General features: G+C 40.9%; 1 protein-coding gene across 6 annotated transcripts; it reads left to right on the forward strand.

Moving 5' to 3' along the window:
* Positions 1-25,374: 25,374 nt before the first annotated feature.
* SAMD5 (sterile alpha motif domain containing 5) lies at positions 25,375-425,732 on the forward strand. 6 transcript variants are annotated; one of them, XM_084777518.1, is made up of 2 exons: positions 25,375-26,132; positions 425,617-425,732. In XM_084777518.1, exons 1-2 carry the CDS (start codon positions 25,674-25,676, stop codon positions 425,701-425,703), a joined length of 546 nt encoding a protein of 181 aa, XP_084633644.1. In that variant the 5' UTR covers positions 25,375-25,673; the 3' UTR covers positions 425,704-425,732. The 6 variants fall into 6 exon arrangements, with proteins under 6 accessions (XP_084633644.1, XP_084633643.1, XP_084633646.1 ...); XM_084777517.1 differs by lacking the exon at positions 425,617-425,732 and adding an exon at positions 281,920-282,056 and having other exon boundaries at positions 25,378-26,132; XM_084777520.1 differs by lacking the exon at positions 425,617-425,732 and adding an exon at positions 67,952-68,008 and having other exon boundaries at positions 25,382-26,132.
* The last annotated feature ends 150,984 nt before the right edge of the window (positions 425,733-576,716 follow it).

The following is a 576,716-nucleotide window of genomic DNA, read 5'->3' on the forward strand; positions in this document are numbered from 1 at the left end:
ATTCTGGGTGTGTTTGAATTCATAATTGGTGTCAAATTTTTTCTTGAGTGTTGACCTTCGGTGGGGTAGCCTAAAAGCAAGCAAATAACTTTTGAACGTAAAACATAAATTGTAAAATATTTTATAAGACCGCTATAAAAAAACGTCGGGAAGGATTGCAATGTTATCAGGACTGTTCAACAACTGAACCTGAAGAAGGTCTCCTCTAATGTTAAACCTCTTCCACCTGTAGTCAGAAGACCATCCCTTTTGAGTGCATGCAAAGTTCCTCAACCCAGTAGAATTCTGTTCACTGTGGCTTCGTGGACATGCCAACAGCACCTGGAGAGCCCTTTTATTTCCTTGGCTCCCTCTTTTACTTCGATATTTCCACTCTTGCTTTATTTTGACACGTTAAGAATTCACCAGTAGGGCTGGCAAGATGATTCAGCAGGCAAGAAGCTTGCCACCAAGTCTGAAGACTTGAGTGCCATCCCAAGGACCCACGCAGTGGAAGGAAAGGACAGACACCTGCAAGTTGTCCTCTGACCTTTGTATGTGTGTTGCAACATTGACACCCTCCCCAACAAATAAATATATAAATGACATTTAAATATATATATATATATATAGTCAAAATTTGTTTCTTTATTTTGACAATGGCCTTTGGCTTTTCTTTTTTGTATCTCACTCTTTTCTTTTTGCTCAAAAGCTTTATGGGAGGGCTCCCATTTACAGGCATTCGTTGTTTATTTCTTTATACCTGAGCCCTTGGAATGCTTTACGGAGTCTGTTTGTTTCAAGTGGATTAATAATTTTTGATCAAGAACCAATTAGCACATTAACTCAACACAGCTGGAACAGCATAGAATTTACAGCCATGGAAAACAGGCTGGTCCTTTGGCACGTTATAAGTACATGGGCACAGCTGACTGGCAGCTCTTCTGAGCCATGGTTTCTATATCTTGAAAGGGAGGGGAAAATACTTATTTCAAAGCTTCGAGTGAATGAGGCTTACAAAAGATAAAGTTCGTCAAAGTGCTTTGTGCTATGAAATACTCATACTCTTATTATTTTAAGACTTAATGTTTCTTTGTGCTCCTTTCCTCCTGCTGTCCCGGACGGCTTCCACATCTATAATTGAATCTGCTATTTTGTCTTTGTTAATATTCTAAGTTTATGCTGAAGCCTTAATGCAACCGTCCTCAGGAGCCCATGCAGCCGAGCCCCATTCTTTGCCAATTTATCTATAGGGTCCAGGCGCAGTCCTAGGCAGAGGAGTGTGAAATGTGGCACAGGCCCGCTAAACTAGGAACGAAGAAATGACAGCGATTAATTAGAAAATGTGACAGAGAGGTAGCATGAAGGAGACCACCTCTCATGCTGTCTCACTGCTCTCTGAGGCTGCCGTAATCATTCTGTTGTAAATCTGTAAACATAAGAGGCACTGAATGTTCAAACTAAAAGTAAAATAATTCTGCAGAATAGACCCAGAGGAGAAAATAGCTTAAATAGAGTCCTTTGAAAACTCTAGTGAGTGTTTTTTTAAAAATTGTATTGTATGTGCCATTTATTCACTTAACAGAATATTGCCTTTAACAAACATTTTTCAAAATTGTGCAAACTCTTTAGCATAAACTTGGTATGCCTAGAAATACCTTACAAACTTTATCTGCCAAACATGTCACTACTGCTCCTTAAAAACAAAAGTCAAAACAAAACAAAACATGCACTGACAAGTCTGGTATGGCCAGACCTGGCTGGAATCCCAGCACTTGGGCATCTGAGGTAAGATTGGGAGTTCAAAGACACCCTGTTCTCTATAGCAAGACTGAGCACTGACAAAAACAACCAAAATAAACCTGTTGTTCTTTGTTGTCCCTGCATTTTCTCCCAAACTATTCATGAAACACTGTGTATCAGTATTCAAGACTACAATTATACAACAGACACAAAATAACCATTTTCTCACCCTAGCTCCCTCAAATCTCTACTCTCTTCCATTTAGTGTTAAGTGATAATGTAAGTTCTGGGGAGAAAATTTAAAGTGGAGAAGCAAGTAAAATTTACATGGTATTTTTTTTTAAACAATGTAATTAGGATGGCAACCAATAAAAATCCCATTGAAGAAAAGGTCTGAAGGCATGGATAGCTGAGAGAAGAATTCCAGACAAAGGAGTAGCAAGGGCAAGGGCTCTGAGGAACATTTGCAATCCTCGCATGGTTGAGCATCTGCAGAGAGATGCTCCATGAGTGCTTACGTGGGGTGAGGAAGGCTGGATGCTGGTGGACACTGTGATGGCCCATCAAATCCAAAAGCCCGCACTGGTTTCTTCACTGTATGGAAATGACAAGGGCGGTCACTGGGATGGAGGCTCCACCCGGAGTCATGGCACTGATGTTACTAGAAAGTGTGAGAAGCAGTGTCAGGAAGCTGGTGTTATGGTCCCTCTAGGAGACAGACAGATCAGGCGATGCACTTGAGCAGGCAGTTCAGGATTGCCCAGGACTCTAAGATGGGAGGAGAAAAAGGAATCTGCAAAGATATTAAGTCCAGTTCCTGAGATGCAGAAGAGCCAGCCTGAGATGCTGGCATTCCCCAGAAGGCAGAAGAGATGTCTGCTCTCCCCAGTTACATTCTTCCGTGTACTGGAGATCCTGTCCCTGAGCAATCACACCAGAAAAAGAAAGAAAATAACTAGGCTTTTTAAAGTCTTATTTAGTCGTGGGTAGCAAAAGCACCCATGTAAGATTCCTGGGAAACCTGTACAAAAAATGTGCAGCCTTCTTGAACTAGTAAGCAAGCTTAGCAGGGTCACAGGTTAGCAAGTCAATTTTTAAAATGACCCCTTTTCTTTAAAATATCAAGAATGAGTATAAAATGGGATCAAAGCATTTACAAAACCACCACTAATGTGAAATATTTAGAAATAAATGTGTAAGTCTGTAAGACCGGTATGTCAAAAATGACAGACACATTCACAGTGAAAATTCAAAAAGAAAATCTAAATAAATGCAGATATGTATCTTGATAAGAACAGAGATGCAGGTTTTATAGAGATCTTTATGCATATAACAGCAACATAATTTAAAAAGATGGGGGAAAAGTCAGCACTTTACTAAAAAAGGTTTAAACACAGGAAAATACAGTCAGTATCACTACGCACTAGGGAAGTGAAGTTAACATTTTAGTGAGTTATTAGTGTGCATCTGGCTTTAAATAAACACCTTTGAGGAAAAAGTGAAGGGACTGTGAAAAAAATACTGTGGAGTGTTGTAACTGTGGGAGGCAGCTTTGCATCAGTGTGACCAATTACCAGGGAAACACATTAAGGGAATAAGGGTTTATCTTGGACCCTAGTTACAGAACTTTTAAGTCTGTGGGAAGTTACTTGGCTTCCTTGTTTGGGAGGCAGATCAAAGTGGGGGAAAGCAGGCTCTCTCAAGGCATAAGCATCCTCATGGTCAGAGAGTATAAGAGGAAGAGACCTGGGATATGGGGTGGGACGTATCCTTCACAGGCATGCCCCTGTCCTGGTTTATGTGAGAATGTCCCCCACAGGCTCTGGTTACTAAACACTTACTCTCCAGCTGGTGGTGCTGTTTCAGGAGGTTTAGAGGGAAGGGCCTTGTTGGAGGAGGTATTTCAGAGGAGGTGGGCATTGACAGTTTAAAGACCCTTGCCACTTTCAATTATTTTTTTCTCTCTGCTCTGCACTTGCAACTCAAGCTAATGAGCTGTCAGATTTCTGCTCTGCCTGCCATGCCTACCCCTGCTGTCCTACTGTCTCCACCACTGTGAACTCTAACCGCTTAGAACCCCGAGCCCATATATGCTCATTCTCTTGTAAGTTGCCTTGGTCATGGTGTTTTACTGCAGCAACAAAGAGTAATCAACAGACAGAGCTTCAGCTGTTAGTTTGGCACCACTAGATTCACTCGGGGAAAGAGAGCCTCCCTCAGTAATGAGTTTTCTAGCTCAGAGTGGCCTGTTGCCATGTCTATGAGACATTGTCTTAACTGATAATTGATATACAAGAGCACACTCCACTGTGGGCAATCCCGTGGGCCTAAGCTACACAAAAAATATATAGCTAAGCAAGGCAGAGGGAGTAAGCTAGAAGGCAGCATTACTCCATGGTTTGATCTAGGATCTTGCTTCAGGTTTCTACCTGAACTTCAAGCCTTGGCTTTCTTTGGTGACAGACTATAACCTGTAAGCAAAAACAAACTCCTCTAAGTTGCTTTTGGTTTTGGTTGTGGTGTTTATTATAACAATAAAAAACAAAACTGCAAGTGTCCCACTTCACCCCAACCTACTTCTTACAAGTGTGTAGGTCTATAGGCATAAGGTTATTGTATAATTAAAATGCTGGCTTTTCTACCCTCTCTCTCACCCCTACCAATATCTGGTTGCAATCCTTGTTCTTAGACTCTCCTGTCTCAATGTTGTATAAACACAGCTCCCCAATTGTTTCCTGATATGCCAATAAAACAACTTTCAGCTAATTGCTGAGCAGGGGAGAGAATAGGGCAGGACTTCCTGCCAGTCAGGGGAGGAGGAGTTAAAAGAGGAAGCAGGGGAGTCAACCACAGGTCCAGGAGACATCAGAAGAGAGAGCTGGAACAGGGAAAACTACACAACACAAGTATCTCTGGGATGTAAGGTAGGAGGAAACCAAATTAGCAGAATAATAACTACTCTGCTATTGTGTTGTGAACCTTATTATTAAACAAATATAATAAAATCTCAGTTATTTGTGTGATAGCTGAGTTAAGAGAGAAACTGAGAAACAAACACTGTTGTATAAAAATAACCTTAACATAGGCCCTTTCTCATAATGTTTATTCACCTAGGAATTTATCAATGGATCAATCCATTGATAAAGTTAGAACCTTCTAGATATGTTCACCTCTCAATAGCATCACCAGCTAAGGACCAAACCTTTCATATATGGGCATATGAGAAGTGTTTCATTCATTCCAGAATATCAACCTCTCCTATTTACTGGCCAAATGCAAAGCATTAAATCCTCTTAAAAACATTTCAGGCCAGGCATAGTGGTGCATGCCTTTAATCCCAGCACTCAGGAGGCAGAGGCAGGCAGATCGCTATGAGTTCGAGGCCAGCTTGGTCTACAAAGTGAGTCTAGGACAGTCAAGGCTACACAGAAAAACCCTATGGCAAAAAACAAAAGCAAAACAAAACAAAAAAACCCAAAACATTTCAGGGGGTTATTATACAGGTCTTTTACATACCATTTCAGTCCTATAGGTTTACCCAAAAAAACAAAACAAAAACAAAAACAAAACAAAACAAAACAAAAAACCTAAAGCATGGCATCAAACAGCAGATATTTACATTCATATGTTCATTAAAGCCAAGATTTTAAAAAGTCCCCAAACTTCCATTAGCTCTTGACAAATATTGGTATAGTTTTATGGCTGAATACCCTCACTCAATTCACAGATGATTGCAAATCCCCACAACATAGATGAGCTGTCAACGTATTTCACTCCATGACAGTAGCTAGGCACAGCAGAGGCACATTTTAGGATAGATAGATAGAAACATAGATAGACACATAATAGGTAGGTAGCTAGGTAAGTAAGGAAGGTAGATGATAGACAGACAGATAAAGATAGATGATAGATAGATAGATAGATAGATAGATAGATAGATAGATAGATAATAGGCCCTCTGATTATCATCCATATATTTTAAGATGAAGTCTCCTCATGTTAGACCAGTTTGGTAGTGAACTCACTTCATATCTGAGTCTGGCTTTGGGCTCCAGATCCTCCTGTTTCTACTTCCAAGGTACCAAGACTGCAGATATACACCTCACTCAGCGTCAGTGTCTCTTCTGATTAGACTAAGTCTATTGAATCAGGCATCGTGTTACATGAGAATTAGTTCTTTAAAAGCCCTATATCAAAGCACGTGCACCTTGAGATTTAGTGTATGCATTTTAGGAAAGAAAATATGTATTCTGTCAGTAATGTGGTATAACAAAAAAATGGGTGTGGAGGCAGGGAGAGGGATGGGGCACATGGGTGTCTGGTGGCGGAGTCTGTTCTTGATAAAGAATTCAAGCTCTTTGGTATAAATAAAAAGGCGAAGGGCTCAACCTGGAAGAGGTTATGTGTTTGTCTGGGGCCTGAGTTCACTGAGACTTATGTGATATTAGAGGGGTTCTCAGCAGAGTCACATCACACCAGGCCCCCAGGGGCTCAAACAAACAAACAAACAAACATCCAGCCCAAATGAACCAAAACCTATAGCTTTTTCTCTTTCTTTTCTCTGGGAAAAGAACGTTCCCAGACGTTCTGGGTATCACACAATGAAAATAGCAAGATTTGAGTTAAATCAATTTAGGAAAATGAAGGAATGATGTTTCGTATTCTTAAAACCCGTGGAGCAACTCTTAGCTGTAGCATGTGAACAAATACACACTACTCTCCTGGACAGAGGAAACAATGAACAATAGACAATTAAGCAGGTCTTAGTGAGCTGGAGTGGGGCATGTAGCCAGGTAACAGGGTAATACAGAGCTTAACGAGTGCAGTGACAAAGGTTACCATTGGTGTTATACGATACAGAATAGGAAACCCCTCTGTGGCTACTCTGGAAAAAGCAGAAGGAACCCCATGCAAGATCTGATTCATACATCAATACTGACAGTGCAACATACTCCTGGGGAGTGTGGGGAGCCTTCCTGTTCATGTGATTGCGGTCTCGGGTGGGGAGGGGGCTAGTGCCAAATAGCTTGTACCAAGTCCCCAGTGTCTGGGCAGAGGAAAGGAGACTGGCTCTGGGCTTCCATTATGGTAAGAAGTGAGGGTTGAGCTTGATGCTCTTGAGGGATGCTAAGGAGGGGCCATGGGTGAGGTTTCTTATCAACCAATTTCTGATGTGCATAAAAGGGTAAGGAATGGATAAGCTTGATGTCTGTCAGCCTTGAAATGGTCAAAAGAGACAGGTGCTTCATTGTGGTCCTAAGTCCAGTTTCAGAAAAGCAGTGTGGTGTGAGGGGTGTTAAACAGAAAGTTAGCTCTGGGGACTGACCAAGCCCCACAAACTGGTGAACAGTTGATTCATTCCAGCTGTGTATAAACATAGTGATGGTCCCCCCAGATGGACCAGAAGGCCCCCAATAGATATAAAGAACAATAGGTTTTCAAGACAGCCTAGTATTGACAGTGCTGTGTGGTCATTAGTGGCCACTCTTTTGCAGATTTATAACGACAAGGAGGAAACTGACCGAGGAAAAATACAAAATGTACAGTTTGAGGAGAAAAAGAACACCAGGAAGAGTGATATAGCTAAGAAATAAGAAGGTAAAGGAAATCCTGATGATAGATGAAATAAAGGGAATGAGGACCTCAGAGAAAGACACCAGGAGGCTAAGCTTCCCACCTGTAAAAGGGAATTAAAGAGCAGCTTAAGTAGTGAAAGAAATCATCAACAACAGACATCTGATGTAAATGTAATTATTAAACAACAAAGGAGCCAAGTTCCAGCCCCAGAAAGCAGCAGAACTTGCCAGGTTTGGCCATATAGTTCTGGCTTTAGAGTCAAGAATATAAGAAAGGGTTGGAGAATCCCTCTCCCTCTCCAAGGCTAAGGAAAGCTGCCAAGGTCAGGCATGTGTCAGGAGTATCCAGGCCCAGATAGGCCATTGCAGAAAACTGTAAAGGTGATGTCTAGATTATGTTGGAGACCCCAGATGTTGCAGATGCCAGAGTTTGGGGATACCTGCCAAGGAGAGCAGCTAGCAGGATGTGGAACCATCCAAAAGAGAGCAGTCAACAAAGCTGAGGGGGCTGGAGATCTGAAGAGCATTTCAACATCAGACATGGAGATGCAATTTGGAGATTTTTCCTCCTGGTTTTTTGTTTTTGTTTTTGTTTTAGTTTTTTGTTTTGTTTTGTTTTGTTTTGTTTTTTTCTCTTTCTTTGGTCCAGCATTTCCTCACTATGCTTCTAATCTCCTCTTTTGGAATGGCATGTACATTCTGTGCTGTAGCATGTCGGAGGTATGTGACCTGCATTTTGGTTTTGATTTTAAGGGGATTTGAGTTAAGAGATTGCCATGAGTGTCAGAAGAGAAAAGATTTTGAGCTTAGACTTTTAAATGGTGTTCAGACTGTTACAGAATATGGGGACTTTTGAAGTTGGACTGAATGCATTTTTTGCCTTATGATGGCTATAAGCCCGTGTGGGACTCAGGGAGTGGAATGTTGTGGTTTGAATGAGAATGGTTTCGATAGGCTCATATATTTGAATAGTTAGTCACCAGGGCGTAGCACTATTTGAAAGGATTAGAAAGATTAAGAGGTGTGTCCTTGTTGAGGAAAGTGTGTCATGATGGTGGTGGAGGTGGAGGGGGGTGCTTTAAGATTTCAAAAGCTGGTGCCAAGTCCAGAGTCTTTCTTGGCCAGTGGATCAGGATGTAGCTCTCAGTTACCTCTCTAACGCCATTCCTGACAGTGTGCCGACATGCTCCCTGCCATGATGATTATGCACTAAGCCTCTAAGGTAGTCCTCAATTAAATGTTTTCTTTCATAAGAGTTGCCTTGGTTATTGTGTGTCTTCACATCAACAAAACATTGACTAAGGCACATGACATCATGGAAACTTTCCTTATTGGATTTATTTTTTATTTTTTTATTTTTTTGTCAACTTGACATGATCTAGAGTCTTTTGAGAAGAGCCTTAATTGAGAAAATACCTTTAACAGATTGCCTGGAGGAGAGTCTCAAGAAGATTTTTTTTTTTTGTAAATAATTAATGAAGGAAGTCCTAGCCTAAGTGTGATGCCACTACTAGGCAAGTGATCCTGGGTAGTATAAAACAAAACAAGAAGCCACACAGGCTATGCAAACAAAAGAGAGCAAGCCAGTAAGCAGCACTCTTCCATTCTTGTCACTCAGTTCCTGCATCTAGGTCCCTGCTGTGCTTGAGTTCCTGCTTTGGGTTTCCTCATGGTAGAGTGTAACTGGGACATATAAGCCAACTAAACCCTTTCCTCCCCAAACTGCTTTGGTCATGGTGTTTATCACAGCAAGTAGACCAAGAAACCTATGCACTATGCATCTTCAAAAACTTTGCAATTCCGCATTCTTTGCTAGAGTAGTGTTATTATTATTATTACTTTGCCACAGTTATTTTCCTCAAGAAACTACTGCACTGAAAACTTGAACTTGGCTGTTGATGGATTCTGGAAGAGCTGAATGACAAAAATGCCAACATCTCTGACTGTACCCAGAAGACAGACTTCAAGAAAATCATATTTCCTTTCCACATTTATCTTTCAAAGGTTGGTCATATTCAAGGGAAGGATCACAAAGCTTCATGTGTACGTTTCAAGGTTCATCAGAAATCCCTCTAAAGGCGGGGTTTACTCTGCCTATGCCTCTGATGCTTATTTTTTCAAACCTTTTACTGGTTCACCTCAAATTATTTATCAACACCACTCAATAGCAAAGGTGAAAATGAATCCTTCATCTTGCTTTATTTGTCCCTTCTCTTCCATAGTCATCACAATCTCACTGTATTTCACTTGGGAGTTAGCAACCCTCACACCAAGCTCGATTATAAAATGAAAAAAAAAAGTTAGCATTCTTATAAGGCAAGGTGACTATAGCCCTGGATTTTCTGATGGAAATCCTCAAATGTGCAATGATCTTGAAAGACCCTGATTCTCATGGCAGTCCCCAGGCAATTCAATTCCAGCTCATCCCAGGAAGGCTGGTTTTGGATTACAACAACACCTGAACATACTTCACTGTATTAGCATAAAGATTCTTATGTTCAGCACACGTTATAAAATGTGTTGTAGACTCTATGGATCAACAATTGAGCATGCCCATATGTTTCTAAAAAACACAAAGCCTGAAACATTTACTATATGACTCTTTCCAGAAAATGACTTACTTTAAATCTATCGCGTTATGTTAACTTTTATTTGTATGTAATAGTTATACACACTTAACAGAGAAACTTTTGATATTTAAGTATATGTGTAAAAGAGAAAAACCCAAAATTTAGTTCATGTCATAATCTATTGAAAGTTACTATTTGTAGGGTATCAAGTCTCTTCTTGGTAACCTGCTGTCCTTCCTCTGAGGGGAGGTGATCCCCCTCAGGAACAGTCATAGGGGAGGGGAATAAGGGGAAAATAGGAAGGAGGGAAGAATGGGAGGATACAAGGGATGGGATAACCATTGAGATGTAACAAGAATAAATTAATTAAGTAAAAAAAAAAGAAAGTTACTATTTGTAAAGAAATAATAAATACTTGAGGTAATGGACATACCTGTAATTCTGCCTTAATAAGTATTCATCCAGTTTGTATACACACATTAAAATATCACACTGTATCTCATAATATATATTTATGATGTGTCAATTAAACATTATAAATTGATGATTGACATAGTACTAAGTCATTGGAATTAATTTTTAAAAATTATTTTTCATTCCTCAATTTTAAAGTGACCAGGTTATACCCATTGCTAAGACATTGAGAGTTTCTAAGAGTAGAGAGATCATAGAGGTTAGCACATGAGCCAGAATGTAAATGAACAGAAAATGGCATATGATCCATTGTATGACTTCTCATTAAGGTTCCATTAGTTCTACAACTGGACTATAGTGTGTGTGTGTGTGTGTGTGTGTGTGTGTGTGTGTGTGTGTGTGTGTAGCACCATCCACAAATATATGTTAACGTCATCAATAAATACTAAGTGGACATGGCTTAGGATTCTAACTAAAATCTACACAAGTCTAGTTTATGTCACAAGATGCTTAATAATAACATTCATTGATATATATATATATGAAACTATGTGTTTTAATCCAACTATCTAATTTCATTTTTCCAGCAGGCATGTGAAATATCATACTTCAGGCATTAACTCATTTTAAAGAGGAAATCCCATGGCTTGGAAGGTTCAATAAGCTGCCCTGGGCCATGCAACTACAGAGATTCCGAGTCACCAAGCCAGAGAGTGTCACTTAGAACTCAAATAGTCAAACTGTTTTGAACATCTCCCAAAGCCTCACCTTGATACACTGTGATGAACGTGGATACTAAAGAGGTCTCTCCAAGAACAGAGTTTGTGATGATAAACAAGATTTCATGACCATAGTGAGATGCAACATTTTTAACTTGTACAAGTGATTCTCAGCTGCAGATACAGATATTTGATCTGAAACTGTTGAATTAATTTCTTTCCTATGCCCACTCTAGTTCTTCAATGATGAGACAGAGACCTATTTATTAATATGCTTCAAAGCATGATAGCTGGGTAGATTCGCATCTATTCTAACCTGTCTGTTCCAGCCTGTCCTGCTTCCTAGCCGTGTGCCCACCCTTACCTGTCCTCTTGCCTCTCCCTGGTGGCTCCTGCTGCATCTTTGTCATCATAGCAACTCCCTCATGGCCGTTCTTCCTCCCTTTTCTTCTTCCTTTATCTCTCTGCTCCAGTTGGGATCCCCCTGTGCCCCCAAATCACACACACACACACACACACACACACACACACACACACACACACACTTGGATTGCAAGTCCTTTCTTTACTCCTGCTAGCTACAGGCTGTTCAGCTCTTTATTGACCAATCAGACATGATGGAGAACAAGTTTTACACAATAGTAAGGTTCTTCAATAGTAATGACAATACCTGGTGGCAATCAGAGGAAGGACAGCAAGTTACCAAGAAGAGACTTGATACCCTATGAGCATATAGAGGGGGAGGTAATCCCCCTCAGGAACAGTCATAGGGGTGAGGAATAAGGGGAAATTGGGAGGGAGGGAAGAATGGGAGGATACAAGGGATGGGATAACCATTGAGATGTAACAAGAATAAATTAATAAAGGAGGAAAAAAAAAAAAAAAGTAATGACAATACCAGAATCGGTTAGCATTTAGCTCACTGCAGGTTCCGCAATTAACAACTGAATATAGAGACATGTCTAAATATAATGCGAATGAAGGTCACCTCTACATGAAGCCTTGGCTTGCTCTGGTTTCTTTCTTTCTTTCTTTTTTTTTAATTTATTCTTGTTACATCTCAATGGTTATCCCATCCCTTGTATCCTCCCATTTTTCTCTCCCTCCCATTTTCCCCTTATTCCCTTCCCCTATGACTGTTCCTAAGGGGGATTACCTCCCCCTGTATATGCTCATAGGGTATCAAGTCTCTTCTTGGTAACCTGCTGTCCTTCCTCTGAGTGCCACCAGGTCTCCCCTTCCAGGGGACATTATGATAGGCAGATTTGGGCCCAGGAGTCCTGCTCAGCCTAAGGCACCAGCCAAGGACAATATAGGTGGTTAACTTTAAACCCTCTACCCAGATCTAGCCAATGGACAGAACATCCTCCACAGTTGAGTGGAGAGTGGGGTATGACTTTCACACAAACTCTGGTGCCTCATATTTGCTCTGGTTTCTTAATAACTCTTCAAGATGAAGGGTAAAGTGGAAGCACAGTAGCTTCTGTCTCTCCACCCACTTGTCTTAGGCACAAACTAGAGATGCCAAGATGACTGTTCTCCTCTTTTCCTTATACCATCCATTCTGAAAAAGAGGCGCGGAGCTCCTAATTCCTTGTTCTGTGTGCTCTGAGGTCCAGTGCTAAGTAACTGCATACTGTTCTGCACTATGGCCAGATGTGATTTTAATTGTCCATTCTTCCAGGTCTCAATGAGGGAGGGATGCCTTCAAAGTTCCTATCACTGGAAGTGACATGACAGTGAACATCTTTATATACCCCTTTGGATGGATTTTGAGAGGATATACATGCTGTGGTAGAATTGCTGAACCTGTCAGCCAGCTTTGATGTCATCTCCATCACCACTCATGCGTACAGTCTTCTCTTCACTAACATACACACCCATATACTTAACACCAATACATAATATATGTATTCTATTTGGAATATAATTATACTTGACAAAGTAATTTTAATGCATCTATGCTAAAACCACAAGTCAGATCATAAATCACTTCATCCAGGCTACAGACCAAACTACTTAGCATGGCACTGAATGGTTACCCGTCACCCATCACTCTTCATTCATTCATCGTCAGCTCTTCATTGTTGTTTTTTATTTTTAAGACAGGGTATCACTATGTAGTCCTGGATAGCCAAGGACTCACTGTGCACACCAGTATGCTCTAGAATTCACAGGATATATACCACTTGCCTTTGACTCCCAAGTGGTAACATTAAAAGAATGTGCCATCGTATCTAGTGAACTCTTCATTCTTAAAACTAGCTAGGCACATCTCTATTGTGTTATCTTTGAAATGTAGGTGTTTGTGATTTCTGTCAAACCACAAGTTATCAGAAGCAGCAAGTGAGCATCCTCATCTTTTTTTCCTCTTTTAGAGCCAACATCAATTTAAAATTTTTAAAAATTTATTATAATTTATTCAGATTCCATCCTGAATGTTATCCCTTTGCTTCTATCTTCCCTTTCCCACCCTTCCTCCTTCTTCTGCTTTAGTCCCCTCCCCTAGACATCTGACAGTGGGACCTCCTCCCCCATCATCTGACCACAGCCTATCAGATCTCATCAGCATAGCCTGCTTCCCCTTCCTCTGTGCCGCTGGGCCTCCCCACCGAAGGGAAGTGATCAAATGGGAATGAGTGTGCATCAGAGTTCATGTCACAGGAACCAACCAAAGACAGTGTATGCAGTAAACCTAGATCCCTGTTCAGATCTATCCAACGGACAGCTCATTCTCCATAGTTGTGGGGAAAGCAGGGCATCTTCATCTTTTAATATCAAGAGAGCTGTTTTTCCTTGCACAGTATAAGGGATACTTGGTCCATGGCTATTGATTTGAATATGTAGAAAATAGAATCTACTTTGAGAGAGACACTGATTATGGTTTTGGTGGGTGGAAGTAAATGAGAAGTTTAATTCAGAATGAGATGTTCATCTTTATTTGTTTCTTAGGAAATATGGAACTTTGGATTCAAAACAAAAGAGGTATTTTGGGGACAAAGTAGGTTTTGATTCATTCACAGAGACGGAGTTGCAAGGGGAAGAGGCACAATGAGAGAACTAGGGAAATCGGAATGGTTTTCAACCACAGAGGGTTGAAGGAAGAGGCTCAGGGGGAAATCTTAGCTGGCTGGTCAGCACAGCCAGGGAGGGCTATTGCAGGAGAAACCAGTGTGCAGAACCACCAGGCAACAGGTCAGAATGAAGACAAGCAGAGCTCTTCAATGTATCCTATTAATGTATGTTCTTATGACAAATGTTTAACTTTTTTTTTTCTTTTAATTACAGGAAACATTCCATACTTCCCATTTGTTTTAACTTCATTGCACTGAAATACCTGTAGAAGAAAAAGAATTAGAATACAACTTTTTATGAAAAGCATAATTTATTGAATCAAGTTATATTAAAGTATTTTGTTTGTTGATTACTCTGTAGTGATGAGGAATTTTTAAAAATTGTGTGTGTGGGTGCACATGAGTGTGGGTGCCCAGAGAATACAGAGGAGCCAGATTCTCTGGAACTGGAGTTAACAGGTGCTTGTGATTTACAGTGTTGGTGCTGCAAACCAAACCTGGGTTTTCTGAAAAAGCAGTGGTGGCTGTTAACCACTAAGCCATCTCTGCAGCCCACTCCTGCACCCAGGGTTTGCTTTTAATATTAGCTAATTCCTTTGGCTCTCCATATTGCATACATTTCTCTGGATAGAAGAGTCATGTGTCTTTTCTATTTAGAAACTGCACATATTTTAAAGAGAGGCACATATTGTCCACCACATGCTCACGTTGATATAGTTTACTCAAGGAGTAGGCCTCCTCCACCTCACAATTCCATGAGGAACCAAAGATAAATGAACATAAATTCATTCAAGGTTACACAATCTATCACTGCAATCTTCTTTATCATCTAGTGTCTTCCTCATTGGATTTCTATTTTAATATATACTGTAAGAGTTTTTTTGTCAAATAATAATAATAATAATAATAATAATAATAATAACAACAACAACAACAACAATAACAACAACAAGAAAAATAACAACAACACCCCTATCTCCATTAATCTAGTAAGGCTTCTGGAGAAGATGGATTTTGCAAAGATCTTAAATTTTTACCTCTTCAGGTAAAGGTCTACTTTTTAGCTTTTATATTTTATAAATCCTTCATGGTGATTCTCATAAGTTATTCTCACCTTCTTTTTACCAATCAAAAGCACAATCTTTTGCATTGTTTTACTAGAAAGAAGAAGAAATTGCCTTTCATCATTTTCTATTATTTCCAGGAATAGAATTAAATTAATGTGATAAAATTTAAGAAAGTCTCCTTTTCATCTAGCCTTTGTGCTCATTTTTCTTTTATTTCTTTTGTACTTGAAAGTTATGTCTCTGTGCCCAGTCAGTGACTTGTAAATTGTCTTTGCTCATCCATACATACCACAGACCTCGGGCCTTGAGAAAAGACTCCCGAGACCTGTGATTTCTGTTCCTGCAGCTTTTGTAGGACAGCAGGTTACAGTTAAGGTGATTTTTGGCTAGATTCCCTGTAATTCTGTCAGGTGTGCTTAACCTGACCTTGTTTATCTGATGGCATGGCTGGCATGTTCTTCACTATACTGTGACTACTGTGCACACTGACAGGAGTCATGTTGCCTTGTGGACCAACAAGGTTAGCAATATGGCTCCCTGGGTGATTTATCTAAATAAGTCCTTTCAAAGATTATCTCCATGTGTGCCAGTTGGTTCTCTGCTACTGTGATAAAACACCATAACCAAAGCAACTTGGAGAGAAAAGAGTTTATTTTTGCTTACAGTTTTCAGTTACTCATGAAGGGAAGTGTAGGTAGGAACTCAAGACAGGAACCTGGAAACAGGAACTAGAACAAGAGACAGTGGAGGAATTCTGCTTGCCAGCTTGCTCCCCATGGCTTGCTCAGCCTGCAACCCAGGACCGACCACTCAGGGGAAAGAAACCCATAGAATTTGTGATACATTTGGGGAATCTATTAGACTAGTCTTTGACTGTCTGGTATGTCAGCAATGATTTTCTTTTTAACATGGAAGAGGCTAGGAACCAGGTAGACTAGTGGTTCTCAACATTCCTAATGCTGCAACCCTTTGATACAGTTCCTCATGTTATGGTGATCCCAACCATAAAATTAGTTCATTACTATTTCATAACTGTAACTTTGCTACTGTTATGAATCATGATGTAATGCAAATATCTGATATGCAGGATATCTGATATGCAACCTTCATGGTGGTCTCAACCCCCACTACAGTAGATGCTCAGGACGCAAGGCTGGGTACATTAGCAATCTTCACCTAGTGCTGAAGACCCGTAGGATTCTTAGACAGCCATTGGTCTGTCTTCCTCTTTGGAAACTCAAAGAAGATGGGTTCTGATCCCAGTTAAGGAACACAGTAGCACCTTTGACAGTTGTGGCAGTAGCTGCAAAATGGTAGATGAAACAACAAAACAGCATGACAGGGTAAATGAACTCACTATTGAGATGTGCATACAAGCAGGCAAAAAGCAAAGCCCTTTTCCTCAGACATCCTTTTTTCTGGTTGCCATCTGAAGGTCTCACCCACATTTAGGGTGGATTTTCCCAGGTCAAGTATACTGATCAAAGAAAAATCCCCTTAGATGTATGTCCAGCCATTTATCTCTTAGTTGGGGCCAGATCCAATGACACTGACAAGCAAGGCTGACCATGACAAGATGCAACAACCCATTCACTGAGGGACTCATGTTCAAGATTCAAGAGTCACCCTTGGGTTCCTTCCTCTCTTTCTCCTTCCAGCAAGTACTACAAATACACCACAGGTTTATTTGTGTCCACAGGTTTCTTGGTGTCTTAACTATTCTTATGCCCAAGTCTAAGTGGCCTCTATGAACTCAATTCTTAGCTGGTCTTACTGCTTCAACTTTTGACCACTGGGGTTTCTACTATATTAAATGTTGGGTCAGCTCTTATTGCCCCTGTGACTTGACCTCCAGGAGCTCCAACAACACATGTGCAACAATCTTTGGCACCTTCATGGACTTGGCCCTGCATCCTTTCTATTCCTGTCATTGTTCCCCTCCCTAGTCTCACCCTGCTCTAGCTCATAGGCTTTCCAAATACACCAAACTTAGTGCTAGTCACTCTGCATTCCTCTCCCAAGTATTTCCTGAAATGTTTTATTCCTTTCTCCACTTTGTTTGCTTCATATTTTTTAAAAGCGTCACTTGCAATGGCAACACACATTTATATGTGACACAAGGAGAGAGATGCATGGCCATACTCAAGAGCAGTAACTTTAATAAGGTCAGGCATTCAGTCAATTGCCAGTGAGGAAACAATTAGTCAAGGACATATGGTACTTTTCATACTTTAGTTCTGCTCCTGCCCCACCAGTGTAGTAGACACTCATCTGCTCTTTGGCATAGAGATCTCTCATGGTCTGCAAGATTGACAGCAGACCGAGGGGCTTAAATACGGACATTTATCTCTTACACTTTGGAGATTGGCAAGTCCAAGACCAAGATACCAGTGCCTGTGGTTTCTGAGAAGGGTGGGTCTTCTTCTGACAGTGCTCATGCTGCCTTCTTGCTGTGTCCTTACATTGTGAAATGGGAAAGTAGGAGGAAGATGGGTAGACAGAAATAACACAGATAACTAGCCAGACAGAAAGACAGATTCTATTTGCTTCTCCTAGTGGTGATAAGAATACTGAACTCACTCCATGACTTCATATAAACCTAAGTCCTAAAGGTTCTACCTTCCATCCTCCATAGGAAGTTTAGGGTTGAGTGCTCAACCATAAATGAGACATCTATACCAACTTCCTCCCCACAACCCTATGCCCAAGCCTTAAGCAACATCTCGGAAGAGGGGTGGAAAGAATGTTAAGAGCCACAAGATGGGAAGGGGCATTGTAAAATGCTGTCTTTTAGTCTTGTACCCATACAAAAGCGGAGGACTATCAGATGGAATTTAAGTTTTATCATTGGCAAGGAGTGGAGAAACCTATTCCACTGTTCAGAGTGGGGTGTGTATGCAGGCAGGGAGCCTAGGTTGCTAACAGGTTGCTAGAGACGTTGCTTGGAGAAGAACATGTATACATAGCAGATGCAGATGAGGAATTTAGGGTGTCAAGTGAGTTATTAAAAGAGGGGTTTTGCATGGCCCAAGCCAAGAGGCATCCCCACTTACTAAACTATTTCCTATGCTTGTCTCCCTCACTTGAGACAGCGATGATCTCAGTCAGCTAGACATGGGCCCTTTCCTTCATTGTTTCCCAGCTATACAATTGTCTGGCTCTTACATAAAGAATTTTGTCTTAATATCAGCAACTTTCTCTTGGCTAATTGATCCCATATTTGATAGACCTTGATCCATCTCACTTATAATCCTTGTTGGGAATCCTCAAATTATTGTACTTTGATGGGTGGGTGAGGGGCTAGGATTGAGACTGTCTCTTCACCTTTTACATTTAGACAGTGCCTCACCAGTTTGTCGAAGCTGGACTCCTCTTTAGCCCAGGCAGGCCTTGGCCTTTTGATCTACCTGCCTTGGTATGTTAAGTAGCTGGAGTTATAATCCTGTGACAGCAAACCACATTCGCTTTCTTCTTCTTCTTCTTCTTCTTCTTCTTCTTCTTCTTCTTCTTCTTCTTCTTCTTCTTTTTCTAAGCCTTAGTTACAAGAATACATGCCTCATCTTGCCAAAGAGTATATTGCTGAACTACAGAATTTTTGAGAATTTGATAGATAACAACCAGTTTGTCTGAATAGTTTGAGTGTATACTTCTCAATTTAATTGTATTTTGAATTAATTAACTAGTTAATTTATGAGGGTGGATATGCAGATATGCAGAGGTCATGACTTAGGTGTGCAGGTCAGAGGACAATCTCTCTCTCTCTCTCTCTCTCTCTCTCTCTCTCTCTCTATATATATATATATATATATATATATATATATATATATATATATACAGTTATAGATTGTGGGGCTGCCAGGGCAGGCTTTGAACCTAATAGCCGCCCAGTCTTTTGTTTTGTTTTTGTTTTTTTAACCAGTGTTCCTTTATTGTTTGTTTATTTAATCACTTACAGCCTGATCCCAGCCCCCTCTGTCCTCTCCTCCTAGTCCCAGCCTCATGCCCTCATGCCCCCTTCCTGCCCTGTCCCCCTCTCTCCTGCTTAGAGAAGGGGAGGTCCCTGAGAGAGGGACCAACCCATTCTCACACGTCAAGTTGCAGCAGGACTAAGTGCATGTCCTCCAACTAAGGTCAGAAAAGGCAGCCTGGCCAAGGGAAAGGGACCCATAGACAGGCAACAGACAGCGTCTACATTCATTGTTAGGGAACCAACATGACGACCAAACTGCACATCTGCTATTTACGTGTAGGGGGTCTTGGTTCAGCCGTGCATGCTCTTTGGTTGGTGGTTCAGTTTCTCTGAGCCTCCAGGGGTCCAGAACTCATTCTTAACACACTAGTTAAAGACATAAAGCAACAGTGAAATGCAGAGAGAGATGATTTAATCGATGTGGCCATTGTGGGTAGAATAGATAAAAGGGTTTCCACCGCAAATCCTTCTTTGACTGACAGGAGCTTTAGGCTTAAGTAGAGGAAGAGCTGGGGCAAGGAGTGTTAAGAGGTCTGCATAATTATGCCATCCAAGTGGACTCTGTTGATGGATGCCTCACTTCTGGTCCTATAGAAGTTGCTGTTGTTACTGCTCGAAGGTAACAATCTGGTTCTGAGAACCCAATCACTCTTGCCCCAGGGTGTGACCTGCCATCGTGGATATTAGCCCTCAGTTAGGAGTAGTGTGTCCTGCAGGCTAGCCCAGTAGTTGTAACTAGTTTCTGATTTTTGTTATAAGAATGTTTTTCTATTGGCTCTATTCTTAAAATCCAATGTGGCTCAAGAGGAAAGATGAAGGAGTCAAGAGTAGAGCCACAGAGGGAAAACATGGTGTTGGGAGACTAGCGCCTGTGTTCTTCACTCCCCCTAAGAAGGAATCAAAAGGTTCTGGTGAAAACACAAGGTTCCTTTGCCTTCAGAAAGAGAAGATGAGCAGCCTCCCCCATCTGCAGGAACTGAGTGTGTCTCCAGAAACAGATGCCCTGGAGCCAGAAGTCAGTTTTCCTAACCCTCACCTGGGAGCAAGTATTCTCTATTGAAGTTGAATGATCTCGTTGCTGTGGTTACACACTTAACTAATTTTTCACTTGCCTAAAAGAGCTTTTGTCAATATCATTTCACTGGTTGGAAGTTACATAACTTAACTTTTAAGTGCTAAGTTTACTTTTCTAAGACTGAAAAAGGAAAAGAAAAGTTATTCTCAAGCGTTGCCTGTGCTACCTAGCAAAGCCCTGCACCCACTATTTTTACCTCAGGAAATGCTGGGTTCAACTTTGGGCTGCATTTCAAATATAGACTTATTTGGAGGTTAGCAAAGATAATAGGACAAGAATGATCTTTTGTGGGCTTCATTTTATTCTCTATCACAAATATAGTCTCTTGTTCTCCTCTTGGTGACCTTTGAGCTAAGGACTTCTAGAACATTCTTTACCCCTTTTGTTCCCTTCCTTTGAGAAAGAAAGGCCTGTTATAATAGCAAGCCATAATCTAATGGCATCCTGCCGTTACTCCCCACTGCTCCTTGTCGCTCCTTTTTTCAAATATGTTGTCACACATAAATATTACATCTACAGCCCAGGCCTGTTAACAGAAACCCCCACCCAGCCTGCCCCCAATTAAGGTGCCAACCCCATACCTCACTCCCAGCCGCTGAAGAACAGATTGCCTGTTACATCAACCCAGCCCACTATTTTCCTTTCTCCCTGTGGCATACAGTCCTTTTAGATGCTTTCTGCTGGTGGTTTAAGCAGAGGCAAGACATACTTAGCATTTTAAGATTAATATTATATATGCTCGACTTTTACAAGGCTAGATACCCAGGGGACTGACATTTAATAGATGTTAATGGAATTTAATTTTTATACACATTAGGCATGAACATTTATCTTCTAAATAAAATAGTGTGGAACCTTATGTAACACCAGGAAAATTTCAAAACAAATTATTTTTTTTCATCTGGCAACCCTGAATGGAGTTCCTAAGCAGAAAAGCTGCTTTTTGATATTTAGACTTTAAAACCTGAATATAATTATCATTAATTACACACAGAATGTCAGTGTTAACTTTGCATGTTACATAGTTATTATCATTGCAAAATAGTTCTGAGATGGTATTTAAATAGAAACTTTCTCCACAATTCATTTTCCCAGTGATTTTCATTTAAGGAGGAGTTGCTGCTGCAAATAAGACAAAACCAAGTAAAACCAATGAATCAATCAACCAAAAAGAGTTCCAACTTAATGTATTAAATAATAACCAGAATAGTCTATTTTTTTTGAAAAAAAGTTAAAGAGAAAACTCTAAGAAAACATTATCCATCAAAAATAGTTTGTAAATAGTAAAGGTACTTGACAAAGCTCGTGGGGTAAATTATCTTGGTATCTTGAAACTAAGACTAGGAGCATAATAGCCACTTAAAGAAATTAAGTGTATGTGAGGGGTTCTGAATGTCAAGGTTCAATTTCAAAATCTGCCTAATAGTATGATTTCCAGAATTTACACTGTACAGGTGTATAGCCACACTCCTGTGGGTGGGTTTGATCTTGGAAGCTAAGCTGAGCCAGACATGGTTAGTACTTGGATGAGAGAACACATATTAAAAAAAACAAAACAAAAAACTGCCAGTTAAATTTCTATGTGGTGAAATCTCCTCAGTTTCCACTAAAGAAGAAACAGCATATAGTTTTTGCTCAGGTGTCTGGTACTGTCCCCCCAACAAACACTGATAAATAAATATGATTTTTGACACTAGGCAATTAAAAAGATATAAGGTAGCATAAGCCCAAGAGGAAGCGATCTGAGCTCTATCACATATGTGAATATGTCCTGATTTTCCTACAAATTTGGCTGCTGCTGTTGCTATTGAATGGCCTTTCATCTCCTGAAGGCTTTTAAATCTTAAAATCACTCACTGTGTGTGTGTGTGTGTGTGTGTGTGTGTGTGTGTGTGTGTGTATCCACATGCGCACGTGTGGAGGCTATAAGACAGTATCTAAAGGCTTTCCAGATCACTACCAACCTTATTTTATGAGAAAGGGCCTCTCACTGAACCTGGACCTCCCCATTTTGGCTCTCAAGTGTTCCTGGGATGCGCCGATCTCTGACAGCCACCCCTTCCTACTTCCCTCAGCTCAGACAGTATAGCCCCTGCACCCAGCCAAACTCCTTTTAGTTAGATGCACAGGGATCTGGGCTCAGGTCCTAAACTCCATGCATCTACTCCCCACCCCTACCCCACCCTTGCCTTTTTATTCTGGAATGCAACCACGTGCCTTCATAGAAGTAATGACAAGTGTACATCATACAAGTTCTGGATTTGCAACTTCAGAAGCAACATGAAGCCTATTGAGTCTATTGCTCTGCAAGGAGCAGAGACTCGAGCAAGCATGGGGGACTGTGTGCAAGAGAGGGAAACAAGAGGTCAAAAGCGAGAGATTTCATTTATGACTGATTAAGAAATGATTAATTCATAAAAAAAAATCCCCTCCAGAGAGCACAGGACACTTTGCTTCCTGATTGGATGGTGCCCTGCACATATATAAGGGAGAATCCCTGCTGCCCGTGGAGGAGGAGAGGTTCCAGCAAGACAGGCTTGTTCCTGTCTCTACCCTGATTTACCATATGACCTTGGGCAAAGCCATTCGTCTCCCTCCAATACAGCTTCCCTAATTGTAAAATGGAAATAAAAATACTCACTGGCTTGCTGACGATTAACGAGACAAAAATGAATGTCCCAGAGATCCCGGAGGGAAAGAGGCTGCATTTGAGGAAGCAAAGGACTATTAAGTAGTGTTATTGGACTTTTCAAACAACTTGGGGGAAGAAAAACCAGGGCTGTAAAGTCAAGAGCTTTAAGAATCCTCTTCTAATAACAAACACCAAGAATAAATAAAAGATGCAGCTTTTACAAGTAGATGAAGGTTTCCTGCTCTAGCAACTCTTAGGAAGCTGGAAGTCCTGGCCCTGGATTTCTCTACCCCTTACAATACAGTAAACAAATGCATGCTTCACAGTTGTATCCATTTTTTTTCTGTCAGAGGATAATACTTCTATTTGATGGATATGTTTAGAAATACATGAAGATGCCTGGCATGTAATACTAACTTCCAACGAAGAATCTGCTGATTCCCTTGCAGCAAAATTATTTAGAAACTACTGGAATATCAGCCTCTCCAACAATCAAAGGTTTCCATGACAACGCACTGGGATACAAAGGCACACGTGAGGACATTACCTGTAGTTTAAGAAGGCCACTATGAACCTCACAGCCCTCTTCTTTTTGCAGCACAAAAACAAGTTTGGGACTTGGGCAACGCCTTAAAATTCCACCACGTGGACACAAGGGGGCACTGTGAACTTGCATTGGCAAGGGACTGAGGGTTAGCTGTGATCTGTGTTCGGTAGGGAGGGTCGGGTCCTACGCAGAACAGAGTGCCGGCTCCAGGGTCGTATTCCAGACCCTGGAAAGGGGGCCTCCCAGTGATCTAGGACTGGGGACAGACGCAGCTCCACAACTACCTCCTGTTCCCAAATATAACCCCTCGCCCGCCCCCCCCCCCCCCGGTCCCCGCAGCTATTTCTCAATGTGATATCCTGGATCTAGGAGCTTGGGAACCCAGACACCCAGCTCCCTCAAACCCCCCCATAGAAATATGGAGAGAGAGAGAGAGAGAGAGAGAGAGAGAGAGAGAGAGAGAGAGAGAGAGAGAGGAGGGAGGGAGGGAGGGAGGGAGGGAGGGAGGGAGGGAGGGAGGGAGAGAGAGAGAGAGAGAGAGAGAGAGAGAGAGAGAGAGAGAGAGAGAGAGAGAGAGAGAGAGAATCATTGGATTCTCAGTGTCTGTGTCCCATCAGGGGCTTAGGCTCCGCTAATTTAGAGGAAGCAGGCACAGAGGGCCCCTTCTCCACAACCAAGGGCTGTGCAGATGGGGAAGGACTCTAAAACCAACAAACAGTCAGGAAAAAGGTATGGTCAGGTCTTGAAAATACTAGCTCAAGAGTGAAGCTCAATCTTACTTCTATGAAAAAGGAGGAAATTGTTGCCTGCTGCAAGGTTTCTTAAGGTTTTATCTTCTTCTCAAAGGATCAGACCTAGGGAAAAGCTGCCCAGGAAAGCAGGTCGTCTTCCCAAGACCCTCAGCCCTGCCACGCCCTGTCCCCACACCTTCAAAGCTGGGACACTGGCACCAGGAGGAATCTTGGTTGATTTTGTTACTCTCATCTAGGCAGAAAGTGCTACATGCCCTAGCATTCTCTTTAAAGCAAGCTGCGTGGTTGTGTATCGATTAACAAGCTATCCTAGGGCAGAGAGGGGGGAGTCTGCTGTGATCCCTGTCTCAGAAGCACAAAACCTCGCGTGTCCCTGGGCACGGAGCCACCCAGGGCAGAATGACTGTGATGAGCTGTGGGGAAAAAAGCAAAAGGCAGGGTAGATTGAGGGGTTCTGGAACAACGCTGTGTGTATGTATGTGTGGAGGGAAGGGGGTGGTGGGGTGGGGACCGATGCCAACCAGGTAGGGATGCGCTGCCCAAGGAGAAAGTAACAAGGCACCCCAAACTTTCGCAGATCTGACAGCCTAGGAAGGGCAAGGAAACCAGGAGGAGGAGTGCCACTCCCGAGGCTCACCCTGCCTGACTGGCTGTAGCGAGGAGGGGCCGCACGCGCCCATCAGGCTGGACGGTCCCCACGTCGCGCCCACCCAGCTGCCAAAACGCTGCTTCCTGCTCCGGGCACAGAGCGCAGGACCACAGAAGCAGACACGCTGTAAGACTCGAGCCTGGCAGCCCGCTCCTTGGAAAGGACATTCTACGTGTATCGGGAAAGAAGGGACAGTGGACTTAACCGCTTCCCTCAGACCAGTGAGGTGGCGGGAACCTGTCCTTGTGCTTGCAACTGAGCGAAGAGAAACCCAAGGGTTTAGAGAAGTCGGATTGAAAAGAAAGATATCCTGGGCAGCCACCGGAGTCCGGAAGCTTAATAGCCACCGGGTCACCGTGACCCTGGGAACGACAGTGACTGACAAGCGCACAGACCAGGAGCTCGCAAGCATCCACTGGTCTGCCAGCGGGAGCCGCCTCCCCAGCGTGGGACGCTGGTGCAGGCGCCCACAGAGGCGGCCTGAAAGCGACATGCACCGCGCAGCCCCTGGACTGCCCCAGCTGGGGAAACTCCTGGGAGGCGCAGCGCGACGGTGACCCGCGCGAGTGCGAGGGGTGTGCCCGGCCCCGCCCGCGCGCCCCTCCCCGCGGTGGCCGCGCATCCAGGGGCGGCGCGGAGCCGAGCCGCTCGCCCAGCCGCCAGTGCCCGCGAGCGCCGCGCCTGCTCAGGGAATCCACTTCGCTGCTAGACGCTTCTCGCTCAGGCTCGCTCTCTCCTCGGCTGCTTCCCATGGCTTTGGCTCTGCAGCCGAAGCCTATGCACTAAGGGAGAAACTTTTCCAGCGGTTTCTTCTCCCCACCCCTTTCCAGGAGAGGATAAAAAGTTCCAAGAACTGGTGCCACCCGTGCCACTTGGGTACTCGCTGGCGAGCTCCAAGTCTCAGCCATGTGCACCAACATAGTTTATGAGTGGCTGAAAGCGTTACAGCTCCCTCAGTACGCCGAGTCCTTCGTGGATAATGGCTACGATGACCTGGAAGTGTGCAAGCAGATCGGAGACCCGGACCTGGACGCCATCGGGGTGCTGGCTCCGTTGCACCGCCGGCGCATCCTGGAGGCTGTGCACCGGTTGCGGGAACAGGACGCGGCCGCCGCCGGCCTTTACTTTACACTCGAACCTCAGCCAGTGCCACCCGCACCGCAGGTGGACGCGGTGCCCCCAGGCCGCCGGGGGGAGCCATGTGGAGGCTCAGCTCAGGGCACTCGTGGGGACCCCCGTGGCCAGGCGAGCGCTCCCCGCAGCAGGGAGCTGGTGAGCTACCCTAAGCTGAAGCTGAAGATCATGATCCGGGATAAACTGGTCCGAGATGGCATCCACCTGAGCAAGCCCCCGTACTCGCGCAAGGTAATGAGGCGCCACCAAGGGCGGCCTTGGGGGCGAGGCGGGAGGGGATCAGGCCTGGTGCTTCTGCCGCGGCTCAGCAGTATAGATGACAAGTGAGAGACATTTGGGGTGTCTGATTCTCTTCTCTATTTTCTGCGTTGTCTGTGTATTCCTTCTGTCCTGGCGTCACTTATAATAGCTGGTCAGTCAGATTCTGCATCTAAACAACTCTGAACTAGGTATATGCTACTAGGTACATGGACAAGGTATATGGCCTCCATCATCAATCAGGTCCTGGTAATGGGTACTTACTTGCTTTTCGTGGACACCGGAAAATCCTAACGCCTCTCTATTAGTGTCTGGCTTTGAAGAATTCCGAGAAGATGAGTCACATCTGCCTTATTTTCAAGCTTTTCCTTTTTCTTTACTTTTTCTGAGTTTTGCGAAACTTCCAAGAAGAATAGGTGACTATTCCCCGAAGGAGCCTGGGAATCCAGGGCCTGCTGGTCTCAGTTCCATGGTCCCGAGAAGTGGACCATAACAAGTGTCTTGGACTGGTGGTGGGGAACTAAACCCAAAACACGAGCCTTTTCACTGGAGACAGGTTCCTAAAGCTTAAGTATTCCAATTGAGGTGCTGAGCAAATGGGGGTAATTTGGCTTTAGAATACGCTTTTGGCGGGGGGGGGGGGTCTGTGGTGTTACTACTTTGACTTAATTGATCCAAAATGAAAGAAACCATTCTTCTAGAAAGTCCAAGTGGACATGTTTGAGATAGGCTAGGAGGAAATGACATTTCAGTGCCCAGAAAGGAAGTCTCACGTGTGAGACCGGGTTACAAGACCTTAGAGCTGCGCTGTGAGGCATGCCGGCATGTAGAGTAAGGTTTGAACGGTTAAGTAGCAGAAAGTGCATCTTCACACCAGAGCGCGTGGTCTCTAGGTCCAAGTGGTTTGCTTTCGGCGTAGCTAAGCGAATTGGTTTGGCTTAGTGTCTGGAGCTGTCCTCCTAGAGAGTGCCAATTTGGCAGAGACGCTGACAGCACAGGTAATGTCTGCAATTGCCTGGACCTGGTAGGGAAGTGAATGTCTTTCAGCCTGTTAGCCTGAAAACAAGAGGGAGAAGCCCAGTTGAAAAGCTGTGGCAGGCAGCAGGCTAGGAGTGTTAACACAGCACCACACCATGGGGGAAAATGCCTGGTTTAAGTGCTGTGTGGGCAGCATCAGCCCTAGAGGTGCTCAGAAGCTACACCTGAAGGTCGGTATCGCCTAATGGAAGCGAGTTCAAGGGTTAGTGCTGCAAAAAGTGGATACAGCAAAAGGAAATAAAGGTTTGATGTTACCCACATGTTATCTTGCAGGTAGCGGAGACAACTGTGAAAATCTGCCTGAGAATGCAAATTGCTTTTATAAGGAGGCTGGGTTAGGAAGGTTTACCTCAAACATGTGTCCCAGCCACCTGCTCTGATGGTACCGTTGATGGGGTGCTGGATTCAGAAATGGGAGGACTGCCATCACATGCCAACCTGGCAACTAGCCTTAAGGATGTTGAGCGTGGTTAGGAGGACCATGGTCAGCAGAACACAAAGTTAAACCAGGTCCAAAGGAACAGGAGGACAGGTTAATGTTTGTCACTCATATACTACAAAGTGAAGGGAGCTTGCACCAAGAGATGTGTGAGTGAGCACATAGAAAGTTTGATTCAAACCCTGGACAAACAGAAGTCAGAGGCAAGCTAGAGCTAGTTTAATCTTCAGGACTACTATCCTGCAAGTCACTGAGGGGTTGGGGAGGCAGGGGCTGGTAATGAGAGTGGATGACGTTAAAAGTAATGCATTTTAGTTCCATTCTTATAGACAGGCCTAAACTCCAAGCTTAGAGCTGGAAAGCGTTTAAAGAGCACATGCAATGTTTGAGCAGAGACTTTGAGCTGTGATTTCTGCTTAGATCAACAAGTAACCCTGCACTGGATTTTCCTGTCTTTCTTTTGGCAGGATCTCTTGTAGCTTAGGAACTCCTTGTATAGCAGAGGCTGGTCTTGAACTCTAGATCTCCTGTCTCTGTCTCTTGAGTGCTGGGATCACAGGTGTGACTACCACACTTAATGACGCCACATTTGTATAAGCCACGCTTGTATAAAAAAAACTCACCTTGTGATACTATTTGTCTTCCATAAAGAACTCTGTCAACTTTATCTAATTAAGCTGCAAATCCTAAACTATCTTCAAACTCAAATTCCTCCTATCTCTGCCTCCCAATGTGCTTGGAGTATAGGCATGCACCACTATGCATAGCTTTCGGGTTTACTTTTAACTAAATATCCCATAACAGTAATGCTTAATATTAAAACTTGTCTGCTTCTACTTTCTATTATTCCTGTTTGTCTATTTGAGACAGGGTTTCGCTGTGTAGCCTTGGCTGTCCTGGAACTAGCTCTTGTAGACCAAACTGGCCTCCAGACAGAGATTCACCTGTGTCTGTCTCCCAAGTGCTGGGATAAAAGGGGAACACTACCACCAGATTTTGCTCTCTAATTTTCCTTCTTTAACTGATAGACAGTCAATGCTGGGTTGGGTTGGGGGTGGGGCAATAATGATCTCATAACCTCCTTTAAGATGCTCCTTCTGAGGAGCTGGAAAATGCCATTGCCAAAAAAAAAAAAAAAAAAAAAAAAAAAAAAAAAAAAAAAGGAGCACATATTGACAAAGGAATTAAAGCATAATTAATGCATATAAAACTAAACACACAACTATGAAGTAGTAAACATGTGTTGCTCCTTTGGACTTTGCTGTTTATATGGGATGGCCTCTTAAGTTTTAGATTTTCAATTGTGTGGCGATCCTGTGGGATGGTCTAATGTATTTTGATGCTAATTACTGCTTGCTGTCTCTGTGACCCACCTTTTGATTAATAAAAAGCCATCCCACCTGGACAGAGCAGAGGAGATAGGTGGGGCTGAGAGTGAGAGTGAGAGAGAGAGAGAGAGAGAGAGAGAGAGAGAGAAATCCTGACAAGAAGAAGAAGAAGAGGAGGAGGAGGAAGAGGAGGAGGAGGAGGAGGAGAGACCACCACGAGGGGGAAGGAGAGAGACTTGAAGGGAAGAGAAGGCTGTCATGTGTTAGATGGAGAAGCACATGGCTGGCATGGATGGGGAATTCGGCCCAGATGAAAAACATTAACAAGTTTGAGATTATAGATAAGAGGTAGCTTGATAGAAGTTATTGGAAGCAGATGGCACGGGATTGAGGCAGGGATCCTATGCCTGCCCCACTATGGAAAATAGTTTAGAGGATTAACATCTACCTTGCCCCAGGTTAACCAAGTCTATTTTAAAATAGAACCAGTGTCAGTGTCTTCATTGATTGCTAGCTGGGCCTGCTGGTAATTTTAAAACAATATGGCAGTTTGTTTTCTGATACAGTTCTTTCTCCCTTTTCTTTAAAATGTGATCACATTCTAGTTCTGACTTTCTTCTGTCCCTTGGCTCTGTCGTGGTCATGATCAGAATGTGCATTGCTCATTATACGGATTTGGACTTCAGCTTAGTAGAGCAGGCTTGCTCTCCCTGGCAGTCACTAGCATGGTCAATCCTTGGGAAAGGTACTGCAGTGAGAACACTGTGTGGTGTGGAGGTGATCATGCCAAGGGTGGTCACGGTGGGGATGGTGAACCTTCTACAGAGGAGTATCAGTTGAGGAATCTTCTCAGGAATGACCTGAAAGGACTGTAGGATGTGACACCAGTAAAACAGCCGAGGTTTCCTTATCAGTGAGCTAAACTACAAGTAAAAAAAAAAAAGTTCTCCTGTTTGTTTGTTTGTTTGTTTGTTTTTCCTTCATACTGGAAAACCAAGATCTTGTGTCTCCTTCAAGTCAGGAGACAGAGATGAGTCTCTCGGCTGCTCGTTTCAGGGTTTTCCATTGCTGTTATTTATACCTACGTGATGGGACATACTTATCTGCAAAAATAGACAAGTATAAATGTATATAACTTTCAGATGCATTTTTGTGTATACAACATTTCCTGTGACCATTTAATTAACAATTGTATTATTTGATAATTCTACAGACATCCTGCCCTCAGAGGTTGTAGGGTCTAGCAGGGAAGACATAAGACAGAATCCACGATAATAACAATGTGTGGTACTGCTTTGATGGAAAGCATAGAATGCCATGAACAGGTGCATGGTAGAAGTGCCTTTGATTCTTCCTGCATTAATTAACACAGTAAATTCTTAAGGCAGTAGTTTTCTTTAACCAGCTAGTTCCCAAAGGACAGACCCAGAGACTATGGTTTATTTTTAAGCTGCAAGCACTATGCTGGGCAGAATCTGAACTACTCTAATCCTACCCTTAAAATCCACAGATAAACCTATACCTTGCCAGTCTGATGACTCCCAGGTGGCTTCTGAACCCTCAGTCTCTTTTTCCAGCCACTTACTCTGCCAGCCTCCTCGGTTGTTCCTCCTACTTCCCTGGCAGTCCTCCCTCCTACTTCCTGTCCTTCTGCCCAACTGATTGGCCAAACAGCTCTTTATTGACAACTGCTACGCCCACTCAAGGCATTCCTCCTCAATGCATGTGACTTTTTTACGTGGAACTGAAAGCATGGGGCACGTTAACAAAGACGTAGGAGGAAGCAGAATTCTGGAAACCACCAGAAGCCATGCTATTTCAAGGCAGAGAAACTGTCCAAGAAGTCAGATTGTAGCCAGATAGGACATTAATCGGGTAGATCTATAGAGTTATTTAACATTTTAATGTATTTATTATGGTCACTCTGTATGTGATATGTGTGTATGAGGGGCCATTGCATATGCCATATGTGAAGATCAGAAAACTGCTTGGTGGAGTTGATCCTCCTCCTCAGCTTTTGAGTTTGAATTTTCATAACTAAATTTGCTCAGTGAAATCCCATACCAACTGCGCCATCTTCTGAATAGACTTCTTTTTTTTTAAATTAATTTATTCTTGTTACATCTCAATGGTTATCCTATCCCTTGTATCCTCCCATTCCCCCCTCCCTCCCATTTTCCCCTTACTCCCCTCCCCTATGACTGTGCCTGAGGGGACTTTCTCCCCCTTTATATGCTCATAGGGTATCAAGTCTCTTGGTAGCCTGCTATCCTTCCTTTATTGCAGTTTTTCCTCTGAAAATATCTTCTTGCTTCCCTACCAGTAGAAGGTATTTGAATTAGTATGGCCTTATTTAATCATGCTATAGAGATGGTAATCATCACTCACACATTAGTATAAATTAAACTAACAAGGTTCCATGTTCATAAGGCTGTGGGGTATACTTGGAGGAGGTAGCCTAAGAGGAAGGGATTTGGAGAGCCAAAGTCACTATGAAGGCTTCTGTGTGTAGAGGGCACAGAATGCTAGAAAGGAAGAGATCTTGGCAGAGACTTGCTGTGTCCTTTGGAATTTTGCCTGGGGTCTTGGCAGAAGCGAACATGACAATAAATATTATTCCTCCCAAGAATTCCTTCTGCCTGTGTGACATTACCAGGACAGATTAGAAGCTGGCAAACTTTACTTTCTCCACTTCTACTAATATTGTCAGTCTAGATCCTTCTAGGCTTTTTTTATTTCAGCCTAGTTGGAACACTGTAGAAAGAAGAGATGGGAAGAAAACAAGAGCCAGTGCTTTCTTCATGCTCTTTGACAGTTTATGATCTGTAGAGTTTTCATGTAAGTGAACCCTCTGCTGTTCACCTGTCCACCTATTGTTCATTTGTTATAGCCACATCTTCCCTTTCTTTCTTTCTTCCTTCCTTATGTCCTTCCTTCCATCCATCCATCCATCCATCCATCCATCTATCCATCCATCCATCCGTTCTTTCTTTAATCTACCTGCTTATCTGCTTTTCTATCCATTGGTCCACTCACTTACCCTTCCTTCTTTCCTTCCATTTAACCAATAGTGAATGCATGCCATGGATTAGTCCCTAGGATTACGATTGCAGTTGTGCTAGACAGACATGATTTTTGCTTGTGTGTGGAAGGCCTAGCCCAGTTCCTGACATATGGCAGTTGTACCATACCAAAGGTCAATGTTGTTTTTTATAAACATTAGATGTCAGAGAATTTTATGCCTGTGTTTATTTCAGTGACAAAACGAATAAACTGTGGCAAAACCAAGAGTAAATCTAATGATGACACTGAAAGGAAAAAGATTGTATCCCTTAAGAGTTACTGAAGAAGGGTCAGGAATTAAAATGCTGGCCCTGTACGCCATTCAGAATAAGACTTCTGAAGTAGGGCCAGGATTAGAGGGCGTAGGTGGGGGGTTCAGGGTGTCTGGTTTAAGAAGGTGCTCATTCCTAAGGTCCAATCAATTCCTTATGAAATGTCAAGTGCGAGTACTTCCCGAGCCACCACTAAGCAGGTGGCTCCTGTCATCTTACACTTTGTAGCCGCTCTAGAGGTAATGTGCCAAGGCAGGTCACCATTGCTTCCCCAAACATCACCAGCATATGGTTTCTGTGACTTATACGGCTTTTGGAATTCCCCAGGGGATAACAGCACTGTCCCTCTGTGGACACTGTAGTGTCATGGTTATGAGCACAGGCTTGGACTAGATGCCAAATTTAAGTTCCAGCTCTGTTCCTTGCTAGGTTACCTTTGGCAGCACTGCGGGGTGGGGGGTGGGGTGGGGTGGGGAAGGCAACAAGAGTGACTGCCTCGTGGGATTGTTAGGTGGACTAGATGAACTCACAGTCCTGAACTTCCAAGATTGAAATTATGTCAGCCTAGAGCTGCCCCAACAGATACCACGCACCGGGTGTTCGGTGTTGAAAACAATGCAAATGTGTTCTCTGCCAGTTCTGGAGGCTCCAAGTTCAAGATTAAGGGAAAAGCAAGACCTTGCTTGAAAATCCTAAGGGCTTGCCGTGTGATTCACCTAACAGGGTCTTGCCAAAGGCTCCAAACAGTTTCTCTTTGTCTGCCCTGAACACCTCGAGGCCCCACCAGCTATACAGGATCATATGGTGTAAGGACTAAGGGACTTGACTGCAGCCTGGACCTGCTGGAGACCTTCTTTTGTTTGGGGACTTCACACCAGCTGCTTCTCAGGGTTGCATCCGAAGAGGCTGGAGTAGCATACCCAGAGAGGAATGTGCTGCTTCCCAAGCGTAGAGAAACACTTGGGGCTTTGAGCACTGGGCCTCTCTCTCGGTTGTGGGAGGAAGCAAGCTGCTATAACATATCTTCCTAGTCGGAAATACTGTCCCATTATGCACCACCCCAAACTCCTGGACACCTGAACATTTCCTGAGGCATAGGCCTTCTGCTTTTTTTTTTTTTTTTTTTTTTTTTTGGTCCCATTTGTTTTCCACCTTCTGATCAGCAAATGCATGACCAGCAGGTCGGCTGTAATTGCTTCATCTTTCTCACTTGCCCAAGCCATCAATGGCCCAGACCAATGTGAGGTGTTATGGAGGAGATAAGTGACCTAGATCCCTGTGGAATAAATAGAAATATAGAGATATATATGGAGATGTGTGTGTGTGTATGTGTGTGTGTGAATTTTAATGAATAAGAATCAACAGACAACAATATACCCACACCAGGACAGCTCTTGTTATAATCAGAAGATGCAAACAGTATCTGCTCATTTTTGAGTTGATCCAACCACATTCCCATTTAATATACAACATACCCTTTAGTCAGCCAGGAGCTTCCCATGTGTTAGATGGTTCAGGAAGGCAATGGTAGCCTCTGTGACCACAGAATCCTTGAATAGAAAAGAGAATTTCATGGACTGTTAGAGACATTCATCACATTAGTTGAGAAAAACTTATCTTTGAGAAAAGTCATTCTCGTAAATCTCTAATTCACAAATTACTTAAAGGCATCAAAATCTGAGACTGATTGCACTTCAGTGGCAGGTGATTGTCTTTTCTTTCAGTGCTGATTCTGGCTGCCGAGTTAAATGCAGTAGGGTAGTGGATCTGCTGCGGGACTGTGATGTTATGATTTCTGCTCTGATTAAGGTGTAGTTTTATAGTCACAGCTGGGCTAGTCACTTGTCTGAGACTTTGGTTGCAAACCACCTGTCTGGTTGCTATTCAAGGCTGTGGAATTGAGAAATTCAGGTGTCAATTCATTCAGCATAGTTGTGATTTGCTTTCTGTTGTCTGGGTAAAGCTAAACCAAGTATGTGTGTGTGTGTGTGTGTGTGTGTGTGTGTGTGTGTGTGTGTGTGTATTTTCTTCCAGAGAACCCAGGAAGAAACACAGAGTCTTGGAAATCTAGATTATAAATCATGGGCTTTGATCTGTCAGTTAGGAGAGAGGTTAAATTTTTATAACAATAAGAAACATGTCTTTAGTGTGGACTCATGTTTGCCAATATGAAAAGTTTCATGAAGAATTTGCAACCTACGACAGTCAGCTCCATGGTATTTCCAAATAAAACAGCTCTAGTACTAATCTCTGCCGATAGATAGCTATGGTAAAGGTGTCAGTGGTGCACAGGGGAGGACTGAGGTAGACCACAGAGACACCCATCAGCCTGTTCTGCACTCCATAGAGTACTCAGCATTCAGATGGTGCCATGGCTTGGCATTTGCTTGTCTTTACATTCTTACAAATCCCATCCTGGTGATTCCAAGTCAAGTCCCAACAGCATTCAACCCCTTCTTCCGTCACCTGAGTCAGGAAAAATGATGCTAAAGGCAAGGGTACATAATCAAGGGTGCCTTATGACGAAACAAGATTTATGTCTGCTCTTAGGTAATAAGGCATGTTATAATTTGATTTTTTTTCTGATGTTGCATGATGAAGATTAGAGTTGGCTATTAAGACAGCCAAATGTTATCCTGGGGTATTTGGAAGAGCACTTTCTGAAGCGAAGGACAGTGCACTAGAAACTATGGTGTTTGTAGCTTCTTGAGCTCTTGGCCTGGATAGATTTCAAAGTAACATATTCCTTGGCTGAAGCAAACTTCTTATTACCACTTCTGGTATTGAGGTGAAATGATTTTTATCAGTTCTTTCCTAAGTTTTATGAAATGTTGCTATTTAAATTGAACTCTGATTTGGGCTTGGGGAGAAGTAGGAGAGGAAATAAGACAATATTTGTTTTTAGTCAATATAAAAACTATTAAAGACCAGTGACTGTGGAACATGCCAAGAGGCATTAAGCATACAATTTGTCTTCCATAAAGACTAAGTGACAGCTAATAGTTTAAAGAGATCTCATTACCACTTCTAATTGAAATAAATGGTCTGAAGACCTCTAAAAATCTTACTGTTACATTTCTATAGTGTTACTGTATAAACTAAATAAGACCTACTTCATACAGAATGAGTCAGAAAGACAAGAAAAATAATTGGTATGTATTCTCCACTGACCAAACTCATAATGAGCAGAGGTGACAAGTTCTAAGATGTTTTTCCTCCAAGAACACAGTAAGACTGAAGATGCAGCTACCATGTTTGACATCAAGTACATCATTATTCAAAATCTAATGTCTATCTGACAAATTATTTTAAGTAAGTGTCATGTAATAATTCACTATTGTTTCATTCATTTCTTACTTTTAAAAAACAATTAATAATTAAAATAAAGTAATATACTTTTAAAGTGTTCAAATTTAATGGAAACATGTCATCTATTAAATAGAATTTTCACCTAAATATTTCATATCTGTACTTTAAATTCTGCTTTACTCTTTAAAAAGTTTAATGCATAAACTCCAAGTGGTCACATAGGAATAATAGAGTTGAATCGACCCATGTGTTATTGTTTTGCTTTTACACATCGTGATGCTATTGCTGTTTGTTTTGGATTGGCTGCTTTTCTCGGGAATATGTGGTGCTGTGATGCAGGTGTCGCATCCCAAGTTTATTACCATCAAAGGACACTTGGAGCCGCTTCTGTTAAGTGTGGGGTCTGTATTGCCTTAATCCATATAGACCACAACTTTTACCAAAGACAGAGGCTAAGAACTGTGACCTTGAGGCTTAGGCAGACTCTTGAAGCTCAGCATGTGTTCCCTGGACCCTGCCCCTTCAAAATACCTTATCACTGACATTGTTGAGAATTATTGATAGGGCATGTGCTTTTGCATGTAAGGGTCTATGTGTTTGAATGTGGTAGTATATGTCTGTGTGATGTAAGCATACATGTGTGTGCCTATGAAAGCCAGAGGAGGCCTACAGGTGTCTTGTTCTGCTCTCTCGGTTCTACTTTCCTTTGAGGCAATGTTTCTTAAGGAACCCAGAGCTAGGCTGGTGGCAGACACTCCCCAGTCCCCCCCCCCCCGCCCCCGTCTCCATCCAGTCTCCCCCCTCCCCCCCATCATCCTCCCAGTATGAAACCATGCTTGGCTTTTTTTTTTTTCAGGAGTGCCAGAGAGCTGAATTCAGGCCCTTGTTTTTTTTTTTTCCTCCTTTATTAATTTATTCTTGTTACATCTCAATGGTTATCCCCTCCCTTGTATCCTCCCATTCTTCTCTCCCTCCCATTCTTCCCTCCCTCCCATTTTCCCCTTATTCCCCTCCCCTATGACTGTTCCTGAGGGGGATTACCCCCCCCTGTATATGCTCATAGGGTATCAAGTCTCTTCTTGGTAGCCTGCTGCCCTTCCTCTGAGTGCCACCAGGTCTCCTGCAGTAAGCGCGGTTACCCACTGAGCCACCTCTTGTTGGCCAGAGGAAATCCATTTTGTCCTTAATGGCACCTACAGGCATCAACTGAGATATTCTCATCTCTGTTAGTGTGAAATACAAAATCTTGATGATTTTAGAAGAATTATTTCTGTTGACAATGATGCCCATATCCATCTCATAGACTTTCAGCAGTAGCTCAATGATATAATGTATGTGAGGCTACTTTGTAAATATTAATGAGCTTTACAGATTTAAGATGTTCTTATTGTCAGTGTAAATCATTATGCTCCCAGAAATTTGTTTTTAAATGTTGGAGAGTAGAGCCACTGTATTGAAGGCATTTGCAGAACAAAGAAGTGGATCAAGAGAAACTGTAAATAGCCTATACTAAAATTTCTCGCATGATGCTGCATGAAAAAATTTTAATTTCATGTTTAAAACCATGTATGTTTAAGAACACCTGGTCTGTATAAATACGCAAAGCTGAGCCGATGTCAACAAGCAGCAGGTGAAAACTAATTTAACTTAGCGTCGTGAAGACCCAGTTGACAAGACTGAACATACTTAGTGTGTACAGTGTGACATTTTCATATATGAGTTCATTGAGAAAGGATTCAGCCAAGTTAGTTTACTCACCAACTCACTTATCATGTTGTCTTCGTTATAAAAGCATTGAAGACCTAATCTCCTGGCAATTATTACATGTTAAAAACATTAATATTAACTCTAGTTCCTGCCCTGCACAGTAGATCTCCACAATGTGTCCTAATTGGGACCTCATACCCTTTAACCAATATGTCCCCAGCTATGGCCCCCTTCAGAAGTGGTTTTACTGCTGAGTCAGGTTATGTCTCAAGCCGGTCATTCTTGTCCTCAGCGTTCTCTTTTCTGTGGTGAAAGCTATGCATATGGCTACTGGTTTTTATAATCTTTATTGTTTGAAACTGTCAGTTTCCAATGCTTGAAGTTGCATTTCCTTAATTACAGATCATACTGCTTTGTGTTTGTGGTTTCCTTAAAATTACAATTGTGTATATCTTGTTCAGAACACGTTCTTCCTCCTGTTTTTTTTTTTTTTTTTTCCTATTCAGGTTGTTTTGCCAGAACTTTCTATGCATTAAGGGCATTAATCTTGTTTTAATAGAAGTTGCAAAGATTTTTTTTCCGAACTTAAGTATATGTTTAGTTTAAAATTTTATGGATTTTTTTTATGCTCGTAGATTTAAATTTCTTATGTGCTATACATTAGCCATAAATTTTAAGCTGTTTCTTCTAAGCTAGAGGAATACAGATGGTAAATAGTCAAACAGAGTGGAGTTAAGATGTTATTCTTTATTTATTTAGAGGAGTGGTTTCATCTCACTGAACCTCGTTCATAAAATGGCTATAATATCACCCACCTCTCAAGCTTCTGTGATGAATGAATGAGATAATACTATGTATGGTATCTAATGTAATGGTCATTCAAAGCGACTGGTTAATATTTAATAGTGTGTATAATTTATTAGTTGTAGGTTATTCTAAACCTAAAGGTCATATTTGCACGTATTTAGCTCTTTGCCATTCTGTTGAGAAAAGATCATTCCTTCATAGTGAAAATTAATTTAAAAAAATGTTAAACTCTAACAAGAACATCAACTTGTTGGCTAGGATGTTCCATGACATAGTGTAGCTCTCAGAAGCCTTAAATGGGGAGAATACAAGTTGAAGCACAGCCTGGGCTGCGTAGTGAGGTCCAAGCTAGCCGCAGAAACATAGTAAGACCAGTCCCAACCCAAAGTACCCATTGAAACCCAACTTGGGAGTTGGAAGCAGAAGGATCATGAGTTCAAAGTCAGTCTAGCCACATAGAGTGCTTTAGGCCACCCTGGGTACCAGAGACCCTGTCTCAAAGAAAAACAAACAAACAAACAAACAACAACAACAACAAAAAAAAACCCAGAGAAGAATTTCCCAAACCCAAACCAAACCAAACCAAAAATCAAACTAATAACTGTTGAAACTATTGTCTCATTGATTTTTCATTTGCCTTATATACTTTCCTTTACATGGGTAAGAAGAACCAGTCTTAAGTTTTGTGATTGTTTTTATCCTTATAAAACCCGTTCAAGTCCGTTGTTGGTTAATATGCATAAAATTCCTTTTTAAATTTTTCTTTAAAAATTAATCACCTAATTTGTCTGAGTTTTATTTTAGTTCATAATATAATATGCTAATACTATTCATAATTATGTTAGATGCATCACTGTCTTCCCTAGTTACTGAAATTGCATTTCTCATTTGTTTCTAGCGTTATTGCATTGGCCTCAGTTTATAAGACGCACACAAATAATAAATGTAGAAAACAAATTAAAAATACCTAAGGTTTTTTTCCTTATTGAGCTCCGAGGTGAGGAAGTATTGACCTAACAGACTTCCAAATATGGAAGCAGTCTTACATAGCTTTATGAGTAATGATAAAGCGTCTTTTGAAGCAACAGGAGTGGGAGATAAAGAATTAATAAGAATCTTGTTATCTAATCCTTATCACATTTTTTCTATTGTCTTTTATTTTGTGAGCAATGTTTGGCACCCACCTTTAATCGTTTGACATCTTCAACAATTATTGCCTTGATGTTGTTATATTTGGCTTTATGAGAGTAGTTTTTTAAATAGTATTTAGGGGGTATAGATTATAATTAACTATTCTTTGCTTCCACAGCAACCTTGTTTTGAACCAAAAGCAGAGACTCTGGTGGGAAGCAGTGGATATCTTTTCATAGCAATGAAGGAATTTTTTTTTCTTTTTGCTCTGTGTAGCTAAGGAAATTCTCCCAGGCTCTGAAATATATGCTCCCTCTCCTCTCATTCATACACTCTGCCCTTCTGCTCCCATGTTCTGCCCTTCTCCCGCTCCCATTCAACTCCCAAGCCTTTTAGTGGAAGGTACAGGCTGGGGCTTCTTGCCAGATGCTCTGTCAAATTGAAAACCCTTCTACGAAAAATTGAAGTGGCATTCATTTTAATTTAAATATTTGGCTTTGCATAACGGCAACAGTTCAGTGTGTAACAAAGGTAAAATTGGAAAACCCTACAAGAAATACCAATTTAACAAACCTCAATTCACATTTAAACTTTCACCGAAAGGTCAAATGGATGGATATTTTTAAAAATAAATTTTTTAAAAAGCCAGTGAAGCAAGGATTAAAAATGGAGCCTCGCAAGAGTGTGTTTGTGGAGAAGATGTGTAAATCAGGTGCCAAAGTCAGCTGAGTTTGCAAAAATGGATACACCCAACACTCCCCAAGCTCACCATCAGTCACACAATAAAGATATAGCCACTTTAGAGGACCCATGTATCAACACAGACTGTAACCCTGCTGTATTATGAAGCACTCCTCAGGGAAGCTGTTGATTGACAAAAATAGTACTGCTTTAAGTAGTAGCAATATTTTCATGGCCAGAAAGTAATAAAGCTACGGATGAGCTCCGTGAAGGGAAGGTGTTTGACATAAGACACCCCCAGAGCAGTTCTTGGGACGTGTTTCCTACAGGATTAGGTTTAGGTGGGAAGTAGCTCCAACTAATGTGGAAGCTGATAATTTGATAAGTTGCTAATTACATCCAAGACCCTGTCATCTGAAGGCATCTGAAGAGAGAATAGAATTAATCGCCACCTGGGATGACAGTTGCACTGTATCACCACTTGCTTAGGTTTGTGCACTAAGGAAACAAGTCAGGAGATGCCTCTTGCATCCATTATACATTAGAATGGAGCCAGAGGGTATGCAAAGTAATTTACTCTCGGAGACCTACTTCATTACAGAGCGGTGGTGGAGAGTTACCAGTACATTGGCTATGCTCACGCTCGGTTTTATTGCCATGTCATCTTAAATCAAGAGTTTTTACTGCTGCTTTTGGCATAGCAATTTGGGCCAGAGCTAGAGCTTGGTTAATGGGATCCTTGACTGGATACAATATCCTGGAAATGTGGTGAATTGAATTTTCTATCTTCTGATCACCTATTATTAAAACATGGTGCGTATGTCACCCCTGAACTGCTTGTGCCATATTAGGCTTGTTTTCTGACAAAAAGTGTGTAACCAGGACCAGAAATGTAGTTCAGTTGGTAGAATACTTGTCTAGTAAGCCAAAAGTCCTAGATTTTATCCCCAGCATCTTGTTTTGGGGCATGCCTTATAGTCCAATATTTGGGAGGTAGAGACAGGAGAATTCGGAGTTCACCATTATCCTTAGCTGTGTAACAAGTTCAAGGCTAATTTGACCCTGTGTCCAACAATGAAACAAAACAACAAAAATTATGATATCTTTGGTCACCACAACAAAGCTGGTTTGAGAACCTTATGCTAAATTGTATTTTAAAAGATTTTGCATGGAAGGGAGAGGATAGTGGTATTATTTGAAAGAAGGCAGAAAGAAAAGCAAGAGCTTGCCATCTGACTAAGGTGTTCTCTGAAGACGCCTCACTGGGATGGGATGTAGTAATCGGGATAATTAGACTTATTCTTCATGGGACCATACGTTCATCAGTTATGGACACGTTTGGTTTTCCTCCTCGTATCTGGAGGGGAAGTCTAAGTTTGTACTCCTTTCCTCCCTTACCTCATGAATTTGGAAAAAGAAGATGCTACTTTCAATTCCCACCTGATCTGCTTTGTGACTCAGGTTTGCACAAGTGAGAGGGTGGATAGGGGTCCGCCGGATCATAACTGTAGTGTGAGTGTAGCTGATGTGACTCAGGGAAGAGCTGTCTTATTTAGATATCATGACAAGCCTCTGAGGCAGAGCTTATTTTGGTTGTTTTTATTTCATAGATGAGGGTTTGAGTGTTTGAGTGGATTATGCAATAGTCATACAATTAGCAACTTTCGCTTGAAAACCAGATGTACTGACACCAGTGCCCGTGGCTGCAATTCTGCCTAAAAACATTGTATTGTGGGATTTGACAGTGGTCTCTGCCTATTGAGGCATGGGAAAGGAAGTAGATATAGCCTATAAATTTTAAGGTTTTTAGTAAAGCCTAGTAGTATACTAAGTACTCTAAATGATATAATAGAGTGAACCCATCTTTTTTAAAAATATTTTTTATTAGTTTATCCATATTACATCTCAACTGTTATCCCATCCCTTGTATCCTCCCATTCCTCCCTCCCTCCCATTTTCCCTTACTCCCCTCCCCTATGACTGTGACTGAGGGGGACTTCCTCCCCCTGTATATGCTCATAGGGTATCAAGTCTCTTGAACCCATGTTTTATATTTGACTTAGAAAATAATTCTTTCATTTGCTCAAATGTGTTTTTAACTACGATAGATAACAGGAAAAATAATAGCTTGTAAGTCAAATCATAGCATTTGACATGGAAAATTCCTCTTAAACTTGGGTATCCATGATTTTGTTACATGTTCTCTTATAATCTGAAGAGTTAGTCCTCACTGTCTAACTATGGCTGTGACTGTGTTACCCACAGAACAAAGCATTATCAATCTTAGCAAAGCTCAGGACTGAGGGAGTTCTAGCCATACCAACAACTGCTAAATCTAGGCTTTTCTCTGTTAGTTGATGATCCGCTCTTAAGATCCAAGGCTCTCCTTCCTTTTGATAATACAGAGAATAGTATGAAGGCAGCAGCCATTTAATCAAACTGTTCTTTTTGTAGGCCAATCCTAGACATTAACTGGGCTGCTGTTATAACCTGCCATATAGTTTTGAGTACCCAGTAAGGCTGTTTGGCATACAGAGTACAATTTGGAAACAGTTGATAGTCATTTTGATGGAGAAATTAGCTGGTGGGTAGTTTACTTATAGGATCCAAATCCCAACAATTAAGTAAACAATAAAATAGAAGCATAGTGCAAATTATCCAGCCTGGTTTTATGAGGACTGGACATCTACAAGCGAATTGTCCTTCTGTCCTGATCCTATGGGTAGCTTCACTGTTGATATAAGCAAGGTCTCTCAGCAATAATCATTTTGAAAAATATATTTTGGCATGTATGTTTTTATTTATCTCCATTAAGATATACATAAACTTTTCTAATAAGCAGCTAATTTATATAATCATGTCTTTGAATAATCTTGAGAGAGTAAATATTTGAAACTCCACCAGAATCTCTTAGGAACATGGAAAGGAGACTCCCTTCTCAGCTTTGTGTAATGGAGATTTAAGCTGTACCAAATTCCTAGTTTTAATATTAAATAGCTCTGATGAGCATTGGCCTGAATTTTATCTGTGAAATCATGTATTTTAAATGGAAATAAATCTAGGCTAACATCATAGTTTTGACCTTAGTCCCTCAACTGGGGGACTCCCAGTAACCACATTGGTCTCAAGTAGGTGATCTTCACTGTCCTTTCTGTTCTTTCTTATGATCTCAGCCCTGTACAAACCTACTTAAAGGCACTCCTCCTTCTGCCCTACCTCCATTAATTGTAGGCACTAGATCTTGGTACAGACCCAGGATCCTACTAACCCTTTCAACCCTGTTTCTCCAGACATGATTCGCAGCCTACTTTCAGGAGCCCCTCCTCCCAACACTTCACTGCCTGAGGAACCTCTCCTTTTGGTATGGACCAGATTTCCCTAGCTCTTTCCACTAGTCCATTTCTCCTAGTTCATCTCATCTCTAGCCTTCTCTGTCACCATTAACCTGCAGAAGCACTCTATAGCTGCCACACTTGCTAAGATCCCAAGGGAACATCAGCAACCAAAGACCTGAATACTCATCCAACAAAGGCAAGACCAGAGATTAACACCTAGAGACACGTCATTCATGTTAACTCTAGATGCCTAGACCCCCCAAGGCAAAACCACAAAGATGAACTTCCAGGACAATGTGCCTCCATCAGAACCCAGGAACCTTAACTGCAGTATGCCAAGAGAAGTGCAACATAGCCAAAGTGCAAGACAAGGGCTTCAAAATCACAGTTCTGAATATGTTCACAAATGTTAAACAGATATGAATAAATCACTTAATGAAGACTGTAAAGAAAACACAAAGAAATAGTTGAATAAAACAATGAAGACAGTTTAAGATATGAAGCTAGAAGTAGAATCTCCAAAGCTGAAATAAAGCTAAAAATAAAAAATTTTAGGAAGCAAATGAAAACCTCGGAGCTAAGCCTCACCAACAGAGTACAAGACACAGACATGAGAATCTCAGGCACTGAAGTCAAGGTAGAAGAAATGGAAACTTCAGTAAAAGAAAATGATAAATCTAAGGAAAAAAACATTCATACAAAAAGCACCTAGGAAATCTGGGACATTATGAAAAGACTGATGCTGTGAACATTAGGAAGAGAGAAAGGAGAAGAAACTCAAAAGTGGTTTAATTTTTTAAAACAAAATCACAGAAGAAAGTTTCCCCAACTTAAAAAAGGAGCTGTCTACCAAGTAGCTATAAGTAGTGTACAAAACACCAAATAGACAGGACCAGAAAGGAAATCCCCATGACACATAATAATCAAAACAGTATCCATACAGAACAAAGAAAGGACATTAAAAGCTGCAAGGGAAAAAGACCAAGTAACTATAAAGGCAGGTCCATTAGAATAACATTTGGGTTTTATTCTCAGTGGACATTCTGGAAGCCAGAAGGGCCTGGATGGATGTTCCACAAACTCTAAGAGACCACTGATGGCAACCTGGATTACTATATCCAGCAAAACTATTGATGGAAAAAGTAAAGCAATCTATGATAAAACCAAACAAGCAATATCTATCAACCAATCCAGTTCTATAGAAGGCACTAGAAGGAAAACTTCAATCTGAAGAGGTTAACCTCATTCAAGAACACATAAGGACTAAATAGTACCAGAATAGTCCATCAACATGGCGGAAGGGAGACTCACATAGTAACAACAAGATAATAGGGATCAGTAAAAAACTGCTCAGTAGTAACAGCCCCAATTTCTCAATAAAAAGACACAGACTAACAGAATGGATTAAAAAATGGGATCCACCTTTCTGCTGTTTTCAAGAAATATACCTCACCATCAAAGATAGAAATCACCTTAGGATAAGAGGATAGGAAAAGGTATTCCAAGCAAATGAACCCAAGAAGCTAGAAAGTGTAGCCATTTTAAGATCTGACAAAATAGACTTCAAGCTAAAATTAATCAGAAGCGATGTGGAAGGATACTACATACTTATAAAAAACAAACAAACTAACAAAGCAAAATAAATTCTACACATGTAAGCACCAAACACAATACTACTCAAATTCATAAAAGAAATACTATTACAGCTAAAATTACATACTGAGCTTCACATAGTGAAAATGAGTGACTTCAGCACCCAACTGTTGTCAAGAGACAGGTTACCCAGACAAAAACTAAATAGGTAAATGCTGGAGTTAAATGATGCCATAAATCTAATGGACTTAGCAGATATTTACAGAACACTGCAGAAAAGAATATACTTTCTTCTTAGCAGCGCAGAAAACTTTCTACAGAATCAAAATAAAGCAACTCTCAACAGATACATCCAGATTATACCTGGATATCAACAACAAAAAGTATACAAACTCATGGGAAATGAACAACTCACTACTGAATGTAGCTAGGATAAATTTGAATTTCTGCTCCTCCCACCTCTTTTTCCCAAATGTTGGGATCTGGGGATTGATCCATGGACGTTGTGTATGCTAAATAAGCATTCTACTAACCTAGTTATATCTTCAAAAATGTCCTTATTTTACCTTAAATCTAAGAGTATGCATGTATCAACCAAGGATGGACTACAGGAACCCAGAGAGATTATGTCCTGCCTAAGAAAGGTAGTGGCATACTCTTTGTATGTGGCTATATAAACAAATCCTGAATCAAACACTGCCAATAATAGCCAGTAGAAGAAATAAGCATATTTAATAAATAGATAATAGTTTATATCAAGCTTGGCTATTCTTTTCAAGTTATGTTTTATATTCAATCAAAAATTATGAGATAGAAAATAGGAAGACTTGAGTTACAAAGAAAAGGGTCAATATAACTACACCTGGAAGTGGTCAAGAAGTTGGAATTATCAGACACAAATTTAAAAATGTCAGCTACATATAAAAATGGAAGATGCTAGTTTAAAATGTCAATAATTATATAAACCAGGCACAGTGACATACAATTCTGCACAGCATCTTCATAATTTCTCTGTGATTCTAAATGTCAAAAATATATAGTTTAATGAAACTTATGTTGTTAAGGAATCTATTTTAAATGAAACATGAAAATAAAGTTCATGTCCAAGGCTAGGAAGAAGTATTTTTAAATCACATATATCACAAATGATTGATAGTTAGACAGTGCAAAGAATTCATACAATACACTAGTAAGACAAACAACAAAAATGGACAAATACACAGCTAGAGAGATGACTCAGCTGTTAGGACCAATTGTTGCTCTTGCAGAGGACCCCGGTTCAGTTTCCAGGACCCATATGGTGGATCACAACCATCTATAATTCCAGTTCCCGGGGAATCTCATGCCCTTTTCTATCCTTTTCAGGAAATGTGCACATGTGGTACACATACATACATGTAGACAAAATAGTCATGCACAATTTCTTTAAAAAGAAAAATTGACAAAATTTTGGACCTTCAGCAAGGAATACATATGGATAAAAATTAAGTAAATGAAAATATACTTAATACTAACAACATTAGTCATTAGAGAAATGCAAATTAAAACCACTATGAGGTAAGCCACCGTTAGGATGGCTGGGATTAAAATTCCCATTAGAACCAAGTGCTATCAAGAACCTACAAGTGGAATTCATAAATATTCTAGCTAAGAAAGAGACTGGTGAAACCATTTTGGAGGATAATGTGGAAATTTCTTACAAAGTTGAGCATAAACCCCCCAAATAATCAAGCAGCAGCCTAGTCTTAACCATTTACTCAAGAGTCATCAAACAGAGGCTGTTAGAGACCTGTGTATGAATCTGCACAGCGGCCATACTTAAAATTTTTCCAAAGTGGCAGCAACACAAATGCTCATCTACTTGATAATGTGAAAACCCCAGGTGGTCATATTCCTGGCGGGGGATAAGCTCTGCAGTACAAAGAAGCACACTGGCAATGCTTCCAACAACCTCAGGGCACTGCATCAAGTGAAATAAGCCAGACACAAAAGATTGCATCTGATGCCAGTGATGTGACATTCCAGGCAAGGTAAAGCTGTACTAATAGTAGATCAATGACTGCCCTGGACTACTGGGGCAGAAGGAAAGAATTGACTAAAAGGGGCACAGGACAAATGTTTGAGATGACAGCGACACAGATCTTGATTACGGTTATGGTTATATGACCACATGCATTTGTTCAAATTTATTTAAAAAATAAACTATTATGCATAGGTTATTTTTAAAGCCTGTGAAAGTTGTATTAAGCTCAAAAAGAACATATAGAACCCACCATAAAATCCCTAATTAAAATAAAAACTTTAAAAACTATTAAGATCGTAGCACTCTGGGAGGCAGAGGCAGGTGGGTCACTGTGTATTTAAGGCCAGCCTGGTCTACAAACTATTGTGAGTCTGTCTATAACCATGTCTGGTAGCACTGGGCATTTTCTCAGTGCCTTTGTTTCCTTATACAGATAAAATAAGATACAATAACATCTTGTATGAAGTACCTAAAAATGCCTAGGACATAATACGTGCCCAATATTTCCCTGTTTGACAAGAGGCAGGTGTGCTGCGTCACTATGTGCTAGGGAGGCCCGATGGAAAAGATCCTGGAGAAAGTTACTATATGGTTTTAAAAGTGATGTTTATGTTGCAGAGTGGTCTCATCTCTGCCTTCATTCAAAAATTCTTGTTAACATTCCTTCCAGTTCCGTTATGCAATGATGTTATGAAGTTACTGTGGAGTTTAGGTTCAGTCTATGCCCTCATGAACTCACTGTGGAGACAGACAATTTCATAGGCTCTACCTCCACTGGCATAAGTGCTACTGTGTAACTACTGTTAAGTTGTCTATGCTCCAGTAAATAATGTCCCACCCATGCAATCAAACCTGTTTAAGTTCTGCGAATCTCTCTCACACACAAAAGACATGAAAGTTGGAAGAGAACTTGGAAAGAAGGATTTAAGCAGAAGAGACGGTTGGGGGAGAGTGAGACAGGACAATAGGAAAATACATATATTCATCGTCTGTGTGTGTGTGTGTGTGTGTGTGTGTGTGTGTGTGTGTGTGTGTGTATGCATTAAACTATCAAACAAAATAAACACCTATGGAACACTAATACACAAGGAAAAAACTTACATGGAATCAGTATATTGATAGCCTGGGAACACAAAGAATGTGATTCTAGCTTTTTCCCATTTGTGTCTTAGGATTGTGAAAGGTCAAACATAAACCAAAGCCTTCTAAAGAGAGCTGCACAGATTTTAATTAAGGCATAAACCATGTGGTTGGTTACTGTGTGATCAATATCGGCAATTCCTATATTACAATCTGACGAAGAAGCCCAGGGAAATCACTGTTTACTGCCCACATCTCTGACTGTACTTGGCAGATTCTGCCGGTTGAGCAGGATTGGCCTGTCAACCTCATGCAGGTAGAAAAACACCTGTGAGAAAGCCAACCTGTCTCCTGAAGAGGGAGATGTTTTTATGGTAGTTGTAAGACATCATCTCCAAGCCAACCTTATGTTCCCAAAAGCGGGGACAGAGCCACATGATCATTGAATACACCACAGAGGCCACACCTGGCAGGCTCCTGGCATTTCATCGCTGCCACACAGGTACCCTCATCAAGTGGGCTGTCAGAGATTAATCCCTTGGGATGCTTTGATGGCAAACAAGACTTGGAGGCTGCTCAGTTGGAAAGCCCAGCCATACACAGAAGACGTGGGAACAAGTGTGATCCAGGGGGAGCACTGTAAGTCCAGCGTTTTTAAGGCTTGGATCCAATGGGTCACATGCTTCTGCCGAGTATTGCTTTTAATATATTATCTAGTTATTATTAATATTGGTAACTGCATTTAGCATATATATGTGTATTTATTATATTCAATTATGCAAAGCACTGTTATGTAGGAGAACTCCAAGCTGGCTATGGTATAATTTTTCCCTAAGGGAATTTATAATCTGAAGGAAGATAGGAAGATATATATGCACAGACATGCACATGCATAAATCCATCCATATATAAACATGTAAGTGTATGTGCCACTTCAGTGTGACGTGGATGCCAAGAAGAAATATAAACAGAGCTCTTTGGGAGTGCCAAGGATTTGTTCATTTTGGCTGCGATTTGAAGAATCTTTGGAGAGGAACTGTAGTGTAAAGAATAGGTAACAGATCTCAATAGGGGAGCGGCAATGTGGGCTAGGCACCGGAAGCTGTAGGCAAGCCTGTGGACTGCACACAGATCTTGTCTATTTTTATGAGCTTTTGTATGTTCAGCACCTCGCTGAAGATGTTTGCTGAGTGAATGAGGCTATGAAAAAGCAAATGCAAGATTTAGATGGGTGAGTGGCCTCCTTTGTGGAGAAACTTAGTAGCTGGGTCACACGAGAAGCAGCACAGAGGTGGGCTGTGCGCCTGCTGTGTATGACTAGGACAGCCTGGTTGAGGTTGATAACGTAAAGGGAGGGATGATTGATTTGGGTTCCTAATTTCAGAGGTCTCACCCCATGGTCACTTGGCCCTGTTGCATTGGTCACGTGGTGTGAAGCAGAGCATCATGGGGGAAGCTCATAGTAGTTCAGAGCTGCTGACACCATCCCTGCTGGGATGAGAAAGAAGGAAAAGAAGCAGCCAGGGTCTCAATCTACCTTCAAACACGTGCCAGCAGTGACCAGTTCTTCCAGCACTCCCTTTCTAAAGTTTCAGCCACCACCTACCAGCACTAGTTGTCCTAGCTGGGGACCAAATCTTTAACATGAGATTTTGGGGGATACTCCAGGCCCAAACAATAAGAGAGACAGGCTGTTGAGGGACCTGTCTGTAGTCCTAATGAGTTTAGAATTTATTCTAAGAACTGGCCACCTGCCAGATACACCAATCTGAAGAGTTACCCAAACCTATTTATTTTACGAAGCAAATAAAATATCTCAGTGTCTTTTTCAGAGATGGGGCAACTGGGCATTTCTGTCATTTCACCTCGGACAGCTTCACAGGCAGCCTGGCAGAGGATTTACATACGAGAAGAGTTGTAGAAAATACTGGGCACACTTTTTTGAGTCATTGGTTTCTGTCTCCCTCATCTTGCTTTTCACACACTTATCTTCCTAGTTTAATGCTCATTTTAGGACATTAAAAATATTCATGAACAGGAGTGATGGCTCAGTAGTTAAGGGTATTTCCTGCTCTTACAAAGAGACGTGAGTTCAGTTCCCAGCACCCACATCAGGTGGCTCACAGCTGCCTGTAACTCCAGCTCTTGTGGATCCGACACCCTTGTCTAGCATTCATAAGCACTGATACATGCGTGTGTACACTCACACACACACACTCTCTCTCTCTCTCTCTCACACACACACACACATAAAAAACTCAAAATCCTAAAACAATTCAATAAAGTTGGGTTGGATACTTTGAAGTATTTTTTGTAATAGAAAGCATTTAAAAATATCATTATAACAATCTTAAGATGCTCCTCAGTTTATACAATGTCACTAAAATGCATGTGTTTATATAGTGTGTTAATAAACTTAAGGAGTGGGAGTGGCTCAGTGGCTAAACGCGCTTGCTGTTCTTGCAAAGGACCTGAGTTCAAGTCTCAGGATCCATCTCAGGTGGCTCACAACTACCTGTTTGTAACTCTGGCTTCTGGCCTCTCTGGGCACCCACACATGTATATATGCAATCACCTTCTTGAAAATATAAAAGAATTAAGTTAGTAAAAAAAAAGTTTTCTAATTTTAGATCTGGTTTGGGAGGAGTTCTAAAAATATATACAGCTAAAATTCTTCAGCCACTTTTTCTTAGAATGGTTATTCTGTTTCCTTCAAAATGGCTTAGCCCTTAGTGTATATGCATAAATCTAATTTTCTGACATCAAGATTATGTTTACCAAACTATTAACAAAACTATCAAATAAATGAGTTAGGTTTTACCTCAGTAAGGAAATTAGTGGTGTTGGCTATTTCTGTTCAGTAAAAATTAACCTTGTACTTTTAACTACTAATAAAGACAGTATGGACAGGAGTCCAAGGAGAACTACATTTTGGTAGTTTAGTAAAATACCATTGTGCTGTGTAAGTCTGCATGCATGTACAGGGTACATACAAGCACATGGGCGGCATGTGTCTGCACTTATTATTGGAATTTTCCTCTGAGGAGAAAGGTCTGTGTGCAGGCTTCAGGAGGCAGGTGCAGAAGGCTTTTCCCCCTTTAGGGATAGGGCACGTCAGTTCTCATTTTCCTTCAGCTGAGGAGTAAGAAGAAGGCAGCCTGCAGTGCCTTCTGGGGCCAGCCAGTTCCTTCCTTCCCCTGGTATCCCAGAGACAAACCATCCGGTCCTAGCCCTGCCTCCCTACTTTCAAACTGGCTGCGGTTTTGCTTTGTGTCTTGTATCCCTTATAGAGATCTGTGCAATTAATTTAATAAGCAGAACAGCAGTAAGAGGCAAACCTTGCAGATGGGAGAGTTCTGATAATTGCTAAAAAGACACCAGCTGAAAGGAAGTGCGCAGGCTTGCAGAGCCTCCTGGGAGTGGAGTTGATGAATTAGTGTGGCCAGGCCAGCAGCTCCCAGTGGCAGAGCAGGCACATCCTGGGTGCTGAGCCCGGGGCATTTTGCATAATCAACCTTCTATGTGGTTTCTACTTGATGTCTTAATGTGTTATTCTGAGAACTACAAAATCATGAACCGCAGATCCAAGTTAATCCAAGTTAACCTCTGAACCTGACCCAGTTTCATTTAGAATTACCCTTGTTTAAGAATGTAAACTACTGGCTTGACTCCAGCATATGAAATAGTGTCCTGTTTATAAAGCTCCCATTGCCTTCCCCTAGACCCTTTCTGGCCTGAGAAATCTGTATAGTAAAGCGAGAATAGCAATTTAATTTATTTTAGGACATTTAAAAGATTGAAAATTTAAAAAGTAATAGTTTCTTTTCATTTCTATCCAATTTTGGAGTTAAGAGAAGTTTTTTTAGGCTTTGGAGTGTTGTCAGTTTTTCTTCCAATTTTTTTCAGAAGAATGTTTTGCTCTTGTTTATGTGAATCAAGTCCAGTCCACATATGAAATTACACTAAAGCCATAATGATCAGTTGTGATTATGTAAATTGTAGGACAGATCCAGCTAGGCATTTTTAAATGCCCTGCCTGAAATGACAGTGTTTAATTGTAATCTTAGATTATTATCAGGATAATTGCTGTTTTAAGTCTTCTTATTTCCATAAGATGTGGAGGCGGGCCCCTGTGGCTAGCTCACACTGCCCACTGAGCCCAAGCACAAGGCCTGGTGGGCACCTAGTGAGTGCACCCATAAAGGAGAGGTCCCCTTCTGCTCATTGAGGTAGTAAACACACACGCAGACAAGCGCAAGTGCACACACAAGCACACACACACATACACACACACACCCCAGTGTTCATTTCATGTTGGGACACACTTAGTGCACTTGACTTCTTAGCTGTCAAACTTGAATGAAGCAATGCAACTGGAACCCGGAAGTCAGCACAGTTCTTGGATGGAAAAGGGCCTTGGTGGCATATGAGGGCTTCAGACATGACACTTGGACCCACAGCAATCCAGAGCCTATAGGAAGCCAGGATTCTGGGGTGTGATAACTTAAAAGAACTTTAGGGAAAAGAAGTAAAAGTAAGATAAAGAGTTTGGGCAGAAGGCCACAAGACCTAAACCTCATGGCAGTTCAGCTTTCTATTAGCAAAGAGAGCATTGGAGAAACCAAGCTTACAGCGTTATTTTTGTTGTTGTTTTGTTTTGTTTTTTTGCTTTCTTTTTTTTTTAAATCAAGGTAGATAGCATGGTTTGTTCATCAATGGTGACACAAGGCAGAAAGAGGAGGAAGGTCCCCAAATCTCTGGCAGAATATCTGTATTGGATAAACAGAACCATAAAATGTCTGTGTGTCCCCTCTTAAGGGATTGTGTCATACAGCTGAGGGGCCTTTGTGGGTCTGACCGTCTGATGGAGAGACTAGTAATCTGAGATTAAAGGAAAAGCTGATGTTACAGAGTTGCGTCTGGAGGTAGCCCGGAAGTAGAATTCCCTCTTTTGTAGGGCACTTCAGTGTTTCCTCCAAGGCCTTCAATTGATTGGATGAAGCCTGCTCATATTATTATGCAGGATAATTACTTGACTCAGGTGTACTGACTTACAGTCTGTCTCCTCCCTCCTTCCCTGTACAGGAGAATCAGGCTAATGTGTACGCTCAGCAAGCACTCTGAGTACACTAAGCCACATCTCCAACCTTTGAAGTTTTTTTTTTTTTTTACTTTTTAGTTAGGATACAAAGTATCAAGTTTCCTTATAGCACTCTCCTACATCATTAAGGTAGTAGACACAGTACAAGCCAGCACAGAAAGGAGAATACTGGGGCATGGGGGTTACAGTTGGAGTGAGGGCCAGGGGGCTGGGGAAAAGTAGGGAGTTGTGAATGAATCAGCCAAAACAATATAATCAACTAAAATGTACTATTTAAATGCTAATCACAGTGTCAGTATTTCATAGGGACATCTAGATTAACAGACCCCACTATCATGGCCCAGACTATTCGAAGGTCTTATAGGAGCAGGTCACCTCCTGACATGGTGTGGTGACAGCATCTGACACCTAGAGTGGAGGGGTCGAGCAGCAGATGAGTTAGGGGTTGAGATTTGCACTCTGTAGACAACTGCTTTAGTTTTCACTCTGAGGGAGGAGAAGCCTTTTTTTTTTTTTTCTCTCTTAAGCCTGACTTCCCCCACATAAAGAGGGAACATTGTCAGAGACCTACCCTGCCAGAGGCGAACGGAATGATTGGCTTGTTATTATTTTCCCTTATATAACTCCTTTGGAAAAAATATCACCAAGAAATCTAACCTCCCCCAACAGTTACAGTTGTTCATCGAAATGAATACTTGGGACAAGCAGCAAAGAGCAGACCCCTTGAGCCATTGTGTGGCCTGGAAGCCACTGGAGAATGCCATTCTTAGCCCATGTGGCTTCACTAATGACTGCCTCGAGATCACGGGATGACAGAAATCAAGATTTGAAGTCATGTCCCCCCCCCCCTTTTTTTTCAAAGTTGTAGTTTTGTAGTGTTGTGTGTTGGTTTGCTTAAAGCAGAGTTCCCTCCCCCTTCTGACATCTAGAGCTATGTAGGCAGGTTAAAATGAGGGCATGAAGTAGTCAAGGGTCCATTGCTGAAGAAGAAAGCTTTCATGATAGTAAAGTCAGAATTAGACCTTAGCTGACTGTATGTGTAGGTGAGGACGCTTCAACTTTCAAAATAATTCACTATTTAAATGTCCAGATTGTTCATATCAGTGCTGTTTGAAGTGCCTGGAGCAAAACTGAGCATAATTAATAGGATTTACAATATTTAAGTTTAAATAACTTGAGGAAGAACATACAGGTTTGACATTATACAAAGGACAGATAAGCATTCAGAATTATTCACAATTTTCTTTATAACTCTCAATACTAAGAATGACTCCGTGATGAACTGGTAGTTGATTTAAAAAAAAAAAGATAGAAATTTGAGAACTATTTAATGCATGATTTAAGATCAACTTAAGGCAATGTATTTGAGGAATCTGTTGGTTAGTAAGACTACTAATAAATGCGAGTAAGGGGAATACAAACACTTTACCAATAGATCCATCCTTCCAACTTCTAGTTTTACTTTGGTTTTGCTTTGTTTGAGTCAGGGTCTTATGAAATCTGGCTGGGCATGAATTAAGAATTACTTTGGACATCTGTCCCTTCTGGCTCTGGCCTCTCCAGTGCTTGGGATTACAGGTATGTGCTATTATACCTGGCTAGGAATATAAGGTGAATTACATTGCAAGATCAGCCACATGATAGAAATAATATATGCACATATACTTATGTAAATTCCAGCACTTAGGGAATATTTATTTGCCTTGTCTAAAAGATAATGCAGGTTGAACATCTGCCATCTGAACGTCTAAAGTCCAAACTGCTCCCAAATCTGAAGGTTTACAAGCGACAGCAGAAGTGGAACAGAAACGGTATATAATGGGGTATTATATAAAACGGTTTCATGTGAAAAATATTGGACAAAATCTCCTTTAGGTGATGTTTGTGAGGTATATGTGCAGAGCAAATAAGCTTCCTGGGTAGTTCAAAATCAGGACCTGGTCCCTTTATCAAGGTATCTCATCCTGTGTATGCAAATGTTCCAAATCCCCCGCTCCACCAGCCTGAAACTTTGTCCAAAGCAACACTGCACAAGGGTTACTCAGTTTTGAGACACCAGCTCTTCCAGCCTAAGCAACAGTTCTGCAGAGAGAGACTTATACAAATTCATATGCCTAGTGCAACAACTTGGCCCATAGTTATCAAAAATGTTTATCAGAGCAGTATTATGATACTTTATGAGGCCGTTATTGTTATTAGCCATTAAAGTTATATTCGGAGCATGGCTGCCCATCACAATGGCTTCACCATTCACACTGCCTGCTCATTTATGCTGCTCGCATAAAGAAGAGCGATGCCATGATGTATTTGTTCCCCCTGTGCAGATTTAGTGCCATGCCTTCAAGATTCTCACAGAGAAGATTTTGATGCTGTGACATTGCAGGATTTTTTAGAGTTGGTTGTGATGGGCAAGATGTGTTAGTTGGGGACCTGGGATGCATATAGTATGTTCTATTAAATTCGTTACTTCTATTTTTTTTTTTTTACACAGCATTGTTGGTTTTAGAAATATAAAATCCTGAGTGAGTAGGAAGTAGCCTTCATATTTTTTTGTTTGCTCCAAAAACGACTCCCCAAATCTTAGAGTGTGAAATGTTCTTACTCGTTGCCGTAGACAGAGCAAATGCTTTCAAAGTTAATTCTTTAATTCAGCAGAGCTGAAATTCCTTTGGCCACAAAATAATTCTGAATACTAGTAGAAAATTTATGAATTTCAATTAGAGTTTGTAGTGTATCATAATTCCAGTTTTATATTCCATGCAGTTCAGTGTTTTGGATTTTTAATGGGGCCAGTGCAGTAATAATAAAAATGATTCAAAATGCACCCAGTAATTACAGAGATTTGCTGTTGCCTCTGCATTAAAAGTGATGATGATTTATGCCCAGTGAAGCTGTGGTCTGTGGCTCTATTTAGGATATTCTTGCCATTAAGCAGCTTATTAGTTATGGTCAGTGATTTAAAGCTTAAGAGCTACATTAGAGGACTGTAAAATTATTTATTTCTTAATAGATAATAGTAAATTTGAAACAGACGTTAGGTTAATTATAATCTTGTATGTTAAAGAATACATATTAGCCTTTTGTCTCTTCTTCGGTCTTTTGAAATTCATTTCAAGTGAATGGAAGAAGTGGGTGAGTGGACCAGAGAGGCTGGTCTGCTCACTTCTTCCTCCTGCTTTGCAAATGTGAACATAGTTTGTCAGTGTTCACCATAACAATTTTAATCTGTCACCATAGGTCTTTAGCATACTAGGCACGTGCCGCTCTTCCCTCTGGGTCAGCATTGCTTAACTAAGACTGAGAAGACCAGAGATAAGGCCTCCTCCAATTGGGCGTGGAACCAGTGAGGGTTGGAAACATGCTTGGGGATAAGTACATTTATTTGATTTTGCTGGAGGAAGCTTGTCGTTATTCTTATCCTTAGTAATCATGCATAGATTTAATGTGCATATATGTGTTCCCATGCACATATATGAAAATGGGTTTTGTATGCTTCTTGTAGTTTGATATAAGAAAGACTTCACTTGAGGTATAAAGGAAGACTGGAATTTCTGGTTCTTACCATATAGACTAGGCTAATCTCACACTCACAGAGATCGACTTGCTTCTGCCTCCCAATTTTGCCAGAATGAAAAGTCTACATCCCCATGTTTGCCTAGAACAGACATTTCTTGTAGTCGTAACTAAGCTTGATATGCAAGTTCTTATGTGGTGCTTAGGTATATTGTATTAAGAGACGAGGAAGATCTGAGGAGGACAGACTCTGCCGAACTGTGGGAACATGGGTGATTTGGTTTGTGAGTATTCAACATAAGCCAGGTTCTGCTTTAGTGAGAACACACCTGGTCCTTCTCCCATCTCTAATTCAAATCTATCACATGTCAAACACTCATCTAGGGGATGGGCAGAGTCCTGGGCTGGAGTCTAAGATGGCTTCCTTCCATCTTATGGGGTCCATGTTCCCTCCCTCTTGTGACCTATCATCTCAACACTGGATTCTCCAGAAACACTGGCCTATAGTGTTTTTAAGAGTGAGGTTGGATGTGACTGGTTACTTTTGTATCCTGTGAACCATAGCTCCACTCATGGGTCCTTATCTACTAGTAAGTGAGGCTAGGAACTAGACAAAAGCCTTTCATTGTATTAGAGAAAGGGGAGATAAAACTATCAGATGGACATGCTTTTTCATGTCCTTCATTATGTAAATTCTTCTGAAATACAGCCTATCATCTTATGAATTCATAACGAAGAAAATATCTTGAATATGTGATATCTTTATTTCATGATCTCCCTGTTACTACTGACCTGCATGCTAATTAATAGAAGGAAAATCAGTTGGTTTTACTCTAATTCCTATCACTGTAGCTCCATAGATGGTCATTTATCCTGGTCTTTTTGACTCTTCCTTTACAGTCATTGGTCACATACCTTGCTCAGTGGGCTGATGATGTTTCTAATTAGTCTGTCCCACGTTGGACCCAGCCTCTCCATCACTGACCTCCTTACGCTGTCCCAGGTGAATTCCTTCCTTTCAGGAGAATTAATGGTGCACATTGGAAAGATGGGAAAGAGTCATTATTTAGCTGTTTAACAGAACACCAAAGTTGATAAATCCAGTTACATGTTGTATTCATTTTCTATTACTGCATAATTAATCACCACAAACTTAGTGGCTAAAAATAATGCTCATTTATCATCCCATAATTTTTGTCAGTTAAAATTCTGGGCAAGCTCCAAGCTTGAGCCAGTCCCCTGTTCAAAACCAGATTCAGAGTATCAGCTGGATAAGGCTCTGGTGGGGGTCCTGAGGGACGCTCTACCTCCAGACTAAGTGAGGCTTTCAGGTGGATTCAGTTCTGTGCTGCTCCAGATGTGAGGGTCCCACGTTAGGCCGGCTGGTGGCCACAGTCCACTCTGTGACTTGAACAGCTGCCTCCCTCCCTTTGCACGTGCTCCTACTGGTTTCAAAATAGCAATGGGAAATTATCTTTTCAATCTTCACATCTCTTGAATTTTTCATTTTCCATCTAGAGAACCGTAGTGCTTTAAAGAGTTAACAGGATTAGATCAGGTTAATCATAGTGATTTTTCTGTAACTCCACCTCTGGGCGGACACCTCACCTTGCATTCACAAGTCACTTTTATACTTATTTAGGAAGGACAAACACCCCCAAGAGTGAGAATCACACGGTCAGTCTGCAAACTGTCTACCCTGCATTTCTCCAGAACAAGTTTGAAAATACATATTTGCTCAGTGGAACCCTGTGCAGATTGAAAAAGAAATTCTTCAACAAAAATTAGATGCAAAAATATCTGGAGTTGATCAGAAAAAAGGGATTGTTTTGTTTTGTTTTGTTTTTTTTTTTTTTTTGATTCACAGAAAACACCAAAACCAACCCAACCCAAATCAAACAAACAACCCTCAGAAAAACAAAACAAAACAAAACAAAAAAACCTAAAACCCAAACCAAGCAAACAAACACCCCACAAAACTCAAAACAAGAAACAGATAATGGTCATATAAAATATTCTGCATAGCTTTAAAATTACCAACAATATTGGGAAAGTTTCACTTAAGGGGTATAATAAGAAACCCCCTCTCTCTCACACATACACATATAAGTGGAATTAGAAGAGATTGATTTGACAAGGAGTGGGAAGTCATGAGAAGACAGAGGGTGACATCACAATAGAGTAATGATGCCCCTTATGGTAATGCTGATAGGTATTATGTAAAACCATGTTTTGATTTTACATGTGTAGTTTAATGATTTTTTTTTACATGCTACCTCCTCAGAGAGATCATAGCTTGTGAACTGACACCATCTCTCCCTGTCGCATCACTCCCTTACTATTTTATAGAACATGACAGAGTCTGAAGTTATCTTGGTTACTGACAGGTCTAATTGCTTGTTGTCTATATTTAAACTAGAATATAAAATGATCAGCATTACGCTGGCTGCTACCCTTACCCAGGTGAGGAGTACAGAGATTCACGCTCTCTTCTCGACTTGCATAAATGTCACTTCATTGGTGATTTCTAACACCTGAGGCCATCTGACCAGCTCTAAGATGGATAAACTTATATAGAGGTAGAGGGCTTAAATGAGTTTGGGTATCCCTTTAAGGTATGCTCGTGCCTTATTTTCTCGCATGTCCACGTGTGTCCAGGCACCTGTGTCAGGCATCTTCCTCTATTTTTTTCTCCATCTTATATTTTGAGATAGAGTCTCTCATTACACCTGAATGCTTGATATTTTTGCTAGATGTGCTGCCAGTGAGTCCCCAAGATCTGCCTATCTGTGCCCCTCCACACTAAGTTTACAGACAAGTTTCACATGCCCAGTTTTCCATGTGGATGATGCTGAGCATCCAAACTCAGGTCTTCATGCATGGACAGTAAGCTGTGACCCACTGGGCCAACTTGCCAGCCTATACCGTGGTGTGTTCTATCACTGCACTCTCAATATCCTTAAAGCGGTACTAACAGCCCTTGCCCTTTAAACTATGACATGCTTTGGTCAAAGAAAGCTATAAAGAAATGAGTAGGGTTTGTTCTGAGAAACATCTTTATAAACCTATGGGAAGTTCTTACTTTAAATATTTTCCCCTAGTCTGAATCAGTCCCCTGATTCAGTCAGTTTGGTCAACTCAACGCTCAGCAGAGAAAATGGCTTGGAACTATAGCTGACCCCAAGTAGACTTGTGAGAAATAATGTGAGTGAGAAATAAGCCTTTGTTGCAAACTATTGAAATGCGGGGTCATTTGTTACTGCAGCATAATTGGACCATGCTGACTGATACAGATGGCCTGGCTCTTGGGTGCATCACTTCAGAAGATCTTGGCCTTAAGTCTTATTCTAGCCACTGCTGAGCAAGCGATTCCACCCAGACTTCAGCTGACATCACCCAGGTACAAGCTGACAGCTCATTGGTTTAGGCCTGTGCTTGCTTGATGCTTTAGCTCCGGCGGCTTCACTCACTCTGTCATGCACTCCACGCAGGAGCTGACAAAGCACTCACATGGATAAACAGGAAGTGCAGGGAAATTAATGCTTAAGAGGATGGGTTTGATAAGCGGGTAATAGATGCTGATGGAGAAATTTTTTCCCTCTTGTGTTCTTCCTGCAGGATTCCGAGATGTGTTGTCTAAGGCTCCTGGGGAAGCAGCATGCAATTGAGCAACACAGAGTCCAGTGTCTGATCCCATCATGCACCTTGCATTTGCTTTTTCTCCTCCATTTCATTCTATTTTTTTTCCTTCCTCCTTTGTTCAGGAACTGTTTTCCTAAGCAGACAACTGCCTGGGGACCTTTGCTTTGCTTCCTGGAGGAATAAGACTTACCACCTAGGCTCTACATCAGCTGATCCAGTCCAAAGAGCATCTACCACCCTAGTGAATTATTCATGTAATCCCCGGGTATAAGGGATTATACTGTATGTTTACAGTAGCTTCCAAATACAATCACTTTTTAGTGGCATTAGAAGTTTTTTTTTTTTAAATTAGATTTGTTGGTTCTGGCATAAGTCACTCCCCTGCCCTGGTTATACTCATGTCAAGACACACCAGTTGGATGGAATTCATATTTGAGAGGCAGGCGCTCTATACTGCAGTCAGGCTGTGAACAAGTTGTGTAGCCTAGAATAACTTTAAACTTTGGGTTCTTTTTCTTTTTACCTCCCCGGCCCTGGGATTACAATGTATGCCACTCTGCTCAGTTTTATGCAATGTTGGGAACTCAACTCTGCATTTAGTGCATCCTAGGCAAGTGTTGTACAAACTGAGCTACATCCCCAACTCACAGCTATAGATTATGAGACGGGTTGTTGCTTGGATTTTTTGGTTTTTGTTTTTATTTTAAAACAGAATATTAATAGAAAAATCTGAAGTGTTACAGCACAGTGGGGGATTTGGATGATGCTGTTATCCTAAAATACTTCACTGATCTTCTGTACTGAGTTGCCACAAGTCCACTGCCTTATGGGATGGCTTTTGGAGGACCACAATAAATACTGTTTTGCTTAGGGATTGAGTTGACTATATTCCTTGGCCATGGCTCTCTTCTGCTTTCTCTGCAGTCTGTCCTTGCACATCTTAAAATCACAACACAGTAGGACAGAGGATGCTTCCAAATCACTGAGTCAGCTTCTTCATTTCATGTATCCATGGAGGCTAAAGGGATTGGTTCATTTTGCGGTGTAGGGGAGAGGAATACAGAGGGACGTGATCTGAACCATTAGAAAGATGTGGTTCCCTTTTTGGCATAATTAAATTCTTGATTGTGATGCTCTTAAATGAACCTTGAAATTCTAAGCACTTGCAATGCAAGTGTGATTTCTAACTATGGCTTTTTCTCCTGCCCCCCAATCTGAATGTTAAGGCGGCAGGTGCATAACTAACCTTAGCAGGAGTCTATATTAAGAAACCTGCAAGGTGTCTTTATTTAACTTGCATGATCTGTGAATGTAATGTAGTGTTAAGTAGCACGACTTCTTCACATTACGTCTGAAAATAAAAACAGCTTCCTAAATGAGAAAGGTTACTTTATATTTAGTTTCAACAGGAATGAGAAATATAGAAATAAAGCATTAATATATGCACATTCGCATTTCTGATGGAGAGAAGCCGGTGCTAAAAAGTATGTCTTGTGTCACACAGATAAGAGATTTTCTAAAATTCTTTTATCCTACTGTACATTTTCTGAAAAATAGCCAACCCACTGGGCTGTGTTTCTGCTTAGGGAAGTTTCCATGGATCTGCTATTAGTTCCAGGAAATGCAGGTGCTTTCTGTTTTATCTCTGGGATCTCAGTTTCCAAGGAGACTTTCAGGAATTATCTTTGCCTCCAATGTCTTTGCTGAAGTGAGGCAGATTCCTCATGGGGCAAACAGTAGTGTTTCAAGACACAACAGTGGAAGAATGGATGAGAACAAACCAACTACTCCAAATTAAAAGGAAAAACAATTATTCAAGCACGGCTATAGTGTGTGATTGCCTGTTACACACTATATCGTGCAAGCAAAGAGAGGCCGCTCGCGTCATATTTGCACTTAAAATTCTGGGACATGGCTTTTACCCACTTAACTCTGTCAAGAAAAAGAAATCTATATTTCTTTTTAAGAACCCACTTTTAGAAGATGATCATTTTACTGGGAAAATGTTCTCAATCTAAAGGCAGCAGAGACTTCAATTAATGCAAGAGATCTCAAACCTGTTTGGTACCAACTTGCTCCATAAAGAGTACGTTTTATATCAATGTATTTGAAGTTCTTGAAATTCTGGTCACTTTTAAAGTAATATTTTTTTCTCAATGAAGAGGCAGTAGGAGAAAATAGACATATAATATTGTAATGTGTGTATGTGCGCATATACGTACATACATGTACCTAGAGGGAAAGTCTGTGTTTTTAAAACAATTAACGAGATCTTTATGCTTCAACAAGCTGAGGACTATATCTGTGGCAGTTATGTTCTATTGGGCATGCTTCACAAAGCTAAATGAAATTTTTAAAAGTTAATGGCTAAACAGTGCTTAAAGCACACACATTACTCATGGTCTATTTTAATAACGTTTGTGGGTGACTAACTCAATAATGCTGCTGAAGACCCATTATAGTTCTGTTTGGAAGATGTGCCTGAGAATCAATTTCTCCTTAGGGGTGACTACAATTTTCAGTGAGTGAACAAAAATGTATCATTTCACGTCTCTGTATAGGGTGGTACTTACACGATGTCAAATATTGTTCCAAACGGTAATTGCCGCAGCCCTCAGAGATACGGGACTTGGTGGTGGTCCTATGTGACCGAGAGGTTGGAAGCTGACTGGCCAGGGAAGATCATTCTGCCATCCCCTCCGGCCACCCTGCTTCCACACCCACATTTCACTCCATATCATATCCGCACACACTCTGTGCCCAGGGTGGGCACAGGGACTGGAGCTAAACAGGAAGCTGTCCCCACTTCTTCTCCTGGGTACCAGCATTGCCTAAGAGCAAGTGTGCGTGGTTGAGAACTCAAGGGCGTGATGGGAGGCGGCCTGCTTTACATGTTTGGCTGCTGCAGGTAGCCCGTTCCCACCTCCTCAGAGTTCATTAAGGTGAGGCCAGCCTCTTGAGGGTTGTTCCGTTGACTTTGTATCCACCTGCTCCTTTAATGGCCCGAGCTGCTAGTCCATGAGAGCATGCTAGTGTCTGAAGGGTCCCCTTCCCCCTGCCAAAAATCAGAGACAAAGAAAGTAATGGAAAATGTTATATCTCCCCTGAACCCTTCCTTCTGGCTGCCACTAAACATGCAAATATGCCCTGGGTGGAATTGCTAAAGAGGATTAAGGCTCTTGTCTTGCTTCCCTGCCCATTTCAATTTGGCAGGTGAGGTCAAAGCCCAGCAGAGGCCACGCTTCGCTTCAGTCTTTGGGAGCTGAGTCTGGATGCTAAGAGAGCAAGGTAATTTTGATAAAGCAGACTGCCTGTATGCAGAAACGCCCAAGTCGCTTTAAAAGCCCTTGCTATTTTCAAGGCTGGCAAGCTAAGCCCCCAAGAGAAGCATGCGTTTGTGGGCAGACCAGTCATCTTTGCAAAGCCTCTCAGAAGACAGGAAAGGTCATCTCACTTTCAAGACAGGAAGAAGGTCCCAGCTCTGTGGGACTAAGCCAGATGGGAGGCCGGGAGGGTAAGTGTGGAGTGATGGTTCAGAAGGTGCCGTCACATGAAAGGGCAAAGTATAATAAATTTCAGACTGAGGACTTGGTCTGAGACTTGTGGAGCTTGTGATCTCTCTGGTTTGTGGTGTCTAGAAATGCAGTTGCACAGCGGGTCTCAAAGTGTGGTCTGAGGACTCTCCAAGGGTTCCCTCCAGGCGACTCTCGAGATATGATGTCACAAGAATGTCATGCCTTTATCTGCTTTTTCACCTTGTAGATGTGTGCACCATCAGAAAAGCAACGATGGGCGCAAATGCTGGCAGTCTCTGTGTTTCACCCCACCACCACACTGCAATAGCCTTAAGAAACCATCTTTATGATAACAGCCTAGCAGAAGCAATAGAAGTAACAGTAATTTCACCTCACCTCAGCCTCTGTGTCCTCGGCTTTTGTTTTTTCCATTCTGAATTCGGTCTGACAAAATAGAAGTACGTGGCACTCTTCCGAGGCCACAGCAAGTGTGAATGAGCCTGTTTCCGTGGCAGGAACTGCTGTTGTCTGTGGCTCCACTGACCACGCTCTTACGTGTAGCACCATTTCCACTTGAAAGAGCTGCTGCGAGTAAGTCACAAGTCTTCAGAGTAGGGTATTTGGAGGATTAACTTGAAAATAGATAAGTGATTCCAGTATTTCTCTTTTCTTTAAAAAAAAAACAAAACAAACAAACAAACAAAAAACCATTGAAGCAGCTTTAATCCCAGCACTCAAGAGGCAGAGGCAGGTGGATTTTTGTGATTCAGGGCCAGCCTGGTCTACATAGTACATCTAAGGCTATGACACAGAGAAAGTCTGTCTCAAAAACCAAAAGAATAAAAAATAAAAATTTTATCTGTGTGTGTGTATACATGTGTGCACACACATCTGCATGTGCAGGTGTTTATAGCATCCTGAAGAGGGTATCAGCTTCCCAGGAGCTGCCATGTGGGTGTTCTAGTGCTCTTAACTGCTGACTCATCTCTCCAGCCCCTGAACCCAGAACTTCAAGAAAGACAATAGGCAATGTTTATTTTTAATGATAAAGTGTGAATGTTTAAGGGGAAAATAGAAATCTAGAAAAGTCTGTCTCTTGACAGTTTCTTGTGTTTCTTTTTTTAATGAGATGTATTAGCATGTGATGTATATATATAAATAAATATATATTGTGTACATATATACATCAATAAATATATAGTAGTCTTTAATGTTGTTTGTTAAATTATGTTTTACATAATTCAAGCTGTCTGTGTCATTTATGGAGTAGAAAGAGGCCCAGTGTTTTCATATAATCAGTGATGTAAACAAACTCAAAATAGGTATTTTGTGCACTATATAAATAAACTCTTAGATATTTCGCATAACACTGCACGTTCTGTGTGAAAACAAAATTCACGTTCACTAAAAAATCACATTTGCATATTCTAAGAACAACAAAGCAGTTAAAACTATCCCTAGGAGCGTATCAGTTATATCTGCTGATGAAGAGGCTATGTGCTACCTAAGGATGAGGTGACAGCTAGCACAAGCTAGGTGGTTTAAAAAACAGAGCGCTGGTCCATCCTGTTTCCGAGGGCTTGAAGTAAAAGACCGTGGTATCAGGGGGGCTGGATTCCTCTCAAGGCCCAGAAGAGAGCATCTTTCCTTGCCCTCTGGAGCCTCTGGTGGCTCTGGGCTCTCTAGGCTTACGGTGGCTGGTGGCTTACGCCTGTCTCTGCCCTTTTCTTCATGTGGTCCCTTTACCATGTCTCTGTTTCTTTTCTTCTTCATATGAGAACAGAAGGCAATGGGGTTAGGGCTCACTTTAAACCTCCAGTGATTTTTAACTCAGATCCAGGACAAATTCCAACTGTAAAATACCGTTTCCTACTGAGCCCTGCTCTTGGGATTCTTGGTAGACTTTTCAGCTACCGTGAACAGCAAATCAAACTTGACTGTCCTGAATAGATGTCATTTGGTAAGGTGGAAGTTGCCATAGGGCAGAACTGCTCTGGCCTAGATGAGCAGCTTTCCTGGAGCAGCACATCTACATCTCAAAGCCTCAGCTTCTTCATTTATTAATTAGGTTCTGGCTCTCGCTCTCAAGTTGGTGTGGGGCGAGGAGGAAGATTATATGCAGGCACACACTCTCAACGTGGTGCCTGCTGGAGAGAGATTTCCCCCAGTAAACAATAATAGTAATATTGTGGCACAGTGTGGATCATAACTATCATTGCATGCATTAGACACCTGCTGAAATGACAAATAATCATTGGAGTAAGAGAAAACACACACTAAGGCTAATGGTCAAAGGTTGGTAGTAGTAATAGATGACAATGTTACCACAAGTAGGAAAATGAGCTGGGGACAGGGAAAGGGAAGGAATAGGGCCCCAAGTGAGCAGCCCAGAACACTCAGAGACCAACATCACCAGGGACTTTTCATCTACGGAGCCACCAAGTATGTTTCAAAGAACTACCTTAGAGGACCAAGCACCCAGAACTGCACTCCTGAGATTTCCAGTCTTCTGTGTATTGTGAGCAGGCCCTGCCTATTGATCATGTTTTGGATGGTGTTTGGAGACCTTGAGTCTCAATGCAGAGAGAAACGCCAGAAGCCCTGGCGCTGTCATTCTGTGTCACCCCGTCTGACCAGCTCGCTTGCAATAGACCAATTTCCCATCCAAGTGGCCTGAGTGGACTTCAGTCTTGCACCCTCTCCTTAGAGTTCTTACCTCATGGCTCACTGTAGCCAGCCTTGGCCAGTCACTGCCACAGTAAGAAGCAGTGACTTGCTCAAGAGTTGCCTCCCACCCACCCCCATCTCGGTTGTGCTGGCATCTGAGGCTTTCTGGCCCTTTGTCTCTGAGCCTTCCTGAGGCTGGGTCCCTTTTCCCTCTAGAACTAATCCCTCTTGATCTCTGCAGTCCTTCTAGCCCTAACTCGCCTGTGTAGACTCCATGGATCTCCTTCCTCTCAGTCTGGAACTGTGGTCAAACTCCTCGCCTGTTCCGAACTTACTACTGTTTCACTTCCATACTCTTAAAAGTCTGAAAAGAGCCATGACCTAACCTTGGTTGTTTATTCCTTTTCAAGTCTCTGATGGAGTTGAAGATCAGGGAGCTTTACAATAAAGCTTAGTTGTTTAGGGGTTAAGATGCTTTTAGGTCTAGATAGATGTTTCAACTTGCTAATGACAAGACGTGATGGAGATTGATTTACACTCAGAAATTTAGACGCACTAAGACAGACCTCTTAAATATTAGGTGAGCACTCTGCGTACCATGGAGACACATCTTGCCTAAGCCAACCTTGCTCACTAACCAAAGAAGAAAACATAATGACCATGGAGCTATTGATACACATCTTGGTGAAGTAAAGAAAGACCCATTTGTCCTTAAAAGAGAATGACAGGTAACTTAGGGAGAAAATAAGCTATGAAAAAACAAACGCAAGGTGTGAGAGCTGTATTGCCGAATGCATGTTTGCCCCTAACAGGTCTCACATGTTTGTTTAGCTTGTCATGCTTCTGAATCTGCTCATTTTTACTCCATATGAGTGGGGCCTGTGAAGACCAGGCAGTGGGATGTCACAATGCCTATCAGCCATCCGAACACTGAAAACATTAGTAACAGGGAAAATATTAACATTTCTTAAGTTGCGATGCAACAGGGCTTCATGACTGCTCCCACAACTTGAAACTCCCCATGAGTCAATGGTGGAAATCCTGTTTGTCTGCCTCCCAGCCTCTTCCCTAGGGAATGAAAAATGGCAGATTACAAGATGGGGCTTGTTGAATAAATTTGATTTGCTTTTCGTGGAACCCAAAACAAGGGAGCTTTTGGAGGCGGTTGGTCTGTGGTTAGATTTGTGAAGTGAGTGTGTGCATCCCATCTCCAGAGGTGCTAACTCTCTTTATGTGTGCGTGGAACATGGGAAACCATGAAAAACATTCAGCTGACTTCACTCAGAGCTCTGCCTCAGCTAGGGCGGGTTTATTATAGACCCGTTCTCTCACAGCCAACATCTCTTCCTTCCCCCTAGTCACCAGCATCCTTGCTCCAGGCTTTTCTCTGATACTTGCTCTTCTCCCTGATAACAATAGCTAGGAATCTTGTACAACACACTAACTGTAAGAGTTGGTGTTAATACCTTGTTATTTACTTCCTTACTACAGCACGAGAAAACGAAGTAACTTTAACCTCTTTGTGTTTGAATAATCTCTCCTCTCAAGGACTTTGACTTACACCCCCCACCCCCTTCCAGACTGTCCTAGGAACTTTGCTTGTCAAGATAGAGTAACAATTACTCTACCACAGACTATAACACAAGGTAATTTTAATAGAGACATTAAATTAGGCTAGCTTTTTCGGAGGTAATTTTTAATACATTAATTATTAGTAATGTTTTCTTAGAGTTACAGCCAAAGATCAAAACAGAGAACCATAAATAGTTTTCTCCCTAGAAAGGAGGCTGATTAAGCTGTGTCAGTTATAGCTCCTACTGGCTGAGATTGACTGATGTTGTCTCCCAGACTAATAGATAATGACATACTAGCTACATGGTGTAGTCAGCTGGTGGCCATTGCAAGAGCAAGGGTGACAATGGCACATTCTGAGAAGTCTTAGGGAGATGGGTGGAACTGTGCTTTAAAGGAGTCTTTGTGGAGTCTGCAGTATGACTTATGTTTGAGGAGCAGTATTAAGTTTCAAAGAATAAACCTCAGTATAAGGGTGAAGTGGGATCGACTAGGAAAACAAAACAAAACAACATATTCAATCTTTCGACAAAGAACCTTGTCTAATAAACAACAACAAACCCAAGGGAAAAAAAAAACCTCAAAGCCCCAAACCGAACGGTTGGATCCAAGAAACACAAATGCCAGAAGCAAGTCTTAGGTGTCTTTGTCCCTTTCGCCTCTCCTTTCCTCCTCTCCTTTGTCCACCCTGAGCCTGCCAGGGGGTTCTCAGCACATGGCAGAGTATAATGGATGGGCAGAAAACTATCATCTGTGGCTGTCTTTCAGTTTCCGAGGAGTCAGTGTGACAATAAAGGGGTTAAAACTGTCAACACCTGTCAGAATGTGGACATGATTAATGTAATGTAAACCCGAGGCCCTGGACACCCATGACCACACAGAAAATGCATTCTGCTAGGCAAGTGCTTTCACAGGAATTCCTATTTGTCTCCCTCTAACTCCTGCTTCTTAAATTCCTTGCAGAAGAAATCATTGTTTATGCATACAAATGATAATGATTAAAGATGATTGTGAATCGTCTTTATTTTGGAAGAAGCATTCGGAAATTAGCACTAGCGGCTGCAGTTGCAAGTTGAATACAGAAGTTCTCTTTGCACGCAAGACAGGCAGCTATTAATATTTGGAACCTCAGCAGGATATTGACTAAGGGTCTGATATTAAAAGTTGCTAACATGTTATTGAATAACGTGAGTGAAAAAAATTCAAACACTTACAAGGTAAATTTGAGGTTTTTAGTTTACAAGAGAAAGAAAGAAAAAAAAAGATAAGTAGGCCATTTAAAAGTAAACCAAAGGCTTGAGAAGAATACAAATCTTTCTTCATTTATCATCTTAAAAGAGAAAATGAATGCATAAAAAACAGAGGCATGGAAAGCTGTTCTTCAAAAGTCTACACGGTAACCAGAAAGGTACAAGCCTGGCTTGAAGACGGGAACAGGCATCCATGATGGACTAGGGGCAGAATGGGTAAAACAGAACTTCAGTAACCCAGATATGTTCAAATCCACAGGTCCCAATGGCTGGCATCCTAGAGTACTTAATGAATTGGCCGAAGTCATCACAGAACCGCTAGATATCAATTTTGAGAGCCCGTGGAGGACTGATGAGATGCTGAAGACTGGAAAAGGGCAAATTTAGAACCTCCTTTCACAAAGGGAACTGGATGGTGACTCTGGAAACACTCATCAGCTTAACTTGTTGCTTGGAAAATTCTGGGATAATCAACTTAGTAAGCAAAGTTACTCACGTGTAGTAGTTAGTAATAGGGCAACAACACATCGCCCATGGAAATACACGGAACCTGGTTTTTAAAGGGCACTCCACGAGGGAAGAAGTCCGATATATCTCTTGGAATTTCTCTCCTTTGTTGTTTGAATTTTTTCATCATAGTAGATGGGTTGACTAAGACTTGTGGGTAATTTCTAACTTTAAGTATACTATATAGAAGTAGGTTTCATACAATAGCTAATTAATGACATCTTTTCCAAAATAGCCTCTATCTTGAGAATAGTAACTTTCATTTTATATTTTAACATACATGTTATTTTTACTTCGTATAGGGCTCTGTTTTCATTAAGTTATGATATTTCATATAATTCTATATAAACTAGTTTGGTGAAGGAATTTTTATTTTAAGGACTGTATATAGTGATTTCATGTAAAAGAATAACCCGAACATTGGCATATTAAGGGAGAAACTATTTTCTAACTTTTAAGATTTAAGCTGGTGGAGGTATGGCTGTTACATTGGGAGGACCATGTCTTGATGCATATCCACTGTTTATATTCTTCCTTGCCTGGAGGCTTCCCTAGCCTCCTCCTTCCTGAGTTGCCTTATGTCTTTCCCCCCATCTCAATATGGTTGGGGGCAGGGGCATGGCAAATGATCGTAGGAAGGAGGAGCCTGGTCCAAGGATCTCCAAATAAAGGAAATGTGGTGGGAGGGGGAAGGAAACCTGGAATTTTCTTTCTTTCTTTCTTTCTTTCTTTCTTTCTTTCTTTCTTTCTTTCTTTCTTTCCTTTCTCATCACTATTCCTTTTGGGTGTTGCTAGTCTGCTTTTCTGTTAAGAAAATGTTGCCATGACGATAGGGTCTCAACCTAATTGAGAGAAGGCCATGGGTGATTTCCCAATGTTAACAAGCATCTGAGGCTGACAAGCTCAGAGGGAACCGCCCTACCCCCTTCCCCTCCACCCCCCTCCCCCACCAACTGTGCTGTACTGGGGACTCTTCCCTCCACTACTCAGAAGGAGAGCAGAGAGGCAAGCCTATGTCACTTTAATTATGGACAAGGACAGGAAATTTTTAAAGGTAAGAGATTGGCTTTCACCTTGACTCTAGGTAGGTAATTAAGAAGGGATTAGCTCTCCAGAGGCATTCATGGCATAATACTCTTTTTAAAATCTGAAGTTTAGACACTTGGTCTGCCTTCAGAGATCAGTCTAGGCACTGTGCAAAGCCTTTTTCAAGTTTACATATGAATGTAAGGACATTAAATTCAAGGAGCATGTGTGAGTTGTCCTTTATGTACTGCATACAATCACCTGCTCATCATTTTTTCAAATGAGCTGGTCTTAAAATACCTGTTACATATTTTTTTTTAAAAAGGTGTGGGTGCCCACATAGATTACTGATATGATTTATTGTGATAATAAATGGCTTCCTAGTTGAGACCTCATTTCCAGGTGCCGCATCTGTGGCAGATTTATTTCACAGATGCACATTTGCATGCATTTGTTGAACTGTGGCCAGCAAGGACCCAATTTCTCAAAAATCTATTATTTCCCCAGAGGCAATAGACTAAAATCCTCTGCAACCAAAAAGGGGTCTTAGGTCCTTTCAGGTTTTATTTTCTATCTGAATGATGGCTGACTTTAATTATTTGGCTAAATTTAAATCTTGACTCTGTGCCACTATTGGAATTTGAAATTAACAATAATCTACCTGAATTATGAGTAACAGTTTAGGATGGTAGAATCGCCAGTGGGTCTGAAAGACTTCTTAGGTAAATCTAGAAGAATAAAATTCCGAGAAGAGAACAATGAAAAGAAGCTTTCTAACTCCTTTGTATTCAATCAAGATGAGGGAGGACAGCATATCAAAGGGCCAGTGTTTGAGTCCTAGAACCCACATTAAGAAAAAGCCTGGTGTCGCGATATGCACTTAGATTGCCAGCATGGGGCTTTGGGTGGGGGGCTGAGATCCCTAGGGCTTGCTGCCTGGCCATCCTACCTATGTGGTGAGGTATAGGGCAAGGAGAGACCCGGTGTTGAAACAATCAAAACAGAAAAACCAAAAACAAGGTGTGCCTCCAGAGAGACGTCTGAGGCTAACCTCTGGCCTCCACATGTGTACACACACACACACACACACACACACACACACACACACTCATTTCTGGACATAAGGAAAATAATAATTTATGGGAAGACTAAAGCTAGAAATCTCAGAAAAACAAAGAGAAAACCCACTAAGTTTTTGACTCTCCTGTACTTTCTCAGTCCTTCCAGAGGATCAAGTGGCTTCTTAGATCAGAGAAGTTTGCAACCTGGCTGGTAACTGGAACTACAGGATGGCAGTGAACACTAAGTTTTTAATTTGAAGTTACTCAAATTGTGGTTCAAGTTCTAGAATTATCCTAGGAGTCTTTTACTGTGGTGACACTGCTAGGTGCATAAGCTGTAGTGTAGTTTGAGGAATCATTGCAAATAATTCTGAAACTTAAAGCTTCTTTTCTCTCGTCCATAAAATGGCAAAAATAAGTATCTCCTTTGCTTCTTAAGAGGCTTAAGCGTTCTTCAGCTTGTATCTATTTTCAGGCTTGGCTCAGGCATGGCATTAGCAGGCACTGACTGTCTCTCGCCCCACCCCCTTCCTGAATCTCAGTTATTTTCTTCATTTCCTCTTATGTGGAAGAGATTACCTTAAAACCAACTAGAAAATTCAAGTATATATTGACATGTCCCGCTGTTGTCCATTAAATGAGGCCTCTTGCTTTCTTTCAGGCCTCAGAAAAGCTACCTTGTACTGTCACAATAGGAGTTCAGTAAATGATTAGCGACTGAATGAAGAGAAATTGACTTCACAACAATAGGCGAAGGAGATGGCTCAGTGAGGGAGATGCTGCCCTTGTAAGCTCACAGGACTGAGTTAAACCCCAGAATCCTCATTCACAAAGGCTAACATGGTAGCAAGTCCTTGTAAGCTAGTGCTGGGAAGTAGAGACAGTTGGATCCCTGGTGCTAGCCTCACCTACGTGATAAGCTCCAGGTTAGGGAGAGATCCTGTCTTTCTTTCACACACATATAAGGTGGATGGCATCTGAGGGATAACATATGAGGTTGTCCTCTGGCCTGCATGCACACCTGCACCAGCACACACAGACACAGACACACAGACACACACACACAGACACACACACACACACACACACACACACACACACACACACACACTCAGGTCCATAAAGGCAACACTTGCCTCATCAGGAGAAGCCATCATATGACCACACATGTAGATATTTTGTTAGTGTTCCTGTTGTTATAAGAGCATCAGGTACATAAATTCAGGGACAGACTGAGTATGGAGGATGTGTGTTGTCCCATGTTGCACAAACTAAAAGTGCAAATGGCTTCCCTTCATCATTGTATCAGTGATGAATCCAGCCAAAGGATGATACAGATGATGAGGAATCAGCCAGCTCTTTTCTAAGCTGTCAAAAGAAGCCAGTCATAACAATGAGCAGAAACACCTGCCTCAGAACTGACATCAGCATGTCTGAATATTTTATGATTATGAGCTTGAGTGTTGTAAACAGTTCCCTGGAGTTGGGTGTTGAAGAACGACAAAAAGATCAAGAAGGTAAAGTGTGGGGGAAATGTTCCAGCCATATCAAATATGAGTAATATCTAAGTTGGTGTGAAAGTAGCTTGTCCAGGCAGGTGAACTGTTTCACACTTTTAAGGACCTAAGGAAATAAAAGTAGAGTAGTGGAGCCAGAGACATCCAGGATGTAAAGTGAATAAATAAATAAAAATTTAAAAATAATATTTAAATAAAATGAAATGAAGACCCATTCTCCAATGGGCAAGTCTTAGTCCTAACCAAATGGCAAGAACTGGAAAATTTTTACATGAGATAAGCTGGTAATGTAGACTAAAATATAGGAATGCATACATAGATGCTGTATGAAGCATCAGTAGGTTTCTCAGAGCAAAGCAAGAGGGGCCTTGGTTTCTAGAATATTCTGATTCTAGTCTTGTAATGAGTCTTATCGTTAATTATATATTCCGACATCAGATATTCTATGGCATTAGAGTCTTGATTTTTAAAATCCTCTGCTGCTTTGTACTATTAATTTCTAATGAGATAAAATCCAGTGATTTCCTTGCACAATCACTAATCACTAGTTTAGAGATTTCTATTATACTCAAAGGGAGTAAAATAAGGCAGGTGGCTTAGAAAAATGATCAAACTCACATTTCTCTTTTTACTTATCAAAATAAATTTATTCTTTTTTAGTTGTCTAGATTCTAGAAATAAAGTTCCATATTTTATGACTACTGTTATAAAGATAGACTCCACAATAAAAGCGGTGTGATTTTTCTTCTCTTGCTTTCCTTCATTTCTTTTTAAATTTCCTTTTTTTATGTTTTCCTCAAATTTCTTCCACTGTGCCAAAATCCAATTAGTGACCTTCTGAACATTTAAACTGGGCCTTTTAAAAAATAGATACCTACTGTATGATGTCTCATATTCCAAAATAAAATACTGTATTAACTCTCAAAAACAAGGTGGTATGTTTAATGAGAGAGATGTTAGACAGTGTACCATTCATCACAGTTGCTGTCCTGTTTACTAGCTACATTATGAGATACAAGTTAGGTCATTAAAGTTATTCGCTGAAAAGTGGTCCCTATATAGAAGTTTGTGTATGGGACTGAGAAGTCAATGTGGCCTAAGTCAGTGGTTCTCAACCTTCCTAACACTACGACCCTCTAATACAGTTCCTTATGTTGTGGTGACCCCAATCTATAAAATTATAACTAATATTGCTACTGTTATGAAGCATATTGTAAATACCTGATATGCAGAATATCTAATATATGACCCTTGGCCCTATAATAGTGGCACAGAGGCAAGTAGATCTCTGTGAGTTCTAGGCCAGCCTGGTCTACAGAGAGAGTTCCAGGACAGCCAGGGCTACACAGAGAAACCCTGTTTCAGGGGGGAAAATAATGCTGATATGAGACCCTTGTGATAAGGTCATTCAATTCCCAAAGGGGTTATGACCCACACGTTGAGAACCACTCTAAATGGTCAAGAACAAATTTTCTGATTCTAACTCCCAACTTGGATATGTAAACGTGATGACAAAAATAACATTTCCCACCCATCCAACCCTCGCTTTTTTTTTTTTAATGGAGAGACTGTATGTGGCAAGTCTGCAAAGAGCCTAATTGGGACATCATTGTAAACCATGTCATGTATGTAGCATTGTGATTTGCAAACATATGTTTCCCCTTCAATAAAGTCATGGCTTCCACAGTGGTTCCACCTTGGCCTCTTTTGTAGTCTTTTGATGCATTCTGATAAAGCCAGCAACTTGTGCACTGTTTAAAATGGTGATCCATGAGTGTTTGTGATGTGATAGCTCAATGGTCAACATGGAGAGTCAGAGTTCTAACTGCAAAGAAAGTCTCCTACACCGCATGCAAAACTACAAGTAAGTCCATCACATGCTCTTGGGTTGATTTGTGTAAGGATCATACAGGAACTAAGTGATCTTCCCATACGTGGTTCTGAGCAGTCATAAAGACATGCGCAGCAGGAGTGGTGGGCTGTGTTGATGGGTAGGAAGGGTCCCCAGGCAATTTCTCTACATGTCAATCAGCTGGGGCTCCCACAGCACTGCATCTTCTTGAGGGTTGTTGCAATCCAACTGCAGATAAGCCATGTCTTAGAGAACATCAGACCTTGAGTCCTGAGTTGAAACCGAAACATAATTGCTTTGGGATTTGAGGACCTTACAACAGTGGAATAATCATTTGCTTATCATAGTCCTCAGATGTTAGTTTGAAGTTTGGTGACACTGCTTTGGGCTATATTTGTATTGATGATTTCTAGTGATTGTTTTTAATCACATTAAATATAAGATGAAAGTAAATTAAAAATGAAGATGTAGTTGTGTTTTTCCTAAGTCCCCAACTCTTTTTTTTTTTTTTTTTGGTCCAGTGTGGGTTCCAGTACTTAAAGAGTGCTATGACATCTTAGAAAAAGGCTCATCATTTTAGAGTGTACCGAATTTGAACTTAGATCACTGGCTCATGACTTAGCCTTGGCACTGATCCATGTAGCCCCAGGGCCCTCCAGGAACCGGTACCAGGCTATGAAACCTAATATTTCACCTGCAAGTCTTCCTTGCTCTCATAAGCATATTTAGAAAAAGTTCGTAATCTTGATGGACAGCATTGAAATACTTTTTTTTTTTAAAATGAGGGAGATATATGCATGCAGCAATGCTCACCAATAAGAGCTTTATAGAGAATAGATGGTTTATGTCATTAGTAAAAATCAGTTCACATCAGGCGGCTTCTAAAAAGTCTTTCATCTGAATCTGGATAATGAGTGGCCCTAGTTTCATTCCAGGCCATCTGGCGCCCTGCTGAGAATTTTTGTTAATTTAAAAGAGAAATCTTAAACAATTTTAAATGAAGAAGTTATTCTTTGCCCCATCCTAGACTCACCCCCCCTGAGGACAGAGTAGATTAACGTAATTATGGACACTTTTCTGGCTAGCATCTTCTACTTTAAAATCCATTCTTGCACCAAAAAACAGGATGTCTGTGGAATCTCATCTGCTTCTCGGTTGAGTAATGAACATTGATTGTGAACTCTGTGTATTCAGGGTGCATTCTTTCATATCCCTATCAGCTCAGTCAATTTAGCTTCAACTTCCTTCTGAGAGTTCATCAATCTACCCAGGAACAGTCACAAAAATAGCCAGTTGGAAAGAAGAGCAAGCATTTAATTTTGTCCCCTATCTTTGTCTGTAAATCAGAAGCCCTGAATCCAGTCTTGGCTTTGCTGGTGACCAGCACTGTCTAAGTCACTTCCTCTTACACCTTCCATCGCCCATCTGTGAAAGCATTCAGGGAGCAGAACAGCCGAACACACTCTGGGAAAGCTTTGAGCAACAGATGGTAATATAAGCGACAGAATGTCTATAGGAGGAAACCACCAAGGGACATTGCCTGGGGTCTTTGATGACCTTCACCAGGCCAAGAGTATGTCTGTTTTAGCCCCCTACTAAACTTGCTCCAACTTGGTGCTTCCTCGGTTCCTGGGTATTTTCTGGTACCACATAGATACTTGGTGATGTCGCCAAGTCAGTGAAAGAAGAACTGATTGAACTTCTTTCCTGCCAAAAGAAATCGAACTCCAAGGTCTGCAGGCTCTTTTACTAGGGCATTTCCTAGTTTTAAGGAACTTGCAGAACACTGTGGCTTCTGTGTTTGTAGGAGAGCATGTGCTTTGCCTTCAGACCTGGGCAACCACACTTCCTATTGTTAGGTATTTATCTTGCATGGCTTCTTTATTAAGCAGGTTTCCTAGATTTCCTGTTTTCTTTTGTATAAAATCATAAGTTCTAATAGTTTACACAACAGAATTTTATGGACTCCATGTTTTAACTTATGGATGAAGATATATCAAATAATAAAATGATAAATTATTGGAATCAAGCATATATATATATTTCTATTTTGAATTTGTTGGAGGAATGTCTTTTACCCCTGCAATTAAAACTTAGGAGTATCAATTCACTCCTACAATGAAATATTATGTTATTGCCTGTTACACGTTAGTGTGGTTTCTGGCAGACAAAATATAAAGATGTAGTGGTTTGAACAGGAATGACCCCCATAGATTCATGTATGTGAATCCTTGGCCCATAGGGACTGGCACTACTAGGAGGTATGGCCTTGGGGGAGTAGGAGTGGCCTTGTTGAAGGAAGTTTATCACCTGAGGGCAAGCTTTAAAGTCTCATATTCCGAAGTTACACCAAGCATAGTTCACAGTCTCCTTCTGCTATGTATGGATCAAGATGTAGAACTCTCAGCCTCCTCTCCAGCACTATGTCTGCCTCTTCACCACCATGGATGTTTCCCACCATGACAATAATGAACTAAACCTCTGAAGTGTAAGCCAGCCCCAATGAAATATTTTCCTTCATAAGAGCTGCCGCGGTCATGGTGTCTCTTTACAGCTATAGAAACCCTAACTAAGACAAAAGACATTCTGAAGGATAAACTTCCTCATAGCATTTTGGATGCACTCTGTTTTAGGTATAATTAATGTTCACTGTATGCTCAATGACTTTGTCCCTTTAAAAATTATTTTCCCCCTAAGTTTACCTCTGTCTCCTACCAGGAGACAGGTGAGTACTTAGGAGCACAGGATTGTTCAGACCTGAGTTTGAGCTCTTCAGAGCTGCTGTGAAATATGATTGTTTGACCTCAAAGGGATCACGGCACTCAGCAGTGAGTCTATGGCTGCCTTCTTACCTCCCTTTGATATGCACAGATTATATACAAGAAGAGAAAGAACATCAAGCCTTTAGACTTATAAACCAGCACACGAATCCCAGATGCCTATAGTTGGCTAACCTTATGCAAGTCACTACGTGTGTTGTGTCACTTGAAATTCAGGCTATGTCTTTAAAACACCATGTAATCCTACGATAGGAGATCTTATGTTGAGGGAAAATGCATCCTTACTACATAGTGGTTAGGCATTGTTGACAGATGGAAGATGCAGGGGTAGGGAACCTGAAAGGGAAGTTTGTGACTTAGAAATTAAAAACTGTTTTAAAATATCTTAGAGAAAGTGCTTGTGTTCATAAATCAGTTGCAGACAACATTAGGACATTTAATACATCCCGGCAACAGACTTTTGATATAATCTTCACAACAACTATGCAACCCTTTTTTTCAATCTATGAATTATTCTCATTCTACAGTTGAAGAAACTGAGATATAGATGCAGTTTTGGGTAACTTAATCCAAAGCCACATAACCAATAACCAAGAATCTGAGGTCTGAGTTCCAATTGTGTCCCTTTAAGCCTGCCTTCTTAACCTTGATATGTCCATGGAAGTCAACATTATTGCCAGAGTCAAACATAAAGACTGTCTATCAAGAATCCAGAGAGAAAAGGTTGGCAAGAGTTACCAGAAAAGAAGAGGGTGTTTCAGATATGAGGGCTTCAGCTGCTCATGACGTCTAGTCCATTTGTGCTGTAAAAGAATACTCAGGCCTAGGTCATTCAATCTTGCAAGACTCTGCCACCTGGGAAGCCCAAGACTAATGTGTTGGCAGGTCTAATTGCTGGTGAGATCTACACCACCTGTAGGGATGCTGAAATCAGTACCATGACCTCACTTGGCTGAAGGCAGAATGAAAGAGAGGGGGTGAGATGCAAAGCCTCCTTTGTGATGGTCTTAATCTCATTTACAAAGGGCCGAATTTCTTCTAAAAGTTCTCACCTTTTAACACAATTATGTTGGCAAAAGGGGTTTTGGATGGGGTACATCCAAAGCCCTGTTTTCTACGCGTGACTTCTCCAAATCCACGTCACCTTACATGCATATTCATTCCATCCAGGACCTCACAGTCTTACCTCATCCTAGTGTCAACATCAAGCCCTAAGTCTGGAGTCCCTTCCATCATTTTCATCAGCTACAAGAGTCAAAGATGAGATTTATTCTGAGGCCAGTTGCTCCACAACTGTAAACTTGATGTGAAACATGTGTTTCCAAAGTTCAGTGGTAAGACAGGCATTGGAGAAAGTCTTAGTCACTGTTCTATTGCTGTGAAGATATGCTATGGCCAAGGTAACTTGGAAAGGAAAACATTCATCTGGAAGCTTCCTTAGACCTTCAGAGGATTTGCCCATGAACATTAGGATGGGACAGGTGGTGGCAGACAGGAAAGCAGGAATAGTATCAGCTGAGAGCTTATATCTTGCCTACAAGAAAGAGTGAAACTGGGTCTGGCATTGGACTTTGAAACATCAAAGCCCATCCCAAGAGACACACCTCTTCCATCAAGGCCACACCTGTAATGTTTCTTCAACAGTCTACCAACTGGGAAGCAAACATTCAAATATATGAGGCTATTGGGGTCCTTCTCATTCAAACTACCTGAATGATACCCCTATTCCCAAAGGAAACAAAAGAGAAGAAGTGAGTATCAAGTCCCTAACAAGGGCAAAACATGAGAAGGGAAACATTAAGTCTTAAGGCAATAATATCATCTTTTTAGACTGTATGTTCCACTGTCTGGACATACTGGTTCCGGGGCTGGATGCTCAGGGGTCCAGGCAACTCAACCCTCATGAATTTTGTATCGTAACCCTTCTGAGTCAGAGATTCTTGTTTCTCTCCTTGACTGGTTTTGCACAAACACTAATCATAATAAAACTAAGTAAAGACAAGATAATTCTGTAAACATTTTTCTTGTAGGCAGTTGTGTGTGCAGCACTTTTGACATGTTCATCTGTGACCCTTTTGGCCTCTGAAGTTTTCTGAGTCTCAGGTATGCTAGGACGGAACACTGAAGGGAGCCTAATAACCCTGGATTTGACCCAACTCCTTCTTAGTTTAGATGCTGGAACTTTCTTAATCTTACTCATGATTGTGTGCAGAAGATTTTTGAACAGCCGTCCATTCTTAGCTTGCTGGCAGAAGTAGAATGGGCTTGTGGCTCTGTAGTTGTATCGCCTGGCATGGCACTCCCATTCTGACGTGTGATGACATGCATATGGCAAACCAATATTCAAAACTGGCTGTGTTGTGCTAGAAGGTGCGAACTGCCTATGCAAGATGCACAAGACCACATCTTAAAAATGGACTAGGGTTAAATCTCGTTCTATATGCTTAAAATGTAGAAATCTGTGCATTCAAGGAAATGAGGCACCTTGTCTGTTAAGTTACAAGGACTTTTGACCAATTTGATCTTTAACTACTCACTTTTGTCTATGCCAATGAAGATATACTCATAACTTTGCCTTGGGCCTAAAATAATAATTTTTGATTCTGTTTGTAGTTGAGCCTGTGCTAACAGTCTCTAGTGCATCTCAGACATGATTTACCCCATAGAGGTATAATTTGTATTGGTGATGTTTGGCTTACTGCCATGCTTCTGTATTTTATGGAGACCCCTGGCTCGTAGAGAGTCCTTAAACAATGATTTAAATATCACTTTATGGAATTTAACACCTCCCCCTATGGAACAATAATAATTTCTTACTTGAGTGTTTTTGTTTTTAATAACAATGCCCAATGATAGTTTATCCCTCTAATACTTGTATATCTGCCTTCTGTCTAGAGCAGGGATTTGTTCTACTTGTTTACAGCAAGAAACTATTCACATACATACACACACACACACACACATATGTGTGTGTACATATATATGTGTGTGTGTATTTGCACATGTGTATATGTGCATGTGTTCACATGCATGGGTGCATGTATGTGTGTGTAACATATAAAAGTCTGAGGCGTAGCACGAAATTTATTAGCTTGAGTTTAAATATTAGAGTTCTGTTAAAAACATTTTTAGTGTTTTACAATATCTTCAGACACGTTTACTTCTCTGTGACACTCAATATGTGTGGAATAATGGAAAGAAGGCATGGGCTGCAATATGAGAAGAAAAGGACCTTGAACTCCTTATTCAGTGCATTTGAAGGAGGGGGGATATGTTTTCACTACTAAGATTGAGATACATAAAGATTCTATTTAATTCTTCTAACAACCCAATGAAGTAAGGATTATTACCGGGCCACTGTGCAGGTGAGGCAATAAAGGCACAGAGTTTAAGTCCCAGAGAGAAGTGACTTCACTCTTGCTGGTCTTGATTTCCTTAGGGCTATAAGAAGCCCGCTTGCTGGGTTAGCTGTATTCTATATGAAGCACACTAAATCTGACCAGTAACTGAGATGGAATTTCAATTGTAATATTGTTCTCAACTGCTCTTCTACCCTGTTCCCTAAATGGTGTTGCCAGATCTCCATTTGAAATCGTGTTTTACCAATTCTGAGAGAAAACATTATTTATTTATTTATTTATTTGGAAATTTTAGTCCCGCCCCCCCAATGTTTGTATTATATAATTTAATTCTCTTTATTACACTGATTAATAACACACACACACACACACACACAACACACACACACACACACACACACATGACAGGGGAAGAAGGGAGACGGACAGCAGCAGGTTCTCATTTCACTGTGTAGCCCTCGATGGCCTTGAACTCAGAGATCTGCATGCCTCTACCTCCTGAGTGCTGGGATTAAAGCTGTGTACCACCACACCTGGTAATAATATTTTCAATGACAGAAAAACCAACAAACAGTCCCATATTCATGTCCAACGTTTCCTAGTGCCTCCAGCATTCTCTATGTAACCCGTGTTGTGGGAAAGTGTGGCTACAGTGATCTGGTGTATTCAGTGGGGTTGTGAATAAAGCACTTTAATGTGCTCTCTGCTTTTGTCAGCCTGTTACCATTCAGTTGATTCCACAGCAAACCATGGCTCCCAATGGCTCTTGACCTCTTCCCCCTCAGTGCTCATGTTAGAAGTGCTACTTGAGAGCCATTTGGTTCACTATGCTCATCACATTCAGAGCACAGTACCATTACATGTTAGATGTTAATGCAATAATTTAAAAAGTGTAATTAAGGCTTAGATTTGAGGAACTTTGAAATTATTGTCTCAAGTGTGTGTGTGTGTGTGTGTGTGTGTGTGTGTGTGTGTGTGTGTGTGTGTATTCCTGACTGATATTTGCTTCCTTTCTTCCCTCCTTTCTTGCTTGTTCCTTTTTAAAACTTTCTTATAACTAAGAAATGGTGAAATGAATTGAACATATCTCATTTAGCCTATGAATTTTATTCATCTGCTTTTTTTTTTTGCCATGCTTTAATCTCCTTCCAAGAACATCTGAAGACTAAACAATCATACTTTCTGAAAACATTGGCATATTTCCTGGCTTGGGAGGCATAAAGGGAGGGTTAGCCAAAAAAGTGATTTTTGAATGAAAAATTAGGTCTATATTTACATTTGAAATCCACAGAGGGGAAAATGATGTAAACCAAAGTAGCCATTTTCAGTACAGGAAATAGCTAAATTGTATGTGATTTTAACTATTGTGTTTTGAGAAAAGCACATAACAATTGACTATATATGCAAATCTAAAGTACAGCACATCCATAATACAAGCCAGAGGGTAATCTCGGCCAATAATAGAAAAAGAATAAGTTGATGAAAACTATAATCTAGCATCAAGTATACTATTACAAAGGTCCAGTTGATCAAAATAATAGCTGTGCTAAATGTGATTTTAGAACAGAGGGAACTTCCTTATTCGGCCATAGGGGAGAGTTTGAAATGCACGTGGAAAGCTCGCTGGAGGGAGGAATACAGCCGACCCAGAAAGAGCCGTGCATCCAATGTCCTATTTCTCAGAAGAGAGCTTCCTCTTGATTTTATAAGATTTTGGGATTCTGTCTTTGAATTTTTTCCCTGTAATTACTAATTGTTTAATCTTTATTTTGATATGAAGCCTGCTCAGCCATATCATGTGTAGAGCAACTCATACCTCCCCACCTGTATTAAAGTCAATGAAATACTATAATAGGTTTTATATTTCTATGTACACATATGCTTGCTTGTATATATGGCATATGTACGCGTATCCATTCTTACTTCCTTGAAGAAAACGGCGTTCAAGTTACAATAGCGCCTTGCTCTGCACGATGCTCCTTCGTAGATCACAATGGGGCTTTTAAGTCAGTCATAATAAATTTAATGAGAATATGTCTTTTTTATAAAGGATGAATCTTCATCTCTGTGTGTGTCTATGTGCATATGTGTGTGTGCATGAATGAATAAGTTGGGTGTCTACAGTTTGTATATATATATGTGTGTGTGTGTGTATACATACATACATACATACATACATCTGGTCCAGAACAAGCTGAATATACACACACACACACACACACACACACACACACACACACACACACACATATCTAAATTTGTTTAATGAACCAAGGTATCTAAGAAACAAAAATGAATTGCAAGTCTTCATTTGAAAATGACATTTATGTTAGAGTGTCTTTAGTCACCTTTTCACACACAATAATAAAGTAAAAATGGAAATCATAGCAAGTTGAACACATAGCTGTGTTTAATGAGATTTTGTAAATAACAGATAATATTGGGGAGCTGTTTGTATTCAGTGCACAGTTAGAATAATCATTGGATTTGCATATGGCTTTATTACATTTTAATTAAGTTTTGTCTTTGGCAGTTCATACATGTATGAACTTCCCCCACACTTTCTTATCTCCCTCCCACCCGAGGCAACCCCCACTCCTCCCTACCTGTCCCTCTCCCAGACTTATGACTTTTGATTTTATTTTGTGACCCACTTATTCTAACAAGGGTCTTCTGTGTGCTAATTAGACTGTAACCACCCACTGAAGCCAGTGGGGTCACTCGTGTACACACTGTGGAACACAAAGGCCCTGTCCCTCTTTCTGATTCTATTAAAACTAAATAGTCTAGCAGTGAGGGGTAGTGCCTGCAGCCCATCTTCTGTCCACGCTTGGCTACTGATGGACACATTCTTGCACAGGGCAGTATAAGCTCTCCATCTTTTAAGAAAAAAATTATTAATTTATTCACTTTAGATCCTGATAACAGCCCTCCCCCCCTTTCCTCCCAGTCCCCCTCACCCACACCTCCCCTCTATTCTCCTCTCTCCTTCTCCTTAGAGGAAGGGGAGGTCCCCCATGGGTACCAACCACCCTGCCACATTAAGTCTTCGCAGAACTAGGCACATCCTCTCTCCCTGAGGCCAGACAAGGCAACCTAGTTAGGGGAATAGGATCCAAAGACAGGCATCAGTGTCAGAGAGGGTCCCTACTCCAGTTGCTGGATGACACGCATGAAGACCAAGCTGTGCATCTGCTACCTATGTGCAGGGAGCCTAGGACCAGTCACGCATGCTCTTCGGTTGGTGGCTCAGTCTCTGTGAGCCCCTATGGGCCCAGGTTAGTTGTCTCTGTAGGTCTTCTTGTGATGTCCTTGACCCCTCTGGCTCCCATAATTGTTCCCCCAACTCTTCCATAGGACTCCCACAGCTCTGTCTAATGTTAGGCTGTGGGTCTCAGCATCTCTTTCCAGGAGTTGCTGGGTGAAGCCTCTCAGAGGAGTTATGTTAGGCTCCTCTAGAGTAATATTAATAATGCCAGGAATTAGTTCTATCCCATGAGAAGGGCCTCAAGTTGGGCCTGTCTTTGGTTGTTCATTCTCTCAATCTTTGCTCCATCCTTGTTCCTGCACATCTTGTAGGCAGGACAAATTTTGGGCTGAAGGTTTTGTGGGAGGGTTGGTGTCCTTATTCCTCTACTGGAAGTTCTGCCTGGCTGTAGGAGACAGCCACTTCAGGCTCCATATCTCCCGCTGCCAGGAGTCTCAGCTAGGGTGGCCTCCATGGACTTCCTGGGGCCTTGTCTATCTCCACCTTATTTTTTAAGACAGGGTCTCTCACTGAACCTGGAATGTAGCAGTTGGCTAGACATCCTGGCCACTAAACTCTAGGATTCTACCTCTCATCTCTGGGATTGCAAATATGTGTTGGCATTGCTTCGCTTTTGTGTAGGTGCTTGGGATCCAAGCTCAGCCCCTCAGGGTTGTGTAAGACTTTACCCACTGTGCCCAACACCCTCTCTTTCTCCCTTTTAAAATATGCCATCAGACTTAGAAGCAGGGTTAGATTCTTAAGTGGTATAATAAAAAAGGAAATTGAATTGTATTTGGCTGCACAGCTCCACGCTGTCCTTAGGTCTATGACTGATGGCATTCATGGAACCAGCATATTTTTATGTGATGGGTATACCAGGCACCACTGTCCATACTAAGAAAAAAAATGACATCTTGCATCTGCTATCTTGTGGGTGTGGCCATTTGGTGCTGGTTCATGCTTTCTCTTACAGTCATGAAGTGATCTCTGAATGCAAGTCCAAGGTCGTCTGGTTATGATAGGAGTGTTTGTTGCACAAAAGTAATTAGCAAACTTCCTCTTTAAATATTCTTGGGTGGAAACTCTTCTGATTGTCTGACCTCCAGAACTGGGAGCAGGGGCGCATGGTCTAATTCAGGAGGGGATGAGAGGGTACCGACACTAATGTTGGCCTCACTCAGATGTCTGAATTCCATTGTCGCACTGGTCAATGGTTGGCTAAGTTTGCTGATACCTTCCCTAGCTTCTTTTTGAGCTCACCCATTATACCATAAAGTCACCAAGGCGGCTGTTGCTCGGCAAAATCACCACTGGCTTCTCCTTCTCTTGTTATAACCTGATTCTCTTTGTGTTCATCGCTGTCCCTTTCATGTCTGTATTGATCCAGCATGGCTGAGTAGGACTTTGTGTAGTGGTAAGAATACTGTACGATGTAAGCACTGCCCACTGGGTTGGCCTGTGTGGCTACTAAGTACTTTGTGTCTCCTGTGACTGAGAAATCCCCTTTTTACTTTTACTTGATTCAAGTAGCCATGTGCTCCCGAGGCTACGTATGAGATGATACAGGTCTAGATGTTCACAGAAAGTATCCAGTTCAGTGTATATCCCATATCTTTGACAACCATATGCCTGGTGAATTCTTATATCCAGTTATTTTAGTTCCTAGCGTATGTGAAATACTTATCTGCTCTGAACCATCATTTTCCCCCAACAGAGTCTCCCAATATGATCTGGAAGTCACTATGTTCTAGACTGGCCTCCTGAGTACTGGGATTACAGGTGTGAGTCACCACATCTGGTCCAAAATTATTTTTTTCCCAATTCTGTACTAGTTCTAGGAGAGAGATGTGGCTGTACCATTTGCTCTCTGTGAGTAGTAGAGGAGGTCAGGAAAGAGATGCTAAATCCCCACTATGGCTTTTGGTTATTCTGCCTCTTGTCATTCTCCATCCCAGAGAGATAATAGTTCCTACTTTTGTTCTCTTCTCTTCTCCAAATGGACTTCCTGGGTTGAGAAATTCATGGGGGGGGAGAAGCAGCTCTGGCTTTAGATGAACAGATGTGACAAGTGGTACATTTCTTCCTCACAGGCCCCTGTTTGACAGTGGTTATGTAGGTAAGGAGAGAGAAAACAAATATGTGATCTGGCACAGGCCACTCCATAGCAGTCGTCCCTATTCCTAAGTTGTGCATACGAGACACTGGGGTCATGAGCTCATTTGTTTTAAACATGTTGAGTTTGAGTTCTTTATGGGGAGATGTGGCAAAGATACATCTGTATTTCTAGAGAAAGATCCACACTGTAGTGGTGTGTGTGTGTGTGTGTGTGTGTGTGTGTGTGTGTGTGTGTGTGTGTGTGTGTATCCATAAGCACACTAATTTAAATGATAAGACTGGATATAATGGTCCCTAGCAATAATACTTATGTGATGGAAATGGGCCAAAACCAAGATACTGCATTCATGAGAGACAAAGGGAGATGCTCATCATCCTCTATGAGGTAAGCTGAGTAACCTGTCTCATTGTCAATGAATCTTTAAAACAATAAAAATATTTTTAAATGTCATATTCTGTACATCTCTGAGGTTTTGAAGACCTTATCTAATTATTTTACCTTATCTTTTTATAGAACCGTATCTCTCTGTTACACCTAAGATGTATATTCTTGTGATAAAAATAGACTAGTAATTGATATGACCATGATTTGATCAACTGACAGTTAACTTGTATAACTTATTTATCCTAAACAGCCTGCAATAGCACTTTCAAAGTATTGGAAATAAACCTTGTATTATAATTGAGTTATACGGGTACAATACCTCATATTAGAGTAGAAATATATATAATGCATGTGAAGAATAATTTTAAATTTGAATTTTATACCACTGTATCTAAAACTGAATTTATTTTGCATCCATATACAAAATTCTATACCAGTAAATTAAAAATAACCTTCTGAGTGACAATTAAGACATCAATTAAAGAACCTCCTTATGGAGATGGCTTCAAATGTGGCAAACAAGCCACTGGGCCAAATGTCCTCATTTCTAACACAGACAGAATTCTGCTTTTAAAAGGGCAAACTTGGATGTAGACAGAGTTGATGGCCAAACTCTGCCAAGACAGAGTAAACAAGTCCTCAGTAGTTCCTGCCTCACAAATATATCTATCAGATATATTGAGCCAGAAGGCCGAAGATGATGCTCCAACATTATACAGAGTTTTGGTGACTGCTCAGGTAGCAAACTGTCTCTGTCATCTTCTCATTTGGGAAGCTACTAACCTGTACTCTTTTTATACTCAGGTAATCAATTTTATTCCTTCTCAAGTCTCTGATGGGGTTGAAGACCAGATAATTTAGTTTTACAATTAAGCTAAGTTGTTTAGGGGTTAGGTCTCCATAGATGTTTTAAGTTGATAATGATGAGATATGATAGATATTGATTTACATTCAGAATTTTAGATGCACCAAGATAGGAAAGATGCTTTCTTCAAGGCTGCCAAATACAAATATCCAAAACACTAAGAATGTAACATTTATATAACTCCTTACTGTTTCATGATTCTTCTTGATGCAGGCAGTTTACTGTATATATGTGTAAAAATATAAATGTATATGTAAACATTTTTTTAAAAAAATTTAAAAAGAAAGAAAGACAAAGGGAGAAGCAAACCCAAAATAAAGGGAAGCCAACAGTGTCACAGGTCATGTAAGGTAAAGAAACAGGAAGGCAGTAAAGTATATGTTCTGTGGAGTTCTGTATCATAAAATCTAGAGGCCTTGGGAAAAGCAGTTTCGGTGATAACAGGTGACAGACTTTCCTGGATGGGTAGGGACGAGGAAACAAGGACCGTATTTTAGAACATGCCAAGACTACGCAGGGCATAGAGCTGGAATGGCACAGCTGGGAGTTGAGGGATGTGTTGAGAATTTTGTAGAAGCTTGACCAGAGTTGAACATAAATGACGTTGTCAAGGAGATGGGATAATAGACCAAGGCTAAAGATGCAAGAGTGAGTAGACCATTAAAGGGCCAACCACCAAGAAAGAAAAAAAAAAAAAAGGCGCAGGTTCCAGATATTAGATAGGCTGGGAAAGATCCCAGATTTAGGCACAGAGGGGTGTGGCCACACAGTTTAAGGTTGGAAAGGTGGTTGTGGCTGCAGCTGTCAACAGGTTCATCAGATAGCAGTTGTGAAAGGGGTCCTTTCTGAAACCAGCTTCATACCCAGGATTCTTCAGGTGACTTTTATATATGAATGAATACAACTATCTTTATGAAGGGATTTTACTTAATTTATGTGTGCATCAGGTAGGTGTATTCCAGTAGTAAAGCACCTGTCAAGTGTTAAGTGTAAAAGGTCTTGGCAGTGGTTTGAAGGGTCTGCAGTAGAGAGGAACTGTAGGCATTCCCTTTAACTAAGGGAGGAAGCAAGCACAGCTATTGTTTTGACTCTTTTATTCTTTCAGTTTGTATCACAGGAACACAGGTCTAATTTTAAACAAACCTTGTGAAAACACGGCCTCGAGTATCTAAGGTACCTAGGCCTGGGTAGGGAGTGATGCTTGTGATTGGCCCAGAACTGTGATCACGGGCCCAGCCTTCTGCAGTTAGCAACATCTGCTTGTGTGGAGCTGGGTGTGCGTGATGCTTGCCTGCCACCCTGTGCAGCTGATACGTGACCTTCACAGGTGCTAGAAAAGACACATTTGCCTCAGGCACGCGGCGTGCGATAGGATGTGTGTGGTTTCAGTGTCTGAAGAAGTCTCAGTTATGCAAAATAAAAATGTAACTAAACATTGGAATACTTAGTGATTTCTTAAAGCCACATGCCCTTTCATTAAGAGACAATAGGATGTATAATATACATATCTAGTTTTAAAGATACACATTTCATTGCATGAATATTTCTCTAATATGAAGCTGAGCAGATGTTTCTCCAGATGTGACATCAGGCTCTGAAGGGAATTGTTGCTAAATCCTAAGCCACAGCTAGCTTGATATTGAAGGAAATACCACACGATGTATCTGATCTAATCAGTAAGCCTCAGTGAGCTAAAACTTAAACACCCAGCATGGAATTAATATGGGAACTTGGATTACATTCTAAACAAGGGAAGTGTAATTGCTATGCTTCTGAGCTTGCCACACTGTGATTTTTATTATTTAAAACCTATTAAGGGCCCATCACACATACAGGGGAAAAAAAGACCTCTTTGTTTTTGCTATAATCAGTTGTCATTGTGGTAGCCAATTGTTCAGAGAGTCCAAGTACAACATTATCATTTATAAGAAAGAGCTGACACACAAGACATATTCTTTTTTTTTTTAAACGACTCCAACGTGCCTGGGCTAGCATAGTCATTTAGAAGTATTCTATCTGAATGAAAGGCCCAACAAATTGCAGGTAGTTCTGTACAGGAACTCTCTATGCTGCTCAGCTGCCACGGCACAACATCTTTCCCTTCTGCCCCTCAGTGGAAAAGTGATGGGCGGGAGGAAATTTATACAAGTATTCCATTGGCTTAGAATGACATATTGGAAATCATGTCAAAACTGGAATTTAAAGCATGCATACATAGACAAAAAGGCTTGACAATTTACCTTCATAGTCTATTAGTGAGGTTACAGAGGTGGCTCGTTTGGTAACATGCTGTTCAAAATGTGAGAGCCTGGGTTCACGTTATCAGCACCTAAAATGCATCTTGCACCTCTGATCCCAGCCCTGAGGAGGCAGAGAAAGGAGGAACCGTGGGGCTTGATAGACAGCCAATCTGGCTAACTTAATGAGTGGCAGATTCAGTGACAGACAGCTGCAAAACGTAAGGTGGGAAACTACTCAGGAAGGTACTCAACATTTACCTCCTGTCCTTACAGACACACACACCACACGCATGTACACATAGGCACATGCACACATGAACATACACACAAATTACTAGGGGAAAGAGAACTTGGTTTAGACACAGAACATAATTCTATCGAGTGTTCTTCCACTTATAAAATATTCTTTAAAAATAGTCATTTATATTACCATGTTTTAAAAAGGTTTAAAGTATTCTTATTTTAGAGAGTATTGATATTATTGTAGATATATGCAGTTAGAAAATACTGGGAAGTTAAAGGCAGCATGTTAGCAATTCTTTTCTCTAATTGGTGTCACGCAGTCACTTTAGTGTGTTTTCCCTTTACTATGGAGGGTTGGCATCCCTCAGGTATTGCTCCCACGATTATGAAAACACAAGACCAGTAAGCAAACAACCTTTGCACAGGGTTCACACATGTCCTTCACGTGATATTACATCAACAAGGGAATTCTTTCGCTGCTTCCCCGTGGTTGGATCCACCCTCTAACTCATCCATATATATCCCCTCTCCAGATCCCTAACCCTGGGGCCCTAGACAGTGTCATTTCTGGTATCTTCCAACCCATCCTCCCCCACGACTCATGCCTTTCCCTTGCTTTGTGTGCAGCCAACGTCCCGTTGATACATCTCAGCCTTTCATCACTATGAATTTGTTGTTTCATTGAACTTGTGTCTGTATTTTGTTAGCATGATGAGCCTTCTTAGAAAAAGTAAACAGGGGGCCAGCATTTGTTTTTAAAGTGTTTTTTTTGTTGTTGTTGGGGGGAGATTGGTTTAGATCTGTGTGAATGCCTATCAAGATGTACCTGTGTGTTATTATTGGCAGATCTGATGCCAGCTTATAAAAGTATTATTAGAAAGTATAACTGGAAGAAAGAGAAGCATGAGGGGGAAATCACTTTGACTTCACAAAAGCCACAATAAGTGTAACCAACCAATAGTTCTTAGGACTTTAGACTACATGACTTTGTGGGTACACAAACTGGACTTGGAAGAGGACGGTGCATCTCAGACTTGTACGCAGTCCTGTTACCTATGCTTGCTCTTAATCCCCAAGTTCCAGGATCTTGAGTAAGCCACTCTGATGTGTGAGTTATGTGTTGAGGCAGCTGGCCGACTGAGAACTATTGACTGTGACGTGAAAACATAGAGACCGCCATAGCTGTGCCTAGACTGAAGTTCTGTTATGGAGAGGGATGGAGGCCAGTGGAAAGTTTTAAGCTGTGAGAGGTTCAAATGGAGAACTGTGGAGATAGCCCTGAATGGAACTGTAAGTATTAGCAGAGGAATCAGAGGTGGCAAAGGCTGGGGCCAGCAGACTTACAGTATAACCTGCTCATAGTGACTGCTAAGGCAGAAAATATGCCCTGAAAGTCAATAATTAATCTTACCAAAGAGAGTAATATTTTGCTCTTAAGAGCTATGATGGGCCTCTGGTGAACTTTCTGTAATGTGCAGGAGCTTATAATGAGAGGCAACCAAGTGCTCTTGCTTGGTAGCTGCATTAATGCCTCATACCATTAGGAATTCACTTAATAAATTACAACTCTAGCTAAGAAATCAAATCACTCCTAAAAGGTCCAAAGAAAGTGTTCCCAAGGAGTAGCAATTTACTTTCTCCTTAGCTACACCAGAGACTTCCGGAGATGTTTAAAAAGTCGGCTGCGTCTTTATCAATTATGAAAGCACTCTTAGTTTGGTTCTTAATTTTCTGCACACAGATAACATTTTCTTAATTTCTAAAGACTGTTGGTTTTCTGATGTCCTGATGCTGTCTGGACTTTAGGCTGAGAATGTGTGTTTTCATATCCATCCATTCATATTGTGATGCTAAACAAAGCTAGGGAATCAGAGCAATGTAGTCAAGTGGACTACAGGAGAAATGGCTTGTGAATGAAGTCACTACTTCTCTGAGTCTCCATTCTGAGTACTGTGGTCATGAAAAAAATAAATGGGTCATAATAAAGAATGGAAAGGCAAGAGCGAGAGCTCAGATCTGAGTTAGCTGTCACCCTTACGGATGGCCATCACCACGTGGTGCCATGGTTAATTAAGGCATCTGCCAATCACGGGGCCTGGAGTCATTGCTTTGAAAGGGCAGAGAGCCTGGATATTTACAGAGGGATCATCTTCTCATATTCAGAGCTCAGAGCGGCTTCTCCTGGCAGCCTGTGGCTTGTTGGCAAAATGTCTTCAATTATGGGCAAACTGCCTAGTCTCATATCATAACGAACCGATTTGTCAAGAGTGTGTATTTGGAAAGCTATGGAGACAGAAATATTTTACTTATTTCAAGTGGGTGTGGAGAAAACCCTATTATTGTACATATATTCAAAAATACCAAATCTTATGAAAGTTTACTGTTAGGTCAATATTTAATAAAATGCTCATGCCTTATACAAAGAAAAAATGGAGAAGAAATGGCTGTACTGATGTTAATACAAATGAGATCTATAGGTTTTAAAACAGAATTTTTAAATGGAGAAGCAAATTCTTCTATATGAATTCCACATGTTAACTAATAAATATAACCATGATCTATTTTATTTTATTTTATTTTATTCTAAAACAAGGTATCATTCTATAGCCCAGCCTGGCTTCAAAATTATTATTTTCTTGCCTCAGACTCCCAAGTTTTGGAATTACAGGCACGTGCCACCACACCCAGCTATAGCATGATCTTTCTTTAAGTCCAAATTGCAAATATTTTTTTTTCAAAATCTCTTCCACATTCTTTTATGATCATGGGGTTTAAGCATTGGTTATTAAACTTATACTACAGAGTATATAGAGATGTGTTTGATTATGTAAGAGAGCCTACAACATAAAAAAAATACAATGAAGATCAGTTAGTGCAATAAAAGAGAGAGTGAGGACATCCATTAGTATCCTTCCATTTTTTTTCTTGTTGCCTATCTTTAAGAACAGAATTTGGGATAACTGAACTCTGTTTTTAGTAGGAGCTATCAAACAGTTATTAGCAGATAACTGATGTAACACAGAGTCTGTCTCTCTTCTTCTACATCATGTGTTATTTTAAGTTTTGATGAATACCTACTTTTCGACAAATTAAGTTACACAGTTGGAAGCTAAAACGTGATGGCATCTCCCGTTCGGTTTCACTATGGTGGTTAAGAATGTTTATTTACTTGTGTGACCATTTGTTTAACCCTTCCTTACTTTATTAAAGACTTTAAGAGAGGAAGTCATCAACACTGCATTTCCAGTATCTATAAGCAAATACAATCTCTCATGGTTGTTAAAGATGTACAGGCTGTAAAATATCTAGTAGAGTAAATCTAAAATTTCACACTGTAAACAATGTTAGATTACCTGCTATCGTGTAATAATGAGCAGGTTGATACATGCATAAATAATAATGTGTTTTCTGGTACTAAACTGAATACAGAGTTCACTTAACCCTTTTCTAGTTTGGCGTTTTCAGTGTCTGTAACAAAATACCCGAGGCTGGCAACGTAGAGACAAGAGGTTTTCTTGGCTCACATTTCTGCGAATCTAACAGCAAACACTAGCATCTACCTGGCCTCTCATGAGATCTCCCAAGAAAGACCAGGAGGATAGTAGGCCCCTTTATAACAACCTGCTCTGGGATGTAATAAATGACGACCTGCAGGACCCAACCAATTCATTCCTGTGAGACCCACTCCAGTCTCAAAAGGCCTAACACCGTTTCTTCAGAAAGGCATTACTCTACGGTGGCCCTAGAACCATCCTGACCCAGTCATCTCCCAAACAGTGCTCCCTTCAGCAGAGCTGCACTGAAATTCACATCTCAGCATGGGTTCTGGTACCATGAAACTTGTAGACCTTGTATTCTTCTGCGCTTTCTCGCTCTGACATCACATGTTCTCCGTCTACTAGAGCAATTTCTGTCTCACTTACCATGGTTTAACTTAGTCCCATCCCCCACCTTCACCACCACACAAGGGCCTCTGAGGACTTGCTTTCTGAAGGGCGCTCCGTGCTCTCTAGAAACTTGTGATGTTAAAATAGATTTGTGTTTCTCAAACAGAACCATGGACCTCCTAAGTCTAGAACTTTGTACATGGGCTGCTGAGAGTGACATACTTCTTTTTCAGTGAAGTTTACAAAACAGAAGCAGAGACATTAAGAGGAAGTAAACAACGATGGATGTGAGATCGTTGAAGGCCAGAGGGCAGAGTCTAAAATGTAAAGCTGCTGTCAGTCTTTCTTGCTTATTTCCCAACAGTAGTCAAGTGATAATAAGCAACTCTTGGGGGAACCGCAGATATGCATCTAATTTATTTTCAAATGTTTATATACATGCACACTATGAATCACAGTGGTGCATTCAATGACTCATTTCCTTTTCCTGAATGAATTTGTTTTCTTATTTTATGATGCCACATAGAAGTAGCCTTGGAAGTCTACTCTTCAAACTGTCTGTGTGTCAGCTTTAGTGCTTTTTTCCTAGGACTTTGATTCGCTGAACTGAGGGTTATGATGCTATGGTCGAGCTCCCTGACTTAATTCTGTATTTTTAGTCTGTGTATATTGCTTTAGGCCGCTGCTTTCAATCACAAAAGTCTGTATACTCATTTCTACGGTCAGACCTCCCACGGAGGTCAGAACCCTGACTACATGGTTTGAATTTCTCTCACCTCGCTTTTTTTTTTTCCAGTTTGTCTACCATTCCTTTTCTCAAATGCGGATAAATCTAACCCAGTCATGATGATACATGAAAGGCTAGGAGCCGAGCCAGACACTTGGGTCCAAATACCAGCTTGAACATTTGCTGGCTGTGTGACCATGTATGAGCTATGCAGACTCTTCAAGCCCTGTGTCCTCATCTGTCCCTGGCGGTGCTGGTGGTTCTTGGAAAGGCAGTGAAGCAAGCCTACACTCCACTGTCCAACTGTATGAGTAAGAATCCCAGCTCAGTTCTAACTGTGGGCTCTCGAAAAGTCACATGATCTGGCAAATATAACAGTTCTTAGCATAAGGCTCAGCACATGGAAAATGCTCAATAAATTTTAGTAACTCTTATTAGGACTCTGGGAGTTAAATATAGTATAAATGCCAGTGCTTATCATGTAGTTAACACTCAGCAAATGAGTGCTGAATATTTACCTGGCACGTCTCTGGTTGTATCCCTTCCAAGTGCCAATAATAATGTGTGCATCGTGGATGTTCTAAAGCAGTGAGTGCATATGTATGTCTACGTGGAATCAGATTTAGAAACTCAGAGCCAGCACTGTTTTTCTATCTTCAGATAGAGGGTTCAGGCTGCCAGACTGCAGTGAAAGACCTAGCAAAGTGCCAGCACATTTCAAATAAGATGAAAATATGAACTTCACTTGTTCTTAGAGGGTATATATAAAGGCTTTGCTGAATTATAAACCTGGAGAAGACCCAGTTTACATATACAGTTTATTTGAAGTGAGAACCATAATTACAATGACTTAATGGTTGCAAATATTTTGGATGGTTTGTTTTTTTTCCAGGAAGGGGAATATTTATCTTTAAAAGGGCCAATTTGTTTCCCCAGATGACTTGGGGGATATTTTACTAACAAGGAAAAGGCTTAAGAAGTTATAACTCCTACGCTGAATGAACTCTTACCATGGATAGCTACCTGATTGTCCTACCCTCCTCGTGAGTCTCGATGGGTGTCTTAGGGAATGTGAGCCAAACTGAGGGTCTGCCCCACATAGGAGAAGTCAATCCAGGCTTGAATTCAGATTTTACACCGCCCCCTCATCTCTTTCCCTCCCTCCCCCTCCCCCCTCTCTCTGGTTGTTTACTAGAAAAAGTCAGTAATAAGCCTCTTTGACACTTTGTGCCTAGTTGTGAACATTTCTTTCTGATCAGCTTGTCTTGGAATGTTTGTGATATAAAGATGGGCATTCTGGGCAAAGTTCAGCTCAGCCATGTATCTGGATAATGTGCTGCTAAGCTTTCCATTGAAATGGAAATTATATTAATTTAAAAATAGGATATTCTCACTAACTTGACATATTATCCTTAGAAGGACTGCTGTGACAATTTTGGAAAGTGACTTAAGCTTCAATAAGAAGGTGCCTGCCTATGCATAAATCTCTCCAGCTTTCAGCTAGCTGGCACCTGTTCCAGGACTGTGAGATGCAGAATCACTGGGCCACCTCTGAACAGGTCTTTTGCCTCCTCAAGCAGCAATTCTATTGCTTGAAGAGCCTTTAGGAAGTCAGGACCAGAACGTTGGAATGTTGGAGTCCCTCTGTCTTTCCCTCTGCTCTGTCTCTGTTTTTCTCTGTCTGTCTCTCTGACTCTGTCTGTCTGTCTGTCTCTATCTGTCTGTCTCTCTGGCACCGCCTCTATGTTGCTCTTTCTGTCTCTGTCTGTCTGTATGTATGTTTCTCTCTCTCTCTCTCTCTCTCTCTCTCTCTCTCTCTCTCTCTCTCTCTCTCGACCCTGGGATATTTCTCCACTCTCTCTCTCCTCACTCTCTCTCTCCCCCCTCTCTCTCTGTAGACCCTGGAATATTTCCCCACTTATATTCAATGGACCCAGATTATTCCCAAATGTAGCCCCACCTCCCTCTATGATCAGGGCCTGCTCTTCTCCCTAGATTTCTCTTAGGTCTTGGATAAAGGGGTCCACATTTTCCTCCTGGCATATGATAAAGATAGGGAAAAAGAGATGTAGTAAGGGTCTACTGTGAGGGCTTGGGAGAAGCAGCTACGACCTGACTTGTCTATAGAGCTCACAAGTTGTTCCTGGAGGAGGAAGTGTGCACACTAAGCTGCAAACACAGGCCCAAACAGGAGGACTACTTTACTAATTTGAAAAACGAAGTCCAGATACTTGAGCTCAGCTCATTTCTCAGCCATATTTCTATACATATTTCTCACTTGGCTCCTACATGGCCTCCTACACCAATCACTACATCTTCCCTTTTTTCAGGTCCTCTTGATGTCTGCCTTCCTCTGTTTTCTGATTCATAAAGCAATTAAGATCAGTCAGGTACTCAGATGCAGCCCTGTGTTCTCACCACAATGAGTGGGGGAAAATAAGCAATCTCTTCTGTTCTCTAAGCTGCCAGTGCTTGGTTGCATGAGCACCAGCAATAAAATGATTGTGATAACAACTTCATTAGCTCTTCTGTATATCTGCAAGACAGCCAGTAATAGCCATGCTTAAGGGTTGCTTGAGCAATAAAAGAGAATATGAGTAAAGTTCCAAGCCTTGTAGCATGTACAAAATGGGCCAGCACCGGTGCTATAATAGATGTTACTGTCCCTCTTTCTTTCCCCAGATCAATCTATTGCTGAAACCTTGAAACTCTGTGAATCAGGGTTGGTTAAAAAAACAACAACAATGTAGTAAAATCTTGCAGCAATGTGGAGGTAATTAAAGCCACGTGCTCTTGGAATTGAGTTTTTGGAGCAGAGACTGAAATGTTGTATAGGGCAGTTACTTTAGTAGGTGACAGTAGAAGTTAGCATCTGGGCCAGGAATTCAGTACTCATATCTATGTATCTGTCGATCTATCTAACCATCATCTAACTGTCTGTCTATCTATTATCATATATCACCCATATATACATATACATATATATGTGTGTGTGTGTGTGTGTGTGTGTGTGTGTGTGTGTGTGTGTCAACCTTCTATCTATCTATCTATCTATCTATCTATCTATCTATCTATCTATCTATCCTCTATCTATCATCTATCTACATATCAATCAACTGTTACTCATCAGTTCATTCATTTTATTGAGCAATTAAAAGCAACATTTATTCCATATCATGCTCCAGGAAAATCCTTGGATTTATAGTGCCAAACAAATCAGAGTTGGCTCCTAACTCCAGCTCTCAACAAAGCTTCCAGCTCAGCAGAGAGGAGAAAACATACCAGTAAATACTCAAACTACCAGTGATCAATATACTAAAAGCAAAGGAGGTGATTAAACAAGAGGGGTGGGGAATCTACTTTAATCTGAAGGACCAGGAAAAGCTCCCTGCTACCCAAACTAGCAACTCAGCAGATCTTTATCTATGGTACAAAATGCTTGCTTAATACATTTGGTATGTTCTTCACAACAAATGTGTTCACGGTGCCAGCCGGTGCCCCCGAGCTGTGTAACGGCATCAGCTACTCACCATTTGCGCTTGGCTGAGTGCATTGTTTTTCAGGCTGTCTTACCTGAAGGTCTTTCAGAGGCTGACAAAGCTCAAACACACGTTTCGTAAGAACTAAACCCACAAAGGCGTGCATTCCATATTTGACCGCGTCGTGCTCTTTCCACCCAGATCCCTTGTGCTCACATTCCACCTGCGCATGAAGGTGAGGGAAAGAAAGCATCCATTGCAGGAGGCCCACTAACTTTCTTCGCAAACTCATCCCATGACTATAAAATAAAAAGCAACAGGAGTGAAAGAGGAAATGAGCACTTCCCTTATAACTTAATTAGACTGTGTGTGATTTATCTGAGCTCTCCGGTCTTGTCTCTCAGCTCTTGTTCATTTCTTTGCTTGTTAAGACTCGATCAGAGGTTAGGAAAGAGCAGAAAGGAGAATACTGTAGTCTCACTGTTTTTATTAACATGTCTCGCCAAAGGTCTTGGTGGCAGAGAATATAAAAAGTAAAATGAGATTATAATGGAGTTTACAGATGTCCCTTATTTTAATTATGCCACGTTCTGAGTAGCAGAAATGATTAGATGGAGTTTGTATGACAAGTTCTAGTCAAATCCATTCTGCTACAAAGGCGTGTATTGGTAATATCTGCTTTCACTTGGGGAATTATTAAACAGACAGTTGATTTATGAAAATGGATGATGATTTTCAGCAGTGAATAACAGGGCTGGGGAATGTAGCTCTGTGGTAGGACACTTGCCTATCACACAGGAAGCCCTAGGTTTGGTCCCTAGAATTGCAAACCAACAAAAGAGAAGGAAAAAGGATGAGGAAGCAGAGAGAAGGCCAGGCTTCATTCAAACAGCAGCTGGATGTTGGGAAAGAAAATTTGAACATCAGTGAGACTGGTCACCAGGTAGCATCTCTTTGGTGACTCCCAAGGAAAGCTGAAGGAATTTCAGTGTCGGGTGTTATTCTGTTAAGTATTTTAAACTTCTTTTCTTAAAAAAACAAAGAGAAAAAGAAAGAAAGAGAGAAAAAAAGAAAGAAAGAAAAATGGTGATTTCCTGTAATGCTCACCGAGCCGGGACTTACTTTTCTAGCCTCAAGTCTGACTTGACCTTAACCATGGATGGGAAGCTGAGGGAAGTCGTTAATTCTATAAGGTAGAATAATTTTTGTAAACCACCTTAGACAGAAGTGCCCTGCTGGTGAAGAAAGCTGGATTGGGTCTCCATGGGAACTGAGCTAACAGTGGGACTTGCTCCACCAAGCTGCCCTTTAAAACATTTCCCAGTATATCTGAAATGTTCGCCCCATGTATGGAATCTATTTTTCAAAAAATGACAGGAATGAACGCTGCTGATTTTAATAGTGTGTGGGAAATAGCACGTGCCCTTTACTTCCTCCTTTTAGCAGTCTGAACCTTGAAGTAACTATCCCAGGGACTAGGAATATTCGGGTTTTAACTCGTATCTTCACTCTAGTCTTCATCAATTTGACCTTCTGTCACCCCGAGAGTTAAGGTGTTCTAGGCTAGGTGCCCCCACTCACCACCTGTCTGGAGATCTGACTGAAGTACAAAGTTTTATTTGTGGCCTCCAGTTTTCTTGCCTGGAAAACAGTAATGTATACTCTATATGCAGCTTAGAGTTGACCTTAGATTTGTTTGGTTTTGTAATGGCAGCGTTCAAACCCAGTGCCTTATACGTACTAGCCAGGTACCCCACCGCTAAGCTATCCCACCAGCCTGCTAGGATCTTGGTATCAAGACACAAGTGAATGTGCTGCTGATGTTTAGCACAGTGTATTAAGCTGGCTAAAGTTAGCAAAGAAAAACATGTTTGGTATTTTATTTTCATCATGTGCTCATCTATAGCCTGTCTAAAGTTTGCAAGGCTTGTGGTTAAGTATGACACTCATGACCATGTAAAAGTAACTGAAAATTATCTAGAAAACAAGATTGTTTTTCTATTTCTTTTATCCTCCTGAACTTTTTGCTCTTGGCTAGGATTATGATTTTGTTTTTATGTCCCCTGCCCCCAAGGGCTTTCTCTTTTTCTTTTTATTATCAGTCTCTATAACTTTTTCATGTACTATATCACAGTGTGGGCCGACTTGGGGCCACACCTGTGTCTTTATTCACTGTGTATTCACCATAGTAGCTCTTGTATAATAATTGAGGTTTCAGATTAGCATTATTTAACAATGGATTGAATGTTTATTTCCAGTTTCAGGTTTACTAAGCTCACAGTCAGTGGTTAAGGTTGTGGTTTGTGTGTCTGCGTAAGTGGCTCTTGGAGACTAACATTCATCCTATAAAAATATATTTTCTGGGAAAATAGGATTTTTTCCTTTGCTCTAATAGTTCCATTTTAAATATTTGATTTGAATATTATGTTGTTAAAGATCATAATATCTCCCTTTTCCTGATCATTAATGAGCTGTTAGTAAATAATTTGTAAAGAATTAAGAATGTTTTATAAACAATGTTATGTTTGTTTATTTGCCTCTCATTAGCAGGCTCTGTCTGTCTGTCTGTCTGTCTGTCTGTCTGTCTCTCTGTCTCTCTCTCTCTCTGTCTCTCTCTCTCTCTCTCTGTGCACATGTGTTTGTGTATATGTATGTGTTTGTGTGTGTGTGGATATAGGTGTGCATGTGGGGGTACATATGTATGTGCATGCATGTGGAGTCTAGAGGCTGACATTGTGACTCTTCCTTGGTTGTTCTTCACCTTACATGCTGAAACAGGGTCTCTCACTGAGACTCAGAGCTCAAAGACTTAATCTAGGTTAGGCAGCTTCCGGGCTTCCCCTGTCTTCTCCTCCTACCTGCTGTGACAACAAGAAGCCTCGATGCCACCTCACATTCATATGAGTGCTCATGCTCTGAACTCCATTTCTCATGGTCACATGACAGGCACTTACCCCTCCTGTACTCACCGAACTGTCAACCCCAGCAGCATTTCTTGTTAAAATGATCTTCTGCACTTGACAAACATGCTCTTTACCTATGTTTGCATGTATCTTCACCACCAGCTAAGCAGATGTTAGAGAAGACAGTCTGTGTGCGTTCTACCATTGTATGAGAGGGGCTTTGTGGACTCATTCATCCTGTCTGCAGATGGCGGCACATCTCACAACTTGTTTAGAGACTTTTTTTCTGGTTTCCTTCTTGGAGTTTGAAATTCCAGGTGGATGACGTTGAAGAACTCTGTGCTGCTTATTCATGATGCTGCCCATCATAGTGGAAGGTCAGGAGTCAAGATGTGGAGGTGCTAGGGTACCATGGCCAGCTGGGGCATCACCTGACTCATGGCAGCCACAGTGTCCTGGGTTGCAATTGCTGAGTCAGGCAGAGAGTGTTCTAGAAGAACATGTATCATACAGATGTTGCTTTACAAAAATCAGCATTTTCTCAACTGTAAGACTGGTGATTTTTTAGGTTGAATTACTAGGGTTATTTATCTAAACAATTAAATTCTCTCCTAAGAGTACATATGTCTGATTAACTTATTAATTAATCAGGGGCATCTCCAGAAGTCTGTTGGGACACTGTCCTTGGAACCCTGCTAGGATCTGCTTTCAGATCATGAATTAATACCTTTTACTAAGTCAACTTTATAGCAAAAAGAGACAATTTATTAAGAGAGCCCTGTTGTGAGTTTGCAGTGAGCAAAAATCTATTTGTAATTATTTCAGGTAATCCTTCCCATTCATGTGTGTGACACACTTCACCATGAATTGATAATGTTTGATATGATCTTAATAGCTTTCCAGACATTCCCCCTCACTATCCTAGAATGTGTACTTACACAATTAAACATGATAGCTGAAAAGAGGGGGAGTCATCTCGTGATAAAGTATGATTTATTTACTGCAGTAAAGCAAGAAAATTATACCACATTTCATCCATGCACATTTCATTACTTCCTTGAGAGTCATTGCTTTCTAGGAGAAAACTTTCAGGAGCACCAGGTGTGGTAGTTCATGCCTATGATCCTAGCATTTAGGAAGCAGAGGCAGGAGGATTACCACAAGTTGGAGGGAAGCCTGGTCTACATGGGGAATTCCAGAGCTACTTGGGCGGGGCTCTGTCTTAGAACATATCAAAGGGCAGCCTGCCTTTTCTGGCTCAGTTTCTGAACCCACAGGAGCTGGAGACCCTTGGACAATCCTCTGGGAATGCACAGGACGTACTGTCTAGTGCCTTATGGGGTGACTACCTCCTCTAGGGATGGCTGAACTGCCCTGTCCTTTGGTCACTCAAATGCTGCTGAGGCAGAACATCTTCTCTGTGGCCACTGGTCCTGCTGCCTCTGAGGCATTGTATTACTTACCTGGATTATGCCATATGTCTTTTCTTTCCTGGATGTACGTAGTCTTACCCCAGCATGGATGTGGTAGAGTCCTTCAGGTAACTAAGTTGCCAGAAATTCTTTTCTAAAGTAAGAATGATTCTCTCCGTGTGTGTGTGTGTGTGTGTGTGTGTGTGTGTGTGTGTGTGTGTGTATGTGTGTGTGTGTGTGTGTGTGTGTGTGTGTGTGTGTGTGTATGTGTGTGTGTATGTGTGTGTGTGTATGAATATGTGAGGGATGGGGTGGAGGAGATATCGTTTAGCAACAAGAAACAGAGACTTTGGAATTAGAAAAACTGTCATTGAAGCCTCCACCTATCCTGTGTTTAAATGCATTACAAAGATGAGGACACTGACTTTGCTGGACTGCTGTGTGCTACTGCATTTGAGAGACTTATTACGACCCAAGCATTTTATCCTTTTCCTGAAGCCCATTCTCTGGGTCCACTGAAGAGTGACCAACATTCTTTTCTGCACATCTGACCAGAGCACCTGTTCCTTTTCTGGTTAGCCTGGACCTACCCTACTGTGTTTCTCTTATTCAAAACTATGTCGACCTATATCCCAAAGATGTGTTCCAGTTGTATCATGTGAGCAGAAAGAACCAGAAGAGAAAAGATGCCTGGATTATCATGATAGATGCACGCGCGTCCTCAGAATGAATGTGGACAAATGAAGAGGATGCCTAAGCAGACCTAGCAGGTCAAAGGCAGTTCAAGGGAAGGAAGAAGAAGTGTTGTCAAGAACACATGAAAAGAAATGTGGCCAGCAGGGAAGGAGGTGATCCAGTCCTGGGACAACCACAGAGAGCCAAGTGGAAGAGACGGGCAAAATCCAAGGGGATTTTCTTCTTTTATGTCAAATCACTCCAAGTGTCTCTTTGATTGGGCAAGGCCAGGGCATTAGTGGTTTGGATAATGTTGTTGCAAGGAATGCCCAATTGCTACCGATTGAGAAGCAAATAAAAGGGAGTTTTTATAGGACTTCTTAAAGGCAGCCTGATCCTGGAGGGAAAGTGCTGAAAGTGACAAGAGGGTCAGCAAAGTTTGTATTTTCAGATGAAGAAGGCAGGATGGTTTTTAAGTTCCACATGATTTTGCTCGGCAGTGTCAAGAATATGCAGTGTAATGGGTTTCTGAAATTATATAAATGTTGATTGCTTACCTCAGCTTTAATTATTATGGAGATATAAATTAACCTAATGTAAATACAGAGATTGTCAGACTTGGAGAGGAAATGCATTTTTATCTCCTTTTTTTTTTTTTTTTTTAAGATTAAACCTCTTATTTTAATTAGAGAAATACTTGGAGAAGCAGGAAGTACAAATGCAAACACTTTGCTCTGAGTATCTTTGAGGCCTTGATTTTCCTCCTGTGTTAGAGCTAGCAGTTGGAAGTGTCAGGCCCCAGTGTGAGAAGATAAGCTTAGTCCTGCTCTGATGTGAGGTACTCCAGTGGTCAGTCCCCTTGGTATCTGAGAAAAAGGAGAGGAAGGAATGGGGGAGGGGCACGAGGGCGGGACTGGGAGGAGAGGAGGGAGGGGGCTGGGATCAGGCTGTAAAAAGATTACATTAATAAATAAAAGAAAACAACAAAACCCAAACAAACAACAAAGCATAAGAATCAATTATGTGCTCATGGCTTAGATCTGTTTCTTGTCACTAGAGAATTGCACTAACAAACCCAACTTTGCCAGAGTGTTGGGAAAAATCCTGAGACCCCCCATTGCGTACAGCAAACTGGGTGTTGTCTGTCTCCTACATTTGTTCACTTAAAGCCTTACTCAGGACTCCTCTCTCTCTCTCACTTAAGAAATCTCCAACTACCCTAAGGTGGGCACAACTGTGCTTCTATTGCGTGTCTTTTCCCCCTCTCTCCTAAAGCATATGCTTAGATACTTAGAAAGTATCAAGATATTTTCTTCATAAACTCCAAATGTACTTCGTTAAACAAGAGCTTCAGTTACCTGGATTTTTCTTAACTCGCCAGGTCCCAGCATTGTTGGATGGAATCTTCAGATCAGAAGTTCTGTGTCCTGTTCAGGGCTTCCGTTCTATGCTTTCACTATCTAGTGTTTCTGGGACCTTCTGAAAGCAAGAAACCTATAGTCAGAACAAAAGCCAAGTCAGCAAACATGTAGATATTCTCTGCAGTTGTGTCTTCAGCTCTGGGTTGCAGAGTGTCTCCTGTATGTGCGATAGGTGCCGCAGAATACTCTTTCCTTCCTTCCTTCCTTTCTCTTCTTATCTTATTTATTTATTTATTCTTACGAATATGAGTGCTTTTTTTTTTCATGCGCACCAGAAGAGAGAATCAGATTCCATTACAGATGGTTGTGAGTCACCACATGGATGCTGGGAATTGAACTCAGGACTTCTGAAAGAGCTGCCAGTGCTTTTAACCATGAAGCCACCTCTCCAGCTCCAGAATATTCTTTCTTATGACTGTGAATGCGCTCTCTAGTGACGGGCTGTTATGGTTCCTGTAGTGTTCTCCTTCATCCCTCCTTTACCATCTATCTCTGCTTTCACCTCAGCTTAGTTGTAGAGAGTTCACTGAGAGGCAGCAGGGTTGTGGGTAGAGACTGACCAGGCACCCAGGGCTTGGGATATTGCATGTGATTTGCTGGTGTAGTGGTGACCATCGCAGCTGTCTAGAGTTTGAGATGCCAGAGTTTTCCTCCATCATCATCATCATCATCATCATCATCATCATCATTTTCAAATGAGTTCTCTGGTCTTGCTATGTAAAGACAGGTCAAAAAACAGAACTGAGAAGCAACGAGTACTCCATTGCATTTCTTCTTAGGATTATGTTCTCTGTCCAGACCGGAGCCCTCTTTGCCCTTTGCTTGCTTTTCTTTCTCTTTGATTTCAAAATTAGGCAAAGAAACATTATCTATTTTCAGAGTGCGTCACTTTCTTCCCACTTTCCCTCTCCTCATTTAGAATCCTCTGTTTTGACATAATTTATCATGGGTTGTCACCCTTGATGATTAAAAAAGGCACTAATGAGATGAAGCTTGTCAAGGCTTGATCGCAGGTCTCTATGTTCTGTCAGATGGTAATAGGACATCTTTGAGAGATGTGGAGGAACTAAGACGTGTGAAAACAAATCACAGCTTCTATGGATGAGGGCAGAGGTGAGGCGAGCCTAGCCAGAATAAGAATTCTCTAGGGAAATCAGACACCACTGAAGCAATCCTATGCTGGACTGTGTGTTTGAATGGTGCCCTGGGCAGACAGGTTCTATGTTCCAGACGAGAATGAGATGTTAACAGGTTAGAATATTCCAGGTTAGAATGAATAGTGGTGTCTTCAAAAAAGTGAATGTGAGTTGGGTTTTGTTTTTGTTTTTTTGTTTTGTTTTGTTTTGTTTTTTTTGTGACGAAGAGCGACCTAAGACTGTTTTGAGTGACACACAGAACATGAGAGTCGGCTGACACTTTTATTAGACATCCATGGGTTTCATGTGGCGTGTACTAACTGATTCCAGGCAGATGAGGCTGAGGGCACCCGCTCTTCCAATGGAACTTCTCCCTTGGGGTCTATCTCTTATTCTGCACCAGTGTGTATAGAAGGCAAGTTGGCAGTCATTCACTAGGAAATAAGAATCCAAATTTAAATAAGTCACAGAGTCCTTTCTATGTCTGCCATATAAACTTGTAGGTTATAAATTTTCATTATTGTCTATATCCTAAACATCATAAATACATTTTGTTTTTTTTTCTTGGGGACTGGCAACTACTTCATTCTGGTTTTAGAGCATCATGTTTCTTTTTGTTCAGAACAATGTTTTAATTTTACTTATTTGTTTATAGCTTTTGAAACAAGATCTCATCATAGAGCTTAGACTGGAACTCATTGTGTAGACCAGGCTACCCTTGAACTCATAGAGATCTGCATATATATATGTATATAATTTATTTATTTACTTACTTTACACCCTGATTATAGCCTCCTCCCTCCTCTCCTTCTAGTCCCACCCTCCCTCCCTCTTCCCCACTCCACTACTCCTCAGAATAGGGGAGCCCCCACCAACCACCCAAACACATGAAGTCACATCAGGACTGAGCACCTTCTCTTCCCTATGGCCTGGTGAGGCAGCCGCACCACTAGGGGACCCACATGAAGATCGGGCTGCCCATCAGCTGCATCCATGTAGGGAGCCTAGGTCCATGGCTCAGCCATTACAGGCCAGGCTCCCAACCAAAAATCGAAGTGACCTGCCTCTTAAGTGCTGGAGCTAAAGGCAAACAGCACTGTACCTGGCTGAGCAACTCTTTAAGTCATGCTAAATATTTATTTTTATCAAAGATTAGTAGGTCATCAACTTGTGATGTTTTTAGTCATATAGGTGTCTATTTAATGTTGCCAGAACAATGAACTTGAGTAGCACATGCATCACTCTTTCACAAACCACCATATGCTCATATGTACTGAAGACAATCATACTGTAGATTACAACCCTCAATTGTGTCATGTGTTACAAAAGGGCATGAAATATGAAGAAAATAAACAAGTAGAGGCATTATTTCTGCCTAAGATTACTGTTTTTCTTGTCTCAAGTGGGACCAAAGGGTTAATCATAGTTTGCTGCTGGCCAGTGAAAACACTTGACACAGCCTACTCCGGTGTGAATGTGCGACGAAGCGATGAAGCGATTGTGCGTTCCAGGGCTGTCCTGAAGAAGCAGCTGCCGGAAGGAATGTGAGCTTGAGAGCATTCATATTTTATGAAAACCATGTTGGGCCATTGCCTCATTCACTTGAATTAGCACTCAATTACCCTAAAGGAAGGTCTGCAGACCCAGCAGAATGAAACGGGTGCACCATCTCCTTAAAACCATAGCAGCTGCCCATATCACCCATGGTTACAGCAGCCCACTCCCCCCCCCAACCCCGGTCACTTTTGCTCCCTTACTTTGTCAAAGACAGTATGTTTTACATTTTATAAATGCCTCAGGACAGATTGAGAACTGTTTAGCAGCTTTAAAACTGGTAAAGTCTCACCTTAAATAACATCCACTCCCAGATGAGAATGGACAGGCTAAAGATCGCAGAAACTGAAAAAATAAATAAATAAAAAGCCCCCTCCATGAAACTACATCATCTTTGACATAATATTTTCAATTCTGAGCAGAATATGTGAGCTGGAATAGTTGGTAGTAGTAGAAGGAGCCATCAATTCTTTCTTTGAGATGGTTCAGTGGCAAAGTGGGTACCACACAGCATGAGAGCCTGACTTTGGGTCCCTAGAGGCCATGAGAAACCCTGGCATAGCCATGGCCATCTATATTCCAATGCTGCAGGAGTGGACACAGCTAGCCAACTGGACATTGCCAGCCAGCAGTCTAGAGGAAACATTAGGACCAAGTTCAGTGTGAGGCCTTGTCTCAAAGTTAAGATGTAGTGGCCAGTGAGAAGGCTCAATGGTTAAGAGTACTTCCTACTCTTGCAGAGGACCCAGGTTCCATTCCCATCAACCCACTTGGTGATCCACAACCTTCTCTCACTATAGTTCCAAGAGAACTGACCCCTGCTTCTGGCATCCTCGGGCACCAGGTATACATATACTGCATATACATACAGGCAGATATCCATATATACACGTAAGGTGTAAATAAATAAATATTAAGAAAAATAAAATACGGAGTGAAAAAGGCTCCTTCCATTCACAAACATCGGTGAATACACACACACACACACACACACACACACACACACACACACACACACACACACACACGCAAATCACACCAATTAAAAAAAAAGTACCTATGGCGTATTGTATCGTATTTTGAAAATGTCTGAAGTGCTGCTTTGGAAACAAATAGTTATATAATCTTCTCATTCAACAAAATAGGAGTTATATAACTAAAAATAGAAACAGAAGAGAGAAATATTTAGGGCTAAAATACACTGTGTCAATTAGGAGGTGGGGGGGGTCTCACAGTGAAATAATAGAACTTGTGAAAGGGAGGAGACACAGCAAGTAGGGTAGCCTTAACATGTCTAGACTCCACACATCACTGCTAATCTCAAAGCTGGGTGAATGAGACTAGATATGACACCCCAAAAGTTGAGACTTCTTCAGAAAGAAAATCAACTATGCATTCTCCCTCCTTAGAATGGTATCACAAAGAGCCACAGAAGTTAGCACTGGGTGACTGCAACAAAAACTGAGATGACTTTCGAGAGTTTATTAGTTAAATGAAGTCTGCTGTTGGCAGTTAATTCAAAACTTCACGACCTCAGATGTCTTATCAGGGTGAGTATAACATTGTTTTAGTGCGGTAATTTTTTGTGAACTTGGAGGTGTCTGTAGATGTTAATCTGGGTCTCTATTGACAAACGGATCTTTTTCATTGGATTTCTCATTTTGACCTGATGTAGTCTTAGAGTCTTCCATTCTCCCAAGAGGACCCTTAGTGTAAGAGGTAGGGTCAGTGTTTAAATTCGCTCTCATTAGAACCTGACAGTAATACATTGAGTTGAAGGGGCACGAACAGGTGGCATGCTGTGTCTCACTGGCTGCATCTCCAAGTGCCAGGGCCTGGCCTCTTCACGCTGGTTGTCTGGGAACCCATTCAGGGAATGTCACATGTGTCAGAGTCACATGACTAGTTACAGGTGAATTTGGGTCTCGAACTTGAGTCTCCAGATTCCTTGAGCGATATCTTTCCTCTAAGATGTCACTGTGAGTTTGGGTAAACTGACATTTTGTATATTCATGAGTGAAGGAAACTCACTGGTTACAAAAAGCCTCTCTTGTTGGGAGGTGGAGTGTTGAAGAAGGAACTGACACTCGGCAGGAAGCATCTGTGCATTTCTAAGTTTGGCAGTTACTATTGTCTAGTAATTGTTTTACAATATATTAGCTGATGAGGATATACAAGTAGTTTTAAAGTGTGTGTGTGTGTGTGTGTGTGTGTGTGTGTGTGTGTGTGTGTGTGTGTGTGATACATGTGTGTGTGGGGGATAGCTCTGTGTGCACCTGTGCATGCATGTGTAGAAGCCTGAGGTCAGCAGTGGATATCTTTCTCTCTTTTTCTCCACTTTTCTTTATGAGACAGGGTTTCTCACCAAACCTGAGGCACACCAATTGACTGGGATGGCCAGACACTCAGTCACCAGAATCTGCCAGAACTGGAGTGACAGGTGACACTATCTTCTTAGAAGGGTGCTGAGGATCCAAACTAAAGTCCTTATGCTTGCAAACAAAGTAATTAGCCATCTCCCCAGAATAGAGTTTTGTGTCTTAAGTAGCCATAGTAGTTGATTTAAAATATTTTAAACTTAACAACCTTGGTTTTTAACCTAAAATATAGACTTAATATTATTAAAAACTGTTTTGTTGCTAACCCAAACCCTGACAATTGGAGAAATTGCAGATTTGCAAAACAACCAAAGTGAGTTGTTCCAGACAGACTTCTTTTTTATATATAAATGTAGTTGGGTTTTCTGCCCCCTTTGTGGTGCTTTCAATAACAATGACCCCCCCCCCCCCATAGGATCACATATTTGAATACTTAGTCTTCAGGGAGTGGAACTATTTGAGAAGGTTTAGGAGGTGTGTCCTTGTTGGAATAGGCATGGCTTTGTTGGTGGAAGGGTGTCACTGGAGGCCAGCTTTAAGATTTCAAAAGCACAAGCCAGGCCCAGTGTCTCTCTTTTCTTACTCCCTGAGCATCTAGAGGTAGAACTCTCAGTTACTTCTCCCTGAATTTCACCATGTTCCCTGCATCTTTGAATCTGAAAGCAAGCTCCAATTAAATGCTTTCCTTTATAAGAACTGCTGTGGTCATGGTGTCTTTTTAGAGGAATAGAACATTGACTAAGACATTATTCTTTTAAATAATGCTTTATGGCTCGAATTAGTGTTTAGATCAGCAAAAAACTCTTATTTTTAGTGCTGCCTTTTATTTTCCCTAGTTAGAGTTCTAGCAATCCTGAAGAATAAGATTGAAAAGTATAGTGTTATGAGACGCTGAGGGAACTGCGCCCTTTCCTCTACTATGCAAGCCCCAGCCAGTTTCCCTGCTAGGTTAAATGCTATGCAATCACAGAGTCACTTTCAGGAGGGGGCCGATTTTAGTTGGCAGTTCTGGAGAGCTTTCAACAGCCACGTCTGTGCCAGCAGTGCTAGAGGGAGATCCAGTTTCAACTCTGGCTTTCAAGAGGGGAGCTAGCTTTGACTCATCTTTCCTTGAAATGCTAAATATCTTGTCCTCAGAGTGGTTGGAAGAATTCTTCTGATTCACTTAATGCATTGACTCCAGCTTCATGGAACTGGTGAGGGTAGATTGGCAAATTCACCAAATGTGGGTAGATTGGCAAAGCCACCAAATGCATATACACCTTCTATGAATGCAGTAGAGGCAGCTCCCAGGGAGGTCCCCTAGAATGCCTGACCTGATGTTAGTGAAATTTCTGGGTGTGCCTTGTTGGGCAACTTGAATATGGAAAACAGGATAGCTATCTTTTAAAATGGAATTTGAAGAGTGTAGGAAACCTAAAAGACTTGACAGAAAGACTTTCCAAAGCTCTGAGGAGTGACCACTGACTTGTGTCCTTGTGAGATAGTGAAGACCTGTGTGGTGGTATTTCTACCAGCCGTCTCTGTTTTCTGTGTTGTACTAGCTCAATGCCATGCTCACGTTGCTGTTTTTAGTAGCATTTTTAACCTTATAAAATGTACTAGCAAGAAAGAGGGTGAAGAATCTGTTAGTAATCCTTCTGGTCTTAAAGGTATCATGCAACTTACTTAGAAATAAGTATCTTAAGGCTTTCACATAAGCAGGGAATGGGCAGAAAATGAGGTGGGTGGGAAGAATCTCTCTTAAAATATTTATTTTTATTTTTATTCTTGTGTCTATGAGTGTGCTTATGTTGTGTTTGTCTGTGTAAATGATTTTAATGTGTGGGTATGTGACTAAATATATGTATATGTATGCCCACATGTGTGTATTTGTGTGTGCATGCATGTGTGTGCATGCATGTGTGTTGATATGCATGTGTGTACACATGTAAATATGCGTGTGCTTACATATATACATGTGTCTATGAATGTTCATATATGTGTACATCTGTGTATATGTATACATGCATGTGTATTTGTATGTATGTACATGTCTGTGTATGAATGTGTTTATATGCATGTGTGTATGTATATGTATATATGTGCCCATGCATATGTATATGTATGTTGGTATATATGTGTGTGAATGCGTGTGTGTGTGTGTGTGTGTGTGTGTGTGTGTGTGTGTGAGAGAGAGAGAGAGAGAGAGAGAGAGAGAGAGAGAGAGAGAGAGAGAGATTGTGTGCGTGTGTTGTTCCTCAGGTGCATTCTACTTTGTGTTTGAGACAGCGTCTCTCATTAGCCTATTTTGGGTCAAATTTGAGGGCTCCTCTATCTCAGCTTCTCTCTCTCTCTCTCTCTCTCTCTCTCTCTCTCTCTCTCTCTCTCTCTCCTCTGTCACTGTGTTATAGTCACACACCGTTATACTTGCCTTGTTACATGGGTTCTGGATATATAAACTTAAGCTTTAATCTTGTGAGGAAAGAGCTTTACTGGCTGAGCCATCTCCCCAGCTCTGTCTTTAACAACATTAACCCATTTTAAACGTACTTTTGGATTTAAAGCCCGCTCCATAAAAGAAATGCATGCCTGGGAATGTAAACTTGATAACCAGTGAGAACTAAGAACCATGATTGAAGATTATATGCCCGAGGGGTGATGTTGGTACTATTATTTTTGCTAAACGGGCATCATATCAAATTGCTCTCTAAACTTGTGTCTCTGTTCATCAGTCACTGTAGCTCTGAGTCTTCATGAGAGTACTTTCTTTGTTTGATGGATACCACTTGAAAGAAATTCACAACTAGTCACGGGGTAGAGAATGCATGCTGTGGCATACTCAACAACAAATGGGACATCTGTGTCACACCCTTCATGGCAGGGACAATCATGGGCAAGGGAGCATGCAGAAAGTGTAAGAGCCAGAGGTTGGGGAGGCCTTTGCCTCCTGAGTGCTGAGATTAAAGGTGTGCACCACCATGTCCTGCCAATGTTCTAATAGTTTACCTTATTATTTTCAAAGAGCCTAGTTAGTGGATAATTGAGAATTGGAGTATAGACTAAAATAGGTACAACATACAGAGGACTGCCCAGGCTGGGCACTGTTGTTTAAAAAATACAAAAATTGTATATACTTATATAAATACACATACTCAATCTCACTCAATCCTTACATCATATTTGTTTGTCCCATTTTGCAGATGGGAAAACTGAGAAATCTTGGCATTAGGAAACTCTTCTCAGAAGGTGATAGAATAGTGAAACCAGGATGGAGTCCTGGAAGGGAATAACTCCCAAATGTGTCCTTTTGTGAGTATAACATGTTTTCAAGGCAGAAAAATAAAGGACCATGGTCTCCAAATACATGCACATTCGTTGTTGCTTTATCTAAAGTAAATAAATAAATAAATAAATAAATAAATAAATAAATAAATAAAAAGTCCACTTAGTGAGGCTCCGTTGTCCACATTGCAACTGGCAAGCTTAACACCAGGCTGCAGGCAGCACTTAACAGTTGTGGCCAGGTGTGTTTGTCACCTGATGAGACTCTATAAATCATAGTTTTCCAGAATTGCTGTCCTTACTCTGATGAAGTCTGAAAGTCTTTTGAAAGCAGAAAACAGTCACTTGCTAAGGATATACCAGTATATATTTTTTCTTTAGCCAATTGCTAAGAATGACTCCCTTGAGATAGGTTCTCACTGTATAGCTCTTGTTGGGCTAGGACTCACTAGGTAGACCAGGCTGGCCTTGAACTCACACAGATCCACCTCTGTCTGCCTCCCAGAGTGCTGCAGCTAAAGCTGTGAATCACCGTGTGCAGCTTCTCCGAAAAGCTAAGGTTTTAAACTTCCTGATAAGGCTTCAACTCTGCCTCTCCCTACTGTACATTTATATGTTGAACTCTGAACCCCTCCACCTCAGATTCCAGTCTTCTTTCTAACTAGTCTTAATGACATTATCAAGTTCTAAGGAGCTCATTTTAATCAAAACGTCCTTTATAAATCAAGGACATTTACAAACAAATAAGCTCACCGAGAGGGCATTGGACTTGAAAATGCCTGCTTATGTTCTAAACATGGAGAGAGGTGTAGAAAACAACGTCCTTCCATTGCATCCCTAAAAAGGAGCCAGGCTTGCTAATCTTGGCTTTGGACTTGACTTCATCACAGTGAGACAATCCATTTCTGTTGTTCAAGCTATCCTGTGTGTGGTTGGTTCTCTGTCACAACAGCCCTAACAAATTCAGAAGACAGAATTCTGTATGCATTCCAGACTGCACAGAAAACTCTGTATGTCTGTCAGATTTTATAGAGAACTCTATATGTGTGCTGGGCTGCATAGGGAACTCTGTGTGTGTGCTGGGCTGTGTAAAGAAGAGTATATTGTGTGCACCACTGTTGGGGGAAACTTGTGTCATACAAAGCAGTTGTTGTTTTTCTTAGTTAGCTTAGGAGTTAGTCTTTCTGACAGTCTAGTTTGAGTGAACCTAACTGTGACTCGGTGTTTTCCTTAGACAGTTGGAAAGGCATTCCCCAACACAGGAGTTCGCTACTCTGTATGCTGTCCTCTGGAAAGTAGGAGCACCATTTTCTCCCTTATGGAGTAGTTACCATGCTGGTCACACGTCTCTTGTTACACACTGTACATTGCGCATGCTCAGATTCCCATTGCCATTTGTATGTGAAAAGCATCTGAGGTGGCTGATAAACACACGGAAGAGAAGGAAATGAATAGTACACCTGAAGCCTCCAGTTCATTGCAACTTCTATGATTCTTAACTGATTACCCTTTTGGAGGAAGATAATAGGGGAAAAAAATCTCCTCTCAACTGAGACTGTGTTCAAAGACATGACTGGCTTTGGTGCAGTGACTGTGCTCTCGGGAGCACTTGTCACACTGGGCAGTCTTAGACGGGAAGTGTGCTGAGGAACGCAATTCTATAGCATCCTTCCCATGGCGGTCTGTTACACAGTATGTTTCCTGTAAAATTGGAATTGAAATTTGTATCCTTACCAATAGTTTTTGAGCCTATACTAGCTGGTTATGACAGCATTCCAATAGAACATGTTGGAAATTCAAACAGCAGACCACGGTTTTAAATCAGGCCTCAGGCTCTCTGGGAGCCTGTGAACAGCCTCAGTCCCAGGAAACAGAGCACATAATAGAGTTCATATTTTAGCAGAGTCTGTCCTCCATTCTCTCATGGTTATAGAAATTCTGATCAGGGTTTTGGGGAAATCTCAGAGGATGCGCAAAGGAGAGAGCCGCCGGAAAGAATCAGAGGAGAGGGTGCCTGGGGCCGACGGACACCATGGCATCTCCTCAGAAGCAGAGAGGTCAGTTCTGGAGTGGAGGATGCAAAACCTCAGATGGATGCTGAAAGACAGGGATCTGAAAGAAGACCGGGAATCAAAGTCAAGTGAATGCTGGCCAGAAGCTGCCAAGCGATGCAAGGAGCAAATGTTGTGAATTCCAGCCTGCGTGTGGTAGGGACTCCTCAGCTTTGCTCGCAGTTTGAATTTGTTAGTTAATAGACATAAACTCCCTGGAGTTACCTGGAGAACTACAGCTTGGTTATTAAACTTTATGGCTGAAATCTCACCCACATAGTTGGTTTTGAACCTGAGGACCACTTGTGCCTGTGAGGACATTTCACATTCAAGTCACAGGACATAGGGCCATCTACCTCCTTAGGTCATCTTCTCTAGTGGTAGTAGATTGTGATGCCTCACCCTCACAACACATATACCATGTTCTCTCTTCTCCACATCTGCACAGTTAGCACCAGCCACACCACCCGCTCTCTGGTTGGAAGGTAAACTGGTCCTTCAAGGAACTCAAAAGTCAAGAATTCCAGTAAGCACTTGTCACATGAGTTAACTAACATAAGAAGCAAAAAATAAGAAACATCCTAGGAGAAGGAAGCAAAGCACGAGGTTAAGAGACATCGAGGATGAGAGGAAGGGCAAGGTAGAGGGAAAAGCTGTAGGGCAGAAAGTGGAAGGGAAGAAGGAAAACAGGAATGAATAAGCTAAAAGGAGAAGAGAATTGTGAAAATTCCCTACCTTCATGATTTCCTCTAGATCCACCCTTCATGGCGGGTTCTTATTTGCACTCATCCATCACATCACTGTCTGTTTGTCTTCTCTGTGTGCTCTATCCTGTGCAGGATGAGTGTATCAACACTCGTGGCTCCCTCTCCAGAACTAGCAACACATTTAAGGGGCAGAGTGAAAATGGATTTAACCAAGTTGGTCTGGGGAGACTCAGAACTGCTCAAAGGAGGGGATACTGGGAGAAGGGAGTGCTCAGCCGGATCTGGGATGCAAGGTAGATGGACCTTTGGCCAGGGAAGACAGCTTATAGAAGTCCAAGAAGATAAAAAAAAATAAATAAATAAAAATAAAAACAAATCAGTGAGAATCCATACATGAAGCAACACAGAAGAACCTCAGGAACTCTACTGAGCAGTTAAAGGAACAGCAGACAGTCTTGTGACCCCATGACCATCTAGACAAAATATAGGTGGACTAGTGTATGATGTTAGAAGTTGGGATGGGGTAAGACTGCCTAGGGAGGGGCCAAGGAAAACTTTCTGGAATAGTGTGTCTTTTCTATTTGTGAACTTGAGTGTTGAATGTATGAGTATGTGCACATAAAATAATTCATCAAGCTGTGTACTTAAGATTTTTACACACACACACACACACACACACACACACACACACACACACACAATCTAAGCAGGATTAAAATATACTTGTAAATTAGTATGTTAAAATGCAGTTAAATAAAGCAGAGCAGGCTCAGTCTCTGATTTTACAATTTATATTTCTGGCTTTTAAATGCTGGTTGAGATTTAAAATTAGGTTTCATCCACATCATGGGAATACATCAGAGCTCTGATTTTTAAGATTAGATTCAACAAATGTGTGCCTTTAAATATTTATTAACTTAAAAATAGATCAATGATAATGTTTATTCGATGCCTTTGGTTGCCTATTTTCTAGGACTTGGGGGAAAGTGTTCATTTTTGCTTACATGAAAATAAAGTTAAGAAAAAGAAATCCGATGTGAAGTGGCTATTAGTATTCTCTCCTTGACTATGAACTTGTTTATTAAAGCCTCCCAGAAATAGGGGAAGCACTTGCATGCACACCAAATATTGATAAGTGTTTAGTTCTCCCAAATATGCCAGGAATGTGTGTCAGTAAAGTGACAAGAAAACATTGGCTATTATGCATATTTTTGGCGCAGACTGAACATGTTTGCAGTTGCTTGTTTTTTTAAATAGAACTGTTAACTATTAAAATGCATCATACCAGAGCACCCAGTTTTGTCATTGGAACAAACTCTTGTAAGCGGGGAGGATGCACGTTTCATCTTTCTTTGATGTTAAGAAAAATAATGTTGCGAAGGCTGGTGATGGAGGAACTGGTTGAGGTCAAGCCTTGCATCCCAGTGAGCTGTGTCGTGTTGGTCTTTCACTTTAAGCTTTCTGAGCTTAGCCTTCTCAGTGGAGCTGCTAGTGACTGTGGCAGTGTGTAGTCCCATGAGGACAGAATTATCAAAGCTGAGAGTGTGGGTCTGACATATGGTAGGTGCCCATGCATGGCACCCTGTTGGAGGTTGGTAGGATGCTATGTGTTCTAATGCTCATTACTGGGCCCCAGGATGTGGTTGCTGCCCAGATGAGTACACCTCATGTACACTGGTCTTTGTTGTGTAAACTTTGCTCTACCTAATTTAAAGTTGATTGGTTAATAAAGTGTGGAAGCCTGTAACTGGGCAGAAGGGAAGCAGGTAGGGTTTAGGTTCCTGGGCTTGGAGTCTTAGAGGGACCATGAGGCTCAGAGGAAGAAAAGGAGAGAAAGAAGAGAAGATACAGAAACAGGAGAGGAAGCTGGAGAAGAGAGAAGTCGCTATGGGATGGTATGGACCCCATGAGGGCTGGCCTGATGGAGCAGAAGCAGCCGAAACATAACATATGGCAAGTAATTGCTGGGGTGCATGTAGCTGGGGAAAAGAAAAATAGCTTAGAGGGTTGATATCTGCCTAGATACTATACCTTAATGCTTATATAAATTTCAAAAAGTCTCTACCTTGAATATTTGGGAACTGGCTGGGGTGGAGAATCCCTGTAGTGTCTAATATCTGGTCCACAACAGCTCCCCACCCTTCTTCCTTCCCAGGGCTCTCCTCTGCCAAAGCAATGACCACACACACACACCGCTGCCTTTGGATTTGATCAATTCTGTTCACATGATGTCAGATTGTAACAGAATATACAATGGTAGGCAGAGGTGGGGGGCAGGATAACATTTGTTTCCTTGTTTTTGCTGTTAACAAATAAGTCCCCACAGGATAGAGCTAATTAAAATTATTATAGGAATCAAAATTATTCAGCTTGGATTTTTTGTATGTGTGTTTCCTTTTTCTTTTTGCTAGATTAATACCCAAACTCCGAGTCATGCCCCAGAAAGTCTATTCTTCTCAGCATTGGTCTATATCAGTTATGTGACATGGTATCTTATAGATAACCATTTAGTGGGGGTAATCTTATTCTCTGTCTAAAAGAATGACATCCTCCAAATACGAGTTTTCCATAGTCATGAGCATACTAGGAAGAGTTATTTTCCCACAATGCTGCACATCTTGGCAAGCTGATGAGAAACTCTCAGAGACTTCCATGAAAGCAGAACCCCTTATGTAGCTCTGTGTTCAGTACTGACTGTCATGAACAGGCCAGAAAAACTGCAAGAGCCAGCCCTCAGGGGGTGGGGGGAGGCAACTTTCTCACTCACTGGCCTCTGGAATTGGTTTGTAACTTATAGACTCTCCTTAGAACATAATGATGTCATTTCCATCTTCAGAAATGTGGCGTACTCTCCAATCTAAGTGGCCAGGATGGCTTTACGAAATGAAGTCTCCCCCACTGTGCTTTAAATGGAAAGTGCAGCATCAGCTCCATGGTGGTATCTGTTCTGGAAGCTAATTGAAATTGCTCTGGCAGATGTTGGAAACAGATGCTGGGTTACTTTGTGTATGGGGTCACTTTCTCCATATCACTTACTAGAGCCACTGTGCTGCCCTGGGGTCTAGGAGGGAGCAGAGAGCCAGTGGGAAGAGAGTTTGTCTCCTATCCCTCCATATATGACATAGGTCCAGTAATATCATGGGTCTGTCTGTGACTGGTGGGTGTCTTGTACAATAACAATGTCTATTTTCTTTAACTACCATATGTACTTGTTGATATAGATTGGATGTAAAATTATTTAAAAGGCAAAATCTCACTAGGTAAGTGAATCACTTAATATTTAATACTGATACTATCATTACACCAATACTCACTTAGTCTATCAACAAACATTTGTATCAAGTGCTTAGAATATGGCAGAACATTCTGTTCTTTATTTTTATACTCACCGAGTCCTCTCCATAGCCCTATAATCTCTATGTTATAGGTGAATTACTGATGTCACTAAGGCTAAAGGTAAAACAGCAACTTCCTAGACATTTGTTGAGTGCTGGGAATATTCTTGGCACTAGGCTGTAGGATGGGAGCACACAGATCCCTTAGATTCAGCCTGGTGCTCAGACACTAGAGAACAGTAGACAAGGAAAAAGACAGAGCTGTCAGCAGGCCTTTGTTGAAACCCAAAGATAAAGACATGGCTCAGTGCTACAGCTGTTCAGTGAAGCGACATGGCAGGAACAGTGGTAGTGATAGGGTGAGGCTACCAGGGACTAGGAGGCAGGTAGAGCTATTGGGGTCTGGGCCTGGCTCACAATGCTAGAAGAACCTGCTGGAGCATCTGGAGTTGTGGTCCGGGCATAGGATGTCAAAATAAAATGAGTCATAAAGAGCAGGACTGACAAAATCAGGAGATCAGAAACTCAGAGTGACTGTGGTCCCCAGGCAGCCTTGTTGTCAAGAGCTGTGTTACGGTTCATTAAGATCATTGACATGAGGGATTTAGAATGACCTAAGAGATCAACCTCTAGGTATGTCCATGAAGGTGTTCAAAGACAGCTTTAATAAAAGGCTCACCTGGAAATGGCATCATCTCTCATGACAACATGAATAACAAGCAACAAAGGGAAAAGTGACTGGAGAACCAGGATCCTCTCCTGCTTCGTGGTGGCAGATGGAGAGCAGCCCATTGCCATGCCTTCCCTGTCACATGGCAGACTGTACCCTGAAACCAGGAGCCTAAACACAACCTTCCCTTCCCTCTTTAAGTCACTTTCTGTCGGGTATTTTGTCCTAGCAATGATAAAAGTAACTAAGACAAGCAGACAGTCCCGTCAACACTCAGATTTAATGGTTACCCCATTAACTTGAGCAGCTGCTGAGGGTGAGAATCCATTTCTAACCTCGCCAGTGTGAAGTCAGCCCCTCAGGGTCAGTGCTACCTGTGAGCAACTGCCCAAGATTGCTCTCTGGAGCATCCCATGTGCTCCTAAGTTATTTAAAGAAACGTGCTTGCATCTGTGGAATCATCTCCTCAAAGAACTGTGTGTCTTTGGTACAGTTAATTGGATTGTTCATGGGTTTTTTTGTTTGTTTGTTTGTTTGTTTTTTGAGACAGTGTCTCTCTGTGTACTCTTAGCTGTCCTGGACTCGCTTTGTACACCAGGCTGACCTTGAACTCACAGCGATCCACCTGTCTCTGCCTTCCAAGTGCTGGGATTAAAGGTGTGTGCCACCACGCCAGCTTGGATTGTTCATGGTTTAGCATTACTTCACCTTTCAAGGAGAAAGTATCTCTGGGAAGGTGACAGGTGACAGTGACTGGAGGGAAAGGTGTCTCTTTCTGGAGTGACGTAGCCAATGATAAGTAGCCGTGCTCTGGAAGACATCCTCTCACCCATGTTTATCCATCAACCCTAACTAGATTCATTGGACCACACACACAAAGGGCATGGAAACAGGATGAGTTGTGTTGCAAAGAAGGGTTTCCACAGGAGAATGAAGTGAGGATGAGAGATATGGAGGTGTGTGTGAAAATCACTAAAGTCCACTATATACACGTATGGCCCTGTTAAAAATAAAAGCAAGTTTAAAATTAGGATATATACTTCCAAATGATTAAAAAATGAAGTCTTCCTCATCATATCTTTTATAAAATATAAAATATGAACTCATAAATGAAACAATTAGAAAGCTTCTAAGTACTTGAAATGAATTGAATACTTAAAGAACATTACACGTATCTCTATAATTTCCTAGGAGCCAAGGTGGAAGGGTAAATGTGTTGAGTTATTTGGTTTTCATACCCTGACAGAAATGAAACGCTCCCTGACCCAGAGTGTCGCTGAGTTCTGAGTTCTGAGTTCTGTGTTTAGATCCAGGGTAGATAAGCCACCCATAATAAGATACATTCGGGTAAGATGCTCCCAGGCACAACTGAAGTCATACATGAATACAATAAAAGTTCCTCCCTTTCTGTCCTTAATAAACGTTATCAGAGGTGTGATGGTCCCCTCTCTGCCCTTGGCGGTTTTCTAAGAACTGGTCCCTTCAGAGCGAGCGACTTACAAAACAGAGCATTCTGGGGAGCCTATGGGCAGGAGTGTTGGGGTTGTGCCAATCAACTGCATGGGACCTGGTGGGAGCATCTTCCTTTTCAGAGAGTCAGAGAGGCGGGCACTTAAAATCCGGGGCCTAACAAACAAGGGAGGGCGCCACCTAGTGGTGATTAACCCAAGGCTTCATCTGAAGTCCTCTGTGTTCTCCCATCGCTGACCGTAAAGCTGGGCTGTGCCCACTGCGGAATCCTCGGAATCCTCGGAATCCTCGTAGAGTTCTAGGATTCTAGGTTTCTAATTCAATGGCGAATTTTTCTAATTTAATGATCAAGAGACACGTTACTACCGTTTGAATCGTTACATTTTCTACAGGAAGTTTAATGTATTGAGTTAAAATATATTGAGCATTGGTGTTTGGCGTTGGGAACCACAGGTAGGTCTCGCTAGAAAGAGCAGCCACACTGTTCTTTCTCAGCACCGAGGTGCTTAGCCTCTGCCAGGGAAGCCCCGTGGATCTCTTCCCTTCCCTTCTATGAACCAACCCTTCCTCTACCACCATTGGTTGTATTCTGCTTGTGCTGGTGGGGTGATGCCTTGCATACCCTGTTCTCCTTCGCTTCTGCCTCGCCTCCCTGTCCACGGACCACATCTCATTTGCCCAGTACAGCCACCATCTTATTCCTGAAAAACCCTCCAACGGGCCGACTACGACCTCTCTCCTGAGCTCTGCTGTCAGAATGAGGCAGTACCTCACAGCAATTGGTTTGCGTTCTCATTCCAATAACTCCTGTTCTGAGCACAGCTTTCTTTCTCACCAGTTTGCTGGATACTGGAGAATTCCATAGCTGTCCCTGTGGCAAGCAGCTTGCAGGAAGAAGGACTTGCCCGGCCTTGAACTTTATCTGGGTGGGCTGTGCTAGGAATAGCACTCCCTCTATGGACAGGCCTGCTGTGAAGACAGTGAGAAAACGTATAAACAGATGTGATGTGGCCGTTGTGATTGTGTGTGTGGAGTTAGAAGGGACACGCAAGGAGTGAGATACAGTGTTAGGGTTCTAGTCACAGCACTTAGGGGACAAAGGCTGGAGAATTACTGCAAGTTCAAGATCAACGCTGGTTACAGAGTAAGATCCCATCTTGAAAGCAAAACAACAACAAAACCCAAAAGACGTAGAAGATAAAAAGAAGGAGAAATGGCACAGTAGAATAAGAACTCATGGCTTTCCCTCCCTCCTCCTCTCTTCCTCACCCTCCTCCCCACTTCCTTACCCTCCTTCCCCACATATGTGGAGAGCAGTAGGAAATGAGCCTAGTTACCAGTAGGCACTAAGAAATGTGCGTTGGTTTGTCATCACACATGGTCTGTGATTTCAGGCTAATGAGTGTGAATTTTACACTCAAGTTGGCGGAGTTAGTGCAAGCGTCTGAAGCAAAACAATGACATCACCTCGGCAGAGCTTTATAGACACGCCTACATAGTTCTCAGGCCACAAGGAGAGAGGGGGTGGTGGGGAGAAGGCCTCAGGGAAAGCTCTAGACTTTTCACAAGTAAGAAACAGACTCACAATAAGATAGCAACAATGACTGCATAAAGGTTGGGAGGATGCCAGAGGGATTTGGGGCAATCATGGGACTTGATACGAGAGGAAAGAAGCAACATGCCAATCAAGACAGAGGCTGGGCAAGAGCAAGAGTGATGGCATTGGGAGCAGTGGCACCAGAGCTTGAGCCTGGAGGCTGGAAGAATGCTTCTAAGGGCCAAGTGACATCCTTCCTCTGTCTTGTTGTGTCAAAACTATTTCCTGGCTCCATTGAATGACTTAGGATTGGCTTGAGCCCAACTGTAATAGATTAAGAACAGGAATGAGCTAGGTCCCTTCAATAAGCTCTATAAAGAAGTCAGCTGGGGGCCTGGGACTGCTAGTTTGATAGTACTACCCTTGCAAATTCAAGGGCATGAGTTTGATTTTTAGAAGCTACGTCTTAAAAAAAAAAAAAAAAAAGGAGGGGTAGTTCATGCTTCATACCCAGTGCTTAGAAGGCAAAGACAGGTAGATTTTTTGTGGCTTGCTTTCTAGGTAGCCTAGCCTACCTTGTGAGTCCCAGACCAGTGAGAGACCCTGCCTCTAAAAACAGAATAGAGTACGCTTAAAGAATGACAACCAAAGCAGTCTTCTGGCCTCTACATGCATGCTTAGCCCTGAACCCAGAACATACCTACAAGGCAATGAATAAAAGGCTCTTGAATAAAAGAAAGCCACTGAGAGGTAGCTCTGATGGATGGTTTTGTTTTGTTTTGTTTTGTTTTGTTTTTTCATGCCCGGGGAGTGTGCAGGCATCTTTGGTTCACAAAGAGGATATCAAGAGCATCATGAAGAAGCAAATCTGGAGTCTGGACATTGTTGATTTGGAGTGCAGCAGGGAACCATGAATCTGCAAACTGTCTTGAAACAACATGTGTGTTAACTGTTAGCGTTCGGTGCTTCCAGCCAGATATATCGGACCTAATAAAAACGTCTCACAAGAAAAGAAGAAAGGAAGAGGGAGACATGTTTGGGGATAGGGGAGCTTCAGGATGAAGGCATAGGAGCAACAACAGTTAGTCTAATTTTTCTAGTCATGTAGGCTTTATCATCTAAGTTGATGGTGTATAAAATGTTATCCCTGTGAATACCACATGGAATTACTAGTTCAAACTACTTAACCACCTGTCTCCTCACTAACTTAATGCCCTGTGTGACAAGAATACTTGAAATGTACTCTTTTACTATTTCCCCCTTCCTCTTCTGGTAGTAACATCTCCCGGGCTGGATAGGGCTCTCACTGCCACTCTTCTCTATGTGCATGACAGAGAACAATTTGGATTAACTTCAAGTTAAAAGGGAACTCAGAGCAAGCCTTAAGCAAGGGTAGGAAGGCAGTGAGTCTCAGGAAGGGCTGCTGTTTTGAGGTAGTTTTTCCCTCCTGGTCCTATGCTCCTGGAATCAAGGCCATATAGCTAGGCTATCCTCTGACTAGCTCATACTTTAAAAATAACCCATTCGTACTAATCTACATTAGTATAAATGTAGATAACATAGTCACAAGGCTGGTTACCTCTGCTCAGGTACCATGCATCTGTCCTCCTCACATCTTGCGTGGGTGAATCCCTATGCCCAGCTCTATATCAGAATCCTTTCTGCCTGCTGGGTGGATGTCCCACCTTCTATTTTCTGCCTCAGCTATAAGTCATTAGCTTTTTATTGACAGCTGATGCTTCTATACAGACACAGAGATTCCTTCTGCATTGCTATCCAGGGCTGCAAAGGCTCACATGGTGCTACACTGCCTCCAATTACCGGAAGCAGATCTTTCTCTGCTGCTCAGGACACAGAACAGAAAGAGGGCTGTCCAATACCTCTTGCTCAGGAAAGCTCACCCTCACTCCACGTTACTTGGGTCTGAACCCCCATTCTTAAATAGGTGATCTTGCCTGCTTAATGAGCAGCACTATGAGGTGACAGTTTCTAAACCTGGAGACGGGGAAGGAGAAAACAACAATTAGGAGTGGTCCTCATATGCTTCCCAGCCACACTCGAGCACTTTCCTTACCTTGATCACTTACACAGATTTTCCCTTTTGACATAAGCAGGTTCTCGCTGAATAACTGGTTACACATGACAAACACTTTGAATGCTAAAAGCATTACTTAACTGTCAGAGGACTTTAATATAAACAATGCACTTCCAGATTTGGGGACATATGGTGTGCTTTGAACTGTAGTAAATATTCCAGGATCTTGGCCTGCCCTTGCAGAGCCTGCTCCAGGCAGCGGAGATGGAGAGGCCCGATACCATCTTTGCTATTTCCATGACTGATCTTCCTGTTAGGCCACTTTCACTGGAGGAAATCACATAGCTCTGTACTTGCTTACAACAACTCTTCTAGAAAAAAACAAAGTAGGAAGTGGGAAATAAGGTTTGGGCCTGTCGACTTTGATGGCATTTTGCCTGGAGTACCTGAAAACCGAAGCTCTCAAAGGGCCAGTAAATTCAACCAAAATGGGATGCATTCGAAAAGTGAAGAACTGGTAAGCGGAAGCTGCCTTTTAGGGCGTTTTAATCAGGTTGCAATTTAACAGATGCCTTGCTTACTCACTTGATTTTTCTGGCGTTATTTACTTTTTAGGTAAGTTTGTTTTGCATTTTAAATTCCTGTAACTCGGAAAATTCAAAATAAGAGTCTAAATCCTCCAAGCTAGGCTTACAACTCACTTCAACCCAGCAGCCTTAGTGGAAGTCCTGGCTCAGTGTGCTCTCCCACCTTACCCCATCCTGCACCTGAGACACTGTGGAAGCATCTTCCAGCACACACGTCGACCCCAGGTCTTCAGCATAGGTTCTGCCTAATGTGAAGTAATGAAAACTGTCATGTTTATTTAAAAGCAAAGAGGCCTCCTAGGCTATGGAGAGAATGCAAGAAGATATGGAGTTTCAAAATTGGCAAAATCCATATGTAGTAGTAATAGTGAGTGTGTGTAGGACATGTGAGGTGTGTATGTGCATGCTTTATCATACCAATGTAGGTCAAGGAACAGCCTTGTTCATCCTGATATTATTCCTAGGTTGGATCTCCTTGCTGGTCATCACTGTGAGAAGTCCTGGAGATTCTCCTGACTTATTTAAGATGCTTGAGCTAAGGATCTGGCTTTTACATGCTTTCTTGGGATTTGAACTCAGGTCTTCATGCTTGCATGGCAAGTACCTCTATCCACTCATCTCTATGGCCCTGATGTGTCCCCTTTTGTAGCATTAGAGTCACTGTGTGTTAGTGTTAGAGGGGACTAGAGTCCTCTCCTCTGATACTCTGAAGCTGGAAAAAATAAAATCATCTCTGTTGCTACTTTAATTAGTTATTTACTCTTTTAGTGACTGGGGAAGCTGGCAGGAGAATCTGATTCTCCTAATATCTAGTCTCACTTCTTTTGAGAAAATAAAAGTATAAGTGTGGAGAAATAATGAGTTTGTGAATACCTTCAGTGTAGGATAAGGGGCCCACAGCTGTATTCTGTATCTTACATGTTAACAAACTGTAGAACAGGACTCATTTGTGCCTTATTTTAAGATAACTCACAAACCAATTATTTTTAGAGATAGTAAGTACATAAATTATATCTCTCCCTCTCTCCCTCTTCCTCCCCTTCTTTCTCCCTCTCTTCCCCCCACCAGACACAGATGACTATGTGGCAGTGACCACATGTGACCTTCAGAGGTTAAAATCTATCCTGTCTGCTTGTCTATTTGTTGACCTAAGGCCCCATGGTAGCTATGGCAACCACAATCCAATTGCTGATTGAATCACAGGATCTTGCCTCCGTTCCAGATATCAGGGGCCCAGTTCCATCCACACTGTGGCTCAGATCCAGTTCTGACATTCCTATCACATACACTTTAGCTTGCTTTGCTGTCAGTGGTTGCCTGTGACTGAGCTCTGATCCAACTAGGAGGGAAGTGGAGTGGTTTGCAGAAAGCGTTAGCACCTTTGGTTATTCATTTGGCAGTTCTAGTGTTATGTTTTTGGGGTAGGATTGCTAGACTCATCACAGTTTTATTATTACCATGAGGTAGATAACCAGAAGATTGCCATTTAACCCTCCCTAACATTCGCAAATCAATGCTACTAAGCAGCTATCTCAAGATGTCTTGCTATTTGTAAGAGAATTAGACCCCTCTATACCTTGGTCACTGTGATTCTTTTTATCTGTTATTTGCACTTCAAACGTCTTCTTTTTTTCTTTCTTTCATTTTTTCTCCTTTATTAATTTATTCTTGTTACATCTCAATGGTTATCCCATCCCTTGCATCCTCCCATTCTTCCCTCCCTCCCATTTTCCCCTTATTCCCCTCCCCTATGACTGTTCCTGAGGGGGATTACCTCCCCCTGAATATGCTCATAGGGTATCAAGTCTCTTCTTGGTAACCTGCTGTCCTTCCTCTGAGTGCCACCAGGTCTCCCCCTCCAGGGGACATGGTCAAAGGTGAGGCACCAGAGTATGTGAGAAAGTCATATCCCACTCCCAAACGTCTTCTTACTGATGGACGCTAGAATCTAAGCTCCTTCCTATTCCCCTCCCCAACTTAGGAAATATTTTCAGGTTACTCAGAAGTTACTGGACATTTTATGAGCTACATTTTTGTTTGTAATTGCTTCTACGCTTGTTACATGCGCACACAGGCTTAGCTTTGTTCATAGATGATCTCTATGCATTTTAGATAAGTGCTGGCATTTGTGTGATCTCCCAGTTCATAGGTTTTTAAAGTGGAAATGATAACAGCACACAGTTTATAAGGTTTATTTGAAACTGTTCTGGGCTTGCTAGTTCCTTCTCTTGCCCTTCTTCTTCTTCCTCTTCAGCTCTTTCTGGGCTGTTTAATAAAGCAACAAGGTTTTGAAACTATACACATTTTTTTATTAGTGGTGGGAAAACAATGGCCCTGGAAGGACTTAGGAAGACTCTAGGTAAGGAGGTGGCTTAGCTTTTTTAAAAGGGTTTTTTTTTTTAAAAAAAGCTGGGCACTGTGACTAACACCTGTGATCCCAGCAGAGGCAGGCAGATCTCTGTGAGTTCAAGGCTAGCCTAGTCTACAAACTAAGTCCAAGCCTATATGGAAAAAAAACAAAACAAAACAAAAAAACACCTATTCTGAAAAAACAAAACAAAACAAAAAAACCTTTCTTATTAGTATATTCTAATTATTCACGGTGATTTTTATTTCACACTCATGAATACTGTCTTGGTTATATTTATTCTATATTTTACTTTCTTGTCTTTCTCTCCTCCTTTTGATGCCTTCCTCCTTAAGTAGTCTCCTTTCTATTTGTGTAGGGGTGTGTGTGTGTGTGTGTATGTATGTGTGTGTGTGTGTGTGTGTGTGTGTGTGTGTGTAACTTGGTGAACCAGTGAGTTTGATTGGGTTGCTTACAGGAGCATAGCAAACTTGCCAGTGCCTACACCACTGATGCTTCTCTGCCTCACCCCCACCCCACCCCTGCATCACCCCTGCTCCACCCCTGCCCCACCAGGGCTGCCACTGCTACCCATGGGTCCATAAGGATCTGAGGCTTAACTTCAGATTCCATGATAGAAAACAATGGAAGACTCTTCCTTTTCAGTGCAATTCAACTGGAAATGGATAAAGAGAGATCGAAATCCAAAGACAGCAGAGGAAGCGTGCGTTTTCTTTCACCTTTTCAAGTTAGCTGGCAAAGTCACAAAAACATGGACGAAAGCGGCATGTGATCTGTGGAAGGCGCAGGCTTGTCTGAGGCAGCTGGTAGATTTAGAGGTTTTTGTGCAGGAGGCACCTGAGTGAGATACATGTGGGGTAGGAATTTTTATCATACCAATTTCACATTTCTCATAAAGAAACCTTAGGGATTTGACAGGAAAGAGAATCTATTTAGTTAAATTAGGAACTGGGGGGAAAGTGCCTCTTTTTATTTTTTCAGACGATGCCTCAAAAGGAGGAATATTTCTATTGCAATAAATTATTTTTTGATTGCCTCTATTCCTCTTCCTGCCCCACACCCCACACTGAATGGCGTCATTAAACAGTGCCCGTTGTGAATATTAATGCGAGGCAGGAGAAGGCTGCCAGCCACACACAATGCATTCAGATGTTGGCTTTACATAATTATCCTTTTTCTCCCGTGTTCTTTATGATGCCCAGTCTAGAGTTTGCAGGCCTATCTACTAAATCTGCAGGAAAATGTCTTCGTATTCGGATGACAGCCAAAAATATTGCCAGCCTCAACCTGGATGAAATTTGTCTCAAAGTGAACATAGGCTACTGGTAAAAAAATGAAATTTTATCTGAGTTTTAAAAACACTCTTCACAGTCTGCTGATATTTTCCCCCATGTTACAGATGTTTGCTGCCACTGGAGTTCATTGTTTTAGATCTCTACGTGTAAAAGGATTAATGATGCTGCCCATTGTATCCCAGGGCCCAGGAGGTGATCCACAGAGTCCCAAATACTGTGGGCAAGGTCTAGTATACACTGTTAGTCTAGTAAATGCACGGTTTAAATCCCATAGATAAAAATAAGAGTGGTGGACCACAGATGCTGCTGCTAGGTTTGCTTTTTGCCCTGTTGTGCTGTGTTTTCTCTAAAGTTGACGAAGTTTTGTAAATCTGGTCTTAAGCTTTAGAGCGAGGAAAAGTCCTGGAAGATTCCAATACCATCTGATTCAACAACTCAATAGGAATGCATTGTCTTCTAATATCACAAAAAGATTTGAAATCATTTTCCTTGGTTATTATTGGTCACTGCAACATATTTGTAGGGTAAATAGAAACAGTGATTTCCAAAGTTTGGCAAGTACAGTCTCAAAAACAATAAACTTGGGGCTGGGGATATGACTGAGTGCTTAAGAGCATGTAATTTCTTTCAGAGAGCCTGAATTCAGTTCACAGCACTCAATCTAGGCTGCTAGCAACTGCCTATATGTCCAGTTCTAGGGTGTGGGACACCCTTTTCTGGCTTCCGCAAGCACATGCAATGAGGTACATGTACCCACAGACAGGCATATACATAGCTGAGAAAATGAAAATAGATATGAAAGAGTGAAAACTTTACTTCCATTCCAGATCAGTGGAAGGGAGAATAAATGAAGTGTGTTTTGAGAATTGGAATAAAACAAAGGAACATCATGAGTTTATAGGGATTTGCTAAGCTTATTTTACTTGTTGAAAATTTGTATACTAGTTACTATTTATTTCTTATGGTGACAAGAACCAATTTAAGGGAAGAAAGAATTAATGGGGCGTGTTATTCAGAAGAACAGCATCTATCACGGTCAGAGGCAGGATGGAGGTTACAGTTTAGACTGTAGTACCAACCAGGGAGCAGGTTAAAGGAAACGTCAGTTCAGACTGGGACGCAGGCACATCGGGTGGTGCTGTCCACTTTCAGGGTGGGTCTTCCTTGCCCAGTTCAACCTTGTGGGCAACAGTCCTAAGCCTCTGGGTCAAGACGCCTTTGGGAGCTGCATGTCAGAAATCCTCCGTCTCACACATTTCTATTATCATTCATAACAGTAGCAAAATTACAGTTATAAAGTAGCAATGGCATAATTTTATGGTTGGGAGTCAGCACAGCAGGAGGAGCTGTATTAAAAGGTCACAGCATTAAGAGGGCCGAGAACCACTGCTCTAAGAGAAACAGCCTCACCGTGTCCCATAAGATGGGCCTCATTGCTACCTTATGTACAGTCTTTAGCCCAATCAAGTTGACGATGAAATGAGTAAGTGTACTCTACTAGTGAGAGCAAAGTCCCTGTGATGGGTCTGGTTTCAGAGGTGTTGGAGGATGGACAGGTATAAAGAGAGAGACTTGGCTCCAATCAGTGGTTTCCAACGATTTGTTGAGCACTCAGGATTTTTGTTCTCAAACAAAAGTCAGCAAGGAAATGGACTGTGATGTCCCCTCCACAACCAACAGGAAAAAAAGAAAAGAAAAGAAAGAAAAGAAATGAAAAAAACAAGTGTACCCACGGAAGAGGAGACAACCCCCTCCCCAACTCCTCTCCTTGCCTTGTCCAGTGTGTGGAACTCTCTGTGGCAACACAGAGAAGAGCACTGGTCCACGTGCCAGAATGTTAGACTGTGCCTATAATTGATGAAATGACCACAAGAAGAGAGCCTTGTTTCGTGGGTGACAATTCAGCTCATGCTCACCAAGGGAATACCACACACCTTCCTTCCCCTTCGATTTCTCTTGTTTCTTATTTTTAAAATGCATTCTGTGGATAATGATATCGGCGATGCGGTTTCCGGTAGAAAGCTGGCAAGACGTTAGTACACTGGAAGGCAAAATAAGGCTAAAAGACACCTCAGAAGGCTAGGATGGATGACAAGAAAATCCAATAAGATGGAATTAAATGAGAACAGACAGAGAGCTCTGCCTTTAGGTCAATAAATCAAGTCATACATATTCAAGACAGGATATAATTTAGCAGCCCAGGTGAGGCAGCCTTGGCATTTCTAGGTGACTTTAAAGAGCATACTAGTCAGGGGTAAAAGATACGGGGCAGTGAAATAGATGGTCTTCCATTCTTTGATCGCCAGAACTAACTGAACCACCGTCCTCAGCATGTTGAGAAGAAGAATCACTGGGTGTTCACTCCCAGGCTCTTTCTTTTCTACTTCTCCTATCTATGGCTCTGGCTCATCAGGAATTCCCCAGGAGCCCATCTCTTTTCCTCACTACCTAAGAAATAAAGCCCAGGAGTGAGATGTACTCTGCAGGACAGGAGGCTTTTCAGTCATGATTGCTGGCTTTTCTTAAGACAAAATAGATTTGATTTTTTTTAATTTAATGGAAGAAATGATTCTGGATGGCTCATGATGACAGACTACAGGGCCATTTGACAATTTCCAGTATGCAATTAAGTGACCAAACCTGTAAGGATGCAGTGATATTTTAGTTGGTAGAGTTACGAAAATGATGTGGATTAAAGTCCCATGCAATAGCCACTTTTATTTAGATCACCAGGCAATTTAAGAAGAATCACAAGAGTAAGGTGTTCAGCCACAAGCATAAGCCCCAGGTGACCAAAACATGTTTTTCCACAGAGGCTGCCTTAGTTAAGGTTGCCATTGCTGTGATAAGACATTATGAACCAAAAAGCAAGTTGGGGAAGAAAGTGTTCATTTGGCTTACATTTCCATATAGCTGTTCATCACTAAAGGAACTCAGGACAGCAACATAAACAGTGCAGGAACCTGAAGGCAGGAGCTGGCACAGAGGCAGTGCAGAGGTGCTGCTTACTGGCTTGTCCCCATGGTTTGCTCAGCCTGCTCTCTTATAGAACCAAGGACAAACTGCCTAGGGGTGGCACCACACACAGTGGGCTGGGCCCTCTCCCATTGGTCACTATTTAAGAAAATGCCCTGCATGCCTGCCTGCAGCCTTGATCTTATGAAGACATTTTCTTAATTGAGGCTCCCTCCTCTCAAAGGACTTTAGCTTGTGCCAAGATGACACAAAATTATCCAACACAGAGGCACATGAATAACAACAGCTGAAGCAAACTCACTCCTATCCGCTACACACTGAAAGGAATCCACAATCCAAGAACAATTTTGTGTTTTGAAGAAACTGGGGTCAAAAGCACTAAGTCCCAAGCACTCAGAACTCTCCCCACACAACTCCATTCTTGGACCATGTTTCAGCAGTTAGTGCTTTTATAAATGATAAACCACATTCTTTACAAATTGATATGACAGGTATAGAGTAATTTCCACTTACATCATAAATTTTAACAAGCTATCAAGACAGGATTTCTATATAGGAAATCTCATTAAAATATCATTGGTTTAAGTACCACTGTTCTTTCCTTCATGTCCCCTTTTGGTCCTTCTACCTGCATAGCTGCCTTATAGCCGTCCTCTCTTATTTTCTTTTGTCTGGCCTTCTTCTCGTTATTAAGTAACCACTATGCCAAAGGTCCTGTAGAAGAAAATCATAATAACACCTCTTTGACCTTTGAATGAGAAAGCAAATCAAATGAGCTGATTATTTTTACCCAGTATGGTGGCACAGGCTGCTGATCCCAGCACTAAGGGAGCTGCAGGATGGATGCATATTTGAGGTTAGCCTGGACCCAGAGCAAATCTTACCTCAGCAAAACAAACTGAAAATAATAGAAAATACATATAGGTTAATTTTAGTTGGCATTTCTAGTTTTTTTTTTTTAAGTCTTTTTGTAGGGGCTACACAAAATGACACACACCCCGTTCAGTACTGAGGGTTACATGCATTGGCTACAGTATTTAAGAGGCCAACCTCCTGGCCCTCTAGCTGTAAAACTGTAGTAATCATCAGCAATAGAGTTTCACCATGGTTACTTGGTACTTGTGTTGAAAGGATGAGGAACTCCAGCTGACAAGCCCTGCTGTCACTTGCTTTTGGTGAGGTTTTTTGACCGGAGGACTCCTTCAGGTTGTGATTTCGTATTCCTTCTGACACCGGGAGGGAAAGCAGCAGTGACACTATTAACTCACTTGGTTGCTAAGGACCGGGCATGATGAGGGCATCTTTGTTCAGTCCTCTGCCCTGCAGCTTGGCATGGTCTGGAGATGGCCTTACGGAGGCAGCTTACACCCCATGGGCTGGCAACTGTTTTTCCAAGTAAAGGAAACACTTGCCCTCAGTGTGGAGGGGGTTCCCTGTGTAGACCAGCACACAGCACTTCCTGTACAAGGGTTGAGCTCACCTGGGAACTTACGCAGATAGCAAAAAAATTGTAGACAATGCCTTTTTAAAATTTTAAGCCATCAAGCAAGTAGTGCTCATTTTCTCTTTTTGTGTCTTTCATTTTATCTTCATGGACTCAAAAATATTAATTTCCTTTTTTTTCTCTTGCTTACCGTCTAAGGGTACAGTCAGTCAGGGCAGGCAGGGAGGGCGAGGCCACAGGAGTGTGAGGTAGCAGGGCACACTGCCCCACAGTAAGGAAGCCCAGATAGACGAATGCTGATGTTGCAGTGCCCACCCCCTTTCCTCTTGAGTTCAGAGCCCCAGTCCATAGAATGGTGCCACTCACAATGAGGGTGGGCTCCGACCTCAGTTAACCACACCTGGGGGAAACTCCCTCCCAAGCCGGTTAGGGAGGGAGAAGATAGAACAGAACACAAGGGAAGCAGCGATCTATCGTACTGGACCAAATAGTTGTGGCATTGAACAACAAGGAAGAACAAAGCAAGGACTCAAAGTTCCTCTCCTTAGCAGGATACTGGCTGGCTGGTAAATAGTTTGAAAAGCAGGGTCACTTTAAGGCTGCAGGAATAAGAGCCAGAAGTATAGGATGCTAAATGTGGAGTTAAAAAAAATCTGAATTGGGGGGCGGGGGACAGACAGCTCCGTATACAGTATTGTTTCTGTATGCAGCCATATTGAAGTATGAAAATGTAACATTTATATAATTCCTGATTGTGTCATGGTTCTTCTGGCTGTAGGTAGTTTATTGTATATATGTATAATAATATAAATGTATATGTAAAAAAATAAGAAAAATTAAGAAAAGAAAATTGACATGAGATCAGTTAAGTCATTGACGCGTTTGATATTTTGTTACCTTCTTCATCGGCCCCATCACTGTTGTCGCCACCGGCAATCACAATCATCACTCAGAGCTTATGTTAGAATGTCATAAAGACAGCCATGTTGGCAGTCGGAGCACTTTGTGGAAATACTCATGTGAATGGTTGTGTTAATTTCCCCAGACTCATGTATAAGAAAAGGGAGATTGCAGTGAGAGCTCAGTTTGGCTGGTGCTGGTGTCCATATGGTCTTCTAAAACCAGCTGTAAATCTCAAACTTTTAGTCATTTCTATTTCAGTCTATTTTGACTTCACATTGACTTTGCTGTTGTGATTATTTGAATAATTGTTAGCAAATGTTTGCGTGGAAACTATCCACATTCTTCATACCATTGTAGGTACTTCCTGCCCCATCAGTGTGGTTGCATGTGACTGGCTTTAGCCAACAGAATAGTGGAGACACATAGACAGAAACGTGAATGTACTTACACACATTGGCTTGCCTTCTACAAGCTGATGAAATCACATGAAGAGATGATTCCAGACAGCTACTTCCCAGCTGTGGTATAAATCTGAACTCTCCCCTACAGTTGTGTTTTTCAAATACTTGTTTTCTGGCTGGTAGAGCTATTTCGGGAGCTTAGGACCTTCCAAAACTAGGCCTACCTGGCAGAACTAGGCTACTGTTGGATGGGGAATCGCTTTGAAAGTTTCAGCACGTCTCTTGGTTCTAGCATCTTTCTGTTTCCTGATCCAGCAGGCCACAAGAGCCTTCTTCCATGTGTACATCATGGATGCCATAAGCCACATCTGCCCTGTGGGATGGGTGGAAACTTCTGGAACCATGAGTCAAAACAAATCTCTCCTTTAAGTTGTTTGTGTCTGGTATTTGGGAAGAACGATAAGACAACTAATTAAAAACATGGGGCTAGAGGAGTGAGGTGGACAGCTTCCATCTGGCTCTTAGGACCTTAGAGCTGGCTTGTGTGAGGAACGTGGAAGAGTTTGGAGATGTGTGCTAGAGAAGTTCTAGAATACCGTAAGCAGGGCATGATGGGTAATACTAGCGGGTGAGGGTACCTGCTCCTGTTACCTCAGTGGTACATAGGCTCTCCTTAAAGCTCAACTCAGCTCTGGTGCTTGGGGGAGCCTGTGAGTGACTTCTCTGTCAGGCTCCGGGTTGCTCCTCTGTAAAGCAGAAATCAGAGTAGCAAGTCATTGCCCTCAGGGTGGCTCCAGAGATGAATGAAGTAAGCTGACTTTAACTCCATTATGCTTATCTGACGATAGGATGGCAGGCTGCAGAGCTGTAATTATCTTGTTACCCTCCAAATACACACAGGTATTTGCAAGGCAGTCTGTCTTTTTTTAGGAAAAAAAAAAAACATGCAGCCTCAACGGCAAGAGTTTTCTTTTTGAAAAATAAAAAGTAACCACTCATCTCACACACAATTTTAGCTTCTCCGAGCCCACCTTTGTACAAGGGATAGTTTGTGCCAACGTGGGGACAGGGGGACTCACGTTCCCTTTCTCTCCTCTGCACAGCATCTGCTTGGGGATAATAAATGCTAGTCTGTCAGCGGAGCACCTTCCTGGGTGTGATTTAAGCATCTTCCTTTTCATAAGCAAGTTCTGCTTTTTTTCCCCTTCCATTTCAAAGCAATTTAATACTTTTGTTCAGTACCAGCCATTATTAATTTCTCTCATGCACATATTTCAAATTCCTCACATGACAGTTTTGAGAAACTAATGAAAATTAGAGTGTGTTAGCGTATCACATTCCTACAGAGACCTGCTAATACATTCAATTACCCTCTTTAATAGTAATGGAGGCTACAGAGGAAAGCTTTATCATTTATACCTGCTTGCTCCATTGTGTGTGTGTTCTTCCTCACTCTGCTCCCTCCATCCTTTCCCCCTGAGCAGATATTTTGGGGGGAAATGTAGCATAATGCAAAGGCAAAGCCATTTGGGGTGCTATTTTATGAAGTGGCTCTTTCTGAAAATGTATCACTTTTTAATATGAAGCAGGATGGAGGAAGTGCACATAACTCACTCACTATTTGTCAGCTGAGAACATTAGTCCATTTATCTACACTTCTGAAAATCTTCTCGCTCACCAAAGGCTTCAAAGGAATTATGTAAGGATACTTTCCTCCCTAGATGCATACTTCAGCAATTTGATTTTGTTTTAAAGTAGCATAATTACATTGTCTCCATCCATTCTGTAAATCACAGCCCCTTTGGGAATTCTTTGGAAACCATAATTAGGGAGGGAGGATGCTGGTACTGGGTATGTGATGAGGCTTTGAGACTTGGCTGTACCCAACAGGGCTGGCCCTGGGCTTAATGATATCATTTTGAGACAGGTGAGCTTGAGTAACTGTGCACTCGTGGTTTCCAAGTTAGCCAAGTCATTGTCTTACAAATGAATGTAGGGGGCCTTACTTCCTCAGACCAAATATTTTCAGAGCCTATCACAGAATAACTTGAATGCATATTTATCCTCCCTAAACCTGGCAATTTCAGTATTTTTAGTCTTAGATGATGGCACTCTAAAACCTAGGGATTCTGTCACTAAATTTATTTCAGACAATCTTCATATCCATTTGACAAAACAGGGCTAATCCATTTCTTTACCAGGTAGTGGGTTAGTAGCCTAGTGCTTTAAAATTCTTGTGACAGATTACACATGGCTTATTTTCTCATTAACATAGACTAGTTAATATAGATTGACAAATATCAGCTCATCTGGGCAAGTTGTCAGACAGACATTACACTGTGTTATGGTTCTAAAGACATAAGGCAAAGTGTGATCTTTAGACTGTAAATTACAAGTTCTTGGCCAATGAATTTATTCAGATTCTGGGTCTCTTTGAATTTTTTTCTAATCTCATAAATTATGCAATGAGGCTAGAATGTCCAGTTTTGATGTGGTTACAATTCCAGTCCCCAAACTAAAGCTGATATAGAACAAGTAAAATTATTAATTAAAAAAAAATACTGATTCTATTTGGTCTTTGAAAATATTTATAGTTTCATGAAGAAAGTACTACATTCTATCCACTAGCATCAATAGATCCCTCAGAGACCACCAGAGGGGACAGGAAGAACGCAGCTCCTGTTTGAGGTCCCCAACGATCAGGGTTCAACCTAATTCAGTGGGCTCATGGATGGCTTATGTCTACTCTCTTCTCTGTGCCAGTGACCTCAGATTCTGAAGCACATTGCAAGAACATAAGGTTGCCTATTTCTCTTCCCTCAGGCCTGCCCCCTTTCTGAATAGAGGGGTTAGGAAACGTGCCGGGGAAATTCTTCCTTTGCGTCTTTTCCTGCGAGAACATCTGTGGGGAAGTCATAAGATCAGTTGTTCACTTTGTCAGTTTGATCACTGGTTCTGTTTGGGTTGGCAACCTATATATAAATATCGTCAACGAACATTCCTCTATTGCACCGAGACAAAAACCCAAGGCCTTGAACATGCAAGGCAAGTGCTCTAATGCTGAGCTACACACCTGAGTATGCCATAGATCAGTTTTAGAGTACTCTCGCTTTTATGTGAAAACTAGGCATATTCAAAATAGACAATTTATTTTTTACCTTCACTTTTTGAATTGGAGGTTACGTTCCAGGCTTTCTGCATGTCACTAAGCTTCTGCTGCTGGACTATGTCCTCCGTCGTTTAAATTATTTAATTCATTAGTAATTAATTTTGAAGTACTGGAGATTAAATTTAAGGCCTTATGATTTCCAACCAAGAACTCACCCATTCAGCTATAGCCCCGACCCTCGTTTTATATTTGAGACAAGCTCTTGCTAAGTTGGCCAACCTGGTCTCGAATTTACAGTCCCCCTGCCTCAACCACGTGATTGCAGGTAACCATCATTACCTGTCATAAGTAAGTTTTGATAGCCACGTAGAAAGAGTGATGGCTTCTAATTGTGATTGTTTTTACAGTTAAGTCTACTATTGAGTAAGAAGGACAAGAACGCTGTGGCTTTGTTGTAAGGACAGTGACGGGCCAAGAGTATAATTGCCCATTCAAATTCTTCAGCGGGTGCTAAAGGGTCAGTGGTCAAAGATGAATATAAAAATGAAGCAGAGCTTTAGATAATCTGGCCACATTCTGAAAAGGAACCCTAAAAGATGGTTAAATTACATGACTTGTATCACATGTTTAAGATGGGCAGAACTAACATAATACATTTACCTAAATAAGTCAGTGGTACTGTGTCCAGTTACATTTAAAAGAGGTTCACTAGGAAGTATCCTCATTTTTTTTTAAGTAAGATTTTATAGTGCTACGTCCCTAAAACAATTTTATTAAATGCTTTGAAGTGCTGATTACTCCAAAGGCCGCATGCTTTGCAAGATGGCACATCAGGGTTGTGACCCTCAACTTCAGACCCCGGGGACTTTGCGTTTATGAGCATTCAGATGCTTATCTTGTTGCTTAGCAGCTAAGTATCTTTTAATTTAATGTTGGTTTCCCTTGTTCTGAGCCCTACCCTTCTCTGAATTCCCTTTGAAGATTGCCCGACTCTAGTTGAAACCTTAAAGCTGCATAATAGTATGTTTGGACTCCTTAATCCTCTGTAAATTTGCTTTAACGTCACCAAGTGTGAATAATGGTGAGGCAGTGATGGATGGTAGTTACTTAGCTGGGTGAGGTGGGATTCAGGATCTGAGAAGCCAGGCTCCCTAACTTGATCGCTAGTTGTGCTGTTCGTGACAGCCTCCAACACTGCAAGTCGCCTTAAGAATTTCCCATTTCCTCGGCTCATATATGAGCTTAGGGCATGGCTCTGGGTTATATGTGGGCGAACAGGTACCGGCTGTAAGGATGGCAACGGTCCCTCATTACAATCTTCTGCTTTTGGTACAGTGATCATGAGTTCAGAGAGCCACAGAGGAAGCAAAAACACAGTTCCGTATTTCTATAGGCCTTTCTCGACTTGGCCTTTGTCTAAGAAAACTCATGTGTTCTTCCTTCTCTTTAAATGTTTTTTTTCCCCCTCAAAGCTTTAGCAGTTGGATGACTAGACTCTCATCATAAAATGTCAATGAAGAATTTCTGTTTACATGATGATTCAGCTTCTAACTTCTGGAGAGTTTGCACTTGATTGACTCCCAGCTGTCTGGAGACCCTGCTGCGAGCTTCCTTTGGTATTCTGCCCTACCCACTGCTGGGAGACTTTTGCAGCTACATTTTTAGTGTTTGGTGGGAGGCAAGGAATGCAAAAGCTAATAATTTTACCTACAAACTTGAACTAACCTAACTTTTAAAGTTTCTATGTGGACATTTTATGCCTTTCACTGCAGTCTGAATGCATAGTGTATTTATCTAAAATTATATTCATTATAAAGTAATTAGAAGAAAACATTACCCTTAGAATGTGTGGCTTTTACTGCCTAATAGCAATGACTCTGACATAAAAATGTTTGACGTGTTTTCCAATGTTACGGTTTCTGTTTTAATTCTTACCAATTCAGAAATAATACATCTTGCCTTTGTTAAAACTTCTCCCTTTCTTCAACGCAAAAGTGAACAATGTGGTTATTATACACACACTATACAATTTTTCTTCTCCTTTGTAAAAAAAAATGAGCTAGATCACAGATCGCAAGAATCGACAACACTTTTGTAGTTGTTTCATAGTTTAAAAAATTGACTTCCTTTGTAAAATTTTCATAGTGAAAAACTAATGAAAGTGGTTTTTATTTTAACTTTAACCCCTCTGCACTGAACTCAGTGATCTCTAGTGCATTTGATTCTATACATGAAATGTTCTCAAAATAGCTTTGGCAATGTCCCTATTGATAGAAATGGCACCTTATCATACCTCAGTTTCCTTTTTTTGTGTGTAATGAGGGACTTTATTAGATGATCCCAGAAGTCTCCTGAAACATGCTAGCAATCGAGGTAAAATTGTGACAGTCCCTGGATTACCGTGCTCACGTGTCACAGGCTCATGTGACCTTTACACTCAAACTGCAGAACCTGTCCCTGTGTGCTCCCCATAGTGGCGTGCTTTCTTCCAGCTGCTTGGTACCAGTGGCCCTCTAGCCTTACCCTTTCATTTTACGGATAAGAAAAATGAGACAACGTTTTGTTGAAACATCAATGTTAACTACAAAGGAAGGGACCTTTTGTTCTCTTTCCAATAGCAGTGCAAGCCAAGCATTAAATAATCTCCAACCACAAAGCTAATTCTATTGACATTTATTTTTAAAGATATGTTTATTTTTATTTTATGTGTATGAATGCTTTGTCTGCATGTATGCGTGTGCACCACATGTGTGCTGGGTGTGTTCAGATGCCAGAAGTTGTTGAATTCCCTGGGACTAGAGTTAGAGACAGTTGTGAGATGCCATGTGGGTGCTTGGAATTGAACCCACGTCCTCTGCAAATTCAGCAAGTGCTCCTAAGTACTCTGTCATCTCTACAGCCCCTCTATCAAATGTTTTAAATAGACTGGGAACTTATTTTTCTGCTAGTTGGGCTGCAGGGCCTCAGTGTTAATGTGAGTTAGTTGGCTGCTGTCTATGTTATCATCAATCTAGAATTAAAAATCACTGACAAAGAAAGCAGAAAACATTTAAGCACGCGGAATTCTGTAACAGTAATTGTCTCTTCCGGTTGTAAAACTTATCAAACAAACTCATCACATTATATTAAAACACTCATATTCATTATTGACTCTGCCGAAGAGCACTTAGGTGAGACACAACTCTTTCATGCAGACCACTAGCCTACTCCACTTAATGGTGAGAATCCTCATGTTGAGGAGCATATGGAATTGTTGGCAACTTGTAAACCATTTGTTAATAGTTTTGATGTCAGTTAGTAATGTATAAATGTGTCTTCTGCAATCCTTTTAACCACAGGAGCAGATTTTCTTTTTAATTAGCTGGGGTCTCAGACAAGCTTGACTAATTCACACAGTAGATGATATTTTATTAAACTCCTTAGTAACTCTATTTGTTCCTTTGACATTGGTACATGACGTATGTAGCTCACCTTTCTCACTCGAGTTTCACTGCTTTTGCTGGACAGTAACATTTGCAGGAGAGAAGTATATAACCCACAATAAGGAGGAAAACTCATTCGCGTTTTAGTAGATTTGCCACTCATTTACCAAAGTTAAACATCATGCTATGTGGTGTTTTCCTACACCGGTGAAGCATGTGACACGAAGCATTATGTTATATAAAATATGGCATAGTTTATAGAAAACTTTATTTAAGAGGGAGGGCTGGGAGAGAGTGGGAGAAGGAAAGGTGAAGAGAAGGGAAGGGAGAGGAAGAAAAGGGAAGAGAGGAAGAAGAGAACATAAAAATAAACAAACTCTCTAGGACTGATACATTAGCTAGTTTTTGTTTGGAATCTTAACTTGTCTGAGCTCAACTAAGGCTGTGGTCCAAAGCAACTAGGTTTAGATGTCGTTATAATGGCAAGTAGGAAAACTGGGATGTTATTGGCAAGCACATGGGGACAGGAGTGACTAGGTGCTGATGAAAGTTTATCTTTGGTGAAATGTTTCACCTTCCATGACTTGATGAATGGTATTGCTTCCTGGCTGTAAAATGTAGATACCAAATCTATGTGTGTTAGGTCCTCAAGGTTTTTCTCTGCTTTATGTAAAATAAGGCAAAGGCAGATCCAGTCAGAGGTAAGGATGATCATCACTTCTTTATCTGAGGTGGCAAAATATCAGTTGCAAGGGTTTGGGCTGGAGCTCAGTGGTAGAGTGCTCATGTGGCATACGCAACATTGTAGGTTCAATCCTCAGTTCTGCTAAAGTAAATAAGTAAATAAATACTAGTGGATTCTACTTCCTGTATCTCTTTAAGGTTAGCAATGTGGGAGGGGCTTGGTAGGGCATCCCAACCATCACTAGAGATTTGTAAACGAAGTTCTTTAATTCATGCTTTGGGACATGTTTGATGTCTCTAGAAGATGATTCCTCTTATAATGTTTTACATTTACTAAAGCTCCCCAATGTTGGTCTAATGCATTCTTTTCTTTCTAATCTCAGTACTTCCATAGGAATAAACACAATCACAACTGTAGGCTATTAAGGAGAACATGTCCTACACAACATGTCAGTGACTGTTTATGACTTAGATAGCCTTAGAATTTGAATATATATATATATATATATATATATATATATATATATATAGTCACCATAGAAAATTACCAAATACTTCTATTGATTGAAAATACTGATTTTTCCATGGCTACTTTGCTTTGTAATACTTTCATTCAATTGGGTGATAGTTGAAGCATTTATGGGGTGTACATTTATAAACGTTTTGTGTATGCATCTGTGATATATATTTCAACTCAATAGTCCTCCAAATCAGCACAAGAAGACTAGGATCCATGAACGCTTCGGCTAGCCCAGGGTCAAACAATAAATTTGGATCAAGTTGAGAATTAGAGCTCAGCAGCAATAGTGAATTCTGAGCTGTTGTTGAAACATGCTGCTGTGGTTTTGATCTGCATAGAACTGGAGGTCAGGATGCTCAGAGTTGGGTTTTTGTAGTTTGTGAAAAGATGCTGCAGAACAGAACATCAGAGGCCCTGTGGGAAGTCCCCTTCTGAGAATGGGGCATCAACGTGCAGAGATTTTAACAAGAAATGCCATAATCAAAGGCCCCATGGGGCCTGAAGGCTGATGCTCCCCACACAACAGGACACCTCACTGATTTGAAGAAATGTCACCAGCAGCTGATGGTATGTGCAAGGAAAGACAGTAGTCTACAGTTGGGGGTCCCTTATCCTGCCATCTTTCTTTTAAGAAATGGAGCACAGGCATGCTCCCCTGGGTAACGTGAGGTAAATATTCAATCTCCCAACTCATGTTATATATCTGGGAGAGAGAGAGAGAGAGAGAGAGAGAGAGAGAGAGAGAGAGAGACAGACAGACAGACAGACAGACAGACAGACAGACAGACAGAGACAGAACAATGCTGATCCTTTCCTTCTGGTCGTAGTTTTGACTTTCAAGCTAGGATCAGAGTTTTTCTATAGATATTTGCAGTACTTTGCTGCACCTTCAACATGCAGGCCCTCAGAAGGATGATCCATTTACACCGATTTTGAATGTTTTGCATGTGATCTTGCACATGTGTGTCTCAAAGGACTTTTCACAATTTGGGGGCTAGAGAGATATACCTCAGCCGGGAGAGAACCCAAGTTCAACTCACAGATCTCACGTTTTAAATTAAGTCAAATTTGGTGACATGCACTTTTCAGTCAGTACCGGAGAGGCAGAGCCAGATGGGATCCTGGGGACTACTGGTTAGCCAATCCCTGGGAGAATCTGTCTTTAAATGTTTTTTTTTTTAAGGGCATTATGGATAGTACCTTCAGAAAGACACCTGAAGTTAATCTTGAGCTTCACATGTATGTGCACACCTGTTTTCACATGTATATATATATATATATACACACACACACGGGGGGTATGTTTCTATAACTTTGAATAAAGAGTGGGCAACAGGCTGGAAGGAATTGAGGCAGGTCAGGGCCGAGAGCATAAGGACTGCTGGTGCAGTGCAAGCCTGGCCTTCTTGTTCCACTCAAGGGAGGCAGGTACTACTTGGCTTGAGTTGCTGATTGTGTGAGGAATACGGGCCCAGTGTTATTAGATTTGTAAGACTTGTTTTCATAATAAATTTAAACTCTGGGTCTGTAGGCAAAACTTCTCCATCTTAAATATAACCTTGAGCCAGATAAAACACGATTGCAGGCCAGAATTGGCCCTCGGGCGATAGTTTGCAGTATGCCGGGGTTATTACCGGTGGCTTATACTACATGTCAAGCTCTGAGGCAAGGATTCCGTCTCTATGTGCTCCTTTATATTCATCATGGCTTTGTGGAACAATGTCATTATCCAGAGCAGCTGGATAGCTCATGCAGGGATTAGTAGTAGTAGCTGCCTATAGGAGAGAGAAGATCTTAATATCAAACTTGCCATTAAGTAGCATGAACCTGTACAACTCTAATGAAGCTCTAATGAAGAACCAGAGAAATCCATATAGCTAAGTAAAATAGATGAGAATAATAATAAGACGCTTTGGTAGGACACGATAGAAAAAGACTTCTAACACGTTGCTCTGACCTGCAATTTAAGGGATGCGCAGGGATTGGCTAAGTGTATGGGGTGGCGCTGGTAGTTTTGGTCTTCTAGGCATAGATGGTAGGAATCAGAGAAACGAGAGGGGAAGGATAATGCAGAGGCTCACACAGAGTTTTTACTAGGGAATGATAACTCCCACTCTGGGTTTTAGTATAATTACTCCGGCTGTTTTCTGTCCCCTCTGATTGGAGAGGTCAATTATGGCAATGATCGAGCAGACAGGGTGGTCATTAGGAAACAAGCTGGAGCATTCTGAAAAGAGACAGTAGGGTCTGAAGTAAGAGAGTGAGGTTGACAGTAAATGAAGCAAGGGCCAGTCCCAGTAGAGCACGGACCAGGGGTAATGGCTGATGCAGACGAGGGAGGGAGAAGAGAACCAAAGGTGAGGAGTTGTAAATAAAAATGTTAGAACGTAAACAAATGGAGTACATCCAGCTGGGCTCATAACTAAAATGAAAATTAAAAGAACACTAGACCAAGGCCCCCCCACCCCCCGCAACTGGCAAAAGCCTCCAAAAGTTTGACAGCTTTCTTGAAAAGTTCTGAGGAAGTAAGCCTCCAAATACTTTGGAGGAGTAGTTCAGAAGACAGAGATGAGTCCCATAGAGAGAAATTGGCAACACACAATGCATTTATCTCTACCCCAGCGATTTTACTTCCAGGAATGTATTTTTAGATATGTAATTTTTGTACATTTGCATACTTATTTCCATAGTTATTTGCTACATCACTGTGGGACACAAACATCCATCCATAGAGACCTGTTCAAATAAAGTGTGGCGGATGCAAACAGGACACTGTCTAGTAGTAAAGAGAATTAAGAAGCCATACATCAAGAATAATAGATATTTATAGTATACCATTAGGAAAAAAAACACAGAGCAAAATCATATACAGAATTGCCCAGAGGAAATAGAATGTTTACTTTTAGGTTTTTTGAAATTCCATAGTCCCTATGGAAAATTGCCTCCCAGATGGCTTAGTTCATTTTTTGTAGTTTATCTATTATTGTTTTTATTTTATTTTCATTTGTGACTGATGTGTTTTGTGAATTTTTTAAGTTTAAATTTTATTTTGTGTATTTAAGAAACATATTCAACCCAGATGAGATTAAAACCAGTAGTATTAATTTGCTAGTAAAGATGGTAAAACCATTCCCAAAGACTAAATTACTGAAACAGGTGATGGATAAAGATAGAAGGATTGGATGTGTTGAGTCTGAGTTTGAGATGGCAGCCTTCACTAGGGTTTCTTCACGGTCTGGAAGAATGTCCCTTTGCACATGAGACCTGTGTCCACCAGCACCGTCATGTACATTTCACCCAAGAGGGAGTTTGTGGAGCATTTAAGAAACATTCATTTTCTCCGTAGAAGCTTTACCTCTTCTGAAAATGTCTTCTGGGAGTTCATCTCAGTACACTGTGCTTCTTCTTGGTGTAGGTGACATTGGAGTGTTGACATTCACTGGAACACAATCTTCTGTTGGAATGCATCAAGTGCTTAAGCAAACCAACCAATGTCATAGGTCAGCATTTCAACTTAAATCTCTAGGCCATGATTCTGCCCCACAATTCACTAGTTAGCCTGGTCCTGGTTAGTGGACAGACTGGCCCCTCAAGGCAGATGTCATTTGTAAAATCTATCCATGCAGGGAGGGGAGTCAGAGACCCTGACTGCTTGGATACATCCCATCGTCTCTTTTTTTATGCTGGATATTCAAGATTTTATAGCTCATCCTATGTCAGAAATAGAAAACCTTGGAAGATATGTGAGCTGCAGCCTCCAATCTGAGTCCTCTGATTGGAGATGATTTATTTTAAATATCCCAGTTCAGGCAGAACAGATGTGTTTGTTCTCGTTTGGATGTATCTGCAAGTCAGCAAAAAAAACAGAGAAAGTAAGAAAAAGTAATCGGTCTGGAACTTTATTTGAAAACTGACTCAATCACAAATGTACTTATAACTTCTATATTTAAGGATGAGTTAAAAGTGACTGGCCGAGGATGCTTCATTCGACACACTTAATCACTACAAAAACTTGATAGGAGCCTTGATTGCTTTTCCTCCACACCAACATTTCATTCAGCTTTAGCCATTTGAACTCATGAAGTGCACTGGCTTGCAGAGAAGAGCTGAGTGTGAAAGAACGCGCACACATGAGGATGGTTTTCGGATTACCTCTGCTAGAGTCTGATCAGTAGTGTTTATGTTCCATCTAACATTTTCCATATGCCGTGGCTGTGTGAAAGTTGGGTCTGCACATTCATTCGCCTCGGCAGCTGTGGAAGTCTAGACCTTTCAAAACAAATGTCTGCCTATTCTGGTATCCTGTCCACAAGAACTGTTTGTTTTAGTTGAATTTGGTTTCATTTTTCATGGGATAAGGGTTTGGGCGACATATCTGTGAGTATAACCATGAACTTCAGATGTCTTTTATCTCCGTGGTGGAGTCATCTTGCCATTTACTTAGCTGACTTTCAATGTGGAAAATGTTGGCATGCTCTGTAATGCTAAAGATAAAACCGAATATTCTAGAAAGTTCACATGAAATGAATTATAGTGTGACTTTTTCAAAACCATCTTTACTTTGCTGAAGCGCCATATGTTCAATGAAATGAAGAAAGTCAGTTGATTGAATTACAGAGAGGAGCAGGAGGCCACATCACTGGAGACTTTAGCAGTTGAGTGGTATCACCCATTCCCAAATCTGTCTGTGAACATGTAGCTGCAGCAAGCATCTTGTATATTAACTCAGAGACCATGACTGAAAAAGTACAGCCTGTACCTTGAAACTTTGCAAAGTATAGGTAGGAACTGTTAATAAGTGGGTTAGGGCAAGACTGTCCCAGAATCATCAGATCGAGAGGCTCCTCCTCCACCACTCTTTATTATCCTAGGTTAGTTTATTATATGTTGACTGAGCATTCATCGTATGCCAAGTACCAATCATAAAGTAAATGAGGACAAGGTTACTTTCAGGGACTCACACAATCCAAAAGTGAGCAGAGTACCCTGCAGTGTGGATCATGGCAGAGATGGCAGAGGAGGACTGAGCATATTGTAAGAAGATACATACAGCTGAGAATGAGAAGCATTCCTTTTTAAGAAATAATGAAATGTGCGAAGACTACATGGGCAAAAAAAAAAAAAACATGGATAGGATTTTGGGAAATTGAGATATGCTTACAATGAGCCAGCAAATGTCTGGGATCTTTGGTAGAAAACCAGGGAGTGGCTGTCAATGACTCTGGACATGTAGGAGCTATCGTCAATGCTCTGAGAAAAGTTAAATTTTACTCTAAAGATACTGACATATTTTAAGCTGTGTAATAATCAGAAGTGTATTTTATGTTTAACTAATTGATTATTTCTCCATTAATTTTGAATTAGTGTTTTATATGTTTGGGTGATCATTAACCTCTCTCTCATGCCTCATCCTCCATAGCGCTGGGATTAAAGGTTGCCACCACTGTGCCCAGCCTAGACTTGCATTCCTGACTCCTGAGTGAGGATGCTATTCATGGAAAACATTAGGGTTCATCTGATGAAACTCAAAAGGTTGTACCAATAGCTTTTGAGGCAATGAAAAGAAAGATGTCATGGAATCCATCCTTGAATCCAAGCTGGGTGGAGGAACCCTTCACAGAAACACAGACTGCTTAGGGTAGTGACAACTTGGGAGACAGGGATCAGAGTTTAGATATGTCTATTTTGATGCTCCAATGGGGCGTCCATATAAGGATGTCCACTTGCTTGATTTAGCAGGAACTTGGGAGTGTGAACTAAATGAGACTGGCTGAGGGGTTGCTAGTTTAGAGGTGGTATTTGAAGTCAGAGAATTGGAGGCCAGCTGGAGTTTTATTACTTATCATGAATTTCTATTAACTCTGGTTCAAGGTTATTGAATTTGTAATAGAGTAGAATAAATGCTCACTAAAATTATGACATTTGAAAATTCACCCACCCCCACCCATTTTCATGAAAGAAACGTTTGTCTGGGAGACGTAAAATACCACTATTCAGAATTTATTGTTCAAAGGATTTGGCAATGCGAGTTTTAGCCAAAAGTCAAATTTAGAAAAGTCCTTGTTTTTTCCCCTTTCATGGCAAAGAGGCTTAATTAAAGCTTGCTTGTTAAGCATCACAAATGCTTACAGTTCTGCCTTCCTTGTGGAAACAGGAAGCTGTCAGTTCACTGGTCTCCATGATCTCAAAGCATTATAGAAGCAACCCCTTTTTCCAGACCCCTTCCTCCAGTCCTAATGCTTACATACAATTTCCCCTTCTAGCCACTCTGCTTAGCTGTCATCTCCAAATTGATGTGTTAAAACCCTAAGCCCCAAGGTGATAGGTCTGAGGGGGGGAGCCTTTTGAGAAATGATTAGCATGAAAGGCAGAGCTTTTAGGAAGGGGATTCCTTAGGCCCTCACTCCTTGGGCTCCTATAGTCTTAATATGGGATTTCATCACAACCCAATCTCCTTGGCACTCTAACCTTAAACTTTCTGCTTTGTAGAGGTATGAAAAATAAATCTGGGGTGTTGTTTAAAAGCAACCCCCAAGAGGAGAAACACTGCAACTATTGTATGAAGAAAGAAAAAAAAAACCCCAACGAATTAGGACATTAACCAAAGAATATTTGCAGTATAGTTTTTAGGGTTTCTTTATCCAAATATGACCATTTTCAAATACAGCACCTGAATACCAGAACAATTTGGTGTCTTTTGTAAAATAACACATGAGCCTGCACAGTTCCTTCTAGGCCAGGACCCTGTCAAGTCAAGGGGTAAAACATTCACAGCTTCATCATCTAATACACTTCCGTTTCCTTCTTCCCTCCATCTTTTCTTCCCTTCCCTTCATCCTCTTTCATGTTTTCTCCCTCCCTCCCTTGCCCTTCCCTTTCTCTACTTTTCTCCTTCCTTCTTCATTTTCCTCTCTCCTACTCTCTCTTCTTTCCCTCTCTCTTTTTCTCTCTACCTATTAGTCATTTGCTTATTGAAAGTACTAATAGGTAACTATGTTAGCCAAAAGTAAGGACAGAAATGACAGGAAATGAAGTTGCACCTTCATTTTCTTACTTGATATTTGAATATATGAAGTGTGTTAGACTTCTGGTCATGTGTCCTTGACTTACTTGAATTCAAATCTACTTGGTTTCATTAGACCATCCCACGTTTGCCTCAGGCTCAATAAATAAGGAATTAAAAAAAAATACTTGTTGAAGTCTTTTCAAAGTGAGCTTTGAAATTTTATCAATGTGTTATAATCGCCATATTCTCTGTAACAAACTTATAAGCTTCTGGACAGAGATTAGAAGGTCCTCTCTTAGTTCTCTCTCTTTCATTTTCTAGAATGCTTTTCAACACAAGCTTAGAGAGAGAAGAGAGTTGAGGGTGGATATGACCATGGCTCTGTAGATGTTGTGAAGGAAGCAGGCGATGGAATGCTCAGCATTAGTATTCTGGGATCCTAATCCATGGTCACACATGGGATCCTATCAGCTCACGGCTGACTCCTACTTGACTATCTTTTTACAGCCTCCTTCAGTACTTTCTGTATACCACCCTGCAGCCATGGCATCTATTTTCATTTTCTCTTAGTTTTGACACCCCACATTTTTTCTTATCCTATCTAATATATTGCTGTATTCTGCCAGTTTATGTAGTCAACATTAATTTACCTTTCATTATTTGTTTACTTGGTATCAGCCACTGTTTTAGAGGCGCTTTTTTTTTTTGTCTACCATCTCTTACAGTCATTAGACCTGCCTCCCAGGAGCACTGTGTTTGCCTCCCAATTATTAAGCATCTCTTCTGAGTTTAAGCATATGATGCATAAACTTATAGACATATACTCCTGGGTTATTTCCTTAAAATCAATACTGCTTCCAAGTCACACAAGATAACAATATGTTTCCATCTTGGTGGAACATCAGAAACAGAGAAATAAGTTGAATAATTATGACCTATTTTTAAAGTTCATATTTCCTAGAAATGTATAAACCTGTCTCCTAAGTGAAAAGTACAGTAGATGCAGAAATAAATGAATAGGCCTAGATATAATAGAATAGAATTGCCTCACAGTAAAAATACTCAAATAAGAAAGTCATCTAAAGCAAGCTTTTGCCTTAATTTCATTTTCATTTGATTTTTCTCATTGACAGGATATGGGAGAGGTGTGTCTGAACTGTACATGTCATATGTGTGAAATGTATACATCTGAAGATGTTACATAGCCATGTGCCTATATCCATGGCTTCATGGAGCCGTCCTCTTAATTATGCTTATACATGCTTTGTGCACCTAGGCATTGATCACTCAGATGCCATTGTCTGGCTCAAAGACTTGTAATTAGCAGAAATATTGGACACAGTGAATCTTATAGAAGTATTCCTTTGCTTTGTATGTCTGAAACTGACCATCTAGAATTATTTTTCTGGAAAAAAAAACCCTACCAGTTTCAAAGATGCAGTAGCCTGTTTTGAAGTTTTTATTTCTTCTCATTGTTTCCTGATATTCCAAGAATTTCTTAGACAATTGCACATTGCAGGCCCTTTCAGTTTCACTGTGAAACTGCTTAGTGCTTTCTTGTCATTCTGCTAATTGGTGAGCTCTTCAAAGGCTGTTATCAACCCATTATGAGCTCCATATTGTCCCATGGGTGTGAAAAAAAGAAGCCACTGTTTCAGAGACTTCCTGCCCCTCCTACATTTTCCAGCACTGGTCACAACCTAGAAGGTGCCATGGAGAATGACAAGAAGAATGCATCCAACAGTTGAGAATTGAATCACCCCAACTTTGAGGAGCCTATCATGAGCCTTTCTGTTAGCAGTTGTCATTTCTTTCGCCGTGTGCAGTCTTATCCTTGCAGGATAAAATTCTGCCAGGGATTTGAAAAATAAATCATTGACTTCTGCATCATAGTCTAGAAAATCATGAAAGGAACAACGTTTATTTCTCTGGGAAGCATTGTCCTGGTTTGTAGGTCATGAAGTGAGTTTTCTTTAGCATCATATTCCTGGAACAGGAAGAGACCAGGAGATTCCTTGTTCCTCTTTTTATACACAAACATGCCACGATCACATTCCTTTCTACAAGGACATGAGTTTTCCTCAGTGATAGCCTGAGAAATTGCGCCTTCACACAGACCTCCCTTGAGGACTCAGGAGCAACAGAGGGAGGAGTAGTGCCTTAGCAATTTCAGAGACCCTGAGAGATGGGGCTCCTCCAATGCTATATGGCTTTAAAAAAAAAACCTAAACATGTGCTTTCTCCTTCCCCGGGCCTCTCTGCTGCTGCATTTCAGTGCTTGTGGAGGATTTTTCTCCACTGATTAGCCTCTGATTTCCACGTCTGCTGCTGCACTGATGGACATGCCTGGGAGTGAGCAGCGTGCCTCAGCATGCAGGGCGGCTTCCCCTCCAGAACCCCTGAGAGTTCTTATATCACAATGAGTTTCTTTTGCCTAGCTGGCTTGATTTTTTTTTCTTAAAAATAAAAATTGGTGTGTGTGTGTGTATGTGTGTGTGTGTGTGTGTGTGTGTGTGTGTGTGTGTGTGTGTGTGTATTATTTTAAAAACAAAATCTAAAACCATCCAGGAGACACAAAGTAACCCCCCTAATGCTTTTGACATTGGATATTGTCAATTTGTCATCAATTACCCTGTGTTGGGAGGGGCATCTGCAACAGCCCAGGCTTTAGTGGTCATCATATTAGGAGTCTTCAAGACTGCCAAGTAGACCAAACGATCACAAAGGACCACAGGTGGCTGTCAACACGTGCTTAGTCATCACTGTCCTGGGCACCCATCTGTTTCTCATGCTGGCACCGAAACCGCAGAGAGTGTCACAATGTTTCTCCTTGGCCTTTCCATAATTTCCTCAAGAGGCAATTGGTTCACATTTGTGTTGCTTTTCTCTTGTAAATGCTCTGAAAATGAGGATAAAATGAAGGTACTGTCATATACAAGTAGTCTTGGGCATTCAAATTTTAAGTTGCTCAAAGTATCTGGAAAATGAAGGGTGCACTCTGGTTTACACAGAATCCCCTTAATAGGTAAGCAAGAAAGAAACATTTAATTAGTTGCTGAGTCACCCCCGCCACAGGCAGGATTTCACACTAACTATCGGGAGTTTAGCAAGTCGCTGCACCCACTGGGGCTCATTTCTGTCACATGTATTCAACTTTCAACCATAAAGTTTCATTATTGTTCATGCAAAATTTCTCTCTTCTAAAACAGTAAAAAAAAAAAAAAAGTATGTGTGTACATCTTATCCTAGACCCTTGTCAGTTGTGGAAACTTCTCAACACTCCAATATTGCTGAATGGATAGGAAAACATGTCTCTTCACAAAGGAATCCTAAATCACTAGTCATCAGAAGCTGCGCAACATCAGCAGCTCATCTAGTATGCAATCATAGCTAGCACAAAAGATGAAACAACAATGTATGACATCATCAGTTCATCTATTATGTAATCGTAGCCAGCACAAAAGATGAAACAACCTATGTGTTTTAGTAATTCCACATCTGCCTCTTTCTCCGGAACCCATGTGAAGTAAATACAGGGTTTGCAAAGTGCCCTATGTTACACATCCAAGAAGTGGCCTTTCATTACATCTTTTTAGTACAGGGCTGCACTGATCATCCCCCCTTCAGGTGTATCAACCATAGAGTCTAATGAGCGTGACATTCAAAGTTGCATAAATACAAATATCATACCTCTTTACAGAAGGAAAAGTGGACTCCATACCAAAATGGATTACAGATTAAGAAAAATGCTCCTTGACATTTCAAGCCAGATTTTACAAGAATATAGTAATATATAGTAATACATAGTAATATACATAATAATATATAGTATATATAGTAATACATTAATAAGTGTTAGTGTACAGCAACTCCATGCCTAAAGGAAATGAAAGAAGTAGAACGCAAGCTCTAGAATGATGCAATTCTGCATAAAATGTACAATAAAATAGAAGTACCTTTTAGCTTTTGGGGTAATTGAGCAACAGTTTTTTTTTTAATGTGACACTTGAGATTGCACCTCCGTACATTTGCTGGACAAGTACTATCCCACTGAGCTGTGGCTTTAGCCCACACTTTTTTTATTATTCTGAAAAAGAGTCTCAATAATTTCCTAAATTGGCCTTGAACTTGGACACTCCTGCCTCAGCCTCCCAAATATCTAGGATTACAGGTCTACACCATCAAACTTGGTTTGAAATTTTAAAAACAATCTTTTTTTTCCCTAATACAGGGCTTCTATGTGTGGTCCTGGCTTTCCTGGAACTTCCCTGTAGACCAGGCTGAGCTTGAACTCACAGATTTGCCTGACTCTGTCTCCCAAGTGCTGGAATTTAAAGGCATGAACTACTACCACCTGGCTTGAAATAGCATTTTTTTAAAGATAAAAATATTAATTAATTCTCTACATTATACAGAAAAAAGTCTAAGTACATCATAGATTTAAGTGAAAATATAGAAACTAGGAAACATATCTGAATCCCTCCACATTCCACACTGAGGGTGTAGGAAAATGATGTTTATTATTTAGAATAAAAACTTAATTTGGCTTTCTAAAAATAACATTTTTGTATGTCCAAACAAAATCAAACAAACAAACAAAAATCCCACAAAACCAATCAACATCTCCCACAAAATAAACAAACAAAAACAATGAAAAACAGACCAAGCAAAACACCAAGAAGGTAAATATCACATGTGAGAATTGAATGAAAAGTGACTATGAGCCACAAGGAAGAAATGTGCACAGCATGTCCAGCAATAAAGAGCTACCACATTAATGTGCAAACATGTTCTCAAAAGTAAGAGGAAAATGAGCAAGATCCTTACAAAACTATGGTCAGAGGATATGAAGGAACAATTCATAAAAAGAGCATGTGAAAGATATTTAAATCCATGAATGATAAGAAAAATGCAAACTGGAACATCACTGGTGCTCATTTTCATCCATCAGATTGGCAAGATTTGAAGCCTGAAGCTGCATTCTTTCTGTTGGAAAAGCCATGAGGGTGGCTGCTTTCTCCTACTCTGCTGACGGGCAATATCTCCCCAACTACACGTGCACTTGGATGTTAGCCTTATAACCCCACTGTCAGAATACACTCTGAAGATAAATTTTTACTGGTCTATCTCTCCATCTACCCCCATACATATATGTGAAGCATATTCATTAAGGCATTAGCTTGAAATAAAAAAGTGGAAACTTCTTAAATGTCCAAACACATTGATTGATTGCATAAACTATACTATAGAGTCTCATTAGACATGATGCAGCTATAAAATAGTTATGAGAAAGCCTCTGTAATGAAGTACTTGCCAGCACATAAGCTTAAATGAAAACAGTGTATACAACAGAATATATTAGTATGCTTTCTTATATGTATGAAATAAAAATTAGAAAATATAGATATGTCTATTTATCTATGTAGAAGTATGTAGAAAGACCAAGCCAGAAAATGATGAAATGGTTTACAGATAAGCACCATTGGGGTAGAACACAAAGGAATAATTACTGAGTAAATATTTGCATGCTCTTTTGACACTTACAAATCTGTTGATGGATACAATTTTTTTTACAAATTCAATTATATCCATAAGAACCAGAAGCAAGCTAGAACAAATGAGTTGTATTTCACAACGGCTATTTTAGCTACACTTAAGATAAAGGAAGGAAAAGAGGGAAGGAAGACTAAAAGGAAGGAGGGAAAGAAACATCTAAGGAACATCTGAACAGAATTCAACTGCGTACCTCCTCAGTCTCAAGAAGATAGGAGAGGCAAACCAACTTCAACTGTTTTAAAAGTATGTGTAAAATATGAGTAAAACACCTCTGATGTCACTTTGATACAACATTTAGATACATATCAAAACTGAGGAAGTGCATAGAGAGGTTGGTTTTGTTGGTATCCAGAAAGATGACTGGTTTCAATCTCTCTCTCTCTCTCTCTCTCTCTCTCTCTCTCTCTCTCTCTCTCTCTCTCTCTCTCTCTCTCACACACACACACACACACACACACACACACACACACACACTACACACACATGCAAACACATATGTTTAACTGCACTTGTGGGTATCAGTGTGTATGTCCTTGTATATCTCTGATCTCTGTTTACTAAACACACCAACAATGAAGGAATGTCTCCAGCTCATGTCTATATCTTGATATTTAATAATAGTATTAAAAAGATGAGAGAAATGCCTGATTTCAGAGTTGTGAAAGGTCAGGCAAAGTGTCCTGGACTTTCCTGCTGTGTTACAGACAGAGAAGCTAGCGTGACGGGTCTACACCTAGCCAAATCTTGACCAACTAGAGCAATAGAATAATTTGTGGCAATGAGTTTAATCCACAAAATCATTAGGAATTCTGAGGCCGGGCCAGAGAAAGATTAATAAAAGATAGTAATAATGACAAGAAAGGCAGGTCCTGCTTCCTGGAGAGTGATAGAAGCTGGAGGCATGGAGGTTTGGAGGGGATGCTGGAGTTTGGAAAGAATAATAAATATGAGACCAAACAAGAATTATCAATTGATGCTAAACTTAGGGAGAAGCTTTGAAGATAATGAGGAGACAACCCGGATGTTCTTCAATTGTTTTTCTTATACACTGCTTATTAATTTTGCAGTTAATTAGGCAATACTTTGACCAGACGATCAAATTTAGCATCACTAATGAGGGCTAGGAAGGCACCGTACATCATTAACTAGCACACTTGGAGAAAGAGGCATCACCTGTGTAGGATTCTGGTCTCAATGGACAACTGAATCTAACCCAGAAACTCCTGTACAACCTGAAATGAGCAATATCTTATTAAAATAAGATTTATTTATTTTATGTCTGAGTGCTCTGTCTTCATGAACACCAGAAGAGAAGTTCAGACTCTATTACAGATGGTTGTGAGCCACCATGTGGTTGCTGAGACTTGAACTCAGGACCTCTAGAAGAGCTGCCAGTGCTCTTAACCACTGAGCCATCTCCCCAGCCTCCTATCCTATTAAAATAAATGTTACACATATGTGGAGACTATTTTCCTCACACATATCAATCCTAGAAAAGACATTGAAAGTTACCATAAAGGACAGTGGAATGATCCAGATTACAGACTGTAGATATGAGAGAGGAAATGCATGAACCACACTGTATCCATGCTAAAGGATTAAAAAAAATTGGAATAAAACCACAATTAGGACAATTGATAGAACTTGGAATACTACTTATGGAGTAGATAAATTAAAGTAATCCAGTAAAACATTAAAACTGAGCACATATCCTTATTTTTGTCAGTTCAGACCACCATGATAAAATACCATTTAAAACAGAGATTTATTCCCACTGACTAGATGCTGGGAAAGTTTGAGATGAAGATAGGAGCTGATGAGGTATCTGGTAAGGGTTTGCTGGGTCATTTATGCCCATTTTCTAGCTGGATCCTCACATGGTGGAAGAGATAGGGCAATTCTTGAGGGTCTCCTCTTTAAGTATACAACCTCAGTCATGAGAGTCTCACTCTTATGACTGACTTGACACCCAAATATCCCATCTTTTAATATGACTTTGGAAACTGAGGTGCCAACACATGAATTTGGGAAGGAGAAAACATTCAATCTTGACCACTGGTCCAAAGGTAGTTGAGCATCCTCCATGGTCCACAGGTAAATGAGCATCCTTTGTTCTATATTTGGTTTTGGAAATAAACTACTGCCAAATACAATGTATTAAATAATGGGGCAGAGGGAAATGACTTTCTCTCACGTGTCTAAAGATGGCCAACACAACTGTTAAAAGTGGTACCTGTCACTTTATTCAAAGGTGCCACTTAAATATGACACTTTATGGTCTCAGTTCAGTGCAAGACCTTCTGTAGATATTTCTTCAGTGTTTTAACCAGAGGTTGTTCCACTTAATCTAAAGAGCACTAACATGAGATAGTCTGGGAGAGAGCATTATATATATAGTTCTTTTTTGTCATGCTACTTAAAGCCAACAAAACCAGAAGTGACCAAGATGTAAGGCCACAGTTAGATGTGGAATTGCCTCGAGGAAATCGTTTCCTGCAATATTACGCTTGACTTAGCAACCGAGACAATTGCTCCTATTCATCTCAAAATGTAGGAAATCTCAATGAAAAAAGTCAACATTGGAGTTGTGTGAAGAGGACTCAGCATAGGTTTCTGCTGTTTATGTCCTTAAAAAGATTTAACTAAGAGATGGTAGGAGATGAAGGGCCAAATTCGTGGAGGAGAGCATTCTGTGTGAGTGCAGACTGGAGGTTGAATTGGATTGGAAATGAGTGCTTCTTTTGTGAGGCCCAAATTCAGTCACTCATGGGTAGGAACAATGATGCTCGCAGTACCTAACAGTTACTAAGTGTTCTGGGGAACACCTTGTCTAAACATTTGTATGGAGCAGCTAATCCAGTACATCGTTACCTGCTGCATCATGACACTCTACTCAATCATGTATTGCATTGACACAGGTGGTCCCACCAAGTTGGAAAGTGCTGCTGGCTAATGACAACATAGATGTCTTGATGCTGTCACAGAACATTACATATATGTTTATGGTGAGGATGATGGAACAAATCCTACTGTGCTACCTGTACAAATAATGTTTGATGATGACAATGAATGACCATATCACACCCTGGTTTATGATGACAATATCACTCCCTGGTTTGCGAATGCTATGGACTTTACTTTTTATCTTTCTTCTTGGTTGGTCCGGCATAGTCCACTCATGCTCACTGCATCTTTTGGCTGCACGACAATGAGACTGCCTGATCCTGCATTTCTCACAAGGTAGCAATGCCATCATTCATGCTGCCTGGCTACATGTTCATTTGTCCTAGAGATGAGGAAACAGGCACTGAGATACAATTTACTCAGCTTATGAATGGTGATTACTCCTTAGCCCGAGCCACTAAGGCAGATCGACTCTGAGATTAAAGGCATCTAATGGAGGATAGATGATGGCTTTTAAAGATTGCCATCTCCGAGGCAAACATTTTTATGCAGACACCGTAGATGTTCAGACAGAAGGAACAGAAGAAACACTGAGACTAGCAGGTTCCAACTGCTTTATAATTGGCAGGTGGCAGTTGTGTGCTGAGAGTTGTTAATAGGTTAATGGGCATTCTTTGGAAGGAAGTTAGTCTCCTAATCAAATAAGATTGGGAAACAGGATGTTTAAACAATAATTTCCACATCATCAGTCCTGGGAACATAACTGGAATTAAAAAGAAAAAAAAAAGCCTCTCCAGTCCTGTGAATCTCTTCATCATGCACTGTTTTGTTTTCAGCAAAGCTTATCAAAGCGGTCCTGTTAGATTCCCCAAAATATCATAGATTCAAATGAGAACAAAGTCAGCATAATTTATGACTTTATTGCTGGGTACCAACTTTCACTTCCTGCAATAGCCCATCCTCTACTGGATCCAGTTCTGCTCTTTGCATAGAAAGGGAACACATAGATTCTTGAATGTGATTAGGAAAAGAATGAAACATAAGTTTACCTATTATTTTTTCAAAGTACTGAGAGGAATGTAGTCTGTGTGTGGATTTTTGTGAAATTGCTTTTTATTAAACAAAACCAGAGAAGGGGCAGCTACAGCCTAAGTGTTGAGCTATATGAAGCAATATCTAGCAATGCAGTATATATTTATAGCATTAAGCTAGATTTCTTATTCTAGATACAAATCCCCCCATTAGATTATTTTTACAATTGTAGCTGAATAGAGAGAGTGGAAGCTATCTCCTGGCCCCTGCAGGTCACCGCCCTATTGTGCCTGTAGAAATAAAGCCACTCTGTGGGGAGGAAGGGAGGTGGCCATGAAGTCCTAATAGGCCATTTTCCATCCTCTCCCGGTGATTGTCTTCAATCACTTGACAATCACGATGCTATTAGAAGCACCCGGGCTCAAGACGCTCACATGCTTTGCTTTGCCATTAACAACTTTGACAAGAAGCATTGAGGTGGCTGCAGAGCTGATGGGTCTTGAGAGCTTTGTATTAGACATCTACCTGTCTTTATGACATGCCAAAATGGTCCAGTGCCTTCTGAGGATGCTCACGCAAGAACTGGAACTGTGCATGTGTGAACAGCTAAATTATTTTGTCTCCTATGTGCCTCTTTCCTATTTTACTATAAGTTAGTTGCAAGTGTCATACGGTCACTGTTGTCTCTAATAATAACCAGAGATTACACTAACCCTGAAGTTGAGCACTTTCTGGGATGTAGGATCCCCTCATTTGGAGACCTGTACCCTCTATCTGGAAAAGATAGGCACTCCCAAATTGGAGCACTGCTTTTTGGCCCTAGAAGCCCTGTGGGTTTCCTGATTTGATAGGAACTATAAAGTCAGGCCTGGGTTTCTTTGGGACCATGATTCAAGAAAACTATGTTTCATTTTTAGGTGTCTCAGCTTCTATCAAAGTACTTAAGAAAGTTCTGCACAGGTTTCCCTCTAACATAAGGGATCAGGAGATAAGAAAGTTGCAGATTGGCTACAAATGGTAAAGTTCTGCACGACACTGGGCATAGCTGCACAATCTTTTTAAGCTTTTCTCCAGTAAAAGAACAACAAAGAAAGAAAGCTAGACTCTTGAGATTCTTATAGCCTTCACCTTTAAGAAGTATTTGCAGTATTTTCATGGTACCATATATACTTACCACCACAGTATTCAGGAAGCAGAAGTAGGAGGATTACCACATTCAAGGCCAGCTTGGTCTACATAGGGAGACCTGTTTTCCAAACAAGCAAGACAATCAACCAAGAAAACAGCAACAATAATAACAAAATTCATTTGAGAGCCTTACCTTCACATTCTTTTGTCAAAGAGTAAATTTAAGCAGGAAGGTTTTTTTTTAATGTGATGGAATTAATGCACAAAATATTTTGGAAAGCACACCTGCTATCATTATAGATTAAAATTATATGTGGCATAATGATGGATGACAATATCTCTTAAATTGTAAGGCAAAAAATTCTTTGAAACAGTTCACAAACACCTTAGAAGTATGGGGGCATCCTATGACCTGAGAAGACATTATTAGTCTGAATTAGTCACTGTTCTCAAGCGAGCTCCCCCACCACACACACACACTACCACCACCACAACAAGGAATGGCTGGAAGCTGCAAGATTAAAATTACAGAGCATCTTTGCTTCCTAGGTGGACCTGGATGTTTGCCATTCATCTGAGTGCATGGTTTCCCCCCTTCAGTGGTCCGTGAAAGGTCTTGCATGATTTATCCCATCCTTTATGTATTCCCATATTCCCAAGAGTAGAGAGAAAGCATCAAATGGTTGATAGTACACTTGCCACTGGAATGGTGAGAAAACGGGACTGCTGGAGCTGACCACACTTTGCCTGTGACACTATGGTCTGAAATTCAGGGAGGAGTAAAACAACTTCAATGTTTTATGAACTTACACACATTTCTCAGTTTAACAGTTGAAGTTCATCCCATGTGTGGTTTATCAAGGTTTGGGGACAGAGAATAAATGGGTTGTAAGTATCTCCTTTCAGAGAAGGCTTCTCCAGGCAGACTACAGGGACACCCTGTTCCTCTGGGCAATGGGCAGCCCCATTGAAGCATGGCAACTGGTTTATATTTATAAATTGACAAAGAATGAGAAACTGAACACTTGGAAACAGAAGGAGGTGGGTCGCTTGTAATTTGATATGTGAATTATTGAAGGCCTTGAAATTTATGTATAAAACTGAGCAACCTGGTCAGTATGTTCTTCTTCGGTAAACTGTATGATGCAATCCATCTCGGGGTTTTGGTATCTGTCAGCTAGCTGATGAGTGCATACCTGTGTCCTGGGACTCTGCACAGTCAAGCTCTGTACTGGGGTGAGACTGTCCAAGCAGAAAGGCTTTGGGTTGCTGCCATGAATGGAGTACAATTTGGGGCCCACGCTGTTGTCTTTGACTGTCGCAGACTGTGAATTCCATAGAATTCTCCTCTTTGCCACATTACTCTTTTTGCAGGCATTTAATCATTTCAATCTGCTGTCAGCTCGTCTTCAAGCCATGTGCATAATTGGATACATGTACTGCAACAAAAAGACCCACTTTGACACCTGCCACCTCAGAAAACAAGTGCACGGAGAGAAAGGGGACTATTATAATAGACAAATGTATTTATTTTGACAAGTGTGATTCAGTTTTAATTATTAATATTTCACAGGATAGCAGTAACTGTCTGGAAAGATATTTTGTAAAAGTGATGCCATCTGATAATCTGTCATTACTAGATTAACATACCTCTATGCAAGCAAGCCTTTAGTCAGAGAGGCACTGACTTTCACTTTTAGTGTACGTTACCATGCAGCTAGAGAGAAATCCAAGTATTTGAATTTGTAACAGCACTGTATTTGTTAGGATTTTCCTTGGTGATTGAGGATATTTTACTATTTGTACCACTGGGAAGTGCTGAAATCTTAATATAGGAGTTTTTCATATTTGTGTAGGGAGGGGTGGTATGTGTGTATGTGTGTGTGTGTGTGTGTGTGTGTGTGTGTGTGTGTGTCTGTGTCTGTGTCTGTGTGTTTGTGTGTGTCTATGTGTATGTATGCATGCGTGCGCAGCAGACAGAGATGGGCTTTCAGTATCTTTCCCAGTTGCTTGTCGCCTTAGTTTTGGTAAAGTTTCAGTCACTCCCTGAACCCAGGGCTCTCTATTTTGGATCTGCCTGTCTCCCCGCCCTCAGTGTGCCTCACTTTTTCTGTGGGTGCTTCGATCTGAACTTAGGTGCTAGACCACGCTTGTACCTCATGTGCAAGGAAGGCCCTGCTCACTGAGCCTTTTCCTGAGTTCCTGAAGTAGAATTTGTAAATCATTACCATTGTTTGCTATTCTAGACTGGAATTCTCTCCATCTTTTCTTTTCTGTTTGTTTGTTTTTTGAAATCCATACAGTTGTTCTTTTAGAGAAGTCACAACAGAACATCTCATTTATTTCTAATTAATCTATGTGAACAAAGAAGTCAAGCCAAAAAAGACCAGGGCTCACCTTTGGTTTTGGTTTTGTTGGGGTTTGGCAAAGAGGACCACTGACGGCTTATCTTCCATATTTTTTCTCATTACACCTTCATTCAACAACAGTCAGTCATGCCCACCTCCCATCCCACCCTGGTCCATCTGCACCATCCCCATGTCCTGAGTTGTCCTGACTAATTCTGAACAAGAGTGAGAAGACAGCTCTGCAAGTGGCACCTTGCCCCTCCCCCATGACCACAACCCTTTCATAGGCCCAAAAAATCTGATTTGGCTTTAATTTGTACTCAGCAGTGTCAGCTCTGTCACAGGAAAGAGCACCCCCCCCTGCTGAGAGCAATCATTACAACTCCAGGGGACCAGCAGAGATAAGTGTACTATAAGGCATCTTCTGAGTGGGCCAAACTTGTCCTTACACTTTTAAGACCCAAGTACTTTGCAAATAGATTGCCTGTATCCCAGTTTCTTACTGATGCTCAAACTGTACTTGCATATGATCCATTTATATAAAAAAAATATTCCTATATCACACAGCCAACTAGGACAGATGTATTTCCTGATGGCTCTTTTTTAAGTTGTGCAAAATGTATGCAAATGCACAGGAAGTGATGACCCTCACAAAATGCAAATAAATAAAAACACAAGCCCAGAGACATTGAGCAGTGGATGTACATTTAATTGGATTTTCGTTCTAATTTCTCACGACTGTGTTGGGTATTTGCACAATTGATTGAAAAAAATCAAACTTGCGTTAATATGTGTATCACATTCATAAGCATGAAGTCACGAAACGTGTAGATTTTTTAAAAAAATTATATGCCTGTCATTAAAAATAAATTCCTAACTCCTGTAAAAGGGAAAATAAAGTGAGGTGGTGAGCATGTTGTAGTGGAGGGGCCTTGTGTTGCTTTTCTTTCCACTTGGAATAGAGTGATTGGTGTGGTCTTTGTTCTCTGGGCTTGGTCTTTTGTAGCCTTTATAAAATCCACTCAGGGAACAATTTCTTCCTCATGTCCTAGGACTGCAGAGAAGCGAGCGGGGAGTCAGTCAACCTTGTTTAACCAGAATGAATATTTGTGCTGTGACTGGAGAACATGGTTTTGGTAATGAAGATTTTTCCCTAAAAGAATGTTTTCATTGTGTTTTCTATAGTGCTGCCTTTATTGCATTTGCAGACAAATTTAGGCGACGGAGCCTACAAATACAGTTTAATGTAGTTTATGTATTCTTTGCAAGCTTCTGCTCTCGTTTTCCATAGATCAGATTCTTGCCTTTTTATATATCTCCACTAGATAAACACTGTGAGTTCTATTTAGCTTCAGGCAAAAAAAAAAAAAAAAAAAGAGTGCTAAAATCAAAACAGAAAGTGGTTATGAGCCACACAGTATGATTATGTATGGGCTTTTCTTTCCTTCCTTGACTGTTTTTGTACATCAACATTAACAATTAAGCCCTTTTGTAATTAGGAGGGAAGAAGAACCCGGTTTAGACGTCAGGTCAGTGAGGACTAAGATGCCAATAAGTGTTCATAGAATCCCTGCCATGTACTTTTCACTAATTAACTCCACGGTCAAGATTCCTGCCTGATATAATTAGAGGGTGACTTCCCACAGCTTTGGAACCTGTCCCTCCTACGAGCCACCGTAACCATCTTCATCAAGAGGGTCTCGGAAATGTCAACTGATTTCTCCCCTTGGGAATCCTTGATGTGCCATTGTTATGTGATTGAGCAATGGCTTGGGGTTGGCAGTCTTTTCAGGATCTACTAAGGTATTTCTTATACCTTTGGAGTTTCCTGTGCAACTCTTAGAAATTAGTCCAATAGTGTGTCTTTCCATCTATACTGCTTTAGTCTTCGCAGGTGATTGTGAGCTGACACTATAAAAGGACGATGCATTTTCATATATGTGTGTGTGTACATGTGTGTGTGTTATAGTATTTATATGTGTGTATATATACTATGCATATGTGTGTGTATTAAACCTCACACATAATCATATTGTGTTGTTCATAAAAACCTTCTGTTTTGACTTTCCCCTTCTTTTTTTCTGAAGCTATTCCACTTTCAAAATATTAATATAGATCTCACAGTGTTTCTCTGGTAGAGGTACATAAAAGGTGAAAGCCTAATCTATGGAAAATGAAACACACACACACACACATATATATACATATATATTTGGATTTTTTTTTTGAGACAGGGTTTTTTTTTTGTGTGTGTGTGTGTAGTCCTCGCTATCCTGGAACTCACTCTGTAGACCAGACTGATCTCAAACTCAGTGATCTGCCTGCCTCTGCCTCCTGAATGTTGGATTAAAGGCATGTGGTGCTACCACTTGGCTTCCAAAAAATATCTTATTGCCATGAAATTTCATGGATAGGTACTGATTCAGTCTACTCTCTAGAAGAACAGAACCAAGGGGAGATTTGTGTGTATGTGCGTGCACATACATGTGTGTGTGTGTGTGTGTGTGTGTGTGTGTGTGTGTGTGTGTATTCATGTATATGTATATGTGTATCTTTATAATCTGTATATCAGAATTTACTGAGTGACCTTTAAACAATAATGATGAACAAGTCAAACTTGAGAGGATGAGAACTTCCTTGAGTTCTTCAACAGTCAGAGGAGTCCTACAATAACTGTCTCTCACTGCCCGGGGTGGGGGTGAGGATCGGTTGTAATTCAGTCCACAAAGCAATTCTCACAGTAGTCCCAGTCCGACACGGGAAGGCTGGGAAGTTCCTGGAGGCCCACTGGCTGGTATTCCATGATGAAAGCTTGGAAATGCTAGTTCTGGTAGCAGAGAAGGACCCAGCAACAGCAGCAGCAGCAGCAGCAGCAGCAGCAGCAGCAGCAGCAGCAGCAATGGAGGGAATCAGCTCGGGGACAAAAAGCAAAGGTCAAAGGAGCAACAGACATGATACATTTCTTCTGAAATGTACTTTTCACCTGTGCTGATACCAGAAGAGCAGTCAAGACAATCCTTCAGGGGAGGCTCCCTACTCAGGAGATTGGTAATGTTTGGCAAGTTAATAGTAAAATCAACCACAGTTGATAGGTTTTAAGAATTCTTGGTATCATTACAGAATAATTTGGTAAATTTCCTTTCTCTGTCTAAAACCATGAATAGTATGGAGTGCAGTGCATTACTACTTACAGGGATTTAGGTAGGTATTTAGAGAAGAAACTTTTAAACAAGACCTCAAAAATTATTAGCATATGTTAATCATATGTTAATTATACATAATAAAAGTTTCTTTATGGCATTTCCACATGTATATATAATGTATTTTATCATATTCACATCTCTCTCTCTCCCTCCCCCCCCCTCTCTGTCTCTGTCCCTACACACTCCTGGTAATTCCTGTCCCCTTCCCACCTAGTTCCTGTCTTTCCTTTCTCTTTCCTCATCCTTCCTTCCTTCCCTTCCTCTTTTCCTCCTTTCCTTCTTCCCTATATCTTTTCTTTCCTTCTCACCCACCTGTCTCTCTTTCTTTCTTGTTTTGAATTACCCAGGAAGTTTCATTAGGCCTGTGTATAGGACTATGCCTATGGTAGCACAGGCTTCTGGCTGATGGCTACACCACCGAAGAAAAGGACCCTCCCTCTCCCCTAGCAAGCACTAATTTCCTATAGATCCTCAGGAATGGCTGGGACCTAGTGAATCTCTTCACTCTTAGTATGATTTTCTGCACATAGGTCCTGGGGTGGGGCTTCTCCCCATGATAAGATGTTGATACCTGTCCAAACTTGCACAGGTTTTTGTGGCAGTAATTACGGCTGCTGTGAGATAAGGAATGCGAGGGTGATGCCATGCCTCAAACAGTCCTCTATGTTACCACGACCTGCTTCAGCCCTCATAGTCTGTCCAACCCCTCTTCCAGAATGTTCCCTGAGCCTAGGGGGTGAAGAGTGATAGAGAAGGCTGTGCATTCAGTAGTCCCTTATCCACAGCATTGTGCACAGGCAGTTTCACAGTATGCTCACTGCAAAAAGAAGCTTCCCTGACCAAGGTTGAAAGCAGTGTCAAAGGGTGCCAAAGAGACTCCACTCAGCATCAGAACAGCCCATTTATGATTTCCCATTGGAAATCAGGACGCTCCCCCCTCAGCTTTCTGATTGGAGTGTGCATCATATTGCTCCCCCACCTTTGTTTGTTTGTTTGTTTGTTTTCTTTTGTTTTTGTTTTTGTTTGGTTTGTTTTTTGTTTTCTCTGTGAAGTAGCCCTGGCTGTCGTAGAACTCTCTTTGTAGACCAGGCTGGCCTCGAACTCACAGAGATCTGCCTGCCTCTGCCTCCTGAGTGCTGGGATTAAACGTGTGTGTGTGTGTGTGTGTGTCTCTCCCCGCCCCCGCTTTTAAACCGCTGTTGAAAGTAGTAGTAGGCAGAGATACTGATGGCCTCAGCAAGCCACAAGCTCCCTCTGTGTTCAAAATGTGAATAGCTTTTCCTTTGTGTGATCTAATAAATAAAATAATTTGTCATTAACAATAGTTGATATATGATTCCAAGACTGAGTTTAGTAAAACACAGGGAAGTCCTCATATTGCAGGGCTCGGAGAGACGAGAAGTAAGTCTCTCACCCAAATCTTGTTCAGTCTTCTTCTGGAAATGGAACCCTTGCCCATTAAGGCCCCCGTCCACTCCCACCCCCCGACACGAGGTATTCCTACAAATTAAATCTCTTCCCTTTCCTGCCCTGTCCCCTTCTATCCAATTTGCTGGTCAGTCTCCTAACCCTTACGCCTTTGACGTCACATAGGTGTTTCTGGAAGGCTCTGTTCCCTGCTTTGCTTAGAAGCCAGATGACTCATCTTTTCCCCTATGACACTTCCTAAGACCCATCCTGGAGGAGTCGGCTTCCTCTCCTGAAACAGACCAGTTATTAAAACCTTCATTCAAGCCACCCGGAATGAAAGTGGCTGTTCACGTATCCGCCCTCACTCTTACGTGATTAGGAACTTAGAGATAAGGAAGAGGCCTGGCCCTGACGTAGCTCTCATTTCCCCACAGCGGTATTGTTTAGATTTTCACACACATTAGGCCGTAGGTACAGCATTATTGTTGTCATTTAATTTGAATTCCGAGCGTGTATTTATTTTTACGGCGAGGTGTTGATTAGGGAGAGGAAGAAAGGCATTAAAAAGTAATTTAGGAGAATTGGTAATAATCACATCTAACAATTCGTACAGCGATCTGCAGTTTTACAAAAAGGTACTAAAATATAAGAGACATAACGGCAAAGCCCAGGCTGGAGCATGTTGAAAACAAAATCTGAAAGACTAAGAGGAAGCTGTGTGGAGCAGCTTCCTTTGACTGCCTGGGACCCATGTAGGCGGCCAATGCTTTCCTTCCTGGTGCTTGCACCAGCCCACACGCCTGTAGGAAATGCTGCTTTGAGAGCTCTAAGGTAAGTGACTATCAACCTCATAAAGTAAGGGTACGATCTGACCTCATGTATATAACTATTTCGTCTCACTTTATCCTTCTTTCCAGTGTCCTTTTCCAAAACAAACAAACAACAAACAAAACCTTTAACTAGCATAGTATTAAAGGGGAAAAAATAGAAGAAAATTTTCCCCAATTAAAAAAAAATCATATATCACAAAGTGATAAAGACATACTTGCCATAAAACTTTATTCTTTGGTAGGCTGGTTAAATGGATTTTAAATATTAAATTATAACATGTCTAACTACAAATCTGCACAAATTTCTAGTCTAAGCAACTTATACTAGAGTAAGTTATATGAAATGTTAACTTGGACCTTTATTCCTCAGCCCACTCTAATTTTTTTTAGGAAATAAATTTTGTTAAACATTTTATACATATTCTTACAAACATTTTTCTTATGCATTTATACATTCCTATACATCTGTAAGTTAAAATATACATGTACCATATTTACATGACCTTTAATTTGCTCTTCTCACTCTCAGTGCACCTTTAGAGATTTTTTTTCCATATAAATACATATATTATTATAGCTACAGCGTTTACAGACCTTCCTATCATGATTCATAAATGATTCAATTGGTTGTGGTAAAATGTTACTGTACATATGAATATACCCATAGACTACAATTCCAAAGTAAAATTTCTGGGTAAAGATTTTGGCACAAAGACTTTCTATTGAGTCCTCTCCGGGCTGAATGGCACATGTATAGGCTTTAAACTTTTTCAAACCTACTTTATTTGGTGTTCTTTAATGTGTTTACCTCCCTTCCAACCCACCTACCCTAGATAGAGAAAAGAGGTTAATGGGAGAAGGAGAAGTAGACCTTTTTAGACCCAGTTCCTTGGAGCAATTCCACTCTTTGTAGTCAGGACTTCAGCAGACCCATTCAACAGCAAAGCAGCAATTCAGCAAAGGTGACAGCAACCACAGCAGCCAGAATCCACAGCAGCAGCCAGAACCCAGGACCTTGAAGTGTTTCTTCACCTCTGGAGCGTTTCTCTCTAGGAGCATCTGGAAGCAGAGTGATGAACAGCAAAACAATTGGAGGCAATGCCAAGACCAAGAAGTTAAAACCTCTTGTTTTGGGCATACTAGGATGTTCTTCAGTTGGCAAAGACCACGCCCTCACAGGAGGCAGCTCCTCTTCTACTAGACAAACACTACATGTTCTCTCAAAAGTCTGTTTCCAACAGTCACCACACATGCTTGCACAAGTCTGTTTCACATCCCACGCTTGGCATCAAAACAGAAACATGTTTACATCCACTGCACACACGTAGCTGATAGCAGTGGCACAAGCCAAAATGGTTCTCCCCGGGTCTTCCAGTGTCAGGTACCACTGATTCCTTTTCTTACACTGGGCAACCATATTATTGCTTTACACGCAGCTATCATATTTTAGAGTGTGAATTGCTTATTTTTCCTGCTCCCCATTTACATCTGTCTTCCTGTTTATCTCTGCTCTGCAGCCATACCTTGGAAATTACTGGAAATGTGCAATGCATCTTTTATCTAAGAGATCAAACCCCTTCTCAATTTTCTTTTTCAGAATTTTTCCTAGCTAATCTTGTACAGTCCTTACTCCAGATGGATCAGCCTGAGAAATTCTCCTGAGGATTTTGTAGCAGCCTGCATTAAATCCACAAATTCAATTTGGGCGACTTTACATGTTTACAATATTGAGTTTTCCAGTTAGGAACACGGTTAACCTCTCCAGTTGCAGGGATTTTATTTGTGGCTTTTTATATAATATTATAGTGTAAGTACATTTGTCATTTGTTATATTTACCAGTGTTTTATGATTTTGTCACCATTGTGAGAAAAATCTCACAGCATATGTCCTTAGGGTTATTTAGGATACATGGAAACTTCTGAGTTTTTGTACATTTGTCCCAGATATTTTATGGCATGTTTTCATTTAATTTTACATTAGATTCATACAGACTTAGAAATTCTTTTTCAAATCAGAAAATTATGCATGATAAAGTTTCCAAAGTCTTAAATTCACAAAAGAAAAAAAAAACACTTTTCTGAATCCCTTTTAACAATTCATCAGGAATGCGTTTTTTACTAGCAATATGTTAGACACATTTTATGTTGATGTATGTATATATATGACATATGTGTTTATACATATATTAACATGAAACATATTTGTGTATGATATACACACATATATGTCTTATTCTTTTGGGAAATCTCTTTTAATGTAGACTTATTACTTCATTTTATACATAAAATACATACATAATTAGCTAAATAACTGCCAAAAGAAATAATACTCAGATATTCACAATAAAGAAATCCAGTTTCTTTGTAGCCTTCTCCATCTCATCCACAACCCAGATAGCATTGTAAGCATTTTTAATGCCCCCCTGGGGATTCATCTCCTTCTGACTGTTACGATTATACTGTTCTTTCCCTTTTAAATTTCGCTTTTTATCAGATGCATGAAAACATGGACACCACCTAGGTTAATCTCCTGCCTTTTCTTGACACTCAGCCCCTCTTGATTGTGCACATGGAGACTAGTTTTTCCTAACATCTCTCTTTTGTGCCTTTATTTCTTCTCAATTCATTTGTTTGGGTTTTTTTTTCATTGACAATTTTTTACTAATTTATTCATATTACATCTCAATTGTTATCCCATCCCTTCTATCCTCCCATTCCCCCCTCCCTCTCGCTTTCACCCTATTCCCCTTCCCTATGTCTGTGATGGAGGAAGAACCTCCTCTTTCTCTGTATGATCAAGTCTCTTCTTTGTAGCCTGCTATGCTTAAACCAATGACCACTACTGGTGCTAGCATAACTGTTTAACATGGCTTTGGGCTGGACCAAGTGGTAGTCCATGATTTAATTTTTGTCTTTGATTTTCTAGGTAAGTGATAGTTTCATTTCCTCTCTTTCTGAATTATCTCACTCATTGTAATATTGAATAGGGACTTCTAGAGCAGAATTAAGTAGAAACAATAATTCTGATTATTGTTACCTGTGGCTTATGCATAGATTCCTTGAATATTAATAATTTAGAACTCTACATTTAAAAGTTTCAACCCAGATAGTTATTTGGGGTGTTGTGTGTGTGTGTGTGTGTGTGTGTGTGTGTGTGTGTGTGTGTGTGTGTGTACATGTGTATGCACATGTGTCTGTATCTGCACATGTGCAGGATTGTGTGTCTACACAGGTCTACATTGTGATAGCTTCCTCTTTGCCTCTTCTTTTGACTTTGGGACAGGTCCTCTTACCAGCCTGGAACTTGCTCCGTAAGCAGGACTGGGTGCCCTGAACGTCTGGGTTCTGTCTTTCTCAGTGTTCCCGTCTTCTCCTGCCCACTGCTGAGTTTCCAAATATGTCCTCCCACATCCAGCTTTTATGTGGCTGACGGAGATCTGAATCTGTGCCCTCAGGGTTGCACAGTGAGCATTCTACCCACTGAGCCATGTCACCAGATCCAACCTAGATAATTTTAATAGTAAAGAACAAAGGACTTTTATAGCAGAATGTAAAACACTCCTTTGTGAAGTATTACTTCAGCAGAAATTTCTACTTTCTGTGTGTGTGATCTCAAATGTATATAGCTCAATGAGAACAGGATATGGTAACATAACTATTGTTCAATGCTGATTTTATTTTTTTCAAACTTACATGTGCCGAATCAATGGAAGACAAAAGCATTAGAGGTCATTACTCACCTCCATGCGTGGTGTCGTCAGTACAATGTAAGAGGGAAGGGCAGAGGGAGGAGGAGTGCCTGGTCTATATAGAGACAGAATTAATTTGTTAGGGAAAAGGTGGGATAATGAGTAACGATGATCTTCAGATTCTTTGGTAATGAGTAAAATGATTATATCATACAAGGTAATTTTAAGCTCTGTAATTATTAGAAATGATTATCAGTAAGTACAACTTAGTATTTAATCACCATTGTTCAGTTCATTCTCTAATGACATAATATTGTGCGGTAAATAGTTCACAGAAAGCTATTCTTTTGTGTCCTTTTCTTTCACATCTCTTTTGGGTAAAAGAGAAAGTGGGGACAGTGGCTGTGATAATGTGTCGATTTCTAAGTGCTACGTATCCCTGGAGAGCTTTGCTGGGTTTGGAAGGGAAAAACAAGACAATCTGAGTCCCTCCTAGGTGAGAGAAATGGAGTGAACTGGGGGAAGGCAGAGAACTGCTGATGCCCAGGCTGTCTCAGCAAGGAACATCCCTCAGAAGCTGGCCCTCAGAACTGATGCTTAGTGGCCGATCCATTCTCTCTCACGCTTAAAGCTGCGCTATTCCCCCACATCTCTAACCTGCAAGCCTAGCTCAGTAGCACTGAGCCATTCCTGTCTTAACTTATCCCAGATCAGATGGACAATCTCTGACTCCTCCCCAGCACACTCCACCCAGGCGTTGGGATGACATACTCCTCCAACACCACATTCATGATTCCATTTCTCGGTTCTGCTACAGAGCTCTGGATAAAATCTTTTTGAAAGAAAGAGGATGTCGCTTTCTCATCCAACCCCCAACAGATGCAGCATCACCCTCTCATTTTTTATGGTGCTGGAAGGTAGCTAGTTTATACTCTTTGAATGACTTTCCTGCCTTATTAAATAAAAGATGTAAATGTAAGATTTTAAGAGAAAGAGAATCTGCAAAGAGGTACAGCTGAACGTAGCAGCTGCCTCTCTTCTCCCCACTATTTCTCCTCCTTTCCAGATCTCAAGCTAGGTTTTCTCCTCCATCACATGTCTTTTCCATGAAGCGAGGTGTCATCATCCTTTGAAGCCAAGAACAGCATATGTGAAAACACTAACTCTTGCCCATGCAGACATCAATAATTGATCACCGCAGTCTCGCCTGCTGATAGCCGATTTGGCCCACCTTCTCAGTGCAGTGATCGATTAATTGATTGAAACTAGCATGTTAAGAAAACAATCTTGTGTGTTGCTGCATAGTTTTGGTGGGAGGAAGGGAGGAAGGGAGGGACAGAGACAGAGACAGAGAGAGAGGCACTCAGACATAAAGAACATAATGCTTATTTCAAGATATTTTATTCAGAGCATAACAGAGGGCCATACATCAAACATTCTTTTTCTCTTCAGTCTTATTGATCAGCTATCATTCTAACAAGCAGGCCAAATGCTTCAACAAAGACTAAAGTATGGTTCTAGCCTATATTCATGGGCTTTCTTTAGAATTGTAATCTCAGTCTGACACACGAGAGCTACGTTGTGAGCCCATTCCGTTGGGTTTGTTCCTGAGGCCATCAGACCAAGTGAGAGCTACATACACACCCACGCTGCAGAAGAACAAAGGAAACATGTGACAAAGGTAGCTTGATCTTCCAGGGATGAATGTCAACAATCTTAGGCCCATCTTTGTTCTTTTCTTGAGCAAGACTAACTAACTCATTTTTTTGAAGGCTTTATGTGTAGAGGCTGCTGGGTGCTTTTTTTTAGCTTCTGCTTTATTTTGCTTGAGACTTATACACAGTATGCCTCATGATATCTCTCTGAAATTCTTTCATTTGATATAGCCTTTTTTTTTTTCAGTCCAGTAGTATGATGTCACTATAGGTTTTCAGCTACTTTTAAATTACTATGTTTTTTAAAATAAAGGAAGTTGCAATAGAACTTATTTCAAATGAAACAGTAAATGTCTTTTAAGAGAGCTGCAGTGAATCAGTATATTTCTGATAGTGAATTGCGTGGAACTTCTGGTCATTTAGGTTAATAAAAGAACATGCAAAAATTAAACTTTGTATTTTATTAGACTCATAAATACATTGGAAAATGCTAAGATTTTAGTTTTAAGCTTTACTATAGCAACACCAAGGACAATTACCTTTCAACTATTTATTTTACAAGCTCTGAAAGCAGGAGTGTGTTGCTTTTATAGTAATTGAGGCTTGTCATCTTTTAGTCTGTTACCTACTGGTAATGTCACCCCTGAGAAAAGCCACCTGAGAATATAAAGTGTACCCAGACAAGGATAAGCAAAGCATGCTGTGAGCTTTAAGTTCAATCCACACATGGTTTTTTTTTTTTAATAACTTCTGCCAGGTGCTGGGAATCATTCTGGAAGCTGCAGCAGCAAATATGTGTTAGATGTGTCCTTACAGAATGTGCAGTCTAACTAGACACCAAGATCCTACCTCATGGCTGACACAAATAGGAGGCAGCCAATGGTACACATAGGGAGGAATCACACTAAGGTGGTGGGAAATGCTTTCAAAGAGAAAGAGACGTGTGAACTTGACCTTGCAGAAGAAGAATAAGTGTGGAGGAGAGGTGTGACTTCTGGTAGAGACGTCACTACGTGCAAAGGCACATGTCTGAGGAGGCAAGATGACCTGGGATTGCCTAAATAATTAGCTATGGGAAGGGAAGGAGATTCAGGCTTGGGGACATGTGATGCAAGTCTTGCCTGAAGGAAGCTGGGGCCAGTTGTGATGAAGGACTAGACAAAAAATGCAACGTGCCATTCAAAGCGGGCTTTACTTCCCCGATTTCCATGACTTTATCTCATAGACCAACTCTTCAAAACAACTGGAAGTATTAACACAAGAGAATTAACAGGAGGGCAGGGCAGGGGTGAGTGGGTGGGCAGCCATCTGAGGTTGGCAAGTAGCTTCTGGGCTCTGTGTACCTGGACCTCCCTGGACTGGACCTAGAAAAGAGGTTTAGGAAGTGACGAATGTCAGAGAGGTTGTCATGTTGAATGATGAAGAAGATTTTTAAGAATGACGATAGAGCCAGCCAGAAGATTCTGAATTAGGTGCAGAAAGGGGAAAAGGGGGACCTTAGGCATTGTGGACTTCAGGAAAACAGGCTTGAAGACTAAGATGGCAGTGACTGAGGAACAAGAGAGCAAGGGGCTCCCGGCCATGATGCTGGTATTGGAGGAAAAAAGGTTCTGATCTTGAATGAAACTAGGCCTCATTTAAGGAAAGAGAAGATGAAAGTAAGTGTTGGTTCTATGGGTGGGTATCCCCAAAAGCATAGGGAATGGGATGGACAAGGTCAGAGCAAACGGGATGCTCATAGTGATGGAGATGTGCTGGGTGGCAGAGGCACTCTGGGTAAGGACCGATGTCATAGAAGAAAAAGGGAAGGTACATAGACAGGGCAGATGGCTAAGGAGTGAGGGCAGGAGGACAGCAGGACCAGAGAAGCTCTCAGATGTCCTAGGGAGTGTGGGTGGGGTAGATCATATTCAGCGAGCAGGCTGGCCAAAAAGTGAGCAAGCAATCCATATTGAGGCTAGGCTCCTCGCTGATAACTGAAACACTTCTGGGTTGTCCCACGTGTCATCTCATATTACTCCGCAAATAGCTGCCCACTTAAGGTTGCATTTAGGAGAGCTTAAGCAGGAAAGATAAAGAGCATCATCTCTCCCATCCCATATCTTTGGTTAAGGGCATTTACTCCACCCAGCGACGGAGGCGGGTCAGGATAATGCTTAATTTATGGAATATTACCTCAGATATTTATAGATGCATTTTACCCATAAGATTGCCTTATTGTTATTTTATATGGCTGAGTACAGAGGCAAAACAATTCTTTCCTTTTCATGTGCACATTAAAGCACACATATTCATTTATATTAAAATAACGTTGATAGCATTTTGTGTCTTGTTATTATTAAAAATAAAACAGTAGAATTTATAAAGAATAACCAAATTTGTTATGGTAAAGTACCACAGTCTCTCATTGTTACACTGTTGCAGAGTCTTCAGATTTTAAGGAATTTGCAATCATGTAAAATGTGTTGAATTTGATAGACTCCCACTATAAAACAGCCGAACGCTGTGTAACAACCGACAAAGGGGTTGCATTTTTTCTGCTTGGCAGATTAACTGCTGGTTTTGTTTCCTGCCAGATCGCTCCCAGTAACATAAGTAATAAATCAGGATTATTTTCTTTCTTTTTGGGGTCTTATTAATATGTTTTTAAGTCTACCAAAGCTCTCTTTTCTGGTGGGCAGAAAGGCAGGGATCTAGTCTGTTCCTGCCCTCTGCTCTCTTCACAAGTCTTATTCAAATTCAAACACAAAAATAAAGTGAGTATGCGATGGGTACTAAGTGATATGGAGAAACTGTGAAAGAACAGCTGGAGGTCATGGAAGAGAGGAAGTACATTCGACTAATGCTTTGTTATTGACATGATGGCATGGTGTTTGGGCTTTAATTTTCTAATACATTTAGTGAGTTCTATTTGGCATATAGTGAACTGCACATAGTTAAAGTATATTTTGATGAGGATGCTCTCAAGATACCATCACCACAGTCAGGAAAATAAACATGTTAACTGCCTCTAAAAGTTCCTAGTGGCTTTCTATGGATAAGTATATTCAACAGTGTGATTATATACTATGTGTAGTTATATAGCTACCAAAATGTTGTGGCTATATATACTATAATTTTATGAGTACATGTGCATGCGCGCGCACACACACACACACACACACACACACACACACACACACACACAGAGAGAGAGAGAGAGAGAGAGAGAGAGAGAGAGAGAGAGAGAGAGAGCTTATCCTGACCTGTATTTGAACTATTTCCAGTGTATTGCTGTTACCGGTTAAAGCTTTAAAAAGTACCAGTGAGTGGGACTCCAGAGGTAGCTGAGCAGGTAAAGGGCTTGCTGTGTAAGTGCTAAGGCCCTTGAAAGCTCAGAACCAAGGTAAAGCCAGGCACAGAAATATGTATTTGTAACCCAAGTGTTCTTACTTGAGATGGAAGGTAGAGACAGGAGAACACCCCAGAAACCCCAGGTTATCTAGCCTGGGTCAAAGAGTGGAACAACACAGAGACCTTGTCTCAAACAAGATGGAAGGCAAGAACTGACAGAAGAAGTTTTCTTTTTGACCTCCATCCATGCACTGTGGGTTATTTATTCTTCTACACACTTGCTCATCTGCACTGGGAATTAAACGGCTGGGCCAAGTAACATGTATAGTTCTCTTAAAAAGAACAAACAAACAAACAAACAAACAAAACACCCGGGCAAGTTTCTATAGCAGTCATGTCATTTTATCCATTTGTTCCCCATCCTAGTCAGAACTTGGCAAAGTTGGCTTTTTTGATATTAAAAACTCCAACAGATTTGCAGTAGAATCTTCTTAGATTATTAATATCTCATGATTGATGATATTGAACAACTGTAGGTGTGTTTATTTTGCTTTGTATATGTTCTTGCATAAAGTGTGTTCAGGCATTGTCTCTACTTTTAGTTTAGACTTTATAACAACTTTCAAACTTTGAAAGTTCTTTATGTGTTTTAGATAAAAGTCCTTTTTCAAACAGGTCTTCTTATGTGTGTGGTGTATGCATGGGTATGTGCATATGTTTACACATGTGTGCATTGATACATGTGCATGCGAAGGCTGGGAAGAAGTCTGGTGTCTTTTTCTGTTGTAACTCATCTTATCCTCTTGAGGTAGGGTCCCTTACTGGACATAAAATCCGCCATTTTAAGGAGGCTAGCTGGCCAATGAACTTCTGGGACCTGCCTAGTCGGCTCTCCACCACTGAGGTTACAGACATTAAAAAAGACTGGCACCACACCTGAATTTTACATAGATGATGAGAATTCCAATGCATGTTCTCATGCTCACGTGGCAAGAACTCTTGCCCGCTGGGCATCTCCTAATTATTGTATTACATAAGAAATGTGTGCAAAGAAGTCAGAGCTTGGAGAGCACCTGTTTGGGCAGCATTTATTGACAAGATGTTTCTCTATTGAATTGATCCTGAACCTTCACAAAAAGCATTAACTATAAATTGGCCCATTATTTCTGGATTCTTCACTCTGTTTCATCCATCTATTTGCCTGTCTTAAAGCCACTACTGTACAGTGTAAGTTACTGTTGGTTGTAATGTCTTGAAATCAAATGGCAGAACTCCAACACTGTTCTCTATCTTAAAGTTACTTTGGATTTTCTAGGTCTTTTATGTTTACATGTAATTATATCTAAGACTATAAGAAATCCATAGGTTCCCTTTGGAAGAAGCATTTTCTTTACAATACAAAAAAATCTTCAGATCTATAACCTCATTTTCATTTATTTGTGTCTTCAGCCGTCCTTTCAGCAATATTTGTTAGATTTAAATGTATAAGTCTTGAGCTCAAGATTTTTTCTATATTAGATATCAATTTTATTTCAATTGTTTACTCACTGACAACACACAGTTATACAATGATTTTTATGCTTATCATAATTCTACACATTATGAACCTTGACTAGTTGGTCTGTAAGTTTTATGTGCCAGTGACACATGGATGCAAATGCTATCAGGCTTTCTTGCCTCCCATTCTGGACAGCACACATTGATTTATTTGCTTCTTTGTTGTTTTCTGCATTTCCTAGAACCTCCTTTGTAATGCTGGTATGTGTGGTAAGAGTAGACACTGTTGATTTGCTTCCTTTGTGTCTTAAAACTGCAAAGCCTTTCATCATTAAATAGGAGTCAGATTTGAGTTTTCGTAGATTACCTCTGTCAAATTGAGAACATCTCCCTTGAGAAAATTGCTATTTTTTCTATCACTTTTTCTGACTCTATTATGAGGATATATATGTTTTGGTAGTCTGTTAAATTGGGGAAATCTATTAATTAAAACTTGAATGTTAAAGCAATCTGTTATTCCTAGAACAAATTCCATGTGGCCAAAGGTTTTGGCATCAGTGAAATGCTAGCCTCATACATAGAGTGAATATTGAATTTGGAAATAGAGATCTCCAAGCATCTCTCATTTGAAAAACGTCTGGGACTGATTTAGACGCCATATCTGCTTCTACAGGAACTTATTCGCTGCTAACTGTATTCAGTGTGATTCCATGCTAAATGTCATAATTTCATTTTTAAGTTTTGATTTGGGTACTCTCTATCCCCCGAGTGTCTCCATTTAATCTTTTCTTCTGCTCCTCGGCCTTTTCAGGTCAGCTGATGAGAGTTGGGCCATTTGCAACATCTTTTCTGCTAATTCCATCACCTGTATCATTTCCATGTTGCTTTTGTGTAATTCCACTATTTGTGATAAGCATCCTTTCCTGCTTCTTTGTGTGCCAGATAAGTATTTCATTGTCTGTTAGACATCACGCCATGACCCATGAATTGTATGGTGTCCCTTCTGGCTATTGTGTCCTTGTGTGGGTCAATGATCTTTTCCTGTCCACATGATCTTTGCCCGATGTCCCGGTCCTGTGTAACTCTGTTTTAGGCATGTGCCAATTGGTACACACCAGTAGCCTATGCAGGCATCCTGGCAAATCTCAGCTTGTTTTCATTATAGATCTTCCCACTGTGGTACCAACCTGAAATCTCCATCTGTGGATGCCTCAGTGGATTCTCTTCTGTAGCTCTTCTGTTTATGTTGGTCAGTGGGCTCCACCTAGGCTCCTCCTCTTTGAGTCATGGCTGAGAGAAGCCTTGCTTCCCACTATAGGGTAACTTCATCTAAGTTGTGTGTGTGTGTGTGTGTGTGTGTGTGTGTGTGTGTGTGTGTGTGTAAGCTTCTAAATTAGTAGGTTTTCAAATGGCATTTCAAAGGTTTATGTTATTAATCCATCCCTCCTCATAATTTCTCCTCTACCCTACACTCCCACCCCCTACATTAGCCTGTCAAATTCCACTAATCCCTATTACCCCCTCATACTACCCTTGTGTTATGCCATTCTCTTAACATCCTCCTATGGCTGCTCTCTAGTTTCCTGTCTTCTCTGGGTACTCCAATGTAAACTCATATATCTAAAGAGCCAAAGCTAGCATGCACACCTGAGACAAATCATGTGGCGTCTGTCTTTCTGAATCTGAGTTGCCTCACTTGGAATGACTATTTACAGCTCCATCCATTGACCTGCAAGTTTCATTTTTATTATAGGTGAATAGTATCTCATTGTGTATGAATATCTCATTTTCATCATCCATTCATCATTTGATGGACATCTAAGCTGTTTCTATTTTCTAGCTATTGTGAATTAGCACAGAAATAAACATGAAGGAGCAAGAATCTATCAGTAGGTTATGGAATATTTTGATAATATTCCCATTGTTGATCATGTGGTAAAACTACTATAGCTTTCTGAGCAGCATCTACTCTGGTTTCTACAGTGGTGCATTCCTGGCACCCGTGAATAGGCACTCAACTTCCTCCACACCCATGGCAGCAATTGATATCATTGTATTTTTTAACTCTTAGCCATTCTGACTGGGGTAAGATGGGTTGTCACAGTAGTTTTAATTTGCATTTCTGCGGTGGTTAGGGGCAATAATTTTATTTTTAATGGATATATGTGAGTTTAAAAAAAATCTGAATCAGGTTACTTCCTTGCTCATTTTAATACCTATGATAGAAAAGTACATATAAAAATACAATGAAAATATAAATTTGGTTTTTTTTTTCAACAATGAAATTCTAGGATGACCAAAGATTTATTTTGAATAATTGGTGTCTACTTCTGCCTCACTGGGCCATATTTCACTCACTGTGACCTTACCTTCAGTCCCTCCTCTGCCTGGTCACTGGGAAAAGATAGGCTTGAACACTGCCTGTCATCAAAGGAGTCTGCCTGTTGGAATAAAACTCGCAAACAGAATTGATTGCATGATGCATATTTTAACCACTTCTGAAGTTTTCAAATGCCAGAAAAGGGCTTATTTACATGTAAGTGAGACGGTTGTAAAATAATTGGAGCCCCTACATTTCCTAAGAGAGATTCTCAAAACTTTTTTTGTCCTAGAAGCTCCTTTCCCTCTTAAACAGTGTTGAGGGCTCTGAAGAGCTTTTGCTCTTGCCACTCATGTGCATGGCTGTTTACTGGATGAGAAATTAACACCCGGAAACTTTGTAATATGTATTTATTCATTTGAAAATAAATGTATTACATGTTAATTTTTGATGCTTCATCAATTATTCTTAAGTGAAGTTGATTCTTCACCTCCCCCTCCTGCTCCTGTTCTTTTCCTTTTCTTCTCTGCTCATGAGGGGGTGCGTGGCACAGGAGCAAACAATGGCCCCCAGTACAGAAGGCCATGCACTCATAAATTCCTACATGGAAGGCTTCAGTCTCTGGCCATTGCTTTTCTGTAATAATTACAACCTAGTGGAAGAGATACACAGTGTTAAAACATTATGTTAGAAATACATTTAACCCTGTAGACACCCAAGAGGTCCTCTGAGTTTCTAAGGCCATTTCTGAATTACTCCTTTGTCATACTTTAATGAAATAATCACAAATGTTTATAGCATATATTAAAAAAAATCTTTACTTTTGTTTCTAACTTTTTATTAAAGTATGGCGTCTATTGAGAGAAGTGCACAAATATGAAGAATACAGCTAGATCAGCTTCTACAAAGCAAATACCCACAAGTCCCTTACTGTCATGACTACACAGATAACATAGCTCACATCACAGAAACTTCAGCTTAATCCTTTCTTGCTGGCTATCTGCCCTCTCCTTCCCTGAGTAGATTATTTGTTGGCAATTGGTTCTTCCATGGATTCAAAGGCTGTGTATTCTTTACTCTATAATATCCTTGCAAAATTCCTTGGTGTTACTGTTGGTTTCCTTTCTTTTTCTTTTCTCCTTTCTTTCTTTCTTTTCTTTCTTTCTTTCTTTCTTTCTTTCTTTCTTTCTTTCTTTCTCTCTTTCTCTCCCTCCTCCCTTTCTCTTCTTTCTTGTTCATCTGGCCATTTTATTTCTCTTGTCATATTTATATACATATATTTGTAGAATGAAAATATTATATATCCATTTCATATTTATATACATACATTTGTATATACATGTATATGCATATGCTTTGGAAGGAATATGTCTCATATCTCTGTAACTTTGAATAATCATTTATGTATGTCTTTTTGTATGCAGTCTGACAGAGAAGGCCAAGTTGCTCACTTTTGCTCATAACATTTGCTGTTCTGCCTCTGTGGTTGCTTCTCTGTTAGTCATGTACTGAAGTAGATATTTCGAGTCATAGACTCACAGGTTACTACACATGTGGTTGCTAATGGATGCTGTTAAATGCTTATCAGGTTTTTTTTCTTTTCAAATAGAAAAACGAGTAGTTTATTGGGTTATCTTTGGTTGGAAGCCATCTAGAAACAACATTTTGGACATAAACCTGTCTTAGAGCCTTTTTACATGAGCTATAACATGCCAAAGTTCTCAGTTCTTTCAGGTCTCTGGACCTGGGCAAAAGATTGCAGAAAACAAGGGAGAATGACATCTTGGGAAATAGAATGGAGGAGAGACATCCATTAGGTGGTGTATTTGGATGCATCAATCAGATCTCTGTCAGGATCTCATAAATAGGTGGCTGTAATAGACGCCTTTGTTCCTGCTCTGGAAACTGGGCCCTCCTGAATGAGGACATCACGAGCCTCACCGTGCTTGATCGCCTTCTCCAAAGGAATTTCTATGATTACACATCTATTCCCGGAACATTCCAGATGATCCCACTTTGGCATCTAATTCTTTTCTCACCTTCTGTAGGTCAATCTTTAGTCTCCACAACACGGTGTTTTCTGTCCTCCATGGAAAATACTATCTTCCACGCCCAGAATCTTGGAACAGAATGTAATAGTGTCTTTGACAGTCTTTCCTGTCACCATGATTTGGTCAAGACTATATATAAGACACGGCAAAGGAATCTGACAGCTGTTCCTCTATGACGAGCAGTAGCTGAAATGATAAGACAGAAGAGTGGTTTTCAGAATTTTAAAATCCGTTTACAGTGTCACCAGCACTGCATGAGAATTCACATCTCTGCCTGAAGGCTAAAGTTTAGCATTGCCATCCTTTCTTCCTTTAAGGGTCTGAAAATATATAGTTGTATTTTTCTTGTCATTTTCCCAAAGGCTAATTAAAATGGAACATCCTTTTCCGGTACAAGCCATCCTCCACTTTGTGCAGGCTGCAAGACTGTAAGGAAGGACCCCCCTCAGATGAAATTATGTGAAACCAACTCAGTAATCAATGGGGAAATCACAATGGAATCTTTGAAACTTTTGGTCCAGAATATTTTGGAAAGTTCTCTTGTCATGGGTTATAAATGTATAGAGAAGAGGAACAATAGGATAACTAAAGCCAATTTTCCTCCCTGTAATGTAAAGCATTGGGACCACTGAGAACTAAAGTGTTTTACTTTGTTTTGATAGAAGTACATAAGAATGTTTTAGACAGTGCTTCCTTGGCACAACTTACAATGGGGAGAAGCATCTTTTCTTTGTGTTGGAGAATGGCTACTCTCTTTAGTAAGTATAGACTGGACTCCAGTAGTGTATACCTGACATCTCCAATGCTATGAAATATCTGAGTGTTCCTTTGATCAGAAGTACTTGCCTGCAGTCACTTCCTCTGTGAGACCGTAATCCTTTAGCATCCCCAGAACTTCCCCTAGGTGTGTGTGGTCAGTTTTGCCTCGCTGGATTCTTCTGGCAGTGAGCCATATCTCACATGGTAGTAGGGGGTCACAGAGAGGGGGCACAGGTATTTTTCTCTAACTTTCTTTATATTAAACACCAATTTCACTTACAGTTGTATTATTCTTTCAGATGTCTTTCCCATAATTTTATACATGTTTATGATCATGATCTCTCTCTCTCTCTCTCTCTCTCTCTCTCTCTCTCTCTCTCTCTCTCTCTCTCTCTCTCTCTCTCTCTCGTGTGTGTGTGTGTGTGTGTGTGTGTGTGTGTGTGTGTGTGTGTGTGAATCCTGTCTTCCTCCATGTTTGAGACAGGGTCTATTTGTTGTTTGTCTCTGTGTATAGTAGGCTAGCTGGCCTATAAGCTTCTGCACATTCTCCTGTCTCAGCCTCTCAAAGTAGGAACATGGAGATGCTTGCTATAGTACCAGTTATACTGGGCCTTAAGGGATTTGAACTCATATTCTCACCCTTGCACAGCAAGTACTTTGCCATCTCTTTTCTCAATCTTTGTCTTGCATCCTCCTCATTTACGAATGTATGCTATAGATGATCCATTTTGGGCAAACATCATATGGGTCCTCACTGGGCTATAACCAGGCAACAAAACTTCATGCTTCTTTGTCTGCTATGCATTATTTAGTTCATAATAATAATAATAATAATAATAATAATAATAAATTGCAGATAGCTTTGAAAGAAGTGACATAACTAGTCAGCAAATATCTCCTGTTAGGTAACTGGTAAAATTCATAGGAAGCACAACCTCGAAAACTGAAAATTCCCAGTATCTAATTGTTTACGAGGGTGCGTTCTTTAAGTGTAACTACTTGTGTCTTTCCCCTTTTCAAAACAGGAAACTATCTTACTGATATATAGGAATCTTCAGATACTTTGATAATCATATTTCTTTGGTTATGCACGGAAGACAATTTCTCAGACTCTGCGCACTCAACGCCAGATGGTCAAAACTGTCAAATGTGTGCCGAAAGCTGTATTACTTGTCCGCCATTTTGATAAAATTGCATGGCCAAGGCAACTTAAGGAAGAGAGTCCAGTTTGGTTTATGTCTCCAGGCTGATGAGAGTCCAAGACGGTGGCATGTGGTAGGCCTGGTGGCAGGAATAGGGAGCTGAGCGGTTACACCTTCAACCACAAATGTGCAAACATGAAATGGAAAGAATGAGCTGAAAGTGGGGTGAGGCTGTAAACTCTATTGGAGTGACTTATTTCCCACCAACAAAGTTGTACCAGCTTCCAAGAGAGGGCTGCCAACGGGGGACCAAGTGTTCAAATACCTGAGCCTAGGGAAGGCATTTCTCATTCAAACCATCACAATTGTTTGTTTGTTTTATGATTGTATGTAGGAAAAAATGGCCAGTTTCAAATTTATAAATATTCTCTTTTTATCTTTTTAAATGCTACAGTGTCACACATTGTGCATTCAGAATTCTTATCATATAGAATTGCATTTTATAATTAGATAAACAAGGAATCGAGATGCCCTTGGCCCAAATGAAGACCCTGTTGCTGGTTTCGGGTTAGCTGGGGAATCTTGCTCTATTTCTAGTTCTCTTTTTTTTTTTTTCTTAGAGTAGAGCCTTTGCTCAGGGATGTTCTTAGCTGAAACCTAGTGGCCTCCAAAATGCAGCTTTTGTCATCACTGCTCTTTAGGATTGTAACACTCAGAACAATTAGTGGGTACAGATTTTCAAGTGGTTCCAAGTGAGTTAGTGTGTCTGCAGTAAATTAACTAGGGGTCTTGTCTGTTCTTTCCCTCCTTCCCCCCAACCCACCCCCGTTCTCTCCCCTTCCCTTTCCCTCCTTCCATCCTTTTATCTCTCTCTATTTGAACATGTGGATTTATTTACAATGAGGAATGACAAAATATGACAAATGTAAAAGCTGAGAAATACCACAAGCATCACAGACACTTAATATCTTTAAAAAAATAATCGTCTCCTTGGCCGGCCACATTTCTTACATTTGTGGCTGCATTCCCTTGATTGCTCTTTATAGGACAATGGGACAATGAACATCACTTTGTACAGAGATGAAATGTTTGTATGGTTGATCTCATTAGTGACTGCATCACAACTTGCTTATCACAAAGGTGTTTGAATTACTATTAATTTGGGGGAAACATATTTTTTAATCTTTTTTGCAAGTGAAAAGATTTCTTTTTTAATTAGTCTTTTAATGTTGACAGTTTCACACATCTACACAATATACTGTGGTCATATTTGTCCTCTTTCCCTCTCTCACACCCATCTCCACTCCTGCTGAATCCTCTTCTTTCTAACTCATCTTCCTCTTACTTTACTGTCCATGGCCTGGTGAAGATAGATCATCATGGCTGCTATGTGGTCACTATTTCAAGGGATATGCCATATCTAGAAGATGGAGCCTTCCCCTGCCCTCTTGCTGTTACAGTATTTCCACCCCCACTTCTGGCTCAGAGTTCTCTGAGCTCTGAAGGGTGTGATGTAGATGGTTTATTTTGGGCTGAGCACTTAGCAGTCACTTAATTCTCAGTGTGTTAAGAGGTCATAAGTTCTTTGTACTCACTGTTGCTAATTGGGGGAAAAAGCATCTATGACCTGGGATGCAAGTAGCATTAGTCTGTGGCTATAAACACAAATACCATATATATTATGTAAAACATCAGTAAGACATGGTCCCCCTAAGGCCTGCATTATCCTAGCCATGGGCTTTTGGTAAAATAGGCAATAACAAAGATGTATTTTCTCCCATGGTTTGAGCTTCACATCCAATGATAAAGCTGTCAGTGACCACCCGAGCAGTCTTGCCACAATTGCACCCGGAAGGTACACCTTACCTGGCACTCACGTCCACAGGTGGGTGAGACCATTGATGTGTCTTCTCTCTCCAGCATCTTGCTTGGCACTTTCTGCTACCAAAGACACTAGCCAGCCACAGGCACAGAGTGGGTGGGGTGGGGTGGGGGTTGAGAGGAGTGGCTTCCAGCTCAGTTCCAGCTTCGTTCCTCTGTGTTTTGTATCCAGAGTGGTGGCTTCAGCAATAAACTAGGAATCTAGTTTGGATGGGTCGCCAAATGCAACAGCAGCAGCCAGTGTTGTTTGCTGGGACCTCAGAGGGATGGAGAGCCAGCAACTCAATGGAGGTCTCTCTACCTGGCATTTGGAGTTTTCATTTTAAAACCTACGGCTTCTGGGAACATTATCTACACAAGTAGCTGACCTCCATTCAAGCTCTTTTATAGGAGGAAACCCCTTTTAATATGTTTATAAAGAGGTAGGCTTCTATAGGTTTATTTCATAAAATCTTTATTTGGGTTAACACGCCCCCCACCCCCAACTTCTGCCTTTTCTCTGCCCCTCAATCCATCCCCATTTAAACCTGTCTGCCCCTCCTGCTCTCCCCTTCTGTATTCATATCCTGCGTTTCATTACCATTGCTTCTCTCTCCCCAGCCCACTTCTCCTGGCTGCCTTCTTGTGTCTTGGCTTCTATGGGCATTCACTCTTAACACAGAAATCTAACCACTGAAGCTAAGAGCTGCATATGAGACAGAATGCAGTGCAAGCAGTTTGTCCTTCTGAGCCTAGGGTACCTCGCTCAGTACACAACCTCCAACACTGTTCATTTTCTTGCAAATTCCACAATATTTTTTCAGTGTTGAGTGGAATGCATATATACCACATTTTCCTTGTCCATTCCTAGCCATTCATCAATTGATGGACGTATAGTCCGGCTTCACTTCCCAGCTCGTGTGACTAGAGCAGCAGTGAACATGTATGACTGAGGAGGTATCTCTGTCTCAGGGTATATAACGCCCTTTAGGTTAATACTCAGGAGTTGGGTCACATGGCAGCTCTACTTTCAGCTTTCTGAGAAGCCTCCACATTGATTTTCATAGTGGTTGTGCCAGTTCCCATTACCCGACAGCAGCGGGAATCCTCACCAGCATGTGTGTTTACTTTCTTGATGGCAGCCACTATGACTGCCATGATATGGAATCCCAAAGTGCCAGGCCAGTAATGCGGTACCCTCAGCACTGTGGCGCTATGCTACAGCTTGAAAACAGGTGTGCCACCTGGAGGAGCACCCAAAACCTGAACCCCTGGCATTGGGCACCCACAACATGAGCCTGCAGCATTTGAGATTAAAACAGTAGCAGGGCCTATGGTAATGTTTTGGAGACATTTTAAAATAAAATACCTCTTTGTTTAAATATTGCCCCATGCCATGATGTAAGAACTCTCTAATGATGCAGGTATGACGTAAAGGACTGTTGGGTACCTATTTTGTTAAAATAAACACATTATACTGGCAGGTAACAGGAATTAAAATCACATGATAACTAGAAAAACTCATATCTACATGACTCTTTATTCTGTGCCTTTCATGGTGTAATTACTCTTAAAATATATCAGTTGATTTAGCTGTTTGTACCACTTTGTGGCTTAACTCACTGTGAAACTAATAGTGACCGATGTCATATGTCGAAGTACAGACATTTTTAGAAGTAAAGATCAAGTACTGCAATTATAGGTAGGTCTTGTTTAGGGAGGGTTTTTTGCATTTTAATAGAAAAATACATTTATTTAGTGTGTGCGTGTGCACAATCAGGTCAGAGGGCAGATTGCAGGAGTTGGTTCTCTCCTTCTACATCTGTCTTCCAGAGATCAAATTCAGGACGTCAGGCTTGGCAGCAAACACCCTCATTCTCTAAGCCACATTGCCAACCCCTTAAGCAAAAATATTTAATGAATGTTTTGCATGAAAAGTTTTCAATTAATTTCTGGCAATTGATGAACAAACGTTCTTTCTTCTATCCAGCCCCAAATGATAATTATATACTTGTTAAAACTGGCAAGAGAGAATCTAACTGAATAGACTTGTCTTATAGGCTCCTCAGAGAGTTCTTTTCCACTTAGGAAGCAGTCCCCAGCAGTACTGCATTACTGAGGAAGGAACTCCTGGGGACTAGGGACTAGAACAAAATGTTCCTGTGGAGGCATTTTTAACATGTTATACCACTATGTCATTGGTCTCTTGTTGTTAGAGACATCATTCATTATAAGGTGTCTAAAGGTGTTAAATGTGATGCCTATTTGTGTTTAAAGTGTTTGTAAGTTCATTGAATCTCATCTTCTGAACAACAAAGTCTAGTTACATTGGGAATAGGAATAGTTCCATTTCCCCCATTTTTTCATCTGCTGATTAATAAGCAAGCCCATTGATATCCCCAACCTCAACTGCATACACTACACATTGTTTATTATTATTTTGTGCGCTGTGGGTGGTTCTGAGTCACTGATAAGATCACCCATCACCGATAAGAGCAAAGAAGGAAGTGGGTAGTTAACTAACCCTCTGGGCCAGCATAGCTAAATAGGTATTGGATTTCATGGGGTTACTGGTGAACGTACCCATTTACCCACCAAGGCTGTCATTACTCAAGGTTTCTATTGGAACTGTCTTTAGGCTTAGGCATGGAGCCATCCAGGACACTGTCAACAGTGTCAACACTTTGTGGCTTGGTCCCTGGGGACTGTTTGGTGGTTCTCATACCAGAATGACACCATTGTCCAGAAACCAAGGTCCATGTCACAGGAAGGGTTCAGAGTCTGAACTGTTCTTTGTAGATATTAAGTATTTTTAAATTCTTGCTAAGGAGAATGTGATGATGGCTCTGAAAAGAATTCATAGAGAATTCAAAAGTTGGGACAATGGTAGTCTCTCTTATGTATACCACCTCAATTATATAAACTGTATTTCTGATATGCATGGGCATCATACATATGTACCCTTGTATGATAAGAGACAAAATTTATTAACTACCCACATTATCTCATTTAATTTCACAGTAATTACTTGAGTGACTGTTGGATAACACTGAAATGTCAGTGTGATATGCTCTAGGTAAGAACGGCTTTGACTTTCTTTAATTTGGTATGGTTTCATTTTGTAGGTCCCTCAGTAAAAAGTAATCCTTTTGGATTATCAATTTTAAAAACAGCACAGTATATTTATATAGAAATATTCTTCTTGTTCTAGTCTTGATATGGGGAACTATTTCCCATTACACAGAAAATTCCCTTAAGTATGTGTTTTCCTCATTGTTAGGCCTCATTCTGCTTGTCATTAGAGCTATCGTTTGTTTAACAGTTTTTTATAAGAGTGGACCTGGTCATGTGTGTGTGTGTGTGTGTGTGTGTGTGTGTGTGTGTGTGTGTGTGTGTGATGGGAGGGGGTCTTAGGTAAGACTAGATAAACACTAAGAAAGTTTTGTATTTTTCTGATTGTAAAGATGGCTGCCAGATCACCATCTGTGACCTGGATGGTCATGATTGTTACTCTCAGCATTGCTTCAGGAATCAATCTAACTGAAGCAGCAAAGTATAAAAAAAAAAAAAAAAAAAAGGAAGGACAGACACATAGACACATTACAGTAAAGCTGGGATGGGTTGACTTGGGCTCTGGATGGAGAGAAGCCACAGTACCCTGAAAGATCTGCATGCTTACTACACGTAGCTGAGTGAGGAGGCAGACTTAGCTCATCTTGACAGGAGCAGTCTCCGTAGTGGAGCAGTCTTCAGACTGAAAAAAATGGCTGGGGGATAGAAACCTACAGTGGACATTTCTTGCACACACTGTCTACATTGACACTTGGACCCAATGAAGGCATTGCCATCCCTCTGCTCCGAATCAAGGCAAGGTTTTGCCAGTCCCATGGGGCTGAGGCACTGGGGACCGTGGCATGGCTGTGCCCATGTCAACAACACACGTTCACTCAGGACTTCACTCACTCTCTGTATACCATCTTCAAACCCATCCTTGAACCTAAAAATCCTCACAAGTCCAACTTGAGAGATACAATCAGCCTGCTCCCCGAGTGTCAGTCCTGAATGTCCACAGTGGAATCTATGGTATCATAGGGGCCATTTGCAATTCTGAACCCCAAATAAGCATTTGATGGCAAATAATTGGGGTCCGAGGTTAGGATCACAAAAATTCAGCTCAAATACTCACTATTTTAACATATATGTTAAGATAGGCTCAAAATAAATGCTGTTTCTTTTAGCACATAATCTCCCAAAGTTCAAATAATCATTGCTCTGGGAAAGGGGTGACAGAGACCACAGAAAAACCTGTCACCACTTAGAAGAGCTTCATTTGGTTTTCAATCAATTGGAGGACTTTGTAGAAGATGGCACTTGTTAAATTGATCTCAATTAAAATCAGTCTGAGTGTGCGCTCTGTCTCCCACAATGGCTGCGCCAGAGCTGGGAGAAAAATCTTGCTGTTCTGCGCGGAAGAGCAGCAGCACCTGTCTGGATAGTATTGGCACTTTTCCTTTTTTAATTTTCACCTCAGCCTTTTCTTCTACGCGGGCTATGACCTCCCTGGCATCCCTAACAAACCCCTTTCAATGTACTGCATGCACCTCTTCCCTTCCGTGCTGTAGCGGGAATGGGGGAGGAATTGAAGTCAGCCTTGCTGTCTCTCACCCCTGACAGCAGGGCCTGCGTGCAGCATACAGCTTGTCAGGACACTGACAGGGCTGCTGGGGGCCAGATAATTGGATTCTAGGGGAAGATTCAGAGGCAATGGGCTGCAGAGGCCTGTGTCTTGCCCTGGGGGCAATGAAGGGCATAGATCACAGATCAAGAGAAAGAGAAGGCGTCCGTGGGGGATATAAATATGATCTTGATAAATAATAATCCATTTATAACATGGCACGATGAAGACTTTTGCTCAGCACAGCCATAGCTTGATGCTACCAGAGGACTGGTTTTTAAAGACTTCAAATTCCTTGCCATTCTTAGCATAAGGGCTTGAATTCAATGCCCAGAGTCATGTGGGAAAACAAAGCCAGAAGGTTTGGTGACACACACTTATAATCCTAGCGTAGGGAGATGGACAGGTCACTGGCCCGCCAGCCTAGCTCTGTGTTTTTAGCACTAAACCCTATCCACAATGGACCACTGCAATGTTAGGGGGAGACTCTGAAACTCTAAGATCCCATCCCAGGGGAAGGAATAAATGTCACCCGAAACAAGTTTATTTCTGCTAGGAAGTTTGTTGTTGTTTTTAATCAAAGCAAGCCATCTGACAGCTCATTATTGAGACAACAAGGAGGGACTTTATTAATATAGTGTGACAGTGGCTCCTGTGCAAATTGAAGTTCTTTGTTCGCTCGTGACAGTCTGCTTAGGCAGCATCTGGTAAGGTGCACCAGGTGGGATGGGGTTGTCAGAGTGCAACGCAGTAACAATTAGCGCGCGGTTCCTAGTTCTCACACAGACCCCTTTCAATTTCATCAGGTAGCTTTATCATGAGATGTGATGGATAAAGTCTTTCATGTGACTTCTGTTGTGAAATAGAGCCTTCTGACCTCTACCATCTGTCTTAAACTTAGTGGGTTTTATTTCCCCCAAATGTTTACAATTCTGCTTAGATAGGGTTGGTGGTTGTTTTGCCTCCGTGACTGTGATGGGTAAGAATTCTCTATCAGATATAAAATTCCGGAAGGGGACTGGGGTGGTACAGCTCAGGGGGTATAGTGATTGCCGAGCATGCAGGAGGCCTGGGGTTGGGCTCCTGGCACCATGTAACTCACATGTGATGACACATGTCTGAAAGATCGTGTTCTTTCAAGGTAGAGGTAAAAGGGTTAGATGTTTGAGAACATCCTCAGCTACATAGTGAGTTCAAAACCAACTTGGGATACATAAAACCCTGCTTTAGGGGAGGCTTTTGGGGGGGCTTATTTAGTCAATATAAGCTGTGCTATTTTATATGACATAGAAGACCCATTTACTAACACATTACATCAGAACTATGAAATTAGAGTTGAAATAGTGACTTCTAGGGGATGTTGAAAGCCTGTGCTTGTAGCAAATAAAACTCATTTTTAGGGTGACAGATTTATTAGTGACAGTTTGGGTGATGATTTTGGAAGACCAAAATCAGCAATGATAAATGACAGACAGTCCTTGATACAGAAGGTGCTGACCAGCATTAAGTGCTGTCATTTTAGTTGTGGAGCATATAGAATCTCTCACTTGTGTCCCAGGCATGCCCCTCTTAGAACTAGCACAGGAGAGTGTCAGCTCATGGAATCCAGGGATGTGAGTAAGGGACATGCTCACTTTTCTCTCGGGACAATGAACAGCTGTTTCTGTCACTTATTTGTTCAAGTGTCTTTTTGTTGTTGTTGTTCATTGGTTTGTTGATGTTCTCAGATATGAATTTACTAGTTGAGATTTTTTAAATCGACAAGATCTGCATTGAATCTCTATGATTTTATTCTAAAAATAAAAGAGTTCTGGTTGCTCTTAGGCTGCTTGTACATGTGTGTTCATAATGTTCCTCATGTTGAGTGACAATTTAGATGCCAATGCAGCTTTTGCTCTTTGCTGGCTGTAGGATCGAGGGCAAACAAGTGGATCAGGACATTCATTGGGTACATGATATGAAACTGGTAATTAAAGTTATAGCAGTAGACATTAATAACAGGATAATTTTCTTTCAGTGTGTATCATATTTTTAACTATACATGTACTTCCATTCATTTGTTCATATAGAATCTACCGAGTCTTCTATGTGCTAAATATTCTACTAGATAACAAGAATAGAACCTGGGAGGGGAGGAGACCTGTCTTAGGTGATGAAAGATGTGGACCCTCTCCACGTGTAAAGAAGAGGCAGGCAAGAAGTTTAAAGGGCAAAGCAGGACTATTAGGAAGACTGAGAAATCATGCCCCTGTCTAAGTGTTGTCTATTTATGTATATACATTTTGTATACATATTTTTACATTTAACAAGCATTCCAGGAGTAGCTAGCTAGAGCATGGCAAATTTTTTCTACCCTTTAATTCATTTATCTTTCAGAACATCTTTGCATCATCAGATGACCATCTCCCAGTAGAGAGAAATTACCTTGAGTGTTTTCCTCATGGCACATCTACACCCAGCTATGGTTCTATAGCTCAGACAGGATGAATAGGAGGATCACAGGGAGGAGGCAAATAGTCACCTCTCCATCCTCAGGGCAATCATTCACAGAGGAGGCTGGTATCCCCGTATTGTCTACAATATAAAACATGTCTGACTGCTTCCATCACTCTGTGCTATCTGGTAGCTTATTTGCATCTGTTCCTTCCACACTCTAACCTTGTCCTTGCCTTCACTGTGTAACCTGTGGGCCATGGCCTCTTCTCTCCTGGGATACTCATTTTGTACATGTTTAACAGGGAGGATCTTATCTAAGTTATATATCTGTGTGTACACACACATATATATATCTTATCTAAGATATATATGTGTACATACACACATGTATATATACATACATACATACATACATACATACATACATACATACATACATGTGTATGTGATTCTTGATGTCAGTAATACCCATTATTTAATTCATGGTTGAGTGGAAATACCAAAAAAGAGGTGACATAAGAGACGGTTTTATTTGGGCTCATGGTTTATGAAGAAAGACTCTATCCTAGCAGGAAAGATATGATAGTGTAAACCTGTTATGTCCAGTCACCTCTGCCAGGCAGTGTGCACTTAGGAAATAGAAGGATCTTGGTCAGAACCAGAGTCAGGCATATCCTGTAAGGCCCATTCTCAAGAACCCAGTGTATTCAGTGAGACCCCACAATCTGAAGGTCCTACAGCTTCCCAAAACAGCACCACCAGCTGGAGACTAAGTGTTCAAATACGTGAGCCTGTGGGGGCCACTTCACATTCACACAGTGGCACTGGTCATTTTTATATTCCTCCCAAGCCAATTGACATTGATGAGACTGGAGATGTCACTCAATGGTAACATTTTAACCTGGCATGCATGGGTTTATCCTCAACCCTTAAAGGAAAGATAAGAGGGGAAAAGGAAAGGATCCAGGAAGGAATGGAGGAAAAGAATGAAGGACAAAAAGAAATGCCAGAGTGGGCAGGATATATATATATATATGCTCAGGCACTCTGGATACACAGTCAGATAGCACCCTATGGTTGCATCTATGTCATCCAGGCCTCACTGGCTACTGCAAACTCAATTACACCAGTGAGTCAGGGCTCCCGCTATCTACTCCAATGAATTCTGCTTGGCCTCCATATTACAACTGGGAATTTTAATCCTCGTCTCTCCCTGTAACATTGTACCATCGAATCAGTAATCTCCAGTATCCCTCAAGACAAAAAGAGGGGCTTTTGGCTCTATAGCACAGAACTGTGGGTTTCAGCCATGTGGCTAGCCTACGTGGGAAATGTGTTTTTCTTCTGTTAGCTGTTTGACTTGAGGAATTTGTTTACATTTTCTTTTAAATCTCAGTTTCCATTTCAGGGAGCTATAAAGTGGTCTGGATTCTATGGATGAATGCTCATACAAGGCTTAGCATGTCATCTCATATGGCATGTATCCTATTTAGGAATCCCACAATTTAGGATGCATCAAGACCAGTAGGAAAGAGATTTTAAAAAAGAGGACAGTTCTCGGAATAAATATCTTAGCTCAAAGTAAATATCCTGTGTGCCTCTATGTCTTTATGTGTAAGTGAGTTATATACACACACTCATCATATAAACACAGATTTGTTTCCATGCCAGCTGTTGTAACAAATCACCATAGACTGAGTTGAAAAAGAACAACCATTTATTTCTTATAGTTTTAAAGCCTGTAAATTTCAGTGCAAAGAAGCCGGCAGATCTGTTGTCTGATGGGACTTACTTCTTGGCTTTTTAGAATGGTCACTACCTCTATGATCATAGTATTCTCTTGAGGTCTCTCCTAGTAGGATGCCAAACCCATTCGTGAATGTTCTACCTCAGGATCTAGCCATGTCGCAAAGGCCTTAACTCCTAATCTAGTCATTTTGCAGGTGAGAATTTCAACATTAATTTTCTTTCTTTTTTTTTTCAAAAATTTTTATGAATTTATTAAGATTACAACTTAATTGTTATCCCATCACTTATATCTTCCCATTCCTCCTTCCTTCCCACTTTCACCCTATTCCCCTCCCCTAGGTCTATGACCGAGGGAGACCTCCTCCCCCACTATATGGTCATAGGCTATCAAGTCTCATCTTGGTAGCCTGCTTATTCTTTCTTTGAGTGCCATCAGGTCTCCCCACCAAGAGGAGGTGGTCAAATATGGGGCACCAGAGTTTTTGTCTAAGTCAGTCCATGCTCTTCATATAACTGGAGAATGTGTTGTCCATTAGCTAGATCAGAGCAGGAGTTTGATGTTTACTACTTGTATTGTCCTTGGTTAGTGCAATAGCTTGAGTAGACCCCCCTGGGCCCTGATGCACCCATCATGGTGTTCTTCTTGTAGGTTTCTAGGACCCTCTGTGTCTTTCCATTTCCCCATCTCCTACATTTGTCTTATGTAGCCCAAAATCCATGTCCCATGACTGTCTTCACTTACCAGGAGATTGGGATATATGTGAGGACATCCCACTGGGACTCAACATTAATTTTCAAGGGACATATTCAGTCCAGGACAATAATCTTCTCTGTTCTCTGTTAGCCAAGCTTGTCACTATGACATTTTCCTGGGAAAAACAACTTAAGGACCCCCTTATTTTGGCTTACGGTGGCAGAGGCTGTAAGTACCCTGACTGCATTGCCATGGATCTGAGGCAAGGCCGAACATGCCAGCAAACAGCTCACTGTATAACAGACAGGATGGACAGGCCCCAGTGGCCTTCTCCAATGAGCCCCTATCTTCTCTAGCTCTGCTACCTCCCAGTAGCCCCCTTTAGATTGTGTACTAACCAATGGGTTGAACCGTAGATTAGGTTAGCACTCTTAAAGTTCCAGAACTTTATAGCTGGCTGTAACCTTAGCTCTTGTGGGGCCCATTTCATAGGCAACGCCCAATGCTTTCCTTTGTCCTTTGTGGCCTAGCCTACTTCATCTTATCCTTTTGACATTGCTCTAATGGGATATACTCTGTAATGTTCAATCTCAATAGTCTAATATAGACTTACACTAGTCATGGCCCTGGTACACTGACCTGCACCTTTTTGACAAGTCTGTAATTGGCCATAGGCTAGTCATTTCATTCATTCATTCTTTCACATGTGCTTTATAAATACAATGCATCCTCTGTGTCATAGGCACACAGGTAGCTGAGGCTAGTTTCAAATGTTTAAACCAACTTCATCCTCTCAAGTGCTGAGGTTCTAAGTGTGAGCTACCACATTCAGCTTAGAGAAACAGCTCCCCAATAACAGTCTTGTGTAGAGAATCGCTCTAGCCTGACTCCATCCTTCAGCCAGCGTTCTCACTGTCTGTGACCTGAAATTCTTCAGAACCTCCCTCAATGCCTACCACAAAGCAAGGGCTCAATCCATGTTATCTGTATGTCTGCATGAGGTGCATGCATGATGGACAGACGCATGTGAGAAAATGCTTCCTGGTGCAGGAGGGAAACTGTTCTTGTAGAAATGATGCTTATAGTCTTCTTTGCCCCACCCACTTGTTCTCTAGCTTTGGGAGGCTTTAGAAGTTGTTTGAGCATTCTTAAATGCCAGTTAGCATTGAATAAAATGGCTCCCCCTCATGCCCCCCCCCCCGGCTAATTATAATTATACTAGCAGTGAACTAAACAGTTGGGGGTGAAAGAAATTCTGATGATGTTAAAAATGCAAATAGTTTTCACACCAGATTAATTCATTTAACTAACAAGCCCCGTCTTTAAACACTAAACGTTTGAGTGTGAAACGTTTTATTCACGAGGGAGAGAGGCGGCATGAATGGGGCTGTAACCCATTCCTCTGTCGACAGTAATTCTAGAATAAACAGGCTGTGTATTGTTAGCTAGTTATTAACCAGCAAGTTGCAGATTCTTTAAAATGTTTCAAGTATAATTTAAGTGACTCAGAATAGCAAGGCTCCCATGAAGCCTGAGGTCAGAAGAGGCAAGTCACACATGAGTCTGAACGGAAGTTTGTGTTATCTGTGTTTGCCTAACATTTGAATTGGATGTTTTATATTGAATCAGAGCAACATTGAGATTCATTATTGCTGCTGATAGGCAGCACTAATTACAGGAAATAAGCTGCCCTTCCAAGTTCACTGCCAAACACTGAGAGTGTAGCAGTCTATTCTTCAGAGGGGCAAATCAGGGGCCTCATTTCTGGAAGACAGATTAGTCATCTATTTGATATATATGGGGTTTTGTGTGTGATTTTAAAAATTACATTGCTTTTATTGTTCTCAACATTTGTTTTCTTTGTAATGGAAGCATAAGCTTGTTCAAAATAATACCTGTGGGATGGCTCGGTGAGTAATACCATCTTCTGTGAAGCCTAGCTGTCTACTTGAGTTTGATTCCCAGGAACAATTGGTTGAAGGGAAGAACTGACTCCTGACTGTTGTGACTTCAAACTCAGTCTCTGTATGGGGTTGCATCACTTTTACATGGGTTTGAGAGATGGGGCTCAGGTGGCCAACTTTAGGTTGTGAGTGCCTTAACTCATACCCTCTTCCAGCCTCAAAGGTCTTACTTGTTTGTTTATTTAAAATTTTTCATTGCTGTTGTATAAATGCAGAAATTCAGGTCTGTCTCTCCTGTTTCTGTGATGTTAGGAGTGCTATGTCATGAGAGCTGGCTTCACAGGTTTGCACTGTACTCTGTACCACTTGTGTTTTACGTGTGCTGAGCAAAACCTTGCCATGCACGTGGTCACTGATGCCCATGTGTTGATCAGTGGGAGGAGTATCAGGGAGTCTAAATTAAAGTGTGTGCCTCAGCCTTCAATGAAAAGGACCTAGGTTTAGCCTCATGGTTTTATAGGGCACAGTCAACGGCATAGTATAAAAGTGTTACTGGGAAGGTAGATAGTGGTAAGTGGGAATCTGCTGATGGGAAATCAAAATCACAGATTGAATTATGTTCTTGCTTAATTCTTGGCTAATTGACTACAGAGCAGAACAAGTGCCAGCAGAACACAGCCTTGCACATTAAATAAAAGCTTTCTGATTGAGGAGGAAGATAGATTAGGATGAAAGTGAGAGTCTTGTTACTGCGCCTGGTTATGCTTGGTTTTGCTGAAGAAAAATATCTTGAATCTTACATGTTCAGCTAAAAAGTCTTATATACTACACTCACACCTGTGTCTCTGGTCTCCTGCATGGGAAGGGTGAGGTCAAAGAATAACTATAATTAAACATTAAGGGGCCTTGGCCACTAATGTCAACATCCTCTCCAAAAGATATGATTAGAGAAAAGTGATAAGATGTAAGTACTAATAAAAGCATAATGTGTAATACTTATAAACATTATATGCAGTGTGTCGACCCACATTAGTGAAAACATAATTGTATACAAGATACAAAATGTCTTTAAAAACAAACAATATGCTAAAATAGACAGAATCATTTCTTTGGTTGTGGTCCTTTATAAAATGTTTAGGTAATCAAATTAAGATGGTCTGGAATATAACTTATTAAACACAAGCTGGACTACCATGCCCATGCGGACTTTGAATAAATCAGAGCTTGGAAGTTAAGAAAAAGAGAGATAAATATATTTGAAGATTAAATGGGAAAACATATTGTAAATACTTTAACAACCCATTTTTCCTTAGAGGATGGTTTTAAGATTGTAACCAGACATTAGAAATTTAACTAAAGAATTAGCTGCAGGGAGGAGCCCCATGTTAAGACTACAGTGTGCAAAGCTTTAACACTACAGATGGAAAGCTATGGGGTCGTTTAGGGAGGCTGGGGGCATTTGCGCATGAGCAGAATTTCAGAGAGGCTACATGTTGGAACTGCTTCATAAGAAGTGATGGTTCCACGGTGATGAGAGGCTTTAACAGAGTTATGAGGGAAGCATGTTAATGAGAAATATGCTGTGTGAAGGTCACTGCTGAAGGATATTGAGGGTAATAAAAATCTGAGAAGCTAGGGAACGTCATAGTTTATGTCCACATAGGAGAAAACTCTACCATTTTCTGGTCAGATGCTCAATGGTGAATATCAGCTTCAGTTGGGTGAAATCTGTCTTGTCACTCATTGTGCGCAGTGTCCCAGTTTGAATTCAATGGAGAGGCTGGCCTCTGGTATTTTCAAGGTCAGAAGCCTCAGAACTCATTCGTGGTTTTGTAAGATGCTTAATCTGTTTGTGGGGTGTGTGTGTGTGTGTGTGTGTGTGTGTGTGTGTGTGTGTGTGCGTGTGTTTCTCACAAAATCTACACACAGCTGGTTCACTTTTCCTTCTAATGAGGAAGGACCCCAGGAACCTGAGTCCTGGGCCAAATACCCAGAAATAGAAGTTACAAAGCTCAGTGTGGGTCCTGCGGGAGCATTAGTCTTTGGAGTTTTCTACTTCTACCCAGATGTACTATAGGATGTGCTTTGACTCATTTGTATTTGAGATGTTTCAACTTAAAACCAGCTTTGATAGTCTGCATCATGTACCTTTTTAATCATTTGCAGAAGTAAAATAAGATCTCACTGATAGAGATGTTTCTCACATGGGGTCAGAAATAAAGGCTCAGAGGGTAAAGGGAACTTGCCCCCAAGCTCGGCAACTTGAGTTTGATACCAGGGCCCCAAGTGGTGTAAGGAAAGGTCTACATGTTGTCCTGTGACCCTCACATGCATGTGGCATGTCATAGCATGGCTGTGCATTCCCTCCCTGTATGTACAGACAAAATAAATAAGTGTAAAATAAAAAAGATGCTTGTCAACACTGAAACACACTTCTACACAGGTACATTATCAATGAAAGCCTCAAGGCACAGAAGATAATGGCTCCTATATCGCCTACTTGTTCCAGCCTTCTTTTATGTATTTGAGAGCTGTGGGTGGGCAGAAAATTTGAGTTACAAATTCCAAATCATAATATATTTTCTTGTAAGTAGAATACACACACACACACACACACACACACACACACACACACATCTTAGCAAATATTTTAGGTGTAGAGATCCTATTAAAGTGAAGTTCATTCTAAGTTAGCCCTCCTACCTTCTTTGTGTCGAAGCTAAGGGATCACATATGCAGTGCTGGATAGAAAGAAATATCCTAATGTGTGGGTATTTGTACATATACATGGATGTTCTATTGTAGTTTCAATGCTGTAAGAACAGTTTTATTTTAATATTTTATAAGCAAACTCATCAGATAGCTGAGGTTCCTGCCTACAGAAGAGTATGTAGAGAAACTGAACATTTAATTTTCCAGGAAAAAAAGAAACACTTCTAATTATTGCCCAAACCCTTCTCATTTTATTAGGCACAATTCCATTAAATTATGTTCTTCATTCATCATCTCTTTAATGAAAAAATTACATTTAAATACTCGTGTCAAATAGAAACTGATGCAAAATAGATTGGACTACTCTAGTAATCCCGGAAGAGAAATTTAAATCCTATAGTTAATTTATAGGCAATTACAAATTATATTTCCAATGCAAATCAGAACAATGGGCTGTGACAGGTTGTGGTGTGGAGATGGGGTGGGGGGATGGGAAGAAGTATTGTCTTGTATTGCAATGGCTTTGGAAGAAAAGACAGTCCGTTCCCTTCAACAGAAAGAAGCAAAAGACATGCAGTCTCTGTATTCATATGGCACTGATCAGGAAGGAAGGTACTTGTATAAAAAGAAAAAGAAAAGAAAACCCAAAAAGGAAATGCCAGTGTCACCAAGGCACTTGTTTGAGATTCACTGACTAAGGCCAGGTCACCTCTCTAGATTAGACCCCTGGGTATGGCTGAGATAGCACTGGAGTCAGATGCCAACTTCTCATTCCTGTGAGGTACCCAGCATGAAACACATTTTGTCACCAGCAAGTATGGCCGTCAGCAATGAACAAGCAAGAGGGGAACCGTGAAGAGTGATTTAGGAGAGACGTGCAACACTTGTGTGTATAGAGGGTGTTAAAAATCTTTCCCAATGGGCCAGTGAGGTGGAGGTGAACCATGTAGGACAGGAAGGAAGCCGAAGAGGAAATAGATTTCACCGTTGTCCTATGAAATATGTCTTATTATTCTTCTACATAAAAGGACCACAGCCAAGTTAATAGAACATGTCCTATCTCAGTAGAGAAAAATGTGCTTTTCATGAGTGCTTATAGACATACTGAAATAATGCATACCTTATAGTGTCAGATTTATACATCTCCAAGAATTCCTATCAATTCCTGCCTTTGAAATTATAAAAGAAATAATTTACAGGAAACGTCCTGATGTAGCCATCTCTTCAAACAGCCATCCTGCTCACGGCTATCATATCATTTATGGAATATTGAAGTGAAGTCTTTTTAAAGCTACAGGAAGAACTTCAAATATCTGCTGTGTTTCTGAAAGATTAAAGCAAATTTCCATTAAGAAATCATAGGAGAACCCAACTGCTTTCCCACGTGTCCCTAGCATTTTGCATTGCAAGTAGAAAACATGCCAAGGTGCATTGTGTATTAATCAATCAAAATGCAGAAGGAACAGCGAATTTCACCGTAACAACTGAGAATATTCCTTAGGGGAGCCTTCATTGAATTGCTTAGGTTTTGACATAGAGTAACCCAGCTGTCCAGCTATTGATTTGAGCATAATTATCTACTGCTTAGTAATTATTTACATATGCATTGGCATTGTGTCACTGTGCTTTTCAGGGATTAGGAGCCATGCTGAAAATATACTTCTGTGCTGGGGCAGCACTATGGTTTCTAAAGATAAGGACCTATTGTTAAGCCTTTTGATGGGGTGGGTTTTTCACTGGCTATCATCCTGCTCATGGTCAAGGGAAAGATGGCTATTAGGCAGTTTATTTCTTTGTTCTATTTTCCCAACAGCCCGTGGTTATGTATTGTATTACTTTACATACTTGAACTTCCAGCCACTTCCCAGGCCTAAATACATTCAAGTCTGCACTGGGAGGAGGATTGTGTTTTGCTTTTTCTTATTGATTGGAGTTTCCTAGAGGAACAAAGTAGACAAAATAAATACATATCACAAAGGGATTTATTAATTTACAAAATTTACAAAATTTAGTCTGTATGATTGTGGTGATTTGAGTAAGAATGTCCCCCCACAGGCATAGTCATCAAAGGGTGGCACTACTTGAGAAGGGTTAAGAGGTGTGGCCTTGTTGGAGGAAGTGTGTCACTGGGAGGTGGGATTTAAGTTTCAAAATCCCAAACCAGGCTAAGTGTCTCTCTTTTCCTGTTACCTGGGGATCCAGATGTAGAACTCTGAGCTACCTCTCCAGCACCATATCTGCCTACATGCAGCCATACTTCCCACCGTGATGATAGTGAACAAAACATCTGACATTGTAAGCCAGTCCCAATTAAATGTTTTCTTTTATGAGAGTTGATATGGTCATGGGGTCTTTTCCCAGCCGTAGGCCATTGACTAAGATTGTGTTCCCACAATGACTCTCATACGCTGGGAAAACTGAGGACAAGGTAGCTACCCAGTCTGTGAGGCAGGATGTCTCATCAGTCTCAGTCTGCAATGAAATTCTGGAGGGCTCTTAGAGAGCTCAGTCTGCATTGGTATGCTGATATTGAACAAAGGATGAGAGCAGCAGCAGCAGCAGCAGCAGCAACAACAACAACAACAACAGGGTAGATGCACTGACTAGCAGTAAGCAAAGGAAGGGATGCAAAAGCAGCCTAGTTCTTTATATTTGTTTTTGGCACCAGAAGGTGCTGCCCACTCCAAGAGAGGGCATTTCCTCTTATGTTGGTCCTTCCAGGATATGGTTTCACAGTTTTTACCAAGGTACCATCGCTTAGTTGATCCCAGATGCAATCAAGTTGACAATCAAGATTAATCATTACAACTTTGAACAAACCCCTATCTGAGAAAGGAGAGAAAACACAACAAAACAACAACAACAACAACAACAATGGGCTTAAATTCCTTGTTCCTAAAACTAGGAGCTTTAATTAGGGATTCTATCGAGAGTAATTCATTTGGACAACACTGACATTTACCCTTTCCTTTGGTTCTCATAGCTTAGGTGCCATCACCACAAGAGGGCTGAGACTACTGGCCATACACATTTCCTCACTGTGGCTGAAATATGTATGTAATTGGTTGATTATTCATCTTGTCCAAACTTTTCCATTGTAAATATGAATTAATAATCTATACTTACTTAGTCACAAAGGTTAGTTGGAGTCAAGTTTTTGTGGATAGCTGTAGCTACTGCGTCCTTTGAGGAGAAAACTTATCATGACCAAGGGTTGCTCATATGCCTACATGCCTATAATGGGGTGCTTTCTGGAACTTATATATCATAAAAATATTGCACATTTCTTCTGATTTCCTCTTGTTTTCTGACTTTCTCTTACAGTCTTGGAAAACTTGATAACATGCCTCTTTAGTTAATTTTGACATTTCATACAGAGCTAAACTTCCAAAAGAGTTGATTCTGGACTTTATTACTTCAGTAATTCAAAAGTGCTTTGAATATACAATTTTGCTTGAACACCCAAATGCTTATGTTTGAATAGGCCTGATTTAAACCAAAACAAATGTCTCTGCATCTTCATCATGGCATCCTTTCCAGATCTACTCAGGCCTTCAGAATACAAATATATTCTGAATTTTTTCCCACTTTGATCCTATCTCTTCTCTCTGATCATTTCTTTAAACTGCCCTTTTTGGAGTGTCTACACATTTTGTTTATAGAAACTGAATTTGTAATGCATTGCTGAAGGTGGGGGTGGCCAACATATTTAAAAGCTGTGGTGATCTGAAAATAATGACTTGGTAATTACTGAGCTGTGCCCCAAGGCCCCTGAAACTCCTCCCACAGCTGTTCCGCAATAACAGGAAGTTCCCTGCAGATTTCCTGCCTATTAGGCCAGCCTGATCTAAATTCAAAACGCTCTCCACTTCCTTCCTGCCTTTCTTATCTCCTTGCAAGTGTTTAATTGTAAAACATCTCATTATCTACTTAATGGAGACAGTCATTCAAAGTTTATCTTTTGTCTTTTGAACATGTTTGCATTTGGTGTTTTCCAGCATTAATTGAAAGCTCCTGGCATTCATAGTCAAGTTCTCTTGTGTTCTGTGTCTGAGACACTGATTATAACCCCTGGTATCATGAAAGATACTGAACAGAAGCCCTGAGTGCTGTGTTTGTGCTTCTCCTTGCCTCTGGTGCAAAAACAATTTGTGTGTTCCTTCATCAGCTGTTTCTTATTCATTTGACTAGTGGGATGAAGGATGGTGTGTGGGGATTAGGAGGAGTTCAGGCCTTGAGAGCAACTGATGGTGATGAATAAGAGATCTTTCCAACCAGATAGAGCCATGAAGCTGTTCACTTCACAGCTTACTGTCTCTCTAGCTTCAAGCTACCCCAATCTGTAAAATGGAATTATAATATGGTATATACTGACATGCACTATCCCCCATCCCCAATTCATAAGTTGAATTTCTGGTTTCTATTACCTCATTATGTGATTATTTGGAACCAGTGTCTTTACAGAAAGTACCAAAGTGAGATAGATTCTCAGAGTATGTCTTAAACCAATATGATAAGTGTCTTTATAAAAAAAAAAAAAAAGAAGGATGCCTTAATTCACATCCAGAAGGGCAAATAGAAGAGACAGGGGAAGCTGTTGAAGAGAGGAAACAGAACTGGAGCCTATGTTAGATGTCCTCTGAAAGATTCCCTCCCAGCAGAGGATCGAAGAAGATGCTGAGATTCACAGCCAAACTTTGGGCAGAGCCCACGTTGACTCATGGAAGAGTCGGTGTTAAAAGCTGAGTGGCAGAGGTTATAGGTGAATGGCGGAGCTGTACAGAGGGATGGAATCACACCACACAACAGATCCACTTAAGAGGTTTAATTAGGAGATACAGAAACCATCTCTGGAGACACACATGGAGAGAGAGAGAGAGAGAGAGAGAGAGAGAGAGAGAGAGAGAGAGAGGGAGAGAGAGAGGGAGAGGGAGAGGGAGAGGGAGAGGGAGAGGGAGAGGGCCACATGGAGGCAGGGCCATACCCCGTGACAGGTAAGCGGTGACATCACAGGTAGGCAGAGTAAAGCAGAATCCTAACAGTGGGCGTATAGAAGAACACGGAGGGGATAGGAACTCCACAAGAGGACCAGCAAAGTCAGCAAATCTGGGTCCAGGGTGGGCTGGCTACGGCTTATGCACCAACCAAGGAGCAGACATGGAGAGGACCTAGGCCCCCTACTCAGATGTAGTTGATAGCCAGCTCACTCTTCATAGGGCTCTCCTAGTAAGAGGAGCAGGGACTGTCTTGGACATGGACTTTGTGGCCAGGCCACAGAGGAAGAGGACTCAGGCAGTCCTGATGAGACTTGATAGGCTGGGGTCAGTTCGTAGGGGAGGAGAGGAGGGCTCCCCCTTTCAGAGGACTAGAGGAGGAACATAGGGGGCAAGGGGGAGGATGAGTGGGACTGGGAGGAGACAAGGGAGGAAGCTATAATCCAGATGTAAAATGAATAATTTTAAAAATAAATTTAAATTTTTTTTTTTAAAAAGAAGAAAGTCTGAAGAACAGAGGATAAGTGCCTTGAAACCACTGGGAAAGAGTAGCAGTGTACCAACAAGGGAAGGAAGATTCCCAACAGTTGAAGAACTTCACAGCCCTCAGAAACAGTCCTCACCTTAGTCCTGATAGGTTTGCCTTGAAACTACAGCCTCCAGAGCTGGGAGAAATATCTGTTGCTTAAGCCAGCCTGTGATACTTTGTTTCTGTGGCCTGAGGAAAATGCATAGAGCCTATCCTGTAGTTACGTTGGAGACATTAGATTCTATTTATAAAAAAACTTATGGTAGCGAGCATTTGAAAATGATAAAAGAGTTGAAAGACTTTTAGAAAGATGTGGATATTCTTCAGGCCTATGTAGCATAATGAAGAGAGCCGATGTGAGTTGTGTGACTTAGGTAGGCCGTACACAGATGTTCCTTCTTGTTTAAGCCCCATGCTAGAGCAACTATGTTTTCTTTTGTAATTGTCTTTTTAGGATGATAAATGAGCCCAAATGGTAACAAATGAGCCTCACAGGAGGGTTTAAGACTCGGAAGCATAGAGCTCACAGGGACTCCGCATAGTGAATTCTTGGTTTAAAGCGTGCTACATAGTAGCAGTACCCACAAGGGTTTCACTGCATTAGTTTTACATTTTGCTGCTTTCTGGCAAAGAGATACCATGAGTTTAGTAGTAAATTGATGCTTCTTGCTATTCACTTATGCCCTTCTCTGAAAAATCAGTCAGGGCTTGTTTGTGTGCACCCAGAGTCCATGTCTAAACATCAGTTCTCCATCTGAGCTACCGCTTTTACCTTCAGAAACTCCTCCCCCGCCCCTTGTCTTTCTTGGTTTTTTGAGACAGGGTTTCTCTGTGTAGCTTTGGCTGTCCTGGACTTGCTTTGTAGACCAGGCTGGCCTCGAATTTATAGATATCCACCTGCCCCTACCTCCCCAGTACTGCACTAAACAGAGCTGAAAATTCTTTTATTTGTAACATATCGTCTTTGTTACTTTTCTGTTGCTGAGATAAGATATCATGACCAAGACATCCTATAGAAAGAAACGCTTCTTTGGGCTTACAGTTTTAGATGCTTAGAGTCTGTGATGGTGAAGTGGTGGCAGCATCTGAGAGCTCACACCATGAGCCACAAACCTGAGGCAGAGAGCACAATGGGGATGGTGGAAGGCCTTTAAAATCTCAAAGCCATTTTTGCCCACCTCCCTCAGGACCCTATCTCCTCATCTTTCCCAAAACAATTCCAACAAGGGACCTGCTATTCAAACATATGGCCACCATTCTCACTTAAAACACCACAGAGTTCTTTAATGGTGGCCAACTATAAGATTCATTTCTTCTTTCTTATTTTGTAATTTCAGAGAATAAATCCTTACATTTCAATGTTTGAAGAAATTATAATTTAGAGCAATTACTATTAAAATGCCTGAATATCTTATTAAAACGTCAAGGTTGGCAAATTTCTTAGTATTAGGTATTGGAACTCATTAAGCGACTTTGCACTTTACCTCCTTTGATGGGGCATATTTTATGAAATACTCCTTGGACTCTCCAGACTACAGGAGCTAGCTTGATGTGATGCTTATTCCTCTAATCTCAGCACTGGGGAGGTGATGGCAGAAGGATGAGCCAGAGTTTAAGGATAGCCTCAGCTACACAGTGAGTTTGAGACAATTCTTAGATACATGATACATCCCCAAAATAATACTAATTTAAAAAACACAAACGACATTCATAATAAAATTAATTATAGGAGCCATAGTTAGGGACATTCCTTTAAGTGGAAACAAGTGGGTTGTATGATAATTATTAACCTTATATGTATTCTGTGTGTTTATATATATGTTATATAATTATATGTGTAATATCACATATATCTTTTTGTGTGTGTGGCTTTACAGTTTTTACTTTTGCTTACAAAATAACACCCAGAATGGTTGAAAAGATGTGGTGTGCCTATGTGATTATCCTGAAACTTCCAGAAGTTCTCAGGGCTGTTCTCAGGTTTAAGAAAAGATAATAAAACTTTTAAGGACTCTGAGTTTAGCTACTATGATTCCTTCCCTGAAGAACGTCAAAGGCCTATCAAAGGTTCTGTCCCCTTCTTTTCTGCCTACAACACTATAGTTGCCCCTGATTGACCCTCGAATAAAGTTTAAGCTTACTACCTAATATTCAAAGGACTTTAGGGTCTGTCCTTCATCTATCTCCAAATTTAATTGCTAATAGCACTATTTTTGTGCCCTTCCTCCAGGCAGATAAAAGTGCTGGGTGCCAGGCTGTCTTGGGCCTCTGAAGCTTTTCATGTGTTGCTGTACACTTCTCCCATTCCTATATTCCTATCCTTTAGGTGGTTACCTCTTGCTCTATATCAACTCAGCCTAGGTTCTTCCTGATCTGGGGATTGACTCAGTGCTCCTTCTAAATAGTTTCCTTGCCATCCCAGTTACCCACCACCAAACTTATTATTGTATAAAATGCTCATTTCTTTTCAGGGGACAGTAAGCAGTTTGTAGGAAGGAAGAGTGTCCAGAGCCAGATAGGGTAGGTAGGTAAGGAGATGATAGATAGATAAATAAATAGATAGATGATAGATAGATAGATAGACAAACATCACTCACCTTTTCACAAGTCTGTTTCCAGCTGACAAATATCACAAGCCCTCTCATGAGGCAGTTTCACATCCCATACTTCGGATCAAAACAAAAATACAACCACACAACATAACAAAAACTTTCACTACAGATTTCAGGTAAGGTAAGTAGGCCTCAAAGAGTCATCTGCTGTCACAGGTATCCCAGCCAGAAGGACATGGAAATGGAATGTAAAAGCAGTCTCTCTCTCCCTCCCTCCCTCCCTCCCTCCCTCTCTCTCTCTCTCTCTCTCTCTCTCTCTCTCTCTCTCTCTCTCTCTCTCTCACACACACACACACACACACACACACATACACACACACACACACACACACACACACACATACACGTGCACGTGCTCACGCATTCACACACATACCTGCAGGGGGAGGTGGCTTTCACGAAATCACTTGTAGTATTGCCACCATCTTGATAAAGTCAAGCAGAACTAACTCTCAGCTCCTGTTCATTAGCCAATAATTCCCATACTCTATGGCTGAATAGAAACCATTCCCAACTAAACCCATTGGCCTATTTTTGTTAATCACTGCAAACTGGTGGCAGTAGGAGAGCTGGTTCATTTTAGTGAGGATGCAGAAAATATTGCAGAGAGTGAAGAAAAGGCTAAGAATGCCAAAATAAATATCTTGGAAAACTAGTGGTTTGCATTCTTCAAAGGGAATCATTGCTGACTTCCTAATGAGGCTGTAATGAATTTTTGCAGCATACCAAAAGCAGGGAATCTGCATGTGTTTGAGTCCTTTGCATCATGGAGTGTCATGTAACTAAGTATGCTTAATTAGATCCTCTGATGGCATTCGTAACAGTGTCAAATGTCACAGATGGCTAATTGCTTGCCAATTGAAAGGCCTATTTTATGTAAACACTAGGGGCTCACATAGAGGTCTACAACAGCTACCTTTTAAGCTAAGACATATATTTGATACCTTGGGACAATAAAATGTTTTGCTATAAAAGCTAAGGGACATCACAGAAGCAGCAAGAACACTATTTGAAGAAAGCAACTTTCACCTGATTAGAGTCTGCAAACTATAGGAACTATGCTTTAAATACCAACTATTAAAGTGCATGATAGAATTTTATGGAAATCATATTTAGCTAAAGCACAGTACTATCTATCTCCATAACTTTATCTTTGTCCTTTGATTTTGAATGTAACTTCATGATGCTTTTAGTGTAGTCCAGGTCCTTAGCTACCCAAAGTTGACCTTTTACTCTTGAGTCCCTAGTTTGAAGCCTTCTTGATTGCTCCTCTCAATGCTTATAACTCAATTTAATGAGAGAATTATGCCAAGAGTCTTTCAATATTTACGTTATATCCTTTTTAGTAAATATTGGGAAATCTGTCATTTTCTAAATAGCATCCTGGGTAAAAGCAAAGAATATCTTACTCTAAGATTTATGTTCATGGGCTGGCTCTCATGAGGAATTTCTCCTTTTAGAAGCGTGCTGGCTTTGATCCTATAACAAAATTACTCTCAAGAAGTAGATAGCTTACTATATGAGGTGAATTAATTTTTACAGTGATGGAAATGAAGTCTTAGAGGGCACCAGGGTATCGTTTAGTACATGGGAAGAGGTAATTTGCTGGAGTGGTTTATTTATTGTCTACTGAGCTGAGCACTGAAGGGAAGATGCACACATCCCCTGCTGAGTGTGTGTGCAAAACTGCCTAAGTCATACACTGTGCTTGAATACTGAAGGCTCCTTCATACCCAAGGAAATTACTTTTGTGGTTTTGTGGTGTGCTGGGTTAAATGTAAGAACATTAGGAGAAAGAGCAGGAAGGCTGCCAAAGTATGTCCTTCGGGGATGTCTCTGAGTGGTTATTTGTCTTCACCTCCTCGTGGGAATTTATATTTCAGGGTTAAGGAATCCCTACTGTATCTTGAGCTCGAAAAGAACTGAGCTTGTCCGCATCAGCACTTTGTTACTTTGACAAAGTAGCTGAATTTCTCCATCTATAAGGGAAGGAAAATTTTTTTGTTTTGGTTTGGTTTTTTTGGTTCATGGTTTTATGGCATGGTCATTTGACCCTGTTGCTTTAGGATATATGATGAGGCAGTTCATCTTGGTGAGGAGTATTTGTCAGAAGAGGATGTTCCCCTGATGACATTGGGGATTAATTCTTCAAGAGTTTGATGGTAGCCATATTCAAATGAGACAGTAGATGATCTGAAGTGTCTTATCACTCCCCATCTAGAAATTACCCAATGATAATTTCAACAGATCCCTGGGAGTGGAGCTGCCACCATTCATGCCTACTCCCTGTTGACCTCCACCTTCACCCCCACTGTGTATTTACCTCAATATTTACCCCTACTGTTTGTTGACCTCCACATTTACCCCTACTGTGTGTTGACCTCTACATTCACCCCCACTGTGTATTGGCATCCACATTCACCCCCACTGTGTGTTGACCTCCACATTCACCCCCACTGTGTATTGGCCTCCACATTCACCCCCACTGTGTGTTGACCTCCACATTTACCCCTACTGTGTGTTGACCTCCACATTCACCCCTACTGTGTGTTGAAACAGCCCAAAAGAAGATGACTTCCTTTAAAAAGAGAGGGAGAAAAATGTTGAAGATAATTATCCATATTTACTCTTTCTTTCTTGATCCTCGCTGGCACCCAATAAACGCAATGTGCTAACCACATATAGGAGCTTATATTTCATAATGGAAATCGATCTCAACTTTTGGAAATTTTTACATAATTACAGATCTCCTTGATATACTTTATATGTCAAGGCTCCTGTCATCGAGCTTCATTTTGGATGATTTCCAATATTTTATAATTTTTCTATCTCCTTAGAACATGTATGTGAGTTTTTAATGGTGTGGTTCAAGTATAACACTGATTATCATCAATAAGAACTGTTAAAAAGTCTTAGTTTTTATCACTCAGCTTTTCTGTAAAACAAACAAAAGAAAAACGTGGTTGAAATCATTTCCTCTTGGTGGAGGCATGCATGGAGTTGTATGCTGATATTCTTTTTGGGGTGTGTGGTAGGTGTCTTTGTACCAGGAGTGTCTTTTAAAGTGCCTATCAGCAGTCACAGCATCACAAAAGCTCGATCTTGCCGATTCTTGCTTATGACTGAGCACCATGGTTCTGAGGAAGTATTCTTCCAGGGACAACTACAGTAATGGGTCAATTTACCTCCAGCATGTAGTCAATGCTTTTCCTTTTATTTGAGCATAATTAGCATTATATACTGATGCACATTCAAGGATATCATGGAAAAAGCATCAAACAATGAGAGACCTCTTCTTCCCCTAAGGCTCTATCGGCTTTACCGTAAAATGGTCAATATTTTGTGCCTTTTTCATCTATTCATGCCTTTGTACAGGCAGTTCCTCTCCTGCAATGCTTTTTCCACTTGTCTTCAGACTCATTTCATTTAACAGCTCATATTAGCTTTCCATGATGTGCACCAACCGCCCCCTATCCCGCCAGGGCAGAAATGATTTCTTATTCTATTTATGCAAAATTGCTATTACCCATCAAAATATTTTTAATGTAAGTCTTCCTGTTAGTCCTTTTTTAGCTATTTGTAACAGTTGGTCTTCCTTCAGTGAAACAATAAAGCCACAGACTTCTTTAGGAATATTTTTGTTTGCATTTATACATGCCTTGTTATTTTTGATTGAGTGTCAGACATTGTATGTAAAAGAACAGAAAACAATGATTTAACTGTGATTTAACAAACAGAAATGGCCATGTGCATTGTTCATGGAGACCATTACTGTAGGTGGTCTCAGGAGAGCTTGTTCTTAGGCTAGGTTTGGATAATTTTTTGGTTAACTTCCTCCAGTTGTGGGCTATTTCTTGCCTTGCACTTAGTGTGGCTCTGCAATGCTAAAAAATGACACCTACTGTTCTTATTCCCTCTTTAGTTTTAGCAGCACCTACTCACTTGGTTTGTTCTTATCTGTTTGCTAGAAGTTGCTTGCTGGGCTGGAGAGATGACTCAGTGTGAGTTAAAGTAATTGCCAAGCAAGCCTGACAGACTGAGTCAGATCCCCAAAACCCACAGAGTAGAAGGGAAAAGCCAACTCCTGAAAGTTTTCCTTTGATCTCCACACAGGTGCCATGGCATACAACACAGCATAGAGACAGATTCATAATGATAGCAAATGCATTCTTTACAAATATATCTAGAAATCGATTGCTATTGTTTGCTACTATGGCCTAGGCTTATACTAATCACTTTTCTCCCTGCTGTGTGATACTACAGAAGGAAGTACCCTAAGGGAGACGCTGATATTGGTTTATGCTTAGAAGGTATAGTCTATCATTATCAAGACCTCTGTAGTGCTCATGATGGCAGTGGGAACTTGAATTGGTCTCTTTGTGACATCAAACAGAAAGTAGAGACCATTAAGTCAGAATCAGGGGAGGCTATGTCTCTCAAAAGTCAGTACCAAGTACCATGTCTCCCACCACAAAGATCCTGTAACATCCCAAAATATCACTGTCATCTGGAGTCCAAGTATCCAAACATATAAGCTATGTGGGTCCTTTCATATTCTAACCGTTATAAAGGATGCCCACTGATCTGGAGAGTTCTGCAGTCATTGAAAGGTCCTGCAAACCTCAGCTTTGCAGGAAGGGTTTTTCTTTTCTTCCTTCCTCCTTTTTTTTTTTTAATTATTATTTAAAATATATGAGTGTTTTTGTTCGTATGCACATCTGTGTACCATATATGTGCATGGTACCCATGGGGACCATAAAAGTGTATCAGATGCCCCAGAGCTGGCCTTAATAGCAGTTGTGAGCTGCCATGTGAGGGCTTGGAGGAATTGAATGTGGGTCTTCCAGAAGAGCAGCCAGTGCTCTTAACCATTGAGTTGTCTCTCTCTCTCCCAGCAGGTAGAGATTTTCAATGTTCTTATTCTTTTTTTTTTTTTCCTTCCCCTGACATTGCCAGCATACCTTAAGCAGACAAACATCTCCAGGCCTCTTTCAAGTTGTGCCATATGCGTTCTTGGGCTCTTTTCAGGATTTGAATTGCATGAGTATTTGTTCTCCCTCTGCCCAGGACAAAAGGCTTTTGTCTCCACCCTTTCCTCATAATCATCAACTCTTTCATTCTGGCACAGGATGAGACCATTTTCTACCTTCTCCTCAGCAGCTTCTGTCTTCTGCTCTAAAAAGGGGGGCCCTGGAAAGATGGAAGAGCCTCAGTGTTGTCTCCAAGTGGCAATCTATCACTTGGTGTGCCAGTGTGTCACTGCCCTGCCCTTTTCTCTTTATTTCAACCTTGAGCATAATTATGTTGTAGGTGTGGTCTTCTTCATGCCTGGAGCTCCCAATTGTTCTAAACTGTCACGCTAGCCCATGCTCCATCTGTAGAATTAGAAGATGGGTTCTAGAGAAATGGCTCTGTGGTTAAGAGTGCTCACTAGCCGGGCGTGGTGGCGCACGCCTTTAGTCCCAGCACTCGGGAGGCAGAGGCAGGCGGATCGCTGTGAGTTCAAGGCCAGCCTGGTCTACAGAGCGAGTCCAGGACAGCCAAGGCTACACAGAGAAACCCTGTCTCAAAAGACAAAAAAAAAAAAAAAAAAAGAGTGCTCACTATTCTTTGAGAAGACCTGAATTTCCAGCACTGTATTGGGCAGCTCACAACCATTTCTAACTCCTGCTCTGGGCCATATAATGTCCTCTTCCAGCCTCTCTTAATGCCCCACCAACACACACATGGCATTCATTCATTGTCATACAAATATAAATAAATTAAAAATAATTTTAAATCATAAAATTTATGCTTCTTTCATTTTCTAGGTAAAACCACCAAGGCAAGAACTGTTTATGCATCCATGTCTGTGGCAATTTCAGGCTGAAGTGTCCCTATAGGCTTATGTTTTGAATATTTGTTTTCTAGTCTCTGCTGCTATTTTGAAGGCTACAGAGCCTTTCAGAGGCAGATATGGAGTAGTGGAAGAACGTCACTAAGGTTGGGCCCTTGAAGGATGTACCTTCCTCTTCATGCACTTGAACCATTCTATTCCATATTTCCACCAAGAGAGAGATGGCTAGCCAAGACAGTTGCCTTATTTTTCAGGAAGTATTAAATAGAGAGTATTTTAAGCTTTACTTGGTGATTAATCTTGTCCTTGTGGAGAAAAAGATATGAACATAAATCAACATATAGGGTTATTTTGAAGGCACATCTGAGCCAATCCTTTGTACTGTTGCCTGAAATAAAATTAAGGTAAATGCTTATGATGAGTATGATAAAAATACTATTGAACTCTCTTTTTTTGGTCACTAGTAAAGAGAAGAGAATTACAGTGAGATGTGCAACATTGAGACAGTCTCCTAACCCATGTTTCCGATATAGATTGGGGCATCCTGGAATGGCGTATAGCTGCTACAGTTATGGTCTAGGCTCCCCAAATTGTCCTCCCTGTATGCCTGGCTCTTCACAGCAATGGGGGAAGGGATGAGGCAATTTGCGGTGCTGAGAAAAATCAATTTTCATCTTCAAAAGATGAAACTACCAAGCAAGATATTGACTTAGAAATAAAGTGTTTCTTAAAGACTTCCCATATCCTATAAATGTCAGACCCGAACCTAAGAGTTTGGTGATTTAAAGTTTATTGCTAATTTCAGACAAACATGCATATAGCCCTGCCTCAAGAAAAGAACCCGCTTAATCAACGTTCCTCCCAGACCATCTTATTATATACATACACAACTACTATCTGAGCCTTCCAAGCCTGACATATTTTTACTGATAGATACAACTTGACCCCCGTCTACTTAGTTTTCTTTCTAAGGTTTGTCTTCTTTGTCCCCTTGATAAATCACTGCCTGAGCTTCAAGATACATTGCACAGAAAGTTTAGTGAGATTTTAAATGGAGCTTCTGCCGTGCACAGTGGCTAGAGTTGGCTATAATTTAATAAGGTGCTGGACGGTGGGGATCATTGGTTCTTTTCTGACTTCAAAGGCTCAGAGGAGGTTAAACTGCTATGATACCCTTTTCCCCAGTATATAAAGTCGAGGTGAGGTGAACCAAGCAGAGACCTCAGAAGACATAAATCCATCACCAGGTGTTTGGAAGTGAGGAGCACCCACCTCTATTGTCCCTGACCAGAACTGCCTGTGGGAGGACTAGGAGGAGAGCGAGGAAGGGAGAACTTACTGTCTCCTAGCACTTTCATGTCTTTATTCTAACTAGAAGCGTACAACTGGATGCTGATTTAGGAAGAAAAAGGAAAGGCAGAAAAAGAAAGAAAATGCTGAGGAAGAGCACAATTAGTTTTTCAGTTAGTGTTTGTTAAGGGACTCAGCATAACCTGAAACCTAATCAGACTGAGCTTTGAGGCTGGGTGTGGATGTAAACTGTCTTACACTGCTGATTCATGAAGTAGACCTAGGGAGGGCAACTCATTGGCTGCCAAAAACTTAAAAGGCCCTCTTTTCTCTGCATTTTAGTATATATTATGTGTGAGATCTACAACTCCTCTACATATAGGAGGGGGAAATGTTTGCCAGAAACTATAAGAAATAGAGAAACAGAATGTGGTTTCTGCTTCAAAAAGACTTTTCACAAGTAAAAGATAACCAGAAGTAAATACATACACCTGTTTCTTCACAGTTTCTACCCATGTTTCCTATGTAGCAATCATCTCTTATATGGACTACCAAAGAAATAGCAGATAAACTATAGTCATATAATTGCCTAGTTTATGTAACTGTTTCCTTTGGGCCACCCACTTCATATCCAATTTACACTTATTGTTTCATTATAATCACCCAGCAAAAAAATAATTTTAGACTCCTGACTCCTTTTTACATTTTCTTTTTCTTTTTTCTTTTCTTTCTTTCTTTCTTTTTTTTTTGTTTTTTTGTTTTTGTTTTTGTTTTTTGGTCTTTGTTTACCCTGAAGCTCATGGAGAGCTGTCTCCAATCCATTTCAGACAAAGCTGTGGAGCCTGGCTGGTTTCCTTGGACCCTTACATGCTGACATTGAATCTTGACAGTGTTCTGGGCAAAGCTGTGTTTCTCTGGGCACATCCTTCATCTTCTGCTTGCATAGGTACCCTCATATAGAGCAGGGATAGTGGTCCAGTCCTGTGTCGTCATATCAAGGATGCTAAGAGGTAGGTGGGGTGCTTAGCCAACCCATGGCTTCCTGTGGCCATTACCTAAGAACTCTGCTCTTTTATCACTTAGACTCAGTTCACAGTCTCAACCTAAGCTTATCCGTCTCCAGCTGTCCCTTCACATAGGGACAGAGTGGCATTTCTAGAATGCAGAAGGAAATGTGTGTGTGGGGGGGGAGGGGAGTGTCCACTTTCGGCTGCCTTAATTAATGAAGGAGTCATCTGTGTTCCCATATGCAAACCACCATGAACAAACTTGAAGAGAATACGTAGTAATTGAAAACACCACCACAAACTAATTGATCCCATCCAAATGTGTGACAGGGAATCAATTCAGGACTTGGAAACTGGTAAATAGAAGAGCCTAGCATTTGCCTGGGCTTTTCTTTCTGAGCTGCATCAATGGGGGAGTCACCTAGGAGCATAGTAGGCTGCTTCTTTTGACAAATACTCTCACCAGCATAAGAAGATTAATGGTGGAGTTAGCTCAGCGTCATTTGCACCACAAAGGGGTTAATAATTCTGAGCATGCATAGCAACTGCACTATTATCACAAAACCAGAGGTAAACAGCCACTCATCCTGCGTGCCAGATACAAAGAAGATGAAACGCACATCCAAGTGGAGGGATGGCATAGTGTTCTGTTTGGTGTGGTGCAGCGTACCTGTGTCTGGCTTAGAAACAACCACAAAAGAGTGTTCCTTTTAAAATAAAGACCATCAAAGGCTGTAACAGTCTGCTAGAGTTGTGACAACAATGTACCATTGACAGGGGCAACTGTCCCACTGTCATTTATTTTCTCACAGTCCTGGTGGACATGCTGAAGTCTCCAGATGTCTGGTTTCTTCTGAGGCCTCTCTCCTTTGGTTACATATGGCAGCCCATTCTCTGTGCCCCACAGTGCTTTTCAGTGCCCTTTTCCCTACAAGACACCAGTTTTGGGAAGGGGGTTAAGGATACCCCATTGGTATATCATTTAACCTTAATTGTTTCTCTAAAATCTCACCTACAAAACCAGCTACAGAGGCAGTTAGAACTTCATCATATGAGTTTGGGGAAAAGGTAAGTCAGTTCATATCAAGGGCCAAATCCCCTTTGATTTTACTGCTGTCTACCACAAACTGACCTTGATAAATATTCTGTTAGAGAGCAGCCTGGTAGAGAAGAATTTTTCCATTTCACAGTCATTTATGGGCTCCGTCCATGAGCCAGGAAGTGATCCGGGTGCAGGAGACTTGGTGTCGAACAAAGTACGTTCAATTCTGCTTTCCCTGGATCCTGAAGTCTGACTGGGTAGTAGAGTGAACGCAGTACTAAAGTGGATTGTGTTTTATGTGAGGAGTATTTTGGAGACAAAAGGAGGCAGAGTGGGAAAAGACAGGGAGTTCCACGGTAGAGAAGACCCTCAGAGACAGAACACCCTGGAAGATCTAGGAGGTGAAAGTGCACTACATGGGCAGCCAGACAGCCATGGGCAGCAGCATGTTACCAGGTAGGAAGAGCCTGCTGTGCTTACGGATGAGCGAGGAAACCAGCCTGACGGGGGCAGAGTGGGTAAGAGGGAGAGAAGATAATGTCAGGATAGGGTCTCCAACTCATGCCAAAGGATTTGCCTCTTCCTCTTAAGAGGGTTTGTCCAACACATGGCACACAGGCCACATGCAGCCCAGGATGGCTGGGGATATGGGTCAACACAAAATAATCGCTCACTTAAAACACCCGAGTTTCCTCCTCTTGATCCTTTCCTCCTGCCCCTCCTCCTCCTCCTCTTCCTCTTCCTCCTTCTTTTAATTAAATTGTATGGTTCTTAGGCATAGGTTTGTGGCTGAGTCAACTAGACCACTGTCACTGATTTCTCTGTCCTAGTGGCTCCTGATCTAGGCTGAAGATGCTAAGACATCTGCTCTTCCCTGAGGCTTCTCTCCTCTGTTCATATATGGCATCTCATTCAGTATCCATACTTGGCCTTTTGTCAGTGTTCTTTAAAAAAAAATGTATCACACTTTCTTTATTCATTCATCATTTGATGGGCCTCTTGTTTCTTTTTATAGGACCCCAGTCTTGTTGGGTGTTGAGGTTAGACATGGCTGCAAGAGGCTTCTCTGAACATGAGACTCTGACTCATGCTGATACACTTGTAATAAATCAAGAGGGATGGGGGACAGTAGTGAGAACAACAAGGAGGCTCCTGCAGTAACCTAAGAACTGGAAATAGCTTCTTCCTCCAGTGAAACAGGTTGTGGATGCTCAGATTCTGGATAGGTTTGTAAGGTGGGGCCAAGTGGTCAAAATCAAGATACACTGAGGTTTATGTCTGAACCACTGCATAGAAAGATGGTTTCCAAGGCACTATGGTTTTTTTTTTCTGAGGCATGCTGCACTGGCCAACTCAGCCTTGGAGTACAAGGGTACCATAAGGAAGATGCCTTCATATAGATGATATGTGAATCCATGAGACAGGACAGACTTCCAGAGGACAAAGAGAGACAGGGAAGAGAGGAGGTGTAACCGTCTAATGTCAGAGGAGACAGACGCAAAGAAAGAACTGTCAGGAGAAAGGGGTGGCAGCGAACATGGCAAACTGGAGACAAGAGCAGGGGACCTCACATGTAGTGCCATGCCAGTGAACCGAGGGCTCAAACTTCGTCCTTGGTGGCAGCAATGTGTGGGGGCCTGGTGACTTTGAGTTTCAGTGAGGATAGTTGCGGAAAGCTAATTGGAGTGGATTTAAGAGGGATGTGTGTGTGGGGGGGGGGAGCAACATTAAATATGTACCACATTACCAAGTCATTTTATAGCAATGGGGAAGAGGAAGGGACTGGGCTTATGATTTCAAGTGTCATTTGGTGAACTCGGGTTTCTTTGGGCTATGTGTGGGTGCCATCTGTCTAGAAAAGTAACAACAATCATAAGGGATAAATAAAAAGTGCCCTGTCTCTGTCAGACATGAATCCTTAGAGCATCTTTAAGCCTCCTCCTACTCTGCAAAGGACGTCTGTACCACCATTTTAGAGACGCAAAAACGGAGGCAGAAGAAAGAAACTTTTGCTGCTTGTCCCACAGCCCACAAGCAGCAAAACTAGGCTTAGGATCTAGACATAAGGCTCCAGCCTCCGGACTCTGCTGCCACTCCACATAGATCTCTGTGTTATGTCACGTTTTTGTGATAAAAATGACACTGGGAAGTGAATGTCACAGGTGAGTCAGGAGAACTTGGAGCAGAGGTGGTCTCAGAAGCTTAATATGTACAAAAAATGCTACTGCGGCCACACTCCAGGCTGGAGGAGAATGCTCCTGAGCAGCTGGAATGGAAAACACACATCTTTAGTGCTTAGTGAAGCAATGACACAAAATCCTCTGTAGAAAACTCAGGATTTGACTTCCTTTCTTCTTCAATCTATTTCCTCTGCTATCCTGAACTCTACCTTAGCTCCCTGGTGACTAATACAAAATCAGAATGTTATGCTTTATTTCTCATCTGTAACTATTGGAAAAAGTAAATGTGTGTGTGTGTGTGTGTGTGTGTGTGTGTGTGTGTGTGCTGCATGCACGTGTGTATGTGTAATATCCCAATGTACTTACTTATTTTCTTCTTCCTTTCTTTCCCTCTTCCTTCTGTTCTCCACTTTTTCCTTTCCCTCTCTCTTTCCTTCCCTTCTTTCTTTCTTTCTTTTCAATTATAGCTCCAATAGTGTAACAATCAGAAGAATTTAACGAGCCTTGTTCTCACTGGTTCATTTTCCGTGGATACTCTGTCAAAGGGCAGAACTATGACCTTGAACTTAAACATGTAACTATACAGAGACCATCTGCCAGGGTATTTAATTTTCTTTCTAAGTTCTAAGGTTTTGGAGCTAGAAAATAAGACTTTTAGTGATGTGAAAACTCATACAGCCAAATGCCTTTTGTACAAAAGAGATTTTTTTCAATGAAAATGAAAAATCATAAAGTATTACTTTTAAATAGAGAACTGATGAAAAGCAATTATTGGCATGCAGTGCATTTTAGAGGAGATTGGGACCATCAGCCAGTGTCCCTCATTTTGTTGTGTAATTGAGCTTTCTAGCTCATCTGAGCAGGCCTGTGACCCTTGAGTTATTAGTGATTGCAATCATAGTCTCCTAATCAGACATCTTAAAGGGAACAGTCTGGAAAGTTTTACCCATGCGCAGGGCTTGCCAGCCAGTTGGGCACTCTCTCTCATGTGTGATTGCTATGAGTTAGCATTTCATGTTTTTTAATACTTCTCTAATCAAATTAAATTGAATATGGAAGTTGAAATAGGGGAGTCAATAATAACATCCCCAGAAAGTGGTAGTGGTTCTTATATTTGCTGTCACTTTATAGGAAGCTTGAGTGTTTGCAAAAAGCAGCCAGTAGAATTCTGTTAAGGTGAGAGCTTGGCTGCCTACGAAGATTCAAGTGATGAGCCTGGGGCCTTGGATGCAATGCATCATGAGGAATGAATATGGTATAATTTCAGATTTATTTCTGGTAGAATAGATCTTGTTTTCCTCAGTATTGTAATGTTTTTATTTTTATTTATTTTTTTGCGAAGGTATTTGTTTGGGGAATCTTGTTAAGAGTGCTCTAGGTCTGGTATAAAAAGTAAACTATCTTGCCTTTCCCCTCTGCTTGCAATCAGCCTTTCTCCACAGAATCAGCATAGTCATTTATATGGATACGCACCTGTTGTTGGAAGCAGTGCTTTAAATCAGATATAGAGATGAAATTTAAGGTACAAATGAATTATTCACTTTAAATGAAACCCAGAGCTGGCTCTAATTTGTAAGTTGACACGGGGGTTTTCTTGATGCACGCTAGCCCTGTTAACTCTTTCATTTATTAAGGAGGGCTACAGAGTTTCTGGTTGCTTGTGTGCATTTCCCTAGATGCCAGGCAGTCACATCTCATTTATGGCTAGATCTATGAGGTGGTTTCTATTCTAATGTTTCTAGGCTTTGTTTCCTTAGTAGTCAAACTGAACCTACCCCTGAATGAAAATATTTTATGTTTAAAAACTTTAACAAATTTATCCTTTCTTGGATTAAGGACATTGTGACAAAGGGGTGTGTGTGTTTGTGTTTGTGTTTGTGTGTGTGTGTGTGTGTGTGTGTGTGTGTGTGTGTGTGTGTACGTGTACGGTGTATGTATGTCCATAGGAGTGAGCTTGCAGGTGTTTGGGTGTGTGGAAGTCAGAGGCCAGCATCAGCTGTGTTCCCCTCTTGCTCACTCTCTTAGGCTTTTGAGACAGAGTTTCCCAATAAAACTGGACCCAGACCTGACTTCTCCCTTACCCCAGCACTAGGGTAACAGATATGTACCCCCAACAGTCTATCTTGTGGGTACTGGAGGTATCAATACCAAACCCCATGCTTGCACAGCGAGCATTTTCCCCCCTAGCAAAATATTACTTGAATTGTGTAAAGATGTAATTCTTAAACAGTCAATATTAGTTTCCGTGTTGTACCCTTCTCTTCTTGCCTAAAGTCGTGGGTTTTGTGTGACTCTTGTGCAGAGTGTATGCAATTCATTATGGTTGGGGACTGGAAAATGCAGTGCTGTAATAACTGGCCTGAGCCCCCCCCCCCCCGCCCCCCAATGTCCCCTCACCTTGGCCTTTCGCACATCGGTGGTCAGAATGATTTTTCAGTCACTCCAGTCAGGACTTGAATCCTAGAACAGTCTCAGGGGTGGCAAGTCAAAGGCTGATCCACTTAGCCAGCCAGGTCTTCAGGTAGAGCTCTGATAACTGCTGCATCGATCGCATGCTCTCTGCCTCTGCCCAAGGCTCGCTAGACTTCATGTTCTCTCTCCGCTCCCGTTGTGAGTCGTGTTGTTCTAGGATTTAAAATTATGGAAATTCTTCAGGCAGAAAATAGGCACAAACAGTTATTATGGAAAAGCTTTTGGAGAATTGGCTCTCGGGTGAGCTGTTAAGACTTTGCACAGTTTGAACACCTCCCCTGAAGTGTGTGTGTTTGCGGGGAGGTGCAGCGCTCGCACGTGTGTGTGTGTGTGTGTGTGTGTGTGTGTGTTGTTCTCCTGGACAATGTTAATTGAGCCAGTCCCTAGTTCCTTGGCATTTGAATTTATTGGTGCTCTGGTTTCACCATCTAAAATGGAAAGGGTCAAAAATCAGGTAAAGTCGGGCATTTTAATGACACAGTAGGGCTAAAATGGTGCTGCTTCACTTCCGAGATAAACATAGGGATAGCCAGTCCCCCAGGAAGCTCAGTGAGTTTCTTTTTGTAAGATTTTTGTCATACTCTCATCTTTTCGGTGCATTTTCTAATACATCACATTGGTTGTTTTCTTTTTTTTTCTTTCTTTTTTTTTTTTTGCAAAAATTATCAACAATATTTTGTTTTTGAAAGAAAATGATTACTACAGAAGGAGTGGCATAGTGAGAACTAAGTTTCCAGTAAAACTAGTTTAGTTTTCCAACAGACCTTCAGCGGTTCTCAACCTATGTATAGGTCATGACCCCTTTTGGGTCAAATAACCAATTCACAGGGGTCACATACCACATATCCTGCATATCAGATATGTACATTACAATTCACAACAGTAGCAAAATGACAGCTATAAAGTAGCAAGTAAAATGCTTTAGTGGGTGGGGTTAAAGGGTCACAGCACTAGGCAGCTTGCGAACCAGCGCCTCACACTGATGAAGGCAATCCTCCGGCAGCAGCAAGGATGGGTTTCTGCTCCTCTTTGTGAACATAACAACTTGATCCATCTCTACATCGGATATTAAAAGGTAGAAGACAAATACAGCTATCTAGATAATCAAAGCCAGAAATCCCACTATAGATGATATATACCTGGTTTTAAATAGATGAAGAAATGAACGTTAACTAGCATTATTCTAAAGCAAAGCATGTGGGTAGACATACCTTCTCAGTGCTCTCTGCGAGGCATTAACTCTCTTAATTCCATCACGGCGTGGTATTGGCTGCCAAAATGATGTATGTGCCTAATATGTCCCTACCAAATCACATGATTTTTTAAAAACAGCACAATTGAAAGAGAGACAATTATATGAAAAGCATTTATCGACAGAGAAGTGGGCTGGAAGAGCTGATTAAGCATTTCTGAACCAAAAGCCTATTGTTTACCGAGGGATTTCACTCTTCTTTTTCCCCCGGTTTCAATTACTCCCAGGTTGACAAATTGTGATCAATACTCAGTTATTGGTCTGATAATTAGCAGATGATGGCCTGTCGGAATGAATAGGAAATGGTTGGTGCTAATTAACGCTTGTTTTGATTACTGGATATTTAGTTGTCACAGGCAGCTGTTGTAATGGCATAGAATGTGAGAAGTGGGGTTTTGTTGTTGTTGTTGTTGTTGTAAGCTTTTGATTGCTATCAAAAGTAACTTCTCCACCCTGTGACGTGATACCTGATTTCTATTAGTGTTCACGGTCCTGTGACTTCAGAAGCTGAGAGCTCAGCTAGGATCCTTGAATGTGTCTAATGTCTAGAGAGAGAATGGCCAATGTAATCTAGGTGTTTAAAGTTTCTTAAAAAAAAGAGTAAAAAACAAAAAACTGAGTGCAAAATGTGACCAATAGATTCATCATTCGTTCAATTTAGAGTTTAGAGGATGCATAAAGCTTTACAGTTCTCCGATACATAATCTATTTTTAACATTTGGGAAAAAATATTGTTCTCCATTCAATGGGTGCATCCTTGGGTTTTAAGGTGCGTGATCATCTACAGGGTAGACCAGAGCATCACCACTGTAGACCTGATGTATTTTCCAGAACGACTAGGTGGCAGATTCTTTCCTTCATCCGGAAGTGCCTAGATCTGCTTTCTTCCACTCTTGTGTGTTCTACAGCTGAATGGAAAGTGCGCGCATCCTGGGTTTGGGTAGGTCTGGCTTTGCAGCCTGACTTTCAAGCCTCCTCCCATTCAACACAATCTTGGCCTTCACATTGAAATTGATTCCCTCATCTGCAGCCTATGATCATGCATTTTTAACAGGTGAATGGCTGTCAGGACTGAGGTTCCTGTTACAAAACTGGCACCTAATTCCCCTAGCCCCTGGAAAGTGATTTGTTCCCTTCAAATCCAAGCAGTGCCACCTAGAAGCAGGGAAACAAAGGGAAGTTATGTCCTACCCAAGCCTCTTGTCTTCTTCATGGACACATCAGTAAAATGACGACATCACTGTCACTCTCCTGCAGGGTTTTGTAAGAAGAGTTGATGTACGTTGTTGATGAGAACACGGCCTGGCGCACAGTACATGCCGTATGTGAAGCATTTGCCAAAATTCATGTAATTGGGAGTGCTAAGTAAGGGAGAGTCATTTTACATGCTTTACTTCATTTAGGTTATTAGCAGATGCTATCAGCACAGTATCACTTCCTTAACGTCATCTGAGCATCTGAAATGCCATCAGTGACGGGAAGGGGAAAGTATTGTTTCCATAGTGACAGAACCTACACAGTTTGCATTCATTGGACAGCTACTGAGTTCAGAGAAAACTCAAAAGAGACAGCACGTGGAATGAAGGGCACGGTTGCAGAAGGGCAGATGAGTACACATTTGGGTTAGTGATATGCCATTGCTCAGCACTCACGTCTTAAGAATAATAGCTCACAAGGCCCTTTCAGGCAAAAAAAAAAAAAAACAACCTGAAATATGTCTTATTTTGACCAAAGTAAGCCCACGAATATTGTATTTAAACTGTAATCTTTAGGAGCATGTCTTAATAAAGCATGTTTCCCTCCCCCCTCCCATTTCGTTTCCTTTCTTAATTCATGATGTCCTCATTGAATATGCAAATTTTAATCCAGAACCTGCCTTTAAACTCATTGATTTTTATATTGCTAATGGATTCAAAGCCAGATGTATTAAAGGTCTTTCTAATTATTAACTTTAAAATATATCCCAGATCTTTTAAAATTTTATACTATTCTACACAGATAGTTTAATTTTTTAAGAAGGCAAATATTTCAGTAAATTTAAAAAAATAAAGTAGATTTCTCAAAGGTTTTGCATGGAACCCATATCTTTTACAGGTACTACATTCTGTTAGGATGTTACGTGTTGCATATATATTAGTATGCTTAGCATACATCATATACTAATAAATAGCATAGGGTTTAAAGTCATCGTCTTATACTTGGCAGCACATTCTCCCAATCCATGAGGGGCTGGTCTTCCTAGTCTCTCCTTTCACTGTGATTTTTTAGTATGATTTCAGTGGCAGCACTTAATTAAACTTCATCTTCTCTTTTTACACTCCACGTATTATTATGTGGCTCCCTTCAGGAAGTAATCTGCACATTGCTTATTGGAGCTGCGAATTTAATCATCCCAATCCCTTGCTATAGCAGGGTGACCATGAGAAGACGTATTGACACTTCTCTGGGATACCTTGCGTTATCTTGGGTTGTTGTGCTGGAATGCTGGAGGTGCTACTACGGCCACACTCCTGGCCGGAGGAGAATGCTCCTGAGCAGCTGGAATGGAAAACACACATCTTTAGTGCTTAGCAAAGCAATGACACAAAATCCTCTGTAGGAAACTCAGGATTTGACTTCCTTTCTTTTTCAGTCTATTTCTTCTGCTCTCCAAGACTCTTCCGGGGAGGGACACATATGTGTCTCAGTGTTCTTTTATAGACTCGGAGTTCACCGTTCTACCATTTCTGTGAGGAGACTAAAGAGTTGTCTGTTCAAAACAAGATCCTCTCTGGTCCCTCTTGTGTATGATTGTGTATCTGTAGGAAACAAATAAAAGGCTCCCCAATTACCACTCTGCAGCCTACACTCAAATTACAGTCTGAAAACGTTACTGAAACATGTAATACATAAGAGAAGATTCTAGTAAAAGGCTGTGGCCTTTTTATTTCCTAGACTCCCTTTTAAAAATACTATGCTTTTTAATAGGCAACAGGTTTAGTATCAGCATCCTAATGTGAGCATTTAAGGTGGTAGACATGCTAATTACCTTGTTCGGATACGTACATACTATATACACATATCAAATTAAAATATACTATCCCACAAATTGGTACAATTATTCCAATAAAATATATCTTGAGTAAATACAATAATAAAATTAGAGTGGCATAGCAAAGCAGCTGTAGGTTGGTTTTGTCTGGTTTGAGTGGTCTTTTTTCATCAGTCTCTGAGTTTGTTTACTGGTATGTGTGTATGAGTGTGTGTATTCTCACACACTTATCTGTGCACATTTATACACATTTCCTTCAATTGAGCACATAAAATCTACTTGTAGATCTCAGGATCATTTTAGGAATCATTAATCTTTAAGTGTTGAACTGTGGGTCTATACAGTAACACTTTTCATGTTATCTGTGTGCTTTCAGGAAACTTTCCTAGGGTTCTTCCTGTATAAGGTACCTATCATACAATTTCTATGGTATAAAAAAATTACTGTTAGATGAAAAACATCTTACTAGAAGTGTGGGAAAGACAGAGGGAGAATTTAACCGTATAGCACAACCCTGTTCCAAAGGCCCCAGGGAACGTCATGGAAGAGAGGATGGAAAGATTGTAAGAACCAGAAAACCAGGAAGTTTGCTGTGAGAATGTATAGACTCATATTACAGGGAAGCCACGCCCATGGAATCTCAACAGTATGGCTACCCAAGCAAGACCTGAACAATGACAACATCAAATGACACGCAATGTAGGTGTGAGAAATCTCATGGAGCCCCACACCTAGATGAAAAACTGGACAATAACCAACAACTCCTTAAAGGGGGAGGATTAGTCTTCCATAGTGATGAGCCCTGTAATCTAATACCAAGTGGTCAGCCCTGAAATCACATGAACACAAACAACAAGAAATGCACCAGCAGGTTGCAGTTATATACTTATTGGTTTACACACACACACACACACACACACACACACAGGCATACATAACAAAGAATAAAAGACTGCATTTGAGAGGGAGTTGGAAGTTTATGGGAGGGATGAAAGGGGGAGGAAGTGATATAATTATAGTTTAATTAAGTTATTTACTTACCTTGCTACAGATTCTGTTGATCTGAGAGAGAGAGCTCAGCTTGGCTGGGAAGAAAGCTGCTTGCCCTTCTTTCTAGGGTGTAGGTGAAGGCAGATTTTACCCAGTGGGATCTGACAGGACAGTTGCTTCCACGAGGTGACAGAGTAGGACAGTCACCTCTGGAATATAACAGGAGCTTCCAAGGGATCAAGATAAGGAGCCTTGTCTCCAAACACCTCTATGGGATCTTTTTTAAATGACAGATGTGCAACTAAAAGTAGTTCCATGTTTTAAAAAGGAGCTTTTTGAAAGCACAACCCAAATGTGATTCATTTGACTTCCTTTAAGTACAAGATGCCATAGTATTGATGTTTGCACATCAGGGAATGTATATTGAAGTAAAACCTAAGATGTGAAATACTAGGTCAAGCTCTCTAAATTTAATGTAAGACTAAATTTGAAGGGAATTGTGAACAGTCTCACATATTCTATTATTCTGGCAATCTATCAACTTACAAGTGTAGTCTAAGCACACGCTTCAATTTATTAGAGATAATTGTTCTGGGAATGCTAACACCCAGGCTCAGTGAGATCAATAGTCAGTTTATACCTGAATTAGGGGTTATGGTTTAACTTTAATCTTGTCTTTTTAACTCACTTCTTCTCTACTCCCAACTAAGAGTGACTTTTATTAATTGCATTAAATTGAAAACTTATCTTCTAGGTTTCAATCATTTTATGACAAGTAAATCCATATGACAATAACTAACTAATATTGATTGCTTTTTCATCTCTACTATTTTGATAGTGTTTTATGCATTTTAATCAATGACAATTGCTTTCCTTTTAAGTTAATTCATGTTGAACATTTTAGTGATAGAGTCCTGACTTAGTAAATATTTGATGACTTGTAATATTGATATCTAATTACTAGAGTAAAACTGCTTCTAAGATGTCATAGTTAGCACAGCCTATGCTCTACATCTGTAGGTCATGACCCCTCTGGAGGCTAACAGACCCTTTTACAGGGCTCACATATCAGATATCCTGCATATTAAACATTTATATTATGATCCATAACAGTATAAAAATTACAGTTATGAAGTAGCAATGGAAATAATTTTATGGTTGGAGGTCACTACAACATTATGAGCTGTATTAAAGGGTCACAGCATCGGGAAGGTTAAGAAATACTGTTCTACACTCATAACTGATAGGGCTTATTACAAGGTGGAAATTATTATTAATTTTTATGTGTATGAGTTTTACCTGTGTGTGTGTGTCTATATACCACATTCATGTGACTAGTACCTGCAGGGACCAAACAAGAACCTCAGATCCTCTGAAGTTACAGGTGACTGTGAACAACCATGAAGGTGCTGGGAATAGAAACCAGGTCCCTGAAAGAGCGGTCAGGGCTCCTAACTGTTAAAGCATCTCTCCAGCCCCCAACATGAATTCCAAGTCCTTGTCCTTCCTAACATGATTTATGTTAATGTTTCTTAGGTAGACTGCTCAGAGTCAAACTATTAAGTAGAATAAACTGAGTCTAATCCCAGGTTCAGTACCTTTTCATCTGTGTGATACTTACTTAAAAATGGTTAAATTAATTCAACACTGAATATTCTTCCAACTTTCATTTTTATGTAGAACTTTCTACCTACTTCCTAGCCATGACCCCAAGTGACTTAATTAGCCTCTCTCTTTAGAACTGTAGACATAAGAATAACAACCATTATTCTTACAGTGAGATGAAATAATATCTGTGATGAATTTAGAGTAGTTCTTGATACCCAGTAGCTTCTAGAGTAAGTCAGTATTTAATAAAAATTAACGTATGTATTTCTGGAGTGAATTCTTTTTCCAAAGAGATGTTATTATTATAGATTATAACCCTTGAGATGGACAGAGAAAAGTCAGATTGTTTGTGACAAAAGAGAAGTGGTGTTTTTATATATAACACCTATTTCTGTGGGAAATTGTATCGAGTGAAAAATGGCCTAGTTTTTTTCAACAACAACAAAAGACTATGAGGAGAAAAGAGGAAGGGACAGCCACAGAGAAAGAGCACAGTGTGAACATTTGTGGCCTCCAACCTAAAATGCATAGACAAAGTGGTCCAGCAAAGATATAGAGACACTTGTTGGTATGTTTGATGATCTTAAGTGATTACTGTTAAAACTGCAGATGGGATAATGGTATTCTGGGTGTGAAATGCCAAGAGTCCCTCCATTTTGAGATATATACATACTGGTATTTAGAGATGATATTATATCTGGAATTATACTTAAAATAGCCCCAAGAGTAGTATATGTGTGACAATAGATGCAAGTATTGATTGCTCATAACTTACAAACATGAAAACAGATCAGGAAAAATGAAGATTATTTTGGTCATCTTTCTGCCTTTACACATTTTGAAATAGTTCATTATAAGGTTTAGAAAGTCTTAGGTGCAAAAGATATTCCCGTAATTGTTACAGTGGATATGTCTGATAGTCACAGAGTAAAGAATCACATTGAATCTATATGGCAACTCTGTGACGTAGGTCTGAATTTTATGTCCACATATAATAGTTTAGGTCATTTTTCACTGTTCATTGGATGGTCGGTGACTTATGTGACTTTGGGAGAAATTAGACACAGAAGCATACTGTTGTGTATCTTCACAGGGTAAATCATGAGCAATAAATTTTTTCTAGTTACCTCTCTCAAATTTTCAAATTTGTTAAAAAATATTGCTAGAGGTTCCCTTGATCTCTCTAATCCCAGACCTCAGATTTCATTATTCAGAGAGAAGCAATAGAGTGTGATTAAGAAGTAAAACTGACTCGGCTGCTTTTCTCCCCTGGGTATGTTATACACACAGAAAGACACACAGATACACACACATGTTCACATGCATGTGCGCGTGCCTGCACACACAAATTCAATTGACCAAGTTGAAGTCTTGTGATTGTAACCTTCCCATTTGCTTTTATGGACTTTGTCAAATTCCTCGTTATTCTGGAAATACTGAAATCATCATGGCTAAAGTAACTGCCAAAGATATGATAAAATATGACAGAGAATATACATTTAGCTGAAGGAGACAGAAAGACACAAAAATAATATGGAGATGCATTTTCACTGTCACGTGGGTCTTCTAGGAAGCCTGCCAGAAGGTCTTGAAGACTTTTGATATTTAAAAGTCATTAAAGGTAAGGTTTAGAAACTAGGACATAGCCTTAGTCTCTCCTTAACCTAGAGCAAGGACAGGTACCTGCCATTAAGGTTCTGGAGAGTAAGCAGGGATCTCTAAGAGTGATGCCAGATCCACCAAGAGAAAGTCCTCTGAAATTAAATGCATTATGTTATGGTGGTATTGCCAGAGTAGGCATCTAGGCCATATCACGTGGGTCCCATACCCCTCAGTTTATCCATGTGAGCTATGGATAGTAATATTTATAGTTTGTTGATGGTCTCACCCAAAATGTCTTCCTGCTCCGGGCACCAGTCTTCTAGAGAGATGCTCACTCTGACATGATGTAAATTGGAGACATTTTAGTTCATGAAGTACAGCAAAGCCAAGATGGTTAGTGTGAAGAGAAGGCTGCTAGTGGTACACATGAGCAGTGTCTCATGATACTGAGGCTTGTGAGAGGTATTTCCCTAGTCTTGGTTTATTTTTGAAATCACTACAGCAGGGAACACCATGATGAGAGTTAAAATATGCCCGTGTGTTCTGTGAGACCAAAGTTTGTAAGATGGTGGTCTAGCTCAGAAGTAGTAAATGTGCCCCGGAGTGCCAGTCCGTGGAAGTAGAAAGAAGAGGACCCATATAAGTGATTAAGGCGAAGACTGATTTATTAAATATTCTTTTTTATTTTACCCAATTAAATATGATTTATTCTTCTAAATCCTGTTTGATACCTCCCTGGTGGTTATTTTTACTAGTGTCATCATGTTTTGTTAAGCCTGTTCTTATTTTATGCAAATCAACAAATAGTATCTTATAATACAAGTGTTGAAACACACACACACACCAGTATTCGAGTTTGGATATGAAATATGAAAATTGATTGACATATGACGGGGAATAATTATTGCTGTGGGAAAATCATTATTCTAGAAGACCAGTTGATTTCCTTGTATTTGCATGATGAAGGGCAGATATAAACTTAATACCTAATGACACAGATGGTTGGGATGAGAATAATTTTGCTACCATTAAGTAGCCAACCTGTGCCTTAATTTCCTTACTTAACCACTGGCAATAGTAACAGAAACCCCTGTGGTCATGATGTTTGAATGACTTACGTATAAACAGACAAACAAACAGTGCCTGGGAGGCAGCTATTAAGTAAGCAGTTTTCAGAGAATTATTACTCATGATGTTTTTAGATCAATACAGAGTATTTCCTCAGGGGGTAACATTAGAGACAGACAAACCCTCCTTAGCCTGGTTGCTGAGTGGGCAGTCTTGTCATATACCATGTGGTACATGAGAAAGGGAAGGAGGAAGAGAAAGAGAAGAAGGAAAGAGATGACAAGATGTGCTGAGTTTCTCCTCTAGCAGGGCATCCAGATCTTGTCACATCAATCGGCAATGATTCCCCAGCAAAAACAGAGCAAACGGCCATTGATTCATCATTGTAAATTCCATATCGTAAACATCCATCCAGGACAGAACCCACGGGATGGTCCAGATAATCAGTAGTTTGATCTGGCTGTACATTTAAGTCAGTGAATGGCTACTAAGCTACTTTCCATTTATTGATTGCTGTTGATTTAAGGCCAAGGGTTTTCCATCTATCTAAGCTGTGTTTTAGTTAATGACAGTTAATGATATTTTTATGCTAATTTTCTCAACTGGCTGGCGTCTTGAGAAGCATCTCTTTGATGTTGCTCTAAGAACTGCCTATGCAACTAAAGTTTCTGAGAGGAAATCATCTTTATGTATGAATGGTTTGTTTTAGTTAAAAAACATTCTATAAAATTTGCAAAATGATCTTGGGGTGGTGGAGAACTTTCACATAAGCATTCAGCAAACATGTTATATCAATAAATAAAAAGTATTTCTTATTAGTTCATACCAATGGGTTTATTCATATAACCATACACAAAGTGCATGAAAACCATGAATGTTGAAGAAATGAGAGAGAATTTAAACTCTGTGTAAAGGTATGTATAGGCCCTGAGCATGAAAAGTGGCAAAGACTTGAGATGGTGTCTTGGCACACAACTTTTCCTATGATTAATGTAAGGGATGTCATAATCTCAAACAATGTAAGTGACTTTTCCGTTTTACTATTAAAATAGTTTATGTGTGTGCTTGAAAAAACTATATATGCAAAGAGCAATTAAATCACAGTTTTCTTATATATATGCTTGTCACTATATAAACTGTTTTAGACTTATTATTCAGACTTTTGGAAAAAAATGTATTCCTTTCTCCCTTTTATTCCATATCTTACTGTGCACACAGCTCTCACTGGATAGAACCTGGCTCATTACATGGTAAAAAGCAAAACAAGACAAAAATGCATTGAGTTTCCTGGCACACATGGTGCTATGCTGTAGGTGACATAAAATTGTGCATTTTATAAAATGTATAGAAAACATGTCTTACTTACTCAGTATCAATTGAGGGGTACCTTTTTTTCCATTAGCAAAATGGTACAAGTCAAAATATAGACAAGATGCATGTGTATAAATTGTACGGGGTTCTGCCATGAATAACATGAATATTTTAAAATTTTGCTTGTTTGTTAGATGAATGCATATATAAACATAAATTTTAAGAGACCAAATGTAATTTGTTTATTTAGTTGGCTCCATATTCCCAACTAAGGCCATAATTTTAGACATTTATCTTGTTTATTTATTCATTATTTATTTACTTATTTTTTTTCAGTGATATATGTCTACTGACATTCATACTCACTCAGAATAGGAATAATAGACCTTTTTCTTCTTGAATATCATCTCTGTGATCTCTGTGACATACCTCGGGCTCACATGGCCACAGACCAGATTCTCTGGGCTTGATGAAGGTCAGATGGCAGGAGAGGAGAGGAAGCCAGTGGAACAGCAAGAATGGACCCCACTCCCTAGCCTGTTTCATGACAAAGTAGTACTTGCATTATGGCAAGCACTCAGATGCAGCTGCTGCTGGCTATGACGCCGTCTCTCTGCCACAGTGCACTGCCTCCTTTCTCTCCATATAGCAAACAGGTTGCTTCCCTTAAGGGCCTTTGTACTTCCTGTGTCCACTGCCTGGAAATCTCAGTTGTTTTCTTGAATGTTCTTTCAGGAAAATACTTTTCTCTGACCACTAAATATATATTATAGCTCCTTTTTGACTAGTAAATAATATTTCCTGTCTTTCTTGGATATATGTGTTGTCTTCGTGTATCCCTGATCTACGGAGCACTTTATATAGTATAGTTATGATGCCATATTTTTTGCCACTTGCCTCCTGCTAGGATGGGTGGCTTGGTTGTGTTTGGTGACGGGGTTCCTGCTGCAGTTCGACACCTCGAGCAGTTCCAGCTGTACTGTCAGCTTCCACAGATGTTTGTTAAGTGAATGAATGACTGACGTGAGGTCACGAGGTGGTAAAAGACATTGAGACTAGAAAACACAGACTATCTGGAAGGCTACAATAAGTCCCTGCTGGATGGCCACAACGCGAGAACTCAGGAGAGGAGCTTTACCTTCCAAAAGGCTGTGTGAGACAGCAGTTGGCTAGTCTCGGTAAGAAAACTCACCAAAGCAATAACTGTCACCAAGACCTGGCTCTCCCAACTGGAGGTGACATCGTTAAGTCCTTGCTGGTCAGAACTAATTCTTTTCTTCCTGGAACTTTTCTTTTTTTCTTTTTCTTTTTCTTTTTTTCCTTTTCTTTTCTTTTTACCTTTGCTTCTACTAAGGTTCAAACATTCCCCAGAAGGGATCCGAACTCACAGCAAATATAAGCACATCTGATAGACAGAAGATGGAGAATATGTGTAGTAACATGACAATCTGCTGACGCGGCAGATTATGAATGATAAGTAGCAACAGGATGTATTGCTACGAACTAGATGTTGATGGCTTGGATTTTGTTAGAATGGTACAGCTAGACTTCAAAGCCAGCTAACCCCTCAGCGCTGAGCTCTGACTTTCTGATAAAATTGAGTGAAATATCTGTAGAGTACGGAGATGTATCGGCATTATTCCTCATTATTTCTGGGGTGAAACTGAAGATCTGCATCCTGACCTTGTTGGGTTGTATAATCTGTCCGGTTGTGCCATTCTGACAAGTGCACAATCCCACTCAAATCACTTCTGCCTTTTAGCTAATGTTTCCATCAACAACACAAGAGATAGCTGCCAAGTTTCCCATAAAGCAGTCCCCCTTTATTGCTATATTAGTCTTCAATCATTCTTGGTATTTTTAACTCCTGAACTGTAAGCCTAATAATATGAATTTTTATCCCTGATATATAGACTTATGAGGTTTTCAATATATTGCTATGATAGAAAAATTTTGGAAAGCAGAAAGAGCTGTTAATTATCCCATCGTCATTGTGGTAATCTCTGGAATTGATAGAGATATTTTTTCAAGCTTCCCAAGTAATAATTATAATATTGGAAAAACTGACAGCTTGTGTGTGCTAACTGTGAGCTGTGTACCTTTATTGGATACATGCAAATTAGGGCTTTTGGAGAGATGCATAATAATAGCCTCTCATTATATCATATTTCCCTGAAATTGTGTCATATTTTCATGTAGTGGCACTGAGGATGACACCATGAAGGGTCCTCTGGTGACACACTTGTGGGATCTGGCCTCATGGTTTTATTAGGGCAGGATGGGCACAGGGAAGCTGTGTCAAGCCAAGGCGAGTTCAGCATTCTGCAGTGAGGCATTTCCCCAAAGAAATATGTTAAGAGGCTCTTAAAAGCACACTGGAGTCTGTTTGGAATCTCGATTTCTGCTTTTAGAATTACTTACTGTGTACTGAGGAGTTCGTAGACAATTGGAAGCAATTTATGGGTCCCTGTGTTTATTTTTGCCTCACTTCCCTGTAGGAATGAACTGTCAGATGGCAGCGGAATTGGATTGTGCGGCATGCGTGTTTCATTTGATCTTACAAGGAATATGACTCATTTACTTTTGAAAGCGAGACATAACACTCAGTGCATTTGCTTACACACCACTGTTGTCACTGTTGATTCTGATATTCGGAAAGCTAGCATCACATTCTTCTACTGTGGCACAGTGTAAACATGCTGGCATGAAGGTCAGCATTCACGGAGGTCAGCACTCCCTGGCTGGAAGTGTGGGGTGTATCCAGGCCTGCCACGGCAAATCACATATCTCCTGGCCTGTGACTAAGGATGGTTTTATTCTTGTTAGTATAATATGCTTAGTCGTCAAGAGTATGGTTAGATTATGCAAAAGCAATGTTTAAGAAGAAAGTATTTGTGGCAACCTCGATCACTAGTAACTAGTGTGTGTGTTTGTGTGTTTGTGTGTTGTGCGTGTGTGTGTGTGTGTGTGTGTGAGAGAGTGTGTATGTGTGTGTGTGTGTGTGTGTGTGTGTGTGTGTGAGAGAGAGAGAGAGAGAGAGAGAGAGAGAGAGAGAGAGAGAGAGAGAGAGAGAGAGAGAGAGAGAGAGAATTGTTGTGTTGTGTTTGTGTGGTGCGTGTATGCATCAACCATGTCTTTGTATGTATATGTGTTGTATATATTTATATCTGTATACACACACATATATGTATGTGTGTGTATATCTATATACACTTGAGTATTATATAGTTAGAAAGTGGGAAGTGAACAAAATTACTCCACCAGAGTAGAGCGAATGTCCTGCTACCATTGTAGAATTTACCATGCCGTTCCTCTCCAGCCTACTCATTTTTCTCTCCTGCAGGATGACTGATGAGCCCAGCGCCATTTGAGCACTGACTTTCTCACTCCTGGTATGCATCCCTTGCGGTTCTAGAATTTGTGATGGCCCTTTAGCAACAGGACTTCATGTCTCAGTAGCCTTAGCCAGTTTCAGCCTGTGTGTGAAATGTGGCATGTTGTCAGGGACGGTGGAAGCCACACAAGCAAATATAGTGCCTCCATGCTTAGAAGAATTAAGCTGTAGAAATGGGGCTGATCTAAAGACAGACAGAGATTGTATTATTGATGTCTGAAGCAAACTTTGCAAAAATTCTCTGGAGAATGTTTTCCATTTCAAAGTGATCCCCCAATAGCAGATTTGTCTAGAGACCATTTTTCAATTCTGTTTTGGATGCTTGAGTGTTGGATCTGTGTGTGTGTGTGTGTGTGTGTGTGTGTGTGTGTGTGTGTGTGTGTGTGTGTTGAGTGTTCTTAATGGAAAATAAAACATATCTTTGACCCTAATTTTATAATAAAACAAAACTGACACAGAGCTAAATCTAGTGAGTAAGGTCTGTAATCAAGAGGTTATTATTAGATTAGAATAAAACCAAGCATTTTTTTTTGTGAACTAAGGCATTTATTGGGGTTTCCTAGAGGGCTATGGGTAAGAGGTTACTTATAAGAGCTCAATGACTCAAAGGCAGGTGCCTTACTGAAAAGCCCACCCCAGAGTAGGTGGTGACTCACAAAAGCTGGAACGCCGGAGCTCCCTGAGTGACTTATTGACAGCTCCACAGGTCCAGGTCTCCTCTCTCCAGCAGCCCCCGCTGCTTATACAGCCTTGGGGAGGGAGGAACCTTGTGATGCTGGTGAATTTCACGGGCTTCCTGAGACTTCTGAGATGCTTACTTCCTGAGTATTTTTTAATATATACTTTTATTTTGTGCTTTGAGAATTTCATACACATATATAATATATTTTTCATCTACTTCAGTCTGTGTCCTCCTCCTCTTACTCATGCCCTTAAAGGTATTTTTAGTCAAAGAATTACTGGGAGAAAGATGATTCCACTGGCCTTAGCTGATATTTTTGCATCACACAGAATTCTTTCAGTGTTTGAGAAATATTTTTAGCATTTTGGTAGGTAAAGCGGATGTGGCTGTGTATCTCCATACGCAGCATAAAACACAAAAATCATAATTTGTTGCCCCAATAAAATCAGATATCATTAACAAACTTGGCTATTAAATTATAGTTTATACATATACTTACTGCCTCTTCAGAATGTTGGCATTTTCCAGTAAAGCAATTGAACATTTTCAGGCTGGTTTTTAGTTATTACTTTAAATTATGTGTAGTTAGGTGTGTGCATATGTATGTATGTATATGTGTATGTGGTTATGTACATGTGAGTGCAAGTAACCTTGAAGGCCAAAATCTGGTGGCTCCCTGGAGCTGGAGTTTCAGATAGTTGTGAGCCACCTGGCAGGGAACTGGGGGGGCCAAAGTCAGCACTGTTTAGTACTGAGGCAACTCTCCAATCCTATAACCAATTCTTTAGATTATATTAAAGGAAAGACTTAAGTATTTTTAAAGTGGGTTTAACCTATTCTTTGGAGGGTGAAGAAATGATCCACCTCAGCACTTTTCATGTCACCCATGCACAGCCCAATAATCCTAGAACATTTTCTTATGCAGTTCATTTGCATTTTACAGTTTAGAAAGCCATGTGACTTTACCCTAGTTTCTTTACCCGTGAAAAGATCAGGTTGTGCTGAGTGGACATTGATGTCCTTTTCAAACATATAATTTTGCAGTTCTTTGTCTTTCCTTGAATAAAATCATTAGCCAGCATTTGGCTCTTAACTAAATGACAGCTATCTTTGGCATGATTAACATTTTTAATGGATGGTTCTCAGAGGCTGACCAGATAAATAATCGTGTTCCATAGTAAACAAGTATCTCACGGTAGCTTTCTGAATAGATTTGTTGGTAGTTAAATCATGACTGTTGGTTAATTTTCACTTTTCAGCTGATTTTAGAAGGTGCATATGGTAAAAAGTCACCCCTCAAAAATTCTACATTAATGTTTCTCGGCTTCAAGTCATCACCCATTTTTTTGTCCTGATACCAAGCAGTCCCCACTGCAGCTGTTACCATGCGGCAGTCGAATGGCTGAACTTGGGGACACCGCTTCTCACTGAAATGTTGCCATATATTCTTGCCTCCGTGTGATTGCTCTTCTCCTCCATGGGTTATTCAAGAAGAAAATTAGCTTCATTTCTTCACAGAGATGCTTTGCATAAACATCCAGTCATCATTTATCTACAAAACATATGAGGCTAAGTGGATTCAATTACAGTTACATGTGAGCATTCAGGGAGCTACTGTAAGGATGTCCTTGCTGTGGGATGGCTGAGAGGGGTTGACAGCATCAGAGCAGGGACCACCATTCACTTGCAGCTGGGATTCCTTGGTGTAAAGATGTACTGTGTGCTTTTGTGGGTATAAATGTGCACAGATGTCCCCATTCTCTGTGAGTGGCTCAGATGCCATTTTGAATCTGCTTGGAACCCTTCCCCCACTATTTGGTTAAGGGGCAGAATTATGTTACATACAAGCCAGCACCAATGCAATCCAAAGCTCATTTCTCTATTTGGCCAACCTCTGGTGCTTCAGATTTCTGCTGGTGTTTGTATCACAGAAAGGGATTCTGCTCAAGTGTCACCGATATCTGTGGCCTTGTCTTTAGAGAAGTGGCATTTGAATGCACTTAGAGAAATTGCATCCACTTGAGAGAAACAAATCGTTTGAACTGGGAATGTGCTAGTCCTCAGAAGTCTGAAGATACTGTATTTTCTTACATATTAATTTTATCTCTATATTTACTTGGCATTTTTGATAAGCTAGTATCAATGCATAACATCTCCCTTGCTCACCTCAATATCAATCCTATAAGATAGAGTAGGTTGCTTTTGTCAATTATCATTAACCTTAAAAAAAGAATTCCAAGAGGGAAGGAGGGGAGAACGGGAAGTTACAAGTGAGGGGATAACAATTGAGATGTAATCTGAATAAATTATTTACATAAATAAATAAATAAATAAAAATCTAAACAAGGCAACATAGAGTACCAGTGAGGTTTTCCTTCGGCTGAATGAAATTTGAGGTAAGTGATTGGTTTAGGCAGCATCTGGCTCTATAATTTGTTGTTTGGTTTGGGATAAATCATATGCACCGCTGCACACTGGATCGTGTGCACTTTGAGCAGCCTTGCAGGGTGACAGAATGGGGTAGCATGGTCATAATTTATAGTCACTTATATGAAGATGTTATATCAATTACCTAAGGAAAACTATCCCACTGGATTTATGTCCTTTAGTTATTAAAAAGTGGCAGCTATCTTAAATTAGTTATAGAAAATAAAGGATTTAGAGGCAGAAACTAATCACCATCAGGACCCACGCACAGGCTCTTGACTTGCAGTGCGTGGCAAAACATTTGTTTGGAAAAGGAAAATTGCTATTATAGTCACCTTAATAGAAAGAGACAATCAAACAAATCTTAATTTAAAAGATTTCATGTGGCCATAAATCATAATGGCATTGAGATTTAGGGCACAGAAAGCAACTTCATAAAGAAAGGAGGGGTGCCAGGGAGAGGCAGCAGCCAAGGCCGGTGCCCTTCTGTCCACCTGGCCTATTAGCTACTTTGCAAGAGGTGTTATATTTCAGCCCCAAACCAGGCAGCACATTTCATGGGGATGTACAACACGCTCCAAATCTGTTCCCTTTATGGTCCCTTTCCATCCATTCTTCACCCAGAAAACAGAAGTATGGACTAAGACGATGAATGAAGTCAGGACATTTCTCCTAATCAGAACCCATTAGTGCCATACAGTTGTATCAGGGTAAAATCCAGCTCCGCCTATCTGCGGTGTCCTGTGCATCTCTGTGCTAGCCTTCCTCCGGTGTTTGCCTTCTTCGTGGGGGTACAGAGGCCGTAATGAAATTCCATCCTCATTTTGGCTCAACCCGTTATTTCTAATACTTTTCGTTTTAGTTGAGCTGAATCCCAAAGCAAAAAATCAAAACCAAAACAAACAATAACAAGACGGTCTTAAGAGAGGAATGAGGTAAGAGCTAAGCCAATGGAACTGCAAGCCCTAATTGTGTTATGAGATGCATATTGCTAATTATATTAGCAGACTGTTGTGTTCTGTTTACATATGGAGATATTTGTGAACACCTTGACTGATATTTTTGTGGTTAGCACCAATGTTTGCATGCCTGTGAGTGATCGATGCTCCATTTTGGAGTGTTACTTGATAGTTGCGACATCCTCTTGGAAAAAGAAATGCATTATCAACATACGCTAAATTTTCCTCATTACTGTATCGCTTTACCATCTGTCTGCCTAGCTTTCTCAGCCTTCTTTAAATTGGCTTCAGACTGGCCAGTGTCACTGAGCATCCAACCCTTACAGATGGGGCCTGGTTTCAGGGCCAACTAAGCTGCAGCTGTGCCCAGTGCAGGCCTGGTCACATAGTTTTTGGCCAGGGACTTTTGTTTGGTTTTGACAATGGTCTGAGCACATTAGCATATCAAAAAAGGTATTTTTATTGGTGAGATGACAGATTGATGATAAGTAAGTGATAGGTGATAGGTAGGTAAATAGATGATAGATAGATAGATAGATGATAGATAGATAGATAGATTTTTTTTTAACCAAAAGTACAAACAGCCAACTCTCATCAAAAGCAACTTTTCCTCTCAGTCAGTTTTCAAGTAGGGAGTGATGGGAGGATTGTGGAGAGTCAATGAGGGGAAGTCAGCATTTGGCAGTGTAGTTTCCAAATGGATTCATCAGTGTAGTCTACATGGAGTATTTCCAAGGACTCGGCACCATCTTTCTTTAGGATCAAAGCACACAAATGGAGCTTAGAAAGAAAACAAATTCAAATGCAATTTATTTTTTTCAACATTGCATTATGCAGAACACGTGGGTTTTTTTGAAGCATCATTCTTCCTGAATGGAGTATAACTTCATGAAAATTCCATTTCTGTACTCTTCCCTATGAATAAATTGTGTAAATTATAGCTCAAAATTGGAGAAAAATCAACAGGGCTATATCTAACCTTTCTGCATGGCTCAATTACAAATGATACATTTGCTTTTCAGCTGAACACACAGAATTAGAAAAAGGAACCTATTTGTAGCTACATAGACTAAAAGATCATTTTTCATATCATAAGCCTGAAAGTAATGGCCAGGATATAGCTTAGCTTTCTTTGTAAACAATGAAACTATTGATAAAAATGGTACCTTATTTAAATAATGGGTCCCCTACTTCTATCTACTCAGTCATAAGAGGCAGTCAAGGTATATGTTCGAATTCCTTTCAGCAGTATCTTTTTATGAGACATATTATGTTCACTGAAACTACCACACAAGTTCAAAAGCTTATTGGATTTAGTCATTTTTATTGTATTGAAAAATGACATGCTATTTAGCAATGTAATAACATTTTAAAAACATAATGTTAAAGAAATTAATACCATATATTAGCCAACTTGAGCCAGTGTCAATATGAATTACCTTGCTGTCATTTTAAGAACTATGCAAGTCCCTTCCCAAGGTTCCTGCTAAGGCCTCCTATGGAATTTCCAGTGGGCCACAGAGCAGTGTTTGTCTTTATAAATCTGGACACACTGATGGCACTGAATCTAAGGTCCCAGAAACGTAGGTAAATAGAGGCAAACATCTCCATGTGTAGAGTACTCTGCAATTACTGTGCTTTGCCAAAATATCTATCCATTTCCTTGACTGCCTACTCTGATGTCCATGCTTCATATAGACTTTAACTGACCTTTACTTCAACGGCATTTGTTAGGAAAATGTAGAAATATATGTAACTTTGTTTAGAGGAGGAAGGTAATAGTTTGTCAAATAAATTGACTTTGAGTTCAAATTTAAAGAATAATAATATCTTCCTGTCTACATGAGAAAGTAATGATTCATTTTAAAACTGCTTTAACATTTTATTCTATTCATAAATAATTTTTTTTGCTCTCTTTTTAAATTTAATTTTCATTGTATATATTCATTGTACATGGTACTATGTTACCTAAGGACTGTTTTTTACATAATAGATATTATACATTGAACATATTTTCTCCATAGTCCCATCCACTATGGAACTAGTCTCACTTCCAAGTTCCCATTAGTCCCCTTTCACATCTATTTCCATGTCATATATACATATATGATTTTATATAATTATATAAAATATAGAAACCACATTTTAGAGAAAGCATATGATGTTTGTCTCTCTAAGACTGTCCTATTTCTCTTAATATGACCATCTCCAGTTGTATCCATTTTCCTGCAAATAACAACTTTGTTCTTCTTTATGGCTGAGAAATTCCATGTGTACATAGGCCACATTTCTTTACCCACTGACATGCGGTTGGACACTTAGGTTGGCTCCATAACTTAGACGTGTGAATAAAGCTACAATACACGCCAATGTGCAAGTGCCTCTCTTATGTGTTGGCTTAGAGTCCATCAGATGAACACCCAGGAGTGACAGAGCTGGGTCATAAGGTTCTAGCTTCAGATTTTTTTCGAGGAAACGTCATAACGACTGGACTTGTTTCCCTTACAGCCGTGTATAAGGGCTTCATTTTGCCCACATCCTTGACAGTATCTGTTGTGATTCATTTTCGTGATAATTGCCATTCTAATTGGGATGTGATAGAGTCCTAATGCAATTATAATTTATACTTCTTTGATGATAAATAACTTGAGCATTTTTTATGTGTTTATCGGCTATTTTTGTTTTAGTTTTTGCAAATTGTCTGTCCACTTTACTAGCCCACTTATTGATTGGGCTGTTGGGTAGCCTACTGCTTAGTTTTTTGAGTTCTTCATACAGCTAATGAAGATTTTTCCTATCGCTTTGTAAACTTCATTTTCACTCAATTATCTATAGCCTTTGCTGTGCAGAAACTTTTTCATTTCACAGGGTCCATTTTGTCAGTTGTCCTAGTGACTTAAGACTTATTCAGAAAGTAATTTCTTAATAATATCTGAATAAAAATCTTTAGATCTTTTCTTTTGTACATTTGTAAGAGGAATACATTTTTAAATTACTTTTATCGAAAAGTTTTAGTTATCTTGGCCCTTCATGTATCTATTCCCACAAACTCTTGAGTAAATACAGATGCCACCTAACTTATAATGAAGGTATGACATTCATCATATGAATGACCCATAAACTTATTGTCCATTGAATCAATTTACATCAAAGAGGCATTTGATCATCCTTATCTCCTAAACATGGGAACTTGCCTGGCCTCCGTGAAATCTTCTCAGAATGCTGACTTTCACCCACAGTTGAATGAACTATAAAGTATTAAGGTACTCCCATATTTTACCTAATTTTGAACAAAAATAGTCTCTGAGAAAGCAGTTCACTGTAGAGTGACAATTACTCCCTTTCGTAAGCATGTGGCTAGTGGAGACTCATGACTTGCGGCTACTGCCTAGCATCCAGAAAGCTAGAGAGAATTGGATCACAAATCACCAGCCTAAGAAAGGATCAAAATTTAAAGTAAAGTTTCTACAGAGTGCCAATCACTTTTGAACTATCAGAGTTGAAAGAAACATATATTAATGCATCCTAAGAACTACTGGCATATGTCCTATAAGCCACTTAGTATCAAATGTTGACTATTTTATTAGCTTAGGAAAACTCTGTAAACTTGTTAGAAGTGATGGGAAAAAACTTGTCATTTATGATGTTTTATTGAGAAATCCACAATGAGGATTGTTTTAGGGCAAAATGCCATAAATGTAAATTAAGAAAATCTTAGTGTAAAAAGCAAGGTAAGCTGGTGTACAGTGACACACGTCTGTAATTCCAACACTCAGAGAGGCAGAGGCAGGTGGATCTCTGTGAGCTCCAGGCCAGCATGGTCTGCAGAGTTCCAGGACAGCCAAGGCTACACAGAGAAAAGAAAAGAAAGAAAACAAGTTATAGTCTTTGGCTAGATAAATTGTTCTTGTCACATTTTACAATAGTGTATAAAAAAACGTTCTAGAAACTGCCTATTGTTAAACATAATGTAATTACTTTGTAATAAAAGTGTTTTCCCTAAAGACTTATCATTACAAATGTGTTAGATTCTGTATATTTGCATCACATTAAACACAGTTTAAATGTGCTCTTATGTGGGGTGTTTAGTAGTAAGACAGCTACCTTTTACAGTTTTGGACTGGGCTAGGATTGCTTACAGGCTCTGTATGAGGTAAACCAACACTCTGCTACCAGACTACACCCAAATTCTCATATCTTTAGATACTTCTATGGGAAATTCCATCTACAGTATGAATTTAGCATTCTGGAATATACTAGATCTGCTCATTTCACCTGCTGGGCTTAATGTTTGATCCTTGAAGACCTTTTCTTTGGGCTTTCATGGTAGTAGTCAGGTGTTAGGCTGCTAAAAGCTCACGGATTCTATGATAACATTAACCACTCAATTTCCTTCTGCTCACTCATCTTAGTTTATGTGTACGAGTGTTTTGCCTGCGTGCAGGTCTGTGCATCACGTATGTGCCTCATACCAGTGAAGGGCAGAAGAGAATACTAGATTCCCTAGAACTGTGTTACAGATGTCTGTGAATTACTGTGTGGGTGCTGAGACCTGATCAGAGGTCCTCAATGAGAGCAATGAATGCTTTTAACCACTGAGCCCTTTCTTCAGTGCCCTAATTTGCTCTTTGAATAAGATCAAGTGAATAATGGGTTAAGCCAATTCTTTTATAAATTAGTGCTACAGTGTTTTGCTGAATACATATTTAAAGTCATTGCTAAAAATAGTAGAGCACACTAAAAAAAATCATAAATCTGGAACTCTTAATAGTAGAGGACACTGACAGGTCGCAGAGGCTTGCCAACTTAACATGTGAAAACATGCAGCTTGAGGAAGGGGAAGTGTCTCGCCCAGGACAGGAACAGGATTAGCTGCAGAAATCAGGACTCCTGATACTGACCTGTCGCTGCCCACCTGTAAAATATGGACATTTTAGAAAATATTATGACTATAGTAAAATGAAAACTGTTTCCTCTGTATACAAAATATGACCGCAAACTGAGAAATCTGTAAATTACTTTGGCAAATAATAGTATTTGTTGGTAAGATTTAGTAGCTGTCGTGTTGTATCAACATAAGTGATCATGGCTACTTTTTTTGGGGGGGGGTTATTTTACAACTGTAGAACAAAAGAAAAGTATATGTTACTTTTATTTGTTGTCATATCATTTTTTAATAATACTAATTTTAAAATATTTTATTAGAATATAATTTACTGTAGTGACTAAAATATTGGCATCTCTTTAGATTTTTGCTTGAAATGAGTGGCTTCCTTATCTCCTCTTAGGTCTGACTTGGATACACACAACAAATCGATTTGATACATGTAATTTGTCTTTTTTTTTTTTTTTTTTTTTTTTTGATTTTTTGAGACAAAGTTTCTCTGTGTAGCCTTGGCTGTCCTAGACTCGCTTTGTAGACCAGGCTGGCCTCAAACTCACAGTGATCCGCCTGCCTCTGCCTCCCGAGTGCTGGGATTAAAGGCGTGAGCCACCACGCCCGGCTATGTAATTTGTCTTTAGGAGATGTTCATTTACCTATTTTTATCTGAAAGAAAATCCTTCTATGTGAAGATGTGAGGCTAAGATCCAGTGCCAACTTAGAGCATATTTCATAGCTTGGTTATATTGAGTGGTAGCTGTGCATGAAGCTGAATAATTTTTACTATACTTGTGCAAAGTTCCATCCCCATGCATGTGTTAGCTGAGCTCTCCAGTCAGACTTCATGCCAGTGTAATAAAACAAAGGCATGCACATGACAAGCTAGAAATCATAGACGGGTCTAACCTTCATCATCGGACAGCTAGTATCACACCAATCTTACTTTAAAGATTATTTCTCAATACTTGTAACTAATAAATATGAAAGTCGTGTCTTCCAGAATACTTGATCATTCTACAATTAAATGTACATAATTATTTACACCAAATGTTACTTATTGAAAACATTTCTGGATCCAGCAATAACAATTAACATTCAGTATAATGTTTTGCTATTCTCTCATGCCCTAATGCATTTGGACTTATTACCAAATCATTACTACAAGGCTAGAAGTTTCAATAATTTATAGAAGTCATTATTCCAGGATGAGTAGTTACTCTGCCAGAAATGGCTTGAACATTCCACACACATGCCATATTCTTCAGTCTTCTCCTTTGAGCTTCTCTTATGCCCATTTTTCTTATATACAAAATTATAGCAAATATTTTGAGCAAAATTTTAAGAGACTCCATTTCATCCTATGACGGAATACCCTGTACCTATTTTAAATGGCCCTGTTTAGTAACGTAACCATGTCCAGCCCTTTGTTTGCTGTATGCCTCTGGTGTTGAGATTGGCCTGTTGCCTTCACTTTGAATGCATAGTGGCTTTGTACCATCATTCTAATTGTTGGCACAGACTTTGCACAGAATAGCAGCATTCTGGTTTACAATAACTCTTTGGAGAACAGAGGCCACACACGGCAATATCCCTTGCCTAATGTTGTCTATTCTGCACTAAGTCTACAACGTACATTTTCATCTAAATGTTCCACTAAATGCTATATATAGAATGTGATATTTAAGAACACACTTTAAAAAATCTCACTGAATTTTACAATAAAGCTATCACTCTGTGCCTTTGAAACATGTCTTGCTTTTCTGTTTTGAAAGTCTAAACTCTCCTTTGTTGATTCCACATAATAAATAAAACACAGTCTTAAATTTAGTGAATGAAGAATTTCATCTCACATAAATGCCAGATTTTTGTTTAAAAAGTTACTCTTAATTCATCATGATTCCTCAACTGATAAAGGCATATTTAGGAATAAGACATGCATGGTACAAGGCTTGTACCTCAGCTGACAATGTTCTCACATATAAAAATTCCCTGTCTAAAATCCAATGCAAGTATCCTAAGAGATCCAAGGTGATACTAATTTAGAGGTTAAAAAACAAAATGGAGAAAGAGGAAGACAGTAGTGGACATCTGTTAACCCACTGATGAAGCAAGAAATCAGATGGCAATTGACAAAATTTCAAGCAGAATTAACTTATAGAACCTTAAGAGGGTAGGACGACCAAGAAGGCACTCAGCCTACTCCATGGACCACACTTAAGGACGCCAGAAACTAAGATACTCTTAGAGGCTCAGATGAGGCATGGGGCTGCTATGAGGCTGATGGAAAGTTCTTTTCATAGTTCTCCCTAGTCCACACCCCTTGGAGGATGCGCTGACTCTTTTCACTGAAGAAACTCAGGGATACGCAATGAAGGCTGCAGTGAGCCCTAAGCACAATAAAGCCAGCATTTATAAACATTAAGAAAAATATCAAGAATCATCTAACATTTTAGGAAAACCTCAACGTGAGAACTACGTAGACATCTAGATAAAGCAGAATTGTAGAAAGAATTAAAAGTCCAAGGGAGAAAAGTCTCTAATACTGAGATATAAATGGGAAATATGGCTATAGCATGGGGCTCTCTGAAAAGAAGAGCCCAAGAGTGTGCTTGACAATTAAAAACATGCTAGGACAGTAGAGTTAAAACTAGTTGGAATTTAAATTAATAAACACAATATTCTAAAAGACAGAAATAGAAAATAGAGTTATAAAATCAATCTAACATGTAATTTTTTATATTTACATTCTAAGAAAGTCCTAACAAGAAGAAACAATAAAACAAATGCCATTATCTTTAGCTTCTAAAGCTTAAAAAAATCCAACCATTCACATCCAAAGAGAGAAATATAAGAATGACTTTGAACTTTTTATGAAAATTAATGAACAATAATAAAGCTTAAACATCTAGATAAAATGTGTTTTTCAGCTAAGAATTTTAAGCCCAGATAAACTATCAGTCATGCAAGTGAAGAATTTTTAAACTCCCAGAAGATACCACCTAAGTACTTAGAGAAAGTTTCAGAAGTATTAACGCTAGCAAACAAAACAAAACCAAACCAGTATTAACCAAGAAAGATAAACACATGATGCTTGTGAAACAGCAATTCTGACAAAAGAATGAGAAAACCAGTCGTCAGGGTGATGCCTGTATAGCGCTGTAAGTGCGTGTTCAAGCAAGCGGCGGAGGACTGCAGTAGAGAGATCTTCAAGAACCAAGAAGAACTGATAGAGTACTTGTACAAAAAATTTCAAAATTCCTAAATACAGACCCAGTAACATGTTGGGAGAGAATGAAATCCATCAAAACTAATCTTTGGAGAAAGCGATAGTTTCATTATGTCCAGACAAAACCTAATTTCTCTAAGAAAGGAATGATGAGCCTAAGCTAGTGTTTGGCTCAGAACTGAGTATTATTCCATGATTATAATGATACAATGGTGACTATGGATGTGATTTAAAATGACATATTTACATATGAAAGCACCAGGGAAAAGGAAGTGTACATGTTAGCTAGATTCGCCGCTGTGGCAGAAAGTCTGTAAGCAGTGCCCTTCTCAGGAAAATGCACTGCGCAGAATATTTCTTTAAAACTCTGCTTTGTGACCAACAGCTGTGGCGGGTGAAGTAGCTGCACTGTGACAGCAGTACCTTTCCCACTGCAACCGAAATAGCTAACGTACTGGTATTTCTAGTGGTTTGATTACAAGACGATCAGCCCTGGGCTCATGTGTTTGAACAGTTGGTTTCCAGCTAGTGGGTCTGTTTTTGTGCCGGGTGGGACATTTGGAAAGCGGAGCCACACTGTGGGGAGTATAACACTAGGGAAAGGCTCTGAAGGCTTACAGCCTGTCCCCACTTCCTATTTTCTCTCTGCTTCTAGCTTGCTGATACAATCTAGCAGGCTAACCTCGTGCTTCCTGTCCCCCCCCCCCCCTTTCCCTCTGGATGTGAGCATCTTCAAGAAAGTCACGATGGCCCAAATATTTTCTTTCCTTCCAAACCCATGTACTGAAGACCTTAATCTATAATGTGTGATTAAGTCTTTAAGGGATTTAGGGTTATGTGAGGTCATAAGGATGGGACTTCCATGATATAATCAAATGTCCTTCAAATGAGAGCTTGCAGTCTCCAGTGCGAGCAGATAGACATCTGCCTGCCAGGAAGAGAATTGCCACCAGGAACTGAATACACTGGCAGCGTGGTCGGAGTCTGGTGTTTGGGCTCTGCAGCCTATGAGAATTTGTTGTATCAGCTCAATCCAGGTCAGGAGGAAGCATGGCCTTCAGCAAGGCAGTTCTTCATGACTGAAGGATGTTCTGGGGCTCAGCAGGTCCCTAATACCCACCAGCACAGAAGCAGTCAGAAGCCGAGGAATTGATGCATGAGTCCAAGGTGCAGATCCTGGGTGGCACATACAGCATTTCCTACCTAAGACAGGAAAAATAAAAAATAGAAGTATGAGCATTATAAGCCCTAAAGGGCTTGTTCCCAGGTAGCTTCATATTAGGGATTTAGGTCTTCAATTCATGGGTTTGGGAGGAAAGAAAACATTTACTCCATAGTGACTCCCATGAAGACACCCATATCTAGAACTTTGGAGGTATTTACTCTTTGGCATAGATTATGGCTAAAGCATTTTTAACTGTCAAAGTCCAAGAACAGTGGATGCATGGAGAAGAAAAATGCTTTTTTTCTTTTGGTTATGAGTCATTTAACATACTGACTTCAGTCACCTACACATATAGCATTGGTAAGATTAATCATTAATTCTAAGGGTTCATTAGAGATAAAACAGACCAGTTGTGCACACAGGTATTAAGTATAGTACCATTTTTACTTATGGTGTATGATAATTAGATAGACCAGTACCTCTTTAAAATCAACATCAACAGTTGTTAAAAACTGAACAGCGAGAGCCCGTGGAGATGGCTCAGTCAGTATGGTGTTGGCCATGCAAGCCTGAGGATGTAATGCCCAGAATGTAAACATCTGGGGTTTGACCATGAGCATCCATAATCCTAGTGCTGCAGAGGCAAGGACAAGAGGATCCTGGGCCTTTGTGGTCATCCTGTCTGGCAGAATGGTTGAGTTCTAGGATCAGTGAGAGGAACATGTCTCAAAAAGAAGGTAGAAAGTGAGTCACAAGGCAGCCAGTGTAGACCTTAGCTTCCACAGGCACATCCATGTATATTCACACCTACATGTTGTACATGTTGACAGGAACTTGCGCAGAGAGAGAGAGAGAGAGAGAGAGAGAGAGAGAGAGAGAGAGAGGAGAGAGAGAGGAGAGAGAGAGGAGAGAGAGAGAGAGAGAGAGAGAGAGAGAGAGAGAGAGAGAGAGAGAGAGAGAGAGAGAGAGAGAGAGGAGAGAGAGGGGAGAGAGAGGGGGGGGAGAAGAGAGAGAATGAAACTGTGCCAAACCTTGTGCTAAATTACTCCCAGACATAATTTTGGTTTCTCACCCAGTGAGACGGGCATCACTGCCCTCGCTGGTGTTTAAGCAAGTTACACCGATTGCTCAAGGACAAAGAACCCAATGTGTGGCAGAGCTGCTGATTGATTTTAGGTCTGAAGCCAGAGCTTGGCTTTTTAACCACTGTGACTTGAAAAGGCAGCACACTCATGTTCCTAGACTCAGTGTCTCAAAAATGATCCCATGTGCATAATTTGGCAACACACATGACTTTCCTCCAACACAGGCCGTCCTTAAACTTGGATGCTGAATGTCAGCTGAAAGCTGCAATTTTTTTTTAGCCTTGCATTCTCGTTGCCTACGAGAGATTAATGGTGCTTTAATAAACATCCCATATCAGGTACACATAGGGATGCTCCTATTTTGTCCCAAGTGAGTGAGCTAAGAAGAGGCTATGGTTGGACATCAGTGAGTCTTGCAGCCAGGCTGCTTCTGATTCTCTTTTCCCAGGGAAAATTGGGAAGCTTACCTTTGGAAAGCAGTCATTATGAGCCTACATGATCTGCTGAGTCCATGGGGGAGGCTGTGAATTTAGATTGATGAAGCACAGAGTTGTTGCAAGTGTCCAGTATCAGCCATCATCACACAGGAGTCTTAAAAAAAAAGTTTGCCATGGATCAAGAGCTCTCTGGCTTCTAAAGAATAAAGCTCCGCTGTTCCTTTTCACTACTGGTATTTCCCTGTTTCAATCCCTCATCTTTTTGTGTATTTTGCTTTGTGAATATAGAAATGAATGTGTACAATTCAAGAAGTCATATGCGTATAAATTCAATTATGAATTTTTGTTGAGTTCCATGATCCTGCTCCCTCACACATGGACAACTTTATTATTTTATGGCATATGAATCAGGTATAATATTGCTTGTCCTTCTCTGTTTTAACTTTTGGAAGAAAAAACAAGATTAATAAATTATGATCATTTGTACATATTTGCTTTCTTTGGCTGAAGGAGAACAGCTTCATAACCTTTTAAAATCTCATGATAGTGATGTGCTCTCAATATTCAACTGAGGGTATTTGCACAATTTGGCTCATTCATAGGGCATAGACATACTTGGCTTCTGTTTGCTGGGCTAAAGTCTATGTTTCTGTGAAGGTTAGAGGATCAGAAAGGGTTAGTCACGTTTGGCCAGCATGTACTTGTTTGCTTGGTGTGTGTCACTATTTAAATGGCATATCCCTGACTTTGGTCTACTTAATATGCTTTAGAAAAGTAGATTATGCTAAGAATTTGAGAAAGTAGAGAGTAGAGGAAAATCCTGTGGCAGGTGAAGATCAGAGTCGCCAACACCTGCTGTCAGCTGGTGGCTCGCATCCTTCTTACGAAAAGGCCAGTTTGAAGGCTCATTGGCTTTATTTCAGTTTCTTAGCTAGGATCAAGAAATTATTTTAAGATTGAGGAAAAAATGCTTGTTTATGAAGCTGGGGATTATGATCGGATCAGTCCCCAGTTTATCCGTCTGAAATCTCCATTTGGCCAAAGCTGGATGCATTTTGGATTAGCAGCCTTTTGGAGTTATCTCACTCTCTGTTGCTTCTTGTTTCCATTGACTTGTACCTTGACTTTTTAAAATCCCTGCTCTCCATTTAGATTGAGGTCTTGTAGTAAAGAATCACCTTCCCTCACAGGGAAGGAGATTAAGGATCTGGAGCTTAGAGCTGCTCAAAGGAACAATTTCTGCCAAAGTCCTTAGGAATTTATGACTATCAGTGTGACTTAAATCCTGGGAGTGCAGCTTGGGGTATCTGAGACTTTTGACACTAATTGACTAATTGTGTTAACAATAAAACCAAAATTATTTTATTTTGTCCTCTAGGCCAATGTTAATCCCAACTCTGGCATGAAATGTGGCTGTCACGAGGTTTTAGTTTGTTTAAAAATTAGTTTACTGAATACTTGGAGGGTTTTGCTTTTTATTTTTCATTGACAGGTGGAATATATTGGTGGAATAACTGTAATTTAAAAACCAAGAAACTTAATGTAAAGTCTATTGTGATTTGCTATTTTGCAAGAGGCATTGGTTTTTGTTTGTTTGTTTTGTTTTGAGAGACCATCTAACGTACATAGGCCGGCTGAGACTTCAACTGGTGATTCTCCTGACTCAGCTTCTCAAATCAGTGGCATGGGCCACCATGTCTGACAGAAGGTTTGCCTTAAAAAATAGGACTTTTAATGTTTACCTTGTAGTATTTTTCGAGAAATTAACCTCTTCATCCAGGTTTATTTTGATTTTAATTGATACCCTGTGTGATTCAGGCCACATTTTTATACTCCTTTTCCTAATCCTGATTTTGAATTAGCTTACTAAGTAACATATCCCCTGGTTCATCTCCATATATATTTAATTGTGGCAGAGTCTCCTCCCTGCTCTTCTTATTCCCATCCCTCTCTCCCAGTCCTCACTTAAACCCCAAATATTTTTGCTAATTCATAGCACCTGTGAAGGAATGCTTCTTTTTGAAACATTGATTCATCTATTAGACAATTTCGTGGGCTAGAAAGACATGTAAAAGCCTTAGGAGCTAGCTGGTGTGTGCTCCAAGAGAGGGAACGTCCTTAGTGCTGATGAGACTCATTCAGCAGAGGTTTTTAAAAGCTGATTATAAACACCCAGGAACCACAGACTTGTAGAATGTAGGAAATTACCATTTCTACGATCCCACAATTCCCCAAAGTCAGCAGCTCTTTTCTGGAGGGAAAAATGTTACTAAGCATCTTTTCCATATGACCTTTTCATCAGGTAAGCCCCATGAGGAGAGCTCAGGGTTTCACATGGCGCTTGCTGCCTCTGAAATGTGTAGAAAATGGTAGGGTTGGGGTTTAAAGGCTGTCATTTGTGGCAACTACCTGCAAAACTCATCTCTGAACATGTCAGGGCTGTCTCTCCAGGATGGTCTCTATGGTCTAAATGCTCTTCCGCCCTTTTCTAACATCAGTATAAGGAGGGTGTGTGGTACAAGCCCAGGCTGGCTCAGTCCTAAACTTCCTGGGGGCTCGATCCATCATCCCTATGCTATCCATTCTCATTTCCAAAAGAGCCTCCTTCTACTCTGGCTGTAAAATGGAATGAATGCCCAGGTGACTGGTGCTCGTAAGTCACCCCACATTCTCTCTCTCTGCCCCACCGCCATTTCTATTCAATGGATGTATTGCTGCCAAATGAGTGGATTCATGCAGTGATGACATCTCTCCAATTCTTGGAGTCTTCATAGCATTCATTGATATCTTTGTTAACTTTCTCCCACTGTGACTTAATACCTGAAAAAAATCAACTAAAATCAAAGAACAAGTATGTTTGCTTATGGTTCCAGAGGCCCCATTAACTTAGACCTGTAATGAGGCCGTGCATCATGACAGAAGGGACACGTGACAAAGGAAGCATCTCACCTCATGGTGGCTGGGGAACAGACAGATAGAAGAGGAAGCAAAGACCACTGTCAGTGTTTCAGAGTGTGTTGTCTGGAGGCCATCCACTTCCTCTAGCCAGGCCCATCTTTCACAGACTCCCAAGACTTTCAAATAATCCATTCAACTGTGAATTCACCAATAGACCATTGGTTAGACCTCTAACAACACTGGTAGTGACCCAGCTCTCATCATGTGATCCTGTGGGAGATACTTCTGATTCAAACTTTCACAGTGAGCTTATATTCAGTATAATATGGTTCTAGATCTCAGCAGAGTTCCAAGGAGTGCTTTGTAAAAGTTGAGCCAAATTGTGAAGGTTCTTATCACAAAGTACCCAAATGGAGGGAACCAGTTCTGACTGGAATGTTGGTCTCTATCCCATTCTTGACAGCGGACCTGACTAACTTCATTCCTTCCCTAGGCTATTGGTACTCCTTCATCTTTGTGTCTGCCAAAAAAAAAAAAAAAAAAAAAAAAAAAAAAAAAAAAGTAAACACAAGAAGTATCAAAGCTACAGCTAGCATTATTGGATTATCTTAAAATGCAGTATTTTACTTGTAATAAAAAATGACTCCACTGTTAATATAAATTTTCCCAATCCCAACACCCTGATTCTATAATGGGCTCATAAACATACTTCTTTGCTTGCTGCTAACACGTGCTAGGTACTGCATAACCATTTATTTAAAGGGCTACATTTGATTTAGGAAGTTGAAAATTTCGTTCTGAAAAGAAGTTGAGGAGGGCAAACTGTCATGAAGACTCAAAGCTCCATTCTCATTTCAGCAGTGGTAGGCATCCCAGGTCTCCCTCCCTTCTTTGCAGGACAGTAATTGAGTTGTGGGATATGGGATCTGCTGCTAAATATTCGCTTGTAATTTGCATTGAAATGTCAAATGCATTATTTGGGAATACTCCAGGTAATGTTGGAAGGTATTTAATTTAAAAGTCTTCCTGGGGGAAAAGCTTAGTCTACAGCAAACGAAACGGGGCATAGTGTGGAACTTTTAGAAGTCAAGTGGACAAATGGGATGCTCAGAACTTTAATGAAGGACAGGGAAGAATCTCTACCATAAATAGCGATATGTCGACTAATTTTCAAACATTTATTTCATGCACTTTGCTTGAATGCTTAGGCGTCAGATAAACATTTAAAGCAAACATTGAGAAGGTTAAATTTAGTGTTTGTGTTAGTCTGTTTGCAGAGCCACAACAAAATACCGCAGATTGGAGACTTATGCAACAGAAATGTATATTTTCAGCATACTGTAGGCTAGAAGTCTAAGGTGAACACATTGATGGTCCTGGTTCCTTCAAACATTCCTCTTCTACCTGGGTCTCTACATGGTCTCCCTCTTGCCTGCTTGTACACCCTTTTATTTATGTGGATCTAATACCCCTATTCTAAGATACCCACTGCATCTTGTCAAAGCCCATCCTTAGGACCCTATTTGACACTAGTGGTCTTTTAAAGGCCCTATCCAAACGCAGTCACATTCCCGGGTAATGGGGATTAGGAATTCAATGTATTAATTTGGCGGGGGAGGGGTTGGGGGGTGACTCATCAAATAACAGTTTCTATGCCAGATATTGTCTTGGAAACAATTGATTTGATCATCAAGCAACTGTGGAGTACCTACCACGCTGCTTGGATTTTTCTTGGTGGAAAGACATATGTTAGTGTAGCTGTCACTGGGAGGACTCCCGTGACACATGACAGGTGTTCCAGGTGAGTGGGATGAATTATTTACAAGGCAAGTACTCCCACCCACCGGCCATTTTTTGCACTCAGTCCCCAGCACTTCCATCCCGTGACATGTGAGTGCCACCCACCCCACTGTGCTGCAGGTTGTGGGAGGCATTTTTGACAGATGGACGGTATATATGGAATCTTAAAGAGCACACTATGCAAATGCCAACAAATTCTAGTCATGGTGACTTATTTCTCACTCGCCAGTAAACCCACATGCTATATTCGAAAGGCCGGATAGAAAGGCTGATTGAGACCTAGCCCCAGCACTTGGCATAACTTGGGAGAGTCGCTGTAATTTCTTTTCTTTTGTTGCTGTCTGTATATAAGGTGTGTGTGTGTGTGTGTGTGTGTGGTGTAGGAACACATGCATACACACATGCACACATGTGGGGAGGGGGCTGAAGGAGGTTGTCTGATATTCTATCATATCCCTCTCAGCCTTATTTTTTGAGGGTGGGGTCTCTCACTGCACTTGGAGGTAGGCTGGCAGAAAACAATCCCAGGTGTTCCCCCTGTTTCTGCCTTCACAAAACACTAAAGTTATGGATGTACGTGACCTTGTCCTATCCTTATAGTTGGAGATTCACACTCAGGCCCTCATACCTGCACAGCAAATGCACTCAAGCCAGCTCCCCTAGGGCTCTTTCTAGAAAGAACGTTTATCCTGTGTTGCATGCTTCTTCCCAGATGTGAGAAAACATCTGTACACCCGAGTAGGGCATCCACGACAGACCACAGAAACAGTCCCACTGATATCTAGCTTAAAGAACCAATGAGTTTATTCATGTCCCTTACAGGAGTGGGGTGGGGGGGGGCAGTGAGGGCTTGCTCACAGGAGCATGGCTGACTCACAGGCAAGCTCCATCATTGCTGCTGAAAAACCCCAGCACATGTGTCAGCATTCATGAGGTACATTACCAGAGCTCACAGCATAGCTTGAAGACAGTTCCACCAAATCACCTGCTCCCAGTTCTTTACTTTTTTACATGGCCTACCTACCCACACAGGGGCCCCATGAGTCTTGTAAGTTTCATGAGCCCCCTGAGTTGTTTAAGTTGTCTGAGCTTCCTGAATCCTGGGTCTCTACCTTTACTCCAGGACAGTATGTTTTCATTCCAAAGAAATAGTTATGCAGTTCTCATTCATAAGAGCCTCGCCGTCATTATGTCACACCAGATTAGGATGTCAACACATGAATGAAGGCAGGCCATGGGCGTGAGCCAGATACATTCAGTGTACCGCAGTAAACCTGAGAAAGGTAACATGCGTGAAGTGCCGAGCATTTTAGAGGCCAACAAAAGGTACGTTTTTGTTGATAGCTTTGCCATTTTATTCTTGAATTAGAATCAAAACGTGCCTTAGGTTCAAATGCACACGGTTAAAAATAACACCGCCATAAGCATAAGAACAACCAACATGGCAGATTCTTTGTGGTTCATGGATGCCCTAAGAATACTGGAGAGTCGTCCCCAATGATCTCCCTTAACAAAGGCAAGGAATGACACTTTGTTACCCTGTAAGTCCTGGCATGCATCAGAAGTAGATTAGGAACAGGAGGGTCTTTGGAAGGTCTTAGAGTTAAAAGTGTTAGTCTCACAGAATCCCGGCAGATGTAAGCCATGTCCACGTTCCCAGTAGGCCAGGTGTACATTGGCCCAGACCACCGACGCTGAAGTCTGACAACATGGACTCAATTCCTACCTCTGCCCTCTTCTGGCTTAGAGAGTGGCAAGCTAATTAACCTCTCTAAGCCTCTATTTTCTTGTCTGAAATGAGAATTTAAATAGCGTCTTCTGCAATGGGTTGTAGTGGAAATTACCTGCTATTATCTAGATGAGTAAAAAGTGTTTATAAATATAATGCCAGGTTAAATTTGTTGAGGAAAGGTATAAATATACACAATGTGAAACAGTGTGTGTGAACACTCTATGTGTGTATGTGTGTGTGTGTTTCTGTGTGCAGTGTGTGTGTGTGTCTATGTGTGGTATGTGTATTAATGTGTGTGTGTGTGTGTGTGTGTGTGTGTGTGTGTGTGTGTGTGTCTGTTAGATGTGTATTGTAGGTGTAATCCATAGAATTGTAAATCTACATCCACAAGTACCCCCAGGCAATGACAATGCCTGTGCTCTCTTTGTATTTGAACAAGTGATGCTGTTTCTCTTTCCTTGGGGAATCACTGAGGAGGTTTGGGGCTTTGCCCTGGCAATATCAAGATTACTTCTTGTTCAGAAAATATTAGTCCTTTGTTGCTCTGGAAACATAAGCCTGTTAGTGGAATTTCCATTTAGTAAGTGTAACCCTAGCCTGTGGGTCTCAGGCCACACTGCTGCCACCCAGACTGAGCCAGCACTTTTGTCACATATTTTTATTAATGTTGTCTGTAGGGTTTTTTTTTTCTTCTCTACTTTCATGAAGAGAACAATCTAGAGGCATAAGCTCCTTCACGCTCCAGTTAGGAGATATTTGAGAGTCTAGAAACTTTGAAATCAAAACATTTACTTTAAAGTGAGCCCCAGTGAAGCATTCACGGGGTCTCAAGCAGTTTTCTGTCCCGGAGGTGGCTGTCACAATAGGGACTGACCGCATAAAGACCTTCAGGAGGAGGTCTTTCTAGCCCCGCCATTTCTGCTAGTTTAAAGAAACTATTGCTTTGAATCATGTGGAACTGTCAGTATAGTTTAATGGTTTTCCATTAAAGAAATAGTTAAAGTTTCATTTTTAAATGTGGTGACAGGAGACAGAGAACTCAGTGTTCTCCAAAGGAACCTTCCTGGAAAAACTGAACTGACTGGGGTTAATGTCTAGTGGTAATGGCCTCTCCCAGTGGGTCATTAATTCCCAGGAATTGGCCTGCGCTTCAATTGCCATTGCTTAAGTAAACAATAAATAACATCACCCAGATATGTAATGAACTATAAAACGACCGCTTCTCAACCTGCATTGTAGATCCGCCCGCAGCACATGCAAGACTGCCTTCTATTAATCACCCCCTGCCTGATTGATTTGTTTCAATCATCACCCTGTCCCCCATTTTCTTTTAAAATAGATTAATTCCTTACGTATGAGGTCAGGGAATAAAAGCATGAATTTTAGGCCCAGGGGAAGAAAGGAAAAGGTATCGGCTATAGGATTTCTGTCCCCTTAGCTCTTGGTTTTTGTTTTTGGGTTTTGTTTTTTGTTGTTGCTGGTGGTGGTTTTGGGGTGTGTGTGTGTGTGTGTGTGTGTGTGTGTGTGTCTGTGTGTGTGTGTGTGTGTGTGTATGTGTGTGTGTGTGTGTGTTTTCCTCTGATTTCTTTTAGTACATCCTGGTTTTCTAACACAAATATTCAAAGCTTATACCAATTCTCAACACTTCTAATATTTGTGCTGATAATGTTAGAGGAAACTGAATGAATCTTCCAGAGAGAGGACTGTTTCAATTATATTAATAAAGTAAGGTTTTCACGACCTGTTCATCTCTATCTGCCATCGCTTCTTCAGCCTCTCCATAGCCTCTGTCCCATATGCTCCCTTCCCTTCCCTTCCCTTCCCTTCCCTTCCCTTCCCTTCCCTTCCCTTCCCTTCCCTTCCCTTCCCTTCCCTTCCCTTCCTTTCCTTTGTTTCTTTGACTTGAGTCTCACTATGTGTTCCAGGAAAGCTTGATTGTCCCAACTCAGCTTTCCAAGTGCCATGATGAGGTCAAGGGATCATTGTCTTTTCCATAACATCCTGTTTGCCTGGCCTCCATTCTCTCTGGCTTCTCTTTCTACCTCGCTAAGCATTTCTTAGTCTCATCTGTTGGTTGCCTTTTACTTATATCGAAATATACACAGCATGAAGCTTTTAGTGTTTTCATTGCACAATGTAGTGGCTTTAAATGCACTCAGTGTACCCAGGTTTGGTTCTTAGGACTCACATAAGGTGATTCGTAACAGTTTGTAACTCTAGCTCCAAGTGACCTGAGGTCTCCGGTTTGTAGTGGATTACACTCATGCAGACACACACATGTGCATGCACACATGCGCATGAGCACACACACACACACACACACACACACACACATACCTACACATAATTTAAAAGGAAAAATAATAAAAATAAAGTTTTAAATACACCTACAACATTTCATGGCAATTGCCATGGTTCACTTGCAAACCCTTCAATCATTCTAAATACAACCTCCCTACCATTAGCTGATGTCCCCATCTCCCTTCAGGCTTCCCTAGGAAGCTGCTGGAGAAGCCGCTAAACTGTTTCCATGGTGGCTTCTGCACAGTCTCACATCCTCACCATCAGAACAAAAGGAATGCAACTTGCCTTCATATTGACACTTTTTATTGCTCATTCTTCTTTTTATAGAAACCACCCAATGGGTATCAGGGGACATTTCATTGTCACTTCCACTCTTGTCATCACTGGGACACCCGATAAGTTACTCTTTGTGTCTTTTCTTCCTCATCAGCTTCCACCCTTGCAGTGAACTCCTCCAATGTCTGACTTCATGTGCCGGAGATGCGCTGCAGCACATCGTCCCAGGCTCTCCTACACACAAAGCTCATTGTGTATCATCGCCTGGTGGGCATCTCACAGCATAATGTCCAAAGCTGAACATGTGTGCCTTGTTCTTCCTCCCTCTCCAACCACAGGCTTGTTTCTCCCAAACGAGCCTCGGCCTGCCAGTGGCATATAGAATGGATGGACTCTACCACTTTGCCGTGTTCCAGATCTTGGACCCATCCTTTGCTGTTTTTGTTTGCCCTTGAACGTCCACCAGCAAATTCTGTTGCTGTGATTTTGAAACAAAATCCAGGACCTTGGGTGGGTCTCAGTTCAAATGTGATCTGCACTGCTGGTATTTCATCTGAAATGGCCCCCCACTCTTCATTGCCAGCTCCGAGGCAGCTCTGTTCTCCAGAGCAGGACACCTTGTGCCTTTGTTCAAGCTGCGTTGCCTGAGCTATAACTAGACTGATTTGCTTAGTGGTTTGTCGCCTTCCCTTTAATAGTACCAATTCCATAGATAATTATCAAATGGATTGTTGAATAGAAAGTGGGAGAAGAAATCGTGTCTGCTCATGAGGAAGCAGTGAAAGAAAGATATGTGTAAAGCATATAAAAATGGTAAATGCCCCTTGGTTTTCTTTCAGAGAAAGTGGCTTTCTTAGACAAATTTGATTTTATTGAATAGAATATGCCTATTCAAGCTGAAAGGGTCAGATACCTTCTTTCTAAACAAGCTAACTGACCAGATACTGCTGCGGCAGTATATATACATGATCTGCCTGGGGCCATGCTTAGGTTTATAGAACCCTCCTTCACTGAGGCTCTCTGTGTATAGAGTTATCTTTCTTAGATGCCACTCTTAGTTTGCCTTAATTAAGAAAAACATGAAATGAATGATATTATGAAAACATTTCTGCCAGGCAAATAATAAATAATTATATTATTTACTATAGAATGTCTTAAACCATACTCAGGGCTAAGAGGGTCTGTCAAATTCCAAGCTCTTTGAAGCCAAAGCCATGCCTCGGAAGCGCATCATCATCTTTTTGTTTAAGGGACAGTAAGTAATTGCTGACCAAAGATAGCCACAGAGAAAGGAGAAAACAGATGTGGGTTCTAGGTCTGGGGGGTTGGAGGGAGGGCAGGAACATAGCTTGGGACTTGTTCAGTTTAAACTTAGCTTTTAAACTCTCACAGTTCAGACACTGGGAATTCTGAGCCTGTGGTATCAATAGCTCTTAGGGCCAATTCTAAACAAAGACACTCATGTTGTTCTGTAGTAACCCTAATCCCGCTTCCATGGCACTGCTCGTGCTAGCTTCTGTGATACATTGTCACTTTCCTATGACGATAGATAAAACAAGAAGAAGACGTTCTTTTTAGTTCAACAGAAGCTGAGCTTAATGTTCAGCTGGGGCTCCACAAGCCTTACCTGCTTTAGACTCACTTCCTGTCAGATCGTGATGTCTGCGTGCTGACCTTCTGCTAGTGTCACTAGCAGCTCCTCCCTCCCTCCCTCCCTCCCTCCCTCCCTCCCTCCCTCCCTCCCTCCCTCCTTTCTTTCTACCTTGGAGCCTGGATCTTACTATGTGACCTTGGCTAGCCTGAAACTTGCTATATAGGCCAGATTGGCCTCAAACTCATAGAGATCCGCCTGTCTCTGGCCCTCAAGTACTGAGTTTAAAGGTGTGAGCCATGAAACCAGGCCATGATTTAATACTTGAATTATGTCTGTTACATTTAAAAACTCCTTATAGAAATATTCCCAAAGTCAGGTATGGACTCATTGTTTATAACTAAACCTTGTAAATCAGTGATTTATGAGGAATTATTGAAATATTCACACTAGTGAAGTGAAGAAGTGAAGAAATCGAGATGGATTTTACTTTCTGTTTCTATAGCATATAAGCTACTAAAAAATCTTAAAATAATTAACTTATTCAAATAACAGTAACTTCCTCTTAAAAAGTGACAAAAACACACTCAGGGAAAAATTATTCCAGGCTGTCTTTAAACTTTTAGAAACTCCGTGGCCAATTTTAAGAAGCCTTGCAATCTTCCAGCTTTGCACATCTGCTATGCTGGCTCTACTACTCATTCAACTGTCCTTTAGATATTTGATTATTCTGCGGAAAGTATTGTAGACTCATTAAACGTAAAGCAAAAGTGTATTTTGTTCAATGAAAAGATAACAAATGCAAGACAGTACTGCCGGTCGGTCACCAGAACAAGGACAACCCGTGTGTTACACAACCTAAAGGTGTCCATAGTCTCTTGGTTTTTCTTTTCTTTCTTTCTTTCTTTCTTTCTTTTTTTTCTTTTTTTTTTTTTTTTTTTTTTTTTTTTTTTTTTTTTTTTTTTTTTTGGTTTTTCGAGACAGGGTTTCTCTGTGTAGCCTTGGCTGTCCTGGACTCACTTTGTAGACCAAGCTGGCCTCGAACTCACAGAGATCCACCTACCTCTGCCTCCCGAGTGCTGGGATTACAGGCATGTGCCACCACGCCCGGCTGCTTTTAAGATTTTTGTTTGGTTGGTTTTTTTGGATATAGTCTCTTGATTTGTAAATCATCAACATTAACATAAGCAGCAAAAATACTAGTATTAAGCAATCAAAAATCAGATACCTCAAGAGCATTTTGTTGTTGTTGTTGTTGTTGTTGTTGTTATTTAGTTCCAATCTGGACACATTATGACACTGAAGCCTAGCTAAGGGCTTCAAACAGTGCATTTATATTAGCGTCCTCTCACTCAGAACCAAAGTCTACAAGGTCTTGGTGTACCCTGCTGTTATTGACAGCACTCTGTCTGCTTCTGCCACTTGCTAGACCTTGAACAAAAACACAACTTCTCTGTGCTTCATTCAGTTCATTCGTCTATAAATAAGGAAAATTACAGAAGCCCTGTCCCAGGATAGTTAGAATTGAAGTAATTCATGCATAAGATATTAATTACATTTCCGCTGTAGAATTATCATTTACGCAAAATATATGTAAGTTGCGTACAAACGTATGTATGTCATGGAATTAGGACCTGCTGCTCTTCATACGCTCACTGAAGGATTAGCTGTAACATTGATGGTGATGGTGACGATGATTATATTAAATCTCTCATGATACTAGAAAAGAATGCAAAAGAATGCCCCACCCTTATTTTTTCTATCTGACATGAAGACATGGAAGACAACAGGCAATGTGAAACAAAAGTAGAGCTTAGCATTATTGCAAAAACATATGTATGCACTTTTTTTTCAGAAACTGCCTTAAGAGCTGTTGATGGAATGCATTCAGGTCTGATAATTCTATTTTATAAAATCCCAGGGAGCTCTTTGAGATAAGGTTAAAAAAAAAAAAAAGCCAACTACAAAGAATAAATGTCCAGAAGTCACCCATTGGAAGAGGTCAAAGAAAATAAATATGTTCAGCACTGGGCCTAAAGGTTGAAAAAGATTAATTTTAATGGCTCCATTTAGGGAATATGACAGAGTCCCAACACTTTATGGCAGGCACAGTATTTCATGCTTAAAAGTTGTGGTCAGCTGTGGTCTCTCTTCACTCTCGTGGAGCTATATAAATGGTGCCACTTGTCTGCACACAGCCACTGCTCGTGAGGGAGATATGCATATATGGACATGCCATCCAAGTTAATGATGCCATGGATTATAATGCAATAAAATCATAATCCATCTCTGCTCCTGACACAGTGCCTCTTAATTCAGCCATGACATCCTATATGAAGATGCTTACCCTGCATTCCTCCCTGGTTGTGGAAATTATTCTCCTAGAATTGGCAGCGGACTATCTGATGTCTCACCAATAGGGTTGTATCAGCCCTGGTGATTAAAAGGATTACTTATTTGCTTACTCAGAGAGGATTAGAGACACAGAGCAAAGGCTTTGTTTAAAAAAAAAATTGCCATGACCTCCAGGAGCTTAAGGAAGAGAGTCTGAAAAATAGGAGGCCATTGATATGAAAGAGCTTTTTATGCAAAATTTAAAATCTTCGCCCACCAAATGGTCCCTTACTAATGAATTCTGAGCTCTCATTAAATTAACAATCATGTTCTGCTAACATGCTGCCATTGTGTTATGGTGTCCCCCTAATCCAGTGTCTGATGGAGCTGTTTTGTGATAGATGATATTACTTAGGGGCGTGTGTGTGTGTGTGTGTGTGTGTGTGTGTGTGTGTGTGTGTGTATGTGTGTGCATGTGTAACTGAAATATAAACTATAGAGTCCTTTATACTTAATTGTAGATAAAAGCTGAAGCAGTAAGTTTAAAAAATATTTAATTCTTGCCATGTCTGGGGACTTCTCATTGTATGGCTATTCAATGGATGTTGTATATGGTATTCCAGTTTATATGTAACACAGATTTTCATACTATTGATTGTGTTTGAGCCAGGGAACGGAACAATGACTGTGACATTTTGTGTGTCTCCAGCGTTATTTGGTGGCAGTTACAAACCATAGATTCTGCATATGAAGTTGGAAAGTCTTGGGAGCTAGCCTCACTTGTTCCTGTTAGTATTAAAAGAGTATCACACACATTGACATGAACAGACACCAACAGAACTTGTGCCAGCGTCGAACTTCAGAATACATCAAACACAAACTGGCATACACTAGTTTGAGAAGTGTTCAATTTTAAGGATAATCATAGTTTTTCCCCCATTGCGCTTTTTGATTAACTGACAATGAGATTTAATTAATTATTGGGGCTTTTTTTGTGATGTATTTTTCTTTGTGCTTTCACCTAGTTTTCTCTATGGAGCCATGAAATAAGTGCTATTGATAACATGCTATCAATAGCAAATTTCAAGAGATCAAGTCTAAAATAAAAACCTTACCGCAGTCTCATTTGCCTACCTTGTGTTGCTGCCGGAGGTCCGCAGGGCAGAGCAGAGTCTGGGACAGAAATCCAGAGTCAGAATGAGGACAGAGTCTGTGAGGCCCTCCCCACTCCACGCTGAACTTTTCCAAAATATGTTTTATTAATTCTTTGAGATTTTCTTTTTTTTAAAATATATTTTATTAATTTATTCATATTACATCTCAATTGTTTGCATTAACTGGACTCAGTTGGTTAAAACAAACAAACAAATAAACAGCAAATGAGTGATGAAGTTGGAAGTTGGGAGAGAGAGATAAGAAAATATGGTCAGTCCCTCTGGGGTCAGTTGTGGTTGAAATGATGTAGATACATTGTATACATGTATGACATTTTCAAATAATAAAAAAGGTTAAGAAAAAACAAAACAGAATGAGGACAGAAAAGGCATGGGCCCAGTGGCGTGACTGAGAAAAGCATTCATTTCTACCCAATTCTTCCTGTGTCTTACTTGACTGCCTTCCCTGAATACATCTCCCGTCTACGCTGCAAGTGATCAAAGGGAACAAATATTCCAAAGATAGTTCTATTTGAAGTAGAATTAACTTTCTTAAATGGAAGGGATTCTAACTTTTAAAGTGTTGGTTTCTTTTCTTGACCACAAGACACGCAGAGGGATAGTATCTTCTGTACTCATAATTAACCGTGGCTTGGTAGATGGCCATAGTTATTGGTAGATGCCCTTTCCATAACCAGCTTCCCCCTGCCACTCTGATCAGTCCATAAAACACACCTGCAAGGTTGTTATAAGCCACGTGTGGCTTCCTTGGGTTATCTGCCCAAACAATGCAATCTTATCGTTTGTTTGATTTCCCATAAAAACTGAAAATTTTCTTATTAACCCCTATGACATCTGAATGTATGTTTTGTTTACTGCTAGACCCTACTAATTTCATTGATGTGTTTTATATTAAGCTGCCTGGTAGGTTTGCAAATGCAGTAATTATCACAGTGAATTGAATTTCAGAGGCATGCCCTGAATTTTTCTTTCTAGACAACACAAATGATGCCATCTAATGCAGGGGATAACTAGCCAGGTGCCACATTCTTTCCACTAAATACAAAGTATCTCCACTAAATACCATGAGATGGTAGCTTTTCTTTTACAGACTGAAGGGGACTAGCAATAAAAAAAAATCCAGGCCCCCACTCTCTTGAAGTTCATTAAATCAAATTAATCACAGTCTGATAATGTCAAGTCCATAGCTCTAGCTAAATCAAACTGCATTGTACATGTGATTACACACACCTTCTAAAATGAACATAAAAAAGATAGCATCAGCTTCCTTTTAAACTGCTTATTTTCATTTGAATGATTGTAAAATTTAAGGCGCCATAACATGTTTTTTTCAGCAGATTGTTCAATTACTTGTAAAGTTATTGCCTCCAACTACTTGAGAACAAAGTTCCTCTTGCTTCCTGCATATGGCCTGATTACATCTACCTGAGTCTTAAAAAGCAAGGCACAAACACATTGATTGCCATCCTTCCCTCCAAATAAGCCCGAATCTTTTAAGGTCTGTGCTTTCCTTCAGACCCAGTTCTGGACTTGTGCTACTTAGAGATCTAAAGGGATGTGTTGGGATCCCGGGGCCTCATCTGCCTTCCTTACCCACCTCACTTGTCTCAGAATTGGACTCCTGCCCCTGAACTCCTTAAGCTCCATTTCCAGCTCTGGATGTCTTAGACCCTGGGCCTTGGCCAACAGTTGCCTCTGCTTGGACCTTCATTGATAGGGGCCATTTCTTATAGGCCTGAGGACAGACAACCTGGTTTCTTTTCTAAACCTTCATAAATCAGCCTTGTTTTCAAATCCTGGCCATCATAGAAAAAGTATTAGTCAGCCTTATTTTGGCATTCCACATGTCTCTCAGCATTATGGTTCAGCACTTAAGACTCCGAACATTCCTTAATGTTGAGAATTTCATGACAAGGGGCATCCTAGGTGTCACAAGCACGCTTTTCATCTGTGCACAAAACACTTAAGCCTTCCTGATGCTGAGTCCTTTAATATAGTTCCTCAGGTTGTGGTGAACCCCAACCATAAAATTATTTCATTGCTACTTTATAACTGTAATTTTGCTACTGTTATGAATCATAATGTAAATGCCTGATATGCAGAATTGAACCAAAAAAAAAAAGTCCAGACCCACAAGTTGAGAAACATTGTCTTCGACAATGTTGAATATATAGTAGAGTGGCGTTTAAAAGACTAATTAATAGATATAATGAGGTATAAAATGTTTAGGTATTCCTCGAGATGCTAAGACACACAGTGGAGAAAAAAAAAGCATTAGTTGTTAACAGTTTTCTCATAAGGAAGTCCCAATAGATTGTTCATTTGATTTCTGTCAGATAATAACTTTTGATAAATTCTTCCTTTCTAAGTCAAGAATTTAAAATAAAGACCTCTTGATTTCGCTACATAATTATAGTCTACAGGACATGGAATTCTCCTGGTGTCTCTTGCAATGATAGTGATAAGGAGGTATGTATCCTGGCTGTTCTCCAAGTCCATCTAATCCCCTCCAGCCCAACAAATTGACTTTGTGACTCCATCTGGAATGTTCACTCGCTTTTCAAAATCATAGTTTCAGTTTGCTTTCAACTCTCACACTTTAGGAAGTGAAGACATTTGGGTTCTGTTCAGTGTCTCCTCAGCCTGCTTATCCTTGTTATCCAGCCTGTTACCCAGCAGCCTTGCTCCGGTGTTCTCTTTTGTTTTAGCCAGTTCCAATGGCCTTATAACAGTTACAACAATTAAATTTGAGATACCTGCTTGTAACATAGTGCCCCTGTTTTTGTTTACTTAATTGTAAATATCACACAAGAATCCATTATCCTTGAAAAACACTAATTTTGTTTTTTACATTGGAAGCTTCATTACGCTTATGTTATTTTCATGTGCATGAATATAGTGATCTGCGGTCTAATTTATTCATGCGGAAGCTCAAAACGTCATTGTGCGCCACAAATGTAAGCTCATATGCTCTATTGTGGTAGATTTAAATGAGTATCCTCACTGCTTCAGAATATATTGTGCATACCTAGTGAAGAGGTCTTGAAGCAAGACTCTAGTTTCTGAATTTCATCAGGCAAACCATGTATTTGCCTTGGATTTAAACTTTCTTAATGGAGGGGGGCAGATGTGGAAACTGCACAGATCAGCTGATTGTTAGCGTAAGAGTGACATGGTTGCATTTCCAAATTGGAAATTACACATTGGACTTCTTTTTGATTGATCATTGTTGCCACTATGGTTTTTTTTTTCCAATTTGTTTTTAACTTACTCGCTTTTTAAATCTCTTCTAAAGCAGAGGTAAAAGGAGAATCTTGCCTTTAAGCATGAACTGGCTTAGAATAGTCTATGTATTTGACTTGATAGCTTAGCTATAAGGTACAATAAACTGTACTCTGCAGACATACCCATTCTTTGATTTCCAGCTCCAAAAATTTAAAATACTTGTCAGTTGGAGCTAGAGTGAGCTAGCTATGTATTTAAGAGTCCTGGCTGTTCCTCTAGAAGACCTCATAATTGTCTGTAACTCTAGTATCATGGGAGCTGACCCCCTCTTCTGGCCAGCTCAGGAACTGACTGCAAGTGGTGCACAGACACTACACAGACATAAAATAAAAATGCAGGTACAATGTTTTTAACAAAATATTCCCAAGGATGTTTGCCTCCAATCTTAGTTACGTTGCATGTAGACAGAGTTGAGTAATTTCCTGAAAGTGTACTAGAGGGGAAAAGTAATTAAAAACGGGAAACCGACAACCATAACAGTTTAGCCACAAGTTATGATGTAATATTAGCCAAATAAGCTTCAGAATAATTCTGAAAAGTATATTTTCATAGCCATTAAAAGGACATGAGATTTGTGGCATGGGCAAAAGCCATAAGACTTTTGTTACAGAAGTGTCTCAATGGTATGGCTAATTTATTCTTCAAACTACCCGTGAAAATAGAATTGGGCTTCATTTACTTAAAAAGGAATGGAATATTTTCCATGCAGAAGGAAGACAGCTCTTCCAAATAGCAGGTGTAAAGTCCACAAAAATAGACTTTTCTCCCCTAGGATAGATGAGGAGATTTCTAAAAGTGACTTTGTAAATACCGGATTTTGATGATGTCTGAAATCAACTTCCATACAGCGTATCTTAGCCAGTGTTCTATTGCTGTGACGATACACCATGACCAAGGCAACTCTGATAAGATAAACTGTTTAATTGGGGGCTTGCTTATACTTTTGGGGGTTTGGTCAATTATCATGATAGTGGGGAGCATGGCAGCATGCAGGCAAGTGCTGGAGCACTATCTGAGAGCTACGCCCTGATCCATAGGCGGGAAGAGAGAGAGAGAGAGAGAGAGAGAGAGAGAGAGAGAGAGAGAGAGAGAGAGAGAGAGAGAGAGAGAGAGATACCAACTAGGCCTGAATTGGGTTTTTTGAAACCTCAAAGCACACCCCAATGACACACTTTCTCTAACAGGTCACTCCTACTCCAACAAGGCCACACTTCTTAATCCTTCTAATCCTTTCAAACAGTTCCACTCCCTGGTGATCAAGCATTCAAATATATGTCTACAAGGGTCGTTTTTTATTAGAACCACCACAGAGTTAAAGCAGTTGTTGCACTGAATTTTCCATGTAAGCCAGGGACTAGTGGGTATGAATAAGTATTGATGAGAAGCACAAATAGAAATTTTTTTAAAAATCCACTTATGCTGTGCTTGGATACTACAATTGGGCTGAGTCTTAAATTGCCATTGACAGGTTTCTCAATCTTCAGTAATGATGGTATCCTATGGTGGCAGCAAACAGAGAGCAATTTTCTTCAGTAGCAGTTGTGATCAATGAATATGAAGTGTTTCATGAAGCAAATATATGTATATATATTTAATATTTTTCATATATAAAAGTCTTGTACTTGCTTCTGACTGACTTATGACTCGAGACATCCCTGCCAGGCTTAGTCAAGCATGGAGGACCTTCTCTGAAGCAACACACATGCATTGGGTTCACAATAGTCACAGCACATTTTTGCAGGGAAGGCAGAATAAGTTAAGTGCACCTAGCTACATAGCTCATTTGGCCATTTAAAGGCTCCTTGTGTGTTTCTTCCCCAGCTATCAAAGAAAAACATGTTTGGCTTATATCAAGGATGACATTAGTATTCAATGAATGGCTAATAGGGCTTTTCTTTCAGTGTGAAGCAGTAATTTGAAAAAAAAAGTATGCTTGGATGTCAACCCAAGCAGCTCAGATTCCTCTTTGATGAAGGAATCAGAGCTGCATGGATGAGTTTATTGGAAATGCCAGACACTAAAGTGACAGATGTCTGCCCTACAGGTTCACAATTCTAAATTCTTTGTTTTCAAAATATTTATGCTGTAATATTTATATTAAAACAGAACCCTGTAGATATTTAATATATTAACATTTTGATTAAGGCTACCTAAATTATGTTGGAAGCTGATAGCAACAATGGGGAGAGTTTATTTATGACACCAATAAAATGTAAAACTAAATACTAAAACAAGGATATTCCTGAATAGTTTAGCATTTTTCTTGAGTAAAAATTAACATATGTGAACCTATAATCATATCTTGAGAAATAAAAGTTGACTATCAAGTTAATTATGAAATACCTAAGAGTTATTTTTCTTACCCAAATGTGATTATCAAATACGGGGATTTGTATTAACCTAACACATCAATGCTTATCTCATAGGAGTTTGTATCTTTTTGTTGGAGAAAAGCCTGTGTATGCTTTCGGAATAAGAGTCTCTAATTCAGTTCAGTCACTTTTTAGAGGTGATACTGCATAATGGATAGGATTGTAACGTGTTTGGAATGTGTCTTGAAAATGGTAAGTCCTGCGTAGCGAATAAGGTCTTAGCTCACAGAAGCATAATACAGATTGCCACTGAGTTACATATAACATCTGAAAAAGATTTTCCACTGAAAAATCATCATCCTATATACCCAATGGATGTCAACTTTACATCAGCTTGGCCTTGGCCTTGGATGTGATTTTTATCTTTAAAAGATGTTTAGGGAATGATTTCTATAATGAGATTTTAATAAATTAGGAATACTTTTAGATTCACTGAAATTATTATAAGGAATGCTGTTTTAGGTCTACCACTACGGTTCAGCAGAATATGCTTGCCTCCAAGATGTTAACCTGACTTTGATCTCAAGATCCATATAGTAGAAAGAAAGAACAAGCTCCCACCATCCAGTCCTCCTCTGACCTGCACATGTATTCTATTGTGTGCACCCAACCCCAGCACACACACATAAACTAATAAATACATTTTTAAAAGAGTGCTTTCTATATAACCTACCTAGACTTCCTCTATCTATTGCTAATATCTTATTAGTTTGATATATTTATTATAATTGAGCAAATATTTTCAATATGTCATTGCTACTACTAAGGTCTATACTTTATTCAGATGTTATACCTTGGTTACTGGATATCCTTTTTATGTCCCAAGTTTCCATCCAAGATGTCATATCACCTTTAGTTACCATTCTTTTGATGATAACAGCTGCTCATATTTTTCTTGTTGATAATAATTCTGACAGTTTTGAGAAGAGCTGGCTAGCCATTTTGTTAAAACTCAGTCCTTCAGCTTGGACTATTTGTTGTGGTTTCCTCATGGAGAAAATGGAAATTTAATTTATAAGGAGATGCTACTCTATACATAATATAATAAAAAAATTTAAAAAGTGATAATAGCAGACACTGGCATGAATACAAGATTACAGGCACTCTCACTCATTACTGGTGAAAATGTAAAATGTAGCAGCCACTTGGAAAGATAATTTGGAAGTATCTTTCAAGGTATGTTTAGTTAAATCATGCAATCTAATACTTACATTCCTAAACAATCAGTCAAGTCACCTGAAAAGATTATAAATGAGCACATAACAGTTTATAGAAGCTCTATTCACTATCATCATAAACCGGAAAATGTCCTCTAATAGATAAATGTATACACAAACTGTGGTACGTCTATCCTGGGGGATACCATCGATATAAAGGAAATAGGCTAGAAGCCATTGCAGGTTGCAGAGAAATCAGCATGCCTAATACTCAGTAAAAAAGAGCTAGTCTAAACTGACTTTATATTATATGACTTCAAATTGTATTAATGATTGAGGTGGTAAGAAAGACTGATGGGTGTTAAGGGTCTGAAGCTACTGTAGAGTTCAATAGAAGAATTGTAGAAGACTCTTGTTTAGGGCAGCAAAGCCATCACGTAGGGGACTGTACATGATTTGTGCATTCACTAAAGCCTAGTAATCCTAAAGCACATGGACTCCTAGTACATGCAAACTTAAAAATCACTTAGAAGATTATGGAATTTCAGGATGAAACATAGAATGATGAAGGAATTTTTTTTTTTGCATGTACTATATAACCTTACTGATGTAGGCTGTGGGGAACGTTGCCAGGCTGCATAACGTTAGGGTGAGTGGAGATGATAAGCTAAATGCAAACTGAACAGTCCATGAGCTTTGTATTGCAGTTGAAATTACTACCCTTGTGTACTAAAACAGAAAAATTATGCAAACGAATGGTGAACAGCAGGGGCAGGCTGGCCAGGGTTTTATTTGCATGTTGGAGGGAGGAGTTACAGAGAAGCAAAGGGGGGAAGGCTAGAATGAGCCATTTGCTGATGGAGAATTGCAGTGCAGCCATCATGTATGAAGTCAGGTTTAACTCAGCAAACACACGCATACCTGACTAATACACCTTAAAACTGAAGAGCATCCAGGGGAGGAAAGCCTGAGACACGTTCATAGCCAAAAAGCAACCCAAAGGCCCATGGCAACTCAATCATTGTGGGACTGGCTGAACCCAGAACCTAAAAGAGGGCGTTAAATAAAACTCAAAGACACTTCAGTAAATGTTAAAAAAAAATGTATTTGTGTGTTTGAAAGTATATACAAGTATATGTACATTTCTGTCTGGGTTCTGGTAGTTTATATTCCATGGCGGAGAGGAAGCTGAGAGGGAAATATAAGGGAACAGTGACTCCAGCTCCCTGTTTGTTAGCTTTCTATTAGACAATATTTATTGCACGTATTTATAGAAAAATAGTCTCCTTTTTTTGTAAGTCTGCATTTGGACTCTCAGGTCTATCCTGTGTTTTATTGCTCTCCCTGTGCCTCAGTGTTTTGGGTCTTCACAGTAAATATTGCAATCGTGAAGGGTGAGTCCTTCAGTTTTGGCTTTCGAGGTGGGGTATTTATCTTCAAAATATCTGAGCTATTACAGAACTATTGAAAAAATACTATCCATCCTCCCAAGGTGTTTTCTTTAATGCCAAGTATTTATTTTAATGTGTCAAGTGAATATTTAAATATTTAAATCCTATTATTCTTAAGTAAACATTAGAGTACATCAGTGGTTTTCCAACTTCCTAGCACTGTGACCTTTTGATACGATTCCTCATTTTGTGGTTACCTCAATGATAAAATTATTTCATTGCTGCTTCATAACTGCAACTATCATGAATCAATATAAATATCTGATATGCAGAATCTCTGGTATATGACCCCTGTAAAAAGGTCATTGTGACCCCCTAACGGGATCATGACCCATAGGTTAAGAAGCCTCCACTATGTGACACCTATACCCAGGATTGTTGGTATAGTAAAGTTTAAAAACTAGTAAGGTTTTAAAATATTTAAAGTTTTAAAATTATTCAGTGAATATTATTTATTCTTGTATTTCACTCATTTTTCTATTAAAAAAAAAACCTTTAAAACTACTTAACCTGACATAATAGTCTGCTCAAGATATATAATTTCTGGAACTATTGTTTAATTTCATGTTTTTAAAGCATATTACAACATTATATAAAACCCCATTGCCATGTAAATGCATTTAATTCCACCCATAGATACATTAAACCTCTGTACTATTACACTTAATGGATTGTGAGAAAGTATTAAATTGTTATTAAAAGCACAACTCAGATTATATAAACACCTTAAAATATGCTAGGATTATGAGTATTGAGAACTTTTTCTGGATTCTGCCTTGCTTGGTAATTTGAATTTGTGTACTACATAGACTGTAGATGCGATCAGTATAATGCCAAGGATTTCCTTCTACACCACAATCCCTTGTGATATAGCTCAAAAGGAAACAATTCCCATACATTATGCATCAAATCCTTCTTTTTAAAAAAGGAGTCTCAAAATATTCTTGTCAGAGTAGTTACTGGACATAACTATGTTAGTGAGTGGAGGTTTAATGTAAAAAGTTTCAGCTGCTAATGTTTGAAACAGCACTAGGAATAGTACTCCTTATAATAAACAAAATCAAGAAATAGCACTTATAACATATTAATAAGGAGATACAATATCTAAAAAAGATTGGTATATTATTGTAACAAATATTTGTCCTTTTATAAGATGAAAGAAAAAAATCCAACCAAAAGTTTTATCGGATTGGGTTAAGTTTTTATTAATAGAGGGAATGGAAAAAATGTGTATAACTAAACAGATTTGTGTTAGTGCATTTGCATATTAAATCACATTAAACTGAATACTTGGAGGGGGCCTTGGAAACATGGCTCAGGAGTTAAGTGCACCTGTATTGCTCTTGCAGAGGACCTAGTTTCAGTTCTCAGCACCTATGTGATGGTTTACAAACCATTTGTAGCTCAGCTCCAGGGAATCTGGCTCCCTCTTCTGGCCTATGCAGGTACCAGGCATGTGCATGCTACACATACGAACATGCATGTACTCACACATGCAAAACATAAAAATAAATAAATCATTAAAAATGCATATTTATCACTATCAGTATTAAGGTTATGAAATTATATACCTCTGTTTAATATATCCCTCCTAAACATCTAACATGAATCATGACATGAGCATAGTTGTTCACATTTCTACATGTCTATGTTTGACAAACCATATACTTGAAGCAAATAAATGTATTCACTGCATGAAGTTTTAATGTTATGACTGTGAAATGATTTAACTGATTTTTATCATTCATATAACAGCCATATCTTTAATTTCTTTTATATGTGCCAAGCAATCTGCTTGGTGCTATATACACAAATATAAATACTTCAAGGGGTTTTTATGTTCAGTAGTGTGACAACAATTTTAAAAGAAATGGAAAGTTCTATGTTGCCAAAAATAACAATAACAGAGAAAGCACAAAGCCCTTCCTTTTGTGGGGTGCAATTGGGTAATACTAGGATGGATGGAGGGAAATAGGAAATTGGGGAGATTGAAACCTCTAAAGGTTCAGATGGCACCCCAAGCTCTGAGGCTAGTTCCAGGCACTCCAACTGTTTTCCAGTATTGGTTGACACATAGATAGCATTCTCTCTGTGGAGGACAATTCCACACTCACCCTGGGTTTCTTTCTAGACACTCTATAACATCCAGCGACATGGAACCCAGAGAGAAAGGATCCTGTGTTATTGGCATCAGAGTAGTTAAACAAATCAATAGAACAGAATAGAAAAGGCAGAATTAGACCCACCACACATATGGTCAATTAGTGTTTGGCAAGTTAACAAATAACTTCAATGAAGAAAGGAGAAAATTTTCAATCAGTGGTGCTGGCATTGCTAGCATCCATATGGAAAAAGCAACCTTGATCCCCATCTCATGCTGTATATCAAAAGCAATCTGAGATGAGTCATAAGCCTAAACATAAAAGCTGGAGCTATGAGGCATCTAATAGAAAGAAAGACTATCCCCATGACCTTGAAAACACAAAAGCTTCCTAGGATGTAGAATTACCAAACATTACAGGGAAAGCTGACAAACTGGATTTTATTAAAATTAAATACTTCTGTTCATTAGAAGACCCAATTAGGAAATGAATAGCCAAGCCACACACTGAGATAAAAAGTTTATAATACACATATTTGTCAAGGGACTTCTATCTACAATGTATAAACAAAGTGTTAGAATCTAGATGTTTAAAGATAAAATGACTATTTTTAAATATAAGCAGGCAAATATTAGAGAAACTTAACAGCCAGAAAATATGCTAATTCAGAGCAATTACACATATTACTGGTCATCTAAGAAATTTGAAATGAAACCAAATGAATACCGCTATAAGGACATTGAATTTTGTAAAACTAAAAAGATGGACAGCCCAAAATGTTGGCAGGCACGCGAGCTGTCTGAGTTTTTAGGAATTGGCTATGTGAGTACAAAAATGGTGGAGCCAATCTGGAAGGCATGTGAATCAGCAATTCAACATCCTAGACTGAAAAGAAGAAAGAACATCTCAACAAAAGGTTTGTACAGAAACATGCATCAGAGCATTCTTGATGAGTCTGAAACAAAACGGTCTGTGTTATTACTTTTCTCTTGCTGTGATAACACAACATGACCAAAGCAATGTATAAAAGGAAGAGATTATTTGGGCTTTCAGTTCCGGAAAGGTTAGAATCCTTGAGGGTGGGAAAAAGGCATGGTGGCTGAAAGAAGAAGCTGAGGTCTTACATCTTGACAGCTCAAAACATGAGTTGCCAGCATGAAACCCAACAAATTAACTCAAAAGACTGAGTCTTTAAACTCTTAAAGCCCATCTTCAGTGACATATTTTCTTCAGCAAGGTCATGCCTCCTAAAACACCCAGATAGCACCACTTACCAGGGCCCACATAACACAACATCCCAGTATACTGGAGTATTCTCATGCAAACTACCACAGAGACTCAAACAGAGGATAAATGAATGGACTGCCTGTGATGTGCTCATACAACAGAATGAATTAGCCACTAACATCAACACACAACACAAAGAAGAATCTCAAAACAAGCTAAGTGCAACTAAGGTATAAAAGTCCTGTCTACTGTACAATTTAACATACACAAAGTCCTGGAGAGGGCAAAACTTCTTGGTTTTTAATAAATGTTATATTGGTCGTTGCTCTTTGGTTGGCATCAGTGTACTAGGACAAGGTCTCAAAGAATTTTCTGAAGGCATCCATATCTTTTTTTCCCTTTTTTTTATTAATTTATTCTTGTTACATCTCAATGGTTATCCCATCCCTTGTATCCTCCCATTCTTCCCTCCCTCTCATTTTCCCCTTATTCCCCTCCCCTATGATTGTTCCTGAGGGGGATTACCTCCCCCTGTATATGTTCATAGGGTATCAAGTCTCTTCTTGGTAACCTGCTGTCCTTCCTCTGAGTGCCACCAGGTCTCCCCCTTCAGGGGACATGGTCAAATGTGAGGCACCAGAGTATGTGAGAAAGTCATATCCCACTCTCCACTCTACTGTGAAGAATGTTCTGACCATTGGCCATATCTTGATCTGGGGGCACATATGATACAAATACAGCATTCACTGAAATGTACTGAATGTTTTAATATGTGCTCATTGCACTGTATATGACTTGTACTTGTTGATAAATGACTTATTTTAAACCTATATAAAAATCTAAGCCTTTGAGGTTTTATGGTGTGGTGTGTGTGTGTGTGTGTGTGTGTGTGTGTGTGTGTGTGTGTGTGTGTGTGTGTGGTATATGTGGACATATGTATATCTAATTAAATAAGCTACTTCATACATAGTGCAGTAAATTATGATCCTTCTTTATTGACACTTGCATATGTCATTGGTTTTTTTTTTTTAATTTTTTCGTATCAAATTCAGTCAGTTTTCAGGTTCTGGTCATGGCTCTGGATCAGCATGTCCCTAAGCCGTTTCCTCACCATTGCCCTCACTAACCCTGGCCATCATCTTATCGGCCATCATATTGTTCGTCCACCACGGTATGATCTGTCCTCTTCGTGCTCATATTATTGATTAGGTTTCTGTTGCTGTTTAAGGTAGATTTTCAGGATGTAGTTAGAGCTAGCATCAAGCTTATAATCTTCTTGGCTCTGACCTCCTGACTGGGCCACCATTAGCTCTTCCGTCTGAGGGGTCTCAGTAATACCTGCTTTATGCAAACCCTTCAGCGGTTCCCACTGTCCACATGGCCATAGCTCACAGCGTTTGATGACATTTAAAATAGAAGTAATTTTAAAATATGCTAACAGTATTCTTCTATGGTTATAATCATGTTCGGTGTTTGTTATAGCCCCCAGAGTGAGGGCAGTTACTTACCTTGAGTGCATGGATGAGGCATTAGTGGATTTATTGGACAGATCACTCAAACAGGCATAATGAGGAAGGGACAGAGTTAGGAGTAGGACATCTATTGTCTGACCCCTCAGGACACATGCCCGTGCTCTCAGGTTTCCACTATTTAGAGTCAGCCCCAGCCATCCTTTCCTGACTTAGCATGATAGCCAGCTCTGGGTACTTACCTTCACCTACAAACTAGCATCTGTATGTTCTCTGTCTTTACCATCCTTTTCTTCCAGCGGCTCCCTGCGAATCTCCTGCTCCTTTTGACCTTACAGATTGTTCACTATTCCAATTCCCACTCCGGTACCACTCCCTTAGGGCCACTTGTCGCAGGCTCCTCCGGAGTCATTCACTCACAGGTTTGGTCAGCTACCACATGTAGGACATAGTCCATTTTTACTGCTGTCTTTTTCTTTTTTTTTTTTTTAAAGACATGGTTATATATTCTACTTTGCTTGTTTCAGAGCCTCTAGCACAAAGGCTGCCTTCCCAATTGTTTCCCCAGAGACGCTTCCGAGCAATTGTTTGTTAACTTAATGAATGTTTATCTTTCAAGCTACCATCAATTTCCTCTGCCTAATTTTGCTCTCCCACTGTAAACAGTCTGTCTTCTGGTAACCAAATGACTTCAAGTTCATCTCATAAAAACTGAAATATTAAAAAAAAAAAAAAAGATTTTTGCAGGGACATCTTGCTTTCCAGGCTCAGTAGCATTCTGAGGTCACTCCTTTACCGTGCTGTAGAATGTTGAATCTTTCAGAGCTTCAAGTGATTGGCTAAGATATTAAGCTGCTCTGCCAGCTGTTGAGGAAACGGATTGCTCCCAGCATCTAAATATGTACTGTTATGTCTCTATAAAATTCAAGACCTTGAACGGCATATTTCATTAGAGTGAAATGAAAAGGAAAGAATTGTCATAAACAAGAAGCTGAGATTAAAAAGAGGTATTTAGTAACTACCTACGGTGTGTTCAAATAGTCTTTCTATCAGTGAACGTAGACATTCAATAGAATAGTTGCAGTCTTAAAGGTACTAAAACAAGCCTTGGTGTTGTTTAATCACACTCATGGTAATCACTCCTTTTTGTGGGTTTATTGAAAAGGAGAGGTGTTTGAATGTCAGTATCACAATTAATTTCTAGCCAGTAGTATCAGTGTAACGTCTTTATTGTCTACTTGTATGATAATTACTAAGATGTAATTTTTGTCCTTCTGACCATACGAATTTTATCTAAAAGCATCGAGTAGGAATAGTAGCAACTTAAAAATGCCCATGTGCAGACAAGGGATCTTGAATTTCCATTGTAAATAACCACAGTGGTATCTTTTTCAATGGTACCCATTGGTTACCTGATCTCAGCTGTTCTTACGCATAGGCCAAGTCACTCACTTCTGTTTATGATGTTACCATGTAACAGTAAGAGTCTAGCTTTCTTTACTGAAATTGTAACTGTCTTAGTTACTGTCCCGTTGCTATGAAGAGAGCCTATGAACAAGGCAACTTATAGAGAAAGCATGTAATTGGAGGCTTGCTTCAAGTTTCAAAGGCACGAATCATGACAACAGGCCTGCAGGCATGGCACGGGAGTAATAGCTGAGATCATAGATCCTAATACACAAGAGAGGGAGAGGGAGAGGGAGAGTGAGCGCATGAGCTAGCCAGACTGGACCTGACATGGGCATTTGAAGTCTTAAAGCCCACCCCCACTGACAAACATCCTCCAACATCCTCCAACATCCTCCAACATCCTCCAACAAGACCACACCTCCTAAACCAACAGTTCTTCTATCCAGGGACCAATTGTTTTTGTAGTTGAGTTTGGTGGGGGGAGCGCTCTCGTTAATAACACCACAAATGCTCTAAATTGACCTTAGACTCAGTAAAGGGGGAAAAGTTGACCATTGAAACAAAGCCCTGAGCGAAAATAACGGAAAGAAATGTTTTTCTAAAGTACATTGTATCAAACCTGCAGGCATTCCCTGAAATGTTGAGCTTGGCCCCTTACCTTTATGTTAGACCCTGAAGACTACCTAAGTTCACTGGGAAACACAAGAGCATTCATCCATGGACTGAGTAGATGATAAAGGCTGCAGGGCATGCCAGCTGAGGAAGAGTACGGACTGAGGTCTCCAGACTCTCAGGAATTAGTTCTCAGGTATAGTGTAAAAAGATCAAAATTAAACAATAAAAACTCACTTCATTTATCTGAGATAAATTTATCTGAAGTGAATGAAGGAAGAAATGAGAGTCATGAACTAATACACCTTCTTAGAATTCTAGAACTTGCCAGGGAAAGAATAGACTTGCAAAATCCTTGGAGCATACCACTCAACCTTGGCCTCCTACTTCTGGTCTGCTACAATAAGATTTGCCTGTTTACCAGGGCATGCAAGAAACCATCTGTGTGGTGGCTCTTAACAGCATCTACCAGAGAGAAGTCAGGAAGAGCCACAGGTAGTGCTAGGCACAGAGCCAGATCACTAAGGAAGACATAGGCATGGTGCCAACACACTGGCTTTTCACACCTCTCAGGATGCTCTGTGAATCATTGTGGTGTGCACATGCCAATGAGAAATCCTTTGGCAAAATCAATAACCTATGCTTCTAGATCAATAGCTATGGTCACAAAGCAAAACTCACTCCAGTCAAAGTAGAAAATCGCAAGCTCTTTACTTATTTTTAATAAGAAAAAACCACATATATGTACACACACATATATATGTGTATATATATGTATATAAATATATATATACACACACACATATATATATATAAGCTCACATACACCTACACAGACATACATTCATTCCTGTACATATGCTGCCATTTTTATTTTAGCCCTTCAAACCAAATAACCACTGCCTGGTGGAGTAGGTGTCATTGTTTCATCTTCATGGTGAGAACTTATGTCTGTTTTGTCTCATTTTGACTTAGGAACCCACTCTGGACAACTTGCTGAACCCGGCATCCCCAAGATGCTCTGAGCTCTGCTGGATGAAGGTTTCATCCCTGGAAACATGTGCCTAACACACACCATACATTGCTTAGCTGCATCCTTGTCCTTTTTGGCTGTTAACTTCTGGCCCACTCTCTTTCCCATGTTTCTCTGGTCTTAGTGTTTTTGTTCCCCAGACCTACATGAATTCTTAAGGCACTTCCTTGCTTAACACTGTACAAACCATTCAGCAATTTAATATGGACTGAATTGTACCTCCACAGCATTCATATATAAAAGCCCCAATAACTCATGTATTGGTCTTTGGAGACGAGATCTTTGGGAGGCAATGACTAGGTTTAGGTGGAATCATAAGAGTAAAGATGAATATTCTCAAAGCTTTCTGGTTCGTTCTTCCACATGAGTAAACAATCACAATGCAGCTAATGGCAAACTGGGAAAAGCATGATTTCGAGGACCATGTCTTTGATTTCTCAACATACACAATCATGAAAAGTGAATTGGTCATTCTAGCCACACAGTCTATGGCATTTTGCTATAAGAACACAAGCATTCTAGCTGCAGGAGTGACGTATAAATGAGGACAATGAGACTCAGAATAAACTACTTCATTTTAGAATAGAATTGTTTATGACACTCCATTGTGCTAAAAACAAACAAACAAACAATGTACTTGTTCATTAAAAATTGGATATTTTCATCTCATTGCTATCTAACATTCTATTTCTCAAGTTGAAATAAGGTTTCAACTATCCGTCTTTCTTGTGGGTAGGATGATCAAGGGCTGCCATTTTAATGATGGCAGGCATCCTACATTTAGAATGTTTTTGTATTTTAGGTACGTCTCTAAGATTTTCTTACTTCTGTGTGTAAATGGATCTGTGGAGGGGGATGAGCCTACAGCCACATCTCTACCAGTGGACTGTAGAACTTAATCTACTAAGTTTCTGAAATGAGACCCTCAATTGCACAACAGCCACATGAGGATTTTAGTAATTAACATAGATTATCCTGTAACAATATTTCTGTCAGTGATGGACCCCATTTTTGTTGTGGTCTTACAAAATTAACATAACTAAAAATACTTATTGCCTAGTGTCTTTACTATACTTGTTCTATGTTTAGAAGCATGAATATTTCAGCATTGACTATAGTATCTGATACAGTAATGCTTTCTCTCTCTCTTTCTCTCTCTCTCTCCTCCCTCTCTCCTCTCTTCTCTCTCTCTCTCTCTCTCTCTCTCTCTCTCTCTCTCTCTCTCCATATATATAAATATATATGTGTGTGTGTGTACATATACATGTATATATACATACAAAATATACAAACAGCAATAGGCACATGGTTGTGCAGATGGTAATTTCACCTACAGTGTGCTATAGAGGGATATCTTATATTTTTCTACTTGTGATCCCATTTTGCTTTAGAAATCTTCACATGGCTCCAGTTATACAGGTAGAAGAACAGACAAATATTTACTGATAATAAATGATAATGAACTTGTTTAAAAATAATCCTTTGGTATACAAACAATATTACTCTTCATTAAATATTAAGCAAAATTTCCATACCAATGAGATGGATGTATTTATTTACTTTTACATAAAGGATTATATCTTTGTTGATTGCTCGACACTGGAGGATCATCAATAGAGTATTTCACTATTTTTCTGTGTTAACTGATATCTTAATTATTTTATTCTTTGGAATGTTTATACACATATACAGTGTATCATGATCATGTTTAATCCCATTTTCCCTTGCCAACTCCCCACTCTAGTCCCCTTGTACATCCCCTGCCAACTTCATGTCTCTCCTGCTTTTTAAGACAACTGCACCCAATTAGCGATACCATTCTACTGGGGCCTGAGAAACCTACCAGTAGCTATAACCTCAAAGAAAACTGATTATCCCTCTTGTGGCCACCCTCCACTGCCAGTAGCTCCTCAGAGCAGGGAGGAGGGGTTGGTTTTATTACTGTGAATGCTGAGGTTACAGTCACAAAAATTATATAAAACAAAATGGCAAAAGTATGTTTCAGGACATGTTAGAAGTTGTTGAAAACTCTATCCTAATTCCAAGTCGGGATTCATTTGAAGACATTTTTTGAAGCCCAAGTCAGCAGTTCAAACTACAATTTTTAAAATCATCATTGATACTATACAATCAAATTATATAATTATATATGTATGTATTATAGTTTATATAATAATATATGACACATTAATGATGACCTAAGAAAATATGTTTTCTAAAGGAAAAATCTCAAATATCAAGGAAATGTATCATGTACATAGACCCAAACACACTAGAAAAATGAGATTACAACAAATATAAAAACACCCATGCAACAATAAAAGTAATAGAGTAGAAAGATTATAGACAAGAGGAATAATACATTTTAACTGTTCACTTTATAAGACATAAATAGTCATTGTATATGTAACTAAAATATAGCAATAAAACAGCTTTACTAAGTACAGAAATATATCTGTATAATCACTTATGAAAAGAAGACACACAAATGTCTAACATGTATGTTAAAAATGCCTACACTCACTAATGATCAGTGAGATTTAAAAAAAAAAATTAAAGCTTGAATGAGAGAGCATTTCACATATGTTACAACAGCCTTACAGAAAATGTGAATGGCATCTTGAGGAGAGGGTTTGTAGAAAGGAGGCCATACTACCATAGAGAGTGACAATTGCGCAGCCATTAGGAAAACTCTATGGAGTTCCTCAAATGATTGAAAGTGGATCGACTGGGTTCAGAGGGCCTCACAGAGACTGAAGTGACAATCACAGACCCTGAGGGGACTGAGCTTGGACCTCTGCATGTATTTTGTGGTTGTCTGGCTTGATCTTCTTTGAGACTCCTAACAGTGGGGGTGGGGAGGTATGTCTGACTCTTTCACCTCCTCTTGGGACCCTTTTCTACCTACTAGCTTGCCTCTCCCAGCCTTGATATGAGGGTTTGTGCCTAATCTTATTTTAACTCGTTGTGCTATATTCGGATGACATCCCTGGAAGGCCTGCTCTTTTCTCAAGGGAAAAAGGGGAGTGGATATAGGGGAGAGGGAATGGGGTGGCAAGAAGACTGAGGAGTGGAAACTGTGGGTGGGTTGTAATGTATGAGAGAAGAATAAATAAAGAAACAAATAAATAAATAGAAAGTAAATGTGTCATATGATCTAAAATCCTCCTGCATGTGTATCACATACTCATGTGTGTGTGTGTGGGGGGGGGGTTCACATGCATCTGTGTATGTGATGGGCAGAGGTCAAGTCCCAGTCACTGCAGAGTCTTCTCACTGAACCTTGAGCTTGTTGTTTTGCCTGTATTAGCTGACTGATCAGCTCCAGGAATCTTCCTGTCTCCATCTTCAGTGTTAGGGATACAGATGTGGTCCAACACACACGCCTTCCAGTGTCTACTAAATCATTCTCCCCAGTCCCAGTGTTGCCTTCTTAAAAACAAGCGTTAGTAGGCTGTGTTACCTGTTATCTTCTGTTTTCAGGATTTTGTCAAATAAAATAAGACATAAGAAAAACCATTCTGCTTTCCATAATGAAACCATTATGTTTCCGTAAGACCAGAAAACTCTTGAATGCACAGCAAAACCACTGCAATTCGTGACACACAGTCATCCCGAATCTAGTCAAGGTGTCTCAGCATTCGCATGTGTGGTATGACAGCAGGCATAGTACAAAGCGTGCAGGCTGTCAGTTCAAAACCAAGGCTGCTGCGACGCTCAAAGGTGAACACTGCTAGAATTCGCCATGGACTGTTACATTTTTGACTTTGAATTGTCCTTTGGTCATCATCTATTCAGCAACTGTTGCCTAATTATTTTGGAGCCCCATATTCTTTTTCACATCCCCAATGTGACTGCCACAAACAAAATAAGAAACTGATATTCACACACACACACAAAAGTCACCAACTTAACACATTCTTCAAATGCTACCTCCATGTTGAAAACATGTGACTGTATTACACTGTGACAATGTGTTGCCGTGTTTCAGTGAAACTGAGGCAGGAGAGTAAGAAAACAGAAAGTGGAATGTGATTTTTTTCCCCCTTAGCTACCTTGAATGTTTCCTCAAAAACAGAGGCAGTACTATTGAATGGACCCAAAACAAAAGGCAGCAAAGCCGTGAACGTCATCCGTTGGAGAACCATGGAACACCAGTTCCATGGGAGGGAGCCATATTCTCCTATGTGGCCAGCTGCTCAGAACCATGGCAGCTGGTTCAGACCTGCACAGCCTGTGGGGTTTTGATATCCAAGCCTTAATTTGTTATGTTTCTAAGGGTCAGAGGTTGTCTTCTCAAAGATGATAAGAGTTGGCTTTCTATCCTTAAAATTGCCCTTTTGCGGAATGGCTTATTTAAAGTGTACTTTTATCTAAAACACTGGTGTGCTGGTTATTTCTGAACCTGACACAAACCTAGACATAGCTGGGAAGAGGGAATATTAAATGATAAAATGCCTTTATAAGATTGCCCTGTGAGCAAATCTGTCTGTGAGGGATTTTCTTTATTGGTAATGGTTGTGGCAAGACACAGCTCACTGTGCGTGGTGCCTCTCCTAGGCTGGTGGTCCTGTGTAGTATAAGGAAGCAGGATAAGCAAGCCATGGGGAGCAAGCTAGTAAGAAACACTCATCTATGGCTTCTATTCAAGTTCCTGCACTGAGTTCCTGCTCTGACTTCCTCTCAGAGATATAGTATGACCTGAAAGTTGTAAGTTTAAATAAACTCTCTCCTCCCTTTACTGGGTTTGGTCACAACAATAGAAACCTTGAGTAAGAAAATAGCCAAAATGCAGATTGTATATAAAATCATGTTAGTTATTTTCATGTTAGATCATCAGCTGTATTTCAACCCATCATCTCTTGGCTTGAAACAGTCCAGATTCAACCTGACATCTGAAGACAGACCTGTAGCTGTACTGATACACACATGGGTGTGGTAGCAGCCGTGACATGATTCCTTTGAATCATATGTGATTCATATAATATGTGGGCCAAGCCAGTTTAATTCATATAAATCATACCTTAAAAAAAAAGAACTAACCAAACAATTTTTATTCTTATGAGCAGAAGTGAAGTTTAGGCTGTTATGACCTCTTTTTAGTGGACCTTAGGTTACACAAACAGTCATCTGTGGCACAAACAGAATTTATCTTTTTATAGTAAAGCAAGCATATTGTTCTGTCTCAGAAGCCAATGCTTAATTTTGGTTTTCACTATTTGTCAAAATGTGGTTTGTATTTTACTTCTTCAGTATATGGCATTTCTTCTGTTGTTCATTCATAGGAAATCATATTTCTATCATTGAAAACTGATTATCTTTCCTGTGGACATGAAGTCTTAAACAGACAATTCTGAGACAAATGACTGTTCTTCAGCTGCTACAGCTGCATATGCTGACCCTACCCCTCCCAGATTAAGTGGGAACACAAAGAGACTATCATGCGATATGCCCTTAGATGGGAAACCTGTTTTCAGGGGTTGGGGGCGGGGAATAACACAACTAAGAACATGGTGAGTAATAACACAAACAATACAAATAAAGGAATAGCCTAGACCCAGAACTGTTGTAGAGAACATGGTAGCATGACAGTATTCAGAATAAAAGATAAGACGGTTGATTCTGGGGGCATAGCATCATATGGTCCTCCAACCAAGGGCATGGGACACTCTGCAACCATGGGTAGGTTTTACCTGGAAGATAAAAGTGTTTCTGGAATACGTGCCTGCTATTGATATGCAAAACTGACTGGAGAAGGAGAAAAAAGCTCCCAGAAGATTAGAGGATAATCTGACTGGGGCTCACAGAAGGGAATGATGCTACTCAGTTATATGAGTAGCCTAGAAGGGGGGAAGGGTTCAAATGATTGGATCCATGGAAGAGTGTGAGGAAATCATTGCTTTAAGAGAAGATACAAACTATATAATGATGAAGATCCAGCCAACTCAGCGTTCAAAGCAGCAGGGCTTGAAAAGAAGTCTACTTTTGATTTCTGAATCAATGACACCATCTACCTGGATATACACACTAAACATGTCTCCTTTCAAGACAGAAATCTGGGCTGGAGATAGAAGAAGTTATCTGGGCTCAGGTGGGAGTAGGTACCAGAGAAATCACAGAGGATGTCAACTGGGGAAAGAGAAGAAAGTAGAACTACAGCCAATAGATGGGGAGAAGAGGTAGAAGAGACAGAGAGAGGAGAGCCGGAAGAGAATCTGGGTGTGTACAGAAATAAGCTGGTTCATTGCTCTTGCTTCCTCATCAATGTGGGCTTCTCATCAGCTATTGGTAGGATTTCCTTCAGACCATTCGTAATGGACCATGACAGCAGAGACCCATGTGCAATTGGTATTATATAGAAAACACTGAATATCAGCACTGACTAGAACTTCAAAACTGACGCCACCAGGGCGGTAGACAAGCATACTTATGAGTCCTATGCAATGCATTTTTACATTGCCTAGTTTCTCCACTTGTGTTCTTGAAGTCCAAGCTGGGACTTCACCAGAGACACAAGCTCAGACAAGTAGAGATATATAGAATATGACTACAGGGAGTATTTCTAGTCAAGGACGTCTGTAATTTTGATTTCTGTGAATTATTTCATCTTATCTCTCAGTAGCCATTTTATCCTAAGGACATTTGTTCTACTCAGACTCAATAGAATGGCAGTTACCGTTTGTTTAACACAAGACATGCAGACTGCTTAATTACTGAAAGTCAATTCTGAGTTGAGAGAGTGGAGCAAAAGCCTTCTGTCCTCCTCCCTTCTAACCTGGTGTTCTCCTCCCCGTAAGACACAAGTGTCATATCAGGACATCTGTCTTCATTATCATCGTCATTGTGTTTTGGCTGGTGAGAAAACTGGCCCACAAAACTGAGAAGCCAGTACACAGCCCCATACTTAGTGTGTTGCACTGTCTGACTCCAGCGCCTGCATCTAGAGGCATCTCAGCCAAATTAAGTTCTGGGGGACTTGTTCCACTGAGCCTCCGGAGCAAAACTCACACTTTCTTCCTGTAGTAACCATGGACATATTTGACTGCACCTGTGGTGACAGCTAGCGCTTTCCACTTCTCTAAAAATTGCAGAAGAAACTCTGAGCTCAATTGCAGTGTGGATCTGTGCCTACATGTTAACTGTGAAAAAGAAAGCCTGTTTCATTTCTTATCTTCTCTTCCTTTGAAGTCATTTTGTTAAGTCACTTTTTTTGGGGGGGGGGGGCTTGGCCTTGACCATGTGCTAAATGCTAGATGAGACGTCACATGTGTGCTTGGACTCTTTGCTCATTATTTATCGCTTGAGAGGGCCCACAGGTGGTGCTATTCAGGGTCTAAGCAAGAGAAGGCAGTCTCTTCAGATGATAATTAACCCATCCTTTTCTACAGGGATCCAAAAGATTCTGTTAGTTGTGTCAGGCATAGATTCCAAGGGAAAGCCTTAGGGTGCCTTTTTTTTCCCTCCAGAGGCAGAGGCTTACAAGTGTCTCTGCTCTTTGCCAAAGATGAAAGAGAAATCCCAGGTTTTGTCTCTTAAACTAAATCTATGTACACGTTTGAATGCACAGGTATAAATATTTAAATATGTAATATATAAGTGGATTCACAATCCGCCAATGCAGTCTCTATGTCCCTTTGCACAGATATTAATGAGACGATAAATATGAACAGACTTCACAGGTATACACCTTCATAAAACTATATTTTGAAGCAAAAATATGTTCCTCTCTAGCCACAGCACACGGGCTTAACATCTGTTTCAAAGTGTGTTAAAATCCAGCAACTCAATGTCAATTGGATGTGGCTTCACGGTATGCTGGCCTGATTATGGCTCTCACTGGGGGAGGAGAGTTTTCTGATGCCATCCAAACCTCCGGAGTGCTATCCAAAGCAGCTGGTATTCTGTATATTACATAATTATGAAGCACACAGTGTAGTTTAGAATACTTAAGAGGCACTGGGGGCCCACTTCTCAAAATATTTACAGCCTTTTATTCTTCTAAAAACAATAATTTGCATGCCTAAAATGACTTGTGTACCTTTGCCTTGCAAATTTCCTTTGGCCTCTTTTATTCTGGGAAATCCTTCCCTGAGAATATGTGTATTTAGCAGGGAGTAAGCGACGGGGAGATGTGGCTGGCCAATGAGGACGGCTTAATCATTCTTTCCCAAGTTTGAGTAGCAGGGGGGAGGACATGGGAAAAGTCATAAAAAGGGGACAGTCTGGCATGAGGGTGCTCAGGAGTAGATCTCTTATTTCATCTTTGGGCCTGAGTTTGATCCCTAACCACTTAAGAATAAATTTAAGATGAAGGAGAGAGAGAGTGAGGGATGCCCTGTGAGAAACAGGCCTAGCATTGAGCACATGCCAGACTACATGGAAAGCTGGCTGGGTGCCTAGCCAGCGGGTCAATTCCTGGTGTGGTTACTGATTTAAAAGAACGCAATGGCGGTGGTATGATATCATGACCCATGGTGAGGCAGCGCAGTGAGAACTCAGGCCACAGCATACACATATCTCCTTCTCCTGGATCAGTGAAGCTGACCCGCAGTGAACTGCCTCACCTACTGCTCTCTTCTCTGCTTCACAATATGACTCAGTGAAGCCATTCACTTTAGAAGCACACATTGTACCTTCTGGGTATGGGTGCTGTATTGGCCAACGAGAGTTTGAAGATAAAACAGTTCTTTAGAGACTACCATAGTGTTGAAAAGGAGGGGGGGGGAAGCACAACTATAATTAATGTATACATTTAAAGCCTGTGTGTTAGTTAGTGGTATAAACTTACATGGCAAATGTCAGTGAGTCAACACAGCCTGCTTATTTATTCTTTTTTTTTTCACTTATTAAAAAAAGGGTAGCATTGTGTAGCCCAGGCTGACCTTGAACTCCTAGGCTCAAGTGTCCTCTTCATGCAAGCAAAAGCTGTGGTAAAGTTGAGGTGAGTGATACATAATGCTATGTGCATAATAGAGCAGGGGTTTTCCTGGGAACTTCGTGCTTTTTGCAAGAAATAATGTTCTCTGCAATAACAGTTAAAAGGATGATGCAGTAAATAAATGAATCAGAAATGGTCCTTTTGCCGTCATTATCAATACGCCATACACTGCATGCTTAACAGTCAGGAGGTCGAGTCATGTCACCCTTTCCACAAGTTGGTGAGGAGCGCACTGGGGCACTTAGGGGATGAAGATGTCACAAAGCAATGGAAATTTTCCAGTTCTTTTATAATCTTATAGGATCTTGGCCACTTACAGGGTTCTTCTCTCCGTAAGGGCTGCATAGGACCAGAGAGGACACTAGAAGGGAAGGTTCCATATACATTAAGTAGAAGTGGTCATCAGGTGGTGCCTGAGGCAGGCAGGGCAGGAAAGTTGCTCTAGAAAAGGCCTGTAGGTAGGAGAGGTATGGTAAAAGTGGGGAGACGCATGCAAATGTTTTGTTCCTGTAGTGACTGCGTGTTTTGATCGAGCTTCTGCTGGTTGCTCAGTTTCTTCCTTGTGGCAAGTGTCTGTCAGGGATCAGGACTAGGTCTTTAGGAGTGACTGAAAACACCAAATGGCATGAGAGTGGAGGTACTGTTCTAGTAACTCCGGCCACCTTCCAGGATCCAGACAAGGGCTGAAAATGTGGGGCAGAGTCACGTGACTTAGCCCCAAAATAGACCCCGATAGAACATTCTATCCCCCACTGAAAGACAGGATTTAGAAAGTGAGTAGACTCACAATAGACTGAAGATGGACAAGACCCTTATGGAGTTACTGATTAGTGTGCACCTCTTGTTTGCACAATGAGGAAGATACAAATGGTATTAAAAGAAGAACAAACAAGTGGATTAGATATGGATTAAACTCCTTTCCAGGGAACTTTCTCTCAAGAAGACTATGCGTACTCTAGGGCATGGACAGCTGTTTCCCTCTTATTGTCCCTCTCTCCTCTGTTAATTCCCAGGATTAAATCTACAGTAAAGCCCTTTAATAATGAACCAAAAAAAATTAAAAAAATATGTAGTCATTTATCTGTGTAAATGTATCTATGTTTATATGAACTAACCCAAACACAGGAAGAAAAACATTGTATAATTTTGTTGATAACATTTCTTACACAAAGAGTTAAAATATACATATATAGAAGTTAAAATACTTCTTCCTATAATGAGAGTACGTACAGGATTCAGAGAGAGGTATTCAGAGGACAGAAAGTGGCAGATTTGTAGGAAGAGCTTGCCTGGGGTTATGATATCTCCCCAAGAGTCAAGGTTAATGAAAATTGGCAAATTCAAGACTTATCATTAAATGAATAGATATCTATAACTCTTAATGTACACACACACACACAAAGTAACTATGTGACATAGTAGATACATTAATTTGATTCACTATATTTTACTATCTATTTATTCCCAATAACATCATGCCTGAAATCTCAAATATACACATAAAAATATTTAAAAGACTAGTATAAATATTAAATGTGAAACTCGGAATGGCAACTGTAGATAGAAGATTAATGTAATATTAACACATACAAAAGGTAATCAAATAAGCAAAAATCTTAGTGGTGCTTATTTTGGACATAGATGTCCAATTTGTAATCTTTTTTTTTTCACTCTTGAAGAGTTGTACTTCTGTTTTGTAATTACTTCTGTAGAGAGCAAACTGAAGGTAGCAAATTAAAATCACTTCTGAACAAAAGGCAGAGGGAACAATAGTAGCTGTCTTTAAGAGGACAAACTTCTGTAAGCAGAATTGCCCAGAACTCGGGTGCTGAAGATGGAGTTTCTCCTCCTTTGTTCATTTAGCAGCAACGAGGCAGCTATTTCATGGTAATACCAAAGATAAGTTAGTTTCTTGCTTCAAGGGACCTCTAGAATAGTTCAAGAAAGGGATAAAAATGTAACAGGTGTTCCCGAACCACTTACAGGTATAATAAACCCTGAGCAGGTTATAAATACTGGTAGTAAAATGAGAACCTAGCCTAAATCATTCCAAATTCACTTGCCTCTAAGTGCCTGCACTCCAGGCTTCCTACCAATAACGCCACCCTCCATCTCCTGACTGTTTCGTTCCTCCCTGCCATGGCAGGTGCTCCCCGAAGGCCATTTGATATCATGTTAACCTTTGTGTACACCACAACTCCTTGAACATACTAAAAACTCTTTACGTGTTCACAGTCCCAGTGATGGTCCTATATTGTGCGAGACTATGAATGGACTCACACAGAGAATAATTCATGAACGAGCAAGCAAACTGCTTCTTTTACAAAACTGAGAAGAACATAATGAGGGAAAGTAGATGCATCTTATCTCCGTGAATACTGATTGATTGATTGATTAACCAATTGATGATTGATTGGCAATTAATGCTTCTTGAGGTTGCCATATGGCAAGAAGAGATGTTCCTTGATAAAAATTGGTGGCCTCTGCTGAGTATCAGGGTGTCTTTTCCTTAACAAATGGCCTTATTTATCAGCCAAAGCCATCTGTGATACAGGGGAAATCACTTCAGCAGTATGAAAAGTCTTCCTGTTGTATTGTAGTTTTATGCTTACAAAAAGATAATTCACACAAAGCAGAGGATTTGGTCTGAATGGTAGTTGCCGAGGGAGCTTGGCTTTTTGAAGTGTCCAGGAACTATGTGGATGGCAGCATTCAGGCTCTCAGTTTACAGGGCCATGCGCCCCTAGAGAGAGTGTTGTCCGTCATTCAGTTGTCACACAGTAAGGAGACAAGAGCTAATTGGTTGGAGTGGTTTGTGTCCATCCAGCTCCATGCAATTGACGCCCTTACATAATAATCGCAATACTAGTTGGAGTTCTCATCACGTAGTTCCCAGGCTTTGGACCAGAATGAGCCAGAAAGGTTAGGTGCATCTTGTGAAAAAAAATCCATTTCCCTAAAAAGAAGTGGTACTCCGAATTCATTTCTTTTAAACATGAAGCTTAATTTATGGGAGGGAAGAACTACTTTTAGTATGCAGCACACAGAGGTGCAGACTGCATGTGAACACACACACACACACACACACACACATACACACACACACACCACATATATGGAGAGAGAGAGAGAGAGAGAGAGAGTAGCATTACAATGCTTGCTTAAGGACTAAGTGGACAAGCAAAGCCATTTTGAATGTTAGAAATTTGAGCTCTTCCCTGAGGACCCTCTAACAGAAGTTAATGACATGCATACTGTAGAATCTTTTGGAAAATGAAGCCGATGTTTGTTCTTTTTTTCCCCCCATTCAACTAATGCTCAAAATATTCTGTCTGCTGGGCAAAGTCGCATGAGGAAATTGGGGGATGACATATATGCTCACTGTCGGCTATGGTATTGCTTTATAGAGACAGATGTAAGGAAACACTTAGCAAATTGCATACTTTAAATGCAATACATTCATTGCTTGGGCCTTAATGCATCATTAATACAGAGCAGGTGCGCTGGGCTGGCCTAGGCTGCCTCTGCGCACCTCTTGTGGTGAGACCTGCTGAGGTGCTAAGTCTACTGAATGCCGTTTTTGTCACTACCCATGATTTCTTTCAGAAAGTTAGAAAACAATTGGAGGATGGTGAGTGAGTGTAGCGCTAACCATCTGTGCACCCATGTTGCACTCAGTACAGCTCCCCACCAGCCTGAACCACACAGTGGTTACCCTTCAGGGAGCTTCCATTCTACTCACTCCTCCCCCACCTCGCAGTCTGATGTCTCCCAACATTTACAGCGCACGTCCAGTTACTTTTAGCTCTTTCTTCAATATAGTCTTTTCTTGCTGTGATGGCAAACACTGAGATAGAATTGTAAGAACTGGAAAAGCATAAAATCAAAAGAAAAAGAGTAAATTCTACTGAATGTTACTGATGATCTGTGGTATCTGAGGAAAAGCAACATGACAGAGGAATGAGATGAGGTGACGGTTACAAATCCCGTTCTCAACCTTCCAAAGGGGAAGCTGGATAGCGCTCCCCAAAGGTTACCTCTGGCCTTTGCAGAAGGTCTATGTCTAAGGGTAGGGTCGGGATGAGGGCGTCAAGAGTTAGAATAACAGAGAAGGAGAGGGCCTGAGGCCCGGAGACACGCCTTGGCATCCTCATAATTCCCACAGTTGTGAGGGGACGCGGGGAGGATGGAAGGGGAGCTTTATTGTTCCTCCCAGAGTCCTCCTTCGCACAAAGGTAAGGAGAGAATATTTTTCAGGTGGCCAAGGGCTTACCCAGTGTGACATAGTTGGCCATGAGGCAGAAGGACCTTCAAAAGCCCTTCTTGTCTATATAATGAGTTTAAGGACAACCAAGGATATTGAGACGAGAAGCGGGGGTGGGGCGGGGGGCCTGATGGCTAAGAGATCACAATATGGGGCTAGAATGGAAGATACGGGATAAGGAAAATTTCCAGTGTCTCGGGATACACTCAGGTAGGTAAAAATGTCTTTTGACCTTGGAGCAGTGGAGAGCAGGTACAGAGATATTTTTTTTTTCTCTATCCCTCCCTTTGCACTTACCACCCTGGTCCCTTGCTGGAGTGCTGGCCCAGTTCTGATTAGAATCCTCATTTCAAGCGCAAATACTTTTTAGTCCTTGTTTGGCAAAGACGCATCCCAACACTCAAATGTTTAAAAGAACATTAAGATGAGACGGATCAATCCTCCTTCCTGAAGATCTGAGAAGAGAAAGCACTTATTTTTCGTGAGTTGAAATACCCCATTATAACTAACTTTAATCCATACTAAATGGTTTTAAGTAATAGCCTTTCCTCTCTGTTTTGTTTACTTTTTTTCTTTCTCCTTTTGGCTTTAATGCTTTAAGGTAGCTCCTGCTAATTTTTGTTAGCTGTGCACAAATGTAAATGGTAATGAGGCTTTTGTGTATGAAATTTGAAAACCATCTCTACTCTATTAACTGTAAAAAAAATTAAAAAGAGAAAAAGTTACTCTGTAAGAATTCATAGTAGTCAGAACAAAAGGACTGCTTTTGTACATAACCAATGACCACATGGCCAACTTACACAACAGCAAATTTGCCCTTGAGTGACCTGAGGCGAGGGTGGGGACTGGCCTGTGGGCTGAGTGAGGAAGTTGACTTGTTAACCTGGGCGTAAAGATAAAAGAATAGGGACCCAGCCAGGCTAGGTGCACAAGCCTGTCATCCCAGCACTCAGGGAGGCAGAGGCATGCAGATGGATCTCTGTGAGTTTGAGTCCAGCCTGGTCTACAAAGTGAGTCCAGGACAGCCAAAGCTACACAGGGAAACCCTGTCTCAAAACAAACAAACAAACAAACAAACAACAACAACAAAAAAGAGCAAGGATTCTTCCTTGGTTGTGCTGAGGTATGCTGTTTCATAATAAGTGACTTCCTGCCGCCACAGTCCCTACCACCTAAAGTCTAACTAAAAGCTAAGAAAGTTTTCCAACTTTTAGCTGATTTACTTGAAAAAACAGCAAGAGGTTTTGTGTGTGTGTGTGTGTGTGTGTGTGTGTGTGTGTGTGTGTGTGTGTGTGTGTTTGTTTGTATAGGTAGATGTGTGTGGATGCATGCATACCATAGTATTGTATGTGTGCCTGTGTGTGGATGCACACAGGCCAGGGTATTTCTGGAGCTCATTTGACCACTTTGAGGATTTTGTTCTTTCCTTCCACTTTGTGGCCTCAGAATATCAAACTCAGGTAGCCAGGCTTGGCAGCAAGTGTCGGTACTAACTGAGCCATCTTGTCCACCCTATTCTATTTTTCAACTAGCATCCATTATAATGGGTTTCTTTTTTAAAATTTATTTTATTAATTTATTCATATTACATCTCAATTGTTATCCCATCCCTTGTATCCTCCCATTCCTTCCCCCCTCCATTTTCCCTTACTGCCCTCCCCTATGACTGTGACTGAAGGGACCTCTTCTCCCTGTATGTGCTCATAGGGTATCAAGTCTCTTCTTGGTAGCCTGCTATCCTTCCTCGGAGTGCCGGAGTGCCGTCAGGCCTCCCCATCCAGGGCACATGGTCAAATATGAGGCACCAGAGTTCGTGTGAAAGTCATTCCCAACTCTCCATGTGATGGGTTTCTTTACACCACACTCACACATTCTCAGGTTTGGTTGGCTTCTCCTAACAATTTTCACTCAACCCTCTGGCCATTATGCATCTCCGCCCCCAGCGTTCCACTTTTATATCATGCCTGTTGTTATATATTATTCTCCTTCACCTTAAAGTCCTTTTTTTCTTCTCTCCTATTCTTGTTGCTATGGAAAAAAAAAAAACAGACAAAAGCTACTTAAAAAGGAAAGGTTTATTTTGGGAAGTCAGGGAAACAAGACCCTGAAACGGCTGCTGACACTCTGTCCACAGTCAGATTTGTGTTCGGTTGTATGGTGGGGGGGGACACAATGTTATATCTTCTTCTGTGTGTGGGATAAAAAGTTGGAGTTTGCCTCTTATAGTGTTAGAAAGAAACTTTTGCATTGCGGGCAGTTTTTGAATGAGTTTCTGAAGAAACTCCAGCACCCTCCCAGTTCCCTGTTTGGTGGTTTTGAAGAACTCTCTGGAGGTTCCAAACAGCAAGGCTGACTTTTCCTGAAGGCGCTTGCAGCCGCTTTCCTGGGATCACCTGGGAGCCCAGACTCTGCCCAGTGCATTTACAAAGCAGCACCACGCTGACGTGCTGCGGGTTCCGCCTTATAAATCGATGCTGATACGATTCTACAAGTCTGTAATCAGTTTGGGATCACGCTCCCTTGTGTTCTGCAGCAGACAGATTGCAATTTTCACTACAGTTTTCTAGTGAGACAGAGGACGACTGGGGAAGTTACCTCGCAGTATTCTTGTCAAGACCTTTTAGGAAACTTATTATCTTTTGTCCTCTTGGTGGCTGTGAAAGGAAAAGAAGAGAGTGTGGTCCTTTCTTTGGTGAGTCCAATTCTTCCCACCCCACTCACCTGGTGTTATGCATTACATGCTCGCTCTATCCCCGGATTGTCTTTCTGTCCAGAAGAAGTCTGTGCAGGTGTTTTAGGCTTCTATCGCTCTAGGACTCAGTATAATTTCTAGCTGATTTTCAAAATGGAATAATAGAAATGGACTTTTTAAAGTGAAAAAAATAAGAGTTGAGGGTCTTCAGTGTCACATCAAAGCACATTTTCTAGTAGGACTGGTTTGCATTCCTATCCATACCCACACACCTGCTGCTTCCTGAAGCCCTGTATGCAAATCTCTTGCAGAGTGCAACCAACCCAAGCACACATGTCAAATGTGAAAGATTTATTAATCAATTTAATTTGCACCAAAGGTGTTAACGCCATGTACCAGGTGGTGGTGTTCCATTGAAACTGGCTTAATATTTACGAAGTTTTAAAATCATGTTTCTGTTGAAGTTATAGAGATGGCTCAACAGTTAGGAGGGTAGACTGCTCCTCCAGAGAACCTGAGTTTGCTTCCAAGCACACACATCAGGTTACTCTCAGCCACCTATGCCTTCAGCTCCAAGGAGACCCAGTGTCTCTGGCCTCGGTGACACCCACATACATATATGCATTACCTCCCACAGTCGCATGCACACACACATAATTTATAATTAAAAAAAATCTTTTTTTAAGTAAAAAAAGTTTTTATTTCCGTGATAACTTGAGTCTTACAGTTCTGAATACGATGAACAATTTTAATTATCTTGTTGGTTAGTATTCCTTTTAATAGTGAACATTAATTTAAACTTTAAACTTTTTATTGCATTTATGTATTTAGTGTGTGCACGTGTGAGTGTGCTTATGTCTGTGTACGTGTGTGGATGTCAAGTATGTTATAATATTGATAAATAGGCCTTCACATGAAATAGTTCTTATCAGGAGATTTATTGAAGAAGGGAGGAGGGGAAAGAAAAAAGGGGAAGGTGCGCCCTAGAGGAGGGCAGAAAAAGGGAAAGATGCCTAGGAAGTAACATAGAGAGAAGAGACACATTCCTGGGCCTCTGATGAGCCAGGTGATTGCATCAGGGTTGCTAAGCAACCTAGAAGCTGGTTAGTGGGGGTGATGTGAGGGTTGGGTGGAGCCACTTATATGCTAACAAAGTGCACAATTGTGAGGAGAGTCAGGTCTCCCCTGTGACCGCATGGATTTCACGGCTCAATCTCAAGTTAACAGGCTGGCCTCAATCGCCTTTGCTCACTGAGCCATCGTCTGTCCCTGGACATAAACCTTAACCACTGGTTATTTTGGCAAATTGATTGACTTAATGCATCACCTCAATACAAAACGTTCACTAAGACACAAGGACAAATTCCCAATTTTCATATTTATTGCAGCCATTCTTACTGCAAATGAAGTATATGAGGCGTATATCCAGGGTTCATCTTGAGTATGGTGCTCATGGCCACTGCAAAGCATTCCAGGTGTTTACGTTCCTTCCATCTTGGCAAGCCTCACCTTTCTCACGAGGTTCCCCATCCTCTGGGACAATTGTGGAGAGTCTCATAGCACCTTGGTTATAATGAGTCACCCCCAGGCCATGGGATTCTGATTTATCCCCAGGGTGTGTACATGGTACAATCATGTCTCCATGCCTCCTCCAAAGTTTAAGGCACCTTGGCAAACGTGCTTTGTGTGAGCAAATGAGAAGGCATGAATGTGGCCTCACAGGGAAGATGCTTCCTATGCAGTTCTATGCAGTTTACCAAGTGTCCCTGCGTGCGACACATTGCTAGGCTTGCTACTTTCCCCCTGATCAGATGGAAATACTAAAATGGTGACATGTCTTAAGTACTTGTTCCTTGGAAGACATAGGAAAGCTATCAGGCACATTTTCCTGAAGTCAGCTTGGGCAGACTGAAACTTCCAGTTTCTTCTGCTTTCATACTTTTGTTCCAACTCAGAAAGTAAGAGATTCCTAAATTTGGGAATCTTTTGGGTTTCTTGACCGTGTTGATACTATTGGACTTAAACTCTTGTGGTGAAAGAAAGGAAGGAAAGAAAAAAGGAAGGAAGGAAGGGAGGGAGAGAGGGAGGGAGGGAGAGGGAGGGAAAAAGGGAGGAGGAAGGACGGAAGGAAGGAAGGAAGAAAGGAAGGAAGGAAGAAATGAAACAAACTCTTAATTTAGATGTCATAGCTCTTTAGGGTTTGAGTGGCGGTAGTATAATCTGCCATTCCTTACCTGGGTTCTACCTTTAGGAAAATGATGAGACCCCGGAAAAAGTGAATTTGATGCTGTAGAAAATCAAATGTAGGCTGGCTGCAAAATTCATTTCCCACCCATCTCTCTCTCTCTCTCTCTCTCTCTCTCTCTCTCTCTCTCTCTCTCTCTCCTATGAGAACTGTGACTATTTCTTATTTAATTCTGAGATATTTTGAATATAATAGCAGGGCAATGATAGCTTACATTTATAGATTTGCATATGCTCACAGGTAAGCAGCATGGTTCAGTAGTGCAGTTAAACACATTTCACCTCGTTTTATGCTCACAAAAATCCATCTGTGTGAAGACTCTGGGATTTCCATTTGAAAGAGAATGAAGGCAAGCTGAAGCTTAGGAAGGATCCTGACTTGGCACAGCCTTGCCTCAGAAGAGGGATGCTGGGGCAGGATGCAGTTGTCATCAGAGCTGGACTGATTTCCTCACTGCTCAGACAGAGCCTGTCATCTTCAAGACATAGACAATCTAAGCCATTGGTACCTCCGAATTCTCTTATTTTGAAGTTTTGTGTCTTGAAGGCTTAGCTGACACACTGCTTTGGAAAGCTGTGACTAAATTGGTATTTCTTAAGAACCTACTTGTATTGGACAAACATTTTGAAAGCGAATTTGATAACTGTGGTCATGTTCACAGATTTTAAGAAATTCTATATGGTTTAATTCTTTTTTTTTTTTAAGGTGAGGTCAGAATTCAATATGCAAAGTTTCCCAGGCATGACCCTCTGACAAATAAAACCTGATGTTGGGAAAATAACTCACAAAACAGATAAATTAGCGAGTGACTAATTGCATTTTTAAAACTGGGATCTTTATTTTACAAAATTAGGTCCCCAGGGTTTCTTTATGTGCTCTGCTCTCCCAGTGCATTTAATATTTGATCGTAGATCATTAGCCACTTGATTAAATGGCTGGGGACAAAAAAGAAGAGGGAAAATGCAAAATCTTTGGGAATCAATACTAATTATGAAACGATCAAAAAGAGTGATATGCATATCTGAATTCCAAATAGGGTTAGAAGTTTTCTCTTGCAACACTCTTTTCAATCTTACATAATTCCACAAAGGAGGGCATTGTCAGTGTAAGGCTGTTTCTTACCCAGAAGGCTAATGTGCTTCATTCATTCATTCATGGTTCATTCATTCCTTTATTCATTCAATGCATATCTATCAAATGTCCTATATTTTAGACACTGCACCAAAAAAGAACTTCTGGCCTCTTAGAAAATGTATTAGTGTTTATCAGTTTTAATGTGGGGGTGTAGGGGTGTGGAATGAGAATGAATAAGGCAGTAATCCTTTTAGAAATGAATATTTCCTTTGGGACTGCATCTTAGTACATGTTCTGAAATGTATCATTATAATGGATGGTTATTATTTTCTGGATTATTTATAAAAGATAAAGGGCAGGAATTTTCTTAACTTGGTTCTTTCCATATCTAAATGAGTATTTTGTGGCTATGGAAATGGCAATTATCATAAATATCTCAACTGGCACTTTTTATTAATATGAGCTTCGATAACACAGATGAATCAACCTGACATTTCTTTTCCTTTAGCTCTTTGGTCACCATAATAATTGCTTCTATTACAGGTGGGCAGTGTGCACGTAATTTCCTTTACTAAGTCTGGATGATTTAATATCATCAATGAATTATGAGTTGAAGATATATTCCAAAGTTTAAAGATCTCATAATTTTCCTGACGACTTCCCAGCCTTATGAATTTCATGAAAGAAAATAATCTATTCATACTTTACATATATTTACTTATTCGTGTGGAGTAGTGTTACAACTCTAAGTTCTGTTTATATAAGCTAGCCATAGGAACTAGTTTTAATTCATTTATTTTTACCATGATTACAACTTTTAGTTGAGCAAATATTGAACTTTATTAATCCCACCTGTGTATCCTGCTGGGTAATAATATGTATTGGCACATGTATTTAAGATTCTTCAGGCTTTGAACAAAAATGTTGCCATGGGAACCTGCTTTCATAGCCCACAGTCCTTTGCAGAACTACACCTGCCTTATGGTAGAGGTTTCCATGGCAACATTTTTGTTCAGGGAACACAGAACTTGAGCAGAATATGCCAGGAATCTCTTTTAAATATGTGCATTGATAGTTATGACGCTGATGTACTTAATATGCATATTAGAAGTGCAGGTGGACCCATGGTGGGCAGTCATGCCTTTCTTGTTTCCATTGAGTAGGTTCCTATTGAGATCAGTAGCTCCCATGCATTGGACCAGGGAATTAGAGCAATTTTTAGCTTCTTTTTTCACCTTACTTACTGCCTTCCCTTCATGGGACCCTCCCCTAGCATATGAAAAGATCTCTTCAATGGTTAGCATTAGCAAGATGATAATTTGTGACAATGCAAAATTGAGAGGAAAACCCATGTGACAAATGTGTAGCCAAGTCCAACTGGCTCCCTTTCTAATGGGCAGCATCAATCTTGGGGCCTCTAATGCCTCAGAATAGCCAACTAATGGTTCCTCAGCCCTCTCACATATGCTTCCTCCAAAAAAGGTTACGGGCTCCAATAACAACATGTCAGGATGATAAGGTGAGAATTAGTTTTTATATTTTTGATTCAGTGTCTAGTCTCTTTATCTCTTAAATTAACTTTGAGTGTAAAAGATGTTGACAACTCTTAAATTAAAATGACCCAAGCTCTTTCCTTTCTCGTCATTCATATGTGTCATATTACATTCATAGCTAGCAGCACCCTGGAAGAACGTGCCATTGTTCCTCAATAGATAGCCCAGGCTCATCATTATTATCCTATGATTATGGCTTTATCAGCTGTTGCATGCTTTCTCATCCATCAGGATGCTGCTTTCCATGCTGGCACATGGCTGTTTCTTATCATGTCTCAAAAGAGGCAACAGTGGCATTTGCATTGGCCATGGTGGCTGCTTCCCATACAGATAGCAGCTGGGCAGGAGCTACTATTGACAACAGGCATTCTCCGCAAACAAGGGCATCCGAGGGCCTTGGAAAGACCGTGAGACTGCTTTCAGCACAATCCCTAATCAGATCATCTCCCTTGACCAAGAAAAGGAATGTAGCCAAATGAGATGGGCTGAAGGAATTGGAACAAGATAATGCTGTTCAGAATGCATTTATGACAAGTGAAGCCTGAGAGAAAATGGGGATTGATTCATTTGACAGAGGGGAAATGTAAGTGAGGAGCTCATGCTCATGCTTCTGCCAACGGAAAGGTTTGCAAAGTAAACCAAATACAAGATAGCACAAAAAAGTCATGTCTTTTATGCTTATATTGAAGGAAATAAAGGAGGGAGGATAAATAGAGGCTAGAGAATTTACATATTCAATAAGTCAATCTAGAATGTCACTAAAAGGAGAACCACACATTGTCAATAACTTTCAACTAGTGGAGAGTGGAGAGATGTAATGGCATTTGTACTGCATCAGAGACAAGACAGTCTTGGTCTTCAAACTCACCTATAGCCATGGTTTTGTCTCCTCTGGTGCCTTTCTGTTAATTAGTGTGTCTGAGCTGATTTTAAAATCTCTGTATTCTGTGAACATGTTTGTAAATGTCACAAAGGCTCACAGGAAGGATTTCATGTCTGGAAAAAACTAATTTGACTGCGCCTACTCAACTTCTACCTCTTGAATAGTTTAATGAGCTTCAATTGAAGAAAATGTTTCTTGGATGCTAGAAAGTTCTGAAACTGTTGTAACAGCTGATTTCTTACACCCTTCTCAGTGCTAATACACTAGCCTGTGCTTTATTAGTTTTTTTTTTGGTAACTCCCAATATTTAAAAAATATCATTATTAGAACTCATGGCTAATGCCCAACCAATGTGTCTTGAGGAAATTGGATAGGGGTACAGACTCATCTCCTAAAACGCTAAGGACATACTCTGAGTGATTAGAGGATGTTAACATTCAGCAACCCATGACTTTCCTTTTGAATGAATGTTTGAATGAATGAATTCAGGTTGGACAGACCTGAATATTTTTCCCACTGAAGTGCAAATTCCATAAACAAAGCTATGAAAAAAATAGAATGTTCCATTGAAATAAAGCTCACCCGATATAGGAGAAAGGACATAAAAGAAAGGACAGGTTAAACTTTTAAGGTTCTATGCCTCAGTATGAAGATTGGGATCAGGACCCCACGCAGATCATGAGTTGTGTGAACACCAATGGATGCACTCATCTAGAATGGAAGTGTTTACAAAGGCACCAACTTTCCCTTTAAGTTTAGGGAAACGAATGGAGACCAGAAGGAAGGATAGATTTCTATGTAAAGCAAGTCCTTAAGGGCATCCCTGATGCTTATAGTCCAGGTAAACCTATGGAGGTGAATGTGGTAGGCTGATTGCACTCATGCCTCCTGTGGTTATCATGTGTGAGCTGGCAACTGTGTCTGAAACGGGGAGGGGCTGCTTTGCAGCTCTTAGATTCTGCCCTTCTGGCATGTGTGTCATTCATATGAGGATAAAATAGTGGTCCCTCAGCCCATAAATAATAGACTTGATGCGTGGCATGACTCCAGCTTGGTGTCTGATTTTACATTTACTCTAGGTAGGAAAGAGACAGTTTGTGTGTGTGTGTGTGTGTGTGTGTGTGTGTGTGTGTGTGTGTGTGTGTGTGTGTACAAATATATGATGATATATGTTCATGCACATTCTAAATATGGCAACACATTTTTTGTTGGTTGGTTGGTTGGTTGGTTGGTATATATGTGTGTATATATGCTTTCATTTATTTAGGACAAAATTAAGAACAGTTCAGGTAAAGGCCAATACGAATTAATGCCCACAAGTATGAAATGACCTGGGAGGTATTCATCCTAAAGACTGTGGCTGGGTAGGGTGAACGGTGGGGGTGATATGAGGCTGTGGCAAGAAGATGAAGATGGAGAATTGTCACTACCACCCAGTGAGGACCCTTGCTTGCCCTGCTACATATATGCTTGTTGTTTCAAAGGTGATAAGACACCATTGATGAGTCCTAGATGTGAAAGGCAATAAAATTGTACTTGCTGAGGCTCACTGTTTGCTGTACAAACTACGTACAGGAATGCAGCCAAAGAGATATATTTGTTTAGAGATAACGTAGAACCAGGGAGGGGTCAGACCAGGAGAGCCTCACCTTCCAACACTAGCAATTGCAACAGCGCTGACTGAAGGGTACAGGAACTTTTATGCTGCTCTTCTCTTCTTCACCTTCCCGATAAACTCCTTCCATTTACATTTCTCTCTCATTAGGTAGTGAACGAGCAGCAGGACGATTGATGGCTCTTACATATTGTTCACCATCTTACTTCATCGGCTTCCTTTTCACTACTAGTGAAATTCTTGTTTTTTTCTTCTCCTTCTTCTGCTTCCTTGATATAGGAAAAGAAAAGGAGGAAATCAGCCCAGTTCCTTAAAAATGGAATAACTAATAGCTTATGAATGAGCTGACTTTATTATTTCTTCACTAAGCCGGGATTTTCTATAATGAATTTTGTCAGGAGGATCTAATTAAACCATAATAGCAGTCACTGGGAGTAGCAACAGGAAACATTTTAAATTGGTTCTTGGTAGGCGATTTTTTTTCTCCTATTGTTACTCATAACCTTTACAATACGCTTGGCTCAATGGACACACAGTCTATATAGCAGAGACTTATTGAAGTTATACACATCAGCTGGACACAAAAGCTCTACCTCCTGGCATGTGTAAAAGGAATACAGGCTCCTGCAGAAATGTAAGAAATTCCCTCTTTTGATATGGTGTGAATAGGATGTTAAGAATATGTAGGCCCGGGTAGAATTCGTTGCCTTTAAAAGAACAACTAACTGTAAGGCACAAGAGAGGATGAGATCGGGAAAGTACAAATTATTTTTGTATTAAAATATGTTTATTAAAAATATATGTTTATTATTGAGGACATGGAGGTATTGGGGTAGGAAATGAAGAGTTAATATAATTATATGTATATGTATATGTAATTCCCAAGAATTAAAAATATAAACACTTGTTATGAAAGAAATATATCAATGTTGCAATCAAGTAGAATAAGTTGTTAAACTCAAACAATTCTCCCCATCTCCGCCACTACTGCACTTGCTCATTATAATCTCGTTGGTAAATTTGGGTGCCTGTGACTGGCAAGGAGCAGAAAAGGAGGAAGCTTCTCTCGCAAGCCGGCTCGGGCTGTTAGCATTCCCTCTGCTCTCACTTCTCTATCTTCCTCCCCATATAACACTGCACAGCTTAAGATGAAAAGACTTATTGGATTCTCTGCTGTCAATTGGACAAGTCCTCTCTGGGGTCCTTTCTGTCAAGATCCTCGGATTCCATCTGAATTTAAAGCAGAACTGGAAGCTTGGGGGAGACAGCTGACTTGTGCTCTAAGAAACAAGAAAGGGTTGTTTTGAAAATATCCTACAAGATCTTCACTCCCAAGGCCAGATAAAGGAAACACAGTGCCTTCGGCAGCGACCTATATACAGTGAAGGAAGAAGCAGAGAGCACTCAGGACAGCATTGCTAAATGAACCCACCGAACTTCCAGATTAATTAATTAATTAATTAATTCATTCATTCATTCATTCATTTTAACTCAATGGGATAAGACATCTGACAAATTACATGGTCAGTGACACTGGACGGTTGGGCAAGCCTCTTTCCTTTGGGTAGAAGGGACATACCTAGATACTTCCTCATTGTCAGTGACTAGGATATTAACCTCTTTTGTGTTAAAATCTAGAAGTAATTATATACATGTATTCATGATGTTTTATTTGGGGCTTAAAAGCCTTTTTAATATTTTAGTAAAACCTTGATTGTCAGCTTGAGTGATAAACTAGAGAAAGGAGAGAAAAATAATTAGAGGAAAGCTGTAATTGATGAAAAATAACTGAGACATAAAACATACTTTAGAGTTTAATATATATTATGTTTGTATATGTGTGTGTGTGTGTGTGCATGTGTGTGTGTGTAAATTTGCCCTGTGAGGTACAGTCAGAAGGATTGGGAGTTCAATGTCATCCTTGCTATATAGGAAGAACTTTGGCACCATCCTGGCCTACGTAAGGCTTCCACTAGGCAAACCACATAAGCCAGAGAGTAAACTTAATAATCTTATAAATATTCTTCCTCCATTCCCGAATGTATCTCAATGCTAATTGTAATGTTTATCATAGTCAGTGTTACTAGGGACAATAGGGATTACTAATTTCCTTGTATAATTGTATAGGCTGAAAATAATTTCCTTTTAAGGATATAGATGTTTGGGGGGGAGGGGCAAATGGATTTCCTTGTCTTTGTATGTGTGCTTACCTCCAGTTGGTTTTAGTCACAGAGTGCTTCTAGGAGAATGATCCCAATCTTCCACAACATAAAGCTGCTGTGGATCTCAGTCCCTCTCCAAGGTTTCTGGAGTATTTGTTGTCTCTGGTCTCACAGCTTCTTCCTACCACATAGATGCCTGCTTATAGTCCTCAAGCCAAGCCACAGCCCATCCCAGACTAGAATCCTTAGCCTTCTTGACTTTTCCATCTCAACTGATGCTTTTCTTTACATGTGTATAGTCACATCAGTAGGAGCTGTTTCCTGCGTTCCTATAAGGGCAGTCCTGCATCATTTCATCATCGGAAGATGCACTTCACACTTAACATAACACTCCCAAATCCTCATGCATAAAAAATTCCCCCCAAATATAAAGAAAACAATGATAATGCTGTATTAAGCTCATCACTGGGCTCACTATCCTTGGCAATATTTGTCCTCAGACAGCAGTTGCCCACATGTGGAGTGTTAAAATGGCATATTTTGGGGGGAAAAGTCATAGCAATTTTTAAATTGTTTAAAGTCCTTTTTTCAATTTTCTGGGTCAAATAGCAAACTTTGTGTCCACCCTTCAAATCCTTTGAGACTGAAGTCCCACCCCTGGAAGCCACTTGGTGACAGTTCCCCTGACAGACCTTGGGAACTGTGTGCTGAGGCACAGGGATAACTGGGCACTTATTACCTCTCTGTGTTGCTCACGGCCACTCAGCCGCACTGAGAGTTCCCTCTAACCCTTTCATGTTTTTCTGTATCTGCAGCCAAGGTATGGTAAAGCCTCATTTACCCCCTAACTTGTGATGCCTACCTATAAATAAATGCTAATAGCAAATCTCAAAAATGTGTTTGTTGCAATAAGTAATTATGCAGAGTAATTCTAAATTTGGGAAACTAAGAAAAAATATGAATTTTGGGTGGATTAAGAGAGTTCATGGCAAGTAAGTGTTTTAGACAAAAGAATCATCAACAGCCACGATGAACTCTTCCGACGTTACGTCACACCGTGATTCGACGTTACGTCACACCGTGATTAATGAGGCAATGTTAGGAAGTCCCATTGATTTTACAAGTCTTAGATGTCTACTCAGTGCTTGGGGGCTTGCGAAGAAGGTTTGCAGAACCTTTACTGGTCAATTCTGTGCCTGTAAAGCCTGCAATTTACAGTTTTACTGTTGTTCTAATGAGGTGCCTAAAATCATATCACTCTGTGTTTACAAACAGTTTTAACATGATTTTTAAAAAGCAAAACTACATTGCTGTTTTTCTGAGGTTGAATCTAGTGGTCAGTTCTACTCTTAGAAATATTCTTGGTCCAGAGAACATCTTTTCTGCTGAGCACTGTGAAATTTAATTCAGGAGTGCTTTATTGATGCTTCGTTTTTCTGACCTTTCCAGTCCTGTGTTGGTGACATATTGGTCCTCTGTCTCCAGTGCTTTGAGAATCTAATAGATAGGATGGAATGGGTCAGATAATGAAAGTCCCTGGTACATTAACTTTCAATTTCATGAGTGTCTGAATATTGCAGAGAAGATGAATAGCAAGACTTCCTTTGCTTTTACATTTTAACATTTATAAGCTAGTTAAATTTCCCTTGTATTATCAGCAGCTGAGTCCTACTCTACAATATTAACACACATTTGTATTTTTGAACAGTGGCACAAGCATTTAAAGTAATTTATAAACCTCAGAGCAGACAACTTACAAATGCATGTTTCTAAAAGAGATGAATAAATAGGGCTTTCATTGCATGTGAGTCATGTCATATGCCATGTACGTAGGGCAGGCTCCCTCTGCATTCCTCTTTATTTTACTGACACACGAGGTAAGTTAGGGTGTGTAGTCAGTCATGTGGCTGATCCGTTAGTAGGTAGTTAAAAAATCATCCATGCAAGTTGTGTTATTGTTGAGAAGATATAGTGGAGTCCTTCCTGAAAACATTATAGGAGGAGCAGTGGTTTGAAAGGATCTGTGCAAACAGAGCACTCTTAGGATGAAGCTGAAAGTCACCAGAGTGCTAAGAGCCTGGGTGAGTGGGTTAGGGCCGAGATGGAAAGGCACACAAATATTCACACTCTGGTATGTGAGCTCGTTCCTATCCCTTAGGGCTGTTTTCTAGGCATTGCATCATCCGCTGTCCTTATTCCATCGCCGTCACTGTGTTCATAGCATCCATTTTTATAAAATGCAGCCAGAATTAGACAGTGCTGTGTGGTCTTTCAGGTTAGGATATTCCAGCTGTACTGAAGGACTTGTGCTGAGTCTCCAGGTTGGAAGCTGCGGTCAAGACCTGTGCTTATGGCCTACGTGAGAGACGTAGTCATTGGTTTGAATCAATTGGAAAGTGACATGTAAACTGGAAATGCCACCTCACCAGCATGCTTCAGCTATGTGGTTAAATGCATAACATACATGTCGTTATATTATGACACACATAAAAAAATGATTTGGCTGACCTTGAGGTAGGGAGTGTTGAAGAGTGTGTAATGTTTGGACCAGCTTTTCTGTTTGGCTCCTTTGAGATTCTGTCAGACCCCTGGCTCTGACTGCAGGCTGTCTCATAGTAACGTTCACAAGGGGCATCTGATGGCTCAGGTGATGTTCCATTCTGGCAGCTGTACAGGATGCTTTTTCTCTAAGTTGTCCCACTTCACCTCAAACCACAAAGAATCAGAATGCTCCATTTGTGCCTTCAACCCCTTCGTTGTCCCCAGGTAGCCTCTGTCACCTATTACAGAAGATCCTGTTGGCAGAATCTTCACAGCCTTTTCCCCATATGTTGTAGTAGTTGGGATTCTCTAAAGAAACGGACAGCAATGTATGAAACTGGCTCACAGGACGCAGCCTGTGTGCTCCAACAAGGGCCATCTCGTGCACAAGAGGCTGAGTGTCCAGTAGTTGTTCAGTCTGTGAGACTGGCAGTCTCAGCATTCCCAATCTGGCACTGGAAGCCTGGAAGTCTCCTGGAGATATGCTGATCTTCAGTCTACATTGGGAGCCTGAAGAAATAAGCTCTAATATCATGAAAGAATGTGGAAGCCGCAGGACAGGTGAACTTGCCAGCAAGAGTGCAAGCGAACAGGCAAACAGCAATGAGTCCTTATTCCATGCTTCTTTACTTAGACTTCAAACAATCTGATCAAGAAAATCTCTCACAGAGACCTTGGAACTACCTTGGAACACTCATCCCTAAAAGGGATGTCTTCATCAAATCCCTCCCTTGGGATGCAGGGAACTTTGAGGAAGAATAGGCAGAGTATAAGACCCAGAGGGGATGGAAGACACCAAGGATCCAAGGCCTTCTAGACTCAACAAGACTGCCACTCATGAACTCACAGAGACTGAAGCAGTACTTACAGCATGCCTGCACAGGTCTGCACCAGATGGGGGTCCTAGAACTGAAGGGAGGATTGGGTACATGCCCCCCATCCCTAGCCAGAAGCTACATCCAACTGGTAGCTACTTCCAAATGAAAACTTAGTCTCCCTGGAGAAACAAATCAATCTTAAGGGCAGACCTCATACCCACCAGTGTGAAGCCAATACATAACAAACGCATCTTTGAGGCTCTTTATCTCATAGTGTTAGTCAGGGTTTTTCCCAGCCCAGCTCACATTACTGGTCCTTTGGGCATATATTATGGCTTTTGTTTAAGGGTTTTATAGAATTCCTGTGTGTGCAAACCTGTGTGTCTGCATCTAAATGCATCTCTTGTGCTTTTTCTTTGGTTCTTTTTCTTGTCGTATTCTGATTTGCTTGTCTTCTATTTATCTTATCGCATTTTGTTTTATTCTTATTCCTTTGATGCCTATTTGTTTTCTAACAAGAGACAAGGTTTGGATCTGGAAGAAAGAGGAGTTAGGAAGGAACTGTGAAGATTAGGGGAGGGGAACCCATAATCAAAATATATTATATGGAAAAAAATCTAGTTTCAAGAAAAGAAAAATCCCTCACAGGAGTACCCAATAATTCAAGTCTTAGTTGACTCCAAGTGAAATCATGTTGTCAGCCAAGGTCAGCTATCACATATGGCATTCCAAGATACGCCTCCTCTGTGGACTCATCTTTTATTTTGCTTTTCTCTATGTTGCTCCACTTCCTAGTAGCTTTGTGGCAGAACTCAGAGTCAGCTGGAATTTGGGAGGCTTTCACTAATGAAGGGATGCACTCATGCATTGCAGTGAGTGGGTGAGTATTCCTCGCTCCCCTTGGCCTGGACATCATCTTCAGAAGTTGCTTCTTCTTGTCTTTGTTTCCAGTTTCCCCGGGATAGACTCTCTAATGTTCTAGATTTTGCTAAGTCGCTAAGTCCTTTGGCGTCTGTTACCCATGTTAGATGTCCCTACATACCTGCCTTGTGTTGAAGACTTAGCCCACAGGGTAGCCCTTTGGGTGATGGTAGAACCTTTAAGAGATGAGACTTTGTAGGGTCCTTAGGCCATTCAGGGGACACTCAACAGAAATTATGGGACCTTGGTCTCTTTCTTTTCTGTTTTCCTTGTGCGTCTATGCTTGATACAGCAGTTTACCCTTATGTGGGCTCCTGTCAGCCTGTGCTTCCTGCCCCAGAGGTCCAAAGCAGTGAGGCCACTTACACCTGAATTAAAATCAAAATTAAAATTGACTGCCTCCAGAATGTGGGTATTACATTATAGTGACCAAGGGAACACTGATTTGCATGCCCACATCTACCCTTTATCTCCCTTTCTGAAAGGTCACAGTGGCCCGTTATGCTCTCTGCAGCTACCATTACTGCCTGTGTTTGACTTCTGAGTTCTTCCATGACCTGTGTAAGCAACTCTTTGCTTTGGATCCACTATTTTTAAATGCAAGAGGTGGTTTCTGTTTTCCCGGTTGAAACCTTCCCATACAGGCTCACCATAACTGTGTCATAAACACTCCTGGCATGCTGCTCTCAGAGCAAGATAATGCCACAATTTCTCATCAAGCCAGGGCTGACTATCTCATTTCCCAGGGAATATAATATGCCCAGTTTTAATTGGTTAGTTTGCAGATGCACAGAAATTACTATCTCAATTTTTTCCTGTCTAGTGAACAGTCCAGAAATTATTTATCTACTTGCATACTTTTATAATTCTTTGTTCTTAAAATAAGATATGTGGCAATTTGCTTTAAATATAATATTTAGAAACATAATCTCTCAAATTACTAAATAATAAGCCCCTTAGGCTCAATCATGCTATCTTTTCTCTCTCTCTCTCTCTCTCTCTCTCTCTCTCTCTCTCTCTCTCTCGCTTTTTCTCCTGTTCTTAGCAAACACTGTGTGTGTGTGTGTGTGTGTGTGTGTGTGTGTGTGTGTGTGTGTGTCCCTCTCCTTGCCCTAGGCAACATCTTCAGAAGGTGTTACTTGTCCTCTTTGACTCTAGTTCCTCTGGATAGACTTTCCAACCTGAAATATAGTTTTTACAAAAAACACCCCTGGGCCTGATAAGATGAGTCAGTGAGTCAAGGCACTTGCTACCAAACCTGACCATGTGTGCTCAATACCAAGACCAACATGTTAGAAAGAGAGAAACAACTCCTGAAAGTTGTTCTCTGACCTCTACCTCTGAGCCATTTTATGTACACACACACACACACACACAGAGAGAGAGAGAGAGAGAGAGAGAGAGAGAGAGAGAGAGAGAGGGAGGGAGGGAGGGAGAGTTAATAGATAAATGCAAAACTGTTTAAAATTTTTCTCTCTTAATAATATTGCTATTATTGTGGAGAATCAAACAAAGAAACAAAGACATGAAAAGAAGAAATAGAAGGAGGGGGAGAAGAGAGTGGAGAGGAAAAAAAGAAAGCAAGGGAAATTTAATTTCTTTTTTTAGAATCTTGAAAGAATTAGAATTAGGTATGTTTATAAGCAAGCACATACGAAATATTCATTCATGCTGAAAGTTCGTTGTATATGCATCTTAGAGATACTAATATTTTAGCTACAAAGAGTATTAATTTTGTAGTCATAGTTTTGTTTGTGGGGGAGTTCTTGTGGCTGCATATGTGTGTGCATATATAGGTGTAGACATACATGTAGAGATCAGAAGTCAACCTCAGGTATCATTTCTTAGGTGTGGTCAAACTTTTTTCTGAGATAGGGTCTTCCATGGGCCTGAGGGTCACTCACTAGACTAGGAAGGCTGGTCAGACAGCTCTAGGGAGTCTGGGTAGTTCATCTCCCTAGCACCAGTATTATACTGCATTGCACAGTGCCAAGCTTTTGTTACATGGGCTCTCGTGTTTGAATGGCAAGCATTTTAAAGGCCAAGATAATCTTTCCAACCCTCTTCTTTGTATTCCTGTGGATAATTTAGTTTTTCTTAAATAAGTGGTCTCACTGATTGTTGGTGGCCTACCCAATGTCTGTTTCCTCTTAGTCCTTCCTAAGTCTCTCTCTCTCTCTCTCTCTCTCTCTCTCTCTCTCTCTCTCTCTCTCTCTCTCTCAAACTCATTTATTCTAGGATAAAACAACCTAACATCATCTTAGGAACAGGCATGTGCCTGTCTAAGCAAATCAGGAGTTTTTAATTCCCCTTACCAGTTGATTGGTTTAGATAACCCCAACATAACCCAATCAACCCATGGCATTTCTCTGCCAATCCAAAAAGAAACTCGCTTCAGAAAAGGTCGACTGCCCCAATTAAATCAGTGAGATAACAGAGGTGAAGTCTAAGGGATTGTAAAGAAGGTGTTGGAAAATACTATTGTGTCAACTTTTGGAATGTAGCACGGGCGGAGAAGTACTGTGTCATCCCAGAAGGCTCATGGGATGAAGCCGACCTTGTGGAAGACAGAGCAGAGAGGTGGCTCCTTGGTATCCTGAATGAGTGATTGGTTCAGGATTGTTCCAACCTATAAGACTTTACTATCTTGTGAGCCAAACCCTTTGACTAAGTTTCTTTTAATATATTTTTAAGCTTCTTAATGGATATGCTTCTTGGATTGCTGAAACACTTAGGCACTCAAATGTTTAGCCACTGAAGGATCTAAACACATTATACTATTAGCAGATAAAAGGGAGAAACTGAATGCCATGATTCCTGGCTGAGGTAGCATTCCTTCTTTCCGACCTTATTTCTACCCACAGCACCATAGACCATTCCTAGTATATGGTATTCCTTGACTGTGTGTGTGTGTGTGTGTGTGTGTGTGTGTGTGTGTGTGTGTGTGTGTGTGTGTGTAAAGCATTGTGTATAGGTAGGCAATACTTACATCATTCCATAACTAATAAAGAGTTTAAGGTCCTTGCAAATAAGTATTTGCAATAGAAATATGAATGATCATAAGCCCTAAAAGAATATGTTTTTCACAGACATGAACAGCTAAGCCCAGTGGTCTCAATGTAAGACTTTGCTAGACTATGCATGTACATTTGTACAGAATGTTGCCTAAAACATGGTAGACAACTAGACTAGCTTGGTACTCCTGCCATTGCTGCTCATATGGTGTCACCATTACACAATAACTCTCAGGTTTCCACTTTTTGTCCCTTCTTGCTTTTCTTCTGAGTTAGTGCGGTCAACCTGACTCTGCAAGTGTCAAACTGCCCCAAACAAAGATTTGTGTAAGTGCTCAAGATTTTATATATCCCAAGGATGAATGATAAGTGATGAGATTTACCTTAGGCCAGACTAGAACAACCCTTCTCATTAAACTATGTAGGGTTTGGGGGCCATACTTATATGCATACGTCAATCAGACAGCAACTCTTCAGCAGTCCGTAGACTGATTTGTGTCTCAGTAGAGATACAATCCAGGCCAATGACTACAACTTGTGTAACAGCCAGGGTAGTAAGGTTGAAGAGAAGGCCATTTTGAGAACTGGTGTAAATCTCATGGATGTGTCATCATCTGCAACATTTTTATGCAGGCGGAAAAAGGCTTAAGTTTCTCTCTTATAATTCAGATGCTAAGACCTAAGAGATACCACTGGCAGTTCTTTCAACCTTAGAGCTCTCACCTATGAAATCTTTCCACCCTGGCATATACCAGCTCTTGTCTGCTCTACTGTATATGTGTCCTACACTACCCCAAACTGAGCTATGATAAAAGGAATGACACCTGTTTTTATTTTCCGTTATCTTGAGTCAAGCTTAGGATTTAGATTAAAAAAAAGAAAAGAAAAACGAAAGGATTTTTTTGGTGCTGTTGTTTTGTTTTTTGGAGACAGGGTTTCTCTGTGTAGCCTCAGGTGTCCTGGACTCGCTTTGTAGACCAGGCTGGCCTTGAACTCACAGAGATACGCCTGCCTCTGCCTCCTGGGTGCTGGGATTAAAGGTATGCACCACCATGTCCGGCTCAATCAAAAGTTTCTAATTAGGCAGAATCCTATCTCTGGCAGATCAGTGTTTAAAATACACCACTGTGGTAAAGTCGCCTTTAAAATGTTGGTGTGTTGTGAGGCTTTAGGCATAGCTCAGTGGTAAAGCCTGGTGTGTGTGAAAATGTGGGTTCAGTCCCAGGCATCTAAACAGCAGTTAAAAAAAACATGTTTTTTTAGGTTCCAATTTTGTAATAATTTTACACTGACCTTCATATCTGGACCAGTTCAGTGGCTTGTCAATTCTTAACAAGGACTCCTGTTTTTAAAAATCAGCTTCTTCAATACATTATAATTTCTTGTTGGGCAAAGGCTAGTGTAATACTCCAGTAAGATGCTGGAGTGACATATTTTATCCTACGCTCTAGGGATGTATAACCTCTATCCTCATGTTTTGCTAGGGAAAAAAGAACAGAAATAAACTGAATAAAGTACCCACTGTGTGCCCATGGGTACTTGGCAGATTGTGATCACATTAGGCCCTCGCAAATATCAATGAGGGAGGTCATTATGCATGCTGCAAAAAAAGAAAAAGAAAGAAACCAGAGCTCAGATTTATTCACTCAGAAAGGTAACAGAGCAAGGGGGGGTGGGGGGGAAGCCAGGCCTCTGATGTGTAGCCCACACGTTTTCACTGTATGAGTTCTGATGATGTTTAATTTTCCAAAACTACGTGTTCCCTTTCGTTATGAGCTTTAACACTCATCAAAGGAAATGTCTGTTTATGTAAATTCTCTGCACTGATAGACAGAGTGATTATTTATTGCCTGTTGACATTTGCTGAATTTCCCGTTCACATTTACATTAGCCTGACATCCTCAAGAGAAGGCTTGGAAATGTTTTGATGGCATGTCAGAAATTTCTAAATGTATATTCACTGATTCATTCCACAAAGATCTTCGGAATGTATAGCATGTTCAAGGCACCGCGCTGGCGAGAAACACTGATGACCTTGTGGTTCCATCAACCATCCACTTCCGAGTGGCCATTCTTCAGGGACTGACTGACCTGTAACTGTGCAGTGGGCTTTACATGTGAGTGCCAGGAGTATTGCCAGTGACCCACACAGAGACGTTTAGGATCCAAGAAAGAGAAGAACTCAAAAGGGGGGGGGATAGAAAATGTAATTAAAGAAACTGGGAAAATACAGTAACAACAGCAAATCTTTAAATCGCCTTTTGCCCATGTAGTGAGCTAGTGGGAGGTATGGGATAGGCTGTAAGGTTACGGCCACTGTTTTGGAAATGTTTACCTTGAACTCATAACTTGAATACTGGTTCTTTCAGCACTGCCCTCCCTCATGCTAGGGCCTTGGGCACAGCAGACAAGGGTTCTGTCACTGAACCATGTCCCTAAATTTTATTTTATTTGTTAATTTTGAGACAGAGTGTTGCCAAATTGCTCATGTTGGCATTAAACACACTCAAGTAGCCCAGACTGGCCTCAATTTTCCAACGCTCCTGCCTCAGCCTCCTGAGCGAAGAAGCAGGAGTTGAGGGCCAGTGCCCATTCCTCCAGATACACTTTAATTCCTTAAAGCTCAGTTTCCTAACTTGTAAAATACAGGTGTTGATAATACTCTCAAATGTGATACAAGAGTCCAGCGTCTTTTTTTTTTTTTAATGTCATTTATAAAAGCTAGAATGATACAATTATCGGTACCTGGTAAAAACTTTCTTTGATGAACCTTAGGAATGAGCAGAGGGAAACACACACAGCGAGACGGGCAGAGTGCCTGGCAGATGCTGGCCTGGGATGCAGTGTAGAGCAGGAAGCATGAGAGTTTGCCTGAGACATCCCCAGCACCAGAAATGGAGTGATGTTTCCAAGGTGGACAGGGAGTCTGGCTTTTGACCTAGAATAGTAAGAGAAGCTTACACGACACCCAATGCAATTAAAGAGAGGGGCAAAGGCATGTTCTTCTTCGGAACTTAAGTGTAGAACAGATAGAAGAGAGAGAGATGCAGATGCTTTGAGTTTTTGTTTTGTCTCTTTCTGCCTCACTAGCTGCCTTCATTATCAGCCAGATGGCCGTTTTCTAGGTGTGAAGAACTCTTTCATCTGACTTTATTTAAGGTTTGATTATCCTGATTCAGTGCCCACTGTCCAAAGTTCCCTAACTCACTTTTAATAAACTCAGAGCATCAAAGACCATTTTTCTACCTGAGCCAACCAGGAAAAAAAAAAAAAAAGAGGGCGGGGGGGGGGACTAACTAAATACATAAAACCATGGAAGGTGTTTTATTTTGGTTTCTAAGGATCAAGTTTAAAACGGTCTTGAGGAATACTAAATCCAGCTAGATGTCAAGCTTGCATTTAATAGAATGAGACCTCGGTTCCCTTTTCCCTATTCACATTAGTTTAGACCCAGAGGATATTTATTAAACAAAGAGCAGCCGACGAAACTAATGTTCAGGAAGGAAATTGGTTTTCCTGCACTGCAGTCCAACCTGTTTTTAAATTAGCAGAAGCAAGTGTTAATATGGAACCCTCTGACCAGTAATCACATTTTCCTTTCGCTTTGTTGGAAAATCACAGCAACCCATATTAGCATTTCACACTAGTTAGAAGTGCAGGTAAAGTGGTCCAGAGAGACTGTTCAGTGAGCATCAGGGAAGGAGAGGTGAGGTGGGCAGGGAGGGTCCCTGGGAAAAGCACCTCCGTAGGCAATTTCATGTGGAAGCTAAAAAGGCTCTTTTCCCCCCCTTTTGACAGCAATTCAAAAATAAAGCAGAAAAGACAACGAACAGGCTTCCACACCGAGGCCAGGTTATAGTTTCCTCAGGTGCTGACACAAAATCAATGTCGCCACCACCTATTGATGATTTATCTCAGTAATTACTCTTGAACCCATAACTAAAATGCTGTCAAAACAGAACAACCTTGTGCTGCTAAACACATGCGCTTTCTTCTTTCAGTAGATTAATTTACATGTCTTAATGGAACCAGCACCGTTTCCCTGATCCTGACCAGTCAGCAATCTATTGTGCTTTGGAGAACTGGGAGAGGAAATAACAACTTCTCTGAAACGCCTTTCACTGGGTAGCTCAGGAGCTGGGAGCGTAGGGAGCAAATTTCTGATTGGTTCTGGTTAAGGTGATGGGTCTCCGAGTAAGATCTGGTAGCGGAGGACATAGCATCCTTGCTCCCCAGAGCAGAACCCAGTGGACTTCTGGAAGCTTCCCAGCCATTGTCTGCCACGACCTTCCCCATCGTGCTCCCAGGAAAGCCTTTCAAACACTTGCAGAATGTTCTAGATAAGAAAAGGTATTTACTTTGTAAGCAGCAGAGGAGCATTTATAAAGAGCTAATATTTGGTGCACGTTTGTGATTTATGTGGCAGTAAGAACCGTGTGTTGGGGATATGTTCTGTAGTATCTGGCAGAAGCTTGTGGCTTTCCTATCTTGGAAACCACATGGAACACGTCCACTTCTACTTCTAAGTGAGGGATTCTTACCAGGGGAATCTTAAAACTGGGTGGGATGGGGAAGGCATTTCTTCACTTTCAGTAACATTTTCCAAAACTTTAGAATGTGCTTTGAGTATAAATGGAGCTGAGTGTGATAGTTGTGCTGACAGTACCTGTGGAAAGCAATAGAATATTTTTTGGTATTTTGCTTACCTTGGAAGAGATTTTTGAACCCAACACTTTACGATTTGATCATCGTTATTATTATACTATTACGTATTATTTAATGTGTTGACATGTCACAATGTTTATTCTGTATATATGAATGTATATTGTGGTACATATACATACTCATGTGGGTGTGTGTGTGGGTGTGCATGCAAGTGCATGTGGAAAGCCGGGTGGTGGTGGAAAGCACTCGGGAGGCAGAGGCAGGTGGATCTCTGTGGGATCGAGGCCAGCCTGTTCTGCAAAGTGAGTCCAGGACAGTCAGGGCTACACAGAGAAACCCTGTCTCAATAAAACAAAAAACAATACAAAGCAAGTGCATGTAGAGACCAGAGATTGATGCCTGGGTGTCGTCATTAGTTCTTTTCTACCTCATTTTTTTTTTTAGATGGGCTCCCCATTGACCATGGAGTTCAATAACTAAACTACACAGACTGGCCAATGAGCTCCAGGCATCCACCTGCCTCCAACCACTGGGGCTACAGGTAGATTCTGCCACACACAATTTTACATAGCTGTTAAAGCTGAACTCAGGACATCATGCAAAAATCAGCTGGGCCATCTCTCTAGCCAGCAAAGTGTGTGTGTATGTGTATGTGTGTGTGTGTGTGTGTGTGTGTGTGTGTGTGTGTGTGTGTGTGTATGTGTGTGTATGTGTGTGTCTGTGTGTGTCTGTGTATGTGTGTTTAAAGAATGTTGACAATTTCAATAAACTTGGTTTTGTTTCTAATCGTATTTTATGCTTCAAAGCATTTTAATAACTTTGTACAAAATTAATTCAAAGACCTAAATGTAAAACTTGAAAATATAAAATATTTAGGAAAAAAAGCATAGTCAGCATCTAGAATTTGATGAAGTTATTAAAAATGACACTATAGTAATCTATAAAAAGAATAATTAAGTTGGGCTATGTTGAAATTAAAGCCTTTATTCTATGTAAAACTTGGTAAGAGGATAAAAAAGAATCATAAAATAAAGAAATCATTGTTTATTTAATATCTGAAAAAAATCCACTTGTTTCTAAACTATATGTGGAACTCTAAAAATTTCAGTAATTAAAAAAAAGAGCAAAAATACACAATAAATTTCACAAAAATTAAATATAGATGACAAATAAGCACTTTAAAATGGTGTCAATGTCACCATTCATAAAGGAACTGTAAATTAAAACCACCAGTGCGATCAAAATGGCTGAAAACACATGGCAGTGAGTGCTGGTGGGGTTGCAGGAGGATTGAGTACTCCTGCTGGGCTGGAGGGAGAGGCCAACCACTCTGCAAAGTAACTCAGCCATTCCTTACATAACTAAATACATGGTTGCTTAACTACCCAGCAAGGCGCTTTTAGGCAATTCCCTGGTTTCTGTAATACAGAAGTAAACAGTGGGAAAGCCTGAAAAATGGTATATAATCTTTCTTCTATATGGATGGGTGGGTGGGTGGATGGATGAATGGATATATATATATATATATATATATATATATATATATATATATATATACACATATACATATATATATATATATATATTTGAAACTTCCTGTGAACCTAGCAATATTTTAAAGTCGAGTACTTTTTAAATGGCAAAAATAACAGGGCAAAGGAGATAAATTAGTCAGTAAAGTGCGTACCACACAAAGCACAAGAACCTAAATTCAATCCCAGCTCCTATATTCAAGAAAAAGAGGCCAAGTACGGCATCTGTAATCTCAGCCCTGGGGAGGCTGAGACAGGTGGATCCCTGAAGCTCATTGGCTGACCAGCTGAGCAGAGTTGTTGAGCTCCAAGTCCAGGGAGAGACCCTGTCTTAAAAAAAAAGTTGGAGAAAGATTAAGAAAGACCGAATATTAATCTCCAACTTAAATATGCACAAATACACATATGCACACGTACCTTCAAACATACATGCATGAACACATACACACACACATACACACACACACACACAGTAGCAAGAAGACTCATGATTAAAAACTCAAGTTAAACAAAATTAGTTTTCAGGATAGCTACTGCCAGACTACCAAATGGCCTCTGGCGTTAAATAAATTAAAAGATTAGGAACACTTGCTTGAAGATCCCATTATAAACAAGTTCCAGATACAGACCAGAGATTACATAGTCAATGGGCATCAAAGAGTTAAAACTGAGCTCTTCTACTTAAAGCAAGCCCACTGCTGTTGCAGGGCATATAGGAGCCAACAAAAGCAGGCTCACTCCTTTGGAATCCACATATCCATTGGGGCTTGAGCCAGGACAGCCAAGATGCACCTGCCTCCTCCTTTCCTTGCTTTCTTCCTTTAAACGCCCTTTCATTTCTTTAGAGGAAGATTGTTTCATCTGTAAAACAGGTTGTGTGTGATTTCTGAGAGAGCAACTTCAGAGAGGTCGGCCTAGAATCTAGAATCTCCTATTGGAAGCAGCAGCAAGATTTACATAGAAGTTAGTTCTAATTAAAATCCATGCACACACATATATGCAAGCACATGCACACATACATATACATGCACACACATTCACCCAGACATACACACACATAAATACACACACAACACATATACAAATATGCACATATACAAACACACAAACACATATATACACACACTACACCACATTTGCAAATATACATATATGCATACACACCACACATGCATATACAAATACATACACATTACATATGCATATTTATACACAAACATATTCACATACATACACACAAACATACAAATATGTATGGCTTAGTACTCTCATGGTTTTTCTTAAGTACAGTCTCCAATGTTTGCATGAAAAATGAAAAGTGCCTTATAGTGCTTCCTTCATAAGATACTCATATCATTAAGTCATGCATGACTATATTTAAAACTATCCAGAGATGGGTATACATGACTGTTATCCCAGATACTCAGGATGCTGAGGCAGAAGGATTGCAAATTCTAGGCCACCCTGGGCAGCGTATCGAGACCCTCTAACAAAATATATTTTTTAAGATCTAGGGATATTAGCTTAGTGGTAGAACATATACAAGGACCAAGTTCTGTCTCACACACACACACACACACACCATATGTATATACACACAACACACACCTACATACAAACAAATATGCATACACACATGCAGATGTCCACCAAACACACATATGCAAATATACAAATACATACACACATGCACACTACACACATGCACATCACAGATACTTAAAATCAGTGTGTCCCTCCTGTCAGCATGTAGCACCAATACTACCAAGCATGCACAGCATGTCACTGAACTGAATCCTGTAGGCCACTGTAAAACAGCATTACTTGTCTATCTAAATGTATAGTAAAAGTACAACATAATTAGTGCTCTACAACATAGCTACAAGGCTAGTCCTTTTTTTTTTCTTTCTATCAGCTTATCACTGGGACGGACTAAAAGAAATCAATGCACACGATCAGAGGATTATTATGTTGGTTCATGGTTTCTGAGGTTTGCACCCAGGGTCAGCTGTTCCATCACTCTGTCCTTGAACAAGGAGAACTCACAGCAGTAAAAGCATATGGCACAGGGTGCTGCCTGCTTCCTCCTGAGGATGACATAAGCTGACCAGTGCCGGGCCTGCAAAGGCCTACTCCCTCTAGACAAGCCGCGTTCCCTCTTAGCTCATTCAGTTATGAACTGCTCAGTGGGTTTCCATAGATGAGGTTAACGCCCTTGTGGTCCAGTTCCAGCATCTGGGAATCAAGCCTTCAGCATGTGAGTCTTTAAAAGATGTTTCCTACCCAGACTACGTGGGTAAATTCCTTTTCAACTTAGTGTTTTAAGTTTTTCTCTTGTTGTTGAAAATTTAGACACAAACACCCACATTAGCTTAGACCTCCACAAAGTCAGGGTTGTGACTGTCAACTATCTTCCATTCCCACACCTTGTCCCCTTGGACAGTCTTCAGGGTTAGTCACACACTGGAGCTGTGGTCTCTTGTGATCACAGTGGTTTCTCTGGAATCCTGAAGGGCCTGCCCGTTTTAGGCTTTGTTTGTTTGTTTGTTTTGTTTTCTTTCTTGTGCATACATTCACAATAAAATTATAATGCATACATATGTAAACCACTTGCCGGCATTATTAATCACTGTCAAATATTATGCTAGTGTATATAGTTGGATGCCCTACCAGGGGCTGTCTAACCACTTGTGACACTGAAACACGGCGTTGCCTCACACATCTTAACTTACTTAATCCTTGTGGCAGCTCATTGAGGAGGGAGCTGTTATTTACAATAGCCTCACTTTAAGCCCATGGAGAAACTAAGGCTCAAAGGTCAACAAATTCACCTACTGCCTGCAGTTAATAAATGGTAGAGATAGGACTTGAGGCATTTAATTCCCAGGTCCTTACTCACTAAACTCACACCAGCGAAAGCACATTAATATAGCATGAGTAAACCTCTTAATATTTACCTTTAAATAGGCTTTTTATGTTTCACTTATTTTACATTTATACATATTTTGCCTGCGTGTATGTATGTGTACCACGTGCATGCCCGTGGTGCCTTTTGAAGGGTGAAGAGAGACATCAGATCCGATGGGACTGTATTTACAGATGGTTGCAAACCACTATGCAGGTGCTAGGAATCGAACCTGGGTGGGTCCTCTGTAAGAGCAAGAACTTCTCTTAACCACTGAGCTACCTCTCCAGTTCCTGCATGTGTGTGTATATGTATATTATAACACATGTTCATGTATATATATATATATATATATATATATATATATATATATATATATATATATATACACATCGGAAAAAGAATCAAAAGTCCTGCCTATTTCTGAATTCTTTAGATCAAGGATTGACAAACTATGTATAAAGGGCAGGATAATAACTATTAAAGGGTTTGCAAGCCAAGAAAATACTCTGTTATTACTGTTCGTATAGCCCTTTTTTAATTTCCCACATTTTGCATAACTTAAAAACCTCCAGGACAGTTTCTTTTGGTAAGTCAAAGATGTGTTCAGCTTGATACACTTTAATATGATGCATTTTAGTGATCAAATTAAAGCAAAGTCTTCCTTAATATATTTTTTAAAGCAACTTCATAATGAAAGGTAATCTTTAAAATCTTGAGGAAGAAGTCTCAGATATAGCCTCTGTGTTGTACACAGTTATACAGAAGTGAATTGTCAAACATAGAGGATTCTGTGCCAAATTTTCTTTTATTTGCTCTGGATGTTGTATCATATTAGTACATAACAGAGAGGACTATTTTGCTCATTGCTTGTTCAGAGATTTCCTTTCTACTTGTGTGTGTGTGTGTGTGTGTGTGTGTGTGTGTGTGTGTGTGTGTATACATGTATATATATGTGTGTGTGTATGTATATATGTATATATGTGTGTGTGATGTGTATTTATATATCAGTAAAAAAGGATATCACACTCACACACACACATGTTCCTCCTAAGAATGGCTTATGTGCATGGATTTCGATTTACTTAAAAGTAAATTTAAGGTTATATTTTAGTACTATTAGTATTGTATTATGGCAGCACTAAAGTGCTTAATGGATATTGAGGGAGGTTTTTTTTTTTTTGCATTCTGATTTAGCACTTACAGTGGGTTATTGCTGATCTATGCAAGTTTAGAATTAATTGTACAGATTAGTTCAAGGCAAGCCTAAGTGTGTGGGAAAAAAAAAAAAAAGAGATGGCACTCTATGTTAACTTAGTGCTGAAAGCACGTTCCCAGCTCCTGTCTCCCTTAAGGAGCACAGCCCATGAGCGTAGGCTTTTGTCCAGGCAAGGGCGAGACCCAATCTGGAGGCAAGGGTCAATCCAGGCAGTTGAAGATATGATATGCTTCACAGTTAAAGACAACATCTGCATTGTGGCTGCCAAATTTTAATGATGTTTTAACACACGGTGGAAAAGACATTAACTGAAAAATAAAAGTGATATATTTTAGGTAACAAGATATGCTATGAAAATAGTGAAGGGAAGACGACAGCGGGACACGAGGCAGTGTAATATGCTTGGTGTCTTTTGTGTGAAAGCATTTGTGGGTTTATTTAAACTTCACATAGCATTTCTTCATTTGACGCCAAATTTCAGAGGGACTTAGAGAGTCAAGAGTGCTATTGCAGGAAGCTGGACTCTTGAGGAAATATGTGGGCCAACACAGCAAGCTTTATATTTTCTGGCTTTGAATGGATAATAGGACATACATACAGTGTACATATTACAAGTTAATTAGATAATACCATACTGAGGAAGTTTATTATGGATACAAATACAGCTCAACTTAACACATATGCATACACATATACATATGTGTGCATGCACACATATGTATGTATTCATATATGCATGTATATACACACTGTAACAAATGCATAAAAATAAGACTTGCTAGACATGAAAACTGCTTTTGGGTTTTTTGTTTTTTGACAAATTAGGCAGTCAATACCTATATTTAAAATTAAATTTGTTTTTACTATGGAAAATAAAATCCCCTATGAGACCTTTTTTTTAAAAAAAACACACTTCTTATTAAGATTTATTTTATTATTGATCCATATGTATGTGTGTATGTTGTATGTGCATGTGAGTGCAATGCACTGAAAATGTCAGCAGAGACCATCAGATCCCTTGGAAATGGAGTTACAGGGGGTTGTGAGGCATCATGTGGGTGCTGGGAACTGAACTCCAGTCCTCTAAAAGAGCACCCAGTCTTCTTAACTGCTGATCCATCTCTCCAGCCAACCTATAAGAACTTTTAATTATAGAAAGTTAATATTTTAATAATAATATCAAAAATACTGCAGCATACCTTCTTAGCAAGTAGGTACCTTGTGATGAGGAAAGATACCATGTTTGTGACTTAACCCTGAATTATGTTTGCGTTTGTTTTAGGCTTTTATAAGGTTGTGCTGTAGCCTGAACTTCAAATCATTCCACCGAATCACCCTGAGAAACAATTGTTCTGTGGACAGCAGAGCTTCAAGTAGTGGGACCATCTAGTGTGCACATAATGAGAAATAGTGATACTTTGCACCCCAGGATCAACTCGGCATGCTCATCATGCTCCTGTAACCAAAATCCAGATGCTGGTTCCCATGTGCTCTCAATATAAGTCAGCTGGGCCAGCTGTTTCCCCAAATATGTCCAGTCACACTCAAGGAGTTATTAGGCTTGCATTACTTTTTAATTTTTTATTACTTTATTATTGTTATCATCATCATCATCATCATCATCATCATCATCATCATCATCATCATCTCGGTGTGTGGTATCTGTGAGCCAGAGTACCTGTAGAGGTCAGAGAACAACTTTTGGAAGTTGATCTTCTTCTCCTTCTATGTTGAGATCTGAAGATCAAAACTGGCTTTCCAGGCTTTTGAGCAATGCAATTTTAACCACTGAGCATCTGCTTGGGCCTGCTTTTTTTAGGGGGCTGCATGGAGGATGGTTACTATCCTTAAACTGCTAAGAATTAAATAGCATAACTGTACCTAACTTTTCCTGATCCAACAAGCCCTGTCTCAGTACAGTGTACAAGGAAAAGAAAACCCAGATTCTTGTACTGCAAAGGCTTTGCTTGAGTTGTGTAGGAAAAGAAATAACCATGTTAACATGTAGGTATTTTTCCAAATAATGATGAAATTTCATATGTATGCTTTTACTCCTCTGGATAACGCCAACAGTTTCTAATAGTCCAAAATACAGTGTCTAGTCAAATGGCATTGATCTAATAATACAAAATTCCTAAAGCAATATATGTTCAGGTAATATACTTTTCATATCTAACAGCATTTGCCTTGGGAAGGCCTGAAATTTATAGGGAAATATAATACTGATTTTTACGGTTCATAAATATTGTCAATGTTCATGATATGCAGTATTTGTTTATCTGGCACAGAGAGATACAGTGCTCCTTTGTATCTGCTTTTACATCCTGCAGATTTACTTTACCATACATTACAAATTGAGGTGCCTTGTGGTATCTGTGGAACTTATAAGTCAGCACTATAACTAACAATACCACAAAATCCTTAAAATGTAACTAATTATGAGCATCAGTCTCTTTCTATTTAGATATAATGTGAGGAATACTTGAAAACCTGAGAGCAACGGCATGGTATTTTTTGAATGTACATTGCATAGTGTGTTATGACACATGCCTAGCCTTTTCAATAAATTCGGGGTATCCCAGTTTCAAAGCCGTAATATTCTACCTAAAGAGGAACCAGTTATCTTTCGAAGCTGTACCTTTAAGACAGAATTGATACAAGTAAGTTGACAAAAGCTGGAAATGATGCTACTTCGCAGTAAGCTGAGAACCACATTTTAATTGAAAACTACCCACAGAACTAGCGTCGCATCCTGTTCGTTTTCCTAGCGATTTTATCACTGTGACATGTAGCGGAAGAGAACTACTCACAATGAACAATGGAGACAGCCAACCCCTTACATTAAAAATTCTGATAAGCTAATAGGCCACAACTAACTCTGGTCCTCAATCTACACATTGCTATTTCTGTTCACATTGGCCCACCCCACACTTCCACCAATCTGCTATGTTATAGCTATACAAATAATTTAATAAAATATTTTAAAAAGTAAGACTTCCGTATAGCATCTACTCTTCTTGAAAGAGCATCTACTCTTCTTGAATGTATGTACATGCGTGCAGGTGCACACACCATTGCATGTGTGTCCATGGAAGCCAGAATTTGGCTTTTTGCTCCTTTCTATCTTATATTTTAGGAAAGGGTCTTATATTGACCCTGAAGCTCACCAGCATGGCTAGACAGACCTACCTGGCTCCCTACTGGCACTGCCCCCTTATTGCTGGGATTACAGACATATGCCATCCTGCTCAGCTTTTACCTGACTACTGGGATTCTGAACTCAGACCCCTATGTTTGGTCAGCAAGTGCTGTACCTACTTAGCAATCTTGCTAGCTCAACTTCTTGTGGGTGCTTAAAACATGCTTTCATCTTTTTTTTTTTTTGTCTCTTCTTTATTGAGAAGGGTGATTCATTTCTTGTTCGCTGGTCAGGCAAAGAGGACATACATCCTAACATTTAATTCAAAGTTTGTTTGAGTGTGCCATTTCTGATGTCTCTTTTGGCTGCCTTCTAAAGCATAGACAGATTTGAAGCATTGCTCTCTGACAGCTCAAAGCTTCTCAAGCCAGTGGGATACATCAATGCCTTTGCACAGCAAATTTTTCTCATGGTCTCTTTGCTCCCAGTCTTTGTAGTAGGACTGTCCCTGCTCCTGTCCCTGATATAGACCCTAAGCAGTTGCTTTTCAAAGAAGGAACAAGGGAGCCCTATGAAAAACGTTTGGTCCAACACCCTTTTTGCCAGACACACTTAGGAGACTCCTTAGGAAGTCAAATCCCAGAATGTGGGTGAGCCTATAGACCATAGCACAGGGCTACATTAACAGCAAGCATGAAGCAACTAGGTGTAATTTCACCTACCACTAATTGAGAAAGCTTGTTAAGTTATCCCTGATAAATCAGCAAGGGCTTGCTAAATGGTATAGTTTCAAAAGAGAATTTATTTACCTTAGCATGGACCTCTTAATTTTATTTACAAATAATTTTTTGAGACAGAGTCTCATGTGCCTCAAGCCAACGTCAAATTTGATAGGGTCCCAAGGATGACTTTGAACTTCTGGTTATCCTGACTCAAGAGTCTGAGTCCTTGGGCTTACAAGCGCATCTCACCACACCCAATTTACACAATTCAAACCCAGGGCCTCACGCATGCTAGACAAAGCACCCAAGCATTGAGCTACGTCCCCAGCTTTCCATTTCCTTGTTTTATTAACACGTAGTAATTGTTCATACTACTGATGTTCACTGTCATATTTCATGTGTACATACGTGCCCTTGTCAGATGTAAAATAAGTTCAATTAAGAGAAGTAGAAAGATTCTTGCTTGGCACCATTATTGTGGCCAAGAACCTGTGGCCTGAAAGGGCATAGCCATGGCTAAATAGACGTTAGATTAAACTGAGTCCTCATGACTTAGCACTATACCCACAGTATACACCAATGCTGCTCAGGATGGGAACTAACAGAGGTTCACAACTGGACAAGGGGCAGAGAAAGAGAGACCCTGGGATGCCCAGCCTTAAATGGGGCATCCTTATCATAGCCACACCTCCCAGGACTCAGGGATCTTTGCAGAGGAGAAGGCTAAAAGATTGCACAAGCGAGACGTGGTGGATGAGTACAAACTGTTTTTCAGACACTACAGGGCAGTTAAGCAGATGTTCTCACAGCAGTTGTGACGTCGTTACGAGACCTGGACAGCCTCAACCCAGACAGAGTCCCTGTAGGAAGCCCCACACCTAGCTGAATGGCTATTGACAATTGACAGGTACTGGGACAGAAAACATTCATTTTCTTTAAGACTATAATCTGTGGCAGAGTAACCACATGCCAGTGGATGGTCCCACGCCTAAAGATATATAGATAATCAAACTGACTTGATGGTTTTTTGCTAATAATGATAAGAGGACACAGAGAGAGAAAGGGTCAAAGTAGTCTAGCCAAAGTCAGGGAAGAGAGGGTCGATATGACCAAATGTATCATATGAGAGTCTCAAAGAATTTAAGTATTTTTAAAAAAAGAGAGAATTAGAAAGACCATATATATATATATATATATATATATATATATATATATATATATATATATATATATATATATATTTGTGGTATCATTTATGTATCATCATGAGTGTGTACTCATATATGAAAAGGCCAGAGTTCAATGTAGAGTATCTTTTTCAACCACTCACCTTATTTTTCAGACAAGGTTTCCCATTGAACCTAGAACCCATAGATTTCAATAGACTGGGTGGCCAGGGAGCCCCAGGGATCCTAGCATCTCTCCTTCCCCAGCACCAGGATACATGCCACCACACTCACCACCCAGGATGCATGCCACCACACTCACCACCCAGGATACATGCCACCACACTCACCACCCAGGACGCATGCCACCACAGTCATCACCCAGGACGCATGCCACCACAGTCATCACCCAGGATGCATGCCACCACAGTCATCACCCAGGATGCATGCCACCACACTCACCACCCAGGATGCATGCCACCACACTCACCACCCAGGATGCATGCCACCACACTCATCATCCAGGACACATGCCACCACACTCACCACCCAGGATGCAAGCCACCACACTCACCACCCAGGATGCATGCCACCACACTCACCACCCAGGATGCAAGCCACCACACTCATCATCCAGGACACATGCCACCACACTCACCACCCAGGATGCATGCCACCACACTCACCACCCAGGACGCATGCCACCACACTCATCATCCAGGATGCATGCCACCACACTCACCACCCAGGATGCATGCCACCACACTCACCACCCAGGATACATGCCACCACACTCACCACCCAGGACGCATGCCACCACAGTCATCACCCAGGACGCATGCCACCACAGTCATCACCCAGGATGCATGCCACCACAGTCATCACCCAGGATGCATGCCACCACACTCACCACCCAGGATGCATGCCACCACACTCACCACCCAGGATGCATGCCACCACACTCATCATCCAGGACACATGCCACCACACTCACCACCCAGGATGCAAGCCACCACACTCACCACCCAGGATGCATGCCACCACACTCACCACCCAGGATGCAAGCCACCACACTCATCATCCAGGACACATGCCACCACACTCACCACCCAGGATGCATGCCACCACACTCACCACCCAGGACGCATGCCACCACACTCATCATCCAGGATGCATGCCACCACACTCACCACCCAGGATGCATGCCACCACACTCACCACTCAAGATGCATGCCACCACACTCACCACCCAGGATGCATGCCACCACACTCACCACCCAGGACGCATGCCACCACACTCATCATCCAGGATGCATGCCACCACACTCACCACCCAGGATGCATGCCACCACACTCACCACCCAGGACGCATGCCACCACACTCATCATCCAGGATGCATGCCACCACACTCACCACCCAGGATGCATGCCACCACACTCACCACCCAGGATGCATGCCACCACACTCACCACCCAGGACGCATGCCACCACACTCATCATCCAGGACACATGCCACCACACTCACCACCCAGGATGCATGCCACCACACTCACCACCCAGGACACATGCCACCACACTCACCACCCAGGACGCATGCCACCACACTCATCATCCAGGATGCATGCCACCACACTCACCACCCAGGATGCATGCCACCACACTCACCACTCAAGATGCATGCCACCACACTCAACACCCAGGATGCATGCCACCACACTCACCACTCAAGATGCATGCCACCACACTCACCACCCAGGACGCATGCCATCACACTCACCACCCAGGATGCATGCCACCACACTCATCATCCAGGACACATGCCACCACACTCACCACCCAGGATGCATGCCACCACACTCACCACCCAGGATGCATGCCATCACACTCACCACCCAGGACACATGCCACCACACTCACCACCCAGGATGCATGCCACCACACTCACCACCCAGGATGCATGCCACCACACTCACCACCCAGGACGCATGCCATCACACTCACCACCCAGGATGCATGCCACCACACTCATCATCCAGGACACATGCCACCACACTCACCACCCAGGACGCATGCCACCACACTCACCACCCAGGACGCATGCCATCACACTCACCACCCAGGATGCATGCCACCACACTCACCACCCAGGATGCATGCCATCACACTCACCACCCAGGACGCATGCCATCACACTCACCACCCAGGACACATGCCACCACACTCACCACCCAGGATGCATGCCACCACACTCACCACCCAGGACGCATGCCACCACACTCACCACCCAGGATGCATGCCACCACACTCATCATCCAGCATGCATGCCATCACACTCATTATGTAAGTACAGGGATTTCCCGCCAAGTGCTTTACTGGCTAGACCATTTTCCTAGCCTGTTTTGTTTTTTTTTTTAACAAAATAAATTACCTTTTGAAGACCACGAAAAAACTGTTTTATGTAACAGTTAATGTTTCCTTCCAAAGTCTCATTCATTAATTTTCTACCAAAGAAAACCTTTGCTCTCAGTTATCCATCCTAATGACTCTGACCTGTGAAGTTACCATTCTAAATTTATTATGATTAGGACATTTTCCATGTAACAAACCATTTAAGTTGAACAAAAATAATTGTCACCCAATTGTCATTAATAGCCTTTATATTAGGAACAAAAAAATACAAGTCTATATCAAAACAATTCTACACATTCTTAAGATGCATTCCATTATTGCTTAAAAAAAAGAAAGAAGGAAAAAATCAATTCTCATTTCTACTGAATAGGTTAATTGTTTAAAAATACTCATTAAGGGCCTATTCTGCACCATGCATTATTCTGACTGAGAATAACGAGTCTATGTATTGGTTTTTTTTTTTAAACCTCTCCAGTAATTCTAACATGCTGTTCAAGTTTTTTAAAAAATCACTGCAAAGAGACCCGGGTCTGAGAGGAGGGTGGGAAGCATTCACAGTGTGGACAGCATTTGAGAAGGATACAGCCATAGCTGGTCTCAGTGATTTCAGGAACTAGACAGGATTGAGCCTGGTCATTCCTTGAAAAAAAAAAATAGACCTGGAAAGAATAGACATTCCCAGGGGTGTTGAAGAGCAGGGAGAATGGCATATGAGAAGTAACAAGGAACTCTCATAGAATTGGACCGTCTACTCTCTGGAAGGGTAGAAAAAAGGAAATGAGAGGAGTCAAGATGCTTTGGCTAGAGCTACACAGGAAAAAACAACCTTAAAACAATGTGAAAGAGTTGAGTTTCCCTCATCTGACCAGAGAGAAACACTGTTTTAACATCTTAAGGTGGTAAATATGATAGGAAGTGGCCTGTATTTGAAAAGGGAAAGTGTGCATCGTGGGTATGCATTCAAGAGTAGGCACTTTTTTATTGGCCAACTTAGTAACACTGAGGTGCCTAATGATGACAGATTATCACTGTCTCAGACCCACTCTCTTCACTGCACCCAACAACTCTAAATACACATCATGATATCTTGTACACATTCAGTAAATAATTCATTCATTCATTCATTTTTGATACTACATCTGACTATATAACACAAACTGGTCTCTACTGATCTTTATGCTTACATCTTCCGAGTCCTGGTGATATGTGCTCCATGCCTAACTTGTACTTATTTTTAAATTTTGTTAACAATGTTTATAAATGTCACGGTAATGTTATATCGAGAAATTAAAAATAATACCCTTGATTCACCAGCATTAAAACAACTAAATTATTAATACTAAGGAAATAGAGATGAAATTATGATGATAGCATTTATTACTTAGTGCCTTTTAAAAATATATTGGATATATATATATATCACGTGTGTGTGTGTGTGTGTGTGTGTGTGTGTGTGTGTGTGTGTTCATCTGTGGATGTACTTACTCTCTTCTACTCACAATTGAAGTGTACCAGAAACTTAACAATGGATTGAGAAAACACAGTCACTCAATTGAATTAATAGTGTAGTTTTTAACTAACAAATAATACACAGCAAAAACACCATTTAGAATTCATAAAATAAATTTGAAACACCTGAGTAAGAAATGAAGGCTTCAAGGAGATGAAGGAAACATGTTTTTTCTCCTAAAGGATTTTCAGTAACTATTTGGTCAGTACTTCCTGATGAACAGCAATCTATAGGTACTCTACTCTAGGTAGTCATTGCTTAAGGAATAAACAAATGAAATCCATCATAATCTTCCTTGGAAGATGGTTAAAGTTTGGGGTTGAATGATAATATAAAAATAGAAGATATTTTAAATTAGGAAAGACATACATCTCTCTCTCTCTCTCTCTCTCTCTCTCTCTCTCTCACACACACACACACACACACACACACACATACACACACTTAGATGTCTCTAACACCAGATTAAAGGCTTTAGCTGTGATGCTGGCAGAGCCTGTGAAGAAGTGTTTTGTGCAGAGAGCCCAAGTTTTAAATGATAAATTATCTTCAAATATCTGATGAAGTATTTGAATATTATATGACTTTCCAGAAATGTGAACTACAACTAAGAGTGCATGACAAAGGGAAGAACAGGAAACAGAAATGATATTTTTCGCTACTGCATGTTTTTGTGTACTTTTGGTTTTTGCTCAAAGGCTTAACATGATGTGACTGTTATAGGGAATTCTGAGAATCGAGGTATTTTACCACCTGATCTTCAATATGTTATTTCAATTCCTCTTTGTGTGTGTGTGTGTGTGTGTGTGTGTGTGTGTGTGTGTGTGTGCGTGCGCGCGTGCGCACATGCACGAGCACCAGGATCTTACACCTTCTAGCTCACTTCCTCCTCTTTTTCCTCTTCCACTCCCTCCATCTCATTTTTTTCTTCTTTTCTTCCTTATTCTCTTTTTGCATGTGTGAGTATGCACATATGTTTTCATGTTTATGGGCACCTACATATGCACATGCACACATGTGCTTGTGGGCCAGTGCTTGATGCCTCTGCCATATATATTGAAGTCACTTGCACCCAGAGACCACAAGTTTGGTGGCTACTCCAGGTAGCCAGCTGGCCCTGGGTATCCCCATATTTGCTTTGGAAGCAGCATGGATGTGAATGCTGAGGATTCGAATTCCAACATTCGTGCTTGAGGGGCAACAATTTACCCACCAAGCCATCTCCTTGGTTTTTATTCCAAATCTTAAAGTTAAAAGAACAGATGTTAGAATGTGATGGGCTTGTTTGGATAAGCTTAAACGAAGATTCAGAATGCTTTATTTAGTGTATCAATAATCACGATAAATACAAATTATCTCATATCCAAATGAAAAGGCAAAGCTTCTTAGATTAAAAGGCATAGCTAACCTCAGTGCTGCCTGCAAAAAATAAAATAAATTAAAATGAGAGGATGCTAGCAACTGAAAAATAAATTGAGAAGCATACTTATTTTAAACCAAATAAAAAGAAAACTAGAATAGCTATATTCATATCAGACAAAGTAGATTTCTGAGCAAAGAATATTACTAAGAGTAAAGAGAAAATTTTATAATGATAAAAGGGTCAGTTCACATAGAGGCTATAAAAATGCTCCTTGTTGTAAATCATTGACTGATGTGATATAGACAAACTTCATAAAAGCAGAATCTACTAAAGCACACCCAAGAGGAAATAGATAACTTGATAGTCCTACATCAATGAAAAAAAATAGAATTTGTACTTAAAATTATTCCCACAAAGAAACACCTTCACCTACCATTGATCTCAGAGGTGAATTAGATCAAATGCTTATAAAGAAATAATGCTGATAGACTTTTTCAGAAAACTGATAGCTGGGGTGACTCCAAGCTCATACTGTGAGGTCAAAATAAACCTGATACCCAAAGTCAACACATAGAAAGAATACTTAGTTCTTAGAAATCAGTTTAGGGTCACAATGGAACAGACAACCACTCCAGTTAAAGTACTCATCAGGACAGAACTTTACTCTCCATCCAGAAGATTCACTGTAGCGTGTTGTTGTTGTTGTTGTTGTTGTTGTTGTTGTTGTTGTTGTTGTTGTTTTCTCCCAGCAAAGGACATTCTTAGCTATCAGGAACCAAGGAATACCACAGTCACTCCATGTGCACACACAAAAAACGAAAACTCACACAAGAGATTTATTGGAGAGAATAACAGAATGATGGCTGCCTGTAAAGGGGAAGAGAGACCACAGAAGAAGACTGGGCAAAAGAGAGGGTTTCCGTGGGGCTTGGAGCATGTGCAGTGAGCTAGTGAAGATAGCATGGCTGCAAGTAGTTTTTCGCATCAGAAGCTCTAGGACAACCCAGGACAGAGTGTTTCTCCCCTGGTCCCTTTTCCCTACATGCACCACTCAGAAAAGTGCAAGAGCAAGCACAACAGTGCAGGAAGTGCCTTTGGTTTTTATTCTAAAGCTGGTGTGTATACTTCCTCCATTGACTGAGTCCCTAAATCTTTTGTGTTTGGCTGGTTTTAAAAGAATCTGGGCAAAGGAAATGAAGAAAGCAGGATGGGTTGCCACTGACATTCTGAGCAGGGCCTTTGTGTATATAAAAGTTCTGAGGATAGAGGGGATTAAAAAATTTGCATAGAGATTTTACAATGGGGGGAATAGATAAGATTCAAATTCATTGTCTTAATAAAAGTTTTACAGTGTTTGACAGAAAACACTAATATATAATTTTTCTTCCACAACATTCTCAACACAAATGATAAATGTTTAATGTACTAGACTTGCCTGTTACCCAACCATTATACCCCCTGTATATACATTAATGTATACCTTATAAGCATGTATGATTCCTTTGTGTCCATTAAAAAATTAAAAATACATGTTTTTATAAAGCTAAATACAGTAAATGAAATATATAAGCCAATATTCATCATGAATGATGAAAAAAATCTTAACCGAATTTTAGCAAATGGAAACAATAGTTTCCAAAGACAGCTACATCACAGCCAGTGGGATTTATTTGGGGGAATGTAAGGCTTATTCAACTTCTGAAAATTAATTTGTGTGATTCCCCAGAGTATCAAACTAAAATAGAAAACAAAAAATAAAACATGATCATCTCAATGTAGGCAGAAGAAGCAGTTGCTAACGTTCATCAGCTTCTAATTTTATAAAGCTCTTGAACAACTAGAGATAGAGGAGAAAGTCCTCAGCCTAATAATCAGTATGATTTTTTTTAAAAAGCCCTACAGCTAAAATTATACTTAAAAGTAAATAAAACTCAACAATTTACTCCTCAGGTGGAGATGAAGAGGCTAGGATCTCTCTTCCCAGATCTCTGTTCATGCAACTTTCCACTACAGGTTCCACTCACTACAAAAAAACATGCTATACACAGAATCCAACTAGAAAGGAAGTAGTAAAATGGTCTTTGCTCATCAACTACCCAGAAAATTTTAACAAAATCAACGGAATAATTACTTGAAATATTAAATGAGTTTAAAGATATTGCTCAACATAGCATAGACCAACCAGTATTTGGCTCATTTTGACACTGGACAGTTGAAACTTTGAAAATGCCAAGGTAAACGGTATACAATTAAATATAATCTAAAACATCTGCAAATTAAAAATAAATTTTACAAATATTTTTTCTTTTTAAAAAAATTTTATTAATTTATTCATATTACATCTCAATGGTTATCCCCTCCCTTGTATCCTCCCATTCCTCCCTCCCTCCCATTTTTCCCTTATTCCCCTCCCCCTTGACTGTGACTGAGGGGGCAAATATTTGAAGGAGGAAGGTTGCTGGAGTTAAGAGCACTCCATGCAATTGCAGAGGACCCGTATCAGGCAGCTCACAACCACTTGTAACTCCAGTTCTGTGGTTTCCATGATCTCTTCTGGCCTTTGCAGACAGCCAGGCACACACACACACACACACACACACACATAAGAATACATTTAAATTTTTTGAAGTGTGCAAATTATAAAAATGACAGGACACCCCTGAAAGACAATCACAAACGTAAGTAGATAGGTTCACGCATCAGATTGCTAAAATGTCAGCTTTTCTCAGGTTGACAGACAGAATGCAGCACAACCATCCTGGAAAATACTCTGGCAATTTCTTTAAGAAGTTAAACACACCTTTCATTTGACCTAGCCATTCTCCTATAAATGGCACATCCTCAGTGTAATTCCTGAGCCACGGAAGGCAAAACTGGCCTTCTGAAGCTTAGTTTATGAAATCATCCTTCTCCTCACAAGCTCCTTTTAACAGCTGTGCTGCCTGAGATTAAAGTGAGGTCCTCTCGATGATGTTTTTCAAAACCCGCCCCTACTAGATAATTGAGTTAGTAACAAACATTTCTACAATATTCTGCATTAGTGAGAATTTAGAGGCGGTGATTTAGCTTCTCCTTTCCCACCCAGGCTCCCTCTAATTTCAGCAGGGTGCAGGGAGGTGACAAAGCAGAATGCACCCTACCAGGAGATTTCAACCACTTATGGTTAAGGAAGAGCAAATGGCTGCTACCCAATGGTACCAACCATTGTAGGGAACATGACAGAAATGTGTCAGGATGGCAGAATTCCAAGTCACCAGCTACCCAGGCTCAGATCAGCCACTTTGTTCATCTAAGAGGAACATCTAAGTGGCTTTCACGCATTCAGTTTCTTACACCCCACTTCTGAAGTCTCAGATCTTTCTTGTATTTGTTATGTCTTGCATATGAATGTAAATGGACTTTAAACCTCAAAATAACTTGGTGTCTCTTTTTATTGTTTAAAGTAACTTTAACAGAAATTAATCCCATAGGCAGGGTTGATTATACATATTGTATTTATCAATAAATACAGTAAAAGCTAATTATATATAATGCTAATTTTATATTATGACAATACATTCATATTTGTTATCATGTTAGTATTACAAATAACATATTATATATGATGTTATATATTTTACATCATTTATATATAATTTATTATATGTTATATATCAGAATTAATTGTCCTCGATGTACACAGCACAGCAGATTAAAACACTACAGCCTTTTTAGGCTTAAGTAAACCACAAATGAAATGTTTGTGATGTAGCTTTTGAAGTGCAGAGCTCTCTAGACTCATGTGAGTCTCTTCCTCAATTCTATCCTGCTCTGATTAAGAGCTGGCTTCCCGCTCCCATGTGCCTTAGGGTAAATCTTTTATGCACAGCACTCTTAGGCTTTCGTGCTTGCTGACTAATAAAGAAATGGCGTTTTTGCAAAATTCAGAGGTAGGCTTGCTTGGTTGGCAGTGTTGCAGTTGTAGAGCAAAGGGGATACACAAGCCTCTACCTGCTTCTAACTGTGGTGTTGAGTATATGGGTATTTCAGAAAGGAGTTGGGTCCAAGTTGCCTGGCCAAGTAGCCATTGGTCAGTTGGCACCATCATTAACATCAAATTCAGATTTTTAATTCACTCCTCTAGTGGTTATTCTAAGCTCTTGGGCCCTCTTCAAACATTTATCTCTGTTGCTATGCATCTTCTTGGGTTGCTATGTTTAAAGCTTTTAGTAAGTATTGTTTGATTTGAGCACTATTATTCTGTCTTGGGTTTTTTTTCCTCAGCAATTCACTGTGTTGGTTTAGGGGCACTGGAGCACCTAATCCTCCTCTAGTAGATTTCTGAAGCCCCCAAGATTCGTGTCCTTATAAATGCTTCGAAAGTAATTATGCAAACAGGTGCTTTAGCAGTGGGAGATAATCAATTCTCAAAAATAATACATTGTCTATCATGTAGAGTTAATGATAGATTCAGGATCCAGGCACCTAGAGAAGGATTTCCCATCAGCCCCAGTGCTTGCTTACTCAATCTTCCCAAATCACTGAGTCTATCAATTGTTGGGAACTTCTGGTTAGGAAAATCCACTCACTCCGATCCTGGGTCCCACCGTGATGCTGAGCACGGGACTCCGTGGTAACTGATGTATATAGTAGTCATTGGGAGACTACCAAGCACCAGATATGATTCTTTGCCACTACAGCTGTGAACCATATAGAAAAACATTCTTAGAAGTTACATTCCAGTGGAAGAAAAGTCAATAATACAGTGTGCTTTAGTAAAATGGAACCTTGTAGATATGTATCAAGAAGGAAAAACAGAAGCAAGCAACAGGAAGGAAACCTTAAACAGGGCCTGGGATAGCATCTCCATGAAGGTATCAGGAAGGAGGCAGCCTTGTGTTGAAGTTACTCAGGAGGCAGATGCTCAGGACTCTAGGACAGGCATCATAGAATGCTCCTGAAGTCCACTGGGAGAATTCTCTTTGAGCTCCAGCCCGGAGTCTGGAGCAGCAAACACAGAGAGAAGCACTCACCAGTTAGTTTCCCAGAACTCTTGTTAGGGTAAGGAATGAACTTTCTGGCTCTCTGGCTTTTCATGGCGCTGAAATACTTGATTATGCATGAGCTGTGCATTGACTTTGAACCTCAAAAGCCCGACTGTGAGGAACTTAATCCCCCAAGCTGATATTTTGTAGGTGGGATTTTAGGAGGTACCTGGGCTTGGAGAAGCTCAAGTCTTCCCTTACAGTACTGGTGGCTCTGTGACAGGCAGAGACCTGAGTTAGCACATGTGCTGTCCCTTGTATACTCCCATTCACTTCTTCTTGCTGTGACACGGCAAGAAGGCTCTCCCAGGAGCCGTGTGGGCGCCGGTGCTACTTACTGTCTTAGCTTCCCCAGCTTCTACAAGCGGAAAGCAAACATTTTGCTGCAGCTTCAGAAAACGGAGTAAGGTATCCATAACAACAACAACAACAACAACAACAACAACAAAAATCTAAAAAGAGAAGCAAATCACAGACTAAAACCAAATTTCTCTTGGACAACCTCTAGGATCCTCACGGTGAAGTTATAGCGAGAAATGTCTGACACCGATCGCTGGAAATATTGATGCCCGTCGTTGGCAGAAAGCTGTTTGTTTGGAAAGAAAGCCTAGGAATCTTGAACCCCATTGACCCCACCACCACCACCCCGTTTGTGTTGATGCAACAGCAGATAGCACATCAGTGGCTAAAAGACAACATAGTTACCCGGTTTTGAAATATGTTTCATGAATATTCATTTACCTTTGGCTTTCGCTAATGGTTGCCCAACAAGAGAACCGATGTTGATAATTAATCAATAATACAACACACTGGAAAGCATGTTTTCATTAGGGTTACGTCTATCACCCAGTGTCCGTTCTCAGGGCTTTGTTGCCACATTCTAATTAGTTTTAATTTTTTTTTGTTTCCCTACAAAATTATAAAAATTTTTCTCCAGCATTCAGGTCCTAAAATTTAGGATAAACGATGTAAAAATAGAACAACAGTTTTGTCTGGTTAGATTTAAATACAGTTGATATTATTTATAACAAGCACTAATGATAAAGCTTTTTTATAATGAAAATTATCATGTGTGTTTTAAAGTGTGTGTGTGTGTGTGTGTGTGTGTGTGTGTGTGTGTGTGTGTGTGTGTATGCATGTGTATGGGATCTCACATATGCTCATGAGCATGTGGGAGTCCGAGGCCAATGTTGGGTGTCTTTCGCTATCACTCCCTGCTTTATTTTTGATGCTGAGTCTCTCACTGAACCTGGAACTTGCTTATAAAGCAAGACTAGCTGGCTAGTTACCCACAGGCATCTTCCTGCCTGTGCCTTCCCAGACCTAGGATTGAAGACGTTCAAGACTACATCTGACTTTGCGTGGCTGCCGAGTCAAGCTCCGATCCTCAGGTTTGCACAGCAGACACTTTACCAATAGAGCCAGCTCTCCAGTTCCCCATTCAAAAAATAATTTAACCTAACACTTTGCTTCCTTAGAGATGCCCTAAAAGAAAAACTATACAGTGCATAATTTAAAACAATAGTACCTTATTGTCTAGTAAAATTTGGACTCTAGAAATAGGAAACCAAGATCAGGGGCTATGTTATCTGAGGCTATGAACAGAGCATCCTCCCTTGCTTTTTCATTTCCTCTGGTACTTGTTTGAAGCCTTGCATTGTTTGACTTCTAGATGCATCTATCCAATCACTGCATATTCTGTTCATGGCATCACCCTGTAGATGTTCTGTCTTCTCCCCACTTTATAAATATTCCTGCAATGTTAAACTAGACCCAACCCTAATCCTGGACAGCTTCCTTTAAATTAAAACACACCTGCAAGAATTGTACTTGCAAATAAGGTCATATTCATAGGATCTGGATATTAGGGACACAGAGCGTACCTTCTATGGAGACATGATTCAACACACAAAAATTGGCATCTTAAATAATGATCTTATTTATCAGAAAACAGTTGCAAGGATTTTAGGTAGCTATTATTACTTTATTTCATTATGCTGCATTACGGAAAGTCATCTTCATGCAAGTATGAAATGCACTTTGTGTATACTCCTTTTTATATCTCCTTAACCTTTTTTTTTCAAGTTCTTAAAAGGGTTAAATGTTTGAAGATGCCCATTCATAGATATTCATAAAGATCTTTCTTTACTTTGAAACCCTTCAAATCTGAGGAACACATGTGCTGTTTTGATGGTCAAGAATTCACAAATGCCAGCAATAGATTTGGGAGCACTAATTCCTCTACTTGGTCTTAGCTGTACCTGTACTTTGAGCAAACTGGAAAAGAAGGAAGCTATGTAGACTCCAGAAGCTGACCCAGTGTCTGCTTCTAATGGAAGCACTAAAGTCAAGAGGACTGTGAAGTCACTTTCCTCAATAAACCATCCATAGTGCTGCACTGTCTTGCTTTGTCAAATCTTAAACTTTAGAATTAATGTACAAATATAAGATTTCAAAATGAATGCAGATTGTTTGAGTTGGTTCATATCTTCTCAACAGGGTGAGATAATTAAGAGGAAACAAGAAAGTTCAGATAATAGTTGAGATCTTGAAACCTCTGTCTGGTTATGTAAAAGTTGGCATTTCTCTTTCCAATGTCCGTCAATACTTGGAACAGGTAACTTAGAGAGGAATCAGGTGACTGCCTTTCAGGGTGACAGTATTAATCATATCTCCCGTCTTCCTTTTGTTCACACTCCAGCAGTATGTAGAATAAGTGCAGCATTTTCTGGAGCTGGGAAGGTAGCTCAGTGGGAGAAGCTCTCTAGGAGCAAGGGGGAAGCTCTGGGTTATGTTCCCAGCAAACAAACCTAAGAAGGAAGGTGGATAAAGGGGGGGGGGTTGCTTCGGCTCTGTGCATGCTCTACACATGTTATGGAAATGCACACCAAACTCTGCTGATATCTACAATTAACACAGCACAATAAAAAAGAAAACACACACACACACACACACACACACACACACACACACACACACACATATATATATATATATTTTTTTTTAACCCTCTCCATTTCTGTCAGAGTCCATCAGAGCACAACATATTTGCCTACACTCACATTCCAAATGAACTAGGAAATGTCGTTTTCTTTTGCTTTACCTCTGGATTTTGTGATTCTCAGAGAGTATACCAAACAGCTTGTAAACAACCAAAAAGAAAGGAAAATTTTCACAAATGGGAAGTGAGGAGTTTCTGTAGAAAACATTGAGATGGTGGCTTAAGTTTAGCCTGAACTCGCCTCCTAGGGTTCATTTCTACACCCAGACTGTGCCACCCGGGATCTACCCCTTAGACCCAAGGGAAAATGAACTAAACTAAATTCCGTGCAGCCTACTCTCTCAAGGGTGCCAACCTTGAGAAGGTTGCTTTCTGCTTCCATGACAGTAGCTGTTCCTCAATGACAGTTGAGTGCAGAATAGCTCAGTGGCGCTCATAGCATGCATACAGACATACCCGCACTCCATGATAGAAACAACAGCTCAGAAGACAGTGGTCCGACTAGTGTGGGTCCTCCCAGCATCCTCTGTGGGTTCTCAGAGCAGTCCTTTGCCCTCCCTAAGTTTTTCTTTCCTTAATACAGAATTGTTCAGGAAAAAAAAAAACACCCCAGAGTCATTACACATTGCATATAAACCAGATAAGAGATAAGATAGTTTGCTGTTTATATATGTAAATGTGATTTTATGATATTCGGATGCACTGGAGAATTGGACTATCAGAAGTAGGGTTTTATTGCCATTTTCTCTTGGAAATGTGTTTCTGACGCCTGATGATGAGTGAGTGAAGACTGAACTGAGGCTGGCATTTCACTTCCAGGATTCAGCGCACTGACAAAGATTCCTGCTCTTGGACAACTTCTACTTTTCTAGAAATGACTATTTCTCTCTATTGAGGCTCAGCCTCTTTGTTTTTCCTTCATTTCTTCAGTTTTCAAAAAAAATTGTATGCCATCTGATAAAAGATCCTGTCAAAGTATTGGTATGTCTACCCACCTCCTTCTGCTAATGGCATCTCAGAAATCTTGATTATAACCTGGAAGCTGGGGTGAGGTTTGCGACCTAGATATAAGGGAAGAACAGTTGCTCAGCGTTCAGAATTTATCTTCTGATATCAAATATAGCCATATAACAAATTTCCCCTAAAATAAATGTAGCATTTTTATGTTATCAAATTGAGCTCACATGTGAAGGTAAACATTAAACATTTTATGGTAAGCAAAATTCATAACTCTCTTTTATTGCCACCTTTTGGAACGGCCGCTTTGAGACGGCACATGTGAAATTGCCGGGCTGTGTATTTTTACATAAAGTAGTGTGTGTTGCCTAGAAAGGAGTTCTTTCTGGTCAGTTCTAGTCTGACTTAAAGGAGAAGCACTCATATAGAAGACTCCCATTGTATTGAATGTGCTTATGACTACTGGCCTTAGCTATGAGGAACATTCCCAGAGAGCTCCATTATTAGGGACCACAGCATGCAGTAGAGAGGAGGTGATGAGATGCCACAGCAGGTCCCGGTCTATTTTAAGTGGCTTTCCTTACAACTAGACCTGATTAAGGGGCATGATTCTATAACTCTAGAAACAATGCTACTTGAATATGGACTGAACATTTTTTTTTCAAACTTTTCTCTCATTCTCTGAAGTGATCTGGAGCCTTAGCAACCCACGTTTCTGTAGCCTCTCACAAATCTCTCTTTCAGATGTATTCATATTAGTAAAAGATGACTAGTAGGGGAGGGAGAGGGCTGTGCCAAATGAAAGTTCCCCCTCAGGCATATTACAACTGCCTTCATCTATGTCCACTCACTTTCTCATTGCTATGGCAAAGGCATCTGAAGGAAGAACACATGTCTTTGGCTCATTCTTTGAAGGAAAGAAGCCATGGCACGGGGAGCCTGAGATAGCTGGTCACATTCATCCATAGCAAAGAAGGAGAGAGAGGGGGGGGGAGGGAGAGAGAGAGAGAGAGATGAATGTTGTGTTCAATTCATACCTGCCACACACTTTTTAAAATCTATGTTGGGTTCTAACCAATGAGTTGGTAAAACAACAGCGACAAACACTTTCACGTTGTATCTTTCTTTTTCAGTTGAACTTCTCTGAAATTTAGCTCAAAATGACACTAAATATTTGTTATTACAATTCTACCCCTTGCCACCTTGACACCCAGACATATGAGCTTTAACATTCCACCCTTGGTTTTTAAAAGTTGTATGTTCAAAAAAAAGTTGTATGTTTCAACTTATAAAGTAAAATGTATTCATTCCAAGTTCAAGAGAGTCCATGGTTTTAATAGTGTCAACACAAGCCAAAGTTGCTTCTAATACTCAAGGCAATCTCTTACCTCCAAGTTTCTATAAAATCAAAAACTTACTTACATGCTTTAAAAATGCAATGACCAAAGCATTCACATTTGGAAAGATCTAGCCAAACCAAGAATGAAACCCAACAAGTCCTGGTCGATGAAAACGCCAAGCCCTGAGGGGATCCTTCTCTGCCATCAAGGGCTTGTGATGCTTGTGATGAGATCATCTGAGCTCCTGTGACCTTGGACAGCACTGCCTCAACTAGGTCAGACACCTATAGCATACGTGAGCCCTAGGGAACACTCCACTTTGTACTTGCAACATTCTTTGGGGCATATCTTGGGTCCTGGCACCTCCAACATCCAAAAGTCCTTGCTGAATCCGTACTCATGTTTGCAACTTCACACAGTGGCCTCTTAGGGTCTCCTCACAGGATATTTCACTCTGACACACATTCCCAGGCCTTACTGGCTTTCTGAAATTTCAGTATAAGCCTTTGTGACTCTCAGCTTTACGTGCCTGCAAAGCCATTACCATGTGAACAATGCTTACAGGTTCTGTTTTGAACTGTAGTCAGACCCCATCTCCTTCAGGAATAGTTGCCTCCGTGCAAATTGGCATCTGTACCTGGGAAAACACTTTCCCGAGGGAGTTGCTTCTGAGCAGGAAAACCTCTCAACACCAATGTCAGTTTGGGTTTTCTCAATGAATTTGTATTTTCATATGCTGCAGCCTCTGACACATATGTGTGTGATCTTGCACTCAAAGCACATTTCCTCTTGCTCACAAGGTTATTCTTCAATGGCACTGACATCCAGCAGTTACAACTGCCTTCTTCTCACCTGTTACTGCCAACTTAATTATAGTCCTTTAACTAAACTGCACATTTTCCATATCTTTCCCCTCCTCCTCCTCTCACTGTAGATCTCACTGAGGGCACAGTGTGGGCATTATGGCATCTTGACATTTTCTCTTCTAAACAACCCAGTCACTGATTTTAAACTCATGCTTACTCAAGTTCTAAAGATGTAGGCAGGATTCTGTTGTTGGTATTGTTTTAGCCAGAGTACAGTGTGAACGGCCTCGCTAGCCCAATTCCCAGTAAAATCCCTACTCTCCTTTATGGGGCCAAGAACATAGATGTTAGCATTTTCCATGCCATTGGAATGCTGATCATCTCCACTCCTGCAACACCCCCATGAGGCTCTGCCTTCAGCATTGTAGAACCTCCCTAGCCCACAGTTTCACGCTGTTCCAAATTATTCCCACAAACCAGTTTCAAAAACCCACAGACCGCAGGACCAGATAGTCACAGCAACACTTCACTTCTTGGCATCAATTTTATATAATAATTGATTTCCTGGTTGCTTTAATGTAAACAACTAGGGGGAGGTATGGAAAAATCGTGACAGTGGGAGTATGAGGTGGCTGCTCCTGTTATGTCTCCATTCAAGATGCAGAAAGAGAAAGAGAAATAATGTTCGACTCACCTTCTTCACTTCCCCTGTCCAGTCAACCTGGGGCCCCAGCCTATGAGATGGTACCCACTTGGAGGATGTGTTTCTTTCCTCCATTAAACTCATCTTATTCCAAACCCAGTCAATGAAGATTGCCGGTCATAATATATAGAGATAAGACCATAAGTCAAAGAAGAATCACAAAAGACCACCTAATATCTACTTAGCACCTCATATTGCCTCAGATGATGAAGTGAAGCTAAAGATTTTATCACCTATTATAAAAACCACTGAAGCAAAAACTAAAGAAGCTGGTTGTTTATTGGGGAGTTGTAAAATGGAGTTAAGGATAAAGTTGAGCAATATCTTTATCACCCCCTTTTGTGTCCTTTTTATGGCAGTTTTTCTTCTCTGTGGAGATTTATAGGTAGTATATATATGTCATCGTGCCAAAAAGTCCCTGGGTCTTACCTTTGACTATTTACCTGTCACTATTATCTGAGGTGTCCAACCTACCTCCCATCTGTCATCGCTAGTAGACAAGTGGTCACATTCTTGTTTCCTTTAGCATCCCACTTTGATTTCTCTCTTCCTTTAAAAGGTTTTACCCAGAGATCTGCCACCCAACAGCATAAACATCATGGTCACCCACGCATGCTGAGTTGCTTGAATTGCCCTGCCTAAGGAAATATCCTCTTGACTTTCATGCTAAAGAACTTGGAGAGGGAAAAAAAGTCAATTTCACTGTTGGAGAATTCTTATGAGAGAGAAAAAATGGCTTCTATGTGTTCTTAAAGTGGATGGCATTAGCTTTAACAAAGCTCTTCCTATTTCCTTTAAGACTATTCTAAATATTAAGGGATGCATTTTGTTAATAAATTAAATAAATGCAGATGTTGAGCCTGCTATTTGTGCTACATCGCTGAATGGGGCTTTATACAATAATACCCAGAAAAGCATTAGAAATGGGATGTGTTTTCCACAAAGTATTTTTGCAAGATCACAGAATCATTTGTTTAAAAGAAACAGGGGCTGTTTAATCAGAGATCTAGAAAGGAATCTTGTTGTGACAGAAGAAAGCCTAAGGTTAGCTTTACTTGATTTAATTAATGTACTTATTGTGTAAACACATGGCTATATTTTGAAACTTTTCAGATTATATAATTCTTCATAAAACAAGCAGGAGGGACTCTGGGAGAAAGGTGGCTATTTTATGAATCTCATTGTGTCCCATGTGTCTAGTCCAAATATGATCCTAAGGTGTGATGTGTTTTGCATCACAGCCTATTCCCATGGCTGATAATGTAACACTGAGGAGCAAATGCCTCCAAGCTAAAGCATTTGAGGAAAACAACTTTAAAATAGGTTTCTTTATTGCAGGAGTCCTTTCAGTCTTCACTATGCCAATATGTATCATAAAACTGCACCAAGGGAGGAAAATCTGTCTTTCTAAACTTAGTTCACCAGGGAGCCATCTGTAGGTATGACATCTTCTGATGTCAGTGCTCTGTGCATTGTGTTTTCCTCTTGCCTTAGAGTGAGCTGGAGACTGGTTAGTGGCTGCAATGGGACTTATTTATATCAATTGTATAGTGTATCACAATGCCCTATGAAAACAGACTCATATATGTGTCTGTGTGTGTGTATGTGTGTGTGTGTGTGTGTGTGTGTGTGTGTGTGTGTGTGTGCACATGTGTGTGGTATGAAATAGAGAGAAATAGAAAGAGACAGTGAGAGCATGGAGATGGCAGATGATGAAGGACTGACTGGCCAAAGCCATGTGATCATTTGAGCCTAGGAATTATGCAATACCTGGACTGTGTTGATGCAATATATTCCTGCACTTTCCTTTCCCGATCACAGTATCAAGTTAGGTGCTTTTGCGTTCTAGAGCCTGATATTAATCATTGCTGGGTAAATTAATATATGCATGCATGTGAGCCTCCAAGATTCTTTTTTGTGAGTATACTTTTCTGATTTTGTTGTTTGAAGTTTATCTTCTGGGTGCCATCAATGCCAACAAAGGATAGCTAGTTTGCATATTTGTGAAACTAAGACTTCAGTCTTACGCTCTGGGGAAGCAGGAGTACTCTAGGCAAAAAGAAACAAGAAAATTATTTCATTGTATTTTGCTAAAACCTAATGTCGTTTTAGTTTAAAATCAATTTTAAATAGATGAGTAAATAAGAGATTGCCACCTCTAAAACTAATTCATTTATACATGTCAATAAGGTAGTCATATAGTAATAATAATAATAATAATAATAATAATAATAATAATAATAACAATAATAAATCTCCAGAACATATTTGAGAAGATTAGAGAGATGTCCTAGCAGTTAATACACTGTAATACTCTTCTTGAGGGCCTGAGTTCAGCTCCCAGCACCCATGGGGGGTAGATCATAACCACCTATAACCAGTTCCAGGGGACCTGACTTTCTATTCTGGGCACACGCATAAACAGTCATGTGCACATACCTAGCCCCCTACAAACATGCACACATCCACAGAATTTAAAATAGCATCAATCTTTAAAAGCATTTTTTAATACCTGCAATACAATAATAAATTTTAAAGCTTAATCCAGTTGAGTTGTGCCTCTGTTTTTTTTTTATTAAAATTATAAAATTATTTATGCCAGTGCAGCTGTTAAACGGACTCGGTATGATTTATAAAATATATTATTTGAGCATTTATTATTTATTATTTAAGCTATCACCATATCTTAGTTAGCTTTGATTCTTTCCTTAATAAGCTACTTCCATAATATACACACATGCATCTGTGCAAGCAGACATGTGTGTGCCTTCGGTTGATCATGGGTAACTCCCTCAGCACTGAGCAGAGGTGTTAGGGAGTGGGGTAGTGCACCTGCCTGGACTTGCCACTTCTGAGAAGTCTGGAACTTAATTGCATGGGAAGGACACAGCTCTACAGCTTCATGCCAACAACATGGATGGTTACCAAGGGGAAGGGGCATCTCCACTCTCCATGAGGAAAGTTTGACTGTGTGAGGATCACAGGGAAGGTGGGGCAGGAGATACGTGACTCTGAGAGGCAGCTCCAGTGTATAGCAAGTAGCTTGGAAGTAAGGAAGATGGAACAAATTGCCTTTATGGGGCTATAGACGATTTTAAATGTTTGCTCTACTTTCCTTATGGTCCAGATTTCTACAATAACAAAGTGTTGTGAAGAGGTACGAGACACCTTCTCCTCACACAGTTATGCTGTCCTCATTTTCTAAGTAGAGAAGAATGCCTTGAGCCCACAGTGTGTAACTGCAGGTGCCTTTGCACCTTGCCTATGACAGAGACTCTGACAAAAGTCATTAAAAAAAAACACCAAATAATCTGTAGGTGCAATGAGGAATGATGGGGCACTCCATCAATTTGATGCTATTGGGCTTATTTCCTATAAAAGTATAGGACCTGAGTTTCTGTTGAAATATATAGTTTATATGAGGCTGTTAAAAAAGAAATTGAGTTATTATCCTGTGTGAAAAAAGTCTTCATGGAAAGAAAAGTTATGTGGAAGGAATGCTTCATAGCTTTGATTTTTATGAATGCTGTGGTACAGTTTGTGAGGGGGAGAATTTTTAACTGTTAACATCCTGTGAGCATGAGATTAAATTTTAATTTATAAACAAACTTCTGTTGTACTTATGACACCAAAAACCTTTGCCAAATATTTCTTTCATATATGTATGTATATATATATACATACATACATACATATATAGATGCATGCTTCTGTTTTGCATATATTTATAATATATGCATAGCATTTCTATGTATATCTAATATATGCATAATAATATAATATATTTTATATAAAATCCATATATGTTTATGTATATTCATTTATATGTTTTATACAATTCTCACAGTTATGGCAAATTGGCCATATTTAAAAATATTTGTTAAATTTTTGACTTATACTCATATTTTTGTATTTTAAGCTGTAGAATATGGACACACACACACACACACACACACACACACACACACACGTGAATTATTTTAAAGGGAGGGGGTATTTCCCATTACTGACAATGCATACAGTATTAGGAATTGGAGTTCGGCTGTGAAATGCTAGCCATAGGTCAATGTGTTTGGTCACCTAGTCTCCAGTTGGTGTTGCTCTTTGGGAAGACTATGGAACCTCTAGGAAGTAGAACTGTCTAGAGGAAGCAGGACTGGGGAATTTTATAGGCTGGCCTTACTTTTTGTTCATTTCCTGTTTTTTCATGGTGATACAATGGGACCTGCCACTTCATACTCTTGCCATAATTCCTTCCCCATTATTATGGGCTATGTACTTTTTAAAACTTTCCAAAATAAACCCTTTCTCTATTGTTTGTTTCTCAATGGGTATTTGGTTACAACAGTGAAAAAAATAGCTAATACAGAATTTACCTGTGTTTTGAGCTTGAACTCATATGTCAGGTGCAGTAAGGAGGTTGCAGGGAATGGAAATTATATATTATCTTAGTTTGGGCTCTAAGTTTGGGCTCTTAGTTTGCTGTGAAAAGCCATATGACCAAGGCAACTGTTATAAGGGAAAACATTTAGTTGGTGCTGGCTTATGGTGTCAGACCTTTACTCCATCATCACCATGGTGGGAAGCACAGCAGCATCCAAACAGATTTGGTACTGGAGAAGGAGCTGAGAGCTCTACATCTTGATCCACAGACAGCAGAAGGAGACTGCGTGCTCTCACTGTATGTCGCTTAAGCGTATATAACCTCAAAGCCTGCCACCACAGTGACATGCTTTCTCCAACAAGGGCACGCCTACTCAAGCAAGATTTGCCTAATAGTGCCACTCTCTATGGGCCAAGCATTCAAACACAGGAGTCTATGGGGGCCATTCCTATGCACATCACCACACATATTTTGATGGAATTTTGATCAAACCTAGAATGTCATTAGAAAACTGATTTGGGATAAGGTCAATATGCATTGCACCTGTTCAGAGCTGGAAGACCATCACACAAGTAAAAGTAAATACATGGAGGGGAAAACTTCTTCTATTGAAGTGTGCTTGTTAAGTTCTTTCTGATGGCTTCTTGGGTTATATAAATTTAGTTTGAGGTCATTATATGGATAATTTGTTACTAAGTAAAGTAGTTTGTCAGGTTACGAGACATTAATCTTCCAATAGGTCTTTAATTAGGACAGATGCATTAAATAGTTCATAGCAAGACTTGGCCTGGAAACATCTATAATACTCAATTATACCATTTTACAGGCAATAGCAAATTATTTTTGTGTAGTCTGGAAATTGTGGGACTTAATTAATTACCTTCGATGTTTTAGACATCTGCTCTGTGCTCTTTTAGATGCATTAAATTGGCAACTCATGAAATGGCTAAAAATAGAGTTCTAATCCCCAGATGGGAAAGAGTGAAGATCAACTCTGACGGAAAGAAAAGCCATCCTGTGGTGCAGTGGAAATCTGAAACCAAATTGCCCGTCCAGCAACATTGGATGTAGCAGGCTCTTTGGTGTGGGGTAATTACTTTTTAAAGAATGAGAATTTTACATGGTTCTTAAAAACAAACAACCAAACAAACAAAAAACCCTTCAACTTCCTGTTCAGTGCATTTTATCCCCGTTTTCCTAAGATAGGCTGCAGTAAACAAATGGAAGAAGCAGACAGCGCACAGCCACAGACCACATATCAATCTCTGTCATGTGAGCACCTCTGAGTGAAATTTATTTCCACACAAACAAATAACTTTGCCCCTAGAAGTTGTTTTGAAGGCATGACAGAAAATAAGGCCTGCTGCAGTACTCGCAGACATTTTCATGCCATAGAGGTTCAGATGGTGGGAACGGGGAATTAAGAGCTTATTCCGTTTGTAATTAGATCACACAACACAGATGGTGATGGCATCACAGTGGCGGGGAGAAGGACGGGGAGTGACCGTTTCAGTAAACTAAGGAAGGGCCTGGTGTTCAATTCACTTTTCATCCTGGAAGTGTCTTCTGCCCAAGTGTGGTGGTGTGAGCCAATTACAAAGGAACTGAGCACATCCCGAAAGCTCCAAATGGGGGTCAAGTTAACTGATCCTCAGATCTCCTCTTCCCATGACAGTCAGCATCAGACCATGAGCCCAGCAAGGAGCACCTGTGCTGCTCTGGCAGCCCAAAGTCTCTCAGCTTGCTAGCAAGACTCCCATCTCTGTGTGTGCACTGTCTCCCAGACCGTGGGATGATGTCCTGTCAGTGTGGATGCAGAATCCAACCGTTGGCCCCCCAAAACCTCTATGGTCATGTTGGGTAAGCATGTGTTTCCCATTTGATGAGCCTTGAACTGGGTGGGGACAGGGGGCAGGAGGAGGCGTGACCTCGGTAGTGGTAAGGGAGTCAAATGAGTGACAACCAGCAAAGACCAAACTCCCTGTGAAATGTTCTTGCAACCACACTTTTGAAAGTGAGTAGGGAGAGTGCAATTAACTTGAAAAACATACACTGATATGGCCGAATGACCCTCTGTACTTGTGACCAAAATGAGAACTATTAATGCAGTATTTTGTTTTTTTTTTCCTGTAAATATGCTAAATCAATCATATGTTTTACACTCACTGTACATCTCAAGTCAACCAAGCTTCATTATCACTCAAGGCTCTCTAAAAGAACAAAATGTACAGAATGAGTAGATATTAAAGGGTTATTTATTGGGAATCGCTTCTATAATATGGTCTAGGTACTCAGGCAATGGCTATCTCTCCCCCGTGGGAGAAGCTAAGAGCCCAGTGGTTTTTCAGTCCATGAGGCTGAGTATCTCAGACACTCTCAGTCTGGACGATGCCAAGAGAGCTTCAGGTCTTAAGTTTCCCTTGGAAGCCTGAAACTAGATCCTAACATCAGAGCAGAAAGGCAGGAGCAGCGAAATGAAGGTAGGTAGACCAGCCATTGAGATCGAAAGTAAGCAGGGCAAAAGCAATAAGTCTTTCTTCTTCCTTTTCCTTTTGTCCCACTGCCACCTGACCTCATATTCAGGGTGTATTTCCCATTTCAGATCATCTGATCAAATAAATTCCACACATGGGGAGAATTGGGGGTGGAAAAACAGAGAAATCGCAGGTAAGGGCATCTCTGAGACAAGCTGGGGACCTACAACAGGGTCCTACCTGGGAGGATACGAGGGTGACTCTATCTGGGACCCCCTAGTAACGAGGGTGTGTGTGTGTCATAGACACTGAAGAGGCTACCCTCTAACTAGACAGGACTCCTAGTAGAGGCAGGGGGGGGGGACATAATCCACCCACAGAAACTTCAACCCAAAATGTACCCTGCTTACAAGATGTGTAGGGATAAAAATAGAGCAGAGACAGAGGGAATATCCAACTACTGCTTGGCCCAACCTGAGACCCACCCCACAGGAGCCAGCTAACCCCTGACACTATTAAGGATACTCCATTATGTTTGCAGAGGAGATCCTAGTATTGCTATTCTCTTAAGAGGCTCCACCCAGCAATGGATCAAAATAGATGCTGAGACTTAGAGGCAAACCTTGGACGGATTGCAGGGAGTTTTGTGGAAGGTGGGGGCAAGGATAGAAGGACCTGAAGAGACAGAAACACCACAAGAAGACCAACAGAGTCAACTAACCTGGGACTCAGAGAGGCTCGCAGAGACTAAAGCACCAAACAAGGACCATACATGGACTGGACCTAGGCCCCTACACATATGTACCCAATGGGCAGCTTGGTCTTCATGTGGGTCCCTAGTAAGGGGACTGGGGCTGTCTCTGACAAGGACTTTGTTGCCTGCTTTTTGATCACTTCTCCCTGGTGGAGCTGCCTTGCCAGGCCACCAAGGAATAGGATGTGTTCAGTTCTGATGTCACTTGATGTGCTGGTGTGGGATGGTGAATGGGGGCTCCCCTTTTCTGAGAGGTAGGGGATAGGGAGAAGAGGGAGGGAGGATGGGACCAAAAGGAGAGGAGATGGGCGGCTATGGTTGGCATGTAAAGTGAGTTAATTGTTTTAAAAAGAAAAGAAACTTCCACAAAAGTGCCCAGAAACTTGCCTTTTAGTTGATTTCAGATCGGACAAGTTGAAAATCAAAATTAGCTGCCACACCACCTTTGAGCTGTCTATGGCTCACTGTGTCTAGTGGACATTGTCTTAGACAACACATTCTGGATAATGAGCAACAGTGTAACTAATATTCACAGGTACAGTAAGGCATGAGCCTGGCACCACTTCGAAGACATCCTGAAAAGAAAATTTTTAATTAAATTGAATTTAAAATATTTTGTTTGTTGAAGAAATCAACCTATGAATATGGTAGCCCTCAGAACTAGAAACAGTTCGGAGAGTGTCACACAGCAACCAGAACAGGTGATATTCACAGTTAGAAAGGGCTAGGTTGGTTAGAGCTTGATGTTTGCCTGCTTAGATATAGTTTGATCAGATGGCAGCTTGTGATTGGCTAGAGCCCAGCTACTGTGATTGGGTGAAGCTCTACTTGTTACAGGAAGGAATTCCTGTGTTAGGATATAGTTTGCTACTTGCAGAGGCAGCTGTAGGTTAAACTTAATGAAACAAAGCAGGTATTTCTTTGAATAAAGAAGAGTCCTGCTCATCTGTTAAGTTCTAACTTTGCATTCTGGGAGGCCTCCCCCTCTTCCCACCCACATTCCCTCTAAAATAGAAGTTTGTCTTGCCTCTGCACTTCACAGCTACGTTTTCCTCCTCCCACTTTGTTGGTTTGATTTTTTTTTTTTTTTTTTTTTTTTTTGGCCATTCATGTGATGCCATGGCTTTATTGGTGGTGGTAGATTTGTTTGTTCAGTATTTCCCCCTAGGAAATTATGAGCATCTTGAGGACTGGGGTGAAAACCTATTTATCTTGATTTCCTGAATCATAAAGAGAGCTCCAGAAATCCTGTTGACTTTAAGAATCACACACAGTCTCAGAGAGTGAAGGTAGAAGGGTGTGGAAAGGTAAGCAGCCAGCTCTCGTCTCAAGATGGGGCAGAATGAGAGAGAAGACACGGGGGTATTAAGAACCAGGCCAGGATGAGAAGTGTGAGAAAGGGGGAGAGAGAGATGAAGACAACTTTGGAGGCTGGGCCCTCACTCCAGCATCCCTTGGAATCACTCCTTGGGTGACACTGTGCCTGGGGACTGTGTCCACCTTTGTAACATGTGAAATATAGTTTGGAAACGAGGGTGAAGATAGAAATATTTGCATCAGTGACCTTTTGTGACGCTTATGAGAGAAACATTTGACCTTTGTTTTGGTATAGTCATTCCCTCTGTTAAAAAATAAGACAATGAGACACAATGTGTACATACTCAAAAATATTTTCCCTAGACCAATTTACCAACCATACAGATTTAACCTAAACATTTTTCAGCAGTGTTCAGATAATTAAATTAGAAATCTATTTTTGATAGACTCACATTTTAACTGAGGAAAAGCATATGAAGACCAACCAATAATTTGGAGTTAAATCTGACAGTTTAAAAGTAGTGTATCTTATAAAAGTTATTAACATACAAAGGGATACATTTAATCTTACAAGTAGATTAGTAAAAACTATACAAGCCCACACCGAAGCGGCCCTCCATGTTATTAGGCTGCTGTTAGAAGCTGATTTTCCCAGTGAAAAAATAAACATGACAAGACCAAATCTCTGCAACCTAGTTTTAAACATTTCCCCAAAGGACCTCAAAATAATAGAAGTAGAGGAAAGAGAGATACTGAGGTAAGAAAAGTTAGGAGCTTATTTGTCTTTCTGGTTTCATTTACCAGCATTGGAAACCCTACAGTATGGTCACTGCTGCTCCTTTGGCACCACCAGCAAGTTATTGCTTATTATCAGTATCTAAAAGCCTGAACAGTTCACCTTGTTCCTTCTCTTTGCTCTGGTAGAGAGACAAACGAGGCGATTGTGGTAAGAATGGTCATATTTGGGGCCTGGGAAAATAGTTCAGGTTTCAAAGTGCATAGTTTGCAAACATAAGGACCTGAGTTCAATGCCCTCAGAACCTACATGATAAAGAAAGTCTGTCCTAATGGTTCACGCTTGTGGTCCTGCGCTGAGAAGCTGGAAAGAGGTGGATCCCTGGGCATCAGTGAGCATCCCGACTAGCCAGCTTGCTGAGTTCTAGACCACTGAGAGAGAGACCTTGTCTAAAAAAAAAACAAACCAGTATCATGCGTGTTGTGTGTTTGTTTCTCAACATTCAATGGCTTTATTCTGATGAACAGCCATGATCATTGTTGGTAAACGCTCTTTACTTGAATGAATTAACTGGACTTTTACAGCATCTGTGCTAGGATGCTTCCTGGCAATGCTTTCTGACAAAGCACCTGGGAAAATCAACTTGAAGGAAACATACACTTGGTTCAGCATCTCAGAGACAGCTGTGTGTTGCATTTTTTGGGGGGGCCTATGATGAAGCAGAGCATCATGGCGGGCACTGCATGGTATACACTATTCACTTCCTGACAGCCAGGAACAGAGCATGGGAGGAGACAGCCAGCACTCAAAGGACTGGACAAAAGATACCCTTCAAGGGCATGTCCCAAGTGACCTGGTAGAACCCCCACCCACAGTTTCCACTACTTTTCTAAGGCATTCCCAGGCAAGGGGCCAAGCCTTTAACACATCACATAAGCCTATGGGAACGTTTCAGATAAAAACCATTACACCACATCAATCAGAGAATGCTATAATCCTTATCATACAAATGAAACGATATGTCAGAGGGATGGGGCACCCTCCAGCATTCTACCCAGCAGAGAAGAGACTGAAGCTGTTTAAACACAGATATGGACCACCCACCCCACTGTGCTGCGTTCCCCTGATGACCTAGGGAAGGAGGGTCCTTTAGGGAGGACTTCGTAGTCCTTGGGCTAGACATGAAGAAAACCTCATTCCGACCTCTTCACTTCCATGTGTTTCAGAACACTGTCACACGGGGCTCAGCAATGACAACATATGGAACTGCCAATGGACATATTGGGGGTGAAAACCTAGCTAGCTCAGAGTGTAGATTCTGCTACCCTAACATGTTTCCTAACTAGGCGCATAGGGCAGGAGCTATGTTCAATTTTAAAACTTCTCTTAATGTGCTTTTGAAAATCAGTTGCAAGGATGCACATCATTTCTTCCATGAATGTTCACCCATCAAACACTTAATGGACTGATACCTGATTTGATAGTAGCTCTCTCGTTAAAAGCTATACTCCTAAGATTTTTTTCAAATAAGGATTTTTTCATCTACCTATATAAAAGCACCCATATGAACTACTTATATAAAGAAACGTATGCAAAATAAAAAAAGAAACATATGCAAACAGATAAAGTCTTTGCATGCTGTCTTTTCTCACTCTACTGCTAGTTGACGTTTTAGAATTCCTAAGTCTTGTATGAGTTCTGTACAGAGGGAAATGGATAGCCCAAAAACATGGAACTTAAAAGTATAAATTTAAAATTCGAAAGTATAAATTTTCTATTAAATGTTTCTAATTTTATAACTAAAGGAATTTTAGAGTACCTGCGTAGATAATTAGTTCCTATTTAATTTCCCTTCCTTTCTCTGTGATTACAAATCCAATACTTTCTTTTATCAGATTTGTCCTTGTTTCCTTATTAGTTGAACTAGCTGCACAGATTATTTTAATGTCCTGTAGGCCTCCTGGAAGGTCGGGGTGTGTGTTATGATGCATCACCAATGTTAGTCCCTAGATCAGCAGTAGGCTTGGCACAGAGGAACCAGACTGCATCGCGGGGTCCCTTAATACGGCAGAGCTCTAGAGAGCAAGTGCTGAAAAGTGAGCATCTTTTTTAAAAAATGAAGCATGTCACGGGTAAAGAGAAAACCTTCAGTTTCTGTCTCCTACCAGTGAAGAGGGGCATCTCATTAACTTGGCTGCTAAAATAAATAGTAACTAAATAAACAAGTGTAGGGCAACACTAGACGCCATTTTCCTAGGGTTAGCGTGAGCAAATGTCCTGATAGTTTTATTTACCGTCACCTCCCTTCGCTTAAGATCCCAATTCGGTCTTAGACCTCCTCATTCTACCATTGATCTAAAATGTCTCCGGCTCTCTGGGGGTAAAGGAGGAACATGCCGATGTGTTGCATCCCATAATTCCTATTATTGAAAAGCCGTGTTCAATCTCAAATGACCTTTTCTTGTATTTATTGTCAAGCTAGCTTTACAGCCCACATTAAATGGAAGCTTTTGTGAGCCGGCTGAAAAGCATGCTGATGAGCCTGCAGTGAGAGAGCCTCTGAGAGTGTTTGCTTGGGACAGCCTGCCCTCACTCTGGGGACAGCCGGCTGCCGGAGCAGGAGCCATGGGCCCACTGCTCATTGCCCCCTGCTGCCAAGTCCACCGTAAAGGCAAGGCTTTGTGTCTTAATTTTGGACCCTAGAGAAAGAGGCTGAAATTCTGATGCAAGAAGAAAGTTTGTCTCTGAAGAAGCGCTCAGTGCTTCCACAGTCGACACTCGGAGAGTCAGGAGCTTGGAAACTGTTGGCCAAGAATTTTCTGGCTGTGGGAAGGGTCAGTGTGGACACATGGACTCTTAACTAAAATAAATTTGTTCATTCTCGACGCGTAAGTGGTCTTTATGATTTAGATGCGTTTGCTGTGACCGATTCAGTCAGTGGAATCAAGGCAAGACTTTGAAAATGGCCTTATTACTATGCTAAGGACCCAGAACCATTTCCTGAGAAGCTGGTCCACTTGACTCTGAGAAAATGCCCACATGGCACGAAATGAACTCTTCCGCCCATTTTCTCCATGCCATTTAAAACACAACAACAACAAACACATATTGTCCATTTACTTACCGTTCCAAGTTTGTGTTCATATTTACAAGCTGACTTCTAAGCTCTCTTTATTTAAAATAAGAAAAATAATTTTCAAACTCCCCTTCGGTTAAGAAATGAGTTTCTCAAACTTTTACAGTAATTTTACATTTGTGAGGTTTAGTCGGCTTCAAGTTGTACACATAAATGTGTGTGTGTGTGTGTGTGTGTGTGTGTGTGTGTGTGTGTGTTGTATATGTGTGTTAGTGTAGAGGCTAGAAGGAGACATTGAGTGCCTTCTTCAGCCACATCCATCTCAATTCTTTTTGTGCAGGGTCTCTTATCAATTCAAGTGTAGGCTGGCTAGGGAGATCTAGGGAACTACTTGTCTCTGCCTTCCAGGGCTTGGTTTACAGACACACCGCCGCTGTTGTCTCCAGCTTTTCACATGGGGGTGGGAAATCGGAAGGGTGGTCCTCATGCTTGTCTGGTGAGCCCCTCATCATCTGAGGGGTCTCTCCACGCTGGCTCCCCCATCCTCATTTGAGAATTATGCATTGTGAGATTGAAATGCCAGTTTTTCCTTAGCCTGCCAGAGTTCCAGAGAGTGTAAATAGTACCATGCCCAAGTGGATTAGGAGAGAACAGAGTCACCTTACACTGTGCCCTCTAACCTCAGAAAGCTCCCACATTTGATTGAATGCTTTGCTGTAACCATCTTGAAGTTTTTGGGACTTGGCGTTTACATTCTTCATTAAGCTCCACCCTAGGTCCACAGGCATGAGGTAGAGAGACCTACCTAGGGACCGGCCTGGACTTTAGAAAACTCAAAGCCACCACCCCCAACCTCCAGCTAGTGACACACCTCCTCCAAAAGTCCACACCTCCTTTTTTATTTATTATTTTTTTATTAATTTATTCTTGTTACATCTCAATGGTTATCCCATCCCTTGTATCCTCCCATTCTTCCCTCCCTCCCATTTTCCCCTTATTCCCCTCCCCTATGACTGTTCCTGAGGGGGATTACCTCCCCCTCTATATGATCATAGGGTATCAAGTCTCTTCTTGGTAACCTGCTGTCCTTCCTCTGAGTGCCACCAGGTCTCCCCCTCCAGGGGACATGGTCAAAGGTGAGGCACCAGAGTATGTGAGAAAGTCATATCCCACTCTCCACTCTACTGTGGAGAATGTTCTGATTATTGGCTAGATCTGGGTAGGGGTTTAAGGTTTACCGCCTGTATTGTCCTTGGCTGATGCCTTAGTTTGAGTGGGACCCCTGGGCCCAAATCTGCCTATCATAATGTTCTACTTGTAGGCTTCTAGGACCCTCTGGATCCTTCTACTTTGCCATTCTCCCATGCTTCTCTCATCTAGAGTCCCAACAGGATGTCCTCCCCTCTGTCTCAGTTTCCTGGTAAGTGAAGGCTTTCGTGGGACATGCCCGTTGGGCTAATATGCAGATATAAGTGAGTATATACCATTTGAGTCTTTCTGCTTCTGAGTTAACTCACTCATTATGATCATTTCTAGCTCAATCCATTTATCCACAAATTTCAGGAATTCCTTGTTTTTAATAGCTGAGTAGTATTCCATAGTGTATATGTACCACAGTTTCTTTACCCATTCTTCTACTGATGGACACTTAGGCTGTTTCCATGTTCTGGCTATTATGAATAAGGCTGCTATGGACATGGTTGAGCAATTTTTCTTGTTGTGTGCTGGAGCATCTTCTGGGTATATTCCAAGGAGTGGAATAGCTGGGTCTTGAGGAAGCCCTATTCCCATTTTTTTGAGATAGCACCAGATAGATTTCCAAAGTGGCTGTACTAGTTTGCATTCCCACCAGCAATAAAGGAGTGTTCTTCTCTCCCCACATCCCTGCCAGCATGTGGTGTCACTTGAATTTTTGATCTTAGCCATTCTGGTGGGTGTAAGATGGAATCTCAGAGTTGTTTTGATTCGCATTTCACTGATGACTTAGGAGGGTGAACATTTCTTTAAGTGTTCCTCAGCCATTTAATATTTCTCTATTGAGAATTCTCTGTTTAGTTCCAAGCCCCATTTCTCAATTGGGTGTGGTGTTTAATTTCTTGAGTTCTTTATATATTTTGAATATTAGACCTTTGTCAGATGTAGGGTTGGTGAAGATCTTTTCCCAGTCTGTAGGCTGTCGCTTTGTTCTCTTGACAGTGTTTCCTGCCTTACAGAAGCTTCTCAGCCTCATGAGGTCCCATTTATTAATTGTTGACATTAATGCCTGGGCCGTTGGTGTTCTGTTCAGGAAGTTGTCTTCTGTGCCAATATGTTCCAGGCTCTTCCCCACTTTTTCTTCTAAGTGACTTAGTGTCTCTGGTTTTATGTTGAGGTCTTTAATCCACTTGGATTTGAGTTTTGTGCAAGGTGACAAATATGGGTCCAGTTGCATTTTTTTACACATAGACATCCAGTTAGACCAGCAACATTTGTTGAAGATGCTATCCTTTTTCCATTGAATGGATTTAAGGCCACACCTCCTAAAGCTTTTCAAACAGTTTCACCAACTCATTCTCATTCAAACCACCACACAGGGATATACTTTATGACACCTTTCTCTAAGGACAAAACCCCTTGCTTTTACCAAAGAAAGAACTCCCTTTATTTTTGGAAAAAGGTAGTGATGTCTTCATTTGTGGCCAGGCTACTTTAAGCCTCTCTTTGGGGAGTTTTTCCTCTAATTACTTTCTTCTGCATTGCTGAAAATGGAATGTTTGAGTTAAGCAGTTCTGGGTGAACCAAGCACAGCAGTGATTTTTCTTAAGATCAATTACAGTTCTAAAGATCATTGTCCCTCAGTCCGATGCCCTAGCCAGAAATCATTGTTTGAAATAGAGTTCTGTGGACACTGGAGGTTAGAAGTTAGCAGTCTGTGTGTTGGAGGTAGAAGGGCATCAGCTGAATGCGCACCTATCATTTAGTAGTGAGATCTAAGGAAGTTCTTTTGCCTCTCCAGCTCATGTTTCCCCAAAACAATCAATAAGACTATTAATGAACCTTTGTATGTAGGTTTATTATGAGGCATCAAGAAGATGGCCCAGGGAACATCTTAGTGCAACCTAACGGAAGTACTTCTCTTTGCTGAGCTATATTTGGTGCTGACTTTCTACATTTTCACCATCTCCTTTTCCCTCTATCTTTTTTTTATAATCCACAAAAATTACTTATATGCCTCAAAATGATTATAGAAGAGTTTGAAGGTTTCAAACACATTGAAATGGTATTTAAGAGAGAAGAAAAACCAACTACCCTGATTTGATCATTATAATCATTTACGTATATTAAGTTGTAAAAACATCCCATAAAATAAGTATAAATGTTATACAACCACTTAAAAGTCCTGGCACATTGTCTGGCACAGAGTATGTGGTCAATTCTACAATTAATTTTGAACTACCAAAACTTTTTAAAGTTAAGAACTATGAAAATATAACTGAAGCGAAATTGAAATAGGTGAGCTATATTTATATAAACATACATGCGTCTAGGCCAACAACACATGTAAGTAACTGCATAATTGCTACATATATTCGTTGCAGTGATAGAAAGAAAGATGACTGACAGATAGATGCAAATATAGATTTTGTTAATTGGTCCAATTTCTCTGTAGAAGCCTGACTGTACAACTTACATAAACAACTGTCATGATTTCATTGTCACATGATATTGGTGAGATACAGACATCTCCTGGAGCTCTTGGCTCACCAAACTGAGTATTTTGGAAGGAAGTTACTCTAAGGAAGGGAAGGATCCGTGCATTGAGTCTTCACTGTGGTATCAAGTGAAGCAACCTTACTATCATCGAAATTTGAGGATGGGCGGATTAACAAGGACCATCTGTGGCGTGGAAACTGATGGTGGCCAGTGTTTTTCTTGTCTCTGCTCTCCAATCCATCCATACTGAAGCTTTGGGTTTCAAAACCACTTCTGGGCAAGCAATACTGATAAAGAGTTTTGCCTTTCCGTGAAATGGCTCAGCTCAGGTAATTATTTGTCTGCACAGGCTGATGCCTCTCTGGCTTAGTGCCTATAGACTCCTGCGAGACCAGAAATGGGTGTGATTGACAGGGAGTTGAAACTCCGGCACCTGGGTAAAGCCCGCTGGTAATGAAGCATTCCTACTCAGACATGGCCTTTCCGGACCTGCCAGGCTGCATTTGCTGGCGGCAGCTCTGAAAGCTTTCCATGGGAAAATGATGTTTCAAAGGTGCCAATTACAGCACATATGTATTTCACCTTGAGAATTTCAATTGGCAAAGATAATATCATGGATTGCCCTTAGAGTTTTGATGGGAGGTTCATTTGTGCTCAGAGATCTGATCGAAATGTAGTTATTAACAGGGGCTTTTGAAAACACTGCGCAAAAAAAGCAATGGGGGATTGTTTTCCTAAAAGCCTGTCCTGCAGGACCGTTTACCAGCTAGCTCTCAGCACATGTTTAAAGAAAAATGACGTGCCAATAAGTAAATGCTCCTGGACACCAATTGGAATCAGCTTTCCTGATGGAACATGTTATCTAAATATGAGTTGATGTGTTCTATCCCGTGGTTTTGGACATGGGACAGGAAACCGGAAGTCCTCTTACCCTGCTCCATCCAGTCATCCCTCAGCCTTACTCAAGCAAACTCATGACGTCATGGGAACCAATAGAGCTCATAAACTGTTTATGGGCTGTCTCCTGCAAGGCAAGTGATTGATGGGACTCAATCTGTTTGTTAATTTAATCGACACAAAACTCTTGTGACTGTGAGGAAAGAGTATGTTTGTGTCCATCTTCTCAAAAGAAACTGAGATTTCAAGATATCAAATAAGCCATCTAAGATTGTCCAGTAGATAAAGTGCACCCCGGCTCTGTCTTCCTCTAGGCATCTGTTAAGTCACGCAAAACCATGTGATGAACTCATTCATACTCAATTGATAGGGACTTACTATAGGCTACGTATCCTGGGCCTCATAGCCTCGTAACCCGGAAGGTCAGAGATAGGGGAAGGCTTAATAAAAATAATTGCCTTCTACACTGAGCTTTGGGGCTGGCGTTTTCTTACACACACACACACACACACACACACACACACACACACACACACTCAGATATTCCCTGGCTAGAGGCCTGTTGTTTCCAGTGGACCCTCTGCTTGCACATCCCAGCTTCTCTTGCAGATGTCACCCGCTGCCCCCTTTGCAGCTCTTCAACAATGCTCCCTGCTCAGCATCCTGCATCCCTTCTGTCACAGCGCTGGCTAAACTTTCTAGAAGACAGTTCTAGCACAGAGTCAAAATGTGGGTTAGAGAAGAATCTAACCAGATTACTTATTAACAGGATTACATATCATATGTTAGACACCGTTAGATGTGTATTTGTGTGATTTTTATAAGGATCATGGATTAAGATCCATCTCATTTTTCAGGACCTGACCATCCAAGAACTCACACCTGCAGTCCTGAATACTCTGCACCTGACTAGATTTACTCTCCTTTTAAAGTTTTGACTGGAACTGTTTGACACAGGTTACAAAGGAAGCAAACTGCATGCCTTCCTACCATGGCACACACATGATGGATGGCCTGACTCAACCCAGGAGGGCCCTAACAGGGACAAAACCATGTGCTGCACATTCCCAGAAATTACAGCTTAGTACCGATTACAGGAGAGCCAATATTTCTGTTTTCTTCTTTATTTGTTTGTTTTGTTTTCTTTTTTCTTTTCTTTTGTTTTTTTTTTGGTTTGGTTGTTGTTGTTGTTGTTTTTGTTTGGGTTTTTCAGGACCTCTTAATATTCTGAGCAAGCGTGCTGCACAGCCATGATCAAAATGAGGCGATTCATTATCCAAAAAGAGTTTGAGCAAAGAAGCCATCCACTTAGATGCTGCTGCGCTCGAAATGAGACTTCCTCCAAAGCCCCTGTCAGGGTTCCCTGTGGCAGAGATAGATAAATGGTATATCAGACCCTCACCTTCTTCAGTGGCCTTGTCACATCCTCTCTAAGGAGTAGACAGAGCATCCAAGAACATCTCTGCCTACCTGTCATTTCACACTGGGCTTCCACACAGGGGAGGTGTCCCTCTAGCACCTGATTTTCATAACAAAGTGCCAGCTTGAATCCTGGTTGTCAGAGTCTAACCTCTTGAGCTCTTCCTGTGCAGCAGCGTACAATAGCTGCCGGCTGTGCTCTGCATCTCAATTCCTAAGTGTCGGCTCCCATCAGATGGGAGCACAGAGCAATAGCCCCCAGAGACCTGCCATAGCAGCAGCCCTGCTAGAATTGCTTACTGCCCTCCGGATCTGACCACCAGAAGCTAAACTAAGAGAGGTCATGTCAGTTGCTTACAGCAAAACCTGTAGGGAGCCTGGATTAAACATGATGCCCCTGGACTTGAGAATTGGCCACATGAAAAAATGCTATTGCTTTCGAGGAATTCAGAAGAGCTTGAGGTGGGTGGGGGAGGGGCAGTCAGGAGCGCCGCACCCGTTGCTTTGGATGCCTCATCTAAACAGAAAAGGGAATCTTCTTGGAGGGCCAAGCTCTGTCAGTGTTTTCTCCTGGTGACAGGAGGCACTTCTGCATATAAGACAAGAGACAACGAAAATTCTTTCTGCATCACAATTCTCATTTGGCCAGAGCTGAGAAAGTCCATGTCTCAGCTGCAGTAGCATCCTAAATCTTAGGATCTAATTATTCCCAATTTTTATCTCCCCATTCTGGAATATTTCCCTAGACACTGAACTAGAAGTATCTTGTTTATCTTCAGAACCATGAAGAACAGCTATCTGTTTATTATTTTCATTTCATAGAAATGGCATATAAGGAACAAAGGGGTGATTATCCCTACTAACCGAAGTTACGAGCAGTGAACAAGGGGGTGGAAGAATTGTACACGCTCTAAGCGAAATCTTCCTGTGTGCTGCAATATTAGGTAGCTCTAGCCAAGTCACTCACTGTGTTGATGGGCCTCTGGTTCAGCAAAACAGCTCTTCTAATGACAGCTAAGTCATTATTATGGGCATGTCAGTATGAGGGCCAAGAAAAATACAAAACAACAAAACCTCAGCATAGAATTCGGATATTCACATTATAGGAAACAGATCTGGTGTGTATATGTGTGTGTATAAGCAATACACATACATATATAAACATACACACACATATCTATCTATCTTGCCCTATTATTAGGGAGCAAAATTTATAAGATAAATAATTACAATTTAAATAATTTGCTTAATATAGTACCTGAATTGCTATCAGATAAATATTTCTCTAAAAGATCAAAATATATGGTTCTTTCTCATTTTCCCATTTGGGTCTCTTTCAATTTGTGGAGTTTATTAGCTTGCTTCAGTGTCTCTGAGCATTAGTCAACATTTAAAGTGTAGGTTTTTATGATTCTGGAGAAAGCAATTGCTTCCACGGGAGAAAACATTCTGTAAATTACATGTAAATGTTTCTACTTGGATGAGTTCTTTTGCATCTGTGCAGAGGATCATTTTAATTTACACAGGAATGAAGGTTTTCCATGATTGACTGTCGTAGGCACGCGTGTGTATCTAATTTCTACTTCATTTGTACCCAAGTCTAGCAGACACAAGGGGCATTTTGCCATAATGTAATGCTGCTTACAAATAAAATAAAATTATAATAAAAAGCTGCGGATTACTGTGCCATTTCTAATTTTATTTCAGTGCTGTCCCCAAGAGTGGGTTGCAGCAGAACTGAGCCATGTAATTTTGGCCTTTTGATGCTCTGAAGATTCAGGCCATAGAGACTGCATCCTAGAGACAAAGCCCAAGAAACTTGATTTCAGAGCCTTAAACAGCCCTCCCTTCCCCTCACAAGTGCAGTTCCGAGTGGAGTAGGTCCTTCCTGTCGGGAAGACTTTTCAATTGATCATTTTCATTTCTTTTTTCTCTATCTCTGAGATTAGCTAGATATTATTTTAAAAAGTATGTTTGAAAATCCCAAGGATTGTAAAGGTGTCAATTAATACAGCTTCTGTTTACAGCACTAAAATACTCCCGAGAAATAACTTGCTCTTGTTTCCATTTGTTGACAGTGAAAGACGTGCAGTACTTTCACATTAGTCAGTTGCTGAGGTGAAAGCAGTGGTCTAGGTTTTAATGTTTTAATTTTATTGTCTCATCACTGATAATGTAAAAATGAAAGTCATTAAAATGTGAAAAGACATATCGATACTTGATTTTTTTCCAACCTAGAACCAAGGACATCTTTGTTTTTAATCATATTATGTCTGCCTTATTAAATTCTATAAATTAATGGAAGTTTGTAGCTTACAAGTTCAGCTTAACAGAAGTCAGCCACTCTCTCTTTCTCTTTGTGGTGTTTTCTTGGGTGTAGTTATCTTTTTCCAGCACATTTTTTTCTATAGTCTCTATTCTTCCTTTGTTTCCAGTTTTTTCTTCCCTTTGGTTACCTTGGGGAATAACATTGGAATTTACCCTGACAAAAGCCTAGAAGAACACAGGCATCTTGCCCAAGATAAGATTAGTTGGCAAAGAGAGCCGGGAGTTTACCCTTCTCCAGGCTGGCAAATTGAAATGGTGTTGGTCCAAGGTGAGAAGGACATCTGTGAGTGTAGAACACGTCCCCTTGGGATCCACAAAAAGTACCACTTTCTAACAAGCTCCCCAACTGGACCAGTAGGAAGCAAAGGCAGCTTCTACCCCAAAGGGAATAGAGGGGACTTTCCCAGAGCACCTACACAGGCAATGTGTTAGAGAGGGCGACATTTTCATTTTTGAGGACGTGCATGCTTCAGTCTCTAATAGTTCAATTAGTTACTTGCTATAGACTCTTCATATCCATCATAATTAATATCATTTTTCTTATCACAAATTAGTTTTAAACTCAAGTTCTCCAAAGTGCAAGGAACTCTTGAATGTGTTAATGAGACATGGCAATAGACCATTCACGTTGAAATGGAAAGAAAGGGTATCAGATAATTTTTTAGAAACCTTCTAAGCTCATGTTTACTTTCTTTAGATTTTGTTTGTCTCATCTTATTTCAATTTAATTGCTTTGCATTGTCCGTGGTAATTATACAAACACTAATTACCTGAATCCATTTAATTCCATGGCATTCGGTGTTATCCATCAAATGTTCAGTCAGAGTGACAGCATCTAAATATGAATGCATGGCTTAACTGTCTGTCACAGGATTTGCATTATTGAGGAGTTATCATCTTGGGAAGCACAGAAACTTGAAACATGTATTCACTATAGCTTTATTTATTAATAAGATAGAAGCCATTTCCACCTTAGAAGATGTTGCTTCAAATCCTGCTTTAAAAACACGATCTAAATCCTTATGATTGGGGAATGTTGAATCACATTTTTTTTAAAGTTTTAAAATTATGTTCTGCTCCAATTAATCTCCTAAGTCTGATTATCAACCTACTCCTTTCTGAAAGCGCACCGCACTGCCAATAATAGTTTTGTGGCTCAGCTGGCTTCCAAGACAGTCTTTAGTGTGCTGTGCAACCCCAGTAATTTTGTCCAAGTTCAGGTGCATGTTCAAAGACTCTGGTATTTTGTTTAACAAGATTCAACATCTAAGTTTGACTCAACTCCCTTTTCCCTAAAAAATAAAATAAATCTAGGTCAAGATGGCAAAACATAACAAATACTTGGTTTACAGTCTCACCCAAGTCCTTCAAAATGATATTTCTAAGAATAGTCTTTTAAATCTCATGAGTTGAGAATGCCATACATGAATAAAATCTGCTCTAACTAGATCTACCTCAACCCTGTTAGCTCCCCCAACACCCTTATCACCACTTTTCCCTCCTCACCCTTCCCTCCCTTGTTTTCTCTTTTCAACCCAGTCCACTCAGTTCTGCCAGCATATGGATGGGTGTAGGCCATCCGCTGGATCATAGGCAGCCTTTTGGAGTCTCATCCCTAAAGAGACTGACTCTTCCCGCCCCAGTAGCCATCCTTTGTCAAAAGATCCTCAGCTAGGGGTAGGACACTGTGAGCCCCTCCTTTATCCATGCTGGGATTTGGATTGGCTCAATCTTGTTTAGGTCTTGTGCTTATTGCTTATAGTCAGATAGGATGTGAATTCGTGTGCACAAAGGCCTTTGTCATAGCTGGAAATCGCTTTCATAAATCTTTTAAGGTAGACAACAAATATATGAGATAACTAGAAATGTAGATGGACCTCAACTTCTTTTTTTTTTTTTCTAGAGCAAACAAGATCAGATCCCCTGGGAAAACAGATGTTAAAAACAAAAGAGAGAGTTATAACAACAAAAGTCAGGCACACATCTACTCTCAACACTGCCCAGAAAAAGTACAGGGGAGAATTAGCAGTGGCGTGGACATTTCCAGGAGACTTTCCAAGTTTCAGAACTATAAATACGAAAGTGGGAAAAGCCTTCTAGCAATGGCCATGGTGACTATATAGCTGCTGCCCTGGATATGCGCAGTGGCTCTGTGGGCAGCAGCAGAGACGCTGGTTTTATGAAGAAATTCTACCATATGATTAAACAGGGTATAATTCCCATAACTCACAAATAATTCCAAAGAAAACAAAACGTTAAGAGAGTTTCCCATCTTATTCTTCAAGACTAGCATAGCAGAATTCCATAAAACGAATAGAAAGCCATAGGCTGAGCTTATTTCTAAATTTAGGCGCAACGAAACTGATTAAGTAAAATACAAGTCCAGAAATATATTTAAATGCACACTTCAAAGGAATACAACTATGACTCATCATTAATTGTTCACTACATTATAATACATTAGAAATTAATAGCACATTAAATGCACTGAAAAAATTGTACTTTCAGATTAAATGTTTTTAAAAGGCATGTGCTCATTTTCTGTGGCTGCACAATACTGCTTTTGATATAATTCAACCCCAAATACCAACAAAAGCAATGAAGCAGAAAGGAACTCCAAACAGAAGAATGCATCTCTTAGAGCTAACCCAGACTTGAGAAGAGCTTGGTCGATACAGAGTATGTATCACAACCAAGAACCAAACAATTGACGGTTTGCTACTAGTGTTTCTAAGGAAAGTCTAGATGGTACATGACACTAAGATGACTCTGCCTCTTGGTGGACCAACCCTTTTGAAATCCCTTTGTGAATATGGAAACCTGTGGCTTCCAGCTAACAGAATATGACAGAAATAATGGATTTATGAGCCTATATAAGACACCATCTTGCCAGCATGCTTTTTTTTTTCTCCTTCTTCTCCCACTGACCAAAAGCCAGCTGTTGTGTTATAAATTTGCACTGAGGAGGTTAGATGACAAGAAACCTGAGATTGGGATCCAATCACAAAAAGAATAGAAAGAATACTGTATTTAGAAAAAAAAAGAAAAAAATCCTGCCAGCATCCTCAGTGACCATGGATGTGGGTTTTCTTCCAACTGAGTTAGGAGGTGGGCATGCAGCCTAGGGGATGCCTTGATTACTTCGCCTGCAACCCTAATACAGAGAGCCCAGATAAGCCCACAGAAACTGTGAGAACGTCAGTGACTGTGTTGAGTAGTTGTGAACTGAAGTTTTAAAACAGGTTTACAGTAACAAATGAACAGTGAATAATAAAGCCTACTACTATTTCTTTTTTTAACATTTTGAAGTCATTTCAATGGTATAAGGTAAAAGTTTCATTAACATGCAATAAGCAATATTTCAATTGGCAATTTGATAAATTCTGACATGTATATACAACCATGAGAGCAGCGCACTGACTAATCACAGACAAGTTTCCCAGCACCTTTTGTGACCCGACTCCCACCCCTCATTTCCCGATAACTGCTATATGCTTCCTGTCATTATGGGTTATTCTGTATCTAGAGAAGGAGAGGATCTAGGGGGAGAGTGGAAGGGGGAGGGGCACTGGGAGGAGAGGAGAGAGGAGAGACTACTAACATATAAAAGGAAAATAAACACAAAATTTTAAATGAAAAAAAGAAGCAAAGTCTAGGATGAGCAGGTGTTGTGGATCCCAACTGTAATCCTGGTATTCAGGAAGCTGAGGTAAAGGATTGCTTGAAACTGAGGTAGACTACTTAGTGAGCTCTGGGCTAGCCTCGGCTACAGAGTGAGACCTGATCTCAAAACAATAGCAGTAAAAGTAATGCTTGTAGATAACATTATATTGACTCAAGAGGTTATAATTAGGAATGTGTGTGTGTGTGTGTGTGTGTGTGTGTGTGTGTGTATTTCCATGCATGCAATAACAATTAATGAAAAAAGAGGTCATGAATTTGAAGGAGACTGGAGCATATAAGAGGGTTTGGAGGGAGGAAGGGAGATGTGTAATTAAAATACAATCTCAAAAATAAGCAAAATAAATGATGCTAAGACTTCTAGAATATTCTCGATTTTTTGGTCATTTTTTAAACTTATAATAATTAATGTGAGATTCACCCCTGTAAAAGCATATGTTAATGGTTTATGTGAGATTCACCCCTGTAAAAGATTATCTTCATGGTTTATTCATTTTTATCAAGTGGTGGTGCATTCTACAGGAAAAATACAATTTGTTTTCACCTGTTGACTTTTTATATGTAATGTAACAAGCAGGTCTGAGCATACGCACACAAACCTTTATGTAAACATATGCATTCCTTCGTCTGGGAAGAACAACTAGTCACAGAATGAGCAGGATCCATGTTCTAAATACTCAAAGGTTAAGAAAATGGCCAGGCATGGTGGCTCACACCTGTAATCCCAGCACTCTGGAGGACAGTGGAAGGCAGATCTGTGAGTTGAGGCTAGCCTGTTCTACAAAGCGAGTCTAGGACAGCCAAGGCTACACAGAGAAGCCCTATCTAAGAGAAAGAAAAGAAGGAAGGAAGGAAGAAAATTATAAATTTTAAAATGCACAAAATTATCACATCATTTTACATTTTCATAGGCAGTATGAGGGAATTTCTTTTCCTGCACACCCTGGCCATCCATGTCTGATCTGTTACATATAGATATTCTGGTATGTTTGCTCCACATACATGTATATATAAGAGCTCCTGTGCTTTTAATTTGCATATCTCTCATTACTGATAATGATGGTAAGCATTTTTTCATGGTCTTATTCTCCATCCATGTATCTTCTTTCATAAAATGTCTCTTTTAATTTCTTTTTGTCTATTTTATATTGGATGTTGCTCATTTTTTGAGAATTTTTGTACAATTTGCCAAACACCAGCTCCTATTTGTGGACTTGGCTTTTCATTCTGTCAGAGCCTTCCACACAGTGGAAGTGCTTAGTTTAGCTTAAATTCAACTTATCATTTTGAAGTGATAAATCTTCAGGGAGAATTTTCACTGTCTAGAATATCTTTGCCTCACTCAAGTTCACAAAATTTTTCTCGTAGTTTTTATCAATGTATACAGATCAATTTTTCTATCTATTACTAGCGACTTTGTGTTTGAAAGACTTTAATGTTTTGTAGTACACTTGGTAGATCTTCTGGCGACTTCCTCTCTCATCAGCCCTGATGGGGATATCCTATATCATACACATCTTTGTGCCTGGTATATTGTGTCATTTTTCACTATAGACAATTGTAAGGTTTCTTTTTTATCTCTGCTTAAGCAATTTGACTGTGATATGCATCAGGTTAGTTTTCCTCATAAATTTCTTGTGCTTGTGGTTTGTTTGACCTTCTCAGATTTCTAGTCAAGGAAACAAAATGTTTTAACCTAACTTGGAAAAGGTAGTCATTGTTTCTTGACATATTTTCAGTTCCTTCCTAACTTCTTCCCCTGTGTGTAATCCAATTACTTTTATATTTGGTCACTTGTTTCTAGTTCACTGATGATATTAGTCCCTTTTCCATTACTATAACAAAATGACAGAGAATGGTTACTTATTAAAAAAAAAAAACCTCCATATTTAGCTTTAGAAAATGAAAGTCCAAGGTGAGTGGCTATACTGGTTTACTTTCTGGTAAGGGATCCCTTGGCTGGACATAGTCTGGCAGATGATCTTAAGGGGAATGTGTGCAAGAGGGAAAATAAAGACACCAGAGCACAGAGAAGAGCCTACATGTGTCTTATATTACAACCTACCCTCACGAGATCAATTTGGGTACTCTAAGAACTATCTACTTACCCCCTCCTAGTGGTGATCCCTTGATGATCTAATCTCCCTCTAGGTCTACTTCTTAAATGTTCTATATCTCCCCAAATCACCAAGACCATGGGAAGGATTAGAATTTGCTATGCCTAGAGCCCATACAGAGCCTAGAGTTTAAGTGTTCTCTGTAGCAAGGTTATCTTTTAAGCAAAAACCACCAGGGCACAAAATTGATAGCCAAACCATACCACTTATATTGTTTTCAATTTGTCTGTTTTTTTTTTGGTCTAAACACTTCTTGTTGCATTTTTTCTTCATATTCACCTGTTTTGGAGTGTCTACAATGTCAAATTTGCCATCCATCCCACTAATAATATTTTTAACTGTATCTTATTTTTAGCCTTTAGAAACTTTGACTTGGCTTTTTCTGGTATTTCCCATGCCTCTGTATAACATGTCCCATTCTCCCTCTGGCTTCTAGAACACATGCTCAGTTGTAATAACTGTTTCCCTGTCTCTCCTCTCTCTCTCTCTCTCTCTCTCTCTCTCTCTCTCTCTCTCTCTCTCTCTCTCTCTCTCTCTGCTAATTCCATCGTCTGTGTTATTTCTGGGTCAGGTATTATTAGACACCAGATATTTTTAATTTTACCTTATCGGTGGCTGGGTTTTTACATTTCTATATTCTGCTTTGTTCAATCATGAAATGTGGGTCAAAAGATTTTTCCCTTACTGAAGGAAGATTATTCTTCATGTCCTAAACATGCTCACAGGTCATAAGATGACTGCAATCCAAGTGTAATGTGACTACTCAGAATACACACTGTTATTGACTAGGGATTGCTTCTTGTTGGCTCTCTGGCCTTGATTATTTTGTTCACACTCTTTGTTTATTGTGGCTCTGCTACACTTTCAGTGGGGACCACTGCAGATGTCTGGGGCTTTTTTGTATTTCTTTCTCTCTTCTTAGAAATGCTGCCTTCAAGTACATCTGCCTTGGCATCTCCAGACTGCAAACTCCATGAGCTTACCTTGGGAAGACTGCCAGTTTCTATCTGGTAGCCTCATAGCAGGCTTTAGAAACTTTCTCCAGGCAGAAAAATTGGATAATCATAGTGCATTTATCTTTAATAATATAACAGATGTGTGTGTGTGTGTGTGTGTGTGTGTGTGTGTGTGTTCTGATTCAGGGCTAAGGAAGTTGTTCAGTGGGTAAGAGTGCTGGCTATACAAGCCCAAGGACCCAGGTCTACAGCCTCCGTGCCCATATAAAGAAAGTTAATCTTAGTGTCCTATACCTCTATAATTCCAGTGCTACGGAGGTCAGAGACAGAAGAATTCCAGGGGCTTCCTGGTGGTCAGTCTAGCTCAAGATTCAGGGAGAGACCTTGTTTTATAAGAACAAGTTAAATGGTTATACTGTGTAATACACAGCTTCCTCCCATGGGTTCTGCATGCACAGATGTACACATCTGCACACAGGAGCACACACAAGCACACACACACACACACACACACACACACACACACACACACACACGCACACACACACAACTAAGAAAAATAAAAATTTCTTGATTAGAGGAAAAAAACTTTATAAGCAAGTATAAAGCCAAATATGATGCCAAGGCAGAAAGTCATTCCATGTATATATAGATATCATTGATTTAAAATATAAATTATCAAGAAAAAGGCAGAACCTACCATAATAATAGTCAAATTCACAGAAGAAGAAACAGACATGGTTAAGATGCATATACACTTAGAGCTGAGCTAAGGAGTGATGGAGGATGTACATGAACCAGATAGAAATAGAGGCTCTTGGGGACCATGGGTACTGGTGGGTATTGGCTTAGCCTTCTTGAAGAAAACTTGCTTGCCCTTTAACTCAGCAATTCCAGCTCAGTTGGCTATCCAAATTTATACCTTTTCTTTTCAAATTGGGCACAACTTTCAAGCATGCTTTCCCTGAAAATAAAGCTGGAACCAAAAGAATGGGAACATCAATGGCCGCCAATAAAGGACAGTGCCACGCGCTATGGTCTATGCACATCACAGAGAGCTATGGTGATATCAAGTTTCTATGTTAGCCCTAAACAGTTTGGCACAGATGATTACAAAGCCTGTTATTAAGAGCAAAGAAATAGTCACACATACAGCAAGATCCTACTTATGGCTTTAAGAATAGCTTTGCATATGAGCACATAGACTGTTTGGAGCTGTAATAGGATAAAAAGAAAAGATAGAGTGGCTGTGAAGTCTGTGCTGAACCAAAATTACCACTGGGGAAGCAAGGAAATGTGGAGTGGGCCCAAGAGAGGATTTTATGCTTCCATATTGCTTTAAGTTGAAGAATAAACAATCCACATGCGTTCTGGGGAAACACAGCTCAGTTGACAGTGTGCTCACTCAGCATACATGGAGTCCCAAGTTCAATGCCAGGCACCAAAACCTAGGTGTGGTACTGCACACTTGTAACTCTGTAACTAGGAGGTAGAAGCAGACATCATCAAGGTTATCCTGAGCTATTTAGTGAGTTTGAAGCCTGTGTGGGCTGCATGAGACTCTGTCTCAAAAATAAGTTAATCAATTAATTAATTAATTGAAAACTAAATAAATAATCCAGAATATTCCAGAAAAAAGTATCCTAAATGTATGTTTGCTTTTTGTTTGTTTCAAAATGGAAAGTATTGGTTGTCTTCTTTTGAGAATTTCATTTAAGAGTGCAATACATATTCCCCTAACTTCTCCTGTATTCCCTCATACCCTTTGCATATGCATATCCCTTTCTATGTATGTATGTATGTATGTATGTATGTATGTATGTATGTATGTATGTATATCTCTCTGTATGTATGTGTATGTGTGTATGTGTGTGTGTAAAACATATTGAGACCAATTAGTGTTGCCTATATATACATGTATGTAGGGCTAACCACTGGAGCACATGGGCAACCTATAAGAGGACTTGTCTCTGAACAAAAACCTCCCTGGGCAACCATTAATCGCTGTATCTCAACTAGCGTTGGAGCTTTATGAATAATTCCCTATCCACAATGGACTGTTAACTGGTGTGGTCTCATGAGACCATAGCCATAGCCACTGAAAGTTCCAGCATCCTTCATCCTTGTAACATCCAGAAGACACTATTTCAATGCTGTCCTTCTGGTCCTGTGCAGGGTATTGCTGTGTGTAACCCAGGCTGGCTTCAAGCTCAAGATCCTCATGTTTCAACAGTCATGGGTCACTGTACTCAGTTGTATAAACTTGAGTCCAAGTCACTCCACTGCCTCCCACCCAGATGTAGACCATGCTTTTTCTTTGGTATCCACCTGCCTGTTGATACCCTAGTAGCTGTATGTGTTCTTAGACTGACAGAGGACAGTCATAGTATTTATGGTAAACCAACTCACAAGAGCAGTGAGTGGTGACCATTCAGAATGACCCAGAGAAGTCATCAAGGGCTTCCTTTAAGGCCATCTCATGTCACCCCAAATGTAACACACTAAGGTATTTTGAGAGACTGAGCTAATATAACTTTTATGAGAGTATATTTTAATCATCGTTTCACTATTAGGGTTGTTAACCTCTTCCTGTGTTTGATTTGTGCTAAACTTTATCCTAGGCATAGGATTAGGCACAGTGTGGATAGGATCTAATGAGGTCTGTTGTTTCAGGCATCCACTTGAAGTCTTGAATTGTATTTCATGTGGGCAAAGGAAGACCACTGTACTTTGAGTGGGAGTATAAAATTAAAATGTGAAGAAATTAAATGCCACAGTGAAGAATGGATAAAATTAAAATAAAGTCAATGAGACAATAAAAGGAAGAAAATAGAGTTGGGAAATTTGTGAAATCCTGAGAGTTGGTTTACATGTTCCTGGTGTGTTTTGGAAAGGACCTTAGGATGTAGGGAACATAATGGAATCTTAAGGGCGGTGTCTGCCGTTATCCATTTGTGCAATGGGCACTGGCCTGAATGATGAGATTAGAGGTGTAACAGAAGCAATCCCATTTGAGACTGGAGGGAGAAGGAGACGCTCAAGCCCACAGCTTATTGTTAAAGACAGACAGGCAATGCTATAAGAGCTAATGTAAGGAAATGGAGGTTTTAAAAACGAGAAATCCATTTCTGAACCCATTCAAGCCCTCTTCTTAGCTATGAGGCTGAAAGCACATCCGCTGTAAATATGCGGGGCTTCCCACAGTGACGGGGTTTAAATTGAAGCGAAACACTGAGGGGTTTTGTGGGCAAGTAAAATCTCACTGTGCGAGCCTGGCAAGAGGAGAATGAGAGCCAGCCGTCTACCATGTCCCGTTTCCCCTGGCTCCAGCCAGCTTTCAAACATTCAAAAAGTCTGCATTTTGTGCCAGCAAAATGGCTCAATGGATAAAAAGCACTTGCCACCAAGCCTGGGGACCTTAGTGCCATTCCTAGGCCCTATAGGAAGGAGAGAACCAATTACCTCCACACATGGGGTCTGCACATGCACATGAATGCATGCATGGGTGCATGTACACACATACACACACAGTGGAAAATGAAAACCAAATTCTGAATTTTTCTGAGATATCTGTTTAAGCAAAGATGTGTTGCTAGGTCAGCAGCCCTGTTGCCCTGTCTGTCGTCGAGTACATCGAGCAAGCACTTGACAGCAAGAGCATGACCTGGGAGTCCTGCTTGGGGGATAGTCAGCAGCTACCCTTTCTCCCCCACTGCCTTTTCTTTGTTATTTTGTTCTTTTTTTTTTTCTCTTCAATGTAACCATGAGTTATTGAGAAGTTATTGGTTTCAACATTTTACAGTGGCCACGTTGGAAAAAAAGAAAACCCACCAGTTTTAACCAAGGGAAAACCATCATAACTACCACTCCTTTGCCCTTCATCTGTTTTCCCAGAATGCAACTTCTCAATGTCCAATTTGGCTTTCCTGTTATGGGGACTATATTCTGACCAGCTGACTTCTAAATATACAAGGCAAATCAATTAACATTTTGGTTTATAATAAATCAAGCCCTCAGGAATATACTTAGTGTGAATTATACTCTCTGGAGAGGATTTTGTTTGCACTGACGAAGGGCATCTTGGGGATCTGTTAATCTTAAGTGTAAGATGTGGAGTCCAGCTTCTCGAAGGCCAGAGCTGAGTTCCGTCCTTGAATGTGACCTTTCCTCCATCCCTCAGATGTTTGGGCGGGGTTGAGGCTGCCACTCGCTTGCTGGAATGTTTGCCTAACATGCACAAAGCCCTGGTTTTTATCTCTGGCACCACATACACTGGGCCACGGTGGCACATACCTATTACCCCAACACTCAGGAGGAGAGTCATTAAGTCCCTCGGCTACATACAGGCCACCCTAGGGTATATGAGACCCCATCTTTTTTTTAAAATGCCTTAGATAATACTCCTTTGGTGGATGGCTGCACTAGTCTAGTTGCCAACTTATTAAAATGTATGGCCAGGGACTTGAAGTAAGATGAGATAGGAAAAATATCATTCGCATACAGTGGGGACAGATCTGGGGTGCCAATCCCAGAGCCTCGTACCACACCTCAAATTTCTTTCTGATGAATTTCATGCTTCCTTCGACTTCTGTTTTTGTCTTTTCCCATAATACTCCTTCCTCCCTGGGATTCTGAAACTATCACTGTATGTCACTTCAGCCACTGCCACTCTTTGACAGTAATTCACATCTTTGAAGTACTGAATATTTTAGAAACTACGGTTAGTAGTTTCCATTCTCACATCCCCACCGTGAGATAGATAGTATTGTATCCATCTGACCGAGGGAGAGCGTGAGGAGAGCATTTGAGTAGCGTATCCAAAGCCACAGAGTTACTGAACCATGACATGGCTCCTGTCCTTAACCACTCAGTTGCTTCGTGATTATTTTTTTTCTTCTAATCTTTTAAGATTCATTTTATGTGCATGAGGGTTTGGCCTGCATTTATGTGTGGGCACTGAGTGGGTGTTGTCTGGTGGCCCTGGAGGTCCAAAGAGAATGTCAGATCCCATGAAAATGGAGGTACAGATGGCTGTAAGCCACCACGTGGATGCTGGGGATCCAACTGAGACTTTTTTTCTGAAAGAAGAATAAATGCTTGTAACCTGCTCTCCAGCCCCACCCTTTTATTGCACAAATGAATATGGGAAGATGTAAGATTATAACCCAAATGGAATCACATGTACACTAGCCATGGGACCATCATGGTGCCATAGTGGCAAAAGCCAAGAAAGCATGACAAATTAAGTGCAGGTCCTTATAACGCACATAAAAGCCAAACAAAGATGCAAGCATATAACCCCAGCACTATGGAGGCAGGGTGGTCAAGGTGACATGGTGTTTTTTCCTCTCACTTCTCACTATTAAAAATTACTTTGTGGGGATGAATTGGCACCAAACTTGATTCACTTAAAACCAGTTTCTCAATTCCAACATCAAGATAGTAATTGGCTGTGTTTGGCAAAGGAGGGAAGCTGCCAGGAAGAGCCCAGGCCAACCCTAAACCTGGGTCCTGCCGTCCCGTACAGATGCTGAAATATTACCCGTAATATATTGTCATTTAGAGGTGGCAAAGTCCTTAACAGCTGTGAACATTACAAGTGCAACAATAAAATATGATTTTTCTCTCCTGGAAAATGCCCTTGTTACAGTGCTCCAAAAATGAGTTAGAGATGATTTCTTTGTTGCCCCCATGGACCTTTCCCTGGAATGTATTCAAGGCTTTCTGTAGCTTGCGTCCTTATAAATTTATTCTTGTCAGGCCTAGCCATGTATCAGGCTCCCAAAGTGAAATATGAGAATGAAAATGGAAGCAGCGTCAGGTGCTGACACACTCGCCAGAGGAATTCAGAATGAGGCAGGCGGGCCAAGCAGTGGACCCAGTACAGAAGATCGCAGGTGGCATTTGATGCTTCCTTCTCGTCCTATTCCGATGCCCCCAAAACTGAGCAAATGAGAGCAATAAGAGGGTTGATCCTATTACCCTGCCTTGGCCTCACCACCGCTTACACATCTCAAGATAATAATAAAAGCACATGGTGCCTGAGCAGGGGAGATGGAAAACCAGAAAAAAAAAATGTTGCCAGCTAATCTGACCTTGGCTATGAGAGAAAAATCAGATGACCTAAAAGGGTCTCAGAATGATCAGATGCAAGCTTTTGTGAGTGGGCAGAGACAGCCCATCAAATCAGTCATATGCCTGGAAAACCAAATGGAAAGTTTAGCTTCTGGGGGCCATTTCAGCAAACAGTGCCCCACTCTCAGGGAGATTTGTAAGGGCAGTGGACAATCAGCACTCAGACTTCATTAGTGATAGACAGAAGGAGTATGTCATTGATAGCTGTAACAAATCTATTGCCTTACCAGGTTTAACTTCTAGTCTTAGGCAACCTCTCTGGAGTCATCATGTTCTCTATGTAATCTGACTTCCTCCAGGGCTCCAAGGAACTTTGCTATTCTCCCATTACTTTACGAAGTCTCCAAATAAGTCCCACAAGATGTGAGGATTAATACTGATGTTAGCAACTTGATAGGTCTGAGTACCATGTGGAAGACAAATCTCTAAGCATATCTGTGAGATATTATCAAGGTCAGATTCACTGAGGTGGGAAGCTCCACCCATGGTGAATTTGAGTGGCTTGCCATGCTGCAGGCTGTGGCTAGCTGAGTGCCAGCCCTCATCTCTCTCTGTCTCCTGATTGTGGGTGCAATATGACCAGTTGCCTCGTTCTCCACTCATCATGGTTGCCAAGCTATCATAGACTTCAGAACTATGGGCCAAAATAAATTCTTCCTCCCTTGTGTGGCTTTTGCCAGGTGTTTCATCACAGTCATGAGAAAAATAAACCATTATTAGATCACGAAGAGGAAACTTGTTTACATGAAGGCATCATAGGAAGAGGAAAATTAGAAACCTGTACAGGAAATCAGGAAATGAAGAGCAAAGGCCATTTAAAAAGGAAATAAGTATTTTTAGCAAGATACATGCTCTTGGAAAAACTACGTTCTGGACATGAGTTTACTCTTCCTCTTTTAGTAAGAAAATAGGATAACTATCTGCTGAGAGATCTGATCTTCAGATAAGTAAGGAAACATCAAAGAGAAGCCCTGCACAGCATGGACACACTAAGGTGCTGCAGTTTGACACATCATTTTCTGTGGCTCCACAACTGAAACTCATCTCCAACCCATTCATCGGGTTTGCTCTGTGGCAGGTGAGAGTGTGTGAGGAATAAGATGCTTAAAGCCTGGTTCCTACCCCCTTGTAGCTCCTAATCACCACAGAGACACTCCAGTATGCCCAGACACAAGGTCTGAACTCCGTACTGGGCTGAGGGAGCTCAAAGATAGGACCACTCATACTGCCTGTTGACTTGAAGGAAGGGTCCATGGTGCCAACCAGGTTGATCTCAGGCTCCCACGGGAGTGCACCCTTAGCCTATAGAGCAGGGGTCTCAGCAGGATGGTGAAAACAGCCTGCCTAGGGAAAGAATGTGGGGAGGGTCGCATAAAAATTAAATTCATAATGGAAAAGGCAACAGGTTATGGTTCCCAAATCAGTTGTGTTGTTTACATTAAAGTGAGAGTAATACATATTCTCCTGGATAAGATATTATGAGATAGCATCTAAGAAAAATCACCAGAAGAAATTATGCTATTAATAAAAATAATTAACTCATCAGCTGTTTGTATTTTGAGGTTTTTGGCCACAACCAAGTATTGTCCAAACAGAATTCAGAAATATAGCACTCAGTGGCCACTCAGGAAGAACCACATGTCATATGACTTATATGAAATCCTCAGCTCTCATTACATACATAAGCTTGAAGCCATCCACATGAGCCCGCCCCCCCCCCCCCACTTCCTGAAGATCTATAGACAGTTGACGTGTGCTCTGGAAGAGAAAAGCTTTTTCTCCAGCACTGTAACTCCCATGGATTTGTCCATGCTTCTGTGAATAACCACTATCACACCCATGTTTCTGTTAGTAACCTTAAATAAGCTCATTATTTGACAAAAGAAAACTCACAGTCACTGGGATATTGTGAGTCAAACTAGACAACCAACTTTCTGGTTATATTGTGAGACACTAGATTTAGATATTTGTAATTGTAATGAGTACATTGGGTAGAAGAAATTGTATGAAGTACCATAGGAGTTGCATCTCAGCTTCTACCATGAGGTTCGCTTTCAGAGTGTCTGAAATTAATATTAACAAACCACAGAAAGGGCTCTCAGTTGGACCCATAGGGTCCTGACTCCTTCACATTCTCCCACAAAAATCAAAATTCCCATATGATATAGAAGAAGCCAAGGCCCCAGGGCATGGGGTGATCAAGCCACACTATGAGTGCACAACTAAGTCAGATCATGACTGTGATCTCTACGCCATGCCAGTACTTTTTGCAGAGCACTCTCTTTAGCATTTGCCCTGGAGTCACAGTTGGGAATAATCATGCTTGAACATTTTCTGCATGCATTTAAAGAGGGAAATGTACTTTGGGAAGCTTATGGGGACCAAGAGGTATTCAGGGAACCATGGCTGGTGGAGAGATCCAAGAAGTATGCCTGGCTCCCCCTTGAAGCCCAGTTTGGGAACCAATCAGGGAGGTTATCTAAATTATCTAAAGTGAGTTTAATTGGGCTTGGTTACAGGCATATGAATGAAGGGTTGCTTATAGGACAATGAACAACTAGGCAGTGGTTACACCACTGAAGAAAATGATTCTCTCTCCCCCAGTATGATTAACTGCCCACAGACTATTAGTTCTCAACCGGTGGGTTGCGACCCATTTGAGACGCACATATCAGTTTGTATATCAAATATTTACATCAAATTTACAGTTATGAAGTATCAAAGAAATAACTCATTAGTTTAGGTCACCACAACATGAGGAACTGTATTTAAAGGGCCGCAGCATTAGGAAAGTTGGGAACCACTGCCTAGACTCTTAGTAAGGGGTGGGGCCTTATAAGCTCCTCTCCTCCTCCACAACAGGATGTATATAAGACAAATCTTCTGCAAATCATATTCAGGTAAGTAATCATAGCAATGCGAATTCCTGCATGAAATAACCATGTCGTGCTCAAAAGGCAGGGTTCCACAACACTCCACCCCTTCTTCCAGCTCCTACATTATTTCAACCCCCTCTTCTATGATTTTTTTGGGGGGCCGTTGTTTTTGCATTTAGAACAGAACCCTCAGCAGTCATTTTAGCATCTACAATAATTGAAACACACTGTAAAAAGAAGCTTCTCTGATCAAAGTTGTCAGTGGCAGCAACCTATGGCATAAGCATAACTATGTAGAAGGCAACTTGATTGTCACATCATGTACATTTAACTATACAAACCACAACAGAAGCTTCCTGTGGGCTCCATTTCTGAGTGTGATTACCTATCTACCTCTAAAAAGGCAGAGTCTGGGTTATTTCATTAAGTTGGTCTTTCTCTCCAGGAAGTACCTGGAAGGGACAAGAATTTCTAGATAGAAATATTTTTTTTAAATCAAACTCACCAGTGACACAGCCATTGAATATTAGCATCTGTTTATGCTAAGATCTTCATACTTTCCCACTATACCATAGCCCTTTTTCCCCTTTTAATTTCTGATTCAGAAAATATTTTAACTCCAATGTCTCTTTTTGAATCATCTGTTTTAATCATTGAAAAGGCAACAGTTGACTTTTAAGAATATGCACATATTATATACATTCCTATATGCATATACTATGATAATCAAGCAAATAATGTCATTCTACACCCAATCATAAAAGCACACTGGTTAATGAGTATGAAAATCAGATAAGATGACGTGTATTAAACATGCACTGAAAATTATAAATCAATTTCTTCATGCAAGATGTCAATAGCCAGATCTAGACTAGATCCAACTGGGGCTATTCATACAGCCTAAGTATACAAGAGTTGTAGGATTCTAGGTAAGCTGAGCTGGACTGGAGACTATTTAAGGCAGATGCTCAGGCCCTACAGTGTGTTTGTAAGGCTTACAGAGAATGTGTAGACACTTAGTTCATTGCTGCCGTTTAAATCTAAAAAGCTACCAAAGTGTATTTTTAAACACTTGTGCTTAAAAATTCACTTGACGACACTAGTTTTGTATACAGTTCTTTCACACAATTTGTAAGTTTTGCCCTTTAAAAAGTCATAGTTATATAAATTGGGGATTTGTCTTGTATTCTTGATCTGCAGCAACGGGGAGGTCTTTCGAGCTATGTACATTTTCCAGTATGCTCCAAGCCTCAGGCACTTCCTCTTGTCCTACTCTGCCTATCCACACTGGTGTTTGTTGCCGTTTGAATAATCTCCTCTGGGTGTGGAATGATTTTAAGAGGCTTAGGAACATTTTTCCCTTTCAAACCCTTCTTCTATTTGCTTTCTAGAAGTTCAAATTAATGTTTAACAGTCAATATGCCACAGTTAAATAGACAAACTCACACTACAGGTAAATTATTCCCACCAAACTCAAACTGCTGCATTGCTGATTTGGGTCGACCACTGGCAGACATTTTGGAAGAGCCCAAGAGAGACTGTTGCTCCTTCTTTTGGAAAAGCAAAGGGTCTTGGAGAAAGAAAGAACAACGGAATTGAAAGACGGACCAGTGCTGCAAAAAGGAAACAGTATCTGCTTGATAACAGTGTTGGTTTTCATATCCTTTTAGATAGTCAGCCCCCCATGGAGTCTTGCTGACTAAAACCTAACCTGCATTTTCCCCAAAGCTCCATGGACAGTCTGCACCACGGAACCATTGTAACTGTAGGATGAGTGCAGGGGAAAGACCCTATCTGCCAGGCTTCCACAGAGGAGGGGAAGGAGTTGGAAGCATCTAACACGTTGCTAGAATACACTGAAATGGCTCAAGTGAACCAGAGATTATGATTGTTTCCCTGATGTTGAGTTCATAAGGTTTATAAGCCACAATGCATTCTCTGAGACACACAAGGAATTTGCAAAAGCTCACTGGGAAACGAGCCAATTCTGCTATTTTGTCTTCTGTCATTTCGCTGCTGATGTAAATGCAAGCACACAGGTCACTCATAATGAGCTGTGCGCAGCGGTAAAACCAGCCCTTGTAATGAACGGTGTGGCCCTGGGATGTGATGTAGAAGTAGGTGACGTATGAGAAAGGTGTCTAATGGGGGCTTGGTCAGCAGGTCATCTGCCGAAGGGAAATGAGGAACTAGAGTGGTTTCCTAGACAATTCTGGAAAAGCAGGGATTCGAATTTCTCACTAAACATGCCAGTTATTTACACCACTCTAAATATAGACAGCTTGCCAACTCTAACACAGCATGCTAGCCTCTTCCTGGAAGAGCCATGGGAGGGCAGGGGCCAGGTGAGTCTCTGAGTTATCTAGAAATGCCATGCCACTCACTATTAATATTTTTAAAGGATGAAATTAATAGCTGGTCCCTAAGCAGGTTATTTTTCTATATAAATATTGTGCCTAATTTTGTTTTTTTATGATGAAAGTAAATAGGCTAAGAATTGTTTATATACATATTTTAATTGGTTGTTCATATCTGAATAGGGTGTCTGAGTATTCAAAACCTGGATTATTTGAAGGAGGCATGTTACTGTACTGACTTACAGAATAAATATTGCTAATGCCATTTTGATTATGTTGGCAGAATTCAAAGCATAGCTTCACTGACTACTGATTATATCATTCTGATGGAATCACCTAATAGCTCTGTTCCTCAGTTTCTTTGTCTGGGAAATGGGATAATAAATGTTCAATCTCAAAGAGATAGGGAAATCAAACTATTATGTGTGTGTGTGTGTGTGTGTGTGTGTGTGTGTGTATACATATATATAATAAGATGACAAGTATTTATTAATAATTTGAGAGTGTTATACACTGTGTTTTGGTCGTATCCACCCTCAACTCCTTCTTACCCTTCCTTCCCTACTCACCCAATTTTTTATCCTTTTCTTTAAAAATAAATTTCAGTGGGTTAGAGATGTAAAGTGTCAGTCAATCCCCAGTTCAGTCCCCAGCACTACATAAGCCAGATGTGGAGGCCCACACTTGTCATATCAGTGCTTAATAGGAAGAGACACAAAGACCAGACATTCTAGACCATCATTGGCTACATAGTTGTTCCAGGCCAGCCTGTGCTACATGAGACCCTGTCAGAAATTAATGAATGAATGGAAGGAAGTTTTAAAAAGCACAGTGCCTAGTCTAGAGTATGTACTCAGTGTTTGGCAGCTAATATTTGTTTCTCATCTTTTTCCCATGCATTCGTAGAAATCAGAGAAGTTCATTGGAATAGTGCATTGTTTAAAGCACACTTACCTCTTGAATACATGGCCAGCAATTCTATAGAGATAGAGCAGCTTGTCAGCTACCATCCTTTCTGAGCCCCAAAATGGCTGTGGGGTGGCTATAGGAGAACTTCCATTGTTTCCTCTGCTGCTTACATTCATCCTGATGACTGGTTATAATACATTAAGAGACGGTGCTCGTTTTGTTGTGACTTCTTCCCATCTGGGTTAAATAGATGGTTTTTACATAGTCACGGGACTCCTTCTACTCTCATTCCCTTCTGCTGCATTTGAAACCACTCACCGAAGCAACGACTACTGAGGGTTGATACCCGAAGTTGTCCCTTGATCTTCACACACATGTACATGCATGTGCAGAAGCACAGGTGTGTATATGCACACATGAATGTCTGTGTGCCAAAGACACTTTTTAAAAAACTAGGTGAACTCTAACATCCCTAAGGTATAATCCGCATGAACATTCTCTGAAGATGTGTAGACCTTGATGCAGTTTTGTAGCATTCTCTGCTATGCCTCTTTCTCGTGGAGGACCACAGAGCTCATTTGCAGAGCCATGCGCTCTGGGCAGCACACAGCAATGAAGCAGTCTTAACTTGATTTAACCTCATATTTCCTGACTTATTTCTGACCGTGGGAAGCTTTTTCTTCTCAGAGCCCACATTAACCTGTCAGCAAACAAAGCATCTACAAACACTTTGGGGAAAGGGTTGGCTCCTTTTCTCTGTAGCTGTCATTAATGATTCATGCAAATTAAAGAACTCTTTCTTCTCTTAATATGATTCTAATTGTGAGAAACATCCTGTGGTCTTGCATTCCATACATACTACCTAATCTTGAATTGTGAATTTCTTTTTTAAAATACAGTGTTTATTAGTAGAACAATTTCTTACTCTTCTACAATGTATTTCAATTTCATTCAAACTCTACTCTTCTTAGATCCACTTCCTACTCTCCCGCCCACACCTACCTCATGCATGTCCTATTGTTTCTTTGGTAACAACTGAGTCTAATTTGTGTTGTCCATATATGTGTGAGTATATAGGGGCGTTCACTGGAGCATAGGCAACCTAATGGAGATGCAGTCTAAAGATAACTATGAGAAGTCAACTGTCAGTGCGTGAGACTTCATGAGACCCAGCCCACTCTGTGCTGGAACGTTGACTGGCTTGGTCTTGTGCAAGCCTTCTAAAGACTGCAGATTCTTGTGAGTTCATGAGTGCAGTGGTCTTAGCACAGCCAGAAGACACTATTTTAACCCAATCTTAATTGACTCCTTTTCCATGAAGTTGCCTGAGCCTTTGTGGGGTGAAGAAGCCTGTAGCTGTCCCACTTGTGGCTGGGACACTTATTCTCTGCATTTTGACCAGTTGTGGGTTTCCGCAGTAACCACTGTCCACTGCACAAAGAAACGTCTTTCATGAAGCCTGAGAGCTGTCCTAGTCTATGCACAGAAATACACATTTAGAAGAAAGGTTGATAGTGTGTCCATTTATTTAAATAATCGTAGTAGGTTTTGTTACAGTTACTTTTATAAAACTATGTTTGTTTCTCAGTTTCTCTCTTAATCTGGCTGTCACAAAAATAATTGAGAGTCTATTATTTTAACAAGCTTCACAGCACAAGAACTAAGCAGTTTTAACTCTATTCTTAACCCTCTCAGTGAATATGGTTTCCTCCCAGCATACATCCCAGGGATACTTGTACTTTGTAGCTTTTCTGCTCCCGCTCCTTCTCCTGATGTCTCCTGGACCTCTCCAGTGGCTGAATCTCTCCACTTCCTCCTATAACTCCTCCTCCCCTGGCTGGCAGAAAGTCCAGCCCCATTCTCTCCCCTGCTTAGCAATTGGCTGTAAGCTGTTTTTTTGTTTTTGTTTTTGTTTTGTTTTTTTTTTTGACATATCAGGGGACAATTGGGAGGCAATGTTTACACAACATTGAGACAGGAGATTCTCAGTATAAGAACTGCAACCAGATATGGGTGGTGGTACAGAAATCAGCATTTGAATTACACAATAACCTTATGCCTATACGGTTTACTCCTAAGTCCTATGAGTTTCCCAGTCTCGGGTTCTTCGCTATATTTACCATACCAGACATATGTTTTCTCCTATGAAGGGGGCCTTAAATCCAACCTGAAAGCAGCTTGTTATCCTCATAACATTTGTGCCACTATTGCACCTATAGGCCTATCTTTCCAGACCTGTTTTATTAAGCTTGCAGGGCTTATTATAACTTGCAAGTTTTACATCTACATGAAATTGTTGATGACAATCTTGTGATGCTGTAAAACAGCATATAGTGTCTTTGAATGATGACTTTTTAGCCACTCTTCAAAAAGGGAGTCAAATTCTATTTAAAAATTTCTGCTATTCTCTCTATATACCTTTAAAAAGAAAGTTCTAGAAACTGTCCTACCAAATCCTGATTTTTGTCATAATTATGTGAATATATACATATATATTATTAGAAATCAGAAATGATGCATAATTCCTCACAAGGCTCTTCATAAAGCTAGTTTTAAAGATGTGTGTTTAATAAATACTTGCGTGACTGGTAAGATGGGTCAGTGGGTAAAAATGCTTGTCTCCAACCATAATGACTGAGCCCAGAACCCATATGGTGAAAAGAGATAATTAACTCCCACAAGTTGTCCTCTTACTTCCATGTGCATGATATGCCACTCCGGTGTACTCATAATGCATGCGCACATACACACAAATAAAGAAATGTAATACTATTTTAAATTTAAAAAATTGGCTAAACTGCAAAGCATTAGCTCTATAAGACCTCTAAAAAGTCATTTTCCAGAAATGATCTTTAAGGCCATAACCTTATAACATCAAAGGGTAAGGAGTGGTGTTAATTGTTTTCTCTATGAGGTCAGACCTTCAAGAAGAGCGGCAAATCTTGAGCATACAATTATAATGGAGCCACTGTTCCATGGCTAATTACTTATTAGTCATTTGATAGCTAATTTGATTAATATCATTACTATAAACCTTTATGTTGATTTTGTAAAATGCATTACAAGATAGGTCAATATTCTGGCCCTCATTATATGGATGGGGAAAAAAGATGTAAAAACTTGATCCGATTGATTACCTCAAGGTCATCCTCTGTGGTAACAATAAAACAAAATAAAAATTCATCCCACTTAATGTCTAACTCAGTGAAGAGATCTGATTGATGACATTGGAAACTAAACAAGGGCATATTTTTGGTAAAAATATGTACTTTACTACAAATTGAGAAGTTACCCGTTGTCAGCAGCAGATTTTAGCAACTCTTACAATGTGCTCGATAAACCTACATATACAGAATCTTATTTACTGGCACATCCATACAGGAAGTAAGGAGAATATTCAAAATCCCTATGCATATTAGATTTGTGTATTATAAAGTTCTAAGATTAGGACTGGAGAAGTGACTCAGTGGTTAAGATCACTTGCAGCTCTTACAGAAGACTGGAGTTCAGTTCCCATCATCCACATTGGACAACTTGTAACTCCAACTTTAGGAGATCCAACACCCTCTTCTGATCTTTGTGAACACCTACATACACACACACACACACACACACACACACACATATACACATACACACACACACACACACATACACACACATACACACACGAGAAAAAGAGAGAGAGAGAGAGAAAGAGGGAGACAGAGACGGAGAATAAATTCTTTTTAATTACAAAATCACTTAATATATTAATAGGCTTTGTGAGCTCCAAGGTAGTGAGTGCCATAATATGGAGACTTCTGCATTCTGTTGACTTACCTAGTACTGATTGCGTGGACTGATCTGAGGGTCATAGTCCACTACAGACTCAGCTCAGGAGCCTAGAATTGACTGGCAGGCTTTTCCTACCTCACACAGCTTTGTCATGGACAATCCTTCTCTCCATCAAATACAATGAATGTAGAAAGAAGTTTTACACATTACACCAACCTATCGCATCACCCTCATACTTTTCATGAGTACTTAATGAAAAACAAACACCATTATCTTAAAACACAATTTACGAACATTTTTGTTACAAAAATCAATTTAGGATGAATTTTATAAAGTACAGGCGAGTAAATTTTTTTTAAAAATGAAATAACATCAGCCCATATTTCACCATCTATGGATAACCACTGTCAAAGCTTTGGTCTAAAGTTTGATAAACTGATGTAAAGCTGCCCAGTGGAGAAATGAATACTCAGGTCTCCTTAAAACCACATTCTTGCACTTCTCAGATAAATAAGTGCCAGACCCTAGCTCTCAATGATTTTAAATAAAGGATAAAATAAACAAACCAGATAACTTCCCCAAATCTGTGGACCCACGGGATGCTTTTCTTGTGGATTCTCACTAGGTCTGACCACACCCTAGGTCTTCTATCATCCAAGCTCTCCTCTTAGTGAGGCAAAACATTGTATAATTATGTCAGCCGCTCTCAGAAGGCAGTTTTCAAAACTTCCTTAAAACCATTAAATTCTGAGCAACTCAAGCACGATGTGGCCTTCATACACTATGTATCCCTGTGCCTAGTATACAGTGGGAGTTCAGACAATGCTTTGAGGGTGTGGGAAGATGTGTTTAAACTACGTTAGCCTTGAACCATCTGCAAATCCTGTCCTGAAGTGTTTCCAGGAGAGACAGCGGTACAGCATCCATCCTGTGTGAAGCTGCCAGAGATTTGGGGATGCGTTTTTAATGGGAATAAAAGAGTCATTTCTGGAGGGTTTCCACTGTAATTATTCTTGCTTCTTTACAAACAGTTTTCCCTGTTTGAATCCTTTTTGATTTCTTTTTCTGCCTTCTGGAAGCCTGGATGGGGCCTGGAGGCCATCCACAGGCTGAAAGTTCAGACTCACATTGATTTTCACTTGGACTTTTGAAGTTTATGCTCATTCTCCCAGCCACGTTCAAGCCTTCCATCCCTCACTGGTGAAGTGAGGGGGGTTGGAGTCGATGGCCTCTGCCTTGCTCTCCTTCCAGCTGTTGGGCTCCGGATTCCACAGATCCTCGTTCTGGCCAAGCTCTCATCCCGTAAACGTTTCGAGGCAAAAGAGAGCCTGAGCTGAAAAGCGATCCATCTAGCGAGTGCTGCCAGTGACAGGTGCCTGGAGCAGTGAATCACTCTGGAAGAACAGCTTCCTTACTGATGCTTGGCTGCAGCACTGTGGCTAGGAAGAGCAGTGAGTAGAGTGTCTGTGAGTCCCTTCTGGCAGGCATCAGTGAGATAAGTATGCGTACTTACATAAAATCCTTTAGAATCTATCGGGAAGCGTGCAATGCAGACATCTAGGGAGATCTTGCTGCAGGTTAACATTTAAGTTTTTCTTCTAACGTTGCTACAGCGGATTTCTTTTTGCCATTCCACAGACGTCCAGCCTGAACTTCAGCAGAAATAACTGTAGAAAGCTTCGTAGTTTAGGCTGTCGGCTGTAGTCTGCGGAGTGAGGCGTCTTTGTCCTGGCTAATAGTTTATCTGTAATTGTGAGCGTAGTAGCTGCCTCTCTCCATGAGAACATTTTGATGTGTTAGGCCTGACTACATCTGATTCATCCTCCTTTCCTCTCATAATTGGTTACTGAATTCTCAGATATCGAGAGGAAAAGTGAAAGTGCCTCCCCTGAACTTTGTCTGTCACCAGATTGCTCTTCCGTTTTAGAACTAGTCTCCTGGGAAAGGCTCCACTCCCCGCGACCCCCATCGGAACTTGTTTCCCACTGAACTTTCTCAGTGCAACCAAAGATTTCAGTCTACCCTAAAGTAAGTGAGCCCAGTGGTCATGTGAAATCAGTAGGCTTGGTACTCGGTAGAAAGGTAACTTTGTTGCCTGCGTCGGTCGGACTAGGTGGAGAAGGCAATGGATGCCCACGGTTAAGAGAGGTTGAAAGATTCCTCTTGGATCTTCCTTCCTTCCAACCCTGTGAATAGCCAGCCCTCTGATAAAAACTAGACGACTCAGGCCTGCCAAGAACATAGGAAGCCAGATACTAGAAGCGACGGCCTCTCCTTCCCCGCTGTGAGGAAAACTGGTCCACTAAAATGAGCTGACTGGAAATGAGGTCCAGAAGCTGGGAAAATGCCCCACCCATCTCGCCCTTCCTCAGTCTGGGCTCTTTTGACATACCGGACGCTGCTCTGTGAGAGAAGCGTCTGATCACGCCGCAGTGTATATAGGGAAAGTTCACACCATCTCCTGCCTCTCCCTCTCCTCTTCCTCCTCCCCATCTTTGCTTTCCCCCCCCCTCCTTCTTCTTCCTCTTTCCTTGTTATTCTTCCTTTCCTCTGTTTCCTCTTCTTTCTCTGTCTTCCTCCTTCATTCACCTTTCTCTTTCCTCATGTTTCCTTCTTCCTCCATTGAAGGAATCATCCTCCCCCATCATATGACAACATGAGGAAAATCACTGTCATTATTATGGATTAGTTATTCAATGCTTATTCTGCCAGTTAAAGGCTGCTTATAGTACTTACTGATCTGCACACTAGCAGACCAACTATTAGTATGGCTAATTGGTACGGAGCCTAGGAAACAAAAGTTGGGTGAGGTACAAAAACTGAACCGAGTCCTCCAAAGGCATAGACACTTACATGATAAGGTTTCCTATCCTAATTTGGTAAATTCTGTTGTTTTTTTCCCCCCCACAAACCTTCCACAGATGCTTTTTATGCAGAGAACCGTAAGTCAAATCTCGTAGCAGCAAACAGATTTTCAGTGCAATTTGGTGGGAACCTGGTACATCACTAACGGTGCAGTCCCAGTTGCAGACAGTTGAAGTGATGCATCCTGTTGAGGCAGTAAGAGCATGACCTTAAGATTGGCACCCTCTAACCTACTGTAAAGTCCCTCGATGAGAGAACTCCTTAAACATCCTGAACTACTTTCCTACTCCATAACATGAAAATCATAATGTGGGCCTCAGAAAGCTACCGTGAGGACCAAATAACTAGTGTCTCTTCCCTCCGTTTCCTATAGGCTGAGCAATTGCTATTGAGCATCAATAAGTGGTCTACACATTGGCTATAAGAGCTCTTATGTCCACATGGGCACTGGGATCTGTGGGTGATGTGAAGCTTTAACTCATTGCAGAGCAGGTATAAGCATTGGATGCCTGGTTCCTGGTCTGGGAGTTGGTAAGAACATTCATTACCAAGTTCCAGCAGGGATGGCATATGATGGAAAAAAATGTGCCACTGTAAAGGACACCTTGGATTTTTTGATACCGTTTAAGAGCTGTTCCTTTGACTGAAAGCCTTTGTTCCTATAAAAAGCAGATATTCCAAGAGAACAGCATATGAAATCTTATTGACATGAAGTTTGTTTTTTTTTTAGTTGTACTCTTACTCTCTATAATGCTGTCTCTCTTTTTTTTTTTTTTTTTTTTTTTTTGACTGTATGAAATGTCACATGCTCAGATGCATCCATTTTATAGAGCTTTAAAGCTGATAGCCTGCACCAAAATTCACATTTCTGGTGTTTTATTTTTCTTTTTTTATGGTAATTTCAAAGGTGTAACTGAGCTTAGCCATAAATTGCTGGTTTTAGCTCTGCGTGGCAGGCAGCATTTGATCACTGACAACTCTGTTTTCTTCATTGTTTCCTGACTAAAATCTCCACAGTCTCTATAAATATGTAAATTACCAAAATCACTAGTTTTCCATTATTTCTGCCCCTAAGCTGCTTAAAATGTTTCTATACTCCTGCATATGCAGCGCAAAACAGAGCAGCGGGTGACAGCTGACGTTGGCTCCATTATCAAACCTCTATTTAGCAACTACTTGTTTCAAGGTTTCTGATAATAACGTTTCTCCTGGGGTGGGATCCACAGCCTGTGCAGATGTGGGCAGAGGCCAGACTGGACCAATAGCATGACAGGAATGCAAAGATGGGTGTGTGTTTGTGAAGACTAGAAATCCCACAAGCAATACTGCCGGTGGAGTCTGTTTTTATGATAGGATGCAACTGGTTTTATTTTTATTACTATTTCTTCAACTGATAGCACTCAAGTAATGAACTTAATATGGTGTCTGTTGGGATTTACTTTCCTCTTCTGATCCATTGGCCATTAAGTTAATCTGTCATGAGATGAATCATTGAGTCTCCATGTGGGATAGTAGCAGGGAAGAAGAAAAAGTGCATGTGGAAAAAAAATTCATATAGGCTTGTCTAGACATACATATGTGCATATATATCTGGGGGGAACCCAATGGAGGCAGATTAAATAGATGGCAAAATAGTAGGAAAGGGTCATCAATGTGGAATGCCTACAGAAAGAGTCCTGGGATATGTTTGCCCAAGTCAAACCCTTGTACTGCACACAAGAAATCTATTCCAGCTATGACTGCACAGCAGGTCGGAGGCAATATGGAGAATGAAAAGTGTGTCCTGTCAGGAGCAGATACAGAACAGGCCTATGCTAGATGTTCACCAACACTAAGCTTTGGCATGGATGGCGCCCACAACCTCATCCATCTGAATTTGTTTGAATCTTAAAGGCCACTTTGTACACCCGAATCCTAGAAGAATCTACACTAAACCTAAGCCAGTGATACCCAGTCTAACCAACATGAAAGCTCATCACCCCAAGGTGCAGCTTCATCCCTTGAAGATCCTGCATGCTGTCCAAGAAAAAGAGTAAGGCAGAGAGATTAATGGCGGGGATCCAAACTTGACAGATTAGAAGACAGACTCAAAGAAATTAAATAGGGCATCATTAGTGGGAAATAAGTGAACTAGTGCTGGCAAATTGTCTCATGCTCCAGCTGTCCTTGTAGCTACAGTCTTAACTGGGGCAGCCACCTTATTTGTTCACATATGGTCTGTATCTGTTTTCACACTGAGACAGCGACATTGACTAGTGGTGACAGGGACCTTATGGTTCTAAAACCCTGCGATGTTTAGTATCCGGCTGTTTACAGGAAGTTTGCTAACCAGTGACTGAAGGAAGACACAGGTCGGCTGGGTCTGCCCATTCAGCCTAAGGTGATGAAGCTCATCCGCTATACATCCAAGCAAGGTGTCCCGTGATTATGTGGACCCAAAGCTCATTGTTTACAGCACATCCCTTGCCTCCCTGTGGATGTAGTTTGTCCTCTGTTACTTTGTTGTATGGTGATATCTTTGTTTAATAAAGAAAAAGCAGAGCATTTGGGGTGAGGGAGTGGGGAAGGATGCTATATTCTCCCATAGGACTCCAGGAAAGTACTCTCCAGTCCCCCCTGCCCTCACCCAGGACCATTTCCCAGTGGAATGCAGACAAGCGTGACCAACAGGTTTCTTTTTAAGTTCTTAGTCTATGCATGTGTCCCCTTTAAGTAACCGATATTCCTTCACACGACAAGACCTGGTTTCTTATCAGAATGAGTGGTGTCTTGGCTGTTCTCAGCTTCCATCAGTCTGATGCTTTTGCCCAAACCTCCTTCTCGCTTCCCCCTCCCCACAGGCAGTTAGCCATGGTGGCCAAGTGCTGTTTGTGGAAGGAGGTGCCCCCCTCCCCAGATAGTCCCCCCTGCTATCATTGACTGAGGCATTGCTGAGAGCAGAAGGCAGATGTGTGCGGGAAGGAGACTTCCGGGTTTGCTATGGTTGCTGTCCTTGCCTCTAGCTGCCTGCTTCAGTGGCGTTGCTCATTCCTCTGTCCCAGCCGTTCTCTTAGTGACTCTGGTCATTGCTGGGAAGGTAGAAAATGCCACCAAAGTAGGACATGGGACTCAAGGAAAGAGACGGTGAAAATTTCTCACCGTGTGTTCACTGAAAAGTTCATATTGCTTAGTCCAGAAGATCTCATATGAATGAGCAAAAATCTTTCTAGGTCACACAATGCTAAGCCATCGAGCTGACTTATTTTAAATTCTCCACAAAGTACAAGAGAACTGAAGGAAGCTAGGTGATGTATGCTACCCAGTCCATTTGTATTTTTAAAAATAGAAAAAGAAGACTTTTCCTTTTACCAATACAAAAATAATCACATATAATTAATATGCCATTAAATGTTCTTTGTAGAAATAGCAGTTTTTACAAATAGATTTTGTAATTATATGTTCATTTCTTAGCATGTTCAACACGCTTGTGCATTAAACCTGAATCATTTCTGTGCCTCTTTGACAGATGGTACTAATTGTCAATGCTAGTCATATTTTCAGAGACAGAATTCATTTCTTGGTGATGTTTTCTCAAAAATGTGGACTGTTCTGTCAAAAGGTACATCACCTTCCTGGTAGGTGAACATTATACATTGTTATGTAGCCTGTAACCTGAGGCAACATTATCTATTCAAGGCTTTTGTGTGACTGAATAGCCATCCCTGTGAAGGGTAAGATGGCGGAATTTATTCTTCATCTCCTTCTATTAAAATGTCCCTAAGGAGTGGGCAGCAAGTTTCCTCTAGACATTTCTTTGACTGCATGGCTGCTTGAGTGAACCAACATCACAACAGGCTTAGCAGAAGTCATTGTCACAGGATCCTCTTGGCCTGATTTCTCATCTGGCTGCCTCAGTTGGCTTTAAAAAAAAGATTTATTTATTTATATGTATATGAGTGCTCTCTCTTCATGCAACCAGAAGAAAGCTACAGATTCCATTACAGATGAGCGTGAGCCACCATGTGGTTGCTGGGAATTGAACTCAGGACCTCTGGAAGAGCAGCCAGTGCTCTTAACTACTGAGTCATCTCTTCACTCCACTCCCTTTTTAAGATGTATTTATTTATTTTCGATTGCCTTTATAAACCAAGACCTGTGAATCAACTTGGCCAAACTGCAAGTCTTCCACATAAGGGGAGCACCTCACTGACTTGTGGTGTGGGAGTGGGTCTTTGAACTCCTCTTCTTCTCTTACAAGACAGAGCACAGCAGCCCAGGGATCAGCCACTAAGGTGTCGCTGCTAGTCATAGAGACCAAACTGGGACCGAAATGAGGCACCACTGCTACTGTGTGACACAAGCAGCAAAATAGCTCTGCAAGCTCTAGTCAGCCCTTTTCCTTGAAGAATCCAACAGCAGCTTTCATAGAAATGCCCTTCTGTTGATGCAAATCCCTCTTTTAGTATACATTTTTTAAGATTTACAGAGTCATCTTCTCCTGGTGACATAACTTTTTGTTGTCTCACTACTGACCCCCGACCCTCCGCCCAAAATGTCATGGCTTGGGATAACGATGAGACGTTGTTCATGAATCTGGGTGGCAGATGAGTGGCAGAATTTGGGTGGCCTAGCCATGCATCCTTCCTTCATTAGCTGCTCCGATCACTTAGAATCTCCTTCACCTATCGATGGTTGAGGGTGATAAGGGGGGCTGGGCCACAGCTCTCGTGTTACTTACTATAAGGCCAGCTTTTTCCCGTGTGGTAGTGACACATTCAGGGCCTCTTAGAGCTTCCCTCTGAAGGTGGAGCACCATTGTTTCTTCATTCTTTTGGTAAAAGCCAGTTAAAAAGCCACTCCAAAAAAAAAAGTGAGAAAGAGTTTATTTGTGGATGGCAAATGTATGTGCAAACAAGGTGATCACGCAAAAGGATATTTCTTACTTCCTATCCATTGCTAGTTCTATCTTTACATGAGGAAGCTCAGGCTGTATCCTATTAACTGGATCTAGTAACACTAAGGAAACTTTGTAAAGGGTATAATTGAGCAATTAAGAAAATTGGAATATAGACAATAGATAAGAAATTTGTACCAACGTTAAATGTATTGAGGTTGAAAGCTCTTTAGTAAGAAAGCATCCTAGTCTCGTGAGATATGTTGTCATACACTGTTGTAGTATTTATTGCTCTGTTCTCCAAGCACAGTGTGATAACATCTCACTGCCATCGTAGAGCAAAGATAACCTTGTTCCAGTAGTCATGGCAACAAAATAAGCAGAACAATATAGTGATAGCTAGGCCTATGGTAATTGAAATGGTCTCTTAACAATCTCTAGAAGATGGAGGAGTGTCTAAGAACTCTTGCCTTGGATTCCAGTCATGACTTCCTCCCGCTCTCAGCTGCCTCCAACCTTAGGAGGCAACTACCACACAGGATGAGGAAAGTTGACAGAAGTTGGGATCCAATGGTGTGACATCACCAAAATGAGGTGGGGCTAATGCCGGTTACCTTTAGTCAACTTGACAAAAATTAGAGTCATGTGAGAAAGATAACATCTCTGTTGAAGAATTGCCTCCATCAGCCCAGCCTGTAGGAATGTGTAGATGGCATTTTCTTAAGTAATGATTTATGTGGGAGCACCAAACTCTCCTTGGATGGTGTCACCCCTCCCCAGATAGCTCTGGATTGTATGAAATCAGGCTGAGCCAGCCTCGAAGCAAGCCAGGAAGCTCAATTCCTCCATGGTCTCTGCTTCAGTTCCTGCCTCCAGGTCCCTGCCTTGTATTTCTGCCTCAGCTTCCTTCCATGATAGACTGTGACTTGTAAGACAAATAACCCCCCTGGCTTTTGTTAAGCTGGTCATCACAACAGCAGGGAAGCAATGCAGAACAGGGCTTTTTAGGAATGCTGTTTAATTTTGAATCATCTCTGCTCCTGTAAGTAACCAAATAAAGTCATTGGTTCACCAACCTGACTAGTTCTATTAGTTTTTTGGTGGTGGTCTATCATCTAGGATGGGCAGCCATTTGGTGGTAGCCTATCATCTAGGATGGGCAGCCATTTGGTTGTGGCCTATCAGCTAGGATGGGCAGCCATTTGGTGGTGGCCTATCATCTAGGGTGGACAGCCATTTGGTGGTGGCCTATAATCTAGGGTGGGCAGCCATTTGGTCATGTCTCCCAAGACATATATTAGGTGATTCTTATTTTGCACTTTTTTCGGTAAATTTAAATAAAGTGAAAATAGTTTTTAAAAGATAAATAAGCTTGATGCTGACCTACCGCCTACTAGTTGTGTAATCTAGTCGTCTTGACTTCTGGCCCCACACTAATTAAGGAAGAACATCACTTTGCCTTTTTCTGAGGAGACAGCAATATATGTCACGTGATTTGCAAAGTGCCCAAGCGTACGCATACAACATTCCATAAATGGCTGCTTTATAATCCACATGGAATCGTACTCAGGTTATCCTCTATCTAACTGCCTTGCTACTGGTAACCATTCTTTATTTTAGATTAATTTGAAAACTCCAAGAAAACAAAGAGTGTGTGTTATAATGGCAAATAATTAGGATATAGTGAAGCCAGAGCTGGACTGATTTACAGGCAATCCACCTTCTAGCCCAAGGATGGGAAATAGATCAGGTGCTGTGCCTGACCTTTGGCAAAGTGCACAAGTTGGTTGTTGTTGTTGTTGTTATTACCACCACTAGTAGTAGTAGTAGTAGTAGTAGTAGTAGTAGTATTTACCCATCTAATGGCAAAGAAGAAAACCTAATAAGGCATAGCAATTTCTAAAACTACTGGTCACCAATACATATCATCTAATCCAAGTCCTGCACCACCCAAGATCTGAGACCGTAGACAAAAAGCAAGGCAGTGAGCTATGTTTCCACAGAGACTGTCTGTGCCATGGTACAGTCCCTGTGTTCTTTTAGAATGTGAGTTATAACTTCTGGGCCATAATGTTTTTTTAAGATTGGAAGTGAGTAATCATGTCCCTGAAGTTAAATTCTCCAAGACCTAACAGAAACAAACACCAGAAGGCAGTAAGTGTCACCAGAGCCCACTGATTTATGGCAAAGGAGGAGGATGAGATTTATAACTCTGGCACACAACACATTCGTTGGCTTTAGCATTCTGAATATTCATGTGTCGCTGCTCTTTCATCTTAAATATCTGCTTTTAGCTCTTTGCAGATAAAAAAAATAGTAACACTTTTCCTTTAGTCATAGAAGACCTGACTATATTTTCTGATTCAATGTGAAGAATAAATTTTCATTTTCAAAGCTGGCTTTGATTTTATTTATTTACTTTCTACTTGTGGTGTTTGGGGGTTGAACATGGAGCCTTATGTATGCTGACTTCTAAAATGTGTTTCTAGATTTTATTTTCCATCGTCTTTATATTCTCCAGAAGTGTTCTGGGAGGTATGTGAAACCATGCAATTTCACAGTTAAAGAAAATGTAAGAGATTGTCTTACAGGTAATTGTCTGGGACTGGAAAGGTGCTGTGACCTCATGAAGAGGGATGGTTAGCGACTGACAGAATCACACTGAGGAGGCAGTGCATATCTAGAGCTCTTATTTTTAGTATTGCGTGTGCTTTTTTTTTCCCACTAAACTCATTTATAGCAGTTATTTAGTCATTTGTAATTTGATTTAATTTTCAACATCTCTTTGAATTTAAAAAATCACTTGAGGCAAACTATTAGCAGTGAGTAATTGAAAAGACTGTCAGCTGCAAGAACTTTCCCCTTAAATTTCCCTCAACAGCATCTGCACTCCATGGAGCTGGTACTGGCAACAGACAGAACGTGAGCAGAGAGGGTTTGACTCCAAAGTGAGCTTTCTGTTGTGACATCCGAGGGGCCAACACAGCAATGGACAGCTTGAGTCTCTGAGTAGTATGTCTTCTCAGAAAGAAGAAAGTAGAAATATTGCAGGTGCTCAGCAATGAGTTGGATAAGCTCAGAACTAACGCTGCTCTGACCCCACAGCTGTGACAACCACTGCTTTATCTCCACTACAACCGTTTGTAGCTGGAAGGATCCAAAGGATACTTTTACAATTGAATACCTGAGTTGCTTCAACGCCACAGTTTAGGCAAGCCAACATGTAATAATCCTTAACGACCTATCTATTGCAGCTCTTCTGAGGTGGGCGTTAGTCTCAAGTAAGATAATGCCTGTTAGCTAGTGCCCACGTGGACAAACTCACAGGAAATTGCAATCAAAGGGCAAAAAGCATCCCTGGCGCTTCTTATGTACTTGGTTTTATGACTATAGCAGAGAATAATTTTCTGGAACAAAAAGAAGAATGCTAAAACACACACACACACACACACACACACACACACACACACGTGTGCACACACATACATGCACACATGCTTACATGCATGAACACACAAATGCACAATTACAATAAGTGAATGAAAGAAATTATGAAAAGTAGAATAATAGCATGAACATGTGGCTCAGTAGGTGGGTGCTTGCCTCACGTGTGCAAGGGTTCACCTCCAAATCAAGCAATTGTATTTTCCTTTATATCCATTTCCTTTGAGTAGAACCACCTTGCAGCATCTTGCGCTTACACCTATTTGCCTTCCTCAGAATCAGTTGGCACCCTGCTCTTCTGTACAGCATTCAGGATGCTACAAATGTTGTTTCTTGGTCATCCTGCCTCCCTCCTTCCACAGACCCCCTCTACAGTGTCAAAGGACACTGAAATAATTTAAATAGTTGCAATCATTTGCATGCATTTTTGTATGATGCTATTGCTGTGTTTTTGCAATATGGGTGTTGGCAAAGAGTTTCCGGTATGTGTAGATTGTTGGGAAAAATTTCAATTTCTCCGGGTTTCTTTTAAGGCTAAAGATGAATTCGTACCCTCTCAAGTTCTCAAACATGTTTAATCTGCATTTCAAGTTAGAATTCCTTTTTTTTTTTTTTTTAAATCTTACGGCTGTGAGTGTGGGCAGGGCGAGCTGAGTGAAGAAGGATATTTCTCAGATAATAAAATGGAATTCTCCTATCAGTTCTACTGTAATTAAATTAGAATTTAAAGCTAAAAACCCAGACGTTCGATGATGTGTTCAATAGCTCGTGCTGGGATCTACTCTTTCAGTAATGCTTATCTTTCCAAGGGGCACAGTTAATTTCTTCAGTGCCCTGTAAATTATTACAGAAATTACAAATCTCCTAGAAAATCCATACAACTAATTGTAAATTAATAGATTCCTAAGTGCAAAGGAGCGGGTAATAATGTAGATGAGTTCTTCAAAGCTCGTGGCTGTCCCAGCATCAAGGGCTGGGGGCTCCAGCTGCTTCCTGGGGCATCTTCAAGTGTAAACACATCTCTTCCTTCCCCCTACCTCTCCCCACCCAACCCCTCACTTCCCACTGATTTAGTCTGCCACCGCCGAGAATAACATTTCCATTAGCCACCTACTGTTAAATCGCAAAGTAACGATGATAAAGGGGGAAAAAATCCAACATGCAAACAAACCAACAGAGGAACAACTGGGGTTACCTCCGGTCTCCACTGCTGTGTAGGGGGGGGTAACTCAAGAAGAAGGAAAACAATGGGCGAGGTTAAGTAAATTGTATCTAAGGGGGAATCTGTGGCCTGTGCGTTTGTATGAAGTACAAATCTGACTACACCAGATGCATAATCATTTAGTTGATATGCTGAGCAAATACTCTCTCCGCTGTTTCGTCTATGGGGCCTTGAATTTTAGCATGGGATTAGACAGTTATTTCTCTGTATGTGCCCCATCACTGCCAATCAATTTAGGACAATTATGGTTTTGTCAATAGCAAATCAACAATTATCATAATTGTGTTGAGGTAATCAATGAGGGTGCCAGGGCCTTGCTATGTCCTGTGCATTTGGATGACTACAAAAGGAAATTATGTAAGAACATATTAATTCAGCACTATGCACTTGACAGAGGCTTTGGTGTTGTATTTTGTTGTTGTTGCTTTGATGGGAGTAGTTTAGGGCAGATGTTAATCATATTCTGTAGATGAAAGAAACTCATTCAGAGAGGTTAAGAAAGCTGTGTCAACAACTAGCAGCTAGTTAGAATGCTTGCCCCAGGATGGCTGTCTCATTCCAGGCTTGCTGGCATGCAATACTCTGTTGCAGTTTCCGATGTGGTCCCAGAATGCTCTTGGGAGTCATAGCTTAGAGTCAAGCACTAGATTTACACAATATGCTGACAACTGGGCCATGTGGTGTTAAGGGTAGCCATCTTGCAAGGAGCAGTTGTCACCAGTGAAGAGACTGGGCAAAGGGATGCAGATGCCTCCACCTCCCACACATCTTTCTTCTAGCTGGCAGGTATGTTGGAGATAGGTTTGCCTAGGTCTTTATTCTCTGGTGAAGGAGGTACCTTGGTACTGAGCACAGAGACCTGGAAAGGCATCTAGCATCTAGCACCAGGACCTTCCATGTTTCAAAAGCTGAATACTTTTGTTGACCGCGTATCTGTGATATCTGCTGTGATGCTTAGTGGTAACGGCTGCACTTTGACACAACCTAGAATTGGCTGGTTAGAGTCGCAAGGAGGAGTTTCTCTAGATCAGGGTGGCATGTGGCCATCCCTCTGGTCTTGACTGCCCTTCCTGACATGGAAGGCCTGGCCTGCTAGTGGACGTTGCTTGGCTTGTGCAAACGCAGAAAAGACACAAAGCACACATGTGCATCCATGCATTTATTGCTCTCTCTGCTTTGGACTGTGGATCTCAGTTTGTTTCAAGTTTCCTGGCTTCCCATAATAATGGACTGTATCCCGACATTGTCAGCCTCATAAACTCTTTATCCTCTAAGTTGCCTCTGTCAGCATATTTTGTCACAGCATCAGAAATGACACTGGGATACACGAGGACTTCTGCTCTTGAGCCAAGCTCATGGTGATGGCATGGGGTGATAGAGAAGAGATCCCCTGCTCTCTCAGTTTCAGACTTTAAGGTGGGCCATAGAGTATTTCTATGAGGAATTGAATCCAGCCAATACTAGTTGAGTCCAGCCATCTTTGGTTCAACAATGGAGTACTCTTTAACTTTTTGGCCTATGATGTAGTCCTAAATTTTAAATAACCAGATTGTGGCTACTACATTTCCAGTTGTTCAGGTTACAGGAAAGATGAGGTTGTAGTATGTAATAGTTCTAATTTAAGCCAACTTAATGAAGCTATAAAGAACCTTCTTATTACTGTTTTTTGACATGATTTCCCTCCATACTCATGTATGCACCTTGTGCTTTGAAGACAGAAACTCAGTGAAAAGCTTAAATCTTAAATTGCCCCAGTCAAGAACTCACTATTTAATCAAAATACAAATTCAATATATATAAATAAACCAAACAAAACCAAGATAAAGGCAACTCTATAATAACCAGGATGATTGAGGCTTTTGGATCTAATGCTTTAAAGGACTTAGCTTCTAAATATAGAACTGGGGTAAATATAAATGTAATTCCACCTCAAGTTCCTTTCAAATCATTGATTGTATATGAAGCTTAGTATTTACAGGTGTGAGCTGGAGGGCTAGGAAAATGTCTCAGCAGTAAATAGTGCTTGGTGTCTTTCCAGCAGACCCACATTTGGTTGCCAGCACCCATCCTGGATCTATCTGGCCTCTGTGGGAACCTGCATACATGTATCATATGCTCACAAAGACATGCATATACTTAGAAATAAAATCAATCTTTCTTTTTTAAAAATGTGGAGGCACTGTTATCGATTAACTGTTAAGAAAGGCTACATTTTAAAAATGTATGTGCTCAGGCCAAAAAAACAAAAACAAAAAACTTTTTAAACAAAAAAGTATGCTGACGGGAAACTTCATGATGAAATACCACCTGGCAAGGAATATTGATGACTATGTTTGGTCTGAAGGAATTACAGTGCTGGACCCTCTCCCAGGTATGATGATGTGAGAGGACAGGCACGTGAGGAGGTGACAGGTCATGAAAAGCTTTAGTGCCCATACAGGAAGAGACAATAGGATGCAAGCTTCGCCCTTCCCTCTTCATTATGAACAGATGCAGAGGGGTGTCCATCTGCACCTTCAGAGACGGACTAAACCACAGCTGATGGTGGACTTGTAGCTCTGCTGTTTAAGCCTGACAGTCATGGTATTACCCTCTAGTGGGTTAATTATGCAAAACACTTAGCTTCTCCTAAATAATCAAGGCTTATTATAGAAACCATCAAAAACTGAGATTTAATACAAAAATCAGGAGTCTTCCAATCCAATGGTACTGCCTTCCGTGTAGTTTTTTTTCCCTTATAAAATTCAGTTTGTTTTTTTGATTTTTGTTTAATATGTTTTTATTTCATGTGGTTTCAGTATTATCTTCAAGTGCCAGCTACGGTGATGCATGCCTTTTATCCCAACACTTGGCAGGCAGAAGCAAGTGGGTCTCTGCAATTTTGAAGTTCACCTTGGTCTACATAGCTAGTGTAGGCCAGCCAGAGATATACAGTGAGACTCTATCTCAAAAAAAAGTTTTGAGGGTTACATAATTTTAATTGATATGCAATATAATGCATTATAGAGGATTGCTTCAACCATCCCTCCATAAAGTTCTGAGTTATAGCTATCAACTGAAGAAAAAAAATCTAAATTTATCACTTCCAAACTATTAACTTGGCTGAGTGTGTTTGGACTCTTGCCACTTTTGTAAAGGCTTTAAGCAATCCCAAAACCTAAGCTCATACCTGAATTAAGGACTTGAGATTTCATTAGAAACTTCTGCAGAGACCTGCTCCAGCCTACCAATTCCAAGGGGGGTTATGCACCTTCCCCATTGCTATGTAATGATTGCCAAGATGGGAGAGACCAGCTCTCCTGATGCAGATTCTCACCTGTACCAACAGGTCCACCCTGAGAGATACAGAAGCCCTTTACAATATAAATATTCTCAGTTCCCTTTTCTCATCCTGAAATGTGATTCAGAAATAATATAGCTTACACATCTTTTCCAGTCTACTTCCGTTTCCTTAAGATTTAAAAAAAACAAGTATGTATGTTGTGTGTACAAGTGTTTTACCTGTGTTCAAGTATATGTGGAATGTGCTTGCAGTGCCTGCAGAGGCCAGAAGGGGGAAGCAGATCTGCCGGGACTGAAGTTGCAGACAGCTATGAGCCGTCATATGGGTGTTTGGAACCAAATTCTGGTCATCTTTAAATGCAGCAAGTGCTCTTATGCTGCTTGTACAGTCCCTCAACTTAAAACTAAATATGATTAATAAGTAAAGAGAAACCACCACTGCAGGGGTAGGCATTTCAATCTTTATGCTGGGACGTGGCATCATTGGCAGACATAGCTCAGAGTCATACCCATCCCTATAAAAGTGCACAGGCTAATATAGACCTGTGAAATGGGTAGTTAATGCAGAGCTACTGGGATCCCTGCCATTGCTAATGAAATGTTCTGAATACTTGAACAAGTCTAAGTTATACATACATATATATATATATATATATATAAATAAATTATTTGGGGATTTAAGTTTTTTTTAATTCTCTAGAAATTCATATATACATATACATAGAGAGAGAGCTGTGTTTGAAGCCAAACAGAGTTGTGGGTCAGGAAATGATTTTACTTTCGCAGCTATCCAGAAGGAAATACACCTGCTACATGAGAGACAGCTCATTCCTGTGTGCAGCTCTGATACACCCTGTGCCCTGTAAAACATGCATCCCTAGAAGTTGTCTGTGATACTGGAAACCCCAGCCCCCCCACCTACAGTGCACCCACACCCTAGAGAGTATCTGCTCCAAGGTCATGCTGCTTCCCAGTATACTAGATAGACCAGAAGGAGCTCCTGCTCTGCAGATTTGGAGAGGAAGCTTTTGTTATTCCTGGTGCAATACGGCGTTCTGTGTGAGACAAAATGCAATCATAAATTGCCTGTTCTTTCTTATCCTTTAGGAATACTGTATGCTGGCTTAGGTGATATAGATGGTTTGAGTTCTGGGTTAAGGGGCTGGGGAGATAGCTCAGTGGTGAAAAAAGCATGTATTGGTTGTGCAAAGGACCTGACTTTGGTTCCCAGCACCCATATCAAGTGATTGACAACTGCCTGTAAGTCTAGCTCCAGGGTTTCAAGGACATCTTCAGGACTCCTCCCATATCTGTCCTCACATACACATGCAAACTCATGGACACACACATACATATATACACAATAAAAAAGAGTAGAAATAAATATTTGAGTGAAAAATGAAATGTTGGTTCTAATATGAGGAAAATGTAACCTGATTATTCTCTTACCTCAAGTGAACTCGGAACACCTCCCTTTCAACGCTCCTGTACCAAACACACACAGGCTTTGTATTTATACTTTATTTCTCCTCATTTTTCAAAATTATTTAGTACAGAGAGAGTTTTTGTTTCCTCCTATGCAGAAGCTGAGCTCAATAGAACATAGATCCAACATCCCAGGCTCTGCCTGATGATCTAGCCCTGCTCAGAATTGGCTCTACTTATTCTATATCATATTGTTGAATCTCAAAAGGGACACTGTAGAAATTAATATTTGGGTTGTTTAAATCACATTGACAAAGTCACTTCTCTGTTTGATGCCCTGTGTTTCTCAACATGGACTGGAAAGAAGTCAATACATTCATATTTAACTTAGAGATGCCATAAAAAGTTTTTGTTGTGCTTCAGAGCAAGGGATGATGACGCCCGTCTGTTCTTTCTGATAAGAACACTCTTTGAATTCTAATTTTACTGTGTATTTCTCTTTTTTGTACAAAAGCCTGTGGCAATCAACGAGCGAGACTTTCATATTTGGTTTCATCAAAATTTGCATATCAAAAATATTCAATGATGCAGAGATATATCACATAAAAATACACAGTTCAAGCATAGCGTTTTTCTTGACTTTTTTTTAAATGAAAAGACACCTTAAAGCAACACTTCTTTTGTGTTCTAAATGTTTTCCAAAGCAGTCCTCCATATCTATCTTTCATTTCTGTTTTACATAAAGAGATGGAGAAATGCAATAATGTGATTTTTTTATACATATATAATAGCACTGAATTAGTCGCTTTCTTCTGGATTGCTAAAATCACTTTTCTGTTGTCTTGTTTTAGTGTTATATATGGCACATTTGCAGACTAAGAGCAGAGGAGAAGCACTCCTGTTTTACAAGTCAGTGAGATAAGCGACACTGAGGTGTTGATAGGTAATGACAAGGCCTCCACCAAATACTTCAGGGGACACAGGGGCTCTTCAGGGTAGAGGGGAGGGAGTGCTTGTCAGGGAGCTGGAATCTGAGGTAGCCAGAAGGGGAAAAATCCAAGAGCCCTGCTGACAACCTTGAACCTGGTCCATCTGCAAGTGATCTGATCCACAGCTTGGAGCACCCAGGACTGTCAGTTCTAAGCAAGTACTCACAGACTGACAGGCAACAGGCAAATATGTCATTAGAATTTCCTCAGGGAATTTTACTTTTCATAGCTGGCAACTGGAAAAATAACACTTCAGTCACACAGATAATAAAAGCTATCTTTATATTACATGTTTCCCCCTTTAAACAGATCTTACTGTAACAGCCCAGATGGGCCTTAAACTTGGGGCTCTCATGTCCTAACCTTTTGCTGGAAGTTCAGGAATGTTCTACCATACCCAGGTCCTTTTCTTTCTTCTTGAAGTGAAAGCAGAGCTATAGCATATTAGAATGGTGTGTGTGTGTGTGTGTGTGTGTGTGTGTGTGTGTGTGTGTGTGTGTGTTGGGATGTGGAGGGATGACATTAAATCTTAGAGGAAGAGATGCAGGCCACACCCACACAGCTGCTTGTAGCCTCAGAAAATGTTGGTGTGTGCTCACAGTACACACTCAGGCAGAGGCTGTTCATGCAGCAATGTTGTCTTTTGAAGGACCATCCATTGACTGCTGTGTTTTCATCTGGTTTCTGTGACAATATTATGGTGATATTGCCAAATCAATGAAATAGATGTTAGATAGATAGATAGATCGATAGATAGATAGATAGATAGATAGATAGATAGATAATAGATTGATAGATAATAGAGAGATAGTTGATATAGATATAAATATAGTATAGCTATAGATATAGAATAGATATAGATATAACATTATAACAAGAGTAGACACATTTCCAATGAGGCAAAAGATGAAAGACTCAAACCTGGACAAGAGGAATCAGCTCTTCTGTGGAAGCCGGTGTCTTTAACCAGGCACAAAGCCATGTAACAGCTGACATTTGCTTCAGATCTCATTCTCCTTTGGGACAATGTAGACCAAATCGCATCCCACATAGAAGAATGAGAAATACCAATGGTCACCTTAGATGACAGATTTGACAAACCATGGTCACAAAGATAGAGTGGAGACCATGAAAACAGAGTCAGGTGAGATTGAGAGGCGAGAGTGATAGTGGCCTCCCAACACAGACGTGGCTATGGTGTGAGAGAAGAATGATGCGTAAGAAGAACAAAGCTGCAGGTCTTTGGAATTTATGGGGGTGAATCAGAGGATATGCAATTGCTGTGTGACTATAGAAAGACTCCTAACTAAGGAATGTCATGCCCCATGCTCTTTAAGACTTAGGATGGAGATTGCAGCAGGTGAGGGGACCTGAGCTGAGATGCCCTTCCTTGCTGGGTGGTATCAGGCACATGACTATTTTCTCTATGGCTAGTCCTCCCTAGAGTATACACAGGCCCTTTGTAATCTACACAACATAAACTTCCATGGCACATCAGGATAATCCAGAGTAATGCAAATGTTACTTTATGCAAATGTTAGACCCAGTATTAAAAGCAACAGAAATTACAAGAGCTCCTCCTTAAGGACATCAGTTCTACCATGAGCTCAAATTGAGAATATTCATTATATAACAAAGGTCTGTGTTTCAGAAATCATATCACCCCAAAGAATGAGAAATGTGTCAAAAGGTGCCAGGTTATGTGCCAAAATAGAAAATATTGTCTGGTTGCAAATGACCTTTCATAGATCATTCACTTGCTGGTTTTTCGGTCATGGTACTTAATATTGCCCTTTAAAGGTCATTGCTATGGGTGTGCCCCCTGGGCACCACCTAATATATGCCTCTGATTTACTTCTTCCCCATAAAATGCACCCTGTGATGAGGCAGGGTGTATGGTGCCTTCACCTACTCTGAGTGTGGCGAAAAACACATTCACTCTTGGATTATAAGCATAGAATATTAAAGATGATGAAGAGAGAAGAGGAAAAAGAACATTTTGATGTAAAGCTTTGCTATCCGCACTGATAAGGAATGAGTTCGCTGTGGTGTGAAATGTCCCCCATAGATGTGTGTTAGAACCTTTGCTGCCCAGCTGGTGGTGCTGTTTTGGAAGATTGCTGAAGTTTTAAGAGGTGGAGCCTACCTAGAGGAAGTGATCACTGGTTAGGGGCCCTGAGGCTTTATGGGTTGGTCCCCTTTTCTGTGCATGCTCAACTTCCTGAGTGTGAGTGCAATGTGACCAGCCAGGCTCCTGACCTGATGCCACACCTTCCCTGCCCACTGCCATATCCCCCCCCCCCATGATGAATTATATTCCTCTGGAACTGCAAGCCAAAATAAACCCTCTCTCCTTATGTTCCTTCTGTAAGGACATTGTGTAACAATATCACTAGGAAAAGACACTAGGACAGAAGCTATTCTAGTAACAACAAGAACAGTGATAAATATTAGCTGAATTAAAAAATATATATAGCTGTGCAAACACTGAACTCTTTGTAGAATGCAATTATATTCTGTCTCTGTCAACTTTCAACAACCTAGAATCATCTAAGAAGAGACCCTTAATTGAAGAAATGACTGTAGAAATGTTTGTGGGAAACTGTTTTAACTATTCATTAATATGAGAAGACCCAGCACACTGTGGGTGGTACCATTCCCTAGGCATGGTGAAGCCTGAACTGTGTAAGAATAAGGCAAAAGCAGCAAGCAGACAGTATGAGTGTACTGTGGTCTTTAGTACAACCTGATGCATCTCCCAGGTTCCTTGACTCCTACAAAGCAAGCCTACCCTATGATAGACAGCAAGAGCCTCTCATCCACATCATTGTTTTAATGGATATTTTTATGTTGCTGTGTTCCACTGATCTGAGTATGGCACTAAGAGAATTAACAAAGCAAACAAAACTCTTGGCTTTCATGAATTGCTGTTAGACCTGGAAGAAACAGGCAATAAACAAATAAACAACCTCATTCTATATAGTCTGTCTGTCATCTGAACATGATGTGATAGGAAACAAAAGAGTAAAGAGACAGACTGAGAGAAAAATATAAATAGCCATTCACAGCAATCTCTTCCTCGGTAAACCAACCATGGTGGGCCTCAATCTGAACATGGTCTATTTTCCTCTGTAGGTGTTCAGGGGTTTATATTGTTTCCAAAGGAAATTTTATGCAGATATTTCTTGAATCAAGTATTGGATCTCAGGAGCTAGAGAGACGGCTCAGAGGTCAAGAGCACATAATGCTCTCGTTGAGCATGCCAGTTCAGTTCTCCACACCCATGTTTGGGCCGATCACAACTGTCTATAACTCTAATTCTATAACTTTAGCCTCATGGGAATCTACACTCATGCAAGCATATTGATTAGATAGAGAGAGAGAGAGAGAGAGAGAGAGAGAGAGAGAGAGAGAGAGAGAGAGAGAGAAAGAAAGAGAGAGAGATACATATCTTAAAGAAAATTAAATTCAAATTTTTTATCTCCACAAGACCAAAGTATTTGTAATATGAAATAACCCATTCCCCTCAGGTGAGTGGCTTTGGTCAAAATCTGTCTGATGATGCTCTTGAGTATTAGCCTGATAAGCTTGTTTGGGAGGCAGGGAAATGCACATCCCTGTATTATAGGTGATTCCTTGAGAAAGAATCTGAACACCTGGAAACTGTATGTGACCTCAGGGAAGGCATAGAGAAGTCTTGGATCATTTTGTGCTGGTCAGCACTGAAAAGCAGGCTCTGGTGGTTATAGGAACAAAGGCCAAGCTGAAGATCAGGGACCCAAGGCTTCCCTTCTTCTGGTTGTGCACAGAAACATTCTTACCTGCCTTCAAACATAGAGTATTTGTTTACTAGGGCCAAGAGGTACTGGTTTCTCATCTGTCCTTAGGTCTCTCTTAACTCTCTTATAGCTCAAGTTGTTAAAGTTAGGGTCTAAGTCATGATAGTCTCTGGTTTCCCAATAAAATTAGACCAGACCAGCCATGGCTGGAAGAACCCACGAAGCAGAGAGACATGAACAGGAGACCCAACAGTAGGCTGATGAACAGAGAAGGGCATCCAGATCAGGCACAGAGATGACCTGCCGAAAACCACACTAGGTTTTAGCTCCTAAGAACCCCAGGTAGGAGTGATAGACACATGGTTTTAGATTGGTTTGGCCTCAACCATAAAAAAATGGGATATGGGATGGTCAGGCCATAAGTAACCCGACCTCAGTAAACATTTATTGACAGCTGAAGTCAGAGCTTCTTCAGCATCACTGACAGGCAACATGGAGCTGAACTCGCAGGAATGGAGACGTCAAATGGCCTTGGGTTGTCTTGGTTTCCTGTGGCTGATCACCACAGATATCTTGGCCCAACACCATGAAAGCTATTTCTTTCACAGTGAAAAATTAAGATGTAAGTAATGTGGGTTCCTATAAGGAATTCCAGAGATTATCTACACCAGGCTTTCTCCAATCTTTTTGGCGCTCCATGTATCCTTGGCAGCACTGGGTTGTGGTCAAACCTCTCCAGATTCAACTTCCATATTCACCTCGCTTTATTTCTTTTTTCTGACTCTGTGTTTCAGGTCCCACTGTCTTCCTCTTATAAAGATAAACCATTGGGCTTAGGATCCACTCCACCTAAGTCTAGGATGGTCTCACCCTAACATCCTTAATTACTTCTGTGAGATCCATTTCTTTAGTTAGGGTTTCTATTGCTGTGATAAAATGCCGTGATCAAAAGCAACTTTAAGAAGAAAGATTTTATTTCAGCTTACACTTTGCAGTCCATCATCCAAGGAAGTCAGAACAGGAATCTGCAGACATGAACCTGAAAGCAGGAGCTGATGCAGAGACCATGGGGAAGTATTGCTTACTGGCTTGCTCAGCCTACTTTCTCATATTCCCTAGGACCTCCTGCCAAGGGGTGACACCACCCAAAATGGGTCAGGCCTTCCCACATCAATCACTAATTAAGAAAATGTCCCAAAGCCCTGCTTATAAGCCAAGTCTTGGTTGTTTTAAGGCACTGGAGGTTCAGACTTGTACCTATTTTTTTACAGGACTACAATCAAACCACTATGTTAGGTTTTCATCTATCAAGATAACAGCAAATTACATCTAATAAGAGAAGGGTCAGAATATGAGAGCTGGGTCATGGTGAGGAGTGTTGTAAAATGTTCTCCTGGCCTTGACACGCCCAAATTAAAGTAGCTGTGGAACTTGCATAAAACGTAGACAAAATTAGGCCCTTCAATATTCCGTTACAGATGGGGATGAGAGTAGGCACTTTTACTCCACCCTGAGGATCACTGACAGTTAATGAATCCTGGGGGAAGGAAAAACTAAAAAGTGAATATGAGGTGGGTGCCTATGCTAAAAACACCCAGAGGTGTCACTCAGATAATCACATATGTGGTATAGAAGTGGGAGAGAAGCAGAGGGGAGTGGTGTGTGCACTGTGAAGAGTGGCAGGACTGGAGACCAGAGGGTGGTAAGGATCAGACTGATGTGCGTAGGCTGTGCTGACATATGAGGCCATGGAGAGGTCATGGCCTAGCCTGCCACTAAGGGCTATGTATCGGTCTGTGGCCCTTCAGCAGCAGAGGTCTGTTTTGATGTCTGTGGCCCATATTATCAGGAAGGCCATGTGGACATCACTGGTCTGTGCTGCCATCTGGAGCCATCCTGATGTCCCAGGGCTGTGCAGAGATAGCCTAGCACCTCAGCAGTTGCAGCACTCAGCCAGCCCTGCCCCTCGCCTGGGAAGTATGGGAGATCTGGTCCTGGTGTCATGGGTGCAAAAAAAGCTGACACTAATGGTGTGAGCACAAGAAAGCCAGTCCTGCCTCTTACTGGCTACCACAAGCAGGAGAGCTGTCCCTGCCCCTCGCCTAGGCAAAACAAGATAGCTGGCCCTGGTGGTGCAGAAAAAGGAGAGATGGAGGGTTCAACAACACAAGCACAACCCAGGCTCAGATTCAGGGCCATATGTTGGCCCTCCCCAACATCATAGATGGGGTCCTCAATAAATTGGTGGAATGCACGAAGGGGTCAGTCCTGCAGAATCAAAGCTGCAGTATGTCTGGGAAGAGTCTCAGTATGGATTTAGTAACAGTAGCCAGAGTCCTTGAACTAGGCCAATGACTCATTGCAATGAACATTTGCAAGTAAAGCTGTTTGGGCAAAGGGTGTACCGTGTGACACACCATGACATACTGCAGCTTTAACAGTGAGATGGTTTTCTCTTTTTTAGTTGTTCTTATTTTTATTTTTTGTTTTCTTGATGTGAAGGGGGCAAGGGAAGAGGGTTGATATGGAAGGACCAGGAGATGAATGAGATCGGGGTACCTGAGGTAAAATTCATAAAGAATCAATATAAAGGTTTTTTATGAATATGATTCAAAGAAAGGCTCTTCTTAATCTTATTTTCCATCCATACAAGAAGACCCCCTTCTCTGCAAACAAATTTACATATTTGAGCATTATATGTCTGCAGTCTGAGAAATCGGGTCTGACATCAATTCCTTTATAAAATGAGCATAGTGTAGATGCCAAATCACTCCTTTGTGAGGGTATCCTATAGCATGATTACCCAAGACACAGGCCAATCTTCATGGATTACTGTTGTGTGTCTGTATTTTTATGTATATGAATAGGTGTGGGAATGGGTGTATATGTGTTCATGTCAGGTGTCTTCCTCAATTTCTCTCCACCTCATGTTTTGAGACCAGGTCACCCACCAAACCTAGATCTTGCCTATTTGGCTCAACTGACTAACCAATAAGCCATAAGGATATTCTGTCTCTTTCTCCAAGTGATGGCATTATAGATACAGGCTGCACTTTAATAACTGAGCCTTCTCCTCACCCTCTAGTTACTGTTCTACCAGTAACTAATAGGAGCTTGACCTCAAACACTATAGCTCTTCCTACTACTGTGAAACAGAAGTAGAGAGGGAAGAGCTAAGCTGGCGTAGGTAAGGTTGTCATAGGAGAAGTGGCTCGTGCCTAACAACATACAAAATCTATCTAAGCATCCTCATGAAAAAGATTTCTTAAGAAAATATTGATGGGTATAAAAAAAATCCTCTTATATGTCTTAAAGGAAAGAAATGTCAGATTAGCAGCTCAAATACACTATTCTAGAACAGACCACCCTGCTGGCTGGACAACCTTGTACAATTTGCCATCCTTTGTCAACCAGGGTAGAGCAAACTGGCAAGACACATTCCAGATGATACACAGGTTTCTACATCCTGGAGTCTGGTTATGTGAGCAATATTCCCTCAACCAGAAAACATAGAAAGGGTAAAGAGTAAAAGCCACTGACTTAGCAAGATTCAAATTTGAAAGCACTTTGGTAGCCTCATCCACTAGGAAGGTCCTGCATCACTGCGTAACTTACTAGCCATCATCCTTGTCAGATCAGGCACTTAAGACGGGGCCTACTGACACTGGGAGAAGGTACAAGACAGAGTAAATTCACACACACTAGAGATTTCTCAACGCAGGAGGAGAACAGCCATGATTAGAGAGAGGAGCACAAGGCAGAGTTCGAAAGGCTCTTAGGCCATCTTACTCTTCGTAGTCCATTAGCCTCCCTGGTCCGATCATGACCTCTATGATAAAAGTCAAAATGAGAAGACTTTTTTTTATAGCAGCTTTATCACAAGCAGAAAGAGAAGACTTCCAGGGTCAAAAAGCAATTCATTGCTCTCTAGTTTATCCCTCGCCTTCTATTCATCACTACCGGATTCTCTGCCAAAATAAGCTTGAGAGACATTTTTCACTTAGGTAAATATATTTCGGAGACCTTGGGTCAGCTCTTTCTCCCCTTGTTACAGTTTCCATGATCTCAGAATTCACGTCTTCACATAGATGTCACAAGCGTCGCCAGAGCCTGTGCGAGTGTGTTGGAGGAAGAAGACGGGAAGGCACAGACAGACAAAACTGACAAAAGCAAGCCCAGCTTTCCATAGACATACATGAAGACAGGAATATAGAGCTGCCACCGTTATGTTCCTGGGTTCTCTATGGCCAACCGCCATAATGCCACCAACTCAGCTCTGTGTTCGTCATGTCATCTAAACACGATTAGATAAGGAATAAGGTTTTTTTTTCTGACAATAACATGAAGATCTTCAAATAATCCCCTAGTTTCCTGTTGTTTTTGAAATTCAACCAGCCATTTTTAAGGAAATGACCCTTGTTGGTAGGGAGAGGGGGATAAAGTCTAGGAATTATCAGGATACAAAGAAGAGAGTCAAAACCCTGACACTATTAACAACACTCTGCTATGCTTGCAGATCAGATGGGAGCCTAACATAGCTGTCCTCTGAGAGGCTCCACCCTCTCAGCAGTGGATCGAAACAGATGCTGAGATTCACAGCCAAACATTGGATGGAGGGCAGGGAGCCTTGTGGAAGAGTAGGGGGAAGAATAGAAAGACATGGAGGGGACAGGAACTCCACAAGAAGAGCAACAGAGCCAACTAACCTGGGCCCAGGCGTGTTTGTAGAGACTGAGGAACCAACCAAGAACCGTACAAGGACTGGACCTAGGCCCTCTATACATATATACCTGATGGTAGCTTGGTCTTCATGTGGGTCCACTAGTAAGGGAGGCAGGTGCTGTTTCTAACAAGGGTTCTGTTTCCTGCTTTTCAATTGCCTCTTGCCAGGCCACAGAGGAAGAGGATGTGTTCAGTCCTGATGAGACTTGATGTGCTGGGGTGGGTTGGGGGAGGGGAGGCCTTCTTTTTCTGAGGGTTAGGTGAAGGGAAATTGGGGGGGGGGGGAAGAGGCTGGGAGAGTGGGACCAGGAAGAGGGGAGGGAAGGGGCTAAAATTGTGATGTAAAGTGAATAAATTAATTAATTAATTTTAAAAAGATAGAAAGAAACTCAAGTCCCTTAACAAGCAGGGGTGCATGATCTATAACACTGAAATGTGACCAGTCTCAAAGCAGGGCTATCTGCTGGTTTCCAGAATTAGCTTTTTTGAAGAAGACTGTTCGCTCACTACCGAGCACTTTCCTTAGACCTGAGAGCAGGAAACATGGACCGTCACTTCCCAATAATGCAGCTGGACTGAGGATAATAATGAACTATATACCTCAGTGGAATTATTCTAACTGAAGTTAGAGTGATCATAGGATTATTTTCAGGAAATCATCAAGTGATATTATTAATAACTAGAGGGCTAAACCATTCTGAGTTCATGGACCAAAAGTCTATAGAAAGATTTAAGGGTTAATACTGTCCTCCTGTTTTTAAATTAAATTTTTACAATTTATTCATATTTCATCCCAATTATTACTCCCTTGCTTGTATCCTCCTGTTCCCTCTCTCCCTCCCTCCCTTTTCCCCCTTCCCCTCCCCTAGTCCTCTGACAGGGGGAGACTTCCTCCCCTACCATCTGATCCCAGCCTATCAGGTCTCATTAGGATAGCCTGCATCCTCTTCCTCTACGTCCCCGCAAGACCACCCCACCAAGGGGAAGTGATCAAATCACAGAAACCAAAGTCCATGTCAAAGATGGTCCCTGCTCCCCTTACTGGGGGATCCACATGGAGAATGAGCTGTCTGTAGGCTACATCTGAACAAGAGGTCTAGGCTCTCTGCATGCAGTGTCCTTGGTTGGTACATCAGTTTTGCAGGCCCCCCTCGGTCCAGATTTGTTGGCTTTGATGGCCTCCTTCTATAGCTCCTGTCCTCTCTGTGTCCTTCTGTCCCCACACTCTTCCATAGAACTCTCGGTGCTCTTCCCAGAGTTTGGCTGTGAGTCTTAACATCTGTTTTCATCCCCTGCTGGATTAAATCTTTCAGAGGACATCTATGCCTAGGTCTTTCTTCAGGTGCTTGGTTTAAAAAAATGAAAACTTAGTGTTGGAGAGATGGCTCAGAGGTTAAGGGCACTGACTGCTCTTCCAGAGGTCCCAAGTTCAATTCCCAGCAACCACATGGTGTCTCACACCCATCTATTATGTGATCTGATGCCCTCTTCTGACCTGAAGCTGCACATGCAGGCAGAGCACTGTATACATAATAATAAATAAATCTTTTTTTAATGAAAACTTAAAATTAGTATATGTATGCTTAAACACACACAGTACTCCTAGGGAATAGTGCTTCCAGCTCTCTGAAACACTTTATAACAGTTGGGACTTTTTCCATGGGAAAATTCATGGCTGGTTAATTTGAGTCATTTATGAATAATAGTAGAGCTCCAAGCAGAGTGAAAATTCTTTGTAATTCAAGAGGTGATTGAGTCGTCAATGAACCTACACCTTGTGTTCCATTCTAGGAAATACTGGCTTAAAGTGGGAGATTAATCTACATTAGTGAGCATGCGATGGGAGGAGATGAGTCCCACTCCTCACTAATCTATGCTCAGCAAAGCTGTGGTCGCTTGGTTTATCCACCCTGCTTGTTTGAAGACCATGAAAGAAGCATTTGTCATTAACCCCTCCATTAAAGAACTTTGATTGCTGGTATTATTAAAGAAAATGTCAGAGGACAAAATAATTCTTTTCAGTCACTCAACAAATATCTGTCAAATATCTATTTTGTGGCAATGAACTTATTAAAAAACAGATGGTCGTTGGCCATCCAGATACCAGATGGTGATTCAAAACCTCTTCCTTATTTTTTAGAGGTGAGAAAGTGAAATTGCTAGTACGTCAGAGTGGGTTGCTTCAAATGAGTAGATAGGACCTGGAGTCAGAGGAGGAGAAGCATTCAATCTGACATAAACTATTTTTCTCTCAGTATTCTAGCACCAACATATGTGTGACTTTTTTTCGTGACAATGAATTCCACAACTCTCTGGCTATCAACTGGTTAGTTGTGCAATAATTCAATTAAATTATGAAACTATTTTCCCAGGTTAAGACATACACTTCACAAGCCTACCCCCCTCGGCAGATGCCAACCCTAGGAATTGAGTACTGGGGTACCCACACATCTGTCTGACTCTCTTGCAAAATCCAGGACACCCATGGATTCTCAATTGCTCAAACGGCTTACAGAGCTCAGGGAAACACTTTGATTACTATCAACAGTTTACTGTAAATATTCTCACCCAAGAGCAGCTAATGGAAGAGATGCAGAAGTCAAGGCATGGTGCAAAGATTAAAGAGTTCCCTTACCTTCTCTAACTTGCCTATTCCCACCACCTGGATAGGTGAACCAATTCTGAAGACTTGCCCCCCTATTTAGGAGGCTATTGAATATTTCATTATAAAGGCAGGATAGATTTAATTATTAGTCACTGGTGTTTGACCAATTCCTCTGTTCCTCTTCCCCTCATGCAAGTTGACATGGAACATGGAAAGGAAGGTAGAGTGAATTATAATTCTTTAATAGAGGTGTGGTCTTTCTGGCAACTGGTTTTCAGTCAAGTCCTATCTAGGGACCTTGCTTTGCAGACCTATGATTCATGACAGGTTATATCTTCAAAGTCAGCAGCACACATGTGCACACATCAATGCATGCAGAAGCACACACATACATAAAGTACACAGGCATGAGGTAGCCTTTATATTATCTAACTGAGAGAGTGATACGCCTTCCATGTTCAATGGGTTTGAAGGAAGTCACACTCACGCGTATGAGTGGCAGATGCTGAGCTTCCTCAAGTTTGTTCGCCACGGCTGACCTGTTACGTGTCTCTCTGCTTGTTCTCATTGTAAGTGTAAATGTGGCTACATAGCACTGCATCAGTACACTGCATTGTTCTGTTCCAAAGCAACTTTGATCTTAAGAAAATCCTTGGAACCATTATCCTTCCAGGACGTGTCCTGAGAAATCACCAAATATTACATATTGTATATGATACCTCATCTTGGGCCCAAGAGGTGGTGTATGATCACTAACATTTTGCCAAAATGTGTTTGGAGGCCTTGTTATGTCAATTGTTGTACCCTTTGGGCTGTTTGTTTGTTTGTTTGCTTGTATTTTAAATTTAGTGACAGAAACATCATACAAGATTTTCCTTCCACTTATGTATGTTATTTCCCTCTTCATATAAAAAAACATATTAGAGGTGATAGCTACCAGTGTTCAGTGCATTCTGCAGGGTGTGTAGCATGCCATGAGGGAGTTTCCATCCCTAATGCAATGCCATCTGCTGATACCGTGACATGTGTGTGAATAAACACTGCCTCTGCTGCTTGCTTGGTCTGTGCATTTAATTAAGTGCACAAATTCCTACAGGCATGTGGTTAAAAGGGCTCTGGCAGATTTCCCCTCTGGAGGGCTTGGCTCTGGGTAGCCGGAACCCTTGCTGGCACTGGAATTCCAAACATGCATATACGTGTAACAATAAGTCCTGAGTTAATAGCATGGCAGCCTTTGTCAGCTTCGATTTCAGCTCACCACACAAGCACTGTAATAACTCATACTGAAATAGAGTCATTTGAGGTGCGGTCTATCCATCCCTTTCATACAAAATTAGCATTTGTGAACAAAAACACAGGGACATTAACCACATGCCTATTTCAAAACAGTCTATTTGGTTTTATCTTGGTACCTGATGTGATTCACTTGGTTTAGTTTGCAATACAAAGCAGATTAGTGACAATGTTATTTCACTACAAAAAAAACCCCCACAAAATTAACATAAAATATTTCTGAAATATATTAACTGACATAAACATGATATCTGGGAATGCAACATAACATATCACAAGCTCACATCAATGGGTTGTATGTGTGCACATGGACACATGCACATGTGTGTAGTTTTCTTAATGGGGACATTTACTGATACGTGGTATTTACTGACAAGGTGAGGTAATGAAAACCAAAACAAAATTGCCTCAAACTCGAGATTCAGGAGCTTCTGATTTGAAGGGAAGCACTCTTTTCCTGAGCCTCATCTGAGCACTATTAGGTCCCCAAGAAAATATAAAATAAAAGCAACTGTAAACATAGCACAGTCACATGACCTATTTGACTTGCTCTTTAGCCATCGGGATGCCTCTGTGACTATATGTTTTGCATAACTTCTTAGTAATGTTTCCGTGATCCAGGAGAGGGTAGGCAGAGGGTTGGGAATGGAGGGAAGTTCCCCAGATGTAAGCAATGAAGAGGTCAATGTGGTGGTGGTTATGGGAACACCTCGTCTCCTACAAAACACAGGCATTGATCTGTTAGCTGTTGGCTAAAAGCTCCCTGTGGAAAATCTGCAGCTACAGCCATAGGCTGGTAACCATGGCATACTAACTAACAGGCTTGCTAGGAGAATTCCCAATTAGACCGAAGAATGAGGGCATACCAGACGGCTCCCACCTCCTGATTACAGTCAGTTGGAGATCGATTCTCTTGTCTGGTGAAAGGGGAAGGCATGGTAAGTGGAAATAACGTAACTTCAAAGTATACAGATGCTTACATCCCACGGATCTATCTTTCTATTCTTCATGTTGGGAATATAAATCCCAGAACAGAAACCTTAACATTTTGTAGATAGGAGAGAAGAGGAGAGAAGAACATATTAGTAGCTATAATGTTATTTTATCTGCTAGTAAATTTCAGTTTTCATCTTCAAAGCCAATGGTGTTCCTCAGAATAGTTTGAACCCCTCCCCCCTTTTACATCCTGTCTCTGTCCTCATCATCATGAGAAAGAAAGAACAAGAGAGCCTGCGCTTGCTGGTCCTGACCCTAATCTCTCTGTCCCTAGGACCAGGATTCCACTCAGCCACCTTGACTAAGTGCCCCTAATGGAAAAAACTCACTGCTTCCTCAGCACTTAGCTTCTGTGGTTGCACTGTAGTCCTTCCCCAGCCCACACAGCTCCTCACTGGGATCTCTGGCAGCCCCACCTCAGCTGGCCTCCACCATGCCCTTCTGCATTGTTTTGGGGTCTCTTTCTGCTCCCCTCTTTACCCTCTCAATAGTATCATGCGTGTGGCTTTTGGGAGGGTTTTTCCTTGTCTCTAGTTGTACTCCGACTTGTCATGATCTCCTGTGACTAAGACTTTTGTGTCAAAGGACTGGAAAATCTCCATCTCCATCCTCTTACCTATAAAGACTCCCGGCCCTCCATTAGGACACTCTAAATGTTCAATAGAGCCTAAAACTTCTGCTTCTGTCAATTCAGTCTCATCTCATTCTGCTTCATCCACTTGGCCCTACTAATCTAACCCTGGTCTTCTGTTTCTTTGGAAGCCATCAATGAGATAAGAGTATTGGGGCTGCCTTAGGGGTCATGGTCCAAGCCTGGCCCTGCCTGTTTATTGGCTGAGTGCAGAGGCAAGGATGCTTCTTCTGGGGAGAGGCTAAGGACTCTCCAGTGGACTTTCCACCTCTCAGAAGTGCTGGCAACTTCTACACAGATATCTACCATTCTCCCTGTCCATCTGTATTTCCTCACTAAAGCCTCTGGCAAGCATCTCTCTTAAGAAAACCTTTGCATATTTCTTCCTGTCTTAGCTTCACTCTCAGCAGAATACCCAAACTAATACAAATTCACACCTGTAGAAACTACTGATTAGTCTCACAGTGATTTCCGGGATTTTTTCCCTTTTTTTTTTTTTTTTTTAACAAATGCATGCCCATTTCCTAAAGTTGCTCCAGGAAAGTACCACAAAGTTGTGTAAACAACAGAAGTTGATTGGCTTGCAATTCATGAGGCTAGAAGTACAAAAGAAAGGTCTTGGCAGGATTAGTTCCTTCTGAACACTCATCTGAAATGTTCTGGATAGTTTTATGTCAACTTGATACAAGCTAGAGTTATCAGAAAGGAGGGAACTTTAATTGAAAAAAAATTGCCTCCATAAGATCAGGTCGTATACAAGCCTGTAGGGCATTTTTAAAATTAGTGATTGATGGAGTAGGGCCTACTCATGGTGGGAATTATAATCAATGGGCTGATTCTTGTGTTCTATAAGAAAGCAGGCTGAGTAAGCCATGGGTTGTGAGCCAGTCAACAGCATGCCTTGTGGCTTCTGCATCAGCTCCTGACTCCAGGTTCTTGCCCTGTTTAACCTCCTGTCCTGACTTCCTTCAGTGCTGAACAGTGCTAAACAAACCCTTCCCCCACCCAGTTACCTTGGTCATGGTGTTTTGTTGCAGTAATAGAAACTCAAAGCAAGACAAGTCTGTTTTATGGTTTTTCTTGGCTTCTTATGACTGTGTTATACTTAGCTTATAGACCTGTGGTTCCCATATCTGCCTTTGTGATCCCACTGAGTTTTCCCTGAAAGACTCATATATACAGGAACTAAATTATATTGAACAACCCTCCCTATTGCTTCAGACTTTTAACCTCCAAAGATTACTTACTGGCACATAAATGCGTTCCATAAACTCATCTGAAATTTATTTAAAGGGATTAAATAGGACCAAGTAACAGACAAAATATCACTTATCCAAGAACTGATGATGTCCGGGATGTGGTAGAAGGTCATGATCAAATAATGAAACTCCCTAAAGAGTCATGCTAAGTGGCTGCGTGAGAGAGGAGTTGATGGGGGTTAGACATTGTTGATATGAAATAACACCTGAGTAGTATTGGCCAAGTGAGGTGAGCAGGCACATAGGTCCCATCTTCCACATTCTCTGAGTGGCTGTCAGTGATAGAACACATAACAACCTTTCATGTCCCTCTAAGTACATAAGACTTCGATTTCGGAGAATCTGTCCCATAATAGGCACAATAGGTGGTGGTAAGAAAAGTAAGCAGCCACAACTCTTGTCCTAGCCCTTTTTTATACTTTTGTCCTTGTGTGGCCATGTCACTTCCAAGACAGCAGAAAGAATTCATGAACACAACCCTTACTTGCCTTTCTATCCCCCTTTCTACCATATTTTAATACAATTACTCCAGAGGTAAAATTGGCCTCCAATGATCAGGTGAATCTCAGCCTCCTGTACTTGTAGCATGCATGACCTGGGAATCGTTTCAATGTCCCCTCCCCCAAGTCTCTCATCTTTGTGTGTATTTTCATATTTCTGCCATAAAATTTATCCTGCCACCCTGGCTCATGTCAAAAACTTGGAATTGGACTCTGTGAGGTATTTGGCCACTTAATGCATGTGGGCAATGGGGAACTCATGTTTAGTGAAGCAGAATCTTCAATAATTGGACAGAGATTCATTGTAAAGATCTTTCTGGGCCTTGACTCTCTGACTATGACAACTAAAGCATATTTACATTCCTTTCTGATTTCGGTTACACACACACACACACACACACACACACTCCTTTAGCCCACCTGTGGTCATGTGTCCCCATGATTTAGAGTGAAATTAACTCACAAAGGGTTTCATGATAATACATCAATAGCAGACTTCCTCACTCCTTACCAACTTCCCTTCATGCACAAATAAATTAAATCTTCATTTTCTTTCTTTCCTTAAACCTTAATGATGCTCACTAGGAAAATACCAGCGGTCCAGGGACTCAGGTAATCTGGGAAGTGCTACAATTGCCTTTAAGCTACAGAACCTTAATCTCTGCATTTTTCTCTTCTTTTCCTAGGTAAGTGGTATTTCTTCTTCGTTGCTCCGGGGAGTATTGATCTGTCTGGTAAGTGTTCGCTTTGTTGTGGGACCTGGTGTTCCTTGAATGCTACATGAGAAGTGCCCGTGAGAACCAACGACAAAGTAGAAAACCTAAGTTGCATTTTACTGGGAATGCTGGTGTGTGTTAAATCTATTTTAGAGGGATCTGTGTGGGGGGGGGGGGGCGGGAGTCATTCTTTGGAGTTGTCTCTCACTTTGTTCTTATTTCTAGAAGGAGCCTCAGTGGCTGATTATGTGTTGGCGAAATTTGCCTTTCAGGCATTCTTTTTATGTGGATTTTCCTTTCATTTGTAACTTCTTTCCACTGTCATTGGGCTTTTCTAAATGTGTCTCATTCTGATTGTTATAAAACCCTAAAACTCCAAAGGGAGGTATTTTGTTTAAGATGTTGCTACTTATGTGAGCCACGCTGTTCATATCGTAGCTGTGTTCTTCTCACGCTTTCTCTATCCTTGGGTCACATCCTTCCACACACAATGACTTTATCTGTACAGTTTTGGGGGTCTAGAGGGACCACCCGGGATCATTGAGTTCTACCGTATTACAACATTTCTATTCAGTTACCCAATCTGGCACACTCCTGCCTCTCTGGTTATAATCGCATATGCACTGTGTTATGGATTTCGTTCCCAAAAGTTAATGACAGAAATTGGCATCTTTCTAGGTAATGTTGTTAATGTTGAACTCGCCTTTAAAAGAACAACTGAGGCATAAATATAGAAAGGAGATGAGAAAAAAAAAACCAGTCTGAGTGCTTTGATTCATATATATCACAGTAGAAGGTAAATGACGTGCGGTGGTTTTGTTTCCAATAACTGATTCTTCTATGTATGCTTTGGAGATGACATAGAAAATGCTGTCAATGCTGTCTTGAGGTTGAAGTAGGGGAGGAGTCACATGCGGGTGGCTTTCTTGCATTATTTGTTCAGGTTTAGGTTCTGTTAGACACAGTTGTTCCTTAAAGGCCCTTGGCTTGGCTCGGCTACATTCCAGAATCTGCTCCTTCATATTCCTCATCCAAACCAAACAAAACAATTGCTCTCACGTTAATTAATCAATCTGAGGTCTATGTAGGGTTTTGGACTGTTGTTTGTTTTTTCTTGAACAGGCTTTCACTGAAACATTTAGTGCTAGCTTGGTTTCTGCGGAGGAGGATTTCTCTACAATCAGACCTTAAAATATGTTTTACTTGTGTTTATGTGTGTTTAATAGGACGTGTTTGAAGAAGAGTCCCCAGAGGTCACCTAAGTTGCTCTTGACATGTTCAAAAGACTACAGATGTTGCTTTAAATAACCCATAATAGGATTCTGAGCCCCTGCTGTTTCCAGTGTTGCAGTAGAATTTTTTCTATTAAAGATTCTGGATTAAAGAGATCAGAAAACAGGAGACAAAAAGATGGAAAGGTGAAGGGGGTTAGATTTCAGACTTGCATAGGCTTTCCCAGAGACTTTGAAGCCTATCAGAGCCCCACAGGCGCATGAACCAAGACGTTATTTGAACAGCTTGCTTAACAATGGGCCGGACGGTGAAACACATTTTAAATTGACAAAGTTAACCCTTGTGGGTAGTTTTTATTCTTTGCCTTTGACCTTATTGGATGCCATAAATGAAAGATGGTGCTGTGGGTTTGAAAAGGCCAGGGGCTACGTATTTACAGCACTCCGCTGCTGGGGAGGAACAGCCGAGGAGTGAACAAACATGGTGTGTTTAACTCCATCCAGTTAGCTCAGGGTGCAACAAGACAAAGGTGTAACCCTGTTTGGGTATGAGAGCTCTCTTTGTTGTTTTTAAATTTGTTTCATTTTATTCAGGTAAGCCATGCAGAAAGGTCAGATCTGACGAGGTGGCTTGGCTTCATGTTCACTATAAAAGGAACTTGAAAAATACCTAATGCAGGAGAGTCTATTTTTAATGTAGATTTCATGATTTATTCCATGTTGCTTCTATTATGAATGTCTTCTGCTTTGCAATCAGATGCAGTAGAGTCCGCCTGTGAGCTCATTTCAGATGTCCTTATTTGTCATACTAGAAAATGCCAGTGTAACCATCTACGTTTAATGACCATGCCAGAGTTCTACATGATTATATGAGTGATAGTTGTACAACACTACTTTCTATATGCTTGAAAATTCATGTGTGACACCATTAACTAAGAGATATTATAATTCTTCAATATTAAATTTTTAATTATATTACATCCATTTTGCTACATAGCATTTATCATATAATCCAAATATGACCAAGCGTGTTGAAAAAAAATTGTCCTGAATCTTGAGAGGCTTTGTGATGAATTTCTTCCCTTTAGTGACTGTGCCCATATTGTGCTGACAATGAGAAGCATAATGTTCCCTTGTCCTTATGAGATGACAGTGCCAAAGAAGAGGTCATGAGAAATGCCAGCCTTAAAAATGGAGATGATCACAATGCAAGATGGAACCTGAGGCATGGGAGAAATCAGGTAGAAATCAGATGTCTTAGGAGAACTGGAGGGTTGGGATAGTGAGGGTGTTAAATTTGCACATTATTCATTGGGTAGGAAAAAACACAGCTTGTTTCTGGAGCTGAGCTGAACTTTGTGAACTCTCATCATATACCAAGTAAGAAAATCTAGATTTGCTGATAAACTAATCTTAGTCTTTTATTTAAATGGTCTTTTTACATGAAAGAAAGAAAGAAAGAAAGAAAGAAAGAAAGAAAGAAAGAAAGAAAGAAAGAAAGAAAGTTAGTTCAGCTCCCTAAAGGCTCTGACTGGGAGAACCAGTTGTCCACCTATAGCTCACATGATAGGCTAGCTAGATACATGAGGTTGCTTGAGACATCATCTCTCGGTGACTTGCTGAGTCATATATGCACACTGCTGAGACTTCCTGAACTAAGATAAGGACTGTGTGTGGGTCCAAGACTCCTGCAGTAGACTGTGATTTTAGCACCCTCTCCTTGGTATGTCCTCCTAAGATCCAGCTAGGTTGTATTTGTTGTATTTGTCCATCAGCTAGCAAGATCATCTTGCACTCAGGCTGCAGGGACCAGAAGGCTGTGGAGCTCATGCCAAAGCTGATGAGACATGGAAGTCTAGAGCATCCTCATGGAAGTTCAGGGAATCCCCAAAGAAGTCCAAGGTGGGAGCTCAGGGCAGGAAATCCAGGGCATGCTCACAGAAATCCAGGGTATCCCCACAGAAGAGCAGGACATTCCCATGGAAATGCAGTGCATTCCCACAGAGTTGCTTGGTTATATTAACACAGGTCTTTAATGGCTTTTGGTTCCTTGCTGTACCCACCCCACTGGACATCCTGAACCTCTTTGAAGCACTCTGCTTCCAATTCCTCAAAGGATGCAGGATACAAAAACCTTTTACCCTCAAGTCAATGTGACACTCTTATCATTGATATTATGAACTAGGGCAAGCTGGTAAAATGGGCTCTCCACTCCCTTCTCACAGATTTTTTTCTTCTCATGATCTTTTGGGAATGGTCTTCTACTTTTTATTTATTTATTTATTTGCATGTTTCTTTATATTCTCAGTTCTCTCTACTTCTAGCATATGGTAAATTGCAAGCACTAGTAGCCAACTTGGTTTTATTCTAAAGAAAGACAAATAATGATTTACCATATTCTTTTCTCACCCGTCCTGACCTTCAAAATTATTGGCTTAGCTCAAAAGACTGTTTAGTCATCAGAGGCTGATTACACATACTCTCTCCCTCCCTTAGTTGTTCCTTTTATTTCCACTAACATAGCCCTGATGCCCTCTTTACACCAGGCAGGTCACTGCCTTGGGCTCATAAGTGACCAACTCATTTACACAGAAATTGAGAGGAAAATACATTAAAATGTGTCAGTATGTTTTCAAAGAGATTGTGCCTTTAATCAGCACAGGCTAATGTGGGGGTTGCATGAAGGGAAAATGGATGACTGGCAAGAAAGCCAGTTATAGACAGCCACATTTCTAAAGTGACTTTGGCACAGCAGTAGATCAGTAAGATTTTCAGAGAAATACAAAACTACTCTGTTTGGGAGTCACTCTGTAACGGGTCCCTCCTTGAAGAGCTACATATAACACATTACCATTTCATTTAGTTCCTGACATGCAGGCATGCATCTAGCACCATGTAACCCAGGTAGGCTAAATTCATGTTAATACCTCGTAACTTAAAAAAGTCATTGTGATTGGTGTTAAACTAGTGATGAGTGAGGGAGGGTTCCTAAGGTCCTACAAAGAAAGAAGGACCTTAAGAGTGCTGTTCCCTTCTTATTAAGGACTTACTGTGTACAAAACATGCCAAAAAGATGTATGAAGTGCCATTTCTTGAGGATTTGGAGTCTTTCAAAATTCCTGGCTTCCTACTTAAGAGGTATGAAATATCATCTATATTTACTGCCTGTTTGTCCTGTTTGTTTGCTGTTCTAGAGGTGGTGGGGCCTGGGAGAATGGAACCATTCAATGAGGCAAACTAAAGTCTCATGCAACAGCTGCCTTTATTCAGATCACCTGACAGTGTATACTCTGAGGGTTATTAGGCATTGCGTGAGTAAAGTATCCAATCAGAAAGGCAAGTCATATATGGTGGACAAGCCACATGTGATGGATAAACCACATATGGCAGAACATGTTTTTCCATAGAGGCATATAAAGAAATAACAATGGACTGTTTTAATGAATAATCTGAAGAAAACTCACCCCATCCATTACACCTGAGAGGAACACAAAAACACATTCCGAGGACAGTTCCTTATTCTGAAGAAACTGGTGTCACAAGACTTTTTTTTTCCTATTTTTTATTTAATTAATTTATTTATTCACTTTACATTCCAGTCATAGCCCCCTCCTTCCTCTGCTCCCAGTCCTACCCTTCCTCTCCCCCTTCCCATGCCCTAGTCCTCTGAGAAGGGAGCCCCACTTCCCTTCTACCCCAGACCATCAAGTCGCATCAAGACTGAGTGCGTTCTTGTCGCCTGTGATTTGGTAAGGCAGCCCTGGCAAGGGGAAGCCATCAAAAAGCTGGCACCAAGAGTCCGTGTCAGAGAAAGGCCCTGCTTCTTCTCTCACTAGAGGACCCTCATAAAACCTGAGCTGCCAATTGGCTACATTTTCCTAGGGGGCCTAGTCCTTGTATGGCCCTTGGGTGATGCTTCAATCTCAGCAAGACCCTCTGGACCCTGGTTAATTGCCTATGTCGTTCTTCTTGGGGAGCTCCTGACTCCTCCAGGTGGTTTTTTCCTTCCCGCTATTTTTTCACAATACTCCCTATGCATCGCCCAATATTTGGCTGTGAGTCTCAGCATCTGTTTCTAAGCACTGCTGGGTGGAGGCCTTCAGAGGACAACTGCTAGGCTCCTGTCTGCAAGCATAGCAGAGTATTATTAAGAGTTTCAGGAGCTGGCTGTCTTCCATGGGGTGGGCCTTGGATTGGTCCTGGCCTTGCTTGGGCATTCCCTTAATCTCTGCTCTATCTGTTCTATCTTTATCCCTGCACGTCTTGTAGGCAGGGCAAGTTTTGGATCGATGTGTTTGTAGGTAGCTTGCTGTTCTCCTCCCTCCACTAGGCATCTTGTCTAATTAGAGGGCGTCCTCTTCAGTCTCCATGGCCCCTGCTACTAGGAATCTTAGCTACAGTCTTGCTCATGTCCTCCCAGAGGCCCATTCTGACTTAGGTCTCCAGCTTGTCACAGAGATGCCCCCACCCACAGTTTCTCTTCTCCCTGCAAGCCTTCTGTCCTCCCTCCCTGGCTCTCTGCAGGTTTGATTCCCACCCTTGTCTCTGCGCTCCCTCTCCTACCTTTTCTTCAACCTCTGTCTATTCTTTTTCTCCTTCTCAGTGAAATGTAAGCATCGTTCCCTCGGGTCCTCCTTGTTACTTACCTTCTTTAGGTCTGTGCTGTGTAGTATGTTTATCCTGTACAATAATAGCTAAAATCCGAGTACCTACCATGTGTGTCTTTCTGAGCTAAACAGTAAATCCTCGTCAGAGGAACCTCAAATGGACAAGAAACACTTAAAGAAATGCTCAACATCCTTAGTCATCAGGGACAACACAAATCAAAATGACTCTGAGAGTCCATCATACATCTGTTAGAATGGCTAAGACCAAACACTAAGTGATAGCATATGCTGGTGAGGATGTGGAGAAAGGGGAACATTCCCTTATTTCTGGTGGGAGTGCAAACTTGTACAACCACTAACTAGATCAATCTGGTGCTTTATCAGAAATCTTGAACCAGCTGTACCACTCTTGGGCATATACCCAAAAGATGCTCCACCATACAACAAGGACATTTGTTCAACTATGTTCATAGCAGCTTTATTTGTAATAGCCAGAATCTGAAGGCAGCCTACGTGTCTCTTAACTGAAAAATGGATAATAAAAAAAAAAAACTGTGGCATATTTACACAATGGAATACTACTTAGCCATTAAAAGCAAGACTCTGGTTTTGTTTTCTTTGAGTTTTCTCACAAGTAATCAGAATTTTCATATGACTTCATTCCTGGACTGTGTTCCAACATCTGTTCACTACCTCTTTCCCCCCAAAAATTGATTGCACAAAATAGTTTCTGCATTTCCTTTTCTGAGTCAGCTAATAATGGGAATGCCTTTCAATTATATTCCACAGTTTGAACATAACATCAAGATATTACAAAATATTTATTCATGTTAATATTGCTTAAACTAGCTCTTTGGGTGATCTTCTAAAGGAGTTACATGAAATAATATTCAGAGAGGCCTACCTTTTAAAATTGAAAATGTTATAACTCTTCATGCTAATCATAGTAGAGTGCCTCAGAGGACTCTTTAATTATATTTTTTATAGCTTGACCAATTTTATGTTTTAATTTCTTCCTCCTTCCTTCAAATAGTGTTCTTTCAATGCCTTTTTCTCTTCACTGAGCACTCTAGCATATTTAAAATATCCTTCAGTTAAGATTCCTGGGACTAGGGGGTCAAGATTCTGAAATTCATCTAACTTCAACATAATCTTTTTTTTAAGTCAATAGCAGCCTCTGAACCTTTTATTTAGTGTGTATGTGTTCTATGTATGGTGTATACATACCTGTTAGAGCACTTAGGTATGTGTACATAGAAGAGCATGTTATTTCATGTGTGTGTGTGTGTGTGTGTGTGTGTGTGTGTGTGTGTGTGTGTGATGTAGATATCATCTTTTTCTTCAATCATTCTCCTCTTTCATGTTTCAGCCAGGATCTTTCAAAGAGCCTGAGAGATCAATTCAATTAAGTAATTTGATTAAATCTCATCAACTTGGCTAGTCTGGCTGGCAAATGAGCTTCTCATCTTTGCCCCCAAATCTTGCCAGTGCTGGGGCCATAAGAGCGTGCCACATGCCTGGATATTTACATGTGTTCTGAGGTTTCTAACTCAGATCCTCATGCATGCATAGCAACTGCTTTACAGTCTGAGCCATCACGTCAGCCTCATTTTGTCTCTTTAAGAACGCACAGCACAGCTTGTGTTTAGATCTTTGGAAAACAAGGGAGTCCAGCAAGTCCTCACGACCACTTTTTGTTAATTCAACAGCAACTTGTCTAGGCTTGATGAATGTTTCCTTTCTCTACCCCATTCATGAGCTCAGCAATTCAAACTTTAACTCTTAGAAGTTATATCAGGAAAAATCAGTAGACATCAATTATGCCCAATTTGTAGGAAAAGTCAAGAGAGCATTGTAGCAGAACTGTGAGGGGCCACTGAGAGTACGCAGCCTGGTGTTCTGGTTGCTTCAGTGTTATCTTTGTGGATAATTCATTCACATGGTCTTCTTGTGGCAAAAAACCAAACTTTCAAGGACATTTAAAATTATATGTTTGTTTGTAATTTAGTGGCTGGCTATCTGTGGTAATTTCTAAGTGTACTTATTTTTAAACGTACTCAATTCAGCTAAAATACATGCCATACATAAAGTTTTAGTCATGACCAATACTATAAAATTCCCCCATGTGATGATATAACTATATATTATAGGTAACCACTTGCTATTTGAAGTATAAATATGCATACATATAATGTATAAAGTTTCTTAAAAATGGATTGTAATATACTCCGTGGTTTATTTGCCTACTCTGCAAATATATCTATGGACACTCAGTCTTAAGTACAATACATTTTGCTATTTGCCTTACTAAGGAATGAACTATAATCATGGAATTCAGATTTCATCTTATAATAAACTCTATCATTTTCTTTTAAAAAGGAAAAAGCTAAATCTTTCCAACTTAAAGAAACTCAAATATATTTTCATAGATGCGCCATTTTGAAAATTTCACAAACATGGCATATTTTGTTACATTTCTTTTGAGACAGGGAAAGATGAGACACACACACAGAGAAAGAGGGAGAGAGAGAGGAGAGAGAGAGAGAGAGAGAGAGAGAGAGAGAGAGAGAGAGAGAGAGAGAGTCACTATGTACTTGTCATAGTCAGAGGACAAATTTCAGGTGTTAGCTCACCTCTTTCACCAATCATGTTTCCATGAATCAAACACAGACGCTGGGCTTGGCAGTGTGCTTATTCATCTACTCATTGGGCTATTTTTGCCAGCCTAGATAAGACTTTTTTGTTTGGTTGGTTTTGGTTTTTGAATGTTAGAGACAGGGTTTCTCTGTGTAGCCTTGGCTGTCCTGGACTCACTTTGTAAACCAGGCTCAAACTCAGAGATCTGCTTGTCTCTGCCTCTGCCTCTGGCTCTGGCTCTGCCTCTGCCTCTGCCCCTGGCTCTGCCTCTGCCCCTGCCCCTGCCCGTGCCCCTGCCTCTGCCTCTGCTTCCGCCTCTGCCTCTGCCTTGCCTCTGCCTCCCAGAGTGCTGGGATTACAGGCACACACCACTGAGCCCGGCTGATAAAACATTTTAAGATGAGTTATGAACAATATTAAGCACCTAAAGAGACACCTCAGACTAGCCGATCATATGTCATTATGCCAACTGGACTTATGCTATAACAAAACTAAGGTTCATTTTCTATGCAAAATATAAAATTAAAATATTCATGTGAGCAATGACTTCATAATAATTCTAATTTTTTGAGAACTTCATCTATTTCACTCCTGCCTTGCCCTCTCTGCCTACAAGTCTTCCCATGTCCTCTCCAAAATTCATAATCTCTTTTTTAATTAATTACTATTATTCTACGTATATATGTTGTACATATACACATGTATGTACATGTTATATATAACCTATTGAGTCAATTTAATTTTTCTAATACATGTGTCCACAGCTGACCACTTGGGATTAGACAACGTATGTAGAAGCTTGTCCTTGGGCAATATTAATACTCTTTCTCTCCATAGTCACTGGCCACATATAGTTTCTCATCTGTGGGTCGAATCATGTCAACTTTCCCAGTCCAAATTGCCACGTCAACTGTGTTATCACTATGCTGATCTTGTTCTGGCTATCATATTGTTTAGACTTCATGGGTGCAACTTTCATGTCAGATACAGAAGACACTATCTCACAGCAGATGGATATCCTAGGCTTCTGGGCCTTACAATCTTCCTGCCACCTCTCTCCTAGCCTTAGTTATACCTACGCTTGCACTGGAGATGTACCAGTTAGGGTTGGACACACCACAGAACTTTACGTTTTTTATTTTCATGACAATATTAAGTCACTGTGTCATTGCTTTAGAGTTTTCGTTTTTTATTACATTTTAACTAAAATATAATTACATCAATTTTTCCCTTCCCTTCCCTTCATCCAGCTCATGCTAATTCTTTCCTTCCAACTCCTTTTGTGCCCCTCCTCAAATTGATAGCCTGTTTTTCTTTTATTAATACTGTTACATGCACACACATATATATGCATGTATATATAAGTATGCATAAATATATAAATACATCCTGCTGAGTTTGTTTTTGTTGCTTGACGTATATGGTTTCAGGGTTCACCACTCTGTACTTGGTAGTATTGGAAGTTCATCCCTGGGAAAGATGAATTCTCCCTGTTGCAGCAGTCATTAAGTGCTTGTAATTCTTTGTCTAGGGGTAGGACTCCCTAATTTCCCCCCTTCTGCCTCAGCATGCCAATTAATTCTGCCATTGTTCAGGTCCCATTTATGAAGCTTATCTAGGAGAGACTGTTTCACAGAAGACTTCCTAGTGTTCTGGCTTTTACAGTCTTCCTGGCCCCTCTTCTGTGATGCTCCCTCTACCTCATCTGCAGGAGCTGTGATATAAATATTTCTGGGGGGCTCAGCTTCCCACAGTCTGTTGATCTCTGCATTATGGACCAGTTGGATTTTCTGTGATGGTCTTCATTTGTTGTAAAGAGAAGCTTCTTTGATGAGGGCTAGTAGCTGCACTTAGTTGAGATATAAAGATAAGATTTGGAATACAATTAGGAATAATGCTGGTCTTTTAAGATCCATGACCTCACTAGCACCAAGAAGTTGGCTAGGTTTCTGGTACCACACATCATTTCCTTCCTGTTAAAAAGACCTGAATTCCAATTAGACAGCTGTTGGTAACATGTAAATGCCACTTATAGCACCTTTATGAATATCTTCCCATGCTGCTCATTGTTATCATTCCCTCTCAGAGTGTCAAGTTAGTATTTACATTGAAGAGTATTTAATAAATGAAGTAGCCTCTGTTCCCTCTCTTAAGCTCAAAGAGTGATTTCGGAAAATGATTAGGATTTCAGGTTAAAAACTATCAATTAATGATGTGGTGTTTGGTAGTGTTTTCCTTCATGATTTTTCTCCATTTATGTAAAAGACTTTGCATAATTCTAGAATTACTTAGTGGAATTCAGTATTGAATTTTGTAACTGTGAAATGCTGAAAAGGCTTAGGTAGGAGCTGAGAAATATTGTGAAGACTGACAGTAACTTATTTGGTAACTGCACAAAATCCTCCTTGTTTAAACTAAACAAAGAGTACATTAGAGGTGACTTGGTTTAGATAAATTGTAGGTCGTGATTTTGATTGTAGTTTACCCAGAGGCACTTAATTGAGCTACCTATGACATTAATTTTCACTATTCACACCCCAACTACAAAGAGAATAAAAATCTACATTTTAAAAACCAAAAATAGAGCTGATTAAATTAATTAAATTTAAAAAAGTAAAAATAGTTAAATCATCTGTAAATATTTTATTACCTACTAGCAATATTTCAAAGCTACTGAGTGTTTCACTTTGTTGCCTTGATAAACTTAAGCCTAACACTTCTGCTTAATATAAAAATTTCTGGATGGCCAATGATTGTTACCTATTGAAGAATGTACTGCTTGGCAGATTTTAAGTTGCTCAAGGGTACAAAGAAGTATTAAAAAAATAATTGTGTAGATTATAAGAAAGATAATATTTCATTTTTTGCAAAATGTAAAATTAATTTGAGCACCTAAGTCTATTAGCATCAAAGAGTGAATCTGTTTGAGTGAAAAATTATCTTCACATATAAGCTTTTTATGAAAAATATTAATGAAAATTTTTCTTATACATTGGGTCATCTACCTTATTTGATGTGTCCTTGAAAAACAAATGCATTTTTTTATTATATCCCTCTGAGGAGATATTAAAAAGTCATGTATAATATTTTCGCTTTATAACCAGTGACAAAGCATTTGTACATCTTCTGTCCCCGAGAACTTGATTCTGGCACAAACAGAAATCTGTTCAACAAAGACCCTCCTCAGTTAAACTATTAGTACCAGAGACACAAAGCTGCTGTATGTCTATAGTTAAATTAAGTCAATGCGGTAGCCAGACAAACCAACTCCTATCATCCATAGTTCTGTGCCCTGGTCTACTGCATCGTGGGCACACTCTTTTTACCCACTCCGAGCACCTCCTCTGAAACCTGTGATGTCAGGATTCAGCTGCATTTGACATACAGTGCCGAGGACCGTAATGACTAAGAGATGCAAGAAGATGTCACAGTGAAAGTCATTCTATTGTGTGCTTAATATGTTTTTCAGTGAAAATAATAAAAGGAAACCATAAAAGTATCATCCTTATCCGACACCTTGTTCAGCTGATGATACTACTACCAACAGCCCGTTATAATTGCTATTGTCTTGCTGTACGTATTTTAATTGAAAGAATGGAAATTGATGCTTTTTCAGCAAGAAACAATTTCCTGTATAAAAATCTATGTAGACACACTTCAAATGACAAATGAAAGAACCAAGGGTAACTGTCTTCGGGAGTTGAATTTTCACTTGTTTAATTTTAATGCAAATTTATTGTTTTTGCTTTTTTTTCCCCCATGACACAATTGTCAACCGTGAGGCTGTTTATATGGAGACTCTTAAGAAAAAGCTGGAGCCACTGGTGTGCTAGAACCTCATGGCTCCCCCCTCCCCCTCCCTTCGTCAGCTTTCCCCAACACGCAGTTGATCACAATCACTCCTAGCTTTCTTGGAACTGGGAAATTCCACAGACTTCCCAGAGTGGCTTTCCTTCTCTTGTGACTCATGAGTACCTAGGGGCAGACTGAGTCACCTGGTATGTCCCAGCCTGGAAGGATAGATAGCTCATTAGACTTAAACACAACACTGATGGCTTTGTGGGTTTCCAAAGAACATGAAGGCAGCAACCTCTCCCTGGAGGTTTCTTACCCTGCAGTGATTTCCCGTGTTTGTGACTTCTTTTGAGTGACATTTTGTCCTCCTAGATGGGTCCAGGGGACCCATGCTAGCTTCTCTTTCCTTCTTTCTGCTGCACACTCACTTGGAAAATGCGTTCTACTCTTTCTGCGTCTCCAAGGGCAGAATCTACTCCAGGCATTGCGACTTTTCTGCTACCAAAGTAAAGGATGGCATGGTTAATCCAGAACAGTGGGGGTTGTGGTTTTCTAAGAAGTCTCCCCATTACTTCAACTTGATGTTCAAAATGTTCTCTGAATCTGGCCCATGTGATGAGCACTGCAAGAACTTATAGGCATTCTTGGAAGGGCAGGCAATGGGTGTCCAAAATGGCTGCTCATAGATTGAAGCAAATTAAATATCAAGAGTCCTCAGAATTAATAAACTCTGTTTGAGGGCATTTCTTCATCAAACAATGACACTGTCCCTGAGAGGACTTTACTTTTACACTTAGCAGCCTCAGAACTGATAGAAACTTCAAAAATAGTTCAGGTTATGTTAAAATGTGTGAGCTTTCCTCTAGTCCTAGGAGGAAAAAAAATGAGTTACTAGTATACAGTCATGCAAATACATACAGAGTCCACATAAAGTTATTTATTGAAGACTTGGCACTGAACCTTATTCTTTAGGAGAAAAATATTTGCATCATTATGGATAAATTAGGTATTCAATTAAGAAGTTAGGGTGGCTACAGTTATATTTTACAAAGTTATGTAGAAAAGTTTATCTAAATCCAATCAAGTGATTGAGTTGTGTGTGAAAAATGACAATATTCAATTGCTTTTGGTCTGTAAAAATGGAGATTTTATGACATTGAAATCAATTGCCAGCAGTTGTTGTGAACATCCCTGTCTAGTTGGACTTTAATTTACTACAGTAATTATTATTTAAACCATAAAATATAATGAATGCTACACTGTGATTTTTATTTTAAAATGCCTAAGTAAATCCTTTCTATTTTCTTCTTAGAAATTCAATCGTGCCATAATATCGTTCTCAATCCCATGTTCTCTTGTAATTGTGTATGAGTCGCAAATTCCTATCTCTGTAGTGTTGCTTTACTATTTTTGAAAATCTATGAGAAAAACAAAGCCTTTCTACCTTTTAGAATTTTCTAGTTAGCTCTTTGATTACACTGCAACACTAAAATGTGCCCCCAGAAAACTAGGGTGATGACTCCCTCAGGAAAGTATCTGCCATACAAGCGTGCACATCTGAATTCAATCCCTAGCACCCACAATGAAAAATTTAGACATGATGGTGTCTCCCAGGACTGGGGAAGTGGAGACAGGCTGATCCCTAGAGCTCACCAGCTAGCCAGCCAGCCTTGTCTATGCTGCGAGTTCCAGGCCAATCCAAAGCCCTGTCTCTTAAAACAAGGTAGCTAGCTCCCAAGGAGTGATCCCTAACATTGTACCCTAGCCTCTACATGTGCACACACAGGCACACAGGCACACACACACACACACACATACACGCATGCATGCACACATATGCATGCATATATACACACTATGCATTTTTATATATAACACACACAATGCATGCACATACACAAAATATAAACACAAACAACACAAATGCATACATACTGTACAAATGTACAGATAATACATATACCACACACACAACACACATTTTTGCACTTGCACACAAACATCCCCCATATATGAAAATGAAATCACTGCCTATCTGAAACACACGCATGAAGCTGCTTGAACTGTCAGATTCTCCCTCAATGCCTCAGGCAGAATTAGCTCTGACTTTCTTCTGCAGGTGAAGCCCTTTTCTCACTGCCAGAATACAGTGATGTAGCCAAGCTGTGTTAGCTGGTAAACCTATCTCTTGAACCACGGCAGCTGACAACAGACACGACTTTGGGATAGACCAACTAGTTCACTTTCCATTTCTGTAATACAATATGCATGACAAAATAAAATTGAGGTCAGATTGTGATTTGAGATAAAGAAACTCGTTCACGGAAAGACACTGTGGGAATTATTTTTCAAACAATTATAGAAATTGTCATTTTCTGGAAACAGTAGATAAGCATATCCAAAGCGAATCACCTAAGCAGCTCCTTTCACATCAGAGCACTAGCTGAATTTTTTGATGGAATTACACTACATTACCACCAGCTGCCTCTTCTCAGACTTAACTATAATTCCATTTAAGGACTTTGTTATTATATCAAAACAGAATAGAAAACTCATTATATAGTTCAAGAGTCTTCACAATTGGGCGCTCTTTGATTGAGCATTGTGTGAGCAGTCACGTGACTAATCCCTGCTCCATCGTTATCCTGAAAGTCCTACTTTAATGTTCCCTTAACTGCACCTGCCTGGAAGTGATGTGCCAACGGGTCCTGTTGTATGAACAGTGGGTTACTAGGACTCTAAGAAGCGAACTCTGTAACAGGAGGGGCCTCTTCCTCTGAAGACAGCTTGACTTCTGAAGGACACTGAGATCCTTTTCTACTCTACTTACTGCTCTTGCCTCCCAGACCCGGGGTCATCTACCCTTAGCATGCAGATTTAGGCTCATTCTCTACTCTGTAAAAGTGAGAACACCTCTGCTGTATTCCCAATCCAGCCCCAGTGCGAAGAATTCATCAGGCCTAGGCAATGAAGAGCTCCTGAATCAAAAGGAAGAGTGAATTGTGGTTGCCTTTAGGTCAGCTTCCTGAAAGCAGGCCATGCATCTCATTAGCACCCTTTTATGGTGCAAATATAAGAAAGGAGAGGGTATTTCTGAACAGATGGCATTCAAATCTCTTGAATGTCTTAGTTTTCCAGGAAGAATAACATCAATAATGGACAGTGCATTTTTTTTCTCTGCCACCAACTCAGCTCAGGTAGGGCACCCAGAAATCACAAGCCCGGCTGCAGTTTCTCAAAGCTGTTAATAATTCCTCTCCAAAGAGGAAAAAAAAAAACACCAAAACAGATTCAGGGTGATTAAAGCGCTTCCGAAGCTCTTGGGAACTATTCGCTTGTAATTTGTTATTTCTTGGACTGTCAAGGGCAGCTTTTATGAATAGGAAATGATTGTTATTTACAACCACGTTTGCCTTTGAGGGAAGCTTGTGAGCTGCCAAGGTTACCCAGGCTGTGAGAAGGGAAGAAGATCACCTCCCCTTTCCTTGGATTAGTGGTTTGTTGAATTTGAAATAAGCAAAAAATGACTTTCTTTTCATGGCATTAATAAATAAATAAATAAAACAGCAAAGATAAGAACAGATAAAAACTTGGGTTGTATTCACTCATGCTGACTGAATTGAAATACTGATTATACCATTACGCTCTTTTGGATAATGTAGTCCATCAGTTTGAAAAGCTCGATGCTGTTAGAAAATTTAGCCCAAATTCTCTGATATTTTCTATTGACAGTCTTTGTTCTGCATTAAGCATTAGGGCTTTTTTTTTTCCTTCTAAGAATAGAGAACGAGGGAAACTTTAGTATTCCATAAATATTTTGAAGAGAAATGAGAAAACGATTGCCACTGAGACAGGTAGGCCGGCTGTGCCCAATAGATGAATATGACCCTTTCTGTCACTTCTACAGAGCTACAAAATTCCTCTAGCCATTTGGCTGCTGACTCACATCCTTTGGAAATGTATACGTTTCAGGGTGGTGGTGTTGATCTTGCACAGCAGCAGGATCATTAGCAGATGAGAAGTTGCCTATCTGCAACATAAAAACTCAATTAGAAGCTCCAGGTAAAAACTTAATTAAAAGGTTATGGAAACAAATACACTGTGCAAGGGACTTTACCACCTGTGGAGCTTTGGTTCCACTTAATCACCAAGGGAAGCAAATGTGCAGTCACCAACCCTATGATGAACAACAGCTAGTCGCTGGTGACACAGTCTTACCCATGACAGCAAATTTGAGGAGACACAGAGTGCGTTTAGCTCTACGTTAGTGAACAACCACCACCTTGTGCATTGAGACCCTTTTCTGGAATTTCATGTGAAATATGCTCCCGATCTGAAAGGTCTCAGAAATATGGGAGGCTGTTACGCTGTAATTTGGAGTCTCCCGTTGAGAAGGCAAGCTGTGCTATGCTTCCCTGTGTCTCTGTCTCTAAAATGCATTCAGATTTGCTACTGCCTTTCTGTTCTGCTTAGTAATTCGAAAGTCTAAGTCAATTCAGATAGTTTCTATGTTTCACAGTTTTATTTCACATCAAAATAAAATTTTTACAGCCAAGTGGTTTGCCCCGTCTAGGACTTGGGTTGACACGGATGCATCATAACGATATTGGAAAACAGATAAGTTAAGATGTCATTAGGTCAAGAGGGACAATCCCTTCCTCTCAGCTGAGCCTGGTCTTCCAAAATGAACCAAAGGTTCCTTCAAGGTGGACGAGAAAGGGCTGCCAGGGGTGAGCTGTCTGAGTCAGTGACTGATGCATTGGTGTGTATGTGTTGATGGGTCATAGCAATCTTCGTGAACAATGTCACTTAAAAGCTAGTGGGAACCTCTTGGTGTGGTGGTGTGCTCCTATAATCCCAGAAATTGGTAGGCAACGCATGGAAGATCATAAACTTTGTGCCAACCTGAACTGCATAACAAGTCCGAGGTAGCATGGGATACATAACAAAATAGTCTCAAATATTTAATCAGATACAGATGAGTGAATAACAATCTACAGAAGCCATCTCTGAACAGGGAAGCTGAGGCGAAAACACTTTTTTAATATTAAATTTAAGATAAAAACTACCTTTTGGTATGTTGTTGACAGCTAAGGATATTTAATATTTTATTTCCCAGGGGTGATTCACAAAATTATTTTTTTTCCTGCATGGCTTTTTAATTGGCATGGAATTCACAAATGAAAATTAATCATTATGAACAATTTGAAACTGTTGGAGACATTTATGTGTCATATACTTACTACCTCTATCTAGTTCCAAAACCTTTCTGTCACCCTAAAAGAGCATCTATTCACATTCCAGTTATGGTGGCCTCTCTCCTCCCTAAAGTCTCAGCAGCCATCACAGTTTTCTCTGTACAAATTCTATACCTTTCAATATATGATTGTTTTTTTTCACTTTTTCTCCCTAATATCACATCTTTTTGGATTTATTCCAAGTTAAACCATGAGTTGTTCCTTCCCTCCTTGCATGGCTGAATTATTTCTCTAAAAAAATTTTTTTTTTGCATAGTGTCCTGTTAAAATAACTCATATAAGAATTTCTTAAGCCTTTGCCTTTTGGTAAAGGTTTTTTATTTTTTAGAATCTACAGATGTATATACAATGTATTTTGGTCATGTACCCCTTATTCCATGCTCCCAATTCCCCCCTGGACCTCCTCCAACATGTCTCCCTCCCACCTTTGTGTCCTCTTTTTGTCCCTAAATAACCCACTGAGTCCAGTTTGTGCTGCTCATGTGAGTATGGGTGTGGAGCCATCCTCTGGGGCATTGGCAACCAACCGAAGACTAGCCGCCTACACAAAGAGAAATGGCTCACCTTGCTTCGGCAGCCATCAGGAGCCATCAGCTGTTCTGCTAGGGATGAGGGCACCAGGATTCCCCTTCTGCCTTCATGCTAGAGTTTTAAGTAGCTTGATCTCATGGCGTTAACTATCACTGCTGTGAGTTTCTGGCCGCAGCAGCCATGTCTTGTGCAAAGACCAACATCTCTCAAGCCTGCTGCCCTAACCTTCAACGCACCAGGGTTTTTAATCAACACTTTTCTGGGATGTGCCCTGAGCCATGGGCAGGGGAGGGTTGATATAAAATTTCCATTTTAGGAGTGATCTCTCACAATCACATACTCTCTGCACTTTGACCAGTTATGAGTCTCTGCACCCACCACTACTTCTGCAATAAGGATTTGTTGATGTGTTCATTCACTGAAGGACATACGAGTTGTTTTTACACCTTGCCTATTTTATGCATACTGCCTTTATGATGGTTTTATTTAAGACCCTGGTTTTTATTATCTTGCATATATACTGAGGAGTAGAATTTGTGGGTCATATAGTAACTCTATGTGATACTTTTTGAGGGATCACCAAACTATTTTCTATAGTGGTCATAGCATTTACACTTCTACAGCAATCCACAAAGATTCTGGTTTAGATGCCTGCTTGTTAATACTTATATGTTCAGATAGATAGATAGATAGATAGATAGATAGATAGATAGATAGAATCCTAGGAGATAAATACATATTTTTATCTTAGTGGGACTGAGAAAAATTTATGTGAAAATTATTCTTCCTGGTTTTTGTAATGATATTCAATAATCCTGAACACCCAAGGATCAACCTATATTCCATCTCTATTTTTCAGTGAGCCCCAAAGTCTTAGGATCTGGTTGTTTAAAAATACTTGCTAAAAATTATTAACACCACCACAACAAGGACTTCATATATAAATAAAATATGACCACAGGGGCTGTATCAGGACAGAGGGCCAATCAAATAAAGAATTTTCAGCTAGTCAGGTTTCTTGGGAGAAAATTTAATGAAATTCCAAATTTCTATACAACAAAAAAATAAGGTTCATAGGCAAATTTCATTTTAGTATTTAGTTTTAATAATTTTTTAAAAAAAAACAGGAAAAGTTAGTCACCCATACTGATTTCCTGAACTATATTTTGCACAAAACTCGCTGTTCTCTTAATAGCTTATTTTCTTACCAACACTAAGGTGTCTTACCTCCCTGAACTGACTTCTGCTGTCGCATGTAGAAAAGCATGTATGACCCATGAAGTCCCAGGTGCATCCTCCTTCCAGTCACTTGAAGGGAGATACATCAGAAACATTTTCCAGCTGGGCTACAGGGACATTTGAGTGGAGGTGAAGGTGGACCTTCACACAGTGGACCACTCTCTGGACTTCAAATCACATCCTTGTGGCCTCTTGGTAGGAAATGACATTTTTTTTTTGCCAGAATAAAAGTGATACAGAGCTCTTACATTAAATAACCAAGCAAACACACACACACACACCCCACCACCACCACCACCAACAACAACAACAACAACAACAGGCAGAAGCCAGACTGCCCCAGTTGAGTCATGGGTGAGTGTTTGGAGGCTCTGAGGCCACTGACCATCCCATGCCACCCTGTTGCATACCACTCCCACAGTCGTCTTTGGGTCTTCCTTAGATATAATTAAGAAACACCAGGTCTAGTTTATTATCCTCTCCCAGACACAAAAATTTGAACTGCCTCTTTAACATTGAAAGTGACAAGGAAGTGCTCTCTGATGAGCCATCCTATTTGATCTCTGAATGAGTCTGAACAGTTGTAAAGAACCCGGAACACCATTGCCAACCATTGTCCCTAGAATTTCAATCCATTCATTCTTTTCTTACTTTTGGAATGGTAAGCCTCTCTCCCTGTAATATAGCATTGCAGGTCTGCAAAGACATGCACTAATATATCTTTTGTGTAGGCTAAATATTTCTATGTGAGATGTGACCTATGGCCAGACATCATGGCGTACATCATCTGTAAGGTGGCTCCAGGCTGTCCTACATGATCTTTTCCATGTTAAGTGATTGTCTCAGTGGGCTCAGTGGCCTCAAGGCTGATCTTCACCAACGAAACTGCAAACTGTACTTTTATGGCAGCCAAGTTTACCGTGAGCACAAATTCAGTTTGTGAATAACCGAAGACATGCAGTTTTTTTTTTCCATAGGCACTCATACTGAACCATAATTTTATATAAGCTTTCAATGGGATGTGCCCCAAGTTTCTAGAACATTCTATCTACAAAATATTTAGCTAAGCATACCACAGTAATTTTAGAATATGAATACTTTTCAGTCATCTTCTACCCATAGTGTACTCATACTGGAGAAATGAAATTAGAAAGTCACAAAATCTTTAATGTAATTAATATATGAAACATGGATGCAAAATCATATAGCTGATTAATGCTAGTACATAGCGAGGAATATTCTAGAAGAATAATACATTAGTATGAACTCTTTTGTTCTCTTCCCTCAGATTCATTAACCATCTTATGACTTGTTTAATCACATTGAAAGAAATACCAAAAGCTAATGATGTTATAAATCATACTCGAAGCTTCAGCTGTTAGAGATTTTTAGGTTATAAAAAAGCTGCTGCCAGCATTCCTCAGTTGCTTGTAGCTCTTTGTCTAGGGCTATTGGCTCATGGTCTTTACCCTATACATGTTGTATTGTCTATTGCTGTCCTTTTTCAGTTCGTGCTTTGACAGTCATGTTGGGGAGACTTTATGGATGGAAGAGTTTAGAAGGAAGAAAGAGAAAGGGGAAATAGTGTACTTATATCATAATCTCAAAAATAAAAGAAAATTATAATTCACGAATAAAAAAATTTCAGAAAATAATATCAAATGGCTTTTTAATAAACCCTCTGGAATTGACCAGGCAGTATTGTTATTGTCAGTTTGTACATAAGAAAACAGGCTCAGAAACATTGAATGATGACTTGGTAGCCATATTATTAAACCCCCCTAGAATAGGGTTTCAGTGTGCCTGGAATGGCCCCAGTTTACCCAAACTTTACTAGTGACCTCTGTTTTCTGGTTGTGATTATTTTGAGACAGAGACTCTCTCCGTGGCTCAGGCTGCCTTCAAACTTGCAATATCCCTGTCTCAGCTTCATGAAAAATAATTTCTCTTATTTTCTTCTGCTCTGGCCCCCTTTGAGTTTCCACTTACAAAAGATGAGGGTATATGGCAACACGAGGTTGAACTCTGATTTTCCTCATGGTCTCCAGAAGGAGAATGTAATCTCTGCCCAGGGACTTTTTGTGTTAAGTGACTTTCACTGCTGACCCAAACATCTAGTTATATGGAGCTCCAAGGACATTTATAACCCAGTATATTATGAAAGGTGAGTCTACTAAGGCCTTTTCATGGTCCTAGAAGATACTTGAAGATGAGATAAAGCAGATTAAATCAAGGATCTAAAAACCAGAGCTGGATAACTGTGGTTCTTTTCTTGTGTGAAAATGTAAATGTTGAGTGATCTGCAAATGATGGGAAATTAGTTTAAAAGCAGAAAAGTAGAATTCTTCCCCATTCCTTGTCAGTCCTCTACTATAAGCTGGAAATTGTATGGGGCTTTTAAAGGAAGTATTTTGAAAGATATTTTTAGGAGTTATAAAAGATTTTCATGTTCACATATAGTAAATGATATGAAGAGTTTTTTTCTTCTTCTTCTGTGATCATTATGAGATGCATTTCTGATAGGATCTACTAAGCTGGCTGCTAGGCCCTAATGAAAAACTTTTTAAAAAATCAACAGTGAATCAAATACTTTGATGGTATTTTGTGTTTTAGGAAGAAATCTCCTCTCTCTCTCTCTCTCTCTCTCTCTCTCTCTCTCTCTCTCTGTGTGTGTGTGTGTGTGTGTGTGTGTGTGTGTGTGTATGTACTCTTTGGTTACCCCTTAAAGAAACAATGGTAATTTGAGCAAAAGAACAGTATTTGGGTATATTCTGCATCCTGCACAAGCGTATTCTATTCAAAGTGTTCCAGAGAACCATCACAATGATAAACATACCTTGCTGATAGTATTGTTTGATAGATTTGTCCACTGTATTAGGCCTCCGGTTTCTGTTATTGGGGGTTTTGACAACTGGTTAATTTTGACTCACTCCCCAAGGCCTTAAATCATGAGGACTGTCCCTCCTCAAGGGCGAAGCCTGGGGAGATGGCTCCAAAGCACTTCCCATAAATGCTGCAGGCCTGAGTTCGATCCCAGGAACAAGGCAGTGGAAGGAGGGGAATCAGTCCTGGAGAGCTGTCCTCTCGCTTCCACATACAGGCTGGGTCATGCACACCCTATGCTCCAAATAAACAGGAGGAAAACATAAGCAAACAAAACAACTTTAAAGGCACTGTGCTGCACTGTGATAACGTCAATGCTGCCAGGTAGCAGAAAGACAATGAGCCCTTTTCTCTTCCTTGTGGTGGTTACTAGTTTTCAAGGCTTCATTAGAAAGATTTTTAATACTTTTTTTTTTAACTCACCATGATACAGAGGACTTGCCTAGAACTAAGTCTCTATTTTCTATTGTTTCCTCCTAAACATCCATACACTGATTTTACATATGCTTGCATCTCTGTGTCCTTAGGGGTGCTTATTGTTTTGATTTTTTTATTATAGAGTTTATCTTTATTTGGAAAAATAGATGGACTATTATTAGAGCAATTTATGGGCTTTTCTTACTCCATATGGAACAGGATCAAGATGTTTGGGGCTTGTTTTCTGTGTAGATACATAGACGCCTCCACACATGCATTGGCTTGGACCCTACATATAGATATGTAGGCCTGTATATTATTGACATACATAGGCCTACAGTTTATCAACAAATACATATTTTCAGCTTTCAGATCTTTTGGTGTTACATACCAGATGAACCTCTGGAAAACTATAGTCACATGGTCTTTACAGAGACCTATACCTTAGGAACATGTAAAAGATGTCATAAGTATATGTATATGCCCAGAACTCAGAAACACAGAGACATGTACCTCAAGGAAATGAACAAATATTTCTTGACGGAAAATTCCAAGGCCTAACAATACACCTCTAGTGTATCTTTATAATCACAGAGCTTTCTAAGTTAGAGGTTTTAAAAGACTGCAGCTTTTTGCCTCCTTATGAACATTTGACAGGCAGGGACATAACAGTTTAGGTAACAAGTTGTGCTTGCTGATTCGATGACCAGGAAAAAAAGATGTCACCATCTAAACCAAGAGCAGCACCTGTGCTATAGGTTCACAGCCATAGCCCTTCTTTAAACACAGACTGTGCAGCTATCCAGACCATAGCATAAGGTACTAAATTTGGGTCCTGAAGCACATGAGCTTCTCAGTGGATCCTCTCTTCATATGCTGAAATCCTTACTGTGAAGGTATCAGGAGGTGCATTTGGGAGTGGCTGGATCATAAGGGTGGAACACTTGTGTATGGAATGAGTGTGCTCATTAAAAAGAAATCCAAGAAACAAGGGAGGTGGTGCAATCAGCAAAATGCCTGTGATGCAACTTCACCCTCAAACATCCACTTTAGCATTGAACATGGGGGTATTCCTGAGGGTAGAGACATCTAAATTCTTCTTCTTCTTTTTTTTTTAATACTTCTTTTATTCTATGTGTACTGGTATTTTGCCTGTAGGTACATCTGTGTGAAGGTGTCAGATCTTGGAGTTACAGACAGTTGTGTGGTGTCATGTGGGTGCTGGGAATTGAACCAGGGTCCTCTGGAAGAGCAGTCAGTGCTCTTAACCACTAAGCCAAGTGGTTAAGAAGTCTAAGAAGTCACTGGGCAGGCAATCTAGCCAAATTGATGAGAGCCTGACTCAAAACAATGGGGTAGGGCTGACCTGAGTCCGATGCCTAAGACTCATGTGGAAGCAGATAAGCAATACCAAATGTTGTCCTCTGACCTCCACACATAGAGTAAACACACACACACACACACACACACACACACACACACACACACACACACGTATGTACATACACATGCATGTAGACAGAAGTAATTTTCAAAAGAAGATGGAAGGCTGTGGAGAGGGTTCAATGTGTAAGAGTTCTTTTGGGCAAACATGATGTCGAGTTCAGGTCCCCAGCACCCACATAAAAGTCTAAGTATGGCTGTGCACATCTGTAATGCTAGTGCTGGGAGAGAGAGGAGAAGATCACTAGAGCTTGCTGGCTGCCAGCCTGACTCCAGGTTCAGGGAGAAAGCAAGGTGGGGAGTGATAGAGCAGGGTACCAGCTGCCCTTTAACTCCTGCACACACAGGCAGGTATGCTCACACACATAGAATACAGCATGCTTGCACATGCCCACACACATTAAACACCCAAGTGAACATACTAAATAGATATTTTTTAAATAGGGTAGAGGATAACTGAGGAAGCCACCTGCTCAATATTGAGTCTGGGCCTCCACACACATTGACACATTTACATGAACACATAATGTGTGTGTGTGAGAGAGAGAGAGAGAGAGAGAGAGAGAGAGAGAGAGAGACAGACAGACAGACAGACAGACAGACAGACACAGAGAGAGAGAGAGAGACAGACAGACACAGAAAGAGAGACAGAGAGACAGAGGGACAGAGAGAGAGGAGAAAGAGAGAGGGAAGGAGGGAGGGAGGGAGGGAGGGAGAGACAGAGAGAGAGGAGAAAGAGAGAGAGAGAGAGAGAGAGAGACAGACAGACAGACAGACAGACACAGAGAGAGAGAGAGAGAGAGAGAGAGACAGACACAGAAAGAGAGACAGAGAGACAGAGGGACAGAGAGAGAGGAGAAAGAGAGAGGGAAGGAGGGAGGGAGGGAGGGAGGGAGAGACAGAGAGAGAGGAGAAAGAGAGAGGGAAGGAGGGAGGGAGGGAGGGAGGGAGAGACAGAGAGAGAGGAGAAAGAGAGAGAGAGAGAGAGAGAGAGAGAGAGAGAGAGAGAGAGAGAGAGAGAGAGAAGAGATCATATACAAGCATCACACACATAAACACCACATGAGTTTCAAGAATTCTGCACCCGAGGACACAGGAAAACTGTCGTTCTCTATAAGCCTGCAGGCAGACAGCCCCCCCCCCCCCCCCCCCCCGAGAGAGAGTGGCCGTGTCAGCTCTGTGTTCCTCACCTTCACATCATCTACCACTGTAAGGCAGAAACTTCTATTGTTTTATTTTGTATCGCGTTTTATGGCATTCTGTGACAACAGACAGCAGAACATGCAGTCTCCCTCCCATGCACCTCTCTCACACCATGCTCCTCCACAGAGGAGGACCTAAAAACCCACCACAGTGTCAAAAATAGGGTCTCTTCAGCTATTTGAAGGTTTCCCAATAGTTCTGCAGTTAATATGTTTCATTTAAAACATCGCCCAGGCATATTGTTGTCAGCTTGTAATTTATTTAAATTGCCGTTGGCTTCATTTCCATTTTCTAGTTTCTAGCTTGACATTTCAGAGGCAGAAATTGAATCTGAGTTCAGAAAATGCAATGTATTTTCCCTACGCATATGTTAAATCTTCCCAGGTCTGTAAGTAACAACTGATTTCAAAAATTAAAAATAAATAAAGAGGCCCAAGGGAGTGGAGCGTTTTCTTTCCTTTTTCCAGATGAGAAAGGCTGTCATGGATATTAGACACTGCCCTGCATCCTCTAATAGGCAGGACCAGGATGGGGTATTGATTCAGATGTCATAATTAAGTGAGTCTGAGCTCGGGCTCAGATCGGCACGATTTGGGAAGATGGATAAAGAGTCGGGAAGAGATACGAGGTAGAGTCTGTTTCCTTAATAGCAGTTGTCAGAATTTCAAGGACGAGAGGTTCTATCAATTGGAACAGGAACGGCGTGGGAATGATGGACTTTGGCACCTTATCAATTCTCTGCCTTCTCAGAGAACATGTGTGTGACATCTGTGATTTATTTTTGATCTACCAGTCTAGTGAGCATGAGTCTGGAGTGTGCTGCCAAATTACCTTGCTCGTCTACATGCTAAGAGGTTGCTGTCACGTTTAAGGCTGTCAGAAATCCAAATCTTTCCCGTGGGAGATCCCAGAGAGCATGCAGAATAAAGATTTGCTTTTTTTGTTTGTGGTGAACCACCCATGGGAATTTCATAGGTGCCAATCAACTTCTATTCCACCAATTAGCTCTACCTCTCAATGTTGGTACATTAAAGTTAAAAACAATAGTACAGCCACATCAATTGATATCTAAAATGTAAAAACAAAGTCTGATGCTCTCACCAGCCCAACTCGAACATGGTTTCCCCAGTCTGTATGGACCTCGTGGCATTAAGTTCCCTTCTTAGGAAAAGACCTCTGGGAATTAGCAGATAACTACTATGAGGTGATGTTTCCTAGAAAGAAAGACCGGCTCTCCTCTCAGGGGAGGAGAGGGTGTTCATGATTCCATGAGAGAAAGGAAAAGTCTGTAAGGCCTGTGGCCAGCAGTGCGATGAGGATGAGCTCAATTGCAGCAGCCTACCAAAGGGACATATTTTTCTTTTATCTGAGGTGGGACATCCGGAAGGTCTTCTGGCAATTTTCATGGATTAGGTTTCCACATCTTTACATCTTTAGCTTCAAAGGGGAGTAGGTAAAGTTAGCACATGAAGGATCTTTGTCTCTGTCTCTCTCTCTCTGTATCTGTGTGTATGTGTGTGTGTATATGTGTTCATATGTGTGTGTCTATGTGTGTACATGCGTGTCTGTGTGTGTTTGCGTGTGTATGCATCTGTATGTGTGTGTATGTGTGTCTATGTGTGTATGCATGTGTGTGTGTATGCGTGTGTGTGTGTGTGTGTGTGTATGTGTGTGTGCATGCGTGTGTGTGTGTGTGTGTGTGTGTGTGTGTGTGTGTGTGTGTGCATCCACCTCCTTCTAGGCTGAAGCAAGGAGAAATATTTATATTTAGTGTTGATACACAACTTCCTCTGGCCATCGAATTGTGACCTTCTGACCTAGGAGCTGACGTGACCTAGGAGATTTATGGGAAAGACCTTGCAGCTTGGCAGCCACCCACCCCATTCATGTCTTCTCCATCTCCCTCTTCCTGTTTCATGCTCATTAGTACAAAAGTCATTATTTTCAGCCAGCCAATTGCCTCCAGGACTGTAAAGTGACTCTGAATGACCATTCTCGGTAGCACCTATAGTGTCATATTGTTTCTCTGATCCTTTGGCCCTGCCTGACCCCAAATGACAATCCTTTTATCCATAAGGTCTCACAAAAAAAGGGATTTTGCAACATATGTTCTTACCTTTACCTTTAAATGAAGAAGGATGCTACAGATGCATTGTCTTTGTCAAGAGGATGAGTTCCTGCCTTTGTACACGTTGTGGGCTGCCATGGTTCCGAAGTGATTACATAGTGACCTGCAATGCTGTATAGGCCAGTGCAAGATGCTTGATCTTTCAGAAATCCAAAACTGTAGAGAGTCAGCTATTTCACTGGCTACTCCACCCCTTAATCCCAATTACAAGGAACAAGAAATCCTAAAAGTTTAAGACTGTGAGCCCCAAATCATGAACATGGGATGCAGTCAAGGGACCCAATGGGAATCACTGATTCAACTCATTGTAGACTCCTAGGATTCCTTGAGTAATTTATGTACTTTCTCTCTGTTCTTTGGTAATTTTGTCTGGAAAAAAAAAGATACTTAGGTTAAAAAAAAATGCAGCATGGACTAGAGAGATGGCTCTTCCAGAGGATCTAGGTTCAGTTACTAGCACCTACCCTGGATAGTTCCCAAATGCCCATAACAACTCCAGTGTTAATACTGGTGGGACCTGAGCTCACGTGTTATACACACAGATAGGCAGGCACACACACATGAATAAAAATGGGTACATTTTAAAAAAGAGAGTCGTACAGGTTAAATGACAACACTGTTCCCGGCACATTTCAGTTAGTGGGAGCTAACCTTTAATTAATGGGAACAATGCTTCAGGCTGGAGATAGAGCTGTTGACAGGGGCTGGATTATTCATATGTCCCAAGGAGACATTCAGCCCTGAGACCCCACCCTGTTCTCCCACCCCCTTTCCTTCCTCTGAGAAGAAGGAAGCTTGTTTTGAAGGAAGGCATTTTGTTTTCCAGTGGCATTTAGAATCTGAGCTCCACGCCCAGATCTGAAGGAAGTGCGCTGTGCATTTCAACAATCCATGCTGGAAAGCGTTGCCAGAAATAAACAAGCTGTCAGGAGCGAGTGATTCATTTCTCATCTGCTCCAATGACATCTGGTTTAAGTGTGATGAATACATACTTGTTTAAATCACATGGTGACGGTGATGGGATCTGACAGAAATGTTTGCAAATATTTTGGGACTCCCCTAAGTGCTTGCTACCAAGAGGAAGCTTGTTTAACAAAATGCAAACAGCATAAACTTTAGTCTATAGAACTGACACTTCCATCTCCTAAGGTCGGGGGTTAAACCTGCAACACTGAAGATTTGGACATTAGATGTAGATGCCACTAGCCACATGCTGGTGAGAAATAAAAGGTTTGTGGTATGGTAATTGGGACTATTAGGAAATAGCTCTTGGACTAAAAGAAGTGTCAAGTGACTCCGCATGTTTGAATTAAGCACAGGCCATGCAATAGTCTGGTAGTTGGGTTCATTACTTCTCAGCTATTTATTTGATAATGATTAGCAAATTCTACCACATCCAACACGGACAAGTCTAAGAGGAAATAGAAGAAGTCTGCTTGCTTCAAGATTTTCCCTGGCCACTGAGGGAGTAATCAATCTTGACATAATGCTTGGTCGCTCAGCTCCACCACAGACAGGTGTGTGTGTAGGCATAGCCTACAAATGCCTATGCATTGGGCATTATCAGCTGTTTTTTTTTTTCCTTTTTGGTGAGGTATGTTCTTACCACATTGATTCCTTTTCCTAATAAGTAATCTGAGAGTTAGAAGAACTTAGCTCAAGTTCACTAGTACTGAGTCACATGTAGGAAATTTAAATTGTATATGGAAATTTTAAATTATCTGAATATCGAAAGCTGAAGACTTAAGTATAATGCATAACAGTTGTTCAACAAGTTAGGAATAAACATTTGCACAAAGGAAGTTCTGTGCCACATATGTGTCAAAGTACAAAGACTGCACCATGCTACCCCAGCCCATAAAACAGTATATTTACACAAAGACAAGAGAACAAATTTTGCATCATATTCATGACATCAGTAGCTACTGCTTGTATCGCATGTCACAATTTTTACAACATTCCCTATGAATTATATCATGTGAAATAATGATCCTATTTTGTTCCAGGTAGTTAATTGTATTATTCAGCAATATAACACACATTTCAAATATGTGGTTGTTTTTGCTGAAATATCAATAAATGAGACCAACTTTACGAGCTATTTATATAAGATAGTCCCCAAATATTTCAAAATAATTGATTTTTATATATTAAGCCCATTATCTCTGTTGTTACATTTTCTCAAGTTATTTGTAGGTAATTTATGTTTGACAAAATAATGAGGTTGTATGCAAGTTAATAGTAGGCGTTTATGATGCAAGCAAAAATATATCAATTCCCGTTTAATGTAAATTACAGAATTTTTCGGGCATGTCCTAAAGCATTATGGCATCAGAGGGAATAGATAGTAGAAAGAAATAATTTCTGGGGATGGAGAGTTGGCTCAGTTGTTAAGAGCACTTCCTGCTCTTGCAGAGGACCAGAGTTTGAATTCTAACATGCATGTCAAGTGGCTCACAGCACCCTGTAACTTTCTGTACTCTGCAGACACCTGCATGCATGTGTACATGGCCACACAAAGGCACACACACATGCACATTTATAAAAAATAATAAAAATAATAAATGTCTTTTTCTTAAAAAAAAAAAAAGAAAGAAAGAAAGAAAAAAGGAAGGAAGGAAGAAATCGCCTGTTTAAATGCCCACAGCTTCAGGAGAGGTTTCATGGTCTTGGGATGAACAATGCTTCTGGGTACCTTTCTTAGGCTACGTTTAATAAAAATATAAAATGCAGAAGAGTACATGTGAACATATGTACATGTGAGTGTCTACACATGTGCATATACAGTGATGCTCATCTATATGTGACTAGATGCAGGAAAGAGGCTGAAAGGGTGTGTGACTCTGACAAATTGTCATCTTAGAAGAACAGTGTAAAGAGGAATATGAGTGGATGGAAAGAATGTTTTAATTTTACTCATTCGCCATTACATTATTTAGATTATATTCCACAGAAATATCTATTCATTGATTGCTTGTATAAAAACAAATAAATCAGGTAGATCAAGGCATGATGATCCCCCAAATTAAAAGTGCCTTTCTTGTTTGTTGGCTTATAAAGGAAGTTTCTGGATCTTCATGGGTTGGTGCAAACACCTCAGAGTGCAAACTCTCTGCTGTTGGCCTTTTTCCTCCTCTTTGAACAGCAATGTGCCATTGCTTGCTTAACAGCTGGGGAAGGGGGCTCTAATATACAGCATCTGCAGATTTCCATGGTACAGTTACATTCAAAGCTTATCGTTGTCAAACAGATCTTAAAAATCCTTTGGAATTGTCAGTTAGTTCTATTTTGGGTCTTAACTCATGAAACCCAAAGTCTTGATGCGCTTCCCTTCATATCTGCCCTTGGATTGAAATATCAGGATTGCCTGACAGCCTGTGTTGTGAAAGGGGGATGCTGGTGACAGCACGGAAAACTTGTATAGCAATTCTCTATACACCCATGAGCCCATGGGTGAAACTGGTAGTCGCAAAGCTGAAGTTCACCAAGCCTGTCACCAGATTGCGTTGGCAGCTGCCACTTTCCCCGCACACATCCCTACCCTAGAAGTACACTAGTACCAATAAGAAGAGGGATTAATTGGTCTCGTCAAGCCCTTCATTCACATAATAGAGACATATGTGAGATATTTATCACTCTGGTACCCATCTTCATTGTCAACATGGCTGACTTCTAGGAGGAATTGGGTTATCTGAGGGAGTCATCAAAGAGGACTAGCTATAGAGAGAAGACCCACCTTATAGGCAGCATGAGCCCCTCGGCCAGGGTGTTGGATGGAATAAGGAGGGAAAAGCAGAAAACTAGCCATGGAATAGAATCCCCTGTCTTATTTTCTATCTACAATGATGGAAACACTGTAGATGTTCTGCCATGTGCTCCTGGTGCCACGATGCACTTGCCTTACTTTACATGCACACACATGGAGTCAAGTAACCATGGACTGAGTGCTCTAAAACCTCGAGCTGAAATGAATATGTCCTTCCTTAACTTGCCTCTGCTAAGAGTCTGGTCAGAGCAATGCAAAGCCAGCTAGCAATCACTTGGATAATGATGTTCTTTCATTGAAAAGTCTTTGAACCCACTGTCTTTCATCTTCACACCCACATCTTTGAAGACCCTCTAGCTTTTTCCAAATGGTCCAGTGTTTGGTTGCTCTGGCTCTGTACTCCCACTCTGCTCAGCATGAGAATCATTAGTCTTACACATTAAGAACAGTCCTTTGTAGCTCTATGGGACTTCCCCGCCTCGGCAGCGGTTACCGTAATGGCCAACTAGCCTCCCTATTCGCTGTGGGCCAGGTCCAGGTAAAGGAGAACCACACTGAGAAAGGGCTTCCCACTTAATTCAGACAGGATTCTTTCAAATGACTGCCTAGGAAGCAGCAGGTAGCTTGGTGGTGATTGGGGACTTACTGCAGAGGTGTCAGAGGCAGCAAAGAACTTCTTTGTTTGTTTCTTTGTGTGTTTGTTTGAAGTAGTAGGCAAAGATGGATTTAAACAATGATAACCATACCCTAGTGATGGCTCCCCAGGTAAGCCCATGGTGCTGGCAGGCCTGCTGACCTCAATTTGATCCCTGGGACCCACATGTAGAAGGTAGATACCAACCCTTGAAGTCGCTCTCTGACGTCTACTTATATGCACACACACACTGCACACACAAATAAATAGATGTAGAGAAACATAACTGATGAGAACACTTCACCCTGCTCCTTCCTCACCCTGGCATAACCTCAGCTCTGGATGAGGCGGGAGCTCTTGCTGCACCATAAGCAAACCCACAACAAGTGGCAGTTGTGTAGACTGGCTTCAGCTACAATTAGAGAAGTTGCTGGTTGACAAGCGGCCATCTTGACGTGGATTTGCATAGTGTATTTGGAGCATTCTGGGAAAAGAACTTTGAAACCATCAGAAGGAGGTTATTTATGCTTTCTGTGCAGCTGACTTCACCCAGTATCCTACAGTGAATCTGAGGTCTCTTTTCCCTGCATCTTTACAGCTCTCTGGGGAGGCTCACGTCAGAGAGAAACGTTTGGTTTAGGGATTATAAGCCTGAGAGAGGTAGCCTGAATACCTTCAACTCAGTCGGTTTTGTTGCCTGCTGGGAACACTGTTCCATAGGAAATTAGCCCTTTCTTGTTTGTTTGGAAAGCTACATCCTCCAGCTGGCTGGGCAGGTCAACAGCAGGCCTGGGGTCTTGCTTTGAATTAAAAGGCTTCATTAAAATTTTCTTTCTCCTCCTTCCCCCTCCCTTCCAAACTTCATCTAGACAGGTGGTTGCTTATATTTATTTAGTGTTTTAGTCCTCTCTCTCTCTCTCTCTCTCTCTCTCTCTCTCTCTCTCTCTCTCTCTCTCTTTCTCTCCCTCCCTCCCTCCCTCCATATCTCTCTCTCTCTCTCTCTCTCTCTCTCTCTCTCTCTCTCTCTCTCTCTCTCTCTCTCTCTCTGTCTCATCCGGGAGCAGGAACAATGATTCGCATAAAGCAGCTGACTGTAGGAGGCATCACCCAGTGGCAGAAGCTCTTAGACACAAGCTTGGAAGAGAATTCCAGGCATCCTGGGATACACTGCCTTCTCCGAATGCAGGTTCCAATCAAGCCCAGATAATCCTTCTCACTTGAGAGACTCAAATTCCAAAGCCACATGCCAAATGCCTTCCACTAAAGACACATATCAGCACTGTGTTCAAACGCTGATGGTGCCTTCCTTATCTAGATGCAAGGACTAGAGTTTTCCTGGCTGAGTGTTACTTCATTTGCGTGATTCAGGCTAGCCTATGAACATGCTGTTTGCGCCTTGTAGATGGCTGAGATTTCCCAGCTCTCCTAGGAAATGCTCTCTCCTGACCACAGATTTCTACATATAGAGTGCCCTGATCTGACAAGGAAGTGTCCAAGAACCCCAGTGGAAGCCCCAAGCATACCTAGTACTGAAAGCTATGAGTAGTACAAGTGTATTCTGTGATTTTTCCCTGTGTGCCCTCCAGCATTGCCACATGGTACCAGAGCTGATCTGTCCCTTGATGTTTTAGGCCCTGGTATCTCTGGTGCATCACTACTTTTTTGCTTTGGGACCATTATTAAGTATATTAATCATTACTTAATTACATGCATGGAAAATGACCTATCACCCAAGGGCAGCCTCTAGGGGCCTAGTGAGAAAGCAGTATGTATAGCACATTGCTCATGTCTAAAGCAGTTCAGATAACATGGTGGTGTTTCATCCAGTTGTTCAAAATGAAGACACTGTTCTATTCTATTTAATATTTTTACACTGAGATTGACTGCAGTAAACTGAAAAGTTGGACATCAAAGCTACAAACAGCCACAGACAACTGTGTCTCTAAACCTTATTTCTGCATAACTCCTCCAGTGATCAAGAGGTGTACTAATCTATGTGATGCCTTGGGAAGGAATAATTCTATGTTCTTGTTTGAACTCTACTAACTGAACCTGCTGGTGGTACCTAGTAAATTATAGTAGCAATGAGAATTTTAAAACTGAGCACAAACTTCTATTACCCTATATACAGTCCATAAGGTAGATGAAATAAATGGATATATTTTTGTCATGTCGATGCTGACAGAATGGTAGATTATTTGTAGCTCCTGCTACCTGAGCCTCCTCTAGATCAGACAATATGAAAAATGCTTTTTTAAAAAACATATTCTGCTTTTGAACCTCCTGAAGGAGCTGATGAATTATACAATATCTACATTTTACAACATGAATAAAGGTCATCGTTTGTCCCAGGCGTACACCTGGACAGGTGCCATTGGCCCTGGATCTTGGCAGCAGAATGCCTATTCTCTCTGTTATTCTGTGCAGATATTATGGGAAGTTAGCAAGTGACAGAGTGGCATCTCCCATGGAGAATGAAAACATGCTGCTTTGCAGGGAGTTCTCTCAGAGCGCACTCGATGTACCAAACAACTGCTGGCTCCCTCACAGTTAAATCAATCCTTCCACCAGATAGAGTAGGATGCTCCAGGGATGCAGGATTAACACAGGAGATGCCTAGCATTTGTTCCCCACATTTCAGTTGGAAGCAAGAGCTGTTTTCATAAATGACTTGAACAACAGGGCAGTCTCACTCTTGCTTCTGGAAATACCTGTCAAAAACGGCAAGAAAAGGAATAGTGTTATCTCAAAACTTCCCCCATGCAGGACTGAGAGTTTACTTTTGCAGGGCTCTGTGAGTGCTCAATTCCTCTTTTCTTTATAGATGGATGGTTGAGATTATTCCCCCTAAATATAGAAAGCGTTTAAGCCTACAGTGTTTTTCAATGATGATGGCAGAAATGTGCATCCAATTTTAGCAATCAGGATGCCTGAGAACAGAGAAGCCAATTTACAGACAAATTTGATCCTTCAGCACTGCTCAGATACGTTGTTCTTCCCCTGTGTCTGGTTTTTTGTGGTGTGTGTGTGTGTGTGTATGTGTGTGTGTGTGTGTGTGTGTGTGTGTGTGCGCGCGCGCGCGCGTGTTTTAAATTTGGTTTTACAGTAAATAAAAATCTAAATCTTTAAATGGATTGGCCACTGGGGGTGTAAAAAATAATCCAATAAAGGGTTCTCTGAAAAGTTTTTGAGAGTAGGGATTGCTAGGGAACTAGGAAAGGGGCATCTTGACACGCCAGCATAAGCACATACATGTAGGGGTGTGCCTACAACCCTGCACACTTCACATCTTCACACACACACACACACACACACACACACACACACACGCACACACACACATAGACACACCAGGCATAGACACACACAACAGCCAGTGGGATACACCTGCAGATCAGAGCACAGATACTGAGATGGTGACTAAGATAGTTGTCCACTACACAAGGCACACCACGTGTATTATTCTGGCTTTTTCTTCTACACTCCATCCATAAGAGAAGTACCAAAATCACCATCATTTTAATGATGAAGCGCTAGGACCAGAAAAGGCAAAGAGAACACATCTAATCTGTCCTTTGGTGGCCGAAGATCCAAGGCCACAAGCGCCAGAAGTTTAAGGTGCCACCTACACAACTTTTCCTTTCTGCCACACACCCTGAACACCCTGTTAACAAAGTATTGATGCAGCCTGGTGTACTTGAAAGTACTTTTTTCGAACCATCACCTGCCTTAATTTAGCCCACAGCTGCTCCCGGAGTGATACCATTATCTCTGGAAAAGCTGGCCATCACTGCATTTCTTCAGTGCACCTAAAACGGAGCCTTAGTTTTTTCAGCCCTATCCAAGGAACACAGCCCTGCAGTGCAGGAGCCTTGATCTTGAGCCTGACTTTAATGACAAGCTTCGTCCACTAAGTATCCACACCCATGATTACAATCTGCATCCATTTCCTTTCCATTTGGTCTTCCTTTTAGGAACAGAGTAATCTGCATCTGTCTCTTCTGCTCAAGGCCTGGGTAACATGCCCTCTCTGTTGGGATACACCCTCACCCAGCTCTCCCACCAACTCTTTTATTTTGGATTCATCGCACTGGACTGACTTAATTTTCACTTGATTGCATTGATCAGAATTTTCTCTCCCTCACAGTAAAGATGACTGTTTGCTGTGTTTCCCCAAAAATTAGCACAGTGGATGTCAGGTCCTAAGCACTGTGTCCTTGTACAGTTTGTAATGATTTGCTGCAAAGGTGAACTTCTTAACCCCCACTATAGATCCACTGTTAATCTAGAACTTTCATTGCACATACTAGTATGTTGGATTGTGCCCTACTTAAACTTTACACTTCAGCTCATAGCCATCAAGGTCCATTTTACAACATCAAGGCCATTATTTTACATCTGGTATGTGTTCTTGTTATTTCTACTACAAGTATTCTTTGTTTGGCTTGCTACTCTCTGAACAAAGATATTTATGAGGCAATGTTTCATAAAAGTTAGGCCCATGGGCTGGCAACTACGATCTGGGCTCACTGCTCTTTGCTCTGTGATATGGGCAAGTTGCCTGGGACTAATTCCCAACTGCCTGTGGATACAAAGTCTTGCCCAAATCACACTTGCTCACTCATCCCAGCCATGAGCAAAGGCTTTCCAAGAGCCACTGCCAGGACCTACTGTGTTCCATTTGGATGTTAATGAAAAAAAATGGTAATCAAATTCTTGAGTGACACTTTCCTGTGTCAGCCTTAACTATGAATGTGTCCAGATGATTTCTAGTCTATGAGAGGGTAATGTGTCTATCATGAAGAGGGAAAATGGCTTCTTAGGTTCTCATTGGAAATTAGACATGTTATTATAATGAAGTTAATGAGAAAGAAAATTCTTGCTGATATTGTCATAGAATATTATCCTCCCCCTTTAAGCTTAGCTAAATTGCCCATTTTTCAAGAAAGATCTGGAAAAAAAAAGAAAGATCTGAAAATTAGGATGGATGACTATAGAGAGGGATAGGAGCTTCCACAGTTGGCAAACTCTTGTTTCTAGTCATCCTTGAGTTGATCCGACCCATCTTATACTCATACAATTGTCAAACTGCTTAGAATGTGGTTTATTTTAAACAAAACAATACCTGACATTTAAAGGTGCTCAAGTATTGATTTTTTTTTTCGTTCTATGTTTCATTTGTAAAGCTACCTAAAAGCCGTGAGTTTGGAAGCCTCCAAACTTATACTTCTGAATGGCGGATTACCAAGTATATTAGTTATTTTTTAAAACTGATGTCACAGGACAGGAAACAATTTACAGGAGGGAATTCCTAGTTGGCTCTCAGTGGTGGAGGGGAGGATGTAGCCTAGGAGCATGGAGTGGCAGCTGGCCACACTATACCTGCAGTCAGAAGGCTAAGATGAATGCTGGTCTTCAGTTTGCTTTTTCCTTTGTCTTCAATGATGTCCAGTCCTTGGTGCTACCTGCATTCAGAACGTGTCTTCCCTCTTTTGTTAACTATTCTGGAAACACCTACACAAACAGCTAAGGTCTGTTTCCAATGTTGTCTCTAAACCCAGTCATTTTGATAATACAGATGAATGGTCAAACCAAGCAAAGACTCCAAATGGTCTTCCTTGTGACGAGGCAGAGTTGTGGCTGGATCCTGCTCTGACTCTCGGATGGTGTCCCAATCTTTTTCTCTTCATTGATAAACAGAATTTAATCTAGAGACACAGAGAGAGATAGACAAGTTTGTCACCAGGCTTTTGGTTCCAGTTTAATTTTCTTTCTAATGGCTCTATCAGAATGGAAAACGAGTGGTCTTTATTTATGCTTCATGATATTTTATGTTCCCAAATAGGACTTATTTGTCATATTGCCATCATCAACAGTATGTTTTTTAATACTCTTTCCACAAAACAAGGCTTCCAACCATGCTCAGGTATAGGAACCATGGAATGGTGTGGGAAGGGGAGAGTCAATCAGCCTCTTAGAAGACAACTGCCATCATGGTGCTCCTGCATGTACCACTGCTCATTGACACCCATGATGCCTTGGGATCTCAAATGCATTTGCCTTGCCAATGTCTTTACACTTGTCTGTAATGTTTAAGGACCAGAGGTTCTTCCTTCGTATGACCTGTGGACAAGAGGGGATTACAATCCAGAAGAGCAGTGAGGACAGACTTACACTTTCTGGCATACTTTTCATATGTCTTATTTCTTGGTCTCTAAGATGCCATTATTTTTTTCTAATTATTTTACTAAGTTGTGAAAAAAACATTCCTAGACACAAAAACAATCCAGCTGTTTGCCGGAAGGCATTTGTTTCTTTCTACATATTTGAATCTGCCTTTCAATTCAATTCTTAATTCTACTTGGTCCAAATCAGCTTTCCATATCTAGTGTTCCCAAACTGAGAGTATCATGTGAAGCCACCATCAGCACCTCTTGTATGTGTAGGATGTAGGATGTGAGGAGATTCATAGAAGCCAAATTAGTGTCCCACTGGGTGTGATTACTCCTTTGTGGGTTTCCGAAAATATTCCGATGCTCCACCTTTGCCAGATCTATTTACCCTCCCTGTGCAGTCGGGGGGGGGGGGGGGGGATGAGTGCTGCTGTACACTGCAAAGCTTAACAAGATGGTGATGCTTGCAGGTCTCCAAATCCTGCAGGGACACAGATCTTGCTGGTAGGGGCAGAATTCACAAATACAGAGTGAAAGGAGAGTTGTATTCTTACCAGAAGCACCCGAAACCCTGCTGTAACCTTCAAGAGACAGCAAAATGCAATCAGCGTTTAAACTGTGATTTAAACTACAACTACCCAAACGTGCATGGGATGTAGCCTGGTTTTTGCTTTTGTTTCTATGCTTTTTTTTTCTTTTGTCTTCTTTTTAACCCTTGAGATGAGATGGTTGCACAAAGCTTCGGGCCTAAGCACCATTTCTTTTCTAAAAAATAAAAAAAGAAAGAAAAGAAAGAGTAAAATCTATTCTTGCCCTTCCTGCTGTACTTCCAAGAGAGCCGACTGAAAAATCTAAACAAAACCCATGTGAAATTCATTGTGAAACCAAGGCTTTCTATCACCATGTCTGGTTCAAAAGTGAGTTGTTATAGCAACAGGGGAGAAGTAAATGTGCATTTCACATTGTAAAATTACGCTCGTCTCTCCTCTAAACAGTGCTGTCCAGGCAGTCATGTGAACCCTGAGTCATTTAAAGGAGAAGAATTCCATTTTAATTGTGGAGGCGTGCACCGAACCTACCTTTAAAACCCAAAGTTCATTTCAATTAACCTTCTCCCCCAAATCGATATAATAAATTCTCCGGGAGGATGAGAAGGGCCATCGTCCTGTCTGAGGAAGATGACCTCGGGAAAATAACGGTGCCAGGATTTCAGCCCTGAAGAATAAGCAGAGCGCTGAGTGGCGCTGAGCCCATGGCCCGGGCAGGGTGCCTTTCACCTCCAAATCATTGTTTTTAATCCAGTATAGATTGGAAGCAGGCAAGAGATTTTGCTTTTTAACACATGCTCACTGACCTGTACTAAATTGGATGCTGATCTGGTTCTAGCTTCAGACAGAGCCTATAGGGTGGGGGTTTCCTGATCCCCAACACTGGTTTTAAGATCGAGGTAAAAGGCTGGATGAGGGTGGGCTTCTTTCTGTTTCTGTCCTCCCTTCTTACTGGGGCACATGGCACATGCAGAGAGATTTCCTGAATCCGGTTCTTGTCTCCTGGGTATCATCTTAGGAGCTCACCTCAAGACTGACACTAGCAACTTAGTTAAGCATTTATAATTATGGATGTATCAGATTATCACATTTAAATTAATTTGTAAATATATAAAACAACAAGGGAAGGAAAACCCACCCTTAGTCCCTAAGAGCGACCCTCCCACAAAGCCTAAGGCACATTTTAATTATTAGGTATAACTGATCTGTATAATTAGCCTGGGCTAATATTCCCTGGTGCCTTTCTATTTAAAGAGACAGACGCTCTATTTACATAATTGAAGGCGCTGGCAACTGCAAGCCATCATCCCTTGTTACAAGTGAGAGGCACCAAGCAAATGAAAGCTGTAAGAACAGTACACACAAGAGGAGGGATAGGAAGAGCCCAAGGTCTGGGGTGGGAGCAGGCTTCCCCTTACTCAGCAAGAATGCATTGCTCAGGGCTGCCTGTAGCCCTCTTAGTCTCCCATATGTGACTAAAAAAAGCAATTGTCCTTCTCCCATCTGTGATCAGACTGGCATCGTTAGATTCATCCTGCATCTGTGTTCTGTGTAGGGGTCCCAACATGACCAACCAGTTGAGTTCCCTGCCATACAACAGGAAGGTTGTCTGATCCATGTCTCTGGTTTGAATGGAGTTTAAGAACAGAGAGAGAGAGAGAGAGAGAGAGAGAGAGAGAGAGAGAGAGAGAGAGAGAGAGAGAGAATGTGTGTGTGCATGCACACACCTGTGTGTACACAGTTTGCATGTCAGCATACATGCACACATGTGTACACGTAAATGGAAGCCAGAAGCTAATATCAGGTGCCTTCTTCGGTCACTGTCCACCTTATTTTATTTTTTTTAGACAGGGTTCCTTGATGTACCCGATGCTTGCTGATTCGGCTAGATTGGCTGGCCAGCGACCTCTAGGGAATTCTCTGATCTCTACCTCCTCAGTTCTGGTATTGCAGACCCTGCCACTGTGCCCAGATTGTTTTTAATGTGGGCTCTGGGAGTCCCACTCAGGTCCTCATGTTTGCACAGCAAGCATTTCAGTAACTCGGCCATCTCCCCGACTCAGAACCTGCGTCAGCTTTTTTTTTTTAAATTGACCCCTAATTTTGCATATGTCTGGGTTACATGGTGACATTTCAATACACGTGTGTAATATGTAATAATCGAATCAGGATAATCGACATGACCACTACCTCACACACTTAGCATCTCTTTGTGTGGCTAGAGTCCAACCATCCTCTCTGCTGGCTGTTTTGAAAAGTGCAGTTGTCGGCCATAGTACTTCAGAACTGACATTAAAAACAAACAAACAAACAAAACATCCAGCACAGCATTGTTGTATACCTTCACCTGTGGGAAGCAGAAGGCAAGAAAAAGACATTTCCTTCTGTCCTCAGGGGCCACAGCCAGGCCTTCCAAGTAAGATCCTCACAGCACCCAACATCTACGCAGTTTGCCACAGTTGGTCCTTTCGGGACATGTGATATTTAAGATTTTTCACAAACTCCGGAGAATTTTCATACAACTCTAAACCATATAACCATCCCAGTCCGACCCTCCATATCCTCACTTTGTCCCTGTTCTGGTCCTCTGTCTGCCTCAGCCAGAACCGACCACTCACAGTACTGGTGGACCTCTGATCATACCCCCAGATCTTACCCTGGCTGTCTGTAGCTCATCGATGCCTCAGCTGTGCAAAGCTAACACTAACCAACCTGTTTCCTCTGTTCTGTGGAGCAAGTCCGTGCTCCCCACCCCGGCCTGCTTTCCTCTTCTCCAGTGAAAGGCTCTTCTCCAACATATCACATCTCTTTCTTCCCAGTTGCTTAAGATAGTCTCCAATATATATATATACCATTTGTTTTCTTTTTTAAAAAAATTATGTGTGTGATGTACATGTTTGCATGTATGTATGCACATTTGTATGCTGGCATGTGTCTGTGCCTATTCCTATGTGGGCACTAATGGAGACCAGAAGTTGACATAAAGTGTTTGCCTCAGTAACTCTCCATCTTCTTTTATTTTTTCTTTATTTATTTTCAGTGAGAGTCTCTCACTGAACCCGGAAGCTCAGTAATCCAGCTACACCGCCTGGCTAGAAAGCCACATGGAGACTCTTATCTTTGTTTTCCTGGCACTAATATCATAGGCATAGGTCACCATATCAGCTTTTTAAAAAATTATTTTGTACATATACATTTATATTATTACACATATATACAATAGATTACCTACCATACCAGCCTTTTACATGAATGCTGGTGATTTGAACTCAGATCCCTACGTTTGTATGAAGCCCTTAACTCAATGAATTGTCTCCCCACCCCTCTTGTTTGTTCTAATATTTCATTTGTTCCTCTTCCCCCAGGAAGTCAGAAGCAATGGAATTTTGTGAATGCTAATAAGTGGTTGCCACCGCATAGTGTCACACAGAAAATCAGGCTATTGAACGCAGGCAAACTGACAGCGGGTCTCCACCACCACACTGCAGAGGACAGAGACACGGTACAATCATTCAGTGTCACTGTCATGCTGGCAGAGCAGATGTAATTGGGGGGTGGGGGCAGGGGGACATGCAGTTCTGAATGACAAATGAAGATAACTACAGATTGAGAACACTAAGTTTTATAAGAATGCAATATGCTATTTAGTGAGGTGTTTCCTTCCTTCTTATTATAGGGAGAAATACACGGAGGGCCGTTTCCCATCTTAGGGCCCAGTGTCTCTAGCACACTGCCTGTGCATTGGAGCTTTTGTTGTTGTTGTTGTTGTTTCTGTAAGTCTTAGAGATCAACAAGGTGGCTCTCAAAAATAACCTTCTCTGTACACACAAGTAAAACAGCGTGGGGGGGGGGGTTAAAATAATGAAATAAGAAAAGAAAGGAAACCGCAGGAAGGAATGAGCTAAAAAAGGCCAAGCGTTCCTTGTTAGTACAGATCAGTAAAAGTAAGTTTGGAAGGTGCTGCAGCCTCGCCCAACTCCCTTCTGGGGCTGGATGCTGAGCTTGAACCCCCAAGAAGTCCTTGCTGCATGATTTGGCATTTATGTTCGAGTAACCTTAACCTCAGATTTCCATTAATATTTTTTGTAATCTCATTTTTATGATTCCAAGGCTTTTCTTCTCATTCCAAATTTCCTTCCTCTTTTAAAAATAAAATTTGGCATTGGAGGGTGAAGAATTGCCAAAAAGTTGACACTTGACATGTAGTGATTAAAAAAAAAAAAGAAAGAAAGAAAGAAAAAAAGAAAAACAAAAGAAAAGAAAAACCACACTGTCCCTTCACACTACCCGATGTCTTTATCTGAAAAAAATCCATATGCTGTGTGATTACCATGGCAACTAAGTAAGGTTGTAATTGTAACCCTGGAAAGCTAATTTTTTTTTCAGTCAAATAGTGACATCCGTTTAACCTGTCTAAAGTTTCAACAAACCATCTTTTAATGACAAGTGTTTTGAAGGGTCTAATTTAATCTGTTTGTTTGGCACATTTCTTCCATTTTTAACTTAGTAAACTAGCTGTAAAGAGGTGGGCCAGGTAGAAAAAAAAAGCTGCAATATTTTCTGACTTTACCTTGCAAAATCATACCTGGTCATTTTTGAGCAATAAATTCTAAATGTGTGACTTTGTCTGAAGAGCACACAGATCCCGGTATTCTCAGACTCAGTGGAGAAAACCAAACAAGGCTCTAGGAAAATTGAACTATAGAGAAGGAATCTTAAACCAAGGTTCTAAACCTCTTTTTTTCCGTTGCCATCAAGAAAATGCTAACTGCCTCTCCCTCCCTCTAATAAATAGGCATGCAGTAGCTAGGCAGCTCTTGAATTAGTTTCTCAACTATATACTTTGGTTGAGGTTAAACATTCCTTCTTCTTCTTCTTCTTCTTCTTCTTCTTCTTCTTCTTCTTCTTCTGTGTTGTTATCATATATGTGCATATGTGTATGAATGCTTGTGGGGGGAGTCAGAGGTCAACACTGTATATCTTTCTCAGATACATCTATCCTTATTTGTTGAGTGTCCTTCACTCAAGCCAGAATTAACAGTTTGGCTAAGCTAGCTGGCCAGTGAACTCCAGGGAATCCTCCTGTCCCTGCATGTCGGTGCTGGGAATATAGACTTACACTACTGCACCTGGATTTTTACATGGATGCTGGGGTTACGAACTCGGGTCTCTGTGCCTGCATGGCAAGCACTCACTCTAAGAACTGAACCATATTCCTACCTCCATCCCATTTCCTGTACTTCAGTTTATGTTTATTTTTGTAGGACTACACAGTGTCATGAACGAAGCATGACTTTGGGAAAGATATGTGGACTTAACTCATTATATTCCTGGGAGGTAGGATAGGAACCCTTGAGACGCTAGTTTTATCCCTACCAAGATTGGCAGGTGTTACCCTTAAGAGTCTCTTCTGCGAGGACTTGAAACATCATCCATGGAAGAAAAAGCATGGGAATATAGTTCAGATGGCTGGAATTTTAGTTCTTGTTCTATTGGTTTTGAGTCATATGACTTTAACTTGGCCTCATCAAACGCATGGCCTTGACAGAATGAATCATGTATCCTTTCTAGCCCAGGCCTGGATCTGCCCAGAGTGCACAGGGGACAGGTGATATGAACATACCTACCTGCGAGACAAAACACTTTCTTTTTTTTTCCTTTATTAATTTATTCTTGTTACATCTCAATGGTTATCCCATCCCTTGTATCTTCCCATTCTTCCCTCCCTCCCATTTCCCCCTTATTCCCCTCCCCTATGACTGTTCCTGAGGGGGATTACCTCCCCCTGTATATGCTCATAGGGTATCAAGTCTCTTCTTGGTAACCTGCTGTCCTTCCTCTGAGTGCCACCAGGTCTCCCCCTCCAGGGGACATGGTCAAAGGTGAGGCACCAGAGTATGTGAGAAAGTAATATCCCACTCTCCACTCAGAAGCAGAAAGACTCAAATGGTATATACTCACTTATATCTGCATATTAGCCCAAGGGGCATGTCCCACGAAAGCCTTCACTTACCAGGAAACTGAGACAGAGGGGAGGACATTCTAGTGGGACTCTAGATGAGAGAAGCATGGGAGAATGGCAAAATAGAAAGATCCAGAGGGTCCTAGAAACCTACAAGAAGAACATTATGATAGGCAGATTTGGGCTCAGGGGTCCTGCTCAAACTAAGGCACCAGCCAAGGACAATACAGGCGGTAAACCTTAAACCCCTACCCAGATCTAGCCAATGGGCAGAACACTTTCTATGGTTGATCTCAGCCTGAAGGAATGACAACGAGACATCTCAGTGTGGCAGAGAAAAATGGTCAGCAACGAGATATTGAGTATAGTTTGCCCCCACTCCTTCCCTCATACCCTTCCAAGGAACGTTAAGAATGTTCACTATGCCCGGGTAGAGCAAACACCATCCAACAGAATAAAACAGAAAAAGGAACAGTTTCGGTAATGCGGTCATATCTCCGGACCTATCAAGGAAAGCCTTAGTTTTTGTACTCACTGACTTGCCTGATTTAAGCCAAGTTGCTGTTGTGGTTTGACCAGGAAATGTTCCCCATAGGCTGTGTTTGAATGCTGGTTCCCCAGCTGGTGGCACTGTTGGGAAGTAATGTAACCTTTAGGAGGTGGAGCCTTGATGGAGGAAGGGCATCGTTCCAGATGAGCTTTGAGGTTCCATGGTGTGTCTCCATCTGTTGTTCTCGTTCTGCTTCCTGAGTCGAGTGCAGTGTAATTAGCCGGTCTACTGTTCCCACTGCCGTGCCATCCCTGACTGTTGCCACCCTCTTTCCTGCCTTGATGGAGCTATCCCTCTAGGACTGGGAAACAGAAAAAAAATTTTCTCTCTTAAGGCCTTTTGGTCAGGATATTTTATCACAGCAGCAAAAAAGAAACCGATACATAGGGCTCTCTCTCTCTTTCTCAGAAAGTTGAGGAGAGCCAGGAGGAGTGGACGATGTTCTCCATTGAGGTGGCTGCTATTGCCTAAGCAGACAAAGAGCATGCTGAGTGGACAATGGGGCCATCTCCAGCTGAGAATGCAGAGCAGGATTGTGAGTTAGTCCCACCAGGAATACTGCCAAACTCATAAGAACAGATACATAAGAGAAGCCGGATGAAGACAGAGATCATGGTTCATTATATATATATATTTAATTTTTTATAATTTACTCACATTACATCCTGGTTGTTACCCCCTCACTCATATCCTCCTGTTCCCACCCACCATTCCTCTCTCTACTCCCCTCCCCTAGTCCTCTGACATGGGTGAGGCCTCCTCCCCCACCATCTGACCACAGCCTATCAGGTCTCATTAGGATAGCCTGCATCCCCTTCCTCTGTGTGCCCACTGCGCTAAGGGGAGGTGATCAAATCTGGGGCACCAGAGTTCATGTTAGAGGCAGTCCCAGCTCTCCCCAACTCCCCCTCCACATGGAGAATGATCTATCCATTGGCTACATCTGAACGAGAGGTCTAGGTTTCCTACATGCATTGTCCTTGGTTGGTGCGTCAATTTGTGCAGATTCCCCAGTCTCCAGGCCTGCTGACCTTAATGGTCCCCCTGTGAGGCTTCAACAATCAACTATACTTGTCCCAGCTCTGAGGAGTGGCAGGCTGTGGGTGATCATAGAGGCAGGTACAGCATGAGAATGGTCCTTGATTATTGAACTTTCAGATGTGGACAGCCTCCCATCTGCCACAGCTGTCAACTCCTTCCAGTTGACATGTCTGGGATCTGCTGCAGTCCCCTTTCTGTTTCCCTCCTAGTCTCCTAACTACAGACCCAGTGCTACCACCAACACCCCTTCTGTCTTCTGGTTCTTTTTCAAGTAGGCTTTTGCTTAAGCTTGAATATACTGCCTTGTGGCTGTATAGTTTATTAATAAAACCCAGAAAATAATATGCAGACATATTCTAGGCACACTTCCTATCCCTAATTACAGCTCCACAGGACACAGCCAGTTTCATATTCTGATGAAAGGAAGACGAGAAATTCAGAAGTAAAAAATAATTTCACTTTATAGTATTTCCAGAACAAGTTACCACAAACTTAACACAACAGGATGCCACTGCTATTATCCAGTCATGCTGTTGGATGCAATGTTGTCAGGTAAAAGTTTTCCCTTGGTTCTTGACTTCCTGAAGGAATTCAGCCAAGAAGTATGCACAAGTTCAGCCAAGTTCACAAAAAAAAAAAAAGTTAAAACTATAAAATACATTCCAGAAGCCAGGCACAGCGGCACACACCTGTAATTCCAGCACCCTAGGAGGCAGACCCAGGTGGATCGCTGTGAGTTTGAGGCCAGTCTTGTCTACAAAATGAGACCAGGACAGCCAAGGTTACACTGAGAAACCTGTCTTGAAAAAAAAAGCAAACAAACAAAATACATTCCAGAGAAAGATCTGAGTGTTCTGACTGACAGGAGGAAGACTAGCAGCGCATTGGGTTCTGTCCTGTAGATTTGTACATAGTTTCTTAGAGTCTCTTCCCTCTTATGAATTCATCATTAATTTCCTCCCCTTAGGTACCATTTCTGTTTCATTCCACTGTCCTATTCATGTTCCAGCTAAAGATGCCTTGTAGTTTTTTTCTCTGATCATCAGGATGTTCGTGATGGGCAAGCATGGTCATTGGGAAAAGGCCTGGTGCCTTTGTTGTTGTTGTTGTTGTTGTTTTTTAATGTGACAAGAAGAACATTACTTGCAGTTTTGATGATAGAGAGACACAAAGGCACACTTCAAATATCAGGAGTCACATCTGAGGTTTCCTTGGTAACCTCATGTTTACCTCCCTTCCTCCCCTGTCAAGATGTACGCAGTCACAGGAAGACAGTATACATGAGAGCATCCTCTTCGATGGTTGTTTCCCCAGCTGCTTACTGTAACAAGAAGTCTGCATGAGTTCATAGAGTTAGTTTTTTTTTTTTTTTTGGTTTTCGTGACAGTGAAATTGAGGTCCTGGGACCCATGTTGTTGTCCAGAAGTTCTCAGAGCTAGCGGAGATCTTCCTCAAGACTTGTTCAAGTCAACATGGCCTCTGAATATGGTAGGTCTATCTAACCATGTAAGAACCTTAATGGGACAAAAGTGTTGGCCATCCTCCATGGAAAAGAAAATGTGTCTTGCCTGATATCCTGTGAACTAGGACATGTGTTTGTTTCCCTGCTGCTGGACTCAAAACTGAAATACTAAGTCTCCCATACACTTAAGCCAGCTGGACTTTGACTGAGAGCTGAACTGTTCGTCCTGCTATGTCCGGCTTATTAATTAGATAAGCAGATTTTTGGCATGTGTTAGCCCCCACAATCTTGGGGTCCAATTCCTTATAATAAATTTATTTTTATGGAAAGAATGGTGAAAAAGAATTCAATGGAAAACTCTAATAGAGCCCAAGTTAAAGCCAGCAAAACTTCAAAGCCAAGCACTCACATATCCAATCCATCTTGTGTTCTTTTCTGATGCATCTTCCTTCTTCTTACATGTGAGAAAACACTCTACTTGTGTGTGTGTGTGTGTGTGCTGTTATATGTTGTGTATGTGTGTATGTGTGTCTTATTCTCTTGAATAGGGTCTTTCACTTAATTTGAACTTAGGTAGGTACCCAGCAAAACCTCAGGGTCCTCCCATCTGTACCTTCCATAGCATTGAGATTGCAAAATCCATATACCTATTCTTATGTTTTCTAGGTCTTGCCTGGGATTTGAACTCAGTTCCTTATGTCTGTATAGCAGGTGTCCCTATATACTGAGCTATTTCCTTAGCTCTATTGCTCTTCTTGTTAAGGCTTCATATTGTTTGCTGTATCTCCCCCAAAATACCCCACAATCTTAAGTTCACCAAAAAAGAGATATTTCTGGGTTTTTTTGTTTGTTTGTTTGTTTTACCATAGAATATAACAAAATCATGCCATCAGACATATCAAGGAAGCTATAATGGAAGTTTTGGCTTCTTTGTAAACTCAGTTATGTTATGTAAGTATGTTTCTGTATTAATCCCAAGTGTGGGATTTTAGTTTGGGCTTTAGTTTGTCCACATCTGACAACTGTCTCATCAGGAGTTTGGTCTTTGCCAGCTGGTAGCAGCCTGCCTCTTGCCGCATGGAGAGGGGTGTGGTCTAGGACTCTGAGAAAGATAAATAAGAGAGCCCAAAGAAAGAAAGTGTGGTGTGTGGTTGTGGCGTGTTGCATGTAGCAATTTGGAGAGACCAGAAATGGATGGTGAGGAAGAAGGAAAGAAACTTTTCAATGTAGCAGCTTGGAGGAGACTGTTTGCTGTGTTTGCTGTTTATAGAGATTGGTACTGCCCCCCCAAAACCCAACTGACCCCAAATAGCCAGGAGAAGTAAAGAGGTCTGTCTCCCCTCTCCCCACTAGCATTCTTTCTCATACCCAGGGTTAAGGGTTTGGTGGAAGGGAGTTAGAGGCAATAAATACCCCAGATAAAATAGAGTTTTAAACAAGCGTCAACAGGAAGCAGTAAGTCTGATTACCCCTGCTATCTCAAAAGAGTGAGCAGACACACCACTCTTCTCTTAACTCCTTTGTTAACCCCCACTGAGGCAAAAGCCCCGAAGAAACAAGCAATGAGATAGAAAGTAGAAAACACCAAAGGCACCTGCTGAGCAAAGAATCAGGACTGTGGACTTTTACCTGAGAGTGAGCTGGAAATCCACAGGAAAAAAATGTGGCAGGTGGGGGCTAAAGATCTATTTCCCCACAGTCCTTGTCCAAGGACTACATAATCGCTTCTTAGAGGAGCACATGGGAGAGCCAAGGTAGGCCCTGCAGAGAGGTGTTATACAGGAACACATGAATGTGAGTAGCATGTAGGACAAGAGAAAGCGAGAAGATATGAAAATGTTGGAATCCTTATCTTCTTCCTTTAATATGTATTTCATTTTTAACCTATGCATAATAACTATATATATTCATACATTGCCGTGTGCATGTTAGTTACTTTCTCTGTCATTGAAACAAAATGTCCAGCCAAAGCAACTTAAGGGAAGAAGGGTTTATTTGGTTTATTTTGGCTCATAGTCCCAGTGGTGGTAACAGTAAGGAGACAAGAATGTGAGGTACCTGGACACATTGCATCCACAGGCAAGAAACAGGGAGTGGTGAATGCTTACATTTAGCTTTTGAGAGATGGCTAACATTCATCTGCAAAAAAATGTGCAACATCATCAGTGGCCGTAAATGCTAGACAGTCATATCACCTCACCCCAGTTAGAATGGCAAGTATCAAAAAGACAAAATGCAATAAATGCTTGTCAAGATGCTGAGACTAGGGGATCCCATACACTGCTGGTGGGATGTACAATATGTTAGTACAGCCATCATGTCAAACTCAGATACTCTTTGAAATTCTCACAAAAAAAGTTTTAAAAACCCTCTAGAAATAGGATCTATAATACGATCCAACAACCTCAACACTATATACATTACTGGGTATGCCCACAGGAACTGAGATCAGTACCTCAGAAAGAAACATCAGCGTCCACCTGCTCCTTGCAACACTGTGCATAATACCCAAGATATAGAATCAATCTAGGTATTCATCAGCGGATAAATACATAAAGACAACATGGCACCCACGTACAATGGAGTACTATTCAGCCAAACACTTTAGCTTATGAACCAACATGTTTAGCCAACTTTCTTCATTTTATGGAGTACAGGACCCAAGCCTAAAGAATGATGCCATTCACATTTAGGGTGCACCTAATTCACCTCAATTAACTCAGCTAGAAGATCACTCTCAGACATACTCAGATTTTTTTTTTTTTGCCATGGTGATTCTAGATCTTCTCAAGGTGATGATCAATACAAACCAACAGCCTAGCACATCGATGCCGTATACTACATGTCATGATGAACAACACTCCTCCCCAACAATTGGCATTCTGATCACGGTAGAGAGTTCTCATGTCTCTGCATTGGGAGTGTTTCCACTCTCCTCTGCTAGCTATTCTGAACATACAATTAGTTGTGGATCACAGAAGCCTGCTGTGCACTAAAACATTCCCTTACATTATTACTTCTAACTGCATCTCTGTGCCTGCCTGTCATCCTCCATCCACCCCCCTCCCCAAATCCCTTCCTTCTCAGATTTTGTTAGCCATTAATCTCCTCTCTTTGATATCCATTCTGTTGGCTTCCTACTGTAAGCAAGAACATGAAATCTCTTTCTATGCTCAATTTCTTTTACTTGAGATAACGATCTTCACAGTTTTGCAGGTTACCAGAAATGGTAGTACCTCAATCTTTTTGGCTCAGTCATATTCCACTGTATGTAGATGCCATATTGTCTTTACCTATTCATCCACCTATGGACATCTAGATTGATTCTAAATCTTGGGTATTATGTATAGTGTTGCAAAGAGCAGTTGGAAGCAGATGCCTCTTTTTGAGGTACTGATTTCAGTTCCTATGGGCATACCCAGGAATGTATATAGTGCTGAGGTTGCTGGATCATATTCTATTTTTTTTAACAATAATTTTTCGAGATTTTTTTTAGGGAATATCTCCAGTTTTACACAATTGCCATACTAACTTATTGGACATTTACACAGTTTATGGGATCCCCTATTCTCACCATGTTGGCCAGCATTTATTGCTTTTTGTCTTTTTGACAATAGTTATTCCAACTTGGGGTGAGGTGATATGGTTTTGTAGCATTTATTTGCATTTCCACATTGGCCATTGAAGACATTGGACTTTTTTTTTTTTTTAAGATAACTGTTAGCCACTTGCCTGTGTGCTTTTGTTCTCACTGCTAAAGGACTGGCCCATGACAAAGGAGAGGAATCAAGAACCAGGAAGATGTAGGAGAAAGGGGCGCCAGACTGAGGATTACTGTAGAAAGTTTAGGGTACAGGGAATCACATTCGAGTTAGACACAGATAAATCTGCATCATGATTAACCTTTATGACTTTCTATGGCTCTCCATTGTTCTGGGGGCATTTGCTACTGGTCCTCAGGAACAAGGGAGCTAAAGCAATGAACTGGGCATTGGGTGGCCCATGAGAAGGAATGAAAATGACATTCCAAGATCAGCTTCAGGGAGGCAGGACAATTTCATTCAGGGTAAAAACGGGTTATACAGAATTTGGGGAGGGTGTAGGGATATGCAAGGTGGGTAAAAATCATTGGCTGAAGGACTAATGTACTGAGATACCTCATTTACATGGAGAGGCATTTCAGGGATCCCAGCTGCTTGCTGAGCAGGTTCTTACCAGGAGAAAGAGAGTGGACTTGTAGTTTCCATACTGGACATGCTTCAGATAGAGGGTGTGGGGATCCAGGCTCTCTGGGCAGAGAAGAGGAAGCCAAGTCTGCAAAGGGTGTCCTCCATTTTATACTAAGCTCAGGCCTTTCCGGGTCATGGCGGACTGCAACCTTAGCAGGAGGCTTTTCCAACATTTTCTAGGAGGAAAATGCTTACTTTTGCCTCAGTGGCAACAGAGGACCCCACTGTGCACCCTCAGAAATCTCTACCCCGGCTAGACAAGGTATCCTCAGCTGACATGACAGGGCTCAACCACGTTAGCTAGAGACACTGTAGCTGAGAGAAAATGGAGGGTGATAGCCCTATCTCAACATCCACGTTCTTTAACTGGAATAGAGTTCATAAGTTAGAGGCTTGAAAGCAGAGGTCAGTGTGGTCTCCGGACAGTTATTAAAACTGAGTTTTCGGCATTCGCCTGTCTAGCATTACAAAGTTATTTTGGTAGGAAAGAAAGCAACTCATGTTTCATGCTTGCTGTCATTATAAAAGAAATCACAGCTACAAGTCTAGACTTTATGATTATTTCACAAGGACTTGTCCTTATGAAATAATCATTGTTTCATGTCATCTGTAGTTTATTGATCTGCAGTATGCCTGAAATTATTTAGATAGAGAAAGTAAGCCTTTCTTTTCTTCCCAGCACACAGAGAAAAATTGTCCCAAGCCCCTGAGAATGGAGTAAGCATCTTATATTGGAAACATATTGGACTCACATTTTTTTTATTTACAAAGATGTTTAAAATATGCTGTGAAGTCAGTTTTATTGAGTTTCCATGAGAAGAATAATTTTTCTACTCTTAATTGTCTGGCTGTTTTGTTTTGTTTTCACAATATAAAAAGGGGAAACAAGGTGGGGAGGGGCAGGATAAGTGGGGCAGACAGAAAAGAGGGGAAAGGAGAGAATTAGGGGGGTAAGAGACAAGGGAAAGGAGAAAGAAATTCCTAATAGTTATCCAGATTTTTATAGTTCTACTAACAGGTAGATCGTGTGGGTGAACATGTTTATGGCAGTGACTGCCAGGTCACCAGTGTTCCTCGGCCTGGAGGGAAAATTCTTATGTCCTCTAGCCTCAACTTTTAATGATACTTCTATGATTCATTGTCTTATAATGAAATAATTTTGGGAGTAGTTCGTGGCAGCCGTCCCTGGCATAGATCACTTTTATGTGCTCTAGGAAACTCCTCTTTCTAGCTATTGTACAGATGAAAATGTTAAGCGTAGCTCCCAGGTGCTAATGTACTGCATCTGTTAATAGGGTTAGGCATGCCTGCCCTCCCCGACTCAATATTAACCTTTAATATTTATTTTATGACTTATGCAAGGCTATTCAGTGACCCACACTTCCTGTTGATGAGTGTCAGTTGCATTTCCTCTTCCTTTGACTGCTCTAAATGACCATGGCAGGACAACCAGTCCTAGGAGGGTGTGAGAAGGCCCCTGTGTTGACTGGCTTGTCTCCAAGGCATTCCAGACACCCTGTAACCTGTTCAAGTGAGATAGAAGATTTTTTTTCTCCTTAAATTGTCTTTGATTACTTGCTGGAAGAACCACAATTACCCTTTCTGTGTCTACTGGTGCATCTACCCAGGGCTTTTAATATATTCGATTCTTAAAAATGACACTTTCCTTCATCAAGGACAGAATTATCTGTCATCTTCTAAAGATTGTGCAGTTTTACATCCTAACCCATCTGAAGTTTGCCCATGATCATGGTGTGAGCTAAGGAGCCAAGTGCCCTTTGCAAATGAGCAGCTTAAATGGCGCACTCTGCTTCATGTTGGCAGCACCATGTCAGAAGGAAGTCGTGGCTCCCAGCTGCACACCTCCACACCACACAAGCTTCCTCTGGTGCTTCTTACTGACCTCTGCTTTCCAGTAAATTACATTCCCCACCCACTGTTTTCTAGTTTTTAGGAATGGCTTTGAGTATTCCTCACTCTTTGTTTCTCCATATACACTTTAAAGTCAGTTTATTTTATTACACACACACACACACACACACACACACACACACACACACACACAAAGAAGAAAGAAAGAAAGAAAGAAAGAAAGAAAGAAAGAAAGAAAGAAAGAAGGAAAGGAAAGGAAAGAAAACAAACAATAGCATAGATGAAACATGCTAGGGCTTGTATGGGATATTTGGTTGAAATAGAATTGACTGATGTAACATATTACAAATTAGCCTCATTATAATTTTGAATTATCCTCTTTCTGATTATCTGGGGATGAAAAGCATTCTTTAAAGTTTTTCAAGAAAACTCTGCAGTTTCTCTATGAAGCAAGAGTAGAGTAGCTGGATTTATTCTTGGAAATGTTACAGTTCGTGCTATTATAAATCATATCTTTTAAATTTCCTCCTGTTTAGAAGAAACTTAGTTTATATCAGCCTCCAGACAGCTGTAATTTACAGAAATGTCACTAAGTTTCCTTAAGTGTAATCTTTATCCAAAAATTCTCTGGGACATTTTTACATGTGTTTCCATCACAAATAATTAGAGTTTTAAAAATTATTTTTCTTCATTTCTTACATTTTTTTGCTGCTTCTATTTCCAATACCATGTGGGACTTTGTGTTTGTATGTGCATATGTGTGTGTCCTACATGTGTATGTGTGTGTGCTATGTGTATGTATATGTGCATGTGTGTGTCCTATATGTGTATGTGTGTGTGCTGTGTGTATGTATATGTGCATGTATGTGTCCTATATGTGTATGTGTGTGTGCTATGTGTATGTATATGTACATGTGTGTGTCCTATATGTGTATATGTGTGTGCTATCTGTATGTATATGTGCATTTGTGTGTGTTCATATGTGCACATGCATGAGGAGACCAGGGTTGACATTTGATTTCTTCCTCAATCATTTCTCTACCTCATTTTTAAGACAGTTTTTCAATGAACTTGGACTTCACCAGTTCAGTTAGACTGGGTAGCTAGCAGGCCCCGGGGATGGGATCATCCTTTCCTCCTGTCCTCAGCACTGGCGTTACATGTGATTGCCAACATGTCTGGTGTTTTACAGAGGTCCCATGTCTGCAATTATGTTACCCACTCAGATATCCACATAGCTCCTGAAGCACCTCATTTAATAGAAATTAGTAAGCAACATCCTGATGTTTTCACTCTTAAAGAGGAATGCTTTAATATACCTCACTGGGTATAATATATATTGTTTGTAGCTAGACTTATTTGATATCTTCTCCATCATTTTGTTGCTTAAATAAATTTATTTTCACACTATACACTTTTATGAAGTCACTGTGACTATTGAGTTATTTTTATCCTTACTTTGCTAATGTGATGAAATACATTAAACAGGACTGCGTTGCATTAAACTCTTGCGCTCACTTGTAAATCCAACTTGTTTGTCTTTTACACTTTTTGTTTCAGATACTCCATTTGTTCAAGACCATTGTGTCTATTTTATATTAATGATTCTGGGGACCAAGATACTGTGGTGCAAAGGCCCAACAGAATAGAATATGTGACACAGACGATTTTCTTCCCAGTAACACTCTGGAGTAGGCCAGCACCTGGCAACAGTGACCAGCTTGGTGCATTCAGTACCAGGCTTACAAATCATCACCATTTCTTAGCCATAAGGACAGCCAGAGAGTCCTGAACATCTTTCTTTAAAATACGAGCAGAGGACTGTCCTCATTTCCCTTCGTATTCCATTTCCCAAAGCTGATTCTATGACCTCAGAAAGTGACCATGAGCCTGAATTACACAAAACAGGATCTCGTGGATCTGATGTGGACCTCCAATTCATTAAGTAGCTCAGGATGACTTTGAACTTCTGACCCTCCTCCATCTGAGTGCTGGAGCACAGCGGTGTAATGCCACAGCTGGGTTGAGATGGTGCTGGATAGAAAACTGAGTGCATAATCAGCACTCAGTTCACCCTTGTCAGCTGAACTACATCCCTTGCCTCTGTGAAGTCTGAAAGAGACTAAAAGACACAGGAACATTTGAAACTGACAGAAATATATATATATATATATATATATATATATATATACACACATAAGAAGGCATGTACTATAATTTTCTTTTGTTCTCTTCTTGTTACATTTGAGAATTATGATCATATTACTTCCTCCTATCCCAAAAATTGAGTTTGGAAAATATTTTCTCTTTGAGTACTCTTTGGTATAACTTGGATAATTTTGAAACTTTGAAATATTTTTTGGTATAACTTATGGGTAATAAATACCACCTGGTGTTTCCTTTTAGAAATATTTTTATTTAATGATTCCAAATGTTCACAAAATATGGTACTATTCAGCCTTTCTGTTTATTCTTAAGTTGGTTTGGGGTGGAATTTTTTAAGTAGTTTGTCTACTATTATGAAGTTATAATAATCCTTTTCCTACATTTCTAATCCCTTTCAGCATTAGAAAGGCTTTCATCTTTTTCTTGTGACTATAATTTAATTATCTTCTCTCTCTCTCTCTCTCTCTCTCTCTCTCTCTCTCTCTCTCTCTCTCTCTCTTCCTTCAAGCCTTTTTTTTTCTTCTAAATGACTGTATAAATTTAGTTCTTCTGTTCAGGAATAACTTTTGCTTGTGTTAGCCTTTTCTCTTGTATGTTTGCTTTTCATTCCAATCATCTGGTCGCATTTCATTCTTCCTTCTGGTTCATCTGCTTTTGTTCTGACATATTCTACTGAAAGTGCATGTGTGCTTGTGTGCATGCATGTGTGCATGTGTGTGTGTGTGCATCTGTGTGTGTGTGTGTGTGTGCATGTGTGTGTGTGTGAACACTGGGACTCTTCCTTGTTTATTCTTCTCCTTATCTTTTGAGACAGAGCTCTTATGCTGGGGACCCACCCACCTGCAGCTTCCTGTTGCAGGGATTGTGAGACATGGGCATGAGCACAAATGGCTGGTTGACGTACATGCTGAGGATCCAACCCCAGGTCCCCATGATTGTGCGGCACTAGTTTGCCTGCCCAAGTTGTCTCTCTAGTTCCGTGATTTCTATTTTATTGTTTCATTTTAGACAGACAATTCTTCAATAGAAGCTAACTTGACAACATAAATGACGTGTTACCTTTAATAAGAAGAGGAAATGAAAACAGGCATCATTGCTTCTCAGACTTTTACCTCAGACCAGGTGAAACTATTCATATGCCAGTTAACTATAAAAGCAAACGCAGAAAACAACAAGTCGACATTTGCTTCCAATGAGCTCATTAATTATTGCTCACGGTTGGAATTTGGATGGGGAATGTTTTAAAGGAGTGACATAGCTCTTAAAGTATCTTTAAATATCTTTTTCAATAATTTTTACTTGTGGAAGCATGTTTACAGTCTACGGGCTGAAAAGAATGAAGTCAACCAGGGTAGGATGGGATGGAAGCAAATACCAACAGGAGAATATATAAATAACTCTGACTGCATTTCAGTTAAATTCCATAATTACAAAGATAGAAAATTTCCAAGAACTAGTCCAGAAACCTATGAAAACGGGATCTGGCTGCATGATCTCTGTCTTGAGAAGGTCATGACATAAATAAAAATTACAAATGAATCTGGAATTTGTTTTAGTGGATTTGGGGTTTTATCATGGTATGTGAGTGAACCAGTCTTGTAAGAACAGATTTAGGATTCAATAAATGAATAAATACATCAGTTTAGAAGCAGGAAGCATAGAAGCAGGCCCTGTGAGGATGGATTATAAGTGGAGGTGTGATGCACTTTTATAATATTTATTAGATGCATGACTGGGAGTACTGTATGCAATTGAATAGGTACATGAAGGCATGTACGTATGTATACACACACACACACACACACACACACACACACACACACACACACTTTCTAGGTGCATTCACTGAGCCAAAGGCACTTCAGAGAGAGAGTAGGTCACAGGACAACCTCAGGTGTCTTTCTCAGGCACCTTTTATTTTTGAAACAGAGCCTCCCACTGGCCTGGAACTCTTCTGCTAGGCTTCATTGGTTGGCCAGCCAAGTCCCAGGCATCTACCCATCTTTCCTTCCCAAGAACCCCAACCACTCAGCCTGGCTTTTCTTCTACATGGGTTCTGGGGATTGAACTCAAGTCCTTCTGTTTGCAAGACAGCCGTGATCCCTCAGTAACTCTAACAGCACATGGCACCCTGTCTCTATGCCAATGCCAATGCCATGGCTGGCTAGAAGGGAGCCAAGGCTAAGCAAGATCTGACTCTGGTTTTCTCTGCAGAAGTCTCTGTTTTCCTCGTGAAAGACACTGTCTCTAAACCAAGGTTGACACATTTGTCTAGCTTCCCATGGGAGACAGCACTGTTGTTACTTTTCCTCCTTACTGTGAAATAAATGGTGTCCAGAATTCTCATTTTGTTTCTCACATAATGGTCTGCGTAGGTTTTACCCAGTTTCTTAAAGGTTTTATTTTTATTTTATGTATGTAAGCATTTTGTTGGCACGCATGTTAAATACATTCATGCAGGGACCACAAAGGCCAGAAGAGGGTGTCGTAGCCCCTCAAACTGGAGCTACAAATGAATAGTCCTGAGCAGCTTTGTGGCAGCTGGGAATTGAACTCAGGTCCTCTGAAAGAGTAGCCAGTGCTCTTAACCACTGAGCCATCTCTCCAAGCTGCAGCCGGTGGTTTTACTCAGTTCTTAGACACATATTAATTGTATGAGTTATTGGCAATCCTTGTAACATTTGTGTACATATCTACCTCACAGTGATGGTTTCTATCCACTTTTCTATCTAGAACTTTATATACTCATGTTCCATGTACTATACTATTAAATTTTTAAAAAATAAAAGCATAGATGACTAAGAGCCTGATCTAACACATTTTTGTCATCCAAGAAGAACAATGGCTGGGCACTCACTTCTCCAGATTCCTACCCTTGTTCCCCACTGGGACTAAGGTGCTGGGAGCCAAGGGGTTAATCTAATAGCTGGGATTAGATGCCCTGTCAGAGAAGAGTTGTGTGCCCAATCCTTGATGGATATGCAGATCACCTTGTCTCCCTCTATAAGTTGTTCTTTCTGGAAACTTGCCAGCCTGTCTTCATTCAGGTGTGTGTGTGTGTGTGTGTGTGTGTGTGTGTGTGTGTGTGTTCTCATGGCAAACATTTTTTCACTCATTAATTAACTTAATCACTTTATAGCCTGATTGCAGCCCCTCCCTCCTTTCCTCCCAGTCCCACCCTCAACTCCCCTCTCCCATTCCCCCTTTCCTTCTTCTCTGAGAAGAAGAGGCTCCCTTATGGGTACCAACCTACCCAGGCACATCAAGTTGCAGCAAGACTAAGCACATTCTCTCCTACTAAAGGCAGACAAGGCAACCTAACTAGGGGAAAGGTATCCAAAGGCAGGCAACAGAGTCAGAAACAGCCCCTATTCCAATTGTTATGGGATCTACATCATAACTAAGCCACACATCTGCTACATATGTTTAGGGGGTCTAGATCTAGCTTGTGCATGCTCTTTGGTTGGTGTTTCAGTCTCTGTGAGGCCCCACAGGCCCAGGTTAGTTTACTCTGTAGGTCTTCTTTTGGTGTCCTTGACCCTTCTAGCTTCCTCAGTCCTTCCTCCCACTCTTTCCTCCCTCAGCTCTGCTTATTGTTTGGAGAGTGGTAATCAGTGGGAGGTGGGCATCTCTGAGATGGAGCGGTTCCTGGGAGTCTATGGGGGGGACCTAGCTGAGACTCCTAGCAGCAGGGAATCTGTAGCCTGAAATTGCCACCTCTTATAGCCAGGTGGGACTTCTAGTAGAGGGAATAGGACACCAATCCACCCATAAAAACTTCAACCCAAAATTTGTCTTGCCTTCAAGAAGTGTAAGAATAAAGATGGAACAGAGATTGAGTGAAAGGCCAACCAATGACTGGCCTAATCTGAGACCCACCCCACGGGAGAGAGAGCCAAGCCTTGACACTATTAACAGTACCCTGCTATGATTGCAGACAGGAGCCTAGCATAATTGTCTTCTGAGAGGCTTCATCTAGAAGCTGGTGGAAATAGATGCAGAGACCCATAATCAAGGCAAACTCTTAATCTGGGAAATTAACCAAAACTCAGGTTTCACAGACACTGGAGACTGAATTCTATCAATTGAATTAGACTCTTTTGTATTAACTAACACTCTAAAGTATCAGGTAACTCATCCCAAAGATTTTCCATGCCACTCTCCCAAGTGTGGGTTACCTATTGACAGGTTCTATAGGGTTGACAAGTATATTCATCTTGAGCACAGTAAGGTGTCTAACGTCTCGCTCTTGCAAGTTGAACCTGTGTTAACATTCCTGTCCTTCATCTTAAAACCTCCCATGTTTGCCTAGGCTGAATCCCTAAAAAATGAACCTGTAGTGTCAGGGGCCATGTGCATTCCTACAGCACGATGTAGTCCTTCTACACCAAGAGTTGTGCCAAGTTACCTTCTAGCTGCGGCTATGAAACTACATCCTAGGAAGTTAAATGATCCTCTCATTAATTGTTAATAAAAAATAATTTCACCAGATTTGTTATCTATCCTTTTCTTAGGCTAAACTTTATGAAGGATGTATGATAGCAGTCTCAATATTATGCCAACTTAACGATCTTGCAAAATCTCCAGGCTCCCTGCACCCTTTCCCTGCACAGAAATATAATATCAGAGAACTCCACTGCATCTCAATTCCTGAAGTCTCTCTCTGCTTTGACAAAACCCCAGCCACTGCACGCTGACTAGTAGTGGTATGCTCATAATTACTCTGAGCTAAATAGCAATGCCACAATAAGTGAGCTGACTATTTTCCTATTGTCAGCTCTTCGACTTATTCTTTGTTCACAGACCCAGCGGCGGACAGTCATTGTGAGTCCCCTGTGGCTAAAGTTCATTACCATGGGGACAGCTCTTTTTTTTTTTTGACACTGATTCTGCTTGTATTTGATCATATGTGAATCTCATGATATAATTCATAGCAGATGACATTGAAATATTGATCCTATAAAGTAAACTGAATCATTTGTTTGCACTTAGTGAGGGATTTTTATTCAGTAGACTTTTTGCCGTCTCAAAGTTAAAACCCACTGCCTGGGTCCTCTTTTTTTGAGGGGGGCACACTGCACAGAATGGTAGTTCTATGTGTAGAACTTGGAAGCAGCAGGCAGCAGGCCAAATAGTGTGTATTTGAAAAGGCAGTCCCCCCCGCCACCCCCCCATGAATGGAGAGCTATTTAAACATCTGGAATACTTTCACAAGCTCACATCTGTCAACTGTGCCATGTACAGCTTCATCAGCTGGGCACTGAAACTCATTCACAGCACACCTGTTTGTAAACTTCTGTCATTGTGACTGTTAAGACTATAAACTCCCCCAAGAGAGAAAGTAGGGCCAAAGCGTGGAAGGCAGCCCCAGGTTTAAGCTGACATTTAAACGTCACAAGGGTGTGATGGTCGTACAAAAACCACTTTTCTGAGGGAAGGTTAGGGAAAATGGAATGTGAAGCCAGTCTGAATCATTGCTGATATTTCCAAAGCAAAACTTTTCTTAAATGCTGGGTGGATGCGCCTGCATGTTTCTGTTATTCATTTGGTTAAGGGGAGGGCCTTTCACAAAGATTTCATGTTGATTTTCCTCATAGATTTAAGCCTAACAATATACAGACTATTGACCTCAGACAGTCGATTCCATAAAAGCTGAGCCTAAGACAGGAGCCCAATGATGGTTGTTAATTTGATATGAGATTGCTCACAGATTCATAGATGTCTGTGCGATCTATAAAGTGAGGCAGAGGGAAATAGAGACAGGGAGAACACAGGGCTAGGAGATCTGCTTCTGCCTGTATTTTTCACAGTTTGTCACATTCTTTACGTAGTGGCACATTTTTATTGTCAAGTTGAATCTTGTACTTCTTTTGTTTGATTATTCTTTGAAAAAACTAAATCATAATGTTTAAGATAAGCTCCCAGAGTAGATCTAAGTAATATTTAAGAATTAAACCAATGCCTAACAATAACCTGGAGGGTTTGCTTAACTAGCTGATTTCGGGCTGGGGAAATGGTTTGGATGTACATACATCAGGCCAGCCTGGTGCTGCCTGCCTGTAACCCCAATACTAGAGCCAGAGAAAGGCAAATCTCAGGGGCTCGCTTACCAACTTGTCCAGCCTGAATGGCAACCTTCAGGTTCAGCATGAGAGGCCCTGTATCAAAAGACAAGGTGAAGAAAAACAGAGGAAGACACCAACGTTAGCCTCAATAGACACACACACACACACACACACACACACACACACACACACACACACAGAGGTGTTATCCTCAAGGATCTATGCAGAAATGTCATGAGTGTAGCCCAAGCTTCTGTTTTACCGATAAGCATTCCAAAAGAGTCTGAATTGCATGGCCCACAGTAGGAAAACATTATTAATAATAAATTTTTTCCAGACATGATGGCACACACCTCTAATCCCAGAGGCAATCAGATCTCTGTGAGTTCAAGGCCAGCCTGGTCTACAAAGCAAGTCCAGGATAGCCAGGGGCTACAGAGAGAAACCATGTCTAAAGAGGGGGGGGGGGAGAGAAAAGAAAGAAAGAGAAAATAAATAAGTAAATTTAAAAATTAAAATTGAGGGGATAAAAATCAGTTTGGGGCAAGTAGTGCTATAACAGATCCCTTGCCTACCATGAACACAGGCCTGCATTGAATCACATACAGTTTTGTAGATGGTGTAAATGAAGAACCTTGTTTTGCTGAGTTATTCAGGTGTTTGTGTGTGTGTCTGTGTCTGTGTCTGTGTGTCGGGGGGATGTTTTCAAGACAGGATTTCTTTGTGTAGCCCTGGCTGTCCTGGAACTAGTTCTATAGACCAGAATAGCTTTGTTTTAAAGGAAGGTATTTGGAGTTTGAACTCCCACAAATACAGGAGGGTATGCTACGGAAAGGGTGCAGAATTCAGATCCAGAGCTCCCTGAAGACTTTGGTGACATCACTGTTGTCAACTGTCTTGTATATCTTCACCTTCTCCTATGAGTGGGGGATGGGAAGAGGGCAGAACCACACAGCCACCTAAAAACATGTAGCACCAAGCAAACTGTCCTGGGGCCACTTGCTCAATACCAGCTGGTGTCATATTCAACACTAAAGGTGTTTACTTCCTTCTGAATTGGTAGAGTTAATATGCCACAATCACAAACATCACCGCAGTGCAAGCTTCAAAGGCAGAGGAAGGTAGGTCTCTGAAGCTTTGAAGGTCAGGCGGGGTCACAGTCAAATCCCACGTAATCTAACCCTGAAGAGTGTCACCCTCCAGGCTGCTAGAAAATGCACTTTCACAGCTTGGCTTGGCACGTGCACACTCTGGGGCTTCAGATCTTTTCAACAGAAAGAAATCTTTCCACACTTACAGTCCAGGCTGTCTACCCCGGCTCCCCGCTGTGCTTGGGACAAAGGAAAAATGATGCTTGCCTTGACCCACTCTCTGAGGATGGCAAGTCTGTGCCTCTTTTCTCTTGCTGTTGTTTTCCTGTGGAGTGTAAAGCCAGGTCCTCTGGTGCTTTCCCACAAGGCCTCAAGAAATGTGTCCTCTGTATTTTCTCCTTCCCTTCTCTTCATGCCAGCCTCTGAAGTGTAATGCCATGGTGACAGTGCCACATAAGGAATCTTTCTTTAATCTTTGCTACCATTACTCAGTCAGTGTCCTCAGAAACTTTCAACAGCCTGCTAGGCTTATCAGCACAATACTCATTAGTGTAGTAAAGTGATGGTCACAAACCGCTTTCATCTTCCCTGATCCTCCGTTTCCTTCAGCTGGGCCACGTCAATGAGATGCTCCCGGTCGTGGTCCTGTGCAAGCCTCTAAATTTATTATGGAAATTGAATGGAGTCAAAGCACAGTAACTTTAAGACAACAAAGGACTTTTGTTAAAAAAAAAATTAGCTTGTGTGTGGTACCTTCTGTAGATCGGAAAATTGTGGAATATAACTCACATCTCCAGTTTTTCCTATAGCTTTAGGGCACTTTCCTCAATGCCCTCTTTATGCACCATTTGTTTTTATTTATAGACTTAAGCATTGCAGTTAACACTGGTAGGTGACAGCTATTTTCAGGTGTCAACTTGACACCATCTATAATCACCTGGGGAGAGAGTCTCGGTCAGGTCTGAGCACACATCTATAAAAGAGTGTATTGACTGCATTGGTTGAGATAGGAAGACTGTCCACTGTGGGTGGTACCATCCCCTGGGCTTAGACCCCGAACCATGTAAGAATGGAGAAGATGTGCTGAGTAATGAGCACTCATGCATCAATTCATTCCTCTCTAGTTTAAAGCATGATGTGACCTTGACTAACTGCTTCAAGCTGCTTCTGCTTTGAGCTGCCCACAGTGATGTCCTGTAACCCTTTCGCTGCCAAGCTATTTTGTCAGGGTGTCTTATCACAGCAATGGGAAGGAAATGAGGATGCATTCTAAAAGCCTTTTGCTTCTCACTGCGCCATATTTCTTGGCAGAGAAACAGAACCTTTGTTGAAAGCCACTTTGTCTGGTCACCTTACACATGGAGTTCTCAGGATAGCCCTTGGACACTGTATGGTGGCCTCTACCCCTAAGAAACTTTGGCTTTACCTAGTGACAGAGTAAGTGGATAGCTCCTACAATGCTTTAGCTTTTATCCACAGGACCAGCTTATGGGTAGAGGGAGAAAAACACACAGCATGACTCATTCCTCATTCTCAAAGTAGCCTCTCATCTCTATGTCCTTCTAGGAACAGTAGTTATGCTTGACAAGGTGTCAGGTGAGCCGAAGATGGAGGGCTGTTTACAGAGGTAAACTGCATAGCCTCCACCCCCTGCTTGGGTGATGGGAGTATACCATGCCAACAGCACAATACTGAGACTAACTCTAAAGGAAAGCCTTTTCTTTGATGTCAAATCTACTGCATTCTTCTCTTGGCTGACAGTCCTACCACCTACCATTAAATGATTTCGATTGTTGAGACTCCTAATAGTGGACCTTGAGAAATGGTCTAGGAATAAAAATGTTGATAAACCTCCATGATGCCTTTCTGGTTTTGCCATAGAAGGTGCTCTTCCCAGGATGCCTGGACCACTGCACTCTATTGAGAGCATCCTCCCTGAGGCAACTGGGCCTTGGTATTTTTGTTATTGTTGTTTATTTGTTTGTTACCTAATACCGACATGTTTATAAACATTTCAAGACAAAGAAAACAAATCAGACCCCACTTAGGCACAGGTTGCCTGCTATCAACTGTCCACAGCTCAGAGGGGAGAAAGAACTCTCCCAGAAATATATGTCCTTACAGCTTAAAAAGCAATAACTTTGTTTTCTTACTAGAATTTTCCATTTTTAGTCTCTAAACTTGGGTGCTTGTTTCCTCAGATTTGTGGTTGAAGGGCTGAATTTACGTCCATGAGACGTGATGAATGTGAAGGTTCTTCTCTCATTATGACGCATGCATGAGGACTTCAGGCTTTTAGTGATGAGCAAACCCTGACTTGGTTTTTATTGTTAGTGTTTAGTCCAGCTATGAATTTTCCCCAGGAAATCGGTGTAGTAGTGTGTTCTCTGATGGTAGTGCTAGAGGAACAGTTGTAAATTCATGTTTGGGGGACATGTAAATCACCCATAAATATGAGCCAGCTTCTAGAAGGTCGCAGCAAGACATTGGCTCTAAAGTTTTTCATTGTTGTTTAAAGATTTAGCCAAACAGCTCTTGTCCACCTTAATGAAGGCAATGCCCCTTTCACTGCTATGGAAATCTCATTTTTCAGTGGTAGGGAATGCTGCGTGGAATCTGCTGAAACCCAGGCTCCTATTGCTTTCCGCGTTCTTATGAAGCTATTTCATCTACTCTAGTGTCTTCCTTGTCCTTAGGCCAACAACATTTGAGTCCAAATTGCTTCAGTGTTTTCTCCCTCATTCAAAAGATTGTCTAAATGAGGCAAAGTGTCCATCTTTTCTCTTTTCCAATCCTGCCCTTGTATAAACGGTGCACCACATGTGTCCAGGAGCTCACTATGTAGCCTAAGATTTTCAGGCACTAAGATTATAGGCTTGATCCATCTTGCCTTGCCCATGTGTCTTGCATAAAGTATACAGGGACATCCCTATAACCCTCTCCCGTGGTCACATCAGTGTCCAGGTATAAAAAGTTAACTAATTACAACATACAGAGAATTTTTTAAAATATGTACTACTTTTAAGTGTGTGTGTGTGTGTGTGTGTGTGTATGTGTGTGGTGTATCTTTGTATATTTGTTAGTGTTTGCATGTATGTGTGGAAAAGCCCTCAGAGGCCAGAGATGGTGTCAGATCCTCTGGGAGCTTGAGTTACAGGTCGTCATGAGCCACCTGACGTGGGTGCTCAGCTCCAAACCCAGGTCCTCCGTAAAACACGGTGAGTGTTTTTAACTACTGACCCATCTATCTGGCCTCATACAGGGAAATTTTTGTTTAGAGAACCTCAATATTACAGAGATAAGTTTAAGCTTTTTCTGCCATTTCTTTTCTTGGTCTTAGAGAAAGGCTACTTAATATCATCTAAAACCTAGAATAAGAAAAGTTGGAGAACATAACTCAGCTTTAGGGCTTGCTATAAATAACCTTGGTTAAAGAAGTTATAACTTGAACATAATTTAAGCAGAATAAATTCTAAGTTAAAAAACAAGTTGTTGTAAGACTCCCACTTCTTAAAATTGAATGTGATACTTGTTCTTAAGATCCTTCTAATCCCTCGAGGGGACTGTTTATTCTAGGAGAAGTCCAACGGTTCCAGCGTAACTCAGGCAATCTCCAGCAGGAAGCCATCACCCAAGATTGCCCATGCAGCTCCTCCTGTGCACTGGGCTACAAGGGAGGAACCGAAAGAGGCCCCTCCCTCAGCCTATGGCTGTACTGACACCCACACTTCTGCTTTCCCAGGCTTGAGACACAGATGGCTCCTTTCTGCATCCTTTTTTAATGGATGGCTTTGCTATTCCCTGAGGTCCATTTCAGTCTTAAAGAATTATGATGTTATATGCGGTGAGATACACTGGCCAGCTTGTCTTTTATATGACCCCACCTGGCACCACACATACAATCTTCCTCTGGTTCCCAGTAAGGCGAATCACAAATTTTTTTTTATAGGTAGGTTAGTTTGTTTTTAAATCCAGTGAAAGGAAGATTTAAATTCTGAAGAGAGTTATTCAAAATATTCCAATATATTCCTAATTTGAAGAGGTTGGGGTCACCTTCCCTATGAAGCATTTGCTTTCAGAAATAACTTGCTTATGATTGCATTTTTTTTTGTATCACAGCATGCTATGCATCACATTGCAGCATATGATGTAACACAGGCAGGATTTTAGAATATAGGAATCCAGTGATACGAAGCTGAGGCTGTAAAATATTTAAGGCAGAGTGGAGCAGAAGGGATGGCTCAAGGGGTTAATAGCTGTAGCTGCTCTTGCAGAAGACCAGTGTTCAGTTTCTGGCATCAACATGATGGTTCACAACCATTCTTAACTCTGGTTTCAGAGGCCTCAGTGCCCTCTTCTGACTTCTGCTGGCACCGTGCATTCATGTGGCACACAGACACAGGCAGGCAAAACACTCACACACATAACATAAAGTACAATAGTATAACAAAGGAGTTGATGTTCTCTAAGACTTTCAGAGATACAAACACAACGCCCATTAGTCTCAGCACTTACCTTTGACCTTGTTAACAAATGCGTACAGAATCATGTAATAATAAGAGAAGCTGGGCAAAGAATGCAACAGACCCTATTTGGACGTCTTGATAAAGCTTTTCGACTGGATAGGACCTATTGTCATCTCTTGTGCAACAAGTGGAGAAGTACGTTGGAAAGGAAAGCAGCCACACCGTGTGCCGGAAAGCAGCCACACCGTGTGCCGGTACGATGGGTGAGTGTGGACTTGTTTCTTGTGAGGCTGGAGAGAGGTGCGCACTCTTCCAGCTGCTCTCCCGCTCTGCATCAGGCCGTTCTTTCACTGCAGCCTGGTTTTCACTGAGTTCATTTATGCACGCCATTTCCTTTCTGGCGTGACTGTGTAGAACAGTCGCCCAGATTCCTCACTGTGACCTCCTAGAACAATTCTTGATTGTCATACCTGGCTTTGCCAGGGAAAAGGAGCTGCATGCACAAAGCCCCTGCCTGACATGCTTACCCCGAGTCACCTCTCCTTTGATCCAGACAGTCTGAGGGATCCTCGGGAGCATTTTGCATAATTACCCTTTGCAGTGTGCTAGTCAGAAGACCCCATGTGAAATGAAACTGGAAACTCATTTCCTCCTTGGATTTCTTTGCTCCTGGGGAACTCTAAACTATTTTTTTTAATTAGACGGCCTATTTCGGGGAGGTTTCTGAAATTCCACTTCTTGGAGTGTCTGGTGGTTTTCAGGGCACTCGGAGATAGCTGCAGAGACTTGTGCAAGCATTTTGGCAGCTTCCACTGACCCGTTGAAGACTTACTGATTTCCTGGCCAGCCAGGTCTTTTCTAACTGGACTGCCAGTTAGAAGAGGCTTATGTGGAGGGCAAGTGTCCACCAGAGACTAATACAAAGCAATAGCCATGCTGTGTTCCTGCAGCCTACCGTGAACTTGAGGACAAGACCAAAGCAAAGGCTTTCCCTGGCTCTTTAAACCATCTAAGACGCCCTTCGTCACCACTACCTGCAATTTGTTTTCCTTTACTTCTGGGACTGCTTGGAACAGCAACCCCTCTGTCCCTGGCGTCTCTGTGAGGTGCAGACAGGCTAACCCGCTTAACAAGCATTTCATTAGAGGGAATGGAAAAGGTAGACTCAGACATTCCCGGAAAAGTTTGTTATATGATTTTAAATGCTTTAGAATAACGCCACAATACCCTGCTTTAAAAAAAGATCGGTCCTTTGTGGACAGTGTTATTAGTGAAGTCCTTGAAGCAAGTGGTGGGAAATGGCTTTTTCATTACTTCAAAGGCAATATTAAAGGACCATGAAATTCAAAGCTCCTGGTTTTATCACAGACATTTTTATGTCAGGAGCTAAGCATTTTCCTCCTTGGCATTCCTCTATCAATGGTAGTTTTATAGGACAGAACTGCTATAATTGGCCTGGATCAATTATTAAGGGAAAGGCATCAATTAAACTTATATGTAAATGGAGAATATTCACATCTGATAAGAAGAAAGTATGATTATGATTAAATGTGTAAAATGTGTAATATGTGTTGAGAGTACACTTTAAACCTATTAAGAGGAAGAAATGGGATTATTTGTTAGAATATAAACTGTCACAAAAATATTCTTCTGCCTACTCACCCTCCTACTCCATGTCACTGAGCATAAATAAAATGTCTCATACATATTTTTCATAATTCTAATGCGACTATAGGGGAGTTTTATGCAGATAATCAAGCTGAGGCCATATCGCTGAAAAGTAAGAAGGAAGGCAGAGAGAAAACAGCGTGATAACAATAGACATCAGTATATCTGTACCCCCAGAGCTTACCGTTTTGTTCCTGGATTTCACCATGTGCCACTGTTACAGTTCATATGTTGATTGCTTCACTGTGAATATCCCAAACTTAGCACTTAGGAGCTCAGCAGTTGCATGCACTCATCACTTTAGAAATATGAAAACTATAAAAGCAGGGGCCAGAGAGATGGCCCAGTTGGCAAATTTCCTGCCCTCAAGCCTATCTGAGTTCAGGTTCCAGGACCCATATGGAAGAAAGGGAGAACTGACTGACCCATACACAAGCTTGGTGGAACAAGCACCTCCTAATTCATATGTATCTGTGTCTTTGTATGTTTAAAAATTAAAGAACTATATAAAACCTGTTTAACAGCAGTGTGTAACGCATCTATCTACCTACTGAAGACCAGGAGACCTCAAAGACCAGATTCAAGCTCTTAATTCCAGCGCTTGCTTAAAATAAGCAAACGTGTCACAAAGATTATCTCATTGTTTTCATATATAACTATTTAATATTATTTTAGTGTGTGTATTTGTGTTTGAGTATGTGTGTATTTGTGTGTGTGTATGTGTGTGTGTGTATTGTATATGAGTGTGTGTATGTGAGTATGTGTGAGAGTGTGTGTGTGTACGTATGTGTGTGTACTACATATGTGCAGCTGCATGTGGAGGCCAGAGAGGGTGTTGGATCTCCTTGAGCTGGAGTTATAGGTGGTTATGAACTACCTGGTGTGGGTAACTGGGAGATGAATCCAGATTCTCCACAAGATCAGTGAGTAAAGCCATCTCTTTAGCCCCTTGTACCTCTTTTCAATTCAAGTTATCCATTGTTTTTTTATCCATATCTGAAGTACGTGTAAGCACCTGTCCTCCATTACTTTAGTGTATTTCTTACTGGCTTACCACTCCCAGATCGTGACAATGATCTATTCGGGTTAACCTACCCCAGCTGCACATTAAGTAGTCATCATCCTAAGTGTATTGAGATGAGGCTATCTCTCTTGTTATAGTTCTTGCCCATAGGTGATTTTGTGAACCAATTAAAGTGGTGCTTTGTTAAGTGACAGAGAGAAAAGTCTTCCCTCACTTGTTCATCCAACCACATGTGAAAGCCAATCAATCCCCTTCATGACCAAAGCCTTACTTATAGTGGTATTCCATTATTTGTAACCAAGAGCATCCTACAAGATACAGATTTTGGTGCTCAGTAGAGAATTCTTGCATATGAAAGACTCTAAAATATTTAATCAATTGTATCTATATAACCAAAGAGATGAGGAGAGAGCTTCCTTTGTTTGTCCATGGTTAGAAGTTAAAGTCACAAACTAACTGGCCACTTGACTACGTGTTATGCTTCACAATAAAGTGCACTTTCTAGTCATGATTTTAGCTCTTGATTGACTGAGTAGGAAAAAGTGTAGCTTTCACTGAAGTCTTTCAAGAGACACACAAGCTTGGCTAGAAACCAACCAATCAGGAAAGAGAGGAAAAAAAGACGCTATGACTTTTCTAAGAGAGGTTTTCCCTACAAGTGGCTTTCCTTCCTAAATGGAAACTGATGACTGAGTTTGAAAAAGTTGAGTTTTCTGCCCAAAGGTATGGAAAGTGGAACAAATGCAGAGATGTGGGAGCCATCTCAAAAGTAAAGCTAAAGCTGGAGGAATATGGTACTTCACCTTTTCTAGTAACTAGTTCTCCAGGATTTTCAAAGCAATGATTTGTCCCGTTGTCCATCCGTAGGCTAACGTCCAAGTCCTGATAGTCACACATGTAGATCCTTAAAGTAATGCAGTTTCAGGCAGACACTTCTCTCAAATGTCTGTCTTCTGTATAAACCGAAGACATCATAGAGAAGGTTCACTTTAGATGGTAGGACTGTGGCCTGAAGATGGGTCCACTAACTCATTCACTCTTCATGACTGATGAGGACCACTCTACACACTCACCCAACAGGGAAGGAAATGTGCTCTGACCCAGTGAACACTCCATGCTGCTTCTTGTTAGTCTCATTAAAAAAAAATAACTAGCCTATGTGTTGTGTTATTTAATGATATGTTTCATTGGAACATTTTGATATGTGTGTGTGAAAATACACTTTACTCATATTCATTTCCCATGACCCCAGTCCCTCCAGACACGGTCACTTTCCTATCCCTCAATTACAGCCCGCTCTTCTCTCTCTCTCTCTCTCTCTCTCTCTCTCTCTCTCTCTCTCTCTCTCTCTCTCTCTCTCTCTCTCTCTCCCCCACTCGTGTGTGTGTGTGTGTGTGTGTGTGTGTGTGTGTGTGTGTGGTGTGTCATTCAACATATGTGATAAGGCATGACATTTATCTTTCTGAATTTGACATCCATCAGTTAACATGATGATCTTCTGTTCCATCAAGTTTCCCTTAAAATTTTTGGTTTTCTTTTTCTTTGTGTCAGAATAAAATTCTGTTTATATGCATCTCCCACATTTTCTTTATCCATAAAACTATCATTGGATATCTAGGTTGATTCCATATCTTTGCTGTGATAAATAGTATAATAAGCATAGATATGCAAGCATCTTTGTAGTTGGCTTTGATTCCTTTGAGTACATCCCAAAGGAAGTGATGTAGCTGCATCATATGGAAGTTCTACTTTTAGGTTTTTATTTTTTGAAGAACGTTATACTGGTTTTCCTCATGGCTGCATTAATTTGCATTTATACCATTAATGTGTACCAGCTTGCTGTGTAGCAGTTTCTTGTATGATAAAACCCTCTATCTTGGAAGAAGGCTCATTAAGGCATAGAATATTTAAAGGACAGTGAAATATTTTATACTTCAGAGAAGTTCATTACAATCATGAAGTAAGCAGGTGATGGTGGCACATGCCTTTCATCCTAGTGTTTGGGAGATAGAAGCAGGTAGATCTCTGTGAGTTAAAGGCAGCGTGGAGTCCCAAGACATCCAGGGCTACAATAATAATAGTAATAGTAATAATAATAATAATAATTATAATAATAGAAAAAATAAGTAGGTAAAGAACTCAAAGGCATCAGGAAGTCTTAAAATTAACCAGATTCACTAAGCTCCTCCCTTCCTCAAGTACATATGAGCAGTAAGGACTGCCAACAGGTACTCTGAGACAAGCAGAGCTGCCTGGAAAAGTCTCAGACAGGTGAAGCAGCCTGTTAGAAACAGATCAGCCAAGCTGCCTGAAAGTAGCAGAGACCAGCTGAACTGCATGGCAGAGGTTGAAACCCACTAAGCAACCTAGAAAGGACAGTCTCCAACTAGCTAATCTGCCTGAAAGCTGTATAGCGCACTCTTGTTTTCTAGCTTTAATGAGCTGTCACCCACACTGGGTGTCAGGGGCTTGGGTTATGCAGCTGTCTTTGAGTCATTTCTGCTCCAGTAAGCAACATCTTTTTCATATTCCTATAAGTAGCACCAGCAAAACTCATCGGATCAACAGGTAGGACTTTGATGATACTTACTTGGGTCCTATTGTCAGTTCCCTATCTGGGGTAAATGCATGTTTATGCACATCTTCCCAGTAATAGTGTCAGACGACACTGTTTCCTCACCACCCCCATCCAAGCCAGAATCCGCTCTTTGTTCTCTGATGATGCCCATCTGACTGGAATAAGTCAGAATCTCAATGTAGTTTTTACCTGCACTTACTGAGTGGCTAAGAATATTGAACTTGTGTGTGTGTGTGTGTGTGTGTGTGTGTGTGTGTGTGTGTGTGTGTACACAAAATTGGCATTTTATACTTCTTTTTGGAATTGTTTAGTTCATTTGTCCATTTATTGTGTAGCTTACTGGCTGGTGTCCTGGTTGTTTTAGTCCAGGTAATTCCTCGATCTTTATTCCCTGATAGATGCTGAGGAGGATTTTCTACTATCCTGCCCACTGTCTCCTTCTTCCCTTGTTTCCTTTACTCTACAGAACCTTTTGAATTTCACCCAATCTCCTTACCAACCCTTGCTGTTAGATCCTAAGCTAATGTAGTCTTTTCCAGAAAGTTCTAGACTATGCCAATGGTTAAAATATTTTCCCTGTTTTCCTTTGGCAGTCTCAAAGTTTTGAACCTTACATCAAAGTCCTTGATTCACCTTGAGTTTAAATTTTATATAGTGAAAGGTAGAAATCCAACTTTCATTCTTTTAAATGTGGCTCCAGTTGTCCCGCAATCACTTGTTGCTAAGACTGTTCTGCCTTCAGCTGCCTCCTCTGTCCTTTGTCATCTTTATTAACAATCAGGCAGCTTTAGTCATGTGACTTCTGGCTCTATATTCTAATCCATTGGTCTAATTGTCTGTTTCTGTGCAAGTACAATATTAAGCTCTATTACTATGGCTGTGCAGTGAAAGCTGAGATTTATTGAGGTGTTTTTTTAATCACCTAGGGTCTTTTGTGTTTCCATATAGATTTTAGAATGTCTGTAAAGATATTATTAACAGGGGTTGATTGAATCTATAGGTTGCTTTTATTAATATATCCATTTGCAAAGTATTAGTTCTAACTCACTAACATGGGAAATCTCTCCATTTTTTAATGGCTTCTTTGATTTCTCTCTTGGTGTCTTAGCTCCTAGGCTGGGTTTATTCTGAGGGTTGATATGGTGGCTGTTGTTCTGGCTGCTACTGTTATTTGTCTTTGAGCTACTGTGTATGTAATTGTTTTACTAATTTCACTCCCATTGTGTTTGTTATTGGTGTATGGTAAAAGTATTGACTTTCTGTCTGTTGATTCTCATATTCTAGCACTTTTCTGAAAGTCTTCATGAAGCCTTAGCATTTTCTACTGGACCCTTTGTAGCTTTTTAGGTTTAGTTTCTGTCATTTAAAAACAGGGATAATTTACGCCATCTTTCCCTGTTTATATTATGTTATTTCATTCTCTTTCTTACTGTTCTGTACCTAACTTCAAGCACTATATTAGGAATAGAAGGAACAAACACCCTTGCGTAAATCATGATTTTAGAAAAAATTTTTTTCATTTTTTTTATTTACTATTATATATTTTCTAAATTATTGGGAGGGAAACTTGCAAAATATTCCATAATGATTCTCTAGGTTGCATTGGTTTCTAACATCCTCCACTTTTAATCACTAATGTTATTAATTTGGGTCTTCTCTCTTTTTATTGAATTAGGCTATTTGTTGATTTTGTTTATCATCCAGAAGAACCAGCTCTGTGTTTTATAAGTGTGTGTGTGTGTGTGTGTGTGTGTATACAGGTACTTTTCACATGTGCAGATACACATACTCATGTGCATAGCCGTGTCTAAAGCATCTTCCTTTGTCCTCCACAATGTTTTCAGAGACAAGGTCTCTCCCTTTTACCTGGAGTTCACTGAGCTGGCTAGAATAGCTGGCTGCCAATTTCCCAGAATCCCCTGTTTCCACTGTCCCAGTATTGGGATTACAAGCACATTCCTCCACGCCTAGTATTTTCATGTGTGCCCTGGAGATGTAACTCGGGTTCTCTTGCTGTCCTGGCAAGCACTTTACTGACCGAGTCATCTCTTAGCTCGGCTTTTACTCTTTCTATGTTCTTTTGGTTTCTATTTCAATTGTTTTCATGTTGCTCTTTATTAATTCTTTCTATAGACTAAACTAAATTTGGCCTGTTCTTGTGTTTCAAAGATCCTCAGACATATCATTAAATTTTTTTCATTAAATTATTAATGGAGCTTAGGTTATATTTTTAGCATAAGCATACGTCTCTACATGTTTTCCTTAGAACTGCCTTTTCTGTATGAAAAACGTTATGGTAACTTCTGTTTTCATTTCATCTGTTTCTAGGAATTTTAAATTTTCTGCCTTCATTTTTGCTCTTGCATTTTAGCTTTCTTTTATTATTACTTAATAATTAATATGTAAGAAATTATTCTTTTACTTCTTCTAAGTAATGGACAGGCCTCACTATGGAGACCTGCCTTGACTGGGGCTTGTGATCTAGACCAGGCTGGACTCCAACTCTTAGTGCTGGAAGTAAAGGCTATTTTTGACCTTTTAGTACTTGTTAAAACTTGTGTTACGTCCTAAAATGTGACCTCTTTTATACAAAGCTCCATGAATTATGAGAAGCATGTGCATCCAGGCCCTGTGGGGTGCAGTATTCTGTAGTATCATAGTAAGCTCATTTAGTCCATCGTGTATTTTGATCCTGAAGTTTCTTCATTAATTTTTTAAAATTTAGATGAGCTATCTGTTGATGAGAGTACAGAATTTAAGTCACTTGCTTTTATCGTATTTGTCCTTGTCTGCCTTGGTAGCTACTGTTTGTTTTATGAAATTGAACACACAACATCCAATGAACACGTATTTACAATCATTACATCCATTTAATGAATTATTCCCCTTATTAGCATATTAGCCTACTCTGACTATACGCTTATAACTTTGATTTACACTTGCCATAGTCATAGAGATTATAATTCAACTATTAGAACATGCCTGGGTTAGTTAGTTCCTGAGCTGCAAAAAGCCTGACAAGAAATTTCAAGAAAGCCAAGGAGGGAGGCTGAATCCTTCACATGCTTTCGGCATGTAGTAGTTAAACAACACTTTTTTATTTTATTAATTTATTCTTATTACATCTCAATGGTTATCCCATCCCTTGTATCCTCCCATTTCTCCCTCCCTCCCATTTTCCCGTTAATCTGCTTCCCTATGACTGTGACTGAGGGGGATTTCCTCCCCCTTTATATGCTCATAGGGTATCAAGTCTCTTCTTGGTAGCCTGCTATCCTTCCTCTGAGTGCCACCAGGTCTCCCCATCCAGGAGATGTGGTCAAATATGAGGCACCAGAGTACGTGTGAAAGTCATACCCCACTCTCCACTCAACAACACTTTTTAAAAATTAAGCATAGAGAAGTCCACATATGTAGAAAAAGAGATATCTAGTGCCCAGACTGGAAATCTGGTAGATGTGCCTGAATTATATTGCAACAGAGAAAATAAATTTTGTGTCAAAGAAACGAAGGAATTGGCTATTGTTTTTGCTTTTTAGTTGGAGGTATAAAACTCAGGAATGGGAAGCTCCTTGCCTGGATGGTATATCTCACATAAAGTGACAGATATTTACACTAAGCTATGGTGTGTATGTGTGTTATATACTTTTGTTAATCCATAAAAAGTCTTCTATAAATGTGTCAAAGGAAATTAAGCAGGAGACTACCTTACTTATCCCAGGCTGGCATTTCTAATAAGATGCAGAGCCTCATTTCCTGGAAGTCATCAGAAAGATAACAAAGAAGAGATGGCCAAAGCAGCAAAGAATTCTGAAGATAACAATAAGGACCAAGTTTATGTCGGTCTTGACCTTTGTTAATAAAATTACTGAGTTTTCTTATACAAACCCAGAAGAATATTTCATTTAAAACAAACATAAAACATGTCTTAAAACACCTCAGAAGATTAGGACACGAACTCAGCAAATATGTCATAATGATCTGAAAGGTTTTGTCAACCTCATTTATATAGGCCAGATGTGGTTCTGAGCTGTTTCCAGGAATAGATCATTTTGAAGCAGGATAACCCAGGGAAAATCCTGTTTTAAAAAGATATAAAGAAAAATATTTATACACATATATGAAGTATTAAAGATTAAATCCATATGAACTTTAAATGAAACTCCAAAAATGTCTTTTTTAAGCTTTTAATGCTTTAAAACCCAGAGACCAAGGAGATAAAATGCCCATGTGGCAGCATTCTAAAATCTTCCTGACAGTGCAGCCTCCGCACTAAAAGAAAAATGATGCCAAGAGGAATTGGAAAAGTTTGCCATAGAGTTATGCTTTGATAAATCACCTATTACATTACAGGCATACGTTCATCTGTGCTCAGCCTTATCTCACCTATGTTTAATGCTTCTTCTTAGATACTGTCTTATCATTGAACTAAACAATTATATAGTAAGTTAAAATAACTCCCACAAGGCAACCACAGTGTGTTTAAATGCATGTGAGTTGACAATAAAGATACAGGAAAGAAATCAATAAGGCGAATGAACTGCAAGTTTCTATTAGTGGTGAAAATGTAAGTCTGTTTGTAAAAAATGTTAGCCTATTGTTTGCTGCTATAATACAGTCACTGAGGCAGGCTAATCTAATTCTTTAAAGACTTATTTAGCTCACCGGTCTAGAATTTCAAGGGCATATTTCCAGCATCAGCATGACCCTCTTAGCACCTCAAGATGGAAATATTTTAAGAGCATAAAAAATTGAGTTGAGTCAAGAAGCCAGAGACTGAGGTCCTTCTGAGAAAATAACTAGTGATCTCAGGATCACTCACTGACTCGCCTTCTTCTTCCCAGTTTTGAACTTCCTACCAACATTTTCAAGGCCAAACTTGCGGCACATGAAACTTTGACGGGATAAACAACAACCAAGCTCTACATAAAGTTGATTATTACTTGGACTTCCATTAACTCTAACCTTTGGGTTTTGTTAAATCCTTAGAACAGAAACGTGTATGTCGGGATCTAAGCCATCTGCAATCATTCTAACTCACTAACATGGGAAATCTCTCCATATTTCCGTGGCTACTTTGATTTCTTTTTCAGTGTTTTACAGTTTTCAATGTGGACGACTTTCTGTTCCTAGGCTCGGTTTATTCTAAGGGTTGAGTATTCCCCGGCTAACATACACATCTCAGGAGGCCAGGCCAGAGACAGCCCAGACCAACTTCTGATGTTTATGGATTAGGCAAATAGGAAAACAACCAGCACAAGAGTGGCCTGAAGTGGAAGCCTATATGTAAAAACTCTGCTTCCCATGAGCTTTTATTACAAGATTATATCCAGCTAATCAGCAAATATTTATTGACTTGTTTATCCAAAATGCAATTTTCATTAGTCTTTAAATTATGGAGATAAAGTAAACAGTGATGCAATTAATAACCCAGCAAGCATATCTGCCATTTTCTGGTGACACAAAGAACATTTTCAACTCTTTCCCAGACACTTCTAGTCCTTTCTAACAACACACGGCCAAACTAAGCTCCTCTGCTCTCTCCTCATTTACCCCTAAGCCAGACCTGCTGATTGTTAAAGATGAGGAGTGGGCAGTTCAGGGTGCTGAGATCTGTTAACTTACAGCATGATGTGCAATACCCATGGCTTTAAGAATCTTTTCATTCATTAAATATCAAAAAAGAAGTCTCAAAGCAGGCATGTTCCTTATCAAGGAAATAAGACACTATAATGTTAAGGAACTGCTTCCCAACCAAAGTGGGATACTATTGATGAAATAAACAATAATAAGGATAAAGGACACACACACACACATACACACACACACACACACACACACACACACACACACATACACACACACTTTTATATGGATAGGAGACCTGTTTAAAGGAATTATCTTGAAAAAACCTTATTGACTTTTTTTGTTCCATTGACAGCTTTACACATGAAGAGCGAGCATTCTGATGAAGCATTGACTAGTGATAGATCCTGGGAGTAGGGGAACAGTTGCCTATCAGTCGTGCAGCCACCAGGATCCAATGGTTAGCTCCAAAGCCTTAATGTCAGGGACGGTCCTCGCTGCGGCACACAAAACAAAATGACCAGGCATGAATGTGAGAAGAGTACCTTTAGGGATGAGAAAGAAGAGACAGGGATAATAGATCAAGAAGGGAAGAGGGAGATGGCAGTGTGCATTATCTACATGTATAAAAATGGAAAGTGGGCTAAGCACAGATATTCACCTCCTTCTGATCACCAGATGTGGCTGCAGTGTGACCAGCTGCCGCAGGTACTTGGTGTGACTTCCTCACAGTGACACATTTGCACCCTGGAAGAATGACCTAAAATAAACCTTATCTTTCTTACGTTGTCTTTATCAGAATATTTGATCCTAGCAACAAGGAACGTAATTAAGACAGCATGTATAATGTGCTGATGAAGCAGTTATATTAGTGATGCAAATATTTGTGGGGGGTGTTGGTTTTCTTTCTTTCTTTTTTTTTTTTTTTTTTTGCTTTGTTTTCTTTGTCTGTTCGTTTTGTCTGGAGCCACAGCCCAAGTATTTTTACGTGATGAGCAACCACTGTCATGTGTGGCTGGTTATGCTTGCTCATGAGATAACTGCAGGTATTGCCTGGCTTAAACAAAACAATGCAACATGAGGTAGGAGAAATTGCCTGCTTTGCTTTCTCTTGCTATGCGGTGAATCACTCCATGGCTGAATACTTTCAACTAATCTTTCATTCTCTCTTTGTGAGATAAGAACTCCAGAAGGCCTGGATGGTTTACACATTTCTCATGTAATTGTAACGGGGAGGAAAAAAGGTAGAACATCTAGGTACTGGGTTGGCTGAAAGCCGGTTAGCCATTGTTCGCCATGCAGAATCCAAGTCTGTCCCTACTGGCTTTCTTCTTGGGCTCCTGGAAGCCCCAAAACATCTTGGCAGATCTGTAGCAATCATACTGTTTCCATAGCAGTTGAAGATTCTAGAATATAGGGTGGAAACTGACACCTTCATGAGCCATGAGTGGCACTTCTGCTGTGCTCTTTTAGTTACAAGAATGTCAGATGCAAGGGACTAGAAGAGATGGCTCAGAGGTTAAGTGAACTGACTGCTATTTCAGAGGTCCTGAGTTCAATTCCCAGCAACCACATGACTGATGGCTCACAACCATCTATTATGTGATCTGATACCCTCTTCTGGCATGCAGATGTACATGCAGACAGAGTACCATATACATAATAATAAATAAATAAATCTTTTTTTAAAAAAGGGATGAGAAACCACCTTCAGCTTTGAGGAGCAGCAGCTTTCTAGAAGAACACGTGGTCTGGGAGTTGTGCTTGTATCTACTTATATTTGAATAACACAAGATGAAAGCAATGTCAAAGTGAAGAGCTGCTCTTAGCCTTTCATTCATTGCAGAGGACTTGGAATTAAAAAGAGCCTTGGACTACACTGCATCCTGCTGACCATGCAGAAGCCAGCTTAATTTCACAAAGTTGTGAGTAAGAGTGAGGAAAAAGAAACTAACTAGGTCATGCTAAATAAACCTTGGTGTCCTTAAAACATACAATCAATGCTGAAGGTATTTCAGAACTCAAATTCCTTCACATCTTCCGTGTCTACATACCCAAGGCACAGATCATTCAGTAAGTTTATAGAAGAATTCTGAATGGTGGAAATACCATGTCACACAGCAGGCTTTCTTGACAATGGATAAAGTAACGATGCGTCTTATGATCTGGGACATGTTTCGTGTCAATGAACTACAACAGATGTCATGATATGCAGAAAATTGTCTCTCCCTGGGATAGTCAGAAATGATCCCGAAGAGTAGACAGGTATTAGAACTTTCCAGGCCTTGGGAGGTAGAAATTAAGGACAAGGATGGTGCAAGGAGAGATTGAGGTGTCTGAAGAGCATTCTAAATGGAGCCCCATGCCCTTTGCCCAGGCCTTGCTTTGTTTTGCAGTGTAGGTAACTCCCACTCTAGTCAGTCTTCCACTTCCCTGTGGGCTTCTTGCCAGTCCCTCGTGACACCTTGCAAGGCCTCTCACTTCCACGGTGCGCTTTGTCAACAGATGTAACCTAGAGACCAGGTTTAATTTGGAGGATGCTGCATGCAGGATTGAGCCCTGTCTCTTACCTAGTAGGATATTCCTTATACCATTTTTAATGATAAAGGACATTCATAGCTTAAAAATGAAACTTGACACCCAGAGAGCTGCCTCATCAAGTGAAAGTGCCCCCGCCAAGTTTAATGACCTAGGTTCGATCCCCAGGACCCAAAGGGTGGAAAGAGGTAACTGACTCCTCCAAGTTATTCTCTGACTACCACATGTGCACCATGGGACGTGAGCACACACTCAACATATAGAAAAATGAGGTTTAAAGCGTGAGTTGCCACAATGGGCCACTAATGCCCATCTTTAACCCTAAAGCATGCCACGAACCGGCTTCATTTCACTCATTCAATTAATTAGGCACCTTCCTATGTGTCTGATGCTAGTTCTGATGCTAGGCCGATCTGATCTAAAGTTCTGAGACAGCCGCAAATATTTAATATGACCATGTCTCAAAAAATAAAAATTAAAAGTCCAACCTTTTTAAACACGGGAAAAAGTGTATGTTACACGATATTACATTTTCTTAACCAGCATAAGCCAAATTTAATTTGAACTCTTTATAACTCCAAGTTTTCCTCAGCATTAAATATGTGAACTGATTCTCTCAGCAGTTACAGAAAATAATAGGACTTAATTACTGAGAAATACTTCACACACATTTTCTCATTAATTCTCCCAACAACTCTATGAAGTAAGTACTGTTATCACTTCCCTTTATAATAGATACCGACTGAGAGACAGGAAGGGAAAGCCTGTGCAACCAGCATCGCACGGCAGGCAGCCACGCTCGGTTTTATTCTATGAGCTGTCTTAAGGGCATTAAAAATGCACGGACCCCTCATATTTTGTAATTAAAGCTTATGCATATTTTTTTTTAAGTTTTCCTGCCCCCTCCTTTGGTTTTTTTTTTTAAACCACTCCTGTTGAGTCATAATTTACATATCATCAACTGTGTCCCTTCAAATTAATCAGCTTGAATGTCTTCTCTGTGACTTATGCCCAAGACTCGCCCCCCTACAGACGCCAGGCTGGACCTCCCTACTCTCCCAAAGGCTTCTTTGTGTGCCTTCTCAGCCCGCGCCTTCATCTTCCCAAGGCCTGCTCATGACGACAAACATGCCTGCTGTAATTGTGCCTCTACATGGTTATTCTGCATTTTCATTTCCTGGGAGCAAGTATTTGGGAGTAGAATTGTCAGCTATATGACAAAGTGTACGATGATGAAAGCACCTGTGCTATTTACCTTCCCTTCCACTCTGTTTGTTTTATACCTTGACCAGCACTTGGTGTGAGTAATCCCTCTTTTTCTTAAAGCTACTTACAAATATGCATTCATATGTCACTTCTATTTTAACTTGTATTCCCTCAATAATTAATGACATTGAGCATATTTTGTACAGTTATTGGACAATTTTTTTATTTCTTTTATTGTGATGAATCTATTCAAACTTACCAATTTTGTTTTGTGTAATTGAGTGCTAAGCTACACACACAACTTTCACAGATGAGTCCTTTGTCCCATTCATTTAATTATATATTTATAATTACATAATTATATGTATATTGTCTCCCATGCTGTGGCTTGCCTTCTCATTTTCTTAATAAAGTCTCTCAATGGGCAAACTTTTACATTTTAATTAAATCTCATCGAAGTTTTCTTTTATGAGGGATGAGGGGATGGCTTAGTGGTCAAAATGCTTGCTGAGCCAGCGTAAGGACTGGGATTTGGCCTTCCAGAACTAAAATGCTCAGTGGGTTGGTGACCTACTGTTCCAACCATAGAAGGCTGGCACAAGGAATCTTCGAGCAAACTGGCTAGCTAGCTAGACTAGCCATATCAGTGAGCTCTGTGTTTGACTGAGAGACCTTTTCTCGATGAACAAGGTAGAAAAGCAATCAAAGATGACTCTAGCACCAATCTTGAATTTCCACAGGTATTTCCATACATGTATATGTACCCCTCACATGCATGCCACATCTATGTTAACATATATACAATGCATACCATGCACATGTACACATATACACATACACACATACACAGAGATGAGTACACACGTGACAGTGGAAAAAAAGGCAAAATTTTTCTTTTCGGGTTCATACTTTAGTATATCATGTCTAAACAATACCTGTGAATAGCAACAACCCATAAGCTTTTGTCTTGTTCTCTTCTAGAAACCATGTGCTTTTAACTTGGCCTTTAGATCTAAGACCCATTTCTAGATTACTTAGTCTGATGTAAGGAAGCAGCTGATGATGATTTTTCAATTCTCCTTTGCTTTACAGCTGCCAGTCCATTCTACCACATAGCCTCCCACCCCCTTAGTTACAATCTCTGACCACTCTCACTTGATGCTTCTGGTATTCAAGCAAGCGAGCCAAGGCTGTTAGAAGAACCTATGACCCAGAACCTTGAGAGCGCTGGTTTTCAACGCATACTGGATTAAGGCAGCTATTTGCATGGCTCAGACCCCTAAATCTATTTTTATTGGAAGGCATCATCATAGAACTTCTGGGAAAGTTGCATATGAATACTATTACTTATTATTTTATGTAAGTACATTGTATGGTGTGTAGTTTGTTACACCATAGGCTATATATTTTCCTATTAATAATTCCACATACAATACCCAGCTTAATGCCAGTAATGTTAAGGATTCTTGATAAGTATTAGGACACACATAATTGACAGCAAAGAGAAGTGATTGGTTTTCAGACTACTTTCTTTGAGGGGGTTGTAGTTTCTCTCTCTCTCTCTCTCTTTCTCTCTCTCTCTCTCTCTCTCTCTCTCTCTCTCTCTCTCTCTCTCTCCCTCTCTCCCTCTCTCCCCCCATCTCTGTCTCTCTCTCTCTCTCTCTCTCTCTCTCTCTCTCTCTCTCCCTCCCTCCCTCCCCCCTTACTTTCTCACTTTGTGTGTGTGTGTTTGTGTGTGTATATGCACATCTGTCTGTGTAGATATATGCATGTCACAATACATGTGTGTAGATTAGAGGACAAGTTATATGTAGGAGGAATTGGTTCTCTCCTCCCACCAGGTGGCCTCAGGTCATTGGCCTTGGTGGCAAATGCCTCTAGCCACTAATCTACCTCACAGGTCCTGTCTTTTTGTACATTTTAAAAATCTTATTTATATATTTGTATATTATACACATATAGTACAAAAGCATCATTTTCACTTACAATATAAACAGAGTTAGAAAGGACTCAAAATAAAGTGAATTTAAATAGAGCTATAATATTTTCCTATTGCACTCACTGATTCATATCATGAGTCTGTCCTCAGTGGTGGAATGTGTGATTCCAAATTTTAATTTACATCTTGAATTTAAGCACTAATGTCTAAATTCTATCATAATGAAATTTCACACATTGGGTTACTGAATTATCATAGCAAGTTGGTGTTTACTAATAAACCATGCTATTGAGAAACCATATGTCATAACAATATATAAAAATTTATTTTGTAATGATCCAAATAAATTATTAACAGTGAAATATCATCTAAATTTTTTAAGCACCACACACTCGGTGTTGGCCAGCCTTAATTTGTTGCTTAAGAAATAAATTGCTTGAATCAAAGCCACCTCAAAGCCTGATGAGGATTCCTGTGTGTTTCCTAGGAAGACATTTGGACAGGCCCCCCATATATCTGCACAATTCCAATATTTATAGTCATTCATATTCAGCATGCACCTTCTAAATATGCCCGTGAAAAATAAAATGATTACTTTTCCCTCAATGTTCAGCAGGCATTCTAAATTAGCCAGCTGCTCTCTTGTCATGGATGGAAATAGATCGCCTTTTTATAAAAAGTGACAGTAAATATGTCCATGGCACCAGTCACTTTATATGCAAGTGGAAATTCCATTGGTGCCATGACTTATGGTTGGAGAAGAGCAAGCATGTGTCAAAAAAGAGAGAAGTGAAGTGAGAGACTCAATGAGGAAAGCGTTTTCAGGAGCATGCTTTTCATGAGTGCCAGGAGAATAATTCATTGTAAAGAAGTGGAATCACTTTGTTTCATGGCAAAACAATAATCTTGAGGTCCATTATTATTATTGTTGTTGTTATTATTATTATTATTAGAGATTCAGAATTCATTTTAAAACATGACCTGCTAGACCAGCTCAATGAACCATGTATTCATGAAGCCATGTTATAAGTTATGATTTGGTGCAAGACTGTGATGCATACCGTATTAAAGAGTTATCCCTCTTGGAAATTTTGTCCTTTCTGTGTGGCTCCTCTAACAGAAATAGAAATACCCATACTTTTATTGAATCTCTCTCTCTTTCTTTTTCTCTCTTTTGTTTCATTATGTGATTCTGCTATTTGGCTCTACCTCAAACCACCATAAGCTTTTGGGGGGGACTGTCATTTTTAATCTAATTTGTTTTACCAGTATTAGAATGTGTTTCGTAAGGGCAAAATAGGATTATGGAGCATCTATTTTTCTGCAAGGATGTGGTTATCAAGTCCCTCACAGATCAGCAAATAACACAGAAATGGGTGGTTAATGTTGGACTTGGGAAGGGCTTTAAAGATCTAGTCTGTCCCCATGTCAGAGAAGAAACTAAAGCTGGAGAGGCAAAAGTTATCCATCCATTCAATATCTTCAGAGGACCTCAGGCTTCCCTCATGCCCACAGTTTTCTCTTCTCTTGGTTTCCCTTTCATTAAAAGCAGTCTAATTGTTGGAGGTGACCATCATCTAGATGACTATTTGTCACCATTGTCTCTTTCCTTTAGCCATCATCTAACCAAATATTGCTCTACATGTTGTCTGAAGACCCACAGCATCAGAAACTCAAGACACAGCAGTGAGCATAGAAGACACGTCTGGGCGACAGCATGGATTATAGCTGTGTGCTGCACTAATTGGGACACTTGCTTTGAAGGGAAACAAATCAGGCGAAGGGGAGGGAAGACATTTCAAATATTTGTTAGAAAGAAAAGGTGGAAAGGATAAGGGAAATTTTAAACAGCAGTGAGAAGATACCCCAGAACTTGTTGCATTGTGGGAAGAAATAAGGAGAGAGAAACCATCTGTTTCTTTCATGATCGTAGGAAACCTTAGCGTTCTACAATGCCAGAGTTTTCCTCTTGTCTCTCATCTTCTGTATCTTCTGCTCCATCAGATTAGCATCCCAATACAGGCTCTCCTCTCTTTTCCCTACGAATCCTCGGTGAAATGAAAAGGTTTTTTTTTTTTGTTGTTGTTGTTGTTGTTGTTGTTGTTATTGTTTTTCTAGACAAAGTTTCTCTGTATAGTTCTGGATGTCTTAAAACTCATTCTGTAACCAGGCTGACCTTGAACTCACAGAGCTCTGCCTGCCTCTGCCTCTGCCTCTTCAGGAATGGGATTAAAGGTGTGCACTACCAGCCAGGCATCCCTGTAATCCCAGAGGCAGGCAGATCTCTTTCAGTTCCAGGCCAGCCTGGTCAACCAGGGGGGTCCAGGACAGCCAAGGCTACACAGAGAAACCCTGTCCTGGGCAGAGCATGCATTACTACCTCCTGGCCGATTTTATGTGACGTGGCTTGTATATGGGTAACTGATTAAAGCAGCTGCAGCTGCTTGTGGGAATGGGAAATGGTTTAGCTGGCCTGCGGCTGCTAGACAGAGAGGTGGGCTGCGTGGGCTAGGCAGAGCCTGCTTCTCTGTTTCCTCTCTGTTGCTCAGTTGGGCTTAACTTACAGATCTCATGTGACCTACAGCTTGAAAGGCCTCTGCCATTGAGAAATACTGTGTCCTCAGGCCAGGGAAGCTGTAAGCAAGAGAGGGATCATTGTGTGTTTAAAAATAAAGCAGAAGATGGCAGCGCCCCAGAAATGGCTCTTGACAGAATGACTTCTCAGTGTGTGTGGGAGCCTTAGCCGTTAGCTGGTTTGTACTGTGAGCTGAAGTCATCGCACCTCAGCTCCTGATCGGTACTCTCATGCTTTGTATGATCTTAAAAGAAAAAGACTCTTTGATTAAACAACAACAACAACAAGAAACTCCCTCTGGAATGTCAGTGTATGTAGTTATAGACAAAGATAAGGTATGATTTATAAGCCGAAACCACTTTCAGGTGTGAGTACATGAACTGGATAGTAAACTGGCTACCTACAAATAACGACAAATTCCCATGAGAGTCCTGCAGATTTCATTTATGTGTCTTACTACAATTTTATGATTTCAGAAGGAAAGGTATCTTCATCAAATTCCCAAAGGTGTCTTTATTTATTCACATGCACACTGGCAGATATTTGCTGAGTGTACACCATATGCTAGGACTGTCCTAATAGAAGACAGCACATTCCAGAGCTGCCTTCTCCACAGTTTGTGTATTTCCTCATTCCTCCATGTCCCAGATATGCTCATTGTACAGATGCTTGTCAAATTTTACTTATACATACATTGCAAAGGACAATTAGGCAGAAATTACAGGTAGTGTCATTAACTTTCAGAAAGCAAATAGTCAACTTTGACTTAACTTGGATGTCACCTTGAGACATAGAGAATCACTCTATAATGTGTGTGCCTCACTTTAGGATACAAGGCTATTTTGGTAAATAACAGTTGGTCTGTTAAGAGGACAGTGGTGGCCATAAGTAATAAAACAGTTTTGGGTGTTTCAGTTTTCTAAATAGATTCAATAATACTACAATGCCAAAGAAGATGTCACGTTCACGTTAGCCACAGTAGGCATCTCGAATCTTTAAAAAGTATAACAATAAGAGAATGTGTACTTTTGGAAATATGAGGTGCATATACAGGGCACATTCCTTCTCTTGTAAGTTGCATGTGAATCAATCCTAAGAAGACACAGAAGAACACTGGGGGGCCTGGGAACATACAGACTGACACAGAGGTGGTTTTAATGAATCTTCTTTCTTTCTTCTCTATTCATACTTGTTGTTGGAGAAGTTACCAGTCTGGAAATGCTAATGGGTACAATAAAATAAAAACAAAACAGTCCCAACTAAAGCCTTCTCATCCAAGAGGCCAAGAAAGGAGCAGAAGGCTTTCAATAGCTTCGCTGCATGGTTCGTATATCCATCAGAGAATCCCAACCCTTCTCCTCTCTCTGGGTCAGCCAAGCAAAGGGAGCTAGAAAATACATGTAAAAGCCCAGCTAAGGACATACACTCATCATAACCTATGATTCAGTGTTATCATTGAGGGCTTCTCCTCTCTCCTACCACACCAACAGGGCATCAGTGGGTGGCAGTGGGTTCTAGTTGAAGGATCTGCAAGTCACAAAATATGGAAAAGTAAAACTGGGAGAATGGGGAAGAGGTACCAACAAGTCTACATTATGCATGGAGACATCGTTGCTTCTCATGAGAACAACTGGAATGAAAACCAACCTAGGAATAGGAATAAATACCACCAGGCACCAAGGTTAACTCAACACTCAAATGCTAAATTTCATCAAAGGTTTTTAAAGAAGTAGCAGAATGGAAATATGAGGATGAAACACCTCCCAAGACATTTCATGATCCTACCACTATATTAAAACCAGACTATTTAAAAATCCCTATAAATGAACAGGAGAGATGGCTCAGAGGTTAAGAGCACTGACTGTTGTTCCAGAGGTCCTGAGTTCAATTCCCAGCAATGACATGGTGGCTCACAACCATCCCTAATGGGATCTAATGCCCTCTTCTGTCATTCATGCAGGCAGAGCACTTGTATAGATAATAAATAAATAAATCATTTTTAAAAGCCCTATAAGCCAATGTTCATCATAGATAGTTATACAAAACTCTATAAAAATATTTACAAATGATCTCAATAATCTAAAAATAGTTATGTATCGTGAGTAAGTTGAGGTGTTTATTCAAGAGAGAAGAGGCTCAAAAGAACTAACTATATTACTGGGCCAAAGGAAAAAAACTACGATTGATATAGAAAGGCATTTGGCCAAAGTGGAGGGCAATTTTTGATTTCTCAAAAGAGTCTCTGAAGATAAGTAGGAATGGAGAGGAATTTCTTCAACTTGATAAAGATCACCTACCAACGTGTTCAGCTAACACTGTACTTGATTGTGAGACACTGAATACTTTCCTGCGAAGATCAGCAAGAAGGCAAGATGTCTGTTCCCAGACATAAGGATCAATGGATCAGAACAGAGAGCCTAAAATAGACTCACAAGCGTGTGCAATTGACTTTTGACAAAGGTGCGAAAGCCATTCAATGGACGAAAGACACCTTTTTCAGCAAATGGTGAAGAAGCAGTTGGATGTCCACATGCAAAAAATGAATCCAGGCTTAAGTCTCACATGCTATGAAATGTTAACACAAAAATGGATCATGAACTTAAATGGAAAATGGAAAACTACCTTTAAAAGAAACTCTTTGACATCCAAGGCCATACAAAGAGCTCTTACATTTAACATCAAGAATGCAATGTATAAAAGAAAAAATAAATTGAAATTCATAAACTTCATAAATAAAAAATGCTTTATAAATAAATACTTGCTTGGGCAGAAGTCAGTCTGTAGTGAGGAGAAAATAGATACTTCAGCAGGTAACGTGATTCCTGCACAAGAGTGAGGACACGAATTCCATAGCCCAACATCCACGTAAAAGCCTATAACACCAGTGCCAGGGGCTGGGCGATAGAGACAAGCAAATCACACAGGTCCACTAGCCAACCAGTATATCAAAAACAGTGATGGCTAGATCCAGTGAGAGACCCAGGCCTTAAAAAACAAAAGTTAAAGGTTATTTTTTTTTAATTCACTGGTATAGAATTTTGTATATAGATGCAAAATAAGTTTAATTCTAGATACAGTGGTATAGAATTCAAATATAAGTTTATTCTACACACACACACACACACACACACACACACACACACACACACACACACACACACATTTCTACTGTGTGCCAGGCACTGACTGCTTCAGACACTAAATTTCCAGAACTGAGCAACCTCCTCCTACCTGGGACAGGTGGGCTCCTCCCTTCACTCGCCCTTATCTGCTCACAGTCCTGCCCTTTATCTCTTCTGCAAACCATCGTACCATGAAGCAAGGCAAAGCAGTGATGGGCTCTGTAGAAGGAGAAAGGCGAGATCACTTTACTGTTTCTGCCCATTGAAAAGAAACGACTGGTCTACTGTCTTCCTTCACACATGGACCAGACTTCCCTATGGCTCTGATCACTGCTATACATCATGTTTTAAGCATCGTTGACTATAGATGACAATCTGGATGATTATCTATGGCATTGGGAAGGGTGTTATTTGGTTAACATGTGAGAATGGCAGACTAGCTGGAGAAACTCTACCCTCGGGGTGTGATCAGTAGCATCCAATATACCAGGAGGCTGAAGGAAAATTGGTATCTTCTACTGAGATCTGGTGGGGAGTGCCTGCTTGTGTCCTTCCTAGGGCATCAGAACTTGGCATCACCAGCGTTTAAACCCTAATGATATCCCTGGCCCCTCCCCAGATTCTTAGGCTTTTGGCCTCAAACTAGGAGCTCCTTCATTGGCTTCTCTGGTTTAGGGTCCTCTAAATTTGAACTAAATTGTCCTGGTAGCATCCCAGATGATCTGCTTTGGGACCTCAAGGCTGCCCATAGACAAGAGCCGGTTCCTGGGGAAAGTCACACAGCTGCATACAGCACCTATGGCTTCTATCTCTCTTGGTAGCCCTAACACAAAACTCAAGTCACATTATTTTTCTAGGATGTGAAGTCTGCATTCTAAATCTGAGTTATAGTCAGATTTTTTTTTTGGATTCTCTACAGAGAGAGTCTCTAATGATGGATACGTTTATTATTGATTACTGTGGTGAATTATTGTAATAGCAATGTGTGTTTCTGTTACGGGGCAATCTGGCTTCGGCATGAATATCAGAGGAGCCTAAGAGAAACACAAGAGGAAAAGAACTGAGAAAACTAGTAAGGCAAATGCCACCATCCCACTGTGACAGCATAGGGTGGAGTGACGGAATGGAACCCTAAGACTGCTCATGTACATTTTTGTATCCTTTAATTGGATGCAATGACTGATACCATGACGATTATGATTGAGAATTCTCTACAGAGTGTCATAAAAAGGAGTTAGTAAGGAAGCGCAGCTGGGACTATGAAATCCACACACCGGCTGAGCAAAACTCCAATTTGATGCATCTTTCTACACTGAAAGTATAGCTTTAAGGGAAGTTTTCTTCTTTTGTAATGAAAGGATATTAGTTCTGAGAAGCCAATACCTACACACAAGACAAAACTAAGACCAGGGGGAGATACAGTGGTCCACACACACACACAAGTTCTTATACCACAATTCCCTTTGGCTACCCAGAGGCACCAGATGGAATCTGCTCCTGTCTAGGAGTTGAGAGGCAGGGGCCCCACCTCACTACCTTCTCCCATCTAGGCAGATAAAGTTCAGTAGGCTCCATCCTTAACCCCAGTAATAATTCTCTGCGTCATCTTCATCTGAACTATTTTTAGATTAAATTTAAGCAACTGTTTACTCCATTGATCCACGCAGCCTATTAGCACGCCGTGTGCATTTACTGTACAATATTTCAGGTGAAGTAGAAGTCCAAGGCCATTTGATAGGCGTGGGAAAAGAAGGGCCCTGGTCTCGCCAGAAGGAGCTCGTAATCTGTCAAGGCTTTCAGCACGAAAGCTAAATTTAGCAGCTGACTTCACTTTCCACTTAACCTTAAATGTGTGGCTACGTGGGGCAGCTTGGGACACTGCCTTGTGTTGCAGAGAGAGCCTTAGGAGTAAGGAGGAGGATGCACGTGCCTGCTCCCGGGCACCGTTCTGAGCACTGTAAATTCTCTTTCCCTGCCCAAGTTACCAAGGAAACCGAGTTTTTGATGCTTCAACTTGAAAATGTTTGTTCTTTACCTTGAAGCAGACATCCTATGTGGGACGGAGGGCAGGGATTTGAGGAAGGCCCACAAAGCCATCAGCAAAAGAGAAGGATCAAAAGACAAACGCTTGGGAGTTGGCTTGGCAGCCGGGGTGTGGGTTGGGGGAGGTTTGAATGTTGAGGGGGAAGGTAACTCCACTCCTTATGCCGGGAATAGTGGGGTGCAGTAATGATTCGTGCAGCCTCTATTCTGCCCCTCATTCCCAGTTGCGAAATGAACAAGACTGAACCCATCTTTCCAGACAAGATACAAGTAGATGATCCACACCCACACTTTCCACAGCCAGCTTAGCTCCTATGAACACAAACCATGCGCACACGCTGTGTAATGTAACATTTCAGTTGGCAGCGGATCTTGTTTACCACGGTGGCTCCATAGGTTGTAATAGAGGTGACAATTTCCTCTCACCTAGTGAGCCTGTAATATAGTGAATGCTTCTCCCCCTCCCCCTCCCCCCCCCCCCCCGCCCCATTTGTGCTGATGTGATTGTAAGCAAACCTAATGGAATCTTGGTTGTAAACAGCAGAGCACACACGGTTTGGTGTAGTACATGGTACTTGATAATAAATGACAGTGATACCAGGTTGTGAGTTAACTATGTTTATATATATATATATATATATATATATATATATATATATATATATGTGTGTGTGTGTGTGTGTGTATTTTATTTATATATATGTTATATATAACTATGTTATATATATACACATTTACATATATATACATATGTAATATGTAATGTCTTATGTGTTTTTAAAGACTTACTTCTGCTTATATGTATGTAATAGAGATGGTATTTGCTTGTGTGAACGCAGATCACTAAGGACCTTACAAGAGGACATCAGATCTGCCGATGGCTATAGGCTGCCTATTATGGGTGTTGGAAACCAAATTCACATCTTCTGCTAGGTGCCTGAACAGCTGAGCCATCTCCCTAACCCCATTACTATTATTTTGGAGTGGACTCCCTCTACTCAGAAAATAAATTTCATTCTTGCACATTTTGCCGTAATATGCCAGCTGAAACCTGATTCACCTCACTCTCACCATGTCTCTTGATTGCAACAAGAGATCACCCTGAGTAGCTGAGCTACACCTTCGGGATCTTTGTGAATGCACTCAGTGATGTTCCCACAATGCCAGAACCACCTCAAAATTGGCTTTTTAGAATGTCTCATCACTGGGTAGTACATAGCAACAGCCCAGCACTCTCCACACACCTCTCACACTAGCCAACTGAGTAATTATCACCTGTACAGTGTGGTCCAGAAAACATACAGTCCAAAGGTCTCCATCTGTGTGAAAGAATGTAAAAAAGTTTGATCCTGTGATGGTTAGACCGTGAAATCTCCCCCACGGGTTCATGTGTGTGAACATTTGGTCCCCAGCAGATGGCGCTGATTGGCGGTGGGGGTCTCAGAGACTTTGGAGGCAAATCCCCTGGAGAAAGCGAGGCCCTGAAGGATGGCTCTGGCTGGTTATGATGTAACTAATCCCCAGCCCAGGCTCTCTGCTTCCTAGTCCACTTAAGTGTGGACAAGTAGGACAAGCTCCGGCCGGCAGTCACTGGCAAGGCCTTCTTTCCTGCCTCCTCCATCACGCCGGCTCCACCAGGCTTCCTTCACCATGCCTCCTCCACTTCGCCAGAAGTCCGCCACCCTATCTCCTCCTAAACCTCCTTTAGACTTCTTCCACCATGCCTCTCAGCCTTAAAAGACTGTAGTCTCTCAAACAATGCATCAAGTAAACCGTCTCCCCCCCCCCCCATTGAAGTTGCTTCTTGCTGGACATTCACAATTAAAAAAATAAAAAGTACTTAGTCTTTCTAAAATCTAGCCCTGGAGATAGATGGCTCAATGCTTAAGAGCACTGGCTGCTCTTCTAAAGGAGTTCAATTTCCAGAACCCCCATGGCAGCTCACAAGCATCTGTAACTCCAGGATTCAGCACCCTCTTCTGGCCTCTATTGGCTCCAGATGCCCAAAATGCTACACAGACAAAACATGCAGGCAAAACATCCATGCACATAAAATAAGAATTAATTAATTAAAAAAAAAACTAGTCCTCCGGCCGGATTCAATCAGTTCACTTCCCACTTTTAAAGCAATATTGATTTAAGAAGAATCCATCATATCTGAGATTCCCTGAAAAAGACGGCAAGCGGCCCGAGAACCATCGGGTAACAACGAAACAGCAATGACTGGGGGATACGGAAATGCTACAAGGAATACACTCAGATGAAGAAAATACGATTCAGAGAGTGAGTGCTGGAGCTGCCATTCATGGGTGTGATTAGAAAGTGATAAATGGGGGTGAATGACAAGCTCTACCTAGAAATCAAAAACTGTAAAAAGATGCCAATCTTAGGGGCCTAACTGGGGGTCCCTTTCTCCACCGCCTCTTTCCCAGTGGGAGAGTTGTCTGGCTGTTTGGTTCGTTCAGTTTTGAAATCTGAAAGTCATATTCCTAGTGGGCCCCAGTTCCCCAGGTGGGGGCAGGCACAATTAGAATGCAAAGCAAATATCATCTTTCCGGTGAGCTTGCCCGGACCTGCTCAGTAAGAAGTTGCTATTGGTTACCTGTTCTGTTGGCCATACTTTTAGCACGAATATATGTATTGTGTCGTAATTGCTTGTGGAAACGGCTTTTCTATTTTCAGAGCTTGCTGCAGCTTTATACAGGTGACGTTGTAACAGCAGTTTCTTTTGGTATAAAAAGTGACTTAGAAGCAGATAAAGAGAGAGGCATTTGATTGCCCTCAATCAAGGTCTGGCTTAGGTTGTCATTAAAGCAGAAGTCTGTTTGAAATCCGTTCTCGGCAGTAACCCATTCTTGCTTATTTGGGTCCGCAGTTTGTGATAATTTCATGTTTTATTTGTTCTTCTTGCACGGCCAGAGGTGTGCTCATTGTTATGCGCTGTTCTGTGGCGTCTCACCTTGGAGCGTGCTTAGAAAGCTAGTAGAAAAGAGGATTCAGCCTGTGGGTTAGCCGTGTGGAAACGGCAATGCACAAATCACACGGCGTTTAGACGCCACGTTCCTCCCTCCAGACAGACGGTGAGGACAGGCTGAAACTGCGTCATTGTAACACTTCTTAGGTGCTTTAACACAAGGAAAGTAACACTCAGAGTCACCAAAATCATTGACCCTTTTCCAATTTCCATCAAAATTCTCTTTGAGCCAAAAAAAAAAAAAAAAAAAAGCAGTCTCAGATGGAAAGAATAAAGTCTGCTTATGAAACTGGAGCTTGGAAGTATGCATGCTGCACTTCTGCATGAGATTTGGGCAGGCCTACAAGAACCTACCTTATGGGTGCGTATATTGCACCCAGGTATGTGTATCATTTTCATATTGAATTATTCCTCCATATCTCGTCCCCTGTGCCTGTGAAATCCCTCTCAGGGAGGCACACTCATGTCATGCATTATTGTCAGTAAATAAGTGTGTATGTTAAGATCATTTCTTACCCATATGTCACCTCTAACCTTTGTGTAAAATGTCTTTCACATTAGCATAAATATTAAGAAGATGCCATTTCTGCTATATATAGGGCTGCCTTCAGCTAATCAGTTTTTCATGCATTTAAATAGGAATATTAGAATGATGGTAATTACTTTAGTTTTCCATGAATGATCCATCAAGACAAGGCCTTTCACTGGATGGTGTGACTCAGGGTAAGTGGGACAGAATTCGATTGTTAGCTGGCTTTGAAATGTCTTCAGTGCAATGCTGATGACTTTTATAAGAATTCATTCTTAAATCTATTATCTTTTCTGAGAGTAAATGCACAAGGAAGACTAGAGGAATCTGAAGTACCAGGAGAGAGAGAGGAGTTGTAATTAATTGTAAAATCAGGCATGTTTATTTAATGCATGAGAGACAAAAAATTTCAGGATAATGACATGATCTCTCTCTCTCTCTCTCTCTCTCTCTCTCTCTCTCTCTCTCTCTCTCCCTCCCTCCCTCCCTCCCTCCCTCCTCCCTTCCCTTTTTCTCTTTGAATATGAGAAAATTCACCTACTTTTTGGGAGAAAAAAAACTTTTATCAGAATCAGTCTTTCCTTTCTTCTCTTGCCAAACATATCTGTGGTTTTAGAAATTGTTTTCATACATGGAACCAACCTTTAGAAGGGCTGGATTTTAAACAACTTGAATTTGTGTGCAATCTATACATCCCCTGAAATAATCTCTGCTCCATTTGAGTCAAATGTCAGCACTAAACTGACATGTCAACCACCATAGTAGCACAGCCTGGTGGCTGGCAGGTCCCTTTCAGCCCTGGGTCCCTCTTTGTCTGCACTGCACTGTTTGTTTGGATTGAGATATCGAAATAATTGCAGGCTTTGCTTCTTTGTTTTACAAAAATTAGTAGGAAATTGGAGAAAATGATTGGTTTGATGCAGTAAAACATAGTGTTTTAAATCTACAATCTGGATAAGGGGGGAAGTATTGATGCATGCTGAAAGTGGCCAGTCATTGGTCCAACAAGATATCTGCCGTCATTAAGCAAGATAAATATGTACCCAATAAGAAACAACAGTTTGAAGTATGTTAGATTACTAAAGTTTTAACAAAAATTAATTTGTGAACATATATATGTGTGTGTTTATTCTCATGTTTTTATATATTACATGGTTAACTGAAAAATAATCATATGTAATAGAGACTATGTTAAAGTGCTGAACAATCTTGGTAAAGTTTCCATCTAAAACATGATATTTGATCACAGGTTTGAGAATATTTTTATACATAAAAAAATAAAAGCTCCTTATGCTACTAAGTGTCTTTATAATATGACTCTCCTAATTTTATTTTTCTCGGGTAAATTTTATGTGTAGAAAATATTAGACTCCCCCCACATTATAAAGATGAATCCCCCCCACATCCCACAACATTCTTAGACCAGCATGCTGATTTCCTATGTTAATCATGTGGTAGTACTGAGGCTTCAGAGGTACCAGAGGGTTTATAGAGAATTGTCTCTAGTTTGTAGGTAACAGAGCTGCACATGAACCCATAGAAACATCTTTTTATACAGTCCCAAGGCCCTCATTGGTCTTCCTCAAGGCCAAAGACATCCCAGCATCCTTTTATCCCACAAAATCTTCTCGACTCTGCAAAGGAACAAAATGCATGATTTGCTTTGTATAATAACTAACCGCCAATACTTAGTGTATTTGTAGAGATGTGCAGGAGGCATATTAGTAGGGCAGAGAAAATTACTCTGGGGGTAAAAAAAAAACAAAAACAAAAAACAGTAGCATTACAGGTTATTCGCAATCTAACAGTTGGGCTTTTTTGTCTATAGCAACACAGACAGACAGGATATGATCTTTTTTAATTGGACAGACCTGGATTCAAGTCTTAGCTCTGCTGTGCAAAACTGTGTTTCCTTGGTGCAACCTCATTCTGCAAGAATCATCATTGGGCTCTGTTTTATACTGTACTTGACAGAAATGCTTTGTGGATCAAGGTAGCAGTAACCACTGTTGCAGTTGGCTACAAATTGTCCCCCCAGGTGGCTCATGCGTCTGGTTGCTAGTGACAGGCTTTGAGAAGTGATAAGATTCTGAGAGTTAAAATGAAATGAGTGACTGACCTATTGATGGATTTGTAATTGAACTGACTAGTAGAAGGCAGTGGAACTCAAGGCTTGGCCTAATTGGAGGCCGTGGGTCACTGGGTGTATGCCATTGACAAATTTATCCTGCCCCCATCTTCTCCCTGTGCCCCTCTCTGCTCTCTCTGCTTTCTTGGGATGAGGACTTCTACTTAAACATTTCTCCACTGTGACGTTTGCAGATTACCTCAGGTCTACGACAGAGGAGCCAGCTGATCGTAAACTGAAACTTCTGATATCATGAGCCAAAATAAACACCTTGTTCTAGGAGCTGTTTTGTCGAGCATTTTATCACAGTGACAACAAACTAGCAAGCATCTGTAGTATATAGTTTCCTCTGTTCCTGACGCAAGATGGGAGCCTGAGAATGTGTCAGCTGTTAGCCTTCTTTTCCTTTATCCTTTTTCCTCCATGTCCTTTTTTTTTTTTTTTTTTGCCTTACTTCATCTCTTATAGTCCCGCCCTGTCTACAAAGGTTACTTGCCTTTAATTTGCAAACCTTGTTGTGCAAAGCTTCACCCAGTAAACATGCCATTACGCTTCACCATCCCTATGTCAGCTTTATTTTGCATTTCCACCCATAGTCCTCTTGTTCGCCTGGTATTGCTGGCTACCAGTCCTCATTGTTAACTTTCCTTGGAGTAGCCAGTTGTGCCTGTGTCACAGGCATCTAGAGTATTAACTCGAGGAGTCACAAATCCAGTGTCAACATACTGCTGCAGAGACTGTGTTTTATGTGTTCCCATGTTTCATGCCATCAGCACATTATAACAACACTTTGAAAAAAGTTTAAGTAGATATTGGCTTTTGTTGCCAATACCAGGATTTATTGGTCCAAGAGTCATTGATCGTGGGCAAATCTTAGCCATTATGATGCCTTCAGGACAAATAAATCTTTATCAGCTGAACATGAATCAATATAATTATGCTTCGCTTATGCACATCTTTTTCCTAACTGTATTGGGTTTTCAACCAAATCATGAAATATGAGAGAAAGTGTTTGAGGAGGCAGTTATGAGAAATTATGCCTAGAACAGCTCTGTGCTTTGCAGTCATGCCCATGCTAACTAAAGCCAAGCCTGTCCAGATCATTATGTGCATGTAGTGTGTGTGTGTGTGTGTGTGTGTGTGTGTGTGTGTGTGTGTGTGTTGTGTGTGTGTCTGTGTCTGTGTGTTGTATGCATGTGTGTGCATATGTGCTTGGAGGATGTTGGTGCTGTTCTATTATATTCTATTTTCTTGAGATAGAATCTCTCAATAAACCAGGAGCTCTCTGTCCGTCATCTAGGCAACGTGGCCAAGAAGCCACAATAATAATCCTCTGGTCTCTGCCTCCTCTCAGCACTGGGAGATGAGGTCTCAAGAAGCATGTTTTCCCCCTTGGGTTTTTCGAGATGAGAACTCAGGTATTCATACTTAAGAAATATGCAAGAAGGACTCTGAACCATGTCCCCACCCCTTTTTTGGGGGGGTCTTACTAACAGCACTGAGGGACCTCTGCAAAATGTGGAAGTTCACTTCTGATGACAAAAGTTCAGACACATCATCGAGGGGACAGAGAGAATGAGAAGAAACTGTGCCAGCCGCGTCCTATGCTAGCCCAGGCAGCAGAGAAGAGTCTAAAATGCGAAGGCAGAGGTCTTGCCTGGTGATTCTGACATGCACACTGCAAAGAACGGCGTATCCCTCTATTATATGACAACAAGATCTCTTGACACTTTTTCCTGTTACTGTGGATGAATTGTAATGTCTTTTGGTGATAAAGTCACCATATCATCTTTGATGAAATAGAAACTAGCAGCTCTTCCTTCATCCCACAGTCTTTGGCCCAGCTTCCTACCTATGACAGCATGCACAGGACCCTGTACGCTGAGCCCTTGCTTGTGAAGTACCAGCTTGCTTTCAGTCTGGTGTTTCAAATGCCACACTGGTTTATTACCCTGCCCAGTCTCATCTGACCAGCTTCATCTCTAATCAGCTCCCTTCTTTTTCTTTATTTCTCCATCCATTCAATAAGAATGAGGCAGAGACAGTCTTGTTGCCCTCCAGATCTTTCACATAGTTTCTAACACCCCCAGATAGCCTCCCTGTAGTCTGCTTCTCCTTCTTATACGGATGTTTCATGTTTGACTTCATAAAACATAATGCTTAACACTGGCTAACACTAGCCTTCCTGCCAAAGCACAGACACTGTATTAATTGTATAACAGTATGAATGCTATCAGCCATGCAATCCTGAATTCCTAGATAGAACAAATCCCTCATTATTTTCCTGCTGATGCCACTGTCAAATGCAAACTGGCTTTTTCTGTCAGCGTGCTTTGGTCTCTGATTGACCCACAGATAACTTTCAAACCAAACTTCACTGTGCTAGTGCTAGGCAGAAGAAGATGAGTGCTGTGGACATCAATTCTTTGTCGTTGTCTGGCATACAACCTAGGCAAACATATCAAAGAAATTTGAAGTCCATCATGGGTCACACGGTAACTTTATGCAAGGTGCTGTCTATTCCCAGGAGTTTAGTTTTAAAGGAAGAAAGAACCAAAGGAACAAATGAAAGCACTATAAGCAGTCTTTAAAGTTTCAGTCAAAACAAGAAGCATCCTGTGATTTTTAGAAAGGAAGCGTGGATTGCAGTCCTCACAGCACACAGCCGTTATCTGCAGGTTCCTGTTGGACTGCCCAAACTCAGGAAATGCCCAAGGGTGCAAAAGCCATTGCTCAGGTGCTGCAAGCTGTGCAGCCTCCTGAACCAGGGCTTCAAGAGCAGCATCATTGGTATCCAATGTTTTTCTTTCCCCGTGAAGCCTTGGCTGTCCTAGACTCACTTTGTAGACCAGGCTGGCCTTGAACTTACAGAGCTCTGCTTGCCTCTGCCTCCCCAAGTGCTGGGATTACAAGAGTGCTTCAAAGGTTTCTGAGACCAATGCTTTGCTGCTACATTAGTTGACACCATCAGAACAAATCCTCACTGGGGTCTCAGAATCTTTCACACTCAGACCCTCCCTCTCTCTCCCTTACTTTGAACTTGCTTTACAACCCACAAAGCACTTTGCATTCAGGTGACCTCCTCCTTTCACCTGCTCCATATTGCTAACCATCAGCTCACCCTTACTGAGACCCCAGAAGCCCCTAAGGCCTAGAAACAGGTTTCACAATTCTTGGCTGGGTGTATGTGTGTGTGTTAGGGGTCAGGGATGGCCATGGTTGGCTACCCTGTGCCCACCACTGAAGTTTCCAGCCCTCTCCTCCCTGAAATGCACACTCTACTTCTGTGTGTAAAGTTATCCTCTGTACATCCTCCAGATACTTTGGAACACTACGGAATACATAAAGACACTCTGAGGATTCTCTCCATTGCAGGCATTGGCAGCTGGGATCTGATCATGCCTGGGTTAGCACTACTACGGTTTGGCCCTCTGGCTGAGAACTTTTCCAAGCATCTGATACATAGTAGGCATTTAATCACTACTGCACTGTTGCTTTTCTGTAGAAATTTATTCATGTGTTTATCTGTTGACCTATTTAACAAACTCCCACTTTTGAGAACAACAACAAAGTAAATATGGAGCTGACAAGATGACTCAGTGGGTCAAGGCACGGACCACCTACCTTAAACACAATCCCCAGGACCCACATATTGTAAGGAGAGCCTTAACCCCCCCACACATTGTCCTCGGACCTCCACAGAGATGCTGTGACATGTGCAGCACCTCAGACCCCCACATAGTAAAATAAATGAATAATGTAATGTGTGAAAAGTAAATGCTTATCTATGGTATGATGAGGAGAAGTCCAAAAGCAGAGGTTAGATTTGCAAGGTAAAGTAAAAACCTGCCTCCTGATGTGGCCTTTTGTGACATTCCAGGCCGATGGATCTTTCTGTGACTCATCATCCGGGCCTCCCTCCGTCTCCCATCCAAGGGTGTTTTCCTGTGATGTGTGCATTCTTCTCCACACAGCATCGGTTGTGGGGGGTCGGAGAACAGCATGGGGGAGCTAAGCTCTCCTTCCAGTGTGTGGGCCCTGGGCCTGAACTTGGGTTTGGCGGCAGCTACTTTTACCTACTGAATTATCTCATCTGCCCAACATTTACTTTTGAGTCCTCAAAAGTGGGAGTTTGTCAAAACTGACCAATAGGTAAACACATGTATAAATGTCTAAGGAAAGGATGAATGGGAAGGGAAAAGAGACACAGAAAGAGACAGATAGACATCAGGGAAAGAGACTCTAGGGTTTCCAACTGGCTAATTCTGTTCTAGGAGACACTGACTCCAGGAAAATAGCCTGTGGCATGCTACAGACATAGAAGATAAAATTGTCACAGTATACAAATGTCCTGAAAATGGCAAGTGCCTAGTATACCTCCAAAAACCATCATGAAAGTAGTTTTCTGTGCAGCCTTATGTCACTCCACTTGACTGCAGCCATCAGTCTCAAACAGGCAAACATAGGCATGTAGTTTCACATGTAGCACTCCCAGGGCCTAGGGAGGTGGGATGAAAAGGCATGGGTTTTCCTTGCCTTGGGAGCCCTACCATAACTTGATTGTAAGCTCGTGTATCCTAAGTAATCAGAGCTCACACAAAGATGAGGTTTCTGCTTAAAAGCCGGTGTTCAGCCCTCCACCTAGTTCAAGGGCTGTGGGCTTCCTTCATGCTTGCTGGCGTGCAAGCCATTGAATGCACATTCCCTAGAAAAATTCAGAGGCGGTCGAATAGAAGAGATTACTTAAGGAGATTTTTTTGAGGCAGAAAGTGGAACTATGTCTTTGTTTTAAAACGCCAGTGAGAGTTAGCAGAGCACTTTAGAAGAGTGCAGGCGTCAAGGCTCTGGGAGGAATGTGCCTGTCACAGGAAAACATGGCTTGAATGTGAGACAGAGCAAGCCCCGGATGACGGGCCACGATAAGATCATGTCGGGCACTGCTTCATAAACAGAAAGCTCTTCCACAAAAAAAGCCAGCATCAGCAAAGGGGTCACTGATTCTCGCTTTACCAAGCATGAAATGGGATTGAAAGATGGTATTAAATGGATTATTAAACTGAAGAAATGATGTCCTGTGATCTCTCCCACCAAAACCCCCACTCGAAACTGGCATTGTCCCCATGCAAAGCTCTCCGAAGTCTCGGGTCATTTACGTGGAACCTGAGCCTTTTAGATGTTGAACTGAGACTTTTCCTCCTCGTTTTCATGTCAGAACAGCGATCCCTTGGGGGAGATTACTTTGCCCCTCAGCTATTGTATTCATGTGTTAACATGTAGGAGAGGAATGCTCATGACAGCTTATGCATTTCAGACACAGAGAACTTTTGGTTTTCTTCTCCTGTCCTAAGAAAGAGAAAGGAATGTATTTAAAAATGTATTAACTAGAGCAGGTAACATGATTGGGCTGCTAAAGACACAGCTGCCAAGCCTAATGACCTGACTGTGATCCTAGGGACTCATGCTGCTGAAGAAGAGAGCGGACTCCCACATGTTCTCCTCTGATTTACACACACACACACAAGTAAATAATTAAATAAATAAAATAACATGTATAACTTATTAGCATAATTCACAACACTTTCTTCATTAATATTTTTAATACTACAGTTCCCTGGTTAGACTCAATGCGGTACCCTTAAAACTTGAGTTGGCTCACTACTAAAAACAAGTTATATCATGAAGTCTTGCTTATTAAAAAGTCCAGAGTTCTAGGGACTGGGGAGATGGCTCAGTGAATAAGAACACTGGCTGCTCTTCCAGAGGATCAAGGTTCGATTCCCAGCACCCACAGAAGGTGGCTCACAACCATCTGTAACTCCTGTTCCAAAAATCCTATGCTCTCTTCTGGTTTCCACAGGCATATACATCCACAAAAATACACATGGGCAAAATACCCATGCACATAAAATGAATCTTTCTTTTCAATTTATAGAATAAACTATTTAGCCTCAATTCTTATAAAATTAGAATTTGTATTCATATATAGCCAAGATCTAAGCCCACAAAAGTAGTTCAGGAATAAACCCATGGTTTGCTATTTCTGAAAGTTGTGATTATTTTAATATGATGACTCAGCTAAACAAGCATCAACTCCAAAAATGATTTTATGGGTCTTAAAGGAACTCGTAGAAAAAAGTATGAAAAGAAAGACTGCCTAGTTTTTCTCTTGGCAATATTGCAATAATAAAGTATACAATTTGAATAGACATTCTCTTTAAAAAATAACTGAAAATAATAGGCCGCTTTAAAAGCTGTAAGTGCTTCTATGAGGTGGGAAGAATGTTAAAAACTTACAAAATCTTAAAGCTAGTAGAAGGAGGTGGGACTGTTAACCAATTAGTGAGACCAGTATTTCACCTGAGGGCATTGGCTCAACTTAGCCTGAAACTTTGTGGTCTTAAGGTAAAACTGAAAGCATAGCTGATGAGAGCCTCTACCTGGCCAGTTTCTCCAATAGGAATTCCTTCTTGGATGAAATGTAGAGACAAATTAAAAATAAGCCAGCTGTCCAGTGAGCCTCTGTATCCTATGAGACGCAAAGACAATTGACTGACAGCAGGAAAATTGAGACTGGGAGGATATTTCCTCTCAAAGTCAGGGCCAATATCAGCCACAGATGGGTCTGCAAACTAAGTCTACACCTCTGGTAACCCTTAACTGCAGGCTGGGTGTCTTTTATGAGTATTCTTGAATTAAAAACCCTAAAAATTACCTAAAAGAGATGATTGCGAAGCCTCCATAGAAACTCACTCTCAGTATAGGCATCAAAGAAATGTGATGGATAAAGTGTTCAGGAACAATGATGTTATATCAGGAAGATACTAACTGTATGCTATACTTATAATGTTTAGAAAAGTCTACTACTAGTCTACTACTAGCTTGAAAAATGTGTGTTATCATATAAGCAATTGTTTTCTAATGACAATGGATATTTGCAAAAAGTAAATAAATAAATAAAACTGAAATCAACAAACTAGATGGAACTTTAAAAACACTAGAAAACTGAAAACAGATTTCAGAAAAAAAAATAATGTGACATTACAGCATGTAAATATATTGCTGCCAAGCCTGAGGACCTGAGTTTGAACCTAGAGGCTCGTGCTGTAGGAATGCAGAAGCAGAACCAATACACACACACACACACACACACACACACACACACACACACACACGCGCACACACATACATTCACACATGGACACACTCACACAAGTACACTCAGACATGCACACACTCACACACATACACATACTCACACACACATATACAGACACACATATACACAGACTCACATGCAAATACACATACACTCACACACACACACACACACACACACACACGCACACACACGCTCACACGTTCACATAAATAAGAATAACAAAATATGTGTAACTTATTCTTAAAATTATCTTTTAATGTCTACCGTTCCCAGGTTAAAACCTAAACACTGGGTTTCAGACTTGATTTGGCTTATGCTACTAAAAAAAAAAGTTATATAATGAAGTCTTTCTCATCAGAGATCCAGCAAACTGGGGACTGAAGAGATAGCTCCACTTGGCAGCTCACAACCACCTGTGTCAGCCCAGAAATGCATGCCTGTGCAAACTATCCGGAAAGGATGAGCGACACGGAGGGTGGTGTAAGGAGAACCAACACAGAGTGCAGGCCAAGAGAGGGTGTACGTGCTCGAGAAAACAGCAAGCCCCCGAATCAAGGAGCTCTACAGATATTGTTCTAAATGAATAAATGCAGTGAAATGAGCGTTGGGAACGATGGTGATGAAACAGGAACAACAGTGAAGATGCCAACGGTTAAGAGATGAACATGGAAGTTATAGCGAAAGAATGATAGTTCTGGCAGAAATTCAAAAGGATGGACAGCAGGAGGTAAGGGCCAGTGGAGGGTGGGGGACGGGGCTGCAGGAGCTCAGAGGCATTCTCACTCAGCCACATCGTGAGTTCGAACCCAGCCTGATCTACATGAGATCCTTTCTAAAAAAAAAAAAAAAAAAAAAATTTCAATCTGTGAAATATGTGAATGGGTTAAATTCTTAGCCAATCACAAGAGTTACAGATCCATGGGTAGGAAAAAATGAAGCAGAAATATTCTAACCAAAAGAGTCTGTGGGGGGGTATATTAATATAAAATTAATTCAATGTTTAAGGCAAAAAATGTACTTTCAGTTATTTAAAAGTTCACTACAGAATAGAAGATTCAGTGGACAGACAGGCCTCTATTCATGCAACATTAGATCAAACAGAAAGAAATTTAACTGTAGACGTGAACATGATATTTTATCTGATTAATGATAATGGAATATTTTCTCTAAAATTTATGAATATGTATTCTTTCTTAACACACAAAGGCATTGTGAAGCTTTAGCCACATACGGAATTATAATTCAAAACTGGAAAGGCACGGTCATGGGATGTGACCTTGAAGGCCATGTTCTCTGACCATATTGCTGACTCAAAAACCAAGAGAGCACACACACATACATACACACACTCACACATATACACACACAATCACACATTCACTCACACAGTCACATGCATGTATACACAAACACACACATACACTCTGACACACACTCTCACATGCACTCACTCTCTCACACACTCACCAACACACACATACACTCACACTCCACTGAACTTCAAAAATCATTAACTTCATTATATATCATAGAGATAAGAATAAATATTAAAATATACAATCCTGTAGATGGATTTGATGACCCTCAAAACAAATCGTAAGTTCTAGCTCTTTGTCAGAACTTGGGAGATAGTTCTGGAAAAAAAGTCTGAAAGTGAAAAGTTATCCCACTTAACATGTTAAAGACTGAACAACAGAATCACCCTAGCTGGGAAAAGATACAGAAATAAATACATGAAATAACATGACATAATAAAAATAATTAGGAGAATCAAATAGTATATATTTGAAAATTAATAACAGCATATCTGTAGCATCTTAATTTTATAAATGACAGAGAAGGAAGCATATGTTATGCTGAAAATGCCAGAGAGATGATAGAAAACTGTGAAGTAACCTCAAACTAATAACATGGAAAAACCTAAGAATGTTGTCCCAAGTAAATTAGAAAAACCAGCGAAGTAAACAATACAACCACCTCTCCCCCAAATAAATCCCCACATCTGACCCAGGGAGGTGGGTTATATGAGCTTGTCTGTGGTTGGGAAAGAGAGTTGGTAATCAAAGCCTCCAAGAAAGAAAACTCAGTGCAGACTGTTTCAAGGGGGAAATTCTCGCAGACATCCTAGAAGTGTCAGTCATCCATAAATCATCACAAAGAACCGTATAAAGAAGTGACCAGGGCTGGGGACATGGATTGTGCATGACAGCACGTGGCTTTCATTGCAGTTTGTACTTCTGGGTTTTGGGAACCTTTTTATAGTTAAATCTACAGTGGAGTCATAATCAACTGAGAGACCCTTGGGCAGAAATGTGGTATCTCTTGTAAAGAAAGACTGTTAAACCAATATGTGGGAAATCTCTACACATGCACGCGTGCACACACACACACACACACACACACACACACACACACACACACACACACACACACTTTTTTCTTTAATTCATTAAGTCATGCCCTAGATACCTGACTGGACAACCAACACCAGCATCTTTCAAGTTCATTCGTTACAGTGAATTTTAAGAATCCTGAAATTAGGTTTCCTGAAATTTGATTAATGACTTTGTGAGGTACAATAGCAGAAGTGACTGGTAAAGGACTTCTAAAAGGGAATTCTGTCTTAAAGGGCAGCGTGGCTTTCACCACTCATGCCTGAGATAAATTTTGCCTTATTGAGATATATTTTATATTTATATAGGAGGTATGAGACATGACACAAAGCTTTCTGGATGTATTGAACTGTGAAGCTGGATGAAGTCGCCAGAGGGTAGGTTGAAGATGGAGTAGGAAGGGGGACCCGGGCATGGCTTTGAAGTGAGCCCAATAAACGTCAGTTGTGCCCTCCATCCTCTCATAGGTGTTGACTGTGTGAGGAACTGGAGGTTCCTCTGTGGCTGACAAACCAAGAGAGAGGGCAAGGACACTCAAGTTCTGCGAACGTGAACTATTGTAGGGATTGTACACTTTAGCTTAGCTTAACAGGGAAGGAAGGGGGTTGGGCATGAAGTCAGGAGAAAAGAAAAAAGAGTGAAGATAGATAGGAAAAGAGTGATGAATCATAGGACCTGCTGGAGCTGATGGTCTAGATAGGAACCCTGGAGGGATGAACCAGAGATACATAAAGTGGTGGTGAGCGATGTTGACAGGGAAGGACATGTGGATGCCTGACACAGGAGTAGGAGGAGAGAATACGTCATACAGCTGAACAACCAACAGTTTTCTACATTAAATATAAAAGTTAAATGATTATGATGAAAATAATTTTGTAAGTTATTAAATCTAAAGATTTTAAGTATTAATAAAAGCCTTGGTATATAATGGTAATAAGATTGTTATAGTTTGAAGTTATGAAGTGATATGATATTTTAATATTTTTATTAATTTGTAAAAGTTTCATACAATGTATTTTCATCATATCTACCCCTCATCTCCTTTACCTCTTCCCCTATCCATTCCTGTCTCCCATCTCCTTACCACCCCCAACTTCATATCCAATTTTTTTTAATTTAATAACCCATTGACTATAACATGTGCTGTCCATGTCCTGCATATGCGGCCATCCGATGGAGCATGCTCTACTTTCCAGGAGCCAAATCCTTAAAGAAAACCACCTGCCTTTGCTTAAGAAGCCATTGACTGACAGTGGTTCTCAACTGTCCTGATGCCGCAACCCTTTAATTCAGTCCCTCATGCTGTGGTGACCACCAGCCAGAAAAGTTTTTCATTGTTACTTCATAATTGTAATTTCCAGTGGTCCTAGGTGACCCCGTGATAGGCTTAATTGACGAAATGTGTAACTGGTAGGAGATGGAAGCCATTTTTGTCCTAAGAGTAACATGCCTTGAATTACTTCTGGTATTCAAAACTGACCCAACTGAGAATAAGATTATAGGAGAACATGGCTACTATTTGACAGAGAAAGGGGACATCAGTGAAAATGGTTTGTAGAGAGGACCAAGCTGCAAACAGGGCAATATGTAAAGGGAGCATTGGGAACAGGCACAGAAGCTGTGGTTGATTTCCAGAGGGCACAGTGGAGAGCTTCCCACAATGTTCTGGGAATCTGTGTGCCAGAAACTAAGGAAGGCTGGGGCTTCCTTAGATGTCTGGCACAGTCAGAAGAGGCAGCTGGGGCGACATTAGTCTTGGAGCAGCGTAAGAAGGACACCGAACAGGTCATCACATCATCTGTTTAGAAGTGAACCTGTTTCCGGGGTTCCTTTTCAACCCCTGTTAATGGAGGGTAAGAAGTGGGTCCTTCTGACGCATTCAGGCCTCAGTCCTGCCAACATGTGATACCAGACTCCCACTCTGCAGAGCAAAAGGTGATAAACTCCTGATGTCAAGCTGCTTGCCTTTGTGCATCCCATGGAAGCCGTAGGAGAATGTCGAGTCCCCTCTGTGAGCTTCCTGACAGTCAAACTGAACTTGCTTTGCATTTCCAGCAGCCAGCTATGCTCTCTTAGTCAGAGTCACATACCATGTGTGTCTTGTATGCAGACACTTTTGGGTTTTGTTTGTTTGTTTGTTTGGTTGATTGGTTAGCATACAAAGAAATGGGTTTCGTTGAGAAACCCAATTATACTCATGTACAATTGCTATTATATGGCTATATTTTAAGTACTATATTTTAGGTGCAGAGCAATGAGAGATGGTGAAAATGCATGAGAAGTTAGTGTACAGTGTTAAGTGATCCTAAGACTCTGGAATACTCAGAAATCAGACTGCCTATCTTGTGTGTTCCTTACAACCTGGACCTATGAGTGTGGGCCCAAACTCAATTGAATAGCCTCAGCTATATGCCAACATCCCTCTGTGCCCACTCCTCTTTCTCTTGTTCTGCCTCTTTGCCCAGTTCATAGAACACAACTCTGACCCTGGGATCCAGTTCCCAGGAGGTGTATTGAACTTAGAGATGGCTTTGCCTGTATCCTGGTATCAAAGAAATTGGAAGTATTTCAGAAAACTTGCTTTTAGGGGAAGGACATTAGGACCTGGACCAAGTACACTGTTGATATATTACTAATTATGTTCTGATAATTTATTAAAAGTAGGGGAATAATTTGGGGGAGCTTTGGTAGGCTGCATGAAAAGAAATGATGACAAAGACAAACCTTATTATAAATACCCTTCCGAAGTGGAATGTGTTTGAGTGGGATTAAAGATATTTATCAGCAGGAAGAGTGGCAATTCCTTGAGTAATTTGCTTGACTATTCAGCCACTGAATGTGATGAACTCCCTGTATCTCAACTTCCTAGGCTACTCTCAAAATTCATAGCATAAATGCCCACGAGCAGTGAGATCATTGGGGGGGGGGGGAGAAAAAACACACAGGAAACAAAAATGTCAGCAGAAATGCAGAAGTTCTAAATTATATCTGAGAAGCGATTATGCAGGATTTGGGACTATCTGAAGTGCACACTGAGTCTCTCTCTCTCTCTCTCTCTCTCTCTCTCTCTCTCTCTCTCTCTCTCTCTCTCTCTCTCAAGTCATCCCTTCATATCCATGGATTCTACATCTGTTGAGTCAACAAACCACAGAGCAAAACTGTTTTTAAGGCAATGGTGTTGCTGATGTGTGCTGTATAACTGAACCTGCAATGGCTGCATCTGCACAGAACATTTACAGACTTTTTTTTCCTGTAGTTATTTCTTAAGCATTGCAGCATCACAACTGTTTGTGCAGCATTTATATTGTACCCAGTATTATATGTAATCTAGAGAGGATTTAAAATGCAAGAGAATGTGCATAGGCTATATGCCAAATTATGCCATTGCTATATAAGGGATTTGAGCATCTGTAGGCTTTAGTAAGCCCTGGGGATATTGAATCAATTGGCCCAAGTTTCTGAGTGTAGACCAAACATACACACACAAACACACACACACACACACACACACACACACACACACATGAACATATGTGCACATATGTACTTAAAATTTATTGGAGAGGGAGCACCTTTAGGCACTGAGCAACTTTTCTGGGATTTATGCCTCATTGTCCTATAAGATATATAGATAGATAGATAGATAGATAGATAGATAGATAGATAGATAGATAGATAGAGATATATATAAATGTATCATCAGATGTTAAAGAAAAGTACAAATGATGTAAAAGCAATAAAAACGAAGACAGAGCCAGATTGAGTAGCTATTTGAATTCTCTGCTGTACAAGTAAGTAATCATCTCAGGCTAAGAGCCTGAAGCTAATATTATCTCTCATGATTCCTGGGTCCATTGGGTTCTGATGGGTGGCTGGGTCTGGTGTCCCTTTGAAAGGTTTCTTGCATGTATGCCTGTAGGCAAAGCTGGGAGGCTGTTTAGTATCTGAGGCTCGCAGTAAAACACCTGTAGGTGGCCTCAGCTCCCTCACAGTCTAGCATCCAGGTTTGGAGAGCAAGTATCCCAAGAAAGACCGTGAGGAAACTCTATCTTCCAGTGGAACCTTAAGTTACGTCACTCTCTATGGTCACATGGCTGGCCAAATTCAAAGGAAACATGCAACAGTCTACCAGATAGAAGACGTTGTTGGCCATCTTGGAAGCTATGACCGAGTCCTTCCTCTGGCCAAATGAGTTCATGTGTTTCTCAGAGACAGGCCATACTCATTCACGGATGTAGCAACTGGAGGGACGCAACAGTCACTGTCTCAAAGCAATTTTTAAATCTAACTGAACTCATTGCTGACTGTTGGATTCGTCACCCTGCCTTCTTCTCCACTGTGGCTCTTGGCTCTGCTCTTTAGTCTGTTCTGCTTTCTAAGCTGTTTTAACTTTCTCAACCAAGTAATTGATTTCTCATCCCACATCCTCTCTAATGAATGTCTATTCTTTTAGGGGAAGTTAGTAATATTTCCACTATGTAATTTTCCATGTGTGCACACATGCATTGTGCTTGTGTGTGGCATATTCATCTATTATCTGCTTTATTTAAGAGGCCGTATCTCTCAGATTATCTTGGAGATAACCTGTCTTGATTTTGGGAATGGTAAGACTCCTGTGAGACAATATTGTTACTCTGTTGAACGGAGTCGGCTTTTGTCTGCTTGAGAGTCACCACCTTTGATGGTTTTTTTTCTTTTTTTAAGATATTATCAAAGCATTTTTATAACCATACTGTCAGCTTCATTCTTGGACTGTTCTTGTTGTTGTTGTTGTAGAAACTTTTACTACTTTTTATCACAGATTTGATCTTTTGAAAGTCACATCTTAGATGGAAGAGTCATTTGCTGTGTAAAAGGGACAACAAGAAAGTGGAGGATTTGAAACACAGCAAATCCTGGCTCCTTTAAACAAAACAGTTTTCTCTTCAGCCTGTGGCATTCTTTTCCATTTCATCCTAGACTGTAAGAAGCCAGGTGCTCCTTTCAGTCACTCCCCTGGGATCTTTCTTACTTGAATGTCTCACACAAAATGCTGGCCCTCCGCCCAATCCTCCATGAGGCTCTTGCCAGGAACACTCATGTGCCTTGGGCTCCCTATAGCACAGCAACAGGATCTGAAGACCAACAACCACAAGACTGTCCAGAAAGAAACATCATTGACTCTTGTAGCCCACACTCGGAATTGGCACTGCTACACATGTCTCGGTGTGTACTTACCAGACTGTCCAGATTCAAGGACAAAAACAGACCCCTACCTCTCACTGAGAGGCAGCAGTGTAACACCATAAGAAAGTCACATGTGACGGAAATTCTTATTGCATCCATGGTGGAAAAGGTAAGGTGCCCACCATGGTATACAGAGATCCTGGCTATAATAATTCTAGGGTTTTATCTACAGTCATTTGTGAATTTCTTGGTAGAGCTCACATTGAAATTCATCTTTTACTCATTCTCAGTCTAGTGTACCAAAACCTAAATCATGTTCCTTATATTCAAAGATCAGTTTTAATGGAGAAGAGTGGACGAAATTGAACCAATCTACTTGCCATTCTACGCTAAGATCTGAAAAGCATATGGCAGTGGCTAAATCCAAGAAAACTGTGACAAGGTGGCCAGTAGAGGAGCTTCCTTAACACAGCTGGACTCTCTGTCCCTTCCCCACATCCTCCCTACAGAATCCATCCCATACTGAAGAAAGATCCTGACCTGATGCAAGTCCTTTAAATGAAAATGCTGATCAAACTAACACCGCCTCTATGTGTGCCGTCCACATTTCTTTCTTGAAAGTATGAAAGTTTATGTAAATCCCACTCTAGAAGAACCAGCTGTAAGATACAAAGACCCCATCCAAAGGCCACGGCCCTCAACTGCTACCAGCCTGGGAGCTGGAAGCTGTTCTAACCAAGCCCCTCTGGAGGGCAATGCTGAGATAATATCTCTCACTCCCAAGCAAGCAAAGCTCAGCAGTTCATAGAGATTTCATTCAAATGACTCCTGCCTCAGGGACAAATACTAAAAGAACTCCTTAGATGTTGTACTTATGGTCTGAACTTGGGGAAACCGTCTCAAGGCAGATAAGAGAGAACTCTGGCCTTTCCAGATTAACTTGCCCAGATAGCAAGAGTGTAAACCATCATTCATTTCTAAAGTATGGCCTATGGCTCTTTGGTGCCCACTATCACTTTACTCCTATCGATACATTTTAAAGGAGACAGCACCACTGAAGCCAACTCCAGAGTTAAAACTGTCTCCATCCAGTGGCGTCAGTGTTTCTCCTATCTCCAGTCCTTAGTTAGAACTTACAAGTGTAGCCTTCATCTCCCTACCCCAACTGCAAGAGGTGAGAATGGCAGCTGGTCTAGACCACAGAAAAGTTATTACCTAAAGGGGAGAGGCAGCTATAAAAACAAAGGGAGGGATGATGTAAGACACGCACAGGGCTGTTATTTATGAGAGTGTTCCACGCAGAGCCTGGTGACCTCTGTTTTTGCAAGAGCATGGCCGCTGAGCATCTATGATGTGGGTTCTGGCAAGTTGCTGACCCCGCCCCCAACTTAGTTCTTTATAATCAGCAAACGCTGATTATTTCATGTGCTCTTGTTAAATGCATGAGCAGCTTCATGCGCAGAGCTTGGCACAGCTCTTGGTATACAGTAAGGACTCCGCACCTGTGAGTTTTATCAAGGAACCGTCAGTGGAGCAGTAGGGAACGCCATGCAATAAAAGTCATAGCATAGCACTTCCACTCATAAAAGGCAGGGTGGGTAGCACCAGCTGAGTGGGTACCCATCATCCTCTGCTCACCTCCCTCTTTTCCCCTACCCCCTCTGTGTAGATTCTAGAAGCTTTCAGAAGCTCTTCAGTTTCTCTGGTGTATCCGTTCATCTTCATTCAAGCTTCCGGACCTACTCCACCAACCAGCATTCAAAGCCCAGGTCAAAGGCCAAATCAGGAGTGACTTTGTCTGGCTCGTTGAGGTGTATACCTCAGCCTGTCGTCCCTTCACCCTTCATGTGCATCACTCTAGGATAGCTTTTATTTTGTTCTTGTTTGTATCTCATGCTGAGAAGAGGACCCAGCACTCGGCAGGTGCTAATTTACATCTGATATTAATGCAGAGGAGGTCAGAAGAAGAGTCAAAGGAAAGAAATGTCCAGCATGCCTGTCTATGAATGGAGCAGTGACACTGAACCAGATTTCAGTTCTGCCCTGCTGTTTCCAGACATGCTCCTTGACTTGGGATGTATGACTTTTGTTTTTGTTTCTGTGTTATAAGTTTGTGTGGGGTGTATGTATACACGTATGTGTATATACATGTGTGTGTGTGTGAGTGTATGCATGTGTGAGAGAGAAGGTGTGCATGTCTGTGTATGCGTGTAGAGGTCAGAGGTGGACATCAGGTGTCTTCCTCAATCTTTTTCACCTTATATGTTGAGGCAGGCTCACGTGAACCCAGGGCTGGCTGCTTCCACGAGCCCAGCAAGCCATCTTGCTCTGGTGGTTTCATATCTCTGGGCCCAGGCGCTATGATTGCAGCAGCCACCATGTATTCCCTACATTCACATCAGTACTTCAGATGCAAATTAAAGTCCTCACACTTAACACAGCAAGTGCTTGCTTTCCCTAGTGAGGCACTCTCCAGCCTGAGGCACAGGACTTTTAATGTGTCTTCTTCAGCTTGTGGATTTCTTATCTGAAAAATAGCTAATGATAGACTGAAATCATTTCAATGCCTTCCCAGAGTCCTTGTAGCTCTGAAAGGAAGATCCAGCGGTCCCCCTGCCTTATCAGCTTTACTTTCCAATGGTTTCAGTTACCCCCCCCCCCAGTCAACCACAACCTGAAAATAGGAGAAGGAAAATGGTAGCAATAAACAATCCATATTTTAAATAACTTTTTGTAGTATTTTGTTATGATTGCCCTTGCTGTGATCATTAATTTCTTAAAGCACCCAATTTATAAATTTTTTACTTTTTCAAAGATATGTACACACCATGGGAAGAACAAAGTCTGTATCAGTTTCCGCACTACTTATGGCTGAAGCCATTCACTAGGGCCTTGGGCTGTATCCTGTGTCCCTTGAAAATCAAGAAACTGACATTCAGAATTTAAGCCCTTGCTTCGCTCTCACATAGCTGGCCTGTGTCAGCCCTGTTCATCTGTAAAGCCTGGGTCACAGCGTCTGTATCTACCGCACAGTAATGTATGAGAAGGTAAGAGCTGGTTTCTCCCTGGCTCTGCATTCTGGGATGCCATGATGCCGCTCCTCTGCTCTTGTTCTCTGTTGATCGCAGGGAAGTTGCCCAAATCCCGCAGCACTCCACTGCTCAGTGTTACTCAACCCAAGAATAGTGACTGGAGGTCCGGCCTATGTGTCCACCTAGTACCTTTCTCCACAAAAGGCAGCTGCTGAGGTATACCAGTGGTGCTCAGTGGTGAGTCACTGCACTCGAGACAGCTTCGTGGGAGCTTGATAAGATCCGTGTGAAAAACGGCCCTACTCTACTTCCCATTCTTGCTTCTCCGCTGGACATTAAGCAGTCTCCCATGGACAGTTTTGGGCTTTGTAGCATTTCCTGGTAGAAGACTACCCCAAACACCATAAGACAATTAACAGCCAATATGGTCTCTTCCTCCTGATCCATACAAGTAGTACTGTCACCCTCAACCTTTATAATCCATCTTGTTTAAAGATAGTGCACCTTGAGAGGCAAGTTTTCCATCTTCAGCTCCCTCTTTCCCAACACACGCATGCCTATTTGAGAACCACTGAATGGTATCAAATGTGCTGCTAAACTTCATGATTGTGTTGGATGGTTTCTTGTATCATTACCGGGGTGTGTGTGTGTATGTGTATGTGTGTGTCACATATTGAAACTTTGGCCACAGTACAGTACTGTTAGGGATGATAAGGATTTATTCTTTTATAAAAGGTACAAGAACTCACTCCTGTCATCCAATACCTCCTTTCCTCTTCACATATGAAGATAAAACTGTCTATGTAGAAACTAAGAAGCAGGCTGATTGTCAACGGTTAATATTGATTGGCAACTTGACGATATCTAAAATCACCTAGGAGACAAGCCTCCAGGCATGCCTGTGATGGATTTTCTATACTGGGTCAATTGAGGTGACAAGACATACCCTAAATATCAGAAGCACCTCTCCACAGGCTAAGACCCCAGACTAGCGGGGGAAAGGAGGAAGTGAGCTAAGTGCCAGCATTCATTTCCCCCGGTTTCCTAACTATGAACGCAACATGACCAGACATCCCACAGCCTTACGACCGTGCCCTCCCAACTATGATGGACTGTGCACTCAAACTACAAGCCAAAAAAGAAACCCTTTCTTCCTTCAGTCATCTTTGTCAGGAGTTTTGTCATAGCAAAAACAAAAACAAAAACAAAAAACAAAAACAAAACCCTACTACACCAACCTGGCAAGCTTGATCTTGAACTTCCTGGCTTCCATCGCTGAGAAACAAATGTGCTGTGTAAGCCCTTCAGCCTACGGTGCTTTGTCATACCATCTCCTAAATAGAGGATGATGATACATTTGTGGAATCTAAATTGTTGTAAAGACAAGTGCATTAGGAGGAATGATGGTCATTGACAAAGATGAGTTTCCTTGGGAGAGCACTGCAGCTTACTTCTCTGGAGTACAAGTCAAAGCTTTGTTCTCCAATTGTGATACATGATCATTTAGAAAAAAAGCCAAACAATGAAAAGCAAGCCTGGGGTCTTTCCAATGTGTCCCTGAAATCCAAAGCTCCAGAGTTATCAAAATGTTCATTTCCCCTGTCACCATGGCCACTGTGTGTCGCCTTGGCCTGCAAAGAGAAGACAAGAAATGACTGAGTGGTTGGGTTGGGTTTGGTTTTCTATTCCTGTACTGGACCTGAGTTCTGTCTTAGTCGGCTTCCTAAATAGAATAATCAATGCCATTATCTCTTCCTCCCTCATCTAAATCACATCAGGACCCTATAGCAGATCAATAGTTACAACAAAGAAGGCCAGAGATTTCATTCCAGGGGGATTCATTATTCCATTGCCAGGATAAGGGTGTGGGATCCAGGGCAGGCTATTGACTCTTCCACCAGCGTTAACCACAGCTATCAGTTATGAGTCCCACATGCGTCCCCACCCGCAGGGCTGCACCTGTGTGCATGAAGAGCATGAAGGGCCCCTAAGCCGGCGGGCCCACTCTCTTTTGCCTTCCTGTCCCTTCACCTCCCTCTTCCTCTTCTTGTCTAAGCATTTGTCTTGTCGAGCAATCTAAACAATTTGAGGCTTCATTGAGATTCGTAGCAAGTACAGGTTGCCTGCAATCAGACTCGCATCTGCTGCCGTATTACAAAGACTAATTAAAATAAATTCAGATCTTAAATTAGTCCTTTCAGTAACATTTATTGCCTAGGCCACTGGGCAATAAAGTGTGTAATTCAGTTAAGCTGAAAAGGAAAGTGGAATTTTGATTGTATTTCTTAGCCAGCCCCTGGAAGGACTGTAAGGTACAGGGAAATAGTGCCCTGCAGTGTCCGTTTTTTCATCAGTAGCCATCGCCCAGTGGACTGTCTGTAACCTTAGGGCCCATCTACACTGCAGGCTAAACGCTGCGGATGGCTCAGAGGCAAACCTTTCTTCCAGAGAGGGCAGTTGTTTCTGTCCCCTGTAAGTTTGTAATGTCAATTGTCTGGACCAGAGCATTCCCATGCTGGGATCCATTGCAACTGCCTTGTGAGGTAATTGTCACTCAACAAACACTGACACTGTGGAGAGACCCAAATGCGTTCATCTACGTTACTGTTATAGTGCGTTCGGGACATTTTGGTCAGACAGCTCTATAAGACAGGAAGTATGGGATTGACATGGACATGTCCCCAAGTCTTCACATCCCTGGTATGATTTTTTAAATGACTTCCGATGAGGTCAGCATTTAATAATTTAACTTTACAGCTGGAATTTGACACACCTCTGCCATTCTCTCTCTATCCTATTGTGTTAAAATGAGCTTCCCATGGATTTCAAAAATACACACTATCCAGTTCAAGGAATTGCAATTTCAAGTCCGTAGCCTGTATCTGATTGCGACCTGAGCTTATGTATAATTATTGCTCTTTAGACTGGTTTTAAGGGACAAACTACAGCAAAGACAAGAAGTGCCATGATGCTTATGTACCTTTACATGAGACTCTGGAGAGTGTCTTGTCAGTGCTGGCCAGTCAGCTTTTCCTATCACGCTCTGGAATGCCCTCAAGGCTGTTCCAGAAAGTGGGTTCCTCCCATCTGTTGGAAGTTGTGTTGTTGTTATTGCCCTAGCAGCCTGAGCCTCTCAGGACTGGCATTCTCCAAGCACCTTAGAAGGGCTGGCGCAGGGTGGTCCAAGTCAAGCATGACCTACATATACCTAGAAGGCAGAGCAGTGTGTGGATTTGCTTTCACAAGACTGCCTTGGAGGACTCCAGAGATGTGTGAGTCCCTTCCTTAGCCAGAAGCCTCTATGCTAGCCACCTGGCTGATGACCAAACCGCAAGCACTCTTAGTTAAGTAAAACCAATGCCACTTAGAAAACATCTTAAGTTATGGCATTTGCTATGAAAACTTTGTCCTCAACATATTATATGTAGAAAAGGAAATAGTCATGTCTGGAGCAAGGAGTCCATGTGTACTCAACTCATAGCTCATAATGTTGTTACTAACAACAGGTGGCATTGTATGTATTGTCTGTTTACCCTTGGCCTTAATTATCCAACAACAATGCTCATTACACATTCCTGCATGCTTTCCCCCACTGCACTGGTATTTCTATTATAGTTGTTTAAAAATTGAAGCTCCAGCCAGGTGGTGGTAGCATTCATCTTTAATCCCAGCATTTGGGAGGCAAAGGTAGTCAGATCTCTGTGAGTTCAAGGCCAGCCTTGGTCCACAATGTGAGTTCAAGGACAGCCAAAGCTCTATTTCAAACAACAACAACAATAATAATAATAGTAATAATAATAAATAAAAATTGAAGCTACACCCCCACTTCTATTACCTGAAAAACAAAGGACATGATGGCAACAAATCTGTTCCCCTATGGCTTGTCAGCTGTGTCCTGGGACACATCAACTAGCCAGTTCCAGGAATCATGGATGGACGTGCTGTCCCATCTCCTTAATGGTTTTGTAGATATACTGTCACTAGACAGTCTTCTATACATTTCTCTAAGGGTTTGGGGATTTTTTATTTGTTTTGTTTTGCTTTTACTTAATCACAACAGTATTCGAAGATGCTGCCTGCCTTCTTGTGGAGAGAAAGTAAATTCATGTTCTTTTCTTGTTTAGCATTTTATTTCAAGAATGATTTATGCCCATTTCTAATTGCTCCTATAGTTTCCACACACACACACACACACACACACACACACACACACACACACACACACACACACCATTTAAAAGCATTTGGGGATGAGAATGTGGTCCCTGTTGTTCTACTCTCTCTGGCTTTAGGATAATAAGCAACAGGGGACCACTTAGGAACTCCCTCATGGCCATTTTAGAAGTTATTCATTAGAGTTAATATTAAAAATTAAGACCTGCCAGCATTATTTACATGGAAAATGTCCAAGAAACTAATGCTGAGGAAATATTTCATTTCAGAAAAACTAGAACCTGACTTGATAGCAAAATGCAACCCAAACACATGTATATTTGGCATTTTACCCCCACAAGATGCTGTGGGCTCAGGCGGAATAGAATAAGGGCTTTCTTTTCTTTTCTCCCACTCTTCTTCCTTCTCTCTATTCTCCTTTCTTTCCTTCCTGTGTCCCTTTTCATTACCTCCACCCCTCCCTTCATCCCTTCCTTCCTTCCTCCCTCCCTACATCACTCTACCTCTCTCTTACTCCCTTTCCTCTTTCCTTTCTCCCATGTTTCATTTCTCTTCTGTCCCCCTCTTTTCCCTTGTTTCCCTTTTTCCTTTCCCTCTCCTCTTCTCTATTTTTCTCTCCCTTTCTCCTCTCCTCTCTTCTCTTTTCTTCTCTTCTCGTCTTTTCTCTTCTCTTCTTTATTCAGAATTCCCATGTGTGGTATTGACTGGATCCTGCCTATGTGTATTATCCCCACACTGATTCCTAATTAGAGGCTGTTTAAGCAGCCTGCAGCTTTTTTGACCTTTGCTCCCAGATGGTTTTTCATTACTTCCCATTGCCCTCCAGTGATGGAAGCATCTAAACTTCTGGAATTCACTGATTCTGTGTCCATTTGGATCTTCAGAGCTTGTTGGGCCCTTTAGGGGGTTTCCTTGTGCTAATAACCATCTGTCACTATCCCTGTTTTACTGCAGCAGCTCTTGCTGCTGGAGACCCAGCCAGGGCCCTGAGCAAACTGTGGATCTTTAAATCAAAGAGTGATTGTTAAGCAACATGCCCCCAACATTTCCACCATATAAAAATGTACTGCTACATTAGGTGTAACACTTCGCCCTTTGCCATGTTGTCCAGGGGATGATATCAGGACGTGGCTCTCATCCATCAAGGGCCCATAAACACATGTGAGGACACCAGGGGGTAGATCACAGACCTCCAGTATTTTCTCCTGGTTCCTAGGCCTCTGAACAAGGCAACTTTCAAATTGCACTTCCTCATGGGGGATCCACCAGCAACTCACCTCTCTGCTTTTACTAGACTGTGCTTGGTATTTATTAGAACACAGGTCTGTACCTTTACGGCACATCCTACATCGAGAGTAAGGTCATGCCTCCCCATCTCCCTCCCTCCTTCAATTCCTCCTTCTCTGACACACCCAATTTCTTCATTCTTTCTTTCCCTCTTTTCTTTATTTCTTCCCTTTTTTTCTTTACTGCAGTCCATCTTCCCTCTACCTCACTTCCTCCTAATAGCTGCTATTCTTATTAACTTCTGAGAATAAATAATGTACTTTTCTAGTGTGGGAGGTTATAGCCAATGGAAGCCATAGTGGCAGAAGTGTGAGACAGTTGTCTATACGGCATCTGCACTCAGGGAGCAAAGACAGATGAGCACTGGTGCTCAGCTCACTTTCCCCCTTTTACTTACTCTGGGACCACCTATCCACATTTACCAGCCTCCCTTTCAATTAATCTAATCTAGGGACTCTCTCAGAGACATACCTAGAGCATTCTCCATGGTGATCCTAAATCTCCTCAAGTTGACAATAAGCAAGCAATAATCATGACAGGGACTAAGACCATTGACAGTCTGGGGGAAAGTCTTCCTGATAGAGCTACTCATACCCTTAAAGACTGCTGATAGCATCAGCTACCTCAGTAATGGGCCCAGTCATGAGCCAGGTCCTCGTTTGACTGGTTCCTGGATATGGAGATGCTGAGCAGTTTGCAACATAGCAACAGGGTTTAAAGATACTTAGCTTCTGAGAAAACGTCATTGTCATCACATCCTTCAGTTTCAGGAGGGCTTTAACTCAGAAGTCCCGATGCTCATGTCATCTCTGAGCACATAAGGGAAGCTCCTGTGGTAGAGACTTCCAATCTCCTTTCTTTGATGCCATTCAAAGCTCCCAGTTTAACAGTAACCATCTAGGTGACTGCTAATTTGAGGAGGCAATGCCATCACTTCCTATTCCCTCCCCTAGTAGCAGATGCATGAGATGGGGCTCAGAAAGATTAACTATAGAAACCTTTCCTCCTAGAGAGAAATAGTATGACATAATAAAACATTGGGTTCCGTGGCTTTTAGCCCATGGGGATCCCATGTGCTTAGAAAAAGTCACATAGCAATTTTGAGCATAGAGTCGCCATTGGTAGTTATGATACATCCTGATAGATTAGGCTATTTCTATAAAATACCCATTTCCATAGCACTCCAGTTATGCTCCTTGGTGTCTCTGCTTACACAGGAAACTTTAGGAAACGCAAAAGAAATAATGCTGGAAAATACACCAGGGTTTTTTGTAAATAGCTTTGCCGGTATGGTAGTGAAAAGAAATCCATAACTTCTTTTTATAAAGTCAAGGAAAAAATACTCTGTACCATTAAAGAACTTGTTACATCGACACCAGGTTCTATTGTAATAACAGATGTTACATCCTCAAATCTTATATGGTGCCTCAGTAATTTTGTATAATATGGTTAAATCTTTACACCACCTTCACCCATGTGTCCTCATCTGATTCTCACAGTGCCCCTGTTCAGTTAGGAATAGGAGTGTCCCTAGCCCTGTGTCCTAATTCTGGCTTTACTGCTGTGAAGAGACAACATGACCATGGCAACTCTTATAAAGGCAAACATTTAATTGGGACTGGCTTGCAGTTTCAGAAGTTTAGTCCATTATCATCATGGTGAGAAGCATGGCAGCCTGCAGGCAGATATGGTGCTGCATGAGCTGAGAGGCAGAGGCACAGGCAGAAGGGGACTGTCTTCTGCATGTAGCCAGGAGGTGACTAGATTCCATACTGGACAGAGCCTGAGCCTGAGCATAGGAGGAGACCTCAATGCCCACCTACACAGTTAAACAAGTCCTCCATCAATACCACACCTGCTCTAACAAGGACACACCTACTCCAACAAGGCTACGCCTACTCTAACAAGGCCACACCTACTCCAACAAACCCACATCCTCTAATAGTGTCACTCTCTATGGGTCAAGTATTCAAACACATGAGTCTATGGGTGCCAAACCTATTCAAACCACCACACCTGCTTTACAGGTGAGGTTCCGACAGTCAGCAAGGTCAAACAAGCCAAAAGTGTCAAGTGAACTTGAAAACAGGTCTTCTTAGCACAGAGCCCAGAACTTTGCAACACACTGTGCTTTTTGGGTTCTTGTAGGACTCTTCTTCCTAGCAGGGAATAGGAGTCCCGGGTGAGGTCACCTTAAGGAAGAACATCCAGAAGCACCTGCTGAAGGTCCTCAAAAGCTCAGCATCTGTTCCAAGGTCTGGTGACTGACAATGACAAGATCAGCGTGGGAACAGGGGTAGTAACTTGAGGCTCTGATGATGTTTAGGCATAGACAGAGACAAAGAGGATACGGGTTCTCTTTGGTCCTTCAGACGTGTCCTTCAGACTTCCTTACCGTCTTCTGTGCTCTACAGCAAGATCAAATCCCTCCTCTTCCTCTGACCTGCTATTGTTGTTGTTTTTGTTTTTTGTTTTTGTTTTTGTTTTTGAAAACCGAAAGCACCAGCAAGTAGCTGGAAGTGGAAGATGAGAGAAGCATGCGATTGCTATGAGCTGGGTGCAGCGCTCACTCTTCTGCGAAGGAGCTCCTCAGGGCTTTCTCCTGGCCTGGCTCTTCAACTGTTTCTTGTTGTTGTTGTTTCGGTTTTTTGGTTTTTCAAGACAGGGTTTCTCTGTGTAGCCTTGGCTATCCTAGACTCACTTTGTAGACCAGGCTGGCCTCAAACTCACAGTGATCCGCCTGCCTCTGCCTCCCAAGTGCTGGGATTAAAGGCGTGTGCCACCATGCCCGGTCCCTTCAACTGTTTCTTACATTTTCTCTGGAACTTTGTCCATAGTCTGTGTGATGAACTTACAGTTTGCACCGTGAACATGCTTTCTGCCCAGGATACTGGACAGGAAGTCATGTCTGAATTTACACACATGATCAGGAAATGAACATTATAGTGAGGATCTAGAAGCAGAAATTGATCCAAGCAAGGCTTAGTTGACCTACGGAGGAAAATGAAGTAGGTAGGAGCACATATGAACTGAGGTGATGGACCAGTAACTCTTATGCTCCTTCAGAGGCATGACTCTACAGATGCTATGAGTTGGAAATGAAGGAGGCAACAAGATCCAGCAAAGTCCAGGGCTGAAGGAGAGCCACAGCCATGTTCTGTACAGACATTAGGACGACACGTTCCCCTGGCTGAGCCTGGCTGCTGACTAGCTGTTGATTAGACCCGTCTTTATTTCCTCCTGGACACATGCCTTACGACCTTCATATTCCTGATTCCAAAGGTCCATGATAACTTGTAAGGCCTCCGTCACTATCCTCTACTTTTTTATCTGCCATAATTAGGATGGATACATATCACCATGTTATTTATTTATCCCCTACCCACTCAATTTCTCGCATTTAATTTCTGAAACAAGATCTGAGGATCCTTAATTCAAAGATTAAACAAACGCGCACACACACACACACACACACACACACACACACACACACACACACCCCTTTGTTGAGCTGATGACTGTTACAACACCCTCTTGGGACACTGCAGGCTTAGACAGTGCTCCGATGGTATTTTAGGTATAGATCCTGTGATGGCTGCCACATAAAGCACTGTTGCATTAGGATCCATTTGCTGTCTCTTTCTCTTCCAAAATGATCATCATCTGTACTGAGTGCCCACTTTGCACCAGGAGCTCTGAAACCTTGTACGGTGATAAGTATGAAAATGGGAGCTTACATAATGTTGTCACTAAGGCAACGTCCTTCAACAGTTAGGCAGCCAGGATCTCCTTAATACACAGGGAGTGGTTGCTGGATAATAGACACGTTATCAAGCCTGCAGGCATCTTGGCAGCACCTGCTGAGGAATGGGGGAAACACGAAACTGCCAAGGAACTCCCCCGAGTCTTTGCATCCAGATGAAGATGAGTACCTGAATATGTATGGTCCGTACACACATGTGCGCATATGCAAATGCATGCATGTGCATGCACACGCACATGCATACAATTTTTTCTGTGTGTTTATCCTAAAAAAAAAAATCCATAAAAGCAGACACAGGCATGCTATGGATTTGTGCACCAGGAGATGTTGCCCAAGGTGTCTCTGCATCCTTTCAAATACAGGTTGTTTTTTTTTTTAATGCCAGGTACTCACTTCTTAGGAAGGAAAAAAAAAAACAAAACAAAACAAGAGATTATACCTCATGTGTATTCACAGGCGCTGATTACAAAACACCTTTTTAAATTAAGTGCTTCTCTGAGTCAAGGTTACACAGAGGTGAACATTTTGTGAGCTTTCTGGAGGCCGTAAATGGATTTAAGTAACTGTGCACGCATGGGAGGAAAATAGCCCTGGGATTGAAATCTTGATTTGGAAAAACAGCATGAAATGCAGATTCCCCCATCTCCCCTTTCTGAAAGAGTTGATCGAGGTCGGTGTGGACACAGAGGTGTGGAGGTGAGGGCATCACTGGGCAGAGGTAGGCCCATCTACCTCCCGATTCCCTTGGACTAAAATTTTCATTATAGATACTTTGCCCATCAAATGCATTGTTGGATCAGAGCGTCGCATGTTCCCTCACAGATGTTATTTCAGATTAAGCCGCTGGCAGCAGGCAGTGGACGTGGCTCGAATTTTCTTCCTTGCTCAGTAGCATCCCTGTGCACAGCCATCATTTGCAGTCGCATTGCTTGCATAACAATTGAAGCGAGCTGATAGTTCAGGTAATGATGTCAAGATATATTATACTGCAACCTACTCACTTGAAAGAGCAGCCCAAGAAAGAGAATGACGAGGGTAGAGTCAGGATTGAAAGGAACCTACAAGATGTCATCTGTTATGAGAATCTTAAAAGCTTCTAATGACTCACTAGTCCCAAGTGGTTCACGCCACGGTGTCTCCTGAATATATTTTTCACTAATCAGCCTTTGCATCTAGCATTTCCTTTTATTATGCTCTAAGACCCACAGGATTGATTCTGCTTTTTTCTGAATGAAATCCTTGGTTAGGGGTTTATCACACAAGCATCTTTCTTCTGTACTTTCAGCCCTGTATTCAGCGTTATGATATATCAAATATATTCATGGTTTCCTCCCATGTTAAGATACTTTGCTGTTTAGGAGTCTGGCAGGCTGTGTCGTAGAGGCCAAGTGTCATGTTTGCTCTTGGAAGTATATTTTATGTATTTAAACTGAAGATGCTGCCTCTGAATATTTTCATGTCACAGAATATACTCTGAACAAAACTCAACATTATTAAACCTTAAAAATAAACAACAGCCTGTGATTGCCAGCCAATCATAGTGCTGTGAGAATAACAGAGCGTATAAATGATCTGACCCCCATACTACACGGTAAGCGATGTAATCATGGGGGCTTGTCCATTTGTTCCTGGCCATATTTAACAGGGATGGATGGATGGGTGGATGGGTGGATGGATGGATGGATGGATGGATGGACGGATGGGTGGATGGACAGATGGGTGGATGGATGGATGGGTGGGTGGGTGGGTGGACGGATGGGTGGGCAGAGTATGTGATTTGAGATTGGAGGCTTTTCCTGTGAGCCTAGGCTTTGGAAAAGGCCGTTTTGCATCAGTGAGCTTCACAAAGACTCTCTGGAAGTCAGTGTCCTGCTGTTCATGTGAAGAAACCAAAGGGCAGAGGGCTAATGACCTCTCAGGAGGAGGATGTAGCTCTCTGGTAAGTGAAAGCACTTTATTCAGGGCTTGGAAAATGAGTTCAAAATTGAAATTGCTTTCCCCAAAATGGTTACAGTTTTTCAATTCAAAGCAATTGGAGAATAAATAAAAACATGGGGAAGTCCGTGAATCTGATACCCCACGTTGAGAGGGATCCTCGGGAACTCGCAGCTCCCAGACACAGAAGCAGCAACGGCAGCCACGCTGAGAGATCTCTGGGTGAGAGTTTTTGAGACAAATGCATCTCCTCCACATCCCTTGAAACATTCAGTGAGCTCAGCCCGGGACAGGCTACAAATAAGGCTGGAAAGCAGAAACACTGTGTTATCCTGTTGACTCTATTACTATTTGGGCGGAACAGGATAAATACTTTTTCTTGTTAGGTATCATTTTAGCATTCCCATTGTACATGGCGGACTTCTTTTTTTTTTTTTTTAAGAACAGAAATAAATCTAGCTGTCCCCTAACGGGAACAATTTCCCTCCGTATTTCTTGCAGCTCCTGTCCCATGAGGCGACAGATGAGCATGTGATAGCAATACTGATTTCAAAGCTGAGAGACCATCTGATCCACCAGGAGAGAGCCTGTGGATCAAGATGGAATGAGCGCCTGGCCCCTGGGCAGCCATCTCTCAGCATGGGCTGCGCTCTGTGGATCAGAAAAACAGCTGGTGGCTCGCAATATGTTACATAAAAGACCTTTGCAGTGTTTTGCTGTTCCGAGCTATGATGCAGTGTGAGTCGTTTCAAATATTGGTCTTTATTTGTGTGCCTTTTTGGTGGGACAAAATCCCATTAAGCAACTGGTTTAGGGGGAAAAAAATGAAAGTGATGTCTGTGCCTTAATGTCCATTTTAAATGTGAAAGTACTAGCCGCAGGCACCATTGATTGGAAAACTAGCCCCCAAATTATCCGTAACACATTACCATCTACGGAAGCAAACTATCTCCATGTGGTTTATTCATAATTTTCACCTAGCTATTGTCCTAGGTCAAAGTGTGGCGTTGTTTTCAGACATATTGCTTGTGTTTGAGAAAACTTCTGATGTTCTTTTCAGACTTAAGTGTTTTTTCCCATAAAATGTGTCCATTAATTTCTACAACCATTGACACATTAATGTTTTGAGAAGAAAGGCAACACTTTTAGCCCAGAGCCAGCTCTCCCTTTCCTGTGTTTAGGTCATGGGTTTCAGTTTCCTGTGAATTTGGATTTTTTTTTTTGAGGTTTTATTTCTCTCTTGATTATTTTTTTGTTTCCTGCCCTTGTAGTCCATATTTCTGGCAATAATTAGTCTCAAGAAAAAAAAAACAGAAAGGAAGGAATTGAGTCGCACGGATGTTTTGGATTGCTGGAAAGAGAAAGAGTCTGACATTTCTGAGCGCCGCATAGATGTCAGTCCCACCAATGAGTTTGTGGTGCCAGGAGGTATCCTAACCAGGCACCTGTTCGACACATTTCTACACCCAGCATTCTCCGACAAGAATTCTCTGGTGCACCTCTTCTGTGGCTCTTTAAGTTTCCAAATTGCTTTCCATGCTCTCTGTTAAATACTTTAATGAAATGTTTAAAATATTTCAGTCACCCCTGTCTGGATGAAAACAAAATGAGTTTTTGATATATTATTGGATTGTTGAAGAGTGAGTGTGGACTCTGTGGTCCTATCAGGGAGTCTCAGTACCTCCACTAGAAGCATAAGTGTAGTAGCTGCAGTTCAGTGTGGAATTCATTTGCTTGGTTGTGTATTTAGACTCTGTCAGCTTAAGCAAAGTATATGACCAAGTTAATCTGTCTTGCAGGGCTATTTTTATGAGTATTTAGAAACTCGAGCAATATTGAATGATGCCCACCACATTCAATGACTGATTAGTTAAGGAAACAATTCCTAAAGAGGAATAATATTTAAAGAAGAAAAAATAATTATAAACCACATGATCATTTCCCAGTGTATCCAGAAACACCAAGTATTAGACAAATTAATGAGATTTGAAGGTAAAGGAGACTACAGAAGGAGAATATGGGGAAATTTTTGAGGGAAAAAATACTCATTTTAAAAATCAGGAGGAATGATAACAGTGACAGAATGTCGTGTTTTGAAGACGAACTCCCCCCATAGGTTCATAGATTTGAAGGCTTGGTCAGGGGGGCGGGGCACTATTAGGGGGTGTGGCCTTGTTGGAGGAAGTGTGTCACTGGCGGGCGGGGCTTCAGGATTTCAGCTAGGCAAGACAGGCGCAGTGCCCCTCTTCTCCCACTGCCTGCCAATCCAGATACAGAACTCTCCGCTGTCTCTCCAGCTCTGTTTCTGCCTGCACCCCACCATGCTTCCCGCTGTGGGGTTCGTCCCGCTGGGTCAATGGACTAAACTGTAAGCCAGCCCGCAGTGAAATGTTCCCTTTCATAAGAGTTGCCGCGGTCGTGACGTCTCTTTACAGCAACAGGACATTGACTAAGACACAGAAGTTAGAGAAACACTGAGATAAACCAAGTCAGCAAAGAATCTTATTTTAGGACTCATTGAGCTTTTCTCGTGCTGTGAATACTGTCAGCTTCAAAGATGGCATCTAGCAGCCGGAGACTCTCCCACCCGTTCAACAGAAAATGCCCCACATCTCACCCTCTGTTCTCGTCCCCAAAGGAAAAATTTTACACAGCTTGTTCAGCGTTTGCTTGGTAAACCATTATAGGTTGTTGTGTTAAATACAGTGTTTTTGTAGTTCCGTTAATTTTTCAGTCAGTTGTTTATTGAAGAGCTGATAAGTGCTGGATACTAAATTAAGTCTTCTTATTTAGATTAGAATTGGCAGCAGCTCCAGAAACCACCCCCTTAGTAGGTAAAGAATTGAAGCTTAGAGAAACTCAGAAACTCTCCCAAGGTTGTAGAACTAGGAGGTGGTAAAAGGCAGAAGACAAACATAAACCAGATGCTCCCATGAGCGCCGTGAAACTTTCTATAAATCTGCTCATGTAATTCTTGGAAGGGTGTGTGGCTTGAACAGCTTCGAAGATCCTAGCTTGAACTCACCATGCCCGGAAACCAAGAGAAGAGTTGTCTGTCACTCTGCACAGCTGGTGTCGTCCAATGTGATCATTCTACCGTTGGTAGCTTCTAAACTAATCAGCTTCGGAAAATAAAGGAAGATGGTATTGCTTTGTCAAAGCTGAGAGATGTTTTATTACCAGAACGTGGGGATTTTCTATCAAATGTTTACATTGCTTCGTGAAGAAATGCTCAAAATGTTTCACATGGAAAACTTGTAGTGTAAATAAAGATATTTAATTTTTTAATTATCTGAATATTGATGTGAATGATAAAGCAGACTGTCTAACAAAAATAATATCAAGCAATGGCATTTGAATAAGTAATGAGTCAACAGATGTATAAAGTGGGCTTTTACTTTTGAAGATCAAAGCTCAGTCCCATTGTGCATAGGGTTAACAGACTTTTCTCCATGTAGCTACAGATGAAGACCTGTAGTCTCAATGCACTGTCTAAACTCCTGTTTCCACACGCACCATAGTGCATCAAGACAATGTGTCTCTGAAGCCATCTACTTAAATGAAAAGAATTCGGAAATAGGTATACAGAAAGCAGATTCTCAAATATTAAACCCAGTATGCACTTGGACATGAAATCTCTCTTTTTATTGGTGTCTGGAAATATAAAAGATAAATTTTAATGGGATGAGGCTCATAGAAACAGCAAGAAAATGAAAGAATGCCTGAGGCCAGCGGACAGAGGCAAGGCAGCAATAACTAACAATAATGTGGAGATGTAGGAGGTGAGAGCAGCCGGGGAAAGATGATGGGAGGAAGAGATGCCAGACAGTGCTGAAGAACATTCAGCAGTTTGCCATCCGTGATACACTCTGCTCTTACGAATTGCCTCCTCATCCTTGAGCAACCAGGATTTATAAATCTCTTGGGTTTGGAAAAAAATGGTTCTACATCTTTTTTAAATGTTTGGAAGAGGAGTGTCTGCAGGTTTATAACTCCATCCCCGCGTTTGGCTGGCTCCCATCAGGTGTGGCAGTTGCTGTGGATATGGGAGATAGGGAGGATGACTGTGAAATAAAATTAGTTGTTCCACTGAGATCTCTTGGAATATAGAGAAGCTTTGCAATTTCACACCAGGAGCCACAGCCTGGCCTTGTTTTCTGGTTGCAAATCTGAAATAACAGCCATCACTCTGTCAGACTGACATCTTTTTATGTTTCCTTTCGATCACTCTCAGGAAAAAAAAAAATTAGACTGATCCTGATTTGGTGGCTTTCTTATTGTCTACCACTTGGAAGATGTTAAAACAGAATAGCGCATTTTAGTTTCTCTGATTCTTGAAAGTTCTTAAAGTTGGAATTCTCTCTCCCCCATTCTATTTGGGTCCGAAGAACAATAATGTGCCTTGCAGATAATCATCTAATAAAATGCCATAGATGACAAGTATTCTGTCTGCCCTTACATAAACTCCAGGAGATGACAGGAGAAGTTTACACAGTCATTAAACAAGCATGAGCTTAGAGCATAACAGAAAGTTGAAATTCAAGATGCTTTTGGGTTGTTTTTGGTTTTGGTTTGGTTTGGTTTGGTTTTTCAAGACAAGGGTTTCCTTGTACAGTCTTGGCTGTCCTGGACTCACTTTATAGACCAGGCTGGCCTCAAACTCACAGAGATCCACCTGCCTCTGCCTCTGCTGGGATTAAAGGCGTGCGCCACCACTGCCTGGCTGAACTGAAGATTCTTAAGATCTCATTCTGTGCCAGGCAGTGTTCCACAAGAAGCAACTGAGCCCAGGGTCTAGCAGAGAAGGAAGGTGAATGACAGGCTCCCTGCATGGAGACAACCCAACAGGAAAGTTGAGGCAGTGGATAATTGGTGTTGGGGCATGTAGACATCAGAGTCTGGGTATGAATAACTAGTAGCCACACAAGGGATCAGGGTTCATGGCCTCTGATCCTAAAAGAAAGAAAGAAAGAAAGAAAGAAAGAAAGAAAGAAAGAAAGGGAAAGGAAAGGAAAAATGCTATTTATTTCACCTCTTCTTGCTTTTTGGTAAAGGGTGATCCTGAGTGGTCCCATAGTCACCAAAATTTAGTAACTGACACAGAACTCCATGTGGAGGGAGGGATAGACTTATGTAACATCATAAGTTCACACCTTCACACCTTGAATGGCCATGGGTGATAGTGACGCCATGGCCTGGAGAGCAAGATCACACCTCAGAGCCCAGCTTGCTCGCCTAGTCTGAGTATCTTAAAGGGATTCCATCTGCAGAAATTGGAAGCCTGTAGCCGGGTGCAGGGACAATGTCATAAGAAGGCCCAGCATTTAAAAAAAAAAAATTATTTGTTTATTCACTTTACAGCCTGATCCCAGACCCTCCCTCCTCTCCTCCCAGCTCCGCCCTCATGCTCCGCCCCCCAATCTCTTCTCTCCTCCTTTTTCTCAGGGGAGAAGAAGAGGCCCTAAGGGGTACCAACACACCTTGACACCATCTTCTCCCATTGAGGCCAGGAAAGGCAGCCCAGCTAGGGGAAAGGGATCCAAAGGCAGGCAACAGAGTCAGAGGCAGCCTCTACTCCCATTGTTCGGGGACCCACATAATGACTGCACTGCCCATATATGTACAAGGTCTAGGTCCAGCCCATGCAAGCTCTTTGGTTGGTGGTTCAGTCTCAGTGAGTCCCTGTAGGCCCAGGTTAGTTTGCTCTGTAGGTCTTCCTGTGATGTCCTTGACACCCACCCCCACCCCCTTCCAGCAGATAGGAGCCTAGCGTAACTGTCTTCTAAGAGGCTTCATCCAACAGCTGATGGTTACAGATACCGAGGCCTATACCCAGGATTCTTATGAGGAAGCAGAGTCAGGCTGCTTGGTTTGATTTTGGGTGGGTGGGGGGCGGGGCGAGGGGGTCTATTTGGGAGTTTTGATGTCGTTTCTTCTGGATACTGTATGGGTTTGATGCTTGTTTTCTATGAAAAAGTTTGCCGGCTGGAGAAATGGTTTAGTGAGTAAAGTGCTTGCTGCTAAATCATGAAAACCTGAGTTCGAGCCCCAGCACCCACATGAAGCCCAAGTTCAGTGATGTGGATCTGTCAGCTCTGTGCTTAGAGAGGAAGATGGGCAGATCCTCGCGGCTTGTTAGACTGATAGTCTACTTCAACCCTCTGGCTCCTGGATCAGTGAGAGGGCTTGTCTGAAAGCTGAGGTGGAGAACAACTGAAGAAGACAGTCTATAGCAAACTCTTCCACACATGCACACATGGGCAGAGGAACCCATATACATACACATGGATATGTGCACATGGAGCTTTGTGATTTAGAAATACAAAATCCTGGGCTGGACAGATGGCTCAGAGGGTAAGAGCACTGACTGCTCTTCTAGTAGTCCCGAGTTCAATTCCCAGCATCCACTTGGTGGCTCACAACCATCTATAATGTTATCTAATGTCCTTTTCTGACGTGCAGGCATACACACAGGCACAGCATTGTACACATAATAAATAAATAAGTCTTTTTCTTTTAAAGAAAAGAAATACAAAACCCTAGACCTGACCTAGTTGAACATGCATGTAATCTGAGCACTCAAAAGCCAGAGGCAGGAGGATTATAGCTTTGTAAGCAACTTAGGTCATAAAGAGGGTATTAAGGCTGGCCTAAGGTGTCTCAAAGTCAAAAGGAAACAAAGAAAGAAACAGCATTGAATCTCTGAAACTTCCTTCACTTTTTAGTGTCCTTGCACTCAGGTTCCTTGTATGAGAATTTATTGGCAGCATGACTCTATTGACTTCAGGGTTCAACAAGAAAGTTACATTGGCCAGCAGTGTCCATTAGGAAACCAGGTCCATTAACCATAAGCCCCTATGATTTTCTTTAATAATTTGACTCATGATGCCTGGGAAGTTTCTGAAGCAAATTGACATTATGCCAGATGTATCGAGACTCTGGGTGGATTTGGAGGCCACCCTATCTCTTCCAGATGTGTGGAGACTCCAGGTGGATTTGGAGGCCACCCTATTTCTTCTGATTAAAAGAAGCACATCTGCCTCCTGTTCCTGTAGCTTTTTGGTATTGTCAGAAAGCTGGCTGCATGAAAGTCTCGCTATCTATCACTTTGCATATACTGAAAGATTCTTCTCAGCGGAAATTGGGTCATTTATCTCTGGCTCCTCTATGGTAACATAGTCTAGTATATAATTAATATGCAGTGTCTCTTCAGTGAATTGAGGGTAGAGACAACATTGTCATATTAACAAGTAAGAGTAATGTTTTCTAAAGATGGTATTTTAGTACTTGATAAGTGTATGGTCTCTTGAAAGGGTGGAGAGAGAGAAAAGGTGAGGGAAGAAGAAACTTCAAGCATGCCTAGGAATTATTTGGCTGAATGAAAATGAATAACCCACCATGGGTCATGAAGATAGCACAGGAGGGCAGATCAAGCTTCTTTAGTGGGATAAGGAAGGAACTCATGCCCAGCACTGTTTCCATCTGGGATAGCCGTGCCTCCACTGGACCTTGAAGCATAAGCAGTAGCCACTTCCTCTTAGATTCCTCAAGGATAACACTGCGGAAAGCACACATGCCTGGGAGACGGAGGCGCACTATATGAAAAAGAGAAAGCTGCTGTTGCTCCATTTTCTAACAGTATTGTTCAGAGACAGCTGTCAAAAGTTCACCTGTTTAAAGTCTACAAATCAATATCTTCACAATATTTGACAGATGCACAACCATCACTGTAATCTAATTATAAAACAACTTCAAAAGACTAAGGGGAAGACCGCTGCCCATTCCCTGCCAAACCCTGCAAATGCTAGGCAATCAATGGCTGGCTTTTCTCTCAAGGTTTGCTTGTTGTAGACATGTCATATAAGTGAGATCATAATCTGTGTGATTTTCATGCCAGGTTTCTTTCATTCAGCATGTTTTCAAGGGCACCCATATTGTAGCAGATAGGTCAGGACTTACTTCTTTTCCATTGTTAAAGAATATGCCATTCCTGGGCTATGTCACAGCTTCCTTATCCACCCATAACTTGATACATACTTGTATTATTTCAGTTTTAGCTACTATAGCCCATCCATTAAAATAAATAGGTAATAAACACCTAAGCTTATTTCTGAATAAATATGTCTTACACTGATTTGTCTGCCTTACCTGATATCAATGTAGTTTTAGACAAAGAAAAACAAATAAAAGGCATCAACATTGGAAAAGAAGTAAAACTTTGTCATTTATAAAAGATATGATTCTATTAAAGGCAAAGCCTTAAAAATTCCAGTTAAGCAAAACAATAAGAAATAATAAAGCTCAATAAAGTTACTTGGGGGCTGAAGGAATGGCTCAGTGGTTAAGAGCACTGGGTGTTCCCCCAAAGGACCTGGGTTCATTTTTCAGCACCCATGGGGTAGCTCAGAGCTGTCCTCAACTCCATTTCCATGAGATCTGATATCTTCATACCAATGCACATAAAATAATAATAAATAAATTATTTTAAAATGGGTATGGTGGTGCATGTCTTTAATCCCAGCACTCAGGAGGCAGAAGCAGGTGGATCTCTGTAAGTTCAAGGCCAGCCTGGTCTACAAAGGGAGTCTAGGACAGCCAGGACTACTCAGAGAAACCTTGTCTTTAAAAAAGTAATAATAATAGTAATGATAATAATAACCCTAATAGTAATAGATGATAATAATAATCCTAATCATTAATATAAAGATGGTGATCCAAAATGACCTTACAAAAATATGTTAGTATTTATTTATACTAACAGCAACCTACCCACAAAAGAATAAATAAAGTGATATTATAAATTGTAGAATCAAAAAAATAAAATGCTAACAAATAAGTTTAACCAAATAAATTAATGATCTATACACTAAAAGCTTCAAAATACTAATGAAAGAAGTTAAATACACAAATGGGAAGATAACCTATACTCATGGTCTGGAAGAACTAACATGGATAGCATGTCTGTATTACCCAATATTATCCACATATTAATTTTACATGTTATATAAACACCAATGACATTTTCACAGAAACAAACAAATAAACATTAAACTCAAATGGAATGACAGAAGGTCCAAATTTTCTGAAGCAATCTCAACAAAGAATAACAATATTAGGCACATTATACTTTTTTGTGTGGTTTTTCAAGACAGGGTTTCTCTGTGTAGCCCTGGCTGTCCTGGACTTGCATTGTAGACCAGGCTGGCCTTGAACTCACAGGGATCCACCTGCCTCTGCCTCCTGAGTGCTGAGATTAAAGGTGTACACCACCACCACCCGGCACATCATACTTATTTATTTCAAATTACATTACAGAGCTACAGACATCAAAATATTTTGGTAATGGCATAAAAAGTAGACAGAGGAATGGGAAATAGTAGAGAGCCCAGAAACAAGTCCAACACGTGTGGTTGATTAATCTTCTAGTCAAGACTACACAGCAGGATATGATCATCTCCTTAATGAATAGCTTTAGGACTAGAACTCCATATGCAAAAAGATTAAATCAGATCTTTGTCTTAAGCCATAACCAAAAAATTAACCTGAAATTAAAGATGTAAACACAAGGCTAAATGGGACTCATATTCCACTTTTAAAATGAAGGAGCTTTTACTATTCACAATGTAACGCTGGCCTAGGAGGCTCTGATACTAAGGGACATGAACCAAACCTGCAAAGACAAACATTGGAGGATCTGATTTACAGAGAATAGGATGCTGTTTACTAGGCCTGGGATGTGAGAGGGACCAGATGTCTGTCTAAGAGAATGAACATTCATCTGTGAGGTGACTACGTTCTGGAGATCTAATGTGCAGCCCAGGAACTTTAGTCAGAAAGAAAGGAGTACATACTCAAGGTTCTAAAGAGACTAGAGAAGATGTATTCATGGGGCGGGGGGGTGAAGAGGATAAAAATATAAGATGATGGGTAAATTCACTGTCTTCGTTTCAACCATCATTTTACAATGTTTACTTACATCAAATGAACTTACTGTGTGCCTTAGATATACATAAATTGTATTAATCATGGCTTAGTAAGGCTGGGGGAAAAGTTTACGTGAGAGTGTATCAGGGCAAGCAGCGTACACGCATATCTCAATGTTAATTCACTTTTAAAAATGCTGTCTCTTGGGGGACAGGGAGGGTGGACCTATGAAGAATTGGCAAGATGAGTGAGGATGAGTACAATCAAAATTTATTATGCCTCTATGAAGTTTGCTGGGAATTAATAAAATATTGTATTTATTTCTTAAATGTCATCCATTATCTACCCATTTTCATGCTGAAAAAAAAAACGGTTGAATGAAAAAATTTTTACGGTATGGATAGACAACATGGCTTCTTTTTGCTTCATGGGAAGGGCCCCTGGATCCTCAAAATACTTTGCTTGTCTCTAGTCACCTAGACAGAAACTTAAATTTAGTCCCAGCCATCCCTCATAAATGCCCTATACTATGCTTCCAAGGAGACAAATAATGTTTTGTTCCTATGGATCTTGAAACTTATGACAGCCTTGATGGGAAATACCACTTAGGGGTTAGATATAAAAATTTTAATTAGATAGCATTAGGTTGTCAGTCTCAGTGGAATAATTCTCTGTGTCCATAATTTTACCCTCTCAATCCAGCTCCAATACAGTGGCCACTTAGGAAGTAATGTAAGACAGTCTAAATGTAGAGTACTAGCTGATGACACTGCTTATTTCATCTAGTCTACATTTATCTGTTTTTTTTTTCAAGATGCTCATGGTACCATTATAGATTTCAAAGTGGTTTCCCAGCGTGAAGATTTTGTCATTATAAGTCAGTCTTATAGTCCATCTCTGTCCTTGTGTTTTATTTTGTCACTGAAGTCACGTAATCTTTGGTCTCAGAAATGGCAAACCAAAGTCCAAGAATAAGACACCTAAGAACAGAATTAGTGAAATTTTTTAACTTTTATATCTAAGGCTGTAGTTTTTTGGATGGAAATGATGAAATTTCTCCATGTGGGGAGGAAAATACCTTGAATAGAGACTTAAATACTCAGTATTTTGAGATATCAGTTCTCCCAAAATGAGTGAATATATTCAAAACCCCAATAGGTTGTTGGTAAATGATTAGAGGGCTTAAGTGTGTTATAGTGAAGGGTGTTGCTTAAGCAACTGTGATTCTACATCTGAACTGTTGGCACTACCATCTTCTGTCTGTCTGTGTGACCTCTGACCAGTGGCCACTTCACTGCTTCCTGATATTACTAATGATACAGCATCTTTGTGCAATTTCATTTGTCCTAAGTTTATAAATATGTTAATTTTCTGCAAACAGGTGTGTTATGATGACTCAAATGTACAACCAGGCTCATAATCTACTAACCAAGAGGGAACATCAAAATTGACCATCTTTGAAATATTCTGTTTTCATTTCTAAAGAGACTAACAACAGCTGCCCACTCTGTGAAATTTCCAACGATATCAGATGAATAATGCAATTTGCTTTATGTAGTCCTAGGCACAGAATAAGCATTCAAGGAGTTCGAGTTCTCTAAAGGGGAGGAATGAGAGTTGTAGACATGAACGGAAGTTGGACAGATTTGTAGCTCATAAAGTAGTGGTCATGATCTTACCACAGTTCCTGGGCCTCAGAAAGGGAAAATGTTGTATATGCAAATACAAAGAAAAATGATGATTTTTAGAGAACCATAAACTTGGCCTCTGGCATATGATTGAGATTCTAGTAGGCGAGAATGACCATGTCCAGTAATAATAAGAAATTTATTGTAGAATTTACCCAGTGGTCAGACTGGTAATAATGCATCTAGAAAATTGTCTCTAGGCCTGGTGGTAGCCTGAGTGCAGGGAATGAAGACAGGCTCCCACTTGAGAGGAAAAGCTAGACGACATATAAGGTGGGTGGGGTAAAAGCAAAGAGAAATGTGCAAAGAGAAACATGGATTGGAAGACAATCTGGAACGTTCCCTTAGTTGTCCTTCTCAACACAAACTTAATTCCATTGGGTGACCTAAATGTGAAGCTGGAAAACTAGATTTCAAAGTACCATATGTGCCAGGCCTAGGGCTGAAGGAGTTGGAGATGCCACTGCCTGACAGGACTATGGTAAGTTCAGATCAGCACAGGGTAGGTGAACTTCAGGCTGACAGGGTCTTGCCCTACACTTGCATGCACCTTTACTGGTATTTCCCTGTACCCGTCAAATCTTGCATAAATTTTCCCAGTGACCAAACATAACTTAGAATTATACAAGAAAAAGAACAGGGGAGAATACATTTCAGCTTGGCTAAACTGTCATGAGCAGAATCATCACAGACGCAAAGGGAATCCTTTTCAATATTTTTTAATAAGACCATTTCTCAACCCCTATGCACAGTTTCATGTCTCATTTTTATCATTGATCACTCAATCTTGTGACAAATATGTAAGCATAAATGCCTTGCAAGAGTTTGAGATATTAAAAACTGTCATGTATTGATAAATAAATGAATAAAAGAAAAATTCAAAATATAGATGTCTTTCATCTTTCAATCTATGTGTTTAAAATATGTTCTCATTTATTTAGATCTTTAATTTCTTTCAACAACATCTAGCTTTCAGGATTCGCTGTAGCCTTTTCTTTGTTAAGTTCATTCCTAGTAATTCTTTTTATGCTATTGGAGATTAAAAAAAATACCTTCCTTGCTTCCATATCCTGATTGTTTATTATAAGATATAGAAGTGTAATTCATTTTCATATATTGACCTTGTACCTTACAATGTTGCTGAACTCACAGATACATTCTAATAGTTTTATAAGTGAATTCTTTGGGATGTTTTTCCTACAAAACATCAATTGCCATTAAATGATATATTGAAACACACAAAAAGCTAAAGACTGGAAGAATTTGTTACATGAATAAATTAAATCTTTGAATCTTAGCAAGAAACAAAAGCCATAATGTTCTCTTCTACAGAAAAAAAAACACACATGCATACACACACAGTAAAAATCAGAAGGAAATTGCGATCCAACGCTCATTTTGGGGACAAATCCAGAAACAAATTCTGACAGCTAAAATAATATAGTTCTTGGCGAGATGCTAATATTGGGCCTTTGTATGCTATTGACAACAAAAAAACGTTCCCAATCACAGCCCTGGGCATGTCCCTTAATAAGTAAGCCCGTATGTTCCTGGTTCCTTGGCTGTAAAATGAGAAATGCTTGAGCATCTTGGAGATCTGCTTTCAGGACCAGACCACAATAGGAGGAGGAAGAAGTGATGGAAGAGAAGGAAAGGAATGAAGGTACCCCATATAAAACCATCCCAGATGAAGCTGACTAAAGGGAAACAGAGCAGTGACTGCAAGAGACCTGTCTAGGGAGAATTCCCACTCCTCCTCTCTCCCCTAGAAGCCAGTGTTGGCTCCACTCAGAGTTGTTAATGCAGAATGCAGGCTGACCTGGTGGCTTGGGTGAGCCGAGTGAGGGGCCAGTTGAATTGCAGGTGCCCCTGGAAAATACAAGTACAGGTCTTCAGTGACAAGAAAATAGTAATATTTAAGGATTTAATGGCTGTCTATTGACTGGCTAAAGGAGGAGGGAAGTTTGTGAAAGGAAAAAAAAAAGGAAGAGGAGGAGGAGAAAGAGGAGGAGGAGGGAGAGGAGGAGGAGGTCATGATTACACATATTGTGAGGATAGTGATGTATACATGAAGGTCAAAGATCATGTTTTTGGAGTCAGTTTTCTCCTTCGACCCTATGGCAGTAAGCAACCTTACCTACTGAGCCACCTTGCTGGCCAAGAAGTTTAAAACATCCTTTGTTTTGGATGGTTTTCTTATAGCGATGGGGAAGAGGAGCCTCAAACATGCTAGGAAAAAGGCCCTATCAGGAAACTACATCACCAGCAGGAGAGGGAATGTGTTAAACCTAGATTCTTGAAAGAATGATAACAGAAAATGGGCATTCAGTGGGACGGTGGTTGATTCTGAAAGAAGGGTGGTGAGATTTAATTCAGATAGCATTGCTTCAGTAGTGTTACTGACCTTGCTTAGTGCTTTGTCATTTTTTTTTATTCTTGTTGGGTTTGTGTCATTGATTTCTTCATTTTCTTTGAGACAAGACCTCACTGTATAGCCCAGGCTAGTCTCTTTCATAATCTTCCTGCCTCAGACTCCTAGTGCCGTGATCATGGGTTGGCTGGTCCATCTTCATTACAGCTTTACTGGATTTACAATCACCATGGAAACACACGACTGGCCATGTCTATGGGTTTCCAGAAATATTTGACTAAAAGAAGAAGACCCAACCTGAGTGTGGGTAATTCCCCGGCCTAGGGTCCCAGACAGAATGAAAGAAATGAAGTAGGCAGACACCAGCATTCACCTCTCTCTGCTTCCTTACTGTGGATGCAGTGGGACAAACCGCCTTACATTTCTGGTTCCATGCTTTCCACTCGGTGATGGACTGTGCCCTCTAGAACCGTGAGCCAAAAGCAAACCCTCCCTTCTTTAAGTTGCTTCCTGTTCAATATTTTGCTCACAGCAATGAGAACAGCAATGAATACAGTGGAATAATCCACCATGCCTAGCCTGGGTATGTGCCCTTCAGCATAAATGTGACGGAGAACTAGAAGAGCAGCTCCCAGCTGAGATAACTAGTGAGACATAGTAACCAGAGCAAGGCCAGGTGCTGGGGTGGAGTTTTGACTATAAAGAACATGATGAAACAGTTGCCAACACATGACTGAGCCTTTGGAAAAGGATGGACAATATAGTTCTTTGCTCTTACGGTTTTCCTGTAAGTTTGAAGCTATCCAAATATAAAAAGCAGGACAAAAGAATCACCCCTTTCAAATATTAAAGTTGGCATCACTGATATATCTTAAGATGTATGAGATGTGTAAAATATGCCTATCATAACACAAGTGCTACCATGCACGTTAGTCCACGAACTCTACTTTGATGCTCTTTCCTGAAGAAATGGTAGTATATGTAAGCAACAATGAGACGGCCCCATTCACAATGGTGACATCAGAAACTGCCTGAACATCCAACTGCAAAGGAATAATTAAGCAAATACTGGTCTGCTAACTTAGCCAACATACTCCATTGATATTACAAACATGGTGTCTGGATAGCAATGTGGAAGTATCTTTTGTTTGCAGCTAAATGGAAAGATAAATATAATTTAAGATATTATGATCATCATGTTGAATGATGGCTATGAAACACAAAAAATAATGGAAATCTAAAAAGGGCAACATTTCCCTTTTCCTGTGTTTAGTTTATTACATATTTGTACTGTTTTCATGATTTTGAACACGTTTGTTTTCTTTTCTTTTTGTTTGTTTGTTTTTATTTTTGTTTTGCTTGATACAGGATTTCTCTGTTTATCCTTGGCTGTCCTGGAACTCCCTTCATAGACCAGGCTGGCCTTGAACTCAGAGATCCACCTGTCTCTGCCTTCCCAGTGCTGAGATTAAAGGCTTGTGCCACCACAGCTAGCTCTAGTTTTCAAAGAACAAAAAGTATCTAGAATTGCATGGACTCGAGTCTAGTACTTTCTTTGTATTTAAGGTTGGTGAGCATGTTGCCCAGAGCTCTTGAGGAGTTGAATACATGGGATTGTGTGGGCCAATACAGAGCTGTAGGGTGTTCCACAGGGTCAAGAGAAATGCAGTGAATGGAACAGGCAGAAGACTGACTAAGAAAAATGTTGGAAAATGTGTGTTTGTTGGTGGTGCAGAAGTAGGCAGGGAGAATGGGGAACAGGGTAAAAGTCCTGTTTGTCAAGCATTTCACACCTAGGCACCTTGAATAACGTCATGTTGGTTTTTGTGGTTCAAATTAAGCACAGATTATTCTTTAGTTCATTCCTGTGGCTCATGTTGTAATGAAATTGAGAAACTACAACGAAAGGATTTAAAAGTGGGAGAGATGACACAGTTGGTAAAGTCCTTGCTGTGGACATGTGAGGACCCAAGTTCAATTCCAGGACAGGCAGTGTGTGCCATAATCCCAGAGCTGAGGGGGGTAGAGACAGGTGGAGCCCTGGAGCATCTAGTCAGCCAGAACAGCCTTTTCTATGACCTCCAGGTTAACAAGAAACAGTCTCAAGGTGTTTGGCACCTGAGGAAGAGAAAGAGGCAAGGCTGAAGATGTTTTCTGACCTGCACACAACACGTTCGCATATATGTGTGGCTACAACATGCACCTGCACTTGAACAAACACACACATTCTTGCACACACAAAAGGATTTCTAAAGACTTAAAACACAATAAGTTATTGTGAACGTCTTCTGATGACCTTGATAGTGGAAACACTGCCGTCCTGCATCAGAGAAGGTTTGGGGCGGGCCTTACAGCAGAGTTTTATCCTCAGAAAACGGCTCACTTCATAAGGTTTATAACCTACCATAAAACTGCAGAACATTTTATCCTTTTTTCATTAAGCCACCTTTGAAATCATTTTGGTCCCTTTATAGTCTCTTATTTAATCTGTTTTTTCATAGACTAAAGGCAGAAAAAAGAAATCCATCCGTGGTCAAGATAGTAATTAGTTAGTGTAAGTTACAGGCTAATTGCTTGAAGCCCTGTCCCCTGACTTGTCATCGCCCCCGTCCGCCTCCATGGTGACTGTTTTTAGCTTCTTTTAAGACGCCTTTACCTTGTTAGAACAATGACAGAAAGGAAGCAAGCAACCTGCGCGATTTCCCCCATTGTAACGTCTGCAGAAGTCTGTATTCTTTCTGGCCAAACACTCATGCCCACGATGCAAAAACTCCCTCAGCCAACCCTAACCAAAGCAGGAATTAATAAAGCATCAGAGGAGTTTATTTCCTATGTTGGAAACTCTCTGTTGCATAAGATCTACCGCCAAATATCCTGGACAGGAATGTACTCACAAGGTAAGGGCCATTCAGAGGAAAATCCCATTCAAACTCAAGCTTAACAAACTCAAGCACACACAGGGTTTTTTTTTTTTTAAAGAAGAAAACACCAGCTCTAGTTATTCCTGGAGGATTTTAAAAAATCTTTTAATTAATGACAGTCCTCGGGGCACTGAGCAATTGTTAATTAAAACAAGAAGGAAGGTAGAGGAAGTAGGCAAAAATGCTAAGATGAACACATTTCCTTTTCTCTGCAGGAGAATAGCATTACCAAGCCAGCATTAATAAACATGGATAGTTTTGAAGGAAAGTATATGAAAATGTTAAAAGGCAGTCTAACTTAGCTTGGCACGCACTGGCAGGTGCATAAATTAGTCGGGGCTCCTCTAGAATTATAAACCCCAGGGTGTCACCTTTTGTCTAATTGAGTGGTGGTAGGGCCCTCGCCACCATGCCAGGATGGAGCGCTTCAGTCTCTGCACAGGCTGACTCCATCAGGCAGTGGTGGCTGATCAAAGGTCTTCAAGGGAAAGCATTCACTTTCATTCCAGCGCCAGGCGAGCCTTCAAACTGGCAGCCGCCATCATTATGAGAAAGTTCTTAAATACTTCCAGTTAGAAGCTGTGTTTGCTGCCCCTTTCCATTCTTTGGTCCTTTCCTTTTCAAGCATAAAATTTTATACTTAAAAAAAATTATGATTAGGCCTTTTGGTTCATCCCCTGTGCTTATTTAATTCAAGCAGGTTATTGATGGTGATTACATCCAGTTCTTCCTTCCCACTCTCCCCTGCACCCCTTGTGCAGAAATGTGAAGAAAGCTTTTTATCATTTTCCTATACCCAGCAATCTACCTAGCGAGCAGGGCTTTAGATGCAAAAACCAAACCAAATGAAAAAAGTAATAAAATCTAGTTAGCATCTTATTTGGAAGGTAGCCAAAGCCAGAGTCCTAGAAGGAGGTGTGTGTGTGTGGGTGTGTGTGTGTGTGTGTGTGTGTGTGTGTGTGTGTGTCTGTGTCTGTGTCTGTGTGACTGTATGTGTGTCTACGTGTGTGTCTCTGTGTGTGACTGTGTGTGTTTTTATGTGTTGTGTCTCTGTGCCTCTGTGTGTGTGTGTGTCTGTTTGTATATATGTGACTGTGTCCATGTGTATGTGCTTGTATGTCTATGTATCTATGTATGTGTTTGTATGTTTTGTGCCTCCATGTGTCTGGGTGTGTATGTATTGTGTCTGTGTATGTTGTGTCTCTATACATCTGTGTATGTCTGTTTGTATATATGTGACTGTGTCTGTGTATGTGTTTGCATATCTGTGTATATGCTTGTATGTGTGTGTGTGTGTGTGTGTGTGTGTGTGTTGTGTCTCCATGTGTCTGGTTATATATGTATTGTGTTTGTGTGTGTTTGTGTGTCTGTCTGTGTATGTACTATGTCTCTCTGTGTCTACGCGTTACATATAAATAAAGTCATTAGAAATTAGAGCAAGTTTAATCTTATAGGCTTTTTAATCAAAATTCTTTTTCTAAACTAGTACTGCAGTCCTTAGGGCTAGGATTTTCCCCCTTTGCCTGTGACTTCACATCCCTTTGATGTCCTGTATAAGAGGGCATGGGGTCAGCACATGGAGATCGGTGTCATTTACCGAATTTCTCACATGCCAACTAAGATCAGTAACTAGGAGACAACGTTGACATTCATTTTGCTGTTTGGAGTAAGAATTTTTTTTTCATTGCCACAGATACTATCTAGCTCCCCTATTGCTCTGTCTTTAAAGTAGCAAGCGTTAGGTTAGATAATTGGGACGATACCTTCTGTGATGAAAAAAGAAAAAAATGATGATGATGATGGTGATGGTGATGATGATTGTGGTGGTGATGGTGATGATGATGATGGTGATGGTGATGATGGTGGTGGTGGTGATGGTGATGATGATGATGATGGTGATGATGATTGTGGTGGTGATGGTGGTGATGATGATGATGATGGTGGTGGTGGTGATGATGATGATGATGATGATGATGATGATGGTGATGATGATTGTGGTGGTGATGGTGATGATGATGATGGTGGTGGTGGTGGTGATGATGATGGTGGTGGTGGTGGTGGTGATGATGATGATGATGGCGATGATGATTGTGGTGGTGATGATGATGATGGTGGTGGTGATGGTGATGATGATGATGATGATGATGATGGTGGTGGTGATGATGATGATGGTGGTGGTGATGGTGATGATGATGATGATGGTGGTGGTGGTGGTGGTGATGGTGATGGTGATGATGATGATGATGATGGTGGTGGTGGTGATGTATTTATCTCTCCGTTGCTGTAATGATGTCTGTTAGAAACTCCTGGCTCCTCCAGCTTTCTCAAAAGCTGCATCCATCCCTTGCTCATGCTGATGCAGGAAGGAGGCCCACTGCATAGCCCAAGGGAAGCCTGCCTCACTTCATGATTTACCTTCTTTTGTTCTCTTACTCTGGGAAAGCTAACTGAGGCAATCATTTACACATTACTTAAAAGGGAAAAAAAACACCTTTTGCTGTGTTTTTCAAGGCAGACCTGCCTAAGAATGGCTGTAGAAACCCGTTCATTAACAATGCTCCTAGGAGGCTGACTGGACACACGTCTCCTGTGCCTGGGCCCTGCACCTCCCATGCCCTCCTGTTCTGGTGCCCTCCACTCTGCACTTTTTTGGGGGGGCATCATTTATTATATCCTGTGCCTCTGATGACACCCATGTAACCTGTGACCCACAAGCCTTCTATTTGGGGTTAATTCTAAAGCCTGAACATTTACCATACTCACTGACTACCGACTGTTTAAGGGTTAAAACTGAACCTCCTCCCTTTGTGATCTGTCCACCAGGCTCTCTTTCATTCCCCTTTGAAGCTTTTCTGCATCCTACCTACAACCACATGGAACATCTGTCCTCCAGATCCCCATCCATACATCTTCCTCATCTCCATCCTCCTATCTCACCATGGCCCTTGTCCTCTTGGAGAAACCCCACTCATTTCTCAGAACCTACTCTCCACCATCCACTATGGTTTAAATGTGACAGCCTCAAAGCCCAGGTGCTGCCATGTGACAGTATTAAACACTGGGGTGTGAGGTCAACAATGTAGCTTAGTTGACAGAGAGCTTGCTATTGTGCACCACGTACTGAGTTTCTGGATTTCACCCCCAACACCGTGTCAACTAGACACTGTGGTGCACACCTGTGATCCCAGCACTCGAGAGATAGAGGCAGGGGGATCAAAAGTCCATGGTCACACTTGACTACATAGAGAGTTCAAAGCTAACCTGAGATACATGAAACCCCTCTCAGAAAACAAACAGAAAGAAAGAGGAGGGAGAGAGAGAGGGGGAGTGAAGGAGGTCTGCAGAAGGGAAGAAGGAGAAGAAGAAGAAGAAGAAGAAGAAGAAGAAGAAGAAGAAGAAGAAGAAGAAGAAGAAGAAGAAGAAGAAGAAGAAGATGATGATGATTAAAGTGATAAACAAAGCAAAGAAGTTTCAGGATTTTAGGAGGTACCCTTCTAAAGAAGTCTTCCATGGGGCAGTCAGTCTCTGGGGCTCTGGAGTTCACTTCTTACCACACACCAGTGCCTGAACTGTGAGGAATGGCAGATGTCCTTCACAGAGCCTCCTCTGTGGTACTGTTACAGCAGCACACAGCAAGTGTGACACATCCCTTCTCTCTGCCTGCAGCTCCACCAGGACACTGTCTCTCTTTCCTACACCCACAGACATGTGCAGATTCTTACATAAAACTTCAGTTGTGTACAGATGTGAGGGCATTCTCTGTGGCAGGCCAGCTGGTGCGCCAAGGCCCAGACAGGACATTGAGTGTTGATCCTGAGACTTACATCTGAAAATAGCTTTAGCCGCCAGAAGCAAGAGTTCACTGAAAGAAGAAAGAAAACTTTGAACCAAAACAGATACACAAATAAAAGTTTTTCATTTAATGAAAGAAGTTTACAATGCCATTCATGGTGTTCACATGACATCAAAGACAGATTTAAACTCCAGCGAGACACATTCCAGTTGTCTGAAGGAGAGGTATCTTTAACACAGGCGATGGTGAAAATGGGATAGATACACACATATCTGTCTGTGAGCTTGGGGAAAGCTGCACAATTTCCTTTCTCAGGCATTTCCATATGTTCTGAGCAGTGTTGACTAACTGTTAAATGTGTCCACATTTCTGGTGATTGCTTTAGGATAATCTCCTAGAAATGAATGGATCAATCAAAAGCTATGAACATTTTGATCTTCCCTAATGTATTCTGCCAAATTGATTTCCTGAAAATGCATGTCAATATTTCCTCTTCTAATAGGTAAAAAAGGTACTAATTGTTATTTTGGTTTTTAGTGTCTGGATGTATCGAGGTCTTTATCTGCTTCTTAGTCATCCATATTTCTTAGATTATGAAATGACTGGTTGTTTTGATTTTGTTTTTAACTGATCCTCTCCTGAAATCCTAGTGTTTATATTCTAAGAAAACCACCAGACCTTTGTTTCTTTTCTGGCATATTCCCCTTGATTATTACTAGATTTTTTTTTAATGTCCAATATCCTTACCATTATTATCAACATATGGGGATATGTCAGCATTTTAAATTTACACCTCACAGTGCTTCAGTGTGTCCATGTAAAGTGATGCGTTCATCTGTAATTTTGCTGTTCTGCCCTATAACCTCTTAGCCACTGGGAAGGAAGGCAGAGGTAGCCTTTAGGCATGGTTTTGTATTAATTTAGTTAATTGGTTGCTTAACCAGCCCTTTTAAGTAATGTTTGGTGTTTTGATATAATATTTTAGTCTCTCTTGTTCCCAAACCCCGCTTTGGCACCATTCCAGATGGAGCTGTACGGGCCAAGCAGAAGAGCTCCGGGAACACCGTGGCCATGCGGGAAGAGCAATATGGATCCCTCTAAGTCCTGGGCACTGTCGCAAACTCCCTTTCTAGTCCCCTAAAATGAGACTCTACTAAAATGAGGCTTCCATCTTTTGCCAGATTCTCCTGAGAGATCATGACACGTGCACACACACACACACCGAGTTTGTGAGATACCATCAGGATCTTTATTCAGTTTTAAAACACCGTAATGTACAAGTCCCATACATACAGCATAGAGACCTGTGTCTGGCCGGATTTAATTTGATGAGTCCACCCTTGGAGTGGTGAAGTATTAGCCTGAGAAGCCATGTCCTTCTAAGGATGGGGAGCTAGAGCCTGTGGGAGCTCTTTCTTCACTCTATCCCAAGGGTCTAAAGGCCAGGACACACTTCGCATATTTCCTGTACCTGCTTGCATCTTCCCATCACAATTTCTCTAGCTTTGTATTTTGAACTTGCAATCCAATCATCTTCCTAACAAAGAGCTGCCTCAGATCCTTGGGTAGCAATGCCTCTCTTCCACAGTCTGGGGGGGCCATAGGCCTCATGGGTTCTACCCACCCAAGGTGCTCAGTTATGGCTGAGCATACAACTTAAGCATCAAACATGAGTTCTTCTCCTAATATTGTTGGCTTGTAGGGTTTTTCTTTGGTTGTTTGGATATTTGTTTTGATTTGATTTGTTTTTTCTGAATCAGGGTCTCACAATGGAGCCCAGGGTGGCAACAAACTCATGGTAATCCTCCTGCCTCAGGCTCCAAGTGCTGGAATTACAGATAGGTGCCACTACAAAAAGATTTGAGACTTGCTGTAGTGATCAGTCAGGTGACAGTGTGGCCTGGGGAAGTTTTCTTGTCTTGGAAGATAAGAGTAGAAATAGGACAAGAATTGTGGGAACTCGGATCTGTCTGTTTAATCTTGGCAAAATATTGTCTAGATACATGCAGTTTCAATTAATATGTGTCTACTTACATTATGTAAGGGCTATATGTGAGTTTGGCTGTGCCACAGTGGGGCTGAAATATTTATTCAATCTCTAATGAATGAACAAATGGGTAAGATTAAGGCATTAGTACACTGAATAAAGCAGATTGCCTTTGCTAATGTGAATGGGCCTCATCCAATCAGCTGAAGGATGACATGAAACCAAATGTCAGCTCTGCCCAGAGAACTGCACTTAGATGCAAAGCTTGGGTCTCCCAATGTAAACTCATCCTGCAGATATCAGGGTTTGCATGCCTCCATAGATATATGCTCCAATTCTAAACACATCTATCTTCTATATGGGAATGGCATGTGTGTGTGTGTGTGTGCATGCATGTGCTTGAGTACATGCTATGTGTATGTTAAGTAGTTGATATATTATTATATTAACTATCCTTATGATGTTTATATCCTTGGTATTGGTGCTATTTCTCTGGCAGATTCTGACTAAGGTGCATTGTGCTTATTCTTGGAAAGTTCTCCCCCTGTCAAATGTCAGTCAACCATTCATCTGTAGCTTCTTTTACTCTTTAAAGATTCTGTTCCTTTTTAAAATAAAAAAAAAGTATTTGGTCCATATGGGATGCATTTGAACAAATGTTGTGAATTAGAACTTCAAGTCATTTTCTTTTTCAAACAAATAGTGTTCTTGAAACTTGTAATGTGTCTCCTTACTTGGCTTGTGCCTGCTCCGATTCTCCATACTCTTGGTTTGTTTTTTTTTTTCCTTCTTCCTTTCTGTTCCTAAATGTGGACATCCCATATGTCCCATGTTCTCACTTCTCCTCTCCATCCCCTTCCTGCAGCATCATGTGCACACTTTCCACAGACGATCTCTCAAGTAGTAAGGACTAAATATACTATAAAGGCTGGAGGGTATGTTCTGAGCTACCAGCGGGATGTTTTATCCAGGCTCTTGCCCCAACCTTATAACCTAAGACACTCTCATTGATTCTTCTTCCCCTGATACCAACAAGCTTTAACCTGCCACTGCCTGTGTTGACTAGTGACAGTCTCCTGAAGCAAGTGAGGAGGCTTATAAAGACTTGGGGTGCAAACAGAACTTGCAAGGTTCTGGAAACTTCTAAAACAGATGGCTTCTCTTTATATAAGGAATACAATTGCTAGTGAGGGGAAACTCTGCTGCCAGACACACAGTGTAAGTTATATGGGGGAGGGGGGATCCAAACATGCAGCTTTTCTGAATCCTCACCCAAGCAAGGAGGTAGGAGTGTCCAGTAATGCCTTTGACTTACCCGTGATTCTATAACATCCCGTCAACTATGCTGCTATGTGTAACTCTAAGAAACACACTGGCTGGACTTGAATTGAATCAATTCTTGGGACCGTGGGCAGTGCCTGGGGTAGACACACCTTCGTTTACATCCCCCAGAGATGTAATCAACTTCGATATTAATTGTGTGTAACTCGAGAAGGCAAAAATGACCTATAGAATACTAATGAACATGGGAGCACCCCTTCTTCAGTTAAAGGAGCCAAATTCCTGCAAGAGATGGCTCTCCGCCACAGCTATAAATGGGCTGCTAATCAGAAAGGCCCCAGGACAAAAGTAAGTGGGATAAATTCCTATTTACTGAATTAATATTACTGGATCCCAGGGTACCCTACTCTTGGGAAGCTCTTCTGGCAGTCTGATTTGGGATTTTATCTGGCTCTGTTCTGAGACTGGGGATTTGGGGCCTATATTAATTTTAGATGCAATCTGTGGAGATTAGTCGGTTCTAGGGACTCGAAGGTAACAGTTGAAGCCATTTTCAGGAGTAGAAGTGCTCTCTTATCTGATCCGTGCTCGTCCCTAAGAATTCCACCTTCACATGCTATGCTAAGGACGAGCATGATTAATTCATTACCCAAGATTACAGCAGTATGCGGAAAGCTACCTGGAGGCACTTCTTTTGGTGTGAAATATTAAAGATTCAACATTTATATCAGTGCGCCTAATTCATATTCCTGAGCCTGTGGGCTCAGAGAGAGGAGCTTAGAAATATGCAGCCTCTTTTTTCAAACCACCAGTTTGTTAAAAATGTTTAAGAGGATTATCGCTGGTTATTGCCTTAACTGCCTCTTTGATAAGAACAAGAAGGACTCCA

This window comes from Acomys minous (assembly GCF_964271855.1).
Source record: "Acomys minous genome assembly, chromosome: 3".
Taxonomy (NCBI): domain Eukaryota; kingdom Metazoa; phylum Chordata; class Mammalia; order Rodentia; family Muridae; genus Acomys; species Acomys minous.

Bases quoted from the DNA above. Each gene is read 5' to 3' on its own strand.
- SAMD5 (XM_084777516.1), top strand. From the start codon at position 25,674: ATGTGCACCAACATAGTTTATGAGTGGCTGAAAGCGTTACAGCTCCCT. The intron at 26,133-326,300 runs GTAATGAGGCGC...CGTTTGTTTTAG, and splicing joins AGCCCCCGTACTCGCGCAAG to GCTTTTATAAGGTTGTGCTG.